General features: G+C 31.4%; 14 protein-coding genes and 5 long non-coding RNA genes across 33 annotated transcripts in view; 9 read left to right on the forward strand and 10 right to left on the reverse strand.

Moving 5' to 3' along the window:
• LOC130450618 (myosuppressin) overlaps nt 1-2,255 on the reverse strand; it is an 11,475-nt gene extending 9,220 nt beyond the window's left edge. The window contains exon 1 of the mRNA XM_056789105.1: nt 2,176-2,255. The gene's annotated coding sequence lies outside the window, so the exon portion shown is untranslated. The remainder of the gene's footprint in view (nt 1-2,175) is intronic.
• Nucleotides 2,256-16,731: 14,476 nt separating this feature from the next.
• Nucleotides 16,732-77,772, reverse strand: LOC130450619 (C2 domain-containing protein 5). 5 transcript variants are annotated; one of them, XM_056789111.1, is made up of 18 exons: nt 77,658-77,772; nt 77,162-77,372; nt 76,715-77,024; nt 76,161-76,503; nt 73,404-73,552; nt 37,851-38,015; nt 33,028-33,196; nt 32,770-32,944; nt 32,423-32,562; nt 31,801-32,008; nt 31,414-31,632; nt 31,247-31,348; nt 30,288-30,594; nt 25,965-26,027; nt 25,787-25,911; nt 24,038-24,163; nt 20,667-20,813; nt 16,732-18,990 (listed from the first exon to the last, which is right to left on the reverse strand). In XM_056789111.1, exons 2-18 carry the CDS (start codon nt 77,336-77,338, stop codon nt 18,925-18,927), a joined length of 2,991 nt encoding a protein of 996 aa, XP_056645089.1. In that variant the 5' UTR covers nt 77,339-77,372; nt 77,658-77,772; the 3' UTR covers nt 16,732-18,924. The 5 variants fall into 5 exon arrangements, with proteins under 5 accessions (XP_056645089.1, XP_056645085.1, XP_056645084.1 ...); XM_056789107.1 differs by having other exon boundaries at nt 73,404-75,370; XM_056789106.1 differs by lacking the exon at nt 77,658-77,772 and adding an exon at nt 77,424-77,568 and having other exon boundaries at nt 73,404-75,370.
• Nucleotides 77,773-77,923: 151 nt separating this feature from the next.
• On the forward strand, nt 77,924-94,891 carry LOC130450620 (alpha-soluble NSF attachment protein-like). Its single transcript, XM_056789112.1, has 4 exons — nt 77,924-78,165; nt 79,046-79,242; nt 79,730-80,126; nt 88,337-94,891. Exons 1-4 carry the CDS (start codon nt 78,077-78,079, stop codon nt 88,527-88,529), a joined length of 876 nt encoding a protein of 291 aa, XP_056645090.1. The 5' UTR covers nt 77,924-78,076; the 3' UTR covers nt 88,530-94,891.
• Nucleotides 94,892-110,249: 15,358 nt separating this feature from the next.
• LOC130451029 (piggyBac transposable element-derived protein 4-like) lies at nt 110,250-111,215 on the reverse strand. Its single transcript, XM_056789825.1, has one exon. It carries the CDS (start codon nt 111,213-111,215, stop codon nt 110,250-110,252), a length of 966 nt encoding a protein of 321 aa, XP_056645803.1.
• A 2,620-nt stretch (nt 111,216-113,835) lies between these two features.
• Nucleotides 113,836-115,734, forward strand: LOC130451030 (zinc finger BED domain-containing protein 5-like). The gene is made up of 2 exons (XM_056789826.1): nt 113,836-114,658; nt 115,727-115,734. The coding sequence occupies exons 1-2, from the start codon at nt 113,836-113,838 to the stop codon at nt 115,732-115,734; spliced, it is 831 nt and encodes a 276-aa protein (XP_056645804.1).
• A 4,609-nt stretch (nt 115,735-120,343) lies between these two features.
• Nucleotides 120,344-121,378, forward strand: LOC130451032 (uncharacterized). Its single transcript, XM_056789827.1, has one exon. The coding sequence runs from the start codon at nt 120,344-120,346 to the stop codon at nt 121,376-121,378; it is 1,035 nt and encodes a 344-aa protein (XP_056645805.1).
• A 26,212-nt stretch (nt 121,379-147,590) lies between these two features.
• LOC130450991 (ralA-binding protein 1) lies at nt 147,591-165,478 on the reverse strand. Its single transcript, XM_056789766.1, has 7 exons — nt 165,036-165,478; nt 164,866-164,983; nt 164,444-164,631; nt 164,129-164,390; nt 163,839-164,016; nt 161,825-162,136; nt 147,591-155,486 (listed from the first exon to the last, which is right to left on the reverse strand). The coding sequence occupies exons 1-7, from the start codon at nt 165,121-165,123 to the stop codon at nt 154,860-154,862; spliced, it is 1,773 nt and encodes a 590-aa protein (XP_056645744.1). The 5' UTR covers nt 165,124-165,478; the 3' UTR covers nt 147,591-154,859.
• Nucleotides 165,479-165,786: 308 nt separating this feature from the next.
• Nucleotides 165,787-168,018, forward strand: LOC130450992 (uncharacterized). Its single transcript, XR_008910659.1, has 2 exons — nt 165,787-166,058; nt 167,084-168,018. It is a non-coding gene; the product is annotated as an uncharacterized LOC130450992 (long non-coding RNA).
• Nucleotides 168,019-177,082: 9,064 nt separating this feature from the next.
• On the reverse strand, nt 177,083-192,788 carry LOC130451472 (putative SERF-like protein). Its single transcript, XM_056790502.1, has 3 exons — nt 192,600-192,788; nt 192,438-192,543; nt 177,083-178,256 (listed from the first exon to the last, which is right to left on the reverse strand). Exons 1-3 carry the CDS (start codon nt 192,604-192,606, stop codon nt 178,178-178,180), a joined length of 192 nt encoding a protein of 63 aa, XP_056646480.1. The 5' UTR covers nt 192,607-192,788; the 3' UTR covers nt 177,083-178,177.
• Nucleotides 192,789-201,556: 8,768 nt separating this feature from the next.
• LOC130450749 (potential E3 ubiquitin-protein ligase ariadne-2) lies at nt 201,557-208,780 on the reverse strand. Of its 2 annotated transcripts, none has more exons than XM_056789357.1 (6): nt 208,675-208,780; nt 208,087-208,597; nt 207,254-207,502; nt 206,940-207,190; nt 204,367-204,661; nt 201,557-202,734 (listed from the first exon to the last, which is right to left on the reverse strand). In XM_056789357.1, exons 2-6 carry the CDS (start codon nt 208,327-208,329, stop codon nt 202,324-202,326), a joined length of 1,449 nt encoding a protein of 482 aa, XP_056645335.1. In that variant the 5' UTR covers nt 208,330-208,597; nt 208,675-208,780; the 3' UTR covers nt 201,557-202,323. The 2 variants fall into 2 exon arrangements, with proteins under 2 accessions (XP_056645335.1, XP_056645336.1); XM_056789358.1 differs by lacking the exon at nt 208,675-208,780 and having other exon boundaries at nt 201,582-202,734; nt 208,087-208,369; nt 208,442-208,579.
• A 410-nt stretch (nt 208,781-209,190) lies between these two features.
• Nucleotides 209,191-217,226, forward strand: LOC130450748 (protein disulfide-isomerase A3). Its single transcript, XM_056789356.1, has 9 exons — nt 209,191-209,749; nt 210,094-210,305; nt 211,191-211,419; nt 212,503-212,619; nt 214,899-215,031; nt 215,221-215,381; nt 215,447-215,678; nt 215,761-215,895; nt 217,023-217,226. Exons 1-9 carry the CDS (start codon nt 209,604-209,606, stop codon nt 217,131-217,133), a joined length of 1,476 nt encoding a protein of 491 aa, XP_056645334.1. The 5' UTR covers nt 209,191-209,603; the 3' UTR covers nt 217,134-217,226.
• Nucleotides 217,227-230,518: 13,292 nt separating this feature from the next.
• LOC130450750 (uncharacterized) lies at nt 230,519-232,345 on the forward strand. The gene is made up of 2 exons (XR_008910614.1): nt 230,519-231,133; nt 231,221-232,345. It is a non-coding gene; the product is annotated as an uncharacterized LOC130450750 (long non-coding RNA).
• Nucleotides 232,346-235,417: 3,072 nt separating this feature from the next.
• LOC130450751 (charged multivesicular body protein 6-A) lies at nt 235,418-252,299 on the reverse strand. Of its 5 annotated transcripts, none has more exons than XM_056789361.1 (2): nt 236,556-236,971; nt 235,418-236,197 (listed from the first exon to the last, which is right to left on the reverse strand). In XM_056789361.1, the coding sequence occupies exons 1-2, from the start codon at nt 236,701-236,703 to the stop codon at nt 235,557-235,559; spliced, it is 789 nt and encodes a 262-aa protein (XP_056645339.1). In that variant the 5' UTR covers nt 236,704-236,971; the 3' UTR covers nt 235,418-235,556. The 5 variants fall into 5 exon arrangements, with proteins under 5 accessions (XP_056645339.1, XP_056645341.1, XP_056645342.1 ...); XM_056789363.1 differs by lacking the exon at nt 236,556-236,971 and adding an exon at nt 252,114-252,299 and having other exon boundaries at nt 235,424-236,197; XM_056789364.1 differs by lacking the exon at nt 236,556-236,971 and adding an exon at nt 252,059-252,299 and having other exon boundaries at nt 235,424-236,197.
• A 130-nt stretch (nt 252,300-252,429) lies between these two features.
• LOC130450764 (uncharacterized) lies at nt 252,430-258,964 on the forward strand. Of its 2 annotated transcripts, none has more exons than XR_008910617.1 (3): nt 252,430-252,551; nt 252,686-252,917; nt 258,246-258,964. It is a non-coding gene; the product is annotated as an uncharacterized LOC130450764 (long non-coding RNA). The 2 variants fall into 2 exon arrangements; XR_008910618.1 differs by having other exon boundaries at nt 252,441-252,551; nt 252,674-252,917.
• Nucleotides 258,541-450,862, reverse strand: LOC130450763 (segmentation protein cap'n'collar). Of its 2 annotated transcripts, none has more exons than XM_056789385.1 (12): nt 449,901-450,862; nt 361,032-361,223; nt 360,641-360,698; nt 309,339-309,499; nt 309,011-309,247; nt 293,031-293,295; nt 292,686-292,813; nt 287,841-287,934; nt 266,879-267,113; nt 265,298-265,703; nt 263,991-264,350; nt 258,541-263,903 (listed from the first exon to the last, which is right to left on the reverse strand). In XM_056789385.1, exons 1-12 carry the CDS (start codon nt 450,321-450,323, stop codon nt 263,751-263,753), a joined length of 2,712 nt encoding a protein of 903 aa, XP_056645363.1. In that variant the 5' UTR covers nt 450,324-450,862; the 3' UTR covers nt 258,541-263,750. The 2 variants fall into 2 exon arrangements, with proteins under 2 accessions (XP_056645363.1, XP_056645364.1); XM_056789386.1 differs by lacking the exon at nt 449,901-450,862 and adding an exon at nt 395,015-395,436.
• A 6,691-nt stretch (nt 450,863-457,553) lies between these two features.
• Nucleotides 457,554-458,189, forward strand: LOC130451176 (uncharacterized). Of its 2 annotated transcripts, none has more exons than XR_008910686.1 (3): nt 457,554-457,787; nt 457,916-458,055; nt 458,113-458,189. It is a non-coding gene; the product is annotated as an uncharacterized LOC130451176 (long non-coding RNA). The 2 variants fall into 2 exon arrangements; XR_008910685.1 differs by having other exon boundaries at nt 457,925-458,055.
• Nucleotides 458,190-458,298: 109 nt separating this feature from the next.
• Nucleotides 458,299-462,841, reverse strand: LOC130451177 (uncharacterized). Its single transcript, XR_008910687.1, has 4 exons — nt 462,554-462,841; nt 460,318-460,443; nt 459,795-460,256; nt 458,299-459,610 (listed from the first exon to the last, which is right to left on the reverse strand). It is a non-coding gene; the product is annotated as an uncharacterized LOC130451177 (long non-coding RNA).
• LOC130451175 (nucleolar transcription factor 1-A-like) lies at nt 460,764-478,597 on the forward strand. Of its 3 annotated transcripts, XM_056790007.1 has the most exons (12): nt 460,764-461,740; nt 462,921-463,029; nt 463,094-463,609; nt 463,665-463,961; nt 464,017-464,144; nt 464,844-465,098; nt 468,525-468,646; nt 468,779-469,076; nt 471,107-471,379; nt 471,966-472,234; nt 474,049-474,292; nt 476,533-478,597. In XM_056790007.1, the coding sequence occupies exons 3-12, from the start codon at nt 463,168-463,170 to the stop codon at nt 476,587-476,589; spliced, it is 2,385 nt and encodes a 794-aa protein (XP_056645985.1). In that variant the 5' UTR covers nt 460,764-461,740; nt 462,921-463,029; nt 463,094-463,167; the 3' UTR covers nt 476,590-478,597. The 3 variants fall into 3 exon arrangements, with proteins under 3 accessions (XP_056645985.1, XP_056645983.1, XP_056645984.1); XM_056790005.1 differs by having other exon boundaries at nt 460,764-463,029; XM_056790006.1 differs by lacking the exons at nt 460,764-461,740; nt 462,921-463,029 and having other exon boundaries at nt 463,083-463,609.
• A 3,326-nt stretch (nt 478,598-481,923) lies between these two features.
• LOC130451033 (protein FAM200A-like) lies at nt 481,924-486,269 on the reverse strand. Its single transcript, XM_056789829.1, has 3 exons — nt 486,247-486,269; nt 482,595-482,634; nt 481,924-482,319 (listed from the first exon to the last, which is right to left on the reverse strand). Exons 1-3 carry the CDS (start codon nt 486,267-486,269, stop codon nt 481,924-481,926), a joined length of 459 nt encoding a protein of 152 aa, XP_056645807.1.
• Between the last annotated feature and the right edge of the window lie 1,318 nt (nt 486,270-487,587).

Genomic DNA, 487,587 nt, shown 5'->3' on the forward strand with positions numbered 1-487,587 from the left:
GCTTGGTTAATGATTATCAGAAAAAAATATTCGCAGGGACGTGACCTAATAATGTATACTAAAATCTATAGAAAATTTCGGGAAAACATAATTGACCACCTGTAACTTTTTCAATTATCAATTATTTCTTGTTAAAATATATTAAGCTACACGTTAGAGACTTGGCAAAATATATCAACATAACTGGATCTATCTATTTGAGTTTCACGTAACATGTTTAATATAATTTGATCTCGTTCCATCTGCATATACTTTAACTGTTCGAAAAAATCAACATTTGTAGCTCTACAGTATTCATTTCCACAATCATATTTGTTTTTTTATGTCTCCTTGTTTTATTTTTTTATGGAGATATAGGTCAAATCAATGGAATTGGTAGCCGACGTGTAACGTCTATATTGTTGTCTTAACTTGATAAATCTCATCTGAAATGAATATATTCACAGCTCTAAGTATTTTGTTGAATACTGTACTTAGCACGTCACTGTTTATGAAAGCTTACAACTTATTTTCCCCGACTTTAAGAATAATTTTTCTATTCCCTCACGCTATCTCATCAGTTTATCTCATAATACATACAATACATACATTTTATATATATATATATATATATATATATATATATATATATATATATATAATAATTATTATTATTATTATTATTATTATTATTATTATTATTTTTATTATTATTATCTTATTATCAATAAACTAATATTTGTGTAAGCCGAGTATGATTCTTTGATTTCTATTTATTCATTTTTTTCGTATCCAGATGATTGGCTTGTGGAGGGCGCGATTGCCCCCAGCGCTCTTCAATGGATTCACCCCTACCTCAAAATAATATTTTGAAGCATAAACAGGAACATCAATTATATTGACATTTTTATCAACTAATGCTAGTACTTTTAATTGAAATTGGAATTAAGATTTTATGCTGCTGCTAGAGCTTGATATTTCAAGTGAAAACAGATTTCTCATTCACATCGCCTAAATAAAATACAAATAATTTTTCAATTCCGGGCAGGACAATAAAAAAACTTCTTGAACTTACAAGAAAATTAAAGTAAAGATAGTTTACACCATCAATAAAACTATAAATCAATTGAACTACGACCTCCAGTTTTACCGAAAGAATCAAATTTGTATCAATATTTTAAATAACAATAATTCCTGTCAAGAAAAATTCACACAGTAGGTAGTTGATTTTAACTTAAGATTAAAATATATAGAGCTATCTTTTCCAATTTTTCACAAATAGGTGTTGGAATCTATTTCAAAGCACCTAGGATTTCAAAGAAAAAATTGAAAAAAGAAAATAAATTAAAAGGTCATCAATACGATAAAAAAAGAAAACAAAGAACCATCAAAAAAAACATAAATTCAATTATAAAGATTAAAAAACTCTTGGAATGGAAAGAGAATTTTCTAGTTTGATTTTTTTTATTTTGAAATTCATTATGTGGGTGATCTATTGATTAATATAAATAAACAAATTGTCGTCAGTGTAGATATCAATTTTGAAAAAGACCGAAATAAGTCGAAACGTCAATTTTTATCTTTCCTTTGAAAAATTATTGAAAAAACTAATTTTAAAAGAGAAGAGACATAATATATATATATATATATATATATAATATATATATATATATATATATATATATATATATAAATGCATCTAAATGTTCTTGATTTTAGGTCTTTTTTTGCTAGTTATAGAAAAAAGATAAATTTTGACGTTTCGACATTTCTTCAAGTCTTTATCACTGAAAGAAAAGTTGAAACGTCACAATTTATCTTTCTTTTAAAAACTATAAAAAAAACTAATTTTAAAACAGAACAGAGAGAACAGAGAGACCTAAAATCAAGAACATTTGGATGCATTAATATATCAAAATTATTCAACCTAGGAACTCCAGAAATTTAAATATATTGCCTTTATAAAAATTTTTTGATAATGCCAACAACGTCAACATTGCGCTTTTAACTAGAAGCATTATCAAAAGAATTATAATTAAAACCTTAAGAAAAATAATTATAATATATATATATATATATATATAAATATATATATATATATATATATATATATATATATATATATATATATAATTCTTCATCAAATTAAATCATTAATAACTGCTAGAAAATATATCAATGATCAAATCCACTTACTTATTTACAGAAATTTGAACAAATTTTCTTGAATAACGCTTCTTAACAGTCGATTTGAATTCTGTGTGTCTTCTTTTATATGTCCTGTGAACGAGCGCCTACGTAGAACGATGACTATGTTTCTGCGCACTCGACAATTTTCCAGACATATCACAATATGTCTGTCATCACACAATTAGGAGACATACCGTGTAGATAATAGTTAATTGAGTTGGCACAGGTAAACAAATCTCGGTAAACCATCAACGAGAGCTTTAACGGAAACGCGTGATTTCTAATTCGACGTTTAGTGATAATACTAGAGAAATTGTAATAAATCTTTTTTTGGTAATATCTGCAACAAAAATACATCGATATACATCATTAACAGTAACGTTGATAATATTGGTATTATCAACGACTTTTTTTAAGATTGATGCTCAAATTTATGATATTAATTATTCTTCATACCATTTTATGAAAAATAATTGGCCAAATATATGTAGGTTATGAGAAATTGAGATATGGATGTTTTCAAAATTCATAAAGCGCCCATTTCCGTAGTCAGAAATATAAAAAGACCGATACCCTGCACTTCAAATGGTTTATAATTTACGATATGGGTATAGAATATATTATCAACTACTGGCAACCAGGCATGTATGTGATGGCCGACAGAGATTCATATATAGTCCATTCAATCAGGAGAAAAAAGTTTTATTATAGAATTGTGTTTCCCGCTACATATTTTCATGAAAATTTAGAATTAATAACTAATAATCATTATAATATTTAGTGGTGCAGTAAGTAATTAATTCATCATAATAGTTTTACCCTTAAAAACAACCCTTTTATCATGATATTCATGAAAAAAATGTAAACCCATTTTTTTATTGTTTACTATATTTCTCAATGATTGAAAGGAAAAATTAAAATAATGTATATAATGAATTTTTTATTAAATGGAATGTCTCCAGTTATTATTTTACCCTTATCCAAAAAATAAATCATGATTACTCCATAGTAATCCTTAAAAACTGAAGCAAGTACTTTTCCAGCAGATTTTGGGACACGAAACTTCCTAGGTCTTGGAGAACCATCGATTGTTGCTTTGTTTCTGGATCGTAGAAATGTACCCAAGTCTCATCCATAGTAACAATTCGGTTTGAGAAGTCTACAACGTTTTCAACTCGAGCACAGATCGAACGCGATACTTGCACGCTTTTAGTTAACATTCAATCATTTGGGGATCCATTTTGCACAATTTTTCCCATGTCAAAATTGACATGAACTATATGATAAACACGTTCGTATGAAATATTCAGTGCTTCAAACATCCGTTTTAGCGTCCAATTTGACGCTCTGATAAAATTATGTCATGAACTGCATTGATGTTTATTGTTCGTTTCTATTGTAACGCAATATTTTGGTTATGCATGGAACTGATCTAGGCTCTAGGCTATCTAGATATCAATATATCATCGTAGGACATTTTATTTACTATCCCATGTAGAATTCTGAAATTAAATAAAAATTAATTCCAGATCTTTGCCATAACTGTATCCGCCATTACTCTTAATCAAAGCTTTTCATATCACACCCTGTATAGAAAAAATTGGACGTTTGCAACTAAAATAAACACTTTTTTTATTAGATAATATACAAATTGTACGAATTCATTAATTTATCAAATAATTGTATCTAAATGATGAAAGCTTATTATAAAATGTAGAATAAGATAATGAAAAGACCTAGATCCTGATCAATCTACTGAAGAAAAAAAAATTCACTTGCCTTTTAAAAAAGCTATTTCGAAAAAGGGAATATTATTTGAAACAAAATGGCTTGATTTTATCTCAAACACACATATCTGTAGGATATGAGCTGATTACACAGAAAACAATAGTATTTGCTTTTGCGTTGATTTTTCATTATTCTCGCTAGATACAACATATATCAAACAAACATCAAGATATAAATCCAAAAACATTTTTAAGGAGATTTATAAGCAAGATTTTTCATTCCCTAAAATTATCAATAAATCAATTTATTTTGTATACAATCTATAAAATATTTTATTAACATAAACTTTAGACATTTAAGGTCGTAAATTCCTATTCCACTTAAAACAAAATAACAATAAATGTATTTTTTTCCGATATTATTTGTTGGAAAATATTTACAAATCTTTTATTAACTTATCAATCGAGACTGAATTATTCTTCAACGTATACCCGCTGGACTACGGAAACATATATCCTATACTTTACGTACAACTTTTTAATTGAAGTTCAGGAAATTACAATCAAAAATATTGTTCCTACCTCTAGTCTTACATTATAAGATTAATGATATCAATAGTCTAATCTCGTTTTTATTACACATAGGAAAGAAGAAGTAAACCTGTGACATAATTAATCCTTCTATTGAAAATAATTGGTCCTCGCCGAATAAGTACTCGGTTATCGAAACGAGCGAATATTTTTGTACATATACTCTTCAAACCAGAAGGATGTTATGGTTGAAAGAGAATATTGTTTCATTTTTTATAACGTCACAATATTAATCACAATATTAAAAATGTATTTATTTGACGCCGTTTGCTTTACATGTCACTATGTGTTTACTATGGCGTCTACTTGATAACTCTAATTAACTCGTACGGTTGCTATATCATCAATTTCTAGAATCTTCGATTCCTGGAAATCTCTAATTTGCCATAAACAAACAAAAAGGCCTTCTTAAAATCGTCTGTATAAAAACATAACACAGAAAACATAATATAAATAGGTCGCGAACAAATAGCCACTACAAATAGTACCCGCGCATCCATTATTTATTAAAGGACTCGGTCGAACCACTGATTCAGATGTGCTGTATGTATATGTAAGTAATACTACTCACAAAATGAATATGATCCTATCCTAATTTGCTAAATTTGTAATAAACTAGTACAGGAGACCTTTTAGAGTTAGTTTTACCGTGTCCAATCTATACGATTATAAGAAATTATTAAACCTCGGGGCCATTAAAATCACTTGGATTCACTACTTACTTCAACAGACCAAACATCAGAATAATCAGATAGCTCATAATCAATGAATAATGAAGTAAAAATGGTATGTCAATGTATATGTGTATACATTACATAAAAGTTTCAGTGTAGTCGTTCTGTACTTACCAAGTATGTTTGCATTCAAAATAATACATTTTAGAACATATTATACAAAACTACTGGATCTCTTGTTCTGTTCATTGAATATATATATATATATATATATATATATATATATACATATATATATATATATATATATATATATATATATATATATATATATATATATATATATATATATATATATATATATATGATTAAGATCGGTGGTTTGAATGGTTTGAATAGTATTAATGCTTGTATAATTTTTTAAATTCATAGAATGTTTTATATGTACACTAGACTAACAGTCTTACATGTAATCTATAAAAATGTAAATATTTCAGTTTGGCTTGTTTCATATTTTACATTTAGATTGAATAATCGGAATATAAAGAGCACAACAAAATTTAATAAATATCTAATCATTAATTCTGTATACAAGAACTGACATTCAGGATAACAAATGTCTACAAGTAACGTCAATTTTTGAAGATGATTCAAAATTTCTTCATAATCCAAATAAAATTTTTAAAGTACAATAATTTGTGGATGTTCAATTATTAAAAATGTTTGTAATGAAAAATTATTTGGACATGAAGACATATTCTCTGGAAGGTTATCAATAAAATTGAGTTTTATTTTTTTTTTCAAAGTTAATTATGAATATAAACTCAAAATTCAATATTTATTGTGCAATCAATGAGGCCTAACTAGCAGCCTTTTTACAAAATTCGTGTAACATTAAGAGGTGGTAAATTTAACAGCCCTTACCTTTTTATTATAAATTTTTTTCGGGGCTTAGTTTTATAGAAAAAAATATTACTCAAAATACATGTTTACTTAAAACCATTTTCCAATCTAAAGCTTTTTCCTAAAACCAACAGTATATTACATATAAAAATTTTCACATGTACATTTTAACAGGTAATATCGTTGTCCATTGTAATTTTCTTGTGTATACTTCATACTTAGATTTGATTTTATTTGGGTCTTTAGTCATTTGTGTATTTGTTTCTTAGTTTTTATAAAAATTTTTTTAACAATAAAGCATTTCTCTCCCCCCCTCTCTCTCTCTTTCTCTCTACTACCTACAAAGCAATGCTTATTATTTCTCATAGTATAATAAACTATGTATTGGAATAGATAAATTGAAGTTTGGTAGTGTTGAAAAAATATCGGAAATATTGAATATAAAGCAGTATCCATTAGATTTTGAGAAAACGCTAAAACGTGTAGATTTTCACAATATAGGCATCTGTCATTAATCAATTCCTGTCGTTCCATTTCCCCAACCACTTAATTGTTAGTAGATAATATACCATTTGTAATTGTAAGAAACCGCTCAGAATATAGCTGACATTTATATAAAGTGGACTAACTTTAATATATTTTCCGAGCTTTCGAATACTTATGTATTTAACATCTGAGAAATAATTAATTAAGATTTTCGGTTGTTTTGGATATTATTAATGCTTGTATAAATTTTCAAACTCATAGAATTCAATATTCAAATTGACGTTGATATAAATATTTATATAGTTTGATTTTATTCTTATTTTGATATTCATGATAAAGGATAGGATAGAAATATTTCTATCAATGTCAATTTGAATATTGAATTTTGAATCCTATGAGTTGGAAAATGTATACAAGCATTAATAGTATCCAAAACCACCGAAAATCTCAATTAATTATTTCGATTGTGAATTGGAATTTTTTATGATAAGAATTGAATTTTTATCTTCTCATGAAAAACTTCAATTCACAATCGAGGTCGAGCAAAATAATAGAATCAATTTTCTTAATGTCACATTATATAAAATTAACAATAACATAAGAACATAATGGTGTACGGAACCAACTTGGTCCTCAAAATATTTAAACTTCAATTCATCACAAAAAGATCAGTGATAATAAGTTTCACTGATAGATCTTTCCAACTATCAGATCCTGAATTTATATGCTTATCTGTTCAAAAAGCAAAAACTGCATTGAAAGAAAATAATTATCCGGAAAAAATGATAAATAACATATTCAAGAAAAAAATAAACAGATAATTTTGAAACAGAAGAGACCTAAAATCAAGAATATTCAGAAACATTAACATATCAAAATATCTAAGAAATAAGTAATTAGAGAAATTTATAAAAATGCTTCTAAATGTTCTTGATTTTAGGTCTCATCAGTTTTAAAATTAGTTTTTTCTAATTATTTTTGAAAGATTGATAAAAAATTGGGTTCTGACTCTATCAAAATATTTTGATAAAAATTTTCTAAATCTCTATATATACCTCCAGACCAAAGTGTTGATATTTCAGAACAAGTTCTAAAAACTCGATTAATCTTAGGTTACTTTAATGCTCACAATCCTCTATGGGGATCAAACCACATTACAGCCAAAGGAAAATCAATAGAAAACAAGTTTTAAATCTTAACATCTTGTGCGAATTGATATCATGTCTATTTGAATTCATACTAGAATATCATACTAGAATCATTTCAACGATTTTCATCATTTTTATTTATCATATATATATATATATATATATATATATATATATATATATATATATATATATATATATCTTTCTTACTTCTGAGAAAGAAAAAAATCGCAATTTTTTAATAAATGAGGCACATAAAATGGCATTTCATTCTGTCGCGCTCTCCCACATTTGGTGGTATATGAGAAATGGGAACCAAAAACTCCATTTAAAACTCGTCATAGGGGAATCTGTTTTCACTTTCGAGGACTTTTCAACAGTTTTGAATCAGGTAATAGGTATTCTCATTTCCCGTCTCATTCGTCCTTTGTACTCTGATATAAAGAATTTAATTCCCCTTACTCCTGCTCATTCACTCCTTAGTCAACCATTGATCGCTCTCCTCAAAGCAGATGTTACACTTATTCCCAAGAACCGGCCAAACCAGTACCAGAAATTCCAAGCCCTTAGACAGAAGTTTTGGACTAGATGGAGCAAAGACTAAGTGAACGAGGTCCAAACCTGAGTTAAGTGGAGATAGCATTCATCACATTCAATTAGAGTTGGCAATTTGGCACTTATTAAAAACGAAAACCTTTCCTCAATGAGATAGCAGCTGGGTAGAATTCAATTGTATCCTGAGAATTTGCACAGTAGTTTACATCCGTACCAGTTCCGAAGTCTTACCAAGAGTGCTAACAAAGTTGCGCGTTCTTCCCATGCAGTAAATCTTCCAATTATATTGAAAGCCGTCAAGAATTTTCAAGGTGGGACAACAACGGTACCAACAGTAGAACAATTCTACAATGCCACGTGTTAGGATCAGGAAACATTTTTGTAGTTTTTTGTTCAGTTATTATTTCTTTTCATTAAAAGAAGTTAAAATATTGATACAGTTCATAAAGTCATTATTCATTACAAAGAGGTGACCAACCACAACATTGACATTCGTTTCAGTTTATTTAAAAAAGAGATGCAGTGTTGTTCGATGACGTTTTAAGACAGTCCAGTCCTTACGCATATTGAGAGCGAAAATGAACTTACTCAATATTTTTACAAAATCACTTGACAAAGTTAAATTTGACAATTAGAAGCGTTTTAGAAAGATTTGTTGAATTATTTCTTCTAAAGGTTTCGAAAGTGATACATTATGTAATCTAATTTAATTTTATTGAGGGTGGTTTTAGATTTATCCAATAAAATTATTCTTTAGTGGCGTAAACAGTCGAACCTAGATGTAGCGAATTCCTTGATAAATCGAAGTTTTTGTAGTCCCCTTGAATCTGCCTATCTTTCCTATGTTATTTTTACCTCCACATATCGAGGGACTGATTTAGAAGACCTTGATATATCGAATTTTCCAAGATTCCTTAGCTTACACTGCACCTACTACAAAACGAAATTTTTGTAGGAAAACCTCTACATATCGAAGCCCAGTTGAAAAAACACAAGCGTTTAACCTAACAGACCGTTCTGAGAAGCATTGTCTTTCTCAGAACGGCCTTTTTTCTCAAATAAACCTGTAACTACCCCACTCACATTCATGTTCAGTTTGTTTCAATTCTGAAAAATAGGGAGGAGTATGAAAATCAAGCTTGTTCGTCATCAAAGACGATTGAAGGGCCCGAGTTCCAAGACATCGACGAGATGTTGTGAAGCGGTTGAAGCAGTGTCGCAACAAAAGCTTATCGATAAGTGGTCCAACCTTACAGGAAAAACAGAATTCGCTAAAGAACTAGGTAAACCAAATTTCCGTGCTAGTAATGATTGGCTTCTGAATTTTAAGAAAAGGAATGAAATTCAAAAAAATTACCAGGGAAAGTGCAAGTGTAGACGATAATGTGTATATACAGTGGAGTGAAAAACTTTTTGAACTAACAAAAGGATACAATCCTGAAGATATATTTAACGCTGACGAAACTGGACTTCATTATCAGTGCTTACCAGACAAAACCTTAGTATTCAAAAGGAACTTGGGTCATGGCGGAAAAAATAGCAAGCAGAGAGTTACAGTACTTCTTTGGAAAAGCAATAAACCCTCGATGTTTTAAAGGGGTTAAAAGCCTACCAATGGACTACAGATCAAACCAAAGATCTTGGATGAAATCTTACATTTTTGGCAAACGGTTAATGGACCTAGACAAGAAGATGCGAAGAAAAAGAAAAGAAAATTCTCATGTTTATAGACAATTGTACAGCACATGGGGATCTTCCCAAACTCAAAAACATAAAAATTGAGTTCCTACCTCTGAACATCACATCCAAACTACAGCCTCTTGATCAAGGTATAATAAAAAACTTCTTTGCAGGAAAGAAGTGGTGTGCCAATTTCTCCTTGACATCGACGAGAAAAATCCGACAAAAATTAACTTGCTTGATGCCATGCCTCAATTTTATTGAGGTTATGAAGAGATTTTTGATTTATCTTCAAAAATTGACGTTACTTGTAAACATTTGTTATCCCGAACTCAATTAAAATGTCAGTTCTTATATATAGAATTAATCCATTTGATATTCTAACGGAGTGATTTTGTTAATGTCCACGGTGTTGTCGATATTGAATATATTACCTTTCATCTTTATTCTAATTGTTGTATATTTTTTTGTTTCAGCTTTCCATTTCCTCGGTGAAATTCCAAAGAGTAGGCAGACTGAGACCTTGGCTCTTCTCGCCAATTAACGAATAACCACCCTACACCCATCTACCTCTGGATACGATTGCCAACCTAACATCAAAACGCCACAATGTGATAGAAGAGGGATAACCCTTCCCGTCCATATTTCTTGATCTGTCGACAGCATTTGATACAGTGAACCATTCTTTATTTCTAGATACATTAGAGGACGCAGAAGTGAGAGAAATTGCCCGGAAACTATATGTCTATCCATGTGAATGAAAACCAGCCATAAAAAATCGTTATTTTTGGTGTTTCACAGGGCACAGTTCAAGGGACCATCCACAGAGCACAGTTCAAGGGACCAATATTATTCATATTATACTTGGATAGCTTACTTACCTTGGATAACCAAGGAAAACTCTTTAGTTTTGCAGATGACACTGAGGTGCTTTATAAAGACATTGACAATGAAATTAAAAAGAACATATGTACCCGATATAACAACTTTATAAATGGTCTGGATGTCTTGATCTTACACAATTATATTTTTACAATATCGTCATCACGGTATTCCAGAACAGGCATCAGTTGAATTTTCTTGAATACGGACAAAAACAAAAACTAACTGCTAGGACCAATCAACGAAAATTCAGCGCTTTTATTATTACTTACAACTCAGAGCTTATAACTTATTGATTACGAAAAGCCTCGGTGACATTTTCCGCCAAATTTATTAGTGAATTTAATATGAGCTTTCTGAATCCATAGATCAGGTGAATAATTTGGCCAAATTTACATTACCCGATTTAACCTTCTACTCCTAAAGAAGGCTATGGGAAATATTGGGTTTTGCAGCTCGATAATGATTTATTTGGTCCTTCACATTGGTAGATATAGTATAGCAATAAATGTTCACTAATACATTTTTATATTATTTGTGGTATGAAATGTATTAGAAAAATTTGAATCATTTTTTTTGCTTATTGCTTCCATCCAATTATTCCAAGTGATTCATATTTGATTTCATATTTTAGCCGAAAAGAGGTTTTGTTTTTTCTGAGCCATAATGTGGTACAGTATCTTATTATGTACCGTATTAAATTATTAAATTCAATTGAATTGATCCAAGTTGAAAATGTTGGTCCAAAATATTTCTGTATTTGTTTTTTCATATTTTCTTATCTTTCTCTCCAAAAATAACTTTATTAAAGATAGAGTGAGGTATAGAAGTTTGTTCGACTGCTAATAGAGCGAAAGATCATCAGTATGCCAAGCTCTCTATATCTCTAATAACAAACAATGATACTGGTAGCACAAGATCCTTTGTGACACCAGCAGTTGCTGAGAAATATTTCAAAAAATTTTATGTCAAAAAACCCTTCCATGTAAAATCTGCTTTTGGTAGCAGTCAACAAAATTTCTGTACACTCATTCCAATCCCTAAAATGTTTAATTATAGGCAACCGCTCAATTTAGAATATTGCGTTTACAAATTTTCACGACCATTTTGATTATTTGTTAGGATTGGATAATTTAAAAAATACTTAATGCAATTATCGATTTAAATAATAATTTGCTTATGACTCCTTATAGTCAAATTAAATTGAATTACTTTGACATTAAAACTGGATCCACGAATTGTATAGTAGTGCCTCCACGATGTGAACAAGTAATTAAATTAAATATTGAAAATGTAAAAAATGGTAATGTTATTATACCATATACACCAATTGGGAAATTATAAATCCCGAAATGTTTAACAAAAGTTGAAAATAATATAGCTTTATGTACAATTTTAAATCCTTCAGAATCCAACTTTCGAGTAGATTTAAGCCCTTCTATTAGTGTTGAGACATTTGATGAATACGAACAAACTCTCAACCCAAATTTTAATGAAATTTATTGTGAAAATGGTAAATTTGATGTTTCGAAAGTTAGAAGTGAACTAAATATCGATGAAACTAAATTACAAGAACCTTAATGTTCTAAAGAATTATTAGTTTATATGGACTAAATTAATAAAAATCTCTCATCAACTCCCGACGATAATGTATCGCTAATAGTTGAAACAGATAATGAAAGTAATAATAATGAGAATGACGACGAAGATATAATTGTTCATACAAATGAGGAAAATCCCGTAATTGGTATACCAATTTCAGATTCAGCGATAAATGTTGGTAAAAATCAATTAATATTTTCAGAAGTAAATTTCGAACCAGCCGTACCTACTATTATGAAACTGTATGAAAATAAACAAAGAATTGTTGTGCAATTATCTAAAAACAATTTTGAGCAAGATGTCATTAAATTCGTGAAAGAATACATAGTACCAAAAACTAAATATTTTATTTATTTCGAAGACCCAATTTATGAAAAATTCAACGTCGTACTACAAAATCACTTTCAAGATTCTCAAATTGACTGTTAAATGTAATAAAAAATTAATAGATGTTCCTTTAAATGAAATTAAAGAAATAATACAAAATTACCACGAAGGTAAGACTAATCATAGAGGACTAGATGAAACTGAAAATCAATTAAATGCTTTGTATTACTGGCCAAATCAAAGAGCATCTATACAAACTTATATAAACAAATGTGAAGTTTGCCAGTTAAGCAAATATGATAGAAAACCAATAAAACCATTTTTAAATGTTACCCCCACAGCTACTAAACCTTTCCAAATTTTGCATTTAGACACGATAACCTTAGAAAATAGTAAATTTCTTACGATAATAGATTCATTTTCCAAATATGGTCAAATGTATGAATTAAAATCTAGACAAGGAATAGAGGTAGCTCATAGTCTAATTAAATATTTTACACACCACTGTATACCAGAACAAATAATTTCGGACAATGGAACTGAGTTAAAAAATTCTGTTGTAAAAGAACTATTAGAAACGCATAAAATTAAAATTCATTTCATAAGTTCCCAACATCCAGAATCGAATGGAATTGCTGAATGAAATTAAACACGTCAAACTTTTGAATAATCAAAAAGATTTTAAAAATGAGACTATTGAAAATAAAATACTTTACGCATTATTAGCCTATAATAATAGCGTTCATTCTGCAACAAAATTGAAACCAAACGAAATAATTACTAGACACATAAACAGTAACACACCTTTCGATATAGAAATTGATCAACAAGTAGTTAATAATTATATACAAAATCATAAAGATAAAATGAAAATTTTATACTCGAATTTAAATCAAAAATTACAGGAAAACAAATCAAAAGTAATCTCTAAAGCAAATAAAAGCCGTGAAGAATTACCAGATAGAATACCCACTAAAGTGTACGTACGTAATAAACAGGCACAAGGTAAAACCAAAAATAAATATAAAAGTGAAGAAATCAAAAGCAAAAATACCCAACTAAAAACAGCTAAAATCGCTACTAGACACGAAAATACTTCAGAAAATATTCATCTTTCAAACATAAAACGTCCTAAAAAGACTCCCTATAAATTTATTTTAGGTTCTTCACCGCGGGAGACGCAACAGTCAATATAAAAGATGTTACCTATAACTTGGGAATACTTCCCATAAATCTTGGATATGCCAAGCTACAGAAATCCAGTCATACTTTTGTTCATTTTTATATCTTAAGTCCACTACTTGTAGAATATAATAAGTTAAGTATACAATATAATCACGTTAAATATAATATGTCTAATAATACATTTTTTCATTCTGAAACGGAAAATATTGTAAAAATAATAGTACACTAGGAATAGTATAGAAGAAAAATTTGATAACATTAATATTCATTCTACCTTATATAGACCAAAGAGAGGGTTAATTAACGGTCTTGGATCAATAGTAAAAACAATTACAGGAAACTTGGACTCTGAAGATGGAGAAAGAATTAATTCAATTATGGAACATTTAAAACAAAACCAAGAGAACTTGCAAAATCAAATAAGAATGCAATATTCTGTTAGTCGCCAAATAATTGATAATTTTAATAAGATAATTCAGGAGATTCAGTATAATGAAAAATTATTAAAAACGAAAATATTTGAGATAACAGATATTCTAGATTTTCAAGCAAATGCAGAAAATATTAAATATTTGAAAGAGTTATTCAACGAACTTCTTATCACATTCAATGTAATTCAAGACATTTTAGAAACGGTTGAAAATTCATTGACCTTCTGTAAACTTAGAGCATTACATCCAAGTATTATAAAATCTCAGGATTTATTTGTAGAGTTACAAAAAGTGCATTATTACTACCAAGCGGAATTACCCTTTGAATTAAAACATAAAAATATTTTAGAATTTGAAGCCGTCATAGAAGTCAGCACTACTAAAATCTTACATATCGGACAGAGTAAAACAGGAAGAAGCATACCCTCATTTAACAGAAATCAAGACCCTGTACTCTACTTACTATATACCAGCGATATACCAAACCTTGAATACAATAAAATTGCAACGTTTGCTGATGATACGATCATTCTGGCCGTCGGAAAAGACCACAAAGAAGCTAATATGAAATTATCCATATACCTCATTAACATCTGGACTAATAGATGGCGTATCGAGATGAACGAAAAACAATCTGGTCATTTTAACTTTACGAACCCAAAATATTCCAGTAGCAATAAGCAATACTCAAATTCATTATACTAACAATGCAAAGTATTTGGAAACGACATTTGACGCTAAACTTCGTTGGAAAGTTAAAAAGAAACGCGAAGAGCTGGGTGTAATTATTTATTGATATTGAATCCCGTTTGGACATATGGTATACAGGTTTGGAGCAGTGCCAGTATACGTATTAACTCCTCCATAATGATAATTTAGTGAGAAGGCTCAAAAGAATCAAGCCGTTTGAGTTAGTTTAATTGACGATGTTAGTTACAAGCAGAGTATCACAAATATCGCGTAACAAGTTAACGGCAGTGTTAAAATTACTAGACAGTAAGGGATACTAATGAGCAGGAATTAAACATTTAAGAATTTCTATGTTAGTTACGTTAGAATAAAATTGTTCATTGATCCAAGATCAGATTATAGTAAGTAAAATACGCTTCCCACTGTCCGTCAATTAGAAAGGAAAGTGGTGGTAGTGGTGTTTTCAATATTTAGAGACTGCTATTGTTAGTGGTACTGATGTTTGAATAATATTATATGATAAATATCACATATCTTGGAAACGATCAATAGCTCATCATTACCACAGATAGTCCAGAGGGAAAATTTGAAAATAAACAGAAACAATCGGGGTCCTATCAGACCCATCCCAGCATCCATCCAGAGAATGTCGAAAAGAGAGTGGATAACACTATCGTGAAGAAAAGAAATGGATAGCCGGACATCACCACTAAACTCATGGAAGTAAGAGAAAGAGAGCGTGTAGAACAGAAGACTGCCGACCTAAGACGAAAGGTCCTACCGTAAGACGTTTCCAGTTTTTAATTGCCGTATGTCTGTTCTAATTATATTATCTCTATGATTTAGACGCGTATACTCCACAATTTAACTGTACTATTGAATAACAAAAACAATTAAACAATACTAAAAATTATAAGGTTTGATACTTTGATTAAAGGATTTTACGATGTCATTAAAATTTATATCAAACTAAATATATATGTCAGATAAAATAACAACGAAAAAATATTTGATAGAATGCGAATCCAGAAATATCAGATCATTGCCAATTACCTCTTTCATATACACAAAATCATATAAATATAACGTCAAGTATTTTGTCGAGTTGTTTTTGAAAACGCGTAACCGTGAAATGATGTATTAAAAATACGTCAGCGCGAGAATTTTGTTACATTATACCAGTTATATCAGGAACTGTAATTCTACAAGTTTGAGACACATTCTGCATAATTATTCGGTTATTTTTGTGCTTAAGAAAACAGAGAATTCATAAAATTTCTCAGAAGAGAAATAAAAACGTCATTTTATATACTTTTTGTATTGACGTAACGAGACCAATTTCTATACGTTTCTTGTTTCTAATTTAATATTAGACTGAACGTCTCGCTCTAAACTTCTTTATATTTTATAAATATTCCCCTTGATTTTGTACAGAAATAGATTTCTTAATAGCATCATGACAAAAGTAACAAAGTCTACACAGAATACATAACTCTAAGAAACTATAGTAATTGATACTTATGATACAAACATTCCTCCTTCTTCAGGCACTGTTGATGATTAATATATATCATATAGATTACCGTTTAATTCAGTTTATCTCCTGCCTTGTGAGTACATTCTTCCTCCAATACATTGGCATGATAAAGTATCAGTGAATAGTATCACAATAAAACAAAAATTCAAAACACCATAATTTATTGTGAAATTTTGAGCAATTTAAACAAAAAAGTTTCATAGTAGTAATGACAGCATATATACAAAAACATTTAAACTATCAAAAGAAATTTTTTAACTCTCAACTAAAACAAAAAATTATATTATAGCACATAAAAAAGACTTCAACAAAAATCAAATCTATCATTAGTATATTAAGTACATTTTTTGATCGATTGAAAAACCTAATCTGCGAGGAAATAAGGCACATCATATCAGCTGCCGCAAGTTTAGAAAATATTTATGAATAATATAGCTATCTTTGAAGAATCTGTGCCACACAATATAAAAACCACACAAGTTGAAAACAGAAAGAAATCAATTAATGAGTAACACAAATGTTATTATATTGTGAATATGGACAAAACCTCTAAAAACCATTTAATCGTAATGAAAAATATTTCAAGTAATTTCTGCAAATTTTTTTGGAAAATTATTTATAACATGACAATCTATAAACAAATATATATTTTCACTAATAATATCCACATTCAAGAAACAGTCGAGAAAAATTAACATACGATATCATCTAAATTCTAAATACTCAAAACATAGCTGCTAATGTAAAACTTATCAGTCATTAGTGACTATCAATTCACTCCCTCAATATAAACATTACATTACGGAAATACATTCCTGTTGATACTTGACTATGTTTCAATCTCCATTCTATTTTGTAAACAAAATTGATTTTATACATTAATCAGTGGAAGAACAAAGTTTCATTTATATGTATAATAAAATATAAATTCACATTTGTTCCAATATAAATAAATATTTGTTATTATCAATTGTGAAGAATAGGTTATTGCTTTTGATCTATTCATACCCAAGGAATTTCATTTATATAATTGCTGCGACTCATTATGTTATTCATGTTGTAGTAATATATTGATTAATATAATTATAAAAGAGTGCAACAGATCGAAACGTCAAAATTTTTGTGTTTTGAAACGAAGTTTACACTTAAACTTTAATCTCATTCATAATGTAACCAATACAAATTCACTCTTTGGTGCTTAAATTCCAGTCTCATAATAATAAATAAAGTCTATTCTTTTGAATATGTATTCCAAGCTCCCAATAACTACGTATTCATCATTAGAGAATGAAATTATTGTCGAAATATAACATTGTATATATCTTTATATAAATATACTAAGAAATTTGAAATTTACTTATATTAATTAATTTGAACGAAATATATAATCATTCTATTTGCAGAAATTATATGAAGATTCATATTATCTTAAAAACACATTATGATGAATATGATAATTTATAAAGGTTAACAGAAAATGAATGGACAAACATTAAAATAGTTTAGTTTGGATCTATTACTATATATATCTAGGGTTTCTAGAAAAGAGCATTAACTTTATCAACAATCTAAGAAACATCAAAATGTGAAGATAATTTCAAATATATGCTTCAATTGTAACTTGCACACTGATTTTCAAATTGATGGTCGTTGCTTACTAGTTAGAACCTGAACTAGGGAGTTATTGAGGTTTGCAGCAATTTGGAAATATGGATTCTCTATTAAACAATTATTCCAAACATGCGCAGAGATCACTGAATGTAACTAAGTTGCCCAAGCATTTTATGAAGTTTCAATATGTTATTGTATAACGATCTATTCTTTATGAACTTACCTGTTCAAACGTTTTTCTTGTATTTTACTTGCAATTTTCGATGATAAAATACCTTCAGTGATTGATTTTTTATAAAGAACAAAAATTAGTGACTCAAAATATTTACATTTTGGCTCCCAGATATACAAACCTACACAGTGGGAAAAGTACAGCAATCGAAAATACAAAGGTTAAAAAGACAATTTCAAATATTATCAGTATGCATAAAGCTCAATTCTTCTTGATAATTACAGTTATAATTATGGACTAGAGTAAGGATTTTCAATTCAAATCACTGAATCAATTATACATAGACTTGTTGGAGGAAAAAACTAATTTTCCAATTGCTGCTAGTTTGAACAGAATAACAATATTTTGGTACGTACATATATACAATATCTATATACATATTTAAGAAGACATAAAAACAGTTTTGTATTCCATTCAATAAATAACAGAAGTATATAAATAAGCAACAATAAAGTAAAAAAAAATAATGAACAATACATAAGTAGTCGAATTTATTAAGAATCTCCTTTCTGGTACGTTACTGAGACGACATCACCACCTACATTGATAAGACATTGTCCCTGAAATTTTAAAATTTAGACATATACTATAATTACATTTTTTTTTAGTTTATGAACACCATCATTATTTATATAGAATTGTGGAAGTGCGCATGGAAATTTGAGCAATTGAGCTCATATAACCCAGAAAAACTACTGGACTGTTTGATATAAAAATAAATCAACCATTGAACTGACACTTTTTTAATATTACTATACCCATATTATGTGATGATGGACTAAAGAGATACCACTATTGTTAATGTTATTGTCTTCGTTGTACTCAGTACATGTAATAAAATAATATGTTCTAGAAAAAAAATATAATGTATTCAATTACTATCTACAACTAACTTGTTTATCTGTTCCATTTATAAAAAAAATTCCTTTTGCCGCAATAAAGATAGGTCTTAATTACAATCAACAAAAGATCCGGAGAGAAATAGGTAGTCCACAGCTAATTCATTTTCTCTACGAATCTGTTATCTATCCCCTATGTAATGGTTTAAGTGAAAATTTTGTATTTATGCATGAAAGATTCAGGACGCACTGGAAGTAGGACATATCAGGAGGTCGAAATAGCTAGTCAACTCTCCTCATATTAATCCAATTGCAAACATGTGATTTCATTATTAAAGCCTTTCACAATTCGTATCAACACATCTCAGATTGCAGACGAAGTTAGTCGTAGCAGCGTTAGAGGACTAAGTTAATATTATACAAGAAACTATCAATTGCCTGGTTATGTCAAAATGTTATTGGGTTGTTGTGGAGGTCGGACAAACTGTTAAACAGCTATATTATAAAAAATGGACCCACCACTACACTGGAAGGTATCCCCGGAAGCTCCGTGTACTTATGTTCTAACCCCCCCCCTTCTCCAGAGCAAAAGTCTTGACACTCCACCAAATAACATAATCAAGAAACAAAATAATTTTATTGTATTTCTGGGTTTTCTATAAACTACTCCTTTATCAGGATTGCAGGAGGATGAGGTCCAAGACTTTTGATGTTGTGTGTATAGGAGTACTCAATTACAACCCATAAATAAAACATTCAACTGTTCTATCGATCATCATCCGAGCTCGGAAACTAGGCGCACTGGGTAACGATATTCATTCTTCAATACAGAACAAAGGCTCACAAAATACGTCAATTACCGTTTACATTCTTTGTTTATTGTATATATCTAATTTAGAAATTAAAATGCGTAATTGAAAAGGCAGAATAATGTTTCATTCATTCTATAGTCATTCGTTTTTGAAGTACGAACAAATGAAAATTAATTAATTATAGAGTGATGAAACCCCTGTTGTTTTATTCGTCAGAATTTTCCCAAATAAGCAAATCTTTAGATTGTCAACCCGTGAATATATGGGGTTGCGTAAAGCGAACATAATATAAATAAATATTTATTGCAATAAAAACATATATCACTACTAGCATTTTCTGTTTCTGATTCCAACATGAAGTAGATACATAGAAACTGTTTGAAACACTAATAGTATTTTATAATATACTAGCTATATTTATATTATAATATATAAAAAAAGTACATAATAATGGTTCTTCTATTTTATTTATGTATCTGAAATTCATCTCAATATTTAGTATTCATAAAAACATCATAACAATAAAAAGGTAACAACACAGGAGGTACACATTCAAAATACTGAATCATTCTTCAAACAACTCACCTGATTTTTATGAAAATTATGATGTAAAAACAATTCAGTCAAAAAGAAAGCTACTAAAGCATTTCCGCCTAAAGCTGACACATGAGCTCGAACTATTGCTAGCACCTCGGTAACAAAACTGTGAAGAAATCCACTGAGGCCTCCTTCCTATCAACACGTAAATACAACTTAATATTAGAAGTTATAAACAACAAAATAACTTCACTGCTCATTCAGTTATATATCCAAGCTCAAGTAATAAATATGCTAATCAATTCAGTATTCTATTAAGATTCATTAAACAATCTTGTCTTCTTCCTATTGACAGGAAAAATATGAGTTCGCTAATATTAAAAAATTCATCAAGGAATACAGCAATAACACAAAGTTTCGATTTACAATTTACTATGACGTCTCAGTTGTAATGACTTGAGAATAATAAATTTTGCTTATGAAACTAAAATATGAAGCGATAATTTCACCAAAAAACATTTACATATGTTATACTAAAATAAATTTAAGAAAATCGTCATGTGACATATCATGAGACATTTTCAATTATTAATATGACCACCTGCAGAGCTGGAAATAACTATTAACTAGGTAATAAAGAACTAACTTAAGTATCTAAACTACTTGAATTTTAGGAGGTTACAGCAAACTTAGTTCCATTGTTAAATAATATGAAAGTCTCTTTTATCTAGTTACTTTTGTGAAGTAACTTGTAACGGATACTTTATGTTTAGGAGAATAATTATGTTACAGTAAGTGATTTTAGTTATAAAAAGTAACTTCAGTTGCAAAAAGTAATGTAGTTTTAAAAAGTAACCTAAGTTGCGAAAAAGCATCTTAAGTGCAGAGTTCCAATCGCCTATTACGGATAACAATGAATAAGAAAAATGGTATGATTGATTTTAAAATTATTAAGTAGTAATTGTAGTGAATAGTAATTAATAGAAGTATAGTAATATACATTTGCACAAAGTAGGGTGAGTCGTGTATTTTGGTGTTAATCCTTATTTTGGATACCACGCTAAATTTTAATTGTATTTATTTTAAAATTTAATTGCCATATACAGACGCATAATAAGAGCTAGGCCAATAAAAGTGTGAGATTTCGAACTACTGCAGTGCTGAATGTTCTCTTGCCATGATATTTTTCTTATAGCGTACTCTTTTTAATATATTTTCCGAGCTTTCGAATACTTATTTATTCACCATTAAAATAATGAAGTATTCTAATGTCTTGATTTTTTTTCCTTTTTTATTATCAAATTCATAAGATTCAAAAATCAATGTTCAAATTGACACAAAGTGCCTTCTACTCTGTAGACTCCTTGTATTCTAATGATAATATTTAATTTCGGGCATGCTGCATACTGGTTTAATTTTTGCTATGGATTTATATACTAATTATTATCTATCATTTTGTTATTCATTGTGTTTTATTTTATTAATATTTTTATTTAGTTATTTATATGTTTGTTTTTTAGTTATTACAAGCTTTTGCCTACAAATTGTACTACATTTTTTAACAATAAAGCATCTCTCCCTCTCTCAATTGTATTGTTTAATAATTCTGGAAAATTTAGCACTAACTGATTTTATGAATGGTAAAGATGTGTAAATAAGTGTGACTGTCAAATATAATATTTTCAAAAGATATGAAGGATATAATTTTTCATAAAAAAAGTTCGTGAATTTGGTGAATCTAACTGATAAAGTAGGTTTATGAATTTTTCACAAACAGTAGAATTTAGCAGAAATAACCTTAGAGTTTGTAATTTCTCTTTAGTTTTTTTGTCAATGTGTTTTTGGTTGAAAACATTTTTTATTACAATTATTAGTTGTTTTAAGAGTTGAATCATTAGTGTGTTCATTATATGATGTATTATTATCTATTAGTTCTATGAATAAATCCAAATATAGTTGTTTCTCCATACTAACTGTGATATTACTTCTGTCAGATGAAATCCATTCTCAAATTGAATATTCTGCCGTTCTTCAAAGTGGAAAACAACTACTTTCCTGGCTAATGCCTCGACGAATATTGAAAACCTTGTTGTCAATATTAACATCCCAAATGACACGCAATTGCAAGGAGAGGTTGTAACTACTGCCTAGTTTCGACGTCAATACGTCTCATCAGAGCTGTTTAACAACCCTCTTTCGGGCTTAAGACCCGAACTGAAAACAACGTCGAAAAGCATCGCTATTTGGTACATGTAGTTAAACATTCCCCAGCGAACGCTAAGTAGTGAACACTTCCAACTTACGAACCAGTGGTCAGGTAGAAATCTAGCGTAGTCGCCAGTAATATCTATTCCGATGGTAAATGAGGTGTGTAAAATGTATCAAAATAACGGATTCCTACTATTCACCTCTGAAATTATTTCGAAAATGTATTAACATTTATCAATTATTTTTAATCATTTTCATTTATGTTTTTTGATAATGCTTCTATTCAGAAGTGAAACGTCAAGATAGGATAAAATAGTAGGATAAAAATTCATGGGAATTTTAATTTCAAGTGTTATAGCACAATTAGTAATGGAAGATCTCGAAGAAACTGTCCTAAGCAAACTTGATGTAAATATTCCATTATTTTTCCGATATGTAGATGTTGCATTACTGCCGTACCAAAGAATCAAATTAAAAACATAAATAAAAAATTAATTCTTAGCATAAGAAACTTCAATTCACATTCAATATATAAAATAAACATAAGAACATATTGGTATACGAAATCAGGATCAGTGATAATAAGTTTAGCTGATAGATCTATCCAACTATCATATCCTGAATTTAGATGCCTAGCGATTCAAAAACCATTTTGCCATATGTTCAAGGACTTTCCCAACAACTATCAAATTATTTTAATAAATATGATATACTAGTATAAGTTATGAAGGACATAATACGTTACCCAAATATTTCACTAAATTAAAATCTAAAACACCAAAAAATAAAATCAAAATCAAATGTCTTGTACTAATTGACGCTTTCTACATAGACCAGACCAATCGGTATTTAGAAAATTGACTAAAAGGTCATCAATACGATAAAAAACTGCATTAACGAACAATAAATATCAAAAAAACATAACATTTTTCTTTTAAAAACTATCAAAAAAAAAAACTAATTTTAAAACAGAACAGACCTAAAATCAAGACGAGCTAGAAACATAATAACATAATTATATAAAAGGTCTAAGAAAGAAAAAAATCATTAATATTAATATTATTAGTGAAATATTTGGTTAATGTATTATGTCTTTGACAACTTTTCGAATTGAAGGGTCATACATCTTACAGCCGAACACAATACAATTCATCTAATAATTAATTTATCACATTTTATCGGAATAGTAGTGGTATGAAACTTCTACTCACCTCCCTAATAGAAGTTGTTTCTCTTATAAAAAAGAAATTAATGTTTCCTAAATATTTATCAATACTGGCACCAGGTACGTAGGACAAAGGCGTTATATCAACTCCATGTATTTCTTTTTGTGGCGTCTACAAATTGATATCATCGAGTAATAATTCAATAATTTAATTTAATAAGTTATGTTTGCTTAAGATTATCAATGACATTTTAAACAATATGAAGCCTACTGCAATTCATTGTTTAAAAAAGAAAGTAAAGTTTTGAATGACTGTGGAAGTGAGAAAATGTAGTAAAAAATCTTTTTTTTTACTATGAAGTCACGAAACAATTATGCCAATTGGTTGCTCTTTTTACATAAACAAACAGTTAAAAGAGAATTAGAAATTGATTATTTAGAAGGCGGACTTCGTCGTATTGTCAAAATTTCTGTTTATCCAAGTCAACGCATGTATTCTCTATATTCACGCAAAGTTTAATGTCATTAAATTTATTTGCAATGCTTCATTGAACTAGTTCATCTCAAGTATTTCAGCAGTTTTACATTGAATTTGTCTGCTTGAGTCTTATGTGAATCAACTATCGAAAACATCCGTATGAATGATACATAATTAAGAAACGGTCTAAATGTGTTTAAGTTCTTTAAAGGGAACTTAACATAGAGCTAAAATAACTTGTAACTGAATCATCGTTCAAATTTGACGTGAAAAGACCTGAAACTACCCTTTTGACAGAGTAATATATTCTTATATATGATAGTTCAACTATCAAGAGTAGATGAACATAGATGAATTAATAAATACTAAAACATATCTGTAGTCCTGCAAACCTTACAAATATAAGATATGATCAGCTAATAGATAAACTGTCCCAAAAATTTAAGCAATGGGTTTCAATTTGGAATTGAGAAAGAAGAATGCTTCGAGTGAGAACTAGAAATAATAAACAATTTGTTGTATTATTTAGCTGCAATTTTTGGAGCCGTTGTTTATATTAGGAGAAGGTTTACTGGTGAAAAAATGTAGTATAAAACAGTCAAATTAATAGGTTTTAGTTTATCTTCAGTCTCTAAAGACGATAACTTGGTTATCGAAACGCACGTCAGACAGTGTAATTGTGAGTGTTGGTGTAGTGGTAGAGTAAGCATCGTGTTCAGTATTATGTTGACGGAAATAAATTTGTAACTGTTTAAAAAATTTTGGAACAGTAAGTCCCAGTGGCGTTGAATAAGGAAGCATCTAAAAAATAATTAGTAGAAATAAGAAAAGTGAATAAATAACAGTAAGTAGGAAGGGGAGGAATAAATGAAAACTATGAAATATGTTGAAGGTAGCAATATAGAATGAAGTGAGTGTACAAATACGGGAAAAAAAGAAATATTACTTTTGCTAGTTAGATAGTTAAATATACTTGTGAGGAACCTAATAAAACAGTAACAGATTATATTCAATACTGATAAATATGAATCCACGCAGTTAAAACGGATACAGAAACTGACATATCTTATATTTTTTTTCTTTTAAGTATAAACATCATTTTGCAATGGTTGAAACCTACTACTAATAAATTAAAGTATTGCCATGGACCCGTGCTAGCAACTATTTCATGATACTGCTTCTTCATACCACGCATCCAGTATAATGATTCATTTTTAGAATTTCTCAACAACCGGCATCCCACTTTTTTAACAAATAATTTTTATTTCAATTTATACTCCAAGTAAATAGAATGAAGAACTATTAAATGATACTAACATGTCTTTGTTTAAGTGACTTGTACCTGGAAGAAGATCTCTGTTTAGTATATCGTCCACTTTTACTGCCAGATATTGCATTTTCAGGAATATTATCTTCATCTAATTTGAAAATCATGTCATCTTCTGCAAAAATAGTTTAAATATAAAATACAATATATGAAACTTATATTTATTACCGTTGCGTTTTGGTAACACCGATTTAACTTCTTTAGATGTTTTTCCCAAGCCCAAAGCCATACCTGAAACAAAATAAAAAATGTATTTAAAGGGTATACATAAAAAACCACAAAGTTGAGCGAAAGTGTGAACAGTTTTTTATATTGCTCAACTACAAAATAATTTTGTATATAGTAACAGTGGTGAAAATAAATTACTCTTTAAATAAAACAGTAAAAAAACTTGTGACAAGTGTTTATTATTGAAATTACAGGTAAATAATGAACAAATATTGAAAGGTTATCGAGTGATACGTTAATAGCTTTAAAGGAAGTACAACAAAATAAATTACGGTGTTTCCAGCTTATGCTTAAATTCTAGAAATTTGAAGTGAAAATCATAAGTTTACACAAAGAAGGGAGAAGCCTCCGAAGTGTTGAAGTGAGTGACACTCTTATCGTTGTGTATAACTATAATGGAGTAAATAGAGGAGCTGTTTACCTAGATAGAAATCAAATTTAAAGATATGGATGATACATTAGAGAACCTAGTACAAAATGTAGAGGAGAAAAAGAAAATAATATTTCACAGGATAAATTCATGAAATAAGAAAAAAGTATTAGAATGTTAGGGAGAGATGAGAAAGAAATATCTTATCTTTAAAGGCGTGTCAGATACAAATACTGTAAACGAGATTAAGTAATAATAATATTAGAACGAATGGGCGTTAACTGAATTGGAAGACGTTACGAGAATTGAAAATATAAAGGGAAAAAACCGATTTTGTTAAGTTAATGAAATCTTCAAAAAAAAGTGAAGATTTTGCAAAATATAAATAATGATAGGGGGCTGATATTCGGGTTGAGGAAGATTATTCTAAGGAAGAAAGAAGGCAACTACTGACAAAACTTGAAGAGGCAAGAGCGATTAGAAAACGAACCTTTATTAAATATAATAAATTGATACTCAACAATAAAGTTTATGAAACATCGAAAAAAAGTGAATGAATGAATATGGAAACTGATGATGAAGACAAAAAGTAAGAGAAAAATCAGTAGCAGGTTATCCGGAGAGGAATAATAATAACTATAGATAAAAATCGAATTAATAGCGAAAAACTAGAGTTTAAACTCAAAATGACTTTGAAAGTATTACCACAAAAAGTGCCTGCCAAAATCAACAACTACTAAAATTATGTCCGATCACAAAATCAATTTATAAGTTGGGATTCTAAAGACATCAAAAAGTAACGTATTAAAATGTGTGTCTAAATAAATTTTGTGGTTACCGTGTTTACTCCAGCGAAAACCTTTGTTTTGTTAAGACAATGCAGATTTGCCATTCAATGAAAAAATGGTAAAACGATTACTTTTTCAATCGACCTACTCCTACATTCAATCATGAGCAACAAGGCCTCCCCAATCCTAGTATTAGTATTATTATGCTTAATATAGGAGAAAGAATGACCTTGGTGAAAAATTAATACATATTCTCATATATTTAAAAAAGCAATTGCTATATTATAAGTGTTAACTTCTACATATATTGGACATAAAAAGGAATGAGCCATTTTAGGACAGTATTATCATTAGATAATGCCTTGATTATTGTCGCAGTACTGACTAATTCATAACGCCAATTCCACCAGCAATTTATTATTTAGATCAAGCTATTTGCGAATCAGGTAAATCAAAATTATGTAGAAAAAATGTAGCCAAAATCCACAACATGGTTTAATGTGAAAATTTATACAATTAATTCTAAACTGTATTAAATATTACGACTTAACTTGTGAACATATTTCCAGGATGTCCCTTTTCGAATTTTAATACAATCAGAATTGTAATAAAAGCATTTACAGATATAGCAACTTTGGATGACTCTAATATTCCTCAACATCCAAAAAGGATAAACGAATTTGTATACTAAATGTATTGTCTGAAAGTTATTCATAATGTGAATATAGTAAAAGTTGCAACTTTCCTCACAAAATATGAAATTTATACCAAAAAGACAAAATCATACAATAGAAAACAATTGATGGTGCAATTTTACTTCCATGTCAATCACAGTTATAACAGCATGTACTATGTGTGCATTCCACATAGCGACTACGATCATTGTGGTCGCGGCGAGAACGTCTCTCATGACGTCATGACTACCGTTCACGACGACCCTGGTCAAGAGGTGGATCGAAGTGAACGTTGAAAGAATTAGCAGAATAAGCAAAACTCGAGCAACGCAAATTAACCATAAGAATCTATCTCATTATTTGATGCTGTATGGGATATTATAGGTATTTTTGAAGCATTATGGCGGAGAAGCACCAACAAATATTTTACTATAGCCGCATAATCACGTTTAGACTATGGGTGGAGGGGAGAAAATAATAAGTAGAAGTACCAACAACAGTATCCGGAATAACAATCATTGAGAATCTTGCGGGTATTTGTCTATGATGTGAAATTAAATATACCATTCAACACATAATTAAAGAATTAGAATAATTAATGTGTTAATAGTAATGTGAGATTTTTTGTATTAATCACGTTCATTAATGAAAAAAATATGAGGTATTCTGTTTCTAATCAGAGGCGGCGTAAGACGTAGGCGGTGTGGGTCACCGCCAACGGCCTCGCGTCTTACAGCCGAAAATAAATTTAAAAAAGTATGGAAAATCCAAAAGTACACGCCACAAGGTTTTTCTTATTCTAGAGTATCTAGTAGATACTCGACGCCAAGCACACATTAGTCCCACTACCGCACTAGCACTACCTCTTGTTTCCGCCAAGCCACCACACTACTATATATGCGAATTATCTTGTGTGATGTCATTAGAAAATCTTTGGATCCCAATATCTCCGTAATTACTGTATATTATGCGTTCATATTTTACAGGTAAACAATATCGAAAATAAGCTAAGATTGACCGTAAAAAAATTCACGTTCCAGCAATCGCTGGAAAATAATCAAAGATAAATTGAAGCTTACTATGAACTAACGAAATGTTAAGTTTGGAATTTTCATATCATTGCATATATGGTATGAGTTATTAACGCGTGTCAATATCATAATCAAATTATGACAATCTGTACAAGTTCATGTAAGCATTGCTCTTGAGCATTTACGTACATTTTGTGACTGGATCAAAGAATATCGACAAACTGGATTCAAAAAATGCTTGTCTGACGCTCGTCAGTTTGTTGATAAAAGCAGTTATGATTTGCCAAAGATTTCAAAAATCAAAGAGTAGCCAAAAAGAAAAGGATGTTTGATTATGAAGGCAGCGATAAACCTAAAAAGACTGTTAAAAGCTGGTATGATACAGAGTTTTTTGTCACCATGATGATTTTGTGATAAGTATCATGGAATCGAGAAGTATGTCTTTGAATCAATATTTTGAAAATTTTGGTTTTCTCTATCACTTAAACAAGTTAAAAAAATTCCGAAAGAGGAAATACTGAAAAACTGTCAGGATTTACACAATCCTGAAAGTAGGTGAGAGCAGTGACTACTAACCTTATGAGTTGTATGAGAATCCCAAATTTACCCAACTCCATTAAAGACGTGAAACATCTGCTATATATCATAGAGAACGATTTGAAACAAATTTACCAAAATATTAACATTGTCATTAGAATTTTGTTAACAATACCTGTAAGTACTGCTTCATCTGAAAGGAGCTTTTCAAAATTAAAACTAATTAAAGATTATTGAAGAAATACTATGGGTCAAGAAAGACTTTCAGCTTCGGCAGTTTTATCTATTGAAGCATTGATAAATTACGAACCAATCATTAAGGAGTTCAGTAAAATCAAAAGTAGAAAATTTCTGTTTCTTCAATTATTCCTTTTTATTTTTGTTTAATGTTCCCAAGAAGTATAAGTAAAAATTAGGTTTTTTCTTAATGAATAAAAAGCTATTAATTTCAAGTGATTCTTTAGTTTATATTCCCTCCTTTTCGCACCATCAGAGGGCCTCGCGAAATGTACCTTGTCCACATCAAGTTTATGTCTTGCGCCGCCACTGTTTCTAATGAATAAATATTTTTGTATATAATTTAAAACTGACATAAAAGTAATGCATATAATGTGATATTATTTATATATACTCAATAATTATTATTCTAAATAAATTTAAAATTTTAAAAAAAGAAACATTCTTCATCAACTGATTGTTTGCTGGTGACGATCGTCTTTGTAAATTTTCCAAATATATTTCATATGTACAATGCATCTATACAATTTGGATACAAGTCTTACAACAAGCGATATTTTTCATGAACAAATATACCGATTTAATTAGATTTTTCATTATTTTTATGGGTAATATGAATTTTTTACCAAAAACTAATAGCTGCACTTCATCAGGTTCTGGAATATCACATCTGAACTGTATATTGCACAAAGCACATGGAACCATCCTTCTTAACTTGAAATATACGCTCTGCAATAATTTCGTAAAATATTCGTCAATATTAAGATTAGAGTGAAATTTGAATCTGCGAATTTGTGTAAACATTTGCAAGTTTTTAACTATTTCCAAATCATCAAGCCCAGGAATATTTTCTGTATTAACTACGTGAAAACCATCAGGAGGTCGCTCTTTCATTAAGGAAAAAAGGACTTCTTCATCTTTCGGATCGTCAACCTAAAACAAAACTTCTTTGCTTATTTAAACATTTTCATTACATAAAATTTTCTAATAATTGAGTTCGATTTCAAAAACAAAGAGAAAAAGGTTACTGATATTGTCAAGATTCACTGAGAGTATAAATTAGAATTAGGGTCAAAATTGGAAGTTATTTTAGAATTTTTTATGTTTACAGACTTTATTTTTCATTTCTTGAACTATTTTTGTATCCCATTACCGACGAAAATAATAAAGGACTCTTTTTCGATGAATCCTATTTTGATTTACAGGTTCCAATAAGATGTGTAAGGCGAGATATACTCAAATGTGTACCGTGTCTCTTTGATACGTCATTCATGGCTTAAGCGCATCAATTGTTCAACTTTACATAGACATATATCGGCTCCAAAAAACTACAGAGGTATTTGGCAAGCTGGTACAAGAAAGGGACAATTTTTCACAGAATGTGATCCAAATCTGATCCAAAGCATACCTAATCTATGAAGATAAGTTCAACTTACGCAATTACAAAAGCTGAAAGATATCGTTTAATTGCCATTTGTTTGCAATGGCATTAAAAAATAAGGAGAATAGAGGTCAAATATTATTTGCTTGAATAACAAAAATAGAATAAAGGATGACACCATAAATAACGAATAACTGTACTAACTTCTAAGACACAACAGTCTTTACTTCCAGATGATAAGTCTAACGAAGTTGCTTCTTCTTCTGATTCATCATCTGACCAAACACGGCAGCTGTCAAGTCGATCCTAGAAAATTTAATAAAACTACATTTCTACTGAATGCTAATCACCCATGAAAATTTTTAAGGTACCTCAATTTGATAGATTTCTCTATTCTTCTTAACAGTCTCATTTAATTGTCTCTGTAACAAAACCAATTTGGCATCATCGGAATTTTCATCTGAGACTAGCTTAGGAACAGATGGACTAGGTAAAGAGGACAAATATATTGCAGTTCCAGCAGCAGTAGCAATCATCATTTTTTCTCCAACAGTTATTCTAAACTTTAGACCAAATATTGCATTCATACCCTAAAATAATATTTATATATGTAAGAAAAATGTGAATTATCTACCAAGAATATTCTGTCGTTTTGAAAACTACAAGAACTGAAAAATTGATAAATAAAAGAACAGTTGCGATTATGGTTAGGTAAATAATTTAACAGACAGTTCCCTTGTTTTATTGTTAACAATTACCTTTATTTTCAATTTATTAACTAACAACCTATGGAGTTCATATTCTAGAAAAGGCAAACCATCAGATATTTCTTTGGCAATCCATTCACATTTTAAGTCTTTAAGTGGACGGCAGACATAAGATTCAATAAAACAACCTCTACCTGTGCTTGGCAAACCATCAGAAGGCTCTATGGTAGCAATGATAACTTCAGGAACTTTTCCTTTTCTAAAATATAAATTCTACTGTCAATTAAAATTTAAAACGTTTTCCGTTAGAGCGTAAAGAATGAACTTTTCATGAAATACTGCTTTTTTAGTAAAAAGTCGCCTTCAATTCTCTTTTAGATCTGCTACCCAGTCTCTTCTGAGTTTTTTTTTATTTCTGATGGAAGATGAACGGGGTCATTTGTTGAATTTTCCAGTTTATATCCCATTTGATATTATAATTGATATATAATTATCAATAAGAATTTGGTTTTTTATTCAACTGTGGGTATCTTTTGCTCATAAGTATCTGGGATCAACTTCTTAAAATAGAGTGAAACTTACTTACTTAGATTTGGTTTCATTAATTTTCATTAAATGTTTAATTTTATTAGATGGGGGACCTTTTTACTAAATTATTTACTAAATTACTCACCTACAGATTGAACACTTTGCTAACGCTGTTTTAAGAGGGATATTACTACTATTATAAGGCAAATGGGTAACTGAACATATACTATTGCCATTGTTAATATGTTCTGGACTATCACAATGTTTATTGCTTGAAAGACCATCCTATAAACAACAAAAATAAGTGAATGTGTAGCAACTAACTGATTGTTTTACTTCTACTTTTATAATTGTTGCATATCAGCATTAAATGTAACTTACTTTTAATTAAATTATTCTGTATATTTTACATTAATTGTTCTGTTAAATTAGATTATGAAATATAAAAATAATTTTCAATAATATAATTTTCAAATAATCAAATAACATTACCGTTTTTTGTTTGTCTTTATCATAAGATGATACACTTGAAGTATCGTTTGGGACAGAGCTTGGGTTTAGATTTATATTTTGCTTTAATAGTGCCACATATTCATCAATATCATCACCTCTGTGAAAATTGATAATAACTGCTGTACCAGAAGCACTTAAGATGCATATGTCATCGCTAAATAAAAAAAAGACATGAATAGTTTACATATATACAATACAAAATGACATTATTATTTTTGATAATGTGAAATGTATTACCAAATACTAGTGGATTCTGAATAACCCAAAACGGCATTGCAATTTAAACTTCTAGCGTGTGACCTTATTTCCATCCGCAATTCTGACCACCAAGTGTCTCGAGACTCAGGTTCTTCGATGTTTCTTATGGTTTCTAATCTTTTCACAGATCTCGCACATACTGCGCCACCTATCAAAACAGACATTTGAATCAAATATATGTATATATAAATAAGAAAGACGTCTTCGCCAATTATGCAAAAAAATCAATATATATATATATATATATATATATATATATATATATATATATATATATATATATATATATATATATATAACGCATCTAAATGTTCTTGATTTTAGGTCAATTTTATCTTTATTTTCAAAACTATAAAAAAGAACTAATTTTAAAACAGAAGAGACCTAAAATCAAGAACATTTAGATGCATTAATATATATATATATATATATATATATATATATATATATATATATATATATATATGTATTCATCGTCTGGGAAATAATTAGTTACGATTTGCTGCGGTTTAAATTGTGTTATTTTTTTAAAAAACATTGAATTCATGGATTTCAAAAATCAATATTCTATTTGATATATATATATATATATATATATATATATATATATATATATATATATATATATATATAAAAGTTCTAAGATCAAGATGATTTAAAAATATATATGGTAGTAATATTTTCATAATTATATATGACACAGATGATATTTATATAAATATATATAAGAGCGGTTTTTTATTAGGAACGTGGCAAGGAAACACCAAAGTGGACTGAAATTATGGTCCCAGACTTTGATTTTATCTTGACGTTACTACCATATATATTTTTAAATCGTCTTGATTTTAGAACTTTTCTGAAATAATATTAGTTTTTTTTATAATTTTTTAAGGACAGATAAAAATTTGACGTTTCGACCTGTTACGATCAAAATATGACTTGACACTGACAATTTGTGTATTTATATTAATCAATAGATCACTTACATTATGAATATAAAAAAAATCCAAATAGAAATCTACTTCAACATAAAAAGGTAATTTTTCTCTAGTTTTTATATCTCAAAAATAAGTAGCAGCTATCAGTCAAATTATTCGTAGTTGTATTAAAATTTACAAAATAGAGATGTAAATTTTACTTAAATTATTTTCTATCTCCTTCTTAGGAATGTGAATCATTTCTAAAAAAATTTTTTTCGTGTATTTGATCCCGTTTCAATAAATTTTAATCTTTATAATTGAATTTATGTTTTTTTTACATTTCGTGGTTCGTAAATGCAGTTTTATTTTTTTTATCGTATTGATGACCTTTCAGTCTATTTTCCAAATACTGAGATGTCTGCCCTATGTAGACAGCGTCACAATGTTTACAAGGTGTTTGATATATAATTTTACTTCTTTTGTTTTTTGGTGTTTTAGATTTTAATTTAGTGGAATATTTGGGTAACGTATTATGTCCTTTATAACTTATACTAGTATATCATATTTATTAAAATAATTCGATAGTTGTTGGGAAAGTCCTTGTACATATGATGAGGAACAATGTTTTATTTTCTGATGTTTCGTTTCTGTTTTGCTTTTTAATTCATTGAAGTATTCATTTATCATTTTCTTGAGTTTTTGTTTATCATTTTTTCCGGATAATTATTTTCTTTCAATGCAGTTTTTACTTTTTGAATAACTAAGCTAAGATCTATCAGCCAAACTTATCACTGATCTTTTTTGTGACATAGGATGACATGAATTGAAGTTCAAATATCTTGAGGGCCAAGTTGGTTTCGCATACCTTATGTTATTATTAATTGCATATAATGTGACATCAAGAGAATCGAATTTTTTATTTATGTTTTCAATTTGATTTTTTTGTACAACAGTAATGCAATCATGATATGAAAGCTCCCATAGCGCAACCATCAATTTGTTTATATGTTTCATTTTCTTATTTGAAGTATGTTGTTGTAAGTGTGAGTTCTATAGCTTTTATGAATTCGTTTTGAGATATTTTTGTATATTCTATAATTTTGTCCCATTTTCTTATAAATATATTTTTGATAGGAATATTTGTATATAAAGAAACTTTATCCAACGAAATACATAAATACATATTCGTTAGGAATTTTAGTACTTTTGATTTTCTTTTTAAAATCCCATGTGTTTTTGATAAAGTATTTGTATTGGTATAAAATTTGTTTGAAAATACTTTTCAAATAATTAGATAATGGGGTAAGAGGAGTTTGTATAATTCAAAACAATCAGTTGAAGAGGTATGTTGGGTTTGTGTAGTTTTGGCAAGCCCTATATTATAGGGTGTGGCATTGTGAATTTTCTATTTTTTGCATCTAATGGCGAAATAAAATAAAGACGCTGTGTATAAAATAAGTTCACAAGCCCAATTCCTTCAACGAAAATTCTTTAAACAATGACTTGAAGACGACAAAAATAACGAACAATACAGGGAGCTATGTGAAGCAAGAAAGGAAAATACACTCCTGCAGGATTGCGTAAAAGAGTTGGAATTGAAGCTCACCTCACCTCATAGAATAATATTCTACCATATTCTCTCCAATTGATACTAATCAGGATAGCACCATTTTCGAAGCTATGAGCTATGAATAAAATAAAATCCAAGCTAACTTTTCAAAAAACCAAACTAAAGTAGCATTACCGGAAATTAATGGCGTTTTAAGCCTAGTCATACCTAGAATGACCGAATTCATATTTGCAGATTCTGGAATAGAAGTCGTAATATTCAGTAATGGTAATATACAAGCACGAGGAAATTATAACATAATCAAGACTGCGATCCTACCGGAAAACAAGAACAAATAAGAACCACAACTCGCAAAGCACGAAGCTATCCTGATAAAAAAAAAGCAGCACAACATACGCAAATCTGTTGAAGAACCACTGAACCCAAGCAAAATAGGTGTTGACATGTAGACTACCTGATGTCACTGCTATTCTGCTGAGTAGAAAAACAGTTTTGCATGTTAAGGGTATGGATCAAGTGATAACTATTAAACAACAAAATTAGAATGGAAATATTACAAATTAATTCGAATAGAAGCTATCTGGCACTAGACATGGTTATAGTTACTAAAAAAATAAATGCAGTTATCTTGATTATATCTGAACCCAACCATCAGGCAATACAAAACAGGAAAGCCAGGATATATGATATACAAATTGATACAGCACTTAGGACCGTAAGTCAAAACATAACAATTAAAGGAAACGATAGTGGTCGAAGTTTCTCTTACATATAAACACAAGTCCATACAATATATAGTTGTTATGTCTCACAAAATAAGGGACTAGAGGATTTGAGGAAACTCTCTAAGATATCGACGAACATATTAGAAGCCAAAAAGACAAAGCTATTCTAGGAGGTAACTTTATTGCGAAATCACTACAATGGGGAATGGCCTTCACAGACAAGAGATGATAGATACTCCTTGAATGCATAGCCCAAAAGTACTTGATCTGTCATAACAAGGGTACCACACCAACCTTTCATAGAAACAAAAACTCCTCTATATTATAGGCTTTACACAAGAGGAATTAAAAAGGGTGAACCAATCCCTTCTGAAGAAGTATAAAACATAAAAAAACTCTCACAAGAGCGATTAAAACCGCAAAACGAAGAAAATGGCCAGGACATCTGGAGAGATGACTATAGAATTAACGTGAGAAAAATGAACAATTACTTCCTCATACACATTTATCAATGATCACGGGGAAGAGTGTAGTTCAAATAAATAATGGAGAACAGGTTCAAAACTTCACCCTATAGGAACTTGTGATATCAGGTGCGAAACTTAAGAGTAGTAAATCTCCTGGGCCAGGTTACATGCTACCCGAAGTTTTAGATTGTATTGAAATCTAAATTGAGATGATGCTCAATAGTGGTATCACTGATTGTGAGTAGTGTCTTTGCTTTCATCAGACTGATGCCGTTACCAAAAATGGAGGGTCTTTTAAGAGCATACTTTTCTGATGTGTAAATAGCAATTTCTTCACCTTGTAAATTAATGAGATGTTCCAATTAATCAATGATTTTTACTTTGACATTGTTGATCGTCTTAACACTGACGGGGTAATACAAGATATTTGGCGGTGACTCTACTATTTTATAACAGCTAGGCACTGTTGGAAAAAATTGGTGAATTATATGCGTAGGATTTTCGTTCAAATGCGATCCGGCTGCTATGCTTCAATCAATGCCTATTGTGTTTACTTTAAAAATATTTACCAGTCGGTCTGAAATATGTCTCACGTTTGGTTTAAGAGTAATTTTTGAGAAACCAAGCAAAGAACCTATGGTGTTGTCTGATTCCAATGATATGAAGTAATTGCTCTGCACAGACACTTTTGAAGTATTTATATCCTCCGTTATTTCAACATATATATCTGTCTGCTTTTCATGTGATTGTTCAAGACTTTAGCTATATCTTTCAATTTATATGCGACAAGTGGTATATTATATAAGAAAAATTGTTTTCCTAGTACCTTCCAAATAAAGAAATGCTCTGCCATCTCACGAAGAAAACGGGCTTTGAGCACCTTTCAACCGATCATGTCGAAAAGAGTGGTATAAATCTTCATACCCACCTGCAGATATATTTAATACTACTAACCATATTACTATGGAATAATTGGAAAAAACATATTCATTAATTAATAATTGGCATATATTCAAGCTTTCTAAATCTTAGAAGATATATTGTAAACTATTGTAACTAATATATATGACTTAGACAAAAAAGTAAAATTATGATAATTCTAATACAATACAATACTTACCTATTTGAGCTATAAAATCAACTGGGAATTTCATGACCGTGAGGAATGGATACTCCAACATATCAAAATTTTCTTGATGTATTTGAGACCGCATAGTTATATTATTCTTCAAGCATGAACTGGTAGTAGGCCCTCCCGATTTATCACTATTTGTAAGACTATTTCCTAAGAGCACAAATAAAAATTTAATCAATTAAAAAGGTACAAACAGGCCGAAACATATGTAAATAACAAAAATGGTTTATAATAACAACTATAACTACTTTCGTCAGAAAATCACCAAGTATTTTAGTGCTAACAAATGAGAATAAGCTTTTTCAGGTAAATTATTGAATCAAAATGATTGCAATCGAATTATTATTAGTCTTACAATATCATGACTTTTATAAGTCACAATTTTTCATGCCTAACACCACCATTTAAATTTGCAAGAGTCATCACCATTATATTTTGTCGAGTTTTTGTTCTAAGTGACAATGGGTCAAATATAATTTGACAGCTGCAAGACTTAAAATGAATATTAAATTGTAATTTGAATTAATAGGCTGGTGCATAATTTTTCACTTACAAAGCAATTGCCATTTAGAAATATTTCAGAGCTCCCTTTAACTGTGTAAATAACTTCAAAAAATTTGGATTCAGAAATAAAGATTTCACGAAGATAAGAAAAGGTGTTATTTGGATTAATTATAAATCTGCTATTAATTGACAAAAAATATAGAATATCTTTTAGTTAAACGTTACAGAAGACGCCATTTACAACATGCCAAAATTAACGGTACTCTACAACTTGGCAAAATTTGTTAAGACACAGGAAAATTATGCATTCATATGCAGATACGGTATGATTTATATTTCAGCATGATCTCGTTGATAAGGTAAGTAGGTAAAGTACGAATCAACTAAGAAAAGGCCAGACGCGTCATACCTGACAAAGGCCGCAATAATTTCCTTCTCTCTTAGGCCCATCCCATTTAGGTGACAGTGGCGTTTTTTACGATTGTTCGGTATTTTTAATATAGAAATGCAAGTGCTAAATAGACTGGCAACGCTGCATGACTGCCGCATGGTCCAAATCAGAATTCGAAGGGAAGTCGTCGCGTAACCATGGATCTCTTACTATTGCGAGTCCCTCTTCGATGTTGCCAAGCCTTTACTTAGGAAGGAAAGTACGGTAATATTATAAATAATTTGCGGTTATGGATACGCAAAAGCATAACCGACCGAACATCGGACATTCAGCATTTAGTATTGTTCGTTGTTCAGTATTTAGATAGTGTGATTTTTTGTGTTCGGTGTTATTTTTAGTTTGTGCCATAGTTTATTCTACAGATAGCACTTTTTTTGAACATTAGGGGCAAAATCGTTTTAAATAATGTCCAAAAAAGTTGGAAAGCAAGGTATTATTATACGCAGCCAAGGACGAGAAATCATAATCAATATTATTAATTTCATGAAAAAAGAGGCAGATGAAGGAATTACTATTCCTTTGAAAAATTACAGGTATGTAGCAAGATTTAATTCGAGAAGTAGGTTGAAGAAATGCGGAGTTTACACATTTTTATACAGGTACCTACTTATTGAGTGTCATATTTTAAATTAGAATATTTTGATATTTCAGGGAAAGAGTACTAGCTGCTACTGGGGTGTCAAAGTCTACTTTTCAGAAGATATCAAAAGAAGCTCAAAAAGTTGAGTGGGGAGGGCCAAGCACATCTTTTCAATCGCCGAAAAAAATACGTAACACTAAAAAAAGAAAGCTGGATCGTACCTCGCCAGATCAGATAAAATCTATAAGATAAATTATCTACGATTTTTATGTACTGGAGAAGAGACTTCCTACGTTAAAGTGTAAGAAATTGTTTTTATTAGTATTATAAAGTCATGTACCTACCTAGTTTAAGGTTTACTGTTGTTACTATTCAATTTAAAAGAGCAAACGTGCAATGCTAAATTATGATGAAATTACAGGTGTTTTGCAGAAAATTAATGACCGGCAAATCTTGACAGAAGCAATAAGTGTAAGCAGCTTGAATCGGCTCCTTAAAAAAATTGGTTTCAGGTAATAATGGCTAACAGAAAATGGATTACCAGCAGACCCCAAACTAACAAAACCAGAACTATACCGCTGTTCGAGAATTATATTCTCAAACCAATGAATGATCATTCGATTTTAGAATCGATGATATTTGGGCGCAGGACAAGTTTTGTGTTTAACATTTTGTGTAGTGTAGTCATATTTTATTATAACTTTTTATCCTGAAAGTGTATCAATTTATATCGACAGAAGTCAATAAGGCACCAACTACTGTACCTTTACGACCTAAAGTAGTTGCTAAATAAAAGATTATTCATAGTGGCGTATGTCTTTTAGCCTTATACTAAAATACCGTTTTGTGCTACCAAAAATCAGCAACTGCTACAGTCTAAGTGCTGTACAGTTAACAAGTACGTGCAGCGCTCCTCACGCTTAGATATAAATAGGCGTGTGGGTAAAGTGGTTGAAGAACACGGTCATTTTCCAACCATCTTTGTGGTCCTTCGAGCCGGATAGCAAAAAAGGTGTTTAAAGAGCCTTTCGTCATACTATTCTTCGAGATTATATGCAATTGTCACAGAAAATTCAAGTTCCTTCAAGATATTCAAGTTCCTGTGTCCCTAGGCAGCAGTAACTTCCAGTATTCAAGGTAGGATCAAACCTTTAATCTTCCCAAGTGCATTGTGTGTTAAAAAAAAATCAATATATTCCTAGTTCATTTAATATTTCCAAATATTCGAACTCAATTTAGTATAATTTCAAGTTTCAATAGTAAAATTCCAATCTATTCTATTTCGTACAATTGCAAGTGAAATTTCCAAAAAATGTCTGGAAAATTTAAAAACACAGAGAAGATCTGTGAAATCTTCTATTACCAGAATGAATAACTGGATAACTTCCCAATCTACTGTTACAAATGAAACTGCATTTATGAATGAATGTATAAACAGACGCGACAAGCTTGAAAAGTATTTCTTACAATATGAAAATATTCAAGGTCAAATTGAAATGCTTATTGAAAACTCTCAGGATGAATTATCAGATAACGAAGATATAGACTTAGTTGAGAAAAAATACTTCACAACTAATTCTGAACTATCTAGAATGATTGATGAATTGACATCGAACGATAATTCAAACTCTCAGAGTCAAACTAATAATAATTGTAATATCGACGTCAAGTTACCTGATATTTCCTTGCCTAAATTTAAGGGTCAGACGTCAGAGTGGCCTTCATTCATTCAACTCTTTGAAAATCTGATTATTTCTAACAATAGCTTAACAAATATCAAAAAATTGCTATATTTAAAAGCTTCCCTTTCTAACGAGCCCTTGCAATTGATAGACGATCTAGAACTTTGTGATGACAATTTTCAAATAGCTATAGATACTTTAAAACAAAGGTATGATGATCAAAGTGTTCTACTGTATAACTTAATTGATCAAATATACCCACAAAAACCTGTGAGCAAAACTTGCCCTACGCTTCTACGTGAAATAACGGCTAAAATGTATAAAATTATACAGTCAATGTCAAAACTAAATTTAAATCCAAAACAGTTATTAGATTATATTCTTATTTTCTGGATAGATAAAAAACTAGATCTACCAACTCGTAAATTATTCGAGCAAAGTAAAAAACAAGGTGAAATCCCGTCCCTTGAGAATTTTTTCGATTTTTTGAAACAACGTAATGGTATTCTAGAGCGCACTCAAAATATTCAAGCTTCTACTTCTAATTCAAATGATACTAAACAAAAGTTTAGTCCCAAATATTCGAAAACAACTGCTCACGTGAATTCTATGATTCCTACAAACAGTCAATCAGATTGTTATTATTGTAAAAATGCTTCACATCGTATCTATACGTGTGAATCATTTAAAAATTTGTCTAACAGTGATAAATATAAATTCATACATTCGAATAATCTCTGTAAAAACTGTCTAGGAGGTCGCCACATCACAAGGGATTGTAAATCTCTAAAATCTTGTTCAATATGTCAAAAAAGACATCATACAGGGTGCGGCAGCATAACTTCCTTTTTTCAAAAGTTAATAAAACTTATTGTATGAATCAGAAAATTTTTATTCGTTTTTTATAATACAGGCACATACATAAAGTTTTGTTTTACTGAGTTTTGAAGATCAAATCAGTTAGGTGACGTCCCCCATTCTCCATACACTGAGTAAACCGATTTCTGGCGTTTGTCATGACTCTTGCCAGCATAGCAGGCGTTATGTTGGCAATTTCTTCCTGGATGTTCGTCTTCAAATCTTGTAGGGTCCTTGGACGGTTCACATACACACGGGATTTCAAAAAACCCCATAGGAAATAATCACAAGGGGTCAAATCGGGAGAGCGGGCTGGCCACTCCAAATCGCCCCTAATTGAGATAAGGCGCTCTGGGAAGTGTTCCCTCAAAACAGCCATCGATGTTCTTGAAGTGTGTGCCGTTGCTCCGTCTTGTTGGAACCAAGTGTCCCCTAAGTCCAACTCATCTAGCCGTGGGAAAAAAAATTCCTGTAACATGTTTACATACCGGTGCGAATTCACTGTCACTGTGACTTCATTTTCCTCAAAGAACCAGGGACCAATAATTCCACGTGAGTAAATTGCACACCACACTGTGACTTTAGGTGAATGCAAAGGCCGTTGATGCAATTGTCGAGGATTGGTATCAGCCCAGTAGCGCATGTTTTGTTTGTTTACGGATCCACACAAATGAAAATGGGCTTCATCACTAAAAAAAACAATAGCGTCCTCAGGAACGACTTCCAGAAAAACCTCACACGCGTTCCTCCGAGAATTGAAGTCACGTTCAGAAAGTTCCTGCACAATTGCCATCTTGTATGGATGAAAATGAAGATCATCATGAAGTATTCTCCTCACAGAACGATCGAAAAGTCCAAGGGCAGACGCATGTTTGCGCGCAGAACGCCGTGGTGATCGCAACACTGAAGTTCTAACTAACTCAATGTTCTCCGGTGATCTAATGGGCCGAGGGACTCCAGTTCTTCGTCTTGTCACACTTGCAGTTTGTCTGAACGTAGTGACCCACGTAACAATTGATTTCCGGTCCGGGACAGGGGCCAAGGGGGCTAAATTAAAGCGATTCCGAAAGGCGCGCTGGGTTGCGATCACAGAACATCCGCTCGAAAAGTAAACCTCAACGGCAAACGCACGCTCCTCACTGTTCCAACGCATGATGGCGACTGAACTGTGCCGGGACAAAACTTTATAGTCCCCCCTCTCGAACGAGACCACTAGCACTCCGTTACGACATCTACCGACTAAATGGCGAACTTTTTAAAAAAGGAAGTTATGCTGCCGCACCCTGTACTTATCTCCATTCTGACTCTTTCCGTGCAAATGATAATGCACATAATAATAATAATGGTTCTATTTCCCAAAACCGTTATAACAACTCACAATCTATTCACTCAAATGTACATACGACAAATGGTCAGCATCCTCACACCAAATCGATAAATAATCGAAATAATAACTTTAATCGTCAAATTGACGAAAATTCACATTCTCACCAGGCTACTGATAATCGACAAAATCCTTCTAGACCACAGAAGAATTATGATAATGCTGAAACCAACGAAAACTCACAAGATAATAATTCTAACGTATCTGCTACACAATCCTTATCTGCTCTAACCACTGAATGCCACGTGCTTCTAGCTACGGCTAAAATAATTATGTATGACTCTCACAATAACCCATTTAAAACTACTATTCTGCTAGACAACGGTTCCCAAAACTCATTTGTTTCACAAGAACTAGTAAATAAACTACAATTGAAAACGTTTGAAAAAACACTGCAAATTTCCGGCATATCACAAACAGTATCAACCACAAATAAAATGGTTCATTTAAAATTCTTTCCACATTCCAATCCGATCAAACACTTTGAAATACCTTGTGCAGTATTGCCAAAAATTACTTGCAAATTACCACAAGTAAAAATTAACGTAAGCCAGCTACGTCTGCCTACTGATATTATTCTAGCCAATCCAGAATTTAACATACCATCGGAGATTCACATTCTAGTTGGGGCCGATTTATATTACAAACTACTTACACCAGGTATCATAGATCTCGGTAAAAAATTACCTAGTTTACAAAATACTAGCTTAGGCTGGATAATTGCTGGAACTATTCCAAACAGTGCTTCTTTTAATTCCGTGAATATTCAAAATAATGATTCCGTGTTTACAAGCTGTAATCATATTTCTATATCGAACAAAGACCTAAGTTCATCTCTTTCTAAATTTTGGGAACAGGAGGAAATTCCTTCTAAGAGTATTCTCTCGTCTGACGACGAACTAGCGGAAACTATTTTTCAAAATTCCACACAAATTCTGGAAAACGGCAGGTTCCAAGTCAATTTCCCGTTGAAATCTGAAAAAGAACACCATAAACTCGGTGAATCATTTCTGATCGCTAAAAGGCGATTTCTCTCGCTCGAAAATAGAATCCATAAAAATCCAGAATTATTTTCTGAATATAGTAAATTTATTTCTGAATATGTAAACTTGGGACATGCAAAATATGTCACTCTTAACCTCACTAATTCAAAAAACGAATTAAAATATTTTATCCCACACTTATGCGTAATTCGTGAACAAAGTATATCTACAAAACTTCGTGTTGTCTTTGATTCTAGTTGCCCTACCTCAACAGGTGTTTCTTTAAATGATATAACTTTGAAAGGGTACCAGATGCAACCAGATCTATTCGATATTCTTTGCCGTTTCAGGCTAAATAAGTTTGCGATAACTTCTGATGTACAAAAAATGTTTCGTCAAATTTCTATAAACACAGAACATCGTTTTTTACAAAATATATTATGGCGAGAAAATCCTCAACAACCCCTGCAGTGCATTGAGTTATCAACTCTAACTTATGGTTGCAATTTCTCTCCGTTTGTAGCGACAAGAGTATTGCAAGAGATTGCAAATAATAATAGTTCCAATTTCTCTTTAGCGGCAAACGCCCTCATATCTGAAACTTACATGGATGATATAATTTCAGGTACAAATTCTGAACATGAATTGATAAAATTAATTCAAGAATTAAAAATTGTATTAGGAAATCACGGGTACATAAGTGGGCCTCAAATAACTCAAACGTTTTCGCTGAAATTTCTGATTCAAACAATTCTTCTTTCTTACAAAATCCTGAAAAACGCATTAGTCTTGATTTAGAAAATTCTCAAAATAAAGTTCTAGGCCTAAATTGGATCCCAGCTTCTGATAATTTGAACATTTCTGTCCCCACTACCTTTTCAATATTCCCCGCAACCAAGAGAAAAATTCTCTCAACCATATCGCTATGTTTCGATCCTCTTGGACTTTATAATCCCATAATATTGTCTGGAAAATTTTTGGTCAAACAATTATGGCAAGCTAAACTAGACTGGGACACAGAGATATCAGATCCAGTCATACTGGGAAAATGGCATACATTCGTAAACAATCTTCCTAAGCTATCTCAATTAACTATTCCAAGATTCATTTTTTTGGACAAATCTATCAATCTCATCGAAATGCATGGTTTCTCAGACGCGAGTCTGAAAGCTTTTGGCGCATGCGTGTATTTACGAACCATTAATTCTGACAATTCTGTTTCCTGTAATTTAATTTCGGCAAAATCGCGTGTATCCCCCGTTTCTACCTCAATTACACTTCCTCGGCTAGAATTATCAGCCATGCTCCTACTGTCTAATTTAAATTTCTCATAAAATCTTCCAAATTACGAAAAGCTCCCTTGGTGAAATTCTATATTGCGCTTTTCGTATGTTTTGTCACTAAAGCTATTCACATTGAAGCTGTTACTTCTTTATCAACTGAAGCCTTTATCTTGACCCTAAAACGGTTCATTTCCCGGGCCACTGATAAAATTTTCCTTTTTCTTTTCAGCAGGTAGCTGTGCCTTGACACAGCCTTTTATTTATAATGCTAAAAAACATTTCTGCATGAAAGAATTGTGTTTGTCAACACAAATTTGATTGTGCGGAATTTTTCCGTTTTAAAAATAGCCGTACTTCTCAGTACGGCTTAACATTTTATTTTTAGATAATTTCTAGGTACTCCAGAAAAATTGGAAAACCAAGACAGAAATTAACAGGCATGGAGCCTGAGAACTCCAAGAATAGGGAAAAACCCTACGACAGAGGATCGTCTGCCGAAAAACCGAGACAAAGCAAAGATACCAAAATTAAACGACTAGAAGAAGAGAAAATCATTGAGTGTTCAAAAATGATAACTGAATATCAATTATTGACAAAGACGTTGACACAACAAATTAAATCTCTCGAAGAGAGAATTAAAGATTATGAAGAGAGAGAGACTGAAAAAAATCAGCTTATTGTGACCTTAAAGGATTATACTTATGAACTGAAAGTCGAAAACGAAGCACTTGCAAAAAAAATAGAAGAGACGGAAAGGAACCCAACTACAGGAGGAGTAGATAATACGAAAACTCAGAAGAAATTGAACGAAGAACCACAAAATGAAGACTACCACATGAAAGAAGACTATACGGAAGTGAAGAACAAAAAAAAGGAAAAAAGCGGATAAACAATCCTCAGACGAAGAAGAAGAAACATCAACAAACAATCAAATCCAAGAAGAATTGGAGAAAATAAAAAAAGACGAACAAAGGAAACAGACAAAACCGGAGAGAAGGCCACCTCCGATAATTCTAAAATCCCCTCTCATGTGGACAGCACTACGCAAACAGCTAGTGCAAAGGAAAATCGATGCCCAGTGTAAAATGGGAATACACACGGGCAAAATAACGACGGCGACTAAAGACGACTTTAACAAGATGAAGATGCTCCTGAGCGAGTATAAGGAAATTGAGTGGTATACATACCTACTCAATGAAGAAAAGGAGAGGAAGCTCGTCATAAAAGGACTTGCTGTTAACACCCCAGTGGCGGAGGTAGAGGAGGAATTGAAGGAAAACGGACTTAGACCGAAGAAAGTATGGCAGTTGACAAGCCGTACTCAAAGAAATCAGGACAACACACGAAAACTACTACCTATATACATGGTAGTAATAGAACCGAAAGAAGAACCAACTTATAAGAAGTTGAGATACCTCTGCCACACAAAAATAAGTGTGGTAGAACAAAAAAGGCACGACGGACCTGTACAATGTTACAGGTGTCAGGGATTCCATCACGGACAAAGCACGTGCAACATGGACGTGCACTGCGTGAGATGCGCGGGAGCGCATAGAGCGGCGGAATGCACGCTCAGCAAGACGGAAAAACCGAATTGCAAGAACTGCGGAGGAGAACACCCCGCAAACTACAAGGGGTGCCCGAAACACCCGAAAAAGACGGAGAACAACCAAGCAAGGAACACCACGCAAACAGGACGCACTTACGCACAAGTTGCGAAGAAAACAACAAAGACAGAAGAAAAAACACCGGAGCTACTGAGTATGTTGCAAAATATGCAGATACTCATAGCAACACTCATTGCCCAACAAAAATAAACCACAAGAGGACACCCCCCGACACGGTAATTCTGCATTTCACAAGGAAATGTAGAGTTATAAATCGGGGACAGCTATAGAGAAGGCGAAGGACCACTCGGATTAGATCTTTTCCTATCGGCAGGAGGTAGGAAGAGGTTTACCCGAGGCCGCGAAACACACACACACACGAAGACGTCCAGAACAAGAAGCCAAGAGTGTATAGCCAACAGGCTAATCTCTTTAATAAAAAGATAAGACATCCCAGAATCTCCCATAGACCTAAGGGGAGAGGAGGGATTCTACACGCGAAACTGCGACGTGAAAGAGGATGAGGACCTGTCGGAATTGACAGGGGGTGGTAGGAATGTTCTTCTTCGCACCCACTCGTGGATTTATCCGGGGGTGGATGCCTAGAGGGACGGGCTCGTCTCAGGGAAATGTGTGTGTGTTCATTTCCCGTCGTGGCAAACCTGCCAAAATTTATTCCGACAACGCCACTAATTTTCAGGGCGCTGATAACACTTTTAGAGATTTAGAAATATTTTTCAAAAATCAAAATAATATTGATTCTATTCAAAACTTTTTATCGCATTCCAAAATTGAATGGAAATTCATACCTCCTAGAGCGTCACATTTTGGAGGAATATGGGAAAGCGGAATAAAAAGCTCGAAAAAGCTCATGTCAAAAATTCTTGGAGACTCCAAATTAGCATATGAAGAGTTCTCTACAATTCTAGCCCAAATAGAGGCAATTTTAAATAGCAGACCTATATCACCATTATCTAATGACCCTTCTGACTTGGAATGTTTGACCCCAGGTCATTTTCTTATCGGCGCTAGCCTAACTTCCTTTCCTGAAAAAGATAATACTACCATCCCTGAAAATCGGCTGTCACTATGGCAACAATGTACAAAGTTACAACAATTCTGGCGCCGCTGGTCGACTGAATACTTGAATCAATTACAAAATCGACCAAAGTGGCTTAAGTCTTTCCCTAATCTGAAAGTTGATTCTTTAGTTCTTCTTAAAGAGGATATGCTACCCCCTCTACAGTGGTCTACAGGAAGAATCATCGAAACGATGCCGGGGCCTGATGGGAATGTGAGGGTAGTAAAAGTTAAAACAGCAACTGGTATATACACCAGAGCCATCTCTAAAATAGTTCCTTTTCCTGAGTCTGATGAGTCACTTCTCGGTGAAAAGTGACTGATATTCAACATAGGCTTGTAAGTTATATGAACCACCTTGTTGTTTACATTTTTTTAGTAGTTACATTGGTTACTAGAATGTAGTTTCCAATAGGAATCGTTAATTTTTCTTAATATCATAAAATGCATTGAATTCCCTTTCTCGATTTTTAATTTTTACCGTGCGATATTGACATGCTTACAAACATTTTAATGCTATTTCAGTCCCATTTATCGAGCATTTTGAAACTTTTCAAGTTTCAAGGGGCCCAATATGTTCGAGAATTATATTCTCAAACCAATGAATGATCATTCGATTTTAGAATCGATGATCTTTCAAAAATGATTAATAAATTTACAACTACCTGATTTAAAAAAAAAAAAATGGGAGTGAGTTGTCAGTGCATTTAAAAATGAAAAGTCAAATTAATTTCTCTTGATGAATTAACATAAATCTTTTATTCAATTTACGTTTCAAGTGTTATTTACTGTATTTGGGCGCAGGACAAGTTTTGTGTTTAACATTTTGTGTAGTGTAGTCATATTTTATTATAACTTTTTATCCTGAAAGTGTATCAATTTATATCGACAGAACTCAATAAGGCACCAATACTGTACCTTTACGACCTAAAGTAGTTGCTAAATAAAAGATTATTCATAGTGGCGTATGTCTTTTAGCCTTATACTAAAATACCGTTTTGTGCTACCAAAAATCAGCAACTGCTACAGTCTAAGTGCTGTACAGTTAACAAGTACGTGCAGCGCTCCTCACGCTTAGATATAAATAGGCGTGTGGGTAAAGTGGTTGAAGAACACGGTCATTTTCCAACCAACCACATTTTTCAAGAAAATAAATTTCGCTTCCCCATAAAGTACAAACTAGACGAACTGTTACAACAACATGGGCACCGTGTACTACGTTTACCTCCTTATTATCCAGAATTAAACCCGATCGAAAAAATCTGGGCATTAGTAAAAAATTGGGTAGCTGCGCACAATATAACATTGAGGAGGTATCGGAACAAGAGTGGTATAATATTTGCCAACATGTTAAAACATATGAGAATGATCTTATACAAAAAGAGCACATTTTAGACCACACTCTAGATCACTTAATATTTACAGTAAATACGGGTTCATCGGAAGAAAGTGAGGACAAAAACAGCGAGGATACTGATAGTTCATTAGAGGATGAACTAGGATGTTCGTCTCTAGTTTCGGATAGCGAATAATGTTTTTTTTTTTAATTAACGACATAGATAAAATATTACACTCAACATGTGCAAAAACTGCGTTTATTATAAACATACCATGCACACCAAACCTCTATGCAATAAACAGTTGCTTTTTCTATAAGATACTGTATATATATATATATATATATATATATATATATATATATATATATATATATATATATATAATTAACTAAGTAATATCCTACTGTAATATATGTTTAAATCCTTAAAATATATTTTTTTTGTATTTTTTAATCTAATAAATGTTTTATTGCGAACTGCATTAATTTTTATTTAAATAAGAACCTACGCCACTGGTACATCAGTCTGAAGCGACGGAGAGGGAATATTTTAAAGTGAGGCAGACGATTACTAATTGATGACGCCTGTGGCATTTTCTTAGTTGATTCGTACTCTAGTATGATGTCAAGGAAACAAACACCCATTAAACCCGCCGCATACTTGAGACCACATCCTTAATATATCCTCAGTTTTGGTTCTGTGTCAAGTTGATCTAAACGTTCCTTCTTCAACTTTTCACTTTTCATATGCATAGTCGCAAGTGGCTTTATGAAAACCACTGGCGAAATTCTTCCCGCAGCAGCCGATCTCTAGAGAATCGGCACTGGGAATGGCGATTACCGGAAATGCAGAAACAGTTAGATCTACTTAATAGGCGGGAAAGAGACAATGTTAGGATAGTATCAGTGTCGCGTTTAGTGAGAAACCAACGCGATACTTATCACCTCGCCTTTCCATTATTAGCAGTATTTTATTAGCGGATCTGTATGTTTTCGGTAACATACATTGTGTATTTTTGGTAATATACGTATGGTGTATTTGGCAATAACCACATCGTGTTTTTGGTAACACATGGGCTTCCCCGCTCCACGGATTTTTTTGATTGCGATTAATAAGATGTATTTTATTTGATTCAGGTAACGATTTATCTAGTCAAGAAAATGAAGGAAATTAATTAGAAAAAAAATCTCAGGAATCTATTTTATTTCAAATGCTGGGCGATGAACCAATAGCAGCTGAAGGCCCGCCAATTCATGTGGAGATTGTATCTTGGTGGTATATTGTGTTAAAAAACGGTCTTGTAGAACATACTAAACTGCATACTGGTTTAATTTTGCTATGGACTTATATACGAATTTTACCTATTACTATTACCTATAATTTTGTTACTCATTGTGGTTTTTTTCTGTATATTGAAATTTTATTGTGTTTTTATCTTTATTTATTTATTTTTATGTTTGTTTCTTAGTTTTTACAAGCTTTTGTATACAAATTGTAACAGTTTTGTGGCCATCAAGCACTTCTCTAAAATCTCTCTCTCTAAAATTTACTGCAGCAACACCTTATAGACAATCTCAAAAGACTTCCAGTTCCAAAGCTTAATCTAGAAGTCAACAGAGCATTATCATCTCAGTTATTTAGAGATGAGCGTCTGGTACAAAACAGTAGTTGATAACAGTAACTATCTCAGATATTTCTCTCTTCAATGCTAGAGGACCAACATAAATAATCCCTAAGTGATGGGCGTCTTCTATGTCATCTGTATCATGCAGAAACAATTATACATAGAGAACTATTTACTATGACAAGGCGTCATATAATCTATATCGAACTTCACTTACAGGTAAGTTCGTTTGATTGGTTAATTATAAAAGAAATATCAACTCTCTCTCTCAGCTTATTCAAATAGCTTATTAACGTCTAAGACATTATCACAATTTTGAGATATGATTGTCAGAAGTTCCTCAATAATTACACTTCAATCGCTCATAGTTTCTAGTAGATATTTTTTATAGTTATTATATCTAGTATATTTTTTCGAACAAAAAAAGTATTGATATTTGCGCTTAATTTAATGTTTTGACAAATAATTTCTCTATCCGATATATTAACAGATTAATCAAATCTATTTAGAAAATACCTCATTCTGACTAATAAACACTAGATCTTTTTATTATTGAAAATTTATTGGGGGCATATATCAATTTAAAAAACAGACCTGTCTCTCTGTTTTGTGCACCTCATAAAGCAGCAATATTTGTACTTGTGTTGCTACAGAAATTTTTTTTTATTCACGTCTTTCAACAGCAGATTTTATAGTGCTACAAAAATTATGTATTTTTAACACAATTATAGAAATTAGAAAACTGACAATGTTTTTCAAGACGAATAAACACAAACTAAGCCAAGGGTGTTTTAATAACAAAAATGAATTTTTTAGCCCTTGTGCAGGAACAAAAAGCTGTCATAAAATGAACACGCCCAAACATCAGCAATCCTAGAAAGGGTGTCAAAAAGCACCAATGAAGAAGACGACTAATGCAAAGATGATAACACCAGAGCTAGCAGTATCAAAGACAACAACCCCTGGATGGTTTCATTAACACTCAAGACGATGGATCGAATAGACGGATGGTATACAACGAATAACAGCATCAACTCCGAGAAGACCTAAGTTGTTTACTCAAAAATTACCTAAAGATACCAGAAGGCAAGGTAGATATTGCGGGAGAAGAAATCACCTGAACCTCAAAAGCCAAATACCTATGAGTCAACTGAACCAAGAAATTCTAGTCGACTACATCTAGACAAGACCAATTATTACTAGGACTCAATGGAAGACGATCCAAGCTGAAACAGAAGACCAAGCTCAACCTCATCAGAAATATCCATATGCCTATCAAGCCGCATCTACAGTGTGGAAATACACTGTCAAGAGTTCGCAAAGGAAACTTCAATTCCAACAAAATATCAGCATGCGGTAAGCGATGAAGGTGAAGATATCCGACCGTTCCAAAAATCGGAAGGACTTCGTGTAGGGCATCTTTAGCAACTGTGTAAATGTATGTGTCTCTAACTATATGAATGGCTTCAAAATGTTGAGGTATAGTTAACTATCCTGCTCTTAGTATACAATTTCGTTCTCCATAAACCAGCTGGTGAGTAATTTCATTCGATTTTATCTTTGCTATATAATAGTTGTATATAGTATATCGATTTTAAAAAGTATCGATCTTTTTGATTGATATGGTTATACTCTTTGAGAATTGAAGTGCAATTTATCCATACATATAAAAGCTTCAGTGTTAGATGTTTATAACGCTCTAGTACCGGATGGGCAACTAAGAGCAACCATCAGCTATATCTCAGGAACGGATTGAATTACAGCTTCAAGAAAACAAATTATAGCAAAAGTGGACCCGAGAAACACTTGGAAATTATTTTCATAATCTAAGGCCCTCCTTAAAAAATCAAGCTTTTTCAAATTTACTCAATTAAGTGGTACTTTATATACGATATTCGAATTCTTCAACAAATTCTGCGCATTTGTTATTGCACAAGTTTCAATTTAACTCTTCAAATAAGTGGTGGGAGTATGAATCTTGTTATAGAGAATATTAAATTCATAAAGTAAGTTTTTTTTTTTTAAATTTACCCAATTAAGTGGTATTTTATATACGATAATCAAGTTCTTTAACAAATTCTGCACATTTTCTATTTTACAAGTTTTATTCTAACTCTTCAAATAAGAGATGGGAGTGAGAACCTTGTTATGGAAAAATGATGAAAAAGTCCGGTTCTGCTTAGCCGATTTTTATAAACTTGATGTTGTTTGAAATGCTTTTATCCAGCAATACAAAATATATAAATTCTGAACAATTTAATTAGCAAAGTAAATGCTAGAAGGTGTTGTTTCATATATTTTAGATATTGTGATTTCTCTTAACAAATTTAAATAGAAGTAAAAAAGTTAAAGTAGGTCTTTCAAAAGTAAACTAATTTAACGTTAAAATAGCGAAAACCAGAAGTCGACATTTTTTTCTGGCCGAGAAACCTAAGAAGTGTGTATAAGGCGGAAATTTTTGTTGATGAAATTTGTTAAATTTTTTTCATTATTTAAAAATTTTATAATTATTTGCCAGTGAATCAAAGTATGAAATATAACAATTATTAATGAAACAGTTGTGGAGTTGCCAATCTCCCAACCTGCGGGTCTCCGAGTGGTGGATAGGGGAGCGCCTCCCAGATATGGGTGGTAACGACGGAATGAAATAGTTAGCTCAAATCAAAATTGGTCCGAGTATCGTATGATCCCCAGGTTAGGGACGGCTGATCAGAAACCTGCCTGACAAAGACCTAGAACAGAAAATTAAACTAATGTAAACCTCTCTCATAAAAGGACTAGAGGAGAGCAGTATTTAATACAACGAAACCCGCGTCAAAACTATATTTAATAGAGGAAGGAAAGAGGACAGTTCAAGAATGTTGTATGTCCTACCATACAGTGTGAGCCCAGAAGGAATAAGCGATGTGCCCAAGCTATTTCAGATACTAAATTCCTTTTCAGAAACACAGGTACAAAGAACCAAGCTTCAGTACCGAAGTAAGACATGAAAAGAACCAGAAAATTATCAACCTATAAGAAGAGCAACCCCACAGAATGAAAAAATAATAGTTAAAACAAATGGCAGGCACTATGCAGATGCGTTAAAAACAATTGAAAGCAACGTCAACCTTGACGAAGTTGTAGTGAGAGTCAAAACTATCAAGAGGACGGCAAACGGAGATGTTCTGTTGGAAGTACAGGGCATGAGGCTGGAAACGGAATTACTGAGAAGGGAAATCAAAACAAAAACAACAGATGGCGACCTTACCGAGAAGGAAATAACAATCTGCAGTAAGAAAAAGAGTCAAAATTGCAACAGTAGGATATATCATGTATATGTATTGACCCAACAAATTACTAAACTGAGGTAAAGGTAAAAAACTGCAAAATCTGTAAAATGAATGGACATAGATCGGACAAAAAAAAGCAAAATTCGCACACATAGAACGAAAATTAAGAAATGACAGCAGAGAAAGTGGAAAGTAATGCAGCTATGGTTATAAAAATACTCCAAACCAACATAGGCCGATCACACGCTGCGCAAAACATGACCTATGCTACCGCCAAATATATCGATATCCTGGTAGTTTGCCAACCAATGAAGAAAAATTCCAAACAAACGAGTGGGTAAATGATAAGTAATAAATAATAAACGTAGCAGTTCAGATCAGAAACAAAAAAATCGGCATCCACGAGCATAGAGTTGGCGAATGTTATTTATTATTGAAACCAAAGAAAAGGCAACATACGAATCACTCAAAGAAACTGTATAACTAGAGTATAAAAACAGTACTGTACGAAAGACAAACACAAGAACATCGAAATCGAAAACAAAACAGCAGACAGCAACAATCACAGAAGTTAGCTGACACGAGCAAAAGGCAAAAGAGAGAATAAGGAAATGATTGAGAACATGGAAGCAACTTACAAAAAAAGAGAAAAGAACTTTGCAAAGACATCAAGGAAGCAGCAAGACATTAACATTGTAGCGATGCCTAGAAAAAACTGAAGCACTTTTCCCTACGAGCTGACTATTGACCAAAAGAAGGAAGTGTTTCCAACCAAAGCGGAAAAATGGCTAAGCGAAATTACACAAAGTAACGTCGATTCTTTCACTGATCAAGACGTAACTAGAAGTATCCAAAATGACAAATTATCAGGACCAGATGGCATTCCTTCAGACGCTATAAAGATACCAGGAAACTGCGCACCAAACTGGATCAAAGACATCATGAATGATCTATTGGCAAAACAACACTTACCTGACAAATGGGAGATCACCAAGGTCATCTTGGACAAAAAAGTATCCCAGCATATACAGACCATTAAACATGCTGAACTCGCTAAGTCAGTTTCTGAAAACACTAATTAAAAACAGACTAACCAAAGAGATACAATTGAAAAGCGGATTACATAAGTACCAGTTTGGTTTCTGCTAAGGGAAATCCACTAGTTACGCAGCACTGTCAGTATTACAAGCGGTCAGTGATTTCCAAATGAAATGCTGTACACTAATAGCAGTAAACGTTAAAAACGTCGATGAGACTCAAACTGACTCCCCACAAAACTCAGTATACGCTGGTAATAGGAAGCCAAAACGAAGCCAATATTAACTGCACGCTGGATGGAGTTAACTATTATTCCCACTAATATTATTACACAACTTGAAATTTTATTAAAAAAACAATTTAGGTCAAGAGAATATATTGAGTATAAAGCACACAAGGTAGAGGAGAAGATGTCAAAACTAATGAAAATTCTCCCGAACATGGGTGGACCGAACAGCAGAAGAGCGGTCATTTGCAGCGTCATCCACAACATAATTTTGTCTGTGGCACCAGTTTGGTGTAACTAAAATAACCAATAAATACTGAGTCAACCCCAAAGAAACATACTTTTGCGGGTAGCGTCAGTCTTCAAAACAACCTCGTTGATGGCACTGCAGGTAATAACAGGCATAACACCAAAAGACCTAATGATTACAATATTGGATAAAACGCGTAATAGGTAATATCCATGAATAGGGAAGAAGCATACCGAGAACTAAATAAAACCAGATAACCTTATAGAAACGATTATTGAGAGCCAAAAAAATTAGGAGGTAGTGCAAACGATGATAAGGAACATCATGCCCAAGAAGGAGAAAGACGAACTAAGTGGTAAGAGAAAATCAATAATTCATGAAAACAAAACAAGAAGGCAATGTATATAGTAAGATATAAAATATGCCTGTGAGCTATGACTTTTAGATATATGTCAAAAATTACTCATTATGTTGAAGTTATTAGTTAGTTATTGCAGTTAATAGACTGCTTAAAAAAATATGCGTTTAATAGGTTAGTATTTCGAATGTATCAAAATGCAATTGTTGCTGCTAGAGTATATGCGCCGCAGTACCCAAATAGGCGATATCGCAGCAAAAGAGGAGTTTCCTCCAACACGCTCACCGTGTGCGTACTGCTTATCGAGAACAATACAGAAGTCGGAAAGAGGAAAATATTGTTAATGTGTTAGAGTACGTAAATGTTTATCCTCATTCAAGTACCAAAGCTATAGCATGAGACTTTCAAATATTATGTTGAACAAACAATTGACAAAAATATTTTAAGGAGACACGGGTGACTTTAGTAATAAATATTTTATTAGAACAGAAAAATAATATGTGACTTAATTTTTTTCGCTTATCCATTTCTAAAGAATAGTAACCTACCTATGTTTTTCTCACATTTTAATTAATTATCAAGTGAAATTATCTTATGCTATTAATTAAAAATAATTTTTCTTAACTACATGCTGTCTAAATAACAAACTAGTTTAGTATGAGAATTAACGGGTATTATATTAAAAATTGATATATGACATTGTATGAGTTAATTATTAACTAATAAAAAATAGAAGGTCAAGCGAAAAACATTCATTAAAACAAGTTATTATTTGTTGGGTAACGTCGAAGGACATGACTTACTGCCATTACTACTTATACTATTTTAGATTGCACCCATATCATATGGTCCTACACCAGAGTCTGAATGTTCAAGATTTTGATATCAGGCTGGATTATTGCAACCGGCTATTGAATATCGTACAGGAGGATCCTGAAATACTTTCATGAATTTTGTGAACTGATGAGGCTACGTTTAATGGTAATGGTAGAGTAAATCGCCATAATACGCAATACTGGTCCGAAACGACTACCCGTTGGATGCAGGAGATCTAACATCAGAGTCGTTAGACTTTAAATGTGATGCGGGTTTCTAGGCGGACAAATAAATGGGTCAATTTGTCTCCATTAGGCGGTTAATGGAGAAAGATATTCGTCGTGACATGTTCTTACAATATGATAGTTGCCCGTTACATTATTCCATACGTGTTTAGTATTTTTTAGATCAAACATACCCTGATAGGTCGACAGAACGTAGAAGTTTCTTTATTTGGAGAACTAACTTGGTTGGATTTTTATTTGTGGGGCCAAATAAAAGATCTCGTTTGAACCGATAGATCCACGATAAGAGATGATATAATTGAAAGGCTGAATTCATGTATAGAAAATTATGGATGACATTTTGAGCACCTAGGGCGCTACTAATTACACTAATTAGTTAGTTATATACGTTTCATCTCGTGATCTCATTGATAGTAATATTAGCTTCACATTTAAATAACACCATCTAGCGACAATTATGATTATTGTGAGAACAGTAAGTAGACCAATGTAAGATCTTTCTATGCAGAATGAATTACCAATTTTCGTTTGGGCAAACCAGTCTCCTAATGGACGTTTAAGGAAACATTGTAGCCATTTACACATTTCTAAGATATCTAAGATATCGACATGCGGTTTTCGTTACTCTGAACTACTTAGACTTCTATTTAAATTTGTCAAATCAGAATATATAAAATATATGAATCAATACCGTCTAGCATTAAATTTGCTATACAGGATGATTCATTAAGAATGTTCAATCTCTGAACTGTAGATTCTAGACCTCAAAATATGATGCTTCTGCTCAACATGCCTTATGCAAATATTGCTAGTTTCCGAGGTGTTCATTATTGTGTTCAAAGTTTAAATTTAAATTTTGATTTTCGCAATAATTTTTTGTGTTTTCACAATTTCTCTTTTAAAATTGGCAATTCTACGTTTTTTGGCATGAGGAATCATAATTTGCACTCTAATTTAACATTGCTATTAGAGGGCGCTAGTTACACTTGTTTGTGTTAATTAAATCAAAGTAAACATTTTTTGGGCTAAACTTACAACTAAAATAATAAAAAAATATTAAAAAGCGTTAAATTCTACAAAAAAAAGTTACTTTTCTTTGATTCGTGTAACTCAATCGGTTATAGAGTTATTTGCTTCTAAAAAGTTCAATAAATTTTAATTTTTTCATAAAAAAATTTTATAATTCCTTAAATATGTAATAATAACAAATTTGTAAATAAAAATAAAAAACTTCAAAGCAAATGCTCAAAATGCCCACCATTTACTTCAATACACTTTATGATCTGCTTTCGTGAAGATCTCTTAATATCAAAATCACATTCGTGAATTAAGCCGTGGTTTAATTTTTCGTTTTCTTTTCAAGTAGGCTTGTGTCACTTTTAGACAGTTTGTGTAGAAGCAAAAATTGGATAATAATAAGAATAAGTAATACATTAGTATACCATTTATTAACAAGTGTAATAGTTATTTATCAAATAAGGCCTAGGCATAACGATTTTTCCAATAATGAGATGCGCGTTATAGTGGTCCAGCTGCGGCTCGAAGATATTCACAATTATACCCAAATCGAAGGCGACCCAATTACAAACTGTACCGAAATCTTTACAACCGCTTAGGTGAAACGGGGTCTTTACGCTCTAAAAATGAGTACGGTGCTACAAAAAAAATCACTGCCAATGAAGAAGATGAAATTTTAATTTGTGTTACGGAGAATCCAGATACCAGTACTCGCCGATTAAGTCTGCAAACAGGTATAAGCCAATCATCTATTTTTAGAATACTGAAGAGGGAAAAATTTCATCCAGATCATTACACTCCTGTTCAGAATTTATTACCTCAAGATTTACCTAAGCATCTACAATTTGCCCATTTTTTGCAAGATAAACAAAATGTTAACCCAGATTTTCTGGATACAATTCTTTTTACTGATGAGGCAACATTTACCAGACGAGGAATATTTAATTATCAAAATAATCATTTGTGGGATTCTGAAAATCCACATGCTATGAGGGAAACACATTTTCAGCACGAGTTTAAGGTTAACATTTGGTGTGGTGTAATATGTGGGTATTTAATAGGTCCTTTTGAACTGCCAACCAATTTAAATGGACCTCTTTATTTAGATTGTCTTCAAGAACATTTACACGAATTACTAGAGGATATACTTCTCGCTTTAAGACAAAATATGTGGTTTTTGCAGCGACGGAGCACCACCACATTATTTTTTACAAGTTCGTCAATACTTAAACGAACAGTTTCCGCATCGATGGATTGGTCGTGGAAGTGAGTTTGCTTGGGCACCAAGAGGCCCTGATTGGCTGGATGGATTGGATGGATAATGAAGGCATTAGTTAGTTAGTTAGAAAAAATTACTTCTCTTCCACAACTGCGACGGAAAATAGAAGAAGCCGCGGATGTAATTAAAAATAATAGACAAGGATTATTTGATATTAAGAGATCTTTACGAAAGCAGATCATAAAGTGTATTGAAGTAAATGGTGGGCATTTTGAGCATTTACTTTGAAGTTTTTTATTTTTGTTTACAAATTTGTTATTATTACATATTTAAGGAATTATAAAATTTTTTAATGAAAAAATTAAAATTTATTGAACTTTTTAGAAGCAAATAACTCTATAACCGATTGAGTTACACGAATCAAAGAAGAGTAACTTTTTTTGTAGAATTTAACGCTTTTTAATATTTTTTTATTATTTTCGTTGTAAGTTTAGCCCAAAAAATGTTTACTTTGATTCAATTAACACAAACAAGTGTAACTAGCTCCCTCTAATATGTTAAATTAGAGTGCAAATTATGATTCCTCATGCCAAAAACATAAAATTGCTAATTTTCAAAGAGAAATTGTGAAAACAAAAAATTATTGCGAAAATCAAAATTTAAATTTATATATATTTAAATATATATAAATTTCTACAATTTCTTATTTGTTAGACCTTTTGATATATTAATGCATCTAAATTTTCTTGATTTTGGTCTCTTCTGTTTCAAAATTAGTTTTTTTTGATAGTTTGTTTTTAATATAGTATATAATATATATCTATCTATCTATCTATCTATCTATATATATATATATATATATATATATATATATATATATATATATATATATATAAAGGGGAGTCCGGAGAAGCGCACCCAAACTCTAGGAGTGTATTATACATGTGAAAGTAATGTGAAAAAAAAATTCATAATGTTCTTATCTGATTTTCATTGGTTTTCAAGTTATAGAGTAATTAAAAATGTTCATCTAGCTTTCCACTTATATCTGAATTTTAACATTATCAAAGTATGCCATGTTCGATGCTCAAAAGCATTTGATAATTTTGACGTTTTAATGAATTGTCAGTGTACAATGAACAGTAACTGAACGTTTAATTTCGAATTTATGTGATTGTTAGTGTTGCAAAATGCCAGATACTTATTCAAATTTAGAATATGTAAATATGGTGTTTGTTTATCGTTTCTGTAATGGAAGTGCTACAGCTACTGCTGAAGAATATCGTCAACGTTTTCCACACCAACGATATCCCGATAAAAACGTATTTATTAGAGTTTTTAACAAATTGTGCGAGACTGGTAAGCTTCCCAGTGCTAATGTATCTCTGAACGCGCTATTCGACAAGGTTTGGTGGAAGTAAAAAATATTCTGCATCTAGTAGAAGAAGATGCAGCTACTAAGTCACGGAGAATTGTCACTTAATTGGGAATTCCACAAAAAAGCGTGATACACACTTTACGAACAAGGCTTATATCATTATCACATACAGGGAGTACAGCATCTACAACCAGAGGATTACGCTAACCGTATGGAGTTTTGTCGGTGGATTAATAATAATCATCGTGTTGTATCGAGTATACTCTTTACGGATGAAGCTACATTCACCCTTGATGGCATTAATAATACTCGTAACTATCATGTATGGTCGGACGAAAATCCTCACGCAATAGTCGAAAGCAATTTTCAACATCGGTTTTCTGTAAACGTGTGGTGTGGTATGGTTGACAGTTATTTAATTGACCCTTTCATTTTGAAGAATCGTCTCACAGGAGACAACTACGTAAATTTTTTACAAAATAAATTACAAGGTCTACTAGAGGATGTCCCTGTAAATATTAGAATGCAGATGTACTATCAGCACGGTGGAACTCCAGCACATGTTGCTCGTCAGGTCAAGCAACATTTGGACGAACGTTTTCCAGGGCGTTGGATTGGTCGTGGAGGTCGCATTAATTGACCTGCAAGATCTCCAGACCTCACACCACTAGATTTTTGTTTATGGGGCTGGATGAGAATTGAAGTCTACAAAATAAAAGTGTACATACGGGATGCACTAATTAGACGAATTGAGAATACTGTAGCCCATATTAAAGAAGAAAGAAATGAATCAACAATTGGGAGAACAACAAACGCTCTTCGTAGACGAAGCAGAAAATGTTTAGAAGTCAATGGCGGTATTTATTGAAAGAACACTATGATTAAGAAAATTTTTATGTGATAATTTGTTTAATTGTTCATATGCTATAACTTGAGAACAAATGAAAATCGGATAAATATATATATATATATATATATATATATATATATATATATATATATATATATATATATATATATATGCTACGAAAAAAGAAATAAGTACACAATGACGTTTTCAATTTTGTTCACATTAGTTAGAATTACACTCAATTTCAATGCACATTAAGTATATGGAATGTACTCGTATTATTTCTTTCTCGAAAGCTTTTACTAGACTGACTGAGGTAGTTAACGTGTTTCAAAACAAAAATACGTAAAATTTTGAAATTGAAGTGGTCAAAATGTTCCTATTAATTTTTTGCAATTCGTTGAAACTCTGTACATCTAATGTGAGAAGAATATTATTATTTTCAAAAGCAGAGATTTTCATAAAGAATAACTTTTTTTCGTTCGTAAAAATCGGCTAAGCAGAAGTTGAAGGCATTTTTTCATAACAAAGTTCTCACTCGACCCCACCTGTTATTTGAAGAGTTGGACTGAAATTTGTGAAATAAATGCGTATAATTTGTTAAAGAATTCAATTATCGTGTATGAAGTATAATTGGGAGAATTTTAGACAGTCGGGAGGACATCCGAAAATGAAGAAAATCCTCAGCGAGTCCGTGAAAGATTTTATTGGATGGATAGCTCCGACGATGTGAAGGACTGGTGTGAGAAATGTACTACGAGTAATGGACCACATCACAAAAGAAAGGCACCCATGAAACAGTATAATAGTTGGAAGCCCTTTCGAAAGCATTGCTTTAGACATCGCTGGACCATTTCAGATGACAGAAAGTGGTGGTAAATTCGAGAGCTATGTATTTCAGAAAATCCAGCCGGGAATAAAGAAGAGGACGACCGCATTACATCCACGTTTAAATAAAATAGTCGAGAGAATGAACAGGCTCATTGGCAGATATCTGTTCAGTATAGTTTCCAGTCACCAGAGAGATTGAGATCAGTATCTATTCCTATTTGCAACGGCTTATCGATCCAGTAGTAATGAATAATCCAATTGAGAAGAAGAATGGACGACATACACGAATTGTTTTGATCGAATCTTCGAGTTGCCAGTGACAGAATTAAGAAACGACACGAGACGGAAGCCACAGATGGCGATTTTAAAAAGAGTAATGTATGACTGCACAACTCGAAGAGGAGAAACGGATTTTCTCCAATATTACAAAAATCATGGAAAGGTCCATACTTAATCAAGAAAAGGATCGATGATGCATAAGCAAGATCCCTAATTGAAAACCGAAATAAGTCCACCAAAATCGACTAGAGCCGTTCGAAGGAGACCATGACCTACAGGAAAGAGTGAACCAGTACAGACAAAGCTAGATATAGAGTCACTACAGAGTAATATTTGTTCACAGGAGAACGATAAGAGAAGCTACAGCGAAGGAAATATTGCATGATATCGGCATTCTGTTTTACAAAAGATTATGTTTTTTTATTTTTATTATTTTTTTATTTTAATTTTTATTTCCGATTTTAAAGATAATGAAGAACTGCTTTCATTTTATCTGAAATTATAACTTAAGAAAGTCTTTATCCAGTTGAAATAATGTTTTAATAAACTGAGGTACATATTTTATAAATTCTTATCCATTATAAACTAACGTTAAGCAAAATTAAGCAATAAAGCCTGGTGAAGACCAGATACATATGCTTCGACGAAATGCGGAGCAGACTGGCAACGTCACTTGGATGGCGTTGTATTCAATGGAGCAACATATGCGATGTTACACCAAAGAAGTTTGAATTCACACGTACCTTTGCTGTGTTGCCCTACGCGCATAAATGCAGACAGTTGCATTTTTTTACCAAACGGCACGTAGCGTAGTTGTGTTTTTTTATAATGAATGGCGATTATAGAGAAAAACTTGATTGAATTTGTGCGTAAATATGAATGTTTCAACAATCCAAAAGATACAATGTAATTAGTTATTTAGCTATGTAACTAAATATGTAACAAAGTTTTTTCTAATAATCACTAGGTGACCTTATATTAATAGACTTTTCAACATGGTATTCCATAGGTCTATGAAAAATGTGCGGTACACGTTCGTTAGTATCGGACAAAGGATTCGATGTTAATATTATTTTTTCCAGTAAATAGGGATGATAAAAGTCAGAATTCGTGAAGATGTTGTTGTCACTGTGTCGACCGTAGTGCCCAACGTCTATCATCTTAAATTTATAAAATGGGTTAACAATAGCGAGTAAAACAATTGAGAAATGATTTTTATAGGAAGCAGTAGCTTACTTCAAAAAAAATTGCTAGTCTTTTTTTTGTTTCAACCGCTCTTTCTTTGGTTGGTGTCCAGTTTATATATGTATGGCGTCACTAAATCATGCAATTCTTCAAAAGAACTTATAATATGTGGAGTTCACGGCTAAGATATCATGGACCCATTGTCTCCTTGCACTTGCAAAGTATTCTGGCACAATAGTAGTAATATTGCTTCTTCCATCGTCGAAAACAGTAAACCTATGTGTAATCCGGCATGACAGCCGTTTACGCAACGTCTGGTCTGCACCAGGCTCAATTAAAGTAGTCCGTGAATATGCTCCGTAACATACAATTAAACCAGTTTCTAATGATTTCTACGATTTTTCCAAAATCAAATTAATAAAAACGGCGAATAATTATATACCAGCCTACAGGGTATAGAAAAAAGATATGAGCTACATTTATGAGCTGATCTTCTGTACTTTTCATTTTAAACCAGTTAAACATATCAAGGTTAGTCATTTGTTGTGGTTTTCGTCTGAAAAATTCCTTCGGTCATTATACAACAAAATTCATTAATTCCAGTGTAGAATTTGTTTTATATTTACTAGTAATTCATAGAAAATATGAAGGCTACTCTACTGAGTATTTAATAAATAGAATCAATGGTTATATTAATTTCGAAAAATCATCGCACAATACAGAAAAATAAACGCAAGGAAAATGAATATATTTAACTAAATGACGTTATTATGAACTATTTTAGGCAATTGATAAAATGGTTAGATATTCGAACATGCATTGAGAAATGCAAGGTTTTAGTTAATAACTTAAATAAATATATAGATATAATGAGTTTGTTTTAATATGAAAAAGAAGGGAATGTCTTTTCGTTTTGCTTAAATAAAGAGAACCAAATCAGAAATTTCCTACAAATATGTAGAAAATAAATAGGATATGGTTTATTGTTTTTTTTTCATCTATCTTCTATCCATCAAGCGGCATAATTATAAACCAAAAGACATTCTAACATATTCGATGCATTTTTTGTTATCAACTAATACTAGTGATGTATAGAAAATTACCTGAGACATTCAACACATATACATAAAGATGTAACAATTACACAAGCATCTTAATACTCACTTTTTTTAACGAATCCTATGAGAAGAACAAAATATTAAGCAAAATTATGAAAATGCATTACAATAAACAAATTTATTGAATAGAAGACAGACATACGTCACAAAAACTGAATTAGCAAATATCATGATAATATGAATTTAAATGTAGTAAAAGTTCTGCTGAAGTTCAGTTTGTTACTAGAAAATAAAAAACAAATCCTTTATTTTGTTATCGGCCATTGCATGTATTTAATGACAACATTAGGTGAAACAGAGACATAAAACCGTATTTCTTTCGCCGATTGGAAATCGGCTAAAAACGGATTTTACGAAATTGTGTCAAAATAATAGACAGCTGTCAAGGTAAATATTTCAAAAATGTAATCTTAAATTTTACTTAATGTTTGATGATTATTTATTTTTTTGTAATGTTTATTTAATAACAATCAAAATTCACAATTTTATAGATTATTCTGTTAACCGTTACAATGAAAAAAAATCTTCATGTCCTGATGAGTCTTCTCCCGTGAGAAGATCTCCTCCACATTTCATGTTCGGTTCTTTGGCCAATGTCTCCCTACTGTCTTCGGTCGTCTCTTTCTTGCATTAATGGTTGGAGTAGGGGATGTGTGATTCCAGCCTTTGGTAATGCATTTGGCTTCTCTGTTGTATTGTTCCATGTACTGTTGCAATTAGAAGCTTTTCATGTATCATCTGGTTTGAAACATACCAGGGAGCATCTACAATTGGAGAATCTTAGATTGTGCCCTTTGTATAACGGCTATACTCGATTTGCTCGCACAGCTTCACAGCTCTATGCCGTTAGTTCAGATTAGACAGTCTTGTACAATAAGATAATATTTTCTAGCCACATGTTCGATTTTGTGCTTAGCAGTTAATACAATTCTCTCATTTTAAGGTCTATTTGTATGCGTTTCTTTTTAATTTGTGCTCTCCAGTTTAATTTGCCATTTCTAGATATTTAATGTAGAGCAAACTACATTATTAATGTATATTAACGGACATTTTTTTTCTTAGTGTCAAAATTATGTGTTGCAATTTGCTTCCGTTAATGTTTACTCTCCACCTTTTGAGCCATTCTTCTACTTTTAATATATGTTCTTGTAGATTTGCGGATATTACTAGTCGAAATTATTGTATAATTAGACACTGGGAGTTCTACGGTGACTATTATGTACAGTATTGCACCTAGGACGCCATGCCACCTTGTGGAACTCCAGAATTAATGAGTCTATTTGATTTTAAATTTAAATAGCAAGCCGTCGTGCCATACCTTATCAAATGCTTTAGTTATGTCTAAAAATATTGTTGAACAATACTTTTTTTCTTTTAGCGCTACACTTATTTCATGCGCAATTCGATGGCATTATTGCATTTTCGAGTGTTTTTGACGAAAACAAAATTGATATTGTGGAATTATATTCAGGTTGAAATTAATTCGTTGCAGTAACAAGTTCTCAAAAAGTTTCGAAATGGTGGGTAACAAACTTATTGATCTCTACGAAGATGCATTGATCTTTTCCTGGTTTTGGGATAAGTATTATTTTAGATTTTTAAATATTGTTAGCCAGTACTGCAGTCTTAAGATCGCATTAAATATACAGATTAGCATCACGATTCCTTTTTTAGGCAGTTTATTCAACATTTTTGGTGTTATCATGTCAATACCCGGTGATTTCTTGTTGCTCAGAAGAGAAATTGTAACGTTTGTTTCCTTTAGGGTTGTCAGCCTTATATTTGTCATGTATGTATCTTGATTTCTATTTAGTTTTAGATAGTCTGGTCTGCAGTATCGATAAAAGGAATAAAAACTTCTACTATATTCTATTTTAGAAAGGTATAGAGCAATAAAATGAGGAATTCCGTCCAGTTCAATTTCAGTGTCGGATATAGGTGTAGGTCTTGAAATATTGTGTAGGGATTAATTAGGTAGTAGATCATATAGTTACGTTTTGCATTTAACAGGCACCATTTAACCTTCTATTAGTGCCTCTGCCTAATTCCAACCCTACTTCAGATTCGGCTTAACCATGCGCCGTAAGGCCAATGGTGTTTAGTTTAACGTATCAGTATTTGCTGTTAAGCAATAGTGTTCACAGTATTATAAGATTAGTAATATAATAATTCTCCACTATCAGTGAATGAAAAACTTATTATTTTAAATGTACACGATTGCATAAAATACGATTACTCGAAATTTACTGTACAAGAAACTGTCGACCGATGTTCCCAAATGACTGGAGTTGGAAAGTCCACCGTTTTTAAATCATTGCGGGGGAGAAAGATAGCAGGCCAAGTGGAACCATTTAATAAAAGTCCAGGCAGACCAGTAAAAGTCCTTGATGAAGACACCAAAAGTGTAATTCGAAGAAAAGTTCCCACTTTGAGAAATATGGATTTTGCCTGAGAAAAGCATAACCGTATATCACTTGTACTGGAAAGCGATGAAATTGTTTGCTGGCGACGAAAATACTTAAGAAGTATAAAGCAGTATAGAACAGAGCAGAAGAAAATCTTTTATCTTGATGAGACGTGGATTAATGAAGGTTATACATCACCAAAAATATAACCAGTGCTCGCCAAGCTTTCATGGAAGGCCTGTCAACGAGTATTAAGGTGCCTTCAGGTAAAGGAAAAAGACTAATAATCGTCCATATTGGAAGCGGAGAGGGATTTTTAAAAGAAGGTTTGCTAACCATTCAATCGTACCATACGGGAGATTACCAAGAGGACATGGATTCGGATGTTTTTGAAGACTATTTTGGTGAAATGGTAAAATATCTTCCGGCTGATTCAGTAGTAGTTATGGATAACGCATGTTATCATTCTCGACGCATAGAGAAGACTCCAACTCCATCTTGGAGAAAACAATTATGGACTGGTTAAACACTAAATCCTATAGAACTTATATGGGCGCAAGTGAAAGGATTTGTAGTAAAACACAACACGACATTCAAAATGAAAGACGTTGAGCTACTGTTTGATCAAGTCATTAAGGAGGTGACACCAGAGAACTGGCGAAAAGCAGTCCAGCATGTCATTAAAGAAGAGGACAAAATGTGGGATCTTAACTACTTGATCGATCGGACCATCGACCCGTTAATTATAACGTCAAGAGTAGATAACAGTTCCTCAGATGACGAAGAATATTATGATTTTTTATAATTTAATTTCTTTATAATGTATTTTTTGTATAATGTTCAATTAAAAATAAGTGTACCTAATACTAGGTATATAATACCTAATTTTTATTCTGTTAGAATAAAATTCTTTCCTTTTTACGAGTATCCTACCGGCACACTTTTGGCACACTATTTTCAGTGTTTGTGAATGGATAACAATAGGCTAAGCCCATATATTGACCCCAGCCCGGGTGGTACTACCTGCACTTGATAAAGAGAAAAAAAATTTACAATGAAATCAATGCCAAACTTCGAAAGTGGTTTAAATATTCGTTGGTCTCTTTGCATACATAATGAGGTTTTATTACTCTATACCTTTCTGAAATACTATAGGTGTCTTGAAAACTGTTCTACTTTTTCTTCGTCGCTTCTAGTCCAAGTTGCTGGATTTGGTGTATCATTGCGAAGTAGAGGGATAGCCACTACTTTTTTTTTCAATTTGATTTAATGGGTCTCCATATTGAGTTATCATTATAATTGGGACTTGTTATATACTGCGAAAAAGTGTTTTTACGCATTTGTTTCAGTTTTAAATCAAGGGTGCTGCTTAGTCGGTTATAAGTATTTTTCTCGCCTGGTGCATAACTCCTATGTCATTTCGTTCTTGCTTTTCTTCTCTCAAGAATAAGTCGTTTGATTTCCATTGAATATTAATATTGTTGTTTGGTGTCCCTTCTGGAGGAGTAGCTTGTATGGCAGCTTCTTGCAGTATACTGGTTAGTTTGTTTGATGCATTCACTACTTCGTAGTCACCTTTCAGGTTAACGTTTGAATTTATGTTATCACGCTTCTATATATTTAATCAAGATTTAAAAAAAATAGACATAAATTAATCTGCTAAACATCATGAAAAGAGATCAAAATCTAAAGTATTGCCTTGGACTTCTAAATACTTGTCCGGTTAATATTATTATAATTAAATTAATTAAAATAAATTATTTGAATAATAAAATTGTCAATCTTGGTTCAGGATCTCCTTGTCAATAATGTCGTGGTCTGAAATGGAAAGATGAGACTCAAGGAATGTGCAGCAGTAGTGTTAAAGTCCAACTTTTTGGGCTTAGCCCCTATCCTGAAACTTTATACAGTCTATTGACTCATTAGGATCCGTTGTCAAAACATTTATAATGGATGTTCTGTTATGGAGAAGATGCTAGATCCAATTGAAGATAGGGAAATTCTAATCTCTTTTCGTATAAGTTCATTATTTCTCAGTATGCCGATCCCACAGACCATGAAGTACCTTGAGGACTCAATGAGCAAAAATATTTGAAATACAAAAACGAAGGAACAGCTAATGGCTGAACAATAATTCATGACTCACTTTAAAAAGCAAGTTGTCAAGACTTTCAGTATTTTCCTAAGGTATGGTACAGGTATAAGGATGATATTTTTGTTATATGCAATACGAAAAAGGTAAATATAGAAGATTTCATTTTGAAACTCAATATCCAAATGTCCATCTATAAATTCAACTTATTGGAAAATAATAGATATTTTTAGATACTTGTATTCAACATATAATGGCTAGTCTCCATTTCCTGGTACATCGGTTAATCCACTTTCCACTTACCATCGAAAGATACAATAAGGAAAGGAGTTTTATTGATGATGTAGCTGTACGTTGTTGTATGTTATAATAGAATTGTAAATGGGTTAATTAACCGTCATAGGTTTAAGAAATCTCTATGTAAAATCTCGTTTTTCCAAAATCTAATAAAAAAAACACCCAAATACATTTCAATCCTGTTTACACAAAAGGACTGGCGGGCATTTTTGACAGAGTGGGTTTTAAATTGGTTTATACATTAAAACAATTGCTGGGTAATCCTAAATATATATGAAATTAGCGGTAATGATTGTGATGAGCAGTTTGTCGGCAGACCTAAACCGTTAATATACGGTTTAAAGAGCACGTAGCTCTTTTAAAATATAAACGAACCGAAAAATTGAATGATGCCGATCACGCCGCCAGTCCAAATCATGAAAAAATATGAAAAATGTGAAATTATTTGAAAATGTATCCAATAATAGTTATATGCATTCGACAGCCCTGAAATTGTTAAATGTAAGAACAGTTCAAATAGGGACAAAGGGCCTACTCCTTACAACCCTCTCTATAGTTTAGTAGTTAAGAAATAAATATGAAGATTCCCGTTTTCTCGCTGGAGAAAGTTCATTGGTGGGAAAATTTAGTGTAAGCTAGTTAAGTCAAGTTAATATGTTACAGTTTAAATTCAGTTTCTGAAGACGATAACTTGGTTATCGAAACGAGCATCAGACAGTGTAATTGTGAGTGTTGGTGTAGTGGTAGTGTAAAAAGTGTGTTCAGTATGAATATCACCAACTTAACTCCAAAAACAACATTAATGACTTCTTTGAGCTTCGCAAGGTTGATGACTTTGCAAAACCTCTTTTGAACATTGAAGCCCCAGCTTATTATGTACGGAAAAATAACCGCTTTGAAAAAAAAGCTGAAGTTGTTTCATGTTAATCAGGAATCAAGTTTTAGGTCGACTTTATACCGTGTATCCCGGATATATTGAATGCTATCACCTGCGTCTTCTCTTACATGAGATTCGAGGCCCTTCATCATTTTTTGCTTTGAAAACTGTTGGACGGAAAAATAAAGGTATATATTAATTTTGAAAATGCCCCAGTTTTAATTACATTAATTGACTAAATATACCCGAATATTGACAAATCTGGCGACAATTATAGTTCTTAGTTAAAGGAGACAACCATTCTAACTTTATAAAATAAACAAGTCAATTGTATTAACATTTTTCTGGAGAAAACTCCGAACCAACCAATGAAGAAACTGTCCACTACCCTGTGGAGCTCATACACACTCTTAATCCACCATGGATAACTCATGTTATTTAACGTAAGATTGGCTCTACAATAATGTTGTTCCGCAATTTAAATCCGCCAAAATTATGTAATGGTAGCAGGCTACAAGTCAAGGAGAAACTGTATCCATTCCAAAAATTCCTCTAATTCCATCAGATGACCATTTCTAATTTGAACGTCAAGTTAGTTAAGCCGTGACGAATAATAACGCCCAAGGTAAAGTTTTAAAATGGCTGGTAATGATTTAGAAATGACTATTTTTCTCACGGTCAACTATACGTGCATGCTCAAGAGTAAGTTCACCTGACAGCTTGGTAATTCTTCAACCAATAGGGGAAACGATGGATGTTGTATAAAGAGAAGTTTCAAGTTTTTAATATTCTATTTTTGATTATATCAATAATCATTTCTTTAAATTGGATCTATAGAATCAAAAAATAAGCATTATCCAATCAACAAATATTCAAATTCTAAAGAATTTTTGGATTTATTTTTTTTTTATTTAACTATTTTGAATATTTTATCTATATAATAATTAATTTCTACTATTTCAAAGAAATGAGTATCAGACTTTTTCAATTTTGTTAAGTTTTAATTGATTGGATATTTTTAATATACAAAATAGATTTAATAAATAATATATTCTAATAATTTTCAGGTTTGTTTTGAATATAAAACTAGGAACAATGTATTTTGTGAATTTCAATTTTCGTTTTTAATATAAAAAATTGGTAGTCATAAAAATTTTAAAACCGTTAGAATAATAACCGTATAAAAATAAAAATTATGCTAAAATAAAAAATGCTAAAGGCAAAAAAGGTCATAATTTTATATCTATAACCAATGTTTATTTTGAAGAATTAGCTAATAAAAAATATATAAGTCAAATTACTGCCTTCTTCTTAAACTTGACAGAGTTTGATGCCTAGGTTTAAGTTGTTCATATCAAATCTATATTTATAAAGATTTTATGTGTAACAAATTCTAGACCTTATGGCATACGACAAAGTACTTCCATGGTGATGTGGAAATCTGTGTTATTTATTATTTCAACTCATAAAAATTGATAAGACCCTAAGTGGTGAAGGGTGTGTTAATTTCGTAAAATCCGTTCATGTTGAATCTTTGGGTAGCTAGGTAACAAAATTTAATATGTCTCTTACTTGGCATGTATTTTATGACACGCGAAGCGGGCAGATAACGGCTAGTATTATATAAAGTATATGCGTCTTTTTACTTCGAGAAAACACCAGTTGAATTCTGCTTTACATAATATCATTCAAATTCCATATTTTGAAACTTAATACCTAGGAATACGAGTATCAGAATTCAGCTGGAAAAAGCATGCAAAAAATGTGACAGAATATCTGATAACAAACAAAATATTGTGTGCAACCTTGCCAGCAAAACAATTATGGAGATACATGAATAGAACGACACTAGAAGAGGATTCCGTAGAGAAAATTTTGTCATCATCAACGGCAAACTTACCATCAAGTTTAATAATCTGCGATAGCACTTACAGTCTCTTTTATACAGGACACAACCACAAAAAAATGTTCAAAACTAGTAACCATCCACTCCATCCCTTATTATAACCTCAAACTTATGAGAAACTTAAAAAGAGCTAAGATGAAAAGCAACTAGAAAAGATTTCACCACCCCAGTAACAGTCAACTAAATAGCATAAAGTATGTTTTGTTTTGATTGATAATAGATAAATACTATATGACAAAAATACACATAAAAATGCATATACATAGATCAATATTGTTTCAAGTAAAAAAATAGAATATGAATAATAAAATTCTTATGAAATAACTATATACATACATAAAATAGCCAGTAAAATTATATACTTGCCAACTAGTATATTTATGATATAAATGTATATTTCAAAGAATCCCAGCCTGAACAAGAATTGAAATTTTTTTTAAGAATAAAATAAAAAAACTATTAACTTTTTTGTATATTGTTTTTCTAAATACAGAATTACCTACCTTTTGGAGTGGTGCTTAAATCGGAATCTGATGATCTTCTTTGAGCAAAGTTATTGGTTCTAGATGGCGACTGGTCGTTCTTCCTCTGGTCTAAGTTATGTTGACAATTGTTACCTCCAATTTGTTCTGGTTGTGGTGATATGTTATGCCTGTTTGGGGTTATGCATGCATGCTTAGTATTGCTACAAATATTGCCTTCAATTTGTGTATTGTCAGGCAAATCGTTGGAAGAATCGTTAATACATGTTAAATAGTTTGGAGTTGGAATATTAGGGGAAGTTGAAAGTTGTTTTGACTTTCGTTGGCTAAAGATTCGAAATAAGAGGCTACCTTTAGGTTTTCTGTCTGAACTTGTACTGTATGATCTCAGACGTGGTTCTCGATGATCTCGAATTAAAGATAACATACTCTTCTTTGTTGTGAATATTTTAAACCTTCGATAGGTTTTTTTCTTGTGTAATGATTCATTTAACATACTTTTTACTATAGGTTTATTTAACTGATTATCTGAATAGTTTTTTTTTCTTACTGGATCACAGTATTGTGCAGGACTCAACAGTTCTGTTTTAGCTAAGCATGGTTGGGACTGCCTTCTTTTAAATATTTCAGTAGATACAATTTCAGTTAAACAAATGCCTAAAACCGTCTCTTTTTGCTTTACATATTCCTTAAAAGAAACAGAACTCGCTGATTTGGGCATTTTCAGCCGCTGCTGTGTAGTCTGCATAGGAATTACTTTAATTTTAGAAAAATCCACAGATTTACACAATGGTGACATTGGTGGAGTGTAAGTTCCTAAAAGATTTGCTTTGTCTAATAATAAAGCTTGTACTGCAGTTTTTATTAATCCTTTTTCTTTTATTTTAACATTTTTTATTGCTTCTGGAATGATACCCTTAAAGTTTATTGACACTGTAGGTTCAATTGAATCTTCTTCCTCATCAAGAGAATTACTTTTATCGGTACTTTCAAATATTACTTTTTGATCCAGGCTACTTTTTTCATTCACATTTAGCTCATCAGAATCTATTTCTTCCTCAACTGAATCATTATCTTTCTCATTATCTATTTTTTTATCCACTGAATCATTATTATCTTTCTCATTGTATTTTTCTGTATCGAATAGTTCAGACATTGAACATTTTTTTTGCAAGCTATGTGTGTTAAAATCTGAACTCACTGAACCTAGTCTGTTCAATTCTAAAGTTGGTAAAGAGTGCTGTTTAAATAACCTTGGTTTCTCTTTCAACTGTAATCTTTCGACATCTTTGATAATATTACTGATAGTATCAAGACTCTTCTCTCCATTTTTTTCACTTTCCTCTTCATAATCTGAAGTTGTGGAGTCTGAACTGGAATAATGGCCTTCGCTACTGCTTCCATCAGAGAGCATAATAGGTTCGGAAGCAGTTTTATTAAGAAAGTTACTTGATTTTTCATTAACATCTTCAATTAGATGATTCTTAGTTTCTAGTATACAACTCAAACTATTATGAGCATGAATAACAGATCTAGCTAACATCTCGGCCATAAAACTAGAATCACTTTCAGATCTTTTATGTTTTGTATGAACTACAGGTTCTTCATCAATTTCTTCTCCAATACTTTCAGACAATTTGGATTTCAAAGCAGTCATTTTTTTACTCAACGAATTTTGAGAATATTTTAGATTCCTAAGCTTCTTAGGTAAACTAGGTACAGGTTTACCTCGTTCATTTTCTTGTTTGAGTAGCTTTTCCATAGAAGTATGAAATACGTTCTCTATAGAGTGAGTAGACCTCATATTTCCTGAATCTATAGAAAAATACAGTTTTTTTGAAAGACGTTTATATTTGGGAGAGGTAAATTCAGACAATTTTGGTAGTTTTGAAAACGAAGGAGGGGATATAAAAGGAAACACTTTTGGTGCGCTGCTTAAGCGAAAGCTTTTGCCATCACCAACGAATTCAAGGTAATCTTTAACATGCCTGTGTACAAAAATATGAAGACTATCATTAGACTTATTTTTCATTAAAATATACTTATGATAGGTGTGATTGTGTTTTAAATGTTTTTCTACATTGAATTCAAATGAAAATATTATAGTAATTTTAACTAAGTCAATACAAACAATCCTTTTTATTGATATTTAAAAAATAATTGCCACACATGTATACCAAGTTGATTATGATTTTAAATTACTGTATCCACAACTTTCATACTGATTTTGCTATATTTTATAGGCTCAGACACTCAAAACATGAACATCTTTTACTTCTTGTCAATGTTCAACTGACCTGCCAGTAACTAAAAACAATATACTTTTGGGCTACAGACAAGCCATAAATAATTTCCATTTCTGTCCACAGGAAAAGACAATATTATTTTTATCTTATTATTTATATTTATCTATCAATATTCTAAATAATTTAAACAATAATCAAAAGACATAATCTGGGATTTCTGTTTCAATCACAGCATAATACCTTTTATTCAACATGAATTACTTTCAATCACAATTAATTGTTTATGGATATCTCAGCTACCTCAGCTAACTTTATGCACTAATCACCTTTTCCCCACCCCCAATATCTGCTTTGTCAATGTCCTGACAAAAAATCTCCCAGCAATATTCTCAGATTGGTTGAATTTTAGAGAACCCACAATTAACAATTTGGAATCTGATTTTTTTCCAAAAATTTCCTCATCAACTGACCTCCTCTGCTATGAATGATGTAAAAGTTTTAATGAATACTTTTAATATCATATAATACTCACTCATCTTTGCTTTCTCCATTGAAAACACTATTACAGATATTAGTTGATTTTATAAGTGTTACAGCAGTTCCTATGCCTCTGGCTACAATTCCGGATTCTCCTTCTAAATCATAACTCTGTTTATATCCTATAACTGCATTTCCACCCAAACTTATAGTTTTTACTCCTATCTTTCTTTGGAGCTCTCCTGATAGTTTGAAAAATAAGGTTTGTCTGGCTTCATTTGATGCTCTAGGAGTACGTATTTTATCAATCCACTGATACTCTGGATCATCATACACTAATAACTCTTCTACAAAGCCATGAATCAATTTTGCTTGGTAGCCTTGGGGAACAGTTGGAGCTGAAATAAAAAAATTATTAGTATTTTTATGAAAGATAAAGGGAAAATTTTATTATCTACAAAACAAGACAATGCTTTAAACTTACAAGAAGCTAATTTTTTAATTGAAAAAAAATCAAATTTCTTTTTTTAGTAACCACAACTTACTGACACAGAAATATATCTTATTTCACATATTTCTATTTTTAATTTATAAGAAAATAGTACTTACAATAAAAAAATTGTATTCCACATGATGACTGCCTAAATCTATTGAAGTCTGAAAACAATTCAACTTTTACTGTTATGTTCACTTCACCTCTTATACCATGCATTGTATCATAAACTGGCAGCCAACCAGATATTTCATGGTGGATTGAACTATCTCCATTAAAACCATATTTAATTACTGGACCATCAACCGGAAGTAGCAATGGATTCAAATTCAAATAAACTTTGCCAATAGCATCATTTGCTGAATATGTATCATGATCCATTAAACGTATTTGTAATGGTTCATCTTGTAACTCTGAATCTTCAACCTAAAGTACAATAATTGAATCAAAATATGTGATAAAGCTTGTATGGATATTAACAAACAATTATTATGATATTGTTTAGCAAAATTAGTTAAGTTGTGTACAGTTACAAAATAGTGTAAATAATCTTTGGACCTTACCTCAAAGCGATACCAGTCTGTATTCCATTGAGGATGTAAAGATTTTCTACAGACATCTGTTTTAAAAGTTGTACTTCCAAGTTTTATTTCTACATACGCATCAGTGGTGTCGCTAGATCTATCCATAACTGGTAAATTCTTTCCAGAGGAAATTTTTACTTTCACCTTGCCTGGCATTGTTTATGTACAAAAAGTGAGGTTAGTTTATGACCTAAAATGGGATTATGAAAAGATCTATTAATTGAAATTCAGAGTGACATACCTAAAAACGTGGGTGAGATTGTTTTTATGATAATTCATGCCACACAAATACTTATTCTATTTTTAGGTATTTAAAAAATACATCTCAATTGTACAATCTATATTCTAACAACTGACAGATAATTGACCAGAGTAACCTTCAGTTATACCTGACATAGTGACATAATAATTTTTTTTCCAAATTCTCGGAGTCGATTGGTCATTAATCAAAGTAACAAAACAAAAATTACACTACCCGAAAAATATATGATGCATTCTTGGCATTTGGTTCTCTTGTTGTTCCTAACCGCTTAGTTAGCTTAGCATTGAAAATGTAAAACCAGAATTCATCAACTTGAGATAAGTCATTTGCAGCATTTTTTACATATTCTTTTTCCATAATTCCTTAATATAATGTAACTGTTAGTTGTTTTTCTTCATCTATTCTATAGCAATGAAAAATATTTGGTAGGTTTTTTCTGGATAGGGATATTTGGTATATTTTAAAAACCGCGTCTAGTTAGGTTTGGCTTTTAGGAGGTGGCCAACTTGCTGTCTCTATCACTTAATTGTTCTTGAATGTGAAATCATCAGGAAGTGTTAAATGTTATTTTAAATTGTAAACTTCCCTGAATAAACTATATCGTTGTAATCAATACTACAATTTATTGAAAAATGTCGTCGAATATACAAAAAGCCCAACAGTTAATGGCTGAAGCAGAGAAGAAAGTATCATCAAGAGGATTTTTTGGATCACTATTTGGGTATGTACCTGTTCCCTTGATAAAAGTTATTCTAAACAACTTCAGTTGACATCAATAAGCTTAGTAATTACTGCTCTAAAAATTGGCTATATAGGTATTAAAAATAAAATATAATCGCTTTACTAAATATTTCTAGTGCTCTCTGATTCTGTGTAAATACATTCACACTTTTTATAAACAAGAATTCAGTTCGCTTTTCTTCATAAATATATTTATCAAGTAAATCACACCAAATACATATATTACAAATCAATTGACTCTCATTAAGATTATCTTATATCTCATAATTCTATTATGACACCTAGGAGCGTTTTTCTCTATTTACTGGATCTACAAATTTTGTTCAATAACTGGTCAGTGATAAAAGAAGGACACATAGGATCTAAATTTGTACACCATACATAGCTTAGGAAATGATTTTCTAAAAATAGGAATTCTCAGCATTGCTTACTTTATGTTTGTCATAAACCATCTTTTATAAGTACCTACTTTTTATGTAATTAATGGATACCTGCATTAGATTCTGTTTTTTATATTGTAATCATTTGATATGTAGGTTATAGGTTGTATGAATTGGTATTTCCAAAAAGAAGGTGTATCAATATTGGTGATATTCACTATTTGCTAGAAATTCTCAGTTTTTAAATTATTAAATTAACACACACACACACACACATACTCACACACACACACATATATATATATATATATATATATATATATATATATATATATATATATATATATATATATATATAATTATTGTTTTATTTGTTTAGGTACTATTATTTTAAGTTATATAAGTTATACCTGTTACTTTCGACCTTTTAGGCATTTATAGGAATAAGGAATATAGGCTATTATAAGTTTTTATTTTTAGTGGTTCAAGTCGAATTGAGGATGCTGTTGAATGTTACCAAAGAGCTGCAAATCTCTTTAAAATGGCCAAGAGCTGGGATGCTGCTGGCAAAGCTTTCTGTGAAGCTGCAAATTTACATGCTAGGAGTGGTGCTCGTCATGATGCTGCTACAAATTTTGTTGATGCGGCAAATTGCTATAAAAAGGCTCATATTAGTGGTAAGAGATCATACACAATTTTATCTTTATATGTAGATTCAAAGAAAATTATTAACAGAAACAGGCTAAATTCAAGTCACCTCGTTTTTTTAAATTCTTCTCACATGGGTTGTGATTCTTTGCATTGTAGAGGGAATTTCATGTACTATTCAAAATATTATATTATAAAATGTATGCAGTGAATAGTGAAAATTTTGAAATTAAGTTGAATTAACAAAACTGAATTTTTATCAACTTTAAATCAGTGAGCTTACAAAACAACTACACTTAAAAATGTCAGTTTTAATTGTGAAACTGCTTATTCAAAATTTTTGGTTGAAAGAAAATTTGTCTTCAGAGAAAAGCTTAAGTGTTTTTGGAACTATAATTTTGCTAATTATAGATCTGTTGAATATATTATTGTTTAGCCTCTTTTGACAAGTTTTTTTACAATTGTGATTCAATTCTCAAATTTTTCTGTAAAAAATATATTTCTATTTATTTTCAGAGGCTGTAAACTGTTTAATAAAAGCTATAGACATATATACTGAAATGGGTCGTTTTACTATGGCTGCTAAGCACCATCAAACCATTGCGGAAATGTATGAAACTGAGGCGGTTGACTTAGACCGTGCTATTCAGCATTATGAGCAAGCTGCTGACTATTTTAGAGGAGAGGAGAGTAATTCATCTGCCAATAAATGTCTATTGAAAGTGGCACAGTATGCAGCACAACTTGAAAACTATGAGAAAGCAATACAGATTTATCAAGAAGTAGCTTATTCTGCTCTTGAAAGTTCTCTTTTGAAGTATAGCGCTAAAGAATATCTATTCCGAGCTAGCCTTTGTCACCTTTGTGTTGATGTTCTTAATGCCCAACATGCAATAGAAAGTTATATCCAAAGGTATGTAGAGCTGATATTTGTTCTTCCAGAAGAATATCTTTGTTGTTCTGGCAGAAGTCACTAAGTCCAAAAAGACCCTTTTGTAGTCTAGCAGTTTGAAGGTTTAAATTAAATTAGGTAGATGAATTATGAGGCACTACTACTATTAAAAAACAACTACATGTAGGACTAGTGAGTTTTGTTAATGTATAGATGGGCTAATTTTAAAACAAGTGGTGGAACATATGAAATTACTGAAAATTGGACTCCGTGACTTTTGCCAGAATAAGATCATATTTATATTGATTATTGAAATTTTTATTTTGAATGATTGCTTAAAGGGTGAAACAATATTTTTTTATCTGAAGCTAAATAAACAAAAATGCCTCAAGCCAAAAATATTTAGTCAAATCAACTTTTCTCAGAAATCGAAAAATCACCCCGAAGGCTGCTAATTATACTTTTAAGAGTTTTTGGTATTAGGAATTTCAAAAAATTTACAAATGAAAATCGTCAATTTCTACATAGTGATTTGTCATTGCTTGTGTGTTTTCGTCCAACAAAAAGAAATTACAGCAAATATTCAAAATATTAATTATTATCAGTATATAACTAATAATTATTGAAATCCAAAATAAAAATAAAGCATTAATAATATATAAGTCTATATTCAATAGTCAAGAAACTGAGCAATTATAATTATAGATATTCAATTATAAGACCAACATTTATATTTTTCCCTGAATGCATTTCACAAACTGCATTGTGAAAATCAGCAAAATAATCGTGAGTCTTTTTAGTGGCATTTGAGTTATATATTTCTTAGACCTTTTGATAAATTAATGCACCTAAATGTTATTGATTTTAGGTTCCTTCTATTTTAAAATTAGTTTTTTTTTCAATTTAATAATTTTTGGAAGATAAAATTTGATGTTTGAATGTGATCATGTATTGATAAAGACTTAAAGAAAAGTCGCAACGTCAAGTTCTTCCAAAAATTGATATATAATATATGTATATATATATATATATATATATATATATATATATATATATATATATATATATATATATATATATATATATATATATATATATATAATATAAAAATGAATCGCAAAATGTGTTGGTAAGCGCATAACTCAACAACGTCTGGACCAATTTGGCCAAATCTTTTTTTAAAATAAATGTTCGTTGAAGTTCAAGGATGGTTTTTACGGCGAGAAAAATTAGAATTATTGCTGGAAAAACCCTAAAAATAGCTCTTTTCTTTTTCCCATACAAATGATTTGTAACTAAAACGTAGTCAATTTGAGCACTCACTGTTGTCTAAGCAATGTAGGTGTGTTCCTAACGTCAAAGATCATATCTATCAAAACAATGTGTGTGTGTGCGTTGGAGCACAGAATACATAGTTGGAGGAGTTTAATGTCGCGTTCCGAAACTCGCGTTTCTTTTGTAAGGTGTGTTCCTAACGTCAAAGATCATATCTATCAAAACAATGTGTGTGTGTGCGTTGGAGCACAGAATACATAGTTGGAGGAGTTTAATGTCGCGTTCCGAAACTCGCGTTTCTTTTGTATTAGTTTCGGCACGCGAGATAAAATGCAGCAGTTTCCACGTCATTACATCAGTCAAACAAAAATCGCGTTAGCAACAGTGTTTTATTATTTTTAATATCCAAATAAAAACAATTCGTACGGCTAAAAAAAACAATTCGTACGGCTTAAAAGGATTTGACTTCAAGTCATATCAAATTAAAAAAAAAAAAAGTTGTCTGTTACCTAATCTACTGAGTTTGCTTTTGTCAACTGATACACGAAACAAATTCGTATATCGTGTTTTTTGCAGAGTGTTTAGTTAGTTAGTGTTTGATTAGTTCGTGATTAGTGAAAAAATAATGTATATTTGATATGCCTCCTATAAGACGAAGCAATTTAGGTAGAAGAACCAGAAATGCTACAAACCAAGCTAATTACCGATCTAATCGTACTGCACAAGAACGTGACGACAGAAATGAACGTGAAAGAATTCGGATATCACAAACGCGTGAAGCGTGAGCGCGACATTCAACTAATAATCGCGCAAGTTTGAATCGAGCTGCTTTCAGTTACGATGTGTCAATTGACTACAGTAACTACCAATGTGTTGTTATTGGTTCTATGAACTCGGTTTGCTCACACTGTAAGGCATTAAAATACAAAAACGAAGCCAATGGATTGTGTTGCGCAAATGGTAAAGTGAAATTGATACCATTGGATCCACCACCAGAACCATTGTACTCATTGGTTTCAGGAATAGGAACAGATTCTATACACTTTTTGACACATATCCAACAATATAACAATTGCTTTCAAATGACTTCATTTGGGGCAACAAATGTAGTTCGGGAAAATTTTATGCCAACTTTCAAGGTATGTATTATAGCAGTTACTCATAATTATTTTAGCGAACAAAATTTTCTGTCACGAAAGTTAAGATGTGTCACTTATCTTCAATTTCTTAATCATTACGAAATATATCACTTAGTCATCATATTATATGGTGATTCAGTTTCAGTGACACTTTTATTATATTTTATATATTTGATAGATATTAGTTAAAACTAAATATATATTTTTTAAGATCAAATATTATTTAAGTTTGGTCACTGACAATCCATTAATTTATACCACACCATAATATTTTTCTTATTTACAGATACAAGGGCAAATATATCACAGAGCAGGTTCACTGTTACCAGTGTCAGATAGCGACAACAAATTCCTGCAAATTTATTTTATGGGCAATTCACCACAAGAAATTGATCTGCGTTGTGCACATAACAATTTAGTAAAGAGGTCTATTATAGAACAATTACAAACTTTATTTCATCAACACAATCAATTGATTATATTGTTTAAAACTGCCCTGGATCTGATGCCATCCGATAATCGCAAAATTGTAATCAGAGCTGATAAAACACCTGCAGGTCAACATACAAGACGTTTTAATGCACCAACTATTGATGAAGTTGCTTGCTATCGTTGTAGTTGGAGAAAACTTGGAATCCCGTGATATTGTTTTACATCGTCGGAATGATCAATTACAACGTATAAAGGAAACACACCGCTCATATGATGAACTGCAATATCCCATTATATTTTGGCAAGGTGAAGATGGCTACGATTTCTCAACAAAAATGATAAATCCCATTACAGGTAACTAAAATATTAGTTTAGCTATGGCGATAATATTTCAGTCATTATATTATGTATTTTAATTTTATATTTGAATGTTATTAAAACAAAATCTATTTACAGGTTCTGAAACCAACAGAAAAGTCAGTTCAATGAACTATTATTCATACCGCCTAATGATTCGGGAAAATGAAGATAATCACATATTGAAATGTCGGCGATTATATCACAAATATGTTGTTGACATGTATGTTAAAATTGAAACGGAGAGATTAACATTCATCAGGTTGAATCAAACCAAACTCCGATCTGAAGAGTATATTCACCTTCGAGATGCGATTAATACTGATGGAAATGCACAGAATGTCGGTCGGATGACTATTCTTCCAGCAACATACATCGGAAGCCCTCGGCATATGCACGAATATGCTCAAGATGCCATGTCGTATGTTCGTCATTATGGTACAGCAGATTTGTTCATCACATTTACATGCAATCCGCAATGGATAGAAATCAAGCAGGAGTTATTCTCTGGGCATTCACCCATTGATCGTCATGATATTACAGCCAGAGTCTTTAGACAAAAGTTGAAATCATTAATGGATTTCATCGTAAAACATAATGTGTTTGGTGAGACACGCTGCTGGATGTATTCTGTGGAGTGGCAGAAACGAGGATTGCCACATGCACACATTTTGATTTGGTTGGTTGAAAAGATAAGGCCAAATGAAGTTTATGCAGTGATATCAGCTGAAATCCCTGATGTACAAGTAGATCCTGGATTACATGAGGTAGTTATGAAATTCACCGTGTATGATGGATGGTAAATGTTCAAAACGATATCCACGGACATTAATATCGGAAATAATTACTGGTAATGACGGTTATCCATTGTATCGTCGCAGATCGACAGCAGACAATGGAAAATCAACAATTGTCAAATTAAATCAACAAGATATTGAAATAGATAATCGTTGGATTGTTCCATATTCACCCATTTTATCAAAGACATTCAAAGCACACATCAACGTTGAATCTTGCCATTCAGTGAAATCAATTAAATACATTTGCAAATATGTAACCAAAGGGAGTGATATGGCTGTGATTGGAATTGGTGCAGAGAATTCCAATGATGAAGTTACCCAATACCAAATGGGCCGCTGTGTCAGTAGTAATGAAGCAGTTTGGCGAATATTTTCTTTTCCTATTCATGAGAGACACCTTTCTGTTGTTCACTTAGCTGTGCATTTAGAAAATGGACAAAGAGTGTATTTTACAACACAGAACGCAGTACAAAGAGCTGCTCAGCCACCATCTACTACATTAACCAGTTTTTTTGAGACATGCCAAAACGATGATTTCTCACAAACATTGCTATATTCTGAAATGCCAAAATATTATACCTGGAATCAATCCTCAAGGAGATTTATACGACGGAAACATAGAAAACAAGTTCCAGGATATACAGATGTATATTCCACCGATGCGATTGGCCGGATTTATTCAGTACATCCAAGCAATGATGAATGTTTTTATTTACGACTGCTATTAGTCAATGTACGTGGCGCAACATCATTCCAACAGTTACGAACTGTTGATGGTGAATTGTGTGGATCCTACAGAGAAGCCTGTCAACGTTTGCAATTACTTGAAAATGACGCTCATTGGGATCAAACTCTCAATGATGCTGTAATATCATCACACGCTCATCAAATACGAACATTGTTTTCTATAATCATATCTACATGCTTCCCATCAAACCCAATTAATTTGTGGATCAAGTACAAAGATTATATGTTTGATAATGTCAAACAAACTATTAATTCAATTAGGCCTGGCCGCGCCCAATCGTCCAATGCATGACGCTTTTAACCAAGAGTTGCATCGAGAAAGACTGTATGATCTCAACGCTTTGAAAGAATTAATTCAAACAAATCTTCCACTGTTAAATGAACAACAGAAGTATGTATTTGAAACTCTTATGAAAGTAACAAATGATGAAACTGGAGGGATTTACTTCTTAGATGCACCTGGTGGTACAGGAAAAACTTTTTTGATTTCATTAATATTAGCAACAATTCGCTCACAAAATAAAATTACACTTGCACTCGCTTCGTCGGGAATCGCAGCAACTTTGCTTGAAGGTGGTCGAACAGCCCATTCAGCACTAAAATTGCCATTAAATATGCAAAGCAATAAAACTCCAACCTGTAACTCTGCAATGGCAAAGGTTTTGCAGCAATGTAAATTGATTGTTTGGGATGAATGCACGATGGCACATAAAAAATCTTTGGAGGCTTTAGACAGAACCTTAAAAGATCTACGGAGCAATAATAACCGATTTGGTGGTGCAATGATTTTATTAGCAGGAGATTTTCATCAAACATTGCCAGTGATTCCACGATCAACGCCAGCTGATGAACTCAATGCATGTCTAAAGTCCTCCAATTTGTGAAAACATGTCAAAGTACTTCATTTAAGCAAGAATATGCGTGTCGAGTTGCAAAATGACCAATCTGGAAACATATTCTCTAAACAACTCATTGACATTGGTAATGGCAAATTACCTATAGACATGTTGACTGGCTGCATTAACTTTCCTCAAAGTTTTTGTCAGTTAACTCAATCAAAAGATGAACTTATTCAGAAGGTGTTTCCAGATGTTTCTCAAAATTACAGAAACCATGATTGGTTGAGCGAACGAGCTATACTGGCTGCAAAAAACATAGATGTAAATGAATTAAATTTCAAAATTCAAGAACAAATTACAGGCGAATTGAGGATATATAAATCAGTTGATTCGGCTACTAATCAAGATGATGTAGTCAACTATCCACTGGAATTTTTAAACTCGCTGGATTTGCCAGGATTGCCACCTCACAATCTTCAATTAAAGGTCGGATCGGTGGTTATAATGTTGCGAAATATCAACCAACCGCGTCTTTGCAACGGTACATGGTTAGCGATAAAAAAATTACTAAACAATGTGATAGAAGCAACTATACTCAAAGGAAAGTATAAAGGAGAAGATGTTCTCATACCGCGCATCCCAATGATTCCGACTGATGTGCCATTTAAGTTTAAACGACTACAGTTTCCAGTGCGGCTTGCTTTTGCTATGACTATAAACAAGTCCCAGGGGCAATCATTAAGTGTTTGTGGTATTAATCTAGAAAACCCATGTTTCTCACATGGTCAATTGTATGTTGCCTGTTCCCGTGTTGGAAAACCATCAGATTTGTTTATCTATCTATAATCAAACAAAAAACATCGTATACCACAAAGCACTACAATGATAATAATAATAATTATTTATGATTCACATGATTAACAATAAAGCGATTACTTACTTTTAAATCCTTATATATGTTTTATTTAATTATTTTTTATTCACAACACCCTATCACCAGAGTGACGGTTCTGTTCAGGAGAATTTTTTAAAATACGTAGGCACAAAAACTGCCACATTACAAATCTTTTTGACAGGACGAAGTCTGTCGGGTCAGCTAGTATATATATATATATATATATATATATATATATATATTTTTATATATATTATATATATATATATATATGTATATATATATGTATATATATATATATATATATATATATATATATATATATATATATAATTATATAATGAATTTTGAAACCTATGAACTTAAAAATTTTTACAAGAATTAATACAATTCAAAACCACCGAAAATCTCATCTTAATTAATTATTATATTATATTATATTATTGTTATACATTTATACATATTTTTTATATTGTATTTGACCATAATTTCAGTCCCAGTTAGTTAGTCCACTTTGGTGTTTCATTGTCACACACACACACATACATAAGTTCATGAAAATAGATGATATGACATTGTTTCCATGATATATCTTGTTGCCATATACAGGGTGCTTCTAAATTCATGTAACTAAATTATAAGGAGATTGCACGTATGAAATTAAGAGTCTTTCCTTCAACAACATTTCCTCAACCTACTCCTTTCCGAGATATCACGCTTTAAAAGGGGTGTCTAAAATTGAGCATTTGTTTTTTTTTTTAATTTCAGTAATGCTAGAAACTTGGAATTCTGTAATTTTTTTGCACTCGCAAAGGACTAACTATTGGTATTTTGTCAATATTCCTGTTACATTGTACGGGGGTGAAATTAGCAGCCCTCACTTTATTTCATATCAAAACTTTTTTCAAGATGTTTTTCCCCAAACTAACAGAGGCAGAAAAAAAATAAACAGTAATTTATAATTTTTTATTAAATTTATTGTAAAACAGTAAAGATGTAAAGTGTAGTATGATTAATAATAAATGCTGAAAATAATCACCTCAGCCATCAAGTGGAATTTCTTACACCAGTTTTTTCGAAAATGATCTCCCTGAACTACTTGAACACATTGCACTCAATATCAGACAAAATATGTGATTCATGCATGATGGTGCTTCAGTACACTTCATTCAGACTGCTAGGCAACATTTATAAGCAACATATCCCAACTGTTGGATTGTTTGAGGAAGGCCCCAACATTGGCCTCCTCGATCTCCAGAGTTAAATCTTTGTGATTTCTGTTTATGAGATTACTACAAATCATTATTCAAATAGCGAGTGACACCATACACCTCAAATCTTTGAACGTCTACGGCAATCCATGACACATTGACTACATCTTGAAAAAAGTTTTGATATGAAATAAAGTGGGGATTGCTAATTTCACCCCCGTATAATGTAAATGGAATATTTAAAAAGTATCAGTGATTAGTCCTTAGTGAGTGCACTGCTTTACTGAAAGTTTGGAAAAAAAATAAAAATTCAATTTCAGTCACCTCCTATTAAGGGTGATATCTTGGATAAGAGTGGGTTAAGGAAATTTTGTTATAGAAAGGACCCATATTAATTTCATACGAGCAATTACCCGAATTTTATTGCTTGAATTTAAAGACATCCTGCATATAGATATACTTGTAACAGCATCCTTTGTTTTTGCTTCTAAATATTTAGATCAGTATGGTTAATTTCAAATTGATTATTCATTTAGGTACCCTGCATTTCAAGATTGTCGAGAATATACTCTCGTAAAAACCCTCATAGAACATATTGAAGAGCAAAATGTTGATGGATTTACAGACGCAGTCAAAGACTACGATTCCATTTCACGTTTGGATCAGTGGTATACCACAATCCTTTTACGTATTAAGAAACAACTAAACGAAAATCCAGATTTACGTTGAAAAGTTTTACTGTTTGCAAAGGTTGAAAATAGATACAGTGAATTTTATGTTTTGGGTTGTTTATTCAAATATTAGTTTTTGTTTTATTTTGATCTCACATCGTATCTCTTATTAACCCTTTCAGTGTATTTGTCCCTCCAGAGGGACACTACCTCGAGTACATTTAAAGTATACATCACTTATTTTTTGTAGGAAAAATTATTTTATTATTCATTCTATTTACCATGCTTTTGAGAATAGCTGTTCTAAAAATCACATCTTCATAGTATATCTTGGTTTATTGTTATGTCCCTCATCAGGGACTTTTTGTCTGAGAGTACTAAAAAAGTACAAACAAAAACACGACGGAAACATTTATTCAACTAAATTATTTGAAAAATATACAGCATTTTTTAAAGTAATAAACAAATTTGGAAATAGAAATATTTTTCAACCACATTTGGAGTATGGTTGTAGCCATCATACCTTATTTCTATGAAAGGTTTTACCTCACATTTTCTTTTTTCTGGAACTGTGTAATTCGAGTCACTTGGAGTTCTTTTAGGAGGATTTCTAACCAGTATGAGGTGCGCTGTCATAATGTTTGTAGACCAGCTTCATTTCAGTAGATAGTCTTGAATCGTAATACTTTCCCCAGCTAGAGAATAAATTTTTATACCTCAATTTTCCGGCTTTTTTTCTGTATATTGTTTTATGTTGATTTGGCCTTTGAAAGTCACTATAGTCACCATAGATGGGTTTCTAGCGAAAGCTCTTGACATCATCTTCTAGTACAGTCATAGATATCTCGTAATTTCCATAATCTGTCATTATTATTTTCAGGACCATTAGAATTGATGATGGTATTTAAATAATGGAATCTTGTGAAAGTGGAATTTAATACCATTTCTTATTTTGTATGATGCATTATTCATCCATTTGGACTTAGATTTCTCTGTCAGACCATTTTTTTTTCAGTTTTCTTTATCTTGTTTTGAAGTATCAGTAACTTCTTCTAGTATTCTTTCATCTCTATTTGTTTCTTCAACTTGAATTTTGTCTATCTCAATATTTTCTTCATCATCTCTTAAATTCACAACAGCAAAAATTTAATCGTCATAGCCCTGATCTTCAGGGTTTTCAATGTCCTCTTCTTCATATAGTATCGGAACATCAGAGTCATCATCATTTTCCAAATAATGCAGGAGTTCCTTATCAGTAAGACGTTTTATGTACTTCCACATATTCTGGAATAAATGAAAATATCAAAAAATTACATCAAAAACAACATATACATTTATAGAGTATTTTTCTAAGTGTGAAAATTTTTTGTCCTTGCTAAGTTCAGTTGAAGTGAACTCATGAACATACATGGGATTTTTAATAGCTAGGAAATTATGTCCCTTCGAAGGTACACTATGTATTTAGCGCTAAAAAACATTATCCATTCATTTAGTACTGTGATTCTGGAGAGTCACAGATCTACTAAAGTTGTTAAAAATTAAGAGTGGAACTGAAAGGGTTAAAAGATTTTAATTTGGTGTTCTATTGCTCTCATTTTATCTGAATGCAGAAAAAACAGTGAAATATCAATTGATTTTCCACAATTAACTTTGCAAATATAACAACCCAAAATGTATAAATTATCTGGATTATCGATTATACATTCAATTATTAATTTAGTAACAATTTAATTAGGCTTAGTTGTTAATTAATTATTAAATTTGTATTTTCGTGTTATTGATATTTGTTTGGTTTAATTAATTGAAGCCACACAATAACTTAGTCAGTTGAGCTAAGATTTTATTATTATTAATCCCACATACATTAAAATTTTGTTTGTTATATTTGGCATAAAAACATGTTTATTTTTTTAGCGAGATATCTATCAATTTATCTAATATCAAGCTCAATTGAGTTTATTTTGTACCTCAATTTTTTCTATTTATATTGTTAGAAAAGAAAAAAGAATTCGAGCATTGTTCAATTCCTTTTAATCAAATCCTTTTATAAGCGGAACAAATGTTCGAAAACTAACCATTTTAAAAGTTTTTCATACTTAATTCTATCAGCTGTATAACATAATTGAGAATTTTTATGTAACTAATTATTAGAGAAATAGTTTCAACACTAATAGACAATTAATAAGCTTTTGATCAAATAGTTGGTATTCAAGGCACTGTTATTGAAGTAAACTTCAATCTAATAATTGGAAACATTATGCATTATATCTAGTTGATACCCAAATGTATACTTTGCTTGAAATTTTGGGCTTATATCAGTAACACTAATAAGTTATTTAGAAATATGAATAAAAAATGAATCTTGATCTACTTGTTATTATATTCTGTAAACTATTCAATTAAAACCCCTTTCTCCTTATAATTGTGCCATCTCCTATTACAATAACTTCTATTTAATTTCCCACTTCTTATAAATCCACATATGTGGAAAAATTTCTCCTTAATGAATTATTAAAAAAAGCAATACAAGAAATGATGTGGGTATCTCAATTCATGGGCTTGCCGAATTTGTGCAGTACATAGTTTAAACATATTCGATATATTTTTAATTATTTTAATTGTTAATTTAATTATATTGCTATTTGTTTTACCATGGTACCATCAAAAACATTTTCTTTTAATAATTTTATTATAAATAGTAAATTGTATATAATGGCACTTCAATAAACAATAACTGTACTATATAAATATATATATATATATACAGGGTGTTCCAAAATTATCTTCACAACTCCGAAAATAAACTAGATATTTATATTCTGTCTTTTACAAGTATTATTGCAACTAATAAAGTTTTTTAGTACACTTCAACATGCTCACCATTGGTGGCCCTAAGCACTTCCAGTCTGTAATCAATTTCAAGCCAGATATGCTGTAACAAGTCACCTGTAATTGTACTAAAAGCTCGTTTAATGCGGCGTTTCAAGTCATCATCAATGTCATTAACTGGTGTTCGGTAAACAACGTTCTTTAAATAACCCCACAAGAAGAAGTCGTGGGGTGTTATGTCCGGAGTCCTTGGTGGCCATGGAATTGGGCCATCCCGTCCAATCCATCAGTTGGGAAAAGTTTGGTTGAGATGTTCTCGAACTTCTGTCAACTAGTGTGGTGGTGCACCATCCTATTGGAAATAAATAATCGGCTTCCAACTGAGGAAGAGCAAAGTTTTGAAGTATATCCATGTACTTTTTGTAGCTGTTTATCTGTAAAATAATTCGATTTTGTTTTTTTCTTCTTTTTTTTTATTCAAAAGTATGTAAAATAAGTTAAACTTACCACTTTAAGCAGGTCCTGCAAATTAATTTATTGTTTTCAACTTTCAATTCTGTGTAACCTCGTATCCATTCTTCTACCGATGGCTTCATTTTAGGCATTGCTAAATAAATATTATACTATGTAGGAATACAATACACTTGAACTCTAACCTTTCGCCTTCTGCGATTTTAACCGAGTAATACTATTTAACATTTGGAAATCGAAAAACAGCGGCCGAGGGTATCCCTCCTTGTCACGTTGTGGCTTAGGTAATATAAAATAAGATAATCGGAAATTGAAAAATATATTAAAAACTGTTACATACCGAAAATTAAATGTACAAAATTAGCACCAAATACACCACTAATTGTTAAAATATGCATAAAACTGGAAAAAAAAATAAAAGCACTAAAACTGAAAATAAGCATAATGGCACAAAAAAATTAACCATGTGCATCCTCTTATTGAAATTCATGCATATATATGATCAAAATATATCTGCCATCAAAAATTACTTATGGCATAATAGCTAGAAATCCGCGCGCTACCCATGAAGCTTGTGTGCCATGCATGGATGGTGGGTCTCTTTGGAATTTTGTCCAGAAGTTCCGTGTATCTGATTTTGTCTCTATGAACCATGACACCCATTGAGCTTTCTGTTGGGGTGTCCACATCTTCACTTATAACTGTTTAGTCTATTGAAAAAAAAAACTTAATTAGTTGCAGTAATACATGCATAAGATAGAATATAAATATCTCGTTTATGTTCGGAGTTATGAATTTTTGAAGTTGTAAAGATAATTTTGGAACACCCTGTATATATACATGCTTTCAAATGTTCTTCATTTTAGGTTTATAAATTATAAAAAAAACTAATAAAACCCAAAATCAAGATGATTTAGAAAAAGAAACAAAAGTAATAAGAAATATATAAATTTCTTTAATTTCTTAGACCTTTTCATATGTTTATGTTTCTAAATGTTCTTGATCTTTGGTCTCTTCTGTTTCAAAATTAGTTTTTTTAATAATTTTTAAAAGATAGATAAAATATGACTTTTCGATTTTTCTTCAAGTCTTTATCAAAATATGATATTGACACTGACATTTTACGTATTTATATTGATCAATAGATTATCTTCATCATGAATATCAAAATAAGATTAAAATTAAACGAGAACTTTGTTCTAATAAAATAAAATTAATTTTTTCTTAGTCCTTACATCTCAAATATTAAATTATTTGTAGTTTTAGTAAAAATTAGAAAATAGAGCTATAAATTTTACTTGAATTATTTAGGTCTTTTTTTATCATTTATAGCTTTTTTGTTCTTGTGAATGTAAACCATTTCTAAAAATTCCCTTTTTCGTATATTAGATTGAAGCTTTCGAATTCTATTTCAAATAAATAATATTCAAACAAGAAGAAAGACTGGAAAATGTAGACAGAGAAATGAGACGCAATAATATAATAATTCAAAGGAATCGAAGATTGAGAACATGAAAGTCAGCAAAAAATAAAAGAAAAGATCCAATTCATAATGGAGAAAATAGAAGTCGATCCTGAAGCTGATTTAGTAGAATGCTACTGAATAGGAGCATTTAAAATAAACAAAAAGAGACCGATTATAGTTAAAATCAAAAAATGGAACAAAAAATTGGAAATTCTGAACCAATCTAAAAAACTGAAAGGTACCAATCTATGAATTAATGAAGATTACTCAAAGAAAGTGCAAATAGAAAGAAAAAAGTTGTTACCTAAGGTGAAATTAGCCAGAGAACAAGGACACAACGCAAGGCTCAAATATAACAAATTAATTGAAAATAACAAAATATATGGAGCAGAGAAACGTGCAGCCAGCGATCTTTACCCAGAAAATGGAAGGGAGAATAAAGAGAAGAAGTCAAAAAACTAGTAATTAAAAAAAAAGAACATTGATATATTGGAAGTCGACAACGCAATGGAATAGATAATGGTTAAAGGTAAAAACCTGAAAAACAAATGGAAGGAAGTGGTGAGAATGGATCATCAGGACAATGCTGGCAATGGGAAAAATGGAAGAAATTGCAAAAGCAAATGCTGGAATACAAAATATATTGGCACTCCAAGAAATACGATGGAAGGGAAAAGAATGAATAATGTGCTAGAATATGAAGTTATAAGTGGGAGAATATCAAAGCTAAGAATAAAAAATACTATAGCAAACAACAGTAATTAATATTTACGCACCAACAGAGGAAGCAAAAGACAAAGACAAAGATGAATTCTATGAAAACCTGGTTAAGGTATGCGAGGACGTCACAAGACATGATACATTATTGATTATTGGAGATATCAATGCAAAAATAGGAAAAGAAGACTACTTAAGCAGAGTGTCAGGAAAACACACCCTACACGAAACAACTAACAATAATGGAGGGAGAATATGTAGTCTAGCCGAGGAATTCAACGTGTACTCGTATATTAGTAGCACTAGGTTCAAACATAAGAAAGAGCATAAAATCACGTAGATGATACCAGGAAGTACCAAGGGAAACCAAATAGATCACGTCTTAATATAACAAATGATACAAGATGTAAGATCGTACAGAGGAACAGGTGTTGAGACTGATCATCACTTAGTAATAATCAAAATTAAATTAAGAAATTGGTTAATATGGTAAATATAGTAATCAAAGCGATAAAAAGCAGAAAATGGATTGTGCAGAAACTGAAACCGAGGGAGGAAGAATACAGAAAAGAAAGAGGAAAGCAACTACAAAAGAGTAAAGAAAAAGATACTATTGATGAGCAATGGAAAGAGATTAAGAAAAGTGTTATAAATGCAACGCAGAAAGTCATTAGTACAAAATATATTAGAAAAAATAACGATTGGTTTGACATGGAATGTACAATCAAAATTAAAGAGAAAAAAGAAGCTAGATTGAAATGGCTACGATGTATGAAACAAGATGATTATAATATATATATAGAAAAATAAGAAAAGAGAGCACTAAGATAATAAAGACAAAGAGAATAAAATGGCTAAATGATAGTATGGACAACTTGGAAAATGGCAATAAAGATAATGTAAAATTATATCAACATATAAAGAAACAAAATAGAAAACGAAATACAACAAATATTAACGAAAAAGAGTGGAGTCAGTATTTCAAAAAAATATTAACGGAAGAAGACAGTGAATACGAAGAAGATAGTATAAGTGACAATGGTACCATAATAGAAAATGAAGAAAAACCGACGGAAGCGGAATGTAATGACATAATAAACAAACTGAAACACAAAAAAAATAGGAGGACCAGACGAAATAGTGAATGAACTAATAAAATATGGGGAAGATAAGGTACAAAATATTCAAAATCATAGAAAGAGTATGGGAAACAGATGAAATGGTTTCAGGCAAGGAAAATCCACAGTAGATGCCATTCATACCGTAAAACAAGTGATAGAAAAAAGCTATGAGCACAACATTAATATGCAAATGCTATTCATCGACTCCGAACAAGCATTCGACAGTCTGAAAAGGAGGACGATTATAAAGGACATGGAAAAACTACAAAGAACCCCAAAAGTTGATACGATTGGTGAAAATGACTATGCTAAATTCTAGGCCAAGGGAAATAGCAAAAAACGGAGCATCTGAGGAATTTGAAATAAATGCTGGAGTAAGGCAGAGTGACGGATCTCAGCGGTATTGTTTAACATTGCAGTTGAAGGCATTATAAGAGAATGTAATATCGATGGAAGTATCATTAATAAATCAATACAAGTAACAGCATATGTTGATGATTTCACTCTATTAGCAAGAAACCGAGTCTAGAGAAAATTGTGAGAGAGACAGGAAAAAGAGTATTGAAAATAAATTAGAAAAAGACAAAATATATGGAAATTGAAAGGAAGAAGGAATTTCGCAAACAAGAAGCAGTGAATATAAATGACCTTATCATCGAAGTAGTCGACACATTTAAGTACTTAGAAACTATGATAAGCAACAAAAATGACACAGAAAACGAGACAAAACAAAGAATTCTTGCGGGATATAGGGCATGTAATAAGTACAAAACTATAATGCAGAGCAACCAAATTGATAGTCTACAAGACTACGATAAGACCAGCAGTTACATACTCCGCTGAAACAATGAGACTAACAAATTAGACAAAGAACAACTAAGGATATATGAAAAGAGAATAATTAGGAAAATTCATGGACCAATAAAAGTTGGAAATAATAAGTATAGAGAACTATGAAATTAAGAATATATTAGAAAATAAGGATATAGTAAGTACAATTACAGCAAAAAAATGCAATGGTTCGGACACATTAAAAGAATGGAAAAACGGCAGGGTATAAGGAAAATCACAGAATGGAGATCGAGCGAGAAAAGATTGCCTGGTAGATCAAAAAATGGATGGTAAGTGCAAGATATGGAAAATCTGGGAGTACGTGACTGAAACAAACAGATGCAGGACAGAGAAAAATGGAGAACAATAGTCGAGGCTGCAAAAATATGTGTTAAACTGTAATTAAATAGGGTAAAATATGGGCTGACACCCACAATAAATACGGGGTCAAAAGATCTCAATTTTGAGCGGCTACAATTCTCAATAGAATGTATAGCCTCTATATGTATATGTATATACTAGAAGAAAGTTCAAGTTTAATTTTATGCTTATTTTGATATCCATGATGAAGGTGATCTATTGGTCAATATAAATACGCAAATTGTCAGTTTGATAAAGACTGAAATGTCGACACGTCAAATTTTATCTATCTTTTAAAAATCATTAAAAAAATAATTTTGAAACAGAAGAGGCCAAAAATCAAACATTTATAAACATTAATGTAATTAGTTTTTGTGAAATTCTCCAATAGATATGAATTTATTTTTATTCCAGAACCAAAATTAAGTTTTGTTACAAAGATAACACAATAAAATTTAAATTATGTGTTTTCCTGTGAAATTTTGCAAAATAGGTTTGGTCTTATAATCTAAATATACAAGTAGATTATAACAAATTTAGAAAATTCTTTTATGAACCAGTTGGTTTGGTATTTATTAAAGCCTTGAAAATGGATCCTCACAATATAAAAAATTCTCACATGACTGCTTTCCCGATGATTGAAAAATTGTTTTTTGTATAACAAACAGTTGTTATTGTTCATATATATAATAAAATATGTTTATGTTTCTAGATGTTCTTGATTTTAGGTCTCTTCTGTTTCAATTTTCTTTTTATAATTTTTGAAAGATTGAAATAAATTGGCATTTCGATTTATTTTCAGTCTTTATCAAAATAGACAAATTTAAATATATATATGTGTATATATATATATATATATATATATATATATATATATATATATATATATATATATATATATATATATATATATAATGATATCTTAATTAGTCTTATGTAGCATTTATTGAACTCTCATCAATATAAGAGATTGAGTTATAAGCCCCTGTTGAACTCTATTCCATTTTTTAATACTTTACTTTATAATGTTACTTCAAGGTTGAAATTGAAGTGTCTCGAATTTTGTGAGAAGCTATGTTGCAAGATGGAACAAGCTTCCACTAAAATGTTGATGTTGATTCACTTAGTTGCTTTTTAAACAAACAAAATTTTAAGATATAATTGATTTCATATTTTTATCCAATATATGAAATGATGAATAACATGCGTGAAAAAGTGTAATCATGTCACAGAATATTTTCAAATGAAATAGAATTATCTATTTTACATTTTATTATTCATTAACAATTCAAGCGTCATACTTAACATTACCCCGCATGAAATTAGGAAAACAAAGTTTTTTTTATCAAAGTATTGATTTATATGATATCTTATTTTATTACAAATGAACATCTGAAAATACGTTTAGACAGTTGTGTAGATTTGCTTTCATTGTTTATATAGATAGCTCATAATAGACTTTATTTGTGTATATTTTGGTTTTAATAAATATTTATTTTTCATTGTTTTATTTTATTTTTCATTAGTGATTTTAATTTGTATTTTTTGTGATTTCAATTAATATTATTGTAGTATTCATGAAAATTGTTTAAATACATGTATGTCAAAATATTTTTCAGTTACTTATTGGAGTTTGGAAGTTTGTTTTCAAATCCTCAAGGTATTGGTTATACAATGTCAATCCAGAGTTTAATTTATTTATAAAATATCTACTTATGCGGATATATGATAATAATGGTAATTTTCATTCATATATTTATGGAATAACTTTTCAAAAATCTGCTATTCAAATTTTAGCGTGTTTAAAACATATTCCTGAAGGGGTCGTGTGCTCATTTACTATTGAAAATACTATATTATCAATTAGCACCACACCATTCTGAATTATGGTCATTGTAGTTATCATAAAAGAATAAAAATGTAACCATTACATGCAGTTTTTATTATCATAAATACAGAAAAGCAGTTATTAGAATTAAAATTTTAGCATTGTATCTTCATTGTTTTTCATTAACGTAATCCATATCTACACATATATCCCAAGCCCTCTTCTATAACTATTTTCACAGTTAAGGGCTTATGGAAGTATCCATTATTAAATTTGACAATGTAGAGAAATCAAATTTTATATTGTAATGTACATTAAAATGAACATAAGAGTTATTACATCAATATTAACTGGCTGAAATGTAAGTTCATTGTACCATTTTTTACAATCAGAGTTAGAATGTAGGAATGTCTCTTCTTTTTGTTTACTTCATAGTTGCAAATGAATTTGTTAACCGATCGAGCCTTAAATGTGCACTCTTAGACATATTTGGTAACATAAAAGCAGCATACCGAAATTGCCGTATGTAAAAATTTTATTTTAGCCTGGATATATCATAATCAGGTGTTCCATTCTCTTGTTACGTTCCAGAAATATTTAAGATTTGACGTGAATAACTTTTGGGAGTACTTCTAAATTTTTCTTTAAACCACCACACTATCATCTGTAAATATTTTGAATTCATTAGGAAAAATGTATTAAAACCTTATCCTGGGTTTATCTATGAACAATAATTTACAATAAGTATATGGCAATAAATTGATATTGAAATATCAAATTTCCTCTTAAGAATCACAGATATGAGTCTTGTGAAAATATTCAATGCTATGGGTTAGACTTTTCTTGTCACTATCATCAGGAAAATACCGGGAATTTTCTATTTTTAAATTTAAATAAATAGGAAATTGGGGAAACAGAAAAGAATTAACAAAAATTGTTATTTTTAAAAGACATGGCGAACGAAGTTGGTCAACGCAATTTTTACAGATTGTAACTCCTTTTTTCGCCTTACTTTTTACAATTTCTTTTCTCTGAAGTGATTTTTTTGTAACATCTATTACACTATTTTCTCATTTTGTTTTTTGTTAAACTGACCTTCTCTCTTTCCAAAGTTGTGAGATTGAATTAGTTTTTTTTTTGTTTAAATTTCAAAGAAGAATTAAAATATAATTATGGAAACGTGAGAAATAAGGGAACAAACGGTACACGTACACGCCCGCTTCATTTTTTATTAATTATCACTATATAATTATTTTTAAAACCTAATAAAATGTATGTTCATTTTTTCAAGAACATTTTACAACTTTTGGGAGAAAATACTAATTTGGCCCGGGAGAAGTTTCACTAGAATGGCTTTGTCGTCAAAGCGTTTTAAGAATGCAGAATATAGTAGTGACGAAATATATGTTATTTTAATCGTCCAATATAGTGAGCTTGTTGTACTGCGGAAGCCTTTATTATAAAAATATATTTAATACAAAACGACATGACACTTTATATCTACACTCTAACCTTAAAGCTAATAATACACACGGAAACTCCGCCGTCTTCCTCTTTTTTTTATTAATCTATGTTATTCATATACATTTTATGTTTTGTCATCAAATTTGTTCCTGAATTGTTTATGTACACAACTTTAAGCAGTACAACCAAAAATTTTCAAATGACCAATGTTTGGTTTTCTACCATACCAAATTTCATGTGGTTTTGTTTTATCATTCAAACTTTCTACGGATCCTCTATTTATTATATTAACTGTAGTTAATATTGCTTCACCCCAAAATTTTTATCTACACCTCAATGTGTCAATATAATCCTTGCTCTCTCCACAAATTTTCTATTCATCCTTCAGACTATTTTGTTGCGGAGTATATGCAACCATGTAATCTAAAATAATTCCCTTATTTTGACAATACTGCTGAAATTCTTTGGATATATTTTCACAACCGTGACAACAAATTTCGAAATTCTAGTGTTAAACTTGGCTCGAGTTATTTTCAAATAGTCTTCAAAACAATCAGATACTTCAGACTTTCTTAATTAAATAAACTACTGTGAAATTAGAAAAGTCCACAATGAATGTGACAAGATAAGTTGAACCATGATATGTAGCTGACTGAATTTTTCTGAAATACTAATTGTGGGTCTGGTCTTTGTGGGAACATGTGATATGTGGAACTGTTTTTGTTTCTGCATGACTTCATCATAAGCCGAAAAATTTGTGATGCTGAAATTTTTAACTGAAAAAGGAGGTCATCTGAAAGCCTATTAGACGACCTATTAGAAGACAATTTTTTAATTATTGAAAACGTTTGTTCGCACAAACAGCTTGTACCAAACATAGCCATTATTTTCTGGGCGTGGGCAACTATATTTGGGTATTGTGTCCGAGATAAGGACTGATAAAATTCCAATTTGCTGGTGTTCAAAAATAGTTGGCTAAAATAGGTAGTGCGTTCGACGACAGTCGGACTTACAGGTTTTATGCCCGACGTGTACTGACTTTGCTGCCAATTCATGAGAATGTCATTTATGATAAAAAGAAAATTGTACTTAATTTTTGTTTGCTGGTCCCGGGCCGGAAATGGCCAGCGGGCCGTAGTTTCCCCCATCCCTGGTCTACACCATGAATCAAATTCCATTTCATCAACTCTCTTAAACCTGACTTATTTGCCACTGCTATTGCTATAGGATTTTTCAATTCAACATAATTATGAAAATACTTATTATTTACTAGAGTCTATGAAGTGATTCAGTTCACCTACTTTATTTCGTTCATTCTTGATTGCTTCACCTTCTCCTAAAAACATATACTTTGAACTTTATTTCTACTTACTTCGCTTCCTTCATCATGGTTGTCAACGCTTCTTCCATTTTGATGTACATTCTCACCATAAGATGCGCCTCAATAGTTCTTGCTTCTTCTGCTCCTAAAATTGGTACCTCTATAACCTTGATACCAATGACCTCGTCTAGATGCATTACTGCCCTTCAAACAATCCCTTTAAAAGTGATCTGCTTCACCGCATCTAAAACATTTTTGATTCTCTGATATAAACTTCATCTGGTTGTCTCTATTTTCTCTCTTCTTTTTACCCGATTCCATAAATTTCTTTATATAATAGTCCTTCAACTTTGATTTTATATAGTCTAATGTTAGCATACACCGTTGTACTGTTTAGAGTGCTGTTGATATATTGTCAAATGATTTCGTCAAGCTTAATAATAGGTGACGCACTATATCAAAATCTTCCATGTGGGTCCCTACACGTTTCAACTCCCTTGTTAGTTCATCAAACTGTCTGAAATGATTTTCTCAGCTTCAATCTCTTCTCGAAACTTTAAACTTTACAACTTTCTTCTTATGTATAACTGGCTGGTTATGCTTTTTCTTTCAAAGTGGTTTTTTAAATCTTTCCTCATTTTAAACCCTTTGTCTTTCACACATTTTAAGAAACTATCAGATAGACATCCTGTAATAATAGCTTTACACTTCTAATCTTTCTTAAGAAAATCGGTTGTAGTCGGATCTGGTACATGTAATATACATTCTTTAATATCTGGTTCATCCAACAGGGCACAAAACTTGTTGTCAAAAGGTTTTATTTCGTATTTCTCCAAAGATATCTTTTACTATAATTTAGGGTTTATTTTATAGTATTTAACTCTGTCTTGTTATTCCACTATATTAGATATTGGGCCCATAACCTGTTATTTTTATTGTCCAATATAGTGAGCAAACACTTGTACTGCGGAAGCCGTTATTAATACAAAAGGACATGGTATATCTACATTCTAGCCTTAAAGCTAATAATACACACGGAAACTTCCGCCACTTGTCACGCCTCCTTTGTCTTTTTATACATCTATGCTATTTTATCAACTTTCATAATATATGCTTTTTGACTATACATAACGTTAGCATCTGATTGGAACATTTAGTATTTTGAAAGTTTTTCATAAAGGATTTTCAGTGCAAAACTTCTCGATTTCACAAATATACATACCTACTTTACTATTATTTTAAACCTGGTTTCATTTCAGTTAAAACTATGTCGACACAAAATAAAATACAAAATATTTCCAGATAAATATAACAAAAACAAAGTACAGTAACTAAGACGAAATTACTGCTTTTCCCTAAGTAAGCATATTTTTGACTAGGTTTTAGTAATTTAAATAACAATTTAGTTTTGTATAAGAAATAATTTTTATATGAGGTTATTTCACATGGAAATTTACTTATTTAAGCATTGCATGTGTGGCAACCACGCAGTGTGACCTTGCATTTAAATATACTAAATACAGGTAGACATTTTTCCGAACAATACCTGACCCCGGACATTCCAAGTAATCTTTTTAATGTCCAAATAGTATACAATTAACTTAATCCTCTCCAATATACCTGACTTTGGGAAAAACCAAAACCTTCTACTTGCTCTTTGTTCCATACTTACACGAAACCAGGCGAGCGCCGAGATCTCAGCGAAGCTGCGCCGTTACCAGAGACTAGCTCGCGCGACGTAGTTTAATCTTTCGATGTACATACTTTTGTGTATTTAGTTTTGTTGATATATTTTGGTTAAGTTTTCGAACTTAATAGTGCTACTCTACACTACCCTCGACACTAATACTAGCGCCCATAAATTATACTCCATGTTACTCAATATACGTACATAAATCATCCAAAATATTATAAGGTTTTGAGGTGTAATTTTTTATTATTCTACTTGGGTTTTCCGATAGTGTAGCATTTTCACTTTTCCTTATGTTTTTCTGTCTTGTTATTGTAGCCACATATTTTTTCGGTATATTATTTATCCTTGTTTAGTAGCCAAACCACCTCAAACTTTGTTTTCTAAATATATCATTATCATCAAATATCTTTTTTTTCTATTGCTTTGTGAGCGTCCATCTTTCACATCAAAATGTTAACCCACTAAAGACGAGAATAATTTTTTCATCAAAAATTTGAAAGGTCTTTACATCTCTTGATTCAATAGGTTTAGACTAATTCCAGAATAGGGCTTAAAAATGTTACCATGTTTTAGTGGGGGGTGTGTGACATATACGTTACACTCGTCCTTTGTTCTTAACATTTGTGAAACATTTGATTGTATTTACTGTACTATAATAATCATTATTATTCTTATTTCATAATCATTTTTTGGTATGAAACTGAATGTTGCATTTCAAATATGAAAATAAAATACTTATGTAAATATGAAGACTCTTAAGTAGATACAATGTCAACTGAAAATCTTTATATATTATACTTGAACATTAGAAGTTCAAGGAATAAAACTAATGATCTTAATGACTTCCTAAGGACTGGTCACACCATGGTAGATATAATCCTTACTGAAACATGGATCTATCCCAACGAACTAAATTGTTTCTACATTGATTCATATACAACAATACATGATTGCAGGGAATCAAGAGAAGGAGTCTCAAGCATATACATTAGGAATGGGATTAACTACATAATAAATAATAGCGGTGAAATGTTGCCTAAAGACTGAAATTTAATCTCAATTTATATAGTCCAGCAAAAACTTAGAATAAGACACCTAACTGAAGTAAATGGAATAACAAGTAGTGAAGTGAGTGTGGGATTGGGAATTGTTCAGGGTTCTGTTTTGGGTCCATTGCAGTATCTATTACATGTTCACAGTCTGCAGTATGCTGACCTAGTTCAAATATTTTATATTCTCTGATGATACTGTTTTATTATTCTCGGGTATGAACAAAAATGAGTTAGAAATAAATATTAATAGTTATCTTCAACGTTATATGGTTATACAACAGATTGGAAAAAAATCATCAATCCCGTAATAAAAATAAATGATGCAATATTAGAAAGAGTGAAACAGTACAAATACTTACAGAAAATCTGATGTGGAAAACATAATACAAACAGTGTCTTCAATATTAATAGCAATTAAACGATGTTATCGTTATATGTTGAGTACTGGTACTTGCTGTATAGCAGTTTTATTGTACAATTTATAAGGTACTTTATCCCATGCTGTGGAAATGCCACTGTAGCACTAATCTGGATAAAAAATACTTGTTAACAACATTGTATTCGTGTGGTTCAGGAAAAATTAGAGAATAACCAGCCGTAAGTCAATAATGTCTCCAGAAATTATGTACTTTAATGCGGTTGTAAAACTAAAAACATTACTGTGGGGTCCGATACGCACAGCTATGATAAACTGGATGTCAGAAGAATTTTTATCAGACTACCTGTTGATTGAATTAATTTGTTCATAATACACAATAATTCATTAAAATAAATGTTTCACAATTCATTTTTACACGATGTTATTTTTAAATATGTCCAAATTAACTTTCTAAGAATTTCTCGAGAAGTTTATTGAATAAAAAAATGCACCATGAGCCTAGTATTTGGACAAAAATAGAACAACCTCATTGGTTTATGTATTAGATGGAACCAACGGTATTAAAAAAATGCGCAACTGAACTAACAAGTCCTCCCCAGTAAGAATCAAGAAAATAAAAAATGTATTTCAATAACTATATTGTTGAGTGATTATCATAATTACCATATAACTTATGTGATTGAAAGAAGTTTTCATTTTTAAGAAAATTCCTGCAACTTCGAACGAATATATTTTTGTTTATAATAAATTCGGGAAGTGTTTATTCATAAGAAATTGTATGGAACAGTTTTGAAAATAAATAAGTATTTTAGGGGAAAACAACCAATTTTGAAGTTATGAGTCAAATGTCTATTAACTTTCGAATAATCTTCCTAATACATACTTCAAATGGTTGGACAAGGACATTTTTTTATTTGGTCGGATAATGAAACCGATAAACCGTGTGAAGCATTTAATGGTCACATATGGTCAAAAAAGACGCATCATGTATGGGCCAGTGCGACAACCATTCTGTAAATACCGTTACTGTTGGTTGTTTTTTTGTTTCTTTCCGATTGAAGAATGAAAGGACCTCGTTCACAGATATAAATAATGAATGAAAAATGGGCTGAACAAGATATGTTGTATGGGCCTCATCTAAACTAAGAATTAGATTCAATCATATCATTTAAATTTGGTGAATATCAAACGCTCGAATTTTTGGATGTTCAATTGAGTTTCATTGAGTTATTTACCAAGCATTAGTAGAAACAACCAACAACATCCGTTCATAGTACATGGTGGAAAATACTGAAAATTAATCAAATGATGTAACTGCTGAACAAAAAATTAACAAGAGATTTTAAAAAAAATCAGATTAAGTTATATCAAGCATCTTCAGTAAGTACTGAGAATTCTACTCAATAAAGATGAAAATAATGAATTACGGAACTTAATTGTTAATGTACAAAAAAAGCTCAAAACTCTCTAATATTTGCATATGCATATAACAGTGTTTTTAAGTCAGAAATAGAGGGATGTGAAAAAACTGTGTATAGGAAACTTAGAAGTTATTGAAAAATTTAGTGAAATAATAAAAAAAAATACAATTACATTACTTATTTGTATTCTGTTTATAATTAAATAATTTAAGGCCTTGATGCCAGATTATTGTTATTTGTTTAAAGGTCAGAAATAAATCTTTTAAAAAAACAATCCAAATCTGTCGAATGTCTTTCAAAATAACCTATTCAATGACGGAGCCATGTCAGTATTACCCAGTACCATTTCTTCTGATTGATATACGGTACCGATGTGTGTGCCTCCCATATTTTATCGTAGGTAGAGATAATTGATGGCTGAGGTACATTTATATGCTTCTTCTTTTTACAGGTATTTCTCTTCAAAAGCTTGACCAGAGAGAATTTGATGCAACTGCAACCACACTGTTGCCAATCCATTTCCAAATGAAAATTCCGTCTTATCTTTCTATTTTGATCGAAATGTTCCGCGATCCATCTTCATTAGTTCATGTGATTGTGAGTCTTTTGGAATTCTATTTTTTCGAATGGTTCCAGTACCTGAATACCCCTTTTCCTTAAAATGCTTTAGAAGTTTCAAGCTCGTGAATAAATTGTCCGTCACTAAGTGATAAGGTAATTTTTTTATATGACCAGGCAATTGATCTGAAAATGAAAGCAAAGGGCTGTAGATTTTCAGATCCAGATTCCAAAAATCTTGTCATATTCAGAAGAACACATAAAAAACTGAAGGAGCAGACCCTTCTGCAACGAGAAAATATGAATACATACGTAAACCCACAATGACAATAGTGGGGATTTGTTGGGACATGTTTATATTGGTTCGACTATTGATTAATTTTGTTGTGAGAGTAATCCAGCTAGCGCTTTCTGATAGGTCTTTCTCTCATAGAGGGTTGAGGTTGTTACATTCGAAAAAATACAAAATAAACTCAAAGATAAATACGAGTACATTTACGCACGTATATATTAGAGTATTATATACACCACGATTCAAAGGATCTATTATGCCCCCCTTTATTGCTGCGATACTGATAATCCTCAGTACTTACAGCTAATCTATCAATTTTCCTTTTCTTGGAAAGTTCAGAATGTGGGATGGCTCTAGCTGCCAGATATCTACATATATTATTTCATACGCTTCCAGTTGTAGTACTTCGTAGTGTCTCACACATCGGGAAAATGTGGATAGAGGTTTCGTCCTCTGCGTAACAGAATCGGTAGGCTGCACTATTGGCAAAGTCTAACGTCTTCAGGTATCCATTGAGGCGACAGTACCCTACATAAGTACATAAAAAGAGATCACCATCTTTTAATCTTTCCTATACAACTTTCAAAACTCTTCAATTTTTTTTACATAATTAAATAAAATATATTTATTATAATATTCAACAACAGTATACTTTTCAAACGTATTATGATTATCACGAAGAAGAAATTTATAATTATTATTCCTTAATTTTTCTAACAGTATTTTTTTCAAACTATATTCATGAATAATACTGGGAAGTATTTCCATTATTCTTATTGTTATTTGGTTGACGACAAATGTTATTTCTGAAAGATTAACAAGATGGTGTCCCTCATACTGCCGTAACCGCAAATATTTAGATAATTCTTGTGATGAGGACCACAGAAATTCCTTACAGGAATTGCATGGATACTTGAGAAGAAAGCGTTTCGTCAACACTCCGGCAACGTAGTCCAAGACAAAATCCTCCACTAGCGCATTTGACACAGTGTTTGAGGGAATGCTCCCTTCAACCTCAGGACATTTTCTTTCCTTCTTCTTCAAACTGACCATAAGCGTGTTAAAGGCGTTAATAAAGGTGGAACAAATAATATCTCCATGTGAATGACTTTTTATCTGTAAGAAAAAATGTTCATCCAGATCCTGGTTAAAATATCTTCGTGAAAAATTCTCCATAAAGGAAAGTCATTTTTATTGCTGATAGAGGAAACGATGCACAGTGAAAATCCAATTGTTTATGGAAGGGGTATGGAAATGGGTTGGATGTTTTATGTCTGCAAAGTACGATATTGAGGAAATTACAGTAAGGGCTGATAACCAAAAAGTTTGTCAGAAGGAGAATCCCGTGGGAAACTATTAACACTATCAAAAATATTGTCAAAAAAAAACAATAGAGGGGCAGCTGTGTCAACTGCTTCAGGCTCAATGAACCCGGGATCAGCCGGATCCAACGTATGTCTACATGACATATTAGCCCTGGTGTGTATAGCATATTTCACCTTCATTTTTCTGATTATGGAATGTAAAAGGTCCATGCTGCTGTTCGATAATATAGAATTGCAAAATATGAGACCAAGACGTCTATCGAAAAGCGAAGATCCTTAGTTAGGAGGCCGTTCCGGATCCCCTCCAATAAATGAGGAGGGTCATAAATGTGAACTATCTCATGTTTCCCTACTGTAAATAGTATTGGACCTTCAACTTTGCTTTTATTCACACTTTTTAGCCAGCTACATTTGTGGACCCTTGGTCACATATCGTTGCAATTACTACAAGTCCTATAGCTTGTAACTGACCAATAACACATTTGAAATGAAATAGGACAAGTCGACTGTTGAAGTTGTGCCTTGGCAAAACCCGAAATTGACTGGCCGCATCCTTGGCTATGAATACGAGACCATAGTCAGCAAATTGGATTCGTCTACGACCAGGCCCTAGATCTACCAGTCCTTTAATATAATCATAACACTGATTATGTGGAATCCGAAGATGAAAGGAAATTTCATTAAACATTAATATGCAGTTCTTGTCCTCCTCCTGCAGTTTGCCAACGGAAGTCTTTAACTGCTCAAAAATTCCGGAACTGAAACCTCGGAAAAGAGGTTTAATATAATATAATACAATGGATATAGACTTTCTCCTTGGTTAGCTGATAAACTTGGGCAAAAATCCGTATGTTCTTGCACTCTGCTTATGAATAGCGAGTGAAAGGAGTTAATCGTCAAGACTAAAGCGCTGGCTACGGGGCGACAACTTAAAGTGGCCCAAATGAGTGCCCAAAAATTGCAAAAAGATCTTGTTGGAATTGCGTAATTAATTTGATAAATTTCCTCTTTCTTCTTCACATAGAAAATCGGTTTAAAATAAGGAAGTGAGAACCTAAAATAAGTATAAAGTATGAAATAAACTTATTTTAGGTTCTCACTGTATGTGAATAAAACGAAAACACTTCTGTACGACTGGCCACATGCCACAATGAGAAATGAGATTACCATCATGATGTAAAGACTACAAGGTGTGTTCTTCCCGAGGGCTCATTTTCGACTCGTTCTGCGCATCTCTTTGGGAGCGAATTCTCATTGGCTGCTTCCCAGCTGGTGCGTAATAGCACACTTTGTAGTCTTTACATCGTGTATTCAATTCAAATGTTTCAAATTGGTGCGTCGTTTTGGGAGCGAATTCTCATAGGCTGCTTCCCAGCTGGTGCGCTATAGCACACCTTGTAGGCTTTACATCATGATTACCATTAACAAGTTGTTTTTGGTAGGCATCCACCCCAGATCCATCACGCATGTACTATATTATGTCAATGATGTTCTGTGATTGGTTGGATACCATAGCTACTAGTGTTACCTACCGTCGAATCTATAAACCTATTACTTATTAGTTATGCTCATTAACCAAGAGAGTACGCTACGGTTCATTTCCCTCTCACCCATCAGCAAGTTTCTATAGATCGTGCGCTAAATGGCATACATTTTAGGTTAATCAGATCGAACTCTTATTCACCTGATACCGATTTTACCCACACATTTCGAATACCAACGACGGCGACGAAATAGAAAGATAACCCTTTTTTCTCAACGGACGTTGTTTCTATAACTTGAATTCCTTGCAATTGCAATTGCAATTTTTGGCTTATTTTAGCCACATAAAACGATTATGTGATTTAATTTGTTTTAATAACTTCTTCAAGCTCTAAGGAATATTTTAAAAGTATTTTATTTTATTGTGATAGTGGATGGTTATTTTTATCCTATCATTAAGGAAGCAAAATCATGGATAGAGCAAGGTATAAAGTGCTTACATTATTATGGGGTTGGCCGCACATATACAGGGTGGTTCATTAAGAATGTCCAATATCTGAACTGTAGATTCTAGACCTCAAAATATGATGATTCTGCTCAACATGCTTAATGCAAATATTGCTAGTTTCCGAGATACGGAGTGTTCAAAGTTTAAATTTTGATTTTCGCAATAATTTTTTATGTTTTCACAATTTCTCTTTGAAAATTGGCAATTTTACGTTTTTTGGCATGAGGAATCATAATTTCCACTCTAATTTAACGTTGCTAATAGAGGGCGTTAATTACACTTGTTTGTGTTAATTAAATCAAAGTAAACTTTTTTTGGGCTAAACTTACAACTAAAATAATAAAAAATATTAAAAAGCGTTAAATTCTACAAAAAAAGTTACTCTTCTTTGATTCGTGTAACTCAATCGGTTATCGAGTTATTTGCTTCTAAAAAGTTCAATAAATTTTAATTCTTTCACAAAAAAATTTTATTATTCCTTAAATATGTAACAATAACAAATTTGTAAACAAAAATGAAAAACTTCAAAGCAAATGCTCATAATGCCCACCATTTACTTCAATACACTTTATGATCCGCTTTCGTAAAGATTTCTCAATATCAAATAATCCTTATCTATTATTTTTAATTACATCCGCGTTTTCTTCTATCTTATATCTATCTATCTATCGACATATAAGGTATACCCTTTATTCAAATAGTTACTGATAAGCGTTAATACTGTATTGCCCGATTTACCAAGATTTGCGATGTCAAAATTAACAATTTCTGTAGTAACTCCTGTGTAAATGATGAAGTCTAATATGTAACCCGTTTTGCAATCACACATAAATAATTTTATACCAAAGCGATGACGCTTTGAAGGTATATATTGTTTGAAGAACAGGCGTCCTTTGAACAACATAAGACTTTCATCAATACAAATATTTTGATATGGGATGAAAGTTTCTCTGAATGTATGTTTCAAGTGGTCGACAATAATTCTGATTTTGCGTAAAGAATCCGTAGCAACACGCGATGAGGTATTGTCAGTAAAATGAAGTAACCGCAAAAGCAGTAAATAACTGTCTCTTGACATTATTTGTGCAAATGCTGGTGTTGATCGAAGCCACTCTTGGGACCAATAATCATTCAAACGTGTTTTCTTTACCTGCGACATTAGAAGATTGATAGCGGAAAAACAATACAGTTCTTTGAAGTCCGTATCCTTCCAACGCTTAAGACGAGATTTTTCTTTACTTGAATTCTGAGCATTAACAAATTGGAAATACAAGTTTGTTTGGTTAGCTATTTCGGTCATTATAGTTTCTGAGAAAAACATTTTGAAGCACTCTAATTCCGTGGAAGTAGCGTTACCCTTCGTAGAGCCAGAATGAACAATGTCGAAATTGTGAATTGTAGGAGTAAAGGATTCTGCGGTCGTCCATTTATCCTCATTATTAACATGTTTTCGTTTCTTGTGCTCAACCTCTTCCAAATCATCATTTGAATTATTACAACCACAGGTTGTTTTATCTACATCTCTGTCTTCCTCTGATGATTCTTCATCAAAAATTTCCTCATCACTATCACACTGCATTAATATTTCCTCTAACTTTGCATCAGTAAGTCCTGTTTTTCCATCCATCTTCGATTAAAAATTTATATAATTATTTAATTAAATTTATTAATAATATGTAAAGTGAAATACTCACCGTAAAATGTATGAAATTAATATAAACATTCACTTATAATAAATAGTCCAACACTTACTTCACAGAATGCTAGAGATATATGTAGTCACGTCTGATTTATTCTGACGGTGATGCACAGCATCAATTCAAGTTGAATCATGTTTAATAGGATAACTTTTTTATGCACTTGTTGCACGGTAAACTAATAAAGTTAAAACGCCTCTAGTGTTGCTAATTTTGGTTTTCTTAACGAAAAATTCGTTTTTATAAAATATATTTATTCTAGCAATTACAAGTTTATTGTTAGAGATCTGAACAGAGAATGAATTATATTAAATGATATTACAAGAAAGTAAGATTTATCTACATATGTTGTTAAGTAACAATTTCTCAGAAAGTATAATGTTTCTGCTGCGCTTTTAAGTTTCCTTGATAAGCGGCGTATGTAACTCCTCCCTCCTTAAGTCTCGAAAAGTATGGATTGAGTTTTCGATTTTTGGGCCCTTTCCAGGTTTTCTTGACTTTTTTCTTTTGTGTGTTTTCTGCATACTAAAATTTTTGATTTGAATTTGAAAAAGACACCTGCTATTAAATTAATGAATATTATCGCTAAAAGGCTTTCGATTATTGTTATATGACTCTGTGTATTGGAAATTTCTTGGATCGGCTTCAATTTTCTTGACAATTCGTTGATTTGGAAAAGATCATCGAGATTGAGATTTGTTATGTTATATTTTTCGTAGTGTTTTGAAGTTGATAATTTGTTTGTTTCTAATTTAGGCAGGACAAATGGTTTACCGTAACTGATTTCGTCGTCATTGATATATCGTTGATTATTGATCCATAGTTCACAATTTTTTGGGATTTTGACGCGTGATGGTTGTTCTATTTCAAGGTATTGATCGGATTGACATTTTGAAAGTATTTTTTCTTGTTGAATCGGCATTATCAGGACTTCTTTTGCTGTAACTTGTTGAATGATTGTTTCTTCGATATTAACTTCTAGAATTTGGCAATCATCGAGAGTGTTCCTTACAAGTAGACTAAGGGTGCAATTATCCCTTTGGACAAAATTTTGACGGCAATAGTAGGTACCTTCGAGTGGTGGGCATTCTTCTTTTTCTGATTGGGTTTCATTTTGCGTTCGTGCCAGGTAAGGGAATTTAGGAGTGTACATTTTATTATTTTGGATTATGGAAGAAAGGTGGTAAAATTCAAATGTTTCGGAGATGAGTATAGGTACGTGGATAGCAAAGACTAATTTCGAATCAATGATTGATACTTGAGTTCCAAGAAATTGATAGTATGTTAAAATGTTAGAAAATTTAGGAATCTGTTTTTCTGAATATAGCTTTCCTAAATGTTGAATTATGTCCAGTATCTCGTAACTAGAAATTATAGATGTATGTACAGAATTAAGTTTCGAAAATACAACTGCGTTCTCAATATTATCTATAAACGTTATTGTTGACTGACAGTCTAAATTAATCTGATACAACATACCTTGAAATGTTAGATAACTTTCTAGTGTTTAAATTCTGTTATATACAGAGGCTGAAAATCGTTGTAACTCATTATTAAAGTTTGCTTGATTTTTATTTAAAGTAGTAATTGACTTATTGTAATGATCAATGAGTTTCTTATAGAGAGAAATTTGAAGGTTAGTTTCATGGATAATGTTCTTTTGATTTTATTGTAATAAAGTAATTGCGTTATCGGATTTTATCTCGAGGTTTCCAAATAGCCATTTGTTTATTTTACCAACGCCATTTAGTAAGCCTCTTCGATTTCTGATATGAGGATTCAAATTTTCGAATTTTTTCTGTACAATGTTGATCAAATACACGGTTCTTATTAACATGTTCTGTGCTAAAGCGTGATAGGATATAGTGTTTGTAGTGGTTACAGTTGTAATACTATGTGGCACACCGGTGTGCCGCCGCTGAAACACAGGTGTGCCGCCGCTTGAAATTACACAACATATTTATTTTAATGCAATGTACTCTAATACAAATTTACAATTTATAAAAACGAATTGTATATACTTACTATATTTCAATGCAAAACCATAAATAAAATAACAATTGTTTAGCACTTGCTATAATGTATTCACACAATAGAAGAAATGGATGTCAATAGAAGTAAATAGAAGATGGACTCTGTAGTCTGGGTCGTACTGAAAACTTTACATTTTCAAGCATAAATACAATGTTACAACAAGAGCTCAAACGCCGTAGCAACTAGATCGAACCTGTATTGTGGTAGATTAAATTTGCGAATACGGCTCTAGCTAAAAATGTCATCACAACCAATAGAAACGCTCCTAACCACCTGCACAATGCTTATATCGACTGTTCCTAAAAAATAGTGATTGCACAGAATTCAATAGTCAGCAGACAGCGTTGTTTAGGATTTAGAACGAACCTAATATAATATTGTCAGTGTTAGATACGAATTTCTACTGGACACATACAACCAGATCACTTCTTACCCCTATAAATTAAATCGCAGAAGTTTATAAATTAACCATTCGTGTTTGTTATTAACGTGATTTATTTTTGTGCCCATTTCAATATGGATAAATTTTTATTTGGAAAACAATCTACTTCTCCGGCAGAAGATGATGAACCTTGCACAAGCAGTATTGCTAAGAAAAGAAAGATCGTGAATAGAAAATACTCCGAAGACTACATTCGTTATGGCTTTTATTGGTGCGGCGATGAAGCGGCTCCGAAACCATTATGTGTAATTTGCAACGAACAATTAACAAACGACTCAATGGTGCCCAGTAAACTAAATCGCCATCTAACTTCAAAACATCCGAATTGTGCTAAAAAGGATATATCATATTTTCAAAGGCTTTTGGCTCAAAATTTAAAACAAAAAAAATTTATGATGTCGACCGTATCTGTTTCCGATAAAGCATTAGAAGCTAGCTATTACATTGCAAAATTAATAGCTCGTGAAAAGAAACCTCATACTATTGAAGAAAAACTTATTAAACCAGCATGTATGGAAATTGTGCGAGTTATGCTTGGACCTAAAGAGGTTCAGGAAGTGAGTAAGGTTTCACTGTCAGCTGAAACTATTAAAAGACGTATTGGCGACATGTCAACAGATGTTTTGAACACGCTTATTTTGAAATTGATCGCAGCTAACAATTTTGCTCTTCAAATTGACGAGTCAACGGATATTAAAAATCAAGCACAATTAATTGCAATTGTACGTTTTGTTAACGAAGATTGCATAAAACAACATTTTTTATTTTGTAAAAAACTTTCCGAACGAACTACTGGAGAGGATATTTTTCGAGTAACTGATGATTTCTTCAAAATACATAATCTACAATGGAGTAACTGCATGAGTATTTGTGCTGATGGCGCCGCAGCAATGACTGGTAACATAAAGGGTTTTGTTGCCTATGTAAAACAACAAAATCCGGCAATACAATTTACACATTGCTGCATACATCGGGAAGTATTGATGGTGAAGAATTTACCAGAACAACTTTTAAAAACTATGAATGAATGCATCAAAATTATAAATTTTATTAAATCAAGAGCTTTAAATACAAGAATTTTCGAAATGCTTTGTGGAGAAATGGGTTCAGAACATAAATCTTTATTATTTTATACTGAAGTACGTTGGTTATCCCAAGGAAAAGTGTTGGCTAGATTGTTTGAACTTCGCTGTGAAGTGCATCAGTTTTTACTAAATCAAAATATGCCCGAACTCGGCCAGCACTTCGAAGATAACAGTTGGATCGCCAAACTTGCATATATGGCTGACATTTTCGACCATCTTAATGAACTTAATAGAAAAATGCAAGGTCCGAATGAAAACTTATTAACCTGTTCCGACAAATTGCAAGGGTTCAAAAATAAACTGGAACTTTGGCAGAATGAACTAAGTAACAACTCTTTAGAAACGTTTCAAAGGGTTCATAATACAATAATTGAAAATAGGCAATTAATTATCGATCTGGCCCAATCCCATTTAACAACACTGGAAAATAAATTCGACTACTATTTTCATTCGATTAAAAGTGAAGAATATGATTGGATTCGCAATCCTTTTGCAACTAATGCAAAAAAATCTGTTGATGCATTTTCTCTTAAATTTAAAAAAGAGTTTATTGAACTGAGTAACGACGGGACGTTAAAACTACATTTTGGAGAAGTTCCATTGGATGTTTTCTGGATTTCGGTTAAGAATGAATATCCTCAAATTTCAAAACAGGCTATTTCAATTTTAATCCCCTTTTCAACAACATATTCATGCGAACAAAGCTTTTCGACACTTGTTTTAATTCAAAATGATAAGCGGTCTTGCTTAAAAAATCTCGATCAAGAACTTCGAGTTGACTATCAAATATCCAGCCCAATATAAAATACTTGTGTTCCTTGAAACAAGCTCAAGTATCACATTAATTACCCTTTTTGCCTATTTTTTTGTATTATTGTAGTTTTGTAATTAATTATATATGTTATGTACATATAATACCTTAAATATGTAAAATAAAACGAATTAAAATATTAATTAATGTATTATTTTCTGATGTGTATACGTGTTGTTTTATTATATTTATACCTATTAAATTTGGTGTACCGTGAAAACCAGAAAAAGCTTTTGGTGTGCCACGAATAAAAAAACGTTGCGGAGCACTGTTCTACACTACAGGTCGCTTGAAATACGCGAAGAATCAGGTAAAGCATCAGGATTCGCGTACTCATCGACATCCTGTAACAATTTCCGAACATTACTTCTTGGTTTACGGACAATACTTTTATGATACGTACCTTTATCGGTTTTAAGCAGAATACCTTTATCTCCGATTATTTTAGTTTGTTTAAATTTAGGGAGTTTCTTATTTCTTAATTTAGTTTTTACGTAGGCGGTTTTTTGTTTTGAATAATCTAAAGGTTCGGACCTTTTCCTATTTAATTTCTCTATAACCTTTTGTTTAGTTTGTTCGTTTTGTTGTTTAATTTTTTCGTATAAGCGTTTACTGGTTTCTTTGTGATTTTGAACGTATTGAGATATAACTAAATGATCATTCAGGTCAAACGGGTCAGGATTGTTTATATGTCCTTTTATAATTTCGAAAGACGTGAATTTTGTTACGGTATGAACTGAATTGTTATAACCAAGAATCGCGTGTTTCATTATTTGATCCGGTGTCAAATTTTTATTATATTCCTGTATACATCGATAATGTTGTAAAATACTTGAATGAACTCGTTCGACTGGCGAATTGGAATTGCTATTTTTCGCTGTGGTATGATGCAATTCTATATGATGAAGTTTGCAAAAGTCTTCTAAATCGAAATTCTTAAATTCAGAACCACTATCTGTTGTTATTTTTTGAGGTAGTCCATGGTGAGTTATGAAATTTAGTAAAGAGTCTACTGTGGAAAATCCTGTGACACTTACTATGGGGTAAGCTTGTCCGTAACGCGAAAAAGAATCAATTACTGTTAAATAAATTTTATTTTCAATTTTAAAAACATCCATATGTACATGTTCAAACGGCTTAGACGCTGTAGGTGTTAGGCTAAATTTGACTACAGGGGGATTCCTATCGTATTTATTTTTCAAGCACGTACCACAACTATTGATAAAATTTTCTACATCTTCGATCATTTTCGGCCAATAGTATCTACAACTAAGAGATGTTTTAACTTCTTTTATGCCCCTATGACCTGATTTATATATATGATGATATTTAATTTTTTCTAATTGCTCTTTTGTTTCAATATCTGTTACTGATTTGGTACACATTGTAAATTTAAATGCAGAATTCTTAAACATATTTTGTGCAGTAAACAATAAATATTCTCGATAAGGGTTCGTTCTGGAAATAAAGTGCATAATTTTTTCTGGGGTCAATATATTCTTTAATGAAGGTTATTATATTATTTTCGATGTCAATTACCGGTAATGTAACGTATAGACGAATATTTTCGAATACTTTCTCTCTTCTAACATTAAAGATATTTATTTGACCATTGGTAAGATATATTTGATTTTTATACATATTTAATGGTTTTTCGGTAATTGGAATTGATAGAATAGGATTTTCAACAGATGTATGTACTGTTTCAATGTCTTCGTTATTATTAGGATTCGGTTCTTCCGTTATAGGTAATATTGGTAAATTATTGCTTACGAGATTTTCTATGTTTGAATCGTTTTGGTTAGATTTATTTAAATCTAATATATTTGTAAGATCTAAATTATCTAAATTCGGGAGAGTACTGGAATTAATTCTTTCAAATTCTTCATTCATTATTTCATCGATGTCACTTAAATTGACATCCATTGATGCAGTTTCTAATGCATTTATATCGGGATATCGTTACTTTTACCTTTCAAATATTTTATATCGTACTCAAATTCCTCAAGTTTAAGGCGCCAGCGTATAAGACGTGAATTGGGCTCTTTTAATGACATGAGCCATTGCAATGGTTTATGATCTGAAAAAATTGTGAATTTTTGACCAAATAAATACGGTCGAAAATATTTACACGACCAGACAATCGAAAGTAACTCTTTCTCGATTGTAAAATAATTTATTTCTGCGGAATTAAGTGTTCTACTAGCATAACAAATAGGATGATTATTTTGAGATAGAATAGCACCTATGGCATATTTAGAAGCGTCTGTAGTTAATTCGAAAGGTTTACTGTTATCGGGATACGCAAGGACTGGTTCTGAAATTAAAGTGTTTTTACAAGTATTGAAGCAATTAATAAATTCTTCTGTGTGTTTAATTATGTGATCCTTCTTTACACATATCGTCATCGGTTTCGTAATTTGAGCAAAATTTTTTATAAACTTCCTATATAACCTACTGGTCCTAAAAAGGATTTGATATCTTTAGCGGTTTTTGGGATAGGAATTTTGAATCGCTTTGATTTTATTCGGATTAGGTTTTATCCCTTGAGGAGTTACAACGTGACTCTACTTCCTTGCGAAGAAACTCGCAATTGTCTAGTTGTATCTTAAGCTCTGCGTGGCGTAGTTTTGAAAACACTAATTTCAGATTTTGTATGTGCTCTTGAAGGCTAGTACTGAATATGATAATGTCATCCATGTATACCATGCATATTTTGTTTTGGATGTCTTTAAGGACTTCATTTACAGCTCTTTGAAATGTAGAAGGGGCGTTTTAAAGACCGAAAGGCATTCTAAGGTACTCGTAATGTCCTCCATCTACGTTGAAAGCTGTTTTCCTGTAGAATATTCGCTCATTTGTATTTGATGGAAGTCGCTTGCCAAGTCGAGGGTAGTAAAATACTGGGCTCGACCTAATTTATCCAATATATCGGATATATTGGGAAGCGGGTACCTATCATCAATTGTCTTTTCATTAATTTTCCGGTAATCAACTACCAGTCTCCATTTTTGGGTATTTGATGCGTCCATTTTCTTTTTAACAATCCATATCGGGGAGCTCCAAGGGGGACAGGACGGTCTAATTATGTTTTTATCTAACATCTCTTGAATTTGTCTCCTAATTTCCTCTCTGTCCCCTCAGGGGGTCGCACTGCGACTACGGGTGTAGCAAGCCCGAGGTACCCTAGCTAGAGCTCCACCCGACTCCCAAGGTGGACTCTTCCCAAAAAAAAACCACTATTCCTAGAAGATTCTCCTCCCCCGACGCTATTAGGTTGCGAGGGCTAGGGGGCTTCCTAACTTTTTTCCCTGTATCCCGGATTGGTTCTGCGCTGTAGTCTGCTGGGAGTGCATCGCCCTGCTTTCGGTTCGTCACCCAAGTAGCTGCTGATGCTGATGTGAGCTAGTCTCTGCCGAGGTGGATGATGGCACTGGATCGGAAGCCAGCCACTACGGGCCCTGATCAGGTAGTATGTATTGAATGTAGAAGTCGGAAGTTCACATCGCCCCGGGCGAGTCTGGTTCGTCTGTGTGTTCCGGGACTGGCTAAGCGAGGATTGGGCCTCAGTGAACTGGGGTAGGCGACCGCCGAGGGTACACCCGTTCTCAATCAACTCGACCCGCCCCCTTGCATACGAAGCGCTGGTGACAAGAAATAAATGGATAGCTATGGTTCAAACGACGAAAAAACTGCACTGTCTTTAGAAGGCAAAGGACAAAATGAAGGAGATATGACCCCAACAGGTTATCACTGGATGTTTACTACAAACCCTAGTGTTAGGAGATCCTCATTGGCAAGAACACCACCAATGAATCGCAAAGATTCAATTGCTTCTGCCACGGATGATGTTTTTGTTAGCCTAGAGACAAACTCTGGCACACGTCAAGATGACAAGACTGGAAGCCCCAGTAACACGGCGTACGAAGCAAGTAGCGACAACAGTAACGACGGACTGGCAAAAAATACCAGTCCAGCCAAAAAGAAACGAAAGCGAGACTCACATGGAAAGCATATCCCGGATGATACTAGCCAAGAGATGACTGCTGTTTTGACCGCCTTGGGTAGTCTTAATAAAAAAGTTGACGAATTAAAAAATGAAGTCAAAGTGAGTACAAAGAGAAAAACTGAAATCAAGGTAATAACGAGAGAGCTCGCAAGCATAATGGCAACCCTGAACAGAAAAATGGATGTTTTAAACATCAGACACACGCAGATGGTGCGAAACAACACTGAGCAATCATCACCAAGTAAGAGCAAAACTGCTAATAATTCAGCTAAACCAGAGGACAATAATCTTAGCTACGCAAGACAAAGTATAGGAGTCCAAGCTGATGAAACCGACATAAGACGAGAGTTATTCGATCTTACAAATGAAATACGCACCAGGGTAGAGACGCAAATAACAGCAAGAAAAAGGATGGACAGGGCTAGAAGAGGTAATACATCTCGAGTGGCCAGAAAGCTGCTACCAAAGCACCGGTGTTACAGAGCTGGGATCGCTTAGAGAGCTACGAGGAAACCTGGTAATAGTAGCAGACCCTGATGTAACCTTGACCACCACTACGGAAAGCGACCTAAAATGCAACTTTCCCGAAATAACAAGCCTTATGTGCGAAGAGCTTGAGGAAGGGTGTATTGAATATGTGAGGACGAACACCGAGGTCATACTCAGCAAAGGCAAAAATGGAGCAAGGTCAAGAACCATGTACATGGTCATACAAGGTCAACCCAGAAGGGAAAAACGACATGGGTCAACTATATCAGTTGCTAGGCAAACTGCAAGCAGTCCAAAACCATGGAGTGACGGAAATTCAAGTAGTAGCCTTCGGCAAAATTGATAAAATCTACCTTAGAAAGTGCGCAGAAGGTATCTTCAGGGGATCTGAGGTCAAAGTGCAAGTTATTATACCTAGAGATCCAAGCCGATTAGCACCTAAGTCAAGTAAGGGAGGACCAGCGACGACAACAGAGAAGATTATAATCAAATCTGAAGGAAAGCAATATGCTGACATACTCCGTTCGATCAAGAGTAGTGTGAACATAGACGAGATGGGTGTTAAGGTAAAAGGCATTAAGAAAACTGCTAAGGGTGATGTCCTTATGGAGATACTTGGAGAGAAAAATCAAGTAATCGCCCTCAGACAAGCTATAATGGACAAAGATAAAGATACCCAAGTCGAAATTAAAAGAGATGAAGGCATTATTCATATCGCGGACATAGACGGAGATATGAACGCAAAACAGATAGAGCAAGATGTCAGGAAAAGCGTAGCAAACGCAAAAGAAGATGACGTCCGAGTGCTCTCTTGCAGGCCAAACCAGAGGGGAAACCAAACTGCTACACTTGCGGTCAAAAGAAGAGTGGCCAGCGAATTACTCAAAATGGATACCGTGAGAATAGGGTGGGCACCGTGCCAGGTCCGAGCAAGGGTCAAAATCACCAGGTGTTTCAAATGTTTGGAGTTTGGCCACCGCACCAATGAATGCAAAGGAACCGATAACTCGAAGATGTGCCTTAAATGCGGCAAGGATAACCACAAGGCCAGAGACTGCCTTAACAAAAGCTATTGCCTAACATGTAAAAAAGACGGTCACAGAGCTGATCAGACTGCTTGCCCTTACTACCTTAAGCTTGTAAAAGAAAAATCAAAAGCAATTAGTGACACCAGACGCAGGCTCAGCACTGCACGGGGTCAAAACTTTAGTGTTCAATATTAAAATACTTCAAGCCAACGTTGGACGTGCCTATGCAGCTCAAGACATGGCGTATGCCACCGCAGTTCAGCAAGGTATTGATATTTTGGTAACTGGGGAACCGAACAAAAGAAGAACTAAAGAAGCAAACTGGATCAAGGACAGCAGGCATAATATGGGGGTCCTACTTCTGAATAAAAAGCTTGGCGTAATAAACCACGTAGCCGGAGATGGTCACGTAATTATCAAACTCAAAGATCTTGAGCTGATATGTTGCTATATATCCCCAAACATCAGATTGGAAGACTACAAAACTGAGGTGGACAGTATAATGGAGCACATAACGAACAACAGTGATGCCATTATTCTGGGAGACCTAAATGCCAAGTCCCCAATGTGGGGATCACCTGTAACCGATGAAAAGGGTCAATACTGGGTGGAATGGATCAACGCTCGCGATTTGGTGGTTCTGAATACTGGAAATGAGCCCACATTTATCCGAGGAGATAGCGAGTCCTTTATTGATGTCACCATAGCAACCAATTGTGTATCTCAAAGAGTAACCAACTGGGAGATACTTGATACCGAAACACTGACAGAGCACAGACATATCGCATTTGAAATTAAAGTAAATAGAGCGAAGATCAAAACAACTTCAATAAGGCCCCTTATTGATTGGACCGCCTTTAAAGCCTGCATAGAGTTACTTACCATTACTCCAGATGAAGTGAGTCATGAAACAGGAACCAAGCTGATACAAATGGCAAGCAAGAACAGCACGCAAAATCGAATTTCAAAGACTGAAACACCGTATTGGTGGAATGAAAACATTGCTGAAAAACGGTCACTATGCAACAGATTAAGAAGGGTACAACAACGTGCGGCGAGAAGAAACAACCCAAACCGAGACGATATTGAAGCAATGAAAGAGGCGTACAAGACCAATAGAAGGGAACTCTGCTGCCTAATTAAGGAATCAAAGAAGAAACACTGGAACGGCATATGCAAAGAACTTGATAATAATATATGGGGAGATGCGTATAAGCTAGTAGCAAAAAAGCTTAATACTCTAAAACCCTATGAGCTTGACATCGAAAAGAAATCCGAAATCGTGGCAGTACTGTTTCCACCCGGAAATGATAAGTGGAGATACCCTGAAAAGGAAGCTCCAGCCCCACCCTTCATAGCAGAAGAGCTAAGGAAGGTAGCCCAAGGTATCAAATGTGGAAAATCACCTGGAATTGACCAAATTCCCCCTAAGGCTATCAAAATAGTAGCAGATTGTGCCCCAGACTTGTTATTAGGCATGATGAACAAACTACTCCAAAAACAGGAATTTCCAAATGAATGGAAAGTTGCAAAGATGGTTTTAATACTAAAACCAGGAAAGTCAGCTGAGTTACCTAGTTCCTACAGACCACTCTGTCTGTTAAATTCTTTGAGCAAGTTACTAGAAGCGTTCATACGGGAAAGACTACAAGATGAGCTTAAAGAGGAGGGTTGCACATGTGTCAGTATGGATTTCAAAGAGGGAAATCCACGATCCAGGCTGTAGAAGCTGCACTGAATACTGTAACGGAGTTCAAAAGTAGATTCTGCACCCTTGTCACAATTGACGTTAAGAATGCTTTCAACACTGCATGCCACAGCCTGATTATCAAAGAGCTACAAAAAAGGAAAATATCGACATATCTAATAAACCTTATCTCTAACTATTTAAGAAACAGAAAGCTGCAATTAGAAAAGAATAGGGAGTTGGATATTACGTCAGGTGTTCCCCAGGGTTCCGTCCTGGGTCCACTGCTGTGGAATGTACTATATGACGGCGTGCTGAGCTTAGAACTAACTCGTAATGCTGTAACAATAGCATTTGCCGACGATCTGACGCTGATAGTCGGAGCAGAAAGCCAACAGACATTGGTTACAAACACCAACATGTGCCTGGAAAAAATAAATACATGGATGAGAGACAACAAGCTTGCTCTTGCCCCCCACAAAACTGAGGCAATCCTACTAAAAGGTAAACAAAAGAGGGAGCAAATAAGCTTCAGCGTAGGCGGAGTCAATATAAAGCCAGCAAATAACCTGAGATACCTAGGTATAACCATTGACGAAAGTAGAAATTTTGGTAAACATGTAGAAACAGTAACAAAGAAAGCAATAGAAAGGGTTTCCAAACTTGCTCGGATTATGCCAAACGTAGGAGGTCCTAGGCAAAGCAAAAGAGCAGTGTTGTGTAGTGCTATGCAAAATATTGTCCTATATGGAGCCCCAATATGGCAAAAAGCGCTTATGAGAAAAAAGCACTATACTACGGTCAATAGAGCACAAAGAGACATGCTGCTGCGTGTAGCATCCGCCTTCCGAACTGTGTCTGGGGTAGCACTCCAAGTAATTACGGCTACGATGCCCATTGATCTCTTAGCCCAGGAAAGAACATCCAAGTACAAATCGCTACAGAATAGCAACGAAGCTAGAGAAAGTTCTCTCACAACATGGCAAACTAGATGGGAAGGTGAGACAGTAAAGACCCAATGGACCGAAAGGTTAATACCAGACATCAAGCCGTGGGTTAAGTGCGAGCACCGCCAAGTAGACTACTACCTGACACAGGTCCTAACAGGACATGGCGTCTTTCGATGTTATGCCAAAAGGTTCAGAAAAGACACCACGGATAGATGTATATACTGTGCCGCCGTAGACACTGCCGAACATACCATCTTCGTATGCTACAAGTGGAGAGAGGTCAGAGACAGGACTTGCAGACAGCTGGAATGCGAGCTCACTCCAGACAACATTGTAGAGAAGATGCTTGACAGCTCAGAGAACTGGAAATCGGTGCAGAACATGGCTAAGAGTATTCTCAGCAACAAGGAAAAAGATGAAAGACAAAGACAGCAGAGAGAAAGGAACCCGAACTCCTAATCCCGAGAGGGGAAGGGAGACGTAGGGTAAAAGGAAACCACTGATAGCCCGTCACTCATGAAGTATGTTCCAGGAACGATGCCATAAGTGACAAAAGGGGCCGTAGACGACTAGAAGGACACTCCAACCGTCCGAGCCCCTCTGCTGAGCAGGACTCCGCAGAGGTGGTGAATGTTTCCCAGCAAATTGCTGAGGAAGTGTGAGGAAGTCGTTTAAAAAAAAAAATTTCCTCTCTGTGGACGTAGGGATATCTGTAAGATTTAGTGTGAACCGGTACCTCATCTTTGGTTCTTATAATATGTTTAACATTTGAAGTGAAAGTCAATTTATCCCCTGGTTTTAAAAATAAATCATATTCTTTACACAACGAAATAATTTTTTGTTTTTCTTCTTTATTCATGTGATTTGTACGAATTAATTCGGTAATATTGTCATTAGGTTTTATAAAATTATTTTCATCAAAATCATTAGCAAAGCTTTCAAATATAAAGAGTTCATATTGTGAATATTTAAATGGAGTAACTTGAATTGGTTTTCGTAATGTTATCGTTATAGAATTATTAGTGTGATTTTGAATTTCTATTGGTGCGAAACCGTTTCTCGCTGTAGATAAAATTTGTGGAATTATTATATTTTCTATTTTTCGAGCGTCTACAATAATATCCCCATTATCTATATTTGCGGGTAATTTCTTTATCGTTTTTTCTCCGGGGTCTATTGAAAAAGAAAACTCAATATCGTTTACTTTTCTATACTTAAAAGGTAATCTTAGGTGAGGTCCTAATAGTTCTCGATTAGTTAGATCAATATTTATATTCATACCTATTAAATCTTTAATACCGAGAATTCCATCAAAATAATTGTGAAAATCATATAGTATAAAATCGATTTGATAGTTTTTGTTTTTTAGTTCAGGAAATGCAGGTATAAGCGCTCGATACCTAATGTTTTTACTTCCAAGACTTGATCAGAAAAATCTATTGTTATTATTATTATTATTGATAGGTTTTCGAGTACGTTCAGTAAAATTACGTGATGTCGTGGACATCGGTTCAGGTGTTGGTAATTGGTTTTGTGGAATTTGGTTAGGTTTGAATACATTTTTGGGAGAGCCGAATACTTGTCGATTAGTAAAATATCTTTTATTTTGTGGTATGGATTGAATAGGTATCGGCTGATTTGACCAATTTTGAACATGTTTGTAATCAACTGAATTAGGTCTGCATTGATTTTTATTTCATTTAGATGTTGTGCATTAGTACATTATAATAGGCTGCAGTAATATTAAAAAATATGCATAACGTTTTCTCTTGTGTATTATATTTTCTAACCTTGATAATGCTGTTGGGCGGTAGCTATTATCACAGTTAGCGACTTCTCCCGGCTTTAGAATCGATATTATTACATATGTTTGCCATTGTTCAGGTGAGGACACTTGTCTCTTGATAACGTTGTTGTAAATTTCCAGGTTTTTATGTTTGATCTCTGGTAGGTGGAACGTACGTAGGTGAAGGATCTGTATTCCTAAATAATATAATAACTTCTTCGTCCCTCGGAATGATCGTCGAGGTCATCGCGTCCAACATTGTTTCTAACCAATGCTCCGTCTCGATATATTGTGCCCCATTTTCTTTATCTCCGTTTGCTAAGTGTCTCACTACCATCCAAACCTCTCCAGTAGATAGTCTTTGTTTAACGATTCCGTATAGGTTTTAAAAGTCTCCTGCTTTCCATCTGGCTGCTGCTCCTGTACCTGCTGTTGTTCCTGTTTGCGATTTATTAATTATCACTGGGGTAGTAGTCCTGTATGGTGGCGGAAATAGGCACCTTTTGTGCACTGCCGCATTATATCCTGGTGTTTGAGATTGTGGTTTTCTTTTCCTGTCACAGTAGAAGTATACACAAATAGTAGTGTATACTTCGTTCTTGGTGGGGAAAGTTGTTGAAAGTTGTTACTTCTTTGATGTACTTCTATAACAATTTGTTGACTTTGCGTCGGCGTTTTTAATACAAGAAAATCATTTTCCTTTCATGTTCCTTACAGTTCTTATCTGTGGATTTGTGTTGTGCAAGTTACATATGAAGTAGGTAACAGCTGACAGCATATAACAAATGTGATGACTTCGCCGAAACACAGAAGATAATAAAAACTGTATTTCTTTTCATAATTCATTCTTTGTTCTAACGTTGCTTAATAAACATATATTGTAATTGTAATTTTGTTTTTAAAAATCCAATTTCGAAGTTCTAATATATAATTTGCATTACAAAAAATGCAGGTTGGTACATTCGATGGACATTCTTCTCCCACATGTGGCGCATCTCTTCTGGATGAGACATTTTTTTTGGTGTGTCCAAATCTCAAACAGTTCATACATTGGATCACTTGGCCACATTTAGTCTTGACTCCAAATAATATACGGCGATCATTTCTGACAATTCATTGCCTCTATAGGTGACTACTAGAGTCTACGTTGGTTTATAAACAACTGTACTATCTTCGTTTACAATCTTATGCTTAAAGATACAGGGTTGAATGCATCCCAGTCTTTTCCTTTTATTTTATTAGTAAGAAAGGCATTGGTATAATGTGAGATGATTCTTCCTTTCTTAGTAATTTTTCTAATACCTTAATATTATGTTGTTTTAACATTTTCCCTAATGCAACTGGATGTATATTGCCTATATTTTCAGTTTAGGGCAAGGGTAACCGAATCTAATGACATGATCGCTTCTAAATTAGGGTTAGAAAGTTACGTTATGCTATGGAAATTTATGAAGGAATCAAGTAATGATGCGGAACTTAAGCTGAAAACTTATTGCGTGCTCTAGAACGTCAGACCTGAAGCACTAATGACTTAGCTACTCAAAATTACAAGATATAATTGAAAAACAATAATAATTAACTTCAATAAAACACAGTGAAGTTACATGGGCATATTTTTTAAGGCATATTTTTTAAGTAAGTACCGTTTTACGATTCCGCCGCCGCAACCCCAAGGTCGGCGTTCCGCCCTTGAGCGCTGGTTACCTACATCTCTTGTCTACGCACTAACGCCATTACAGTCTGATTCTGAACATTGTGTACGTTGTTTACTGAGTGTTTGAGATGCCTCCGACAATCCTGAGTCCCGCCGATTGTGAAGTACGGGCTGTTATACTATTTCTAAGTGCTAAAGGTGTAAAACCGATCGATATTCATCGTGAGATCTGTGAAGTTTACGGACAAAACATTATGAGTGATGGAATGGTAAGGAAATGGGTGGGAGCATTTAAAGATGGCCGCACAAATGTGCATGATGAAGAACGGAGTGGGCGTCCTTCGGTCGTTAATGAACATTTGGTGCAAAAAGTTGACGAAAAGGTGAGAGAAAACAGACGCTTTTCAATTTCATCATTGTGCGACTACTTTCCTCAATATTGACATACCGGAAATTGTGTTCACGTTGGGTTCCAAAAATATTGACGGATTTGCACAAAACCCAACGTTTAGGTAGTGCTTTGACTTTCCTTGAGCGGTACCACAATGAAGGGGGAAGATTTTTTAGACCAAATTGTTACTGGTGACAAAACATGGGTGGCCTACGTCACACCAGAATCGAAACAACAATCCATGGAATGGCGATATTCATCATCACCCAAAAAAATGAAGCTTAAGCAAACAATTTCTGCCCGGAAAATCATGTGCACATTTTTTTGGGACAGAAAAGGAGTATTGCTAGTGGAGTTTCGGCCTGGTAATGAGACAATCAATGCATCGTCTTATTGTGAGACATTGAACAATCTGCGTCGTGCAGTCCAGAACAAAAGACGTGACAAGTTAGGTAAGGGTATCGTTTTGTTGTATGACAATGCCCGTCCACATGTGGCTAATCGGACCAAAGATCTCATCAAATCTTTTCATTGGGAAACTCTAGATCATACCCCCTACAGCCCTGATCTGGCGCCCAGCGACTACCATTTGTTCCTGCACTTGAAGAAACACCTGGGCGGTCAGCGTCTTCAAGACGATAACGAAGTCAAAACAGTTGTGATACAGTGGTTGTTAACAAGTCAGGCGGCAGAATTTTATGAGGAGGGTTTTCAAAAACTGGTGCCACGTTATGACAAGTGCCTCAATATTCACGGAAATTATGTAGAAAAGTAGATTAAGGTACAGGCTTTCATGTAAAAATAAAATTATTGTGATATCTTTGCACTTCTTTTTTTAATTCCAAAACGGTACTCACTTAAAAAATATGCCTCGTATTAAAAACAACTAAAACAACACTTGGTACATATTTTCTAATAGCTCTCTTATTTATGTTGCTTAAATAAAAAAGGACCCGGAAAGTAATGTCGCTATTGCCGTTAGAATATCTTTATCTATTTTTTTGGTCTTCTTGAATGACAGAAGTCAGAGAAATTAAAATTACCGGATCTAAACCTAGAAAACCATATTTTGACATTTACGAACATCAAATGCACCTGAATAAATATCGTTATTATTTATTGCGAAACTCAAAAATCGTACAATTTTCTTCTCATACCCCGCCAGCCATTTTAGCTCAAATTACAAAAAATCTAATATTCAATTATTTACCTACAATGAGCTGACAAATTACAATTAAGTATTGATATGCACAGAAATGTTATTACTTTGCGGTCCTTCTAATAATTTGTTTGATTTTGTTGTGATTTGTTTTGTTTAAATTTCCGTTTTTATGGTTTCTTTCTACCAACATGTTTCTTTTTGTTTTGTTCTATTGTTTGCGCTGTAAAATTTTATTTAGTTTTCACCTTATATTGTTTTGTTTTAATTTTTTTATTTCTATCCTCATTGGATTTTTATTGTTGTAGTTTTATTTTGATTTTTGCTATTAGTATGAGGTAGATCTTTCTTTACTACTCATGACTTATATTCTATACTTGTGCATATCTTTATATTGTTAGTACCAGATTGTTTATCATGCGAAAATCAATTTATCTTTTTGTAGTTGTTATTTTCTTCTTCGTTTATTTCAATTGTTTCTGCGGTTTCTTCACGCTTTCTTCCTACTCTAACCTTTTCTATTAATGACATCATATTTTAGTCTCTGGTGTTTGTTTTCCTTTTTTCCAAAATTGTTATATTACTTGCGTTCTCTTGACTTTGAAGGATCAATATGCGTTGTTGTTTTAATTTATCTAAGTATTAGAATCCATTTTCATCATGTTTTCTAAGGTATTTTCTGTTCGTTTGTTTTATCATGTATCGAACTCTTCTTGTTTTTCCCTTTATCGTCTACATACATCATTATATATTAATAAGTTATCTTCTTGTAGTATATTTTTAGTCTAATTCTTTTCACTTTCCTTTCAATTTTGCTCCTGTCAACTCTAGAATGTGGAAGACAGTTTCTATTATTTTTTTTGCAAAATTTTGTGCAACAAACCAAACGCCATCGGAAAACATACGGCCGCCAGTCGGCACGCACGGTTCTCTGGTGGCTGATGCAGCCATGATCTGGACCTCCGTATGCCCAGTTCGGATATACCGTTCCTAATGTACAAAGAATCGGCTTTTACTCGGCAAACCGAGAGCGGATGGTATATTTTCGGGCCGATAGTGGCTACTCCTCGGACACTTACTACTGGGAGACCATACTTCGTGCCAAAACCGATCCGCAGGATGTTTTGCAGGCTATATATGCGACTCCGGACCGCGTTCGGTTAGCAAGCCGTAAAAAGGTACTAAATCATTCGCATTTAAATTTTGCGCCGCATCATTTGACGGCCATTTTGCTTGTCTTTTGTAGTTTTGTGAGGTTATTGTTGTATTGCACGTTGCTCTCTTACCAGAAATAACTCAACTTTTACTCTTAAACTAGGAAAAAAGAGTCTTTTATTTTATGTTGCATTTATATTTGGTGCTCTGATTTGAATATAGTGTATCGCGAATCGTGTTGTCGTGATAATTATCAATTATATTATTTGATCATTTTTGTGTTTCTTCGCTGTCGGTTAATTTATTGTTATTTCAAGAAAATGTAGGCAGAAGACAAGTAAAAATAAAAATGTCCCAGTCGCAATCACATGATAGGCAAAATAATTTGTAAGTACAAGTGTGAAATATTTTATGATATAAGTTATATTAATGTAACAAAATCTCAATCAAATACTACCTACTTAGATTCTATTCTATAATAATTTGTTGTTGATTTTAATATAAATAAGATGGTTTTTTTCGTTGAGTTTCTTGTAACTGCGTCTTTTATGTATAATATGTAAAGTACGAATCAACTAAGAAAACGCCACAGGCGTCATCGACTAGTTATCGTCTGCCTCACTTTAAAATATTCCCTCTCTGTCACTTCAGACTGGTATACCAGTGGCGTAGGTTCTTATTTAAATAAAAATTAATGCAGTTCGCACAAAACATTTATTAGATTAAAAAATACAAAAAAAATATAGTTTAAAGATTTAAACATATATTACAGTGGGATATTACTTAGTTAATTATATATATACAGTATCTTATAGAAATAGCAACTGTTTATTATAGAGGTTTGGTGTGCATGGTATGTTTATAATAAACGCAGTTTTTGCAGATGTTGAGTGTAATATTTTATCTATGTCGTTAATTAAAAAAAACATTATTCGCTATCAGAAACTAGAAACGAACATCCTAGTTCATCCTCTAATGAACTATCAGTATCCTCGCTTTTGTCTTCACTTTCTTCCGATGAACCCGTATTTACTATAAATATTAAGTGATCTAGAGTGTGATCTAAGATGTGCTCTTTTTGTATAAGGTCATTCTCATATTTTTTAACAAATATTTTAGCAAATATTATACCACTCTTGTTCCGATACCTCCTCAAATTTTTGCCTAGCGAGTGCCTCCGTATCGGACAGTTTAAATGTTGTATTATGCGCAATCACCCAATTTTTTACTAATGCTCAAATTTTTTCGATCGGGTTTAGTTCTGGATGATAAGGAGGTAAACGTAGTACACGGTGCCCATGTTGTAACAGTTCGTCTAGTTTGTACTTTATGGGGAAGCGAAATTTATTTTCTTGAAAAATGCGGTATAGTTCCGGTTTTGTTAGTTTGGGGTCTGCTGGTAATCCATTTTCTGTTAGCCAGTTTAACATTTCTTCTTTCTTAGAAGCCGTCGTAATATTTTTTTATTGGTACATTATGGTATGCTGCGTTGTCTATAACGAGGACGGACCTTTCAGGCAGATTCGGCAACAATTGCTTTTGAACCCATGTCATGAATTTTGATTATTCATGTCTTTATGGTAATCAACAGTTTTTGTACCTGCAAAAAAAACAAGTATATATAGTAAGTAAATTATAATTCTATTGGTATATGACAAGTAGGTGGTAAGTGCTATGGTTTATCGCAATTTAAATGCAATTGTACAAAAAAATATTTTTTCTATTCTGGCTAAATCTGGTCGACACTGGAATCTGAATATAGATATTGACATTAATATTCATAATTTTCGGTATACGATATGCCGAAATATCGATATTTTAGCCATCACTAATTCTATTTTAAAAAATACAAGTATTCAAACTTACCTGATTTAAATATAAGTAATCCATTTTTTACGAATCCTTTTTCTCCACCGTATGTATTATAATCAGCCATTTGCCTTTAGAAATTGGCTTCTTGATTCCTTTTAGAGTCTCATCGTACCAGCCCCTGTCTTTAACATGGCTGCTGTGTATGTAAGTTTCATCAGTATAACATATATTACGGCCTTCGTTACGGTATTCTATCAGCTTCTTTAGATAATTTATTCGTTTCAGGCGAATGTCGTGTGATTCACACAAAATTTTTCTTCGGTCTGGCATTTTCTGCCATCTACAAAAAAAATCACTGTGATAGACATCAAGGTTTTTATTATCGTAATTATCGTAATAATGGACAACTTAAAATCAAAATTATTATCTGAAACCAATTTTTTAAGGAGCCGATTCAAGCTGCTTACACTTATTGCTTCTGTCAAGATTTGCCGGTCATTAATTTTCTGCAAAACACCTGTAATTTCATCATAATTTAGCATTGCACGTTTGCTCTTTTAAATTGAATAGTAACAACAGTAAACCTTAAACTAGGTAGGTAAATGACTTTATAATACTAATAAAAACAATTTCTTACACTTTAACGTAGGAAGTCTCTTCTCCAGTACATAAAAATCGTAGATAATTTATCTTATAGATTTTATCTGATTAGCATTAGCAGCTAGTACTCTTTCCCTGAAATATCAAAATATTCTAATTTAAAATATGACACTCAATAAGTAGGTACCTGTATAAAAATGTGTAAACTCCGCATTTCTTCAACCTACTTCTCGAATTAAATCTTGCTACATACCTGTAATTTTTCAAAGGAATAGTAACTCCTTCATCTGCCTCTTTTTTCATGAAATTAATAATATTGCTTATGATTTCTCGTCCTTGGCTGCGTATAATAAGACCTTGCTTTCCAACTTTTTTTGCGGACATTATTTAAAACAGCGCTATCTGTAGAATAAACTATGGCACAGACTAAAAATAACACCGAACACAATAAATCACACTATCTACTAAACAACGAACAATACTAAATGCTGAATGTCTGATGTTCGGTCGGTTATGCATCTGACCATAAGCGCAAATTATTTTACCGTAATATTACCGTACTTTCCTTCCTAAGTAAAGGCTTGGCAACATCGAAGAGGGACTCGCAATAGTAAGAGATCCATGGTTACGCGACGACTTCCCTTCGAATTCTGATTTGGACCATGCGGCAGTCGTGCAGCGTTGCCAGTCTATTTAGCATTGCATTTCTATATTAAAAATACCGAACAATCGTAAAAAACGCCACTGTCACATAAATGGGATGGGCCTAAGGTAGAAAGAAATTATTGCGTACTTTGTCAGTTATGACGCGTCTGGCCTTTTCTTAGCTGATTTGTACTTTACACATTTTTCCTAATACTTATATTGGGAACTTTTTTGCATTTGTTGTAAGATGTATATATCGAGAGTTACATGTAGAAAATCCTTGAAGGACATTTTATAAAACACAATTGTATTAAATATCGTAAACACTTCATCAGCATTTATTTTATTATAAATATGAATTATTGTAAACAACTTGGCAATGTTTATAGTTGGTTCGCTTGTGAGATTAATTATATTCATTCAACTAATTGTAATTTTGTGTAAAATAAATTTTTAAAAATAATTTTCGAAAACCGAAAATTATAATTGGCGCAGTCATTCGGATTAGTGCGGTCGCGATTTTTCACGCAAAGTGCGATAAAAAATTCCAACTACGTACTTTAGTACAGCAGCACTAGATCTACGTGTTCAACGAGGAACTTTAGGACTTCAGATAGCTGTAAGTGCCAAGTTTCCTTATTTTTATTCCTTTTATTATCTATCCTTATCAAACTTTGAATAAGGAAGAGATAATCTAATAATTTTGAATATATAATTTTTATGAACGATTTAGATAACTTATTGAATACATTTGGTAATTTAAACTTAAAAGATAGTTCAGATTATACAAAAATGGCAACAGCTAGTCCAAAAACCCTAAATTGGAAATTATTTAAACTAAAATTGGAAATTATAAAACCATACGACGGTAACAGAAATACTTTAAACAAATTTATTAACAGATGTGAGAATTTATTCGGTATATAATGATCAGGATATTAATAATCATGTCTTGGAATGTATCCAAGAAAAATTAATAGATAAAGCAGAAATGATGGTAGGAAATAGGATTGAACTAAATACCTGGTTCAAACTAAAGGAAGCTTTGATACAATGCTTTGCAGACAGAGGTGATTTAGATTGCATATTACAGGAACTAACAAGAACACGACCATTTAAAAATGAGAGTCTGATAGCCTTTGGAAATAGACTTCAATTGCTGAATAGTCAAACAATCCAAAGAATCGGTAATAATTTAAATTTAGGTGAAATTGACAAAAAATGTCAAATAAACCATTGCGAAAAAACAGCTTTGAACACCTTTATAGCAGGATGTTCAGGCATCATACGCAATAACATGTATTTAAAAAAGCCTGTATCACTAGAGGATGCTATGGCTTATGTTGATGAGTTCGAAAATTTTGAAAAACTCTATGGCCAATTTTATGAGCCCAGAGTCAAATATAATAACAATAATAATAACAATGTTCAAACGAACCAAATAAGAAATAATAAAAATAACCAATATAGTAATTACAATTCTTTTTACCGACAATATTATGATAATAATTATAACAGAAATAACTATGAAAACAGTCAAAGATATTTTAACTGAAGAAGAACAAAAAGAAAAATTAGAATACTATCACATATACAAAAAAGGACACAGAGGAATTAACGAATTAAAAAAATCATTAACTGAAAAATATTATTGGCCTAAAATGTTACAAGATATAGAAAATTTTGTTAATAATTGCGAAATATGCATGAAAATATGAATGAAAAGAATAAATATGATAGAAATCCACCAGTAATTAAATTCAATTTAACCCCAACAGCCAGTAAACCATTTGAACATATACATATAGATACTTTTAAAATAGCAAATCATATTTAACTATAATAGATGCTTTCTCTCGTTACAGTCAAGCATATTCAATGTCAAGTGTGAATGGAACCTCAGTTGTTGATAATATAATAAATTATGTCACTCATCACGGTTTACCTTACAAAATTACAGCTGATTGTGGTTCGGAGTTCAAGAACAACGACCTACAAGATTTTTGGAAATTGCACAAAATTGAGTTACATTATACAACGTCTAAAAATAGTAATTCCAATTCACCCGTAGAACGTTTTCACTCTAGTCTTATTGAACATTTTAGATGTATAAAAGGAAATAATAAAGATTTAACTCCTTAATAAAACATTCAATATTGGCATATAATAATTCGATTCACTCTGTAACACAATTCACACCATTTGAAATTATTAAAGGTCATATAAATAACCCCGATCCGTTTGATCTAGACGATCATTTAATAATATCCAATTATATACAAAATCATAAAGAAACGTCAAAATTATTATATGAAAAAATTAAAGATAGAAATGCTAAAATTAAAGAAAAAAATAATAAATAAAAGAAATTAAAACAGAAATGATCCACCTTCCTATGAAAATCAAGACATAGCTTATATAAAAACAAAATTCCGAGATAAAAAATTACCCAAATTTAAAAAGGCAGAAATTGTAAAAAACTCTGGCGTATTATTAGAAACAAATAAAGGAACTTATCACAAAAACATAATTAGAAAACCAAAAATTAAAACAGAAAAATTGTTACAGGATAATGATGCTGATAATAGTATTAATATAACTACTTCTTTACAAGACGACCAAGACAGAAGACATAACAATTACAAACGTAAAGAACTTATTATTACCCATTAATTTAGAAACCAGTAATCTTATATACAGTGCTTTTCAGATAAAAGTATCCACCTTTAATAACTTTTGTAATACTGGTATTTAGAAAAAATCCAAAAACACGTCAATTTATGTTGGAAGGGGCAAGCATTATGGCATATTTAAACTTACTGGAAAAGCCACCCCCTCACCCCTAGCAGCATCCCCTTTATTTTTTTAAATTACTTGTCATATTTTTTATGTAAAATTTGGATACTCCTCTTTGAGCTGATTTCAAAAATGTATAATACTTGTAGGTTAAAGTGGTTAGTTTATGAGATAAACAATTTTTCTTTTAAGAGCACAAATTTTACTTATTATTTACTTTCACCTTATTTGCCTGTACTAAAATGGGTTGTACAATAGTTTAAACTCTTTAATCTTTTTAACTGTGCTATTTATTATGAAGTTACAATAAGTGTTCAACATGAGTACCATTCACTTCCATACAATGGTATAATCTATTTTGAAATGCCTCTCTGACATTGCTTAATACGGCTGGATTTAATTGTCGACATTCATTTTCTATCCTCTCTCGTAAATCATCCAGAGATTCTGGTTGGGTAGCATAAACTTTTGTTTTTAAATACCCCCATAAAAAGAAGTCTAGGGGTGTTAAATCCGGTGACCTAGGTGGCCACTCCATCATCTGCCCCCTTCTACCTATCCAAAGAGCGGGGAATGTTTCGTTTAAAAATTGTCGGACAGGCATAGCATAGTGTGGGGGAGCTCCGTCTTGTTGAAATACCAGTAAATCTTCGGAAAGATTATCATCATTTTCTATTATTGGTGTAATACGTGGGTCAACCCCTTCCCTGAGTAAATCAAGATATGATTCACCATTTAAATTTCCGTTGATGAAGAAAGGTCCGACAATGTGGTCACCTAGCATACCACACCAAACGTTTAACTTTTGGGGATGTTGTGTATGGAATTCACGCATAATATGTAGATCACTTTCAGCCCAATATCTACAATTATGCCTACTTACTAAGCCATTTAATGACCATGAGCATTCATCAGAAAAGCAAATATTGTTTAACAATTGTGGATTGTTATTGATAATTTGCGTCATTGATTCGCAAAACTCTAGACGACGATCAAAATCATCTTCATTCAACTCGTGCACCAACTTAACTTTGTATGGGTGGTACTTGAATTTATGTAGAACTCGGAAAACTGTAGAAGATGAAACACCGATCGCTCTACTTATTGTTGACAACGATTGGGGTTGTTGAGCCTCTAAGCTGACTTGCCCTAAAATTGCCACTTGGATTGCTTCGTTATTTACGAGTCCCTCTCGCTTATGCACTTTATTGCAAACAGACCCTGTTGTGGTAAATTTCTCCATCAGTTGAATTACATACTTATGAGTTGCATGTCTTCCGTCATGTAATTCGTTAAATATTCTAGCAGCAGCTCTTGCACAATTATTATTTTGGTAGTATAAACCTACAATTTCAATTCTTTCTTGCAAAGAGTAAACCATTTCAGAGAAACAAAATAAATAATGTATCAAATTACACTATCAATAGTGACTACAAATTCTAGTTGACAATGTCAAACTTTAATAAAAAGTAGAGTTTTTTGTTGTTTGGATTTTTTAAGTAGAATAAATAGCACAGTTAAAAAGATTAAAGAGTTTGAACTGTTGTACAACCCATTTTGGTACAGGCAAATAAGGTGAAAGTAAATAATAAGTAAAATTTGTGCTCTTAAAAGAAAAATTGTTTATCTCATAAACTAACCACTTTAACCTACAAGTATTATTTATACATTTTTGAAATCAGCTCAAAGAGGAGTATCCAAATTTTACATAAAAAATATGAAAAGTAATTTAAAAAAATAAAGGAGATGCTGCTAGGGGTGAGGGGGTGGCTTTTCCAGTAAGTTTAAATAAGCCATAATGCTTGCCCCTTCCAACATAAATTGACGTGTTTTTGGATTTTTTCTAAATACCAGTATTACAAAAGTTATTAAAGGTGGATACTTTTATCTGAAAAGCACTGTATACCAAACACACTTTTATATATTATATAGATTTAGAATTTATTCATAAACAAATTAATAATTTGAAACAATATTATTATAGTTTAAAAAATAATTTATCTCAAGCGAACGCTACAAATCCTATTTCATATCATAATTTAGCCGAACAATCACTAAGTAGAACGGAAATTTTGATTGATACCTTAGATAGAAAATCAGAAAATATTTATCCACATTTAAGATCAAAAAGAGGATTAATAAATGCAGTAGGAAAAATAGATAAATGGCTTTTTGGAACTCTAGATTCAGATGATGAAGAACGATACGATAATACTATAAATGTTTTACAACAAAATCAAAAACACATAATTCATGAAGTAAATTTACAAATATCGCTACACAAAAAATTAATTGATCATTATAATAAATCGATAACGACTGTGTGGAATAATCAACAAAAACTTTCTGATAATTTAGAGAAATTTCACATCTCGATCGAAAATAAAATAATAACTTTGAATAATTTTATAACATTTCACAGTATAATTTCACAGATTAATCTGGACTGTCAAAGTTTGATTACATTGATTGACAATATTGAAAATGCAATAACATTTTCTAAATTAAATACGATTCACAGTTCTGTTATATGAAGTCAAGAAATTTTAGAAATGATGAAATATTTAAATACTATTTATAATGAAAAACAAATCCCAAAATTTGATCCCAAAATTTAATAATATTTTAACGTATTATCTCTTTCTTGGTTCACAAGTAACCTTTTCCAAATCTAAAATAATTTTTGCTACCCATGTTCCAATTCTTAAACCTAAAACTTATGAATGTTTCCATTTATATCCTGTAATCCAAAATCATACAATATTTATATCACCTCAACCTTACTTGGCCACAAATCAAGAAGAAGTCAATTTTATTAAAGAAGAATGTCCAGCATTAGAAGAAAAATATTATTGTAAAGAAACATTAAGTTAAAAGACAATTGTACTATTGAACTGTTAAATGGACACTCTGGTGAAAATTGTATTGTTAGTGAAATTAATCTTCAAGAAACTATATTGGAACAAGTGACAAATAATGAACTTTTAGTAATTCCAAATTCAGAAACTGAAGTGATTTCTAAATGTGTTTCGGACCGTTATTTTAAAATAAGTTATCCATCGATTATAAAGATTCCATTCAAATAGAAAGTGAAATCTTCTCAACTAACATACAAATAAAAAAAAGAAAATCAATAATATTACCGAAATTGAACTTCAAATTTTTAAATAATCAAATTTATAAATCTCCAAATTTAACCAATATAGATTTTGACAAATTATACGAAATAAATAAAATTGCTAGAAATATAAAACCAATTCATGAAATTTATAATCCGCAAATCCATGTATGGATTGGACTATTTACGATAATAATTTGTGTAATTTTGATAACATTATGGTTAATTCGTAAATATAAAAGTAAATTTGTAAGACAACAAAAATTTGAAGAAAAGAAGAAAGAAACCATCGAATTAGAAGAAAGAAGACAACAAGACATGAAAAATACCTCCGTCATTTTTCATTCTTAGGGATGGAGGAGTTACATGTAGAAAATCCTTGAAGGACATTTCATAAAACGCAATTGTATTAAATATCGTAAACACTTCATCAGCATTTATTTTATTATAAATATGAATTATTGTAAACAACTTGGCAATGTTTATAGTTAGTTCGCTTGTGAGATTAATTATATTCATTCAACTTATTGTAATTTTGTATAAAATAAATTTTTAAAAATAATTTTCGAAAACCGAAAATTATAATTCGACATTACTTTTTTTGTTGTGTGACTAATAAATAGTCTAGTTACATAGAACAAATTCCAGAAGATACTTTAAATAAAACCCAATAGGATCAAATATCATAAACACTGTCAGCATTTATTTTATTATAAATACGAATGTTGTAAATAACTTTTTAATGAATATCATTCAACTCTATAAAATTATTGTAATTTTGAGTTTAATACATTTTTTTAAAAACATATTTTCGGCCTTCGAAAATATAATTGTCTAATCTTTTTTAAAAAGTATTTTATTATACAAAATACAAGTTTATAGATTTTATTATGAAAAAATTTTAGACTTTTATCAATATACTATAGCAGGATGTTTCCCCGAATCCTCTTCAAGCATTATTTGATGTTTTTTTTTAAATTACAAAAATAATTTCTCTGATGTTAATTTAATTCCAATGTTGTATTTCAGATGAGATATTGCTGATTTCCAATAACCTATTTAATGTAGAAATATCAATTTTATACATAATAATTGTATACAATTTTCATTTCTTTCGCTTAATAAAGGGTATTCAATAATTATCATGGTCACGATCGGAATGGGAATTACGTTACTGAACTTCGAGAAGGCGTTTTTAAAAAACGAATTACACGTTGAGAAAGTGCCTCGTCGTCAGCGTTATGCAATAAAGGTTAATAAGCGATGTTTAACGTAACTCTTCCACCCTAAGAGAGAACTATGGGGATGGACCAGAGTTCGGCATTAGAGGAAAATTTTTCAAAACGACTTCTTCACTTGCTGTTTCCTGTTCGGGTTGATTCTTCTTTCTTCTTATTTTAATTATTAGGTATATAACGCAGGCTGTAACTATAAGAAATAATAAAATTGAATAAAAACTTATACTTTGAACATGAATGGATAACGAGTTTAACTTCTCAGCTGACGTTTTATCTTCTTGAATAGCACTCATGATATTGTTTATTTCGTTAAGATCTATTGAATTCAAATGCACAGGTTTCAGGTAAAATTTTGTGTATGAATATTTAATTTGGGTAAATCAATATACTATATGACTATAACACTATACGGGGTAATCACAATCCAATGGGATATCTCGGCAATTATAGGTAGATTGAGAGTATTTCAATAGCTGGACTTCGCAAGGAGAGTTAGTTGATATTGCAATTCTTTGTAGTCCTCGGCAGATGAATTCTTCTTTGATTATTTCTTGACACTTAGAGTTCGTAGAGGCGAGGCATAGTTTTGCTCATTTAAAAGGAGAAATTTGGATTGGGGTAGTATGAGTTTAAGTTTTGGTTTAAGGGTGTAGGTAAGGGGTAAAGATGATAGTAGTTATATTCAAAAAACTCTACAATCGGTACTTCTAATATAAAAATAATACTATTATATTTACTGTAACTTTTAATTTTGATAATTGTCTCATATAATAAAATATTATTCAACGATGTTTCGAATGGAAACTTTTTATCAATATTTTTCTTAACTGATATTATCTCTGAAAGTATTTCATTTGGATTTGCTATAGAATTGTGGAAAGTATTCATTTTTGCGAAGCTTATAGCTACCTCAATTCTGTCGAATATGTCATAAATGATTTGAATGCTGATTGAAAATTGAGAAACAATTTGTTCAATTGAAAAGAAATGGTAAGTTTCTATCATTTCTGTTCTCAAATTCCGTAATTCTTTTTGTAAATCATTAATACGTGAGCTCAATATTTCTTGATTGCGGGATAGTATTCTGGAATTATTTTCGAATGATTTAATAGATGATTCTAGTAATATAATTTGATGTGTAAGTAATGTTTTGATACTATTTTGATTATTAGATGAGGCTTTAATAGCTTCGTCATATCGGATTGCATCTTCTTGATCTAAAAAGTCCAAAAGTCTGTTTGTATATGTGCTGTGCCTAGTCGTAAGGGTAGGAGGCCAGGATTATTGTTTAGGTTATGGAATCTGGGACCATGTAATCTTCCTTCGGCGGTCCAAAAGAGGAAACTGAAATGGGAGGTTTTTTTAATTCATTTATGTGAACAATTTCTTTGTGCTTTAAGTTTTTTATGTTTAAGTAATTTTTCAGAAATTTCAACACGGTTTCTGTCAAGTATTTGAGTAATTTCGAAAGGACCTAGGAAACGTTTATTTCTTTTATTTCGTTTTTTGGAATTATACTTGTATATAATTTGACCAATTTTGAATTCACTATTCGAGTCACCATTAGTATTCCATTTTTTGTAAAATTTTTTCTTTGTTTTCTTCTAATTTTTCTTATACGTCTTTATAAACATGATGTAATTTTGTTCGATGATTATCTACACAGTCATTGTAGAAAGTTTGGGGTATGAAAATTTCGTTTGGGTTTCTAGAATCTTTATGACCAAAGGTAAGTTCAAAAGGGGTGAAACTTGTAGAACTGTGTATAGAATTATTGTAACCTATTATTGTGTAATCCATTAAATCATCTTCGTCAGGGTAAATTTCTCGTAGTATTCTAAGATGTTCAATCAAAGTTGAATGAACTCTTTCTTGTTCTAAAGAGTTTTCGAACTCTCGTAAAGGTTCTAAAATTTCGTCATTTGCGTCACTAGGGTTATTAATAATTGTATCGGTTTTTAAAGCGTTAATTGGTATTCTACTTAGACAGTCAGATACAACATTTGAAGATCCGCGTTTGTAAAATATTTTATAATCGTATTCTTCTAATTTCAAACACCATATCATTAATTTTGAATTGGGTTCTTTTAATTTAAAAGCCAGGTAGTCAGTATATATGTGAAGCTGTTGTATATACAAATAAGGTCCAAAGTGTTTGCAAGCCCATACGATTGCAAGTAATTCCTTTTAAATCGTAGAGTAATTGATTTCTGAATCGTTCAGGGTTCGTGAGGCGTAAGGTTTGTCATTTGGAACGGTTCCATGTGATAATACTGCTCCAAGGGAATAGTTACTACTGTCGGTTGTTAGAATCATTGGTGTGGAAAAATCTGAATATTGTAACATAGAATTGTTTGTTAGAATTTCCTTACAATTTAGAAAAGAGTCTGTTAATTCCTTATCATGAATTATTCGCATTCCTTTTTTCAAGCATTTCGTCATGGGTTTGGTCAGTTTGGCAAAATTTGGTATGAAACGGCGGTAATATCCAAGAAGTCCAAGGAAACTTTTGATTTCGGTTTGGGTTTTGGGAATCGGGGAATTTTTGATTACAGAAATTTTCTCGGGATTAGGTTTTATAGCTTCGGGGGTAATTATATGATCTAAGTATACTATAGATTTTTGAAGGAATTCGGATTTGTCGAGTTGTATCTTTAAGTTAAATTTTCTCAGTCTGTCAAATACTTGTTTAACTTTCTGTATGTGTTCTTGAAGAGATGTACTGTAAATTAGGATATCGTCAAGGTTTCATGAGTGAGTCCTCGTAATACATTGTCCATTACGCTTTGAAATATGGATGGGGTATTCTTGAGTCCAAAAGGCATTCTCTTGAATTGAAAGTGACCTTGTGGGGTGCTAAAGGCAGTTTTGGGTACGTCTTCGGGGTCTACTTAGATTTGGTGGAAACCACTAGCTAAATCCAAGGATGTAAAATAGTTAGCTCTTCCTAGTCTGTCCATGATCTCGCTTTTTCTTGGGATTGGATAATGGTTTTGAATTGTTTTCTCATTTAGTTTGCGGTAATTTATTACCAGTCTCCATTTTTTCTTGCCGGAAGCATCTAATCGTTTTGGTACGATCCAAATAGGTGCAGAAAACGGTGAAGTAAATTCTTCTATAATACCTTCTTTCAACATTTTTCCCATTTGTCTTTTAACTTCCTCTCGATGAATTTCCGGGAACCGATAAGATTTAGTGTATATTGGATTCGGTTAACTAAATTCTATATTTGATTTCGTTAGTAAAACTTAGAGGAATACCTATAAAAATAAAAAATGTCTCTGTATTCATAGCAAAGTTTTCTTAACGCTTCCTTTTCTTCTCTATTGCAATGATCTAATCTTATATTTTTTAAATTTTCTTTCAATTTATTATCAATGAAATTACCTAAGTTTATTTCTGATTCTACTTCCATTTTTTCTAAAAAAATTAGTTCAGCTAATTTCTAGGGTTCATTTTTAAAAGGTTCATGAATATCCAGCTTGACAAGGTTCTCATTTGAATTTATTATTGTGGTTATTGCAAAATTATTGACTATATTTACTAATGCTTTTGGTGTTTCAAGACCATTACCTAACTTTTCGTAATCTAATATTCCAATGCCATTTTTATAATTAACTGGTAATTTTACAACATCTTGAGTACGACCTGGTATTATTAAAGAATAACTTTTTATATTTTTATCAGCGTCTATACCAAATATTAGAGGAATAATTGTATCAGGAGTAATAATTTGCTTTTTACTAAGGTTAACACTAGCATTTAATTGTTTAAGTAAATCTATGCCTATGATTTCATCAAATTTTTCACTAAACTTGAAAAGATAAAATTTGTGAGACTCTTGTAAATTAAAAATATTGAACAATGGAATATACGCTACCTCGTCATCATAACTAATATTATGAGCAGTTTGAATATTAAATTTTTCGTTAAATATGTAATTCTTATAAAATTTATACGTTAGTTTCGGATTTATAAGTGACTTTGAACTTGTCAACTAAAAATTTTGTATCTATTTCTGGAATTTCTATAAATGGCAGATGTGTTTTTAATGCGTTTACATAGTTACTTTGCTTGGGCTCGTGAGAGTATGAAAATCCTGAGTCTGATTACTCGAAATTTCTGTAGTGTGAGCATCTGTGTAAAAATCATTGGAATTCGTCGGATTATCTACATAAGAATGTTCTGTTTCCAGTGTATAATAATTGTTTATATCAGCATTGTCGATATTTTCATAATAGTTTGAATTTTCCGAATAAAATTGATCATGAAAATCAGAATTATCTACAGCTTGATTAAAAAGTTTTGCAGATGTGAATTTGGGTTTCGTATGGGATTTAAGTATTTCCTGAAGAGATGTCCATTGGATTTTGTTTGAAACCTTGGGAATTATTTTGGACGATTATATTATCGATTGTTAGGACGAATATTTTGAAGTTGATTAGAATTCTGTGGTTGTTGTGAGGGTCTGTATATCGTGTTGTAATTTTGGTTTGTAAACAATGGATGACGTTGAGTTGTATAGTTATTATTTGGACGCCAATTACTGAAGACGGATTTGTAGAAGAATGTTGTGTATACCTCGGTGGGTATGATGCTGGAGGACGAGTTATATTGGACGGGGTGGTTGAAATGATTGTACATTGTTATGATTTGTGGGATAATGATTGAGATTTTGCTTTCTAGTATTAATTACAAGTTGAGTTAAAAATATTAAATTCCAACTAACACCTTATTTGCTGATGTTTTGACTTCAAAAATTCAAGTATAGGATGTAAATCTGTGAAATACAAAATTGACCTCATTTTAAAACAAGTAAAAGGTCACTGGAATAGAACTCATTTTACCAGCTACCAAAAGGTTTGTTTCTAGCATCTAAACAGACAGAATGGATCAGGTTCCATTCGCTTTTAGTAAAGAATGATCGATATAAATCCAATTACTTTAATTTTTATGTTATTTCTTTGCAATTATATTAGACAGTATTTTTTATTTTGTACTTGACCCTTCTTTCATACTACTCTGTAAATCTAAATGAAAATCTTGTCCAATATGTGGGAAAATATTTATATGTATTATGATTAATAAACAGCCGCACGCTATCTGACGGCACCGATTATAATGTAAAAGGTACACAAAGGCAAACACAATGCTATCTAACGGAGCCGGGCATAGTTTAATATGATGGAAAACATAGAAGATGGTTTGTGTTTCCATCTATTATTGGGTAACTAATGTTTTAGATGTTTCTGAACTCTAAAGATGAGTTTCTAAATTGTTTTAGAATTAATTCAAGAGCATAGGCGCACAGTAAAACAATTAACTGAACATTGAAGGTACGCGGCAAACGATACAAGAATACGACTGGTGAAGGAGTGATATCTGAAGTTAAGTATTTTTATTGTTGTAATTAGTCTGGTATGTGGTGTAATAAAGTTTTCAGTGAAATTCACTTGTATAATTCTATTCACCGCCAAATATTCCAATATGATTAAATTCCAGAATTTCTTGATGACCAAGTTTATAGGGTCTAAAGATTTTTTTTCAGATCTTGAACTAGATATACAATGAGATATTGTAAATAATTTACTATTTTATTCACAAGAAATTCTTGATAAAATAAGATGGTGTAGCCACATTGATGTTTGATAGAAATATTGAGGTATTGATTATGGTTGTTATAGAAATCGTTCTCAATTTTCATTGGTTAGATTATGAATCACATTTTTATAGGTTAGATTAGTCTAGGTTATTGTGGATGATGTTGAATATTGATAAATGACATTAAATTTTGATAGGCTAGGTCGTTATGGATGGAACTAAATATTTATTGGTTCGATTATAAATGACATTAAATTTTATAGGCTAAGTCGTTATGAGTGAAGTTGATTTCAAAGGTTCAGTAAGGTTAATTGGTTGTCGACGACGTTAAACTTCTTCTGTAGAATTTGTTTTTGAAAACCTAAAATATTTGCATAGATTACACAAAGGTTATTCAAATCAGTTTTTTGTGCAATATAAGTTGTTTGTTAAAATGGACATTTTTGTAGTTTTCCTGGGTTTTCAAAACTTTGGCAGAATATTGTGTCATTCATGGTAGTTATGTGTTGCTAATGAACACCTGTCAGGATATAATTTGCTGTAAGTTCTTCGAGGGGCTATCCGATTGGTGATTGACTTCTTGGACTGACCAATGTACTTTCTGTCAAAATTTAAACAAGAAATTTCATATACTAGGGGGAGTAGACTTGTATAGGTAGCAGATTTGAACAATCTTTCGACTTTGTATTTAAATTGATCGTGATCGAAACGTCAATGCATCCATTGTCCCATGCGAGAGGCCAATCAAAAGATGGCGTCATTTTGCATCATGGCTTTTTCGTTTGGAAGTGAGAATGTAATACGTGTTTATGTTGCACCGGAGTCATTTTTTTAAATTTAAGTGGTTTTGAGATTACAGTCATAATTATTAAGGTATGTATTTAAATATTTTGTATATAAATTTAGTTTGAGGTGTGCTAAGTTTTTTTCTCTACGATTGGAAGTTTTTCTTGGCCATAAGCTAAATGTGAAATTAATATGAGTAGAAGAGTTGCACTAGGGAGGGTGCGGGAGACATGCTTAATGGTTCATATCTCCCTCTGTAGGTATTATAAATGTAGGTTTTATCTATATGGTTTTTAGTATCTTAATATTAAATTTTTATTCACAGTACCTACCTGCTCGATTCCCTTTAAGTACAAAACTCCTGAAATGTTACGCAATCGAAAAAAATATACAAAAACGGAGAGAACATGCCATAAACGAAATTAATGAAAAAAATTGCAACCAAGTAGGGTATAGACAGATGTAAATAATATTCATAAATTTGTAGATTAAAACAATCTGTAAAAAGCATTACAAATATTTACAATAACCAAGGCTTGTTATTTATTGTCGTGCAGTAAAATGCATTATGGTTTGTCAAGAAAACAAGCAATGCAGTTGACAGCTGGACGACGAATAACTCTGCTGGGATAGATTGATTTCGGGGTTTCTTTATTATTTTTCAATAAATTTATTTGTTGTTGAAACTTTTTTATTGTTCTTAGCAATATATATTAATTTGGATAATAATGTGTCCGGGAATAGTTTTAGATTGTTTAATTTTTATTTCAATGTAATTCATAAGGTGTTTACAGCTTCTCCACCTTTTTTATTAATTTTTAACGTCGCGTCGTTCGTTAAAAAGCTAATGGCGTCCAATTTAATATTAATTGTTCACCCCATCTGAGTACCAGTTTTTATATACTTACTTTAACTGAGGCCGAATACAACTTCCAACTTTCTAAGAAAGAGTCTCCTGCCGGCGATTTAAGGGTACAAATTACCCCCTTTTATACATTCCCCCCACAAAAGAAAACACTAAAGTATAAAGAAAAATATTTAATTACACAAGCATCAAACAAAAACAATACATTTGATACTGCATCACTATCACGAATTAATATCAGAACCTGTTCATTATTCATTTTTTAAATCTACAAAAAAAAATTGATAAAATCGTAATGTTATACAAACATCGAAATTTGCATTTGCGTCAACCAACACCTTTTCACTCTTCATTTTTGGGAACCATCCTGCGTTTTGTATGAGAATACTGTCATTTTCATTCAGAGACGGGTAATTTTTTATTGTCGAAACAAGACCTACATTACGTACAGAATCTATTATGACACCGTTCAGATCATATCTAAGCTCACGAAATAAGAATGCAATAGCGTTGTTAATAAAATCTAATTTAGTTGGTATATTGCCGGTAGAAGTTTGCAGTTTTCCTTCAATATATAAAAAACTTCTAAGAGTCGTGTATAAACATCCAGATCCTATAAGGGGATTCGAATCTCATCCATTATTGTAGTTCAGTTTACCAGGTATGAAGGGCTAATATGTGTTAAATTGAAATTGCACCATAATGGTGTCATTGATGGATTCGCCAGTAACATGTGGGATTTCAATTATATTAGTACTTTGTATCCAATAGATTTCAAATATTATTTATTTCTGGTTGTGAGGAGTCTCTTTGCTCTTATCAAACTAATGCTCCAACCAGAAATGGAGGGCTTAGTGGAATGTGCTTAATCAAATTTTAAGACAACAATTTCTTCACCTTGAAAATTGATGAGATTTCCCAATTGATCAAATAGTCTATCCAATAAGTTCAAAAACGATAAAAATGGAAATTAAGGTTCTAATATGATTTTGGTATAGGTAAAAAATTTTAATTGTTATTAAAAAAATAAGATAAAAAATGGTATTTAGTTTCTCGTTAATAACTTGAAAAATATTCATTAAGCAATTTTGAAAAAAGCTTTTTAAAGAAGGAGAAATTTCCGATAAAAACGTACTAACTCCCAGAACCCTATTTTCATTATTCACTTTTTTTTATACTATTTTATTTATCTATTTGAAAAATAATTTTTTTTTTGGTCACAGCACATAAGACTTAAATGTCGTTTATCTTATCTCTAATGGTTAAAGAGATATATCAATTTTTTTGATAAGTCAAATGCTACAATTACCGTTTCGTATGGCATTAGAAAATATATGAAATAATTTTTTTGCAGTTTTTCATATATAGCTGTTTTTATAATTTTTTTGTGGTTCAGAAAATGTTTTTGCCAAATTATTCAAAAGTAACCTAAATCAGAAACAGAGAAAGCAGCACTATCGGCAGTACATTGCTGAATTCCTTTTTAAAAGAAGTTTCTCGTAACGTTAGGTTGGGTTAGGAACACACTATTTAATTCTTATATTTTTCAACCTAAAAAAAAATATGTAATGATGACGTTTCCGCGCACAGGTTCTCCGTTGAGTTTCAGCTGCTATGAGGCTTGAAGAGTATCTTTCGGGAAACCAAGCAAGGAACCTATTGTGTTGTCCGATTCAAATGATATGAAGTAATTGCTCTGCACAGACACCTTTGAAGTATTTATATCCGGCGTTATGTTAATATATGCATCTTTTTTTATGATTTTCATGTGCTATTTCAAGACTGTAGCTATATCTTCCAATTCATATGCGCCAAGTGGTATATTATTATTTTCCTAGTCCCCCCACTCAAAAAAATTGTTCGTTTCCATCGATATTTGGTCAAGAATAAAATGTACTGAAATTGGTGAGACCTATTTCATAGTCTGTACCATCATCCAAATAAATAGGGGGAGGATTAAGGTTGTAGCTTTGTTATAATAAATTACCGCAAAAAGTGAAACTAAGGGACATATTTGTATGATAGAGGTATTTCTAAGAATAAAAACATTCACTTAGTTGAAATATTCATATAAAAAATCGAGCAAATGATGTCCGCGTTTATAGGAAGTCTTATGGATTACAACATAATTGTAAAATATCTGTACATTCACACTAATTCCGAAATAATTCATATATTCAGTTGGTGGGGGTGAATTGGCCTAACTATAGGAGTAGATAAGTTGAATTACAGTTTTCACATAAGTAGTCCTATTGTAAAAAGGACTTACTAGTGGTATTTTTTCAATATTCCTGTTACATTATACGAAAGTAAGATTAGTAACCTTACTTTATTTAATATCAAAGCTTTTTTTCAAGAAGAAGTCTTAAGAAATGAAATTACAACTGAAAATCCTTTTTTTATTCTTAAATTTTTTCTAAAGCAATAGTTGGAGAAAAAAATAATTAAAATAATTTATAATTTTTTTTTAATAAATTGAAAGTCAACGACAGGATAACCAAGTTGCTAGTTATTCATTCAATGTCAGAATCAGAGTATATTGCCCTAAGTTCGACAGTTTCTGAGGCAAACCTGTATAAAAAAAATTTAAACGATTTTTATCTATTTGATTTGAAACCTTCAGTCATGATCTATGAAGATAACCAACCAGCAATTAAACGAATAAACCGGAGAATAATCATAGATTGAAAAACATTGAAATTCAATTTTGAATTATTGAACAGAAAATAATGTAATTAGTTTTACGTCTATATCAAATTGCTTATTTATTTATGTTTATTCTTTTGAATGTTCTTGATTTAAGTCTTAGTTTTTTTTAAATAATTTTTGAATTTTATGTCTTATACTTATATCATATTTATTGAAATAACTCCTAGGCCTAACCTAACCTATCATTTTATCCGGATAACTATTTTTTTTCAATGCAGTTTTTGCTTTTAGAATAGCTAAGCATCTAAATTCAGGATCTGATAGTTGGATAGATCTATCAGCCAAACTTATTATCACTGATCTTTTTTGTGATATAGGATGACATTAAATGAAGTTCAAAAGTTGTATCAAAAGGAAATCAAGGAAATTTTTCTTCTAATATCTTCATAAATTTTCTACATTTCTTGAAAATAGAAAAAACGAAAGTTCCATTAGTAGAAGTTTTTACCACGAATTGGGTACTTAACACACTGTTTACGGGCAATAAAGATTATGCAATTCGTGTAAGACTAGTATAGTTACCGAGTTCATTGTAAATTATTATTAAAACATTTAATTCCATAGCTAACACACCACATCTCCTTTTCGCGACGAAATATTCAAAACAGGGACCAACGCAGAAATTTTCAAAAATATAAATGAGCAGTAACGAATATTATAACCTTCATTATTTGAACAAACCTTAAACAATAACACAGGTCCACAGTGGTTTCGGTGCCGAAGATTTTGGAGGTGATTTTTTATGAATTTGATGCCCTGAATTCAAATATGCTATTAGTTTTTTCCTATCAGCTCGAATTTTTAAGATATCAAATTTTTGTGAATGATACATTACGCTATTTTAAAAGAAAAACTATGGTTTAAAGAAACAAATTAAACAAGGAATTTTTATTATATTATTCAAATATTATTCATTATATACAATAGAAAACAGAAAAAGTCGTCATTAAAACCAATTACTCACTAAACATTTTGGAAACTTCTTTTGCGTGACATTCTTGAATGTATTTTAAAGGTTAAACCCGACAGGAATACGTTACGTATAAACTCTCAGAAAAACTTCTGTCAGGAGTTTGAGGAGGAAATATTGTGTTTACTTGAAAGCAGATAAAGGAAACAATGCTGTTAAAATGGACAAAAAGGACAATTTGGAGAGAGTGGAAGCTTAATCGAAACAAGACCATACACCAAAATCTCAAAGAATCCGCTGAAAAAAAGGTTCACAAGTGTGAAAGAAACACTTGTGATGAATTTGTAAAAACCTTGTCACCGGTACACTCAGGTACAAGTTATCCGTAAGTTACCCATCATCGTCGAAGTTTGAAACCCTACCCATCAAACCGGAGAGTTTTTCAGTTAAGAATTCGTTAGAATTTATCAACAAAGTGAAAAGTAGAAAAACTGAATATCGGGAAATTTTAATCTCTTTTGATGTAAATTCATTATTTCCCAGCGGGCCGATTCCGTAGACCTTTTAGACTTCCTGAGATCGAATAATTTGATAGCTGACATAATAAATGAGCTAGTACAACAACGAATTCTACAAACAAGGCGAAGGAACAGCTATGAGCAGTTGGCGCCGTTTATGGCTGACACATTTATGAATCACTTTGAAAAGCAACTTAGTCAAAAATTTCAATATTTTTCCAAAGTATGGTACAGGTATGTGGATATTTTCGCTGTATTCATTACGAAAAAGGCAAATGTACAAGAATTCAATGTGAAACGTCACTTATGAAATGGAAAATAATAGACAGTTGCCATTTTTAAATAATTTGGTAATTGAGAGTAGTAATCGGCTAGAATTTTATGTATTTAGGCAAAACACCGCTACGTGCAGGTACATTCCGGCTGATTCTATCCATAGTATTCAACATAAGAAATCTCCATTTCTTGGTACATCGTATAATTTACACTTTACACTCAATATCGAGTGATACAATAAGAAAAGGACTTTTATTGAAGATGTAGCTGTATTCAAACGTAAAAAATTTGTTGTTTATACAAAGGGATTGGAAAGAAACTTTAACAGAATGGGTTTTAAATTGGTTTATAAGTCCAATTATAAATTAAAACTATTGTTGGGAATCCTATGAATAAAAAACCAAATTTGGAATAGTGGTATATATGAAATTGTGAAGGAAAGTATAGGGTTTATTGTTGGGAAAGTTCAGCATAAAACGGGTAAGTCAAGTTAATAGGTTTTAGTTTATGTTTAGTCTCTGGAGGCGATATATTGGTTATCGCTACACGGTCAGCGTATTCGTTAGTGGTAGTGTGTTCAGTGTTAAAAAACTAGACAAAATATTCTAAAATCGGTGTAAAGGCTTTGAACAACTTGATTTAGAGTAGAAAGTACTTTTATTTTGGAAGAAATTATGTAAAAACTCGAGTCACAAATATGAGGTGAAGGACCATTTCCCATCCAATTCTCTAATTGGAATTTTTTAACCGTTTGTGATATTCATACTGAACACACTATTTACACTACCACTACATCAAATTACACTGTCTGACGCACGTTTCGTTCAATTTCTGAAGACGATAACTTGGTTATCAAAACACTCGTCAGCCAGTATATTTGTGAGTGTTGGTGTAATGATAGTGTAGAGTATGTTCAATACCCAATTCGTGGAAACTACTTCTAATAATGGAGCTTCCGTTTTTTCTATTTTCAAGATATATAGAAAATTTATGAAAATATTAAAACAAAATTTCCTTGATACAGGATAATTATTTTAAACGTAAGAATATCAATTTTATACATCAATTATTTCGATTGTCAACTTCCGTTAGTTTTATATTACGTCATAAAAAATTATTTGTGTTCTAAAATTTGATTTCAAGACTATTGAGCAAAAAGAAAAATTTATCGAAGAATATGTGTAATAGGCTTACACATTACATTTAAGAAAGTACTCAAATATTGATCAAGATAATTGACACATGGGCTTCTTCCTTTACCCATTTTATAATTACAATCTAAATATTATATTAATAAAAATCTCACGTCAACTTCAAAAGATAAAAAAATATTAGATATTAAAAAACAATTATTTCAAAAATTCATTTTGCCAGCTAAAATAAAATCAAATAATAAAATTAAAATAGATATTATATAGTAAATAGATATTGGATGACATGTGGCATTTATTTCGCTTTGTGTGTAAAGCTGCAGAAGCACAGATCAGCTTTTCATGCGGTTCGACGAGAAACTGTGATCAGGATTCAACCAATGCGTGTAGTCAAGCCTAGCCTCTTGCTAAATAGATGCTCTCTGTTGTGGATGAAAGTTTGGAATATATAGACGAAAAAACGTAGACATTTCCCGTGACTGTCTTCCAGCACAGAATCCCATATGATATGTGTCCAATTATTTCAATCAAAAAAGTACATTAGTCTCCATGGATTGAGTAAAAATTTTGAAAAAGTTTTGTTTTTATCTGTTTTTACTTTGAATTTTATTTATTTCAAATAAATTAACCATTGTATACCTGAACGGTTTATTACTTTGCCGAATATAAAAAAAATTAGTTTAAAATATTATTAGCGTCAATTTCACGTAAGGGGAAGTCAAGGCAAATCACACTAAATCTTAGCATTTAATGTAAGGTTTGTGACAACGCTGTAGGAAATGTAGCTTTTACGTTTTTCTAGCTTATTGATAGGTTGTTGATATTTGAGTTAAATGAATCTTCATACTTTTACAGACAATTTATGTTGAATTATTCTAATTTAAGAACCGGCTTCTTTGATATACTTCATCATTATCACATTGTTTATTATAAAAAAATTGAAAAGTATTTATATTCAACTCCCCAACATGTATATGGAGAGCATATATAAGTCAAATTAATGGATATATAAATTAACACAAAAATTTATTACAGACAGCAGTCTGGAAAAGATAGTTTTGTTATGGTGCACAAGGAGTAATAGTGACTTCTTACCAAACATTGAATTGATATTTAATTCGAGAAGAACTGGCAAATGCCACTAAGAAAGTGATACGGATGTGTTTGAAAAATGGTTTCATTGTTTGTTGAATTTTTGGAACTGGAGTCTGCACGAATAACCCGTATTACAGCTGGCGATTAGAAAAAACATATATTTTGATCTGGACAGTTTAAAGATTGTTTGGACAAAAATATATACTCACTACAAATATTTGCAACATGTAGAATACTGTAGAATTACAGTATCACCCTTTTACTACTGCAAAATTAATCTGGGCAGTAAGTAAAAGAATGGAACATTGAACATGTCGGATGTATACTGTATATTTACTAAAAGAGGAACAAAAATGTGGAACTTGTCGAATTGAACAAAATATTAAAATCATCAATCAAACATGATAATAATAGTTATCAACTATGAATTTCAATTTTTAGATTTGATTTTGATACATTTTTCAACTTATTTTTATTTTCATATAAGTATACTTAATTTAAAATTAAAGGGTAATTAAAACGCACAGCTTTTCCTAAAATCAAGAGAATTGTACTTTCAAATACCTAGTTCTAAGTTTTAGGATAATTTTATTTAGATTTTATAAGCAAACATTTGTATCCATTTTCCCCTAAATTCTATTAAAAATATAATAGAAATTTTTATTAAAATACTAAATGAACAATATAATTGATTGTTAAATGATGAAACTTATTATCTCAATAAAAATTTAATATCTAATTAAAATATATATTTTTTGTCGACATTCAGTAACATTAAAAATTCGAATACTTTTCATTTTCCGTCAATCGTAGTTGTGCACTAAACTCTATGCACAATTCTTTTTGTTCAATAATTTTTCTAACAAGATTAATTTTTTTTATTTGTAAAATTTTGTTTTCGTTTTGCAATAATGTCATAATTTGGTCTAAACTTTCTTGTTTTGGAATAACTATTTTTGAAGAAATTGTTTGGTTAGTACTAGTATCAATTTTGCCTTTCAAAACATCAATTTCAATTTTCTCTTTGTGGATATCTTTGGTTAACTGTTCTTTCAACTGAATTAGTCCATTTCTTTTATAAGTTAACAGTATTATATCATCATCGAACAAATAATCATTTTTTTTAATAATAAATTCCTCGTGTTCAGTAACGTTTTTCTCTTGGTCTTTTGTCTCAATTGTAGTCTCACAACTTGCTTCATTTTTCACCGCAGACAAAGTAAGTTGTGATTTAACTGATAAAGTATCTGAATGGGAAACATATTCAATAGTATCACTCAACGCAGATTTTATATCAGGATCCTTACAAGACTTACTGTCTGCAACTTTATGTTCATTGTTAATATCCTCGTCACATTTTTGTGAACTGTTTTTTATCTTCTGTACTGTTTTCATTTTTCTCTGAAATAAATATAGGTTTGAAATTAGTAGAAACTGTTTTTATACTAAAATTCATGTTATATGTGCATCGATTAAATACAATTATCTAGACAAGGGCGCCGCTACCGTTATTGTTGCAATGATATTGGATAAAAAACCAAGTAATAAAAACACGACGCGCCTTAAACAATTATAAATGTCAAAAATACACCCAGAAGTTCAAGCTACACAGAATCAATTGAGAACAAATTGAGGCACTTAAAAGTGTGTTTGTAATGACAAGTTCTTTGACTAAGATGGCATTATGGCATTATAACTATGAAAAATGAGGAATTTGAAAAAATGGAAGACCTATTTTTAAAATTTGATTCAACTATCAAGAGATCTCGAAGATATGAGATCTATGTTAGATAAAGGAAATAAAGTATGTCTTTTATTGTTTGTTTTACTACAGAATCTAGTTTTAAAGCTTCAAATGGGTGCTATAAATGTGGAAGCCAAGAACACTGGTTTTCACAATGTCCTAAGCGAGACAGAGGTAGAGGTGGTTACAGAGGAAGTGGAAGTACTCAAAATTCAGGGCAAGCTAACGTTATAAAAGAAGAAGAGGAAGAAAAATGGCAATGATTGTGGATCTGGAGCAAGTTATCACTTATTGAAAGAGGAACTAGAAAAGTATATGGTTAATATAAGAAAGCTAGACACGCCAATAACCATTCATATTACAAACGGTGACATTTTACAAGAAAATAAAATAGGAACTCTGAAAACAAAAACTCAAGGACAAAAGTTTTGTTTGGAAGGATTAATCGTTCAAAATATGAAACATAATTTGTTATCACTTTCGGAAATTACCTCAATGGGTCATACAATTATAGTAGAAAAAGAAAAGATGATTATACAAGGTAAAAATTTGCATTTAAAATGTAAAACAAGAATAATCTATATGTGTTGATAATTGACAAAATAAGACATGAAGATGAGAAATGTAATGTTATATTAGATGGAGGAAATTGAATGAATTAAAATGAATTAGATAAAATAAGAAAAAAAAATAGACTTCGGTATGCCTGAAGAATTGTGATGCGAGTGCGAGGCTCTTAAGGCTTCATATATATATATATATATATATATATATATATATATATATATATATATATATATATATATATATATATATATATATGCTGTTGTCATTAGAGAATTTTACAATTTTATTGATAAAGCACACAATTTTATATTAGATAATATAAAAATACTAGCTGACCCGGCAAACGTTGTTTTGCCATATAAATAATTTCCTAGTAATTTCTAGTGTAGACAAAAAATAGCTTACTTATTGTAAGTATGTATGTATGTTAGAATGTGTATATTGTATGTATGTAAGAATGTGGTATATGCGTGAAATAAGCATGGAGCGCTGTGAACGATGAGGGAATATAAAAATAACAAAAGGCAAACATTATTTTTAAGTTATTATAATTTATTCCTTAAAATTATATATCATTAATTAAACAATTACGACAGTAACACTATTAAACAATATCAATCTCTTAATGCTATAGCGTGAACAATATTTTTTGTTAGTCCATCTTTAGCTAACACAAACAAACTGGATGGTTTACCCACTTGAGAGCATGCCACGTATAATTGTCCCTGTGAAAAACATGGTGTTCTCAAATCTAATCCACAAACAGACATCGTTTGACCTTGGGATTTGCTGATAGTCATTGCAAATGCCAATCTAATCAGAAACTGAATACGTTTGTATTGAATTGGCACATCTGTAGGTATAATAGGAATCCGTGGTATGAGTATATTTTCACCTCTGAACTTGCCATTCAAAATCCTGGCTTCGATCACGTTTTTCATTAATTTTTGAATGACTAATCGCGTACCGTTGCACAGCCGGGGCGGGTTCAAATTACGAAGCAAGATAATTGGAGATCCAACCTTTAATTGTAAATTATGCGGTGGCATGCCTGGCAAATCCAGTGAGTTCAAAAACTCTGTGGGAAAATTTACTGCTTCGCTGTCATCGCAAACTGTATCAATAGATTTATATGATACCAAGTTCCCTAGCAACAACATTTGTATCTTCAGATTTAAATTATCAACGTCTACATTTTTTGCCGCTAAAATCGCTCTTTCTGCAAGCCACTCATGATTTATGTACTGTGTGTGTACATCGGAAAATATTTGTTAATATGAGAGTTACACTGAGATAGCAAAATAATAATTGTCAACGTTACTACTACACTTGATGCATAAACAATAATGATGGCCGACAACTGTGTAGGGAGTGAGAAAGAAAGAAGGCCGGCTTCGTTCTCATCCCTACTCCGTGCTGTTTACTGAGTCAGAAGTGACACCTGTAGACATCTGGCGGGGATAACTAATTAAATGACGATTGATCAGTTTTCGACCGGAGAGGAAAAATGATTAAATTAATAAAATGGCTATTAAAAAATAAGGGTTCATCGTAGAAGGGTGAAAATTGAGGATTGTATGTATTTTCGTATGTTGTATCATAAAAAATAGAAATTAAAAATTTTGTCTAAAAAATAAAAAAAAAATAATAATATATATATATATATATATATATATATATATATATATATATATATATATATATATATTAGAAGAAGACTAGAAGAAGATAGATTAGATAGAAGAAGAAGAAGATTAGAAGATGAAATAACAATTTGACTTAATATAGTACTTATATATAATTTCTTACTTCACACTAAATTGAATTATACCATTATATCAAGTCTACTGTAAATTGTAGAATTCTGCCACAGAATAAGATATTGTTTTATAAGCAAAAATGCACTTGGTTGTAACAAATGATTTCAAATACTTATCTCGGGAGTTAGTCACCAGTTCTTGTCATGGAGCTTTCAAATGGGAAAATCTACTGTTAGAGAAATTATGCTAGATACATGTAAAATAACATGGAAAATATTACATCCTATTTATATATGACCTTCAACATTACATCACTATTTTTTGATACCTGAGAAATTTTAGTTACAATGGAATATGCTTCACTGTTTAAAAGCAATTGATGGCAAATATATCAACATAGAGTGTCCTACAGATTCAGAATCATTATATTACGATCATATATGAAGTTTTAGCATACTTTTTCTTGCCACTTAGATCAGATTACTGTTTCATACACATATCATATGATATGATAGTGATTCAGGTGGAGAATTACAAACAATGTAGTGATGAGATATTTCTATTTTATATTTTAGGGTATTCTTGCTCGGTCAACTTTTTGAAAAAAATTATTATACAAGGAATTACCTGTACTAAAAAACTGCAATTTACATAAAAGCCAGAAGAACATTTCATTTCATTGGAGATTCAGCATTTCCTTTACAAAACAATATCATGAGACTTTTTCCGGACTCAGCTAAACAAGAGGAGAAACATTTTTAGCTATAGACTGTCCAGAGCTAGAAGAGTTAGATAAAATGTCTTTGGGATAATGATGTCACAATGGCGAATTTTACTTTCTACATTGCTGTATCTGAAAATGCAGTACAAATTGTACTAGTTACAATTGCTCTGCACAAATATATAAAGATGAATCCCATGGCATATAGTAGATACAGAAGACAAGAATGGTGTTGTTTATTTGGGACAGTGGAGAAAAAAAATACCAACAGCTTAAAAAAAGTATGAGTGACCTCTAATAATACCACCAGACAAGTATTTCAGATGTTAAAGCAGAGTATTTTATGACAGAAGGGTCTGTACCATTTCAATATACCTTATAGTAATAACAGAAAGTAAATAATAACATATTTTGTCATAAAATAATTTGCTAAAACATTTTTACCTAGTGATATTTTGTACTTATTTGGAAGTGTTGTTCAAATGGAGTAATAACTAAAAACACTTGAGAACGCCAATTAATCAATTTATCAATAAATTATTTCTAATACATAATTGAGTACATAGAATGTATGAACACTTACTTATTCTTTTGCATTTACTTTACTTAAATACTGAAATACCTCAGCCTTGAGTTAGTTTTGTAACAGGGGATCTTCAGTATATGAAATCAACAATCCAAGTGTGTCCAAACTTAAAAAGTTTCTTTTTTGCAGCGACAGTTTCTTTAAAGACCTTGGTAGCTTGTGTAAAGACTGTATTTATATCTTGCGATCACGATCACTATCACGTATGAACCAGGAGGAACTTTTTTCTTCAAAATCTCAAATTCACTAAAATTTTTTGTGAAAGCAACATGGAATGCTTACTTCCACAGGAATTTACTATTCAGTAATCCTTTAATAATGCAATGTCAAAATAAAATAAAATCACTGCTCAAAGTTTACAAAAGTGCTTTAAGAGCTTTTCACCAACTCTTTTTGAACTGTGAATCAACAGTATTTGTACTTTAAAATAAATACAACCAATCATGTATTTTTTCCTGGTTAAGTTGTTATAGATTTCAAGTTTTCTCAATTAAGAATTTCTAGTTAAACATATTTTTAACTCACTATCACAAGACTTTCATGAACAACTAATATTGGTAAAACTTGAATCCACGAATGAAATATTGAAATTTTTTGTGTTCTTGTTATTCTTTTATTAAAATATAAAAACAGTTTTTGTCAAGAACAATTTGAAAATGGACTCAGATAATATTCCAAGTACTATCATTCAAAAAGCAAAACATTGTGAATTCATATAAACAAATGTCAAACGATGAATCAGAGACAAAAGTGAATGCCATTGTGTTTAAAATTGTAAAAACGTTAGGTAAATAAAATAGCACTTTTGTATGAAATTAACGGATACCAATTTTATTTTTTAGGAGTTGCTAGATCGACTGTACTTCGAATTATTAAAGAATGTAGAAACGTTAGAATGATTGTCTCTTCTAACCATCGAGGAGGTCGTCCAAAAATTGTAAAAACCTTACACGATACAACAAAGAATATAATTTGATGCAATGTTCATAGTTTCTTTTTAACAATGAAACACCATCTTGAAATAAAATTTTAACCAAAATAAAAAAATGCCCGTATTTACCACAAATTTCTCGTTCATCATTACATAAAGATATGAAAGAGATAAATTTTAAGTAAGCCACAAATTATACCAGTTTTTATGAGTTAAACATTCATATGTTATAAGATACTACTTTTAAACTAAAAGATGTAAAGGATTTTCTAATGCAAGCCTAGGATTATGGATAATCTTATTGAACCCCTGATAATCTTTTCTTTCTCAAGTGATGACAGTGTTGAGTTAACAAATTATAGATAATGAAATTGATAGTTTTTATATAGGTACTGTAAAATGTTCATTTGTTACAAATAATGTGTAATAAAAAAATTAATTCAATGATTTTTATATCATATCTGGTTTCTAAGTACTGTAATTACTGTTTTTAGAATGAGAACGAACTATAATAAGTAGTCTATTGAAAAATAGGCCCTTTTTCATACCATTTGAAATTTCCTGTTCTATATAGGTACCTAATCTAAATGTAATGTTCCAAATAAGAAATCTATCGAAGAAATGATGACAAAAACATTATTTTGATAAAGTGTGTCTCATACAGATATTTATTTCTATATAGAACAAAAAATATTTGTTGTAATATTAAATCGAATGTTCTTGTACTTGCAATGGAACATTTTCGTATATTTCATACTCAACCAATTTTCAATTCAACTGATTTCATTTCACATACAGATTTTTCGAAAAACAAACATCCTCTGCTCTCTGAATAATGCAATTTCATTCTATTGTGGTTCCTTCATAGTCACCTACCTTAAAATTCTTTATAGATTTGATTTTACAATTAATTATATTTTTTTGTTTTCAATAATATGCATTTTTTACCGTGTGTCTATTAAATATTATTTAGTTTGTGGTACATTATTTCCAGACTGTATAATTTTAGTATGACTAGTATTTTATGTCATCATTTCCAATCTAACCACTTTTCTAGTGACTTCTAGTGGTGTGATTCAGGTTTCTTGAAATGGTCCTTCTAGTTCAAAAACAGGGTATACATTTCTAAGTTGCATATATTTGTTACGGGCGATTTGAAACTTTTTTAAAATGTTCACATTTAAATTAGATACAGAATATGATACTAATAATTAATTGATTTTTCAGTAAAATAAAATGTTGACATGAGTTTTCGCCAAATTTCTAGATCCTTAGTATACTTCGAGTTCAATTCAATTACATTATGTGTTAAGTGAACTTTCAAATGTGATTTGTTTGTTGCTCATATCAATTCAGATTAAAAAGACACATGTTTGGGCAGCTTGAAAATAAGATGATTTTTAGAAAATATTGAATATTCATCTACTCACTTTTAATTGTGTAATAATTCTTTGCACTTCCCAAAGCTTTTCTTCCCTTTCTTTGGATATACATCCAACATTCATTTCATTATGTATTTGTGACAACAAAGATTCTTGTTTTTTCAACTCCATTTCTAGTTGTTGAGGTCGATCTGGTAACTGTACAGATGATTTTACAGGTGGTATGTATTTGTAAATTACAATGTTTGGAAATAATGCAGAACTATGCTGAAGCAAAGCCTGAAGAAGTCTTGATGATACATGAAATGTATGATTTAGGGCAGAGGCGATATTATGTTTACTCATTTTATTTTGTTTTTCCTACAACAAAAAATATTTTAGCAAAAAGTGTCCATAAATGAAAGGAAACCTATTCATGGACAAATTATGAATACAAAAGCTAACACTGAAGGAAGAAAACATACTCCTTTACCCTTAACTCTGAGTATTGAATAAGTATGAGGGATTTGCACAAATTTATGATTATGTGATTTCAAGTTATCCTTGAAGTTACAAATAAGTTCTCTGTTCATTACAATGTAAGACTATTTCTTAAAACTCTTCATTTAAATTTTGATGAAATTACTATTTAAATAACTTCTTGTTGACTTGAAATTTTTCAAACTGGCTTAATTCCAATGACAATACATAGATCAAATGAGACACCCACAAAACAATTATAGATCATTAGGGGTATCTGATTGAACTACTATATTAAGATAGTTTATACATTTCACTTACAGTTGGGGTAGTAGTATCTTATATAAACATTTTCTGACATTATAAAAATACATGGGGGCCTAGCACTTAGGTTAATGAGTTCCAATATCGCTGAATCAATTCTCAGGGCAACATACATTTTTCAATATTACTTATTTCATCTTTCCATTGATGAAAATAATCATACAATTCTGTAAATATTATTCACTATATACATTTATATAACCATTTTCATATAACAGAATACGATTCAATATTTTAGAAATAGGACTTCTACTTCTACCTCAAGTCATTGAATTACTTCCTAAATTTACTTCTTATTTTCAACATTTTTCTCAAATTTGAATGATTTTCTACCATAATAATATATTAATAAGAAAAAATTAAACAAAAACTCTCTAATGTGCACTTAAGAGTAAAAAATAAAGCCAAAACTTAAAGTTTGGCTTTATTTTTTAGTTAACCTGGAGGTAATATAAAAAATTAATGAAAAATAAGTTAAGGAAAAATTTAAAAGATATGATAATGTAAAGTATTGACATTTAAAAGTAATATATATTATAGTTATGGTGGTTTTCCAACGGGGCCTTTCAAGATTTGTACAGAAGAATATAGTTTCCATGATGTCTTCTTACAAGAGTAGTCTAGTAATTCGATTGCCAACAATTTACAGTGAATTTTCTCAATTCTATTTTCATTAACTTTTCACACCACTACTCATCAGCTTAACTAGGACTCAACTTAATTTTTCTCAACTTTTATTGTATGTTTAAGTGAAATGTTACTAAGGTTATTATAATTATATGCTTTAGACCCTACTGTGCTAAATTTAATGTAAAATATTGTTACTAATAATTTTTGTACCCTCTATGGAAACAAAAAAGCAATTGAGATTCTATATTTATTTAGATGAATTTTGTTAGTGAGAAACAAAAAATAACATGTTTAGTTGTATTAGGCAACCTAAACAAGACTTCTACTACCTTCATTATTTGTCTTAGTAGTAAAGCTTATAATTTGATTAGAAGATTATTCTATTCTAACAAATTTGCTCCAAATTTAATTAAATTTCAGTCAGTTATGTTAAAAATTCTATATTATTAAACATGAAATATCCAATTGATTCAGAATATTTCCCAGGCCAATTAATATTCTGTTTGATATATTTCTTCACAAACCTTTAATTTATCAATTAACCCTAAAACTAATCAAAAATTGAAAGCTATGCATTAATTGGTAATTTTATTTCATCAGACAATTTTGATAAAATTTGATAAATTTAATATTTTACTGGTTTACTTACATTTATTGATACATTATGTAAATGAACAATGAGCCATGACAACAATAATTTATTTAATGGCGGTAAGTTTTCTACTAATATTTTCAAATGTTTCTCTCTGGTATTGAAATTTAATATAGCACCAGCTTCTTCAAAGCGTACCAACAAATCATTGGTGAATATAGGTTCTGGAAGATCTCTACAAGTAAATAATTTTGTATTATTTTTTTTATAATACAAAAAAATAATATATATATATTTATTTCTACTTATTTGATAAATATATTGAATAAATATATGAATAATTTCACCTTAAAAACATTTTTAAAAGACTGGTAGCTGTAGGTACATCATAATCGCTTAATTTCACATTCTCCCTAAGGTTATACATTTTTTTGATTTGAGAGACTTTAGTTTTGGTACCACTAATTTTGTAAACTCCTTCAAATGATATACCAACTGATTCCACATAATCAATACATTCTCTGATAGGTAATGGTAAATCTACACCATCATGACATCTACTTCTTTCAACTGAAATGTCTAAGCTGACCCCAAAAATTGGTAGTGCTTCTGAAATGTATAAAACAATTGAATTTGCCAAGTAGTAATAATAGTATATATACCTGCAAAAGCAATTGTGTCCTCAACAGAGTTTTTATTTTTCTTGGATTTTTCTTTTTCAAGTTTTTTATCTACCTTCTTCTCTCTGTCTTTCCTATCAGGATTTTCTTTGTCTCTAGATTTTTCTCTTTTTTCTTTGGATTTTGATGAAAACTTGAATGACTTACTCTTTTTAGATTTTGATGGACTCCTGAAATGGGTACAAGGTAACACTGCTTACAAATAATACATGGTACTAAAAATATTAACTAACAATCAGCTCTCTCCCAAGCACACAGTTTATAAAAAAAAATCAGTCTATAATTATCTGAAAACTTAGGGAGAGAAAAAATATCTAAACTGTGACAAATATGCAAAATTTAAGAAAGATTACTTCCAATATATTTACAAGCGAATTTTATAAAATTGAAGAGACATTGAATACCTTGATCCTTCATCAGAACTTTCTCCCAGAGCTGCATAACCTCTTTCCTTATCTTTCTTGTCTTTACGTTTACCAATTAATGTTTCTTTTTTCACTACTTTCTCTACTTCATCACTATCTACAGAAAAACAGATAAAAGAATTTGTACTTTATTACTATATAAAACTTACAGTCACTTTCATTACTACATTTTTTATTGAGATCTGAAGCATACAGTCCTGGAAAATCTTTCATGACATCTGGACTATCAAAATCCATGTATATTTACTTACTTTATTTAACAATAATTCTAGTGTACTTAATGACAAATGTTTTATTATCATAGAAAATAAAATCTATAGTATATAATCTTTGATCTATAGACAATCAAACTGCGAAAATCCTTATATGATATTTTGTCAATAACTGGATTGTACAGTCATAATTTCATAGATAAATGAAAGACAAAACATCACCTACGACACATAGAGTTAAGATAATGTAAGGACTTGCTCACTGATTTCTACTAGACAAGTATGTAAAAATACCATATTTTACATTTTTGCTAATTTACAAATGTAATTTTGCACATTAAAAATACTACGGTAAAATACCGGGAAATGTAAACTCTTGTGGTAATTTACTACAGTAATTTCCCGCCAATGAACAGAACTAAAATATGATGAGAATGACATAATTTTGTTCTAAGAATTCGAGAGCGAAACTACTTTTTACTGTTCGATTAAAAAAAGTAAAGAAATGTATAAATCAGAAACTTTATTTTTTTTCTGTTTCTAAATTAGTATATTATTCACGAGTGTATGATGAAGATTATTATTCACGAGTGGAAAGTTTGCTGCCACGATAGACAAACACCGGTATTGTCGGCTCAAATTTGACACGCCTCGCGCATGACGTTACGTTGGAATCAGAATGTTTTTTGTCATTAATATTAGGTTGAAGTTGTACGTGCTTACTGGATTTTTGTGATTTTTTTTTGTGTTAAGCGGCTATTATAGAGTTGATTTAACTGTTATTTTTTTCTCTTAAAAGATTGTACTTATTATGAGATCATAATGCCGTCGCTACATGCAAAAACACTAATTGAAATACCAAAGAAACAAGTGTTTTATATTTTGATTTCCAAAAAAAAGACTTGGCGAAGAAGTGGACATGACCCTGTGGTCGAGAGGATAAAATTAATTCAAAATATGGTAAATGAATGTAGTAAATCACAAAATAATACACATTTCTATTTTTTTTTCAATAATTATACTTATTTTATGTTGTTGTTGATTCACTTCTAGAATTATAAACAAAAACGGTTTCCCTCTGGTTGAAAATATTTAGATACCCCTTATTTATAAATTATTTATTTTAGCATGAGTTTTTTCCGTTCAATTTGATGAAGGTATTTTCATTTAATGTAAAGTAATAATTTCATAATTTTACCAATCATATTTTAATATTATTTATTTAAAACAATCATGAAATTTTTGTCACGTGAATAGTTTAATCAAAAAATTTTCTTATTCAGAGAAAATGGAGTAGTCTAATAGTATAAAATGTTAATTCGTGTGAAAGCTAATCATTTTTATTAAAAATTTTTATTTTTATAAAAGTAAATCACAAATACAATACTTATATAATTGTATGGAACATCAAAAGTATTATAAATAAAAATTGTATTATGGTAAAAATTTATTTTTAAAAATATTGATTTTGTTGAAAAAATATAAAATCTAAAATAAATATTTTCTTTTTCAATTAATATTGTAAAAAAGTTTGTAAAAGGATTTATATCAATCCATCGTTCCATCGTATGTAAAAAATTTGGAAATTAATTATTAATAATATTGAAAAATTCTTAAAATTCATAGAAATGTTGAACTTAGAAAAATAGCATATCAAAAGATTTAAGAAATAAGGAATTAAAGAAATTTATATATATATATATATATATATATATATATATATATATATATATTTAAAAAAAACAAAAAGTAACATATAATTAAAAATATTTATTATAACGAAGTATTTCTACATAAAAAAATATTTTTATTAAAAATTAACCAAGATCGATAGATATAAATAAATATTGTTAATTTTATACATATTACTATTTTTTTATTAGTTTTTTCATTTGTATAAACTTCAAATCTGAAAAAAGCATGATCTCAAACAAGTGCAAATGGTCGTGAAAATAACCCTGATCCTACAATTTGAATTTTTCCAGATAATATCAAAGGCAAATATAATTCCATTATCCGACCAGTATAGGAAAAGAAAAAGCAAAGAGAAAGAGAAAGAACTAGTTCCGTACCATCTTCATTATTGAAAGGAGTAACCAATCGAAATATGAAAAAACCGGAAAGAGTATGTGGATTGAATATACCACCAAACCAATTGACAATAAATACTTTGATGATTTCAATGAAATAGTAGAAAGATTAGAATTACTTGTAGCTTCTCAGGCAGCCGGAAATACTGGTCATTCAAACGAAATTGTCTATTATTAAAGAAATGCGTGAGGCTGGAATAATTCAATAAATAAAGCGGAAACTGAAATTTTATATCAGTAGTTCGTAGATCTTGAAACAATGTCTATCAACAAATTTGGTAACCCTTTCCTTTCGAAATCAACCCCCGATCCATCGAATGAAATACTTAAATAATCGCTTCTATATCTATGGCACCCAGAAGGGGATGTTATCAAGTTTAAATTAGGGTCTCCCAAATCCATTTGCATTGAAATACTGCTGGAGTCTCCGATACAAAAAAATGTATGAATACGGCTTGGACTAAATCATCGATCAAAGAAAAAATGTAATAATGTGTGTAAAAAGAATTCTTCTATAACCCTCTCTCAGTATTAATGCGCATTTTCAGACTGTATAAACCATTACAACCAACTAAATAGTCATCGATTGGCGTAACTCAAACAAGATCGCACGACACCTTTACATCAATTTGGTAATATGATGAAGCATCTAATGCGGATATGGTTTATATTAAAGGACGTGAAAACAACACCTATTTGTGAATTGGACCCACCTTTTGAACACTCCAAGCCAAAATATATCTATCATAAAAACAATATTTGTGTTTGTGCACTATCAAATCTTATTTCTATATGATTCTTTTATAATGAAATAAAAAATGTTTCCAATATTTTATTGTTTTTTTTTTCGTCAGGTATTTATAAAATTAGGACAAGATGGCGTTTGCGATTCTTTTCATACAGCATCTGTATAACGCTAGAGAAGTATTTGGAACGCTTGGTATATGATGGCTATCGCGATTAATATTGAAACACGTAAGCAGCTCCAATTACCTCTTTTAATATATCCGACATTGGACTATGAAGCGTTCTAATATCATGATCTCTTCGTAATAGACTGCTCCAAACAGGAGGAGGGAATGAGAGCATCGACGATTGATATAAAAGGGAAAATTTGAGTAGGTGTAGGATTTCCTGTAAATACTAGAGCATATTGTATAATTATAGATGACTGTTTATTGGAGTATTACCCGCTAACGGAAAGCCCAATCGGAGAACGTACGTCGCTTCGAATTTCCATCGGCTTCTGCTACTGCCTGTCTACTACGTCGAGAATTACGACCGAAAATCGGAGTTAACACTCTTAAAATAGCGGCCAGCGACTCCGAATTTCTGTAGTAAATTTTTAGGATTTGAAAACGTTGTTCGCTCTTGTACTTCACTTCGCTAAACAATCAAGATCAAAAAAACAAACAAGTTTTTGGAACGTCATATCCATGGATTTAAGTATTCTTCTGGAGATGTTGATTATTCAAAATTGGATCAGATTTTGAAAAGCGTAATGCCTAATGTTGATTATATTTACGATCGCGGTAGTCAGAAAGCTGAATTTTTACAAAAGAAATGTGAAGAATATGGAATGTCTACGATGGCTGTTGATGTCTGCTAGTTTGATCGAACGTCCTCCGCCATGGAAAGTTTCAAAAAAGATTCGAAGGTCGACCCCGAAAAAGATGGAACGATAATTTAACTTAAAAGCACAACAAAAGAAAAAAACAGTCAGAATTTCCTATAGAAAAGATAGAAGAAGAGTTTGGATTTTATGATATTAGAGCTTATAGCTCTAATGGCTGCTTGACTATCAGACAGGATGATGATCTCCTGTTTACAATAGTTCCTCTAATAACCTTAAATTCCCCGTAGGAGACTCTTCCTCGGGAAGTGGTATTCGGCCTCAGTTAGAGTTGAGGTTGAGTTTATAGTCTGGTGGTTGGATCCTTGGTGACTTAAACTCCCAACCTGGCAGCTGTAGAGCTCCGGGAAAAAATAAAGTGAGGAAGGGAACATGAACACAGATGAAAGTTACGGAAGAAGGAACGAGTAGTAAGAACAGATTTGAATGAAAGGAGCTTATGCTCTAACGTATAACAAACCGAATTTACATTTTTTTTAAATATAACCATACAGGAATCTATTCTATTCGTTCTGTTCGGTAGTGAAAATACCATCATCATCCTGTTCCGCTGAGTCCGCACCTCAGTGGGTCATCTCTACTTCCTGATTGTATATCTTCCAGCATATTTTTCTCCTTTTTCATAGAAAAGGGGGACCCCTCTTCTTCCTGTTTCCCTTTTCTCGCCAGGTATTCTTGAGATGTGGTATGTCCCCGCTGTTTTTTCCTTTCTCCATTGTTATTTTTACGAGTCGCTAGGGAACATTTGGTCCATTCCAGCAGAGCTCCACATGCCGGAGTAAGAGCTGGATACAGTATGGTGCGACCATGGGAATCGTTCGAGACAGCAATCGCCCTGCTGCCATTCATCCGTCGCCGCGATAACTTTAACTTGAATTCGGGGGATGTTTATCGATCACCCGGTTTAGATCAGCTAGATTCAGTTTCAACAGTGTCACCACTAGAAGAATGCATTCGAAAGCACATACGCCCAATCGTAATGGGAGTATCTAGCAGTCTTGATGACCAGTTTCTGGAGAGTTCTAGGACTCTCCGTGCACAACTTGACTACCCTGGGATGGTCCTTCTTCTGTTCAGTTTTAACCTGATTGGAAAGATTTCCAGAGCCCCTCGACCCCATTTATTAAATCACGAAGAGTCTTGATATTTTGGGGTAGATTGCATCTATCAGGATTTAACTACAAAAAAAAAACACCCAATCTTGCTATCTTCCATACATATATTTAAAGAATTATTGTTTAAATAAGAACATAGTAAATTGCTTCATGTAGGTCCTAAAACCTTGCTAAGTTTTATTAGGCAAACTTATTAGGTTATAGGTGGTAGAAATCTTGCAAAGAAGGTTTCTCGTAGATATAAACCTGTTTCAGGGCTAGTTTCAGCACTCTTATACAACAGATAAGCATATCACTCATCGTCTTATTGAAGGTTATGGACCAGCCCAAACGATTTTAAATCGATGCCAACGCAATGCAAGAGAGACAACATAAGAAGGATGGAGCTAAAGAAGACAAAATAAAGTGAATTTATATCTAGAGCCTGGAGTTTACTTCCTTTGCTTATAGTTAATTAAAATACTTCATCTTAGAGTTCCTAAAGGATCTTCAAGTGCCCTTTTGAGTAAATTTTGAGTGATTGCTTGAGAAATGTATTGTTTTTAATTTCAAGTTTGTGGTTTAAGGATGCTTCAATCTTGTGCCATAAATGGCTGAAAAGAAAAAAAGCGGAATAAAATTTTTCAAATAAAAATATTAAGATCAGTGATAATTGTTTTTCTCCTAAGAGAAGTACCTATAAATTAAAATACAGTGATGTGTGAAAAACACTTCACCACAAGACTTTGAAGTTAATGTATTTGGGAACAGGAAGCAGGAAAAGTTTTTTCTGTTTTTTATTTTTTTATTTCAGTATTAGATTCAATATATATATATATATATATATATATATATATATATATATATATATATATATATATATATATATATATATTATCATTAATGTAAATAAGTTTTATTATTGTTGAAACCTACCGTGTATAATGTTAATATTAAATATAAGGATATCTTGTTATTTTGTTTCTTCATTCTACTTTAATTTTTTTCTACTTATATTATTATTGACCATTTATATTATTAGTTATGAATTAGGGTTTTTACATTTCATACCTAACCATTTTATTACATTTTATGTATACATATTACCTATATTATACAATGTCAATAATATATATTATTTATAAACAAGAATGGTAGAAGACAAACTTTCAAACTGTACAGATGTTATATAATATTATTATTATATTTTATATAATAATTTATAATATTTTTAAATTTTTAAATAAACTAGTTGGCTATGAAGAGGAAACAATTTTAATAAAACCAAATTTTTTTAGAAATAGTTTCTGTTTTAGAAAATGGCAAGATTTTTTCATCTATCTACTATCTATCTATTTACTTCTACCGCTTATACCTATTTGTTAGTTAAATTATCCATATTATTTAATTTATACGAGTATATCACCTATATTAAGTATTAATAAGTATTCAATCTGAAATTTTCGGCGAAGTGTCATTTTAAATCAAATATTTGAACAGTATTCCTGATTACCCTATTTATATTTTACATAATACTTAGTTGCTTTTCAATTTATTTGTGTTTGTGCACGAAACCCATGGATTCGACGCTCATAAGCTTGGCACATAAGAATCAAATGGAACAAACTTCGGTAAGTTTTGTGTCAAATTTGAAAACATGTCACAAATCATTTGTTTATTGGTTGCCGTGCCCGAGATAAAAGATACGTAATTAACTGAATACAAAATACGAATACTATGGAAGCACTTCTTTGAAACTATACTATTGCTATACCTTCTTAGGCCCTCTTACAGTAATCTTCATTAAGTAATAATGCATATTACTAATTTATCTCTAAATTCAGTAATATAAGAAAGTTTGTTCTAAGTTAACACAAATCTAAATAAATAGGAATCGATTTGAAATAGGTGCCCACATACCGTCAATTCTACAGTTTGTATTTAAATTACAATTTCAAAACTCATGGAGCCCAAAAATTTGCAACTGCATTCGACGTACAGATCTTAAAAAAATATTCAAAAAAGCACGGCAAATCAGAATATGAAAATTGGAGTATTACTAAAGAACTTCTGATATTTATTTCACTGGTTTACGCTGGTGTTTTAGGTCAAGACGATTTATCCGTGAAAGGTTTCTGGGATAAAGCTTGGAGATCCAATATTTTTAAAAATGCAATGCCTAGGGACAGATTTTTGAATATCATTAAACATCTCCAATTCGACAATCCAAACAACAGGCATAGAAATTTGCAATCTGATAGGTTTGTACTAGTGTAATGTTGGGCCATAACGAGGGGTAGAAATTAAACAGCGATTGAACTTCACCATTTTTCTATTGTCTTAATAGTTTGGAATTACCTTTTTATAATTAATGATGACACATAATATTGGTTCATAATTACGATATAGTTTACCTACGTAGACAGTAAATTGCAATATCACCAAAACATAGGTGACCTGGTTATAAATAATTAACAGTTAGTGTACAGGGTGTATACATAGATATAGATATAAAAGAATAAAATAATTGACTTGAAGGGCACCGCACTAGCTTGAGAATATGGGACCCTTTTATAAATAATTGTAAGCGAGTATTTAGTCCTAGTGAAAGTGTGACAGCTGACGAACAACTGTATCCAATGAAATGTCGTTGTCCATTTATACAATACATGCTCAACAAGCCCGACAAGTTTGGTCTAAAATATTGGATTCTGGCAGACGTGAAATCGAAGTATTGTTTGAACGCTTTTCCGTATTTGGGAAAAGAAGAAGATAGGTCTTCGAATCAGCAGTTAGGAGAGTATGTCGTTTTACGCCTATTAGAGCCATATAAAAATAGTGGCATGAATGTCACTTGTAAAAATGATTTTTCCTATGTGAAATTGGCTGAGAAATTTCGAACAAACAAAATTTTCTTAGTAGGACCCATAAAAAAATCGAAGAGAGATACCGCCTTCTGCTAGGAAAAACTCTGATTGGTATAGCACCAAAATATTTCAAAATGAAAAAAAAGCATTCGCTCGCGGGATATCAAACGAAAAGACATAAAAATGTGCTATTGCTTAGCACAATGGAAAGTGACATAAGTATACCAGGAGGTAAAAAAAGAATGCCAGAGACGGTAGGGTTTTATAATAAAAACAAAGTCGAAGTAGATGCTATGTGTGCCGGAAGTATTCTACGAGAGCTGGGACAAGGAGATGGCCAGTCCATGTATTTTACAATATTTGAATTCATGGATTCTCTATAAAGAAACAACAAATGAAAAGATAAGCAGATTGACCTTTACAAAAAATCATATTGAAGAAATTCAATCAACTTGTGGTTCTTCTCGAGATATTCAACCCACTTGCGAAACAGCTCAAAACATAACGGAAAATATTCCTCAGAGGGCCTACAAAAGAAAAAGATACCAAATTCGACTGGAATGTGAGAACAAATCTTTAAACATTTGTGTAAAGTGTGAAAAAATTTATTGTGGAAAATGTAGTGTTAAAATTACATTGTGTATAAATTGCAAGAGTAATTAATTTAGTGAAAGTATTTTATCATATGATTCAATATAAGAAAAATATTTTCTTATTATCCGTTGACTTCCTTTTTATTGTTATATTGTTTCACAGACTAATAAAAATAAGTCTTATTCCAAGGATTTTTAAAAATTATTTAGAACTGTACCTTTAAACCTCCCCATTTATTACAATATAGAATTAATAGGTAAAATGATAAAAATAAATCAACCAAATTAATTATAAGAGGAGTAAAATAATGCTGAGGGTAGAATGACCCGTGCCGTCCTTTTAGGTAAATAAATTCCCTCGTCCTTCTAGTGTTTAACCATATTTCTACCCTCAAATCAATAAACAAGAAATGAAAATCAGATCAATAAAATACTTTCACAAAACATTATACAACCAGTAATTCTCCATGGTCGTCGCTTGTCGCCTAAAAAGCTCGACGCACCCAGCAAACAAAAATGGCGTGTCGTCGTAGATTATAGAAAATTAGATAAAGTTACCGTAGATGATAAATACCTATTGGAGAAATATTGGATCAGCTTGGGAAATGTCAATATTTCACGACATTAGATCTTGCATCCGGGATTTAACAGACGATAACGAGAATTTCGAATTCCTTAAAATGCCGTATGGCTAGAATGCTAGAATTCAAAATGAAAGATGCCTAGCCTAGATGGACCATACTATTCTATTCCTCGACGATACGGAATATATTTCCCGCTTAACGAATGTATTTAAGAGACTTTAAAAAGCCAACCTCAATCCGTTGTCACCTACTTTGTACATCTAATTAACAGAAAACGGTTTTAAGCCATTTCCGGCAAACATCGAATATGTAAAAAAATACTCTCAACCCACGAATCAACAAGAAATTAAATCCTTTTTGAGACTCGCTGGCTACTACCAAAGGTTTATAGTGAATTTTGCAAAAATTTCTAAACCGATGATAACACTTCTACAAAAAGATGTTCTGTTCATTTTTGACTCCGATGTCAAAATGCTTTTCAAGAATTGAAAGATGCTTAACTACTACTCTGATTTTAATACATTCAAACCTTTCCTTTTAACTACACATGCATTTGCAATCGGCGCGGTTTCATAGCAAAGCCCAAAAGGAAAAGAATTACCTATAGCTAATGTGTCTAGGACAGGGGTGTCCAAACTACGGCCCGAGGGCCACATCCGGCCTGCAGACAGATTTTGTCCGGCCCGCGGAGAGCTAGCATACTTGAAAAACTCCTTTTAGAGAACATATTTTTTATAGCAAATTAAATTTAGTTTACTGAAGTATTCTAATTTTATGTTGAATAATTATTAATATGACATCTACATTGATTTGGTCATGGGCTAACTAACTCATAAGATTGTTGTAGACTTATTGTTATTGTTTTTGTGATGAGTTGGATAAAGAAACACAGAATTGTAATGAGTAAAGACATGTATAATATGCAGAAAATTTAACTTCAGTATATAATAACAAACAAAAGATTGAAATGAATCCAACTAACATTTTATACATTTTAAATAAAAACATAACTTATAAAAAGCATAATGACATATGAAATACTAATGAGATTTATGTAATTGAGATTTTCCACTGACAATAGTTTATAGTTGTAAACTAATTTTACTTGTATCAATTATCAAAAGAGATTTAAGATGCTTATCAGTTAATTTAGATCTGCAAACATTTTTTGTGTACTTCGTTTTGGAGGTCTTCTCACACAAATAAGTAGTAGCAAACAGAAAACAGCCCACGAGCAAATTTATGCAAATTATCAAATTGTGTCAGTGGAAGACTCTTATAAAATTCCAACAAAGATGAGTTTTGATATTTGTTCTTTATTATATCACTGCACTGTAGATCAATCATTCCCATTTGAAGTTCCGGAGCTAGGGTTTCAATGTCAGTATCAAAAGGATTCTGAAAAATCTTAATTTGATTCGCAATGGCATCAAAGTCCGAGAAACGAGTATCAAAATTTATTTTCAAAGCATTCAAAGTTTCGATTGCAAAATCGACAGGAAACTCAGTCTCAGTGGTGTGGCTGAATATTTCACATGTTTTAAAATGTGGAAAACATTTACTTCGTAGTTGTGATGGAAGATGCTGGTTTTCTTCTTGCAATCTCAAATTCAGTTCGTTCACATGTTTTGTCAAATCAACATAGAATGCTAACTTCCACAGCCATGCGTTGTTTTGTAATTCAGTAAGAGAGCGATGCTTTTCATTCAAAAAAATTTTGATCACTGCTCGAAGTTCAAAAAAGCGCTGAAGGACTTTCCCACAACTAAGCCAACGTACGGCAGTATGTAAGTCATTTTCTCCAATCTCTTCAATAAATTGTCGGTGATTCAGCTCAAAACCACTTAACATGTCCATTTTTGTCGAACAGTTGAGAGGATATATTTTCAACGATGTTTTCTACCCTTTGAGCCACAGTGTTTGCTGACATACTGACAGTTTTTAATAAATTTACCTTTTCAGGGCACATTTCTTCGGCTACTGCAATTATGCATTCTATGATCATTTCTCCATCGGTGATTAGTTTTCCACGTTTTGCAATTTCAAGAGCCACACGAAAGCTGGCACGAGTTGCAGCCTCTTGTTCAGTTTTGAGTTTTGTAAATGAAGATTGTTGCGATTTCAATCCGTGCTTCATAGCTTCGAATTTTTCTGTCGGAACTTACTGGAGTAAACAGTATGGCCCTAAGGCTGGAAAGTTTGGAGACCCCTGGTATAGGACATTGTGCAAAACAGAAAAAAATACTCTACAATAGGAAGACTTTTGGCAATCGTATGGGCAGTGACACAATTTAGACCCTATTTATATGGAAGAAAATTTACTAATATCTGACCACTGACTATTAGCTTGGTTATTTAAAATAAAAGAACCTGGTAGTAGTCTTGCTTGATGGTGACTTAAATTAGAAGAATACGATTATCAAATCCAATTCAAATCTGGCAAATCTAATAAAAATACAGCTGCCATTTCTCGGATGGAATATTTCCATTCTTTTCTTCTAAAACTAGAAAATTTCAAATGTTAATCTTACCCACTTAACCCCACTCATGAAATTGCAGGGTCGTCCGAACAAACTAATGAAGGTACACCGGAAGTCTATTAGGAAGTTTCCGAAAAAGAATTCTCTTTTGTCGGAAACAAAATCATGAATTGATTATTCTAAAATAGATTATTCCAATAACCATTTTCTAGATAAGCAAAAGAAATACATTTAAACTATTTTTCAAGAAAATAATTCATAAGATTTTCATGAAAAATAATAGAAGATATATTTGAAGAAAGCACTGAGTTTTCTTACGCAACAATCAAGGTATTTAGCAGTCAAAAATAGAGAATACCTTATTATTTCTATACCAAGTGAACCAACCCAAATACCAACTATTTTAGATCAATTTCAGAAACCAAATTGATATGAAATTCACTATTTGTCAAAATGTTACTAAAGAACCAGAACAACATCAATTACCAACTATTTTAGATCAATTTCATAACAGAAAAAGTCACCGTGACCGCAGAATTACTTAAACTGTTAGGCGAATACGACAAAGGTACAATTGAGATGGGCTCACTCGACGCATCTGACAGTGAATACTACACAGACTGCATTAATAAATCAAAGGATAATTTGCGTATTTATATTAATAGATCAATTACAAAATGAATATCAAAATAGAAATCTGTTGTAACATGAAAAATCAATTTCTCCTCAGTTTTTATATCTCAAAAATATGTAGCAACTATCAGAAAAATTATTCATAATTGTATTAAAATTTACAAAATAGAGCTGTAACTTTTACTTAAATTATTTAGGTCTTTTTTATCATTCGTAGCTTTTTCGTTCTTATGAATGTGAACCATGTGAGCCGTAAAAAATGAAAGGTACTAACTGTACTACGCTTTTATGCTTAAAATAATGCATAGGGTTTTTTTTTCAGTTTCCGGAATAAGGACACACATAATTTTATTACAAAAACTCTTTTCAAACAATATGTGTATATATATAAATGTAGAACTGAATTTAATCATAAAAATTTGCATTACACATAGATTAATTAGTATTTAGATGAATACTGAATCTCTTCATTACGATGAAATATAAAATATTACCTGCTTCATTATATATTTCTCATTCTGATTCTAAATATGTTTATTTATTTCTCTGTCATAAAAAGTGTGCATTCACATGGGAAAGATAGATTACATTACTGGAGAATAGAAGCGAGTATATACATATACTATATAGGCTATACCTGTCCTACCATTGATATTTTTCATAATCTGTGAATTTGCAAATATACATTCAAGTTAAATTTAGAGTGCCAAAGATGGACACTAATGTGTAAGCATAGAGAATAATTTTATAGAATAGCACTGACTGACTGTTTCTATTATAGGCTTGGTCTATTTTCTGAAGCCTATATCCTCCTCATGAGATTGCACCCTGATAGGTAACATAAATTGGGAAAAAAAGCCAGCTCTATATGTATAAACCTTTTATCAACACTATGAAACAAACGTGATAGACTAAAAAATAAAACTATGCAAAAGTTACTGTTCACTTTAAATCAAAGTCTAAAATATTACATTTTTTTTTAATTTGTAAATCAGCTTTAGGTACATTAACATGTCAAATACATACTATCACTTATATAATAAAGAATTTATCTTAATCATATATCATTCATTTTATACAAAATCCATTGCTTGATGGTAAAATTTTATTTATAACGTTCTTTTCGTTTCTCAGTTGCGTCCTCTTCTTTCTTTCGTTGTTTTTCCCTCATCATTTCAGCATCTCTATAATAAAAGATAAACTATTCAAATATTTATTCATACTGTTTTGAATTACGTTAATAGATTATTTATGAATACTATTTACACTATTAGATAAGTAGTTGTATATTTAATAGTTTATGTATAGTTTGTTTTCGATTACTTTCTGTCCAAGTGACCTAGGCTCATCTTTATATTAATATATTTTCCTACATTTTATTTCTATGGTCAGTCAAATATATTTTGTTTGGATATTTATTGCATGGATTCAATAAACTACATGGAAATTGTAACTAAGTGTACAATAGGTTATTTGACTAATATTTGAAAATTATTTTTAATCATTCTTTAATTTAATTTAAAGTATTTTCAATAAAAATCAAAAGTTAAATTTTAAATTATCAAAGCCGCGCTAAAATCGATAACTTTATAATGGCGCTAGTCACGTTACACGTGACGTCACAGGCATGTAAACAAGCCTCAGATAATAAAGATAACCATAACAAAGCAGGTTAGGTTATTTTATAGCTAAATTCTTAATATGGCTTATTCTTTCAGCATAAGTTGAAAGTTCTTCTCAACATTGCAGCAGAATAATTAAAATTTTAATTTTTCTGTGCAGGGTACTTTCTTTACATTTCCTTGTGCTGTTTTGACAAACATAATATAGTGTGGACTTCTAATATTGATAATAATATGTATTGCAGATGGAAAATGATACTAAGAACTACCTGAAATATAAAATGAGCTTCGGTAAGAAGATACTTTTGGCAGATGAATTTCATTGTCAGGAGGATCGCAAAAGACGAATGCCAGATGCTACATCTTCTCGAAAAGTGTTTCTTAAAAGGCAAAGGACTGAACTCGTCGCAGATTGTCTGCAAGTTCAAAGTGCTACTAAAACTCATGCTGAAAGTTCTCAAAAACATGATGAGTTGAAACAAAAAGTTATGATCCTGAAGGTTTGTTATATATTTATAACTTATAATATGTTTATCTTAATCATATTTCTACTGAGTAAATTATTTTGAATATTTTTTTGTCTTTTCAGAATTTCCAAAAACTCAAGACAAAGAAACAATCACTGACCCTATCATAAATATAGACACAAGTCTATTCAAACAACAAAATTTAGTAAGCATTATAGCTGTACAAACGAGATGGCAAAATAAAAATATTTCCACCTCTCCGTTTACTACAGCTTCTTCTTCCACTTCGCCATTCAAGTTTGAAGGAAACCATATTCAACCATATCATTCAGAAGTTGTTAAATCAGAGAAAAATTCTCGAAGATGAGAAATCAGATAGTGATATTTCTTGTATCGAAACCGGTCGTTCGTCATCTTTACATTACAGAACTAATGAAAAAATTGTACAATTGCAGTGTCTCAAAAATACTACACATTTAATTAGCAAAAAATATTAACAGCAATAAAAAAATAAATGCAGAACAGTGTTTTTCATTCAATAATTATCATACATTGATGCTATGGTAAATTATAGGATATATATGATATATATATATAATCACTATCATATATCACCACAATAATGTCCACATCATTTATTTGTTCTACCTGCAACATAAAAATAGCATTTACACACACCAGTTGCATACATTTGCAGTTGTAACTGTGCTCTATATTTTTCGGTTATAATGCCATTTTTCGAATAATTGTCCCTATCTTTTGCTTTGGTAGGACTCCGCATTCATAAAGCCCACATGTAATGATTTTTTTTCAGTTTTTTACTAACTGTCTTTCGAACAGATACTTCCAAATTTCTACCTCTTTCCATTGCAACAGTATCTGGTATTTTTGCATTATTTTTGTATTATAGTAGCTACCAATGAACCATCTGGTGTATGACAAACACACTATACTGTGATACGGCCATAACGCATCTCATACCATAATCTGCTCTTATTTTATCTTATATGTATTAGCTACTTCTATGGCACTTGTCACAGCTTCTGTGAATGTAGCTTTCATCAAATTTAGAACATTATCTAGATCTTTTTGAAAACTGTGCAATGAATACTGCATCACATCCATATGTTTGAAATCATGCTAATATTTTAGCAATTCTCAATTATTTACTTTTCTTTTCTTTGCTTCCGAGATAAATTCAATATATAGAGCGGATGTACTTGACCTGTGAGTTACTTTCCTCTTAGACATCTGCTGAACAGTTTTCCAGTAGCATTCTATGGACGTACATGCTGGTTCTTCATTACGACGATGGAGCCACATCAAAAAAGCAACTGCATGCTTGCATCCTCCGACTGAAGCATCACAATCATGACACAACTAATAATTTCGCCATCATTTTCAACATCTATTGTTACGTTGTATGATTTGTATTTAACTTTATGTTATGGACATATTTTACACTCAACTGTGCAAACGCCTTCCTCCCAGTGTAGTTGGACATAGCCGATCGCATCGTTCCCATAAGATTCCATCGCAGACCTGAAGAACAAAAACAAAGACCATTTATAAACATAACCTAAAATAAGATTTAACATTAGTGAATGATTAAACTCGAAGGCTTGTGAATAAATAATTTAGACATTGTACTTACACTGCTGTTTTAACATTTCTCAACTCCTCTTCACAATAATCAGCATTATTCTTAAAATAAAAAGCAACTGTGCATCTACCTTGGGTAAGTTGGTGTTATCGGCTCTCACAAAATTTTCATTCCATATTTTAATTTATGCCACTACCTAATATTGATCAATAATTGTCTTAAAATGCTCCAGAAATACCTCAGAGATAGAAGTTAACAAATAAAACACTAACAACCACAAACGAATAACAACAAAGAAACAATAATCTGTCAGTAGTCTAACTTTACCTGCCTGTGATGTCACCCGCGTTATCACCAATCACAGAGTGTTCTTATTATAGATAAAATTTCAAAAATTATTATATTTTATTTTGTGTAATTTACAAAAAATATACATAATTCTGATAAAAAAATTAGACTTATGTTTTTTTAGACTATTATTTAATGATCACCACAATTTGCAGTATATTTTCAATGTTGTCAAATAGCCTATTATGTGATAAAGCTAATAAATAATAAACAACAGATTACTATACACATAAATGTTTAAGAATTGCAGAGATGAACAAATTTATGTATTTATATACATATATACATATATACATATATACAAATATATATACATATATATATATATATATATATATATATATATATATATATATATATATATATATATAATTAGTTTTTGTAAAAGAGAAAAATATTGACGTTTCGACAACTTGCGTAATCAATAATCAATAGATCACCTACAACATGAATATTAAAATAAAAATCTGTTTAACCACAAAAATGATGTTCCTCAGTTGTTACATTTCAAAAATAGTCCAGTCAAATTAGACATTTTCCATAGAAATTTTCCCCACAGCAACGAGACCAGTCAATTCCGATGTATTTTGGCCGTTTGAAACCGAATTCAAGTTTCGAAAATAGGGGGGTGGAGATATTGACATATATACAACAAAATTCGCTGTTTTTGCACTTATCTCACTATTTTGCGAGAAAACTATGCGTCTCAGCGAAAAACTTAACCCAGATGAGTTGTAGATAATTAAATTTCCTTCAACTTTGCTTGCGTTTTCTGGAAAGCTATGCTTTTCTAGGGAAAATAGTAAATGGCAAAGCTGTAGCATACAAAATCTCAAGACCTTTTGCCATCATCATCATCAGAATCACTTTCTTCTTCTTCGCTTATGGGTACCATGGGTGTTTCTAGCTCAGTAATGGAAGTTTCGTGTTCTTCGGTCCAATCAACATCCTCAATATCGCCAGACACATCGACCACAGAATTTTAGACACTTGAATTATAATTCAAATTCATGGGACTGGGACGCATAAGGTAGAAAAATATGTAATCGTAATCTTCACTCATACAAGAAACAAACATTCACACAGAGAAGAAACAGACAGACATTCCGCTCCCCAATCCTCTTGATTTCAAAAGATTTGATCTAGGAGCTGTCTTCTGCTTGATGATGCAGCTGCCGGTTACCGGTATACAGGTTGCGCAGAAACAGTAGCCTTTATATACAATGTGGCATATATAGCCGAATACACGATTTTTCCAGTTCCTCCAGCGGTGACATTAAGCAGAATTGAAAAAAATATTTTAGATAAAAGTTATGTTCTATAAGGTTGCCATTCAACTTTTTTCCCTAGGACGCATAGTTTTCCCGGAAAATCGGGAAAACTGATTTTTAGAAAAAACTTCGCACTCCCTAGCGACAAAAATATGGTTTATTCCGAAAAAAATTGTCGGGAATGTTACAACTTTGCTATTTACTATTTTCCCCAGAGAAGCATAGTTTTCCATAAAATGCAAGAAATGAGTTTTAAAATCTTCTACGTGTCCTCTAGCGGCTTATATATGCAACGTACGACAAAATGTTCAATAGCAATATTGGAGGAAATTTAATTATCTACAACTCGTCTAGGTTTTTTACTGGAACGCATAGATTTCTCGCAAAATTATGAAATAAGTGTAAAAACAGCGATTTTTGCTATATATTAAAATATATAGCAGCATAAATTAAATTGTTCTTAGTTGCATTATTTTTTTTTATTCAAAAGCCTAGCAGCGCATTTATCAACATTACGATTATATAATTCTATCAATGAGTAATTTTTGTCTAACCTAAATTAATACATAGACTAAAGTCTACTCACTAGTATATTACCTCTTAAACTTGACGTGTGTACACTACCGAACACTATACTCTGCTTTTTTCTTACAAATTTGGTAATAGTCTGTCCAACAGTGTTTATTTTTAAGTCCCAATGAATGTCACTATTTCTGCAGTGCCAAGGAGTGTTGACTATATTCCTTAATACTTTGTCCTGAAGTATTTGTATTATAATTAAGTTACTTTGACTGGCGCATAATCAAAGCTGATTTTCTTGGTTTCGGTTTCAGTATCATAATAACTCCTGATACTTTCCAGTTCCATGGCACGTATCTTAATCTGAATGATGCATTAAACAGATGTGTAAGTTTTATCATTGCTTTTTTGGTTAGCTTCTTTAATATCTCTCCCGTGATAAGATCAAATCCAGGGACTACCTTAGGATTTATGTTTTCATTTATTTCTTTACTTTTGGTCAGGTACGCATAATAACTCTTGTATCTAGAATTTTCCGCTCTTATAACTCTCCATCCTCATATTTAATTGGTGGATTCTGTTAGATGAGTCATTTTAATCGTTTAGTTGCTTTCCAAAGCGAATAATCACTACTACTGTCGTTTTTCAACTCATTCAAATAAGTACTAATTGATTCATTTTTCAATTTTTGAATTTCTCTTTTTAGTAGTTGAATAGGATTGTTCAAGTTTCTTTCATCCATTGGCGTTCTTGATTGATGCCATTTACGACTTAATTTTCTTTTTCGGTGATTAAACCTCTTATTTCGTTTGGATAATTATTTCCTTTCGTTCTCTGTGTTGGTGTATTATCCCATGAAGCTTTTTGAATATTTTGGACTAATACTTCTACTTCATTGTCTAGTTGTTCTGTAGTTCTAACTAGTACTGCCAAGATTAATATGATCTTCTGCTATGTGAAGCTTTCCCAATTATATGTCTATTTATTAGACTGTGCTTGTGCTGTGTTTTTTCTATGTTTAGGTACTGTATAGAAATATTCTGAATCGAAAAGAAATCAACACAGTGGTTTCAGCAATGAAACAAACATCATTTTATTCTATATATAAGCCTCATAGGCCCAAGGCTCGGCGTCGCTAAACTACTCTCCATTTAATTTTTTTTAATAAAAAATGAATGGAGAACTGGCTGATTCACGCCAGTTCTCTATTCCTATTTTTTCACACAACTGTCTTTGTCCATTCTGGCTACATGCCCTATCAAAGTCTTTTTGCTTTTAACACATACCCCATCCCAGCTTGACCATACAGTTCTTTGATCTCTGCGTTCGTTCTCTCCTCCACTCGTTTTACCATGCACTTCTCCTTAGTACCTTTCTACTATAGTTTTCTTCTTTTTTGTTCATGGTTCAACACTCGCTGCCATACAGCACCGTTGGTTGTATAACTCTCTTGTAAATGCGTAACATGGAGGCTCTTTTGATCTTAATAACGTTTTGTTCCCTCTTGCCTCTCTTTTATCAATCAGATATTGAACTGGACTTTATTAAAGCTACACTCCTTGTTTTGCTCTGTCGTCACTTTTATTGAATCGTACGCTTGCTTGAAATCCACAAAGATGAGCTTCAGGTTTAATCCTTGGCCATAGCTATTATTCTGGATTGCCTGAATGGAAATTTGATCACTAATTGACTTCCTCTTTTTGAAACCTTCCTTGTACTCACCCAATTATTCAGCCAAGTATTTGCCCAATCTCTTCCTTATGATTCTAGCTGGAACTTTGTATACAACATCAAACAAAAAGAAACCGCTATAATTCACCAGTTTGTTACATCCCCCTTCTGGGTAAATGATTGCCTTATCCCATTGGTTTGGTATTTGTTCTTATTCGCATATGTTTATAATCAAATTATATATTCGCCCCCATACTTTAAACCTCTATCGGAATCCCATCCTACCGGCACATTTGCCTTTCTTCATATTATTTATCACTTCCTCTACTCCTTTCGATAGTGTTTCCTCTACCGAGGTTGGTTCATACATTGTTTCCTCTTCTTCAAACTAATCTTCCTCGTTCCTCCCCGTTTCATCATTTCAGCAATTCTTTGAAATATTCCCTCCACCTGCCCAGTTTTTCTTTTTTGTCCAATGAGTGAGCCGTCTTTGTCTCTGTAATATTTCTGTCCAGTCGTGTTTGGTATCTTTTTTTTGCCTGGAGATAAAAATTTCTAGTGTATTTGGTTATATAATGTTCCTCAATTTTTTCAGTTTGTCCTCCAGATGCTTTAGTTTCTTCCCTCTACATATTTTCTTTACTCTCTTCCTTTCCTGTGTGCACTCCTGTTTGGATTCGAGCTTAGGGTCTTTCAACATCCTCTGTCTTGCTTGTTTCTTCTTTCTAATGCCTGTTTACAATGTTCATCAAGTCATTCTTTTTTGTTTTCTCAATATCTGGCCACTACATTTCGATATCCTCCCATGTTTGTTTTTCAGATTTGTAGTCATTGCATTTTCAAATTTTTTTCGCCACACCTTCATCCTTTAATGCCCTCACATCATCATTGTAAGTAAAATTTTATTATTGTTATACATATTACTTATATTGAATTTGGCCATAATTTCAGTCTCAGACGATGAATATATAAGTATTCGAAAGCTCGGAAAATTTATAGAAGTTAGTTCACTTTGGTGTTTCCATGCCACGTTCCTAATAAGAAACCGCTCATAATATATCAGAAATCTTTACATTCTCATTGTTTGCATCAGTGAATCCTGAATTTTTTATGTTATTAGCTAATGTTTTGCCATGTTCCCAATAAAAAACTACTATATATATATATATATATATATATATATATATATATATATATATATATATATATATATATATATATAGGCTATTTTGTCTGTGGGACTGCAAGGACTAACATAACCAATAGGTTATGGGCCCAGAACGTTGTTATGAAGAATTAGTAATATTTCGTGGCTGAAATCGGTCAAGAAAAAAAAATTTAGCATTTTAATGACAAGGTCAAAAGAGAAAAGTTTCGAAAGAATTTAGAAAAATGACTACAAATACGACGATACCGATACTAGAAGCTAACAATTTTAGCAACTGGCTGCTTAGGATCAAAATATTATGCCGAAAAGAAAGTGTTTAGAGGCAATAGATGGTAATCCACCAGACTCAACAGCAAGTATAAAAGAGAAGGATGAATGGGAGTGTAAAGATGCGAAAGCTCAGTCTATTATTATTCCGGGTATATCAGATAAGCATTTAGATATTATTAAAGAATGCATAACGGCCAAAGAACAAATTGAGACACTTAAAAGTGTGTTTGTAAGGATAAGTTCTTTGACTAAGATGGCATTATGGCATTATAACTATGAAAAATGAGGAATTTGAAAAAATGGAAGACCTATTTTTAAAATTTGATACAACTATAAGAGATCTCAAAGATGTCGGATCTATATTAGATGAAGGAGACAAAGTATGTCTTTTTGTTTGCTTTGCCGCCAAAATACAATAATGTAGCCACTGTTTTGGAAACAATAGAAAATGTTAAGTTAGATTTCGTTAAAGCTAGACTGTTAGATGAAGAACTTGAAAATAATTCACAGTCGGACACTACAGAATCTAGTTTTAAAGCTGCAAATGGGTGCTATAAATGTGGAAGCCAAGAACACTGGTTACAGAGGACGTGGAAGAGGAAGAATAAGAAATAGAGGAAGAGAAAAATCATATACTCAAAATTCAGGGCAAGCTAACGTTATAAAAGAAGAAGAGGAAGAAGTGCAGCTGTATGCAGCAAATTTATGTTCTGAAACAAATGGAAAAATGACAATGATTATGGATTCTGCAGCAAGTAATCACTTTTTAAAAGAGGAACTAGAAAAGTATATGGTTAATATAAGAAAGCTAGACACGCAAGTAACCATTCATATTGCAAACGATGACATTTTACAAGCAAATAAAATAGGAACTCTGAAAACAGATACTCAAGGACAAAAGTTTTGTTTGGAAGGATTGATCGTTCAAAATATGAAACATAATTTGTTATCACTTTCGAAAATTACCTCAATGGGTCATACAATTATAGTAGAAAGAGAAAAGATGATTATACAAGGTAAAAATTTGCATTTAAAATGTAAAACAAGAATAATCTATATGGGTTGATAATTGACAAAATAAGACATGAAGATGAGAAATGTAATGTTATTTTAGATGAAGATATATGGCACAGAAGACTGGGTCATGCTGAAAAAGATGTTTTAATTCGGTTAGGATTGTCAGCAGAAAATAAAATTTGCTCTACATGTATGGAAGGTAAAGGTACAGATGCCCATTTACTGATAGAGAAAGAAAATCAACCAAAACTGGCGAATTGATCCACAACGATGTTTGTGGTCCAATGAACCCTACCGCTTTTGATGGATCGCGATATTTTCAGACCATTATTCGATTTTGTTGTAGTTAAAACTCTCAAACAAAAAATGAAGCTGATAAAAATTTAGAAGATTACATAGTAGAATTGGAAAGGCAAAAAGAAGTAAATGTTAAAGCGATTAGATTAGATAACGGTGGTGAATTTATAACAAATAGATTTAAAGAATCCTGCAAGAAGAAAGGGATTATTTTGGAGTATACAATGCCAAATACGCCGCAGCAAAACGGAACCGCCGAAAGAATGAATATTAGACAAAATTAGAACAAAAATAATCCTATCCTCCGGTATGCCTAAAGAATTGTGGTGCGAGATTCATAAGGCTTCAAGTTATCATTTAAATCGCCTGCCATCTAAAGTATACACAGAGGAGTGACACCATCGAAAATATGGAATAAAAGAAATGATTTGACAAAACTCGGAGTTTTTGGATGTCGTTCATGGTACATACCATTACCAAAAGGAAATAAACTAGATGCTCGAGCAAAGAAGGAAATTATGGTTGGTTATTGCGGTGGTGGATGGAGATTGTGGTTACCGGATGAAAGAAAAATTATACGGTCCAGAGATGTGAAATTTGATGAATCTATAATGAAATTTAAAGCGATTAATCATAATAAAGAAACATTTAAGCAACAGGTGATATGTGAACCAAGAGAGATTATAGAGGAAACTTCAGAAGAAAATTTACAAAGAGATAATGATATAGGTGAAAATTATGCTAAATCAAATAATGATGCTACATTGAAATGGAAGAAACAAGATCGATTTCGACACCATTTGAAGTAAATTTTAACGTACCTGAAGATGAACTAATTATAGAAAATAAATCATATAAAAGATTAATTTGCAGTCTTATGCACATTTCAATAACTACCAGACCAGATATATGTATCTGTATCAGTGTATCACTACTTAGTCGTTATTTGGATAAACCTACCAACAGCACTTGGAATGCATTCAAGAGAATTTTGCGTTACCTCAACTCTTCATTAGAATATTGTTTATTATTTGGAAAAGGAAATACGGGACTGGTTGCTATGTGTGATTCAGATTGGGGTGGCGAGAGACAATCAAGAAAAAGTGTCAGTGGATTTATAGCCTTTTATAACAAGAATCCCATAAATTGGTTTTCAAGGAAGCAAAATTGTGCGGCCATTAGTTCAATGGAAGCAGAATATATTGCCGCAGCATTAGCAGCTCGGGAGATAATGAATTTAAAAGGTCTTTTAAGTGATTTCGATATTTCCGAAGAAGTTATTTTGTGTGATAATCTCAGTGCTATTGCACATATTGCATATTGCACATATTGACATTAAATATCATTTTGTAAAAGACTTATGTTTGAAAAATGTTGTTAAAATTGAGTATATTTGTTCTTCTGAAAATTGTGCTGACATGTTCAAAAAATCTTTGTCAAAAGAAAAATTTGTTGGTTTTCGTAAATTAATTTTGGCAAATTAACAAATGTTATAAGTTGTTATTTTAGAATTTTTTGGCAATATAAATGTTTAGATTGTTAATACATTTCAATTGAGACAAAAAAAAATATAGAGTTGACGTCTTTGTTGTCAGAAAACAACCAGAGTTTTATTTTTTATTTTAGTTTATCATAGTTTTTCCACTGCAAGGACTTACCAAGAAGATATATAAATTTCTCCAATTTTTTTTTAATTTTTTATTTCTTAGACCTTTTGATATATTAATCCATCTAAATGTTCTTGATTTTAGGTATCTTCTGTTTCAGAATTAGTTTTTTTTGATAGTTTTTAAAAGAAAGATAAATTTTGATGTTTCGACTTTTCTTTAAGTCTTTATCAAAATATGATTTGACACTGACAATTGACGTTATTATAATTATCAATAAATGACCTACATCACGAACATCAAAATTAGAATAAAATAGAAAATGTTCTAATGTTCTAATAAGAAAAATTAATTTTTCCTACATCTGTAGCAGTACTTAATCAATCAAATTATTAGTAGTTTTATTAGAATTTACAAAATAAAGGTATAAATTTTACTTACAATTATTTAGTCCTTTTTCATAATTTATATATATATATATATATATATATATATATATATATATATATATATATATATATATATACATTTCTTAGACCTTTTGATATATTAATGCATCTAAATGTTCTTGATTTTAGGTCTCTTCTGTTTCAGAATTAGTTTACTATGTTTATATATTCTAAGAGCTTCCGAATTCTTACCTATACATTACCTGGGATTGAAATTATGGTCAAAAAAATATATAAAAGTATTACATATTACAAATTACTTACATAAATTAATTGAGGATTGTGGGGTGTCAGAATTTATTCTCTTTTAACAATATTACAAAATTCATAAGCTTTGAAAATCAATATTCAAATTGACTTGTAACATAAATAATCAAATGTTGATTCTGGTTGCTGTTCAAATTTGTGTGAATTTTCATTGGTTAAATTATTAATGACATAGAATTTGTATAGCTTTCGTTATTAATGGAGCTAAATATTCATTAGGGAATTTAACGAATTGTCAAAATGAGCTGATGCCTATATAAAAATTGCCACTGTGGGGTAGGCAAATACTTTTGCCGTAAGTTATGTGTACAGATTTATTTGCTTTGTGAAGTTATTTGTTGGTTTTTAAGCCTCATTATTTACAGTTTTACTGCAAAAGGTCTTCTTAAAGAGTTGCTACTTAAAAAATTGTGAAATATCCTGCAGGAAACGTGAATTTGTTGGTTTTTTTCGACTATGCAGTGTTGGTAACTGGTGGGAAACGTTTACAAAACTTTATTGAATATTCCATATGTCGGCCTTTGAAAACTATACTCCAATACATAAAGTGAAGACGCATGCACTCTCTGTTAACGCGAAAGCTATGGCTTTGAATATATAAGGTGCATTTAAATATCAGTACCCTTCAGTGAGTGTGGATGATCTAACAATTAGAAAACATTATTGATCAAACTGTAGAACTTCTCATGATTAATTTAAACAAGTCACCCACTAGTTCTTCGGAATAAAATACATATATTGATATGATATGTACATACTTTATATATGTTACAGGAAATATTTGTAGACTGTTGTATATAATATAGTAATGTGTAGTAGATAAGTATGTATATAGTGTATATATTATAGTAATGTGTAGTTTAGCATATTTTGTATTTTTATTTTTCATACTTACATGTATATACTCGTATTTGTAAATAATTAAATGAAAATAACTGTATAAATAAAAAAGCAATAATAATATTTTATTAATTACGAAAAACCCATTGCAACGGCTATGATGGTAAGAGTCTTCTTACTTTTGGGGAGATTCAGAAGTTGGTGTAAAAGTATTAAAATAAAGATATTCTTCAATTTTGGAAAAAAAAGGATGGCCATTCGGATTATCTAGGTAACCACTTACATTTTAGTACGGTTAATTATGGGGAAAATATATCTCTGTCCAGTTACCTATTTATCATTGGCATATTTTAATATTCCAAATTTTGTACGTGAAGTACCATACTAAAAATTTCAGGGTTTATTACTCTACACTCTTTCCAAATAGATTATAATATAAAGATTCTGGAAACTTCAGGAGTAACTGATTTTATATATGATAGGTGTGATAGAAATGTTGAAATTGACATTGAAGGTGATATTGGTATTATGTCAAAGTGGCTGTCATATGTGCTATATAGAAATCGTTTTAGAAGATATGAATGATGAGTTTACATAAAAAAGTTGAGTAGAGTATTTTTCAGTTCTTTTCATGGACAATTGTATTTGAAATTTTAAAAACTGTATTTTTCATCAGTTTGATCAAATTAATCTCAATGTTACTTGGATTATATAAATGATTGATATATCTTCCAGAACTAACAGGTTTCTTACACCATATGTTTTCAATTTTGTTTCACTTTTATACAGATTTTTATATTATACTCTGTCCAAAACTTCATTCCTGGATGATGAATACATAAGTACACTTTGGTATTTAACATATGTTTTATCAACATATCATTGCTCAAGTTTTAAAACCCCAAAAAAATACCTATTTGATTTTTTAATGTCATTTGTCTTGGTTTTGGGTCATATACATCTTGACAATATTGACTTGTAATTATATTAATTGATATATGATATACATCATGAATATAAAAATAAAAATAGAAATCAGCATTTGGAAAATAGATTAGAAGGTCATCAATATAATAAAAAAATAAAACTGCATTAATGTACCCCAAAATATCAAAAATACATACATTTAAGTATCAAATTCAAAAATTTTTGAAACCGAATCAAATACACAAATTTTTAGAAATAATTCACAAACATAGGCACGAGATTAGTGATAAAAAAGACCATTATAATTTGAGTAAAATTTATAGTTCTATTTTATAAGTTTTAATGCAATCACAAATAATTTGATTGATAGCTACTATTTATTTTTGAGATGTAAAAACTAAGGAAAAAATCATTATCTGTGTCAAGTCATATTTTGATAAAGTTGGTCAAAATGTAAATTTTGACAACTAATTTTCATATAAAAAAGCACTAGAATCCAGACAAATTATCAAGAAAAACATATAAAAAGGTCTAAGAATTAAAAAGTTAAAAATTATACATACATACACATATCTCTATAGTACTCCTCACTATAAGTACATTAATTATTTATCTATACTAATAAAAACTTCTATGCAAACAAATGGGTTCATTCGAATAATCACAAATAACAATTTAAGAACTTCTTATCAACCTTATTTAATTGATTATTATACAATACTTCCAGTTAGTTGATTAATAAAAAATAAAATGGGTTTTCAGTTGTATAATTTCTAGATTAAACAGGTTTCCCCTTTTTCAAATGTAGGTATTTGATATTAATTGAACTGAGATAGTATTAATTGATAGTTCATATCAAAATTTTTAAATGAATGAAGTTCTTAAAATTCATAATGACGTTTGAAGTTTTATATATTTGTATGAAGTATCCGGAAATATCACTAATAACCTGCCAAAATATCAAATTACAGAACATACCAACCGCGATGATTAAATCTCGTCTTCCTTACAAGTTGTTTTACCTGAATTTACGCTGCTCAAGAGTAAGACCGTCACTTCTCTTATTTTTACCCATCTCCTGCTGTTTCTTTTGGTTTTTCGCTCTCGCCAATTCACGTTGATTGCCACCTTTTAATCAAAATGAAATTATTAACCTGTTTTTTACATAATTAATAGAGACTTACGAGTCATTTTGTGGTAAAATAGAGTTTATAAAGTTTTCTGAACCCTTTGGCTTCCGAAAGCCGCAGCTTCTTTTTCTAAAGAAACTACCTTAGACTGTTTATTAGTTCGATTAAATGATCAAATATAAACCCAATTAACCTAATGCGTACAAACACAAAATCTACATAAGTACTGGGTGTTCGATTGTAAGTGGGCGAATTGACATGAAAATGACAGCAATCACCAATCCACTCACACTTTTTTTACGCCGCATAAATATTACTTTATTTCCTATTATGTTTATACAATTGCTACAGTATTTATACATTCTCAAGGCAAGTTAGATCAATTTTGTAATCTGGTATTTCATTAGTTGCCACAGGTTGCAAAACGCTCCTTTTAACACAGAATTTTTTGATATATGCTATAAGACAAGATGAAATTTGTTCAAAAAGTATACACAAGCGTTTTCTTATTATATATTATATTATAAATTATAAAAAAACTAATTTTATAACAGAAGAGACCTAAAATCAAGACGATTCAAAAACATAAACATATATAAAAGATCTAAGAAATAGGAAATTTATATTCCATCCATGGCGAATAAATTATATTACATGAAATTCATTGGATAGTGACGTCATCTGTCAAAAATTGGCGTACTTATCATTCTTCTTCGAAATTATGGAGGGTAGAGGTAAGGAGAACCGTCTTGTAAGGGGTATTATTTGCAAAAGTGTCTAGCTGTAAACAGCAAATTATAATATGAAGTGCAAATGGAAATGATATGAATTTAGCAGATATATTTTATTCACAATTTTCGAATGAATTTGTATATTAATAGTTTCTTTGAAATAATTATGACTTTCAAAAAATGAGTTTAATTTACTATCCTACTCTAATAGTTTGTGGCGCTCTTTTTTAAAATTCTTCCACTTGCTACTATAGGGCCACCTTAATTCGTTTCCTTTCAAACACTTTTTGATACACCGAGATGGTTCTCGTTACCTCTACCCTCCATATTCGAAACACGAATCCATAACGACTTTGCAACAGAACGACAGATCACCTATTTTAAGACGGAACACGACAATGTTATTTGTTCTAACCAAATTGACGTCGACTGAACCTGAACTGTTAATATGACATACTTCATAGAATACTGGCAAGTTCGAATTTTATGAATTTAAACCATTTCATTCTGCTACATCAGAACTCAACTTTCATATTTATATTTTTGTTTATATTTCTCAAAATGATATATTTTAAAGATGTGATATCACAAAATTGAAGAAAATATTTATTTTTAAATAAAATATTGCATACAAAAATAACTAATTAAAATGTTATATATCAAGTTATTAGACCTAATTTTTTAAAATGTTATTACAGTTACAGTCGACATGTTATTCTAATGAAGAGAAGAGGTATGATAAACACTTCATCAATAATGTTAGTGGATTAGATAATTGACGTTTCTGTTAGAATTCCTATGAAAAACTATGTTAATGTTTTGGGAAATTCTTATGAAAATACAAGAAAATGTCTTTTGGCCTTGGATCGTAGATTTTTGCACAATCCCAATTTCTATAGTCGGTATCGTGAATTTATGTTGGAATATGAATCATTAGGTCACATATCTGAATGCGAATCATCATCTTAGTATGCCCATTTCTTACCGTATCACAGAGACCTTCGAGAGAGCTAGTTATCCCACTACCTCAGGACTTTCTTTAAATAGTATTCAGATGGTTGGGCCGACTATTCAAAATAAATTACTATCCATACTCATACGTTTTCGACACCATAAAGAATGTCTTGAAAGGTGATAGAAGCATTAAAAACAGAACAATTGGACAATTGCCGAGATCGTTGAAAATACTAGCGAATGTACTTGGAGACACGTGCCAACTGATCAGACCCCGGTCGATTTTATTTCACGTGGTGTACATATGTCTTCACTAATATCTAAATTTATGGTGGACTGTGCCAGACTTTATTAAAGGCGATGAATCACTCTATCCAGTTTTCATTGATCAAGTGATTTCCTAACCTATCGAGATCTACTCGTACAATATCGTACATACTTCTTATTATTGGTAACTGTAAATCAGGCGCAAAAAATAGTTCTCCTTTAGAAACATATGAATTAGAATGCGCGTCTAATATTTTAATTGAAAATACCCAAAAAGAATCAAACCCCTTAGGGCAAACCTGTCGCAATTACATTTGCAATCTTGTCATTACCCAATTGAGAACATTGGGGTGGATTATACCGGTCAATTTTTACCATTAAATCATCAGAGACGCGGATCAAGGCTATGTATACGAAGATTTGAACTCTCTACTTACACAAAGTGAGGCAGTATTGAATTCACCTCCGATGACGCCGTTATTGTCAAAACCGGATAATTTGCACCTCTTAACGCATGGTCATTTTTTAATTGGACGGCCATTATCGACCATACCTTCTAACACGTTTTCAAAAATACATTTTCGTGGACAGTTTTATACAGAGTAAAGAATATGTTTCTGAACTGCAAGAACGTACAAAATGACGCATTCCAAACAATTATCTTGCTATTGATTAGTAAAGGAAGAAAATTTACCACCCATGAAATGGATGTGTGTATTTCCTGGTCACTATGGATTTAGTGAGTACCAGATATAAAAATTTCCACGGATATTACTCGCAGAGTGTTCAGCAATATCTGTCTTCTACCACTTGCAGACTGATGAAAGCAGAAGCGTTCAACGCACAGAGGAATGTTCGTTCATAATTTTTATACGCAAAACGCTTTTCAAATCTATCAAAAATATTTTACTTGTCGATTTAATATAAGTCAAGATTAAAACTTCATTTTTTAACAGAGTCTTTAATTCAAAAGGTATTTGTTTTGATAATATTCAGAAACACGAGGAATTAATTACAATCACAGATCACCTATATTTCGATGGCGTGTCAATGTTATTTGTTTAAACCAGTGCTCCGCAACCGGTGTGCCGCCGCTGAAACACATGTGTGCCGCTACTTGAAATTACACAACATATTTATTTTAATGCGATGTACTCTAATACAAATTTACAATTTATAAAAACGAATTGTATATACTTACTATATTTCAATATATATTTTGACATAATACAACCTAAAATCAGCGAGTGTGTTATACAGTGTCATCTGTGCTATAACTAAATTATTTGGGGTTTTTCGTATTTATTATAATTGATTTGTAGTTATATAATATTAAATATTAAATTTTTTGATAATTGATGAAAATTTTGACATGAAGCACACAACTTGAAATCGGCGAGTTGTTATACAGCGTTGTATATTGAATTTTTAGACAGGAATGTTAAGTTGTTCCATACATACAAATATGTAGTAGTAAACTAATGAGTTCATGTAAGATGTTAATATGCATGCGAGGAAGAACTAACATTCATAGCTGCAAAAAAGGAGCATTTAAGCAAAACGGACTCCAAATGCGAACCAGGTAGACATAGAAATGTTGAATTATTCATTGAATTTTTTTTAAGATTCATCAATTTCGGAAAGTAATTCACTTATAATATAAGCATTTACTACATTATAATCACTTGGCCCAATAATTGTTGTATTGACAAAATTCGATTTTATTGAGAGCAAATTTCAAAAAATTAATGTGAAATTTATTAGAAAGACGCTACTGAAAAAAATGAATATTTCAACTAATGTATCATTTTCCAGAGTAAACTTTGAAAACCAGATTGAAAAACTGGGCAAAATCAAAACAAGTCTTGAAAGAATCAACAAGAAATAAAAATAGAGATGAACATAAAATTAAAATTCCAATTTTAAATTAAATATCTCATAGTTTATATCAAAAGATTCTGATGGTAAGGTGAAGTAAAAATGCTATAAATATATAAAATATAGAATTTTTCATTTTGTGGTGGTAGGTCACTACTTTGTGGTAAAAAATAACTTTGTGCACCGTATTAACATATTAAATGCTTTTATTGAAAAGAATAAAAACTGAACAAAAACTCTGCAAAATAATATATGAAAAATAAACAAATAATTCGTGCTCCTAATAATACCTTTACTTATGATTACATAAATCCTGCAAAGATAAAAGAGATTGAAATTTTCTATAAAGGTAAAATGTTCTTAGTACACTTACTCTCTCATGTTTTTTATACCTTTCCGTATTCTATAACAAATTGGGCTGTTACTTTAGTTAATCGAAATCGAGCTATGAATTTCTTCTCATTCCTGTCAAAAAAATGATTTTTTCTGATTATAAAATTGCATGTTGCGAGTCCTTGGAAACAGTTCTAATTCTATAAAATCTTCATCTGTCAAACCCAACTCTTGAATATCTCCTCTATCTATAATCATTATCACAACTATTATTATTTGTTATTTAACTCAAATTCCAAGACATAAGTCACATCCACTAAAAAATACAATTAGGAAACGCTGACATCAGAAGCAATAATTTAAGGATTCATAATACTTACTTCATAAACTACTTTTACATATCACGTTACATACTAACTACTTTTATTCATAATAATTCATTACTTATGAAAATATTAATATGTAATACATATTATTATTAGGTTAACACAATTTGTTACCGTTAAACTGCATTGCGCACGTACATGTGCATGCGCACATAAACCTCTCGATCCCAATGCCGCCCTGGCGACCACAAAATGAGATAATTAAGTGTTCGAGAAATTAACCCACTCCGCTGTTAAGAAAGTTAGTGATAGTTTATAAAAAAATAAGATGTATTATATTAGTGATCTTATTATAGTATGAGACTTAAATAAAATCTAATAACGAATAACTTAAGCAACAAAAACAAATGGGTATTCAAAATAGAGATCAAAGCAAGATTGGTCGTAAGAGGTTTTTAACAACAGAAAGGTGTAGATTAGGAAGAGGTCAGGGCAAAAGCAATATGAAATAAATTTTATAAAAAAAAACAGCTTTCTCATCTGGTACAATAAATGAAGACATTTGCATGCAGGTTATGAGAGGCAAGTTAACAATTGTAAATTGAAGAAATCTTTATTTAGACTAAAACTAGCACCTATGATACAGAACAAACATTTCACAAGGAATTCTACTAACAATGGATTGATACCTACTTCATTGAAAGTATACTGAAGAGATTTGGAGTGACAAATGCAAAAGCTATACCAATTACATATTATGCAGAAAAATCCGCAGAGTCAAAACAAGAAATAAAATCCCACTATCGTGAGGCAGTTGGGAGTCTTTCATATTTATCCAATAAAACATTACCAGACATAGCATATGTAGTTAGGCTGTGTAACAGTAATTTGGAAAATCCAACAATGTCAGACATAAATAACGCGAAAAGAATTTCAAGATATCTCGGAGCTGCAAAGAATAATGTTATAGTTTATGAAAAAGATGATAAAAAAACAGAAATAGAGGCATACAGTGATAGTGGTTTTGCTGGGGACAAAACTATACTACTATTGAGACAGTAGATAGAGATAGACTTTTCGGAAACTATGATCAGGCTAACCCGATCATGATCTGAATGTTCAGAAACTAAGAGCTAGCTAATCAAGTTCATTGTTGTTCGGAAACTGATCTAGTTAATCGTGTCGTAGTCATATGATAGGATACTTTTTACCCTGGTAAACACTGGACAGACCCTGACTCTAGAATAATAATTGATTTTAAATTAAAATAGCACATGATTAGCTTCGTTTTCATTTGTACTACTAGAAAAATACTAAAATTTTCACATCTCAAAAAAGCGAAGAAAATACCAGCTCTCGGAAAACGTAGATCATCTGTTAACACTGGAATCCCCAGTATCGCAGTAAGGAAGGGGGACACAATAGATCCTTTGGGTCGCAGTGTATATGACACCCCAATATCTACATACATACATACTAGTCTCATACACAGACCACACTAAAGTATTTGACAGGAAGAGACTATGCGACATAGTAAATATCTTTAAAAACAAACATGTAGTGAAAACTGTAATAGAAATCATATGAGAACTAAAACACAATTTATCTACTAAAATATCAGTCAAGCAAAATCTGATAGAAGAGATAATAAAAACACCAATGGGAATCTGACAAATACACATCGCAACCAATTCTTTAATCTTATACTTGACAATATAAAAAACCATGTCAAAAACCACAACTTTCGTCATGTATAAGGGACTAGTGAGATGTAAACTTGCTTTGGAGAGGAAAGCTATAAGATTATTCAACTGTTCACCATCACCTGAAGCCAAAATGAAAATCGTTGTAATATATATCAAGCGCAATTTGGTACATCAACCAAAATATCAAAAATTAAAATGAATAAAACCTGTGTTAAATTGGAATGTAAACGGAAGGAGGAAAGAATAGTTAGAGAAAGACTAGCAAAATCGCCATGGATAATAAACCGCAGACACAAGTCCCTAAGGTAGACCTCCAAAAAGAGGGATAAAATTGTGGACCTCAACATTCCAAAAGAGCTGACTTGGAAAATATCCATTCACAAGCAAGCTGTTTGGGACGACTCTGATATGTGTGGAATTATTGCATGAGCTGTAGAGGAAAGTCTAAGGAAACCTAAAATAATTTCTACATATTATTAGATATTAAAGAAATGTAATTTATCAACCAGTACTACCTCTCCAACAAAAAACTATGTTCATATAGAATACCGTAGGAGGTGACATGAAAAATTATCCTTATGTATGTATATGAACTCTGCAATCAAAACAATTCGAAACATTAGAAAAATTAAGACTTTCAATTCATTCTTTTAACGAGTGTCAGTAGTATCTCCATTATTATTCAAACTAAGAAAAAGGGTACATGAAGCAGTATCCTTATATTTAGACATGGTATTAGTTCTAGAAAACAATGTACATAAGTTTCTACCACCTAGAATATGTACGACAACCTGTAAGCTTTTTGACAAAGGAAAACAGCAAATTCCACTCTCTTGCCAATATGAAAAACCCAATTATTTTTAAAAAAGATTTCTTACACCAATGCTGAAAACTTAGATGTGTTATTAATTTTTATAGACCGTTATATTTAATTTTAAAAATATTTCATTTTTCGAAAATTTTTCAATTTATACTAATTTGTCATATATAATAAATTTTCTTAACAATCTTGCCGCAGTAGCTTTCATATAACTCTTAATTAGATTAGGTAATAGATGAAAATAGAGCATTTTCTATTACTATACACGAGATAATGTCTTATCTTGATTAAAATACTGCATCAGTGATATAATCACTGGTATGTACTAAATACTTTCTGACAGTACTCTGATCATGAAATAAACATCAATAATTGAAATGAAATAACACATTCAGTATGTAACTATGTAAAAAAATATTTCCAAAAAACAGTTTTCACATGTTCCATATAAATGCATGCTAATTGTAAAGTTTTTAGTATAAAATCAGAATCACAATGAAGTGTCTTTGTAGCTAAACTGATAATTTCCAAGAAAACAATTTAATAACCCACATTATTGATGTCTTAAGATTTGGTTAGGAATGTTGATTCATTTCAACGACTACATAATTCACTACTCAAAGAATTTTTAAAATACTATCTCGAAATATTTATATATACACTCCACTACACCAACACTCACAATTACACTGTCTGTCGCGCGTTTCGATAGAAAGTGTAATTGTGAGTGTTGGTGTAGTGGTAATGTAAACAGTGTGTTTCAGTATGAATATTACCAACCATTTCAAAAACTTCAACTTAACTATTTGGCTGATTTATAAACAGCCCTTCCAGATTTTACATTGAAAATGTACAGCTTATCAATATTTTAGTAAAATGACAAGGATATAATTTATATCCAGTTAAGGCTGCTCGCATTTGTTCCTTGTGACTCTTACGTTTTAATCCAAAGAAATCCATTAAGATCCGCTATTTCTCTTAGATTTCATATTCTATATGTATTACATCACTCTATAAGACGTGTGACTGACACACAGATTGCGCTGCTATTGTCAAATCAATATGACGTTTATGAAGTACCAACCGTAAAAAGACTATATGTTAAATTTCATGACATTTCGATTAATCAGAATAAAGTGACAACCATTTAAATAAAGCTACTATTGCAATTTCGAGTGTTAATTTATCATTGCTTCTTGTTGAAAAATATACTGTACAAGCTCAGCAATAGCTTTAAGTATTATCGGGACTCTGTTCCATCGAAATGAACCATTTTTTATTGGTTTGCTAAATGTAAACGTGGTCGAACAGACACCGATGATGGTGAACGTTCTGGTCTCCTATTGAAGTAGTTACTCCAAAAAAGTCCACAAATTGGTTATATCTAAATATATGTAAATTGAAATTGCCTGAGATAGCTGAGGCCGTAAAGATATCAGAAGGCAGTGTGTTTACAATTATGCATGAACATGAGAAAACTTTTTTCAATACTACATAGAGTTGTTGGATCATTTGAATGCAAAAATCAAGGAAAAATGGGCTCATATGTCGAAAAAAAACCACTGTTTCATCAAAACAATGAACCGATTCACAAGTCGATGGCAACGATGATTAAATTGAACAAATTACATTTAGATCTGCTTCCTCATTCACTGTATAGGTAGTCCAGATCTGGCCACCAGTGTCTACTGGAGTACTGGCTATTTGCTGATCTCAGAAAATCCTCGCCGGTAAAAAATTCGGCTCAAAATGAAGACTCAATTGCTAAAACTGAAGCCTACTTTGAGGCAAACGACAGATTCTTGTACAAGCACAGCATCGAGAAGTTAGAGAAGCGTTGGAATTATTGTATTGCTCTTGAAGGAGATTACATTGATGAATAAAAACGATTTTTGACAAAAAATGTGTTTTTCTTAATTAGTCACACCACTTATTGACTGATGTGTTAAATACAAGTGCTTTGGGTACAGGTAAGAATTATATGACTAAAACCAGGTTTCGGGGTTTCAATTTACAAGAAATTTAAAACTTATTTTCACTTTATTTACTTTCTTTTACTTACTTTTTATCAACTTTTAGTTATAATGCATTATAAAGGAAAATTGAATACTTTCAAGGCATATTAATGATGGTGGATTATAGTATAATTCTATCTACTATTAGAATTAACCATATCATAACTTCATAATAATTTATTTTTGATAATTTCTGATGTATTTGTTGATAATAGTTGAAACAAGTCTGGAATGCTAATAAATCCAACCTCAAATAAAAAGTAACGCTACCTGTACAAGCACACTAGTTGACATTACTATTAGTCAAGTTCTCTTTAACAAACATATTTCTTATGAAAGATCGTGTGTGTTTCATCACTATTTTTCCTGTGATGCAGACAGGTGTGGATTCTCCAACGTTAGGAAAGATATAAAAATTCTAGTTATTGTGAAAAAACCTATCTTTTATATCCATACAATAAAATTAATATTCAATATGACTTTTTTATGTATCGAGTAATATAACAAGAAAACCAGCACTGTAAGTTGAACTATAAATTCACATTCAATTTAACTGTTTCAAAGTTTTTAAATGAATTAGTAAATTTTAGACATACCATATCACTCAATTTCAGAAAGCTATAACTAAATAAATATAATTTAGCTGGTGTTTTCATCACAGTCTAATTTTTGAGATTATGAGCTGTGTTAACATTGGCAGCACTGCGGATATTGAAAATAAATAAGTTAAATACACCTATGATAAATATCACACATCTAAAAAGTCTTTTAAAAGGGTAGTACGTCGTTTTTCAGCAATATCCATTTGGTTTTCCAGATCTCCTCGATCTGTTGTTTCTGCTCTTTCGATTTTCCATGATAGATTTTCTATTTCTGCTTCCAGTTGGGCTTGTTGATATTCAAAGAGTTCCTTACGCGATCCGGTGTCCATATAATATGCATATGGATACGTGTACTGCAAAGTATATCGGCACTTAGCTAAAAGATTGGCTGCAGTGAACAAGTATTGCCAGTCAATCCATGTGCCCAGCCCCGACATTACTTTTTGATTTATACGTGATCTCATTTTTTCTAGAGTCTGTTCTTCTAGTTTTAGTGATTTAGAATGATTTTCCCACCTTTCATAATAATGTAAATATTTTTTTAATGCTTCTCTTGCCTAAAACACAATGAAAATGAGCAGTTTGCATACTAAATATTCTGATAATACATAATTCGAGGTGTAATAAAAAATATGGTGAATGAATATTTATAACAGCAATTACTTCACTGCACATATGTGGTGAGTGTGATAATTGAAGTCATTTCAGTTTGTCAGCTTGTTGCTATAGCGACATTGCTCATGAAATGTCAAATCTGTCTTTGGTAATAATATAGTAATTTTGAATACTGTTTACAAGTAAGACGAACGATTTAATATTGAAAATGTATAAGTTATGAATGAAGAATAGTCGAGATGTCCTTCAACTTCAAAAACAGATGAAAATGTATGCAAACTTGTTTGTTCAAATAGGCAGTTGAATTTTCGAGAGTTTAATAAAGAAATTTAAATATTATATGGGTAAGAAACCTGGAAAATGAGTCAACTGCATACTTCTTCATAGTGATAATCCGCTATGTCTCAAGTTGCTTTTGATGCGCGAGTTTTTAGCCATTAACAGTCTTCCGGTCTTCCTTCCTTCCAGACCTTATCTGTTTACTTTGTGTTGAAAAAAATAATTCACCGTATTTTTTATTTCACATATATTGGTTAATATTATCGCACACTTGTAACAATGTATATGTGATATGATCTGTGTTTTTTATAAATAAAATTTTTCAGTCCAATAACGATATAACAGAATACTAATATACAGTGAAATTAAGTTTAGGGTTGGTTGAAATTAATAACAGTATATGTTAAATTGTTATAATTATTAATTTATTAGTAAAAAAATGTAATCGCACACTGATATTTATGATAATGCTATGCGTGATATATTAGGGGGATCAGAAAGTAATTTCATTTCCCTTCTTCAGATTATTGTATACTTCAAAGTCGTATCAAAGATATGGCAAGGTTATTGCGACTTTTCCATTTCTAAATAATGGAATATTAGAACTTTTTTGCAATTTCGAGTAAAATACCAGGAAGAGCATATCTAGCATGGTATGCTTTTAAAACTTCGCCTAGTAACGCAAAAGATATGATCAAAAACATTTGCAATGTATATCCAAGTGCATTAGATGTTGGTAAAAGCCAAAGATAGTTTTTGAAGTTCTGATCCGGTGATTTAGATCTCTCTGAATCCTATTAATCTGGAAAACCAATAACATTAGATAATGGCATGCTAAAGGTAGAAATAGAAGCAAATCAGTGACAGACAATCGAGAAACCTTCAAACACCCTTAATCAATCATGGTTAACCATCCAAGAATGTTTGCAACTGATTGGAAAATAAGCAAAGCTGGTTTTTGGGTCCCCTATAATCTGCCGAAAAAAGCCAACCGAACTAACACATGCAACATATTCCTTCAACAGCATCATGTTTCAATCCCTTATTCACTAAAAACGACAAATGGGTCATAATCCTTGACACAAAAGGCATTGGTTGTCTTGAAATGAAATAAGCCACTACAAAGTATCGCAAAGCCTGGTTTATATCTCAATAAGGCGCTTCTTAAAATTTATTAATTTGAATTTAATTTAAGAAAGTGAAATTACTTTTAATTCACCTTTATAGTTTGTATATTCAATTTGGAAAATTTAATTATAATTGTATCATTATTTAAATAACTGTAAAATACATACCTGTGCATGCACAGATTCATGAGCTATATTAGGATTTTCTCTATACCTGGAACATTCATAATATTCAGACCCATGTGACTTCCAATCTCCCAAACACATCCAACAAAAATCATGTTTACAATTATAGCACTGCATGTGATTGCAGCCCCCATTTTTCTCTATACAGATGTGGCACTTAGGACAGTCTTTGGTATGTGCACTTATATAGTTAGCAGTCTCACTATCATCGGCACATTTGGTCAGCCATTTCTTGATCACTTGACAGTCCGTGGGTGCATGGTAGTCACATCCACATCTGAAATTGTAATTTATTGAATATTTTTAACAATTTTTCTATAGATAAATATCAATATTTTTTTTGTAGAAGATAAAGGGAATAGTTTAAACGGCTAGAAATATGAGACTTTAGCGATCAAATACCAAAATATTTTCCAAGCTCACAAATCGACAGGGATTGAAATTATGGTAGAAATATGATGTACAAGTAAATGTATACACCTGAAAATATTTTTAAAAATTGAAAAGTACTACATTAAATGAAGAATTGTGATGAAATATATTTTGTTGAAAAGATTTTAAATTCATTTGGACATACATATGTTTTAATTTTGGTTGCTATTCAACTGTTTTTTTGAATTTGAAATACATCCAATTGAAAATTACCACTAGTTTAGGTCGTTACAAATGACGTGGATTTTTCATGGATTATGTTGTTACCAATGTCGCTGAATTTTTATAGAATTTGTTTTTTTAAAATACAAAGATTATATTACACTATGCTTATTTAAATCAGTTTTTTAATATATCGATCATTTTGAGCAATATATGCTGTTCTTAGAAATAGGCTTTTTTGGTAGATATTGTTAGTTGTTAAAATTTTGGCAGATTTATAATCCATAGAATGACATTTATAGAAAACATGTTCATGTTCAGCATCTGTACAGTTATAATTTGCTGTCACTTTTGAAAGAGGTAATCTGATTGGTGAGTGATCTCTTAGACTGACCAATGTTTAAGTATTTTGTATCATTGACCGTTTTCTCGTTCCTATATATGTGAACCATTTCTAAAAATTCTATTTTTCGTGTATATCGTATTTTCCGTTTCAAGAAATTTTGAATCTTTGTAATTGAATGTATGCTTCTTGATATTTCATGGTTTGTTAATGCAGTTTTACTTTTTTTCTCTTATTGATGACCTTTTAATCTATTTTCTAAATATTATGTCTACTCTATGTAAACACTCACAATCATTACAAGGTACTTGATACATAATTTTAATTATTTTTTTTTGGTGTTTTAGATTTTAGTTTATTGAAATATTTGGATAATGTATTATATCCTTTATGACTTATAATAATACCATATTTATTGAAATAATTCAATAGTTGTTTGAAAAGTCCTTGTACCTATAGTAAGGAAAAATGGTTTATGTTTTTATATCAAGTTTCTGTTTTGTTTCTTAATTGATTATGTTATCTATTTATCTTTTTCTTTAATGTTTTTTATCATTTTTTCAGTATAATTATTCTCTTTTATGCAGTTTTGGCTTTTTGAATAGTTAAGTGTCTAAATTTAGGATCTGACAGTTGGATAGCTCTATCAGTCAAACTTATAATCACTAATCTGTTTTGTTTCATAGGACGATATGAATTAATGTTTAAATGTATTGGGGAAGAATTCGTTTCGTATTTCATTCTGTTCTTATGTTATTGTTAATTTTATATAATGCAACATCAAGAAAATTGATTTTATTATTTTGTTCTATTTTGATTGTTACTTGTTTTTGAAAATTCTCAACGTTTCAGCTCCCAATTTGAAGTTATTATCAAGATCAAGCATTTTCGTATTGAGAATTTGGATATATATATATATATATATATATATATATATATATATATATATATATATATATATATATATATATATAAATGTTTCACTACACTATAATCTAAAACACCCAAAAACAAAAGAAGTGATAATATATATTAAGTACTTTCAATTGACTCTCGGGAATTTCAATTTCTTTTCTCTTTATCCAAAAAATTTTCATTTTATTACTTCTACTAGCTACAAATTAATATTTTCTATCGCCTTTCCTTCGTGACTGTTAACTCTCAACTCATAACTAGAAAAACTTTCCCCTCATTTTTTTATCATCCCTTAACAAATTTGTCATTCCTTTTAACAATCTCTTTTCACAACTGTTTCTTTAAGCATTTCAAAAAACGTTTTTGCACTTTTTTATTACAGTATTACTAATTTTGGTAATATATGATTCAACATTAATTAACAAATTATATAAAATAAAATATTTCGAAAAATTAATATGTTCATACCTTTATAAGTAATTTTGCATATGTTATCTATAATTAATATCATTATAAGGTCTTCCATTCAATTAATTTAATTAAAGCAGTGTCCCAGTTATTGAAAATTTTTTACATGGATTTCTAATAATGTTAAGTTTGTTAATAAATTTTAACTTTATTTTGCATAGTTCCAACAAAAGTTTTATTGTATATTTCCTTGCGTATTGGAACATGTATGAAATAAACATTAATTTATACATACTTGAAACAAAATATTGTTTTACATTTATTGCAATTTGCCCTTTTAGCTTTGACTTCTTTACTGTGTACTACAATGGAACAATTGGGACCTGGACAAAATCTCAACTGAGGATGTGATTTTACATAATCTTGGAATGAGAACTGTTGATATTTTTCTCTCATACTTGGTAGATGTAGGTGCTTTAACACAAAATCTTCTGGGGCTAATACCACACAATCTCTAGCCATACATGCTATTCCTGTGGAAATGCCCTAAAATAATTTTTAGAAGTTTTATAAAAATGACATACTGGAAAAATGTTTACAATAACTCACTTGATTGATTTGTACTTCAAAATGCATGATCCAACAATCTTTACAAAACATATGTGCACAAGATAAACTGTAGAATTTGTCCAAGGGTTGAACTGTTACACAAACTGGGCAATTGACATATCTAGTTAAAAGTATACTATTTGGTGATGTGGGAGGTTCAATTCTAGCTGCAATTAATGTTTGTGTAGGGTTTTCATTGAATATTTTAGTTACCTCAATAATATTCCATTGATTGTTATGTAACAAAACCTATAATAGATCAGATAAAAAACTGTTAAGTAATGGTAAAAATTGATAGTACAGTACAGATAGTATTCTTCCAACTTTTACAAATAGAAACATTGTCTATTACTGCTCTAGCAATTTTGTTAGAAATATTTTCTAGGTAAGGTATAAAAAAAGAGGTTGCTATTAACTATTTCAAAGTTATCCACAGTAAGTTTAGTATTTAAAACAAATTTGCACTTAATCATTTCAGCAGATATTTTCTAAATATTGATAAAAAATTCCTAAACCTAGAGGCCTAAATATAAGCTCTTTACAAACACTATATATATATATATATATATATATATATATATATATATATATATATATATATATATATATATATACATTCAACTATCCAAGAGAACATTTAAAACTGATTTCAAGTTTCTTTTGATTAAGAATTTTATAACAGGTAAAAACATTGAGGTCTCGTCGACCAATTTCCCAATTTCGGTCTTTATTAAGATATTTTGTTATGTATGTATATATACCCAAGGGCCTATTCTTCAATTTAGGAAACTAGTTTTAAAGCTAAGTGGATATGCACATAAAAGTTTATTTACTTTTGCAAGTGAAGGCGATATTTGTAAATTGTTACTTAAGGTCTCAACCGTTTCATTGAGAAGTCTATCCACCTGTTCTTCCAAGAGACAGCTAAATTCAAAATATTCTGGATCAATTTTTCTCGGGTCAACTTGTTCTATATCAATATCGTCATTGGTATTATAATAATCGTCATAAAATTCATTATCTGAACAATCCATATCAGATTCGCCACCCTGAGAAGTAGTTATTGTTTCCTCCATCTTTTAAAAACTTATAAAGTTATAACGAACATTTTCACAACTGAAAACATTTTTATTTTAAATTCACCGTCAATACTAACCACCACAGCAAAACTTATCTAAAGCTAATCACCTGTTTAACAGTGTCAAAAATTTAATCTCCATTAGTCTTCTTCTGCGTTTTACTTTATTTTGATTAAGCTAGGCATTTTCTCTAGTGGTATATTGTGCTACTTTTGAATTTGACGTAATGAAAGTCATTATCATTCAAGGTTTTTTTTCTCGAAAGCTTAAACAATTATTTAAATCAAAATAACCACATTAATAATCTCAATGAAAAAACTTTACTTTTTAGAAATTACGTACCATGGAAGTACAATTACACCTTGTCAATTGTTTCTTTCTCATTCTAAATCTTTTTTCCCCATAAATTCCACTTAAGTAAATATATTTCCACCAATTGCAGTCACACCTGATCTAGAAATAAATCTTCAATTGCATTTGAGAAGTATCATATGAATAAACCATGAAATTAATGTAAGCTGTTAGGTACAGAACTTAGCCTATGTTGGTATGTTCTGTGTTGTTAGGTGAAATTGATTTTTTATGAGTGAATAAATAAATTTTTTTAAAAATTGATATTTAGTATTTTTTCTCTCCAATAGTTTTATAATTTCATGTTCTCTCTGATTTTGTGGTTTTCCAAATAATAATTGAATTTATATTTTTGACGCTCCATGTGAACATAATGGGCCAGGCAACCGTGTAACAAAAGATGAGTCAATATGCTGATGGGCTCCACAGGGTCTCCCAAGGGTATGTTCTGTGGAGCCAATCAGTATTTTGACGAATCTTTGGTTACCCGATTGTCTCGCCCACTATGTTCACATGCAGCGTAACAAAAGATGCATAAAAATACTAATTGGTTAGGTTAGGTAACACTAAACTACATAGATAAATAAAGATATTTATTTATGTTATCTAGGTTACTTACAGAATGAACCTTTGCAAAATTTGTGGACCTCGTGAACATAAGTTGTTTATTTAAATGTGGGTTGCGTAGGAAGGGATATAATCCATAGATCAACCACATCATCACAAACTATGTAGTTCATCTATGTTTCCACGTTCGTAGCCAATCATATTATTTAGATACATCATAGTAACCAATAAACAATCGACAACACGTTGTCTTGCGCATTTTAAAAGCCACGTATCGTCAGATTCAAGGATTCTTTTACGCAAAGGTCTTGAGGTCGTATTGAAAAATTGTTAAGCCGGTTAAAAATAAGAAAATGTATTTATTCCAAATTTTCGTCATGCCTCTATTTTTCTATACTTGCTTCGCAAGAGAAGAAGATGTTTTAGAGTTATCGGATAGTGATTTTGAATCCAGAATAGCCGAACATCAAACTGCTCTGGTTATGTTTTATGCTCCTTGGTAAGTCTCTAATTTTTAACCTTACGCGCAGTGAAAACTACTATTAAATTAATTGTGATTTTCAAATTTATGAATTCCTGTCCAGTCCCCACTGCATTATTGCCAGACTTGATGGCAATAAATAATAGATCTACCGTTTTGCCGTAATTTTTATAAATTTCCAGCTTCTGAAACATTGAATTTTCTTGCCATATAGTACCACTGTATTTTCACAACAACTTTTTCATATTTTTATAGATGAAATTTGTTAGAAATAAAAAAGGTTTTCATCATCTTTAATAGGACAAAAACGTTAAAAAAATTTTATACAAAATATATTTCGCTAATAAATATTGATTTTAAAGGTGTGGACATTGTAAGAGATTAAAGCCAGAATATGCAAAAGCTGCTGAAGATTTAATCAGAAATGATCCCCCAGTTGCCTTGGTCAAAGTAGACTGCACAGAAGGTGGCAAAGAAACTTGTAATAAGCACAGTGTAAGTGGTTACCCTACTTTGAAAATATTTAGAAATGGAGAAGTTTCCCAAGAATACAATGGACCCAGAGAAGCAGCAGGTAATTGATCAGTAAAGCATGGAATGTGCACTATTTTTAAAATTCAGCAAAGTTAGGTATTTTAAATAATTGTATTGTCTTGTTGAATGTATTGAAATATGAATATTATCACTATTTGGTTGAAAATTATTCACTTTATCATTTCATTGTCAAAATATAAATTTTTTGGAAATATTATGACAGCAGCTGATCTCAATTATAGCTCTGCCAGCAACATAAGCAGAGCACCACCTACAGTAAAACATAAATAGAGAGGAATATCTACTAACACCAAGGAGAACAGAGAAAGATCTTAAGTAAAAGCAAACTATGATTTAATAACAAAAGTCAGGTTCATGATAGGTCTTGAACAAGTTTTTCATAAATCTGGAAATTTATTTAGTGAAGGTGCTGAGGATAAGAAAATGGAAGTGCAATTACATAGCACTACCAATGAATGACGAGTATTATCTATAATTCTCAAATTACCAAGTTGTGATATGGTCATCAAACATGTGATTTGTGATAGTGATAGTGAAGAATATTACAAATTGCTGGTCAGTGGACAAACAATTAAGTAGTATAATGCATAGACATATTTGAAAATGGGACTCTTTAAAATAGAACACTGAGTGAGGGAATCTCAAGATAAAAGAGGAATTTGGAGGATAACTTGATAAAGTGAGGAAATGGGTGAAGTTTGGAAAAAGATATACTTGTGGTTATGTGTGATTCAAATTATCAGTTTAAGATTATAGTAAGCTGTCTTCATCAACTTCCAAATTAAACTTGTAAAGAAATATTTGAAAAATTGAGGTAACAATAAGTTGAAAGGCAGAATTAAGAACTTTAAAATATCTATTTTTTTCATGATATATGTGAGTTTAAAAGTGAATATTGTTGAAGGAATTGTCAAGTACATGAAAGCTCAAGTTGGTCCAAGTTCAGTGGAACTAAAAACTGCAGATTGTTTGAAAAAATTACTGGCAGCTGAAAAAGAGTCTGTAGTGGTGGGTTTCTTTGAAAAAGAATCACTTCTTAAGGCCTCTTTCCTTAAAATTGCTAATAAATTGAGAGAAAAAGTAAAATTTGCTCACACCTCTTTCAAGGAACTTTTGGATGCCCAAGAAATCAAGTAAGTCTTACAAAGTTTTTTCATATTAGTTCATCAATAAAAATGTTATTAATTATAAAGATCTAGATAAATAGCCATTGATCCTCAATTTTGTGTTTTAGTTTAAACTTAATCTAGCCTGTTGATTTCATACAATTACAGTTTCCATTTTGTGTGGATTTTGCGAGTTGAAAAATGAAAAACAAGATCTTTTGCTTCATCAATATATTAAAATCTACATGTAATAGTTTACAAAATGCTTAGAGGTTAATGATTGTTTCTAAAATGTTATATTTTTATTTCAAAAAGTGTTAATTATTAATTATGTTGATTCCAAACACTAATTACCTATTTATTCTAAGTAGTAATTATAGGTTTGTTCCAATCTGCTATTGTGTACCATTCTAGGAATGGTTATTAGAAGCGTTTAAATGATATTTTTGCACAATCTCCGGCTATGCAAGGTTCTTGTAACAGTACTTGCTATCAACCAAGTAACAAAAGAACCATCCTGAAAATGGTTTACAAACAATTCTCAAGTCAGTCAGAACCTAAAACACAATCGTTAATATAACGGTAAGCCCCCCGTTGGAACATGTAATCTCTATTGCGCAGAATCATCACTGTACCAAGGAGGGTTCATTAATGGATTGGAATTGAAAAACTAGTGCAAATATATAAATAACAAGAAGCTATTTATAATGTTCGTTCAGTTGTTAACTTGTATTTACAACTGTGGGATTATGAAAATTCTATTAAATTTATAGTTGGTTTAGTAACAGAATTATTAATAGATCAATTTTTTTGTTATTGAAAGGAGACAGTGTAAAAAAAGATAATATTTAAATATTTTCTATATTGTTATTTGTAATACTTATAAAAAGGTTATCTTAATGCAGATATTTACAAAACACAAGTATATTGGTCAGTAAAAGATTTTTACAAGTTTGTTTAAAAAAAATGCTGAAAACAATTCTTATCACAGAGCAGAATTGTTATTACAGTATAACGTGTGATTTTCAGTCCATATTGTCATGCATATTGATAAAAAATAGTAATATTATTAAAATTCACTAATTTTCCTGGTTGTGTAATTTTTTTCAGGGATGGTTTGGTCTTGTTTAGACCTACTCATTTGCAAAACAAATTTGAGGAAAATAGTGTAAAATACACTGGTGATGCCGACGCTGCTGAAATTCAGAAATTCATTACTAAAAATTTGTGAGTATTAGTAGTATGATTTTTTTGCAGTGATTCTCTTAATTTAATAATTTGACATAATTTGGATTGCCCAGTACATCTTTAACAGATAATTCCTGTCTAACTTTAAACATTCATACACTTTACAGTTACGGTTTTCTATTCTCAATTCTTACACATGCATTTGTTTTCATAGGTAGTTAGTAAGTATAATTTAATTTCAAATTAATGGTAATCAGAATTTGATCAATGTCAGGACGATTGGTCTTCAGTTGCTTCAACCATGTATCGAACTAGGTTGATATATACTGAACACACTGCTTACAGTACCAGTACACCAACACTCACAATTACACTGTCTGACGCCCGTTTCGATAACCAAGTTATCGTCTCCAGAGACTGAAGGTAAACTGTTCATTGTGAGTATGAATGTAGGGGTAGTGTAAGCAGTGTGTTCAGTATGAATATCACCAACAGTTTCGGAAATTTCAACTTAGTGAGGTTGATGTATGGTCTTATGGTCTTTTTTATTTCATGATGTCGTCTAGAATCCTATTAACAATATATTATGTATAGGTTTTCAAATATAGAGTAAGATCCCAGGGCGATCAGACAAGAGGGTTTTTGTAATGGATGAAACCTTAGGTTCTTAGTAGTGTCTCATGTACTTACAATACCTGTGTGTTTATGGAGTTTCCTGAGTGACACCTGGGCAGGTACTAGGTGGGAAAGGTAACTAAAAATTAGAGTTATTTGACGTAAATTTTAATGGCTGATATTTATATATATTTTGTAGAATATTATTCTGAACTAGTATCGTGAAGTCTCAGACACTTTTCATGGACCAGAACTTTTGTCAGACGCTTTAAAGCTCCACAAAAAATAAATGTACTTTATTTATTTTTTAATGTCTAACTTTTATCTATGTTATTAAAGTAACTACTACAAAGTTATATTTCATCAGTCAGACAAATTTAAATGACCAAACATGTAGTATCAAACTCAAGTCCAGCTAATATTATGTCTGAACCTAATGTAATACCTGAGCCAAGTATTGAACCTAGTGTTGAATCTGAATCAGTTCAGCCGGTGTCACAGATTTCCGAGGAATCTTGTGCGACTTTTGAGTGTGATAGTAATTTCTTCACTCATAATAATTTATTTGAATGTGGTATGACAACTGACAAATTCCAGACATGTATATATTGTGACCAAAAGACAAAAAGACATAAATTTATTGGAGGAAATAAAAGTAAAAGAAAAAACAATTTTAGGTGTGTTCGAGTAGTTAAATCTTTGAGTCAGAATGCTGTGTATTCTATCTTAAATGGTAAATATAAAACGTCAAAGCACAATAAGCTTGGAATGGCTTGACAAGTAGCAGTAATATAATCGACATCATCAACAGATATGGCTTTAATTAATCATAATTATGTTTTTTTTTCTTAAAATTATTCTAACTGGTATCTTTTTTACAATAAAATAAAAATAATGTCTTACAAAACAAAATAGCTCCTAATCTATTCATTATTTCAAATACATGCAATAAATAAATTTACTTCAATATTTATTAATTATTAATTTAACATTAAAGATTACTTTACTGAAGTAAAAATGCAAAAATTTTGGATTGAAAGCAGTAAGTATTTTTAATAGATTTGAATTTTTTACTTTGAGACGCATGCGCATAGTGCTCTCGCGCTCGCACTCCCGGTTGAATAATATTTGTATTTAGGGGATGTTTGGTCATTTAAATTTGTCTGACTGATGAAATATAACTTTGTAGTAGTTACTTTAATAACATAGATAAAAGTTAGACATTAAAAAATGAATAAAGTTCATTTATTTTTTGTGGAGCTTTAAAGCATCTGACAAAAGTTCTGGTCCATGAAAAGTGTCTGAGACTTCATGACACTAGTTCAGAATAATATACTACAAAATATATATAAATATCAGCCATTAAAATTTACGTCAAATAACTCTAATTTTTAGTTACCTTTCCCACCTGGTACCTGCCCAGGTGTCACTCGGCAAACTCCATAAACACACAGATATTTTAAGTACATGAGACACTACTAAGATCTTGGACTAAAACCTAATAAATGTCGCTTCACAAACCTGTCAGGATTGATATAAAGAGGTATTTCTGTTTCATCTGTATTATTGATTAAATTATAGGTTTGAAGTTTTCAGGCCACTACTTATTTCCAGTAACCAGCTTAATATCTACCACTAAGATTTAACCTTGATAAATAACAATCATACTGGAATAATGTATTTTATTATCAATTGTTTTTCAGCCATGGTTTGGTAGGACATCGTAAACCTGACAACAGACAAGAATTCGAAAATCCATTGTTTGTTGCTTACTATGATGTTGACTATGTTAAGAACCCCAAGGGAACAAACTACTGGCGTAACAGAATTTTGAAGGTGAGTTAACTTTTTTTATCCACTCTGTGATTATCAAGATAACATTTACGTTCCTCTCCTATTTTTTTAATGCGGGACATTTCCTCCAAATAAAAGGTATTATATGATTATTTCTTTTGTCACCAAATAGTTTGTTAAATACGTAAATGAAGACAGTTATTACAAAATTATAACTCCATAAAATTTTAGGTTGCCAAAGAATTTGTTGGTAAAGCTAATTTTGCTATTAGTTCAAACGATGAATTCCAACATGAATTGAATGAGTTTGGTTTAGACTATGTTAAAGGCGATAAACCAGTAATCGCAGCTAGAGATGCTAAAAATCAGAAATTTGTTCTTAAAGATTTCTCGTGAGTTGAAAGTTTATAAAAAATATATTTTCCCCTAACTATGATTTTATATGATCTTTTTTTAGTGTTGAAGGTTTTGAAATATTCATCAGTGATGTGTTGGAAGGCTCTATTGAACCTTATTTAAAATCTGAACCAATTCCAGAAAGCAATGATCAACCATTAAAGGTAGCAGTAGCTAAGAATTTTGAAGAAGTTGTTGTCAATAATGGAAAGGATACCTTTATTGAATTTTATGCTCCGTGGTGTGGACACTGCAAAAAGCTCGCACCTGTTTTTGAAGAACTCGCCGAAAAAGTAAGTCTTAATTGGAATAACTATTAATGAAAAAATGTTAGTTATAAATTATTAACTGAATAGTTCAATATTTTTGTTTTAGCTTAAAGATGAGGATGTATTCATTGTTAAAATGGATGCTACTGCTAATGATGTCCCATCCACTTATGAAGTTCGTGGTTTCCCCACACTTTTCTGGTTACCTAAAGATTTTAAGGATTCACCTATCAAATATGAGGTAATAAATGCTAATATTCTTTCATATTAGTCCTGGTAACAATCTTTTTAGCTATGAATAGTTAATATACTTGTTAGTGCGATAGTTTCAAATCAATTAAATGAATTTTAACAGTTTACAAACAAATAACTTTTGTTGCATTTCACTAAGCGTTTACGGCGCCTGAAATTCTCTTTTGGGCGTTCCATATAGCGATTACGATCGTTGTGGTCGCGGCGACAATGTCACTCATGACGTCATGACTAACGTTCACGACGACTTTTGTCAAGAGGTGAGTCGAAGTGAGCGTTGAAAGAATTAACGCAGATACCATGAGAGTATATTTCATTATTTGATGCGGTATGGGATATTATAAATAGTTTTGAAGCATTCTTGTGTCACACCACCAAATATTTTACTATCGTCGCAGAAGATATTTTGATTTTACTTTAATGTAAATCAGTTAAGTACTCTACTAAAAAATTCAACTTACAAATTATAACACATCCTCTTAAGGCTTTCGCTTTATTTTTTCTGTTTTGCCATTTGTTAATATTTATCTCAACGCTCAAAACGCCTCATAAGACATTCTACTGGTCATAAACGCGATTGTCGTGAGAGAGTGGAATACACCCTTTGATTGACCGAAGAAACAAAGCTTAATAAATTAGTATTAATTAATGAATGTTTTTGTGCAGAACTAATCAAGTGAACATATCACTGTTAGAGACATAATTTGCACAATTCTCAAACTTCAAGAACCATGTTTTTTCTGTATTGATGAATAGGATATGAATTTTTCCTGCCTTCCTTTTGGTTTTTTCTCTTTCTGGGAGTTAATAGCTGGTAAAACGAGCACGAGAGTAAAGAGATTCTTAATTTCTATTTGAAGGACAACTTTTTCTATTTGTTAGATAGTTATTAGTTCAGATTTTAAAAATTATTTAATATAGGCTTTAAATAATAAAGAAAAAGAAAATATAATTGAAAATAAGCTCTACAAGGTGGGAATAAGAGTTCTTATGAATCGGATTTTAGAAAATCTGGAAAAAGTCATAACTGCAAAAAAAAATAAGTTATGTGTATCGATAGAGAAATAATATGTTTGTTGTCTGTATCAAATTTTGAATTTTCATTTTCTCTTGCAGGGTGGACGAGAAATTGATGATTTTATCAAATACATTGCCAAAGAGGCTACAAACGAACTCAAAGGATATGATAGGAGTGGATCTCCCAAAGCAGGCAAGACTGAATTATAATTTTAAAATCGATATTGTGTAGAGTACTTTTTTAAAAGAAATTCCACGTATATTGTGTTACTTTTTTGTAATAAAGCGATTCTCTTATTTTTATATTTTTGTTTATATTTTTGTAAAGGTTTGAGGCTGTAATAAAGTACATGAGATATAGTGACGAAATGGAATTGAGCACTAAAATAGTTATTGTAATTCGTTGATTAAGTGTCTTGATATTTCCAGTCAGTAGAATTGGATTATTTCTACATTTATATATAAATTATAGCTGAAACAAACTTGAGGTTTATTTGAAATTATAGTGGCTTTTATAATCCAGCCACAAATTGAAGATATATTCTCCAGTCCACATCTCAAATATATTAAATTTATTAGAATTTACAAAATTGAGCTATAAATTTTACTTAAATTATTTAGATCTTTTTTATCATTTATATCTTTTTCGTTCTTATGAATGTGAACTAAATGATAAAGAACATATTCAAGTAAAGGATAAACAGATACTACAATCAATTTAAAAACAAAACTGAAACGAAACATCAAAACATGAAACATTTTTCCTTGCCATATGTACAAGGACTGTCCCAACAATTATCGAATTATTTCAATAAATATGATATTAGTATAAGTCATAGAGGACATAATACATCATCCAAATATTTCACTAAATTAAAATCTAAAACACGAAAAAACAAAAGAAGTAATATTATATATCAAGTGCCTTGTACTAATTGTGACGCAGTCTACATAGGGCAAACATCTCAGTATTTAGAAAATAGACTAAGAGGTCATCAATACGATAAAAAAAATAGAACTCCATTAACGAACCATGAGATATCAAAAAAACATAAATTCAATTATAAAGAATCAAAAATTCTTGAAACGGAATCTAATACACAAAAAAGAGAATTTTTAGAAATGGTTCACATTCATAAAAACGAAAAAACTATAAATGATAAAGATCTAAATAATTTAAGTAAAATTTATAGCTCTATTTTGTAAATTCTAATAATTTTAATATATTTGAAATGTGGAAACGAAAGAAAAATTAATTTTTCTTATTGGAACAAAGTTCTAAGTTGATTTTATTCTTATTTTGATATTTATGATGAAGGTGATCTATAGATCAATATAAATAAACAAATTGTCAGTGTCAATATCATATTTTGATAAGATAAAGAAAAATCGAAAAAAATTTTGAAAAAGAAGAGACCTGCAGTAATATATAATATATATATATATATATATATATATATATATATATATATATATATATATATATATATATATATATATATATATATAAGACAATTTCCAATATATCTGTGGTTTTGGTGACACAGTCAATCAAACACAATTGTGTTTCTCTGTAAGAAAAGAGATTTATTGTTATTAACATGTAAACTAAAAATTACATGAAACAAAAGTATGCACCTATTTAGTACTAAACAAATATTTCATACCTGTAAGAAAAGAAAGGACATTTAATGTTATTATTAACAATGTCTGTTCCAAAATCACAAATTAAAATAAACTTAAAAATGAAATTGTTTTCCACACAATCACACAACACGACATTCGAGGTTATGCCCTGCTTCCCATCGATGACAGTGACAGATCATCTGTCACAAACGGACTTTATGTGACGTACGGCAAAATAACACGCAAAAGAAAATTATATTTTTCTTTACATCTCCCCTCCCAGCGAAGATAGGAGACTATATTTTCACATGCATGTCTTCAAAAGTAGGCAGGAGCTGGCGTTAGCTTCGAGATGTGGAAAAAGTTTGACTCTGATCTTCTATGGTCAGTGCTTATCTTGAAGATTGAGTTTGAAATTTTTTCTATGATTTTGTAGGGTCCAAGTCTCAATTCATCTAGCTTCTTCCTATTGAGTTTGTTTCCATTTTCTACAAAAACAGTATCACCAACTTTGAAGTCTATATTTTCTCTGTTTTTGTCATAAATTGTCTTGTTGTAATTATGTGATTTGATTGTATTTTTTAGTGCCTTTTCTCTGGCCTGTATTAAATCGTAGTCAGACTTCTTTTGTTTCAGCTCATTTGGCAAAATCGTGACATCTGTGCCATAAAGAAGGTACTTTGGAGCATATCCAGTAACAGTGTGTTCCGTTTCATTGTATTTTTGTACACAACTGTGAGCTACAGATGTCCATGCTTTTTTCTTGTCATGTTCGTTCATCCTGCACCTTCTTTTATTGACCAATGTTTGATTTAATCTCTCGTTTAAGCCGTTTGAGAAAGGAGAGTTCACTGCTGTAAAAATTATGGGAATATTATTTTCATCCAAGAATCTCTTGAATTCCTTAGAGTTGATACCTGGGTATTGGTCTGATAATATCAATTCAATGTTATCACTCTCTGCACAATTCTTTATCAGCTTTATGAAGTCATTTGCATTTTGGGTACTTGATGTTAGAATATATGCATATCGGGTGAAATGATCTGATAAAAGGTGTAAATATCTCTTCGTTGATCTGGAACCTCCGAAACCTCCTATGGTGTCAATAGAGCATATCTGAAAAGGTTTTGTAGCAGGACCCAAATGAGACATCAGTCCATATTTATTATGTCCTCTTGATTTATTCTTTAAACATACTATACAACCCTCACAGATTAATTTTATGTTTTTAGTCATATTTTCTGCTGCATACACTGAGCTAATCATTTTCTGCATCTGTTTAATTCCTATGTGGCCTAGATCTGTATGTACATTTTTCATGAGTTCTATGCTCAATTCCTCTGATATAATGATTTTTTCCTTTTTCTTTACTTGCTTGTAGTAAACATTATTTCTTTTTACTAACTTTCCTTTTCTGCATTGTATATATTCATTTTTAATTTGATCTTTTAAGATATCTTCTAGTGTTATTGTATTCACTACTTTCAACTGATCCTCTAGGTTTTCATTTGGATCAAGCACTGGGTTCCTGCTCAGGCAATCAGCTTCAGTGTTGTATCTTCCTGGAGAATATTTAATTTGGAAATCATATTGTGATAAGTAATATGTTAAATCGCCTAGTTCTTCGTCAGTTCTAGACCTTATGTTCATGTTCTCTAATGGCTTGTGATCTGAAAAGACAATGAATTTCCTACCCATTAATAGATGTTGCCAATACTTTACACATTCTTTGACTGCCAGGCATTCCAGATATATAGCTTTCTTTCTTTTTTGGACTTCATTTAACTTTTTAGAAAAATATGCTACTGGTTTTTCTTCATTATTTCCTTGTGGCTGTTTTAGTATTGCTCCTACTCCTAGTATACTGGCATCTGTGTATATGTGAATAGGTAGGTTTGGATCAAAGATTGTCAATACCGGTTGAGAACATAATATTTGTTTCATTTCATCAAATGACTCTTGGCATGCTTCGGTCCAGTTAAAGGTTTGTCCTTTTCTTAAAAGGTTATGTAATGGTTCCAACTTTATTGCTATATTTGGCACATACTTATGATAAAAGTTTATCTTTCCCAGGAATTGCCTCACATTTTTCTGATTCTTTGGAATCGGGAAGTTTTTTATTGATATTAAATTGTCTTTCAACGGTCTAACTGAATTATTTTGTATCACATGACCCAAGTATTTGACTGTATCCGCTGCAAATGTGCATTTAGAGAATTTTAGTTTCAAACCTTCATTTTTAATTGCTTGAAAGAGTTGTTCTAGATGTCTTACATGATCCGAAAATGATTTTGAAAATAGCAAAATATCATCGATAAAACATACCGTAAACTCTTCCAGCTTGTGCTTCCGTATGATATTGCACATTATTCTCTGGAATATAGCTGGAGATGTTTTTAATCCAAATGGTAAGCAGGTCCATTGGTAGTGCCCCTCCTGTGTCACAAATGCAGTTTTGTATCTGTCAGTTACACGCAAAGGTATAGACCAAAACGCTGAATTTAGGTCTAGTGTTGAGAAAAACTTGCAGTCCCTTGTCTTTAATATTAGGTCTTCAATAAGAGGGAATGGCTGTGACTGAGGCACAACTATTTTATTTAAGTCTCGAAAATCAATGCACAATCTTGATTTTTTATCTTCTTCTCTTTTATATGCTAATGTGACCGGTGCTGCGAATGGGCTATATGATTCTTCTATTATATTTTTTTCCAATAATTTTGCAATTTGATTCTCAATTTCTTTCTTGTCTTCAATTGTGCAACGATATGGACGTTTACTACAATATTTTTCTGTTAACAGGTCTATGTGTGCTTCATAATCCGTTACCTTTCCTATGTCAAATTTGTCCTTTGCAAATACTGACTTATTTTTTGATATTAATTCATCAATCAATGCCTGTTTTTCAAAGTCTAGATGATTAATACAAATTTGAAAGTCTTTTCCACATATGTCTTCATTGAAGTTTATTAAATTATCAGATTTTATTTTTATAGAAATTATATCTGAATCTGTTTCCTTAGAAACTGTTCCACTTCTTTGTATGGGTATTTTCTGATTAATTTCTAAGTTTGCATTTTGAACTAGGTAAAACTCTTTTATACAATCTAGTCCCACTAAGAAGTCATAATCGAAATTTTCCTTGTCTATTACAAAAACATTCATTTTCTTTTCCACATCAAAAATGGCTATATCTATTGTAATTATGCCATTTGCCTTTTTAACGCCATTAATCGTTTTCAAATTAGTATTGTTGTAGTGACTGGTTTCCTTATTATTTATTTTTAACAATCTTGAATTTATCAATGAGACATTAGAGCCTGAGTCATAGATCCCAAAAACTTCAACATTCTTATTGAGTACTAATTTGACTTTGATCAATGGCGGCACTATTAGTTTTTTTGATCTTCACACTGCAATTCACATTCCAATTCTGAATTGTTAACGAGCTTTATTTGCTTTTTATCCTTTTCTGTATCTGATTTTGTTCTAAACCAACAGGAATCTTCTGAATGATAGCGTACACCCTTTTTTAATTTTTCACAAATACTACATTTTTCTTTTACTTGCTTGATATCGTCTTTTTTCTTAATATTTTTTTTCTTTGCAACCAAATGTTCTAATTTTCCAAGTTCACTAAACAAGTCTTTAGTATGTAAAATTTCTTCCTTGTTGATTCGATCAGTTATAAAATCTGGTAAGCCGGCGGCAATTATATCAATAAGTGTCCCTTCATCTATTGTTTTTCTTACTTCTAGTAAAAGTTTTTCTTTTTTAACTGCATATTCTAATAAAGATCCATATTGATATTTGAACGATAAAGCATACTTGCTAGTAGTCCAACCTTTATTTGCATAAGTCTGTATAAAGCTCGATTTCCATTGTAACCACTCGGAATGTAAGGTAAGTTTGATTATCATGGAAGAATACTAATCAGTGCACGATTTTTCAAGAAATAATCTAAAGATTTCAATTCTTTCTTCGTCTTTTAATACATTGAACCTTTCACATTCTTTTTCAAATACTTCCATCCACTGATTTGCATTTGAACTCTTTCCATCAAATTTTTCAATTACAAACTTGTCAGCTAGCTTCTTTATGCTTTGTTTTTCTTTTTTCTCCTGGTTTTCTATTAATTTCTCTAAAATTTTGGCTATAGGATCTTCTGAACACGTTTTGCTTACGACAGTCAATTGTTCTTTGGTAGTTTCCTCTAGAAATTGGTTCTGAAAAATCATATTGCCATCCTCATCAACATATGTTTTTAATATATCCTCTGTTGTTTTTATCCAAACACTTCTAGTTTGATGTCTTTTTTTTAATGTATTTTTCACTGTGATAAAAGTTTTCGAAGTTTGAATATATGTGTGCTGTGAAATAGCTTGGAATTCTTCAGGAATGAGGAAATATTTTTCATCTTCAGTCACAATTGCGATATAGTTTGACTTTCCGTCTGTTGTTGGTTTCACTTGAAAAGTAAACTTCAACTTTTCCATTTTGTTAACAATAAATGTCGTTTTATAAGACAATTTCCAATATATCTGTGGTTTTGGTGACACAGTCAATCAAACACAATTGTGTTTCTCTGTAAGAAAAGAGATTTATTGTTATTAACATGTAAACTAAAAATTACATGAAACAAAAGTATGCACCTATTTAGTACTAAACAAATATTTCATACCTGTAAGAAAAGAAACGACATTTAATGTTATTATTAACAATGTCTGTTCCAAAATCACAAATTAAAATAAACTTAAAAATGAAATTGTTTTCCACACAATCACACAACACGACATTCGAGGTTATGCCCTGCTTCCCATCGATGACAGTGACAGATCATCTGTCACAAACGGACTTTATGTGACGTACGGCAAAATAACACGCAAAAGAAAATTATATTTTTCTTTACATATATATATATATATAATATATATATATATATATATATATATATATATATATATATATATATATATATATATATATAATATATATATATATATATATATGTCTGAAGTGATTTAGTAAAAATTTCTGCTGTATTATTTTCCTGACATTAGTATTTTGTTTTAATTAGACCGTCTCTTACTTTTTCATGAATAAAATTGAGTTCATTCTTAAGAATATTTATTGCACTCTGATTGCCCATTTTCAAACATGCATCTGCATCTTTCATCACTAGTTTTTTCAAATTCCAACTTCCTTAACTGATTTTCGGCAGTGGCAATAAATTCCGCTTCAGTGCTACAACAGGTTATGTTCTGGAACACCAAATGACGGGTCCTCCACCATAAAATATGGCGTAGCCTGGTGTTCTTGTATCCCGCAAAGTAACTGTCAGTGTAAACTTCAGTTTTTGTATTTTCTTCTTTTCATACTTCTCTTCACATTCTGAACATCTTTCTTCGATGGATTTTCTAAATTTTGACCACAATAGTTATATGTCGAATATGTCGTTCGATTTCATAAATACAGTAGACTACAGCTTCACGATATGGAAATGACATCAGTTCTTTTATTTGTTTGTTTTTTTTTTCATAATCTGTGATTGATCTTGATCTAATTTTATTGAATTTGTAGTTCTCGTTAATTTAATTCCAAAAAACAATCAACATTGTCAAATTTCTTAATAATTTTTTTTTTCGTGTTTTCATAACAGGTTATCTATTCCTTCTATTTTTTCTCCAAATAATAACTCTTCACTCACTCACTCTTATATTGCTAGAAATATGGGTCCAGTATTATTTTTAAATATACATTAGTCAACATTTAAGGCATCCATGTCGTTTTCTTTTAAAAATTTGGTAAAATGTTCATTCCATTTCAATGGAGCTTGCTTCGAACCGTATAATAATTTTTTAAGCTTACAAATTTTTCCTGATATTTCGAATTTTGTTAAGACAATATGAAAAAGAAATCGAAATATTAGGTATAATATTCCGCAATATAAATAATTCCTCTAACCATGAAAACGCTTCGCGAAATTTAAATATACCAGCAAAACTCGATTATTTGAATTCTATAATTGACGAATTACCAAAGAATGAGCCTTTTTCCTGAAGTACGAAAAATTACTCACTAGCAGCGCTAGTAGTTCAGTAGGGACAAACACTGTCAAATCCCCATATAAACACACAGTAGTGTACTTGAAAAAAAATGTTTTTAACAGAGGACGATGTTCCTGGAGCAAAATTAAAATTTGCAACCGTAAAAGATAACAATGTTGTAACATTAAAACGCTGGCTTGGTTGTCGTAATTTAAAAATAAGTGGAAAAAAAAAATGAATTAATAGACAGGTTAGTATACAGACTCTAGTAAAATAGTAGCGGTAGATTCAAACTGTAATAAAAGAAATTGAAAATTATTATGATTTTCAGATTTATTTCCGAGTGAAATATGTATCAAATATTTACGGTAATGAAATTAATTAAATATAATAAATGAATATAATTTAATAAAAAATAGAGGTTATATGCTATTGTAATCAATGGTAATCAATAATGAAAAATTTATTATTCATTTAATTAATTTTAAAAATAATTTCGCACACATATGCAGATGATGACTCTCAGTGATAAACTTATCAGTTAGTTAGTATTTAATATTTTAGTAATCTTTTATTGGTATACAATAGGGTCAACGACTGTATAAATAATGGAAGAGGAGTTATTTTTGAAGGTTGAGAGAATATCTCGAGATCAAACTTTTATAAATGCCCTAACAACTAAACTATGCAAAGTCCATAATATCTTAGCTATGGAATTTTTTGAGATGAGACTACCACGAAACTTACCTCTATTTGTGATGGACATATAAGTGTAATAAAAACAACAGTTAATGTTTTTAAGATTTTTAATAATAGGATGTTATATGTGTATGTTGTTACCATAAATGTTTTATGCTTATTTTTTGTTTAAAAATATTTTAAAACTTATGACTGATGATGCTGTACTTACTGAACTAATCAGACAAAACAAAATAATTATAGTGTTATAGTTATTTTAATAAATTTTATTGAAATATTTATGTAACAAGTGGCTCCTGAAAATTTATTAACATTGCAATTACAAAAACAATTTGTGATACAATAGGCAATAAAGTTTTAGGTATAATTCTTTGCATTATTCTAAACTGTTTCATTCGCCCAATAAATCGTTCCACGTGTATTCGAGCCGAAGCAATCTCTCTTGCCCTCTTAACTTCATTTTTTGTAAACTTTTTTCTCGATTTTAAAAACGGTGGCATTAATACAGTGCATTTATATTTATTACAAAAATCTTCTATGTTAAAACCACGATCTGCTAATATTAAGTCACCTTTCTCGAGATATTCAAAAAATCCACTATTTCCAGTTATACTTGTATCAGTTATGCGCCCTTCAAAACCATCTGAAAGAAAGCAACACCCTCCAGTAGGTATGATTCCAATCAAAAACTTTACTGTGTTATTAGATTTGTAACTTGAATACGTATTTCCTTGTTGACTAAAATTTTTAGGCTTCTCCATGTTCCATTCAAAACAATCAATAATTACTCGTATATTTTTAAATTTCTTGAAGGCTTGAGGTAAGTTCTTACTGATATCTTTAGCTGATGGAAAATGATTTAGTTGTTTAAATTTACAATACATTAGTTGTATCCATGTAGTTGTTATTTTCGAAATATAGCCAATACTGATACCAAACCGGCAACTCAAATCATACAATAAAAAGCCACATCTTAATCTCACAAGAGTTAAAAAAAGTTGATTCTTTAAAGATAATGCTTTAAATTGTTTTATCGTTATACGTTTATTAGTCTCAGATTTTGAATGCCAGATTATCAGTGATGATTCTGTTGGCGGACCTAAAAAATTCCACACAATATCAAAATCTTCTGGCATTAAGCCTGTATAAAACTTAAACTTTTTACGATCATTCATACACGATTTATAATTAAGAGTAGATGTATTTAGTTTTTTCGTAACTTTTTCAATCTCTTTCTGTAATTTTTTTACAAAAATGCTTTCAACTTCCATGCATGTTTGACTTTCTGCATGAGTTACGGATTTATTGGTGTGTTCTCCGTTACTTGACGGTGACTTAATGGATTCAGGAGTTAAACTGTTATCTAATAGAACATCTAGAGTATCATTTTGCTGGATTGGATTTGAAGATTCTGTGTCAACATCTTTCTTTTTTTTTGATTTTTGAAGCGGACTGCCCAGAAAATCGTTTGTTGATGTTGAAGGACGTTTGTTTCGTGCTTTTGGTATCTATAAAAATTAAAAGTTTGTTAGTTGGAAAAATTTTGTTGAAAGTTTTTAAATTTATTTATTTTATCATAATTTCAGTTATAAAATAGTCAATCATTTATGACTTTGACGCTAGCAGACATTAATTTATTTTCTCAAGTAATCAATCAGCCCAGTAAATAGCAAAAACCTTAAAATAAAAAAAGCAACACGTAAGAAATTACTAAATCAGTATGTGTATTGCTAATAAATAGTATTTTTTACCTTATTTTTATTTATTTAGAATTGTTTCATGCCTACTACGTCTTAAATCATTCATATTTCATTAAAAAATTTTGATTTTACTCCAATCACAAACATTACTTAAAAAAAAATTTATTATTACTTACTTTACTAATTGTTGCAGAAACAGGATCTGGATTTTCTTCAGTAGGACCTTTCCCCCCAATAAAATGTTTAGAGCACACATATGAATATTTATTAATTTTTTGTACTGTTAAATCCACACTCCTCGAAGCATGTATCCATTTATTACATCTAACCACATCAACATGAGGCTTTATAAATGGTATAAAAAACACATTCTCTTCTGGATATCGATTATCCGACGTATAATTCGCAAAACTGCAATGCTTTGTTGGCATTATACAAGTTCAAAAAAATTTTTTTATATCAGATTTATATTTTTAAATAATAAAATAATATCACGTAAATACAATTGCTTTGCATGTAAATATTTTATGTTTGTCCCTACTACTAGTGCTGCCTCTGGTGACACGTTCGCTGCATTATTCTCAGGAAAAAGGCTCATTGGATATCAAATTCGCAGGTGGTACTTTTCTTAAATTTTTATTTTAAACCTGAGATGCGAATAACGGAAAAAAAATTGAAAAAGCTTTAAATGTGTTGAAAAACAATCTACAAAAAATAGTCCAAAAAGTGAATGTACAAGTCCAAAATCTTAACCAATAAGTACACAATAACGTTAGAATCTATTACTAATAATCAATAAATCATAGATTAGCGAATAATAGATTTTAAATTTTATTCAGATAATCTTACTAAAGATTTTTACAAATGCACTGTATATTCTAGTATTCTTTACCAAATAAATCTAAATTCCGACACCATCAATGCACTGAATAAACGTATAAAAGTAAATTTCTGAAGACGATAAAGTTAAGGACACATTTTCAACACGTGTCGTGTTAACACGCATTAACAAGTGTTATATAAATATCTATTACGTTATTTTAAATAGATCTATGCATATTATTGTGATATGTCGTCAGAGACCGACAACACGCTTTAACGCGTGTTTTCAATATCTACATTGGTCACATTTTCGTCAGAAGTGTTGTAGGTTATATTCACCACTTGTGCCGAGTTTGTTCTGAGCGTGACTGAAACGTGTTTCCTTAACTATATTCGTTTCCATAATATATCTATAATTATCTTTCGGTTAATTGAGATACAATTTATAGAAGAGGTACGAAAGTATGAGTTTTTGTACAATTTCCGAAATAAGGACTACCGAGACCAACGAAAACGACAATCTCAAACCAATACTTATGTTTCAGGAAATACCTTTTCCAATACATTGATTAATTTTATAAATTTATAAAATGTTAATCTACTTTTCCAAAAATAATATTATGTCTAGTTTTATAATAATCTTATACTCGATTGTATTTAAGAAAATATAATATTGTGTTTTGTTATTTTCTACCTTAAAATTATTAAAAGTCGTTCTTCGGCAGATATTGCTTCTCTAAAATTTGTATTTTGCTTCTTTAATTTACTTTCTAGTAAATAGTAAACCACGTCGAATTCCTTCTTGGTCATCCTGATATACATTTTACACCTGTCGTCGTCATTTCTAATTTCGGGCCACAGAACATGATATTCACCACATTCGTGCCTACCTTGGTTTATTGGATGAACCCAGTACTCCCTGGATTCATATTGTAGCACAAGCAATGCTGCAGTAACCGCAACCCATTCCTCTTCATCCAACCAATCCATCTCTTCTTGTAGGTGCTCCATTATATTATAAGCTCTGGAGGGTTGTAAATGTGTGTTGTGTGAATCTGAAGGTCGAGGATACTACTTAACAGGTTAAAAAATCAAAATGTCAGCTGGCACACACGTTTTATAACACACATATGTGTCCGGCCTATCTGATGTGTCGAATTCTGACGTGTCGTGTTGACATGTGTTAAAAATGTGTCCTTAGCTTAATTGTATCGACTTAATTTCTTAATACTTCTTTCTCTTGTAATGCTTTGTCCTAAGGTTGATTCCTCTCAATCACTTTCTTCATAAATATATTCTATATCGCTTTCTGTAACAATTTTCTCTATTTCTTCATTTATTGGTGAACAGTTTTGCTGATTTTCTTTCGCCGATTTTACTTGAATTTTTCTTCGTTCTGGTATTTCTTCCACGTTTTTAGTTTCTTCGTATGTGCTTTGTATTTCATCTTCCTCAATATTTTGCATTTATTCTTGGACTTGTTGAATATTATTTTCTTTCTCTTGCTTAATCTATTTTTGATGTTTCTATTCAATTTTTATATTTTATAAATATAACATCTCTTCTTATTATAATTTTCTTTTTCTTTCATCAAATAATCCATAATCATTTGGTGCATAGTAATAAGTATTCTTCACTTCTTTCGTCAAGTTTCATTCAAGTATCCAAGGCTCTTTGCATATGCTTCTCTTCCAAAAATTTGCATTCTTCTAATAGCAGGTTTTTCATTTGCCCACATTTCGATTGGTGTTTTATTAAATCGTATAGATTCTGTAGGAGTTGGTTTAATATGTAAGTTGCAACTCTGGCTGCTTTATCCCAAAATTCCTTTTTAATTTGACTGTCAAATGATAGTGATCCAACTTTATCGATAAGTACTCTATTGAAGCGATCTGCTTTGCCATTTAACTGTGGTGTATATGGTATAGTCATGTCCAACTTTAATATCCTTAAACTTTTTTTGCAGTATCTATCAATTCATTGTTTTTATATTCACCTCTATTTACACATCTGATTGTTGAAACTTTCATATTTTTGTATTTTCATTTACTTCTATATATTATCGTACAAAGTCTGAATCTTCATTTTTATATTCTAATAAATAGATTTCTGTCCAATTTGTGTAATCATCAATAAAAGAGTAAGAATATAGTTTTTATTATCCTAGGTTGGCGGATCAATTGGACAACATAAATCAGTATGGATAGTTTTTGAAGTTCTTGTTGCCCTAGTCCTTTCTGAATTAAATGGAAATATTGTACGATGAGCTCTTACACAAATATCACATGGTACCTCAAAAAAATTACAATCTGTACTTTTCAAGTCAATCTCCGATACCATCTTTAAATCAACAATTTTCTTCATATTTTTCATGTTAATATGCCCTAATTTTCGATGCCAGTTATTTACATTTTCTTGTTTAGTTTCTACCAAAAAACTCTTTTGTTTGTTTATATCTGATTCATTTAATGTTACTGAAACTAATCCTGACTCATTCTTTCTTCCTTCAATTGTCTTCTTTCATTTTATACAGGGTGTGTATAAAAAGTGTTCAAAGTTTAACTTCATAAATATCAACTTTGTTTATTTTTTAAATGGAACCATTTTGTATTTTATTGCATTCAGAGAAATATTTTGTTTTTTAAGTTCAAGTTTGAGGTTTGAAAATGATTCAATCTTGTTGTGCTATGAGCTGTATGGCTAGAAGGAAGAAATGTGCAGATTTGAAATTTTTCAAGTAAGAATGTTAACATCAGTATTAATTTTTTTTCTCCAAATAAAAATTAATATTTTGTAATCATTGCAATCAAAAATTATGATGTACCTTCATTTTATAATACCAAAAAACCCCGACCTTAGGCATAAATGGCTAGTGGCTATAAGAAGAGACAATTTTAAACCAAGTGACTATACAGGGATTTGTGAAAAACACTTTACCAAAGAAGACTTTGAAGTTAATGAACATGGGAATAGAATTTTAAAAGCAGGAGCAGTTCCTTTTGTTTTTGATTTCCCAAACATTTACAAAAAAAAAGTACAAGAAAGGAGGCCCTTGGAAAGGAAAAGATTAAGCAGTGAAGATATTGATGTGAGAAAAAAATAGATTGTACAGTTTGTTAATGTGCTTGAAGTAAAATAATTTTTGTTAATTATTAATCATATTTTTAGATACCAGTACAGATGCACCAGCTGTGGATACTGAACTAACGGTAGAACTTCATGAAGATTACCTGAAGGATTTAAATTCACAAAATACTACAATGACCGTACATTTTGACTCGATCCCTTCAAACTCTAGAGAAAAACCTTTTCTCAGAAGGTTGGCATTTATATTAATATTATTTTGTACTTGGTAATTTGTCATTTTACGTACTAATATACTATGAAATTTTATTTTTCGACTTAGATGAAAAAATGAGGAGCAAACGATTTTGGGAGGTAGCACATGATACTATTTCCAAATCTAACAAACTTAGGACATATCAAAATACAATCAGAAAACGAAGGCAGAAGATGAACAATTTCAACTCATTGCTGGAACAATAGTTACAAGAGAAGAATCTCCTGAACAGTTGCTACCGTTAAAGGTGTAGTTTTCTCTCAAATTTATAGCATAGTTTTGTGAGTTGTTTATATGATTTTGGTTATTAGAAATTTTTATTGTTGTAAAGCGCCCCTGAAATACATAGATCATCACAATTTTTCCAGATTTCCTGGCTTTAATACTACAATACTATAGACTATAAGCTCATTATCATGAAGACAAATAAATTTTATAATTGTTGTAACCCACCCTGTATAATGTATATATTAAATATAAAAATATCTTGTCTCTTCATTATATTTTAACTTCTATTGTTATTTATTGTATAATTCAGGGTTTTTACATTCCACACAAACATATACTATTTTATTACATTTTATGTACTTGTCCTAAACAAATACCAATAATATAATCCCTTATTTTTAAGCAAGAATATTAGATTTTAAGAAGACATTACCCATCCAACTTTCAAACTGTACAGATGCAATAAATATTATTATTATATTGTGTAAGTAAATCTTTTTAAATTTATGAATAAACTAGTTGGCATGAGATTTTTTTTATTCTAAAATAAATTTTCAAAAAAGTGTCATTTTTAATCACATATTTGAACAATTTTGATGATAAACATTTATATTCTACAGATTTACATGGCTTTTTGCCCACTTTAGCTCTATCCCCATCACGAACCTCTTTTTCTATTTTTATTTATATATAATTTTCTTAGTAACAGGCGGTTTATTCGCAGTAATTCTTCTAAATAATTTCTATTTATGTATTTCTATTTTTTTTTGCTCTAGAACTTTATAGAATTTTATAGAGGTATATAAATGATTAGTGTAAACGCAGTTAGTTTAGTTTTAAATAAATAACCGTAGTGGAAAGATCAAGTTGATAAAAGTAATCGCAGAAATTATTCAAGTAAGATTTATAAGTGAACTATTATAAGTTAAGTATATTGTATAGTTTGTAAATAAATTATGAACGTAAGAGACAGTGTTTTATAAATAGAAAGAGTGTAAATAAATACGAACAACGTTAAATTGGTATAAAGTGTGGGGTATTGTGAATAAATGTGACATAAACATGGCCAAGAGTCTAAGTGACCTAAAAGTAAAGGAATTGAAAGCCACACTTGAGAATCGCGAGTTGGAAAAATCCGGTAAAAAGAGTGAATTAGTAGAAAAACTCAAAGTGGCGTTGGTAAGTGAAGACTTTCATTCAGAAACATATTTATTCAAATACGAGTCTTGGACCTTGATTTCGTCGATTTCTAATATGAGGAACGGTCTTACGGCTAATATGGACGAGAAGATTTCAACTCTGAAAAATAATATTTCGGTCAATATTGATGACAAGATTTCGACTATGAAAAGCGACATTTCTGCTGAAATTTTATCATTGAAAACAGATATTGCTACTGACGTCGAAAATAAAATGTCATATCTAAAATCAATATTGAGAATGAGATAACAACGATGAAAAATCAGATGAACGAGAAAATCAAGGAGTTGGAGACAAAGATGATAGATTTAAGAACAAAAAACACTCCAATAGAAGATGATCGAACATATAGAACCACGCAATATACAAGCATCACTCAAAATAGAAAATATCGGCAGTTTTACACGAGTCAAGGTCCCAACGTTCGACGACCAATTATGTTAAAACAGTTTGGAGGCAGCCGTTATAGTGAATAATTGGCCCAATAAAGCAAAAGCAGTGAATTTGACCATTGCAATGCCTTAGATGTACTCCAGATGATACCTCTTCAAGAGACTGATGATCTCGAACAGCGTGCACTATTTCGAAAGGTTTATCGGGTGTTGGTGTTAATTCAAATTTTTTTTTTGTAGGATTTCTATCATATTTCATCATTTGACAAAACTCGCAATTATTTCTATATTTAGTTACAGTACCTCTGATGTTGGGCCAATAAAATTTGCTTTAAATTTCTAATTCTGTCTCGTTGATGCCTTTATGGTTATTTTTATGTTCATGATAAATTTTTACCATTTCTACCTGCGAATCATGGTCAACTACGTCTTCTAGTACCGTATTGCAAATAATAGCTTTAAATGCAGAATTTTTGATAGTTCTTTGTTACGTTGGACATAGATTAGGAATTAAATCTAATCGATCCATATTTATAGTAAAAAGTTTATTTTTCGAAGTAAATTCCTTGAATACGTTAATAATTTAGGATCGAAATTAGGTTCTGAAATTTGTATAGTGGTTCTAGTTTTATTGTCATATACGAGTAACCTATAGTTCATTTCAGAAAGGTATAGAGTAATAAAATCTCATTAGGTATGCAAAGGGACCAAAGAGTGACCCAACGAGTATTCAAGCCACTTTCATAGTTTGACACGAATTGACGTTTAAATATCTTGAGGACTAAGTTGGTTTCGTATACCATTCTGTTCTTATGTTATTGTTAATTTTATATAATGTGACATAAAGACATCCTATGTCACAAAAAAGATCAGTGATAATAAGTTTGGCTGATAGATCTATCAAACTATCAGATCCTGAATTTAGATGCTTAGCTATTCAAAAAGCAAAAACTGCATTGAAAGAAAATAGTTATCCGGAAAAAATGATAAATAACATATTGATGATTTTATCAAATACATTGCCAAAGAGGCTACAAACGAACTCAAAGGATATGATAGGAGTGGATCTCCCAAAGCAGGCAAGACTGAATTATAATTTTGAAATCGATATTGTGTAGAGTACTTTTTTAAAAGAAATTCCACGTATATTGTGTTACTTTTTTGTAATAAAGCGATTCTCTTATTTTTATATTTTTGTAAAGGTTTGAGGCTGTAATAAAGTACATGAGATATAGTGACGAAATGGAATTGAGCACTAAAATAGTTATTGTAGTTCGTTGATTAAGTGTCTTGATATTTCCAGTCAGTAGAATTGGATTATTTCTACATTTATATATAAATTATAGCTGAAACAAACTTGAGGTTTATTTGAAATTACAGTGGCTTTTATAATCCAGCCACAAATTGAAGATATATTCTCCAGTCCACATCTCAAATATATTAAATTTATTAGAATTTACAAAATTGAGCTATAAATTTTACTTAAATTATTTAGATCTTTTTTATCATTTATATCTTTTTCGTTCTTATGAATGTGAACTAAATGATAAAGAACATATTCAAGTAAAGGATAAACAGATACTACAATCAATTTAAAATCAAAACTGAAACGAAACATCAAAACATGAAACATTTTTCCTTGCCATATGTACAAGGACTGTCCCAACAATTATCGAATTATTTCAATAAATATGATATTAGTATAAGTCATAGAGGACATAATACATTATCCAAATATTTCACTAAATTAAAATCTAGAACACCAAAAAACAAAAGAAGTAATATTATATATCAAGTGCCTTGTACTAATTGTGACGCTGTCTACATAGGGCAAACATATCAGTATTTAGAAAATAGACTAAGAGGTCATCAATACGATAAAAAAATAGAACTGCATTAACAAAACATAAAATTTGAAAAAAAAAACAAATTCAATTATAAAGATACTTGAAACGGTTCTAATACATGAAAACGGGAATTTTTAGAAATGGTTCAAAATCATAAGAAAAAGCTATAAATGAAAAAATAGATCTAAATAATTTAAGTAAAATTTAGAGTTCTATTTTGTAAATTCTAATAAAACTACAAATATTTAATTGCTGCTATATATTTAATATTAGGGACCAAGGAAAAATTAATTTTTCTTATTAGAACAAAGTTATAAGTTGATATCATCCTTATTTTGATATTCATGACGAAGGTGATCTATAAATCAACCTAAATAAGCAAATTTTCAATGGCAATATCATATTTTGATAAAGACTTAAAGAAAAGTTGAAACTTCAAAATTTATCTTTCTTTTAAAAACTATCAAAAAAAACTAATTACAGAAGAGTCCTAACTAAAATAATTTAGATGCATTAATATATATATATATATATATATATATATATATATATATATATATATATATATATATATATGAAAGTATTCTAAAAACAAATTTTACTAAATACTGACATTTTATTGGCTTCAATGCTAGAAATGGCAAAATGAAAAGTATGGATATAAAATTTTTAATATATTTGGATATTAAAATAACTTTACATAAAAAGATTGATATTTTAAAATTCTGGTACTAGTTACTGGACAAGAACAGCAATTCGTTCTTTCTCTTCGGTCTTTTTTAGCTTTTCTGGTAGTTTATTCTCTTTTTCAAGTATATCTTCATGTGTTTCCATCTGAGGTTGTTCAGAAGGCACTGCAGGCATTTCTTCATTGATTATAGCTGCTAGCTCTTCTTCTACAGCAGCTTCATCTTCTTCAGTTAATTGGCCACTAAGTAGTTCATTAATTTCATTTTGTTTGTCAATTCCTTCCTTTGTTTCATCTAAGATACGTTCAATATCCTCAATAATAATAGATTCATTGACTTTCTTGAGAGCATCATTTCCAGTTTTTAGACCCTCTATCACCTGAATTTCTACTTGTGAAAATTCTATATCACTAGCTAGTTTTTCAAGATTTTCTAGTTGTCCATCTAACTTGATCAGTAGTTGTTCTTGAAATCTCTTTTTCTTCAATAATAATTTTGCTCTATCTTTCTGACCATGGTTAAGTAGCTTTTTTGCTATTTCTCTATCTGTACTTAATGTAAATTCAACTTTCTTTTGGTACTGTTTTAGTTTATCCCGTTGTTGCTTCAATTGAAGTACAGCTTTATCTTGTTCTGTGACTCTAGTAGGTTTCTTCTTTTTGCCAAATATTATACCCATACTTGCACCTACAATTATTTACACACTATTATCAACTGATGTTCATTTTTACATTTCTTGTAGAATTTATTTAATTTTGGACTAACAGTCAAAACCTGAATAAGACAATAGTTATAATTACACAAAGTTAATAGAATATACTTCAATTTACATTTCATTGAACTAATTTCAAGTCAATGACAACTTTTCCAGTCTCTCAACAAATGAAATACCTATTCATTGCATAATTTTTTGAAATATTCACAATTTTTTGACTTACCAAGGAAAAATAATTTTTTATACACAATGTAAGGATGATTAATATTTTGTAAAATAACACAGTCTATTACAATAATCTACATCTATAAAAATGTTTAATACCATAACCTTCAAAGTTCCTATCACAGACGCAAATTAATTTGATTTGGTACAGCATCGATGCATTCCACGAAGCGTTCACGGGGCCTGAAATACTCATTTGGGCGTTCCACATATCAACTACGATCGTTATAGTCGCGGCGAGAGCGTCACTCATGACGTCATGACTAACCTTCACGACTTTTATAGAGAGGTGGGTCAAAGTGAACGTTGAAAGAATTAGCGAAGTTTTCAAAACTCAAGCGACGTAGATTACAACCATGAAAATCTATCTCATTCTTTGATATGGTATGGGATATTATACTATTGTACTTTTGATGCATTCTTGTGACGCATAACCAAATATTTTACTTTTACGCAGAAGAAATTTGGATTTTATTTTAATGTGAATTTTGAACTAAGTGGAACGGAAAAGATCTTGGTTATGAATGCTTAGTGGAATGCACCCTATACATGGCAAACGCTAAATGATACATATTCCAAGCGAATCAGAAAGCCGCACTAATTGTAGGCGGAGCCCGCCAAATTTAATCATATAAATACAATTTGGTGGCCGTTTAGTGTAATTATAATAAAGTGTATTTTTTTTTATTTCAAATATATTTATGCAAGGTGCCGCATAAGAAACAAATTAAAAATATTTTGAGTGATTATTACTCAAAAATTTATAAATTAAGAACAAATCTGAACTGTTTTAGCATTTTTCATTGAAATGAATAATTATAAAAATAAATTTATTATCTGTGCTATATAAGGTTAATCAAAGACTGAAAATAAATTGAACTTGTAATTAATTCATTTTAAAAATTTACATTTATGTTATTACAATAAAATTTCATATTTTACAATGTTTGATTTTCGTTCACACTTTTTCAGGCTTAAGACTGTCAGAAAAGAAGTAAATATTCTTAAGTGGCGTATTTTAAAAATTAATTAACACTTCGATGGTCTTATACAATACTGGCATAACTAACAAAATGCCTTTTCGTGTTTTCTTTTACGTTATTATGATTATATAGGGTGGCATTGTATAATGTGGGAATTAATCAAATTATTATGAATTTATAGAAATACAGCTTTCAAAGATGTCTATGCGGGCTCGCACTGCTAGAATAATGACAAATATTGAAATCGATACCAAAACAATAATAGAATGAATGATTCAAGAAACAAAAAATGATTTTGGAAATTACGAAAGACGAAATTACTATATTTGGTAAAGAAGGTAAGAAATATGATCTTTTTTTTATTATTTAGCTTTCGCTAAATTTAAACTTGATAGATAGCTCAGATTATACAAAAATGGCAACAGCTAGTCCAAAAACCCTTAATTGAGAATTATTTAAACTAAAACTGGGAAATATAAAACTATATGACGGTAATAGAAATACTTTAAACAAATCAAATCAAATCAATAGATGTGAGAATTTAATAGAGACGTACTCGGTCTATAATGATCAAGATATCAATAATCATGTCTTGGAATGTATCCAAGAAAAATTAATTGATAAAGCTGAAATGATGGTAGGAAATAGGATCGAATTAAATACATGGTTTAAACTAAAAGAAGCTTTAATACAGTGTTTGGCAGACAGACGCGACTTAGACTGTATACTACAGGAACTAACAAGAACACGACCATATAAAAATGAGAGTGTAATAGCATTTGGAAATATATTACAATTACTAAAAAGTCAAACGATCCAAAGAATTAGTAACAATCTAAATTTAGGGGAAATTGACAAGAAATGTCAAATCAATCATTGCGAAAAAACAGCCTTGAACACCTTTATAGCAGGATGTTCAGGTACCATACGCAATAATATGTACTTGAAAAAGCCTATCTCGTTAGAAGACGCTATGGCTTATGTCGACGAATTTGAGAATTTTGAAAAACTCTACGGCCAATTTTATGAGCGTAGAGTTAGATACAACAATAGCAATAATAATCGCCCTGCTTTCGGTTCGTCACCCAAGTAGCTGCTGATGCTGATGTGAGCTAGTCTCTGCCGAGGTGGATTATGGCGCTGGATCGGAAGCCAGCCACTACGGGCCCTGATCAGGTAGTATGTATTGAATGTGGAAGTCGGAAGTTCACATTGCCCCGGGCGAGTCTGGTCCGTCTGTGTGTTTCGGGACTGGCTAAGCGAGGATTGGGCCTCAGTGAACTGGGGTAGGCGACCGCCGAGGGTACACCCGTTCTCAATCAACTCGACCCGCCCCCTTACATACGAAGCGCTGGTGACAAGAAATAAATGGATAGCTATGGTTCAAACGACGAAAAAACTGCACTGTCTTTAGAAGGCAAAGGACAAAATGAAGGAGATATGACCCCAACAGGTTATCATTGGATGTTTACTACAGACCCTAGTGTTAGGAGATCCTCATTGGCAAGAACACCACCAATGAACCGCAAAGATTCAACTGCCTCTGCCACTGATGATATTTTTGTTAGCCTAGAGACAAACTCTGGCACACGCCAAGATGACAAGACTGGGAGCCCCAGTAACACGGCGTACGAAGCAAGCAGCGACAACAGTCACGATGGACTGGCAAAAAATACCAGTCCAGCCAAAAAGAAACGAAAGCGAGACTCACATGGAAAGCATATCCCGGATGATACTAGCCAAGAGATGACTGCTGCTATGACCGTCTTGGGTAGTCTTAATAAAAAAGTTGACGAATTAAAAAATGTAGTCCAAGTGAGTACGAAGACAAAAACTGAAATCAAGGCAATAACGAGAGAGCTCGTAAGCATAATGGCAACCCTGAATAGAAGAATGGATGTTTTAAACATCAGACACACGCAGATGGTGCGAAACAACACTGAGCAATCATCGCCAGGTAAGAGCAAAACTGCTAATAATTTAGCTAAACCAGAGGACAATCATGGACAATAATCTTAGCTACGCAAGACAAAGTATAGGAGTCCAAGCTGATGAAACCGACATAAGACGAGAGTTATTCGATCTTACAAATGAAATACGTACCAGGGTAGAGACGCAAATAACAGCAAGAAAAGGATGGACAGGGCTAGAAGAGGTAATACATCTCGAGTGGCCAGAAAGCTACCAAAGCACCGGTGTTACAGAGCTGGGATCGCTTAGAGAGCTACGAGGAGACCTGGTAATAGTAGCAGACCCTGATGTAACCTTGACCACCACTACGGAAAGCGACCTAAAATGCAACTTTCCCGAAATAACAAGCCTTATGTGCGAAGAACTTGAGGAAGGATGTATTGAATATGTGAGGACGAACACCGAGGTCATACTCAGCAAAGGCAAAAATGGAGCAAGGTCAAGAACCATGTACATGCTACCATACAAGTTCAACCCAGAAGGGAAAATCGACATGGGTCAACTATATCAGTTGCTAGGCAAACTGCAAGCAGAGGTCTAAAACCATGGAGTGACGGAAATTCAAGTAGTAGCCTTCGGCAAAATTGATAAAATCTACCTTAGAAAGTGCGCAGAAGGTATCTTCAGGGGATCTGAGGTCAAAGTGCAAGTTATTATACCTAGAGATCCAAGCCGACTAGCACCTAAGTCAAGTAAGGGAGGACCAGCGACGGCAACAGAGAAGATTATAATCAAATCTGTAGGAAAGCAATATGCTGACATACTCCGTTCGATCAAGATTAGTGTGAACATAGACGAGATGGGTGTTAAGGTAAAAGGCATTAAGAAAACTGCTAAGGGTGATGTCCTTATGGAGATACTTGGAGAAAAAAATCAAGTAACCGCCCTCAGACAAGCTATAATGGACAAGGATAAAGATACCCAGGACGAAATTAAGAGATGAAGACATTATTCATATCTCGGACATAGACGGAGATATGAACGCAAAACAGATAGAGCAAGATGTCAGGAAAAGCGTAGCAAACGCAAAAGAAGATGAAGTTCGAGTGCTCTCTTGCAGACCAAACCAGAGGGGAAACCAAACTGCTACACTTGCGGTCAAAAGAAGAGTGGCCAGCGAATTACTCAAAATGGATACCGTGAGAATAGGGTGGGCACCGTGCCAGGTCCGAGCAAGAGTCAAAATCACCAGGTGTTTCAAATGTTTGGAGTTTGGCCACCGCACCAATGAATGCAAAGGAACCGATAACTCGAAGATGTGCCTTAAATGCGGCAAGGATAACCACAAGGCCAAAGACTGTCCAAACAAAAGCTATTGCCTAACATGCAAAAAAGACGGTCACAGAGCTGACCAGACTGCTTGCCCTTACTACCTTAAGCTTGTAAAGGAAAAATCAAAAGCAATTAGTGACACTAGACGCAGGCTCAGCACTGCACGCGATCAAAACTTTAGTGTTCAATATTAAAATACTTCAAGCCAACGTTGGACGTGCCTATGCAGCTCAAGACATGGCGTATGCCACCGCAGTTCAGCAAGGTATTGATATTTTGGTAACTGGAGAACCAAACAAAAGAAGAACTAAAGAAGCAAACTGGATCAAGGACAGCAGGCATAATGTGGGGGTCCTACTTCTGAATAAAAAGCTTGGCGTAATAAACCACGTAGCCGGAGATGGTCACGTAATTATCAAACTCAAAGATCTTGAGATGATATGTTGCTATATATCCCCAAACATCAGCTTGGAAGACTACAAAACAGTATAATGGAGCATATAACGAACAACAGTGATGCCATTATTCTGGGAGACCTAAATGCCAAGTCCCCAATGTGGGGATCACCTGTAACCGATGAAAAGGGTCAATACTGGGTGGAATGGATCAATGCTCGCGTTTTGGTGGTTCTGAATACTGGAAATGAGTCCACATTTATCCGAGGAGATAGCGAGTCCTTTATTGATCTCACCATAGCAACCAATCGTGTATCTCAAAGAGTAACCAACTGGGAGATACTTGATACCGAAACACTGACAGAGCACAGATATATCGCATTCGAAATTAAAGTAAATAGAGCGAAGATCAAAACAACTTCAATAAGGCCCCTTATTGATTGGACCGCCTTTAAAGCCTGCATAGAGTTGCTTACCATTAATCCAGATGAAGTGAGTCATGAAACAGGAACCAAGCTGATACATATAGCAAGCAAGAACAGCACGCAAAATCGAATTCCAAAGACTGAAACACCGTATTGGTGGAATGAAAACATCGCTGAAAAACGGTCACTATGCAACAGATTAAGAAGGGTACAACAACGTGCGGCGAAAAGAAACAACCCAAACCGAAACGATACTGAAGCAATGAAAGAGGCGTACAAGACCAATAGAAGGGAACTCTGCTGCCTAATTAAGGAATCAAAGAAGAAACACTGGAACGACATATGCAAAGAACTTGATAATAATATATGGGGAGATGCGTATAAGCTAGTAGCAAAAAAGCTTAATACTCTAAAATCCTATGAGCTTGACATCGGAAAGAAATCCGAAATCGTGGCAGTACTGTTTCCACCCGGAAATGATAAGTGGAGATACCCTGAAAAGGAAGCTCCAGCCCCACCCTTCACAGCAGAAGAGCTAAGGAAGGTAGCCCAAGGTATCAAATGTGGAAAATCACCTGGAATTGACCAAATTTCCCCTAAGGCTATCAAAATAGTAGCAGATTGTGCCCCAGACTTGTTATTAGGCATGATGAACAAACTACTCCAAAAACAGGAATTTCCAAATGAATGGAAAGTTGCAAAGATGGTTTTAATACTAAAACCAGGAAAGTCAGCTGAGTTACCTAGTTCCTACAGACCACTCTGTCTGTTAAATTCTTTGAGCAAGTTACTAGAAGCGTTCATACGGGAAAGACTACAAGATGAGCTTAAAGACAGAGGAGGGTTGCACATGTGTCAGTATGGATTTCAAAAAGGGAAATCCACGATCCAGGCTGTAGAAGCTGCACTGAATACTGTAACGGAGTTCAAAAGTAGATTCTGCACCCTTGTCACAATTGACGTTAAGAATGCTTTCAACACTGCATGCCACAGCCAGATTATCAAAGAGCTACAAAAAAGGAAAATATCGACATATCTAATAAACCTTGTCTCTAACTATTTAAGAAACAGAAAGCTGCAATTAGAAAAGAATAGGGAGGTGGATATTACGTCAGGTGTTCCCCAGGGTTCCGTCCTAGGCCCACTGCTGTGGAATGTACTATATGACGGCGTGCTGAGCTTAGAACTAACTCGTAATGCTGTAACAATAGGATTTGCTGACGATCTGGCGCTGATAGTCGGAGCAGAAAGCCAACAGACATTGGTTACTAACACCAACGTGTGCCTGGAAAAAATAAATACCTGGATGAGAGACAACAAGCTTGCTCTTGCCCCCCACAAAACAAAGGCAATCCTACTAAAGGGTAAACAAAAGAGGGAGCAAATAAGCTTCAGCGTAGACGGAGTCAATATAAAGTCAGCAAAGAACCTGAGATACCTAGGTATAACCATTGACGAAAGTAGAAATTTTGGCAAACATGTAGAAACAATAACAAAGAAAGCAATAGCAAGGGTGTCCAAACTTGCTCGGATTATGCCAAACGTAGGAGGTCCTAGGCAAAGCAAAAGAGCAGTGCTGTGTAGTGCTATGCAAAATATTGTCCTATATGGAGCCCCAATATGACAAAAAGCGCTTATGAGAAAAAAGCACTATACTACGGTCAATAGAGCACAAAGAGACATGCTGTTGCGTGAAGCCTCCGTCTTCCAAACTGTGTCTGGGGTAGCACTCCAAGTAATTACGGCTACGGTGCCCATTGATCTCTTAGCCCAGGAAAGAATATCCAATTACAAATCGCAACAGAATAGCAACGAAGCTAGAGAAAGTTCCCTCACAACAAGTGGAGAGAGGTCAGAGACAGGACTTGCAGACAGCTGGAATGCGAGCTCACTCCAGACAACATTGTAGAGAAGATGCTTGACAGCTCAGAGAACTGGAAATCGGTGCAGAACATGGCTAAGAGTATTCTCAGCAACAAGGAAAAAGATGAAAGACAAAGACAGCAGAGAGAAAGGAACCCGAACTCCTAATCCCGAGAGGGGAAGGGAGACGTAGGGTAAAAGGAAACCACTGATAGCCCGTCACTCATGAAGTATGTTCCAGGAACGATGCCATAAGTGACAAAAGGGGCCGTAGACGACTAGAAGGACACTCCAACCGTCCGAGTCCCTCTGCAAAGCAGGACTCCGCAGAGGTGCTGAATGTTTCCCAGCAAATTGCTGAGGAAGTGTGACAAGTCGTTATAAAAAAAAAATTTAATGAAAAACAATAGAAATAATCAATAAAATTATAACAATTCCTACTATCAACAATATGATAATAATTATAATAATGAAATATAAATAGTAACAATAATAATTATAATAATTTTTCTAGTCAACCGATAAATGTAAATCCTATGCCACAAATAGGCAAAATTATCCGACAAATGCACAAGTATTTGGCACCAGGAAAAACGTTTTCCGGCCAAACCAAATACCTGTAAATCGACTACCAAGACCAGAACCGATGTCTAAGACATCGAGAAATTTTACTGATAGACCCAGGAGACATGCAAAAACTAATAATAATAATACGAGTAATAATAGATATTTCCAATCGAGAAATGAACGACCAAATTTTACATCAGAAGAATTATATAATAATAATTGTAACAATAACGATAACGAAGAAGAAGAAGAAATAATTGATTTCCAGAATTTATTTGAGTCAGACGAAAATAATGATCAAACCGTAAATTTTCGGAAAGAGCCTCGGAAGAAAAATCAAAAATAATTGAAATAAACATTGAAATTAAAAATCCAAAATTAAAATTATTAATAGATACAGGAAGTAATAAATCAATATTAAAACCTTCAATTGTTGAAAAATATTATCCTCAATATATATACCATTCAAATGTAGAGATTCTGACATCGCTAACCAATAAAATAATTAGACATCAAGCAGAAATCCCCGCGTTTAAAGAATTCAACTATAATGGCACAATAGATTTTATTTTATATGACTTTCATGATTTTTTTTGACGGAATACTAGTCATAGAAGATATGATCAAAATGCAGTTAAATATTGATTTTACTAATAAACAATTAAATAATAAAAAAGTTTCAATTCCAATAAAATTTAGGAAACCAACTGATATAAAATTCTCATTTGACATTGGACCTACCGAAAAATTATTAAAATCATTACCAGTAATTATATTAAATGGAGAAATATTAGTAAATAAAACACACTTAGGAAAAGCCTATATACCAGAAACATTAACAACAGCACAAAATGAATATGCTATAGTTGAAATAATAAATGAAACATTTAAAACAATCTCTATACCTTTAAACGGACCTCTTAAAGTCCATCCATTTGAAACAAACCAATATGAAATTCATAATTTCAACTATTTGAAAGAAGATGAAAAAATAATTAGCGAAAATATAATTAGCAACCAACAAAAACACAATCAATATACCATAGATATAAGTAAATTAATTCGAACCAACCATATGAACGATGAAGAGAAAAATAATATAATTAAATTATGTAAAAAATTTTCTGATATCTTTTTAAAACCAGGAGATCCATTAACTTTTACATCTAAAATAAAACACTCAATAAAAACAACTGACGAAATTCCGGTACATGTGAAATCTTACAGATACCCGTACATACATAAAGAAGAAGTACAAAAACAAATTAATGAAATGTTAGAAAAAGGTATAATAAGAGCTTCATATTCCCTTTGGAGTTCACCCATATGGATTGTAAGCAAAAAATTAGATGCGTCTGGAAAACAAAAATGGAGATTAGTAATTGATTACAGAAAGTAAAATGGAAAAACTATTTCCGATAGATATTCAATTCTAAACATTACCGATATATTAGATAAATTAGGAAGAGCCCAATATTTTACGACGTTAGATTTAGCGAGTGATTTCCACCAAATTCAAATGTCAGAAGAATCAATAGAAAAGACAGCTTTCAGCGTAGACAATGGACACTATGAATTTCTTAGAATGCCATTCGGATTAAAGAACTCACCTGCAGCATTTCAAAGAATCATGGATGCAATTTTAGAAGAATTACAAAACAAAATTTGTTTAGTATACGTGGACGATATTATAATATTTAGTACGAGTCTACAAGAACACATACAAAATTTACAAGCAGTATTTTACAAGCCCGTCTAAAAATTCAATTAGATAAATGCGAATTTTTATGTAAGGAAGTAGAATTTCTCGAATATATCGTTACACCAGAAGGCCTTAAACCCAACCCAGAAAATTAAAGCTATAAAAAATTTTCCTATACCTTACACGCAAAAACAAATTAAATCATTTTTAGGACTATTGGGATACTATAGAAAATTTATTAAAAATTTTGCAAAAATCACAAAACCAATGACAACATGTTTAAAAAAAGACAAAAAAGTAGAACACACACAGGAATTTATTAACTGTTTTAACATTTGTAAACAATTTTTAACGTCAGAACCTATATTAACTTATCCAGACTTTAATAAACAATTTGACTTGACAACTGATGCATCAAAGTATGCAATAGGAGCGGTATTGTCTCAAGAGGGACACCCAATCTCTTACGCCCCAAGAACATTAAATGATGCAGAAACAAATTATTCGACGATAGAAAATGAATTATTAGCAATTGTATGGGCATGCAAATACTAATATTTGGAAGAAAATTTACTATATATACAGACCATAAACCTTTACAATGGTTAATGTCGCTCAAAGAACCAAATTTAAGATTGGTTAGATGGAGACTAAAAGAATATGATTACGAAATTAAATACTTAAGAGGAAAATATAATTTAGTAGCACATCCATTATCAAGAATAAAACCAGATTGCGATATAAATTCCAGAATCACTAAATGTTAACATTGATGATCTAGATTCAATAATTCAAAGAGAAATTGATAATTTACCAAATGATTTTGAACCAATAAATGATGACCTATTACCTGATTTACCATATTTAGATGATGTCGAAGAAACGATACAGAATGAAAATATAACGAATGCAACAAATGATAAAATAAATATTATATCAGACATTCAAGATCATTGAACACTTATAAACATCAAATTTTAATAACAAGTAGCGAAGTAAATAATATAAGAACAAAAAGAGAAAAATGTTTTGATAATACTGGTATATATCTAATTTTATCTAACAGAGATTTAGAAAATAACATAATTCAGTTTGTTAAAGAATATATTGATCCTAAACAACTTTACGCATTATACTTTAGAGAACCCTTAAAACCAGAACGATTTATAGCCACAGTACAAAAATATTTTAAAAATGCAGCATTTAAATTTATTCATTGTATAAATGTCGTCAAAGATATTTTAACCGAAGAAGAACAAAAAGAAAAACTAGAATACTATCACATATACAAAAAAGGACACAGAGGAATTAACGAATTAAAGAATTCATTAACTGAAAAATATTATTGGCCTAAAATGTTACAAGATATAGAAAATTTTGTTAATAATTGTGAGATATGCCAAAAGAATAAATATGATAGAAATCCCCTAGTAATTAAATTCAATTTAACCCCAACAGCCAGTAAACCATTCGAACACATACATATAGACACTATTAAAATAGCAAATCAGTCATATTTAACTATAATAGATGCATTCTCTTGTTACGGTCAAGCATATTCAATGTCAAGTGTAATGGAACCTCAGTTGTTGATAATATATTAAATTATGTCACTCATCACGGTTTACCTTACAAAATTACAGCTGCTTGTGGTTCAGAGTTCAAGAATAACGACCTACAATATTTTTGCAAGCTACATAAAATTAAATTACATTATACAACATCAAAAAATAGTAACTCCAATTCACCTGTAGAACGTTTTCACTCTAGTTTAATTGAACATTTCAGATGTATAAAAGAAAATAACAAATATTTAACACCTAATCAATTAATAAAACATTCAATATTGGCATATAATAATTCGATTCACTTTGTAACGCAATTTACACCATTTGAAATTATTAAAGGTCATATAAATAACCCCGATCCATTTGATTTAGACGATCATCTAATAATATCCAATTATATACAAAATCACAAAGAAACATCAAAATTATTATATGAAAAAATTAAAGACAGAAATGCTAATATTAAAGAAAAAATAATAAATAAAAGAAATGAAAATAGAAATGATCCCCCTTCTTATGAAAATCAAGACATAGCCTATATAAAAACAAAATTCCGAGATAAATAATTACCTAAATTTAAAAAGGAACTTATCATAAAAACATAATTAGAAAACCAGAAATTAAAACAGAAAAATTGTTACAGGATAATGAAGCTGATAATAGTATTAATATTACTACTACTTTACAAGACGACCAAGACAGAAGACATAACAATTACAAACGTAAATAACTTATTATTACCCATTAATTAGGAACCAGTAATTTTATATACACTAAACACACTTTTATATATTATATAGATTTAGAATTTATTCATAAACAAATTAATAATCTGAAACAAAATTATTATACTTTAAAAAATAATTTATCTCAAGCGAACGCTACAAATCCTATTTCATATCATAATTTAGCTGAACAATCACTAAGCAGAACAGAAATTTTAATTAATACTTTAGACAAAAAATCAGAGAATATTTATCCGCATTTAAGATTAAAAAGAGGATTAATAAATGCCTTAGGCAAAATAGATAAATGGCTTTTTGGACTTCAGACGACGAAGAAAGATACGATAATGCTATAAATGTTTTACAACAAAATCAAAAACAAATAATTCATGAAGTAAATTTACAAATATCACTACATAAAAAATTAATTGATCAATATAATAAATCGATTACGACTCTATGGAACAATCAACAGAAACTTTCTGATAATTTAGAGAAATTTCACATTTCGATAGAAAATAAAATAATAACTTTGAATAATTTTATAACATTTCACAGTACAATTTCACAGATTAATCTGGACTGTCAAAGTTTGATTACATTGATTGACAATATTGAAAACGCAATAACATTTTCTAAATTAAATACGATTCATAGTACAGTAATATCTAGTCAAGAAATTTTAGAAATGATGAAATATTTAAGTACTATTTATAATGAAAAACAAATCCCAAAATTTAATAATATTTTAACGTATTATCTCTTTCTTGGTTCACAAGTAACCTTTTCCAAATCTAAAATAATTTTTGCCACCCATGTTCCAATCCTTAAACCTAAAACCTATGAATTTTTCCATTTATATCCTATAATCCAAAATCATACAATACTTATCCCTCCTCAACCTTACTTGGCCAGAAATCAAGAAGTCAATTTTATTAAAGAAGAATGTCCAGCATTAGAAGAGAAATATTATTGTAAAGAAACATTTAAGTTAAAAGACAATTGTACTATTGAACTGTTAAATGGACATTCTGGTGAAAACTGTGTTGTTAGTGAAATAAATCTTCAAGAAACTATATTAGAACAAGTGACAAATAACGAACTTTTAGTAATTCCAAATTCAGAAACTGAAGTGATTTCTAAATGTGTTTCGGACCGTTATTTTAAAATAAGTTATCCATCGATTATAAAAATTCCAAAGAACTGCAGTATTCAAATAGAAAGTGAAATTTTCTCAACTAATATACAAATCAAAAAAGGAAAATCGATAATATTACCAAAATTAAACTTCAAATTTTTAAATAATCAAATTTATAAATCTCCCAATTTAACCAACATAGATTTTGACAAATTATACGAAATCAATAAAATTGCTAGAAATATAAAACCAATTCATGAAATTTATAATCCGCAAAGCCATGTATCAATTGGACTATTTACTATAATAATAATAATTTGTGTAATTTTCATAACATTATGGTTAATTCGTAAATATAAAAGTAAATTTGTAAAAAAACAGAAATTTGAAGAAAAGAAGAAGACATCGAATTAGAAGAAGGAAGACAACAAGACATGAAAAATACCTCCGTCATTTTTCATTCTTAGGGATGGAGGAAATACATGAAGAAAATTCTAGAAGGACATTTATTTAAACGCAATTGTATTAAATATCGTAAACACTTCATTGTATTGTACACAATTGTATTCATTTAATTTTATTGTAAAATAAATTTTTAAAAATAATTTTTGAAAATTATAATTCACGTACTATTTTTATTGCTACTAAATAAGTTCAAGGTTCCTTAAGCTATCAAAATTGTTTGCCGTCATACAAATCCTCTTCCAATTAATTTTCGTCCGATTGGAATTCTTCATCGAGATCTTCCTTTTCAATCTCAGAAGATCAAGATCATGACATACCTGATAAAGACTACGAAGTACCACAAGAATGATGAGTCAGAAACATCTTCAGATGGATGATAAAGGGATGATAAAGAGTTGATAAAAAATGTAAAAATGAAGAAAGGCGATCTAAACAGATGGAAAAGAACAAAAGCAACACTTTTATGTGTTAGGTCGTTATAGGGGAAGTAGAAATTTATAGGTTAACTGGGGTTAGTTGGTTGTTAATGGTGTTGAATTTTTATAGAATTTGTTTTTTCAAAATCTAAAAGATATGCATAATTTACATTAAGGTTATTTAAATCAGTTTTCTTATTAATGCATTAATATATGTTGTTTGCAAAAATATCCTTATAGATGTTCATTAGCGACTCATGTCTATCATAAAGGACACAATATGAATTATGAATTCGCCAAAGTTTTGACAACTGAAAAAAACTACAAGAAACGTCTATTTTCAGAAACAACATATATTGCCCAAAAACAACATATATTGTCCAAAAACAACATATATTGCCCAAAAACAACATATATTGCCCAAAATGATCAATGCATAAAAAAACTGATTTAAACAACCTTAGTGTAATTTATGCATATCTTTTAGATTTTGAAAAAACAAATTCTATAAAAATTGACCACCATTAACAACCAACCAACCTCACTTAACCTATAAATTTCAGCTTCACCTATCACGACCTAACCTATAAAATTTATTGTCATTTATATTTTAGTCAATAAATATTCGGCTACATTCATAATGAACTAGCCTATTGAAATTTAATGTTATCAATAAATTAACCAATCAATATTGAACATTATTCACTATAACTTATCCTTAGCAACCCATAAAAATTCACCGTTATTCTAACAAATTAAAAATTATTATAAATTCTTATAGTAGCCAGAATCAATATTTCTATCAACCTCAATTTGAATATTGAATTTTGAAACTTATGAATGGAAAATTTTTACAGGAACCAATACGATTCAAAACCACCGACAACCTTAATTAATTATTGTAATTTATGTCCCAGACGATGAATACATAAGTATTCGAAAGCTCGGAAAATATATTATAGTTACTCCACTTTGGTGTTTCATTGCCACATTCTTAATAAGAAACCGCATATATATATATATATATATATATATATATATATATATAATATATATATATATAATATATATATATATATATATATAATATATATATATATATATATATATATATATATATATATATATATATATATATATTATATATATATATGTATATAATCATTATTTCAATAAATAAATCGTTTTTCTACTCATGTCTTTGGATTTTGTTACTACACAACTAAACAAGTAAAACATAATTTGTTTTTATGTAATAGTGGCATAAGTTCAAATTTTTTTGTACATAACCATTTTAGAGATTAACTATTACTATCTGATAATAACAATAATTTTATAATATAATTAAGTAAAAAATAAACAATAATTATTAAATTATGTAATGAAATACAATAAATGCTTTAAACAAAAAAATTCAAACACTCTTCCTAGAAAATATGAATAATTGACTTGTGCCATTATTGCATAAGACTATCATCTTGTTGAGTGTTGGTTCACATAGTATAAACATGCTCATACTATGTGGATTTTAAAAAAATATTATATTCAACTATGTAGTAAAACCCCTACAATCTCACTTTTTATTTGGGTGATATTTTTATTTATCTATTTCTTTTTTTTACTTGGTTGGGTATTATTAGAAGAACACCATTCCAAATTTTTAATAGCTTAATAAAACATTCAAAGTTTTTGGCTTGCACACTTCTAAGATTTTTATTCAAATCTTCAATTTTAATCTACAAATCACAATATATATGAATAAATTACTAAATATCAAAAACATTTTTTCATGATTAGTTCTCATTTCTTTTCATATGTGAGAGGCGATAGGATATTGTCACATTCTTCTTGAAATATTTAACATCATCCTGGTAGCAAATTAAAGTTTTCGAAGGCTCATCTATTTTTAAATACTTTGCGTCAGAGCATTACAATACCCTGTACAACACTCTAAATAACAAATTTTGTTGCAAGAAACCTCATAAAACCACTAACTGAATTTGTGGAGTTGCGTAACCATATAATAATTGTGTCAATGTGCATTTTGTTTGCAAATTTTCAAGTTAGTTGTATTTATTAAAAATTTGCACAAATTACTAGATAACTATTATTACTTACCTGGTTACCTAATCTTAAAATAGATAAACGTTTTTGCAATGTAACCACTACATACCTCTCTGTGTTATGTATGTACTACATAGGATACAATAACATCATACATTATAATAAATCGTTTAAAAATCTTTTAAAATGATTCTAAAAGCTTGACAAAATTACTTCAACATAAATCAAATCATTATTGACTAAAATTAACTAAAAATCGCAATGGCAAGAAAACCCAATTTCTAGAAACAAACTCATATGTACAGTTGAGGAACTGTTATCTTTCAATTTCGTCGCGCTCTTTGTTAAAGTTGGTATCAGCTAGGTTGAAGCTCTTTCTGATTGGCCGGGAATGTGTGCTTTTTTTGAACCCCCACCCCGCTGTCATTATATCAAAATCTTTTGTAAGACCGTGACTGTGAAGGCTTAGTGGAATTCACAAAAAATAGGAAAAAGAAAAATGATATATTATTAAATTAATTTTTGTTTTGGCAGCTATCATGGTTATGTATGTAGTTTCTTGTAGTTCTTATGAAAATGTGAATTAGAAAATATACTGAAAATCATTTAAGACCCAATAAATAGATAAATTCGAGGTAAATAGTGTAATAAAATTTATAAAATGTGTAGGTCATATTTCAGTGACATTTTTTCAAAAATATGGAAAACGGTACTGGGACTGAATATCAACAATCCCAAGAAAACGTAAGGGTCTTTATAAGGGTAAGGCCGCTTAGTAAAAAAGAACTGTCTGAAGGAAATGAAAATATTGTTTTATGCGATTATAGAGAAAATCTAATTGCATTAAGAAAAAATAGGAGAGCATACTAAGCCTTTTAAATTTGATCATATATTTGGATTGGATACTACACAAGTAAGTCTCCTTTGTTATTTAAGGGTATCATTTAATACAAATATGTAACCAAATAATAATTGATAATTAATACCCATATACAAGTTACAAGTACAAATAATTTAACCTATGTTATTCAAGTCCTTAAAGACTTTATTTGATGACCTTCCATCTAATTGCAAAATAAATATAGACAAATAATTTCCTTTTATGACAATCAACTATTCATTGTTGTGAGAGATGTATTATCTAGTAATAGTAATGCCACAGTCTTTTTAAATAAACGATAAGAATTATTGATACCTACATTATTGGAAAATAATAAATCATGAATACTTTTTTTACATTAGAAACATAAGATCATGATAATTAATAAAATTGTATATAAACCAAATAACTATTGAATCATGGATAAAAAACTCAAAGAAAGTTTATTTTAAACAAAAAATTTCTCAGCCTTTCTTAATAACAATGCATTCAAGGATATGCTGCATTGTTATATTAATAAATAATTTATTAGGCAGTTTCATCAGTTAAAACTTCTATAAGTTGTTCTAATGCTTTTTAAATATCAATTAATTATTTTCTTCAGACCTAAGTTTTCCTATTCATATCATATTGTGATGATTTTACAAACTATGTAAGGTATGTTTTGTAGTTCTTTTTCACTTTCAAGAAAGATTGTCCCAAAAGTAAATTATGCAATTCATTATCACTTACGATGTGAATACCATATCAATAGGATTTCTACAAAAAGAATATGTTTTTCCTTTAAGTTTCATCAGTAGATTAAGTATTTTATGTTTATGGGTAATTTAATTAAGTCAAATTCATCAATTAGGGAAAAGTTGCACTATTGATGTTAATTGTGTACAAATATATGTTATCAGAATACAACCATAAAAACGTTTTTTTATTATCGCATATTTATATAAATTTTTTATCCATATTTTTTTTTAAATTGAAAACAAAACAGAATTTTGTCCTTTCATCTCTAATGCACCCTTCTAACATTTTAAATATCTATGGATTATGATTCATTAACATTTGGTTAGGTACAAATATAAGCCAACTATTCAAAAGTATATGTTCTCCAACAAACTGAAACAGTCTGAAAACACAAAATTGGAATTGTACAAGATGACAGCATTTCCAATAGTGGATAAAGTGTTAGAAGGTTATAATGGTACTGTTTTTGTTTATGGCCAAACAGGAACAGGCAAAACCTACACTGTACACGGCAACCATTTGGTTCCAGAACTAAAAGGTATTGTGCCAAATACCTTCTCTCATATTTTTAGTCAGATCGCCAGAGCTAGTGAAGAAAAATCATTTGTTGTAAAAGCCACCTATTTAGAAATTTAAAATGAGGAAGAACTTGATCTCTTAGCCCAAAAGAGAAAGGATATTGGTGTGTACGTAAAAGATCTTATGGGCTTTATCATTGACTCTATACAAGCTGTCACTGAACTCATTAATCATGGTAATAAAAATAGAATTACTAGATCTGCTTTGATGAATGCTGTTAGCAGCAGATCACATGCAATTTTCACTGTTACTATCGAGTCTAAGAATAGGCGGGATAATAAAACTACTGTGGGAAAGTTGAATTTGGTTGATTTGGCAGTAAGTTGAAAACTAATTGTTAAATTATTTCTGCATCTGATGTTTTCCATAATCATATAATTATAAAGAAACATTGTAATGATTATCACATTTAGAATTCAAAAATTCTTGTTCAGAAAAAGGAGAGATTCAAACAAACTGCGATGGAATTGGAGAGAACAGAGTAACTATTATCTTTTTTTGATGAATGGGTTTTAAACTTAAAATAATTTTAGAAAAATAAAAAACGAGCTAGAAGAAAAGGTGGCCTTAATTCAAAAGAAAACAAACCCGAAAGTGTTAAATCTAGTGATCAAGTTGGCTATTTCATTGACGAATAAAAGAGGAAAGAGATTTTAGGAAAAGTCCTTTATATGCATATCTTCATTATTCAGTTGTACATTTACGATTCACAATATTTTCATATTCATTCAAAGTTACGACGTTCGCGTCTGACGTGAGCTCAATCTCCGCTTCCTGATAAACTACCGATCTAATAATCATTTCCTGGTAACGAATTTCCATCCCTAGCGTAAGAGGCGACCAGCAATTTACCTAAAATGATTTATATAACTATTTGTTACGAAAACGGTTAATCCGTAGTCATTGATTAACTTGAATTTTGTAATAAACAATATGAAATATGGTGGCAATTTTTAATAAAACAGAGATGTAGTTAACTACCCGTGTCTTTACCAATGAGTTTCGAATGGGGTCTCGATTATAAATATGAATTTTGATTCCACCATTAGGATGATTTTTTTATGATAAATATCTCTTCGTCGCTGTATTTTCCACATTTATCAATTCTCAAATGTGAAAAACATATGTCAGATACTTTATACAATTTTTCACCCAAAAATTTAAAAGTAAAATAAAAAATTGAAAACTCCACTGACTTTTCATAGATTTAAAACACTAATTAATTTAAGAAAAAGATTTAACTAATTTTTGGTGGACGTGAGAGCTTCTCTATTAACCAAAACTGGTTGTTCTGCTCAGTGAATAGTCGACCAGATTCTTACACCACTAAGCATCTTCTTCAGTCTTTTCTGGGTTACAACGAAGACTTCTTTTGTAGCAGTTCATGGTGAACAATAAACTTTTAATTCCGTCCAACATTAAGCATCTTCTTCAGTCTTCTCTGGGTTTCCACGACTTCTTTTGTAGCAGCTCATGGTGAACAATAAACTTTTAATTCCATCCAACACTAAGCATCTTCTTCAGTTTTCTCTGGGTACGACGTCTTTTGTACATAAATTGTCGTAAATGATCTCTGTTTCTGTAAGTAGATATCGTTTTGTTTCAAACTTTTTGGCTTTATTAAGCATCTTTTGGTGTAGATTCTTAAATAAATGGTTTTAGTGATGTACGAGTATATTTAACATTTTTATCTACTTCTATAACGTCTTGTCGATCAGGGCAATATTAATCAAACTGAGACAAAAATTAGCTTTCTGGAATCAAAATAAAGTAATTTTTGAATGAGTTTATGAAATTTTAACCAAATAAGTTGTTCTACTGATCGTAAATTACGATTTGGTGTTGATAGACAACCTAACTATATAATGAATTCTGCGAAATTTTCCATGTAAATTTTATTTTGGTAATCGGAAACTTTCCAGACTCCTAATCCCAATCCAACTACATGTAAATACGCAGATTTAGATAAGTATCTTCAATTTTGCTTCTGTCTGTTTCGTATTTACGTATGTATTTTCGTATTTATTTCGTTCTCCTCGATTGACGAAATAAGTAAAAGAAGAAATCGATAAGAAAGCTGAAAGTTTTATCTCGTCGTATCCCATTTAATTATCGATAATAATAGGTTTTTCTTTGTATCTACGGATTCCCAACTACCTTCCCCGGTGGTTCCGTTCAAAAGCCGCCGGTCTCTTCATTATAAATCTTGCGATTAGATTTTTTGAAACCAATTTTGGAAAAATTGTTTTTCTCTCCAGTTTCTGTATTGTCTTTTGTATAATAAGAAGATACAGCAGAGGTTGATTATGCTTTCGTGAAGGATTGGAAAAACCGAGTTTATATTTTTTTCTAGTACTTCTTCTTTCACTACAGATTTGAGATAATTGCATTTATCAGTTGACGTTGAAAATGCTAGAGGAAATTTAGTACTTTCTGTAATGATATTTTGAACTGTTTGATTTGGTATAACGTCCGTTTTGACTTCATTCAACAACGCTAGTTTCGGTATTCCAAACTGCACGCGGAGTCCAATTTGTCAATATCATATTTAATCTTTAATCGATTAACAGTGAAACTTTTTAATCTCTATAAAGAACTAGAAATTTTCTACATCACCTTTTCCAGAAATTAAAAATATTCGTCATCCACAACTTTAAGAAATCTTGTGCATGATGATGATGATATTGATTAGTTTCTATTTTCGATTTAGTCCAAATATACTCGAAACTATCTCTACTGCTATAACAAATTTTCAATTCAGTTTAGAATTACCAGCAATAGAATTGCAGAGATCATCATGCCAAAGAAACTGTCTAACAACATTCCAAAAATCGTTGTTCAATTTGGAAATAATTTTTAGTTAATACTCACTGGCTCTCAATTTGATTTGATGGTGTATTTATCAAAGATCTTTATCTTCATACGCTTCCAGGTGTAGTGCTCTGAAGTTTCATACTTCGAAAGAATCTGGATTCTGTACTAAGTCTAGTGTCTCCAGTTTCCCATTAACACGACATTGCCCCGATAAGACTCCTCTTAGTATTCTTCTTATCTGGTTATAGTTTTTTAGGAGAGTCATTGTCAGCCTCTGTAGGTTGTCCTAAAAATTGGTGTTTCGTATACCTTCCTTTCCAATGCTTTTGTTTGTTATCTAGCTGTTACCATAGAAGGTTTCGCTCCAGTGAGCACGTCAACCCCGGTGTAGGGTAACTTTATTTTTTTACCTAGATCGTTAAATTTTTCGTTGCAATCCCAAACGAGTTTGTATGTTAAGATATTGGAGCTTAAAGCTCTAATGGCTGCTTGGCTATCGGACTATCGGCTATCTCACAGATTTAGATTTAGCTGCACTAGAAGTGCACTTCTAGTGCAGCTGTTGAGCATGTTTTTATGGCCCATGGCTTGCACATAAGAAATAATAATTCGAAAATAATGGTAGTTCGATGGAATGAACGAATGAATCTGACAGATAGATTAATTTTGACACTAATTTAAAAAAAATATTCCTGTATGTCAGTTGCTTAAGCGAATCACCTTTTAAGGGTTTATTTGACTCATGGTGCGGTCCCCAAAGCGAATTTTTTAGATTCCAAAATAAGAAAACCAATCTGGCAGCTACGGTAGCTGTTTGACCAAAAAATCATACTAGAATATAACGGCGAAAAATCCATGAATATTTTTCCCATAAATCCGCTCGTTTATAATGACTTGCTTCACAAAACACTTCAAAACGACCAAGTACTACTACTTATTCACTGTTTGATCCTCTGTTCTCCCCACTGGCTTGCTTTGATACCATTCTAGCAACTGCTAGCAACTTCGGTGCTATTATTACAGATTCCCAGTGAGTTTATTTAACACACTCTTAGGTGAGTAATAAATCATAAATTTATTACATAGTTTAGTCATAGATGTTATCAATAATTTGCTTATTGAGCCTCTAAGATTGATTTTTCAAAAATGGTTTTTTATGTAGCATTTCCTTACTTTAGTTTAATTTGACATACATTTTTTATTATAATGAATTCATTATTTTTCCAGGTGAATACAATTTGGATGGTATCAAAGCAATCCAGTGGAGTGGAATTCATGAAAAAGATGCTAATTTAAATGTTCGGCCAACTGGAGTATGGCTTACAAAGTCGGGGCTTCTTGGTGCTAGACCTGATTGAATAATTGATGAAGAAGAAAAGCCATTGTAAAAGTGAAATGCCCATATTCTTTCAGAAATGATATATTGAGGAATTTAAAAAAATATATAAATTTTTATGACAATGAGGGTAACTTGATCAAGTAACAAATTGTAGTTGTTTACTTTATGAAAATTGTGGTTGGATTTACAGGCTTTTATTAAATTAGCAAAACAGTATTATTATTGCTTTTAACAATAATTTTATTACATCAATTACGTCATTTATAAATTAAGTAAAATCTAAATATACATTTTTCAAATGAAAATTTCTAAACTTTTACAAAAAAAAGTCGAATAAGGAAATATATTGCTACAATAAAAAATATTTAAAACTCCTGGTAGTGGCTCATTTGAAGGACCTGGTAGTGGTTCGGTTGAAGGTCCTGGTAGTAGGTCGGTCACAAGGTTTTTTACAGTTCGCTTTCTAAAAAATGTGGTTTATTAAACTAATGGACTTTCTGCAACAAAATGCATACCTTTTTTCTGGTGATTTTATATTAAAGTTCTTCTGAATATAAAAATCAAATAAAGTTGGCCCATTCTTTTTTTCACATGGATCTCTATTATGGATTATGAAGTTGATATTTTAATTATATATTTATGGTCTCATTAGGAGCACTATCAAAAGAATTATAATTAATATTATCACCTTAGTTAAAACTGGACAATGCTCTTAATGAGGAATGAAACGTTAAAAAAAATAAAATCAACTAAAAACATCAACCTACGAGTTCAAGCATTTCAATAAAAAAATTATGCGGGCATATGTACATATCACTTAAATCACATTATTCTAGGTTTTACTATCAGTTTTATGCAATTTATTAAGTAAGAAATTGCTTATAAACCAACAGGACCAAACTCTTAGATTTTTTATGAACAGACCCATTACATGTGAATGTACCAATGGACCAGTGTTAACTAAAAAACGACTTAATTACATTCATAACTTTATTCGACTACTTACACTATACAATGTACAAAACCTATAATGTTCATAAAAAATATTATTCTAGATTAATATAATTGATCTTAGAGTTTTGATACATCTATCTAATAATAGAAATTATGATCCTACTTAAAAATTTTATATAAATGAATTATAAATCACATACGCTCCTCAGTAATACCGAATCTGACTACTAGACAGGCTATTATATAAAAATTAGCCTGATAAATAATATTTTCCAATTTATTTACATAGTTTACATTTTTTATTATGCATATGCCATTATTAATGATATTAGGGTCATTGATGTAATAAATTGAAGTGTCTCATTCAAAAATAAACAAATATATAAGAGAAATGGATATATTAGACTGGATTTGTCCACCATCTTTGCATAGTTTGTGTGAATGTTGTAAGATAGACAGTTTCGATAATAGTGTGAATATGAGAAGTATACAAGTCAATGGAATATATTATATCTACTAAAATTTGTGTTCTGTTTCGAAGGCACTTATACAGCTATGAGTGCCTGATTTCTTTTTAAATGGAAAGATATTGGTACAAATTTATATATGAGCTGTTTTTTTTAAAGTGGTATAATTTTAGTAATTATTATTTCATAATAAAATTCAAAATATGTAAAAAACATCACTCGAGTTAATTAAAGATGGCCAATATTTTTAAATTGATTCAAACGCAAACCCTTAAATATCTCAATATATGTAAAAATTACTCATACCACTTCCAATAAAACCAGCTCATATATACTTTTTATTATGAAGGTATCTAGTGCTGTATAGCTTATTTGACAGATTGGGAACTTCTGCGTAGATACTAACGCTCCGACGGTTAAATTTATAACTTTAAATTGAACAAGCCAATATAAAGTTTAAACAAATAGCATAATAGTTTTCTAGAAATATCAGTCTGTTGTTCCTTAGTATATTAAATTGAATCAGGTAAGTTTACATGAGTTTCTGGGTGTATATGGGCGCCTCCACAAACAATGGAATATAAAGAAACAGTACAAAGCTTTAAATATATGTCCATTTTGTTTGTAGTGGCCTAACTACTAAATCCTACCAAATATCTGGGTAATTTGCTCTTAAAGGTGGAGATGGAGTAGGTTCTTGTGAAGCAGTAATAGGTAGGAAGTGTGAAAACATCTAGGTGTATAATGGGTTCATTTTTATAAGGCGAAATTTTGCTAAATTAATTGAACTGAATCCTGAGACATAGTCCCTTTGTTTTTCTGCTTATTTCTATTGACGTTCATGATGAATATTCCTTTGAGTCATAAAAATTTTGCTTTGTTTTGGAAAAAAATGGAAGCATACATTAGATGATAATTTCTTCATTAACTATGAGTTACACCAAATTATGATAGTCCTCGCTAACGGAGATTGTGAAGGCTTTAGGGATTAAATAAAATTTGAAAAGGGCGGAAGAGGTACAAAATAAAAACAACAAACATATCTAATACCATAAAAACTAAAGAGAACGTTAGCAAATTTAATGAAAATTGTTTATTTTAAATGAGAATTTACTAGCTTTCACTTATACAGATTTCTATCAACAGATGGCATATCACTTGTTGAATGGTCAAAAGAGAAAATTAAAAATTATTATCAATCGAACGTTTTTGAATTTATTTTAAATATGCCAACAGTTTTAGTAAAAGTAAATATGTGCATCTAGATTGTGAAGAACTGTCTTACAAAATATGACGAAGTTAATATGTGACATCAAGAACATAATTATGTAAATAAAATGGAAAATATAAATACAAGGTTAGGATTCATTATTAATGAAAGCTGAACTATAATAATAACTAAGTTATTTATCAGGTCAAATAAAAATAATAGTAAGCTATTTTCCAACACCAGTCAGACACCATTTTAATTATTCACTTCTCCCTTAATTAATATATACATTAAAACGTTAAGAAAAAGGCATATTCATCACCTGATTATTTATATAAAAAATATATCCGATTCTTTGTTTGGAAATGGATTGATTTGACTTTCCTATTATATTACGAAAACCCAGAAACGTCAAAATTCAAATTACATTAGGTGGTGACACACTACTTAGAAAAATAATGTAGCTGAGATTGATTGATGATAAGACAAACCTTATATATAATGTCAAGAGTTACAGAGTAAGGCGCAAATGCTTTTTCTGTGAATGCGGTATACGTTCGAAAACAAGAGCACCTTAATGCTGAATCTCTGAGTTATATTTTGTATTGCAAGCTGAAGAAAATATAGGAGTGCGCGACAAATTTGAATATACCAAATATTTGGATATTTGGTATATATATTGCTTTTTGACCATTTTTACACATGATGGCTTATAAGATGGTAGTAGCAATTGAGGAAGGACAGATATTAGGTTGTATCACTTAATTTAGTTAAAGCTAATTGGGTTATTTACTTTATTCTGTATTATATTGTATTTCACTCGGACCATGAAACTATTTTTTCCACTGGCTTCTTTTCATATTCAGTTTCCCAATTTCATGTTGCTATTTCTCAAATATACATGCTAGAAAAAACTAATCCCGCAGTCCTATACTCTGTTTAAAAACTAGGAGCAGTAAGAAAGAGCCTATTTACACAGTTAACATTATTAGAAGGCAGATATCATCTATCTCTCACGTTTATCATCTGCCATGTTTACTATATTTTTCAAACATTTCTTCCCATTTGCATATATGTTTGGGTATCGTGAATGTCCTTAAAATTCAAAACACTCTTAGTTTTAAAACAGACCTCATGAAGATGTCGAAAGTGAGACATTACATTGTACAATTATCAATTATAGCCAATACTACGCAATTACTGAACAATCTATACTTCTTAACAATCAGTAATTTATACAACTCTTACGTATTTTTGTCTGGTGTTATAACCAGTACTTTGTGAATCTATAAAGAAACTAAACATTGTACTTAAGCAAAAACTCAATAAAGTCAAGAGGCTTACGAAATAAGTAGGTACTAAGAGTTACTGAACTTTTGTTCTGCATGGTGACTATTGAATAAACCTGTTATTGAACTTATCTACTACTCGATTTAGTTAATTACTCTAAGATATAAAATGAAAATTACATTAAATATAAGATTTTATACATTATCAAATCAATTAGGTGGAGAAACATCCTTTGCTTTCAGATGTACAATATTCAATTGAATTTCATTCACTACTTAGTTAGACTGACCAAAATACAATGACAATCTCTCTGTTATTTCTGAGAAGTTTCAACTTTTCAAGAGGATGATATCGATGACATCAATTTAAACAACTTTATGCAAGTAAATTCAAAAGAGCTATTATTCATTGTATTTTCAACCAAATTAGTAAAAAAATATGTAATGTTTATCCACCCAACATCAATTTTATACCTCTCTTCCAAATTAATAACACATATACCTTTTTATAAGTACATATTTCACTAATATTAATATGCATGAGAGTTTCTCCAATGTCCTATAATTATTTATTAAGTATAAAACTGTGTTCGTTCATCAAATCATCAATGCAATTAGAATTTTTATACATATATAGATTTTGGAAACAGATCATTCCTTATTATTTTTAATTTACAATGTAAAGGTAATATACTACAATAGAGGGGTATTTCTGCAAAAAATCTTAATAAAACAAATGCTTGATAATTGAAATCTGAAATATTAGTGTGAATACAGAATATTTCAACAATAGAAATGCTTTTATAAATAAATCAAATCAAGAAAGTTTATAATCCATTATGCTAAATATCCGTCTTTCGATTCTATCTAAATCTATTGGTTAAGGTGATACCTGTTTTCAAGTTCTAGATTATAATGATATATCTATTAATTGAAACGCCTAGCATTATTTAATGGATTATGTAATATAATTAAATAAATACGAATAAAATCTACTACAAAATCCAGAAAAATGAAATTTACAAACATAATTTTGCTATAAAAATATTCTTTAATCAAGCTCTCAAAGCCAAAATGTAGGTAACAAAATATTACGTTACCTTATATTTGGGAAAATACCTCAATTTATTAAGAAAGAGTAGAATATTTATCCAGTTAGGTTCAGTGATCACCGACAAATTTTTAGTTTTACATGGGAATCGATAGGTAGAGTACAACTTTCTCATTGGGTTTAATTATTTGAAATTGTAGGTATTCAAAGTAAAAATATTTTTGCGTCGGTTCTACTCTTTTGTACTTTTCAGATATATAGGGAATGTGTGCTAATTTTAGTAAATTAGAATTTATAATTTTGAATAATTCAAAACTTTTACTAATGTTGAAGTGTCCTGTTATGTAAAAATAGAATATTAAAAACAAAACAAAAACAACCCTGGTACTACAATCAGAAAATAAAAGTTTTGAGCAAGTTATTTACGGTTCCTTGCGGTTCTGAAGATGGTCTTTTGGATCAGTATTCGATAAGTTAGAATTCGATCTAGGAACCATTATTATGGATCCATCCGCTGAAGTTTGTAAACTGTATTGATAAGGAGAATAATGGTTACCATCGGGATCCCGTAAATTCTGAAAATAATATGTGTTTAATATACATTTAAATATGAATATTTCAGATTCACAGCAAGAAATGAAATTTTACTATCTAATACTTACTTGGAAAACATGTCTATAAAGTTGTTGGTATTTATCTCTGTGGCGCTTACATTCATTCTTCGCATATTCATGTTCAGCGATTAACCTCATTTTCCTGTCCTTCATTTCCTTAACTTCATCTGCGAGACTTAATATCTGATCCAATTTCCGTTTTCTGCAGTTTTGCGCAGCAACTTTGTTCTTTCCTCTTCGCCTGATGTCTCGAATTAGACTCAATTGAGCTTCACTGAGATCGTATTTAGAAAGGCGTTCATTGAATTCGTCCATTGGCAAGTTTATGATATCGTCCACAGTAATTGGTACGTTTAATGCTCTGGCACGTTTCTCGTCTCGCGTTAAATGCTCATCCTCAGCTTTTCGCTGAAAAATGAATACAACAATTCTTCAAATGATAAGATTTAATGAAGAAGAACGTGATTTTTAACTCACAAATTAAAGTAATATATTTCACTTCTTATTTCTTTTCTGTCATTAAAACCAATCGTTATATTTTCAATTAAAATTGAAAGTGTCAAGGAGTGGGTAAGGAAGTATAAAATTTTTAGTCTTTCTTCAAAGGGACGAATATTTTTCCACAGTTAGTGACTAGTCATAATCATAGTTCATTCTCCGTTAACAATTATTAGCGGTTTCTCAAATTGTTCCTTTGAAGCCTACGATCCCTCCCAAATTATGAGAATATGATTTAATTATAAATAATTGCTTCTTATAGAGGTAAGATTAAAATAAAGACTTAGTTTGTTGGTGGTCTTAGCGGACACCATCTCGTCCATCTGATTGGTCGTGGTTTTTGAACAACTAAAATAGTTGTTCCATAGTTGTATTTGCAGACATGTTAGTGGGAAATGGATGATTTTTAAAACCTAGTTAGTGCATAATACAACTCCTTTCGGTCGCAGTGTACACATGAGACCCAGAACTATACATACATACTATAGTATACTCAGTAGTCTGTCATAATATTATTTTTTTCCAATGTTTTTTTATGTTTTATTACTGGGAATTTAAATAACTCCACACTCTTTCGGTAGTCAATTCTCAATCTAAGGAAAATGTTAATTCTATAAATAATGAGTAGGTACATAAAATATTAATTTCATTTGACTAAGAAAGTTGGATTTTAGCTAGGGATACATTCTAACTAGGGAAAGTTAGCATTTCAAGAGCTATTGGTGATATTCATACCAAATAGTGGCTTTCTATTGGCTTAACAGACTTGAGACGAGCGAAACTGAATAAGAATCTATCTGATTATTTATATTTTAATAAATATTTGTGATGTAACAATTATATCAATCTGATCTCACCTGTTTTGCTTTATCTCGAATAACCGGTCTTTGCATGGCACCCGAACTCTCAGCTGGTAAATGATAAGTGTGATTGTGTGGAATGTGATTTACTGGATTTCTCGCCAAATGTCCTTGGACGCCGAATTCCATAGAACAGGAGTATTTAATTTCTGGAATCTTCGGTCCTACAGCGCCTTCCGATTGGTTACTGATGTTATAAACTGAAGCAGGTTCTCTGTATTCGTATTTTAAAGATGTGGCAGGAGGTTGTGATGAGTTTAACGAGTTGTGGTCTTGGAAGTACCTTTTTCCATACATTTGATGTTTCTTTTGCGCGACCGGCGGAATTCTAGGGTTATCTGAGCTCGCTAGGCCACTGTTCAGTTGTCGACTAGTATAGCTGTAATCGAATGGCCGCAATTTTCTATAAAAAGCAATAAGGTATATAAACAAAACATACAATGTAATATCGAGTTGAAAATAATTCACTTTTGAGCATGAAACAAATTTTCAAAGCTCGTTGAAGGAATTGAAGCAGAAATTATACTTTCTACAGTATACAATTCTACATATGAGTATTCACTGTTTCGTTGTTTGAAAGTAGAAGTTTATTTTTAAAATAGTCATTTCTTGATAGAAATCTGTTTCAAATTGAAAAATCGTAACGCTTGTGGCCGGGGTATAGACCTTCCAGCACCCCTACTCTCTGATAAGCAATAAACTTTTTGGAGCACTATTCTCAATTAAGTTTATCACAGTGAGAATTTGTACTCAGGGTTTTTTAGAGTCGCTGAATACGAATATAAGTAAGGAAATTTGAATTTCCCATATAAAGGATGAGGATCACAAGACGATGTTAGACATAAACATTTTTAAGCAGAATTTACCAAATATGTGTATTTGCAAGCTATAACGGAATTTCTGAAATACTAGATGACTAACAACATTATATCAATTTAAAAGAAGGTTTTCTAAATTTGGCGAGAGCTTTGAAGGGTGAGAGTAATAATTGAAACAGCAAAAAAAAAATGTATGTTTGTAATTTTGGATTAAGCTTATTCGAAAAATTGACAGGATAGAGCAATTCTGAGGTCAGATTTGTATTGTGCTAAAAAATTATAGCTTTTCAAGAACAACTGCCAGCCTTTTTTACATTTGAATTGCTTATTTGAGAAACCCGACAAGTCCACAATTCAACTTTTTTAGTTTTACGTGTTTTTAGATACTATGCATCATTTAAAGAGAAAATCCACATGTTCCACCCATATAAGTCCACCACTATTTTATTTCTTGCCTAACAAAGTCAGAAGGGTTTTTTGTTCATTTTTGCTCAAAATTTAACAAGTAATTTATATTACTTTATATTAGTGTTTCATAGATTGTGAAGGTATTTTTAAATAAAACATATTTCTAAGCTTTTCTCATAATTTTGTTTTTTGGACATGTGAGGTTTCTCAAATAAGTGATAGACTTGCATAGACAGCGACATCAACTACACATAGAATTGGCAAATAGAGGAATAATTTAGTGTTATTTCTTCTATCCAACGATTATTTATACTGTAATAAATGTCAGTTTATCTAGTTAATGAAAACTTACGATGTATAGTCAGTAACATAATGTTCATTAGATGTGTGTCCAGAATCCGAGCCAGCATCTCCCCATTCTCCATCGGAAAGTGATGGTACTCTTTCTGAACCCATAGAGCTGACAGCACTATCGCTTGAAGTATCCATGCGTTCCATTTCATTTCGTGACATTGTTGTTGTAGTATTGTTGGTTCCTACGTTGTTAATTGTGTTGTTTCCATCCAACATACGCATTGTATACATGCCTGAATGAAATAAGATAACATAATAGAAGATTTAGCAAATTATGGAGCAAACGATAGAACTCTCGACGACAGGATACGGAGAGATTATTAAAATTTATATATTTACACATTTTCGTTGTCAAATCACTTATTCATAGAGAGATAGATTTAAAAATAATCAGAAATATGATTGAACTTCATTAATCCAATGAAGGAAAATGGGGTGTACATATATGCGTGTAGAGAATGAAATTTAGGACAATGTTCAAGTTTCGGTTCAATAAGATTTAAAATGGCCGAAAAATTGTATTATAAAAAAATATAACTATAACTTAATTATGACGAATAATACTAACGGCACAAGCGCATGCGTCCAATCCTAGCTACTAAGTAAAAATTCTCATGCCTACAGTTCATTTTTTATTATACATTTCGCGATTATTTATAACGATTTTTTATTTCTGCCTGCCTACAATAATTAAGCTTAAAATTATATTCCGGGGTGCAGTCTAGAACTCATTCCTAGTGCAATTATAATCGCCAAGTCACTCTTCAGTCAGCCAAGGGCTCAATTTCTGGCATCCTTCTTTGACAACGTTCATAAAGTGAACTATATTTTTATTTCATTTTTCAACACGTGAACGGACGGAGTATGCAAAATCTTTTAAGTAAACTGCCATCATTAAAGGAAATATTCAATTAAAAGAAAGGAGAATAAACATGGGTTAAGGTATTGAAAACATATTACAAAGAGGGCATACAAACACGAGAATTCAGTTTGAATTTGAATAGATTTTACTGTTCTAGGCAAAGTAGACATACTTGATCAATTAAACAATGCTTATTTATGATAATGGCGTCGAAAAACCTAAATTAGATGTTATTATTCGATACGTATATTTATAAACGTATGATGATTCAGTCTTCACATCGTTTTAAAATGATCCTGAAATATATCAAGCTGGAAAGATGTCTGTTCCAGCTCAAGATCATGTAGCGAAGTGATCGTTAAGAAACAGTACGCAAATAGTAATAAAATAAGAACATTCTCAAAACTGACCGAACACCTTTTTGGTACTGCGTATGAGCATGGCTGTTTCTGAATGATTTTGTTGTTCGTTGAGTTGGAACAAACCTAAAAAGAATATTTTTATGTTCACATATTATTTTCGTTGCGCATCAATTTACAATATGTGGATCTGGTATATCAAATGTTAGCATTTCACGTTTTATTGTCAAAGTCCAGAATACTGGTAAGTATTTATATATTTCTTGATAAGTCTCAATAATAATTCATACGATTCATCGCTAACATTACGATATGGAAACAAGATGTTTACTTATTATATAGCATTTCTTCACATTCCGAATCTCTGTCTACGAGTGAGAAATATTTCGAAAATACACCTTGAAAAATGTTTAGCAACCACGATGCAATATATTCAAAAAGAAAACAACATACGATATTTAGAATTTAGTAATAATTCACCTCAAACGTCAATTCTGGGACGATCCACAAACAACTTTTCCGTCTAGAAATATCCAGCTCATCTTCAACCACCTCTAGCATTTCCACAAACAATGGTCCAACAACATCCTGTGTTTTATAACTCTCAATGAAATTAAAAAGGTGATATTCGCCGAGACAACCTTTCAAAAATGTCCAAAGGCCTACATTCAACCAACTAAGACCTGAAATAAGACAACCATTTAAGACAGCTAATCAACCGAACGTCTGGTCATCCCGACCAGGGACATCGTAACAACAAAGACCAACTCCCTTGAGTATATCGACAGCTGTTACAAATAGGAACAGACCACTTAATAAAAATCAAAGACCTCTACAATCCTACCCGAAATATATTGCCGAAGAAATGTTCAACATCGAACAAATCGACGATGAAGAGAACCTCTTCGAAATGAAACAATCACCAGATGACTGATCACTCGACAATGCACAAGGCATTCAGTAAGAAGAACACATAAAATTTCCTTAAAGATCCATGGACAGGAGCAAGAATATAATAGAGTCGCACTCGTTTTTCTGATAAAAAGGAACTTCCATATATCGAAATTTCTTATCCATCTTTGAAACTCCTAATTGATACAGGCTCTACAAAATCATTTCTCATTCCCACAATAAATTACACTAATTTTCGAAATTTAATAAAATACGATCCCTTTACACTTTCACATCTTTCAAAATTATTCACAAAAGCATAGTGTCAGAATCCTTTCATTTCCAGAATTCAACTATCTAGAAAAACTGAAGTTTTACCTTCGATGGCCTTATTGGTCTCGATAATATTAAACATTTCCATGTCCTATGCATTACTAGGGGCTATAACAACTCCTCAACGCAACTAAAACCCATTGAAGTATTGAATAAATTAAATATTAAGAGATTAGCAAACATCTTTCTGGAAGTAAAAAGACCATTTTAGGCAATAAAAATAAGATGGGTCATACTCCTAAAATTTACAATAGAAAAACTTTGAAAAGATATGAATCATTGTAAAGATTTCTACCCAAGACAATACAAACAGATAAAACAACAGACACAGATACTGTACATAAGAAAAAAACGAAAGAAATATTAATTTCAAACCGGGGACAAGCAAAGATACACTCACGGCCGCATCTACACACTACAACCTAAAATGAAAGAAATCAAAACTATTGAATGTAGAAAATTTGAGATAGATAGAGCAGCCTTAAAGGACCTCCACAGAACCGTTACAAAACCAAACTAAAGGGAACCGATGTCGAAAAATGGAATCACGCCCACTGTCATTTTTGGGTAAGCTGAAAAATAATCCACGAAAAACAAAGGAACATGGGAAATCCAAATCCCCAGGAGATGGAGAAGTTATAAACAAATTATATCGAACGCTGTCTTTACTAACTCAACAAATTCTTTAAAAAAATGAAATATTATTACAAGTACTCGTATGTTAGAATGAACAAATTCTAATTTTCTAATTCTTTTTTTCTAACAATACAACACTCGACAAATAGTGTGCAAACTTCAAGTGCATCAGGTCAGAACGCGCGTGTTTATTATTAGCTTTGTTCGCGGTAGATATCCTGAACATGTTCAGGGCAGTATGCAGTATGAAATTGTGCGTTCGCGGTGCTAATAAAATATGTTCAGGGTTTAAAATCCTGTGTTCGTGGAGCACTGATTCCTAATTCCGAACGTGTTCTGAATACGTCCAATATATCCTCGGACATGGGTAATAGTTTTTAATCTGGCGCATTTGCATTATACTTTTTGTAATATATACCACAAAATAACCTCTAACCCATGTGGCTTTCTAAGAAATTGTATTTGAAAAACGTGGTATTTAACTTTATACATTCGGCCAATTAATTATATACATTTTATTCTCCTTATACCACTATTTGATACTTGAACTAAACTAGTCTAAACAAAGATTAGTAGCTACTGGCTACTGGACTAAATTACTCGCTACATGATTAAATTATTAGCCGTGTCTCAACCTGGCATAAGTTAAGTTAGCAGCCGTTTTGAATTTAGTTATTCAAGTGTAGACAAATTATTCGAATTTAAAAACAATCATTTTCACAGAAATATTTACGTAAAATTTTATGCTATATTGTACAGTATTAAATTGAAATGTGAAATGTCAGATATTTATGAGCGCGATTACATTTGTAATGTATAAGGTTTACCAATTTTTGTTGTTTACTTACAACAATCTAAAGATGGAAATATACGCACAGTTTTTAGATAGTATTTATACAACGCCCAATAAACAGCAGGATTATCAATGATGCTTAACATTCCACTACAAGGTAGAATCATTAATCCAAGTAAAAAGTAACATCCACTCCTAAGAGCTGTAAGACCTTGACGTTGGCGGAGTGGCTCAGTAACTTCCTCTCTTCTCGGACCGTCTCAACGGACGAGTAGAGGGGAGTGAAGCTAAGAAACAGCTCAAAAAACAGGAGTAAACCTGTAGAAATAATCCGTAATCCTACGCTGTTAGCCACCGTGGCTATGGGATGAATGGCTGCGCGAAGTCAGTCTTGAACGGTGCCTCTGGGATACCAGTCGACCTCCCAGAGTACCTAGCCTTAGCGAGGTAAGGGCGCACTGCCTCACCTGACCGTTATTTCGTCCCCACTCGCGGGATCTCTATGGATACTTTTAATAAACAAAATAAGAAACGTCGTAGGAGGAGGAATATCTCGTCGGAGAAAGAGAAAAGTGGTTGATGAGGAATGTACGTCGTCTTCTGGTGAAGACGATAATAAAAATTATGATGAGGATGCAAAAACCGTCGAGGATGACCTCGCCCGGGAGCTCTTTGTACAGAAGCAGGAGCTGATTGAGAAATGGTAAATAAGTCCTTCTCAACGGTCAGGCAATCGACCATGATGGAGGAGGATATAGTTGAAGAGGAGAAGGAGTCAAGCGAGGAGTTTGACTTCAGAAAGTCTGACCTATTCTCGATCCTACTCGGTATCGAGAAAAAGGTCACCACATCTTACTGGTGCCAAAGCACCAAACAAGAGGAGAAAAAAATCCTGGAGGGAAGAAAACTCCAGGAATGACGAGACAGCTCCGGAGGCTATTATAAGAAAGCTCAGCGAGGTCGAAAGGATCATCACGGGCTTAAATATCAACAATGAGGAAATCAAAAGGAGGATGGGGAAATGAGAACCCTCACAAAAAAAATCATCAAGGTTACGGATGGAAAAAATAACACATCCGAGATCATTTTAAGCGGCATAAAATGCCAAGAATGTAGGAAAGAAGCTGAAAAGCTTAAAAAGGCGGAGACTGCCAAAAAAACCAAGGCAGCGCTAGAAAAGGAAGCCTCTTTCAAGGAATTTGAAGGAATCAAAGATAAATACTGGGAGGACCAAGTGTTCTCCAAAACCAAGATTCTCCCTATGAGGAGCCAGGACGCGCTGGATAGAAAGGACTGTATGGTCCTAATATATCCAAACAACGAAAAAGAGTTGGAAAACATGACTCTTGAAATTAGGGAGCTAGTGGAATCCCTTAACCCAGGGGACTACGAGGTTATCGAGAACTCGGTAACCTCACTAAAAACAAAAAAAGCCTGGAGGCACTATGTCGCCAGACTTAATGGAGAACCCGGTAAAGATTTCGAAATGATCAGCGCCATGGTTGGGAAGAACCTGGGCGAGGACACGAATGTCCTCATTCTCAGTGGGGAGGTAGCTCCCACGAGAAAAATAATAGAATTCACTACCAAAAGCGGTGGTAACTATAATATGGTTGTACACCCGAGAGCCTCCAGAGATAGGAGGTCGGAGGAGGGTGAATCTGTCCTGGTCAGAACAGGAGACAGGCCCTTCGCCGAGGTATTAAAAACCATACAGGAGAAAGTTGAGGTTGCGAGCTTCAACGTCAACATTAACAAGGTCAAAAAAACAAGCAGTAGTGACATTGTCATCCGCCTCAAAGGCAAGGGTCAGGCACAGACCCTAAAAAATGCAATAAAGAATAAAATGGAGGAGGTCAGCGTAACGACCAGGAACAGGGGGACTGTTTTCAGCATCACTGACCTCGACCCGGCGGTCACCTCAGAGGAGGTGAAAGCTAAGGTCGAAAAGCAGACCGGCCTAGCAGGTCTTGTGGAGATGAAACTATTTAGAAAGACGAAATTCGGAGGGCAGATGTGTCTTCTCTCTGTCCCGAATAATAAAGCCGACAAGCTCAGAGAGCTTGGAACCATCAAAATAGGATGGTCGGCGTGCAGGGCGAGGAAGCAAATAGTCCCTCTGAGGTGCTTTAAATGTCTGGAATACGGACATAGTCTGACCTCCTGTAAGGGGGAGGACAGAAGCAAGCAATGGAATACAGAAAATTAGTCCTAGAGAAAAAGAACTAATTACATAAACAAGGTCTAAACCAATTAAAATGGACAAAAGGTCCTTTTACAGCCTCTTTGTCCAGGATCCAGACTTTGTAAGAAGAATTTCAGCTTTTAATGTGTTGGTAATTGTTGTTGTCGTTTCAAGGTTCCGGCAATATACACCGGAGGCCCATTTTAGGAAGTTGTCGTCGGTTGATCCTTATACCCTCAACCCGACGACAACAAAGGTTTTATTTATTTTTTATTTATATATTTATTTATTTATATACGTATTTATTTATTTATTTTAATCTAGATTTTCGACGAGCTAATCCCGACTTTTATTACAAAATCCCAACTAGGATACCTACGGTTATTCATAAGATTAACAGTACAATAAATTTTCCATATGATAGCCCGGGGTCACGTCTCTTGCTGCACAGCGTGGTAAGAATGTGGGCCTGATACAAGCAAAATGGCAAATGAACAAAAACCAGATAAACGTACTACAAGTGAACCTGGGAAGGTCCAAGATGGGGCATGATATCGCCTTTGTCGAAGCAAACAAACACCACATCGATATTATGATAATATCCGAGCCAAACAAAAACATCGCAAAAAAAAGGATGGCTCATAGATAAAAATGCAGGAGTGGCGATAGCCATTATAAATAAAAACTTAGAAATCGATAAGACGCTTCGAGGTGATAAATGCGTACAAATAGAAACCAAGGGCACCATTATGACGGCCGTTTATATCTCACCGAATATCAATGATAGAGAATACCAAAAGGCCCTAGATAAAACATTCGAAACGGCTATCAAAACCAACGGAAGACGACCATCCATAATGGCCGGAGATATAAACGCGAAATCCGCAATATGGGGATCTCCTATATCTGATATAAAAGGACAAATGGTAGAGGAGTGGTTGGCCCAAACAGGATGGGTAGCAATCAACAACGGCCATCACACCTTTGAAAGAGGTAACTCTAAATCACACATAGATGTTACGCTCTGTCATACCAGCCATTATAATAAGATCACCAACTGGTGCACGGAATATGTCAATCCATATACACACCATGGACATATTCCATATCAGATAAAAACGAAAGAAGTAATAAAAAAGATAAGCCCTAACAACAGGAAAAGGACTTACTTGAACACTGAGAAGTACGTAGAAATACTAAAAAAAAGTAATGGAACATACGAGGAAATACTGAAGGCATATAAAGATGCCACCAGTAAAAACGACGATAATACCTCGATGCAACCATTCTGATGGAATCCTGAAATTGAAAATGCCAGAAACGAATACAATAGACAAAGACGTAGGTACACCCGAGAAAAACTCCCACAGCTAAGACAAAAGTGGGAAGACGGTATGAAAGAACAAAGTAAACTTCTAAAGATTAATTCTGCAAGCCAAAAAGAGATGTTGGGATGACCTCATGAAAGACCTTGAAAACGACATATGGGGTCAGGGTTACAGGATAGTGACGGCTAAGATGGCCAATAGAACACAAGGCCAACTCAGCGCGAAAAGGAGAAAAAAGATTCTCCGCACCCTCTTCCCGACAATAAGAGGGAGAATGATAAACAACGACGACGATGACGAACCCGCACTACAGTGTAGTTATGCCTGCCATTTTCAATTTCATTTGTTTTCAGCACATATGTGAATTCAAAGCCGTAGAGTGGCATGTATTATCAAGGATGCAAAATCTTTCAATAAAGTTTAATTGAAAAGAAAGGCGCAAAATTATATTCCAGGGCACAACACGTGATTCTCCTGTCAGCATGTATTCAAGTTTTATGTTACTTTTTACTTTTTTTTTGCCCCAAGGTAGAGTGGAAGCTAATGCCGTCCTCACAGCGGGCGGATGCAATGCTGTGAGTTTGTGTGGGACTCTCACCCACTAAACCACCCACCTTGTTTCCGCATCCCTGGGGAGTTGCGTGCGCCGGGAGGACAACAAGTTGTCATTACATCGGCGCAACTCCCCTATAAATCCTCTTCCTTATCTATTTCTATCCCTGAGAGTTTCTCTCCTCTTTTTCCTTTTTGTTCATTACTACGGTCATGTACGTCGTTATCGCGTTCCAGGTTTCTTTATCCTCCAGCATTTTCCCTATGATCTCGGCTGCCGTTGGCAAGTCACATTCTAGTTGTTCTTTTAGTCTAGTTCTCTCCTCACCCCATCTCACACATTCGTAGAGGACATGGGCCGGGCCGTCCCTTAGCCCACATGTTTTACATGTGTCATCCTCGGTTTTACGGATTCTTTTCGTGAAGGTAGCGAACGAACCATGTCCCATCAGAACCTGCGTAAGAAGTGGTTCTGTGTTTGCACATGACCCAGCTTCTTATGTCTCTAATCAAGGTTTTTGTCCACTGGGCCTTCGTCTCCAGACTATCCCACCTCTCCTGCCACTTTTTATATGGTCTTTCTCTTGCCATTCGTCTATTACCGGCTAACCTGCCTCCTATTTTATATAGAAAGCATCTCTCAGCTATCATGAGATCGATTGGTGGGAAACCTACTATAACCTGGACTGCCTCAGCCGATACGGTCCTATAGGCAGCGGCGACCATCAATAAGCCTTTTCTTTGCGCAGCCATTAATCTTTCCTTGTACGATTGTATCTTCATGGCTTCGCGCCAGGCTGGCGCCGCATACAGGAGGACACTGTGCATTACTTGGCACAGAACCCTGCGCTTGCAATAACCAAGCCCTCCCACATTCGGCATCAGTCTCCGTAATTGTGTAATCTTTTTGTCGGCTTTTTCGACCGTATATTTCATATGTTCTAGAAAGTTGAGGTTTTTCGTTATAATCATTCCCAGATATTTTATTTTCTTTTTGGCCTCGACTCTTTGTCTTTCCACTACCATTTTGAAGGCCATTTGTTTTCACCTTCACCGTCAGTATCTCCGTTTTTTGTGGAGCAATTTTTAGTCCGTTTGTTGTTATCCAACGGACCGCTAGAGCTACAGTATTCTCTACTCTATTGTTGACCTCATTTTCTTTGTCTCCTACGATGTAAAATACGAGGTCATCAGCGTATGCAATAGTTGAAACTTTTGGGCCGTAGTCCAATTCTAGGATACCGTTGTACATAATGTTCCACAGGACTGGTCCAAGGTCCGAGACTGAATCTATTCAGCTTCATTATCTTGAGGAATTAGCCGCACTTTTATTGTAATTACTTCCATTTACAATTTTTTAGGTTGATCACACTTGCTGACGTATTTACATTGCGAATAAATTCATTAATTCGTTTATTTTATTATCAAAATTCCTCTGTCATATCTTGTAGAACTCGGTGTTTCCCATGTATCATGCCAATATAAGAGAATGCTTTTAACTTACGTAACTCATAGTATAAACAATGGGAATTTTTTTTTCACATTCGCGACATTTTGGTAAAAAATGCATTTTCTAAAGATTTTCACTCTACTTGATTTATATCGAGCGTAATACTAAGTATTCATTTTATCAAGTTATCTCTTATCAGTTACGTTTTTTTTGTATTAGGTATTAGACAGCAGAGTCGCACCTTTAAAAATTCATCAGTTCCTTTTAAATTTTCTAAATATTATCTGGAGTGAACACGACCCTATAATATATTGCGTATAATGCCTTTCCAACCGTCTTGCTATTTATGATATAAAACATTTTTAGCTTTTTTACCTTCATTCAAAATAATATAAAATGAATTGGTTACGACCTACAAATAGAAAAAACACATGACGGATGCGATCATATGACACAGATACAAGATATTTGAAGCATGTGACCTGCATGGGATCATAGATAAATACAATGGTAACAGATAACAGACAAAATGAGTGGAGTGACAGATGGAACTGGTGGAAGATGACACACAACATGGCTGGTGATAGATGACATCCAAATTGGCCGAGGTTCCCACAACTCGTGATGTTACGATTCAAAACTGACATGTCAGTTAGATGTCACTGGTCTTTCTGCTGACGATACTAGTTTTGAAGCATCGACAAAAAATTCCGTGCTAAATACAGTACATTAAAAAGTCAACATCATTTCATTTTTTTTTATCCAACGTTACATATTCTAAGGAACTAAACGACAACGAGCAAAAAGCTAAGTTTGAAAGCTACCAAATTGCTAAAATGTCTTGGAGATGCTCTAAGTGAGTTTGGGTTTGTGCAAGGATCAGTAATCACATAAGATTGAATACTCAATTGATTTCATCTTCGTTCAACGGATGCATATGAACAGCTACATAAGACATTCGAATAAAAAAAAAATCATATCCATAAACTTGCACATCTAATTAGTTTATATGGTACATAGTCACTTAAACGATGCACAATTTATAAATTATATTGCAGATTCAAACACAATCAGTTATCACTTATCAAATGTTTTTGAATGTCTAGAGTTGGACTCGCTCAATTTATGAGTATAATATTCTCAACTAGAATGTAAACAAAACCTTTAAAATCAAATATTTTAATTTATCAATTTTTCAGAACAGAAAAGGGAAAAAGATTCTGGTAAGCCCAAGCACACAAAAAATAAAATTAGATTTCTAGCTAAAACGATTAATTGCACTATAAATTACCGCAGCAAAATTCGGAAAATATCTTTTCGCGATTTGTTGTTGTTAAAAAAGCAATTCGACCTGATAAAAGACCAATGATTTTTGGTATTTGTACGCTGGTCAAAATGTGAGAGGGCTTCAAAACCATGTATAGTGTACTATGATAAGTAGTGATAATGGTTATTAGTGATTATTGGTGATGACATTGATAAAGTCTTCTGTGGATCATTAGAAAAAACATTACAAAAATCTAATACAAGTTATCTGCGTGCTTGATAGTTTAAAATGACACACATAACTTTGAGAAGTTCGGTGTATAATATCTTAAAATTCTTATTAGACGGAGCAAGAATAGTTGATCGATTCAAACATTGTTTATTAACCCGTAACTAACAGAAAACTTTATGCGCAGATAACAAAAAAGTGGATAATTCACATGAGTATTATTTAAACCTTACAAAAAAAGTTAAATTCTATATCATTAAACAGAGATACTTTGGTAAGAATGTACACAGAATGTAACGGGTGTCCCAATAAGAATGGCTCTCGACCATACCTCGGGAACCGTTTATAGTATAGTAGCTTCGGGAAAAAAATTTATAACAAAAGTGACCTCGAGAAAAATCTGGAAACTATTTACAAAGTTGTAGGTCCACCCCCAGAGGGCGTAGTTAAATACCAAAAATTATGAAATGAATAATTTACAAATTTTGCCAATTAAGATGCATTTAAAATATGATTATCGTATTCTTCAAGAAATTCAGCGTATATTTGATTTCACAAGTTCTAGTCTATCTCTTCAAATAAGAGGTGGAGGGAAACGGGAACTTTATTATGAAAAAACGCCTGTAAGTCCAGTTCTACTCAACCTATCTATGCAAACTTAGTCTTTTTGAAGAAAGCTCCTTTCTACCAATGTGAGAGTTATAATTTCGAAACAACCTAATGAGTAACGTATCCGTTAGAGGGCGCTATTTATTTATTTTTTTAAATCTAGCTATCCTTGAAAAATGTTGAATGGAAACATACAGTTTTAATTAAGGAATATAAAAGTAGACCAAATTAGCAACAGAATAGCGAAATCCACATGTCGATATCTTTTTCGTATTACGAGATATCCTAAGAAATGTGTAAATTTTAAGCATTTTCCTTTAAACATAAATTACTCCGGGTTGACTGAACGGATTTTAACATTTTTTGACTCCTCAAAATTGTCTTTCCTTGTTCTATTAATAATAGTTCCAATTCCAATTGTTATGTCTATGCTGTCACCGGGAACCTACGTTATGGAAGTTAAAATGGAAATATATAAAAACAAGTAGTGGGCCATGTCTTGTGTCAAATTAATAAACCTAGTAATTTGTTCATTTACGTGTCATTGCGATTTGTGTGCATTAAATTCGATATAAAATTTACTTAAAAGTTATATCTAAGATGATTTTTAGAAACGAAGAAGCATTTGATATGATAGGCATTTACTTTGAATGTATGAGAAATGCAACTGGTAAGGCTAGTGTATATGCCATACAATATTCCTAAAGATGTCATCCCGGTAGCAGAGTTTTTCTTCGACTCATACACCGTTTAAGAACGACTTGAAATGTGAATCTTCCTGTATTTAGAAGACGCGGCAGAGGTCGTTCAGAGGAAAACACAATAAATGTTTTGGCATATGTGCAATTTAACCCAATTTAACCACCGTTGAACGTATTTTGATAGGACACAGGAAAATTATGATGTAAAAAGATATGTTTCTTAAACAAAATATATCCGCATAATATTATTTGTGGGCATGGTTATATGTTAACATAATATTTTATTTATCATTCCGGAAAGAAATTTAATAGGACATTACATTTCTTTTAGATTTCATCCATATCATATAGTACTGCATCAACAATTGGTTAATCGTGATTACGACAGAAGGTTGGATTATTGCAACTGGTTACTACATATGGTATATGACGACCCTCAATTACTGTCACGTATTTTGTGGTCAGACGAAGCTACATTTATTAGTGATGGTACGGTTAATCGGCATATGCACTATTGGTCACAGAATAATCCACGCTGGATGAAAGAAGTTCAGTATCAGGGGCGATGGTCGGTGAATGTATGATGTGGTATTGTAGATGGTCAGATAATTGGACCTTTTATTTTTGACAACGCAATTAACGGGGAACGCTACCTAAATTTTATAAGGTATGAATTACCACTTCTTCTAGAAGATATATCACTAGCAGCTCGTAGGTCTCTGTTGTTTAAGCACGATGGGTGTCCGGCGAATTTCTCCAGGCAAGTTAGAGAATTTTTAGATAATGCTTACCCTGATAGGGGGATAGAACGTGGAGGCCTATTTTTTGGCCAGCCAGGTCAGCAGACTTAACCGACTTATATTTCTATCTCTGGAAGCGGATTAAAGACATTGTTTGTACAATTTGACCCACTTCTAGAGATAACATGATCGAGAGAATACGAAACCCCATTCAGAGTATTTCGAGAGCAGAAATTGAGACTGCTGTCCAATCTACTCTTCAAAGAATAAACTCTTGAATCGAAAATTATGGGCGACAATTTGAACATTTAGGTCGTCACTAGCGAGGTACCTTTAGTTATATTTCCATTTTAACTTCCATAACGCAATATTCAGGTGACAGCATAAGTAATATTGACATAATCATTGGAACTATTATCAATAGAACAAGGAAAGACAACAATTTTGAGGAGTCAAAAAATGTTAAAATCCGTTCAGTCAACCCGGAGTAATTTATGTTTAAAGGAAAATGCTTAAAATTTACACATTTCTTAGGATATCTCGTAATACGAAAAAGATAGCGACATGCGGTTTTCGCTATTCTGTTGCTAATTTGGTCTACTTTTATATTCCTCAATTAAAACTGCATTTTTCCATTTAACATTTTTCAAGGATAGCTAATTTAAAACAATAAATAATTTTTGGTATTTAACTACGCCCTCTGGGGGTGGACCTACAACTTTGTAAATAATTTCCAGGTTTTTCTCGAGGTCACCTTTGTTATAAATTTTTTTCCCGAAGCTACTATACTATAAATTTAACTTTTTTTGTAAGGTTTAAATAATACTCATGTGAATTATCCACTTTTTTTGTTATCTTCGTATGGTCGAGTGAGAAATAGCACATACGTAGTTTCGATTAAAATCAACTGCGCATAAAGTTTTCTGTCCGTCTATTTCTGCTTTTTTGCCGTCATAACACTAAAGTTACGGGTTAATAAATAATGTTCGAATGTAACGATCAACTATTCTTGCTCCGTCTAATAACAATTTTAAGATATTATACACCGAACTTCTCAAAGTTATATAATTTTTTTCCCGAAGCTGTACTATAAACGGTTCCCGAGATATGACCGAAAGCCATTCTTATTGAGACACCCGGTACATAGAAGAGGTATGAAAATCTAACCTAACACATCTGTACTCACAGGACGCTTCTATGTTTTTGGAAACTATGACCCGGGATTGGATAGATCATTTATAAGCTGATTCCGGATCATAACCAAGAACGAAATTTTTATCATAGTTTTCGAGTCTCGCGTTTCGTTTTAAGAAAAGATTTAAACTTTAAAGCTCATCCTACAAAAACCTTTACTTTTGCACGTTAATTAATAACTATATAATTATTAAGCTGTTATGTGATAAATTTCAGATGTTTTAATATTTATAATTAAACAATTATCAGGTATTTTTTACCAACGCACACGTATTTTATAACAAATTTGTATACCAGAAATCCGAAAGTCGTTATGTCAAGGAAAAAAATTAAGAAAATTTTAGTCCTCAGTAACCAGTCGTATACGCTTCTCAAGAATTAATCAAAAATAGTAATGTACGAGAAGCAAGTGATTTTTGGAATTTAAAAAATAAAAAAATACAATCCGTCAGCTGATTGCATTTATCCACTTGTTATCTATGGTGGAAATGAGCTATTGTTTCAATCAGTTTTTAAACAACAGTGATACGGATTATTATCGGAACATTAAGATCATGATCTAGTTCTCGATCATAGTTTCCCAAAAACCACTAATAAGATTTTTGATATTTTCCCATACTGATTTGTACACTACCTTATTGATCACGTTCCAAGAAATTATGCAAAAGCTTACAAGAAAATAATTATCTAGTAACTCAACCATATTAATTGACGAATATCACTATCATGTATATATCATAACACTTCATTATCGGAAAAATGTGCACTACTGATTTACCGTCACAGCAAACAGTACACAAAAAACGTTCAACTTTTTTGAATAAGTAGCAGCGGTTTGTAGATTATTTTAATCACAAGTAAATAGATGACACAGTGATATTCAAATTATATTTATTTAAATTTCTGTAGGATTACTAATATCGGTAACACTATTTTGTTTGTTCCGTACGATGTCAAAAGTCTACTGCTAAATATTCTTTCTAATTTTAGGCTAAGACTATGACAAAATTCAGGGACCTTGATCTATTCTTAATAATTTTCGTTTTTCGCGGTGTTCGTTAGAACAACACGCTAAATTTTGAACAAGTCATTGGAATAATATTCTTTATCTGAAAAAATATTCCATAATAACATTTACAAGTTCAGTTCAATTCAGATCCGATATAAAATTTTTATGGAGATATCAAATAAATTTGTGATATACATAGTTAGAATTATTAACTCTTGAGATATCTCGAAATTAACGAATTTATTGTTAAAAATGATCTTCTTTGATCTACAAACAATAATACAGTTTGTTTGCAAATGATTTTCCATATCTCCAATTATAATCAGTGATCAGTAATATACAATTTTCCGATGCAGCTCTACAATATCTGCATCTTTAAGACTTGGATGACCATTTCTAAATGCAGCAGCAATCGTTCGTGAATATGTGTTGGTGATGCAGCGTCTAGAACTATGAATTTATATGTTGCACGTTTACTGATCTACTTCATACTTGTTCATGAAGACGTAATACTACTTTGAGAAAACGTAAACGACTAACCTAATAGAGCTATCTTTGGTTGATTGACATATACAAAAAGACCAAAACATAAAACACGAAAGAATATATTTAATCTATGTAGATTATAATTTAATTAATTTTGAAATTTATCAATAACTTACTTGCTCTTGAACATATAACAGTATGATATTGATATTGACACGAAAAATAAAACCATATCAGAACGCAACAATATAGATATTAAAATATGCCTCAAAAGAATAGGAGGTTTGAGGTGAGTTAAAAAAAATGAAAAACAAAGCAAGTATAAAAACAAGAACCAATAACAAGAAGAATGATCACAAGTATGAAACAAAGGGCACCAAATAAAGAAGTTGGGACTAAAATGAGGTATAAACTTAAGGAAAATGGCAAAAACAGAGAAATAAAAAGGTACAAGAGGGAAGACACTTGAAAACATAAAAAGAAACGAGAAGAAGAAAAATTAGGCACTAAAAATTGACTACCTACATAATATATAGGTATAGCTGTAGGTGGTTTCTAAAAGCAATAGCATAATTATAGAAATATTTGTTAGGTATCTGGTTTTGGCTTAGATTGGTAATATCATCACGTAGAAATTACTTTTTCTCATACGATGTCAGGTTGTTTTAAAAGAGATGTGTAGACTATTTATCAATTGAGTACAAGAACTTTAAATACATGTGACAATTTGGCATTATAATAGATTTTAACTTCGATTACTTCGATCCAGACGAATATTAAATCATAGAAATTCTCACTTTTTACGGGAATTTTTAAAGTAAATCGTTAGTAAGTTAAATATACAATTTGACAACTTCAAATTTAATCCTCCAATATCTAGCAGAACATCTTAATTTTCAAAATAAATTGAAAATACTCTTTCACCCCTAAATTTCTGAATGTCCTGATCCTGATTTCTCTTCCTCCATCTATCTATCGAATTTTTTCTTCCCTAACGTAATGGCGTCTAAATCCCTCCTCTCACCCTTCCCTTTGCTTACCCACCCTACATTTTCCGTTCAAACGCCTGGCTGAATGCAAAGGGCAAATCGAATACAAAGCCGATTAGGGTTCTCCCTTTATGTCTCAAAATGAGAAATGAGAGCAATCGAGGCCCGAAACAGGGATGGACTGGTTAAGAATATAGAGAGGCGGAGTTTTTATCTAACTGCAGTTTGTCTTTATTGAAAATTATTCTAAAATAAGCTAAATAATTATTATGATTTAGGAGCGTAATAATATAAAGATGAAGTGGATATTTCGAGTATACCGAGTAAAAGAGACACTTTAATCTCCAAAAGGAGAGTATGATTCACAGTGAAATATTTCACGATCTTTTAAAATTTCAGCAACGTTCGAAAACATCAAAGTTCTACAAAAAATTTACACCGCATTCTGCCATCGTTGTGTCTTTCCACTGTTTGATGTTCTTTCACCTTTTCATCAATATGGTGCATTAATGTGACAGAGAAAGTGTCAGTGTCTGGGTTCCAAACAAATTTAATTTTAAATTAGTATACAAGATTGAGATTTATATTTTATTCAATTAATAAAAATAAGTATGATATACACTTTCAAAGTATAGGTAGAAAACCTTATAGACTACGTCTTTTGAAACTCCCTTTATAGGAAAAACTATGAGTACTCCTTTCAAGATTTTCTTTCAAGGTGTTAAGTATGTTCTCTTTCATTTGTGCAATACGAACTGCGCGAGGACGTCACAATTCCCATTGAATGGTTTGAGTCTTTCAATGTCACGAATACGTCTCTTGATTATGCAAATGCCTTATGATTCAGCATCAGATGATTAGGAACTATTCTTGGTATACTCTAAGATTCCTTTACAAAAACCGAGGACCAGCAAAATATCAGTATGTTGACCATAAGAATACGTTGTAATTATTATTGATAAAATAAATTAGAAAATCTTTGCCACTAAGGTGCTGCTATTAGATAATTATATCAGAACTACAACAATACAAAGAATACTTTTGAATAATATATCTTTATGAAAAAAATTTCTAGCCTCTGTAAATTTATCACCAAATTTATGGGGTGAAATAGTTTCGAAATTATTGATTATAACCTCAAAACGTAACTTATTCGAATATTCACAGATGGCGCAATGCCAAAAACAATGAAATCGATATACTACTCTTTTTGTGGGTAAAACCAACTGCTCGACGCAGCATAAGATGACGATTTTGGATATCTATAAATTGAGTTAGATCACTGCATTCTCAATCCCGGAGTCTACAGTTAAGCCATGTTCCAAAAATTTAGCGATTACTTAGTTAACCTTGCGCCCCAGCCTTTTAAAATTCTAATTCTAAAAGCTCTTAGTTGGTAGTATGTGTATGTTATTTTATGCATTATATTTTGTATCATCTACATTAAATATTCCTTTCAGTTCTAATATTTATCTAGAAGTTTTAAATTAGTGGCGTTGTAGTATTAAGGTAAATTAATAATCTAAATTCCAGAACAACATCAAAAAAAATATATTTATTATATCCAAGATGGTGTCTGAAAATTCCCTTTTTAGTTATCCATCATGTCATCTGGCAATGCAATCAGGAATAGGCGGGGTGTCACCTACAAATGAAAAATGGTTTGATTCCTGTTATTTCCGTACCGCCTCCGTTACACAACGATCCACATGTATCCCTGTCGATCCGACCACTTAAAGCCCACCCTCAAATCCCTCGATTGCTCTCATTTCTCATTTTCGAACAAAAAGAGTGAGTTCACAACAGGGCTGGAATTGAAATGATATTTAATCAATAAGGAGCATGTATTTACCAAAGTTCTAGATCAGAATTTACATGAAATTGACTATCAAAAGAGGTAGAATTTAAATTTTATACATGAGTTCGAAACAATAAATATTGAAAATTGATTCACGGTTTTCCAGTATTCATTTCAGTTTTAGAAACTCGTCTAGAAAAACAGGTAATGGAATTCGATTAGTAGTAATTAAATTATTTGAAGTCATCAAATTTGTAATACACGTTCAAACATCTGGTTGATACGAGATAGTATTGAGTAGCCATTAAAATGACATCTCTATATCCGATTAAAATCCCTTTCACTTCCTTTGTCTACCTTTGTCAACTGGCCCCTCTTTTGTATGTTCAAAATATAAGTTACACCTTTTAAAGAATACATTTCGTTAAGAAGACAATTATATAAGGTCAAAAAATCGGAAATAGGGATAATCACAATACGAGGGATGGTTTCTGTACATTGTAACTTATTTAGATCTCTGTATTGTGAAGAGGTGAAAAAACATACAGATGACTATAATTAGTAGGAAAATGAAAAGAAATATGTTATTGAAAGTGGCTCACAGAAAATCATGCTAAATAAATCGAACATAATTTTTAGTTTATTTTGATAGGAACTATTCAAAAATAATACTAATAATTTTCAATGTGAAATGTCTTCAATTTGTTGTAGGGGTAATAATATGCCACCACTGGAAATTGGGAACTAGACTCGGAGTTGCACATCCATAGCAGGGTAAATGATTAGTTTTCTCCATGTGTCTGATATCATCTGCTAAGATTTCACAAAAATCTATCGTCTGTATTAGTTTTAATACACATATAAACTTTTTGTTATGAGGGAATATTAAAAAAAATATGTTAATTATTACTTTTTATATCGAAAACCAAATACAGAAAACAGGGAAAAATTACGTAAATATTATATTGAAATTTCTCCTTCCCATGAAATCATTTGCCAGTGGTTTTTTGTTTTTAAAAATGGACATAAAAATACAAATGATGATGAATGCCCTAGATCTTCATTTATTGTAATTATAACAGTTAATTAGATCTGTGCCCTGGTATTGAGCGATCGTTGAATAAAACTAAATATTTCAATCGAATGAGTATGCAATATTTGGCATGGAATTTTTCATATGAACAAGTGTAGTGTGGGGACCCCAAAAACTTGTTCACATTAAAAGTTCAAAGAAATATTTGAATATCTTCAGAATTATCCAAGTGAATTTTTACCTTGACATGTCATTACAAATGAAACTTGGGTGCACCATTTTATAAAAACAGAATACAGTCGGACCAATAGATTTCATCCGAGCCAATTTAATGCATATTTGCTGACAAGTTTTTGTGCCGTACTTAAGAAAAAACAATCGGATTTTATGGTGAGTTTCGTTTCATCACGGCTATGTGCCTACCGATACGTTAGAATTACGTTACGATTTATTGCCTCATCCGCCACATCTACTTGATCTGGATTCCTCTGACCATTTTCTGTTCTTTAAAAAATGGCTTGGCGATTTCAGACAAAAGTAGAGGTGATGGCTGATTATTTTTTGGATCGCATTCGTATATCCCGAATATTTATTCTTCGTATATTTTTGTTTTTCTGGGACATTACAACAATATTGTATCTGAATGAAATGAATAATTTTTCTAAGTTATTAGTTTAGAAACTCAACATGGGAATGTTATAATGCATATTTTATACAAGTCCGTTCCATTTTGTGTACCATTGTGGTCAATTTGCGTAGTTGGTTGAACTAAAAAATAGAAATAATTTCCAAAAAAATGGTAGGAATAAACAATGCAATTAAAGAAAAATAATTCAAGTTCTGAAATCGATACCAAAGACTAGAAAAACAAAAAGTGTTAAATTGATTTGAAAAAAATTATAAACATTTTTTAGAATAGAATAGAATATTACTAACGCATTTAATTTTTCCATAACTTGGTATATCAATTGAAGAATTCACGTTTATATACATATTTGTTTTTCATCTTAAATCAAAATTTAAATACTTCTAATTACAAGGCATAGCAGTTTTGAGGAATTAATACCGTTACTTTTCAAAAAAGACTATTAGCGGTACTTCCATTAGATTTAGCATGTAGGTATACAGTTTGAATACATCTCCTGGGAAATAACAATTCAGACACAGCTAAGGCCCCTAGAGAATTTACAGGTACGATGTGTACAATCCATGAATTTTTTATAAAATCAATTGTTAAAACTAAAAATCGCTGACATTTCTAAATTAAATAACTCAAAAGTAACCAAATAATTATTCACAAAAGTTCTCTATATATAATCTATAAATGATCTTGATTTTAATCTATTTTGATGGATAATGTATGTATGTAAAAAAATTTGAAAAACTAACAGAAGTGTAAGCGGAAATTTCCATCTCTATTTACGAGTATTTGAAACATACCAAAAAATACAGGTATGTAGGTACTTTACTCACGATTTTATATCAAACAATAAAAATTCTTGAAAAAAAATTCTTACCTTCATTCATAGCCATGTCCATTAGTTGTAGATCTTCGTCGTTTAGAATCGAAGAAAGAAAACCATCAGTTTGATTAATCTCAGACGAACCGTTCTGTATAAAAAAAAAGATTAATTGTTTTTCGAACGTCATGGCTTGTCGGTAACATCAAAAAAATTCGAGGTGGCGTATATGAAAAATGTTCGAAGTGCATATACTTCAGTGGGTTTCTCTATCCCCCAGAGATAAGGATAATGGACAAAGAAAACATCTATTCGAAAACATAATTAATTATTCTGAGCTCATGTATGTCTAAGAATAAATATATAGAGTGTACAAAATATTATTATTAATATTTGACCGATACAGTAGATATAAAGAGTGTTATTTAGAATTACATGATACTCTTTTCTTCATAGTATGTACATAGTTTTTTACTTTTGTCCTACTATATATCGAAGAATCGGCTCCCACTTTGAAGCCTTCATAAAGAGAAGGGTGGGTATAGAGTGGTTATTCGCTCATTGGTAAGAAGTGATCCGATTCTGTGGTCTCAATCTGCTACTCCACTTAAAAAATCACCTACCCCTTAGAATTTCACCGAAAATGAAAAGCTTTCTATTTTAATAATTTTATATTTTTTTGTTTCAGCTTTTCATTTTCTCGGTGAAATTCCAAAGAGTAGGCAGATTGAGGCCATGCAATAAACCAAAAAATGAGGGAATTTGTTGCGTGGAGAAGGCAGATTGAGACCATAAAATCGGATCATTTACATAACCACCCTATCCTTCTCACCCTTCTCTTGATATTTGCTTCAAAGTGGGAGCCTAAACGTCAAGAATTTTTCAAATTCCAACGCGGTTCCACCCGTGAACCTAGGTCTTTCATTCATTCATTCATATGTATATATATATATATATATATATATACATATATATATATATATATATATATATATATATATATATATATATATATATATATATATATATATATATATATAGCCAATTCAGTTTTATTCTCGTTTCCAGTGTTTGTATCTGACACGCCTTTAAGGATAAGATATTTTTTTTCATCTCTTTCTCTAGGATTGCAATCCTCTTATCTTATTTAATGACTATATCCTGTAAAATCTTGTCTACTTTTTTTCCTCTACTATTTGTATTAGCTTTTTTCAGCCTCGATAGTTCCGTGGATCTTCTTTTACTCTTTTCCTTCAAATCTGTATCATAATGCTTCAAGAACACTAGACCAGAAAAACTTTTTAGTTATTTGAGATCTGGACAAACTAATAACATTAGACCCAGTTTTACGCTTCCACTGCGACAGCGCCTTATTTATTAAGCACCTGCTCTCCAACCGAAGAAAATTGGGACTTTCATAACTCTAGCCAAAATCCTTAACTCATAAAATAGAAAAAGTTCGTAGATATTCAAAAGACATTAATACATTAAATCTAAATTTTAGATTCTCTTATTTTTCTTTATTCTATCAAGCTACATCCTATGTAAATTTAGTGTATAATAATATTATTAGTTTGTGATTGGTCTTTGGTATATGACACTTTCTTCCTTATTATGTTTTTGGTATGTTAAAGAATTAATTTCTGATAGGTAAACAGATTCTCAAAATATTTTTCTCATTTTTTAAACGTTATTTATGTAATCTGTATGTATTCGTATATTGGTTGGTAGATTCCTTACTTCCTTTTGTCTTATCAGATTATTTTCAATGAAAAATTTCTCCAATTGCTATATTTTGATCTCTGGATTTTCTTGTTGACTCTATTTGTTACAAAAGTGTGTCTGTATTGCAAATGAGATTTTCTTTTTCCTTCGACTAATATTTTAGATTCTTGTTTGAACCAAGACTGCGTATCTGATATATCCGATTTTCCTCCTTTCCTAGTTTACATCTTCTTCTACTTGTAAGACATTATGATAAATAAAATTTCAAAACAAAGTTTTTTTATTAGTTTTTATCGTGTTAATATTTATCTTTATAGTTAATTGCATCTACCAATTGCGTGAAAGACCTGAGTGCATTTCCAACAAAAATAATAGCAATCACGTAATGCATAAAAAACATCTATAAAATCCTGTTTCCATCTCCACCTGGCATCTACATCAATTACAGATAATAATTTTCTGTAATTATTAGGGGTTGGTGTGAAACGTTAGATCTGTGGTAAGATAAAAATTCAGTGCTTTAAGGGTCAATGGTAGACCACCTTTATTAGTTATATTTTTCCTAAAATTTTTAAAAAAATTCGGTGTAGTTTTTCATGAGGGATACCAGTTTTGACAATACTTTAATGAAAATGGTACTAAAGAATGTCGTTGAAGGGATTTGAAATATAACATTTCAAAATGCAAGAGTTCACACGTTAAAAATACATAGACAGCTAAAATTGACAGTATAATATAATTCCATTAAACAAACAACAAAATCATACGTAGTTTTTTTGATCGTGTTATAGATTGTTTTTGCAAAATATTGCGATTTAGTGACAGAAAACATGAATGAGTTATTTATCGATGGAAAAGATACGTTTGAATAATAAGAACCAACAAAAAGGAAAAAGAAGGATTTTCATTCCAGTAAGCGCGAGTAATCGAAGGAACAAAGGCTGGAATGGCCTTCTATTACGAGTGTTTTATACTATTATCTCTGTTTAGACTTATATACAATTTATTTATTCATAAAATTATTAAAAATCTACATTAGTTAAACTACACCTTAACGTGGGTGGTCGGTTGGTAGGATCGATTCATGTTTGACAGTTGACTTTGTAAATATTATTTGAATCTGAAAGTTTGTGAATGCAGAAAAAAACTCATTCTGTAAGCGGAATGCCCGGTGAAGAATAATTTACACCTCTACACCTAATTTACACCAGAGGGACGTGGCCTCTACCACCATAAATAATTTACTACTCGTTAAATCAAAAAAAAAATTATGAAGAAGAATATAGCTTGCTGTTCGGATAAAGAGGGCACTATTATCACAGAAACTGTCTTTATTTTTTTTTTTTTGATGACATGAGTAAAAATTATAAATGCTCCACAATGTAGAAGACTTATTTCATTTTAAAGTCAACGTTAAATATTAGTCAAAATATCATATCATGCATCGTCCGTCAGCTGTCAAAATGAAACTGTTATTTAGGTGCACAACTTACTACAGAAAATTACCAAAAACGTTTAAGAATGGAGTCCATTATTACACGAAAATGTTTGCGAAAATAATGTTGTTCTTTTGTTCTTATATCGAAACAGAAAAACGTAGTACAAAAATGTTTCAGTGTGTAGAAAATAGAAATAGGATGGAGAAGAGATTTAAATTGAGGAAATGTGGATGGGATTCAAAAACATGGTAGAATGCGATTCTTTACTCAGTCAATACAATAATACCAAACGAATGAATTTCATATGCATACAAAATACAGAAGACTATTCGTTATTTGGTGACTTTAAATTACTCTTACATATTTACCGGTAGATCTTTTTAAGCAGTAATGAATGTTTTATCCATAGTCAAATATCAAATCAATGCAACTAGTGATAAGCCTAACAAGACCAACAACAGGTTGGTTTTTACTTATTACGACTTATCTGAAAGTACAAGTAATAGAGCCATTTGTAACTGTTTCAAAAATAATAGATAGATTTGAATTAGTGAGTTGAACCAAACAAGTGAACAATTATTTGATATCTATAAATGTATGGGCAAAACTCTTTGTAAAACCCATTATAGAATTATTATGATCCTTTTCGTTGAATAGATGACATTCAGAGGTCTTCTCGATAGAAATATGAGGAACGTTAATTTGAAAATGAAATTTGAAATTTCTAATTAATCAATTTCCTTCGGCTTTCTTGATTAATGTCAAAAAAATTATTACTTTGGAAATAAATTCGCTTTTATGTTGAAAATAAATAATTACTGGTTTTGCTGATGTCTTACAAACTCCAAACAGATCTCTGAATAGTCGACTGACATATTTTTTATGGCTATAAGCAATTTATGTACGTGGTAATGTGGAAAATGTGACAATTAATTTACTACTTATTTGTCGATGCTAATCTCTCTTTATAATCCTTATTCCATTTTTCATTCAAATAATTCAAGACAATTCATATCGTTGAGCACACATTTTTCTTAGTTATATTTTACTAGGCCTGAAAGACAAACATACTAGAAATTGACAATAATGACATAGTTGCTAAGATTATAAATTGGTTAGCAAAAAGTTGTAAAATACTGGACAATACACGTATATTGAGGCTGTAGTATGCCAGAAAAACTGTAATTTAACAAATCACCAAAAGATTATAATTAAACCCGGAAGGATGAAAGAATAGCTTAAAATTTTCAGATCAGATCCTAACGACCAAATTCCTATATTATTGTTGTAGATAGTTTCGACAGTACCTCTTAATTTACAACAATAACCCTTTTGTAACTTTTTCATATCATCTTCTTATTGATGCATCTTCCCCTCCATATCATACTCTTCTCATAACTCTTTATTTTGCTATTCTATTCTCTATTGTTTTATCATCCCATTTTTCTCAATTTATTATTTTTTTTGCGCTACTACTACTACTACTACCGCCGTTATTATTTCGTAAGCTCTAAACTTGTTTTTGAAAAGTTTTTGTCTCTTACAAAACTCATCAATGATCCTGCTGCTCACTTTATTATGGACCCTCCCATTCTAATTTCGAATAAACTGAAGTTTCTATAATCCATATATATATATATATATATATATATATATATATATATATATATATATATATATATATATATAACTCTTTTGACTTCAAAAATCTACCACTGAGCCTTAATGATAATCATACCTGGTAATATACCATATCGTGTGAAGGTTCGAGTTTATAATGGGGTGTGTTTGAAGACTCTCCCATTGGTTCGCTGCTGTTCGTGAGGTTCATGGAACTGGCCACGGCGCTCCCAAAGTTCGTACCACCTATGAAGAACGTAATTACGGTTTATAACATTAAATGAAATCTAGGGCGGATCAAATCATAATGGGGGAGGGGAGCAGTAAGAATGGCGCAACATTTAGAAATACTGCATATAACGATAAATTAACTTATAAATCTACATATAACGTATAACGGATCTTCGAGTTTTTATTTATTCATATTAATGAACAATAGTAAACGAAACAATTCTAAGCATACCTAAATTGCTATATGGCACAGACGAATTCAGATCGCCCATAGGTGTGGGTAATGTGGCATTATGAAGAAGGACACCTCTGGCGGCTTCCGGGCTATAACCCATGCTATGGGGATGTGGGTGATGAGTATAATTGTGCAAAGGATGATGGTGATGACTAAATGGATGATGTAGTCCTCCACTATCCGGACTAGGAAGACTCAGTAAGTTTGCTAGGTCTTGCCATCGTTGTTCCATGCTCACCGTTCTGACAAATGGCATCCGGCTCTGTAAATAATAAAGAAAATATGAATAATTCGAATAAGATTGATTATCAGTGTTTACTTCTGTCGTTTCTTTTATCTGGTGCTATAAGATCCTCAATTTGTTTATATGTATGTATTCAGAGTAACTGGAAATATGAAATTTTGTCCAAAAGTAATTAGTTTACATTCATATATCTATGTCTTCTTTCGAGCGATCTCAGTGGGTCATGGGCGTTACTAGTAAGTCTTCACAAAATTGTTTGTGTGTGCAATTAACGACTAGAAATGTTATAGTCTATTTATAAGTAGGGAGTGATTAAATCTACTTACTAAACTTACAACACTAAAATAAATATACCCAAGTTAATACAAGTTTTCAGTCTTCTATTGGTCTTTAAAACCATAGCTGTAAAGAACAATAGAAAAAGTTTTTGACCTGTCAAAAAACGAATGTGTCATTATTTTATTACTTTCTATAGACAAAAATAGACTATAATTCATGTACGCAGTGTATACAATAACTTTGTTCGCGGTATATAATTTGCAACATTCGGAATAAACTCTTCTGAACGTTTTAAATGCGCACACTTTGGTCAGAATATGTTCTGAAGATGCATTCTTCCATGAACGATACCTAGCTCAACATTCTTATGCTCTCTGACCTACTTTACTGTGATATTTGGTATCGCAAGGTAACCTACTGTTAATAGTTTGCTTCGTTTTTTTTTTAAAATTAATGTTTAAATTCACAACTGGCTAAGAGATCTGTATAATATTAACTTCAGTAAATAACTAACTAACCTTTATTCTTGATATTTGTAAGTACCAAGTTAAATGGGTACGATTCGAGAGAACTTCAGGAAACTTTGTGAACAAAAAATATTGATAAGAAATGAAAATAACATTTGTTCAAGAAAGGAATGCATTTTGAAAATTGTATCTCGAATAGTTAAAAATTAAAAATTTTTAACTCGGAAGATATTGCTGGAAATAAGTTCAATTTTACCTAATGTTTTCGAGGTTGGTGAACACGAATATCACGACAGAAAAGATCTATGAGATACCTGGTGAAAGGTATCCATAAAGTTTTAATAAGCTTGAAGAGAGTCTCTTTAAAAGCGCAAATGTGGTTATATGGGAATCAGAGAAGCAAGAATCCCTGTGAGGAGATAAAAACTAAGAGAACAAGATTTAGTCCCCATAAAAATGATACAATTGTCTGGCCCACCGATTATCATTAATATTTTGCCAAAGATGTAGATGAAGAAAATGAAAAAATATAATTACAATGCATCAAAAAACATGAACACTGAAATATTTTTTCACTATTTTATGTACGTATTCAGTGACCTCGAAAGCCACTCGATTAGTAAAACTGAAATAATTTCCGGCCATATTTTCCGAGTAATTGATTTTTCATTTCCATTAACCGTTCGAGATGGACTTTTCAAAATATATTTTTCCCCTACATGAATGGAGTTTCCATTACTTATTCATAATTTTTTTTGACAAAGTTTCGCAATGCACTTTGTGCATCTTGATCCGTCATACTGAAATATCACAAAAGTTTCAAATAGAATGAATGCACATGAACCGGATTAAAGATATCTACCTAGATCCCAGGATACATTGGATGTATTTAGAACTATGATTAGGTTAACCCGACTCTGATCAGAAAAACTAACCTGGATCATGTTTATTGTTGTTCGGATACTGATCGAGTTAATCGGATGGTAGCCATATGATATGATCCTTTCTACCCTGATAAACCGGTGGGTATATGAATTGACGGGTTGTTTAATTTGTCTATGGCTTTTTGACCTTCCAAAATTATTTATTTTTATGAGCAGCGTCATTGATATGTTACAAGTGGTTTGTGGCTTTTATACTTGTCGGGCATTTCAGCAAAAAAAAATAGTTTATTAGTATTAAATCCGTTTGAGAGGGTAAATCGTTGATAAATGCTCAATAAAATTAAATTCAATTAAACATGTAGAATTTACTATAGAACTCAACAAATTTCATGGAAGGATCAACGCTCAAAAACAGTAATAAAAACCAAAAGTTTTTGAAAATTACGTATTAAGTTTGAGAATTTCATCGAAAATTGAAACGCAACGTTCGGAAACTGTGATCTAAATTTCGTTCTGGGTTAGATATATCCTAAAGATACGGTTGAAACTGACGGCAATTCCAAAAACTGATTGTTTCAGGATGAAGAAACACTACTGGAAACTTGTTATTAATCCAATGGGGACTATTATGGAGGATGTTACCAGATGAAAAATAATAGTCGGAGTTATCCCGAATTGTTTAACTAACATCAGGAAACGATATAAATTTTGTAAATTGAATACCCAAAAAAATACATTATATATATGGATATCTTTCAAAATTAGAAATCGTATGTGGTTTATGCATACCTAACCTAACCTAACCTAATGTAATCTAACCTAACGAAGCCTACCTAACCTAACCTCTCCACATTAGGAAGTGATCGTATGGGTTTCAAAGTTTTTATATTTCACCAGACCATAGATTAGACAACGATCCTTTGACGTTCGTCGACGCTGTTTTTATATCGCACATGAAATACAGCTTTCTGACCTTGGGTAGTAATGTAGATACTATTTAATTTTAATAAATAAGACAACAAGTTAAATAATATCTTGTCTACATATCATGTTAACAAAATAATATTATAATGATCATTTGAAAGTAAATGATGACATCACTACTTAAATGTTTAATTATTTCTTAAAATAACAATAAATTGGAAGATGTATGTATGGACATACTGTGTATAAGCTATTCGCCTAGAAAGTTAATTATTTATTAGAACTCATATAAGAAAACCTTGTTCTCTGATCTACATTTTAATATAATGCAACTTTCATTAAAGTAATAATTTAGACTATGAAGTAATTTTACTCTATTATGATTACTTGAACATGTTTTGCAACTTGCAAGATTTATAATTTTTTAACTTTCAAGTTACTGTAAAAACTGATTGGATTAGATTAAATCTAAATAAGAAAAAAATAAATAGAAAAAATGTGAGCTTCTTAAAATAAAATCCTATTCTGCGATAGAAGGAAAAAAACCAAAGCTCTTAGACCTGCAGATATAAATCATATACAGTGTTATTTGTACAATTAAAATCACTCTAGATTCTACGTGAATTTGGAGAAAGTACAAAGTGTTGATTTGGAGCCTATACAAAATTCAAATGCATACGAGAATTGTCTGAATAAATTCTGACTATAACTGTATCAGATTGTTTGATTATGAGCGTTTAGGACGGCCAAAAAGTGCGACAACCAGTGATGTCTTCGAAAAAGTTAACTAAATAGTACTGGACGTCCCTGGGAATAAGGTTAGAGAAATAGAAAGGGCTATAGGCATATTAAAAAAACGAGCTTGCCACATACTTACTTAAGAATTATGTGTGCGTAAGATATGCGCGCGATGGTTGCCGAGTTTGCTCACTTTGGACGAAAAGCGCATGAATGGGTCTTATTGACGCGGTTTAAGCAAAATAAGTCGGATTTTTGCATCGATTTGTAGATGATACCTGATTGAGCACTACACTCCTGAAACGGCAAAATTGACAAGACGGCAACTATTATTTAGAAGGGTTAAAAACGTTAGAGCATCCAAAAAGAGTATAGACTTGAACAAATGTTGAAAAATAAAAATGATTATGGAAAAAAATGTTTTGTTGTTTTGTTAGGCTGGAAACAAATTATTATATGTAAAGCTGAATCTCAATTAAATGGCATCAAATTCTCTAGTAGAGGCGGTAACAACACTTAAAATCTCAAATAGAAATGGGCGTTAGCTTATTTTAAAGGTTGGGTCATTTAACTACTTCTTCCATCTTTTCATTACTTTAGGAGAAATGAATTAAATATATTACATGTAACAAGTAATTGGCGATAAAACATGAAAAAATAATGAAAAGTAACGTATTTTAATGAATTTTCAAAATGTTCATTATTTTCTAAACAGTGATAGAGTCTGATCTTAAACTCCTCATATTTCGAAAAGTCTAGACACGCAGCTGTTATTCTTCTCTTCATATTTCAAGGCCGTGTTTCATAAACAATCGTTTTTAGATGCCTCCTAAAAAGTAATCTATGCACTGAATCGAGCGATCGCATAATCAATTACTGCTAGAAAAATTCAATTACTATATCTCTTGATCTCACCTATAATCTTTATTTAGTTTATGGAAACCAGCACTCAACTCTAGGACTCCGAAGAATATAATTATTATTAAGTGCAGAATTCAATACCAATACTGTCATATTTCTGCCAAAAGCTATGAAACCAATATTTTTAGTTTTAATGTCATATTTATAAGAGTACTGGGAGGTTTACCGGTACCTGGGGAATTATTGTGTGAACAAAATTAAGCAGAATATTTTTCTGAATAGTAGGCTCTAATTTTCTCAAAATTGTTACTGTTGTGTTTGGTTTATGACCGATCAAACAACAAATATTAGTGATCTTTCTAATAATCGAAAATACTAGAGATATTCAGAAACATTTTTAAATAATACTATAAGAAAAGAAATTGTTACTCTTTTGCGATTACTGAACGCTGACCAAGAAGTAGTTTATTGAGTATCAAATCTTAATATTGTCAGAATAGATGTCACCCTAAACTACCGCAATCCTGAATTATGTACATTTGTTATGTTTTTGTTTAAATTGCAAAATATATAACTGAATTATGAAAAAAGTAGTACGATGTGATTTGACAAATTAAATATATATATATATATATATATATATATATATATATATATATATATATATATATATATATATATATATATATATATATAGTACTTCTACTTTCATGGTTACTATTTTTATAGCTGATTTCTAGTGGAATTATTTTGGGGGATGGGAATACAAACCTATGAAAAGCACTTAAAACGACAGGTAAAGCAGGTTGACTGACTTGTAAGGAAGTAGAGACACCACCCTTTTTATAATAAACACCTTTCCTCGAAAATATGCACCCTGAATCAATGTTATGTAAACAAATAATGTTTTTACACAGGTTCATTCTTATTTTTATTGAACCTACCTACCTATTCATCTCTTGACACATTTTAATATTCATATCATATTCGTTTTGTTTGAATTTAGGATCAATTTTTTTTTAACCAACGTTTCGTATGTCCCGTATATTCTAGAGAATTCTAAAAATACACAAGTGTTTGTTCAGATTTATTTACCTTTGGAAACCTTTTTTCTAAACACAGTCTACAAAACATATCTATATGTGTTTTGTAGGACAGACATCTCCGTATTTATAAAATAGATTAAAAAGTCATTAAACTGTTTTAACAAACCATAAAATATCAAAAACATATATTGGACTATAAAAATCCAAAAATTCTTGAAACAGAATCAAATTCAAGAAAATGTGTAGAAACAAGAAAGCTGTCTACCTATAAATTTGAATGCAGCTTGAATAATTTAATTGACGGCTGCTTCGTACTTATTTTTCAGATATGATAACAAAGATTTAAAAAACATTCTTTGGGATGGTTCAAATAGATTTTCATCTTTATATTTTAATTTCAGGTGATCTATTGATTGATATACATGAGAAAATTGTCAAATGGTCTCGTTTTAGGTTGAAAGAATATTTCTGTGCATGGGTTTCTTAGCTGAATTATTAACTTTTATTTTTTTAAGACAGTGTTGAGATGCTGGCGACTTTTAAGAGTTCTCCGACTATAAGAATTCACCGACTGCAGTTCCGGATCATATTATTTAGTATTTTTTTTTTTAGATGAAACTATGTTTGTGTGTCTAGTGAGTGATAGTCTTAAAATACTAGTATGGAAAGAGGGATTGAGAGCTACTCAGTTTGTTCATGCTCGTACCGATCCTTCATGGGGCCGGTATCATGTCTGATCACCGAGCAGAATTGATGCATTGATGGCACCATGATTGGTGAGAGGTACATCATTAACATAGTTTTCCCCCCACTTGAGGTATAGTCTGCTGCTTTGAGAATATATTCATTTTCAAAGTCGATAATGCCTTACCAATAAAGTCTGATAAACAGCATGCACAGTAGTATTCAAGCTTCCATGGATGCAAAATTTGGCAAAATACTATGTTAATTTTGTTTTTTTACTATATGATATTTTCGTTGAATAAATGTTTATTGGACTTGTTTTCAATAATACTTCTTTATATTTAAAATTGCTCGGATTCCATTACCGAACGAAAAGTAAACAAATGTTGATTAGTGATTGGGATTAAAACAAACAATATACAAATGAGGTATATCTTTATATACATCTGAAATGATCGAAAAATAATGATATTTGAAGAGTCAATATTTAACAGTAAATAATTTGAGAAAATGATTAAATTAAATAATGAAATTAAAACCTTTAACCTACAAAAGACGAAGGATTTCATTGTAGAGCAAAACACTTATTACTAATAAAATAGAAGAGAAAAAGGTTTTTCAGGTCGTTAAAAACGAACATAAAGTTGAAGAATTAAAATGATCAAAGTGGTATTTTTGAATTATAATGAATAAGTTACTTTCAATAAATTAAGTCTCCATAAAAATAAAAAGGGTTTGTAAATTATGTAAAATTATTTTGAGGGTGAGCTAATTTCAGACAATATTTGTGAAAAAAATTGAATAGTATTATAAAAACCTATTTTAACGGTGAATTGTGTTTTTGCGATTAATGTTACAAAGTTATTCTGGGCAATACTTCGAAAGCAGTAAGGGCACCTACTTCTTGAAGAATTATGAGAAAATAGATAAATTTTACAACCTACTGTAACTGTAACTCTAAAATTTGATAAACATTTGATAAAATATGTTTATTTTATATCTGATAATGATAACAATTATGTATTAGATCTTTCAATCGACAAACAATCAGAAGTCAATTTTATTAATCAGGTAATTTGAGACACCCAGTAAAACGGTAAAAGCCAAAGGGTCCTAATGGGATTAGGTCTTGAACTAGGTCCATTCAAATTTAAAGTGAAACTTTTATTATGACAAATGAGTTGCGGTGGCTTAGGTAGTCGTTTCTTTGTGTCTTGTGGGCTCCTCTTGTCAAATTATCATCATGTTAGATTTAAGATGCCATCATCAGAAACATTAATCTTTTGTAGAAATACCTTTTGTACCTGTCTGTCTGTTTGTGAAATGTACCAAATTTCGGTTGCCGGACAATCACTTTTTAAACTAACAACATAAAATCCGAAAGGATTATAATTATAAAATCGTAAGCATTTTTTTTTGAAAAAAAAAAGGTAGAAGTTCCAAAATTTGGCGATTTGTTTCAATATTAATACGGAGATGCAAACTGCCTTATTTTTTCCAGAAAAATAAAAAAAATTTAATTTGGATAAGTGATTATCCATTCATTGATATCGCACATAAATACTGGAAGATGAATACCAAGGTAACATTAATTTTTGGAAGAATATATGGCTGTATCTCACATTTTTAGGAATAATAATTTGTATGAAATGTTCCCCAGATCAGAGTGTAGAATATGACTAGACTTTCATCACGAAATGGCTGGGGGAATATTGGAATCTTTCCAAAGATATTTCCTAGCGAATATCATCTGGTCCTTCAGCTATTTTTGATCTCATAAGACAAATCAACCGCCTATACATAACGTGGCTATACGTTCCGTTTTGGGCGAGATAGTCCTGCTTTCAGGCTAAGTGTCCCGATGTCTCCAGTCAGGGCAAAATTGTTTCCCTTTTGAAAACGCTCCAAGCACATAACTCTGTGTAGTCGAGTCTACTTAACACAACAAACGAATTTTAATAAGATTTGGTACAGAAAGTAATTATTTTGCTTGTTTGAGTCAGGTGAAAACAATGTCTGGTTAGAATGCTATTGAAAACCGTTGGCTGGAATTATTTCTGATCTTATGTGCGAACAATCTGTATTTAAATATTTGATTCACAATTATTTAGTGGGTGTTTTACCAAGTAATGCACCTGTCGAGTAACTTTTTTGAGCTACAGAATTCTAAAGACTAATTCGGATAAATACGGTGGATGTGGACATACTGGAAGACTTTTAACGACCAATAACGCAAAATGTGGCACAGTTAGTCGTTAGGATGAAAAAAAAAACGATTATTTTTCAGGTCTCTGTGCACCTCGTTTCGCAAAAGCCAGATGGGACAAACCAGTGGATCCATTTTTGGTGTATTTGTAACTGTTTTTCCGACAACTCGTAAATTCTCCCACTGCATTATCACCATAGACAGTTTTTAACATTTCGTAAGCTTCTTTTCTACAATTTTTTAACTTAAAACAAAATTTAATGCTACTGCAAAATCCATTTTTCACGTCAGACATTGCATATATGATCTTATTAAAGCGGCTGTAGCAACAGAATCACAAGTCGTACCATTTAGTTTAATATTACGAATAGGGTTATATTTTTGATGACTTTTTTGAGTAGAATAGTCTGAATTTATTCATCGCACAGGAAGCTTTTTACATAAACGTGTCCATATCTCTGAAATGACTCGGTATATCGTAACAAAACCTTATATAAAAAGCTTAAAAGATATGAGCAATCAGAATTCCATAGATATCTATTAGTTTTATCAATAACAATTAAATAATCCATATACCGAAATATATCGTAAGGTTAGTATACCTTGTATTTCATGGGGTATTAATTCGCTACAAGCCATTTGTAGTTTTTTGTTTGATGGTTAACTACTCCAAATTACATACGGGTGGCCGACTTAGCCAAGGTAGCTTGACAAAAACTTTGAGCCCTCTCTAACAATAAGACCAAAAAGCTATATATACCGTAACAATTTCTAATCCTCTTAAAGACCAAGGTCCGTTCATCTTTGGAATATTGCTTGCACATTTGGAGCTCAGCTCCCAAGCATAACCTTAAAATGCTCGAAGAGAGCAATTCGACTACGTGATCCAGAATTGACCAGAAACATGGACAGCTCAGAGCATAGAAGAAAGATCGCCGACCTGACTCTGTTTTACAGATACCACCAAAAGCTGCCCAATAAAATACTACCTAGAGCAGTATTTTCCATACCTACTCGACAGGCAGACGTGGCTCATGATCACCGAGTTCACCTGCAGACACCCAGAACGTCAATTTATCGGGACTTCTTTCTTTGTAGAAGTGCAAGCCTGTTGAATAAGCTACCGAGGTACGTCTTTCCCGCACACTACAACATACAGTACATAAAGTTCAAGATTAATATCCGGCATTTCCATACGGCAAGCACCACTTGAATTACGCGAATTACTTCTAATATAAGAAAATTATTGTTTTCTAAATTGGCGTTTTTGACTTTTCACTTGTTATATTTTTGTGATTTAATTTCTCATTAAAGTGTAGATCAAAATAGTTGATTTTTTTACTTGTGAAAGTTAGCTAATTCGTCTGTAGTTTATGATCATAACTTGGTCATCATAAAATGTTACACTAAACGTTGAAACATCTATTATGAATCTTGATAGAAACAGTACACTGCCTTGAAGTACACCTGACATTTAGGTACAGTAATACCTCTACGCCATTAACTATAAAAAGATTGTTGTATAACTAAGGATATTTAGATTCTAATTTTATTTACAATTATTTAACATAGTTGAACTTTTTTTTTATTTAAACTAGACACTATTGGAAGAGACTAAGTATAAGTTAAGTAAAAACATCAGTGGGTGGTTCCTAATAGTATATGATTAATTTTATCGACTTAATAAATGTTAAATCATTAGAAATGTGGGCGGTATTGTGATTCCTTATAAAAAATAGATAAACGTACAATTTTTTCTTTTACCAGTCATATCTTTAAAGGAGATACACCAAGTTTTTTTAGTGTTATTGTATGGTAATCTGTGACAAATCATGTTTTGTTTATTAAAAACTACAAAGAATAGGGATCTTAATTTATTAATCCTAATATTCCATAACGTATATCTTCATCTTTATATAGCATTACTTAAGCTTAGATACTTTTTGTAAATAATCTTTCGACAAAGCTAATTATGAAATAAAAAAAAATCGAATAGTGTAGTGAAACTTCGGGTAATGAAAGGTTTGACGGAAAAGAATATTTTATTTCTCAACATAATCCCTTTTAAAGTCTACACATTTGTCCAGCGACTTTCCAATTTTACTCGGTTTCTTTATTTTTTTTTTTTTTCGAATAAAAACTAACATTAATCAACACTCGAGATTATTTCTTCTTCATATTTACCAAATAATGAAATAGTATATTGGGCAACAAGTGCGGAGAGTTCAACTTTACTTATGAATGTGGAAAGCTAACAAACGAGTGCGAAAAATACTTTCCCTACATGTTACATTTTATACTTTTTATACAACTGCACAAGTTGAAAGAAAACAAAAAAGTAACTTCAAATTTTTATTGTTAGTAAAACTAAATTAACACTAAAACTCTAAAGTGGATACGCAGCACTGCACCACTGACCGTTAAATGAATTTTATTAATATGGATAGAAATATCTATCTAATAGAATTTGGAATTCAATAAATTATCTAATACATTTTACTTATTTAGACGCCCAATAATTACAAAAAACTTAATTTGAGGAAACATATCCTAAAAAGCAATTCTTTGTAAATAAATGTACCTTTATTAAGAGGTATTCATTATCTGGAGCAAGACTTTTACCTACCTACTCCACGTTCAGAATTAATTAAGGGCTCAATATTTCACACTTACCAATAGTAATAAAATCGATATTATCTTTTCCCGCATTTCGTAATAATTTGAGAGCCTACGTACTGGAAAGTATCTTCTACTCTGTAAACGACTTCTATTCTAATAATAATATTTAATTCCGGGCATGCTGCATACTGGTTTAATGTTGCTATGGATTTATATACTAATTATTACCTATAATTTTTTTATTCATTATGCTTTTATTCTGTATATTGAAATTTTATTTCATTTGTATCTTTATTTAGTTTGTTTTTATGTTTGTTTTTTAGTTTTTACAAGCTTTTGTCTACAAATTGTAACAATTTTTTTTGACAATAAAGCATTTCTCTCTCTCTTCCTATGTATGTGAAACATTTCTAAAAATAATCTTTTTCTTTTATTTGATTCCGTTTCAAGAATTTTCAAATTTTTATTTTTGAATGTACGTTTTTCCATATTTCTAAGTTTTTTATGCAGTTCTAATTTTTTATCGTACTGATGAACTTTTAATCTATTTTCTAAATGCTGAGGTGTCTGTTCTATGTAAACAGCGTCACCACCATTAAAAGGTACTTGATATATAATATTACTTCTTTTAGATATCCAAATAAATACATATTCCTATAGATTTTTGATATTTTTATTATAATTTATTTTTCTTTGAAATCCCATAAAATTTTTTCCACAATATTTTTCAAATAATTAGTTAATGGAGTGAGGGGAGTTTGAATAATTGATATAATTGGTCGAAGAGAAGGTTTGTGCAGTTCTAGTTGACCATATGTATTAGAAGTTATAGCATCAATCTTCGATTTCTTTGTATTTGATGGCCGAATTGAAAGTATTATTCTCCTAATGTACGTAAAATTTTGAGAGATGACATTTGAAACATAACCAAAAATATCATAATCACCGTACCGAAAAAGTTGTCTACCTTTATAAAGTCACCTTTCCGTCGAACAGTACACCTATAACTCACAAGAAGTACTTAGGTTTTTTAACCAGTTGAAAAATTGTATAAATAAATAATAGTAGGTGACCGAGGAATAAAGCATTTTTTAAAAATGGTATGTGTACTTTATTTAAATAATATACTTAATTAAAACGGAATCGGTAGATCGGTTTGAAGGGAGAAATATCAAGAACATGTAAAGTGAAGTAAAAATTCAGTGAGCAATCAAGTTTATTTTATTTTTTACTAGTAGATCGGAATTTAGCTGATTTTACATTGATATTCCTATGTTCCGTAATTTTTCACCGATACCCTAGATCCACAACCAATGGTATCAACAAAATGATCCGAAAACTTTCGCTAAACTTACTCTGTTGAGAATGATTTTTTTATAAAAATAGAGTTTGAATGTGCTATTCTAAGTCACGGAATCTGATACAAATTGGGGGTGTGATAAAAGATTTATTACATCAGTTATTGCATCCGACGGCAAATCGCCTTAGTGAAGAAAAAAAAACCTATTTTGGAATGTCATCAGATACGTGACGAGACGTTAAAATTGTCATCTTGAACAAGCTAGTAAAAAATTCAAACAAACATATTTGCATTAATTATAGCTAAAATATTCCAAATAAATTAGAGTGTGTCGTTGCTTTGAGCATTTAAATGAATCGAATTTGAGGTTTATTTGAATTTCTGGTATATATAGACGCGTATGTTCGCTTTGGTTGTAAACTCAATGATCAAATATCAGTAAATATTACAATATTGGTTTGCTCCTCTAGAGTGATAACAGGAAGAAAGTGTGAACACTTCACTGCAGTTTAAATAAAACTAAGTTATAATGGTATTATAATTATAAAGCGAAGTTGTGTAAAATTAATTGATTTTCGAGCACTTCAAAACTTCAGATTAATTTTATAAATTCGTACCATTATCGTGGACGAGGTACCATGCAACGCAATCTTTAAATTCAATTTTTTTATCTATTGTTAGGAATCAGAAAAATTCAAAATTTTGTATATTAATCAAAGACTAAACTAAACAATGATTCAATAATTTTGTCTTAATTTCTACATTGGGTTCATGTTGTTTACGCTGGCAAAGTTTATATAGTAGTACTTAGTTGCTTAGGCTTCGCAAATGGTGTACGAATACATACATATTAAAGTGAAGCATTAGATGAAAATTTTGTTAGGAAACACTTAAAATACTTTTTATATTTAATCGAATATATATATATATATATATATATATATATATATACATATATATATATATATACATATATATATATATATATATATATATATATATATATATATATAAAATATACCCAAAAAACAGGGAAACATACTTATATAGTCAATTGAACTTGAAAACTTGAAAATAAATTAATTAAAAACTGATAAACAGGCTTTTTCAGTTAATTAAATTAGAAAGTAGAAAATAAATCTTAATTAAAGAATGAAATGACTGATAAAATTAAGGTCACTGTTATGGAAGTTTGGGGTACTTTTATTTTAAAACTAACTCTATATACAGAAATTGCGCGGCAATAAGAAAGATGTATACCGAGGTAACGTTCTATTAACGTATGGTAACTGTTTTATTTTATTTTTGTCACTAAAACTGTTGTGCCAACTTATTATAGCAATGCAAAGTTTAAAAAGTATTATGAACGTAAAAAAATGCTGATTGTGGAATCCGCCGAATTTTCGAAAGACATCGTTCTTGTAAGACCGAGATTTTAACAATAGGAGCAGAAAATGTAACTACTCATTGTGATTTGCAACATACTCACGTTAAAGATAATAAAAAATTTATTTAGAAACTTATTAATAAGAGTGTAAAACGAGAAGCTATAGACTATAGAGGATGTAGCAGGAAGAAAATCTAAAATAAAACATTAATAAATGAATTAATGTCTGTTTGTGATTTGTGCTACATTCGATATAATTAATAATTTATACAACAACAGAGGGAAACCTCAATCAAGTTGACCACAAACAGCCGAAAAGACTATAAATATGTTTGAGGAAATGAATATTTCTCATACAATTAGAGATTTTTTTAATTAATAACCAACAGGTGTTTTCGTAAGTATCAAACATTTCCTATTTGTACAGCAAAGAAGAATATCTACATTTAGTTCTTTTGCACAAAATTCTTTCCAATTATATAGTTACACTTCCCGATAAACATTAGGTAACTTATGAAATTGTTTTTCTGTTATGAAAATGTACAAAAAAAGTACAAAAGCGTTTCTCAAGATTTAATTCCGAAAAAGTTGTGGTAGATTTTGAAAATAATGATGTGTAAGCGGAATGGCAAGAATCAGAATGGATTGGATGTCCCTTTTATCTTGGACAAGCTTAGTTTTGCGTAATATAAAATCTTGAACTAACTTCAGATTTTATAAACCAAATATACCTTTGGCTTGTCTTTTCTAAATCCCACTGATGTAGGTAATTGCTTTGCATTTTTTACTGCGGAATTTCAACTTCAAAATGAAAGACTTTCGGAATACGTCGACTATTTAGTGGAGAGCTATATATCAGAAAATCAGAGAACTGGAGCTGTAAGAAGTGTACAGCGGCAGCATTGAAAGAACGACAAATACGTACGAGTCTTTTCACTTTAAGTTTAGCTCATATTTTCATTTTCCATACTTTGATATACTTTTATTTATTGAAGTGTTGAAGCAATTTCAAACTGAGATTTATATAAAAAGGATCATTCGAAATCATCCGTACAAAATCACTATATGTATATATAAGTGCTTTTCAGATAAAAGTATCCACCTTTAATAACTTTTGTAATACTGGTATTTAGAAAAAATCCAAAAACACGTCAATTTATGTTGGAAGGGGCAAGCATTATGGCTTATTTAAACTTACTGGAAAAGCCACCCCCTCACCCCTAGCAGCATCCCCTTTATTTTTTTAAATTACTTTTCATATTTTTTATGTAAAATTTGGATACTCCTCTTTGAGCTGATTTCAAAAATGTATAATACTTGTAGGTTAAAGTGGTTAGTTGATAAGATAAACAATTTTTCTTTTAAGAGCACAAATTTTACTTATCTACTTTCACCTTATTTGCCTGTGTGTGTGCGTGTGTGTGTGTGTGTGTGTGTGTGTGTGTGTGTGCGTGTGTGTGTGTGTGCGTGTGTGTGTGCGTGTGTGTGTGTGCGTGTGTGTGTGTGTGTGTGTGTGTGTGTGCGTGTGTGTGTGTGTGCGTGTGTGTGTGCGTGTGTGTGTGTGCGTGTATGTGTGTGCGTGTGTGTGTGTGCGTGTGTGTGCGTGTGTGTGTGCGTGTGTGTGTGTGCGTGTGTGTGTGTGCGTGTGTGTGTGTGTGCGTGTGTGTGTGTGCGTGTGTGTGAGAGACATTTTTAAAAAATATAATTTTAAACAAAGATAGAGCTAGTGAGCAAACTACGTAAGCACGCAGTCACAGACTTATAACACCAAGATGCAACTATCAACATATGTCTACATATTAAATACAGGTTTGAAATAGAAAGTAAATTTAAAATAGAATTTAAAACACTAAGAAACACACTATCTTGGATAAAGAATAAAATTACTGATGAGAAAATTTTTATCACTATTATAAATACGTGGGGTGCCTACCCTAACAGTTTTAAGCTAACTCTATGTTTCAGAATGAAACTAGCGAAAAATTATAACGAAAGATAATAATGGAGAATGAATGGAAATGAAGAGCTACTTAATAAGTAGTTTTCGAAAAAAAAAAAAAATTTAGTAATTTAGTAAATTTACTAAATTTAGTAAAAATTTTCAGTAACCGAAAAAATCATTCGCATAATTCCCGGACTGGGAATCAAACTCAGATCTATTGGTTACAAATTACAAAAATTAATTCAAGGCATCCCATACTTTTATAATATTGACATTAATGTTTTTTACAAACTCTAACTCACATTATAACTTGAATTTCTTTAAAAACTGTTAAGAATTTGTTAAATTTTTCAAATACACAATTTCATAAATAGAAATCTATAGTTATTGTCTTACCTGGAATGGAGCTCTATGGTGGGGGTGGTGAAACTGTGGAGTTTGGATCATGTCTGCAAGAAAACCGAATTCGTCTTCGGGATCTTTAGGCAGGATTTCCTCAGAAGATGATGCGAGGACATCAGTTTTTTCTGCAGCTTTTATATCAGCTGCGGTTATTTGAGAAGCAGTTGGCACTGAAGTGCTACCAGTGTCGTTGGGTAGGTTTTCCAACTCCTTAAGGTTTACTGTATTTTCCTGGAATATTTTCGTTTATAAGAATACATAGTGTAACATATGGAAATGTAATTGTGAAAAATATCTATTTAAACAGTATTGTTTGTTTTACCTGTGACGTTTCATCTTCCAAATCTATTAAACGCAATGCTTCATCAAGAAAAAACTCCGGCAAAGGAAGTGTAAGATCTTCAAGAGCAAGATCGACGCTAGTATCAGTTGCTTCCGATTTTTCAAGCTCTGGTTCTGCTTCACCTTTTATCACATATTCTCCTGTAAATAACCAACAAATAATCAAAAATTCTCATAAATAGAAAACTAAGTTATTTAAAGGTATGAAATTGTATAAATAAAGAGAAAACAGGCTATATCTTTTCTTAAATCACGGAAAAAATTTTCTAAAACTACTTTTAGCGATAAAAATCACACATATTGTTAAAATAATTCCGTCAGTTGTTTAAAGGGTCAAAATGTATAAAAGATGGAAATCATTTTAATTTGAAAAATAATGATGATCGATCAAATATTTAACTATCGAGTTGGGCACTTATCGAGTGGTCTGTGTTTAAATGAAAATTTGTACTTAAGATATTCATCCTACTGTCCACGTACCAATAAATTTTTTACGACACAGTAGAAGAATTTTGTGGAAGGCATATACAAGGTAACCTGACATATTTCTTACTTAATTGGAAACACACAATGGAAAACGTCAGTTTTTTATTAAAAATTCATCATCTAAACTACAATCGCAAAAAACGTGTACAATGAAAATGTTTATATTTTTGTCATAAGAAGAAGACAAACACAATTGGATTATATTTTCAAAAATTTCTATGCCAAACTCTGAAACAGAATATTCAACAATATACTCAAACAAGTATTTGCTTGAGTATTAACAAATTTCTCTTTCATATTGTCAAGATCGAAACAGTGTCTTACAAACCAAAAATAATCTGTTATTTCTTTATGTTATACGAGCGCATTAGTTTATGTGCGATAAGTTAAAATATGAAAGTACCGGCTGATTTGTACATTATATTTTAACTGTGAATTATTTCTTCAATGTTCATGATTGTAGTTTAGTCCCAGTTAGCCCTGTAAGACGCAAGAACGTGCAGTGAATTATACTTTTTGGACCAAGAGATCTTTTTGTTAAGTTCGTATACTAATTGTTTTCATTCTTGTTTATTCAGATTTATAATTTTTAAAATGGGTAACACCAAGGAACTATCTGTTGTAACTCGTATATTAATCGCAAGTCTTCATAGTCTAGGCAAAAGTAACCGTACCATGGCCATTCGATTAAAAATAACTCGACGTATCGTGGAAGTTGGAAAATTTTGAATCCACCAGGAGCTTTGGTGATAGAAAACGTGCAAAAGCCACAACTGCTGAAGATAAACGTATTGTATTGATCAGAAAACGTGATTGACGACTCACGGGACAAGAAGTAGCAGCGTAGATAAATGAATTTAGAAATCTGCCTTTGAGTACTTCTACAGTAAAAAGGAGATTGAGAGAAGCAAGCCTTTTTTAAAGGATGGCAGCGGAGAAACTTCAGAGTGAAATACGTAGTGCGGTCTTTGAGAATTTAGCTTAACATAGAAAGAAAATGAAAAACAGTAATTATTTTTCAATATATTCAATATATAAGTCAATAAAAATGTGCGTAAAACGAAACGCACTTACTTTCATTTGACGTTAAACGTCAAAATTCGCCGGCCATCTTGTTTACACAGCTGATTGCGTTTGTTTCTGCTAACGACCGGTGCCGGATTAAGTATGTGTATAAAATAGTGTAAAAATTACGCTTCAGATCGTATAAGTATTGATATTTATATTGTTAATTGGTGATAAACAATTAATTTATTGAAAAAACAACAATGCATGTATGATGTATGGATGAAAAACAGCGAATGTTTTTTCTGTTGATCTAAGAGGTTATGTTCATATTGTACATAGATTTAAATGTTCTTTTCTTTTTTGTTTAGGTTTAAGAAGTAAACAATGTCACTCTCCAAGGAAAGTTTTTATGTCAAACATAAAAAAGATGAAGACGTTACGTCAATGTGGAGTCATTTTTTAGTCGACAAAACGGGTAGCTTAGCATAATGTAAGCGTTGTTTAGCTATTTTAAAAACCTTAGGAGGATCAACCAAAGGCCTACATACTCATCTATTTTAAAAACATTCCGTAAAAGTAGATTCTGCTAAGGTATCTTCCTCAACGAGCCAAAATAATGAAGAACCACCTTCGAATAGAAAAATGACATCAGTTGCCGACTATTTTGTGAAATCTGATACTCTTGACGATGTTTTGGCCCGTATGACTGCGCTAGATGGTTTTCCTTTTAGCGTATTTGTGACATCAAACGATTAGTTACTGTTACCGTTACTGTTAGTAAAAGGGTACTCAGACTTACCTAAATCTGCTTCAACAATCTGTACTAGACTATAGTGTGAAGACAAAAAAACAAATAACAGCTGAACTATCTACATTGAAAAGTGACTGATGGTCCAAATGTAATGCTGAAGGTTGGAAAACTTGTTAATACATAACACCAAGTTTGTTTTGCAAATGGTATTCATTTAGCCGTTTGTGATTGATTGTATAAAAAGACACATGTAAATGAGACTACCAGTGATATTATTGATGACTCGAATGATGATAATGAAGGGAAATATGTTGAAAAAGAACATGGAAGAGAGCTTAATTTACTACTCGAGTATAAAACGCGTTGGAACAGTCTCTTTACAATGCTGGAGCGATTTGATCTTTTCAAACTAACGTAAAAAAGGCACTTATTGATCTTAACAATCCTGTACCATTTGAAGAGTCAGATTTTCAACTCATTGGTGATATAATTAAGGTATTGGCGCCAGTTAAATTATCTGTAGAAGCACTTTGTCGTTCTGATGCCAATTTGTGCACGGCGGATGCGACACTCAAGTTTCTTTTTAAAGAATTGCATGACAATGACTGAGTTGGAGACTGATTGTGATGTAAAGGAGTTATTTTCATGTCCAAGCAAGATGACTATAAAAAAACAGATTATTTTGTTAATTGGGAAAATTGAAAATAGTGATAATGAAGAAAATGACATGAACATTGAACCCACGCAGACAACTAGTAAAACTGATTTAACATTACAAGAAAAGCTTCAGAACGAAATATAAAACAGTATGAAAACTATAAATCCTGAAGCATATAAAGAAACTGATCTTTCTAAGATCATTAAGCAAGAAGTGAATCTTTATGAGGCTAGTTCCACACGAGGTTATAATTTGGACAAGGCTTATAAAAATTTATTGACGATTCCTCAAACTTCCATCGAGCCTGAACGCGCGTTCTCTGCTGCTTCATATTTCTTTTATATAGTCCTATTAACATTGATCTCTTTTAACAAATTTTAGAAGTTGATTTTTTTAAGTTTATTGTAAAATAAAATTAACAAACTAAGCAATAATTTATTAAACTATTTTATAAGGGCCTAGTTTATTAATTTTATTAGAAGAAATTATAATTTTGTTTTGTTTTTGAAGATTTAAAATAAATGGTTGATTTTGATATGTTTTACTTTCTTTTTGCTACCACTACAATACAATCCCGGGACTATCCCGGTACTAACTGTTGATAATCCCAAAATCCCGGGACTAGAAAAATCGACCGGGATCGAATTGTCTAGTGACAATGTTCGTACAACGCCTGTTTAATTTAATCGTCACTGTTAAATTCCTTGATATTTGATTCTTTAAAGTCAATCAAAAGGATATATTCACAGTCCCAAAATATGATAGCGCGATCACTTTTTTCGTGCTTATTGTGACCCGTGCTTTTTTTGACACCGGCTATTCTTTCCGATTCCACTACATAGAATCTCTTTTGGATTTCGAGTCATAATAAAGGATCATAATTTCGCCCATTATAATAGATCGTATTATACTTTGTTAGTGCTCGCGAAAAAGCTTAAAAATCACTCATAACATTCTACTCGACGCTGTTTTCGTACTGCGAGTTCGAGACACCCACCTTGCACTCATTTTTCTCACATTTGAATCCTCATGTAGGCTCCGTAGAACATTTGTTTTCTGTATGCCGATCTGTACTACAATTTCTTTTGTTTTTATGCGTCGGTCACTTGGACAACTCCCGCACATGGGTCATCTAATGACTCTCGTTCCCAACGAAACAATTTAGACCAATTTTCATATGTTGAAAATGATGGTCACAAGTCACCGTAAACAGCCTCCATTCTGTTTTTGATTTGTCTTGGAGTTAATCCTTCTTTAGTTCGTAACAGCGCGAAACTCAATTTGAGACATTTTTCAAAACAACTTGCTGAGTAGTCGTTCGAGCTATATAATTATAAAATGAAGGGATGCAGCAAGTTGAAACTTTGTGTAAAGCTTGTTGAGACTTATCACTGGCGCGTGAATAACGATGTTGGCGAACGCACTCTATTTATTATGTGAGACCAAAACCTCAAGGACCACACTACGTATATCTACTTTTCTCAGTAGCTCATTTGGATGTAAGTTGTCTTGTCAGCCATGATTTTTAGATTTACCGAATCACGTGAAAACTTCAGTACTACACAAAAAACTATGACCATAATCGTTTGGAAGGAACAAAATTTTCTATCTATTATCTATTATGTCTCATGCTCTATAATTTTAGTTATTATTGTTATAGCAAACTCTGTATCTTTCAAAAGCCGTGAATAATAATTTTGTAACGATTCGAAATGTCAGTGACCATTCAAATTACTAAAAATGTACACTGTTCCTGCCCACACATCAACACAAAACTTACAGACATTTGTAAACAACATTTTCGAATAAACGTGTCTAGTCGTCTTCACACTTTTTCAGTCAATAATAATTGATATTTCTTGAAATATGTATTTACTTTTATATTGTAATTCTAGGGTTTTAATTATTTTATTTCCTTTTCCTCCTGGCCTGGGTTGTGCGTGAATATTCGGTTAAGTTCTTTAAAACAGTTTCAGGAAATTTTGGAACGCTCAAAGACGTGTCTACAACTTCGTAATCATGTAGGCAAAGGTTCAAGTTTCAAGGAAATATAATATAGTTCTGAAATAGGTCCTTAAAATGTTTCTGATTCGAAATTCAAATCATCTCAGCTAATATGGTTCCAAATAACCTGTTTTCTTTGTTTGTATATATTTACTGGTGCTACGATTTCATAACAAACTGATTCAAGAGAATCAAGATCTGTTAAATCTAGCCCATTATAAAAGTAGATTTACCAGTCATTCAGTAACAAGTAGTCATCCCGCTCTTGTAATTTCATGTGTTAATATATTTTTAGTTTTATCCCATTAAAAGCACCTAAGTTCTTGTTGTATGTTCTTTATGTAAATTGGGTGCTAATTTAGTAAGGTAGAAAGTGACATGACAAAAGAAAAGATAAAAATATATTTTGAATTTACTTTGATATATTACTGAATTATTGAACACACTATCACTAAATTCCGATCTCCGAAGTCGATAACTTGGTTATCTAAACGCGCGTTAGTGTAATTGTGAGTATCGAGGTAGTGATAGAAGTAAAAAGTATTTTTAGTATGTATTTCACTCAATGGTTCCAGAATTTTCAAATTAATTCCATTGAATATCAAGAAATAGTATAAAATTTTGCAAATTTTTGTAAGCAACAACAAAAATAAATAAAAGAAAATAAAATAGATCAGAGAGAAGAAGAAGCAAAATTAACTAACTATAATACATAGGAATTTATAGCAAAAATAATTACATCAAAAACAGTGACATAAATGGAAAGGATGCATGACAAAGAAGTGCCTATAACAAAGATAACTAAAACATAACAAAGTATTCGAAAGATAAAGATATAAACTAAGAAAAAAATAGAATTGAAGAAGAATAAGCAGCTTTTAGATACAGAAGATACACACACGACCGAAACGTTATGATAAGCAAAATCTACAGTTAACATATAGCATCCAAAGTAGATTATAGAAAAAGCAAACGAAACATAGGTACATCCACACTTGACATTTGTGAGTGCGTCTACATAATACAGACTATGTATGTACAAATTAAAGCTAAACACGACCACTGACAAATAAAACAAAGTAAAAACCAATAAGTCAATTAATAGAAAAAATGAACTTAAATAATTTGAACAATTACAAAGTATGCCACCAGTGTCTGTAAAAAAAATTAGGACAAAGGAAAATATGTACCACAAAAAAACCACTCTATCTAATAAACCGATAAAAGTCAAAAGAAAAGAGATATCAAAAATGAACAGAAAACCGCATACGAGCCAGAAGCAGGAAGGGATTTATTTTATTCATATATAAACCAATCAAAAACAACAAATTAATACATTAGGTAACTACAGTTAAAAATTAATTGATTTCTTCATCTTAAACATATTAATGAACGTATGCTCAAGAATTTAGCACTTAAATTTCATAGGAAAATATCGCACATTTTCTCATTGAAAAGAAAAAAAACTTATACCTTATTATGCTCATTCACATGTTTTTATCCAGTCACTAAGACACTTCAAATCACTCTCAAATAATAACACTGAAAAACACGATACCGATTAATACAAAATAACTTACGAAAATTACATCAAAACTAATAAATAACATCGAGTTATTAAAACAGTGTTGCCTGATGAGAATCATAAATCGAAGAATATTTTCTACCTGAGAGGCCTTTGCTCAAAGCACAGATGCCAATCCCCACGCCTTATTACCGCTCTGGTTATTAGCTCCCATCCCATTGGCCTGAATTAAATGTTAGAGTTTGTGCGGTAATTCCTATCCATTACGGTTTCGATAAAAAAATGGCCGCCGCCAGTTAATAATATAGGGTGAACCATTTTGTTTATTACAGCCTTACTAAGGGAGTCATTATTTGTAGATGCCGACTAACTACAAAAATTGTTTTTACAAAGTAATTTTCATACTCATACGTAATTGATGTGTATCATTATCTAATGATTAATAGAAGCACAGGAAGTTTTAAACTTCTCAAATGAAAATACGGTTTGTATCAATTAAATTTACCTTTTTTGTTTAAAATTCATGATAACGGAATATTGAACATATTAATCTTAGCTTTGACAATTTTGGAATAGCCAAATATATTAAAAAATAATTATATACTCTTTTCTTTTTAAAGTGCAAATATTTGAGTTCGTTGTAGAAGTATCACAAAGGAAATTTTCTAATATACAGTCTTATCTCGTTGTGTACAGTAATTAAATAATTCATTTTTAATATTAGTGATCACACAAAGATGTATTACGAGTTGCCTTCTTCGCTAATCTAAAAACTCAAAAATATCTGAAACCAACACATAAAGTTTTCTACTTTTGATTCTAAACGTGAAATATATAAATATATCGATGAATTCGTAGACATATTGTATGCTACTATAAAACAGTCGATCAAGTCATTCAAATTTAAGCTCAAAAAGATAGACGAAATTCAATTTGAAATTATTTAAAAGAAGCTGCCGTTAATAAAGGGAATTACAGAATACCGACAATTGTTCAAATATTTTTTCGACAATTAGCAGGATTGCATCAGCTTACGCTTTCTGACTCTTAACTTCTTGTTGTTGTGGTTTCACAAAAACTATATTCCAATTTTTACTCTTCATAATAATTGACAAAAATTATCATAGAAAAAATCATAAAATGATTTAATGACTTGGGCTTTATGATATGAGGTTTATGATAAAATAAAGAGACTGGAAGCACTGGGAACTATGTGGCAACTTTGTGTCCACCAGCCTGCTCTACACAAATATCTTTATCAATATTTTGGAAATGACAACAGTGAGGTTTTGTTTTTATTGTTGTGCATAGGAATTTATATATACTTATATGTGTTAAACTGCACCGCTAGTGTGTGTGACTTTAGAAAAGTTCAAACAGGGAAATTTGATTATCAAGAGAACAAGTTTTAAGCTGGTATGAATCATTTCTAGGAATCCAAGATGATCAACGTCGCTCGGGGAGATCATTGACTTAAAAAATTAAGGAAAATGTTTAGTGTGACAGCTCTTTAACAAGAAGGATGATGAATGAACAGTTAAATTTGAACACTTTCATAGATCAAATCTTTACAGACGACTTGGACATTCGAAAGATTTATGCTAAAATTGTGCTAAGAAAACATACAACTGAATAAAAGACTAAATAAAAAACGTTGATCTTGTTGAGAAGAAACATTCCTAGTGAAACTCTGGGTTATATTCAGGAATGTATCAATGAAAATATAGAATATGTGGTAAATGAAAGTCTCACAACTCTTCTCACATACCTTGGGTCTCAGTATCATTTTTTTTCATGAAAATTTATTTAACGAATTGCTATTTTGTATTCGAGGGCCTGCATGGTACTAAACACTAGCACAGTTATAATAAGTAAATACATGGAATTAAAACTTAGACCGAGGAAAGACTGACGACCTTGTCTAGTGACAATAATTGCTGGGACTTGGGAGTTTCCATACCAAAATCTAAGATTAATTTCCTATATATATGAGGATATATTGAAAAATTCTTAGCCTCCTCTTAATTGGATACATTTATTACAGCGAACCTGCAACGTCTCTAAACAAAAAAAAATGTTTCTTCTTGCTCTGCAAACCAGACCTCCACTGCTTTTATTACCTCCTCGTTGGAAGAAAATTTACGCCTTTTTAAACTTTTTTTCAGTTGACAAAAGAGATGATAGTCGAACGGAGCCAAATATGGTGAATAAGAGGGGTGTTCTAGTAAATCAAACCCTAAATTACGAATTTTTTTTCATGGCAACATGATTGGATAGCTTTCCACGTCTTTTCTCTTTAATTTTTTTCCGTAGAGTGGTCAATTATGTCGAATACTAATCTCCAGGTATTGTTCCACTCTTATCCAAAAAATCATTAATGATTACTCCATGGCAATCCCAAAAGAACTTTTCCAGCAGATTTTTGGACACGAAACGATTAGGTTTTGGAGAAACAAAGTGTCGCCATTCCATCGATTGTTGCTTTGTTTCTGGATCATAGAAATGTGCCCATGTCTCATCCATAGTAACAATTCGGTTTAAGAAGTCTACATCAAAGTTTTCAAATCGAGCATAGATCGAACGCGATGCTGTCGCTTTTGGTCAACATTCCAACATTCGGGGATCCAAATTGCATGTCCAAATTGACGTGAGCTAAATGATGAACGCGTTCGTATGAAATATTCAGTGCTTCAGATATCCGTTTTAATCCAATTCGACGGTCTGATAAAATCATGTCATGAACTGCATCGATATTTTCGGAGACTGACACAGAAACTGGCCTCCCCGATCGGTCATCATCTTCAATGGAAAATTTACCTCTTTAATGCAATTAAAAAACATTTAATTGATTAAACGAAAAAGATGCACTTCTTTTAATCTATGTATAGAGTCTCATGAAGCAATAATAGATGTGATTCAGTGAAAATAAGCGGTAGATTATTTCAATTTGAATTCGTAAATTTTCACTTACTATCAACTTCAATTCTTGTAATAATTCTAGGTTACAGTTATGTTATGTTAAAAATGTCGTATAAAATTTTCCATACAGTCAGATTACTGATTTTTTCTATACAATCATCCGTTTTTAACTTGGACATAAATCATGAAGAACGTTTTCTCGACTATCTCGAAAACACTGCTCAAAAATACGTTTACGCGATAAACGATAAATATTCACTACCATATACTTTTGTTGATAAATCATGTTTTAGTAGTGGTTTCTCAAGTTTTACAAGAATTCATTACTCTACTGTTACGCTTAACATTTTTTCCGACAAAGCAAAAAACCAACTGTGATGCGAACGATGGTACGGACGATCTGATTTGTTTACAGTAGCGAGATGTATAGCATTCCCAACAGAACATTTTACTGTAACAAATGTAGCATTTGGTGCATGTGTACCTCTTTTGCAGCTCCCCCAGTCTCCTTATTCATTAGCTATGCCCTCGAATACATAATTAGATATTAATCAATAGGGAATATACGAAAGTAAACTTGATGCTGAGCTAGTATCTTGGAAGAAAAAAAGATTATTTGCTTTCCGGCAGTTTTTTCATAATATCTAGAGCAATTTTAGCATTATGATGATATTAACGGTCATTTATGATGATGACTTATTATGTGAAGCACAATCGGATAATATACCGAAAAGGGATGCATTCATGATGACAGTACATTTTGCATCAAATCAAGATGTTACGCCCACTGAGATCAAAGGAGTAAAACTATAATGCATAATGTTCTAACAAACGGTGTATAGGTAGGTGTGAAAAAGAATAGTTTTCAAGCAACTCCATTGGCCACAAAATTTTTCAAATTATTCTACCTAAATATTCATCTGATGAAATTTACCAGTAGATCTTAAGTATGACGGTTAACTGTGCTTAAAACATGTTATTTGGAGGGAGTAGTATTTTAAATAAGTAAATGTATGTTATGTGACACAGATCAGCATAAAACTTATAGTTGCAAACTAGATGGTGCCCTGTTTGGTAAGATTCAAGACTGAACTAAAAAGTTGTATAAGGAATAGACCAAGAAGAGATACCATGAACTAGTTGACAGTTCTTGATAGAAAAAGAACTGGAAACGTAGATTGATTGTGATGCCTTATTTATACAATCCTGATGATTTTATTTTATATGAAATAACTTTTTTAATTTAATTTTTGTTTCATTTCTTATATGTAACAGTAAACTTAGATAAGTTTAGGAATAAGTACTTAATGCTTTTATATATTTATTTAGTTTTTATTTAATAAAATGTCCCAGCATGTTTCTGCGATTATTTATGTGTTTATTGAAGTTAATATATTTCAACTCAATGTAATTATTCCATATATTTTTTATGTCAGTATATATACGTTAAAAACGGCTCCATTCGGCACATAATTTTTGAATCGATTTTTTTGTTATCATATATTCCATTATATACCGCAAGTAAAATAAATTTCATACTTAATTTTAACAAGATAGGTTTAATATCACATGAAATAGACATTTGATTCTTTTGAGTTTCATTTATATCATACAATGCTGACTCAGTACCAGACCTCCATATATTTCATTTTATTCCAAACAAGAAAGGCCCTAAAAGATAAGCAGCAGTATATATACTCGATATATGTGGCAATATTGTTGTGTTGTTAATATATACAGTATATGCAACTGTATCCATCATGTTGATAAACTAAACCACTAACTAATTTTTAGGCCTTTTACATATGTCATTTCTCTTGAATTTAAATAATCCTTTAGAAAAAGGTGAACTCCGCTTTATCTTCTTTCTTGGCAAAATTCATAGCTTTTCAGGTATTGCATTTTTCAAGAAATTACATCTAACTCCATTAAATTCATATCATTAATATGATTGCATAAATTAATAGGGGATTGAGACAAATTCACTTATGGAAGTAACAATTGTAATTTATTTCAATAACATGGATTAATAAATGGTTTCACAGGACATAGTACGAATTTTCGTGAAATAGGAGCTTCGAACAGAAATCACAGATAACAGATATTGAGTTTTACAAAAAATTCACATTATGAGCACTTCAAAAACGTTTATCTATCGTCTTATTAACATTCACTTCAAGTTTATTATATCTCAATTAAGTTTGATAAAATTTCACATCATGAACACTCACAAAACGTTTATCAAACGTTTCTTATTTTCTCAATATCCCCCATATTATTAACATTCACTCCAAGTTTATTATAATCTCAATTAAGTTTGATAAAACCTCACATTATGAACACTATCAAAACGTTTATTCAAAGTTCCTTATTTTCTCAATATCCCTTGTATTTGGAGAATTTATTTTTTAAATTAAATGTATTATTATATATATTTGAATTGAAAAGAACAAATCTAAAATTTCTAATGTTTCAATTAAAAACATCCCTTTTTATTATTCGTTTAATGTGTATGTAGATCTAATCTAAGATCTAAGTGTATTTGAAAAAATACATACATATTCCATATTCTAATGCACAAAATATTTCCTCTATTTTAGATGTATAAATATTGCAACATTATTTTATCTAATGTACTTGTCAAAAAACTTAACAAGCAATTAAGGGTTCTCTGGTTTCAATAACAGTAAAAGTCGTGTCTACTTTTTAATACGGAATTAAAGAAAGTTAATTTCAAGACCAACAACATCCATGCATTTTTATAAGATGCTTTCATTTTAGAATTAGACAGATTAATTAATTTCAAGAAATTAAAAATTTAATTTAATACTTTTTCGAAAGTCAAATGCATTGACCAGTAAGGTTTGAAATTCGATATTTATTCAGGGAACTGTTGCTTATGAATGTTGAGAGAAGAAAAAAGCTAACAAAAAAGAAATACTTTTTATATTTTTGTTATCGCTAATTATTTTGATAATCAAATTTGGTTCATGTAGCAAATAAATTAACATAAAACAAAATAAATAAAATATATAAGTTGACCTTATGATCCTTTATCGTTTATACAGGAAATAAAAGATATAAAATGGAATATGCAACACTAATCTAAATATTTCCTTAAATCTTCATAAATGTATCTGAGGTAATACAAGTTTTTGGTATTTTATTGGTATTTTAGAACGATAAGCTATATAGAACAATAGAAAACGGTTTGGAAAGGCCAAAAGCCTTGTATATGAGGTTTTCACAATAAGTACCTATTTTACAATAAGTTTGTTTTATTTCGATTCAAAGACTCTTTTCCTAACAAATTTCACCGAAAATACTATTACAGATTTTTCCATTTAATAAGGTTCAAGTTGTTTATCCTTAACAGTTTAGTTTAGTTGCAACTTGCAAGGTACAATGTGCAGACTATTAATTGTGAATTCTAGTGTAATTATGGAAAATTTGGAGAAGCCGTGTAAATCGGCTGAAAATCTTGAAAGGGGAATTAATACTTACACCAATATGTTGAATAAAGTATTTCCAGTGTTTGCAGTATACATCAGTATTTAAAATATTCGCTTTATGAGTTGACCAAAAAACATTGAATTACTGTTCTGTGGTGGATCGAGGTTATTTGGGAACAAATGAAAAAACATTTGATCTTGATGATGTTCGATAACTTCTATTGCAATAACTATCTAAAATTATATGAGTACCTAATTTGACAAAAAGTTATATAACACGTAATTAAAGTTTTTGGGTTTCTATTTAGAATATTTAATTTACAATATAAAATTATAGAGGATATAATGTGGTCAAGTTCATATAATATAGAACTATGTACATATAAGCCAGTTTTTCAGAGATCTTCCTTTTAGCATATTATTGTTATTGCTTCCATTCATGTATTTTGTTTCACTATTTTATTTAAAAATGTACGAAATACTATATCTTAACCATAACCCTACTTTTAACATATATTTTAGGGGTTGTGTCATATTTAAGTTGTAGTGATTTTTTTATTTCTTAACCCTTAACTGGAGACATGTCGTCTGTGAGTCGACGCCAAAAAAATAATGGATCGGTATTCACTGGTAAGAGCGGCTACTGGTGTGTTACTTCATCTATTCCTTTCCTTATTCGAGCCTCTCAGGTAGAGCAATTTGCAAAATTAACATCAGTGTGTTTTGAGAAGTTATAGTGGTTGGTACTTGCAACGTAGTCCGACAGACGAAGCATCTCTGTGTGTTTGTGAGAATAGTTAAACAAGAATATGGCCGGGCCTCAAAGCGCGTCCGTTTAGATGATCCGAATTACGAAGAAACTCTACAGAAATGGTATCAGGAGGATTTTAGTGATACTAGTGATATAGACGATGTCTCCGACGATTATCGTATAGAATCTGAGCACGATACAAGTTCAGAGCAAAGTGCTGATGAAGATATTTAAAATAATGGAACGCTTCAAGAAAGTCTTTCAGCTTACTTTTATGGCAATAATCGATATAGATGGTCTTCTTCTGGAGTTCGCCCATCATCTGAGACCCGTAAACATAATATTGTCATAAAAATTCCCACACTGACTGCCAAATCACGAAGTTTGTGTGACACAGCGGATCCTCTGTCAGTTTGGGGTTTATTATTTAGCGAAAATATTTTAGAACACATTACGAAATGGACTAATAAAAACTTAGTACAATGCGTATGCACTACAAAGTACAGAATAAAATCTATCTCAGAGACGTTGATATTGTTGAAATGAAGACATTTTTAGGTCTACTGATATATTCAGCTATATTTATTTCGAATCATGAGAATCTAGAGACTATATTTGCTACTCATGGAACCGGTAGAGAAATATTTAGATGCGTGATGAGCATAGAACGAATGTCGATTTTATTATGTGCTCTACGGTTCGATAATCCCGAAGACCGAGAAGAGCGAAAGCAGAATGATCCAGCATCCTTAGTATTCAATACATTTATTCAAAATTGCCAAAGTGCTTATGGACTTAGTCAATCCGCCACCATAGATGAAATGCTCGTGAGTTTTAGAGGAAGGTGTCACTTCAAAATGTACATGCCAAACAAACCGGCCAAGTATGGCTCACTGATGAAGAAAAAAAACTTTTAAAACCCACCCAAGCAGCATTATGTCTCGCTAAATCACTTTTCAATAGCAATAGGAATATCACGGCCGACAACTGGTATACTTCCATACAACTGGTGGATATTTTGGCGAAATTCCACCTAATTTTCTACCTGATAAGAAAAGAGAAAAGAGATCTACAATTTATGGGTTTCGAGAAAAAAAACTATAATCTCATGTTGGAACAAAAGGAATGGCCACAATATTGGTATCCTCGATGCATGACAGAGCTCTCACTGACGATACAGTAAACAAACCCGAAATTATTTCTCACTGTAATAAAAATAAGGGAGGGTTTGACAGTATTGATGAGAACTGTTCCAAGAGTTCTTCGAGTCGACGAACTCGTAGGTGACCAATGGCAATATTTTTCCGCATTCTGGATATCTCTGTCGTAAATTCCTATATTCTACACCAATGTTACCAAAACAACACAAAAATAAAAGAAACCGGCGCACCCAAATATTCATATTTTAGAAGAAAGGAAAATATATCATCAATGACCTTCAGCGAAACGTAGAATGACCGAATATTTATGCATTGTATGTCGGAAACCTATATACCTACAGTGTACAAAGCCAATTTGTGACAAGTGTATTTAAGATAAACACTAAGCTTTGAGGATTGTTAGAGGAGTCCCAAGACATTATGTTTGATATTTTTTTATATTTTTAGTTTTAGTTACTTTCCTATTATCCATTTTTTTATACAAAATTTTGTGTTTTGAATATTATGACATGTAAAAACTTTTTTTATTCTTGTTCAAATATTTCTTATTTTTCCCTTTTTTAGGGATATGACTATTTTTTTTGTTTATAATTAGATTAAATTTCATTTTTTCATTCCATTTAACCCAAAAGGGTTAAGTTTGTTTATTTCGAATAAAAAATAAAGCTTTTTAAAGTATTTTATTTATTTTCGCCAGCTAAAAAATGTTCATGCAACAAAGCTGACATGTCTCCGGTTAAGGGTTAAAATAGAAACTATTTTATTCACAATTTCCATCAAAAATAGTTATATGTATTGTTTCATTTGTATGGAAAAACTGAATAAATTAAATTATTCATTTCTATTTGGTTTTTAATTAATATCTGTTTCCATTGTCTAATTTATTATTATAACCTTGAGGTCGATCTTACACAGCTTAATACTATAATTTTGGTTGACCAGTAGAATCGTTTGGTATCATGGACCCATTAATTCAAAACATAGTCGTTAACTGAAAAATAGTTTTAATTTAGGTCCCATAAAATTATGAACATGATTTTAATGAACAAATATTTATCATAATTGTTTAACGGCTGAAAGACCGTCTTTGAATCATTAAATATCAATTACGTGGATCTAGAAGATCCTTCTCCTTCTTCCATGTGAGAACAAAAAGTATTATGAACATGATGTGAATTAATGTTAAATTGAATTCAAGATAAAAAAAATGAAATGTAAATTTCTGGTAGAGTCAAACAATCCACAACAAACCTCTAGAACACCACTACTAAATCTACAGATATCGGAATAACATTCGTACCAGGTGAATTTGAGAAGCAATTTATTTTTTGGAAGTTTTATAATCTTTGCATTTAATGTGTCGATATCGACTTAAAAAATGAAATTTACTTCAAAACCCGACTAGTCGATGTTTTTAGTATCTATAGTTTCATATTCCTCTGTATGAAAATAATTGACGTATGGAGAATACGAAAATATTATTAATGGAAAGAGAACGACCTCTCTGAGACATTGAATTTAATAAAGAGAAGGGCAGAACATATGAAAGCCATTCCGAAAAATCTAGAGGTTCTTTTCAGTGAAATCAACCATGTACTAGTCTCTCCATTATCCACTTTTCCATTATGATCAACATCGTCAGTTTCCAGAAAATAAATAATACTGTCTCAGATATATAATTTATTGATTTCTATATTTGCAGATAAAATCTTTTTTTTTTTAATATACACACTCGAAAGATAACTAAACCGTTTTGTAAAATACTAGTTCAAAGTAAATTTCTCAAATTTTAACTAGTTTTTTTTTTATTTCTAATTGTCGTAGGCACTGTATTTATTTAGATTTAATATTTTAACACCTACAATAAGAAACGAACAATTGAACAACAATAAATCGGATATAGATATTTAAATATTGAATATAATTACATTGCCAAAAGTATCTGTATCAAGGGTCCGTATGCATATCCATAGAGCAGATTTAAGACAAACCGCATCGAATATAATCAGTCGTCTATTAATAATTAAATTCTAACAATCTCACAAGAAACATCTCGGATGAGAGAATGGCCGATTCTTAGAAACTATTAGAGCAAAGTAAAGTTGAAAACGCTACAAAAGTGGCACTTTAGATTTCTCTGTAGATCGATATCTTAAATGGCGTTAAAGGCAATTTGGAATTTCAAGTAGGTGCTTTTGAAGGGCCGTTGACAAAAAGTGAGGAACGTTAATTGACGTTTGTTTCTTGAATAGAAGAAATAGAATAGAAAGAAGAATTTGTTCAAAAAGCAAGATTTTATCACGAAATAAAATAAACTACAGCTACGATTAGTTTAGGAGGGTTTTTCCGTTATTCTGCCATTATAAAAGTTAAAATTATTAACACAAAATAAGTACCACAAAATCATGACGTTACCTTTTTTTTTTCTTTATTTAAAATTAACGTGCTCGGCTACTATGGCCACTTGCACGGGAGCGGGTATAATACATTAAATATGAAATGGTTCATTGATACAAGTATACAATATGAATACACAGTAACACAATTGTTCTATAGTTGGTGGTACAGCTGTACATCTTTGAGAAACTGAAGTAGAGAGGTAATTTGTTCCGAGTTGTTAAGGACTTCATTGTAGTTCTGGCTAAGCCGAAACTGTTGTCTTTCGACGGTATATTTGCGACACTCGGTCAAAATATGCTTCATGGTTAGGTACGAGTTGCAGCTGGAGCAAAATGGTCTGGCAGTAGTAGTCATAAGATATCCATGAGTAAGTCTTGAATGGCCAATTCTTACTCTTCTAATCGCAGTTAAGTCTTGCCTTGAGAGACCAGCGAAGATAATAGGTTGGCGTTACCTTTTAAACCCTCTATACTTCCCTATTTCCAAATATAATAAAATTTTGAAGATGTGCATTGTCCAAAAAATGATTATCCAATTCGTTAGGCGAGATTTAGGCAGCATTACTTATACATCCAACCATTAAAAAATTGGATAATAAAATAGAGAAGCTAGAGAGAAGAGTTATGCCTCCATCCATTTCATACCATCAACTTATGGAGCTATATTTAACCCATATAACTAGACGCAGTAACTTTCAATCTAACAAAAGAAAATGAGGAAGAACAAATTTGAACAAATAAGTTCTATTTTGATATATTCTAAAAGCAAATACGAAATAAGTTTCAATGGAAAAATGCATAGAACAAGGAGACAATTTCAGCCCTTTACCCACTTTATATATGGATAACAAACAAAAGAATTTAGGAGAAAAGAAGGCGACTAAATATAATAATACGATTACACAGCCATGATTGCAAATTTAGAAGTTAAAAAATAAGTTTGTAATACCTAGTAGTTCAATAAATTTGTCCGAGAAGAAAAACACAATTCTATGATTTTAATAAGATTTTGTCGTTCAATTTATTATCCATGAGCTTGAATGCACGTGATCTCGTGATGTTTATGAATTTCATTGCTGAAATAAGAATCTAGTTAACTGTCGAAATACGTTTACACCAATGTTATTACCTCTTTATCAAGATAGTCAGAAGTCCGATGAAGATGGTGGATTCTACATCAGTTCGTACTGATTTTCGCCATGTTTTTTGAGCTCTTTGACAAGAATCCTCCTTTCTAGTGTAAATTAGGTTTTCTTTATGAATTTTTACATCCAGTTGATCCAAATCCAAATATTATGCGTTCATTTTTTATAATTGTAGAGGTAATCTATAAGCAAAATTCATTTTGCATTCTCAAAATCTGATAATATAATCGATTTTCTATAACTCACTTTAGAGCCGAAATAGCGGATTCGCTCCCCTACTTAGCTTCTTGCTTTGATCCAGAATCATGGGGTAGACCCAAAACTCATATACAGTTATAAAATGTCACCAATAAATCATTTTTATTTAAAACGCTTGAAATATTAAGAATGTGTCACCAGATCTTTCTTTCGTCGATGATTTCAGCCAAAATAGTGTTCACTCTGTCTAATGAGGTTCCTAGGGCTTTAATTGAATCTTTCTCGGTTAACTACTTTTGCTTTTTTCTGGCGATAATGCACCTTTTGAATATTATCCATGTAACCCATCCATCTACTACTAGAATTAAAGATCGGGGGTCCTTATATTCATTGAGCAATCGTTTGTGATTTGATATTGATTCTACATCTTCCAAATCTAAGAAACTTATTGAACGGTCATACGTAATGCATAGGGTAATCAGTAATGGACCAAAATGCGGATGATCGGTCTTCTGACACTGGCCCGTCAAATACAACCTTAAGACTATAGACATGGCAGAGGACGACAACTGTAGATTCTGCGATCAAGTTATGGAAACAGCAGAGCATTTATTCTGCGGAAGTCCTACCCATTTCATCAAAAGGAGTAGTACTAATCCCAGAAAAATAGCTTTTTATTAAATATCTCATAGATATATGTGCAGAGTGGCCAAACATCCGAAACGAATGCTCAAACAATCTATAGTTTGCAAGCTAGGGTAATAACAATTCTCACCAAATAAAATTGAATATAATTATTAATGTATATTATAGCTTTTCTTTTAATGTTTTAAACTTCCATAGCTTCAGTTTAGCATTAAAATTAACGAGGCTGCATGAAAATCTAAGTTTAAATGTGGTAGTAGTATAGAAATGAGGCAGATTGAGATGATTGTGAATATCTACATCATGTGGATGATTTCTAGGCTAATTTCTTATATAAAGATTATTAATGTAGGAAGAATTTCAAACAGTTTAAAATAGATGACGCATTTAATAATCTTATGATGCAAAATACGATCAATTTTTCAAGACAAATGTAACAGGACTTTTTTACAATTCGAAGAATATTTTGACATAAACTAGTCAGACAACAGACAGTTACCAATTATAGTGATTTGAAGATATATTTAAAGTGGAATCGGGTTATAAAGTATCAGAGTATAATTTTGGAATTCAAAAATTAACTTCTGCTATTCTTAATTTTATGCATACCCTTGTATATCTCATATTTTTTTTGCTTCCCGGATCTAAATAAAATAAACAATATTTTTTAAGCAGGATGTGAATAAAAAGCTGATTTGTTTATCTTACCATAACGAAATTCTCTTTCTTTATCATTGACTTTTGTGGTTATTTCATTTAAATTGTATATTTGATATTACATAAGATTTTTATAGACTCGCTCTGTTAGTCGTCAAAACAAAACTGACATCTAGTGTTTATCTAGTTCAGCAGATGGTTTATTATTAGGCAATTCGGAGTCATTCTTCACAGATTGACCCAAAGAACAGTGTCAAAAATAATAACATAGTTTGTCTTCATCAGGTACTCCGAACAATGGTTTTATTTAAAAATATGCAGATTCCCGATAGAAAAGCAAGCCACAAATTTGACGGATTTAATATGGATGGAATATATTTCACATAACATTTCAATCAAACAATGATTGACATAAGTTTTCAAGAACAAAAATTGAGTACATTACTCTGATTCAAACATGCAAAATACGATTTGTTACTATATTAGAGGCCCTGTTACGACATGAATAATAATTTTTCACAAATCTGGTTATGTGATCTCAAATTAGCACCATATCTGAATAGTTTATTGATATTGATATTTCTGTAGAGGTTCGAAGACTACGGAGATGTTCGCTTTGAATTTTTTCAAAAAGAAGTATCGAGCAGAAAACTTTCAACCACAGATTAACATAAATCGATTTTTTTCAAAACAATAGCAATAAATTATCTCTACTAATCAAGATCAATACCACATTGAGCGGTATACTTAGCCACAATATATTTTGTTAAATTTATAACAATATTTGTAACATCGAACTAGAATAGAGAAAAAACCTCTCATTACTTCTCTCACTAATATTAATTTTAGAGAATCATTATTTTATAATTTTTTTAATTAAAATTAAATTCATATAAAAAAATCATTATTGAACAAAACGTTGTTAACCAAAAAGCTTTACTTGCTTTACGCCCGGTTTCTTCCCTTCCTAATAAAGTCCCTACTAATAATTATTTTCCGAATAACTAAAAATTCGGTTTTTTCACCTTCTAATAAATTAAATTTTCGAATAAGTGTCAATTAAAGAGTTTATTAGAAACTTAACCTAAAATATTAAACATCAAAAGTAGTTTGTATATTTATTATACCTATATTCGTCATCGAATATTTTAATGTTGAAAATTTTTGTAAAAAGCTTACCTGAGCTTAATAAATGTCTCATTTTCAAAATATTTCTTTAAAACACACTTTAACAAGAGGACAATAAATTGTAGTGCATAAATTGTACATAACAAAATGAAAATGCTGTATAATTCTAGGATTATGAAAATGTGAAAATATTCACACGACGTAGTGGTGGAAAATGATAATTCAACATACCTATTTGATTAATTTTTTGGTAGGAATGTTTTGATATTTCTTATTCATAATGCCGAAAAGATGTTATCATTGCGCTTAATAATTGTACTGACTCCTAATATTAGTCATTATTTTTGTATACAAAATATACACAACTTCAAAAAAATTTTATAGTTATTTTTACACCAAATGAATCTAGTTTGATGAATAATCAGTATTTCTTAATTATTTATTATTATCAATAATATAATTCTACCAGAATGGGAACTGATTCACTTGCATAATACCCAATGTCACTTAATATGATACAAGACAACATCAAAATCTTAATAAGCATCGCGATTATATAATACAAACCAAAACTAAACTTTCTGTGAATGTCAGTTCTCAAAAAATTAAAAGTAAAGTGAATAAATGCCAACAGCGCAAATCAGGAAGCAACAAGATGATTAAATTATCACAAAAAACGAAAAAGTTAGTTTTACAAAAGTATTTCAATCGATCAGCTGATCTGAATATTGGTTAGTTAAAAATCCAAAAGTAACTATATTTATTGCTAGGATTTGCCCTTGCAGGTAAAAGTAATTGAACCAATACGTTAAAGTCAGATTAAGATTGCTCATTGATCAATCAACCAATAGTACAGGCTATATACTGAATTGTACCAAAAGAAAATTTTGTATTTACGTAAAAAAGTTTTTAATTTTTTTGTTGTTATTTAGTAAAACTGACTAACGTTGGTAAATTCACAATATTACAATCAATTAAAAATGAAAATATTACCCAATATTTGTAATTTATCTTTTTCTTAAAATGCATTATCTTATCGAACGTTAGCGGAAAGGTTGGTTATTTTAATCTTACTAACTAATCGCCAGAACAGCTGCGATCATGATTATTCGAACGATTTTCTAAACCCCATTATCCAGGAAATATTTTTCCGTACATCTTTCCTTCCATGACGAGGAAAATTACATAGCTTCACTGATGATAACCAAAATACTCTTTTCTACTCGAAATCTTAATTCCTAATGTTTCTGGAACAATATAAGTAGAACTCTATCGATCTAACTAACTCGCATCATTCTCCGGTTCATATGAGACTGTCTATCGCTTCAACCAGCATTCGTATTCAGAAGATAAAATTTTAGGTCTTTATTGCATAGGATATTATTTGTTCTATTCCCTTATTCCTGATCCATGTTTTAGTTCTCAGGTAAAGTCTTTCCGGTAGCAAAATATAAAAATTTACGAAAAGATCTCGTCATTGTTGAAGGTTTTCTGTCGTTTCCTTCTAATCTGATGAACTCGTTTATTATGCAAATAAATGATGGCAGTGAATAATGCAGCCGCAGCCGTATTTTCCCCTTTCTTCACTTAATCTAATTTTTTCGGCCAGCTATTTTGATTCTCCAATAATATAATCATACGTAATGCACTCAAGGAACACACACACACACATAGATCTAGAAGCCAAATATAAAGAGGCGCAACTAAGATTCAACAAAACCATCAAGTACTATGCTGGTAACAGCTTCTTGACGAATTCGAGCAAACGGGCAAACCGTACAAAGTTATCATGACGCGGCTTAAAAGCCTATCTATGCCACAGCCAACATGCTCACGGTTTTTGGAGATTATGAGAACCTTATATATATATATATATATATATATATATATATATATATATATATATATATATATATATATATATATATATATATATATATATATATATATATATCGTCGTCGAAGGGAATAATTGTCTAGAAGACAATAAATAAGTGTGTATATATATATATATATATATATATATATTGTCAATAAGTGGAATTTTATGCAACATTTCTTTCTATCTATAAAAACAGTTAATATTTCTGACCTTTTAATACCATTAGCTGTCTACAATAATACTCATCTACATAATTTAATATGTAATGGTTGCTCGAGTTTAGAAAGAAAATCAGAAGGGTATATTATATATTAAGTGAGGGATGACTGGCAACTATTTTGTATTAGGCCTCTTTGATCTTTCTTTCTAATTTCATGCTAACGTAATGTGGAATTCTGTGGTCAATTTATGACATAAAGTGAACAGTAGATAGATTTTAGAGCTATTCGTAGAAAACGGAGGCAGAAAATAACGAATGATTTATCATTAATATATATCCACTAAATTTATTTCCATTACTACCTTCATGAAATTTTTCGACATTTGAACACATCATTAATAATTATCCTGGAGAATTGTCATAATGGCCGAATATGAATGAATGAAGTTCACATTGCAACTAATAGAATTTGATTGAGGATACAATAAATAATGTAAATCTGGTGTTTGGCAATGTTAACTATTTGAGCTAAGATTACTTTTTTCTGTTTACACGAACAATTTTGTTTTATATTGACATCATTTTAGTAAACCACATCCTGTTGTCTACTGTCTCTGCTAATATTTGCCATTAGAGTTAGAAGTAGTAAAAATAGTTGTCAATAATATTTCAGGATACAGAAGGGTCAGTATTTTAGGTAATATCTAAAAAGTGATGTGTTTGATAACATTCTGTCATTTATATGAGTATCTGACAATTGCAAGAATCATCAAAAATACAACAACAAAAAGTGAAGTTTGTTATTTCCATAAATGAGTAGGTCATTATGAACTATGACCAAAACAATTAATTTATACAAATCAACAGATCAAATATTTTCTTTTATTTCTTTGGGATAAAATATGAAACAGCTATGAAATTTATTTGGTAGTAATGAGGCGAATAAACAAAAAAATGGTAAACTTTGCTATATTTTATTGTTTTAGTTGTAACTTAAAGTACGTGAAAATTTAAATGAATTAAGGTAAATAACATAAGGCCTAGTATATACGTTTGATAAACTTTCAATTACATTTATATTGATATGTAACTATTCAAAGGAGAAAAAATTCAATTTTTTTACCAAATAAAGGCAGGTTACAAAAAATGAATTTTAATACTTGAATAACTCAAGTTCAATAATAGTCTACAATATTTTAGGTCAAAATATCAAATCAATTAAAATAAATTCTTTTAATTTCAACATATAGTTGTTGATAAATGTACCAATTTCAAATGAAACAATAATTCAAATATGAAAATGTATTGTTAATTTCAATGTTGTTCTATAAAGCAACAAGCAACAAAGTAAACTTTCAACATTTGATTTTTATGAAATTTCATTTATAAAACTAGTTATTCCATATATTATATCATACAATACAACTACAACTGTGATAACTTATAAGCTACAAAATATCAGAAAAAAAGATAGTATGTGACAAGAATTGAATAAAACTATTTCTAAAGAATCTAGCTGCCTTTAAATGATGTAGTAGATTCTAGCTTAATCTCAAGGGACCAAGGAAACCCATCTGATCAACCCCAGAATTCAAAATTACTATTATTCAGATTAAAAATAAATTTAACCAAGTCATGATGTATTCTCTAGAGCATACCTACCTAACAATCATTAATCATATATATATATATATATATATATATATATATATATATATATATATATATATATATATATGAAAATAAAATTTGACATTTAAAATGTGCACCCAAAAATGATTAATATTTCAAACCTTTTGTTGTCCCCTAATGATACATGAGAATAGGTAGAAAAGTAGAAATAAGTGCAAATCTTTCAGTTATATGCATTCACATACCTCTGAGTGAGATGTCATATGATTTATCCAAACTAAACACATTTATTAAACATTGAAATATGTTTCAAAACACAGAAACTAGTCACAAAATTTCATTCACAATGTATCTAATATCACGGAGCACATTGGACACACAGGTATCCGGATTCGACTGAAGTCTCTCTCTTCGTATGAAATATCTGAAAAGCAGCAAAGCCAATCAGAATAAAGACACGGAGCAGTCCAAGCTAATATGGCTGCCACTCTGACAATAGGGGGGCAGAGAAGGGAACTAGTTCACAAACTGGGGGCTGCTGCCTTGTTTCAAGGGGACTATATAATACTAGTTTCGAGTTAGAGCCCCATATAATACTAAGACATTAATATTAGTTTTAATATACAGGTACGATTAAACTGATGGCTTTGCTGAATTCTTGAAATGATTAGAAGAAAAAACAATAGTTTCTTGCCTTTCTAAAATCTGAAAATCATTCTTTATTTCTACAAGTCATCCAAGAGATATCCTGTCTTGCAAATCAACTAATCGACAAAATATAAAGAAATTATGGTACAGATTTTGTTAAAAACATTTGGAGTATTGAAAATTTACTTCGATTTTATTCAATAGTGTGTTTTGACTCACATAATTAGTATTCTCAGATACATACATCTTTATCAAACACACATTTTATGATTTAAAATATATTAAGATCCTGGTTCGAAACGTATGCATATATCTTATGCACTTTGTGGACCTTTCCAGTAGTTTGCTAAAAGTGTATAGTTCCATGTATTTGTCATCTGATATTTTTAATATCATATTCTGTAAATTAAATTAGATATTACAAGTGCATATTATACAAACAAAACAATTATAATTAAAATCAATATTTTTCATAGAAATAAATAAGGTTATAGGTTTTATGAACTGTCACTGTCAATCTATGACATTGATTAAACAGAACATAGAGGAATAATAGAATGTTCAAAGCAGAGTAAGACGGGAATTTAGAATACATACAGAATGTTTATTTGGATTTATTTAAAAGAAAAACTCATTTTTTTTCGGTTACAAATATATTTTTAAAAAATGTAACAAAGAAGTAAACCCCAAATTTAGAACTTTGGGTAGTTTTTATCACACCAACAAATAACAATAGATTCTGCAAGAGTATACTAAGATGATACTTGGAAAGGAAATATGCAATAGTTTACATCTCAATAGATTGTCACCAGTGCCTTGAGACAGTTATCTATTGATGTATATAGAAAATTGAACATGCGTCATATAAACTAAAATATAAACCTAAATATTGCGTCTCATATTACGAATGGTAATGATGCAATTATTTTGAAGGCAGTTGGCGTTGTTTAATATCTGTATTAAATTTTTATAAAATCCAAACAAGTTAGGTATGGGTACACCTGAAAATTTTTGGGTATAGGGTTTATTTTCTTCCCTTCCTTTATCTCCTAGAAACTCTGTAAAACTCATGGGTACCTAGGGAATACCTATTATTGCAACTGATGATACTATAAATGTATAGGTGTATAACTTCCTGTTCAAATTATTGTGTTAATAACAAAATTTTTTTAATTGCATTGGAGCGTTAAATTCAACGGTTTTGAGAAAATTTACTTCGAATAAGACTCAGCACACGATATAAATAATAGAATATATATATATATATATATATATATATATATATATATATATATATATATATATATATATATAAATTTCTTCAATTTCTTATTTCTTATACTTTTTGACATATTAATGCATCTAAATGTTTTTGATTATAGGTCTCTTCTGTTTCAAAATTATTTTTATTATTATTATATTGACACTGATAATTTGCTTTTTTATATTGATCTATAGATCACCTTCATCATGAATATCAAAATAAGGATAAAATCAAATTAGAACTTTGTTCCAATAAGAAAAATTAATTTTTCCCTGGTTTCCACATCTCAAATATATTAAATTTATTAAAATTTACAAAATAGAGCTATAAACTTTACTTAAATTATTTAGATCTTTTTTATCATTTATAGCTTTTTCGTTCGTATGAATGTGAACCATTTCTAAAAATTCTCTTTTTCGTGTATTAGATTCCGTTTCAAGAATTTTTGAATCTTTATAATTGAATTTATGTTTTTTTGATATCTCATGGTTGGTTAATGCAGTTCTATTTTTTATCGTACTGATGACCTCTTAGTCTATTTTCTAAATACTGATATGTTTGCCCTATGTAGACAGCGTCACAATTAGTACAAGGCACTTGATATATAATATTACTTCTTTTGTTTTTTGGTATTTTAGATTTTAATTTAGTGAAATATTTGGATAATGTATTATGACCTTTATGACTTATACTAATATCATATTTATTGAAATAATTCGATAATTGTTGGGAAAGTCCTTGTAGATATGGTAAGGTATGATATGATGGTATGATAAGGAAAAATGTTTTATGTTTTGATGTTTCGTTTCAGTTTTGTTTTTAAATTGATTGTAGTATCTGTTTATCCTTTTCTTGATTATGTTATTTATCATTTTTCCGGATAATTATTTTCTTTCAATGCAGTTTTTGTTTTTTGAATAGCTAAGCATCTAAATTCAGGATCTGATAGTTGGATAGATCTATCAGCCAAACTTATTATCAATGATCTTTTTTGTCACATAGGATGATACGAATTGAAGTTTAAATATCTTGAGGACCAAGTTGGTTTCGTATACCTTCTGTTTTTATGTTATTGTTAATTTTATATAATGTGACATCAAGAAAATTGATTCTATTATTTTGTTCAACCTCGATTGTGAATTGAAGTTTTACATGATAAGAATTGAATTTTTTACTTATGTTTTTAATTTGATTCTTTGGTACAGCAGTAATGCAACCAAGACCTAAAATCAAGAACATTTGAACATTTAGATGCATATATATATATATATATATATATATATATATATATATATATATCTATATATATATATATATATATATATATATATATATATATATATATATATATATATATATATATAGTTATTTGTATTATAGGTATTTACTAAAAAAATTATCGCAAGTTACAAATATATGAGGTGTAATATGATATGTTTTGAAAAAAAACTTCATACCTAACAATTACCAATACTACAGCCATTTTAGAGAGGTTATTTTTGTAGTGTCTGTAATCAACAACGTATAAGTTTTGGTTAACGTTGAATGAAACAGTCAAAGGAAGTCATGTAATGTTATAATCTGTTTAGGGTGATAATATTGCAACTCAAGAGACTGTTTAGAAGTAGTGTTAGTGATTTAAAAGTGGAAATGAAACTGTTAATGACAAGGAACGATTAGGACGTCCTTCGGCCTCAAAAATGTGCAAAAGTTAATATTAATAAATAATCTGTTTGTCAAAATAGTAGATTGGAGTATCGGAACATTTACGAACCGATGTACAAAGGAAGTGGCAAGTCTATCTGCCGCAATAACACCACATCGGTTGGATGGACATATATTTATCTGTATACGCCCAAGTTTGAACTTTAAAAATTTTCAAGCACGTACCTAATTCCATTTCGAACATTTAATCCATGAATTTTAGGAATTGTAAAAGGAAGATGAGTGTGTATAGAGTTAGTGAGCTATCTATATCACGAGAGAATTGCATTAAGAAACGCTTTAGAAATTTTAATTCAAAAATTAACAGGAGTTCATATAGAAAAACATGAAAATTGAAATTTATTAGAATATCATATAAAAGTGAATTTAACTTAGTAACAAGTATACAACATGCAATACTTTATGTTTTTTTCAGTTTTGGTTACGCACAGAACGAGAGAAGCTGAGAAAAAATATCACATGACTAACAGCCAAAATATCAACCAAAAGATACACTCATATCTCTTGTTTTTTATTTCGTTTTTTTGTTAGATAATTGGCAATTAAGAAACAATAATTTTTTCACAGTGATTTTTACATGAAGTATTTTGTAGAAATGAAAATATAAGGTAAGTAAAATAATGCGTAAATAATAGCAGTACTAGAGTTTAGAATAGAATAGAATAATTTTCAAATGAGTCAAAAAGATGATTGAACTTTCCCATCAGTTAAATTCAATTGACAACCGAATCGTGTGTTATCATAAGTTGATATTATTTGAAAAGATTCTTAACAATACAAATTTAGATGCCTCTGACCTGTCTTGAGTGCTTAACAATAACACCTTTCCTTTATTCAAGAGGTGAGTTAATCCACTGAAGAGCGGCTGGTGTAGAACAAAGATATTCTCAGTTATGCACTTAATGTCTACGGATTTTGAAGATCGTCCAACTTTTTTGAACAAATAATTAGTTGAATATTCAATAAAAGTTTTGGAATTTGTAATGAAAAGAAGACTTGAAGTGGTCGACAACGTTGATGTATATGACAACATTATTAAGGGCTATTCCCTCAAGAACGAACATGAATAGCCACCTACATTTTTTCCTATATTTTCAGTTTTTTCTTGTTCTAATCTCTATATAGTTTTTTTAGCTATTTTTGATGATATTTCTGATATTTCTTACAATAATTTATATTTATTTTTGAACCTCAACATGCTTTGTCATATTATGATTATTCACACATCTGAATGAATATCAATGCATCTAAATGTTCTTTATTTTAGGTCTCTTTTGTATCAAAATTTTTTTTTATAGTTTTTAAAAGAAAGATAAATTTTGAGGTTTCGACTTTTGTTTAAGTCTTTATCAAAATATGATATTGACACTGATAATTTGCTTTTTTATATTGATCTATAGATCACCTTCATCATGAATATCAAAATAAGGATAAAATCAAATTAGAACTTTGTTCCAATAAGAAAAATTAATTTTTCCCTGGTTTCCACATCTCAAATATATTAAATTTATTAGAATTTACAAAATAGAGCTATAAACTTTACTTAAATTATTTAGATTTTTTTATCATTTATAGCTTTTTCGTTCTTATGAATATGAGTATCTTTGAACTTAGCATTATCAATAATGCTGTCAACAGCAAAAGATACTCATGATATTGTGGATGAGTTCAAAGAACAATACAAATGTATTAAAGCGGCTTGACACGATTTACCATGAGCTTCTATTGTTAGCTGAATGATTTCACAGTACTCGTCCATCAATTCATTAATAAATGAAAAAAATATGTTTGATATATACTTAATAACTCTCTTCATATAACTGATCTATGTACACTTTTTTAATATAATGCCCTACATGACTGCAATCTGTTAAATTGAAGTTTAGACATAGGCGTCGAAATTGTTCTGTTTACCTATTTGTAAATTCTCCTTATATTGTGCACTACTTATTATTGTAACGAGGATACATCCGCACGCTATTTGACAGCGTCGTTTATAAGTAACTTGATGTAGTCGAAATTACAAAGATGATGGTTATTTATTGAACTATGTCCCAGATATTTCTGGAAGGAATTACCTGGTACTAGATACAGGTGGTCCTACATATGTTATGGAATATCACAGAGCATATAAAAAGCAGGGATTCACAGTAGAAAATAGTTGGCGAGACGTGGCGAGCGATAGAAGCAATTCGGGCCGTATAAATTCTGTAAAACATTTATCAGATAATTTTCAATTTCTTGGGGTGAATAATTCATTTTACAGTGCTTGGTGAATTTTCAATAAATTTAATTTTCGCAATATCATGATAATACTTGCAAAAAATTTCCTTGTCTTCTTAGATTACTTCGTACATTTTTGAAATTACATCTTTATGTGAAATAAAACAGCTTAAACTGTTTGAACTTCTCTATTATAGAGTAGTTATCGTATTCTTACATTGCTGATAATAATCGGGATTGTAAACTTAAACACTGCGCTGGATAATTATTACGATTGTGAGACCTATATTCACAAGTGAAGCGGTCCCCTGGTATAACAAAGTAAGTCAAAGTAGCAAGAGAAGAGCTGTCGATAAAGTAGAAAGACTTGCCTGTGTGTATCACTGCAGCCACTAGAAGTGGACAACTAAAGCACTGGAGATCATTGCACTCCTTTTCATCTGAGGATTGATAGATCAATCCTTGAAAATATTCTCAGGATTTCTAAGAAAGGTACAAGTAATAACAGAATAAGAATGCGAGGTCCTTTCTGACAAAATAAAACTCATCAGTAAATCTTCACAGTGATGTAATGATCAAAAACCATCGATAAGCTTTTAACACGAAGTTGAGAAAGAAAATACCATCAAATTGTACAAAGACAATTCAAAAACCAAGGCGGAAGCTGGCGCTCATTACCTCCAAGATCCTGTGGACATGAGCCTGGAAAGGAATTATCAGAAATGCGACATAGTAATTACTAGGTTGCTATGAAAGCTGATTTGAGAATGCCGGATCAAACTCAATAACTTAGGAATGAACCCAATAAAGTCTTTTTGGTTTACATTTCTGGACATTCGGAAATCATGGAAAAAAAAGTCAATAAACTTGTTAGAAAAGGAGTGCCGAAGTTTTTTATTGTCTCGACCCTTTTGTGGCAAAGGTAGATCCACTTATTAGGCATAATCCCAGGAGAAAGGAGAATATGAAAGAAAATTATTCTGTCGGATTCTTCCGAGACTAAATCCCTCTTAAAAGTTATATCGTAAAATCTAAGAAATATCTAGATCTTACTAAAAATATGGTATATTCTCTTACTGGCTTTCTTATGAGATGTGCCACCTCAAGAACAAACTAGGTCTAGTAATAAATGAAAGTGCAAGTTCTATAGAGAAGAGGAAGAAACTCCCGATCACCTAGCTTTGGATACTTGTAACTTGTAACAGCGAGAGCGAGTTCTTTTTAAAGCAATTCCAGATACTGCTGATCCCTATAATTCTGGAACTGGAGGGTTAGATGTAGATAATCCAGCGAGAGATATAAGTTTATTCCAGAGTAATATGTTATTGATATATATATATATATATATTTGAGCCTATCGCCATGTTTTGGTACAAATAACTTCGCTTTAGTTTATACCGTAATAGTTATGAATCAATATGTATAGTTGTTGTTTATATTCACTTTTATTTTGAGTATTGGTTTAATCGTACCTCAAAAGTAATTATTCCAGCAGTGCCACTCCAAACTGAGAACACACCGTTATGGATTATTAAAGACATTTTCTTTTCAATTGCTTATAGATCGGCATTCCTCCGGAATCATTCGGTTGTCAGTTTATAAAGTGATATTCGTTACTCTTCACAACATCATACATTTCTTTATTTGCTCGATTTCTATAAGAATAGTAGTAATTATTCTATTCCATACAGAATTTTGAATGCGACATTTTGCTGATGTCATGCTACACCATTAGTCACAAATTCGAAGCAGTGGTGAAATATTCGTAGTTGGAGGGATGGAAGGATCTTGTATTGCAGTGTTGGCTGTTAAGGGCGAATAAAAGGAATCCAAAGTTGTTCTATTTAAATGAAAAAACTTATTCCAATGAATATAAAAATGAGTAAAAGTGAGTCACTTTTCCAAACTTCCTGTTATAAAAAAAGAGGTTATACGAACTATTTTTCAGTTCTTTAGAATGTTTCGAAATATTTTCACATCCAGCTAAAAGTAGAATCAGATAAAATATAAAAATACCATATAAACTTATTTTCAAAAACTAAAACAAAAAAACTTTTTATTGAAAAAAATTAAATTGTAGGTTTATTTACTATTTCTATTATAATAGATTATGTTCTTTCATTCACTTACTTACAATGGATATATTTTTTTTCTAATATTCCATTCTGATTAAAAAGGCTCACTTTAATCACAATAATTGATTAAAAAGAGCATAATAGTTACCATTTTTTTGCACAAATACTTACTTTTGAGGCTTAACATTGAGCTTTATTAAGAACTTAATATATATATAACATATGTTTAAGATTAATTTCATTTATCTAACTTTCTTTTCTGCTAAATTTAATTAATTTTCCTTTGACTACATACGAAAAAAATATTTCACAAAAAATATATTAATAGTTTTTTTAAACGGGCGTAAGTCCATTTTATTTTCGATTTTCAGGTTTTGGTGGTTTTGTAGTCTGTGTGGGAATGGGTCAAATCAGCATTTTGCTCTTTTCTTAATGAATACCTAAAATTGGTATCAAGCCATTACACTGATCTTCGTCTGTTCAGTGATAATTGTTCAGGCCAAAGCAAAAACCAAGCATAACCTTACCTAACCTAACCAAGCGATGTAAAGGTTCTGCTTATACCTGACAGATTTTATTTGCCAATAAAAACTATAAAGATGGAAGATATTGAAATACTGAGAACGATGACCCATAAATCAGAAATATGGCTACAAATCTACTTTGATTATTTTTCCTCTTTTAAACTCACTTAAGTAATTTTAATGTTTTTAGTAAATTGTAAACATTGTCTTACAATAAAAATTTAATGGTTTTTTATCTCTTCGCAACTTGATTTTTTTTAAAAGGGTAATAGTTTCACATTTTTTGAGCATTTTTTGATACAAGTGTCAAATTTTGAATCCTGTTCACAATAACTTTTTTTATCATATTCATATTATAATTATTCAAAATCATGCTTTTTTTCTTTGGAGCCCTGTGAAAAAATCCAGATTTCAATTTTTTTGACACATTTAGGTTCATATAAAAGTAAATTTCAAGCTTGTCTAATTTCACATGAAATTTGCATCTTCCAGAATCTACATAAAATAGTGAATCTGATTGTGACGTGTAATAAGGGGTCGTTTGGTGTTTTTCAAGGAAATTCTTCAAACATTTTTTAGTATATACTTGAATATATGTAAAATATTCTGAAAACTTCAATAAATTATATTCATTTTTATACAATAAACAAATTCAAAATAATCATTGAGATATCGATACTTACCCCACTCCCAAATTACAAGAAAGTCTGCCTTTTTGTGATTTTATATTCATTGTATCCTTCCTCATAGGAAGTAACTGAAATTGAATTGAATACAAAAAATTTCAATAACATAATCTTTCTGTTTTATTAAGACCGACTAAACTGAGTCCAGTAAATTAAAAAAGACTGATTATTTTCATTATCATAAAAGAGAGTAGGACGAATAAAGACACATTTGGAAAATAAAGGAATTTATTAGAACTTGGATTATATTCGTGAGATCAAAAAAAATCAAAAGGGTGGTAGCAGTGATATAAGTTATTGCAATAAACAAGTACCTAGATATCATCAGACAAAAAGAGAATCAAGAAAAAATGATATATAAGAATTATTAGTCAGAACCTGAGTTCGTGATAATAAAAAGAATTAAAAACAAGACAAACTATATAAGCAGAAATAATGAGTGATTCGAGAAGAATAATATACAATAATCTACAGATTATTCTATCAACAGTCAAATTTAATACTCAAACTTTATGTGTTCATCAAAAAAAAGTGTATACGATCAAACCAATAGATGAAATGAATTTGTTAAACTTGCCCAAATTTCGGTTTTCTCCTTGTTATGATCTTCTGTCGGTAACATGACTATTAATACAGCCAAGGCGTTTTTGGCATTGACGTTGGTACTATTTATGAAGGGAAAGAAAAAAGAGCTTTATGCGAATGGACCAGCTCTGTAGTATCTTAATAAAGGTACATACCGTATAATGAAGGTAAAAAAGTTTATTATTTTTCTGCTTAAAAATCAATGTTTTCTACATTTTCAGTGAGGTTCCAGCGAGATAAATTGCAAAAGAAATTCTTTGGAGTTGAGTTCTATTCTATTTTATTTGACAAATCTCCATTATACACTGCCAAACAAGTTTATCAAAAAAACAAAGATTTGACAGATCATTTATCCGTGTACTGGGAATATCAGAAATATTTATTTATTATTGAACATTTTTTCGGAGATTATCACTTTCTACATGAATATAACTGAAGTAATGCGGTAAATACAACAAATGTGATTAAGTGGGCAATTTTGCTATATCATTATTATACTATATTATTTCAACTGAAGACATACACCCTAATGGAAATACATTTGAACTGTCACTGATTGAGGGGATAGATTTCAAGTTAATTGTTGCGTTATTATTAATCTATACCCTAAAAACGATACGAGATGCATTCTCTCCCATTCTATCAAATCCATTTTCCGCTCTCAGAAATCCAAATGGAGTCTTGAAACGCATTAAAGAGGGTCTTGCTTCTATTCACCAATATACATTACTTGAAATTTATGCATTATATGATGGAAGTTAATTGATTATTCTTAATATTGAATTATTCAATGAGTTCACAAAATATTATGTGATCTTAAAATAGATAGAATACGATTAAATTTCAGTTTTTTATGATGCTCATTTTATAATGAAATGTATAAAACTCATACAAGGCGTTCAATACTTATGAAATACATTCATTGTTAGTGTTATTATCTACTGGGTGTTCCAATAATAATTTTTATTGGCAATATATCAGAAACCGTTAATAGTAAAGTATTTTAACAACAAATGCCTTAAGAAAAACCTTTAAATTATTGATAAACAAAAAGTGAAAAGCTAAATTTTTAAAATTAACGTAATTGCGGAGTACATCTAAGAATAATCGCATTTCCAAAAATATTCTTGGTACTATGTAGATGTTCTACAAACCATTTTACTAGCTAATCTAAATAGGTTTCCACCAATCCATTTTCAGGAATATAACGCACGTTGCATATTCACATCAAACTAGTTTTTCCAAGAAGTCGGTGTTAATATTTTGCCTTGGTTACCCGTTCACCTGAATATGTGGTACAAGGTGAGAAATATGCTGTTCAATTTACACGAAGTTAGAATGGGGAATTCTCCTCAATTTGGGTTTTTGTATTAAATGAAAGTTCACATCAAATAACTATAGATTAAATATAAATTAATTTTTAATTCACTCTCTAAATACCTAAAATAATTATTAGAAATGTTGGTTTTTAAACTTTAAAGCGTTTTGTTGCTACAGCACATGTTGGCAACAGCGCTTTAGCATGCCTTCTCCGAGACAGAAATGGAAGATCCCAAAAACACAAACAAGACAGAGAAGGAAATGAGTTTATTGTGTATTTTATGACTTATTAGTGGCTTATTTAAATTTTATGACTAGATAGAAACATTATAATATTATTTCATTCCCTCATTGAGAGTAAGTTTAAAAATTACATGAGAACTGGGAAAAATCCACGTATTAAAACCGACATCACACCTCATTTATTTCTACAAGATAGTTGCAAAAATTTCAGTTTTTCACAACTTCAACAAAAACAAGAAATATCATCTGAGAGTGGGGAAAATAGTGAACCTGAACATCTATGCATCTCAACTACATCTAAAAATACTAGAGATGAAATGTACTTGGAGACATTGCCATCTACTTCTTCTAGTACTTCTTCATGGTTACAAACTACATCTAGTGAATAACAATTTAACAGTGATCTAAGTGAACACGAGGAGCAAAATGTAGCTTGAGATTTGAGTAAAAAAAGAGAAATCCTTGCGATTGAAATGCACCCTCGATTTTATTTAGGTTTAACTAATGAAGTTAACTATTTAGTGAAAATTATATATATTCATAAGCATATCTCAGAAAGAGACATACTAGTAGTTTTGAAAAAGGTTAGATTAAACGATACATTTTTTCGATTAGGTTTGGATTTTGGTTTAAGTTGTTCTTATGTCAACAAGATTTTCAAAATGAATGTTTTAAAAATAGAAGATATCATGAAACACTTCATTTATTGGACCGATACTGTGAAAATTTTGCAATTTTTGCCTATACCATTTAGATATAGATACGATAAAGTAGTTTCAATTATAGATTGCTTTGAGATCAGTATTAAGAAACCTTCTGATCCAATACACCAAGCGATGACTGTCACAATATAAAAATTGTAATACAATTAAATATTTAATATAATCGACACCTAACGGGTTTATGAATTTTATTTCAGAAGGTTACGGTGGTCGAGCTAGCGATCTGGTAATAGTTGAAGATTGTGGTTATTTAGAAAAACTGCCACATTTTTCAGCTGTTTTAGCTGATAGAGGATTCAAACACTTGAGTGCTATATTAGCTACAAAAAATGTGGTTTTAATTAGACCTGTAAGTGTATCCACAAATGAACGATTAACACAGGCAGAAGTACGTGAAAGCAGAAATATTGCTGCTCTTCGAATTCACATAGAGCGAGTCATTAGTCGAGTGAGAGAATTTTCTCTATTCTCCACATTCTCACGTAGACATACATTTTGTCGGTTATCTAAATGCCTGTGTAACTATAGCTTGTGGAAATATAAATTTACAACAGGAGCTAATTAAAATGACATACTAAAAGTAATCATTTCAAAGGTTATTTAAAGATTTTTTGTAGACGATCAAAATTAATGTAGTCTTGACTATGAAATATTGTAAATATTAAAATAACATTTTTTTATATAGTAATCAATTTCTTTGTTTTATCTTATCACAACATCACTGAATAGACCATTTTTAACATTTACAACTGTATAATATACATATTTGCCATTTGTGATTTTTTCTGTGTCAAATATAAGCATAAAAATATGATTTTCCTTTATTTAAACATTGTGTGACTACTAAAAAATATTAAATTATATATTAAATTATAGATTAGATATCAAACTGTAGCATTTTAAAAAAAAATATTTCTTTGTCCTTTTCATTTCTGGTAGATATACTGAAATTTCGCAGTTTTCTTGAAGCATACTAATTATGTTTAGTGAAGTTTAATATCTTACTATAATCTGGCCGTTCGGTTGTGAGAGCAATAAAAACGCGTGATCGGCTCATGGGATGCTAGTGGTACCTTTTATAACGATTCGTATTGGCTGAAACAATGTCTGAGAAAGTCAAGTTCACACAGCTGCACGTTACATTAATTTATTATTATTATATTCTAGAAATTTTATATTGATAATTATTTTAAGCTTTTGTTTTATTATGTTATTTATTTACTTTGATAAAAATTAAAAATTAAACTACATTTCTAACATGCGCTTTTACAGTAAGAATTATGTGACTGTATAATAGCGCATGTTAAACATGTACTTTAATTTTTATTATTCTTTAATATGTGGTATGATAGTTATGTTATACATTGAATATCCTCTATGGATGTGGGACATTGATAATTTAATGGAAAAACAAGTGGAACCTCTAATAATAAATTTAAGAGCTGATTCGTCCTCGTCGGAATCAGATTCCGATTTAGATTAAAATAAAAATTCATCCGCCCTTATATCCCTCTCAACCACCTTTTTTGAAAATAAAGTATTTATTCAGGAAAGGACCTTGTGTTGTTTATAAAGATTATTATTATTAATTATTATTATTATTTATATCGTTTTGTATGAATTTACTTTATAAGCTTTGATACGTATTTGAATAAAACATATAGCACGACATTTCTTTCTTAGATATTACTTTACAGTATTAGGTACCCTTACATTTTTAATTTAATATACTATAAATTTGAAAAACCGTCTAGCTATTTAAGGTTAGGGAAAACAAAATTACGATTAAAATAATAATTATATACATTTATAGATACTTTTTAAAAAATCAAGGCAACATTTAGTAGATAACTAAGTGAACGAAGATTTTAATGTATGAATGCTATGCAATTGATAAATAAAAGTATTATTTATATGATATATTAAAATAAAGTATTTAAAATTCAAATAAAAATATTAGTTTGAAAAAAGCATTTGAAATTCAATTCAAATTTGCCACTAAATACCTTTTAGTGTTGTGTATGGTGTGATTCAGGCTTACAATTTCTCTCTCACGCACTATGCACGTGATTACTCTCTGTAATGAGCGGCCAGATTATAATAAAAAGAGGTGATCAAATTTTCTATTTTATTTCTAAATATTAATGGGTTTAAATTTGTTTAAAATCTGATCAAGTTTATGTACATCTGCATCATAAACAATATGATAGATATGATCTGTTAGTTTTTTTTCAATGGTTATTAATAGGACTCTGAAAATATACCATTTTATTTGTATTTCAGAAGTATGTACTGTAATAGAAAATAGTTTAAGATGTGTGAATCATTCAGTATTTTTAAAAGCTATGAGCAAAAACAGATTCTTTAAATTGAACAATTTATATCCATAAAAGTATAAATCACTAAGGTAATTATTGAGATTGTACTTTTATTTTTCCTATTAAACTTACTATATATTCCTGTTTGTTTTTAGGTGTATATACATACTCTTTTTGAGATAAGTTATGTACAACTAAAAAATGAGAATACAACATTGTGAAACTATTTTATTTATAAATCCTAGTTAACTTTAGAAATACGTATTTTTTCCAGAATAGTAAACTATTTTCAATTAACTCGTTACAATAAATTTCATTATACGTAACATTATGTATATAAATTTTATTATTTGTTTCAAATTCTAGATCTGCAACTGCAAAAATTGCTTTAGTCTTCTTACACATTTTCATTTGCAACTGCATCTGACCCATGTATTTTTCAATAATTTTTCCATCCTTGACAAAATTACTTATACTAGTCAATGGGCATTTCACTTCTAGGACTGCATCACTTGAAATGGCATCCGGCGAGGCTCCAAAGACTGGAAACATATTATTTAAAACAAGTCCACATTTCGTTGTTTCAATTCCACATATATTTTCAATGCATTTTATAACCCTGTCTTCTAATTCTAAGCCTCTCTCCATGGCTTTTGTCTGCACAATTTTTGTAGCACAAAAAATTTTCTCGAGTAAAGAATGGTTGCCTCATAAATCTTCGAAGCTGGTTTATAAAATTTGAGGTTATATTTATATATGTTTATTAAAATATAGGGCTTGCTTGCTTTCTTTGTCGTTTTAAAAGTAACAGAAAAGGAAAGACAAAGTAAATAATCCAATGACCAATCAGATTACAGATATAATCACATCTACCTACGTTATTCAACCAATTAGAATTGAGAATAAGTATCACACCTATGCGAGATTGCCAAATATTGAACTAGAAACAAAACGCTTTAAAAATTAAATGTCCAATCTTTTTTATCAAATTTAACAGGGTAATCATTTTTTTTTAAAAAAGTACCGAATATGTGTCGTCTAAAATTCGTTGAACTTTCATTATTTGTAATAATTTAACATGACCTTGGTTATAGGAGAATTCCCCATTGCTTGAACTAGGTGTCACAAGCAGACATCGACTACCTCCTTTTGTCTACATAACTCAAAACTAGCCTTAGCTTCAAGAAAACTAAGTAAGCCAAAAACGCTTAAGTAGAACCGGAGGTTAGAGCGTTTTTTCATAAGAAATCTCACAGTTTCCCTCTTCCCACCTTTTATTTGAGTAGACAGACTAAGGCTAATTGTGTAATTTTGCTATAATTTTTCCCACAGCAAAAGTACAAACGATTTTTGATATATGGTTGAGAGTCTCTATTGGAAAAAATAACTAGAAAAGTCTATTTCTATTCTTAATTTGACAATTCATAATAAAAAAATCTTAACCTCTTCTAGCATCACCTCTATATAAAAACTATAACCGCCATTTTGAACATTTTTAATGAAAGAGGGAATTGTGATTTTAATTCTCTCTTTAGCCAATCGTTTTTTTAATTTTTTGTCATTGTAGCTAATCATATTAATTTTGACAATTATTATGTACATAAAATAGAGCAAATAATGTCGTAATATATTTTCCAATTTATTTTATAATTAATTATAATTAACTGTTCAAAATAACAATCTGCTTTCGGATAATCACCAAGCGGTTACGTAAAACATTTTGTATGATGTCTGGGATTCTTTAAATAATTTTTTCCGTTATTCTAACTTCTAAATATGCAATATCTGATCTATTAAAAAACTCATTATAAATAATCAGATATATTTTCATCTGTTCCTAACAACAAAAAAAATGAAATCAAATTTTATAAGCGTTTATGTGGTCTTCATTATAAATTAGGTATTTTGTGCATAGAAATATGAGGTCCTTTCGGACAATAGTTGAACGAAAAATACTTGCACCAAGTGTGGAAGATATTGAATAAACTGGCACCCTTTATCCATCTAAAACTGAAATATAAATATCGTGTTTTTTATTTTAAAACTAGATTCCTAATCTAAAAAAAATTCTGAAGATAAAGACTATCCACAATTTGGCCGAAGTCATCGTGGAAATTATGAGGTAGGATTTAGAGGTGCAAAAAATACCAGAAATTGTTTTTTCAATAGAAAAAAAGGATATAGCTTTTCTTGAAAACTCCATATTTGAGGGACATTCATTAAGAAAGAAAGGTAGATGTTTTATTTAAATGAAACATGGATATATACGAATAAATTTAAAATATTGGCAAGATAATATAATTATCATAAATGAATATTATGAATTTATTTTTCATGACTAATTCCAATATGGGTTTTGTATTCTTTGTAGTTTAAAATCTCAATCTCAATTGGTTTGAGTTGTTATAACCTTTTTTGCATTGAGCTGTTGTATTGATATTGGTTTGGATTTATTTTCACGAAAAAGAATGAAACTAACAAGATGCAATTTAATAATATTTATAATACAATTTCATAGTCAACAACGTTTATTACATGTGGGAATAATAACATATTTTTGTTACTTTATGGCGTATTGTACCACAAGAAAAGAAACTGGAAAACAAAAGCTCTCAGAACACCAAATCTTAACCAGCATATCTACCCCTCAAAACAACTTCTACAACAAATTGGAATTATGACACTATCCGAAAAATAGCCAAGATATAAATTATAATTATTAATTTACTTTGTAATTAACTGTTATTATTGTTATATTTTAAGTTGCAGACATTTTTATATAAAGTAATTTTAAATTAAGTAATCCGACGACAGCTGTTTTTAGACGGTTGCAGTTGTTTTCTACCCGAAACCATGACAAGGCAACTTTATAGCAGGATGTTTCATTTCTTCTTTAAACGCAACCCGAAGTTCCAACCATCTTTTTAACATTTTTTAGGCAACACCCAAAATTCTGTATAAGTCAGTACCATTCACATGCCTTTGATGTTAGCGAAAATTATTATTTCATCCTTTGTAAGCACAGGGTGTCCCAAATCTCAACAACAAAAGAAGATTGAGAAAAGTATTCAACATGTTACTTATGGATATGTTATAATGTCAACTAGGACGATTCGTTAATGAAAAAATTGAGGATATCACACAATTTTTAGATAAATATGTTTAAAAAAATAACATCATTAAATTTCGAAAACGGGTAGGTAATAAAATATATCAAGTGAAGGAATTGGTATCTATCGTATTTTAGCTTATTTGATATTGGTATTTTTTGAATACTTGTGGTTTCGATCACATTTTTCCAATAATGATCTTGGTTTGCAGAAGCAATACTCCTCACCAAACAAGTCATTATAGTTATTTATGGGAATACTTTTAACGCATATAAAATGTAGATATTATTTATTAAGTCATATTTCTGAAAAGGAGAGTGTATGAAATTTTCTTATCGAAAAGGGTAAAAACGTCATGTGAAGTTTTTTTAAAGGGGGAGGTTTGACGAATTCACTATTGTTATATTTTTGATATATTTAATATTTTCTAAATTTTTGGATTGTATTATTCTCATTATGTTTTGTTTTGATCTCGTTTATAATCGCATTGTATGTATATGACATTCTGTCACGGTCACTTACAAGAGTATCTAAGGTCAGACATAATCGTCAATTGAATAATGCTGACACTGAATTTAACAAATGTATACAACAATTTTATAAAGAAGAGATATGTATGACATAGAGTTTGGAATATACATTTCAAGAAATAAATAATGTAAATAGCACTGTAATTAGTAAAATGCTAGAAAAGTTATAGTAATCACATTAGACTGTATTGAAGATTATAGTAAGAAATAGTTGAGATTCAGCAATGTATATAGATGATAGTCAATTCATTCAAGAGCATAAAATAGTATCAAGATTTCCTCTAATGCCATTCCTTTATTTTGCACAAAACCACATTTTCTTTTAATTTGAAGCTGCGAGCAAAATATGAAATAACAAAATAATCATATGAGATTCCTAAAATGACAACCTAACCCTTCACAAGAAAATGGTGTAAATAAATAGTTTTAAGAATTATGCAAATTTGGAAACCCAGCCTGGAAGCACTGCCATACATCTCAAGTATCGCTTATTTGTTAAATACCCGCGAGAGAAATAAGGATCAATAAACCTGACGATGCCTACCAAACATTGACTTTTTGGAGGTATTGGGTGTGTTTTGTTTGAATCCAGTGAGGATTTTCCCGAACCTGTCTCGATTTACTATACCATTTAAATAAATATGTGTCTCGACTGAAAAAAATACACTATTAAGAAAGTTTGAATTTTCACCACAACACCTTTTTTTTCTCAACTTTAAAATCAAGTTTATTTTGTTTTTTATTAATTCTCTCAGTTTTTTCCTAGGAGACGTGTTTTTGTATAGCAAAATGTGACTATTGGACGTTTTACCTCATCATTACATTACTTCAACATAACTCTGTATAATGATGATATGTGTGCCATATATTTGAATTTAATACGGCTTAAAAAATAAGTGTTTCGGTAACAACGAAATTTTTAGCTTGACATGAGGATGTGACTGTGAAAATTAAGTTTATTAAATTTTATGGGGTTATAAGTAGATGTTAGAAAGCACGTTGTTCATTAAAAAATGTTGATTTAAGTTTGGTAGCCTGATAACTTGTTCAAAAGTGCAGAACTTCTTTTTCTTTATCAACTTGCTTATTAATATGTGAACTTTTTATAAACTTTGGTATTCATCATCTTCGATTTTATTTTTGTTTATTTGTATCTATCAAAGTATTTTCAGAAAAAGAAATTCACCTTGGCTTGCATTCTCTAGTTCACAAAGCTACTGTAAGCGGTTTCATATTTATTATCTTGATGTGTTTGATAGCAACTTATTATAAACATCGGACGCTTTTTGAACAATATCTAGAGGTGTATTTTCAAACTTTGAATCTTAGTATTCCATTATAATCAATATTTAATAAATCTGTTTTAGTAAAAAAGCAGCAATAAAACTATGAAACTATGGCCGTTTGGAAAGTTGGCAGCAAAAATTATTGGCTGTAGTCGTGCTGTTATGGTAACGGTAAATATTTTCATGGACTAAGTAGACATTGCGCATTAATTGTTGGCGTTACGCTGTAAACATGAAAAACGCGCCGTATCCATTGGACACATAACAATTCATTATTGATTTAAATTTATTATTATTATTATTATTATTAATTATCATTATCATTATCATTATCATTATCATTATTATCATTATCATTATCATTATCATTATCATTATCATTATCATTATCATTATCATTATCATTATCATTATCATTATCATTATCATTATCATTATCATTATCATTATCATTATCATTATCATTATCATTATCATTATCATTATCATTATCATTATTATTATTATTATGCAAAAGACTTATGCACTAGTCAGCTTAGAGCCGGTATTATTTACCTATCCCTGATATAAAGTATCAAAAGGATTAGGCTCGGTTCACATAATGAATTTGCGCACTGTGTGGCAAGTATTCAGTATTACAACCTTCTGGATGTCGGCGAAGGTATTTTTTGGTAATCCCAGTTTGACGATGCAATCGTGCAGGGTCTTAGGCACGACGCCAGTTGCTGACATAATAACTGGGACTATTTCCACATTTTCGCTGTGCCTCATCTGTTTAATCTCAATTACGATATCCGCGTATTTGGCCAGTTTCTCCTGGTGTTTGTTGAGAACGTTATGAGTGTTCGGTATAGCTACATCGACAAGAAGGACTGAATTGATTCTTCTATTAACCACCACGATGTCAGGTCTGTTATTCGTCACCTGTCTATCGGTGATAATGGATCTATCGTAGTAGAGTCTAAAATTGTTATTTTCGAGCACCTTCTGCGGCTGGTACTTGTAATAAGGTGTATACGTATTAAGAAGACCGAACTTATTGGACAATTTTTGGTGGATTATGTTGCACACTTGGTTATGCCGGTGTGGATAGTCGGTATTAGCTAACACACTACAAGCAGATGATATATGTTGGATAGTCTCTGATGTTTGTTGGCAATTTCTGCATTTCTCAGATTGAGTGTTCAGATCTTTAATAATATTTTTCTTGTAGTTATTGGTGTTAATAACTTGATCCTGGATAGCCATCATAAAGCCTTCAGTCTCTGGAAAGAGATTGCCGCTAGTAAGCCATCTGTTTGAAGCTTCCTTGTCAACATGCGGTTGGTTGAGGCCATGATGATGTCCACCGTGTAGTGCCTTTCGTGACCACTGCTCCAGCTTCTCGGTGTCTAATACTATATTTAAGTCAGATTCTGGCGATGCGAGGTTGAGAGGTGAATAATTTTTATCCGCTTTGGATATAATCCGGTGCAGAGTTGAGACTTCCGATTTAATATGAAAGAATTCGCGTAGTTTCATTACCTGTCGAGAGTGAATGATGATAAGGTCGATCAAGCCTCTTCCACCCTCCATTCGGGATAATGTTGTTCTCATAGTGGATCACTTCGGGTGGTGGTTGTTGTTCTTCGTCATCATTGTTCTTGTCAACCTCTGAATACCCTCTAGCTCTGTTTTAGTCCACTTCAGGATTCCAAAAGAGTACGTTAAAACAGGTATGGCATAGGTATTGATTGCCTGGACTAAGTTGCCAACATTTAATTATTATTATTATTATTATTATTATGCGAAAGACTTATGCACTACTCAGCTTAGAGCCGGTATTATTTACCTATCCCGGATACAAAGTATCAAAAGGATTAGGCTCAGTTCACATAATGAACTTGCGCACTGTGTGGCAAGTATTCAGTATTACAGCCTTCTGGATGTCGGCGAAGATGTTTTTTGATAATCCCAGTTTGGCGATGCTATCGTGCAGGTGCGATATTTTCACTGAGTGAGAAATTCTCTGTTTTGAAAATATGGAGAAAACTTTCATAGCATCAGTAGAAACAAATTTTTCTAATGAAAGCGTCAGTTATAATAAGTAATTAATAACCAAATTGTCTTGAAATAAAATAAATGAGAATGTCATAACAATACATTCATGTGATCAAGTAAATTAGAAACTCAAACTATTTTGTTCTGATAATAACACATAATTACATTATAAATATTCTCGTACGTTACAATTATCAATAAGCAAATCTCTTTCTTAACAATTAATACACGGCATATATTTACCTTACTATAAACGTAATAACTAACTCTTCTTTTTCTGTACATAAAATAATTATCTTGATCCCTTAAAAAATGTATTACAGCCTTTTTTACTTTGCTTTTATTGATAGTATGAGCAGAAAATTTTTAATTTCTAGTACATTATTTTCATTTTATACAAATTAATAAATTTTTCATGGGCTAGTCCTGCACTGATTTTCGTCTGCACAAGGTCTGGCAAGGTGTCCCCGTAAACTGGCTACTGAATGATTTGTATTTGTATTGTTTACTATGTCTATCATCATGATCCTTAGGAAAATACTAAAGTCTGAAAAGTCATACTAACTTGCAATAGGTTGTTTGTATAAGTATTACTTCAATGATTTGAATGGGATTAAGAATTTCTTTAGTGAATAAAGATTTAAAATGTATGTAATTAGATTACCCAGAATGTTGAATACGCAATATTGTAATTACTATTTTTATACCTACGTCTCCTTATTACATCAAGTCATTATAAAAACTATTAGATTATATAAGATATAAAGGATGGTCAAAAATTTTAATATACTGGTTGATATAATGACTAATTTTTGCATTTTTTTTTTCAATTATTTGGACTTCTTTTATAATAGACTAATATAATCCCATCCTAGGATCCTTCATTCAATGTCATTTTTCCAAAATGTTCAACATTGTAAAAACACCACTTGTGTTCATATTCATATCTTCTTTTAGGAAAAAAATTGAGCTGCAAGATTAAGGAATTAGTCCTCAAGATTTACCTATATCATTTTTTACTTGAAGCGGCTGTGGAACATAACTTGAAAACACTATAGGGGGATAAGCATGTTAAAATTGCCTTGACCTGGATATTTATATATTCAGAACTGGCTATTTAAAAGAACATATTTGAAGACCTCTCGCCGCTATGCGAATTGCCAGTTTCAAACCGCAACGCAATGCAACCTATAAATAAGTCTAAAAAGCGCTAGAACGTACAAAAAGACTCTAGGACTCCATCTCAAGTAAAAAAGCTTTCAGAAATAGATACTATTTTACTGCAGCAGAAAAAGACATGATCAAATTGAGTTTATCTACAGGACATTTTTGTGGTAACAAATTTCTATCAGTTACCATATGATCGTCAGATGGTAGGAATGTTACGAAGTTCTCATTATATGTTTTACATTAGGTCCTGATTCATTAATCAAAGTAAGTTCGACTGTTTTCGGAATAAAAAACGAAAAGAAATTTCAGATTTTTGCGAATCGTTAATTAATTAATTTGAAAAGGATATCTGGCTGAAATACTTTGGAGTAAAAGTTTTCATGAGAGAGTATCTGTTATCATACTTCCACTTATGACAAAAACCTTTCTCACTAACGAATGGTTAGTTTAGTTTTCCGCGGGGCTCATCAACATCATTAAAAATGATTCAGAAACCACCAGGAAGAATATTATGGAAGATCCGCATGGTATCAGACCATTCACGAGAAAAAGTGATGTCTGTATAGTGGATAGAGATATTCTGTACGTCGTAACTGAGTTTTAATATTTTGATGCCCTCTTTAAAAGGAAAGAAATTAATAAAAGGTGAATCTAATCAATCTCGTTACGTTACTAAATTGAGATGGATAGTTTGATAGTTAAACAATAAACTTTTACTGAAAAATGGTGCATACTGCAGATTTTTTTTCCATTACCGGTTTGCGAAGCTTTTTAATTATAATAATTGGAAGAATGTTGAATTCTAAGAAAAATGAGAATATCTTAGCGGAAGAAGTTGAGACGACCCACCATTATGACTAAGCTAACAGCACATGTTATTCCTGACTTTCCGGAAATTACTGAAAGAGATCTTAAATTGTTTTTGGCGGACTCTTATAAATTAAGTCGAGCTAAATTGATGAATGATGATGATAGTATTGATTTGGAGTGTATTGAGATGAAACTGAACATTATCAAATATTGATAAGAACCAGACATATAAATAGTAAGTGCTACAAAGTTACGTTAAATATAAACCTGACAATTAGATACAGTGGTATTCTGTCACTTTTCCTATAGTGCGAACTGTACTCACATTGCAGCAATCATATATATTATCTCAATAATACTAGATATAAATTAAATTAATGAGAATAGCCAAAGTTCTGTCTGAATTATTTTTCAATAGAGATATCGATCCAATTATAGATGAAGATAGCGACAAAGATTGTATTATTATATTTAAATGTTGAACTCTATGAGAACTTATTATATATTGTGGCATATCATTGATAATACTTGATGATTTTATTAGTTTCATGTACATCTATTTTATCAGAATATGTTAACAAAATTGAGCATGGGCGACTGAGAGGTTTCAAATGGAGCAAATGCATTACATTCTATTTGATTGTTCAAAGCTTTTCTGTGTTAGAAATTTAATTGATTTCTCAGTTTTTGTTTTGTGCTCCATATAAAACCTGTGAGTCCTCCATGCACTTATTCTGACCCATCACAGGAGCAGTCAAATAGGAAAAAAGCTAAAAACATTTGTTTTATTATCAACATATATTGTACTGAAAATAAATGTAACTATTCTATTATAAAATATGCTATTGAATAAAACCTATTTTAATATTTCTTATAATGATAAATCACGTTCCAATAATACGCAGTCTCCATGTAAATTCGAATAGTACTTATTTATAGACCCTTTTTGTACATAAGATGGGGTCCTAGAGTATTTTTGGACGGTTTTGCCCCTTTTGGACTATCTTATTTTCAGTTAATGTGCCAAAAACATGGAAAAATGTTTTCTTCAATTTCTGGTTTGAAAATGACAATTCTGATAGTGGCATTAAAAAAAAAGAAAATACTTAGAGCGCTGCCAAATACGACCTACACAACCTAAAAAATGATTGAGAAATAAAAAAATTATGGGTCCAATTTTGATCCGAACATTCTAAAAGAAATTGGAGTGTTTTCTTAATAAAAAAGACACATAATTTTTCCCAGAATTTTTGAAGCAAATGTCGAGCAAACAATTGTTAAAGAAAGGAAATTTCTAAATGTAGGTACCCTAGAAATAAATGTGTACCTTGCTAAGTCCTAGCAATTTTAACATATTTCTCCCGCTAGTGCTTTTGTGGGACAAATATCTCATATCACATTTAAGTTTAGGTAGTATAATATGTTTGTAATTTTTGGTTTCTTAAACTACTCTACTCATGCAAACTAGATGTGTATGACATATTAATTTTGCTCTAAATATGTGAATATACAACAGTAATGCTGTAAACAGAATGGTGACTTCTAAACCCGAACTGGTGACTGAAAAGTGTTCCTTCTATGTCATTTAAACATCTTAGACTTTAAAAGATACATGAACTGATGGGATAAACTAGTTTCATTAAGACCAGTAACTTATTACAAGAATTACATTGGAAATCAATTTTTCAAAATAACCACATCTTAATATGTATATTTTTGGATAAAGCATTGGTTGTGCTAAAATTTATTTATACAACCATTAATAAGAAACAGATAATTATAAAGTGAAAAATGAGATTCCGATGTATGTGGGGTACAAAATTGTATAAAGATATATTCTGATTATTAGTCCAAGTCCAGCGTATAGGTGACAGTCCAGGAACCTCAATTAGACATTGTGAACAAGAATTGCAAATTTCAAGAAGTTCTCTACAGCGTATACTCACTAAATATTTACTTATAAAATTCAATTAACACAACAACTGAAACCTAATAACCATGCACAGAGAAGAGAGTTTGTTGAATGTATTATTAAACATCAATGATGCTGATTTTTCGGGCAAAATCATCCTAAGAAATGAAATACATTTTTACCTTGATGCTCACTACAACAATTTCCGTTTCCGAGGCTCTGAAAACCCACATGTGGTTGTCGAAAAACAAATGCACTCACATCTTGTTTGATATTGAGTCTTTTACATTTTACATTCGATATATATCATAGGTTTAGAGTAGAATTACTTGTAGCTGAATTTATTTCACAGACGTACTGAAAGAAAATAATGTTGGAAAACTGATTTTTATCAGGTAGAATCATAAGGATTCGCAACAGAGCATGTTACTATCAAAGAATGTAACAGATCATGCTAGAGCTTGTAGTGCTTTGTCCCATGTAAGTTGAGTAAATTGGAGAAGCTAAACCTCTAGGAACGCAATAAAACGTGCGAAATTAAGTGATTTATTGATTGAAACTGAGAGTAGAGTATTGAAAGTATTTGGCTCGTTGGCCCATTGGTCAAGGAGGATTGTGAAAGCGTGAAAAACGAAGAAAAAACGATCGTGGTGTACATTGACACGCGCTGTTTGTATACGCTCTAATCCGCAAAATTTGTCGGAGGTAACGATTCAAATAATAACAGACGATCTAAATACCAAATAGAGTAAATATTTGGTATCTCCACATTATCCGAAACTAAAAAACTCGCATGAGCAAATTGAAAAAGAAAACTATGTCCAACGGCTTTTTTGAAACCGGCGGGGAAGTTCATAAGGAGTTCGTTCCATGTGGACAGAAAATGAATCGTGTATTCTATTGCGGCGTACTTTATTTCGAAATATAGGTTGAAAGAAGTCGAGAAAAATTGAGCGCTCCACTACGACAATGCATTCTGCCACTGTGCATTGAATGTGGCGTAGTTTTTAGCGTCCAGAAAGATTTCAGTGTTACTATAACCTCCATATCAGCCGAATCTAACGCCCTTTGATTTCCTTCGCATTCTCAAAATCCAAAATGTCGTGAAAGGAACGCATTTTGAACAAATTGAGGACATTCAAATGACTACGAGGGTGCTGTCGGAGGTTTCGTCTAAGGTGGAAAATTTACCTTATTCCATTTTTTTTTTAATTCTGGCATGAGCTATAAATTTCAATTACTTTTTCCAAATATCTTGGTTTTTATGGCAAATAGGTGAAAAAATATTAAATACGATTGAAACTTTTTTCAAATCTTTTTGTATTTTTGAAATATTTTCCAAAGAATTATTTTTGTAGTAGTTTTCAATTATTCTCTACCCTCCCTCCCCCTAATAAAACATTTTTTTCAATATAAGCTCTTAAATACTACAATCAACTTTTATCAAAAATGTAAGGTTGTCTTACGGATAGTAATTTGAATATTTAATATATAAATTAATAAAGGGATTTTATTTAATTGAATAACTCACCGGTTTCGGTATCGATGGTGTAATTGAAACCAGACCACGGATCTTCTTCTTTTTCTTGCTGTAATAAATAAAAAACATCTGAAGGATCACTACGCTAATTTGAATGAAGAGTTGTTCAACTATTTTTTCCTCGACAAAAATAAATATTCGAAATCTACGTACATCATAAATCAATCAACTAATTCAACTGGAAAAGTGCGCAGTTCATGAATCAGCTGGAAAAATATATTTTTCGAAAGTAATCCTCAATGATATCTTTTGAATGATAATTTGAAAAGTTTAATCAATCTACATTGATTTGTAAGGAAACTAATTTTTGTCACATAAGAAATTATTAAATGGAAACCTACTCATTGGGTCAATTTTTATAATAATTATGTAGAATATGTACCTTGATAGAGTCTTCGTTAATAGCTTGGAGTGTCTTGATTTTTTCCAAATTGTCATCTTTCAAATGAACAGATGAAGTAGCATCATTTGTTTCGATTTTTATTTCTTCCTTTTCAGATTTGGGCACAACATTATCCACAGTGAAACCAAGATCCACATCTTGTTTCCACAAGACTTCTATTAAATCCATATCCTAAAACAACCGAAAATTGTTTTAAATAATTATCAACACAAAATATTTTTGTTCTGGACTTTCTAGATGTGCAGAATATAGAGTGCGAGTAACAAAAAAAAATAATCTTCAAAAAAACGTTCAATTGGTATCTTTAGTAGTGCGGGATTTAGACAGAATGTGATAATGGAAAACACAAACTTTCTTATTTCAAATACAGCATTTTTTAATATTTTAGAAATGTTTTCTGTACAAAGTTTTTGTTCAGAAATAGGAAATATTTTTGCATAAACTGACTGAAACTTGTAAAGAAAACAATTATTGCGATAACGAATATTTCTTAGCTAGTCATTTAATAGATGCAATTATCCTAGAATAAGCTCATTATTGAACTTATAGGTAACTATTCATACTGTTTGAGCAACTATTTCAAAATATAGCTACTTGTACGTAATAGTTGGGCGGAGAAGTTCGTAGGTTAACGTAGAAAAAAGAATAGAATATAGAATTTGATTTTATCATTTAATATAGTTGCCTTCAAGAGCGATACAGCGATTATAGCGGTCTTACAATTTTTTTATCCCATTTTTATATTACGATTTGTCTTAAGCCTCAATTTCGGCGATAAACTCTTCATCGGCGTAAGGTCGCCGTGGCCCAGATCTGGACAATTCGGTGGATATGAAAGCAGTTCCAAGCCCAAGTTTACCATTGTTTTAATTGATTTGTGACCCCGTGCATTATCTTGATGAATCAGAACTTTCTTCTTCAAGACCGTTTTGCCGTGATTTCGTCCTTTAAGCACTCCTATAGGCTACTTAATAGTCGCTGTTTTAGTGTTTTCCTTTTTAATATAGTCGATGAATATTATACTATGTGCATCTCAAAATATTACGCTATAACCTTGCTCCTTTTGCGGCGTTCCAGGCTTTGGATCCGTTTCATCGCATGCGGTTCACTCCGCTGACTGTTGATTGGACTCCGGTTTGAAATGATACCGCCATGTTTCATCCATTAATAAATAATTACGCGAAAAATCGAGTTTATTACGTTTGAACAGCTCCAAACACTACTCAGAATCCTCAATTATTTGTTGTTTTTAGTCGATTGTGATTTCGCGAGACACCCACTTTGAACGCAAATGCAAATATTTATTCACAATATGCCCAATACGTTCCTTTGATATATGTAGGGTCTCAGAGGACTTTTGTATTATTTTTGTCGGTGACAGTGGTTTAAACTTACTTTTCAACGTTTAATTTTCCTGGAAAAAAATTCAAATAATGTTTATCAAGTCTTTGCTTTAATAGTATTTTATTGCCAATAAACAAAGTTTTATTAACACCCGATTGTTTTTCTCCATCATTTGTCACTAACGAGTTACTTCACTCAAAATGCTATAACTCATAAACTAATTGTACGACCGCTGTCAAATTTATACATGTGTTTGAGGGTTGAGGCTAACTGATACTGAAACTGAACGTTTCACCCAACCTAATGTAGCCAAAGGTAATAGAGATTAGACATTTTTCCAATTCTTGACAGATGACGGATCGGATAGTATAATTGTAAGTGTCGGTGTATTGGTTGTAGTGAATAGAAACCTAAGCAAGTCGGTAAATGGTTTTCATACATACACAATTACACATTACACATCTACCCTCGATCTGTGAAATACCAGAGAAGTCTTGTCAGGGCATTGCTGTCTCAGGAGAGACCTGAAGACGCAAGGTTTAGATAAGTGTGCAACGTGCAGATTCTGTTACGCAGAGTACAAAACCTCTATCCACATTCTCCCGAAATGTGAAAGAGTACGGAACTCCAAAGCATTGTACCTGGAGCGTATGAAAGATGAAGATCTCTGGCAGCTAGAGCAATACCACATTCTGAACTGAGAAGTGGTATTAATAGATGAACTTTAAACACTGACCCTGCTCAATGTACAGCAAAGGGGACAATATAGATTACTACGATTTTATTAATAGTCGTTCAAAAATTGGTTTTTTGAAGAACAGTTACCAACTCTAAAAGAAGCATAATTAGGGATACAAAAATGGATATATATTATATAATATTAATACTAATACTAATTGTTCCAGGAATTTCTACTTAAAATAATTGGTGGTAATACCTATCATTCGGAAGTTGAATCTAGGTATTCAAGTAGAAGAAAGTCAATTTATAATACAAATTTCACGTGAGATGTCTTTATAATTATACGCAGTAGATGAAAAGTATTTCATTTGGTTTCCCATACTCCATAGTACTAATAACACGATCTGATTTTTTCGGAAAACTAGTGATTAAGAAATATGTAGTAGTATTCTCAATAAAAAAATATCCGTTACATAAATAATAGAAATTTCAACTTTTGAACTGACTTACTCTATATACAATTTACTTTCACTAAACTACAAAGACATTTATAGCTTATTATTTGAATTTCATCATTTAAAATCTGTAGTTATTTAGAATTTTGGCCCAATAATGGTGATATATGATTAAACTGAGATATTTTTTCCTTCACGAATAATTTCTACAAACGAAATTATGGAACTGTATCTCTAAACAGTCTCTATTAATATTTTTTTGTAAATTTATAATTAATAGTTGATCCTTTATATTAATCGAAGAATTCCATATCAAAAGTTCAAAGCACAAAAGAAGAGCCGACAGAATCGTGCATTGGGAGGAGCGTCAAAGACAATGGGTGTAGAAAGAGATAGACTTAGGGTAGCGGATGAAGAGGTGGAGGCAGAGCGTAGAACGTGAAACGCAGCGAAGGACCACTCCTCGACTCCCGCTAAGCGATCTGTGCTTCGCCATGTTGTCGACCAGCGGGATAGTCGAGAATACGCTGTGTTTAATATGCGACTCTGCCCCGTCGTTTTTTAAATAATCCAAGTCGTGATTAGATACAGCGGCGTACAGTTATTAGTCTCTTACATAGTAGTTTTTAAGAAAATTAAAATACCTGACTTGAAACGAATTCCTTTCTTGAATCGATATTAAATTCCCGGTTTAATTTTTATTTAATATTTTGAATATGTGAGACTCGTGATCATCAGTTAAACAATATGAAAGTAATGATGCATTTTAAAATATTGAGCCCTTAACTAGTTCTGAACGTGGGGTAGGTAGGTGTAGGTCGTGCTCCGCGTTCCTAAGTGGATAGCCATGCAACGATCTTTCTGAAATTGGAGAACCGTGCTTACAAATTAGGCAAACGGATTCAAAGATAAATAAGGAAAGAAGAGTCAGAATTTTTAATCTTCCAAAGAAGTCCCTGCAGTGAGTCCTGCTGTTAAGTCCGAGTAAATATGTAACAGTTCTCTTTTGTAGTTTGAAGATTCGCTCAAATTGAGTCGCACAACACGTTCCCCAGAAGGGAAGAATAAACGCAGAGTTCAAAGCACTATATGGTCAAGTTGAGATGGGATATGTGGTCAAAGCAAAAAGACTCCGTTGGATAGGGTATATAGCTAGAGCGGATGAAAAATCCTTATTAAAAGTAGAGGGAGTGAAAAGGAAAAGAGGGCGTCCACCGTAATTGTTTCACAACATTCAAACCTTTTGGTGAAATGAGTATAGAATGTAAGATATCAAATTTCGACGCCACTGTGTTAATTTCCATAGTAGGCATGCTGTTAATTAAACTAAAAAAGTGGGTGTTGTTTTGTTTTTGCCTTATCTCATTTCATTCGACCACTATTAACAACTACGTGTATCGGCAACTATCATTAATCAAAAAATATGCGTGTGCACCTTGCTACACAATTTTAATTACAAAACTAACTAGGTACAGTTTTTACTGTTATTACTCATTTCACTTTAGAAATATATTTTATGCCGACAGTGATTATATTCGTGGTATTTTTTCACACAAAAAAAAACACCCTGGCCAATACCTGAATATCCATTAGAAGTTACCACCTTTTAGAATTAATACAAAAAATTAAATAAAAGTTATGAAGGAATAAATGTTTTTGTATATCAAAGGAGGTCAAAATAGAAATACGTATCTCGAATAAATGGAAAGTCATCAATATTAAGCAGTGAACTCAAAAAATAGAACAGCACTTACATATGTTCGTGTGTATATTATTTTTAGATTCTTAAACTGTGGATAAAAGTAAGAACCAAGTAGTTTAAATAAAAAAATCAACACATCGGAACAGAGTTAATAAAGAGAAATATATAAACAGATGAGACAAAGCTTGAGAATATATAGCCCTTGAGTTCATTGGAGCCTGTAAGTTACTTGGTTGTAGTACTAAAGAAAAAAGTCCAAAATCAGAACCAAAACCGATTATGCAAGATTAAGACAAAATGTCTGCTTCAAAAAATTTTAATACCAAATACTATTTGCTAAGTAGGTTATGGAATTTAAGCAAGTCAATATTATTGAAAACAAGTCGAATAAACAATTATCCTAAAAAATATCAAACACCAAAAGATTCCACCTATTGCATTTATGCAAGCTTGAAGACGTTGGCGCATGGTATTTACCAGATTAGTATCTAATTAGTTGTTATCCGCAACATGGAAAAAAAAAGATCCCTACGTGCTTTAACTGCTCTGGTGAACATATACAAAGCATGTTGAATGGACTTCATATCGGGAAATGCAGCAAACAAATATCTTCAGTTTCGAGGCGCTCGTTTTTGTCTCTACTAGGATAAGTCGAGTGAAGTAAATTCAGCAATATAGATTTTAAACACCATATAACATTAGAGGTTTCTGGACGGAAAACTGAATCTGCTGATTTTAAGGCCAGTTTTAAATCTTTGAGAGAATTTTTAATAAGTTACTGAAGATATTTGCGCCTTTCCTATTACCAATTCCGATCATTTTCTTCAATCGCATCTTCAAAGTAAAACATACCCTTTCAATACCACCAAAAACTAAGCATCACTTTCCTTTGCGTTATTATGGACTTCGCAGCTGTTTGTGAAGCTTATCCAGAGTTCAACAAAGATACCATTCGCACATTATTGTCGTAAATGATACACTTCTCATGGCTCATAATCATTTGCTTCAAAAATTTGCTCGATTTTTTGGTTTCAATAGGAATTCACACATGGAAATTCGGTAAAACATTTTTTTGACATTAATTCATCTATCTTTTTTGGTATCCATTATTATGTAAATTTTATTATCTTCAACGATTGATACACAAGACAGCCAACAAGCCAAACCAAAATTAAGTTCAACACAATCAAGCAAAATTTATATAAGAAAAGTAAATGTACAGTAACTTTTAACTAATAACAGGACTTCATAATTACTTCTATTACACTGGGCGAATTTAACAAAATTTTTAATGATTCTTGTTCGATAGATTTATAATACAGGCGTGTCTACAATCCTCTTGTCCTGACAAGGCAGGGGCCTGCTTTTCGGTTCTGCTTGATTAAAGTTAAAAAAGTAAGGCGGCAAAAGCCGCTTGAGCTTTTACCCAATCCCAATCGAATATAACGACGGTCGATCTAACAATACTGAAAGAACGAGACGACTATTACAAAGTATCATTTATCATATGTCACCGCTCACAAATACCTGATAGGAACAGTGGCGCAACTGACACAAACATATATTAATTTCCCCCCTCGAAAACAGTGAAACCCATCTAATTTACATAAGAAATTTTTGATATGCCTGAATAATATCATTAATTGTTTGTATTTCTAATAGGAATCGAAAATTGTTATTAACATTGCGTTCAAATTATTTTTTTCACAAAATACATATACATTGTGTCCCAGATGGGTGAAATGAATCTTGTAAGGGATAAAAATATATTAATTCCAATTTTTACTTTTCAAGATTTAGCCCTGCTTTTTTAAATACATACTAATTTATAACATAATTTAAGTATTAAAATACCAAGTATGTCTCGGAAATTTTCCAAAAAACCTAATTTTATCTAGAATAAATTATCTTTTTTGGGGCAAATATGAAAAAAATGTTTCAACATCTTATTACTATTATTACTATTAGCTATTAATGAGCTATAATCAATGAATTACAAATAAGCAAAACACCTGAGATTAAATGTTGGTTCATTGTTCAATACGTTTAAGAATTAGGAATAAAAGCTAACAGTATTTGTTCTGTTCTGTAATAATTGTTCGCACTTATTCTCTTTTCTAATATTCCACTATAATTCGGAATATGTTCTTGAAACTACATATTTGTTTCCCTATACAAAAAAATCCAGCTCCACAATCTTAGCACCTCACGTGCGAAATTTCGATTAGCCAATGATACCATATGAAAAGTCAGGAATTGATTATAAAAGGTTAGTTAGTGTTCGAGAATTATATTCTCAAACCAATGAATGATCATTCGATTTTAGAATCGATGATCTTTCAAAAATGATTAATAAATTTACAACTACCTGATTTAAAAAAAAAAAAATGGGAGTGAGTTGTCAGTGCATTTAAAAATGAAAAGTCAAATTAATTTCTCTTGATGAATTAACATAAATCTTTTATTCAATTTACGTTTCAAGTGTTATTTACTGTATTTGGGCGCAGGACAAGTTTTGTGTTTAACATTTTGTGTAGTGTAGTCATATTTTATTATAACTTTTTATCCTGAAAGTGTATCAATTTATATCGACAGAAGTCAATAAGGCACCAACTACTGTACCTTTACGACCTAAAGTAGTTGCTAAATAAAAGATTATTCATAGTGGCGTATGTCTTTTAGCCTTATACCAAAATATCGTTTTGTGCTACCAAAAATCAGCAACTGCTACAGTCTAAGTGCTGTACAGTTAACAAGTACGTGCAGCGCTCCTCACGCTTAGATATAAATAGGCGTGTGGGTAAAGTGGTTGAAGAACACGGTCATTTTCCAACCAGTTAGTTTTATTGATTGGTCAGTTTTAGAAAATTTTTTAGAAAATCTATACAGTATATGCTTCACGTTTGAGACGCCACGTTGTTTAGTATTTGCTTCTCAGCAGCCATACAAAGTAAATTTTTGCGATGAATTGGTAAACAAAGAAAAACTTCGTCATCGTTATGTGATACAATACTTTTATTTCAAATGTTTTACCCAACTAATATAAAAGCTAAACTAGATTCTTTTATGGGTGCGACTGCTCCTTCGTTATCAATAGTAAAATATTGGGTAGTAGAGTTTAAACGAGGCCGTACGACCTGCGAAGACCAGCTCCAGGAATGTTGAAGAAAATCCACATGGATGATCACAGGATGATCACAGGCGTTTCAAAAAGTGCGGTACATCGTAAATTACTTGAAAATTTGGACATGAGAAAGCTGTGCGCAAGATGGGTGACGCGTTTGCTCACAATGGAACAAAAACAGTGTCGTGAACATGTTTCCATTGAGTGTTTGGCAATGTTTCACAGAAATAAAACCGAGTTTTTGCGCCGATTCATAACCATGAATGAAACGTAGGTCCATAACTTCATACCCGAAACAAAAGAACAATCAAAACATAGGACTGAAAAGGAAGTCGGTTCAAAAAATGCAAAGACCGTTCCATCTGCAGCAAGGTATACAGCGAGTATTATGGTAATTTATTGCAACGTTGTGACGTGTACACGGAAATTGCTTCTTCAATTTCAGAACTGGCAGTAAAATTTGAAGGTAGCACACCACTTTATTCATAGATATGAAGATATTCGACGTCAGTGTTGTTTCTCAGAAGTTTTAAGACATAAATAACATCATTTACATGTTTGAATGCCGTGATGATATCGATGCCAGTTGTTTGTAATTGTTTTGATATAATATTAGGTAATATTTTGCTCATTTAGGGGGTGGGGGGTGGCTTGAACCTCCAAATCCCTCCCCTTAGCTACGCCCGTGATACTATCTATAACAAACGTCCATTACATTTCAATCAACGTGTTATCAGTGTGAAAGAAGAGGATAAAATGTAAACCTAGTATATAATCATCATCATATCATCATATGTTGAATTGGAATTAGAAGAAAAGTGAAAAAAGTGAATTAATGACCTACAAATGGTCAGAATTCGAAAAGAGTATTGAATTTTCCGCTAATAATAATATAATTATGTAATTGTATCATCTTCTGAATGTCATCAACATAAACCTTATTCAAAATTTATTTCTCTACAAAAGGATTGCTACAAATTGAATATTTACAGATTAAAGGAATAGTTGGACATAGCCCTGGGCATTTTAATGCCCTTTTTTAGGCGAAGCAATAATCACTGAGAGCTTCATAATAACAATAACTAAAGAAGTGCAAATTACAGATGATCCTATGATTACCTTGATTGCTGCAATTTTCATTAGAAAAGATACAGCAGAACAAAAATTAAAAGAACCGAATAGTAATAAAAGAAATAGTTTGAACAGTATATTGGGAGTATAAATAGATATGGGGTTGAAAAATTGGAAATTGTAATAAAATAAAAGTTTTTGGAAACTAATTTTCATGGTAATTTTTCACGTAAATGAAATATTTTTAATATAAAAATTCATATTTATATTAAATTATAAAATAAGTTAACAGTACATGTCTAAATTTATTTTCTCAGAAAAAAGTTATAAAAAAATATATCTGTTTCATGGTAAGGAGCTGTAAGTAAGTACTCACTGTGCTGATGCAATTAACCAACCCAAAGCATGTACGTTAGGACAGTGACAACTTAATTTATTTTTTACATATAAAATTAAACTGACCAAATATTTATATAAGCTGATTATTATTAGTGAATGCTTCTCGATCGTGCATAGGTGGAATTTTTCTTTCTTATTCTTTTTTTTTCGTCAATTGGGCTAAATTTCTCAATGACCTTGGAAAACTTCAACCCATTATAAAAATATTTCTAGCCAATTAATATGACCAACTGAACTTTTATGACTGGTCTTTCAGGTAGTATAATTAGTCAATCTAAATTCCATGAGGTGCTAAGATCGCGGAGCTGAAAAATTCATTATTGTGAGGTCTGAGGAACTATCAGCCAAAATGTCACACTAATTCTTTCAAACGATCTTTCAGCAAACTGATTATTCAGCCCATTAGTAATCGTTTATGTAGAATGAGTGGTACAGCCGTCAGGTTAAAGGAAATCAGTCTGTCGAATATTTAAAGGAAGTTTGTCAATAAATTTTTGCAAAATTATGTATGCTAAGCCAACGTTTCTTTAATGAAGAAATGTGAGATGATTCCTAGTTCGTATAACACGGCGCACCAAACATTCACTTTCTTAAAATACTACTTTATTGTTTCAGATAAGTAATATTTCCAATACTGACTGTTGGAAAAGCGAAACACTATTTGTGGTAAGAGTACTTTGATCACAGTAAATTATTAAATAATTATTTAAAATTAACTCCATTAAATACAATCAGAGCTGCAATCGCCTTGCTTCGTTCATCTCACCATACCTTTTCTACGATCATCTGTATTCCTAGGTAAGCTAGAAACAAAATTCGGATATTCCATTGCAAAAATTGATAACATAGATGACATGACGCTTATTTCCATAACATGCCAAAAACTGGAATTCTTCTAATAAGTTATTGTTCGTTGCTATGGTAACGCAATATTTTGTTTATGCATTGAACTGGTCTAGACTAACTAGATATCAATACATCCTTGTATATAAACAAATACTTAGATAAACATTTGATTGCTATTTTATTGAAACAAGGGGCTTAAGTTTTTTTATCAAAAGCACGTGTATGTATGAGATATAATTAGGCGTTTGGTATTGTCAAATAGGAATTACACGGAATGTCAACAATGCGATATTTGATGTTTACTGGCATGGGCGTAGAAAAAATTATTTTAAGCGATGAATAGCAGCAATTTGGTTTAGGTACGAGCGACATTGGGTTTGGTGTTGAGAGGAATGAGAGCAGGACTGTCAGAGTTTAGAGGGCTATTGCTTGTAGTAACCGATCATCACTTGCGTAAATAATATACTAACTATATGAACTTTTGTTCTAATATCCTATTCATAAAAAATATCATTAAAAGTAATAATTTTTCATGAATAAAATTCTTTTATGCATAAAAGACAATAATAAATTAATACTATCATTTCTTCATATGTTTAATTATTTAACTAATATTTTTATGTACATTAATTAGTAACGTGCATTAATAGAAATTTGTCATAAAAGTATAATGTTATAAATAAACTATAAAAAATCTATTTTTACAAGCAGCCAGCCTAGCCCAGGGTTGTAGACCAGTTGTAGACAAACTAGCCATGGACCTATTTAAGTAACCAGGCCTGCTCCAGGCTTGCAAACCAAGCGAGGGACATTGTTATCATCCTAGAGTCCCACCAAGTTTGAGCCAATAATAGATTCCAAGCTAGTGCCAGAGTTCTACATACTTGGCACAAATTTGGGTCTATACTGGACCCATCGTAAAATCCAATAAAACAATTCTTCGACCACTGACTGACCGATGCCTGACCCAGGGAATTACAAGTTGCCTTATTATGGGAATTCTAAGTCACTTTTCTTTTATAATCCAGTATACAATTCCCATGTATCTAGTAACATGTTTCATGAAAAACCAACATAACTACATCCATCTACCTTCCATACGATTTTATGATGCCCACTCTCATTCCTTACTTACTCATGGGTCTATGTAAGTTTTGAGAAGTTATTGAACTTTTATTATTATGTTACCTCTTCGCCATCCTCGACCTCAAGACTAGCGTCCATAAGGGTACATTAAAGCATACTGGAAGTCAAGAGCTAAACATCATAATCATAGAAAGACGGTTCCAAAATTGAGTATTAAACCATGAAGCTATAAATCTAGACACAGCAAATATTATTTTCAAAGACAAGAATCTACTTCGTGGGATATTGGAAGTTACGAGTTAGAGTATTTATGTCATCAAAAAATAAGTTGCTAATGAGATTTTAATGATGAAAGGAAAATTTGAGAATGCACTTTCAAATAATTCAAACTTTTTATATTAAGATTAATGCAGCTCAAAAAACCTTGATACAATAAAATAATAGTACAAAGTTAAAAAAAACATTAAGCAAACTAAATCGCTAATTTCAATAGCTGATCTATCTTATATTACTATGAAAGTCATATTTGTGAGCGAGGTACATAGAAATATCATTAGAATTATTCTTTAGAATTAGCAAGGAGCTTGAGAGAACGCAGATATGATAAGATAAAAACTGGAGCGCTAGAACATCGGCACATTTATACCAAATTATAATTTTACGCCACAAATTTAACGCTTAAGATACATACAAACTGATGACGAAAAACACAATTATACACAAGATATACATCTTGATAGTGAAATAATTTGGGCAAATAATCTATAAATAAACATCTTGACGACAAAAAAAGTTGTATTGCTTTTTTAAATACTTTTCGTGGTTTTCCTTTGTTTCATTTGAACGTTATTTTATTGTCTGTTGGAGTAAAACATCGCAGTAACCTTCATCCTTACAGTTTATAAGAAAAAATTAATGAACTGAATCAAACACGTGTATTTTGTATTTTATATTGGGAGTTAATTCAAACTCAACCATAAGTTATAACAGAATATCCTCATAAATGTCTACTCTAGAAGATTACTGTTACTATTTAAGGACGACTTTTTATAAACGTACAGTTTTAAGATTAGTTAGTCTAATTTGAAGTCAGTTATTTCAATTTTAAAATTTTCTCAAATATTTGTAAGGAAAACTAATTTAATATGAGATATTGAATAGTAGAATTATATATTTTTTTAATGGATTTATTAAATATTATATATATATATATATATATATATATATATATATATTATATATTAAATATCCAACGTGAATGGTTTCAAAGAACTTTCCATTCTTCCATCTAAACTCTCCATACATACATACATTTTATTTCAATTTATTATATGTGCTTCCAAAATGCCATACGATGTCTATTTAATTTAATAATGTTAAAGATGTTTGTAGATTGTTTAGGAAGTCGTTTTGGCTTTTCACCCGCTCAGCGCCTTTACCCAAAAATATATTTTGTACGTGACTCTAAAACTTATCCTACCTCCAAAATACATTGACATATTTTTCTGGGGATTTTTTGTCCCACTTCCCGACGTGTTAGCACTATTCCTTCGAGATCACTACACTTTTTGCTGAAATAACCCAGGAGCAGAAGTATATGCTCTCCTGTCTCTATTTTTGCTTACAAAATCTGAAGTTGTCCTATGGCATGCCTATTGTCTTTAGGTGGTATTTACAGGACAGTGTTCTGTCAGAAGACGAGTTTAATGGATATTTGCAAGATTCCATTTGATTCATTAGCCATTTGGAGCCACAGTAGGGCTCTGGTCCAAAATATGGAGTCGGTGACTTTTTTTGGCAAGGCTGTAGTTCCTCATTGCCTGATATAATCCTGGAAACCTGATAGGGTTACTTTATTTCTTATTCTTTTAGAGCTGAAAAATAGTGAGTAATTTACCTAGTGCTATGCAGAGCTTGCATTTTTTAGTGCAAATATCCTCTATTTAGCTCCTTCCGCTGGTTGCGAGTCATCTTTAAACCATTTTAAGTTCGCGGAAATGATTTTTGTTAACCCATAATTGACAGGCATTGAGTCATTGATTACCACTTCGAATAGGATGTCTGTGTCGATAATTCTATGCATTTGTTCCACTGATTTGGTCACTGCTCATTAGCTTTATCAATTCTAAATTCCTTTGGTGGCCTATTAGATTTTCTAGCATTTTCTAATTTTTTCTCTCTGGATTATCTTGTGGGCGCCGCTAGAAGACCCTTAGTATAAAGTTAAGGAGAGGCTAAGTCAACACCTCTTATAAAGCTGTAGTGGAACATGTTGATATGGCCCTTGGGATAGCCAAACAGACAGCCTTTGAATTTTCTTCAGTTTTTTTTGGAGCTGTTGTTTGTTCAGTATTCGACCACCAAACAAGAGATGTGTATATGTGGTTATAAGGTTATGAGTCCAGCTCATGGTCAATGTTTTCTTGTAAGGTTGTAGTAGGTTTAGAATTCGTTCCAAGAATAACAATTGTAATCTTTGACAATATGGTAGTGGAACGTTTATGAAACGAAAGATACTTTAAAAATAGACCAACGGATTTTTTTTATCATGACAATGCATTTTGACACCACACCAGACATAGAGACAGCCACGGCAGAGTAGATGAAAGCAATTCTGAACGAAGCTTTCGAGAAATGCATCAAGTGCAATGCTAAGAGTAGAACTTTGAAGAAGATTAATTAAAATCCAAATAATGTAATTCTCTGTGTGTTTTGTTAACACCTTGTATTTATGAACCTATATCCGTTTATTGACATTTTATGGTCAGATTACTCGATAGATGTTCAAGCTCATCAGCTGTAATTTAAAGGAACCGCTTCAACGTCACAACAAGCGACGTCTCAGATGACTCAGTGTAAGCAGAACTCAACAAACTTTTTGTCTTCGAAGCTCGAAGCACAATTTCGTCACAACCGTTGTTAAACGATATAAGCCAAGAAAGAAGAATACTGAAAAGGTAAATGATTAAGTATGCTTTAGATTACATTCTTTGAAAGAGTGTCATCTTCAGGTACCAGCACGTAGAGGGGCTCTCAAGATTGTTTGTCTCTACAAACGTTTCATATTCTTATTCCCTATATGTTCGAACGTTATATTGAAGAACCTCAATCAACTAATTAAATTGCATTAGTGTGACGGGTAAAGTGTAGATCAGTGTCTCGGTTTCAAACAAATCAATTTTAGCAAGAAGAATATAGGATTATTATTTATTTTCATTGAGAGGATTAAGGTAAGTCAAAGAATAATTACGAAGGAATGGTAACACAGTTATTTCATATACACGTATAGGCAATTTCAAAATAACTATTTATATCTAATATTCATAAGCTTTCAAGAGAGTCTATTTCTAAGGATAATCTGCTGTTTTTTCATTGGAATAAATTCATAACAACAAGAGGTACATTCGCTTCTAGAAATTTAAATATAAACAAAGTTTGTTTTGTTTTTAATGGAGAGATTTAAAAATGCCACAAAAAATTTCGCTCAATTTATTTTCCGAAAATAGTACTAATTTTTATATTAGAATTAATAGACCTAATTAAAATAACTTATAGGATAAATGGTGAACTTCTAGTCAACACTAATAAGTAGTAAAGTAATATTTCCCACATCCACTTAATAGTAAAATAAAAGATAGCGTTCTTTTTGAGTTTCATCTGCGTATACCAATAAGAATCATCAATTTCATGTCGGTAGGTTAATAATAAAAGAATTTCATGAAAATGAGCGGGTCCCGGTACCGATGCTTGTAAAACATCGATATATTATTGCTGTCAGAGCTCAGAGGCCTATTGTGAACGGCTCGTTGAAAAGTTCTCTGCGATTGGTCAGAGTTGATTATGTCGACGGGTTAGCTTTTTTTCTAAGTCATGCTTGATATCTCGAACAACGGATACTCATTGAGGTTGGTGTATGTCTGTTCTCTGACAATTTGACCTCCAAGGATCAAAAATCGGGCCAGACCGGACCACAATTTCATCTGAGACGCATCCGTTGTTTATGCTTGATTATTTTAATCATAATTGCTAAAATATAATAAAATGCGATATCATTGAAACACAAAGCAGTAATATAAAAATTCGTTCATTGAGCTGGAAATTCATCTGTTTTGTGACTTCAAGTACATCATATTATGAATCAAATTATGAATTTTCTCAATTTCTTACTTCTTAGATCTCTTTATATTTATTTTCTAGAAAATGATCTTGATATCTGGATTCAAGTACTCGTACTATTCTAATGATTTTTGAAGTTTTATAATTTTATATATTTTTCGCTATTTTATCGTTTGTTAAAGAAGACTTCTTGATCTATTTTCTAAAATATATTTCTATATAAATACTTTATTGAAGCTATACACCACTAAGCTAGTTGTAAATGTTTCGTTGGTAACCGCTTTTAAGTTAGTTATATATTAGTAATATTGCCAATCATAAAAATGGGGCTGAAAAATTTATTCGTACAAACATATGCATCTGTATAAGATTTTGCATTATATATGGTGATAAGTGATCATATAATATAGTTTATAATGAATTCGTACCAAAATTGGTTTATACTATACACTATAAAGTGAATTCTTAAATTTGAGGTTAATTGTTGTATATATTTTTTTATTGTTAATAAATTTATTCCTATTGAAAACTTTTTCATCTTAAAATTGAATACTAAGTGTTTGTTATGTAATAAAATTCAATGATTTATAATAAATAGGTATTAAATCATAAATTATGCGAGTTAAGCAGAACCTACACGATCAATAATATTGACGATATTTTACATCAATATTTTTCGAAAATATTACATCAATACAACGTTAATATCTCCACCACCTAACACGATCAAAAATATTTTGCATCAGTTCGCCACCAACACCCTGCTGGCCGTGAACATGCAAGTTATTAAAGTTATAAAAATACCTACGTGTAGGGCTCAATTTGCACTTATATGATATCTATATAAGAAAATTTGGAACTTGATAATTTTTACGCGAAAAAATCACAAATTTCGTTGTTTTCAAAATGCGATAACATCAGAAATAACGAACTTTAAAGATTCTTTTCACTACAGACGACAATGCGCTGATGCAGACGCAGTATAATTATGAAAAAACCGTTATAAATTATCGCATTTTTTCGACGGTGCAAATTCAAGCAAAAAAGTTGCAAATTTTCGGTACTGAAAAGAATCTTTAATGTTCGTTATTTTTGGTGTTATTGCATTTTGAAAATCAACGAACTTTGTGATTTTTTTGCGTAAAAATTATCAAGTTGCAAATTTTCTTAAATATATATCATATAAGTGCAAATTGAGCCCTACACGTAGTATTTCATCAATACTTCGATATACACATTACATGATCAACATTGTTAATATTTTGAAGTATTGATCAGATATTGTCAATGTATTGATTGTGTACGGTCTGCTATTTACTGAAAAAAGCGAAGTTGTCATTCTCACAATTGTTTCTATTCGAGAGGGAACAACTTCTGACAAAGCCGCAACGCGTGTTGCCGCATTAAGCAGATTGATGCTCAACGTCAGTGAACAGGCGGTTGCCGATTAACACAATCCAGTCGATACTTTTGTATGGTGCCGAAGTGTGGGCCGAAATCATTTCAGCTTGGGCGCTCTCGGAGCCAGCCACAATGGTAATTGCGGCAGTGATTTCGGTGATACTATTTGCTTTTAAAAGACGAGAAAAGCCAAGGTGTTTAGAGTGAGAATAGCACAACAAGAAAAAACTCGCACGGTAGAAGTTGGATATCACCTCATACAATTTTTCTCTGTACATGGGTATTTTGCGCGCTACTTGCACAGGATGGGCAAGAGGGATTCTCTCGAATGCCCCTTCCGCAATGGAGCGCAGGATTATCTTCTGAGTACGTTGTTCCACAGAGAACGATAAAAGGTGAACAGAGAGAAAATGGAGTCGCACATCGGCGAACTCTCAGCGGACACTATCGTTTCGTGTTAAAAGAAGAGGACGACTGGAATCTCAATACATTTAAGGAGTTCTGCGCACGAAAGGCAAACCGAAGTTATGTGTTAAATATTTCCAGGTTGATGTTCGGAAGAAGAGTAGGAGATTTCATTTTGTAGTCCAACACTCCATGCATAAATCCATTTTCTTTGTCAAAAGAAATGCTACTTATTATAAATATTTTTATTGTTTTCAAAGGATTAGTCAGCTACATGCGTTTCAATCACTTTTGACATTACTTTATCATGTCATAATTTCATATCTTAAATGTGTTTTTATACTTCTCGTGCGATGAAAAATCTAAACCTAACCTAAAAGGAAACATTAGTGCCAAATTAGGATTTGATGACATAAAATCTTTTTATTATTCAATTAATTATTTATTGTGATGTGTTTGAGCTGTATAAGGATCCGTTGTTTAAAATTGGTTTTTCTCAAATGACAAAAAGGCACGTCTTCTTTGAACACTGAGAGCCTACAGCCAATCTCCACAGGTATCTGTGTATAATATAGTATAATAGGGTTTACCCCTTTGTACTTGATTTTTACACAAGAAAAAAGTTAAAATTGTCATTACAAATAGCAAACATTTAATGATATGTGTAGTAATCACAATTCTATATTTCCAAGAATATCTAATATTTATTCCTTAGGTATGAACTGTCACTATTAAATTACAGCTTTTGCTAATTCCCTTAATTTTCAAATTTACTGCAAAAGTTTTCTTGTTTGTTAATGGAAAATTGCAAATGGATTGTTAAGGGTTAGACATCAAAAAGGCGTGAGTACATTATCAAAAAAGTAGTCGAGGTAACCTCCTCCAAAGATTTGAATTGTGCCTGAACCGGACCACTACTACAACCACTCACCTGCCCGTTTTGGTTCCATTGTTCTTCCTCGCCTGTTAAAAAACGTGCTTGTATCGGTGCCTATGACATGTTGAAGCGATGAATTTTACCTGAACGACATCGTTGCCAAATTTCTCTTATTACAATTTTAAAAAATACGTTAAGTACAAATCTGAACCTAAATTAGATTTTATTTTTTCCATTGAGCAATCTTAGGTTCAATCGGATTTGCACTTCATCTTATTTCGGTTACGTCTTTTTTCGGATATTGGAAATAATCATTTAATAGTTTCCATTTTTTTTTCTTAAAACGAATACATTATTCTGTCTTTACATTATCTTTCCAGTATCTGTAGGTGGCAGCGCAATGTAAAGGTTTCAGTTTTATTTTCAAATTTCCCTACTTCGGTGTCCATGATTCAGTACCACATAAGAGATTAAACAACATTAGAACCAGAAACATCACACTTTAATAGCGTAAGTGATGGACACATTTCTGGGGTGATCATCATTTCAGTTCACGCATGACTGAGATGATTATTGCTTAAATCGCAAAATCTTTTCAGTTTTTTCTTGTTAAAAAAGAAAAGTTCCGACTTTGAATAAACGAACACTTATGCAAAATGCCTGCGTATTCTCTACTGAATATAGCAAAACGCACTTGCTTATTTGAGATTATTCAGTTATTTTCACGGCAAGTCTGCTTTACTATTATTAAAGCACCTTTGAACCATAATACCTCCACCTTATTTGATGAAGATGTTTGTTAAATAAGAAAATATGAAAATTCAATTGTTTACTCCAAAGAACATTTTCCATTTTAATCCCATAGGCAGTAGACGTCAGATTACGCAGTACGATATGAAGGGAATGGAAAAAGACTTTGTTCTATACTGCTAAATTATAAAATGCATATTACCAGAATTTTTTTATGAAACATCGGAAATATACGATTATTTTTTCGAACTATTGGCAACAATGTTATAAATCTATTCTATTCATTTCACTCTAACTGTGAATAAAGGCTTATATTCTGCCATCAGATATTACCAACCAAGGTTTCTAAAGATGTTCGCGGCGTGCGCAGTCAACGAAAACGATAATGATATTAAAAATTTTGAAGGAAATTCATGCTGCAATTTAAAGGTCGAGTACAAAAGAATTGATTTAAAAGAATAATAATGATTATATAAAATTAATTAACGTTACAAATATGCACTATTTCTTTTATAAAATAGAATAAGTTGGAAATAACTAGATTTACTGGAAGAATCGATGGTATGGAAGCATGGATAATTAATTCTATCGTTTCTTTATACATGTGAATATTATTATAATATGAATATATTATTGTCAAACCTCTACAGAATTCAATCATATAATAATTTGTTGTAGATCTGTATAGTAGGAAGAGGGATGTCTGAAAAGTTTCCGTCCTCAACGGAAGGATGTCAGCATTTATCAATAAAAGTTAGGAAATATATTTGCGCATGCATTTACAAATTTTCATTATATTTTCAGTCAATTTGGACGCTCATTTTCCATTTGGTAATCGTGTAAGTGAGTTATTATGAAGATGTTTCTAACAATGGAACAAATTGAATATATTGAGTATATTTTTTTTTGAAAGGCTATACACCCGAGATGGTCAAAAACGACTATAACCAGCGATATCATCGAATAAGTTCACCAAATGGAACTGGACGACTGTCGTGTTCAGCATATCAAAAAAACGCATTCGCCACATACTTATTGAAGAAATTATGTATGCGTAAGTTTTGGTGTTTGCTCAGTTTGAACCAAGCCTTATTCACTCAGTTGCAGCAAAATAAGTCAAATCAGGATCCACCACTACACTTCTAAAAGTCTACTCAATGGATTGCAATGGTCGAATCTGTTTCATCGGCCGAAAAAGTGATGGCGACCTTTTTTGGTATATTCATAGGATTGTGTTTATTGAGTATCTTCAAAAATGTCTTGATAGGACAGAATTACTCATCATTGTTTGATAAAATAAAGGAAGAAATTGTGAAGAAGCGACTGCATTTGAAGAAAAAGAAAATGCTTTTCCATCAGGACAACGCCCCTTCTCACATTTCGGTGGTGGCCACGGTTAAAATTCGACTTGGTTCACCACCCACTTTATCCACAAAATCTGGCTCCCAGCTACTTCTCTCTGTTTCCTAAACTCAAATTTTCATTTGCAGAAGAGGTATTTTCATCAGAAGAGGACATGATCGTATACGTAATTGACTAATTGAGTAAAAAGACGGCAACTGTTATTTGGAAGGGATCAAAAAGTTGAGTATCTACTTACATATACTAAGTGTATAGGCTTAAAATGATCGAAAAATAAAAATTATATGTGAAAAAATGTTTTGTTTCTTTGTTAGATCGGAAGTTTTTCAACAAACCTCATATAAATTTTAAATCAATTGTGGTCTAGGAATCAAGGTCGTTGAAGTCTATTATTGCGTTGTTAAGTGGGCAAATGATATCATAAATTAATTTTTAAGCTACAGCTTAAAGCTTTTTAAGCTTGAGATAATTAGAAACATTTGTCCTATAGAAGAAATATTCTTTGACCTATGCAAAGTGGCCATTTTGTGATGGTTTCGCATTTGACAATTGGAGATATAAATATCAATCACTCCAATATTTCAATGAGTTATCGATAACTGTAATTTTATAAAAACATACTACGTGATGGGCTATTTTGAGATAACAAACCTACAGAGTCCAAGCAATGTGAAGTACAAATATTAAAATCTATAATAATTGTAATCAAATGTTCTATGATAAGACCTTGTTTTATTTGTTTATGTAGAAACAGATACTAGATAGAGATACCTTCAAGATGCTATATGTACAACAACAAATAGAAATACGGGAAATATTATTTTATAAGAATTATTACCATTTTTCAAATTTATCAAGTATAGATGAAAAATTATTACACACACAACAAACAAGATATCTTCTAGGATAGCAGAGCTATCCAGCAAACCAAGACCAAAAGTGGTGTGAGTCTTCTACTCAAAAATTTTGAAAAATTCTTCTTAACATAATAGGAATTCAAACAGAGTAATATTTAAATTATTATGATTACTGAAAATGTTGCATGTTTCTTTTCATCATTCAGACTATCAGTTGGCAGTCACATTGAAACATATGCAAGTTTAACAAGTTTATACTTTTCTCTTTGTCTCAATAATTAGATTGTCTTTTTCATAATTTATTACTAGAATGACCTTTAATATTGCGGTGACAGGCCAGAAGAATTGTTTGAAACAAATTTACAATTGGTGAATGAAACAGAAACACATCAATCTACACAGACAGCCAGGCATTAAAACAGCGAAATCAAAATTGGTCATCAGCTGTCGCGAGGCACTCTCCTGTATTCGTGATACTAAAATGAGCCTCTGCTAGGAACCTGAACACTATGAAATGGAATGAGATTTTGAAGCAGATAGGCTTGCAACAAGTGAGACGAGGAGAGAGGATACCGAACAGACAGTTGCATGAAACACTCAATCCAGAAATGTGATTAGTGGACATTGTACTGTTGCAGAGTGTAACGAAGAAGAGATGTTATAGCATTCGCTATGCTGGTGCCCTGCCTAGACGTCCAATGCTGAAAACGACACAGTAGATGTTTAAAAATAAGCTATAAAAGAAGGGTTGGTTAGGTAGTTAACTAAATTTCTAATTTGTAGAAAATAAAGGGTAACACAATGGGCTCAGGAATCCCAGTGTACTAACCTGAAAGAATTGAACATCTTAACGCAGCTGTTTTTTTTTGCTTAATGACTTTAGAATATTACCAGCTAACTAACATTTTTGTAGCCTTGATGACAAGTAACAAAAACCACGAAGTGTTAAATAATCCTTTGTCTTAGGATGCTAGTGATAAATAGAAGATTTTACACCAAATGAAATGATAAATTTATCTTATTTATTTATAAACTGATATACGACGCGAGTTCTTCAATTGATTTGTTGATGTTTTTCTTCCAAAATTTTGATAACAAACTCGAAGGTCTTGATTCAAGGACGCAAAATATGTCATGATAATAATAACAGATGTGAAGGGCAAGAATTTGCAATTGTTAAATTTGTTCCATTGCTTTCGATTAAATTTTGTCTTCGTTGGTTTCTTTTTTATTTGGAAACAGCATATCTGTAATTCCTGTCAAGAGTATTACTGGTTCTGAGTATCATTGAGATTTCAGCATTTCATACATTTTTTCAGTATATTATCAACCTTAATAATCCCTCTGATTGGATTAGACCTCTAATTAACCTCATTTGTATTGTATGTACGCATATACATATTATTATATACAGAAGAATTTTTATTAGGATGTTATTCTATGTTACGAAATAAACTATGACCCGATAAAAAATTCATGTACATAATATTATATCCACAAATTTCTGACTTTTGAGAAGCTTGGTAGTTTAGTTAGATATTAAATCAATGCTTGTAGAAAATTTGTGTATTTGCAACACCTAAACAAAAAGATTGCGACATCGACAACATTTGGAGCAATTTAGAAAGTATAAAATGAATTTTTTACGTCTTTTTTATCTGTAGATGAGACTTAGATGTACCATAATAATTCTGAATCAATACAAGAGGCTAAGGAAAGGTGCGAACACGGTATTTCGGCTCCAAAGCGAATTAAGGTCCAGAAATGGGGCAAAAGTGCATTTACTTCTGTATTAGCTCCATACTAGTAAAACTATAAACACAAAGTATTTTAGTATTATTTTGGATAAAATGGATGTAAAAATGAGTTCATACAAAAAAAAAATAATTTTAAATCAAGATAACACACCTTCTTACACAACTTAAAAATCCATCCCAAAAATAAGCGAACTAAACTACGAACTGTTGCCAACATCCACCCTATTCAAGAGACTTGACGTCCCTCCAAATTTATTTGTGGAAAGCATCGAACGAAGCGTATATCGACAATTTTTCATGTTCTTCAATGAGGATTCTAGAATCTATGAATTAGAACATCACTGGAATATGTGCATTGAAGTTTGGGGAGATTATAATGAATCAAAAAATCCCTTTCAAAGCTTAAAATCGTGTTTTTTTATCAAAATATAAAATTTATTGAACAACCATGTATTTTCACTTATTCTATAGTTAACAACCAGAAAGCATGAGAATTGTAGATATTGTCAGTATTTAAGGGATTTATTGTTGTAATAACTATCAAAATAACTACTAGATAAATCGGACTTATCGTTTTTGAAATATTCCAATTGAAACATTTTTCTTTTGGTATCATTATCGGGTTTACTACGTTGAAGTCAAGTGCAAGTGTATGAAAATTTAATACATGAAAATTATACATAATGACCTAAGGAAGGATTAATTCTAAATTTAATATCTATTTCTTTTCATTCGATTGGATCAAAGATTTCTTAACAATTAATTGAATTTCATCGAAAATATCCTTATTGCTTTTTAAAAAATCTGTTTGAACAATAAAATGTTTTTTTCGAAAAGTCAAATCCCCTTTATCAAGCACAGCAACAGTCACTGTGGCTAAATTCAGAGAATAGGGCAGATGAGAAAGCGATGTGAGCCTAGTTCATGGATTTCTGACTTGGAAATTGCAAATTGTTATTAAATTAATTTAATAGATTGGTAAAATATTCCACATTGATTGTTTTACCCATTTGAAGGTATTGGACACACGCAGCATGAGAGAAGCAAAGGCACACATAGATAGGTCTCTTACCAATCAACGGCTCCACTGGAACGGGCGTACAATTCGACCAATTAGATAAGACACCATCTCCGATGTTCCGGAATGCCGCTTGTGCATAGACTAAGAAGAAAGTGCAGACCATGTCATCGGGGACTGCCCAGTACAAGAATCCGAAGTTCAAATACTTAGGCACAGTTTCCTAGTGACGTTAAAAATTTCAAGCCATGATACCTGATTAGTTTTTTAAAAAAAACATCGCCTTTGGTAGTATCAGGAGGCCTGTGTTTGCAACGATCTCACTATCCTAACTACGAAGGTAGTCAATGAGGATTATGCCGCGGGCATATCAAAAATGATGGCCAAGTCCACTATTCCAATTTCGTTTGGTGTTTCGTGTGTTACAGTGTATCTATGTTTTGTCTATGGTTAGAAAGCATCGTTAAAACTCGTCCATATTTTGGCTCAACAACAAGAGAGAGAGACACGTTGGGTTATATTATTGGAGGAAATAAGGGCATTCAGGAATGGCGCTAATAGAAAACTTTTAACTAAATAACAATGAATTTATTGCACGAATAAATGCTGAAAACTTTATAATGTCTAATTAAAAATTTAGAATAGAAATATAGTAAAGTTGAATGAAATGAAATTTAGCAAACCACTTTACTTATCCTTGGTTTGACTGATGAGTGGTGAAATAATGTTAACGAAATTCATTTATACAGTTCGATTTCAACATCGTTGTTCCAAAAAATCGATTTGTCGAAGAATCGCGAGAGGGAAGCAGCGAATATTGTTTTTGAATTAATATTCCCTGAAAAAGATGGATTTTCATATATACAAAATGGCAAGCATATAAACAAAGTGAAATACGTCTTTGATTCCTTGGACGTCTTAGTTAAATTAAACATACAATTTAATTGTTAATAATTTTTTTTATTTTTGCAGAAAAAGTTTTAATACTTTGAAATTAATAATGCAATATTGGCAAGTTTTCAGGTAATGTTTAAAAGGGTTCAAACACAGCGGCAATGATCGGTATATGAAAACAATTGGAATTTGACAAATGACTTTTCGGGTTATCGGGTGGTCAAACTGTTGAGGATGACAAATGATGTAGACTACTTTGGTCTTTTTTTAACGGGGACCACCTATCCGGTACAAGAGAAGACTGTGTTCAAAACTATTAATATTATTTTTCTGTCACATCGATTTCTATTCGATATCTTTTTATTGATATCGTTTGTCGTTTTGTTTTGTTCCACTATCTTTGAATCTCGTGAAAGTTGATGTCTGCTTTATTATTCTTATTCTCTTTGGTTTAATCTTATAATTCTAAATTTGATTAAATGATATTAAATTTTATAGTACATTGCTAACAATTCTGTCTGTTTTGGTTAATTCTGTTAATTCTCATCCAATCGTGTACTTTCTCGAGAAGTTTGGACATGAATTGTTTCCGTTTTCGTTGCGTTTAAGTGGGTTGATAATGAGAAACAAAAACAATCTCTTTAGCGTACTAATAAATTATTGACGATATCTCTAATATTGAAAATTGAAAAATAGGACACGAGTATGAAACGCCGTTAAAACAAACATTTTTAGCTTCCATCTAATATATGGGGTTAAAGAAGATAGAAGGATACTAAAATAAGTGCTTACATAAATATTTTAAGTTTATGTGACGATAAAATAATTAAATAATCGAAAAATATCGATTAATCGGAAAATATCGATTAATGGATGTGGACAACATCCTGTGAGAATTTGGTTTTATAAAATACAATGTTTCTTGCCTATTTTCATTCTCAAAAATGCATAATGGTTTTGGTACAGTTTAATTGAATTTAAAAGAGAGTTTTTTAAGTGGCTTTATTACAAAGTAAAAGACTGAAATAGTTATTTGTATGCTTAGGCCGCGAATACCTTTTTAACGTACCGAAAGAACAGTAATCGCCGAGACCACTTGCGACCGAGGCAAGATAATCTGAGGTCGTTAAAAAGTTTCGCGTCTATATTGATTATTTCCGATTTATCGATTATTTTGGATTGATCGATTATTTTGGATTGATCGATTATTTTCGATAAATCGATTAATCGAAAATTATCGATTATTTTGTATAATCGATTATATTTTTTGATAATTGCCCAGCCCTAGTTGCTGGTAATTAATAATCAATGAACTTTTTAAGCAGTATTTAATTTTGAAATATTCCGCTTTCCATAAAATCCTCATTAACATCGTTTTTTCGATTGAAGAAATTAGTGTGAACTAATGTATTTTCGAGTAATTTGACAATACGTTTAAAAATTCATTGTGTGCACTATTTCTGTAAGTTCGAAATGGGGAAACTAATAGAAATAAGAATTTTAAAATATTCTAAAACTCCTGCAGCACTGGAGCAGCCGGTTGAATACCTAAAATTAAAGTGACTTACTGTTACTAAGAAGAGCCATCTATTCATATTTTATTTATTATATTCTAAATAATATTGAGCAATGGCGCAGGTTCTAGTTAAAGGACGTTCAAATAATTGGCGACCAGTCGTGATAATATTGCTACTTGACGGATAATTTAAACGTAAGAAATGTAAAAGTTTTCCGTCACGAGTATATTGTTGTAGTTTAACTTTGTGTCATGAAATATTATCTACTAGATGAATGAATTTTTAAATTGTTGTACATTGTAATACACGGATTGAGGATTTACAGATGATTTTCTGGATAATATATTGCAAAATTTCTCATTTTCTCACCACCATTGACTGACTGACTAACAATTACACCACACACATTAATAATTTTCTAGAGCTATTTAGTATTGAAAGCTTTTGAAGAAAAAAATTTAAGTATTGAAACTATCTATTTACATAAATAATATTCTATAACTCATGTTTTACATGTATCATGTTATTTTGGAATTAATCTCGTGATTCTACACCTGCTATGATTGGTTGTTTTACTTGTGTCATCATAAGTAAAGACACCTAACTGTATTGACATATAATTCTCAAATTTTAGTGCTAAAAATTGTGTGGATTGAAAATTGTTTGATATAGCAATAATACACTGGATACACCTAGCCGATTTTTCATAACTAAGTATATCAACTGAGTAAGAGGTGATAGTATATGTATGTTTGTTGGTAGAAATATGACAATATTATCTTATAACATTAATATATTTTCATTTGAAAGTCGGAGAATAAGGCGGAAGTGTGTGAATGTGTACACTCTTTCATTGTTCAAGCGAGAAAAAACTTTTCCTTGACCAAATGTGGTCAAATTCTTTAAATCGATCCAATACGTTCACACAATATTCGTTAGTAATTGCTTCACCCGTTTGAAGGTGGTCAACGTGGATCATACCGCGTGCATTCCAAAAAACGCTCATTCGACTTTATTAGATGACAAATCACCTTGTTGCTGATTCATACCGGAGCCCCCAGTTTTGACTATTTTTTTGGTCGATAGTAGGTTATGGTGGACATGGAATTGTGATTGATGTGAGCAAATGTTGCATCCACCTAGCGAACAGCTTTCTTATTCCGTTTAATGAAGGTACACTTATCTATAAAATAGATATTAAATATGTAGTTACCGTTATGTGTTACTGGTCCTAATATGATTTTGAAAAATTGGAAGCGACGCGACGGTGAAAGTAGTCTTATTTCGTTCAATTTCTGAAATAATTGAATCTTATACAGTTGAAACTACTGCTCATAATAGAATCTATTGCAACTTAGAATAACTTTGACGGCTTCAATTAATTCACGCACCAAACTATCACCATGGCATTCATAGAAAACCCCCATGAATGTTTTAAAGCACACAAGCACAAAATGCAAGATTGCTGTTCGGCAACTATTCAGTGTGTTTTAATGAAAGATAATATTTGGTTTCATCAAAATTGAATCCTTTGGGCTTTCATAATATCACGTACTCCCACAATTTTGTGTATGTCTACAGTTATTTCGGATATAGAGACATCACCTAGGAGTCCAGAACTTCCAGAATCTTCCTTCTATGTAGGTATGACCACAACTAAATTCAACGAACCACGGTTTATCATTGAAATTGATGAGGCAGTATTCTTAGAGAATTTATTAAATTTCACCTGGGTTAAAGCTTTTTCAGCAAACAACAATATTTAATGAAATTCAATTTTTCCACTTTAATCTCAAATTCAAAAAATGGCTGTCAAGCACAAACTCGATTACACAACTTGGGTAAAATTTGAAAGGAAATATACATCCCACAAAAATTATTGCATCATTGGTATTTTAGGATATTTTTAATACTTAATTTTAGTTTTTTGGGACAATCTGTACGTATCAACTTAATAGATATTTCTACTTTCTTATCATGGGCAAAAAAATATCACAATTTTTTACAAATTTTTTTGGAAGCAAAATGCTCAAGTAAATTATTTCTGTCTTGGAGAATGCATTGACGTCGAGAACTTTCTAAGCAAATTGTGTTATTGTATAGTGAAAATTTAAATTACTTTTGTTAATAATGGATGTGCCTCAACGTTTAACAAAACATGTGACGAAGTAGAAGCCGCTAGAATCATCTCGTAGTCAAAGATACGTCGCCGGGGTGATTGGAGTTCAACAAAGCACCATATCCAGAGTTGTTATTCGCTACCAAGAAACAGGCAGCTAACCAGAAGACCCGGACAAGGCCGCGGAAGGGTAACTTCAGTAGTAGATGATCGTTATTTGAGGTTAATGGCGTTAAGAATTAGGTATACCACCGTTCGAAGGCTGCAAACAGATCTGTTGGTTGATCGTAATGTCAGAATAAGCCTACAAACAGTTCGAAATATGCTGAGAGAAGCAGGTATACGAGTCAGAGGGCCAGGTAGAGGTCCACGTCTTACCAGAGAACATCGAGTAGCAAGATTGGAATTTGCTCGGAAACACGCAAATTGGAAATATTCAAGATTGGTCCAATATTTTATTCACGTATAAATCAAGATTTTGTCTGTATTCATTAGATAGGCGTGTACCAGTATATAGACGATGTGGTGAACGGCACGATCAGGTTAATTTTTGTCAAACTGAAAGCTTTGGTGGTGGCTCTATCATGGTTTGGGGAGAAATTTCTTTCGAGGGTCGCACGGAGTTAGTACCAGTGAATGATGGTATGCTGACAGGTACATAACCAATATCCTAGAACCCCATGTAGTGCCCTATATGCATCATATCGGGGACGACTCTGTGCTAATGCACGATAATGCTCGTCCACACGTTGCTAGATTGGTTCGGCAGTATTTAGAAGAGGTCGAGATACCGACCCTGAATTGGCCTGACGTAGCCCGGACCTTAACCCAATAGAGCATGCCTGGGACCATCTAATATGGCAAATTCAGCAGCATCCGGCACCAATAAGAGCACTAGATTCTTTTTAAATTCTGGGAAAACCTGCCGCAAGGATACGTCCAGAACCTGTTTAGAAGCCTTCCAAGGTGAATTTAAGCTGTAATTAGATCGAGGGGCGGCAACACACGCTATTAGAAATTCATTGGCTGGTTTTAGTTTAAGCACCGTTCATTTTTTTTATAGGTGTTTTGTACAATTTTTTCTATATTGCCTATTTTTTGGCAAATCAAACTTTTTGTCCTCTGTAGATTAAACTGATATAAAATAGATGTTGCAAAAGGCGTGTCTATTGGTATTTTAATTCGTAATAATAATAAAATTCGAAAAACAGGCAACACATTTAAAATATTTGAAAAATAATGAGTGAAGCGATAATTTTTGTAAGGTGTATATATGTTTACATGAGTGTTGCCCTTTTAGTCAGAAGCGAAGGACATCTCCATTGCCAAATTAATCTCGACAGGATCTTTGATGAACAAACAGTTGTGAATAATTAGTGCAAAATGGCACAAGGAAATAATTATATCGGAGAAGTCAAATCGCAAGTTGTACTATTTGGTGCCATTTAAAAAATAGGCGATGTAACAAACAATATCATCCATCAAGCGTTATGAGTTAAAACGTGTGACGGCAATAAAAATGAGATTTTAATACCTTTATCAAAAAATTAAGATAATAATTATTAAAGTATGTAAATGTTAGGATAATATTTATTATCAATAATATCGACTTCTAGATAAAATCAAGTATTTTTACTACTATATTCCAAATATAATTTGAAACTAAAAATTAATCTAAAATATTGTTTTCTATATTTTAGCTCATTTAAGAGTGTAGCGAATTCTTATAAATTATCTAGCACAAATTGACCATATATAGATACAAAAACCGTTTGCAAGATTTTCCTCAAGAATAATGGAAGATACAATATGCGTATACTTATGGTACCAAAAGTTCTTTCCAGAAAACTGTCTATCTGCAGTCAAATCGTACTTCGTTGGATTGGTTTAATTTGGTTGGATGCGACGAAATCGTACGACGCGACGCCTTAGTATTGGCTAAGTCAAGATTAACTACAACTTTAGATGTACCAGATAGATAATATAAAATACCTAAAAAGGTAAAAATAAGCATGCTACTTTTCAAATATATGGGAATAATAGCGAAGGAGTAACGAGTGAGGTTCTTTACAAATACAAAAATAGAAATTTGACTGAAACTGCTATATTTACAAAAGGTCACTGAAAAATGTCTCTTACTTTCTCAGTCCGTTAAAACTATCACATTTAAATTTGATTGGGAGTTTCGCTTATTGTAAATATGGATTGGAGTTCGTAAACCTGAAAATAATCAACATAAATAAAACCAAAGGCATGATAATTATTGAAAATAAAAAAGACAATATGACAAAGAAAGTAAAAAACGGTGTGAGAGAGAGAAATGCACGATTGGTTTAATGGTTAAAAATCGCCAATTTTGGATTTTTTTAGTTTTGGATAGCCCTAATATAGAATTTTTTGAATGTACGATACTTTAGAAAGAATGTTTTTGGAATTATGTTTACAGAAGAGAGGAAAATTAATATAGGTAATTAAAACCTGGCTAGGAGTATAAAAAGCAGTACCAACAACGAAGTAATACTATAAGGAAGAAACAATAGAGACAAAATGAACGCAATAAATATGAAATAGTATCTAGAAATAATGGAGACAAATCCAATCTAAACAGAATAAAGAACGTAAACACTAGAAAAGTATCAAAACATAAACCAATAACAAAAATAGTGGAAATACCATCACAAAACGAAGAGGAGACCAAGGAAGCAACAAGAGAGATCGAAACTCTCATACATTATCCTATAAAGGCTCAAAATTTTGTATATCGCTTTTGTATATCTTTTGTCTCTAAAGACAACAGTGGTAGAAAGCAGAATCAAATGAAGTAAAACCCTCATCCAACATTTTAAAATGACCAGTCGTGTGTTCAATAGTAGTTAAAATATTTTGATGATCCACGAATTGCTGTGAAAATTTTATTATACTCCATTCGGAACGAGTGTAGAGTAATAAATCAATCCCTCTCCTGGCCACCATAACCGTAATCACATTTAAGAACAATTTATTATTTTATTTTATTAAACCTTAGCAAATGAATCCAACATTTATTTTCCAAGAAATTTATTGCATCAACATCCAACGATGTTTACTTATCGGCCAAAAAAATTCCTTTGGGGTACTTTAAGAATGGAATGATGTTGACAGGTAAATATCACGCCCTTAATAGTATAAACCTATACCGGACAATGCGAAAAATGATAATTAGGTATATTTTGCAAGATGGTAATAAAAGATTAAAATATGAGGTATACTTAAATGGTTATTGACAATTTTCAATTTAAGAAAAAGTCCTATAAAAGAAAATTCTCAATACACAACTGCATTTCTAGTGAATATTCAATATGTCGACCTTTGAAAACTATACTCCAATACATAAAGTGAAGACGCATGCACTCTCTGTTAACGAGAAAGCCATGGCTTTAAATATATATGGTGCATTAAAATATCAGTACCCTTCAGTCAGTGTGGATGATCTAACAAGTATATGTTCGAAGATGACAGGTCTAGGATAATCAACGGTCTACAAACTTCTTAAGGAAAGGAAAACAAGTGGATGTTTAAGTGGTCCAAAGTCTCGGTCAGAAAGGCCAAAGGTTTACATCAATGAAGATTACAAATATGCAATCCGCAAGAAAGTCCACTCTAGTTCACACTTTAAAAAGAAAAATCCTACCATTGATTAAATTTTGGCGTCCTTTTTGGAAGACGGATGGCCACCAATCAGCAGAAATAAGCTTCAACTAAATTTTTATTGGGAAAAACAAAATAAAAAATTCATATTTAAAAAATTCCGAAGAAATCGTGTGTTGGAGAAGGTCTTATTTATGGATGATTAAGAAAATCCGGGAGGAAGAGAAAACTATTTTTTATTTAGACAAGACTTTGGTTAACGAGGGGCACACTATAGGAAAAATATGGCAAGATAAGACGGTTAACAATTATAGACAAGCTTTCTTGGAGGGACTATCAACAAGATTGAGAGACGTTTAATAGTAACATATATTGGCAATGACAGTGGTTTTGCTGATGGTGGCCTGCTGTTATTTGAATAAAAAAAACGGTGACTATCACTAGGATATGAATACAGATGTGTTCGAGGAATACTCTATACAAACGCTAGATCTTATTCCAGCCGGATCTGTAATTGTTCTTGACAACGCCAGTTACCACTCGAGGCAAGTTTAAAGTCTACCTACGACGTCATGGAAAAAACAAGACATTGTTAACTGGTTAATACAAAAAAATATTACATTCAACAATGACTTAGTGAAAAACGAATTTTTGTCAATTGTCAAAATAAATAAAAATCCCCACAAGAAATATAATATTGATGAAGTGGCAAGAAATCGCCAAATTCGTCTTCCTCCCTATCACTGTGAACTCAATCCGATCGAATTGATATGGGCCCAAGTTAAAGGCGAAGTAGCTCGGAACAACACAACATTTAAATTTAACCTCTCTTGATTAATTTAAACAATTCATCCACTAGTTCTTCGGAATAAAATACATAAATTGCAAATATGTACATACTTGTTCAAATTTGTAGACTGTTTTTTATTTTTCATACTTACATGTATATACTCGTATTTGTAAATAATTAAATAAAAATAACCATTGCAACGGACATGATGGTAAGAGTCTTCTTACTTTCGGGCAAATTTAGAGGTTGGTGTGAAAGTATTAAAATAGAGAGTGATATAAAGATTTTGGAAAGAAAAGGATGGCCATTCGGATTATCTAGGTAACCGCTTACATTTTAGTACGGTTAATTATGGGGAAAATATATCTCTGTACAGTTACTTATTCATCAGTGGCATATTTAAATATTGCAAATTTTGGACGTAAAATACGGTATTAAAAATTTCAGGGTTTTGCATTTATGATGAGCATTTATTACTCTACGCTATTTCCAAATAGGGTATAATTAGAAAATTAATGTTCTAGATTTCAAGAAATCCCAATATATTCAATCCATTTTCCTCAATAATACATTCTCTTTTTAGTCTTCTATTCAGTATTAATTCAATTACTTCTTTCTGTTATTCAATTTTACGTGTTAAAATCATGAAATAATGTAGATACAATCCAATAATAATCGAATTCAATAATATCAAGGACATACAATACAATAACTAGACAACCCAACAATTGACCTTAAGAAAAAAACACTATGTGAGAAATGGGTTACAAGTTACAGTAAGATCCCAGAAAATGGCAACATCAAACGAAGAATATACTTTTTACACTGTAAAATTCCTTCACACACCCGTTTCAATAAGAAATTGTAGTTTTTTACTGCCGACACTTATTTTAACAACAGAACAATAGATGTGTATTAGTACTCCAGGCCAATCACCGGCACTTCTGGATACTGTATTACATACAAGGTATCCAGATTGAGCACCATTAAACTGGTTCTCCTCGAAAATAACAAATGTACTTATAGGGAAAAAATAGGAAAAACTTAATAATTCTTTAGCGGAGATCAATTCAAATTATTGCTTACGTTTTTCCTTTGTTTTTATAAAATTATTTTGATATTTTGATATTATAGGAATAAGTTTGATTTTTCATTATATTCTCCTACAGAAAATTTAAAATTATATTTTTGTGATATTGTCTATATTTGAAACACCTTGTATAATTTATCAGTAGTTAACAATTTCAACTATCGTATAATATAAATGATAGATTTAATTAACAGACATTATTGATTTTTTTACAATTCGCGAAAATCAAATAGCAACGTCGATTTTATCAAGGTCGCTGTTTAAGACGCGATTTGGGATTATTAGGCTATACTCTAGCGAGATGTTATAAAATAGTATAAACTCTATACAAAGGAAACACTAGAAATGTGTGTTAAAACAAATCAATAAAGACTCAAAAAGTTAAGTTACATATTTGGGTTTTCCCATTTACATTGACTGAAAACTGAAATAAAATTCTATGTGATGTTTATGTTATGACGTAAGTAAATAACCTATACCAAGATAAGCGGTAATACATAGCAGATACGATGTCTTTTACTTATTCTTCTTTGGGACCTATACGAATTTGATTGATATACATGTATTAACATGACTCATCAAGAATTTATCAAATTTCAAAAAAAACAAGGGTTGTTGGCTGTCCGCGGAGGATTTGGTGGATACTTGAAACTGTACATATTGACAGCACTTACCATCCTTCACAGTGGTTTATATTTCATCAAAGGATTAAAATGTCACTTTCACAACACACACGGTAAAAGTAAATTCACAAACAGTCAGAAAACACTCACAATTACTTAGAAATTACTGACTTAAATTGATTTACATAGAAAGCACTGTATTTCTCTGACTGATTGATATGTATATTTGTCTAAAACTAAAAATCCTTGACTTTAGTCTATAATTATGAGAAGCACGTGGTACACGGTGTGTATAACTCGACACAACTTTTAAAATTGCCTGCGGTCTATTGTAAATAATGGTGTAAATATTCAATCGCGATATTAAGGCGACGATGATAATGTTCACTGCGATTATTGTAAATTATTACGAAACGTTGCTCGATATACCCGACTTGATATAGTTTTTCTACTTATCTCATTAACAATTTATTTTAATATCATTTTTAGTATATTTATCTTCACTTTGTCAGTTGCCTAATATCGCAGTCGATAACGATACCGTATATCGCATTTTTAATTTTCATTATAGTAACAATTAAGTATGTTACAAGGTGGCATATAAAAAACAAATAAAAAATATTACTAAATATTTTTTTCGGAGTCTGAAGGTAGTATATATAATTTATTTCTATCATGAGAATAAGTTCAAAAAGATAATTCAATTGATTTCATTTCAACATTTCAGTTATTTCCACATGAAGACTGGTTCTTTACATTTCTTTTGCCAGCATCACCTTCGGCTCAAATTCCATGTGTGTGCCTTTCTCTTGAATTGAAAAGAAAGGAGAATGCAGAATATCATATATGTCGTTCTTATTTTGTCCTATAATAGAGTGTCTGGAGAATAAAAGAGTTTCACCTATAAATAATATAATTCTGAAGATTACTGAAGAAGAATGGGAAGCTTTCCAAATCTTTTTGTACACTTTATTGTTGGCACTCTATTTCATAGCATCACAACATGCATAATCAGTCTGGAGAAATTCAGTACACTTAAAGCAAGTTGATACTGCTACCAATGCAATAGAAATAATTACGTTATTTTAAAAATGCGACAGCAATTTATAAATTCTTTCCCTTCATAGGAATAACTAGAAATAACTTTGGACTTTGAGTAGACTCAATAAAAATAATATATACTATGGAAAAACAATATATACAAGAATTTTAAATGACATTATGATGAAACTAATCACATCTTCTAGTATGCCATAATTAAGAGTAGATGATGTAGATGTCATTGTAGTAAAAAAATCAGCAGTAAATGTGACCAAATATTGAAAACATTTTGGTAGTCCAGATATAATAGTACATCAATGAATTTAGAGTTATACATGATATCAAGGATTTTGTTAAGATATTTTATTCGAAATAAATGGAGTGGTGGAATGAGTTTCTTTAATGTTTAGGTTAGAAAAAAATAAAGCTATTTTAGGTGAAGAGGTGAATCATTGGTCTCGCAACATAAATTTAGCACTTGGCACGACTATAAGTACATTCAAGAAGAATCCTAAGGTAATAGCTGTAAAAACATTAAACGTAGCTCCAACTGGTATTGAATGATATATCAGAGAAACTATTATGTAGTACAGAATTTGTGTCAGTAGTATTATTTAGTAATACCCAGTTTAAATAATACGACATAAAATGATAAAAATTTATCTAAAGTAATGTTTTTCATTACAAAATCCTTTTTCGCTAGCTCATAATTTTTTGATTGCACAATATTACCTAAAGATTCACGGTCATTGTCCAATTAAATTTCCTATAATTAAAACATGATAATTCCATATCAATTATTAATATTTTTATCTAGATACTTAATTTGTTGTGAGTAACCATTGAGATGACTCACTGGTTTTTTCTAACCGAAGAAGAATGAATCTAATGTTATAAACTAGTATTTGGTATACTAATCGGTATACAATTCTCTACGCGTCTCGTAATATTGGTTGCCTATGTTCTAGTATGAATACTTTTACCTTTCAAGTCCAAACAGTTACGAACAGAGTGGTACTTGAGAATTAACATGTTTATTTGGTAATCATTTTAAATTTTAAAGAAATTTATCAAAATAGGAATAAACGTATTTATTGAATATATATACCATGTATCGTAGAATTTTCTTACAATATCAAGCAATATTTATTCATTTATTCATCATCACTGGGAACTTTCAAGACTGATAAATGAAATACCAATAAGAAAAACGGAACGTAATATTTATGCGGTGCGTTTCTCAAAACCAAGACCATTTTAAAAATAATAAATAGTATGATGGAAAGTAATCAATAAAAATACGTTAGGGGAAGCCTTGCATTGCAATAAATAGTTATTTTTCTATCAAGGCACTAAGGTCATACTTTTTGTCACGAGGCTGGAGATTATTTGCCGAGGCAACTAACCAGACAAGTGACAAAAAGTAACTTTAGTGCCGCGTTACATATTATATTAATTTCAAAATCGCTCAGATTTGAAAGTAAATACTTGCGAAAATATTTGGAATTGAGGCAGAATAGATTTTTATGTATGTGTATATATATAATACTTCTATATGAACAGTTTCTATAAGTGGAAGCTGTTCCGACTAAGGAAGAAAGAATGACAACAATTTCTCTTTCCTCCGAGGTTACAGCTCGGTTCTGCGTATTCTCAAGCATATGCACTATAGATTAAGTGTTTCGAACGCGAGAAAATGAATATTGTCGCACCGTAATGTAGAGAAGTTTTTTCCCATACCAACTGTCCATATAGGAGTATTACATATATGATGTATGTGAAAAGTGAGAAGAAAATTGTAGATGCTACCGTGTTCTGACTATCAGGGCCTCTGGTGGTTAATTCAACAAATTACTTCAGTGTCTAAGCATTAAAAAGAGATTTCACTGCCGATTTCTATCGACCGATAGAAATCAATCGATAGAATCAACGAATAAGAATTTTTCATGAACTATTTGGATTCTTAGATATTAACAATTGTTTTTTTATTTCTGTGTTCTATATTTCCTGCCGAAATAGCAGCTTAAATGGGAAGAATACAATTTATTATACTACACCCGCTTTGTTGTTTGTAAGTAAATTCGCATTTTCGCCACACATTTGTAACTGGAATTTTGAGACACTTAAACATTTCAAACCCTTGTTAAACTTAAAGCACTCACATAAAATAGATTATTTTTTTGTTCCTATAATGCAATTTTATTAAAAAAGCTCACTTTGGCCACAATAATTTAAATAAGCACTATAATTTCCATTTGAAAATAAATATTTTCTGCTCAAATATATATTTTAGAGCCTTGATGTTAAACCTTTCACGTTTGCTACTTAATGTATATTATATGTAAAGGATTAATTTTACTTAAAATACCTTTCTCCTCTATTTCATTATGAAAAAAATATTGCTCAATGAACAATAATAGCATACAATGAAGCTTTTTTATGTTTTACAGTCAAAATAATGCCGATTTTTGCAGTTAATTTAAATATTCTTTTGTTACTATTAAATTTGAATTCTACTGAACAATTGAAAGAATCTGAACTTGTTTTCTAATAGTTTATTTATGCTTGAAAGCGTAAGTGAAGTGAGCTAAGTTAGCTTTAGTGTCCATAAGCTTTCAATTTATATTTTAATCAACAGGCAGAGTAGATTTTTATATTTGTGCTTTTCTGAGCATTTCACAAGATTAATACTGAATTTAGGTAATACAAAGTTCTGAAAAATGTTGACGTAATGAAAGAGAAGATTCTTTGAAAAATTCAATTTTATATGGAGATATTGATACATAGTTACCTTCGATTCAGATTATTTTCTCGAAGAATTTTTTTGAAGCAGGGATGACGACGTGATTCTTTATATTATTCAAAAGATATCTATGATATTAATGAAAAAAAAATGTTACATATACAATATAGATTTAAATCGAGGGAAAGAATATTATTATATTACATGTTCTTATGTAACTTTCGAAACTATTATGAATTAGGTATACATTTAAATGCAGTAAACAGTTGTTATAAGCAACCAATTATATTTTTTTCTTGTTTGATTATTGAATGGATCAGTGGCGGCGCAAGGATCTTTTCTGATATTACATAACATTAGTGAAAACGAAACGATACATACAAACATTTTCAATGTTTCTTATCTATTTCAATTACAACAAAATATCCCTATACGTATTACACAGGATGAAAAAAATAGTCTGTGAACATATGAGTAACATCCGCTAAACCCGTAAACTTTCTCTTTCTTGAAACCGTACATTATTTATAACGCCTACATTTAATGCGGCTCTAGTTCCGAAAAAGGGAACCCACCGATTGGCTACACATTTTTACCAGATACTCTCACACACTAGATTATTGTATTTAAAAGGATTTTTGATGCCTCGCAAGAAAAGGAGATGAAAAAAATTTATCCTAACCTAACCACGTATTTTCAGCTATTGATATTTTGTGCCTATATTTAGATATTTTATGACACAAAAATACTCCGCAACTTCGTTCATCCAGCACCGTCATATTCTTTGTATGCTTTTTGTAATATCTCTCTTTATGTAAAAATCAGATTTCCTTACACCAAAGTAGAGTACCAGATTTTTAAATTTATTTCCTATTGTAGATAAATTATATCTATTATTCTCTTTTTTCTATTACACGTAAATATCGAACAAAAAAAACTGATGATTTTTTTTTCATCGTTGAATTGTAGCTATTACGAATAACTAATTTTTTATGATTAAAAAAGTGATAAGATAGATATCATCAATTTCAATATTAATACATATATTTGGGATTATTTTTTTCGGTGCTTAAACAAAATATTAATCTACATATACAAGTTAAATATAAAGTTTAACCATATAAAATGCATGTAAAATTATTTTTTTATAATTTCTAATAGTTACTCACTTTTTACAATAATGCAAATCAGTTTGGTAGACCTCGTGGGACAATTCGTGCTCTTTTCAATTTCGAAGAGCATACAATTTCCCACAAAGTGTATCAAACTGATATGCATTATTGTAAAAAGTGAGTAAGTATTAGAAATTACATGAATTTTAAATGGTGCAACTTAATATTTAAATTGTAAGTACTTGAAATTAATATTAAGAACTTAAACTTTTTTACCTAAACTTACCTAAACCTAAATTTTTTTTCTATATGTAGATCAATATTTAGATGAGCATCGAAAATAATTATTTTATCTCTGACTACTTGTGTAATATAATAATCGTTATACAGGGTGTTCTGGGAGATTCGAGATTAATTCTATCTATCATTTCGTTCCTAGTGTTGTATATACCAAGCTTATAAAATATGAATGAATCCATTGTATTTAATTCAGAGGAATGTGGTGGGTATGCAAATGGACATCCCCGACCAATTCACCTATAAGGAAAAATGTAATTTTTTTATATTTTATTTATTAATCTTTGATATTATAGTGATATTTGATATAGTGATAATGCTCCAGTACAAATGTTTATTTATTTATTCACTAGTTCTCCAAGAAATGTTTGATTGTATTTTAATACCTCCTGTAAGTATTTTTGATACATAATTACAATTTATGATAATTTTCTTTAGATTGTTTCTTAATAGCGAACGGTTTCCTTGGCATGTACAATGATCTAAAAATCTACATATTAAACCATAAATTTTATCGAGTTTGTTTGTTAGAAATCGATTAAAAAAATTTTTTTTTATCTTTAGATTGGAAAAGTTACGGATTGTTAACCATTGGGCACGTGTCGCCCCTGGCCCTGGATAGTAGTGTAGAACTATTCATTCCGTAAAACACACTACATAAACATACGTAATCATCCCTTAAAATATATATATATATATATATATATACATATATATATATATATATATATATATATATATATATATATATATATATATATATATATATATATATATATATATATGACATTAGACACCAAGTTAAGATAAATGTGTGGAGATTAGAAGGTGCGAACTCTATTTATTTATGAGCAGATTTTAAAAATAGCTTAGTTCTATAGCGTGGAGCTCTGGAGTAATACCAATCTTTCCAAAATAAAAGCTACATAAGATTGAAGAGAACCAACTGAAGTTATGTAATGTGTGAAAATCAAGGCATTTTTTAATATTATTATAGTAAAATTTTATTAGTTTTTTCGAACTTAATGAATTTAGTTGAATGTTATTAGAGTCTTAATTGTCAATGAAAAATTCGTTTTCCAAATCGGAAGCTAAACTATGCTTTTGAAGTGAAGAGTAATATACCATAAAAATAATGTCAATGATTCATACTTTCAACCAGAAAAAAAGGAGTTTTACTGTATAATAATCACGTGATCACATTAAAAGGAAGTGTAAAACACTTATTTTTGGTCACCAGTGGCATATAATTTGTAAAAGATTGATCAGTCACTTATTCCTGTCGTATGTCGTACGCCTCTGGTTTGACCAGAAACATTTATTTAATGTACTTTGGTTAGGTTAGGTTAGGATATAAAGTACTCACTTTTACTTTCTCTATGACGATATGACAAATAGTGTGTTTATAAATGGAACGCCATATAACTCAATAAGGAGGTATATTTTAACAAAGTGACATATGTTAAATCTTCACATTTCAAGCTTAAGATTCAATAGCTGATATAATTTCATTGATTGTTGAAACACCCTGTATAATAGCAATGTAGCCTTTGTTTTGGAGTAAACTCCCAATGTGATTATTGTTCTCCGTTCTATTTTTATTTCGATGATCAGCTGAATTCTGGAATCCCGAGACGTATTTATTTTGCTATACATACCTATAATTTTGAGAGATTTTTTTATTTTTATTTCTTATAAACTCTTCAATTTATTTTTGTAAAAATTTAAACGTCTAGCAGTAGTGTTTCCATGACCTACAGGTGATTTTCAATGACGTTAAAAATTCGAAACAAAAGAAACGCGTTTAATTATAAAATCGGACATGATTTATCAAACTACGTAATTATGGTAATCGACCATATCGAGCAGGCCATAACAACAATATCAACGTTTTATATTTGACCATGAAAACTGCACGTCGTAATCACTGTACTGTATCTGTTGTTGTGAGCAGACGAAAATAGATGTACAAAAAAGCCAGCTGATCAAAAGAGGTGTACAACGTGTACAACAAAGACCGTTTTGCTGCTACGCGTCCAATTTCTAACTAAAGGTTGGGAGAGGAAAGTAGACCTGTTACTTACTACTTACTACCCCCTGCATTCAAGTCTGTTTTCTTATTAACTTTCACGATTAGTGCTTTCTCTGACTCCGAACAACTTTCGTCAACGATTACGCAGGTGCAGAGGATGACAGCACTAGGAGGCAGAACCGCGTAATATTATATCCAGCGACGGATGGCAATTGAGTTTACGGCTGTAGAAGAGCATGTGTACAAGACTATTGGAGTTAAGACAGTGGAGCGTTATGTTAATGATGCTTGCGGCCACAACTCGTTTTTCAGTACTACAGTGTAGGTCCACATGTTGCATGGGAAACTATGGAGGTTCTTCTCCTCCACAGACTCTAAAATAGTTAATACACGAAGTTCAAGATGCTCGAAATAAGGTGCCATAAGTAGACATTAGCTATCTCCGGTTGTCGATGCCTAGAGGTGGATAGAGTGTATATAATGCAAATGTTATTCTTGATGTAAGACTATCATTTTATCAAAAAACAACTCTAATGTCCATGAGTATATATTTGCATAAATATTAGAATATATACGTAAAACACTTATCCAAACAATATAAAAGAAATTCCAGTTATTGGACTATGACCACTTTGAACTAGATTTTTTGGTAGCATCTCATTACTATTTTTGGTCACAAAGTATTTATATGGTTTACATAATTTGACTTTTATGTTACTGTTTATGTGCCATATTCAAGATTCATCAGTTTAAAAATAAATAACAAACATTAGCGAAGTAGAGTTTTAGTATGGTATTTACCACTGTAAGATGTATTCTTGAAAGGCCTAGGAATTCTGGACATGCAAATTTTATTTGTCACATGTTTGTGAAAGAATATCAAAGGAAAGCACATTCATTACATATATGGATGGTCTAAGTCATAGAGCAGAGTTTCACATATTTTGAAAACGTTGGATATATTTGTGATGGAACCAGTTTTCCATATCATCGGAAAATTACCAGTTCCTAAAGAGAGAATAAATACACAAGACAATTGTTTTGCAAGAAGTGACGCACAGAAATATCAATTCAAGTTATTTCATTTCGGAGAAAAATCTAATTTCCCGCCCCCTTATGGAAAGGATATGTTCTTACCTTTCCGTTGGTCACTACAAAGCAGTAAAAATCTTACCCGAAAAATTCTGCTGCATTGTAAAATACCAAAATGATTTCGAACCAATAAAATTATTACTCATATTTAAAAAAGGAGATAAACAAGATCCGGCTAACTACAGTGAGATAATTTGGTAGATACAACATTGAAACTCGTTACAAAAATTATCACTAACACTAGAAGACGAGCAGCAAGGATTCAGATCAGATCAGAGAAGATCACATCCTGCGTTGATGCAGTATTTATCTTACGACAACAGTTTGAGAAATCCATAAAATATAACAAACCAGCATGTTTATTGACCTCAAGAAGCCTTTGACCGTAATAATTATATAATATAATCCGCACCATCAAAAACATACTCAGACAATCAAGGTCAGGCTCGCATTAATGGTAAACAAACAAAATCCATACCATTCAATAGCGATATCAAACAAGTCTCTTAGTCCCATGTTATTCAACATAATAATACGAGCCCCGTCCTATTTCAGTTGGTCCAATTGAAAAAAATTACTAATTATTGCTTTTTCAGCTATTAAAACAGGCAAATTGTTTCGTTTTGAGCACTTTATATTTTCTATAAACATTTTAGATACTTTTACAGGAGTTACAAGTCTTAGCATATGTTATAATTACAAACCAAAAAAACAAAAACAAAAACCAAATGTAATCAGAAAAGCTTAAATATTAAACATACTTTTAAAAGTTACCATTGCGTAACATCCGCTTTATTTTTAATAACGCCGTAATTCTTTGGGGCATGGTGTTTATTAAATTATGGCAGTATTCGGGAGTACAATCACCCCAAATTTCTTGTAGTCTTTCTTTTAAGTCCATGACAGTTCTAGCTGGATTTGCACGCAACTACTTTTTCATTTTACGCCAAAGTGTTTCTATTGGTGATAAATCTTGACTACTTGAAACCCACTCTAAAAGTGGAATATTGTTGTCTGAGAACCATTTTAAGGCCTTTTTTAACTTATGGCATGCTGCTCCATCTTGCTGAAAAATAAAGGCTTTCCCAGCGGTTAAAGTTATTTCTCTAACAATGATTCTTCTAAAATTTCCAGGTACTTTTCAGTATTGACAATTCCATTATGAAATGCAGTTTTCCCACTCCTCTTGCATATATCGAGCCCCACACCATCACAGATTCCGGAAATTTTACTTTTCGCTTCAAAAATCTGGATGAAAAGCTTCATTTTTTTGTCGAATAACTCTACGATCGTCACCCACGCAAACTACAAAACGAGACTCATCACTCCAATGTATACAGTTCCACTATTCAAACTTCCAATTTTTATGCTCTTTGGCCCTTTAGGTCTATTTTTCTTTTGGAATTGAGTCAATAATGGCTTTACCTTGGCCTATGTAAAGAAAATTTAAATTTAGAAAAATATGCATTAAACTAAAGTGTTACAAAATTCACCTTGTATGTCGGAAATCCTAATTTGTGAGCCTCTGTGACATGTGGATCTTGAAACCCGCCTACCCACTGCATTACTCCAAAATACACTTAGTTGATTATAGTTAGCTCGTCTGTTTTGTTGAATTATTCTTTTTAACGCTCGTTTATCTTTGATAATTTCGATTTTCTTACGTTTAGGCATTTAGGGACAATCGAACGATTTGCTTTGCTTTATACAAGCGAACTATATTTCGAACACTGTATTTTGACATGTTTACAACTTTCGCGATTTCCGAGTTCTTTTTCCCATTTTTGAATAAGTTTATTATGATTAATCGAATTTTTTCATTAATAACTACTTCTTTACCTATTTTAAAAATTATACTCACCTTATTACTTCAAAAGTCTATCTGTCACTTAAAAAAGCATTTTGTGAAAATGTGACTTACACTTACTACTTTATTATTTGCGTATTTTAGATCTAATGAAACTTTGAACACAATTTTGGAAACAATGAACCCTTGTATATGCATAAAAAATTATCATCAATAAGATCTATCTATTTCCATCATATTAAATATCATTCAAACTATTTGAGAATATTCATCCAAAACCTATTTTAGACGTAAAACTAAAAGTTTAAAAGATTTTACTAACAGCTACTTTTTGGCATTTTAAAATAAAGTTTAATAATTTCGAATTTTTCTAAGTGGGCCAACTGAAATGGGACGGGGCTCGTTGATGAAATCATAAAAAAGTTGCGGCTAGGCAAATGTTACGAAATGGATGACAGAGAAATCAAAATCTGTGCCATGCCGATGACGCCATAATTGCCGAAAATAAAGATGATTATTAAATATCTTTAACCTTACAGGAAAACAGTATAATATGTCTAACTCGACTAAAAAAACTATATTAGTCCATTAGATGCAAATTAGAGCTAAAAGGTCAAATAATACAACAGAGAATGAAATACAAGTATCTTGGAATTGACATAACCAGAGACGTAGAAAAGGAAGTAAGAGGACAAGTAGCTAGATCAAATAAGGTCGCGGGATGTCTTCAGAACGTAGTGGCGGAACAAACACCTAAGACAAGAAACAAAGGCACGAATTTACTAAGCGACAATGAGACCTATAATGACATCAGAAGCAAGACCAGAAACATCAAAAACGAAACAACTCTTGAAGACCACAGAAATGAAAATTCTTAGGTGGATCTCGGCACCGAGAAAGAAACAAAATTATCAGACGATTATGTGAAGTACTTAGATAATATTAACGAATGGGAATCACAGCGAAAAAAATAATGGAACCAACATATGAGTCGAATGACAGACGATAGATTGGTAAAAATAGTAAGGGATAAATCTCCACTTGGAACACGGAGTAGATGTTAACCACGAGGTGGAGTGATAATCTAGAGCCAAGATGAGGAAAGTTAACGAAGAAGGGAAAGGCAATAGACCTATTACGGAAGAAAAAAAGGGAAAATTTATTATTAAATATGGTTTAGGCCTCTTAAGATGGCTCAAGACAACGATCAACAAGGAATTGCCGTTGCAAAATTTCTACCGCTAATTTTATCTATCCTTGAACAACGAAGCAACAAAATTTACCGAAATATCGAGTTTTAGAAAAGTAGCTGATGTGGCTGATATTTTTTTGGTTGTTAAACCAAGAGTATTGACTAGATTTATCTCTAGAATTGCATCTTACGGGTAATAGATATAAAACTACATCCAGAAAGTTGCAATTGCTAGTTCGATCATCTTTGCATGATTGTAATCAAAACATATTGCAATATGCATTACATTACTCGTTATCTTGCTCCATGTCAAGCAGCCTTGAGCATCTCTACCTCCGCACATGCATAATAAATAGATGCTGGCAAGTTTTTATTATTAATAAATAATACAATCATGATCGTTATCAACATCTACTGTGTAAATTTTCATGTCGGACTGATCGATAAAGATTAATTAGTTTTTGAGTAAAATATCTTGAGATGGCATTTTTGATAACATCCAAATTTTTATGTTATAGTGATCGGAGTAAATGGAAATCCAAAAGTGTAATATCGGACGAGTATGGTGAGTGAGACAGAATCTCCCACCCCTATTCAGCAATTTCTTCTAAGGTTAATCTTACGCAGTGCAGTTTTGCATTGTCATGCTGCATATTAACGCCTTTTCTGTTGGCAATTGCCGGATACTTTTCGATTAAAAATTGGTTGACTCGATCCACTTTTCACAATAAAGGATCTGCATTAAGAGTTTGTCCAGGTTATAACTTTAAAATGCACATTTTCCCGTATACTCCACCATACATACTGAAGTCCTTTTTTAGGATGCAAACGCGGCATTACTATAATTGGTCATGATTTAATTGGAGCGAGCCACTATATCTTTTACATTTCGGATTATAATATACGACTCATTTTTCGTCTTCAGTAATTAAGCGATCAAAAAACGGTTCTGTATGATGCCGTTGAAGCAATATGTTGCATGTGGTGGATCGGTGAGATTTATTGGGGCACAAACACGTTTTCCGCTTATTTTAACATTTGCTGCAAATGTTTTTAGATGGCCAACCAAATTTTCTTAAAGAATTTGAGAGTTATTCGATAGTATGATATGGATTTGCTTCTACATCTGTTCTTAGCATTTTGTTATCTAATGTCGTTGGGCTTCCTGATCGATAAGAGGCAGACAGATCTGAACTTAGAGAAAAATCTCTGGCATTTACGAACGTCTAATGCACTTGAATAAACATCGAATATGCTCCTCTGGTATTTGACTGGTTATTTCCCCCCAAATTGCAAAAAAGTATAATATTGGATTATTTTGAAGTCATTAACTTAAAATGTTTTTTCCAGAATAAGTACACAATGCGCTCATAAATGATAATTAAATATCTACTTGCTTAGAAACATTACTTTACGTTAACTCTCATAAATTTTATACAATTTCAAACCATAAGGCATTACCAACCCGTATTATCGGTCACCTACCAATATAAAAAAATTACTAGTTTTTGCAATTGAAAATTGGCCAATTGGTTTTATCTAATTTTGTTTTTTCTATACAGGGTTTGGAACTGAATCGACAACTTTATTGTTTGAGTTGTTTGCGGTTCAAGTTTCATAGTGACCATGAAATCATTGATCAGAACAAACCCAGTGTAGGATATAGAGTACAATAAATGAGTTTCAATATTTTTTTAGGAACTTTGAATTCATCTGTAACAATACGAACAGAATTTAGCGTAGAAAATTAATGAAATATCAAATTTATTAATTGCTAAAGCAATTAAAAATTTAGTATGAGTAATTGTAACGTAAATTCAGTGGTTCGTTCAGTGGAATTATTTCCGTTAACGTTTAGAAAGTAGTTTATTAAATTTCTAATTAATACCTATGTAAAGATAGTTATTGTTTAGGATTTAAATCGGAATATATATATATATATATATATATATATATATATATATATATATATATATATATATATATATATATATATATATATATAGAAACGACCAACAAACAACAAAACAAATACTAGAGAGAGGCCTTGATGAAATAAGGTTTCTTATGCAAAAAACCCGGAATATTTCTAAAAAATTGGAATGGAGGGATTAATTCAATTTTTCCAATCATGTCTGAAAGTGGTAAAATTTTGAAAACTTATAGCCCATTGAATAAACCAGTATCTTCACACTTTTTGAGTGTTTAGTAGTTTAGCAGGCGCAACTATTCTACGGAACGAGCGTTAATTTAGGCGGTAAGAATAAGATGCGCGTTTGGAAAAAGTAATGGTTAAATTCGATCTAGATTTGATAATTCAAATGATTCTATAATTGTATATATCGTTTACATATTTCACCATATATGCGAAGATGAAACGAAAAGAAACAAAAAACATTTTTGGTATAATCATTTTGATTTTTCAACATAATCTTCTTTTAAGTCTATACACTTAGACAAGCTACTCTTTTCAACCTTTCCAAATAAAAGTAGCTGATAACGTAGTCGAGCGATGACAAGCTCTCTCTTGCACGTTAAATTTTAAAATTAGTAAACAGGACAAAGTCGCTGGGTACCAGATCTAGTGAAGAAGATTCGAAATGAATTTCGTGAATTTTAGCCTAGGTAACCACGGAAGTGCGTTGTCCTGATACAAAAGTACTATCTATTGCTTCAATAGCTTTTTAAAATTTATCCCTTTACCTTATCAAGCAATGATGTGTAATACTATCATGTTATTGTTTTACCGTTTTAAAGGTAGTCGATTAAGACAATCCCATCTTTTTGTTGTAGCCTGTTCGCCCTTTGTAGTCCACTGTCTGACTGTTTATTTGTTTAATGTGAGCAAATGCGGTACCCAACGCGCGAATAGCTTACGCATCCACATTTTTTTAGTTTGTATATGGCTAATGCGTTTTTTGATATAACGATAGCCTCTTCTATCTCTCTAACCTTAATACTATGTTCATCCAGAACCATTTCATGAAATTTTTCGATGATATCACTGGTTTTCGTAGTTTTTAGTCGTCCCGAGTGCTCGACGTCAATCAAGCTAATACGGCCACGTTTGAATTCAGCTTCCCATAATTTTACGGTTGTAAATGGTGGTACGGGGTATTCGCACATAATGATTAACTACTCTTCTATTTGTGTAGGCATATAGTCTTTCAATAACAAATAATTAATGACAGCTCTATACTGATTTTTTTTATTTCCATAAAAATCATTGAAACGACTTACTTATACAATTGTCAAACAAAAGCGTCCAAAATGGCCGAATTTTTGGATAGTATCTGTCAAAACATGCGCATATATATTTCGCAACTTATATTGATAGGTACTGACATTTTCGGGTTAAAGATGTCGGGGACTTCTCAAACAACTCTCGTATAAGAGACTTATAATTTTTAAAGCATTGTATACCTTGGAGGAATGTAGAAGATCTCTCTCTCTCTCTCCATGATAAGATACTTTCATATCTGCCTATGGTGGACTATTTTTGAAGAATTGGTGAGGAATGTTAATGTTTACGATATTGGCCGACAACATTACAACAAAATTGTTTCGACTAACATTCATTCCAACGAATTTTTGTGAACTGCAAAAGTTATCCATCGCAGATTTTATTTAATTTCTAAATTAATTCATATTTTGTGAGTATTTGTGACTATATATTTAAAATAAAGATCCCCAAGAAATATTTGGAAACAACATTTGTTCACAATTGCCTGAATATGCATATTCAGGTGTCATTTCAATTTTTTTACTTTAAAGCTATTTTTCAACTAACAATAAGTCGAAAAAAATCTAATCGCACTCAAGCGGGCAGATAGGCGCTGCCTATCTGCATAACTAACGGGTGCTAGTTACATGTAGAAAATTCTTGAAGGACATTTTATAAAACGCAATTGTATTAAATATCGTAAACACTTCATCAGCATTTATTTTATTATAAATATGAAATATTGTAAACAACTTGGCAATGTTTATAGTTAGTTCGCTTGCGAAATTAATTATATTCATTCAACTTATTGTAATATTGTGTAAAATAAATTTTTAAAAATAATTTTCGAAAACCGAAAATTATAATTGGCGCAATCAGTAGGATTAGTGCGGTCGCGATTTTTCACGCAAAGTGCGATAAAAAATTCCGACTATGTACTTTAGTACAGCAGCACTAGATCTACGTGTTCAACGAAGAACTTCAGGACTTCAGATAGCTGTAAGTGCCAAGTTTCCTTATTTTTATTCCTTTTATTATCTATCCTTATCAAACTTTGAGTAAGGAAGAGATAATCTAATAATTTTGAATATATAATTTTTATGAACGATTTAGATAACTTATTGAATACATTTGGTAATTTAAACTTATAGTTCAGATTATACAAAAATGGCAATAGCTAGTCCAAAAGCCCTAAGTTGGGAATTATATAATTATATAATTATATATAATTACTAAAATTGGAAAATATAAAACCATACTACGGTAACAGAAATACTTTAAACAAATTTATTAACAGATGTGAGAATTTAATAGAGACGTATTCGGTATATAATGATCAGGATATTAATAATCATGTCTTGGAATGTATCCAAGAAAAATTAATAGATAAAGCAGAAATGATGGTAGGAAATAGGATTGAACTAAATACCTGGTTCATACTAAAGGAAGCTTTGATACAATGCTTTGCAGACAGACGTGATTTAAATTGCATATTACAGGAACTAACAAGGACACGACCATTTAAAAATGAGAGTCTGATAGCCTTTGGAAATAGACTTCAATTGCTGAAAAGTCAAACAATCCAAAGAATCAGTAATAATTTAAATTTAGGTGAAATTGACAAAAAATGTCGAATAAACCATTGCGAAAAAAACAGCTTTGAACACCTTTATAGCAGGATGTTCAGGCATCATACGCAATAACATGTATTTAAAAAAGCCTGTATCACTAGAGGATGCTATGGCTTATGTTGATGAGTTCCAAAATTTTAAAAACTCTATGGCCAATTTTATGAGCCCAGAGTCAAATATAATAACAATGTTCAAACGAACCAAATAAGAAATAATAAAAATAACCAATATAGTAATTACAATTCTTTTTACCGACAATATTATGATAATAATTATAACAGAAATAACTATGAAAACAATCAAAGATATAATAACAATAATAATTATAATAATTTTCCTAGTCAACCGATAAATGTAAATCCTATGCCACAAAGAAGGCAAAACTATCCGATAAATGCACAAGTATTTGGCACCAGGAAAATGTTTTCCGTCCAAACCAAATACCTGTAAACCGTTTACCAAGACCAGAACCGATGTCTACGACATCGAGAAATTTTTCCGACAAACCTGGTAGACGTGTTAACATTAATAACAATTATAATAATAATAATGCAAACAATACTAAATATTTCCAATCGAGAAATTTTACATCAGAAGAGTTATATAATAATAATTGTAAGAATAACGATAACGAAGAAGAAGAAGAAATAATTGATTTCCAACAATTATTTGAGTCAGATGAAAATAATGATCGAATCGTAAATTTTCGAAAAGAGCCTCGGAAAAAGAATCAAAAATAGAAGAAATAAATTTTACTCTTAATGATCCATTAACATACTTTGAAAATTTCATAGAATCTAACGAATCAGATCCTAGTGAAAAAATAATAGAAATAAATTTCACATCTAATAATTCATCACCAAAAATTCATAAAAATGAATGAATCGGGATTGAATCATTGTAAAGAAATAAATGAACAAATAGAAATAGATCTCAGTAAATTATTTGATAAAGAAGAAAAAGATAAATTAAATGTAGCAGAGAAGAATTCAGAAGAAAATATTATAATGGTAGGAGAAATGAATAATAATACAAAGGGAAAATTAGAAGTAGAATTATTTGATACAGTGGAATTAAATGTAGAATTACAATATACAGAATTAGATGAATTAAAAATGAATGAAAATTATAATGAAATTGAAGTAAAAGAAAATGTAATAGAATTAAGCAGAGAAATAAATGAAATAAATAATGATATGACAATGGAAGAAAAATATATAAATGATGTTATAAAAATAGATAATGCTGCCCGTTTTTTTCTAAATCATTAAATAACTATTTTTTTCCTTTAATAGATATTTTTAACTTCTCTATTAACATATTTTGATTGTTTTCATTTTCCCACAAAATATTACTGCAAAGTTGGAAAAAAATGTATAATCCCCTTCAACAGTACCTAGATGTAAAAAAATAATTTCCAAAAATATTGATGGAATAATATATTAGAATTATTTTTCAGTAAAAATGTGCTGTTTACCCGATCAAATATAAAACTGTTCTTTTCCTTTCATTCCACATTCCACTTCATTTAGTATGCTTATTGCTCTTACTACAAACAGACATTATTACTTAGTAGTACCTTTAGTTTCAGATTTTTGTAAGTCGGTCCTATTTTCGTGTAGAAGTGTTTCGTGGATACAACAATACTATTATTTTATTGTCAATGAAGACCCTTTATCATCATCCTCAAAACATGGAGATTCAAATACAGAAAGCCGTAGAAGACAGTACCAAAAGACGATTTCTGAACCTTGAAGAAGTGGAAGAGGATAAGTTGGTGAGTGAATCTTTCAATATTCAGTGGCGAGAGCCTCATAGCCATCACATGAAAATTAATTTTGAAATAAACCCTGGAGTACCAAGTAACTTGAAGGGAGCTTTGTCAAGTGTTACACCTTATCAGGTTTTTCAATATTTTGTTGATTCAGAAATCATTGCAGTTACGATGGAAGAAACGAATACGTTGCTCAAATAATTCTTTCAAATTGAAATAGACACTGACAATTGAGAATGAAATGAGAAACTTTTTAGGCTTTATTGGGTACATGGGTCTGGACCAAAAGCCTTCTCTCAGTCGATATTGGAGTAAAGATCCGTTATACAGAAATGACACAGCCCTAGCTACTACGGCACGAAACTGGTTTGAATTACTTCTTCGCTCATGTACAGTGTCCTCCAGGTGATAGACTTCAAAATATGTAATTCAGCGAACAAATCGATTCAGAATTTTCAAAATATTTTAGTACCGTCTGAATATATCTTTATTGACGAATCTCTATTACCCTTTAGAGGTCGATTAGCAATAAAACAGTACATACCAAATTAAAGCTAGTAAGCACGGGGTGAAGGTCTTCAAACTTTGTACTCAGCATTTATACCAAATTTCCAAATTTACACAAAAAAGAAACAAGATCCAAGCGGTCCTCAACCTATAAAGGTGGTAATAACTTTGGGGGAAAAATTGTTGGATTCGGACGAATAATTGTCATTAATAACTACTACTCCAGTGTAGATTTAGCAAATAGATTATTAGATAGGAAAACTCATCTTCTGGGTACGCTCCGCTCCAACAGAAAAAGTAATCCCAAAGAAGTTACAATGAAAAATTGAAGGAGGGTGAAATTGTAGCCAGAGTTATTGATAGAGGAATTGTGTTATTGAAACGGAAGAACACATGAGATGTGCTGATGATTTTAACCAAAAATAATACAGAACCTGCGGAGGGCAGGACAAAAGCGGCCAAAAAGTAATAAAACCTCAAATGGTCATTTAGTACTCTCAGATCGGATGACGTCGTATTAATCTAGTTTGATATACTGTAAAATGATATTACAAATTAGCCACTGAGTTAATTTTTGGAACGTCGCTAGTCAACGCTTTGATAATTGTCAATAATTTTCAGACAAAAATGTCCATTGCCAATTTCAAGGAAGAAGTTATACGAGGGAAACTGCGAAAGGAGGAAGTCATCGTAGAAGTGCAAGCGGAATCTTCAACAGTCCAATCACACGCAAAAAAGAAGGTCAGTTCCATAGAATTAGAAAGTACTGTAAAGGATGTTAATAAATAAAAAAATGGGCTAAACAATAACAAATTAGCTTCCAAGAATTGTTATGACAATAGAATAAAGATAAGCTTAACCCAAGTTAATAATTACGTTCACAAGGGCCATAACTGTCATTATAACAAGGTAATTTGATTTTACAACGACGTATGGATTCCTGGACCAAAATTGTTTGTGAGTTTCACGAGCGAGCCTATGTGCCTGCTGAAGCCGTTAAAGTGTTAATCACTATCATTACACCAATACTTTCAATTACAATGTCTAGACGCTGTCTTATTAAGGTAGTGGTTGAGGTTATGTTCGATAATGTAAAACTTACGTCGGCAGTGTTACCAAGGCTAAAAGTATGAATATCATATGAATAGCATATGAAATATAAATAAAAAAAATATTGTAGGAAATATAAACAAATGAATAGTGAAATATATTACATTATAGAGCTGGTTTAACGAGGGCGGTTTCACGGAAAAGTGACTTTCGTAGATTGACAGCAATTTCGTTACGCTTTTTATATTGTTAGTTAGTTAGTGCCAAAATTTGTACAAAAATGAATTTGTTTTTAAACTAAGAGACTCAAGAAAACTACCTAATCAAAGTTGCCAGTTTATTTTAAAAGAATTTATCTGTTGTTTTCTATTCATCATTTTTTGTCACGTGTTCATAATACCTGTATATTCGTTTAATTATATTTAAAATTTTTATTGACTAATAAGCAAAACCAGTTTTGAAACTATAAATATATGTTTACTTTTCGATATTGAAAGTTTTGTTTACTTTTCGATATTGAAAGTTTTTTGTTTAGATTCCAGTTATTGGTCTAGTCGAACTAGACATACCGCAGTTTTGTAGGTGTTCGTTTAACAAAGATATTTTCAGTTGTTTTCCAATTTCAGTTAGCATTTTTATCATCTAATATTATACTTTTTTACAGAAACACACTTACAAGGCTTCTTAAATCAATTACTAGAACCGATGTCCAGAATTTATCTCGAAAACGTAATCAAACTAAAGCCAAGGAAATAACTAAAATGGAAAGGGCAGAATAGTTGCCTGAATTAAAAGAAAATTGGATCAATAGAAACGGAGCTTATAAATCTAAACAAGTGAAGCTACTTGTTTTTACCGTGTGTAATAAACTAGTAGGCAATTAAAACAAAAATTTCATTTATTATTATTTCTTGTCTCTGAAAGAAACTATAAGAAAACTCATTCATCTATCAAAGTGCTGCGCTTCTTTAGCATCGATTCATGGGATTAACTGATATGAGAGTGCCGATGAAATAGCTATGTAAGAGTACTGATCTCTTTAGTCTGTGTTCCTGGTCATATAGGAAACGAAGAGGCTAATACACCAGAAAAGGAGCACAAACGCATTTCATTTTCCAGAGCCTTTCTGTGGCGTAGAAAGATTATCTCGTAAGAGTTACGGTTGGGAAGAGTCCATCATCCTTCCCGGGTGCGACACTCCTTTGGAAATTTAACTTTAGACTCTAGAGCTAAAGAGCCCTGGGATGCAGCACAATAAACCTCACTTGCAGTAAAATGTAACCTCTAATCTATAAATACATCTACACAAATATATAGGATCGAAATCTATAGTTATGAATATAGAAAAAAAAAACAAATAAGATGATTTGAGCATGTAAGAATTGGACAAAAAAGTTAGTTATTATTTCAGAATATTTATTTTTCCCATGAGACTCATCTAAAAATTGAAGTAATTCGTTCAGTCAATAATGATGGTTTTTAAACATGCATTTTGAAGGCGGTTGGGCGTCCACTCAATTAGTGGACAAACAGTGTCTTCAAAGTGTATCTGTGTGTTTTTAAGCGATGTGTACAAGTTCACACTGTTATGGCATTATTATTCGTCATTTCAGATTAGTTGTTACAATTTACTGAAAAATTGTTGGCAACAAATGGTGTATTAACGGTCTTTTGACTTTTAGGAAGAAACGGGTCACCTTTGATATTATTTCTTCCAGAAGAACTTTTGTTCTTATTAAAATACAAGATCTGTAATTATTACTTTTATTCTTTTTCAGTGCCAATCATAAAGAACATTTTTAGACATCTGTCAACAATTGTAGAATGCAAAATTTATGTGGCTACCGAATACCACAAATTTTCTGCAAAATTAAATGATGGTTTATTGCCTTAGATAGGTCTGCCATCGTGAATAAAAATTAAGTTGATAAAAATTACGCAAAAGTTAGTAATTTTGTGTTATGCAAGTTCTAAACATTTTATGTATAATATTTTTGTATGCAATTTATTATTTGGAAATAAGTGATAAGCGGGACAGGTCTTAATCCTACAGAAAAAGCAAAGTAAAGACCAGCTTCCGGTGTGTAAGACCAATACTAAGTATCCCAAGATTTGAGCAAAGCTTTTTCTTTCACAATATTTGTTCTTCAAATATTGCGCTGAATTATATAACAAATTTATAATTCATAATAATGAATATGTTATTTCTATTTTTTTATTATAATAAAACCAAAAACAATTATTTGTAATTACAAAATTGATTTTTTAGATCTACCTATAAAATATAGTAAATAGTTGGACAGTCGTCCTTATCTTGTTCTATGCTCCTACGCTGTGTTATTTGGTTAATATGTTCCATAAACGTAATACCAAACACGGTGGTTTTATTTTTGGCTTCCGTTTGAAACTTGATCAAATTCTAGAATTGAGCAATGTAAGAGTAGCTTTCTCTTCTTTACAGAGCCATGATGTAAGTTGAGATAATTCGAAAAGTTCGCGTGTAACCTAACAAATAATACTACAAACACGAAACGCCTCTTACATTATAAATTTGGGTCATTATCTCACCAAGACCAAGACTGGATCTGGCAAAAGGTAAACCAAGATCATTTATTACACTTAAAGACCAAGATCACGTACGCAAGATCATGACCAAAACTGAGCTCTGGAAGGCCAAGATCAAATATGCAAGACCAAGATCAAAACTGAACCCTGCAAGACCAAGAGAACACCACTTATTATATATAATCTGATCTTAGTCTTCTATTTACTCATCAAAATTTGAAATATATATTTCCACACTGCAGTTCTATTTTTGCTTTGTTAATAAACAGTAAAAAGTTTTGATGATATAAATAAACTTAATCGTATAAATAATTTGGTTAAATTTTCTTTAACTATGAGTGCTTCTACAATGTTTTAAATTATTTTTGCAAATTCCATTGTATTTATGATCATATACCTTAAAAATATTTTCAGCAAAACATTTGCCATTTGTTCTGAGAAAGTTAATGGATGGAAATATCGTGAAATGAACATTTAGTCTTAGTTTGGCAATCGTTTAAGTAAGTTGTGAAGATTTTTCCGAAAATGGAAAAAATTGCGTCATTTAATATTTGATTTTAAAAGGCAAAGAGAGGATGCAAATGAAAAGGAGTTAGACATGGTGTACGGAGACTCAGCACTTATTTCAAACGCGGCAGTATCAACTTAATTGACTCAAGAGTGTTCAGAACAGCCAACAACTGCAACAACAGTGATATAATCGAAAAATTCACCAAATGGTACTGGACGACCGTCGAATTAAGGTTAGAGAGATGGAAGGGGCTATCGGCATATCAAAAGAAAGCATTTGTTATATTCTGACTGAAGCATTATACATGGGTAAGCTATTTGCGCCCTATGATAGTACCGATAGAGTGTATGCTAACAAGTATCGCAGGAGCTACAGGCTACAATAAAATAAATCTAGGTAATGCAGAGAAGAAAGGAACGAGCGATGCGGAATTTATCTCTGAGGGGCAGAGTGGCAAATATAATATTGGCTCGAAACGGAATTAGGAGGGCCATATAGTCAGAAGACGCTGGTTCCCAGTTAGACCACAGTTGCAGGGACCGTGCATAGTAGAAAAATTAAGGGAGGCCTCTGTCCAACAGTGGACGCAATTGGCTGCTTGATGATAATGAAGTCATCCGTGAGTTTAGTGTCGCGTTTGCTCACCAAACTCAAAAACGCATTCGAATGAATATTTCCCAGGGCTTATTGACGCGGTATAAGTAAAATGAGTTGGATTTTTTGCATCGATTAATAACTATAAATGAAAACTGGATCCACAGCTAGACTTCTGAAGCGAAAAAAAAGTTCCGAGAAAGGCAAAGACCCCATTCAATTTATTCAGCAGATCTCGCCGCCAGTAACTTTTTCTTATTTCCTTACCTTGAAGCTTAACTTGCAGGAGAGAGATTTCCATCAGAAAATGACGTTATTGTAGACGTAAACGCCTATTTTGAAAAGAAATTATTGTGAAAAAAATTGTCTTGTTTCCTTTTCGAGGCCGAAAACGTTTCAGACAACACTCGCATTTATAAGTATTTACAAAAATGTCAAACTGGACATTTCACCTAGTAACACCAGTATTATCAGATCCAAAATTAGTGAGCCTCGTATTCAACATTAATGAAAAAGGTATTGCGTCAACCATAAGATGTGAAGAACGAAATTTACATAAATTATAAAGTTGAGATATCAAATATTTATTTATACTTACTATCTGTTGTTTTAAAGTTTATGTATCTTTGAAATTGTACCGAATGAAAAGCATGTTAATATTTCTACGAGTTATAAAAAAATGTGGGTAGCTTTAATTAGCTAATTCTGAACTAAGATTTGATTTTTTTCTAGATATTTATAAGATGAAATGATGTATGTATAAATTAAAGAAAAACATTTGGCTGTGGTCAGGTATTTTTGTGTGGGAACGACCTTCAGGATGAAAACATATATATGAGGTCATTCGCCCCCCACCCATTCTTGGCACGCTTCGATTTTCGGTCTAGTTCAAAGAATTTTAAAAAGCGTTTTTTCATATACGAATTTTCATCAACGACCAAACAAAAACATCTATAATAAGACATAAAGTATTCTTAAATCTGGGTTAAGATTAAATATGTATTTATAACTTGTTTTTCATATATTAATTGGATATTAGGATATGTAACAATGACAAAATGTTTATTGTTGATTTCTGTCATTTTAAATAGGTTATGATATATTCCTTGATAAATGGTGTGTTAAATCAAATGACACTCTCTCTCAAATAAAGAAAGCACAAAGAAAGTAAGTAGTATGCCAAAAAACTTCTAAAAAAGAAACATATAATTTCTGGCACTTTAAGAACACTATTTTTGAAATGAATAATGAACGCTTGAAACAAATAATAATATTTCTTGATAACAGCATTCGATATAAACAATTTCTTTTGTTTGCGATATATTCACATCAAAAACATTAAAAATTCGAGGTCTAATTGGAATATTTATAGATAAATATTTCTTCTAAGAAAATCTATTTGTTTGTGTGATTAAAAATACGGTATTTCTGTACAGCATCTACTTCGCTGCATCTTATACTCCCATTTGTTTATACCTACGTGGTGCAATCCATGAGTTCTTAGCCTCATATAGTAAATACAGTGCTTTCGCAAAAATGTTTATGCACACGTCAGTGACAAGTATCAACATGCTTTACCCACGTTTTTTTTAACATAACTTTTCTCCATATCCCTTCCCACTCTTACAATTAACTCATTATTTTTAGCAAATAAGAGATGACTGTAGATGAAACTTAAGTTCACCATTATACACTAGTACATATATACTATACACTAAGTCTACACAACGTACTTAAGTCGAGAAACGTGTTCAGATATATATATATATATATATATATATATATATATATATATATATATATATATATATATATATATATATATATATATATATATATATATATATATCTTTATTGAATATTCAGAAAATGATGGAAAAACGATAATTGGTCAATATTATACTAATGAATACCCTTTGGATTCCGAATTTGAGAAAAACCGACGGCATTTGTTAAATATATTTCTGTTCCTAAACATAAAAAACTTTGAAAAATGACTTGGTGGAAAGCGAATACAGACTAACAGAAAGGCGAAAATTTCGAAAGATTATCATTTGAATCGTTTGAAAAAATGAGACTAGACTGAGGTTCGCCGTTTATTTTTAATAATTTTTTATGTCATCTTTCGTGAACTGCTATTACAAACATTTTTTAACAATTATTAATCATTGAAATTATTGGCTGTTTGTGAATTTATTATCTATACTTGACTTCACTAACGAGTCTGCTGCAGATAACGTAATCTACGTAAATAATGAATCAAATCACCTGGTATGAACAATACAAAAATAATTTGATTAGAAAAAGAAATTGGGAAATTGATTGTGCTAACTTATGTCTGAATCACGCATTTTAAATTATTTTAATTATTTTATTATTATTCTATATGACATAATCCTCCTTGGCCATGAAACGGCCATAAAACTCCAAGTTTTCAATTAGTGATTATGTGCGTGGTTCAAGGTGATTCACAGTTTGGTGAAAAACAAGTTTAAAAAATATCTGTCCACATTACTTTTTTCATAGATCACTAAATAAGCGAATTAACTATCAAAATGGTAATATAAAGAATTTTTTAAGCAATTAAAAATATTGTGAAACATATATGGTAACCTAACCAATTTCAAGGGTCGAAAATCCTTAATATCCTAAAATATATTAAAAAATGCAATATTTGACGTAAATCTTGATATAATTGTTTTTAACAATTATATTCAAAACATAATAAAACTAAATCGACTTTGTACATAAATTTCAATTCAAAATTTTTGTCTAGCATCCTTTGTAAATTGGTGATTATAATCTTTTGATGGAGATCTTATTCTATCCACGCTATGAAGAAGATGTTTTCAAGACGATTAGTGTAACTACGTGAAGATAATTCTGAGAGTAAATTCTTCTAAATTTGTTATATTTATATCACTACTACTGAGCGCTACAATCCTTGAGCCATCTATCTATCAACAACGCTTTAATTTCATTTCCTATGTCCTAGCATTTTTAGATCTTTCCTAACTGAGTTAGTCTTCCCAATACACAATTTCAAGACTTCAAAGTCTGTTCAACCCACCGCATACAGACTGCTTCAATATCTTCAAGTAAGTTAGGGGTTTTATACAAATCGTCAGTTTCAAATGCAAATCCACAAATGTTCTGATGACTGATTTTGATTATTCCACTATTTCAGTAAACAATCAGTAGCAACAATCTTTAGAGTTATTTGCGTTTTGCTTATAATATTGATTATATTTATGTTATTTTGTTGTATTAATCTAATAATTAGACAAATATGTGTTCAATAAATTCAAAATGTAGGATACCACCTTGGGATAACCAAAAAAAACTAAGTTTTTTTTTCAATTTTGTACGATTAATATTTCTTGTGATACAGTTCTCATATTTATATATATATATATATATATATATATATATATATATATATATATATATATATATATATATATATCTTAATACTTGATGATACTAGACATAATTTCCAGCAGATTGATATAATCGCAGAAATGGTAGCGATGCTTATCATTTTGGAAAAACATATACTGGGTGTTAGATTAGTGTGAATTTTTCTGCGTGCATATGGAAATTAATGTGTGATCAAACCATAAATATTGATGAATTTATTATTAATCTGGAAAATTAGTCTGATTTGGAAGAAGTGTATTTTCTACATCTGAGTAAAGAGCATGAAACTTCCAGAGTTTGAAATTTCAAAGAGATTAATGGTACTAAAATAATGGCCATTTGAAATCGTTTACATTGTAAATAACACTGTTTAAAAATCTGGGAAGTTGATCAACTATGGTTTGTGAAAAGAATTAAGGAAATTAATTGAAATTTATCATATATTCCTATATAACTAAGGAGCGGATTCTATGCTAAATGTATTTTTAGGCATTTTGTCAATTTTTTTCAAATTTGTAAAGAATATGCATATATTTGTGTCGAAATGATTTTAACCTGTATTTCATAATTCTAATGGACTCATTACAGTCTAGTTTGCGCCCCTACTCGGCTTACGCATAAAATATTACAGGTAGTCCATTAATGATTTCCAACTATTTTCTCGATAGATGCGGTGGGGGGTTGATGTTTGCAATTTCTTTTCATCATTGATTCAATGCTTCACCACTTTAGCACTGATTATTAGTTGATCAATGTGAACGTTTAGTTTTTGGGTTAAAGTATTTTTGCTTCTAAGAAGTGCAAAATGTTTTGAGATTGTTTTCTTCCTTCTGTTTCGACAAATAATTGTTGGAATATTCAAAATTCAGACAGTTTGGAAAACATGTATTTTCTTAATCTACCAACACAGTGAAAATTTTAGGTGACAAAATATAGGTGTAGACCGTTCATCTAATGAAAAAAATAATTTAAAGCTGATTTATGCAAGGCGATTATTTGTGTAAATATACTACCAATGAGCTACAAAATTTTATTTCAAAAGGTTTTTAGGAAAATATTGAAAAAAGTGTTCCTTATAAAAATACATTAAGAAAAAACGATGTGCCTCATATGTAAAAGCCTCACATTTACAATGAGACCCTACAAGAAGTCAATAAAATCGTAGAAAATCAATACATTCATTTTATTGTGGTCGAAACTACCAATTCTTGTGGGCTATATATTGTAAATTTGTTAATAGGATCTATCAGTAAGAAAAACCTAGTGAATATTATTCAATAGGATGGCGACAGTTAGAAAAAACCAGTTTATTATTTTAAGAACTGTTAATGGATTCTTTACAAATTTTTCTTTACCCAATATAGTTCTAAATAATTCATCCAAATTTAGTTCACGTGATTTGTTTAGCTCATGGATACAACGGAGTACTGTAAAGACATTACTGTTATTGGAAAGGCACAAATCAAAAGCTTGATTGGTATTGCGAATTTAAAGAAGATATTTCAAAAGTTTAAGGTAAAATTGGTAATTCAGTAAATAAAAAATAGTTAACCGTTTTAGAAAAAAACAGCGGTTTCAAAGTCTTCGAGAAAATTTACGAAATTATGAATTGAAATTTGACATAATTCAATTAATGTAGATATAGAATTTACAGATTCAAGTCACTTTGAATATGCTCCAAATACCTTGGTAGATGTAGAAAGAAGCTTTTCGAATTATAAAAATATATTGTCAGATAAAATGTAAAATTTTGAGTTGAAAAAACTTTATCATAAATTATTAAAACAGATTTTTTGAGTTTTGTTGGAATAATATACAAATTACCCATGTTTAGGTATTTGCAGCTTTTTAAATAAATGTAAATAAATTGTCAAAATATAATATTTATTTTAATAAAGACTAAAAGAAGTCGAAACGTCAAATTTTTATTTCTCTTTCAAAAATTATAAAAGAGACTAATTTTAAGACAGGTTCACGGGTTGAACTACGTTGGACTTTTAAAAATTCTCGACGTTTCGGCTCCCACTTTGGGACCATTATCAAGAAAAGCGTGGGGATAGGGTGGTTATTCGTTCATTGGTATGCGCATATTTCATCAAAATTTTTCCCTTATAAATTCACTCTTTACTGATACTGTATCTTAAGAATTGAAAATATGTCGATTTGTGAAAATCATCGACACCAAATCAAATCACCACAGTATTACATCGCCTCTTAGATTGATTACTGCTTCTATTCGTCTTGGTATACTATCAACTAACACTGGCAGTCATGTAGTGTGAAACTGTTCCGAATTCTGAAACGGTCCTTGCGGGATATGATCTAAGCTTTTTCTTTATGTTGTACCAAAGTTTCAATCGGCGAAACATCTGGACTATTTAACATCCATTTTAACACAGCAGTATTGTTTTCCTGTACGAAAATACATTTAATATTATTTTAACTCTCAATTTGATGTGTTATTTGGAAGTTAAGAAGTTTCTCACTCCGCTAGCTGACAGTAACTTTAAATAATGGAGTTCCATTTATTTTGAGATCATAACTGTTCTTTTATCCAAACTAGATTATTTTTCTTCTGAGTTTTTGCCTATAAAACACTGATATTAAAAACGAAAAAAAAAACGAAGTTCCTAGTAAGTTTTAAAACCCAGTATTTTTGGTCGCTCTGTGACAAGGTGCTGCTAACAATTTTTTTCAGGTTGAATTAATCCATAAAATTTTTAATTCGATGTAATCCTTCTTAACAGTCTTATGTTGATTTTGGATTAATTGAGCTGACTTCTAGGTCTTGGTTTGTGACCACCCATCCCGTTGTTTTACATAATTTAATAATAATTCGGAAGGTATATCTTTTTAGTACTGTCAACGATGTAGGAGGCATTTTAACCTTTTAAATGCAAATGAGTAATCACTTTTCATACTTCGTCAGCAATAGATTTACCACGTGTCCTTTTTAATACGAGTAGTTGACAATAATACGAGAGGTAAATCACTATTTCAAACTACGTTGAAAGATTAGAATCTTTGGGATTTCTAATAATCTAAAAAATCCTCAAAATTTTTAAGATTCCCAAAAGATTGCGAAGATAATTCAATGATTTAGAAAGATTTTTCTAAGATTACGGGAGAATTTGCTGATTACTCAAAGATACTCATATATTTTAAAGATTTTTGCAGTTTAAACGATTCCTTTATATACGAGATTTCGAAAAAAATCGTTCAAGATTGCGTGATTGCAAATCTACCGTAGCTAGCTTGAACATTTTAGAATTTGGTTACAGATTAAATCGATTTTTTTATAAATAGGGCCAGTCAAATTTCCAAATTGCAAAAGACCATTATGCCATTAAAACGCAAAAAGTGATGGAAACACATCAACATATATACGACTCCAATAGAAGAGTTCATAAAACTAACACAAAATTCAGATAACGACGAAGTGGACGTTGACGACAATATAGATAATACAGTTATTGTTGAAAAGCTACTACCGAACGTGAAAAAGATATCGACGCACATACATTTGCAATGGAAAATAATCATTACGTTATTAATATTTTTGAAGTTAAATGGAGAATAAAATGGAGAAAAAATATTTGTGATATATCTATCTAATAAAAACAGTTTCATAAACCTTATCAGAAAAAATACTTTATATTGGTTTATATCAAAAAATAATAGAGATATATAAGCTTTATTGCCATAAGAAAATTTTCCAATTTTATGGACAAAGCGACACAATTTTATATTAGATAATATAAAATAACAATTTGGCTTAATAATTATAATTATAATACATGTAATATCTTACTTCATACTAAATTGAATTATTCCTGTCTATTGTGTCTATGGTAGATTGTAGAATTCTGCCACAGAATATTATATAAGTTCATTTAAGTAGAAAATACCTTTGTCAATTTCCGGAACTTATTAAATAATGGTTTGCCATTTTTAATTCTGAAGGTAGCTTATTGAATAATTTTTTGGCACTGAAGATGATGGAATTTTTTACCTGATCAGAAGTGGGTATTATTAGTTGAATGTCCAAATTTTTTCTTCTATTAGGGTAGCTATGAATGGGTCTGAGAAATTGAAAAGGGCTGTGAGAGTTAAAATTTTATGTTTTTTTAAATAGAATTCACAATGCGCTCTACTACTCAAACCATAAATATAACGACTACTTCTTTTTCGTAATTTGAAAATAGATCCGAAGAGGTGCAAACTACAAGACCTCCCGAAAGGCAAACCATAGCGATTCAAACAACGAGTTGTAAGTAGTTAAGGCAGTACGAGAACTGAGCTGTTAGATACAGGCAAAACAAGCAGAAGACAGTTTATCGAGTTTGAGAATCGTATTAAGTAATTGTTGAGTTTTAGAGGTCGTAAAACTTTGTAGGATAAAACTGAAGTTTTGTCAGACCAGGACTTAATAGTAATGGTAGAATATAAAACTTGTATATCTGAGGTACTCCAGGTTACACTGGTGTCATCTGTAAATGAAGTGAATTCACCATAATTCGTAAGTCTGTGACATCATTAATGGATAATAAAAAAAAGAATTGGACCTTAAACTGAATCCTGAGATACACCACTGCCAACTGGAAAAATACTCGAAACTTTACCATTAGCTCGTACCAATGGATATCGGCATTCAAGGTGAGATATAAACTATTTTGAAGGAACACCTCGGATGCCATGAAATAACTAATATTTCAGCACTTATGAAATTGGATTCTAGCACTATTAAAATTATTATTTTTGGCAAAATAACTAGCCATTGCAAGGGAATCTGTTTGGGACAAGTTGTCTGATGAACTACAACAAATCCCTGCTCAACTAATCAACACTTTATCTCGAAAATCAACACTTTGTCATTAAATAGCGACTAGTCACTATAGCCAGTATCAATTTGTAAAACAAGCCATATACAAGCCTCTCATACACAATTGGCGTTGATGACCTATTTGTAACGGATCTAAATTTTGTTACACCATTATTCTTGTAAAATTGAGTTGTATTTATTTTCGTTGAAATAGAATATACTGTTTTTAAATGTTACGATTGTTTTTTATTTAATTTAACTTACGCCCCTCTGATATACAAGACACCGGTGTGGCAAACAGCGGCACCCTCATAAAATAGTGCTATATATTTATAGAGATAATATTTATCTCTTATTGGTTCGCGCATCTTAAAGTGCCAAGCTGGCATGATCGAGTTAAACATTCTATCTGAAGGAAATGTGAATACTCAAAATGTGAGGTTTTGGAGTGAGAAACATACATCAGAGTGAATGTTTGGACAGGCATCCTGAGAGACCAACTTAACCGAAAAGGTATATCTGAAGTACAGTACATTATTTTGGTACTTATGTTATAAATTTGAAAATCTATAGATATTTTTTAGTTCTCGGTTGGCCGATTGATATTACTGATTAATATGATCTTTCTGTTTTTTAAAAATAAGTAGAAATTTGGTTTGCGTTTCAAAATATGGTAGGTATATCACAATGAAAAAATATAATCCGCCATCCAAGTTATTGGCTAATCTATACAGAATATAGTAGCCATTTTCAACATAACAAACATATTAGAATGAAATGCTAAATTACTCACATTATTTTGAAACATCCTGTATAACAAGCAGATATTTTATTATCGTCCTAAGAAACAGTACATTAAAAGTAACTTTGCTTTCTATATTTATAAAAAAACTGTAAATAGGTGGGTAACTGTATGTACAATAATAACTATTTTTCTCAAAAATGTTACGACTATTTCAAACATGAATTATGAAGTGCCATCTAGTTTTTGACTACGATTAGATTTCACCTTGTGTGATACTCGTTATGGTCAGGTAAAAAAAAGTGAATCATTTATAGAAAGTATCACTACCTTAATTGTATACGTTTAAACACATAGTTGTCCTCAATTTTTATACCTTGTTTTTATGATGTCAAATTTTTATCGTTACCATTTTTGCAGCATTCGCTAAGGATAGTCCTATTTATAAACTGCAAAAATATTTGCTAGCAAAGACAAATACAGGCATTATATGTAAAAGAACATTTAGAATATACATGGTAAATATTTTCTACTAAAAATTCATTTAAAGAGGTTGATTAGTCCCTATTCCGATTCATCATTGTACTTGTTTGCTGATTTATCGGATTGATCCGATTTATTAAATTATCATCTCACCTTGTGACTCTTATACATTTGCTAACCATTTCGATATGGGATTTCACGCCTTCTTATCCCTTGAAACCTTGTAGCTACTTCCAGCCCCACCCACTTGATTCTCCGAGACACAATTTTCCTTGTATGCTGTTGAAATCTTACGAAGGCCAAAATTTAGAACTAAGTCTAATGAGAGATGGTGTGTCACAAGGCAGTGTTCCCGTTGCTGTTATCCCCTAGAAACTAATATCAGAACGAACTGTAGTAAATACATTTTCAGATGACACATGTATACAGGCAGACGGTTTAGGAAAAGCTTCAAGAAGCATGAAATCATATCAAAGACGAAAAGCTGAAGTAAATCATTGCAGGTGAATTTTACGAGTAAACACACTTCCATATGCAAACAAGTATTTGAACATGATCCATGATGCAATGCTACAATCTCATATACAGAAAATTATACTGCCTATTACCTAGAAACTCTATCTATTTGGTGCATTGATGGTATGTTAAAAACCGTCCTTCACAAAGACCCTGAAGAAGCAATGGAACTGCAACTTTTTATAATAAGTACCCAAAGGATCAAACCTTTTGAGCTAATGTAGAGGGTAAAAGCAGAGCATAGTGCGAGTTATGTGGTGACTAAGATACAAAAATAGGAAAACACCAGTGGGTCGAATTCATTAAAACACTGCATGGGCGATTAGTAGACTAGCTGTTGGTCTCAGATTTCCATCTTGCTATATTATACTAACCTAACCAAACAGAATTTCAATGTCAAAATACTTTATTACTCAACATATTCTCCTCTTAATTGGATACATTTATTACAGCGAACCTGCAATGTCTCTAAACCTTTCAAAATAAATGTTTCTTCTTGATCTACAAACCAGACCTCCACAGCTTTTATTACCTCCTCGTTGGAAGAAAATTTACGACCTTTTAAACTTTTTTCAGTTGAGGAAAGATATGATAATTGGACGAAATCAAATCTGGTGAATAAGGAGGGTGTTCTAGTAATTCAAACTCTAAATCAAGAATTTTTTGCATGGCAACATGAGATTTGTGTGCAGGGGCGTTGTCCTGCAAAAACAAAACACCTTTTGATAGCTTTCCGCGTCTTTTCTCTTAATTTTTTCCCGTAAAGTGGTCAGTAATTTCGAATAGTAATCTCCAGTTATTTTTTTTTATTTCAGATTATAGTTGCATCAACCACGCAGGGTTATTAGCAACGTAATGGTGTGATTGTACAATTATGTAATTTACATTTTATTTCTTGCTAAATTTTGCTGACTATTTCCTTCGAAAAATTTAAGCCAACCAAAAAGCTGTAATATTTTATGTTTACCTAGCAACGATCAAATTTCAGCGATAATACTGCACTAGTGCAAATTATCGATAATTTGCACTAGTGCCAAATTTTCGTCTAGGATTAATAAACATCATTTGGTTTTAATTTTATATTTTAAGAAAAGGAACAATTATTGTTTATTTTAAATAAAATTTTTCTCAGGAAATAGTCTGCCAAAATGCCCTCTCGTGCATGTCAAATTGTCTCATAATTTCCTCTCGTGCGCATTCGCGCACTCGAGAAAATTAAATTATCGACAATTTGACATGCACTCGGGACATTAATATTGGTAATATCAATCTCTATTAGATAGGAAATAATACTTTCAATATCACAGTTGTTCTCCAGCATTCGCTCCAAAGACTGACATAGACCATGTTCCCGTCTTTTTTTCTGCGAACTTAGGACACTCCACTAGCACATGTTTTACTGATTCTTCAACTCGGCACATATCACATACTTTGTTTCTCTGTCCTGTCAAAGAGTGTTCATGGGTATACTTGGTATGTCCTATTCGCAAACGTGACAGGATCACCTGGTCTCTCCGTTTTTTCGGGTTGTCCAAGGAGTGACTGACATCTTAACCTCTGCTAATTTGGATCTGCTCCGTCGCCAAACATTTTTCTAATTTTCATGGACTGCTTTCTTTACGTGAGCTTTCAAGTCTCCATATGTCGTTGAACTTTCCTCTTCTGAATTTTGGTTACTGAGGGCCTCTCGAGCTATCTTGTCAGCGCTTTCATTGCCCGGTATTCCGATGTGTGAAGGTACCCACAATAGTTTTAGCAATCGGTTCTCCTCTCTTAGTCTGTGTATTTTTTCTTTTAAAATTAAACTGAGTGGATTATCTAAATATACCGATTGTATACTGTTGATTGCGCTCAAAGAGTCACTAATAATCAAGGTTTTAATTAGACCTTGCCTTTCACTGTACAAAACCGCTTGAAGAATGGCGTGTGTCTCTCCTGTATATACTGTACTCTGTTCTGGTACTGAAGCCAGTATTTGAGATGGGTGTTACAATTGCTGCCGAAACTGCGTCTTCCGATTTAGATCTCCAGTTATTGTTCTACCTTTTTCCAATAAATCAATCATGATTACTCCATGGCAATATCAAAAAACTGAAGCAAGAACTTTTCCAGCAGATTTTTGGACACGAAACTTCTTAGGTCTTGGAGAACCAGAGTGTCGCCATTCCATCGATTGTTGCTTTGTTTCTGGATCGTAGAAATGTACTCAAGTCTCATCCATAGTAACAATTCGGTTTAAGAAGTCTACATCGTTTTCAAATCGAGCACAGATCGAACGCGATGCTTCTACCCTTGCACGCTTTTGGTCAACATTTGGGGATCCTTTTTGCAGCAATTTTTCTCATGTCCAAATTGACGTGAACTATATGATGAATGAAATCAGTGCTTCAGATATCCGTTTTAGCCCAATTCGACGGGCTGATATAATCATGTCATGAACTACATCGATATTTTCGTGGACTGACACAGAAACTGGCCTTCCCGAGCGGTCATCATCTTCAATGGAAAATTTACCTCTTTTGAAGCTTGCAATTTTTCACGTTCGCATACGAAGGACATTGATCACCAAGGGTATTAAGCATATCTTCGTAAATCTGCTTACCTCTTAACCCTTTTAAATACACTCCAATTTTTCGATTTTCACAATTTCGGTGGATATCTTCTTTCTTTTAATTTATTGCGTAACTCTCGTTTACTTTTATGATGTCAAACTTTACACTGACACTTCTAGTTATTATTCGTTGCTATGGTAACGCAATATTTTGTTATACATGCAATGGTTAACTAGATATCAATACATCCTTGTACATATATCAAATGCAAGAGAGGTTCGAAGATCTTGAAGTATTCTCAATGACGGTTTCAACTCAAATAAATGTATATCACTCGGAAACCGCAATATTAAATAAAAGTATATCGAGGTTGACCCAGTATTGAGGTTCACCAAACTAAATTTTGAATGTATCCTGTTATGTAAACACAAAACATATATTACCAATAGTGTTGTTAATAACTACCAAGATAACAGAAATAGTAACCACCAAACTCTATTATTTCAAAATACAGCTTGCACAAAACAAATTAAATATTATTATGTTACGAAAATGTTGTACACTTTCAGAGATAGTACCAAGGTTGAAACGTATTATTTAATATATTAAAACAAGTAAAATGTTAGTATTTCTAATATCCACTACGTGTCTCGAAACAGAGGTAATGAAGAAGATTCGGAGTAAATAATTTTAATATCTATTTCTCTTTTTTAAACGGGCAAACGGTCACAAGTTTCTAACAATCAAAATACAAACTTTCTGGTAATGTAAAAACATGGAAATTTTTAATATGTATTTATTTCATTAAATGTAATTTCTTCATATACAAATATTCCAGTTAACAATTGTAAACATGCATCAAAGAAAAAATTCGACTAAACAAAAAATATATTATTTCCGTTATGTACATTATTGCAATACAGGTGTGTATGAATGTAAAAATAAGCAAAATATTATTTCTTCATAAGTAATAACATTTTGATTTCACTTTTAAGTCGTAAATTATTACCTCCAATATATGCCTCTCCATTATCCCTAAACGCTTCTGATATACAATGCGGAATGAGTCTGGGATACTGTCTTGGTGAAGAACCCATGGCTAATTCTTCTACAATTTGGGCAGTTCTTTCAGAATTACGAGGTATGTTTGAAAAGTTTTCGATCTAACAAGGAAACAATCATTTTAATTTTTCAACATAGTCTCCTCTAAAGTACACTGAAACCCTTCCTAGGAGTAGTTGACGTCTTTCTGTCCAAAATAGGCGTTGGCGTAAGCAATAATATCCTCGTCTGATGAAATCTGAGTTTAGGATACAGGAAAAAGTCGTGAGTGACAGATCTGGTGAATACGGTGGGTGTTATAAGGTATGTTGTCCTGGAAAAGCACTTTTTTTTTCTCCAATGTGGTTCCTTTTTTGTATTTTTTTCCTTTATTTTATCAAGCAACGATGCGTAATACTCTCTTGTAGAGTATAATGGTGGATCCACGTTTCATATACAGTTATATATCGACACAAATAGTCCGACCCATTTTGATTAAACCGCTTCAAAATGTTCGTTCGAATGCACTTTTGTTCCAAAGTGACCAACTTCGGTTCCCAACGCGCGGATATCTTACCCATGCATAATTCTTCAGTCAGTTTATAGCAAATACTTTCTTTCGATACTCCGATAACCCCTTCTATTCCTGTAAATTCAATCCGACGATTATTCAGTAGCATTTGGAGAACTTTTTCGATGATATCGTTAGTTGTCTAGTTGTCGCAGATTTTGACCGCCCTGAATACTCGTGGTTAATCAAGTACGATAGTCAGTTTTTTCATTTTCAGGAAAATATTCACACTCACATTCAAACTCACTTATACGACTGTGAAAAAGACACTAACCATCCCGAAAGTTTAGTGAAAAACTGTTAATGCATGCGCAAATATATTTCCCAATTTATATTGATAAGTGGTGACGTGAAGTCAGAAACTTTTCAAACTTGTTATCCCAAAAGTTCAGCAAGAACTAAATGTAGTAATATTGAATAATAGTTTAACCTTCAGGAACACAGTAAAGGTACACAATTCCATGATTATTGAAAAAACAACTGATTTGAAACTAACGATTCATCACATTTGATTATCTTTCACGAATAAGTTTGTGTTATTTTTAATGGCATTAATAGTATCAGTTAGAAAAGTTTTGATAGCTTCTTAACGGGGAACCTACTATTTTTATGTTGAAATTGAAAATTTGGTGTACGGATCAATAATTAAGTCTTAAAGTTTCAGCAAATGAACAAATTTTGGTTTTTTCAAGTTATGAAATTTCAAAAAAAAATCATTGCTTTACTGTTACACTTAGAAAAAAACAACTCTTATTCGAATGAAGGATCCACTGATTTGTTTATAGTAACGAAATTCACTCCATTTGTAAAAGGTTTCATGATAACAGCTGCGGATTGCTGGCGTTTGGTGAATACGCAAATTTTATCAGTAGCTCCCTTATCTCGTTATTCTATAGCCATACAGTACTAACAAGATAGATTTAAACGAAAATAACAATACCTATATGGTTTTGGATACTGAAGATCCATTTAGCCACACATCAATCAACAAATACAAATCTATGTGGGAGTGTGTGTGAGATAAAATGGCTTGAAAGCTTGGAGTCTATTACCTATAGAATCAAATGGTTTTACCAAAATATTAATTTTCACGTGTCAAATGAAATTTAGGAGTAGATCTAAAATAAGAAGGTTATTTGTGCTTAAAAGGTGACTGAGGTTTAAAGATATAGAGTAGTTCTGTTACTATAGTAAATTATTCTGTAAATGTAATTTCTATGTCCAATCTATCATTGGCCTTCATTAGGCAAATTAGTTATTTAGTACTAGAACATTTCGATATATGATAAAACAATGTCAACAATGAACTGATGAAACAATATAGTTCCGAAAATAACAATAGAATGGTTCCATAGTGAAAGTTATCTACAATTCTCGTAAATTTCGAAACAATGATAGATTCAAATGTGAGTGAAATTTTTCTGTAAATTTGAGTGTATTTGAAAACAGATTTTTTAAAGATACTGAATCAGCCGCGATAACATTCTAATATATTATCGACGTCCGCCTTTTAGTGATAAACATTGTGGATTAAGCGGATTTCCTTTGCCGAAATTCAAATGTAAGAAATTAAGAATAAAATGAGAATTAGGTTTATATGGGCGTACAAAAACAAAAATCTTCTATCGGTTGAAAGCAATTGAATAAAAGTGCTAATTCAAATTTTAGGGATAGAAATCAAATCGCGTAGCCAAATCTGTTGATATTCGATAATTTTGTTGAGCTTTTAAACTCATACGACTTATATTTTAGCGAAATTCGTGACGTTAAATATCAAACCAAAGCAAGGAAATTTTACATTTCATCTTGATTGCACTGTATCATAACGGCTTGAAATTTATAAATAGAAGAACTTCTAGGATTTGCAGCACTGATGGAAGTTAAAGACCTTGTAATATTGGCACAATGAAAGAAAGCTAACGGAATCGCGAACAGAGCACTGAAGAAATTACCAAAAAAAATATATCATATCTAACGATCATGATAAACGGATCTCTAACGATAAAATGAAACACCACCGAGATGGAAACAAGCGAATATTAACATACTATGAACATCCGAAAAGGATCCCACTTTCCCACAGAAATATATATAATTATTATTTTAATCGTAATTTTGTTTTCCCTAACCTTAAATAGCTAGACGGTTTTTCAAATTTATGGTATATTAAATAAAAATGTAAGGGTACCTAATACTGTAAAGTAATATCTAAGAAAGAAATGTCGAGCTATATGTTTTATTCATATACGTATCAAAGGTTATAAAGTAAATTCATACAAAACGATATAAATAATAATAATAATCTTTATAAACAACACAAAGTCCTTTCCTGAATAAATTCTTTGTTATCAAAAAAGGTGGTTGAGAGGGATATAAGGGCGGATGAATTTTTATTTTAATCTAAATCGGAATCTGATTCCGACGAGGACGAATCAGCTCTTAAATTTATTATTAGAGGTTCCACTTGTTTTTCCATTAAATTATCAATGTCCCACAGTTTATTTCGAAAAAAGCGGACATGTTGGATTGCCTTACTCCAATTATTTAAAGCTTTAGTAAATAAAGTTTGGACATCACTAATTTTAAATGTTGTGTTTTTCCTTGCCACCTCAGCCTTGATTTGTGCCCATATGAGTTCAATTGGGTTGAATTCACAATGGTAAGGTGGCAATCGTAAAACAACATATCTTTGGACTAATGGCCGATTCTCTTTAACCAATGCCAATAGTTCTGCCCGCACCATATTGTTTTCAAAATTAATATTTCATTCCCTTAACCACTGTTGTATGTCCGCTTTTCTTGTGGAACTTGTGGGACACTGGTCTAATTTTCTGGAATGGTAGGATGCATTGTCCATTACAATGACTGATCCGTCCTCAAGTTTATTTAAAATTCCCTTAAACCAACCCTCGAACCTATCTGAGTTCATCTCCTCATGATAGTCATAAAAACAATAACTTGGTTGTAATGAGGAAAATCGCTCCAGTTTTTATAAATAATAAATATTTATTATGCTTTGTATCCTCAGATCCATTTTGTTAAAATTCTAAAAGTATTAAAGCAATAAACGCGTTTAGAAATGATTGTTCTTCAGATTGAATAACGTAAATAGACAGTTTAAATTTAGTTCCATGAATATCACAGCCACTTTTAACAATAAAATTTATTTTAAAATAGAGGATAGTCAATGTAGAACATAACTATAATACCACATATTAAAGAATAATAAAAATTAAAGTACATGTTTAACATGCGCTATTATACAGTCACATAATTCATACTGTAAAAGCGCATGTTAGAAATGCAGTTTAATTTTTAATTTTTATCAAAGTAAATAAATAACATAATAAAACAAAAGCTTAAAATAATTATTAATATAAAATTTTTAGAATATAATAATAATTAATTCATGTAACGTGCAGCTGAGTGAACTTGACTTTCTCAGACATTGCTTCAGCCAATACGAATCGTTATAAAAGGTACCACTAGCATCCCATGAGCCGATCACGCGTTTTTACTGCTCTCACTACCGACCAGCCAGATTATAGAGACCTATAAGTTTGCTACTCTCCTTGAGTAAAACCACCAAGAGAATAATACTGATTCTAGATGAATGAACAAGAGCTCTAGACACACGCTGGTAGAACAGTTGGGTTTCAGGAAAGAAAGTACCGAAAAACAAATTTTGAGACTTGTGGAATACACAACTCAAACTTTTCATCAATAGTACGGTAAAATAAGAATATGAGATCAAAAATTGTTGTAACATGCTCAAAACAGGTTCAAATTTTCATGATAATAAGTATTTAAAAAAAATAGATCACTAGAAAATGAGTGGCGGAAGGAAAAAAATGAGTTCGAAGTAAGAATTTTTTTATTATAATTTGGATAACGAAACACTTAGAAAGAAACTGTTCTTAGAAAACTCCTACAAAAATTATCCCTACCTTTATTGTGAACAATCAGTCGTTTTCTTACAAAAGGTGATTGAAAGGCGGGATGAAAGATTGCCTTCTCATTTTCCTGCGGGACTGCTGTTGTACGGGATAACATACTTTAAATAACTTTGTTCTGGTCTAATGTGCGATTTTGACAAGACGGATAGGTAGACATTATTTGAGTCGTGTGAGGGGGGAAGCTGTAGTTTCTGAAAGGTATATTAACAACTGCGTTTGTACACGTTTAAGGCGATATTATGTTTTGGCCGGGCTTATCATCCTGCCATTATGCAAAATTGGCTACATCAAAATATTTTTATACCAAAACAAACCCCCTAATTTACCTCAGGCCCGTACAATTGAGGATTTTTGAACACTTCTATCTTGCTTTAAAAAATATGCGGAAGAAATGTTCAAGTCCAAGACCCAATGAGTGATGTTTTGTTAGTTATTAAGCCATAATTAATTAAGTATTGGGACATACTTTAGTATAATAAAAACATTTTTAATCTGAATATATTTGCGTTGGAATTATATATTCTTTTAAGAAAGGAGAGTTTGCCTATTAATAGCTTTAATCTTTCCAAATTTTTGTTTTCGTGTCCCAAATTAAACTGGATTGTGTGTTCTTTTGGTTCATGCCAAATCGATGACCCGAATTCTGACAAAAACGACGATTTAGGTCATATTCCGTAAAATGTGTTGTTGAGGTTTTATTATGTTTTTTTCGCAGTTTATATATAAAAAAAATCAAATGATGTAGATGTCTGGGTCACTAATTGTTACAATTATAGAGGTTATAATGTACTTTCAGTTCAATTTAATTCTGATGAACAGCGTAATTGACAGATTAAAGAGGCATGCAATTCTTGTGCTTATTTCATATTTTGACATAAAAATTGCTTATTGGTATACAAATTAAATATCAAATACGTGTTTGTTGGTAAATTTCACGTAACTGTTCTATAATATTTATTAAAACACCTAGAATATATTACAAAATCGAATGACGATCTATAAATACAGAAACTATAAAATTGTTTTTATAAAGACCAAGTAAGTCAAAACGTCAATTTTTATCTGTTTTCTTAAACCAATGTTCTATCAAAAGAGACCTAAAATCAATACGTAATAAAAATCAAAGGTTTTGTATTTGAAAACCAAAAATCAACCGTGACGATCGGAAACTCTGAGGAAAATCTCGTTTTAATCCGCAATTAGGTGATCTATCTAAACCAGGATTATAGTTTATCCTTATAGATACGTATGAATATACTTCGAATAAGAAACAACTATTTCCTCCAATTAGCATTCAATTATTTATTAGATTTATTTTCTCAATATTAGTAACCAATTTTCTTATTTTATAAGCAATAAACCTGATTCACATTAATCCAGTCCACCATTCAAGCCCAGCACTGGGTACTATTCTAGTGATCAATGTAGTACAGTAGTGCTAGCATGACGGTATATTCATCATTTCAACCGGCTGCAGCCTGCCCATTCGAGTGCCACTGGAATGGTGTGAACGGCAAATCCAGTACTTGATTATACGTTGAATAGTGAACAAGCATTTTGCCTTTTTTGGATTTCTATGGGGAATTCCTAAGAATAAATTTACCTTTAAACCAAACTCCTCAATTTGTTTCTTTCTATAGAGAACATGTGTTTGTGACTATATCAGTTACTTTTTCTAAGAGTAATAATTGAACAGTTTTGGAACAATTCCTAAACTTGACTTAAAATTCACTGAATTAGTGGACTTGAATAATGTAAACTGTGCTATATAGTCCTCGTGTCAGTTATAAACCGAATCGTGAAAATTACGTTAACAGCATATTAAAAAATAAAATTATTTTAGCAACCCTTTAACCTTTGGGTATGGAAATAAACTTATCAATTACAGTAATAGTTTTCATTCGAATGAAGCTACAAAACAATCACATATTTAAATTGTAAATTTTTGGTTGACCTCATTGATTTGTTACCACGCAACATAGCGGTAGCTATCTGAATTTGAAGTAAATTAGGTAAATATAGAATACTCATTCGCAGGAAAATTTCGATGATTACTTCGCTTCATTCATATAATTTATTTATATCTTCATCACTATCGATTTACTATATTTAGATATTGATTTTTAATATCAGCAAATCTGTAAAATAACGAGTTGAATTTTAATCCATGAAAGATGCTTTAAAGTATTATGCAAGGTGTTACAACTATCTATATTTCGACTCATATAAAATTCAAATACACGTAAATCCACGTCACACTTATTTGTAAGGACTGTTTGTAGGCACGTTATTAACAAAATTATATTAATCCTCTAGCGCAACCTCCAAACACTTCAAAAGTAGATGGCGTTGAGTGATATATTATTTTAAACGATTGCACTATTTTTTTTCAGTTCTCGAGACATTTTAGGCACAAAGAATAATTTGTGATATTATTTGAATAAGTTGGTATAAATTAAAGTGAATTTAAATCAAAACTATCTCCTAGGATTGATTTAGTTTAATAAAAGTGCTATAGTTCTTCCAATATCAATTGCAAAATAGAGTTATGCCAGGAACAATCAATATTTCAGAGATACGCACGACACCCATCCCAAATTAAAAAATGACAAAAAAATGTTTACTCCTCGATAAAATTCGGCAAACACCTAACAATCCATCAGTCCAGGTGGACTTGATGAATGTGTCAAAATTCATGATCTCCACTGTTTACCATCGAATCGTAAAAATAAATGCATTTCTATTGGTCGAAGCTGTCGGAAGGCGCCCAACAAACAAAGGATTGATTACTGTTATTAAAGGTCTAAAGTTTATTATATTGACAAGTTGTGCAAAGAACAGGGTCATACTCTTCTCAGACTACCTCCTTACTATTACATATTTAACCCTATAGAGTTAATATAGGCAAACGTAAAATCGAAATTACGAAAATGTAATCAGCCTCCAGAACTGAGTAAAGAGGTTGTAGAACTCGTAAATAAAATTTCTAGCAGCAGACCGCCAAGAGTTTTGGAATAACTGTGTTAAACATATTATCAAAGAAGAAGATGAGTATGTGGTATCACCCTCTTTGCGATCATCATAATTCAATCAAATGATGACTGTAGTTCAGACGATTCTGACTACCATGATTATTTATAAATATACTTTGGAATAGAAATAATTTTTTTTCTGTTTTATTTGCAAAGAATTTATTTTCCTTTATGGTTTTTGCTTTGAAATTTTCAAAAAAAAAACAAATGGAGTACAAAAAAGGCTCAGTTTACGTCTGCTACCCTGTTTAAGCCAAACGCCCTTACAGAAAGGTACATTTTACTCGTCTATTTAAATTTTGTTATTTAATATTCAGTTGTAGCAAGTTAACTCGCTATAATGCTATAATAATTTTCTTCAAGTAGTTCCAAGTAGGACTACAAATCGTCAGCAATCGTGAGAAACCGTGAAATTTCGTAATAAAGCTCTTGGAATGGGGAATAAAACTAGAAAATACAAGTAGGTAATATTTTATTTATTTACCTACGTTTAAAAAAATATTGCCTAAATAAAATTAACTAAAACACAAAATAAACATACTTAATAAAGGAATAGTCTATAAATAATGTAGAAAAGAGATCTCATAAAATAAATTTATGTTTTTTGTGGATACACTGCTGTATAATTTAATTTATTTGTTAAATCTATAGAAACATTGAAGTTGTAGCAATTGCTGCTCTTTGAATTAAGCTTTTTGTTAGAAAGAGCCCTTCCAAAGTTGTGGTTTCAAAGAAATTCCTCAACTATGTCTTCTTAAGATTTAACTTGTGGAAACACTCTTTCGGCATTAGCGCTATAATGCGGCAAAGTTCAACTTCTGGCGATCGTCAATAGTCCACACAGTCATCGTCAACGTAGATAACATATACATTTCGGAAAATACGTTTGGGGTTCTATTCCTATTCTTGAATCGAGGAACGGCATTCCCTGCATGATCTGAACTATTTGTTCTCTATCAGACAAGTTAAAGACAGTTCACTTCTTTCGTAGTTCACCGATGATTCTGTTACCTCGACACTGAATTTTTCTCTTTGTACAAGTAATATCATATTTTTAGTTCTGTTTTCATGTATTTATGTCAGTCATATTGGAAATATTATATATATATATATATATATATATATATATATATATACATATTTATATATATATATATACATATTTATATATATATATATACATATTTATATATATATATATATATATATATATATATATATATATATATATATATATAATGCATCTAAATGTTCTTGATTTTAGGTCTCTTCTGTTTGAAAATTAGTTTTTTTTGATAGTTTTTAAAAGAAAGACAAATTTTGACGTTTCCACTTTTCTTTAAGTCTTTATTAAAATATGATATTGACACTGACAATTTGCTTATTTATTTATATATTTATTGATCTACAGATCACCTTCATCATGAATATCAAAATGAGAATAAAATCAAACTGGAACTTTGTTCTAATAAGAAAAATTAATTGTTCCTTACATTTGAAATATATAGCAGTAATCAATTAAATTATTTGTAGTTTCATTAGAATTTACAAAATACAGCTATAAATTTTACTTAAATTATTCAGGTCTTTTTTTATCATTTATAGATTTTTCGTCCTTATGTGTTATGTGAACCACTTCTAAAAATTCTCTTTTTCGTGTATTAGATTCTGTTTCAAGAATTTTTGAATCTTTATAACTGAATTTATGTTTTTTTTTTTTGATATTTTATGGTTCGTTAATGCTATACTATTTTTTCATCGTATTGATGACCTCTTAGTCTATTTTCTAAATACTGAGATGTCTGCCCTATGTAGACAGCGTCACAATTAGTACAAGGACTTTTCTTTAAGTCTTTATCAAAATATTATCATTATATTATATTCTTATATTTTGATAAAGACTTAAAGAAAAGTCGAAAAGTCAAAATTTATCGTTCTTTTAAAAACTATCAAAAAAAAACTAATTTTAAAACAGAAGATACCTAAAATCAAGAACATTTAGATGCATGAAAGGAATAAATTCGTTATTTCGTAAGCCGGCGACTTTAAAGAAAAATCCCGAAAACCGTCGATTTTTATTTTTAAACAGACTATTCGTAAGGATATCTTTTTATTTTTGACGTCATCTATTTGAGCGTGATGACGTTATCGCTAAAATTTTTAAATGGAAATGTGGGTGTTGTAATACATTATTTGAAAGGTCTTTTAAATACCTATTCAGCTATATCAATATCTACAGTAATTGATTTGCGTATTGTCACAAATATTATTTATGAAATTTCAACAGATTGGTATGATGTATTTATTGACACACAAAAATAAATTTTGTAAGGCCGTCAATGGTAATGAAATGTCTTATCTACCTACTTTTTACCTTTTTTAAAAATCTAGTTACCTTATCAACATCAACATTAACACTTAAACATAATTAACTTTCTGTCAAATGATTGATAGTATTATTGTATTAGACGAATTCAAAAAGTCTTTGTATCTATCAACATAAAGCTGACTGAAACGCAAAGAATTGAAATTCTAATAATGATTGGTTGTGGAGATAAAGCACGTACGCAGAAAGAAGTATGTACGTTATTTGATAATAAATACCCCAACCGAGAACCAATTTCACAATCCACTTTAAGCAAAATTGAGAAGAAATTCAGAGAAACGGGTCATGTCAAAAACCTGCCTAAAGGTAGTAGAAAACCAATATCAGAAAACAAACAACTAGATGTTCTGTTAGCCTTACAAGATAATCCCCATACCAGTTCACGGCAAATAGCATTAGATAATGACATGGACCATTCAACAGTTCTTAGAAAGCTGAAGAAGGAAAAGTGACATCCCTACAAAGTAAGTTTAGTACAAGAGCTTATGGAAGATGATTTTGACAGACGCATTGAGTTTTGTGAAATTTTGATGGAACAAAATAACAGAGATCCGATATCAAGGTTGTTTTCTCGGATGAAGCTCCATTTCTACTAAACGGTCATGTCAATCGTCAAACTTATCGGTACTGGGCTACAGAAAATCCACACTGGATGCAAGAGTACCGTACTCAATATCTAGAGAAAGTTAATGTTTGGGCGGGAATAATAGATAATAGGATTATTAGGCCATACTTTTTCGAAGAAACCTCAACAGGTCTTCGATATTTAGAATTTCTTCAAAACTTCTTGCTACTTGAATTGAACCGGGTGTTTCCAAACAGTAATGATTTATGGCTGCAACAAGATGGTGCGCCTCCTGTATTGGTGCGCAACTATTTGAACAACGTCTTCCCAAATCGGTGGATAGGTCGAAGAGGAACAATAGAATGGCCGCCTAGGTCACCTGATTTGACTCCTCTTGATTTCTTTTTATGGGGATACTTGAAAAGTAAAGTTATAGAGAAGGTTCGAGAAGAATTCGCGGCACGTCTTTCTCATTGTATTTTAGCTGGAGGTAAACAATTTGAGCACTTAATTTAGGTTTCGTTGTATTTAATGAGTAATACATAATAAATATTTATTGTAATAATAAAATTTTATTAATTTTTTAATTAAATACAAAAATCAATCACTGTACATATTGATATGGCTGAATAGGTATTTAAAAGACCTTTCAAATAATGTATTACAACACCCACATTTCCATTTAAAAATTTTAGCGATGACGTCATCAGGCACGTATAGATGACGTCAAAAATAGAAAGGTATCCTTACGAATAGCCCTTTTTAATATAAAAATCGACGAGTTTCAGGATTTTTCCTTAAAGTCGCCGGTTTACGAAATAACGAATTTATTCCTTTCATTTGCACCAAACTGTATATGCTTCTAAATGCTCTTGATTTTATTCTGTTTTAAAATTATTTTTTTAATAATTATTGAAATATAACAAAATATATTTTGATAAAGACTCAAAAGGAGCCAAAACGTCAATTTTTATCTTTCAAAATTATTTAAGAAACTAATTTTAAAACAGAAGAGACCTAAAATCACGAACTTTTAGAAGCATAAATAAATCTAAGAAATAAGAAATTAAAGCAATTTATTATATATATATATATATATATATATATATATATATATATATATATATATATATATATATATATATTTCATTTATCAATCAAAATAATAAATCTAATAAAACGATTATTATAAAATCAGAATATTATAATAATAAGATAATCAGACAACTTACAAAAAAATTAAAGAAGAACCTATGCATTCTTATCAAAAAGAAAATAATGATCTAATTCGATCTTGAGAAGAAGAAGAACTTTTCATTTCGCTATCAGATGCAGAAAAATTGAAAATTCACAATGCCATACCTCCTAAAATATATGGTTTGCCAAAACTGCACAAACCAAACATACCTCTTCGACCAAATATTTTAAATATTGAAACTCCTCTTACCTCATTATCTAATTATTTGAAAAATATTTTGGAAGAAATTGTATACCAAAACAAATACTATATCAAAAACACATACAATTTCAAAGAAAAAATATAAAAATTCCTAACGAATATGTATTTATTGTGTATGTACTAATAATTATTTTTTATCATCGAAGGTTCAAGAACAAGTAGCGGAGGCTACAGGTGTGTGCGTAAGAACCGTAAGGAAAACTAAATCAGAGATGAAAAAAATAGAAGAAGGTGAACAGGAAACGTTTTCAAGTCCAAATAAAAAGAGAGTGAAACATTCAAACCTCACAATGGATGATGCTGATTTGGCTATTTTACTTAAGTGCATAGTTAATTTCCATATCACAGAAAAAAGAATTCCTACGCTCAGGGTAATTCATAGAAATATCATTTGCGATATGGTTGCAAAGAGTTTTTGAGAAAAAACATTCATAATCTCGGAATTGGATGGAGGAAGGTGAAAACGAACAGAAAAATATTAATGGAGCGCCAGCCCATTCGAATACTGAGTGTTACATAAGATAGCATTAGATGGCTAGTGTATGGCAGAACGGACGTCAAGTAGAAACGTCAGTGGCACTCCTGCGCTTATCTATCATCTTGTAAATGATATATGTTTCCTTAATAAAATAGTATTCAAAAAGTCCTGACTATAATTTAACAAGTTATAAAACATGTAACACTGAGAATAGAATTCTTAAAAAAAATGCGGACCTACAGAGAAGAGGGTCGACCTATTATTTACATGGATGAGACTTATATTCATGCTACACACACGCACCAAAAAGGCTAAAGTGATAATACCGAGTATGGTCGTTTAATCATAATACATGCAGGTGGTGAAGATGGATTTGTGCCTAATGCCCAAAGCCGAGATGCAATCATGGTTAGAGAGAAATATTCCATTTAATAAAACGATGCTGAAACCTAAATTATAAGCTCACATAAAGGACTATAAGCCAAAATATAAGCGGTTTGAAATACATCAGCTTTTTCTAGCAGCAAATCATAACGTTGTGCGAATACCACCGTATCATCCGGATTTGAATCCAATCGAATCGGTTTGGGCCGAACTCAAAGACTATGTTGCAAATAAAAATGTTTCTTTTAATTTCAACGATGTTATGCAACATCGCGAAGATTTTTTTAAATAATTTTCTCCAGAGCAGTTGAAATCTCTTAGCAAAAGAGCGAAGAAATTTGAGGACATTTCATGACGAATAAACCCATAATAGACATTATCGTAGATGATCTGGTTATTGATTTAAATGATGAGGATAGCTACATTGAATCAGAACAGGAAGATAAAGATTGTAATCTATCCGGCGTCGAAGAACTACCTGATGAAAACCAATCTGAGATTGTGTCAACAGTGGGCGAGAAGTCGTATTATAATCTATAGGCAGTAGTACTCAAAAAATTCTTAATAATTGTTAAATAATCATTTAATCATTAAATAATCATCAATTTAAAGGTTATCCATTTTTTTCTAATACTTGCTCATAATCCGATATGTTTTAATCCTCAACTTTTATTTAAATGAATTTTGACTACGATTACATATTATGCATACAGGATTATCATATTATGCATAATTCCTTTAATTATATTCTACTTGCGAATGAATAAGGATGTTGGGATTCCTATCCTATCCTACCCGTAGCGGGGGCCCCTGGCGCACGCCCGGGTCGGCCTATGCCTAGGTCCGGTTATGTCGTCAACCGATACCAAATTTGTTTCGACGTTGATTCAGGTACTGCATTCAATCAACGGTTTCGACTAAAATTTTTCTCTCGATTGGACTTTCCGGTGAAAGGGCTTTGTCGCACACTAACCCTCTCTGTTTATTCTTTGTGTATCTCAGAGGCAAAGCTATGTTGGTCGATCTGTACATGATTGCATTACTGCTGTACCAAAGAATCAAATTGAAAACATAAGTAAAAATGAAAAACTTCAATTCACAATCGAGGTTGCGCAAAATAATAGAATCAATTTTCTTGATGTCACATTATATAAAATTAACAATAACATAAGAACAGAATGGTATACGACCAACTTGGTACCCAAGATATTTGACTTCAATTCATTTCATTCTATGTCTCAAAAAAGTGATAATAAGTTTGGCTGATAGATCTATCCAACTACCAGATCCTGAATTTAGATGCTTATCTGTGCAAAAACTGCATTGAAAAAAAAATTATTCTGAAAAAATGATAAATAACCTATTCAAGAAAATAATAAACAAATACTATAATAAATTAACAAACAAAATAGAAAATAAGCATTAAAATGTGAAACCTTACCATATGAACAAGGACAACAACTATCGAATTATTTCAATAAATATGATATTAGTATAATTCATAAAGGACATAATACATTATCCAAATATTTCACCAAATTAAAATCTAAAACACCAAAAAAACAAAAGAAGTAATATTATATATCAACTGCCTTGTACTAATTGTGACGCTATCTACATAGGGCAGACATCTCAGTATTTAGAGAATAGACTAATCTAAACTAATAGATTAACCAAAACGATAAAAAAAAAACTGCATTAACGAACCACGAAATATCAAAAAAAAATCATAAATTATGAAGATTCAGAAATACTTGAAACAGAATCAAATACACGAAAAAAAAGAATTTTTAGAAATGGTTCAATAGATTGAGAAAGCTATCAAAAATAAAAAAAGACCTAAATAATTCAAGTAAAATTTACAGCTCCATTCATTAATATAAATACGCAAATTGTCAGTGTCAAGTCATATTTTGATAAGTACCGCAACAGGTCGAAACGTCAAATTTGTATCTGTCTTTGAAAAATTATAAAAAAAAACTAATTTTAAATCAGAAGAGACCTAAAATCAAGACGATTTAGAAACATAAACATATCAACAGGTCTAGGAAATAAAAACTACTTGAAGATTTTATATGTATATATATATATATATATATATATATATATATATATATATATATATGCATCTAATGTTCTTGATTTTAGGGCTCTTTTGATGTCTTTCAAAAATTATCAAAAAATAGTCTTAAGTTCAGTATGACTTAAAAATTGCAATATTCTAACAATGCCATTTGTCAGTACCAAATTTGTTCCAATTTTCAAATCAAAAATACCACTGATTCACATATATTTGACGTTGCTTTTCTGAAATTCAAACACAATACACAAAAATTTCTTATAGAAATGATTTTAAACAAATTTATCATGACAAAAATGGACTTTGATCTATAGGTGGTTTAACAAATAGGTAGCTATATAATTTGTTATAATGAAGCTTCATTGATATATAATTAAATTAAAATTAAAAAATAAAAATTTGCTAGTTGAACTGGTATAATTTATTTATTGATTCAACTGCAAGACTCTTGGTAAGATAATGATACCAGATACGAGTTTATTGTACAATGACTCAATCATATATTCAAGTTAGTGACAATAGAGTTCATAAAAATTGAGGAACCTGATAAAATCTAATCTTTTTTCGGTATGGAACATCATAATTAAATGTTTTCATTCATCATCATTCAGCCTTATCTCGTCCCCTGCTGGACATAGGCATCCTCCAAATGCTTCCAGTTTTCTCTGCTCTGAGCGGTTGCTACCCAATTTGTTCGTATTCTTTTAATATCGTCAGTCCATCTCGTAGGGGGTTATCCTGGATTTCGTCTGTCTGTTCTCGGTCTCCAGTCTAGAATTCTTTTGGTCCACCAGTAATCTTGTATCCTTGCAACATGACCTGCCCACCGCCATTTTTATCTCAGTATTTGGTCTATGATATTTTTAACTCCAGATCGTCTGCACAATTCGTCATTCCTTATCCCATCATAGCATAGACCTTTCCATTTTACACTGTGTAATTTGCAATTAAACGTTTTGGTACAACCATAATATTAAATATAAAAACCATATATGCAGACAATATCTGTTTTCTATTATCTGAATTTTATATACACTGCGCTTGTTTATATATAAAACTATTAAAAAATTATTTTCTCTCTATATTACAACAAATTATTAATTGATTATCCAATAACCCCAATAACGAGTTTAAATCTAAATATTTCTTTCTTAAATCGAAATATCTTAAGAAATGTTCATTGCAATATGAATTGAATATTGAATGAATCAAGGATATCATATGTAATTCATATTAAAACCTAATATTACAATTAAAGAAATCTATTCACTCAACTTCCACAGCAATTCTCCAATAGAAGCAAATACTGGACCAATTTCAATCTAAAGTGTATTAATTTACTATATGCTGCCAAAGCATATTCCTGGAACTCATTTCTCCGAAAAAAAGGAAGTAATACCTTCTGTCACCAATGTCATGAAATACATATTTCTACTAAAGCTTTTTACTCGCACCCACTAACTTAACCAACACGTCATATAGGGTCCAGAAGACTTTTATGATTGTACATGATAAACTGTATCTACAGGTTCTACAATTGTGGTTTGGAATCACACATTAAAACATCAAGTTACTGAGATGTATCACAAAGTATAATTCACAAACTACAACTCAGTTTATTTTCAATCCCTTTTCTGTTGTTTTTGAAGCAAAACTTAGTAAAAAATAAATGTGGATAGTAGTAATTATAGGTATGCATACGACAGGATGATATAATAATTTCAAAAAGTAAGGAACTACTACTACTGCTATGTACATCTGAACACAATAGGAACAAGAGATAATAATAATAATAATTGCATGCAATACTGCAATTGTTATTGAAAAATCATAAACTGGTATAGTTTTTTACTGCATTGAAGACTGAAATTTGATCATAATTTTTGTTCCCAAAAAATTAATTTAACAGTTTAATTTTTATTCTTTGAAGTTATTATTACAATATTTTTAGAAATAGTAGACAGTTTTGCAAACCTGCACTTCATTTTATTGTAAAAAAGTATTAAGTACTGAACAAATTTTATGAGTAATAATAAATTATTATTACTGAAGGTTGATTTAAAGTATACATTTCCACTTTAAACCAAGTAGGTTTAATGTGGAGATATGATAAATTGAGTACATTATGTGTATACAAAGTTGGTGAAATTGCACACAAACAAATAAAAGTCTTTCTTGAAATATATTTAAATAACCTAGTGTATATTAATATAATTAATATTTGTGTTTTAAACAGTATCTCATTATCTTTAAATGTGATTCTTCTTTGAAAAAATACATGCAGAACACTATTTTAAATATTTATTTTCTACAATTAAGCCTACAGTTAAAACTTATCACACATTTCCTTAACCTGAATTTGTTTTAGTTCAAATAAATTACTATATACACTTTATATTTTTGAATATTATAGTATTACCTATTATGCTAATTATTGAAGTTTAGCTATATATTAATTTTAATAATTACATATTTATCTAGTAACCTTTTTAAACCCTAAAATTCTATATTATCAAAGAAATACTGGTACTATGTAAATACTTATAATCTCAACAGTATGCAATATGTTGTAATTTCTGTATTAGGGTTGAAAACTATGTTTTATTGATTATTTGAATCATTCACATTGTTTTCATAATAAAATATCTTGTATGGATATTCAAATATAAAAATTAATTACATTAAACACATATTTCGCACTTCTTTCTAAAGTGGGTATGCTATGACACTGAATTTATCTATGATACTAACAAATTATTGAAATTCTCTAAGTTATAGAATATTTTTTTTATTCATATATTAACCATTTTAAATAAAACATATTTTTAATGATACAGAAATATATAGATGTATGTAGGTGATATTCCTAAATTGTTTACATTTGCGTAAATAAAAGTTCATACTATGCAAAACTACAATAAAGAATTATAGTAACAAAGTCAAGAAATTGTGTGAAAGCAGAATAACTTTAGCAGAAACTATATAAGCATTGCCAATTTAGAATATTAAATTTTGAATCACATGCACTAATTGTTAATAAAGCCCATATTATATCGTTATAGTGTGTGTCTAATCAAAGTTAATATTAACAAGAATATTATGGATCTACTAGATGTAAATATATATGCAAATATAGTATGAAATATTTTTAAAGAATAATATTTGAATACTTGAAAATAATATGAAATTACTGTTTACCTATTCAAGTATTATGTATTCTCATTGGAAAATCTTAGCCATATTTCTGAATAAATAAGTTTGTAAAGAAAAATTACTAACCTCTTGTGTAAGATTTATTCCCATCTCCAAAGAATTGGAAGCCTCTTCATTCACATTTTCAGTTTGGTTTTGAGGAACATTCGGTAAGGGATCATTGTTAGCTCCTGGAGAGGTTCGGTCAATATTAAGCAAATAAGTTGTAACATTTGAATGCCTGAAAGTGTCTCTATTAAATCTGCCTAAAGAATTTAGATCAGCAAACAAATCTCTCTGATAATTTAATAGGACTAAATCCAAACTTTTCGGGTTAACGTAATGAGATCTTAAAACAGCAGGTGTAATACTTCTCCAGCTTGTTCCATTATCATAATCCAAATTATCGTAAATATTGTCATATATAGAATCGTGGTTAACTCTTAAAATGCTTAATAATAGAGCAAGTTGTAGGAGCTCGTCTCTATACACTTTTTTGAGGCACAACATTTTCGTAAAGTTTTTATTTGTATTGAATCAAAATCAACATAACCTTCAAATTAATGAGAATCGAAAACAATTTTTGGTTGTTTGCAAAATGACATCATTTAGAAATTACTAGAAAACTGAGTTTTCTAAACCTGTTTAGTAATGATCCGTTTGTAAACAAAAATATAGTCAGCTGATAGTCCACTGGAATGACAGTTTCAAAACCGGCACTAAGATTTTGTGGTTAGAACACGCAGTTCACCTACATAATTGTTTAAATTCTTCAATATTTTTTGACATTTCTTCAGATGTACACAGTTAATTAATTCACAAGTTTATCATATAAACACTTCACTTTAGAAACAAAGATTGTAGACTATTCTATTATTAACTACAATGCCTATAATCTCCAAGTCATCGAAAATCAAAGCTCACGACAAACAGTTCACAACGAAATGCGCAACGATGAGATTAAAAAAAGTGGGGAAACCTACGTGTTTTAAAGTTGACTGAATACATTTGTTTTTGTTTGGGTACAGTACTAATTGCTTGTTTACTCTAAGAGTGTGGCAGACTACTCTAAACTTACTTTTATTTTTCTGTGTATTTGCATATTTTCTAGATAACGCGATAAATTACTCGAATTTTAATAAATAGAGATGTAGCCCCCAACACACACAAAGGAAATTAACTTTAAAAACAAAGAGTTTATCCTAATGTAACATCACATTTGTACATGTTGCATAAGGATAGGTAATATATTATTATCATAAAGCTTTTTCATGGTTATAGCTATAATTTATATTTGAAAGAAATACTAGTTGACGGTCGAAGTTACAGCGTAATATACTATTTTCTAAAAACAACAACAAAAGATCGGGCCACTTTAAACCCAAAACATACAATAATAAACCTTCTACGGATCTTCTCAATAGTACGAATGTGTCCAAAACCATATTCGAATTATTAAACTTTTGCAGATTTGCAAGGAAACAACTGCGAATATACTACAGTGGCTTGATAGGGACCGTGTGTCCGCTATGTTTTACCCAAACTACGACACAAAATAGCTTATTTTCGAAGTTTCTTTTAGTTAAAAATACTATTGAGCTCTTGAATAGTTTTTGATTAAGTATTTGAAAATATAAATTACCACCACTCTCATGTGGCTACACTATCTCTATCAGGCCACTGTAGACCACAGAACAAGTAGGGTATGTTCTATGCTGTAGACCCGCCATACTCAAAGTGTGTTCCGCGGAACCCTAGGGTTCCGCGAAGCCTCTGTAGGGGTTCCGCAAGAATTTAGAACTCAGTCGCCACCCAGCACAGTAAAGTAATTTCATTCTAACTTGAAACAGTGCATTTTACGAGGAGAGTTTAACATCACGCCGCTCTTCAATAAAACTTTATGGCAAACCTATTGCAAGTTCTTTACTTACACCGATCCCTGTACAAAATACGAGAGTCAGAAGATTAAAAAAATATATCTCTACAGTAGCCCAAATATTTATTCAGGACGGCACGCGCCTAGATAAAAAGAATAGACTTAATACATACTTAAGTTTAAGGTGATTTATTTATGCTTTATGTCTCACCGATGAGATCCGCAAGCCGCTTTAGCCTTTGTCTTGATGAAAACCGACTGCCGATATCTACTTGTGAGCGCGCAGTCACTTTGATAAAAGCCGCCGCTGAGATTAGACGCTATAGTTGTAAATAAGCGACTTTCGGCTATATAACTTCAAAACAAGTCGAGATTGTTTACACCGCATTTTTTGTATTTCTATTTTTATTTCGGCTTTATATTTATCAAAGGCGCCGACTCGAGTATTTTTAAGAATGTTCGAGATCGAGGCTAGGACTGTAAAAGCGACGACCGCGCTTCGTCACTCGAATCAGTCGACGATTAGCGTTCGGAGCGAAGTATCTATTTGCTAGAAACGAAGTATTTTTGTTCTACTGCTGTATTCTGGTTGTATCAGTTTTGTACACATCTTTGGACTAAACTCTTCTACTCAGTAACGATCGTGCGTTAATTTGACCCCACCACCCTGACAAGTAATTATTAATAAAGAAGAATGGAACGTTGGCTTAAAGACGTTAAACGTGTTGCAACAACATCTTCTAACGAAGCCGAATGTTCAAAAGCAGTACGCGCGGAGTGTACAGCTATTATCGATGATAATGATGCAACGACGTCAAGTTCCACGGTTTCAAAGGCGAAAAAAAGGAAGTATGATGAATCATATATCAGTTTCGGATTTGTTGATTCTAACGGCTCACCTCTCTGCATGTTATGTAGTAAACTAATACTTCCTAATAGTTCCATGGCACCTGCCAAGTTGCGCCGACATTTAGAAACTGTACACCCCGAGTCTAAAGACAAGAATAGAGAATTTTTTGTACGTAAAAAAGAACAGTTATTGGAAAGTCAAAAAACTATGATGCAAGTAACCCAAACTATCAATGAAAAGGTCACAAAGGCATCATATTTAGTTAGCTATCGCATTGCACAAGAAGGTGAAGCGCACACTATCGCTGAGATTTTAATAAAACCATGTGTGTTAGACATAACAAAATGTATGCTCGATGAAAAATCTGTAAAGCATCTTTCTACTGTGCCACTATCAAACGATATTGTTTCACGTCGAATTCATGATCTGGCAAGCTACGTCAAACAAGAACTAGTTACACGTCTACAAAAAACACGATTCGTCTTGCAAATGGATGAGTCTACTGATGTCGCTGGTCTGGCTATCTTACTGGTTATCGTGAGATATCCATATGAAAGTTCTTTTGAAGAAGACATGCTTATGTGTTCACCGTTGCCCACAAACACTACCGGAGAAGAAATTTTTAATAAAATAAATATATTTTTTGAAGAAAATAATCTCAGTTGGAACGATTGCATTGACATTTGTACAGATGGGGCCAAGGCGATGACGGGTAAAACAGCGGGAGTCGTGTCACGAATACAAAAAAAAGCACCTAATTGTGGTTCCAGTCATTGTCTCCTGCATAGACAAACACTAGCAATGAAGCAAATGCCGTCAAACCTAAAATTAGTAATGGATGAAGCGGTAAAAATTATTAATTTTATCAAATCACGCCCACTACAATCCCGATTGTTCTCATTATTGTGTGAAGATTATGGTAGCAAACATAAAACACTGCTGCTCCATACAGAAGTGCGATGGCTGTCTCGAGGTAAAACTTTAACAAGGCTATTTGAACTTAAAGCCGAGTTACAAATGTTTCTTTCAGATACTTCTTTCAATTTGAAAGACCGTTTGTATGATAAAACTTGATTGTTCCGACTGTCTTTCATGGCGGATATCTTTCAAAAACTGAACGAATTAAATTTATCATTGCAAGGTAAACAGACAACAGTGTTCCAGGCCTGAAACAAAATAACTGCCTTTAAAAGAAAATTAGATTTTTGGATTATTTGCTTTAGTAAGAGAGAAATAGAAAGCTTCACGTTACTCAGTGAGTTTGTTAGCGATAACAACTCAGAAATGAGTTCAAGATGATGTATTTGAAGAATTAGTCCAATATCTCACTTCGATGCGCGCATCTTTTGAGAAGTATTTTCCCGAAGAACAGAATACAAAATTGAAACTGAATTCATGGATTCATAATCCTTTTTTACCCACCTTGCAAATCCCGAAAATATGTCAAATGAGATATATGAATCTCTTTTAGAAATGTCATCAGACACAAGTATGGAGTCATTGTTCAAAACGACATCTCTCAACGATTATTGGTGCAGAATCCGTGAAGAATACCCAATGCTTACCAAAATGGCTCTGAATATTCTTCTTCCATTTCCAACAACATATTTGTACGAAACAGGATTCTCAACCTATGTAGCCACGAAAACAAAATACCGGAATAGACTGGACGCCGAACCTGATATGAGACTTCAACTGTCTTCTATTAAACCTGATATCAACCAATTAATGGAAAATAAAAAACAGTTCCATACCTCCCATTAGTTATTTTTTTTTCTTTTTTAATATCTTCTATTTCTTTCATTATACTTGTTATGTAAGTAAGTAATAAGTATATGTTACATTCTACGTTTATTATGCTTATTAATAAAGAATATACTTTTAGAGACTATTGTTTTATTGTAGGGTTCCCTCAAGTATTTCGCTTTCCAAAAGGGTTCCGTCACTAAAAAAGTTTGACAACCGCTGCTGTAGACTATACAACACAAGTGCCACATTTTTAGGCACATCAAATGGCAAGATATAAAATAGCATTCTCATTATGGTCCACTATATATGTAGGGGAGGGTTGGATAATACCGCGCCCTTAAGAGCATATGGCTATAATTTTCGACTAGTGCATATCAGATCAACTCAAGCTAAATTTTTATTTTAAGAGGTTACCTAGCAATCAATTTTAAATACAATATTTATTTTGTACAACACCTATATAAAAATAAAGGAAGAAAAATAAAATTTACGAAAGCGCGGCATTACCAAACTGGTTTGAGAATAGCGTGCATTCAAAATAATAGACGATACATAGGTCAATCAACATTTATTTAGGCATAATTCACAGCCATTGTAGGTACATAACTAGGTATAGTGATTACCTTAACAGAATCTTAACAGAAGTCTCAAATATAAGTTTCTGCCGTTTCTTTTCCACTGCATTCTTTGTGGATCCAGGTTGAAAAAGAGCAGCAACGAAACCAGACTTCATCATTACGTCCGAGTTCACCACATAATTTACATATGTCATTAGTATTCTCATTTTTTTTGTCTGAGCTTATCTCATCTTCATCGTCGTCATTACATAATTGTGCAAGGGGAATATCCTCGCTGCTTTTTTCACTGCTAGAAATTAACACTCTTCTCTTCACAGATTTTCCTTTTGCTAAAGCTTTTCCTTTAACATGTTTTCCTTAACCTTTATTTTTTTTCTTTTTATCTTCTCTTTCTCCCCTTATCTTCTAGCTGATCTTTTAGTGGCGTGACGGTCAAAATTTAAGAGTATTGTTTCTTTGAACGTCTTTTAATTTTCTGAATTTTTCGAGGCACTGGGCTCAATATCTCTAAAATGGTACTACGCGAAGTACTGGCAACAGGTTCGGTTTCATTTGCAACATGTGTAGAGAGTGCTTCCGTTGCTATGTCATTGTTGAATGAATTTTCGTTTCGAGTAGTTAAGTCTTCAACAATTGGGTCTGATATAAAATCATCATCATCATCAAACACATTGGGATTTATGGGATGAATGCCAATCATTTCAAAACCTTTTACTGCCTCGTCCATCGAAGGTACCCTCAAATAAGCTTTGTTAAATATTGAAGCCAAAACATCATGAGTAATTTTTTCATATGGATGGTTTTTCATATATAAGTCAAACTTTATGATAAGCTGTCTTCAATGGACCGTAGAAAGTGACATCCAGCGGCTGCTGGATGTCACGTTTTCCCGGCAAAAGTGATAAGCCAAGTGACTAGCATGATTGTCAAGAATTAGTAGAGTGGGGTTTTCAGCTGTTGCAGTAATATATTTGGCAAAGTGACGAAGCCATTTCTCAAAAAGTTCTTCGGTAATTCATCCAGACTTGAACACTCATATTCTGCTCCAATAGGCCCTCCAATCTTGAGACTTGGTTTGATTCTTTGGCGTGGATATATAAACATGGGTGGGATGAATGAAGTTTCCGATGCATTCATGGTACAGACAACTGTGACATTTTACCCATGTTCTCCGCTTGTAATATTGCCAACTTGCTTAATTCTTTTAGGTGCATAAATTTTTCCAGGTCTTTAAACAGTTGTATTACCTGTTTCATCAATGTTGAATATTCGTTTTGCTGGATAAGTATTCTTCTCTGTCATTTCTTCTAAATTGCAAAAAAAAACAACGCAATTTCAGATTTATCAAAACCCAACACTCTATTCATGCTTGTTCTCATAAGCCAATTTACGTAGCTCTTGTTGTGAGATTCCAAAAAATGTTTTAGTTAACTTGATAATATGGCCAGCTAACTCCTTTTCCTATTCTTTCAAAAATGTTGCCTTTCGGCCAAGTCGAGGGTCATAGTATTCTCCTTTTTTTAACCTATCTCTAATTGATGATTCCGGAAGCATAAATGATCTTGCTACTTCCTTTATTTTTCTCCCACTCTTTACAGCTTCTAAAACAGCTTGCATTTGAAGTGGATCCCATGACTTTTTTCTTTTTGGTGCACTTTCAGCCATCTGTAAAAGAGAAAATAGGTACCTATAATATAAAATTGTTAATACCGCGCCCTGAGCGCGGCATTGTCAGCCTACGCCATTTTGTTTTGCCACCACAATAGAATTTTACAAACAAAATTCTTATCTACTTTAAATAACACCATATTATGCTACAAAATACATTACAACAACATAATTTAGACCGCAAAAAGAAGTACATACCTGGATACGTCAGTCACAGAAAAATTATAGAAATACGCGCAAAAGTTCTCTACAGGCGTACTACTCGTACTACTGACCGTGGGTCACTGCCGCGCGGGGCGGGGTTACTCGGTCGCAAGGGCGATCATGTGATGCATACACAGTCATAGCTTTTATATATAGTTATGTAGTTACACTGGGACGCGGTATTACCAACCGCACGGTATCATCCAACCTTCCCTTACTCAAAAGCTACATACTACAATATGAGAATTTATGATTATTTCTTAAATAGAGCTTACCAGTCGCTAAACATGGCAGTTACGACAAGACCTTCACCAGGAGAAATTACTTATCTCATTCGTGCACTTTTTTATCTAATAACAATACTTAATGAACATCAGATGCTCCTGGGTGTGAAAAATTCTTATAATTTGAATCTTTATTTCGCAATTCTGTAATTACCTGATTATATGCTACTTGGTCATCTATATTCACTATCCAGTCCCAGGCAAAATTTTTCTGTTTAGGTTTTCACTCGTGTTCCAAATTTTTGAAAACAATGAAAGGAATTACATTACGGTTACCAAATAATAAGATAGATTCTCATGGTTGCAATCGTTCTTGCGTTGAGCGTTGAAAATTCTGCTAATTATTTCAGGGCTCATTTCATCCAATATCTTGACTTAGGTGGCTGTGAGCGTTAATTATGACGTAATGAGTGACGTTCTCATTGCGACCACACCGATCGTAGTCGCCATGAGAAACACCAAAAAGAGTATTTCATGCGCTGTGAACACTTAGTGAAATGCACCCTCAGTATCGCATAATAGCGTGCAAAGATTATATACTCGATAGCGTGTTGGCAGAAGCTTAATAGACAGCCTAAGTCTTGACGTCACAAAGACGGGCGGAGCTTATACCGACTCCAAACAATTTCGTTGATAATGGTAAATGCCCATAAGCAATTTTTCATTTAGTGTTTTCGTGGTTTATGTTATAAAATAAGACTTTTCAGTTGAATATATTGTTGTAGTAACGTACTATTTAAGAGGTTTTTATTAGTTTCTCACCAGGTGAGTTAAATTAACATATTAATTCTGCTTTGAAACTTGTTGAGGTTATGTCTATTTTATTTTTGTTGTTAATCTCTGTCATCTACTAATAGTCATGAGTTTTCGAGTATAAATAAATTAATTTTCAGGTTTTTAAGTTCTAGGATTGCTTCAGAATAGGTATGTGCTTTGTACAAGACTGTAAACATTACAGTTTAAAGCATCCATGTAAGTTTTTTCGGTTCCCAAAAAACAAGACCGAGAGGAATAGATGGATTTCTCTCATAAGGTAAAAGAATGATATTCACTTTTCAAAGATTTATGTTTTAAATTTATTTATTTACAGTAGAAAAGATAGAGATCCAAGTGAATTTGCAAAAGTGTGCGATTGTCACTATTTAAATAAAGAACAAAAGAATGGGTCAACTTTGTTTGATTTCAATATTCAGAAGAAGTTTAATATAAAATCACCAGAAGAAAGGTGTGCATTTTGTTGCAGAAAGTCCATTAGTCTAATAAACCACTTTTTTTAGAAAGCAAACTGTAGAAAACCTTGTAACCTTTTTTTACCGGAACGCGTATATATCATTATATAGACAGGGCCGATCCTGGGTATGCGGCCGCTCTGTGCATTCTCATGTCAAAAGTTTAACGACGGGGGGATGATTTTCCATGATAATCCTGGGGGACGATGTTTTTTTAGGTCTCATGTCCCAGATTTCCCCCAATTTTCGCCCGTCGCCAGGATCGGCCTTGTATATAGCATAAAAAGGAAAGAAAACGAAAATCATTACGAAACCCATTTTATATGTATGTAATGCTTCAGACAAGATGGAAAGTTCATACAAAACGTCATACATTAATGCCAAGTTAATTATAAACTGTTTAGACATGATACATTTTTTTACACCAATGTATACACTCAGTTTTTGAACGAGTTTCATCAGTTGCGGCTTGATGAAAATGTTCAGCAAGAGATTTTAAATTTTGCCAAACTGCATTAACAGTTCTGAATGAACTAGCTATCCACCTAGTTCCTAAAACACGTTCACGTATATGTTTTGCATCGGTTCGAGTTCCGGTTCAGCAGAAAAAAAACGTTCCGGACTCTGGTTCGGGTTCAGTTCAAACCCTTGTTCATAATAATGCATATAAAAATTCGTCATATGGATGGAACACTGTAAAATAACCCAAAATCACATTGAAAAACATGTCAAAAATTTTTTTTTAATTGTCTAACAACTTTGGTAAGTATTGTTCTATATAGAAATTTTCTAAGAGTGAAATATTTTCTTTCCATGAATCGTCAAACTACAATAGTCACAACTGTTTCCTTCAAGGTATAAATACATAAGTAACATTTTTTCTTTTTTAAAATATGTAAAACTCCTTGAATTTGGTGATAATAATTGTGACTTGTATTTAAGATCAAGTTACACTCATCATCTAAAAACTATATTTATTAAAATTCCTCAATTTTTCGGCAAGCAATAATAATACTGTTTTGCTAATTTAATAAAAGCCTGTAAATCCAACCACAATTTTCATAAAGTAAACAACTACAATTTGTTACTTGATCAAGTTACCCTCATTGTCATAAAAATTTATATATTTTTTTAAATTCCTCAATATATCATTTCTGAAAGAATATGGGCATTTCACTTCTACAATGGCTTCTTCGCCAATTATTCCATCTTGGTTAGCACCAAGAAGTCCTGAATTTGTAAGCCATACTCCAGTTGGCCAAACATTTAAATTATAAATCTGCTTCAAATGATCTAGAGCATCTTTTTCATGAGTTCTACCCCACTGGCTTGCTTTGATACCATCCAAATTGTATTCACCTGGAAAAATAATGAATTGATTGTAATAAAAAAAGTATGTCAAATTAAACTAAAGTAAGGAAATGCTACATAAAATACCATTTTTGAAAAGACTACTTTTTAAAAAATCAATCTCAGGCTCAATAAGCAAATTATTGATAACATCTATGACTAAACTGTAATAAATTTATGATTTATTACTCACCTAAGAGTGTGTTGAACAAACTCACTGAGAATCTGTTTCTCCTGCATGCTGTAATAATAGCACCGAAGTTGCTAACAGTTAATCTAAATTTTCTTTCAAGGTACCATTTTTCATTTGACACCTGGCCAGTAGGGGGTGACAGATATTTATTTTATTAGCTGATCATCAACAGCACATTTTTCTTTGAACACAGTCAGTTTATCTGTGGCCTCCAAAAAGTCCTTGGAAGAAATTATTTCTTCAATTACCGGAAATCCATTTTCCAGTAAATTTAGCGGGTAAAGCTCTTCTGCAGATTTCACTAGCCCAACCTTCGGTTTAGGTAGTGCCTTCCATGCACTGCTTTATCTGTTACAGATATATTGTAATGCACAAAAAGTGCCAACGCCGCAATGTGATAGCATTTTATACCCCTGGGACAAATGCAGGTGGCTTCTTTAATGTCACAATTATTTTCCAACACTACAATAAAATTATAACTGGATTAATTCCATATTACACTAACAAAGGCATATATACCTACCTATAGATACCTTGTAGCTTTTGTCTTTCATACTATCAAATACTTCCCCTCTGATTACCTGCAAATCAGAGTCAAAGTCCATTTTCTTCATATAGCTGGACTCTAGGCGTTTTCACCCCCTCGTAACTTTGACAGGACAAAATCTTTTTTTAAAAAGCAATCAAAATAGACTCTATGTTATAAATGCGCCTGTCAAAAACAATTTGAAGAAAACAAAAACATATTGTCGCGTTGTACGCTCTGGTGTTGTAATTGGAAAACTACCTAAATCCATAGAGACATTGCAGATATAGTAGGCATACTAAAGGCACCCATGTAAGTGATAGTGTTCGGCTTTCAGAAAAGAGAGAGGATGCCAGGGGCGTTCCAGCCTATACGCTGGCACGCCTCATCTTTCTAGCTTAATGTGACGTCACGTTGGAAACAAAATGTGAAGTATAATGTATGCTGTATGCCTGTTATAAAGTTTTATTTCGATTCCAAGAGTAATATTTTATGCAAAGACATGTCTATATATGTATTATTTATGTGGTTATTGAATTTACCAGTTAAATTTCACGTTCTTCAGGCCGCGTGTGGTATACAAGGAATATAATTTCCTGCATGTTTCGTGAAATAAGAGTCTATTTAAAATATGATTAGCAAAATTATAAAATTATTCAATTTAATAAAATTGTTTCTGATATATTATAGATATATTTTTTTTTATTTATTTGAACGAATCACATATAGGTAAATAAACAATGTTTTAAACCTAGACATTTTACGTTATATGGAACTATTCTCTTCGAAATAAATGGAACAAACACGTTCTAAAATAAATAATACATAAATAAGACGTATCGTATCTAAATACTTTCAACCAGGCTGAAACCGTTTTTATCGATAATTCTATAAGTTTAACAACATAAAATAAGTATAATTATTGAAAAAAAATAGGAATTTTGTTTGTTATTTTGTGATTTACAACATTCAATTACCATATTTTACTTTAATTTTATCCTCTCGATCACTGCTTCGCCAAGTCTTTTATTTTGGAAATCAAAGTATTCAATATCTATTTCTTTGGTATTTCGATTAGTGTTTTTACATATAGCAAAGGCTTTATGATGTCATAATAGAAAATACAATATTTTAAAAGAAAATAATAACAGTTAGGTCAACTCTATAATAGGCGTTAAATACAAAAAAGTATCACAAATCCAGTAAATATGTACAACTCCAACCTAATCTTAATGGCCAAGAAAATATTATGATTCCAGCGTGACGTCATGTGCGAGGCGTGTCAAATTTGAACCGAAAATTCAGCATACCGGTGTATGTGTATCGTGGATTTACGAGAGAAAGAAAGAGATAAAAATACATAAATGATCCTACTGGCATGTCTACTCTATCTATTATATCCCTATGTCTAAATCAGTGGGTAAGTTTTAATTTTTGAATATTTAAAAGTTTAATTTTTAACTTTTCCATAATATTTAATTTATATGGACAACGTAAGTGAGAGGTTGGTGAGACTTGTGGTTTTTGTGCTTTTTGTCATTTCAAATTAGTATAAATTCCATGTTAGTGAGTAAATCTCTGATAACTACTCACTCAATAAAAATCATTAAAACACCTAAAATCTATTACACAATTGAAGTAAGGTGTATGAGTTGAAATATGCGAAGGAATGTGATAATAATGGTGATAATGATTACCAAATAGAAATTTATTCGAGTGTTTTCTGCTCAATTGAGAAATTCTGGGGTTAAGCTTCATGTACTTTTCAAACAAATATTTGGACACATCTAAAATATATATTTATAATGAATGAATGAATAAGAATTGGATTTATCATATTACGGTGTGAATAAAATTAGTATATGCAAACACACCTGACAGCAAAAATACAAACGTAACATTATTGGCTATTTTTATATTATTTGGCTTTCTGGAAAAAGCTAATTTGTGTATTTTAATAATTTTTCACATCTCTTTCAATGTCATTGCTGTTATTATCTAAGTCTATATACTCCGTATTTTCTAAAATTAAAAAAGTTAACGCTAATCTCTCTCTTGAAACGTGTCCAAGCTTATTAAAAATATTGAGTGGAATACAAATTGAAATATAGTAATACCTATAGGTTAACAGTGAAAGAATATAGATTATCGTGTCATATATTTAATTTTCTTATAACAATGCTTGTGATACTGTTCTTATTAATTATTAAGAATTAATAAAAATCACCTATACCTTATATGCAAACTATAATGTTCACATTGTGATACTGCAGTTTAAGAAAAAAGCGTCTTTATCGATTTCGGATAAGTGTAAGCTTATACGTCCTATTGTACTGTAAACGAGATTCATGCATTTTGTTACGTACTGTAGGTTCAAGTATATAATCTTAGCTGTAGGTGATATGATATACTTATCAGTACATAAATATATTTCCTCTCAGCTTGGAGATACTCATTTTGGGAATTTTTGTATGTCTTCATTTTATAGCTGGCAATAGTCACATATTTTTCGGATGAAGTTGACAAGAATGACAAGTAAAACGACATTGACATTTCCGATCCCATTTTGTTTGGCTCTTAACAGTTTTATGTTTTTTTAGAAGATAAAGATTATAAATACAATATATTCATATTTAAAGAAAATGGATGTTTCAACACTGTGAAGAAATATTAATGAATCATGAGATATTATTTGCCTCTGAAATGTTTGTATGTACTTTCGATGAAAGGATGAATTTTTGGTATTATATTATTGTTTATTTTTTATATGAAGGCTCAGTTTAACGAAGCTTTCTGTGAATGAGAGTTAGAAAAGTGTTTGCATGGTGAAACAAACATAGTAAAATAATGTACGCTAAAAAGAATAAGAAGAATATAAATAACGTGGACACAGGGGAAGACAATTATGAAGCTGTTGTCAAGAAAACTAAAAAAAGAAAAAATGATATAACCAATGAGAATACTAATATTGAAAATAAATCTAAAAAACGTAAATTAGCTACCAGAGAAGAAGAATCTGTATCTCATAAAAAATTGAAAAAGAAAGTAAAAGGTATTACTGTTCTAGAAAACAATACTGAGTTGCATGTAACTGAAGATAATAGTATGAATAACATGCCAACAACTAAAAATACTAAACGTAAAAATAATGCTGCCAAAACACTATCAACTGAAACTACAAATCTAGATATTGGTGATAAACCTGAAGTAGTTACAAAAACAAGCAAAAAGAGTAAAAAGAAGACAAAAACAATTGAAGATGAATTCAAGGATACAAAAACAGACATAGGTAACTTAGCTTTAGTGCTATAAGCATTGAGATTTTCTGAAATGTTTCACTTTAGATGCAGTTGGGAGTGATCCGGGTGAAGGAGTTTCTTATACAAAACATTATAATAATTCAAATATTTCCAATGATATGGTAGTTGATAATAACGAGGAGCAAGTTATGAATAGTACAAAGCAACTTATGCACCAGGAAGTCGACATTATAGATATTAAAACTGATAATGTAAATGAGGACAATGAAAAAGTTGTCACAATATCAATTAAGGATATTGCAGGTATGGATTCAGATTGCGATGAAAACATTCTACTCAAACAGTTAGAAAGACGAGTAGAAAAGAAAGATATAACCAAAGGTAACAATTTCATTTTCCCACAGATTGTTTCTATTCTGTATTTATCTGTTTTTAGAAAAAAGAGTTTGTATTAACTGGCCAGAGGTTGATTTAATTGAACTTGTGGAGAGAATGGAAGTAGGTATTCCTGAAAATGATTTAAAGCCATTCATGAAAACAGCTGAGGAGCTTGAGTGGGAAAAAGTAAGTTAGATCATTAAAATGTGTCCAATAGATTATTCCAAAAACTAATTAATAGATTTACAGGATCTGATTAAGTGATCTCAATCTGCCTACCCCACGCCATATATTTCTTGATTTTAGATCTCTTCTGTTTTGACGTTTCGACTTTTTTTTAAGTCTTTATCAAAATATGATATTGACACTGACAATTTGCTTATTTATATTGATCTATAGATCACCTTCATCATGAATATCAAAATAAGGATAAAATCAACTTAGAACTTTGTTCCAATAAGAAAAATAGAACTGCAATATAAATAAGCAAATTGTCAGTGTCAATATCATATTTTGATAAAGACTTAAAGAAAAGTGGAAACGTCAAAATTTATCTTTCTTTTAAAAACGATCAAAAAAAAACTAATTTTTAAACAGAAGAGACCTAAAATCAAGAACATTTAGATAATGTACTTCACATTCATTTATTTACTGACCCGATTATTTTCAAATTTATCTATTTTCTTCAGTTGTTGACGTCAGCATATTCAATCAGGTTTTTTTCCTTTTATCCTCAGTTGCTGCATTTCTCAATGTGCTGTTTTCTCTTTTTCTCAGCCCTCATATTTAATAAATGAATAGAAATATCAAAAATATGTTAAAATTGGTTATTCTGTATTGTATTCTGGGGGTTATATTTAATTAACAATTTTTTTTAAATTAAAGATAGCTTTTAAAAATTACACTATAGAAGATTGTAAGAAAACATGGTTATATGTATTGAAGAAAATTCGAAAATATAGAATATTAAAAGAAGTTCTTGAAGATGCTAAAAAATGGGTAACAACTGCAAGATTTAAAAAGAAACCAACAAAAGTCCAGAGACATCCTGATATGCCAAGACGACCTCTTTCTGCATATTTCATTTTCTACCTAAAAGAAAAAGATGCCTTACAAGTAGAACACCCAGGAATTGATGCAGTAAGATAGTTTTTATGTATATTATTCTTTAATTTTAGAAATATGAGGATAAGTTTTGATTTTCATCAGAAACCACCTGAAGTAACCTTAAAGCATATCATATATTAATAGTAGTAATACTATTGATTATTTTGGCATATTTCATTTCAATACACTAGTTACAATTCTAAGAGTTACCTATGTTGGTTTAATATTATTGTTAGAGGTTTATGTTTTGTGAAAGACTGAATATATATTCATGCAATTTTTGAGGAAGATAAATTCAAAGAGTATTATAGTGTGAATCTATTTTGAATTGGATTCACAGAGTTTTTTCATGAAAGTACTTCAACGTAATAAGAATTTCTAATATTGATTATGTCTGTGTTGGGGTATTGGATCCTAATATCATAGGTCTATTTTTAATTGTGGGGAAACTTAATAAGAATGTTATTTGGATTCAGCATAATGGATTTGTAGTTCATTCATCTCATGCAATTAAATTACACCTAAATAATGTTTTTGATAATTGTTGCATAGGACATGTGGATCACTTCAATGGCCAGCTTGATTACTAGGTTTGGCTCTAAGTAATTTTTTTAAGGGAACTTTAAAATCTCAAATTCACAAAACAAGACACCTCATAATTTATTCTTTCAAGTGGAATATATTTGAAAAGTTTGAAAATTTCGAATAAATAATTAACTTTTCAAGTTAACGTATGTAACAAAAGATTCTGGACAAAATTTGTAGTGCAATTTTGAAACAACAAAATAATGTTAACAATTCATCTATTCAGCACTTTTTCTTAACATATACTTAACAAGAAACACAATTTAATTTATACTTGAATTGAATATTCTACATCAAAGCTCATTTTCGGCTTCCTAACCCTTATCATACTTCTTTCTACTCAATATCGCCCAAAACTAACCAATCTCTGGTTATTCTGGTGTAGTGACATGAGGCTAGATTCGGCCAAAGTATTATTTCATCATTGGGATGATGTGTATGAATAAAATTAACCAATTATGGTAGAATCTTCCTGTATAAATATGTTATCCATCACTTCACCCCTCATATCCCTGACATAAAGAGATATGGCATGTCAGACCAAAACTTTACCTTGAAATTTCTTTTTAGATTTATATTTCACATTATTGGGACAATTTTTTATGTCATCCCTATAAAATCCATCATGGTCTTTAATTTCTGAATGTGATAAAGTGAAATATTTTTCGTCAACCATGAACACAACTCTGTTCTCTATAAAGTGACATCTTCCTAATGCAAAGCATAACGGAATTCTAAATGATCTTCAGTATATTATGGACATTTCTTCATTTTCCGATGCTTTACTCCCTTTCTCTTCAGTTCTCAATTGAAGGTCATGTGAGAAGCTCGAAATTGGCGAGCTGACCTTCGAGTTGATGTTCCTAATTTGTCTTTTGCACATTTCACCAATCTATTTGACTAGACATTAGTCAAATCTTTAGGCCGCCCACTTTTGGTAAGATTTAAACATGGTATTCCTTCTTCACATTCCCTTATTGTTTTATAAATGGTCGAAAGTGCAATATTCTGCTCTCTAAATATATTCACAATTTCAGTTTTTGACAACCGTCCAACTAAACTGTATTTGACAAAAATTGAAATAACAAAATCTGTTTTTCTATGATAACTAAATTCTAAGCTACTTAGAATTAAATTGAAGGAAACGAATTTTTTCCAAAAAATTTTGTTACGTATCTCGAGCTTTTTTTAGTGAATTTCAAAAAAATCTGTAGATAACTAATAAAATTATTTGAAATCAAAGAACAATGAATTGTATTGCACTTCTATATTCTTGTATATAAGCTAGGCATTTGATAAGGTTTGGAATCCTGAACTCCTCTACAGAATTTAAGACATTCTATAGCTTCAGTATCTTAAAGTCACACCTCTCCAAAAGATGGTTAAAAACTAAAGTATGAAACAAAACCACAGATAAATTTCTCATAACATCAGGAGTGTTCTGGCACCAGCACTTTGAGTTTTTTATACATCTAACCCACCAGTGTCTACAGAGACAGAAATTGGAACATTCTCTGTGATGATATTTTAATACTATCAAACTCATCAAAATCAAGAAATGGCTTTAAACATCCTTCAAAAACAAAAATGAATCAAGATAAATGATTATAAGCCTCAACATATAGCTTCTACACTTAGAAAGAAATAATTTCCGCCAATAGAACTGAAAAATATGTAGGTGGTAACCAGAACAAGTAGAAAAAGACTTATGTAGATGAAGCATATAATTAAACAAATCACGGAGTAAATTGGATAGGAAAAAGATATAACTTATCCTTTAAAAACAATATCCTGCTCTTTAAAACTATCATGTCTATATGGAATAGAACCAAACACTGCATGAAGTTGAGATGCCATTTGTGAAAGATGTCATCATAATCAAAAGTACAAAACACATCGATAGAATAGAAAATCAACCAAATGCTCTTTTACAACCTTTACTTCGATCAAACAACACTAGAAGGCTACAAAAGATGAACTAGCTGATTCAATGGAAGGGTAAATGACTATCATAGAGAATAATTAAGTCTAAACAAATGAAAGTTAGAATCCATTAATAGATGGAAGTCAGCCATCAGAAATAAAACTTAGGTCTTCATCAAAGTATAATTTGACAATGGCAACTGGCTTAGTTATATCAATCAATAAAATCTGTTTCTAAAGATACTAAAAATCTTTATCCTCAGGATTCATATCACAAAAAAAGCATTTAATTTGAATTATTTTAAGTGACATTGAAATTTATAAAATAATTCTTTTTTATCCTTGATTGCTTTTTCGTTTCTATGTATGTGAATCATTTCTAAAAAAATTCTTTTTCTTATATTTTACTCTGTTTTAAGGATTTTCGATTTTTTTTTATTTATTGATGACTACTATTTTCTAAATATTGAAATGTCCTATTTGAACAGCTTCTTCTAAGTTTTGGTGCTCTAGATTTATAGACTTATTCTAGTGTCATATTTATTAAAATTCGTTGATAGGAAATAAAACTGCATTAACAAATCATCGAATCTCAACACACATACATTTAATTAGAAAAATGAATAATCCTTGAAACAAATTCAATACTGGAAAAAACATTTTCAGAAATGGTTCAGATACTAGAAACGAGAAAACTATCGCAGACAAAAAAGCTCTTATCAATTTAAATAGAATTTATGAATTTTATTGTGACTGAATAATTCATATGGAAGTTTTTTTTATTTTTTGTAAAACGAGAACTGAGGAGAAAAGTTTTTAGTATTTATAAACAGAATTTATTTTGATATTCATGTGGTGGTATGTTATCTATTAATATAATTATGCAGATTGTTAAAGTCAAATCATCTTTATATATGTGTATGTATATACTTGTATTTGTCTATTTTTTAGACAGAGCTAGCGAAATATTGTGCTCAAAAATTTAAACTATTACCTGCTGAGAAGATGCAGAAATATGAAAAACTCGCGAAGAAAAATAAAGAAGAATATGAACAAAAAATGAAAGAATTTTAGTAAGTAAAAAATTGTATTTGCATTATTCATTGTAGGTGTCAACCACTGAACAGACACATTAAGTCAGAATGAATTAATTAAAAACTCAATAATATCAGTTTATGATAATTATGCTAGATATTCAATTTTAGTGAACTACACCCAGAGTTCAAAGTAACAAAAGAACCAAAACCTAAGAAAATTAAATCTCCAAAACCAGTTAAAGAAAAACCACCCCCTAAGCCACCAAAACCTCCTAAACAAAAAATTCCTAAACGTCCTCTTTCTGCTTTCCAATATTTTCACAACGCCGAAGTTTCTAAAAATCCAGTGGAAGACCAAGATAAAACCGCAATTAGAGAGATAAACAGAGAAAAGTGGAGAGAAATGCCAGATGACAAGAAAATGGAATGGATTACTTTTGCCGAGAGTGAAACAGTGAGATATGAGGTACATTAAAACAATTGTTTATATCATTCCTTTACAGTCTATAGTATTTCGAACATAACGATTTTTACTGAAAGATTTCATTACTCTGAACAGAAAATTACCCTAATGAGTGCTGCAATAGTGATATAGCCCGCCATGATCTACGTTTAGGGTATACATTTTGAAAAGATGTTTGATTAATTTTGTAATTAATAATTAATAAATATATAAATATAATAAATAATGATTAATCAATTTTGTTTTGAATTATGTGCATTTTCACAATTTCACTAATTTTCATTTATGTCACTCTCACTTGTATTAACAGTAAATATAAGTGGATAAACTTCTTCAATTACTCTTTCATGGAAATAAATGTTTTATTATTTTATCCAAGTGTATAAAAAATCTTTTCACTTTTAATAAAAAATTTGTTTAAGGACTTCTTCTAATAATCCTGTAACCCTTATCTGTTTCGTAAAAAAAGTAGCTGTTCATATTCAAACAAACTTTTGATATCATATATATGTAGTAGGTAGAATGATATCTGCATACCACGTTATGGGAAATTATGAAAGTAGGCAACCATTTATTTACTTGAAATTTTCTAACTAAAACATTATGAGTGCGTTTAGCCTCTAACAATGGAAACATAATTTTATGGTGGGTATTTATTACTAATAGAGGTATCCATCGGGGTCTTAAAAAGATTAATTATTCATTTTAATATAATTTGTTTCATATTTCAACGTTTAAATATGTATCAACTAGGTTTAATGTATATACATGAACATTGAATATAAATTGACATTTCTATTTCTATTTAACAGTATATTTCTAGTCTTGTTTGCAGTAAGATTGGAGGAAGTGTGTAAAACTGTAGCATTTGGCTTTTCTGTGATATTATCTATTATAATTTCCAAATCTGAGAAATTAATCTTTATAGCTATCAAATAACAAGACTGATGCTCCTACAAAGTGCGCCTGCTTCAAAAAGCCTTCTCATTTGAATGCAGTGCCACTGAGCAGTGTTGTGAAATTGCATATTAAGCCTCAAAAAACTTCAACTGTAATTTATAAATTGAAAGATATCATGGCAATGAATGTCTATAGAGATACTTTTTTTTGAAAAGATTAACAGTATATTCTGATCACATTCTAAGCAGATTTTAATACAATTTTAGTTTATTTTTGTGTTAGTGAGAGAATATTCAGGATATTCGATTTGCATAGGTGCACTTGATGTTTTACTTCCATTTGATCAGATATTTTTGTGGAAAAATAAAACCACTGTGTCACTAATAATTCAACCACTGCGTTACTTTTCTTGTCTTTTGAATCTCGTACATAATTTCCAATATATTTCTTCTTACGTTCTTTAAGTCGTTAAATTCGACTGTTATCTGAAAATTTGTTACTTTAGTAATGTTTCACAATTGTCCATTTTATTTAACCTTTTCCTATATAACCATATTCAAATATACTAATACTAAAATATCATCGCTGCTGGTGCAAGTATAGTGTGATGCAGACATATATTAATCTTATCAAGCCAATAAACAAAAGAAATTTGAGGATTGCGATTTATAATTTTTTTTTATTATTGAAGTGAATAGTTACGTCATTATAAAGGTTATACAACGTACCAGATAGAATTTTGAATGAAGGTGAATTAAGTGATGAATCGTATTTAGTATCTGTAGTTTTTGTTTAAAAAGAGTTTCTAGACGCTGTGTATATTGAATAAATTACTAAAACTGTATGAATTTAAAAAATGTTTTACCTATTCAACTTCGTTATTCAATATCTATACCTTGTATGCTGGATTTGATGCATGCAATATGCTCAAATTGGAATGGTTAATGTCTTATAAAGTAGGACTATGCTTTTTAAAAACATTATTGGATATGTACAAAGTGACTAATTAAATTCGCCTTAACGTTTTATTTGCTTTTGATATTCTTATTTTGTATTTGCATACACATCCATATATTTAACATTTCCAGTAATTATTATATAAGTTGATTAGTGCATAAATTACAATTTTATAGGAGGAAATGCAAGAATATGTAAAAAATCACCCAGATTACATAACTAATGAAAAGAAACCTCAATTGTCGAAAGAAGATCTTCTTGTTAAAGAGCGCATGTCTGGCAAACCATCAAAACCACCTGTAACTGCTTACAACTATTTTGCAAGGTTAATGCTTCATTCTGACGAAATCAAAGACGTTCCAGTGAGAGATAGACTTGTATTCGTTTCTAACCAGTGGAAAAAATGTTCTGACGAAGAGAAAAAACGTTACAAAGAACTTTTTGAAAAGGTGAGAATTTGATTTGAATTAGTCGAACCTTAGATCTTTGCTCTTTTATCTAATTAAGATCTATTTTTTCTTTTATTATCAAATTTCTAATTATCATAATTATTCATTGCAACCAGTTCTATTTTATTCCACTTGAACTTTTCGAATGTTCTCCGGGGCCAAAAGTAACTTAATCAAATACAAATACCTTAATACAAAAGTGCTTACAAGTTACATTTCAGGTGTCATATAGAACCAATCGCAAAATACTATTTTTTCAGATCGGCTAATAAAAATCTTCAAAATTACAATCAGTGATTTTGGGGGAAATATTCCAACTGTAATTGTTTGTTAAAAAATTTTCAGAATTTAGGAATATTTGTTGGAATAATAGTTCTAATTACTGTTATGTAAACTTTGACAAATAGAAATTGATTTATATGACATGGATAACAAACTAATTTTGTAATTAAATTGTTCTTTTACCAAAAATAAAATAGTAAATGTTGAAAAAGGGGACAACAAATATATCTTAGCCAAAAGAAAAGTATTTTAAGACTCTAGATAAACACTTATTTCAATTTGAACTAAAGAAATTATTTAACAGGAAATTGAGAAATATAACCAAGCTTTTGCTGCATACTTAGAAACTCTCTCAGAAGCTGACAGGAAATTGGAGCTACTGAAGTCTCATCCCAAGAGGCGGAAATCTGAAGATGAAAAATCTAAAAAAGAGTCCAAATCTAAGAAACCATTAAAGAAAAAGGTTGAACCTAAACCAGAGAAGAAAAGTATGTATAACAAAGTTTTGGACAAAAAACCAGAAAAAATAGCAGAGAAACCTAGGAAGTTGGTAGAACCAGAACAACCTCCAATGTAAGTATTCAGAAATACATTCTTTTTTACATGATCCTTGTATTATAATAACCATAATTGTATTTCTATCAACTGTCGATATTTTCCTTGTATTATTATAACCATAATTGTATTTCTATCAACTGTCTATATTTTCTTGACGACAAAAATCTCATTTATCTACTGTGACTTTGAGATGCATATCCACCAAAAAACATAAAGCAACTTTTCTGTTTCTTATGTTGATGTTAGTTATATGTAGAAGCGGGATGCAACATATATATATATATATATATATATATATATATATATATATATATATATATATATATATATATATATATACATACCCATCACGCCTCCACAATGGCAAAAAAACGTAAATATTTGAGCTAGATTTCAGTTTGGATTACAACTTTTAGAACAAATTTAAAATTGTTAGTTTTGAAGTGCACGTCCACACAATCATTCAATTTCGTGTTCAAACTTCTCACTATTTCGAATCCTTTGACTCAGGCCCAAAACCGACTATGATCAAAAGTTGAACAAGTCGAGGCAAATTAACATGAAGCAAAGTAAAGTTTGTCTCTATCTTATTTGTTTAATTTCAATCAACTTTGCGAGTAGTGTAGTGAACGCTTAATATATTTTGTTTTATAAACCTTTTTGTTTCAAAGTGTTAGAATGATATTTATATTAAATTTTGTTCCTTGCACATCTTAACAGCTTCAGTATCTGATTATATATTTCGAATACTTATGTTTTCATCGTCTGGAAAATAATTAATTAAGATTTCTGGTGATTTTTGATATTATTAAATCTTGTAAAAATTTTTTAAACTCATAGAATTTAATATTCAAATTGACGTTGATAAAAATATTTATTTTTTCAACTAAGTTGATAATTGATATCTAAATATTTGGAAGACAACTAAATTGGTAGTATTTTGTAGTTTTGCTATCACTGCAGTATGATTTGATGCAACAGTTTTGAAGTGTCATCAGTATATACAGTTATTGTGTCTTCTATCTGTTAGATTCGCTAATAAAAAAAGTACCAAAATAAGAGTATAGTTGCTTATATTTTTTCAACCTAGAGTAAACAATTTTGGTATATAGGACGTAAAAATTTCAGATTATAGATCAAGACATATCTTGATCTAATTGATTTTTTATGTAGTTATTTGTGAATTTATACACTTGATAAATTGTTGTATAACTTTTAACAACACAATCTTTGTTAGTGGCTACTGATTTTTTTCATTTATCGTATTTGTGACTTATTCTGGTGACTTGATTCATCTTGTTCTCCATACGGCAGAGGGTTTCTTTGTTCATAATTTCTACATCCTCGTCCGAAGAGAAGCTATTTGAATTTTTGTTTTGTTTCTGAACTGGTTTTTTAAATTTATTTCATTCAACGACTCTTTTCATTTATTTCAAGATTGACAATATATTTTTCATAATTTCAACAAACTACAGTAAAGTTTTGGAGAGTTTTCAAAGACATATTTTTGTCACTACAGCTTTGTTGGCTGGGTCACCCATTATTATCTCGCTATCGTGACTATTACATTTAAAAAAAAACAATAGCAAAAGTTAAATAACACTATTGTGTCAATAACACAGTAATATTGATTCAACAAAGTTTAACGTGGTTAAAATAGTTTTATTTTTTCATTTTCCCACTACCACAGGTTTGCTGATAGTAATGCAATCTGTTCAAGGTTAATCAATAAGTGATTTCATTTTAATTCAATCTACTTAATAAATGTACAACGTGTTGGAAAATAAAGTTTAAATAAGCAAATTCTACTTATATGAATTATATTTTAGCTCGCCCTATAGATATTTTGCTACATTGTATAAAGGAGAGGGATCGGCTTCTCAAGCATGGAAAGGGTTAAGTACTGATGAAAAGAAAAAATATGAAGATGAGTTAGTAGATAAGAAGAGAGCATACATTCTAGATTTTGAAAAATTCCTAAAAAGCATGACCAAGGAGGAGTTAGAAAAGTATTCGAATAGTAGGAAAAAATTGAATAATCAAAAACATGAAGAAGAGGATGAAGAAGAAGAGGTGAGTAAAAATAATACTTCAGATTTTACTTGTTTTTATAAATAGTAAAAATCCTTTTCCAACAAAAATAATCGTAGTTCTTTTGTAGTGTACATTGTTAATTGTGATACTAATTCAAGTTTTCAATATGTCGAGGATTACTTTTTGTGAGATAAATCTAAAGAAGTTTTTGTTAATATTTTTCTATTCTTATAGTCTTCTGTCTATCTACTGCTATGTTTTGCTGAATGCTGTACACTGATGCATTATTTTCTCCTTCTAAAACTTTTTCTACTACCCTTCTCCACTTCCTTCTTTTTCTTACTCCAATTAGTGACATATATGGTTGTTAAGTCTTCCAAAGCTTTGTTTTCTGTCTTGCTCAGCTTTTACTTTTATTTACAATTGTATATCAACCTTCTCTAAAAATTTCATGAGTCCCAACTAACTCAGTCTGAGAAATATAATTTTCCATTGCTAATTGACCCTTCCTAACCCTTCTTCTGAGATTACTCGCCATCATTGGCATTGTTAAGTTGATTGTTCTACATCTTCTCTTGTTTATATATATTTAGTTGTTTTATTCATTTGATACTTTTAGACAAATAAAATACATATAAACCGTTGAGGTTTGAGTTGAGAAGTTAATCTACTATATGCCATATTATCTACTCCTTAGAAACAGTAGAATACATACAAAATTATATACACTAGGGTCTTGGTAATCCGGAGAAGCAAAAACAATACCATTTCAGGATTATCGAGGCGCCTGGATTATATTATGCAATATTTAATAGTAATAAAACACATGTGTAACCTTAGTTTCTTTAATCAAGTTTTTACATTAAAGCCTAAAGACAAAAATGTACATATTCAAAATTATAACCATGGAAGCAAAACAGTAAGTTAGAATAAAACATTAGTTAATTCTTCTTGAAAAAGTCTGTTTATAATTTTCGCACTTCATTTCAAAAGCCCGATCTCTAAGTCGAAGGAGGAACATAACTTCCTGGGTATCAAATTCGTTATCTTCAGCCCATTTCACAGCAATGTTTAAAGCTCCTACTGCTTCTGAATTACCAATTTTTTTGGAGGCGAGAACTTCAACACTATTGTCCTCATCTTGCTCTTAGTCCTCTCACATTGCCTCTCGCACAATCTCATATGTTAACGCTTCATATCTTTGTAACTCGTTCTAGGCATCACCAGCAGCCTATTATTGAGCTTCTACCTCACTTATTTAAGGATCATTGGCTCCCCTGAATGTATTAATCCAAGGTGCCAATTCCTCCATGATTTGTTAATTAGCCATGCCTTAACATTGGCCCAGCAATTAGCCAAAAGAAAAACTGTGTCCTCTAAAGTTATCCATTTTAATATTCTTAGAACATAATGCGAGACTTCACATTTGGTATAACGTTCTGATCCATTGGTTGTATGATGCGGTGGTATTAGGTGGCAGGAACATTGCAAAAATTTTGCCGTTTTCTGAGATAACTTCATCTGCTGATGGATGCCCAGGACAATTATCCTACAATAACAGTGCCTGAGGAGGCAAATTAACAGACAAAAGATGACGAAGTTTATAAGTTCCAGCCGCATCGTTGACTGTTTTTCTTCGGCCATTTCTAAACGTCTTATTCCGTAGCGTTTTTTAAATTTGTCTAACCATCCCCGGCTTGCATTAAATCCGATATTGGAGTTTGTGATCTGTCGATGAAGAATAAAACTTTCTTACAAATTATATCACCAGTTACAGGAACAAACAATCGCCATTGTTGCAAAAACCATGTAAACAAACCATTTTCTAAAACGGAATTTTCCGTTGTTTTCAGTGTTTTTTGTACACGGGGATCACGTTCTGTTAGGCTAACAAACTTTGTATTTGTTTTTCTTCATGTCGCCTACAGTTGACCGGCCTATTCCAAACTTTCGAGCAATTTTATCTAATGTCTATAAACCGCAATTTATTTATTAATGTTAATGTTGAATGTTTACGTGGCGGCGCCATGATGTTAGCGAGTGTACAAAATTAACACTATACGTACTATACGAAAGTCGATAAACAAAAGACTAACGACTCATTGGCTCATGGCAGCCCGCACCTAAAGCTGTCAGCCTCACCCTCCAAGCCCATTGTCCGGCCGGATTACAGCGATTACCAAATAAGCTGGTGTCCAAATGACCGAGGCCCTACTGTATATTACTTTTTTTAACACAAATTTACTTTTGATAGAATTCTATTTTTTCATTATTTTCAGGAAACAAGTGATTCTGACGATAATTCAGAAGACGAATCAGGAGAAGAAAATAATTAGATATACTTATATTTCTAAAACTGCCAATTGTGAGCATTCTTTTCTTACTATTTATATAATTAATCATTCATTAGTCATAATTGGTTGTCCCAATAAAGGGAATAATTTTACAGACCTAAAAACTGTTGTTATAGACATTTTTAAATTTGCTTCATTTTTGAAATATTTATGTGTTTCACATTTCATACATAAAACTTGAGAATATATACTATCTATCTGTCCTTCCGAAATATTTTTGCACTAGAAATTCCAAGTAACATTACTTATACATTGTGTCGGATTTTAAATAATCTAGTAATTTATTAAATAAAATATTTTCTATATATGCCTTTATTCCAATCACAAACTATAATTTGATGAAGTGAGAATCACAGTATATGGATCATTTGGAATTACTTACTTATGCATTATTATACAGGGTGATTCATTAAGAATGTCCAATCTCTGAGCTGTAGATTCTAGACCTCAAAATATGATGATTCTGCTCAACATGCCTTATGCAAATATTGCTAGTTTCCGAGATACGGGGTGTTGAAAATTTAAATTTTGATTTTGAATTTTTTATGTTTTCACAATTTCTCTTTGAAAATTGGCAATTTTACGTTTTTTGGCATGAGAAATCATAATTTGCACTCTAATTTAACATTGCTATTAGAGGGCGCTAGTTACACTTGTTTGTGTTAATTTAAAAATTCACGATTTTGATATTAAGAGATCTTTACGAAAGCGGATCATAAAGTGTATTGAAGTAAATTGTGGGCATTTTGAACATTCGCTTTGAAGTTTTTTATTTTTGTTTACAAATTTGTTATTGTTACATATTTAAGGAATAATATTTTTTTTTTTTTAATTAAAATTTATAGAAACTTTTTAGAAGCAAATAACTCGATAACCGATTGAGTTACACGAATCAAAGAAGAGTAACTTTTTTTGTAGAATTTAACGCTTTTTAATATTTTTTTATTATTTTAGTTGTAAGTTTAGCCCAAAAAAAGTTTGGTTTAATTAACACAAACAAGTGTAACTAGCGCCCTCTATTAGCAATGTTAAATTAGAGTGCAAATTATGATTCCTCGTGCCAAAAAACGTAAAATTGCCAACTTTCAAAGACCATGAACACCCAATATCTCGAAAACTAGCAATATTTGCATAAGGCATGTTGAGCAGAATCATCATATTTTGAGGTCTAGAATCTACAGTTCAGAGATTGGACATTCTTAATGAATCACCCTGTGGGATCGAAAACCTAGTCAGCTAATAAAAATGGTGAAAGTATGAGTTCACATGCTCAATGTATTTTATTCTTGTTTTATGAATGAAAGAACCAATACAATTTATTATATTTGAACAAATCTAAGATTTTTATATTTATACAAAGTATCTCAATGAAAATTGTGTAGATCAATATTTTTATGTCACTATTGATATTAATTAGAATCAACTATATTATTAGATACTTTTCGAAATGCGAATTTGGTCACTGTTTTCCGGAAAAAAACAAATGCAACACAGTTGTCTGGCTTGCTTTTTTAAATAAAGAATTTTAACATGTCTTTTATTTCAATTATTTTCTTATACATATCAAGTTTCTTATATTTTATTATTATAATTTAGAATCATGTATTTATTTGGTACTTTATACTTGTTTCTTTATTTTTATTTTTTTTTCAGTAATTATAATTTACATTCTGAAAGGTATTTAAAATGTATGTATTATTGGTTAATCCAAATTGTCACTAGAATCTGCGTCTTATACAGATTTTAGTTTGTATATTTTTTTTTGTAGTCCAGTAGCTATCTGCAGGCAGTAATATGTGACTTTTTGTTGAGGAAAAACTACTTTTCGTTATAGTGTTTTCTAATTTAATACAAATTATTTAAGGACTTATTTGACTGGGGTATTTTGTATGAAATGATTAGAACTTTGTATAACTCTTTTTATTTCTTTATAAAATATGAATGTTACTGTTTCAATAGAAATCAGATTAAATGTAATATTTTAAATGTATTCTCATTGTTTGTCAAAACCCATAATTTTCGTTACAACTAATAGTGAAGAAGTTTTAGAGCTAAACATGGAATAATAATCTGAGATGGAGCTCCTGCTGGAGCAGCATTTCAATTATTTACACTTTCATCAGACGGTATGAGGTCTTCATAACTTGAACAAGTTTGTAGTGAAAATTCCTAACTACTTTTTGTATCCAAAAGGTCCTGGTTTTGGTTAGAACTACATTGTTGCTTTCAGCACTTCTCATTGAAGTTATTTTCAAGTTTCATCCAAAAAAATCGTACATAGAAGATAAATATATCCAATTCAGTTACTAGTGAACTAAAATGTATTAACTTGACCTATTTATTTATATATATTTCATTAGTTAAGGAATGAATGTGAAATTTTCTACTGAAAAGGATTTCCCGCTGGAAACGTATTCAACATCTTCAAGCTGCCCAGCTCATTCTAAATCCACAGAAGTACCAGTTATTCCAAAATCGCGACAACTATCTAGGTCACATAGTGAGCAATGAAGGAGTGACAGTGGATCCAGAGAATATTGCCTCTATACAGCGATGGCCGCAAACAACCGATAAACATCAAGTTATGAGTTTCCTTGGACTTTGCACTTATTATCGAAGATTCATAAGAAAATTGGGAGATATTGCCAAGCTACTAACTCGCCTCACAGAAGAGGCAAGAGCTTTCCACTGGGATGAAGACTGTCAAACAGCGTTCGAGACAGACATTTAACCTCGGCGCCGATATTGGGATATCTATTAATAGCAGGGAACATCATCCTTGAGACGAATGTAAGCAACGTAGGTATTGGAGGAGTGCTCTCACAGATCCAAGGAGGGCAAGAAACAGTGATGGGATACTTCAGTAAAGTTCTCTCGAAACTACGAAACCAGAACGGAGCTACTGTGTCACGAGAAGAAAATTTTTTGCAGTAGTGAATCCATGGAGCACTTTTAGCAGTACATTGATAGCCAAAATCGAGTTGGTGTCAGCTAACGAAATGCCGACTCCCTGCCTAGACGATCGTGCCCAGCAGACTGCTTCCTTCTAGACTCCTGCTACGTGTAATGGACCACATCGCAAGACAAATTCACCCATGAAACAGTATAATGTTGGAAGTCCTTTTGAAACGATTGCTTTGGACATCGCTGAACCATTTCCGACGACAGAAAGTGGTGGTAAATACATCCTAGTCGTAATGGATGGAAATAATTTATCAGCCAATATGGTGTGCCCCTGGAAGTCCACAGGGATCAATGAAGAAACGTCGAGAGCCATGTGTTCCAGGAAATCTGTGACCAGCTCGAATTGTCGAAAGAATGAACAGGACCATTTGCAAATAGCTGTCCAAAGTAGATTCCAGCCACCAGAGAGATTAGGATGAGTATTGATCCACTATTAATGAGTCTATTGGTGAGACACCTGCGAAGATTCTGTTTGAATTGGACTGTCGATTTGAAGAAGACCCTGCGGGAGAAGATTATGATGGAGATGGAGAATGGACACGGACACTGAAGCCACAGACGTTTTAAAGAGGGGGATAAATTATGGCTGCATAACCCGATGAGGAGACCCTGACCTTGCCTTCAAAGAGGTACCGGCAAAGCTATATATGGAGTCACTACGGAACAACAAGATTTTTTCACTCTGCCGGAAAATTATTCGCTGTCTTGCAACATCCCTGCCCGTATCAAGAACGCACGAGGATTAGCAACCATCTTCCGGAAGAAGTTCGGTCAATTAAAGAAACTTGAAGAGCAGATCACAGCCCAAGACGCTGAGAATTAAATGTACTAATTGAAAATAGTAGTGTTTCACAGCAGTTATTAATAGTTGATTAATCCCAGTTGTTATTAATGGATATTATTAAGGTGGAGCAAGCAGCCATATAATGTGTCGTGGATAAAATATTTAATAGGACAATATTTGACAAGGCTTGAACAATATTAAATAAATCTGATTTACCAAGACACTTATAGGATGTTACGGGAGATTCGACTCCGATTCCGAAAGGTCGGAACTTCCGATTGATATTAAATCTCCGATTTCGACTTCGGTGCCGATACTTTTAAATCGGACGGCGAATTAGGCAAAGCGTAGTTAACCCTTTCACTCCCAATGGGTCATATACGTCCCGCCATATATTCAAATATTACTAGAGGGAAATTCAGACGTGCTAAACTGAATTGAATAAGTCCCGCTGGTAGTTTACAACCGTATCTACGAATAAACATATGTTAAAAATAGGGTTAGGCGCGCATTTTATTGATGCGTGCACGAGAGTAGACGAAGAATTTCCAGGAGCAAATCATTTTGGTTCTTCTGCTGAGAATTCAAGAGGAGAATCTGAAAACAATGAAGAACTGGGGAATATTAGTTCAGATAATGAGGTATAAACTGCCTCCCCACTTGTTTCTTCAGAAACTTGGAAGAAACTACACACGCAATTTACTCCAAGAAAGAATGTCCCTAGTGCTAAACCATGCAGCATTCTGGCTGATCTGAACAGCGGATCAACTGAGCTTGATGTATTTTTCAAGATGTTTCCAAGAAGTCTTTTTTTATGGATTACACAACAAACCAATGAAAGATTGAATATACTCAATAAAGATAAAAAGCAAAAGGCTGTTTTAACTGATTAGCACGAGATAATGATTGTACTGGGATGCTACTTCTGAACACATGGAAAAGATTCAAATATATTGTTTTGCAGAGAGGATGACCACAAACAAAGTTTTGCGTGAAATGCTTTGATTTTATCTTTAAATGTTAAAATATTTTCTTCTTGACCTTGGAGGTGCTTGCTCAAATTATTAAGGTGGCTAAAAAGGTCTGCCAAAAATGCTAATTTCAAGAGCCAAATAGGATTACAAAGACGATTAGCATATTCAGATTTTGCATCTTGTAAGAACATTAACAATTCAGCTCTGAGCTCTAGAACTCTTGTCAATACCTTTCCTTTGGATAGCCACCTGGCCTCTGTGTGATAAAGGAGATTTTGATGAAGAGAGCCCATATCTTCACAAACGATTCTAAATAGCCGGGTTTGCAAGGCTTTACCTTTGATAGAATTCACAATTTTTATTACCTCCTCGAGCACGTCATTTAAATCAGAAGGTACTACCTTAGCAGCTAGAGTCAGTCGATGAAGAAAACAAGTGTGTCCAGGATATGTTTGGCATTATCGATTTTAATTTCGCAAAGAATCTGCTATTTTTGCCAGTCATAGCTTTAGCGCCATCGCTACAAATAGCGATACATTTTTTCTAATCAATATCGTAGTCTCAAGTGCTTTCTAAAAACATATCGTACAAACACTAGCCAGAAGTGTTTGCAGGAAGTGCTGTGCAAAATAAGATATCTTCCATGATACTCTCGTCTGTTTCAAAGCGCACAAATACTACAAACTGAGCACAATCTGAAACATCTGTAGATTCGTCAAACTGCATAGCAAAATGTTGGCTGTTCTTTAATTTTTCGATTACTTGTTCTTGAATATCATTGACCATATCATTTATTCTGCGTGAAATTGTATTATCAGAAAGTGGTATGTTTTTCAACTTGTTTGCCTCCTGCTTATTGACCATAATTTCAACCATATCAAGAGCTGCTGGCAAAACAAGATTTTCGGCAATTGTATGTGGTTTCCCTGCTTTAGCAACACGATACGCGATTTTGTAGCTTAATAATGCTGACTCATTGACACTGGATGCCTGAAAATAAACAAAACAATATAAAAGTGAATAGCCAATAAAAATTAAGCACACGAAAATTAAGTATATAAAAAATTGTACGCAAACAACAAAGAAATAAACATCATAAAACATCAACAATTAGAAAAACTACAACAGCAACAATTAGGAAAACACTATTTTATTGCGGCAACAGGAAGTGCCCAACAACAATACGGTGTGGCAACGTCGCCGTCGCAGTTTAGCTCGCGTGAGTTGGCATCCAAATTAAGTCGCGCGTAGCTTTTCCAACTTACCTTATACCTACTTTCAACACTCGCGGGTTGTAAAGTAGATCTGAATATATGTAAATAAATTTATCAAAATAGAAAAAAATCATTAACGTAGTCTTTCAATTAAATTATATTATTTCTTAGTCTTTCTATGACACAGGGGGGTCGCCAGAATTTTTCAACTTGTAAAGGGGTCGCCAGAATTTTTCAACTTATAAAGGGGTCGCGAAATCAAAAAGATTGGAAAACACTGGTCTACTAATTCTTCAATGGGAAACACTGCAATCAAACAGGCCATATCCAGTAATAGGTTCCAACTTTTGTCCTCGAAGATGTACTTCAACCATCCTGAAAAAAACGAGAACGCGACTATACTTTACTACATTGAACCTGTGGTTGATTGCTTGAAAGAAAGATTTCAAAAAGCAAGGAGTGAGAGTACTTTCCAAAGTATTGATGAAGCCATGGCTAAGTTCAAGGGCAGGAGTTCTCTAAAACAGTACCTTCCTTTGAAACCTACAAAGTGAGGAATAAAAATATGGGGACGCTATGATTCCAAAACATACAAACTACACATATGATTTCAATATTTATTGTGGAAAGGATGCCAAGAGAGATACCGAATCCACTCTTAGAGAATCAGTCGTCACGAAGCTTTCGTCTTCAATAAGAGATCCAGAGGTCGTTTTTTCACGTCGACGAAACTATAAACAAATCTCCATTTGCTTGTGTTGGCATAGTGATTGGCAATCGCAGAAACATGCCTAAATTCGAAAAAAAGAAAAGAAACAGGGGTAAAGCTGAATTTGTCCATAATCAATTTGGTACTACGGCGGTTTTGTGGAAAGATACAAGAGAAGTAACGCTGCTTTCAAATTGTCATGGAAATGATATGACCTTTGTGAACATAAAAAAATGGCAATAAAAAGGAAATTCCTTGTCCTGAAATTGTGGCCCATTACAATAGGTTCATGGGGGGTGTTGATCTTTCTGACCAGTTGATTGGTATTTATGACATGGATCGTAAGTTTTTGAAGTGGTGGAAAAAAGTTTTTTACTGTTTGCTTATGACCAGTCAGGTAAAAGCGTGGATTATTTGGAGAGAAACACATCATAAAAAATTTCTTTCCTGGATTTTTTGGTTCCAGTTGCGGAGTCAATGATTTCGGAGGCTCGAAAATATGCCAAGGTTGTTAGAAAACGCCAATACCGCAGACCATCAAAATCATCCCAAGGGTTATTGAATGTCGGGGATCATCTTCCAAATGAAGGACCAACTCGTAGGAGATTTCACCTTCTGCTCAGCTTGCAATGTTCCTCTGTGCAAAAATTATTTTTCATACATAAAAATTTGTTGTGTGTTATGTGTCCCACTACCCCCTTAAAATAAAAAATAAATCAACAATTTTTCCATATCATTTGAGTGTTGAATAGCCCATTAAGCTGTTGAGTACCATAATTATTCGCAAAAAAACAATTGGGAGCGAATGGGTTAATGAACAGGTTCATACTTGTTACACGGATGATCGTGCCGCGAGCTTTCTGTTTGTTACTTGATGAAGATAGTTCATTTGTTTTGTTTTCCTTAAAAACAAGAGTTATTTGGAACTTCTTCAATGAAGTATCTGCGAATACAGCAAAATGTAAACTTTGTAATAAGAAATATTCACGAAAGAGACTTCATACTTCCTGAATACGAAGAATTAAATAAACTAAAAACCAAAAAAAGTGCAATACAGCCTACACTACTACTTTGATAAAGAATCAAACATAGTGTAGTAATTAGCAAAAAAATATATGATTTATGATGATGATATAAGAAATCCTAAAGAAGACTATTATCACCATGAAAAACAAAGTAAAGATGAACAATAGCAAAAAGGAGATATACAAACGAAGAAAGAACATTAACAAAGAAAAAAAATGAACAGAAGATAAACAAAACAATCTTGAATTCAATGAAGAAGAATAAAACCTGCAAAGCGAAGAAGTTCCAACGGAAAACAAAATATACCTAAGTGAAGAAGAAGATTCTAAAAACAACAGAGAAGTGATAAACAATTTATACGATTTCTTAATGCTAAAGGCGTAAAACCGATCGATATTCATCGTGAGATCTGTGAAGTTTACGGACAAAACATTATGAGTGATGGAATGGTAAGCAAATGGATGACAGCATTTAAAGATGGCCGGACAAATGTGCATGATGAAGAACGGAGTGGGCGTCCTTCGGTATTTAATGAAGATTTGGTATAGAAAGTGGACAAAAGGGTGAAAGAAAACAGATGCTTTACAATTTCATCATTGTGCGACTACTTTCCTCAATATTCTCGTAGTGTTTTGTATCGCATTGTGACCGAGAACTTGAAATACCAGAATCGTAACAACAATCCGTGGAATTGCGACATTCATCATACCCAAAAAAGTGAAGTTTAAGCAAACAATTTCGGCCCGGATAATCATGTGCACAGTTTTTTGGGACAGAAAAGGAGTATTGCTAGTGGATTTTCGGCCTCGTAATGAGACAATTAATGCAGCGTCTTATTGTGAAACATTGAACAATCTGCGTCGTGCAATCCAGAACAAAAGACGTGGAAAGTTTACTAAGGGTATCGTTTTGCTGCATGACAATGCCCGTCCATATGTTGCTAATCGGACCAAAGATCAGCGTCTTCAAGACGATAACGAACTCAAAACAGTTTTGATACAGTGGTTGTTAACAAGTCAGGCGGCAGAATTTTATGAGGAGGGTTTTCAAAAACTGGTGCCACGTTATGACAAGTGCCTCAATATTCACGGAAATTATGTAGAAATGTAGATTAAGGTACAGGCTTTCATGTAAAAATAAAATTATTGCGATATCTTTGCACTTCTTTTTTTAATTCCAAAACGGTACTTACTTAAAAAATATGCCTCGTATATAAAACCTCCTGATGGAAAAGAAATCGCATAGAATAAAGAATCATTACTTGGAACGGGAATAGGACAGAAAGAAGAAAATTTTAAAATTACACAGAAAAGACAAATGAAAATGCAACAAACATTTAATATGATTGATTGCAAATTTCAGTCATGCAAAAGTCTTTCATGTTGGAGGAAATTACAAATGATCTAGGTACCTCATCGTCAGTTGATTGAGAGTCTCATATTTGTAGCGACAGTTTCACGACCAGATATTTCATATGCAACATCATTTCCAAGTCAATATTTAGATAAGCCTGTGAAAAGTCTTTGGATTCAGGGAAAAATAGTATCAAGATAGATAAAAGGTACCCAGGACACTGGATTATATTATACGAAATCTGACCAGCAAAAGGTTCACATTAAATCTTACAAAATAAATCAAAACCAGAATTGATTTTTTTCATATTTGCAATTTTTCATGGAAGTCAAATACTAGTAAGTTTTACCTTAATTTCTAACTAACGGTACGCGTACATCAAATCCGTCAACGACCGAAGTATGTTCGGGCGTCGACGGCCGAACTCGGCCGATAAAATCAAACCTATGCAAAATTTTGGAAGCGCATACACTGCTACAACCGACCTCGCCCGAGACGTCCCAGAACGAACGATTAACCGGCGACTTCGAACTTGTTTGGATTTTTGTCAGTTTTGCCCGGTGCTCTCTACGTTCGAGTGTTTTTATGAAGGATGGATACTGAAAAAATAATTACTTGTGTTTATGATTGGCCACCATTGTGGGACAAACATTCGAAAACTTACAATAATCGAGATATTGCGAAACGGTTATGGGACGAAATTGCAGTAATGATATATTATTATTCCTGTCGAAACAAATCGCCCCTAAACCATTAAGTGGAAATTTGCCTGAATTAAGAAGCCCCAGCCAAGAACATCTAGATGATACAAAATCATGTCAGTTTTTCGAGGTATTATCAGAATCACAGTTACAATTAATACCGCAATCTGAGCATTCACCTGATTCGTGGCCAAGAACTTCTAATTCGAGCCACTCTGAAAAATCTACGACACAACAACATACCAAATCAAACACAAATCCTGTTTGTCTACCTGTAACACAAGCTCATTGTTTAAACTCTTCAACTGAAAGACTTTTGAAAAATCGAAATCTGACGTCGATCAAGAGTACCTATTTACAGATCGAAAACGAAAGCTTTAATTATTTGAGTCCAGGTCAGCTGATAAGTTTACAGAAGACTCTGATCGAAAATTTTTGTTGAATTTACTTCCATACTGCCACGAAATAGAAAACTCTCCAATCAACAAAAGTTGTTAGACGTGTTTATGGAGGAAGAAAAAAATCAAGCTCTATATTCTCCCGTAAGCTGCTATTCTACAGAAGAATTAAGCTGACCCGCTTCTGGTGAAATGTCATCAAATGTGTCACTTCCGAGTAACGTTGTTAATGTTGCCGAGCCCTTGTCATTGACTACGAATCCAATGACACTTTCAAAACCATTCACATCTGCGCAGGGCTACTTGCCACCAGCCAACTGAAGTTCGATTATTGCTTCACAAAGCAACTGCCCAGCCAGCAGGTCAACTGATTCTTTTACTTTACTTTACTATTTATAAGTTAAGGCTTCGACACAAACAGAAGGCTTGTGGCGAAGGCTTTATTCTTATTTCACTACCTATGTTTGAATATTTTTTCATTAATAATATAAATAAAACCACTAAAAGTTACTTGAGAATTTTTCATTTACAATTTTTTGGACCTAAGTTTACGCTAGAATTAAAATTCCCGTACTAAAATATTCCAATAATTATTAATATCTAAATATTTGCATTACAAAAAAATTGTTTGAAAGCTTCACGAACCTCTGTTTTGCCCTCTTGAAGCAAAGTTACTTCTTTGACCTGAATTTCTCGTTTGATCTGCAGAATAACTGTGTATTGGTTGTCCCTCTTTGTCTATTATAATATTGTGTAGTAAACAGATATATTTTACAAAAGTTTCAGCGATTTCTGTAGTAGTCTCTATGCATTTAGTTAAGATTCTCCATTTTTGTGTTATTATACCAAAAGCGCAT

This window comes from Diorhabda sublineata, chromosome X, assembly GCF_026230105.1.
Source record: "Diorhabda sublineata isolate icDioSubl1.1 chromosome X, icDioSubl1.1, whole genome shotgun sequence".
NCBI lineage: Eukaryota > Metazoa > Arthropoda > Insecta > Coleoptera > Chrysomelidae > Diorhabda > Diorhabda sublineata.

Coding starts and splice junctions, on each gene's coding strand:
- LOC130450620 (XM_056789112.1), top strand. CDS start 78,077: ATGTCGTCGAATATACAAAAAGCCCAACAGTTAATGGCTGAAGCAGAG. Junction 79,243..79,729: donor TAAAAAGGCTCATATTAGTG/GTAAGAGATCAT, acceptor ATTTATTTTCAG/AGGCTGTAAACTGTTTAATA. Junction 80,127..88,336: donor ATAGAAAGTTATATCCAAAG/GTATGTAGAGCT, acceptor TTATTCATTTAG/GTACCCTGCATTTCAAGATT.
- LOC130451030 (XM_056789826.1), top strand. CDS start 113,836: ATGGATAAATTTTTATTTGGAAAACAATCTACTTCTCCGGCAGAAGAT.
- LOC130451032 (XM_056789827.1), top strand. CDS start 120,344: ATGGAGCAAGGTCAAGAACCATGTACATGGTCATACAAGGTCAACCCA.
- LOC130450749 (XM_056789357.1), bottom strand. CDS start 208,329: ATGGAGGAAACAATAACTACTTCTCAGGGTGGCGAATCTGATATGGAT. Junction 207,503..208,086: donor TATCGCCTTCACTTGCAAAA/GTAAATAAACTT, acceptor GATCTATTATAG/GTTTTGTTACATAACAATCA. Junction 204,662..206,939: donor AAAACAATATTTTGTTTCAA/GTATGTATAAAT, acceptor TTACAATTTCAG/ATGTGGATGTGACTACCATG.
- LOC130450748 (XM_056789356.1), top strand. CDS start 209,604: ATGTATTTATTCCAAATTTTCGTCATGCCTCTATTTTTCTATACTTGC. Junction 211,420..212,502: donor TTGGATGCCCAAGAAATCAA/GTAAGTCTTACA, acceptor AATTTTTTTCAG/GGATGGTTTGGTCTTGTTTA. Junction 215,032..215,220: donor GGCGTAACAGAATTTTGAAG/GTGAGTTAACTT, acceptor ATAAAATTTTAG/GTTGCCAAAGAATTTGTTGG.
- LOC130451033 (XM_056789829.1), bottom strand. CDS start 486,269: ATGGTGGCCAATCATAAACACAA. Junction 482,635..486,246: donor GTGGCCAATCATAAACACAA/GTAATTATTTTT, acceptor ACATATATTCAG/ATCTACTTTACAACCCGCGA. Junction 482,320..482,594: donor GTGTTGAAAGTAGGTATAAG/GTAAGTTGGAAA, acceptor GTTTATTTTCAG/GCATCCAGTGTCAATGAGTC.
- LOC130450991 (XM_056789766.1), bottom strand. CDS start 165,123: ATGGATTTTGATAGTCCAGATGTCATGAAAGATTTTCCAGGACTGTAT. Junction 164,632..164,865: donor AGTTCTGATGAAGGATCAAG/GTATTCAATGTC, acceptor TACCCATTTCAG/GAGTCCATCAAAATCTAAAA. Junction 164,391..164,443: donor GGACACAATTGCTTTTGCAG/GTATATATACTA, acceptor TATACATTTCAG/AAGCACTACCAATTTTTGGG.
- LOC130451175 (XM_056790005.1), top strand. CDS start 463,168: ATGTACGCTAAAAAGAATAAGAAGAATATAAATAACGTGGACACAGGG. Junction 471,380..471,965: donor ACAAAGAACTTTTTGAAAAG/GTGAGAATTTGA, acceptor ATTATTTAACAG/GAAATTGAGAAATATAACCA. Junction 474,293..476,532: donor AAGAGGATGAAGAAGAAGAG/GTGAGTAAAAAT, acceptor CATTATTTTCAG/GAAACAAGTGATTCTGACGA.
- LOC130450619 (XM_056789107.1), bottom strand. CDS start 77,338: ATGCCAGGCAAGGTGAAAGTAAAAATTTCCTCTGGAAAGAATTTACCA. Junction 75,371..76,160: donor AATGGAGAAAGCAAAGATGA/GTGAGTATTATA, acceptor TTTTGTACACAG/GCATGTTAAAGATTACCTTG. Junction 32,563..32,769: donor ATAAAGACAAACAAAAAACG/GTAATGTTATTT, acceptor TGTTGTTTATAG/GATGGTCTTTCAAGCAATAA.
- LOC130451472 (XM_056790502.1), bottom strand. Junction 178,257..192,437: donor CTTGAGCAGCGTAAATTCAG/GTAAAACAACTT, acceptor CTTTTATTATAG/AGATGCTGAAATGATGAGGG.
- LOC130451029 (XM_056789825.1), bottom strand. CDS start 111,215: ATGGATGGAAAAACAGGACTTACTGATGCAAAGTTAGAGGAAATATTA.
- LOC130450751 (XM_056789361.1), bottom strand. CDS start 236,703: ATGAGTGACGCTCTCGCCGCGACTATAACGATCGTAGTTGATATGTGG. Junction 236,198..236,555: donor CTGTGATAGGAACTTTGAAG/GTTATGGTATTA, acceptor AAATAATTGTAG/GTGCAAGTATGGGTATAATA.
- LOC130450763 (XM_056789385.1), bottom strand. CDS start 450,323: ATGTTGTGCCTCAAAAAAGTGTATAGAGACGAGCTCCTACAACTTGCT. Junction 309,248..309,338: donor TGGAAGATGAAACGTCACAG/GTAAAACAAACA, acceptor AAAATATTCCAG/GAAAATACAGTAAACCTTAA. Junction 292,814..293,030: donor TGTGCCATATAGCAATTTAG/GTATGCTTAGAA, acceptor CGTTCTTCATAG/GTGGTACGAACTTTGGGAGC.